The sequence below is a fragment of the Sebastes fasciatus genome, chromosome 1, assembly GCF_043250625.1.
Source record: "Sebastes fasciatus isolate fSebFas1 chromosome 1, fSebFas1.pri, whole genome shotgun sequence".
Classification (NCBI taxonomy): Eukaryota; Metazoa; Chordata; class Actinopteri; order Perciformes; family Sebastidae; genus Sebastes; species Sebastes fasciatus.
The window spans coordinates 19,651,802-20,228,517 of NC_133795.1; the positions used below are offsets into that span (position 1 = coordinate 19,651,802).

Sequence of the window (576,716 nt, forward strand, 5' to 3'; positions counted from 1 at the left end):
TACACCGGAGCTCATCTGGAGACCCGGAGATGATACCAGCTGAACAGAGACTGAAAAAGAAAGACACAGGAGGCTGCGGACGGATGGAAAGGAAGAGAGATGGATGGAAGGATTGAGGGAGGGGGGATGGATTGGGGGAGGGAGGAAGGGATGTATGGAGGGATGAAAAAACAGATAGCTTGAGGGAGGGATGAATGGATGGAGGGATGGAAGGACGGAAGGAAGGCTGGAGGGATTGAGTGAGGGAAGGATGGAAGAAAGGATGGAGGGATTGGTTGAGGGAGGGAGGGAGGGATGAAGGGATGTAAGGAAGGATGAAGGGATGGTTGGGAGAATGGATGGAGGGATGGACGGATGGATTGATGTTGAGAAGGATGGAAGGAAGGAAGGAGGAGGTGTGTTTGTTTGTTACTTATCTCATACTTACATCAACAGTCTCAAACACTTCAGTAGAAACCTGTCCCAAGGGTTAGGGTTAGACACACACACACACACACGGAACACAAACACACACACATACACACACAGTCACACCTGATGGGATGGAAAAGAGCTGTTAGCAGCAGCAGACTGTCTGCCTCCCTGCTGAGTGAATGAAAAGAGACTAAGAGAATCAATGTCCCAATGCATCACAGCAGCCCACATCAATTGACTGCACAGCCTGCCACACACACACACACACACACACACACACACACACACACACACACACACACACACACACACACACACACACACACACACACACACACACACACACACACACACACACACACACACACACACACACACACACACACACACACACACACACACACACACACACACACACACACACACACACACACACACACACACACACACACACACACACACACAAATGCTGCTAGTTATATAAAATATCTGTTCACACCATGTCTATTATCTGATGAGGACATAAATGCATCTTTAGATATTCAGTACTTTCTTAACGATGAAAATATCCCCTCATATCTGATACACAGGTATATCCGAGGAAAAAAAAAACGTTGTTTTTAAATGTATTTTGACGAGCACGACTGTGTGCGACATCTGGAAACAGCTGAGGTTATCTCAATTATCATCTCTTGTGCAAAAAATCTGAGATTCTTCTCAGATCAGTCTGTAAAGGCTGGAGCAGAAGAGGTTTCTCTCTCTCACCAGCTGATAAATAGCGACCAAACATTGTGTCCATTAATATCCTTTTACGTCAGAATAAAGCCATAAGGAACATTAGCGTAGAAGTCAGCTGTTTGAATGACAACTAGAACTACTGCCGTATGTCTTCGCCAACCAGTCAACTTACAGTTTACATCCATGTCTGTAAAAAATGTCATCACTTCATCATTTTATCCAACCCGTTCTCACACCCAACTCGTCAAATACCAACATTTGGTCATTGCCCCTAGGCATCGAAAACCGACGCACAGAGGCACCCTTTAGCATCAGCATGTAACGACCCGGGCTTTCAACTAACACCAAAGTTGTCACAGTCTGGCACTGTGTCCAGGTGATTTCAGACCTTTTGTATACCGGACTGTGTATACAGACTTCTGTGTTTGGGGTTTTTCCTCTTGTGTTCATGTACTGGATTTCTCTCCCTTGCCCATCTACACACCTCCTCTGAATCAGCCTTGTTAGTTCTTCCAAACCAATCAGCTACTTTCCTGTTCCCAGTGTTTTTCCTCTGCCCGTTCACCTGCCTAATCACCTCAATCCCCTCACCTGAGCTTCTCTGCCCATCTCTCCACCTGCACTTCAGCCTCTCGTCAGATGAGTTTGTATTTAAGTCCTGAAGCCTGTACTAAAACATGAGTTCAACATACCCATGGTTATCTGGTTTAACTAACCCTAACAAACGAGATCCCGCTAAGCGGTCCTACGAAGGTGGTTATCAACTCCATAAACCAACCCAGAGTTTCTCCATCTGGCTACGAGCGTGTTCACATGAATTGGCGGTGTTTGCAGCATGTGACCAATCACAGACATGGACAAGTCTACTGTCAGCAGAGTGGCACATTTTACAAAGCAGAGCAAAGTATATTAGACAATACGAAGAAGTTAAACACATTATTCAGTCTAAAAATGGAACGGACGAACAGCCATAGACATAATGCCTCCAGCCACGGAGGCATAAATTGGCATCACTTTAAAAGCTTAATGAAACCAGTAATGTTACGTATTTAATGTCTGGGAAAAGACTTTGGTTCACGGATAAAAACTAAAAAAAGTGCTGCTTGGCAGAAAATCATCAAATCATCAATTATTGGAGGAAGTATTTAGACGAGTCCCCACAGTGATGAAGTGATGTATGCCAAGTTGTGTGATTTGTTTGCTTCCAGTGGGCCTTCACCGAAAGAGATTGTTACACTTGTTTTTCTTTTGATTCTGACAGATAACAGAGAAAACACAAAGCTGTCATTTCAAGTGTTTGAACAAACGGTGAGGCTGCTGTTTTTCTGTCGACGGTCTGCAAAAGAAATATAATCTCTTTCCAGTGTTTCCTCCACCATTATATTGAGGCCTGACAAACGAAGAAATATTGATTAATTTATGTTTTATAATAAATAAATAGGGCTGTCAAAGTTAACGCGATAATAACGCATTTACACAATATAAATGATGCAACTTGTGATTTTTAGGTTGTAAAAGTTTTCAGTTTTAAAGCTAGAGTGAATATACTGACATCATACGAAACTATAAAAAACTTAAGAAATCCATTGGTCCATCCATGTCATGCTAACTTGTCGCAAAGGAGGCAAAAAGACACTCAAAATTTACGTTTAATTTTGCTGAGAAAAAAACTGGCATGGCCATTTTCGAAGGGGTCCCTTGACCCTTGACCTCAAGATATGTGAATGAAAATGGGTTCTATGAGTACCCACGAGTCTCCCCTTTAAAGACATGCCCACTTTATGATAATCACATGCAGTTTGGGGCAAGTCATAGTCAAGTCAGCACACTGACACACTGACAGCTGTTGTTGCCTGTTGGGCTTCAGTTTGCCGTGTTATGGATTAAGCATATTTGTTATGCAAAATGCAGTACCTGTGAGGGTTTCTGGACAATATTTGTCATTGTTTTGTGCTGTTAATTGATTTCCAATGATAAATATATACATACATTTGCATAAAGCAGCATATTAACCCACTGCCATGTTGATAAGAGTATTAAATACTTGACAAATCTCCCTTTAAGGGACATTTTGAACAGCAGTTAAATACATAAATAAATTTATATATATTAAGAAATAAACTTGACATTTAAGGTTGAAATAATGTCCCATGTTTAGTAGAAAGTATTGCATTTATGAATGTTGTGGTGTTATATTATTATATTGTTTCGTATGTTTTCCAAGGTCTTTATCCGTCAAAGATCAAAGCTTTCCAAAAATCGAACAATGTCTGAAAAAAAAACAACCCCAAAGCAGTCAGAAATATTTAAGTTCTTTGAAAAAGACGAACACCATCAAACAATGCTGCCCAAATCCTTTAAATCCTGCCGTCACACTTCTCCCAGCCTGTTCTGACATCGTGACTGTTTTTAAAACATGTCTTTCTATTTTCGTTTCAGTGTGAAGCTGAACAGAGGGAACGCACCTGACCTTGGGCTGCTGGAAACTTTCACAAAGCTTAATGACTTTTGGCATGTTCTCTCTCTCTCCTTCCTCACACAAATAGTTTATAAAGTTTATCACTCCAGCGCTTCATATACCCAACAAAAAACATGCACTTCTGATTCTTCTCTGTCAACATCCGTCAGTGCTTTTCAGCCGACATTACATGACTGTGACAAAGGCTTCGTCCTTTAAATATTAATGTAGAAGAAAACAGCACATTCAAATGTTCCTGTCATCAATCAGTGTCTCCATCCACCACCATCAAGCTGGGACTGGGGTTCTTTTTCTACATCTAAAAGGTGGAAATCCAACTGTCAAGAAAAATAATTAAAGCCTTGTTTTTAAAAACAGCAGTAATGTTTGGGTCAGTGTATTACATGCCATCCTTCATCGGGAGGCAGCCATTCGTAAATCCATTACTTAAACTGTATCTGAAAGCCTACTACATGCTACTGAAGAATGCAGTATGCAGCATGTACTGTATACTGTATACTGCATTTGTCAGTAGTACGGAACGTAAATCTATTTATTTTGTAGTATGTGAGGCAGAGTTTCGCGGGTTTCAGGTTTTGGAAAAATGGAAGTAAACAGCACAGACAACAGCGAACCTCCGCTACTCTAGCAACCCCTTCTGCTGAGAAAGAAAGATTGAAATAAAGAAAGAAAAAAACGATAGATAAAGATAAGGGGGAAATGTATAGCAACCTAGTAGACAGAATTTTAAAAATGTCATACCTGTCTTTGGTAAATGCCCATAAGACGGCGATAGAAGGATGCCACCAGGAGAAGTATTTTGGCCATCATAAGTGAATATGAATCCCATGTAAGTTCATATCAAGCTTTCTTTAAAGGTTAGCTACGGTTAGGTAAAGTGGTAGACTTGGGCTCTTAACCTTACATACTGTAGCTACTATCGGATAAGTCAATAAATAATATTCTCTGACAAACATGTTTATTAGAAAACTATTTATTCCTTAACACAAATGAACTCTGTGGAAAAAAAACCCTGTTACAGTAGAGAGTAGAAAAAACATTATATTCATTTTATTTGCATTTTTATATATCTATATATAGACTATAGATTTTCAGTACACACAAACAATAACAATTTATAACTGTTTAAAAACGTTGGAAAAATGAACACATCTTCTCCTCCTACTGCGCTACGAGGGCAGCATTTACAATCAAATGCCCACATCCCTGTAGTCTGCCTCAGCCTGGGAGAGGAAGACTTAAAAAAAAGACTTCCGTCTTTCAATGCCTTGGTTGAGTGTCTGGGGTACGCAAAGGACCATGGATGGGGAAATGACTTGGAGGTTGCCATTTATTTGTATTGGCTGGCGAGTGCCACCTCCTATCGCGTGGTGTCGGAGGCATTTGATGTCCCCATCAGCACGGTCCACGATGTCGTGCATCGGGTCGCAGGCAACATCATGGCCAGCTATAAAAGAGTGGTCCATTTTCCTGCCGCAGATGAGCTGGATGGGATTGGGGAAGGCTTTGCCCAGCTGGCTGGCTCCCGTGCCTTCCGTCGAGTAGCTGGAAGCATAGATGTGAAGCACATCAAGATCAAACCACCTGCAGCAAACAAGGAAGACTACCTGAATAGGTACCTTGCATACAAATTGCCACTTCACACAAATATATAATGGCCTGCTTTAATCTCATATCAATGTCAACTATTACTGACTACATTTACTAAATTTATTTTATTTTTAACAGGAAGCTTTTCCAGTAAATTCAGCTGCAGGTGATCTGTGACCACAAAGGTCGCTTCTTTAACACATTTACAGGTATGGATGGGAATCAGTATTGTATCAACAGATTGATACAATATTGCTTTGTCTCTTAAGATTTGAATAGTATTTTCAAGTGAAACTTTGACCCCCAGATTACATTTAATTGGGATTTGTGGTTACTTTTTATTGTTAATTGTATTATTACTTCCAAAGATATTTCATAATCATAAGTAAGTTTCTAAAATGACTACCAGTGTGTCTCAGAAGTGTTTACGTATTAGGCCTTCTTTACATTATCTATTCTTCAACGTGCCTTTAGAGTCTTTTTTAAAAAGCTGTTACTCTTTTCTTTTTTCCACAATGACCGTTTACAGGACTACCTGGTTCTGTGCATAATACACGGGTCCTGCGGTTTATCCATTTATGTGCAGCAGCTCTACCCGTCTCCTGGCTGGTGCATCATTGGATGGAGGGTACCCATGCCTGGCTGCACCCATCAGCCTGATGACCCCATACAGGGAGCCGGTGCAGAACTTAGTCCAGGGGAGGTATAACCGGCTTCATTCCAAGACCAGATGCGTGGTGGGGAGGGCAATTGGGATGATGAAGACCCGGTGATGCAGCATCTTCCTCAAGGCTCTTGAAGTAAAGTAGAACATAAGATATGTGTAACTGTAACTACATGCACATTGGCTGACTGCTAAGCAGCAGGACGGGAAACAAGCAGCAAAGTGGTACAAAGAAGAACATTATGAGTTAACTAAAAGACTTATATAGCATTGTAACCAATAAGGAAAATTAATTTAAGTTTAATTGACATTTTGGCTCCATGCACCATTGAGCAACTCTCGTCAGTTTGAACGGGCTCCAACGCTGTATCCAGTTCTCTTTATATATCCATGCTCTAAACACAAGGTACATAAATTGTGTGTAAGCAAGTTATGTAAATTAAAACTTAGACTTGCACTCCCACACACCTGACTTGTATTCCTAATATTTCTTCTTGTTGTTTTTCTGTTGTCGTTGGTGTGATGTTGTATATCTTTCACCTGCATGTATATCACTATTTGCTGCCACCAGAAAGCACCTCTTTCAAAGTAATCTTGTTTTCAAGCACTGGACCAACACTAGCACTATTAGTAAGACTTATACATGGTTGAACATGTGAAAAGCAGGCATCAGATTAAAGAAATAGCAGTGATTACTGTTAAAACTATAACTTTTATCAGCAATCAAATCTTTTTCAGAGAAGTGTAACAAGTATAATGCAGCGTTCCTCTCACATGAGCTCCAGTTGTACATGTAAAGTTATTTCAGCCTTCGATCTGTTGTTGAGTCAGCTCTAATACAGTCTTCAACCAGCACTGCTGTTTTCTCCATGCTGCTGCATTATGTCATATTTCACAGTCTATCAGCAGTGCTCACAGAGGCTGGATTGACAGGTTCGGGGTGGCTACTGTTTTCCCAGCGGACTGAGCTGTATCAGGCGGCGGTGGAACATCTGAGTTTTTGCTGAAGTCAGTGGAGTCACTTTGTCACATAAACACTGACTGGAACGGAGTTGTTGCTCCCGGTGGGATCGTAGCACGTCTGTCATACCAACTATTTAGCTTATACAAAAACACACTTTTTCCAACACACAAACCAACGTGCACCAGTAGATAAGTCACAACAAACCCTCAAGTTCCCACCAGTAAAAATGTGCCTTTTATCCGTGGCATTACGGGTCAGTGTCCAGAAACTTAACTAATAACCTCTTAAAATGACTACTCCTATAATTATATGTATACTCTGTGCTGAAAAAGGAAAAAAATATCAGAGATAACGATTTAAACTTCATCTGCCCCACAAAATGTAGTGATTTATAGCAATAATGTAATACAATTTTAAAGGATAAACATATAAATAAGAATGAAATAATTCAAAATTGGCTAAAATAAAAACAAAAGGAAAACTAAACTGGAGCATTCTGTATATGAATAATGTTATAATGCCTAATTTTAAATTAAAATCTACTCTACTCTACCCAATAATGACATTTCCCCCCCCCAAAAGACTGGACTGGAGCTGAAATCGACACGTGCATCACGTGTTGCTGGTCATTCGTAGGAACACGCTATGTTGTTGAAAGTCGTGCTGATCATCATGAAAAAAAGGGAAATTTATGTACACAAATTAAATACATTATATTTTGTGACTATTTCACAAACTGCTGTGAGACTGTGTTGTATACAGTATGTATCAACGACTTTCACTTCAGCAGTGGTTGGCTGGCCCTTCTCTTGCTCGAGTAACGCTGTTCTGAATCACCTCAAAGCTTTTTCCCTTCAGAAAATGTTGAAATGTTTGCCCTTATCAGCGTTGTATATCAGAGCGAAGGTTGGCAGAAAAATTGAGTGAAGAAGACGTTTCTGAAGTTAGTTCAAAAGTTATTTAAAGGCAGCAAAGTAAAGCAGCAGAGTAGATGATGTAAAGGGGAAATAAGGAAGGAGTAAAAACACATTGGTATGCAATGTCTCACAGCTTCTAGCTTTAATGTGGGACTTAGAGACACACTCGATCATCCCGGGGAGGAAAGCCTACAGTATGTTATGCGCGCACTTACACTCACTTACCAACTGTGCAGAGTCTCTGATCCTCGGATCATTGCACGGCTTTCACTGCGGCACTTACAAAAACATGAGAAAGTATGGAGTCAGATCAGTCTCAATATTAATGAATGCATGCAGAAGGATTCACAAATGTATTTTTGTGATGTATATATAAATGAGTCTCTCCACAAAAATATTTTTCAATGCACACAAAAATAATTTGCGTTGAATCTAAATGTAAAAAAAAAAATCCACATAAAAAAAACCAAGTTTCACAAATATATTTCTGATGCACACACAAATATTTCTTGTATTAAATAAATGTAATAGAAATCCACAAATATATGAATTTAAAAGTATTTGCAATTTTCATCCAAAACATATTCGGATGTTGTAACATTCATATATAAACTGTTGAAACCTACATTTACAAACTGCTCGTCGTGTGAACTTGATTGCATCCCGATCCACAAAGGCATTTTTTCAACAGGGAATTATCTGTAGCCAATTAGTTCAATCAGGAGAGACCCCATATGAAATGAAAAATAATTTATTACATGGTGCATGATAAGAAGAACAGTGCAAAGTCTTTGGCGATTACACTCCATCGTGACATAGTATATCAAAGGGGGTAATGATGCCGTGGTGAGACTGGGTATATTCACCCCTATATAAGTAGTGTAGAATGTAGTGTTTTCTGCACTACACTAATACATTATCTTACTGTAAATGTGGATTCATAAGCAGAATTAGAAATTAGACATGGAAGAAAACTTTCAAAAGTAAAACAGTTATAGTTATGCTTGCATAACCCCATGATGTGCGAACGAGAATCCATTAAACCAGTGCAATGAGTGATGTCGTATAGAACATTTGCAATGAGTTAGATCAAGTGGGAAAACTGCAAAGAGAAGTCAAGAGGGACCAGTGCAAAGAGTGGGATCACATTAGACCAATCCCGTGTGAATCAAGTCGGCTAACCATCTTTAATTATTAGTTTTGATCATTATTACTATTTATTTAATAATTTTAACATTCAAGACGCTATCATTCACCGGCTTATCGTTACTGGGTGATTTGCTTTATAAGCTGCACTGAACGAGGTACATAAACTCTGTGCATGTGGTGAATGTATACCATTTGGCATAAGTCCTTCAATTGCTTAGTCAATACTTATCAATATTCAACAACATCAATATAATGACCATAACGTATTAACTAACATTGTATTTGAGTACGCTCGGTCCTTTAATTCCCATTCAACAGAACTCGTAGGAACGTACGAGTGCCACAAGATGGAACAGTGATGAAAGCATGAGACCTTGCAGCTTACGGATTTACCACAATACACATATTGCAAGTACCACATAAAGTGTGATGCTTTATGAATGATGCAAAGTGATAATTGTAGGCAATGACGGCATGATGTTGTATGAGAATACTTGTGCAACCGGGAGTTTGCTATATTATCACAGACCCTTATGAAACAGAGGGAATATATGGCCCATCTCGAATTATAAGACTGATTGAACCTGTTACCCTGTAAACTAGTAGAATTAGAAACCCACCAATATTACAGAATGTATGGTAATGGATCCCTGTGAGCAGCATATGCGCCGAGAGAATGAACAGTGTGGACAAGCACCTCGAAAACTAGTTAAAAAAGAGCTGGATGATCTACAAGTACTGGATCCGATTAAGGAAACTGTTAGGATGTAACACGCTGAGCGTTTATAGGTGCCAGAAGTAAAGCATTCTGTTTTTGTGTTACAGATAAAAAGTCTCTCTGCCATACAAGGACTCCCCTCTGAACACTAATTCCTTCGTGACTCTGTTAATGAGAGTTGTGTCACTTCTGCTGCACTAACACCGACTGGATTCAAAGTATTTACCAATCAGTTAGTAATACTCTGTAATACCCCCTGAGCTCGTATGAGGGAATACATCAGTCTCTAAGCCAGTTACCAGCAGAGAGACAGCGAGGGACCTGAAAGAACCTCAGCCGGCAGTCACATTTCCTCACTTATATAAACAGCAAGTAGGCCTACATATACACAAACTCAATTCTACAATAACATAATAAGGCGTCCTTCCAAAGACAATAAATCAGTGAATAACACCAACATTTCTCTTCACCTTTTGTGTGGAAATATAAACTATAATCATATGACAGCTATTGTGCATATTTTTCCAAAGAGGATGAAAACCTGTTTGAACATATTAGTGGAGACAGCTTCAAGCGTCTGGGTGGGTGTTCCACTTGGCAGCTATTGACTGAACACATAATTGCATGTATTACTGTGAACGCTGAGAGGAGGCATGTTGAACATTAACACACTGTTTGTGTTGTGTAACAACTGAATGATTTTAGGTCTTTGTGGTAACAAGCTCCAGTAAATACATGGGGGCAAGAAACAACGGACTCGTAAGTCTACATGCAAACAAAAAGAAATGGTATCTACCTGGTGACACAAGGAATTGAACCTATTAGATTCGTGTACATACAGTAGACACGAATTTCCCTTTTTTCTCAAGATGCTCAGAACGACTTTCAAAAATGTATTTTTCGTGCATTTTCCTACGAATGTCCAGCAACACTACCTAATTCATTTTAGGAATAGATCGACTTGGTTAGGCTTAGGCAACAAACTACTTAGTTAGGCTCTGGAAGAGATCGACTTGGTTAGGCTTTAAAGCAACATAACGACTTAGTTAGCTTTAGGAAAAGATCGCGGTTTTAACACCAGAGGTGGCGTAACTTAAATACGGAAGTTACGTGACAAATAAATCAACTTTAACGTGTGGGTACACACGGAACACAAACACTGGTCTCCTGGGCAAAAGTCCTGTGTTTTTTGACCCAGCCATCCACCTCAACTTCCAGGTCACAAACTTTCTAATTTTACAGCTAAACTGTACACTACAAGATGTTTCTGAAAACATTTGAATCGCAGAATAGGCATTACAGTAACAGATTATTGATTTATATTTGATCAGCGCTGCCTAGTTTGACCGGAGTTCGCAAGTGATTGACAGCTGCTCAGAGACGGCAGACTCCAGATCTGCTAGATGCCATTAGGAGTACCAGTGACACAGAGCTACATGATTTTTTTGCAGATTACCAGTCTCATGCACTCCTGTCAGGATATAGTGACCGTTTTATAAAATTACTTTTTTATATCATATTTGCTCTATTTCTTCCCACTGCTGCTTTAAGTGAGAAAATCAAACTGAAACAATAAAAGTAAGTGGGACATGTCTCCACCATCTTCATCCCCAGTGGAAATGACCAGCGCGTTCTCATTCCCAGGGCGTTAAACACCTAGGCTTTGTCTCGGCCGTCGGCGTGTGTTACCACCGCTCAAGGCGCCCGTTAGCGCCGGTATGAAAAGCACCGGGCTTTCCATTAGCTGTAATGTAAACCAATGGGGGGCAACAGTGAAGGTGTGCCGGGAGTGTGGTGACGTACGTAGTTTAAAGAGGGAAAAGAAACACAACGGGCAGGCGGGTCCAACAAACAAAAGGCTTTCATCCAGGAGACTGCTGTTCCTGTCCCGTGTTCACAATGTAAAATGTCATTTTCACTATACAAACGTATTTCTTTCCTAAACCTAACTATAGTGGTTTTGATGCCAAAAATAAAGTGATGACAAGTGGTGTCTGTATGTAACAAGCTGGGATGAGGACCATGGATGTATAAAGAGAACTGGATACAGCATTGGAGGCGGTCTCCTGTTCATTCCTATGAGAATTGCTCAGTGGCGCATGAAGCATGGCTTGACTGCTGAGTGATAGAGTACAGCATCTTTCGGCAAACTTCCGCATCCATTGGGCCCGTAGAGCAGGCGCAGTAGTGTTTCCTTTAACTCTGCCTCCCAGCCCTCGCTCCAGCCTCGGTCTGCGTCTCATTCACATGAACGGAGGAAGGGAAATAACTCTGGATTCAGCTATTAGTGCATTTTACAACTTTTAAGACCCAATGATTTAAATAAGGGCTATTCAAGTGTTCGTACTGGGAAGCTGATTCACCTAAAAAAAAAAGTTACCAGCAGAGTTACGAACGTCTCTTTCCCAGTGCAAGTCTTTTTGGGCCCAATGGCATCATGATGGACACGGAAGTTGTAGAACCACCGTTTGTCCACTGAAAATTTGCCTCACAACCTGACGCTCTTCCTGGGGGCTTGATGAGAGCGTGCATGACGCCCTTGTTGTCACTTGTAGCAAAGTTTCCTGCCCTTCCTTCTACACTGATTTCTAACCACAAACAAATTAAAATTTGTCTTTAAATGAATGTGTCGTATTTGTGCTGTGATTTGGATTAAGAGCTGTGCGACCATAGTGAGAAATTAAAGGGATCTTTATTATTCACTGCAACATCCCTGTCTGCATGAAATCATTTCAGCAACCTACTCAGGATTTACCTCCACTGTGCAAACACAACTCACACACTCACTGAGTTCACACTTTATATGGCTGCCAGCAGACTCGCATTAACTGCACATTAAAGTGCTTTATGAATAGCTGCACTCACATGTCCCTCTGTGAGTGCGAGGATCTCCTATGTTACAAAAGCACATACCACACACCAGCCAGGCTTGTGTTGTCATGGTAACTGCAGCTCCTTTAGACGTTAGCATTGGATTGAATTGAAGAAGAGAAAAAGGGTGACATACTTACTGACCTATAAATATTTACATGAGTATATGCACTGAATAGGCACTTGACTCTGAAAGCATTGTCTCCAGGTGCTGCTGCCGAGGAGACGGTATTAAATCTGTACCTGTGGTGGACGTAGATGTATTAAGAGAACTGGATACAGCGTTGGAGGCGGGGCCCCGTTCATTCCTATGAAAGTTGCTCAGTGGCGCATGAAGCCTAAATGGCTCGACTTCCGTCTGGAAAAGTACCCGGATCTTGGGCACACGGAACATGCGCAGTAGCGTCTGCTCGGTCACATGATTCGGTCACGGGGTCCCTACGTCACGCTGTCGTCACGGCTTGCACTCCAGCCTCGGTCTGGGTCTTATTTACATGAACGGAGGAAGGAAAATAACTCTGGATTCAGCTATTAGTGCGTTTTACAACTTTAAAAACTATTTTTTTAAAGGGCTACTTAGGTGTTCGTACTGGGAAGTTGATTCACCTTAAAAAAAATTATCCGCTGAGTTACAGACATCTCTTTCCCAATGTAAGTCTATGGTGAAAAGTCTTTTTTTGGCCCAACGGCATCACGTGACTGACACGGAAGTTGCAGTACCGTCTTTTGGCCACTACGTAAGTTGGGATCGATGACCGCCGCACTTCCTGGGGGCTTGGTGGTGGAGCCCTAACCCGTGGAATACGAAACACTGCTGGTTTCATCAAGCTGTCCAAGTCACTGGTCTGTGCGGCTTCATCCAGACATGACATGCTTGTGTGATATTTGTCAGCTGGTGTGCAAGGAGCAGTTCAAAAGTTTAATGATATGAAGGAAGATGTTTTGTGTTCCTCATAGACTGCAGCTCTTATTTTACCGTTGAAGCCTTGATTAATGACACTCGTGTCAACACAGTTTCACGGCAGTTTGTGAAATAGTCACAAAATGTAATCTATTTGATTTGTGTACATAGACACAAATTTCCCTTTGTTTTTGTAATGCTCAGCACGACTTTCAACAACAGATTTTTTTTGCATTTTTCTATGAATGTCCAGCAACATGTGACGCATCTGTCAATATCCGCTCCAGTCTTTCAAAAATAAAACTACTGAGTTTACGAAAAGATCAACTTAATTAGGATTAGGCAACAAACTACTTAGTTTTTGGAAAAGTTTTTGATTTGTGTTAAAATAACACCGGAAGTGACGTAACTTCAGTACAGAAGTTACAGACAAAAGATACTTAGTTAGCTCCAGAAATGCCATAATTTATGTACCGAAGTTATGTGACAAATAAATCAACTCTGACTAGTGGTTTCACACAGGACGGACATGAACACGGTTCTCCTGGGCAAAAATCCTGTGTTTTTTGACCCACCCATCCACCCAAACCGCTTCCCTATGCAGCGTTCGCTGCTCTCCATACATCTCTTAAGTGGCTTACATACAAATTGATGTGAAATTCGTGTCTATGTACACGAATCAATACATTCAATTTCATGACTATTTCACAAACTGCTGAGCGACTGGACTGCTCCTGCCCTCTTTAGTCAAGCCTCAAACACATTTTCATTTCAATTATCATTTATTAGTTGAATCTCTTTTGTTCAGCAAATCTGTTTTTATAGACTGACAATCCTGTCTCCTGGAAATTGCGTCTATGTAGTTCTGATTTGTTCCCCCTACGTTGTAGTGAAAATGAATTATGTTCAGAAGGAACGTTTTTCAGAGTGAATGAAGAGTTCAGGACACCAGAGACGAGGTTCACATCCTGAATCCTGTCTGTGGTTTCGTTTGAATGTTAATAAAAGTCGCTGCAGAGTTTGTCTGTATTAAAACAGACCACGATTTTTCCCTATAACCTTAACCAAGAGCTGCGAGGGTCTCATGACCAGAAAAAAGTTAGAATAATGCTGAAGCCACTAGTGGATATTGTATAAGACTGGATTTTTTTTGTTGGAAAAACGTGAAATATGTTATCAGTGAATATTTTACTGATTCATTTTTCTTCTATCTATGGTTCCCAACACATTAACTCCTATAGTACAGCTAGTTCCTCAAACTGTATTACTTCCACTGGTTCATTTTCCTTTTGAAAAATCTTGCCTTTTTATGCTATATGTCAGTTGGCATCTTTTTGTATGAAATTTGGTATTATACGTTTTATTGTTAATATCAAGATTGCCATCGTGGCTTTTACACAAAAAACAGCTCATTAAGACATGTGACCGGCAAACCCGTTCTCACTCCCAACTCGTGAAATCCCGCCGTTTGGAACCGATGCACGGAGGCACCCTTTAGCAGCAGTATGTGACTAACCGCGCTTTCAACTAACTCCAATGTAATCCCACCACGGCGTTATTCGACTGTCGGAGCAAGTGACGTAGTATTAATAGCCAAGGCGGGAGGTAGCGGTGGTGGATGGGTCAAACAAACACACGAGACTTTCAACCAGGAGACCGGCGTTTGTGTCCTGTGTGAAGCTAAGAGTAACGTTGACTTATTTTATCACGTCAGTCTTTACTTACGTGACTCTTTGGTATTGTCAGTCCCGTGAGTCGTTTGTCAGGGAAGGGACACTGACCAAGCGGTGGTATTTGACGAGTTGGGAGTGAGAATATGTTGGACAGAAAGGTAAGATTGCCACCAGATCAATGTATTGAACTGCATGTCTAAAAGGGGTTCTAATTTACAGCATCAGACTGAGTTGTTAGTGTCATATTCAGCTATAAACCTACTAATGGCCACCTCTTGTCACTTCCCTCCATCAGCAGCGATCAGAGCGGCCTCTCCAGTTAAAAGTGTAAAGTAGTGACAGTCAATTGGTCTTCTGGAAGAATCCCACCCTCTCTTTTCTGTGTGCGGTCCCCATCCATCACCAGCAGCCGGTGGGTGCCCGGGCGACATTGTGTTTATGCAACTTAAAGAGCTTTTCTCTGCCCCGCCACATTGATGTATAGCCCAGGAGCCCAAAACAGATGATGTGTGCACTGGGAGGATAGGAGAATGGATGAGGGAGCTGCGGCCGCCGGCGAGCTGGATGCACCTCGCTGAGAGAACCTGTCAATATTCATGTTAATAACAACAACAAAAAAATGGAGTTTTGGGATGAAATGGGGTCGGCTGATGCTGTGGTTTTGTTGTAAGATTTAAAGGCTTTTACAGGGAATGTGCAGCGTTGGTTTGCCTGATATTGCTCGGTGAGAAAATCTGTCAATACTAATGTTGAGAACAAAAAGAGTGGAGTGTGTGGAATGAAATGGTGCTGTGTGGTGCTTTAAATGTGATGTGTTTTTTTTGGAGGTTTCCAAGGTTTTTGGGCATGTTGTGAGACACTGAAAGCGACAGTGCAGATTGATTGATTAGAGAATTACTGCTGTGTCAGGTTGTACATTTAAAGTGGCAAGATGGATCGAGTTCTAAATATTGTTTGTTTGTCTCGAAATAAAATCTTTCATGCTTGTGGACATTTCACTTCTTCACTGTGTGCTGCAGAAAAGAGACAGGAATGCCAGCTATCATTTAAATTAACATGAGGTCATTCACTCATTTAATTATTCATTCATTTAATACGGCATTTAGCTATTGTAATAATTTGTCAGTGGACATCTTTTCATTTAAGCAAACATCAAATCTGCACTACCCTGTTTTTACCAACCTGGTCTCATGGGAAGGCGTATAAATACCATGACATTACACAGACATTTCGTGCGTCATCAGTACGTATTTGAGCCTTTTCGCGTGACATTTGTCACAAACATCCGCAGTTAATAAGGAGCTGGGTACTGCCCATTAGTCCGAAGGCCCATTACTCTGAAATCCTAATAGTTTGAAAAGTGTCCACATAGTCCAACAGCCTGTTATGCCCCAAAACAAAAGCCCACTGCTCCGAAGGCCCGTTGCTCCTAAAATACACACCCTGGGGTTAGAGTTCAGTGACTGCCAGCCTTATTACTACAGACTCCCTTATTGTTCAATTTCACAAATAACAAATAAAGCATAATGTAAATCATATCTGGCTTTTATGACTCCTAAATCAAGACTTTTAATTTCGGCTGATATTTTACTTCGACTTTTATTGTCACAGGACGATTCTCATGTTAAATTATGTACGCATGACACGTCGAATGGCACGTCGAATGTCCGTGTAATGTCGTGGTATTTATACGCCTTCCTGTGAGACCAGGTTGGGCTTCCTGTTTGCTCCTCTTGGTTTGTTTGTAAAGTCAGTGTGAACATGAAACAGACCAGACCTTAAAGACAACATGCTAATGTGGTGCAACATTCTCACTCCTGTTCAGTCTAGATGGACACATGAATATTCTTTAGAGCCAGTGTTGGCTGTAAAAGGACCCGCAGCAGAAAATGATGATTACGCCCTGAGTCGTCTCCGGGTGTTTCCTCTCTCGTTGAGCTCCTGGCGGAGGCTAATTTTGTTGCATTGGGACAATATGTCTGAGCAGCAGGTTGTCTGACATTTCCATAAGCACACTAAACACCTGTAAGCCATTAACACTGTAAGGTCAACAGAGAAAACAATAATTCAGCTGTCAGATGCTCCACTTGCCTTTGACATAAAAATTAATAATAAAAAGCATAGTTGGCGAAGCTCCCCAACAGGTATTTTTTTTGGACCTGACCTGCGGATAACATCTGATTCTTCTATTTACCCAAATCCTCAATCACAAAGAGATGCTCAGTGAACACAGTAAAAATAGTTATATAAACGTGTTAAAAATAATCATATAAACATGTTAAGGTCTCCGCCGGTGCCCCGTGTGACTAATTGACCTTTGGTCTTTAGCGTGTGCTATGTAAATCAAAATGTGTGATCCCTGGTGTATGATTGGCCCTGATGCCAAGACACCGCCTATCTCACTTCCATTGCTGACTGAGGCAACCTAACAGTTGAACCAAAGAGTATAGAAGCAAAGAGTCGAAACTCCAGTGCTTTATTGACAACAGCCGCTGCCGCCATTTTGGACGCCAATGAGTCCATGGCCATGGATGTATAAAGAGACTTCTGTAAATCAGAGGATATATTATTTCCTAAAAGTTGTAAAATTAACGTACATCAGACCCACGGGATTGCACCGCCCTGCACGCTTATATGACATATCCAGTTCTGCCAGCATCCTGCTAGCTGTATGTGGCTGTAATAATGGATATATTGGCTGTAATTCATCACTTTTATTATCTTCTAATACACCCATGGGCTGTGTGCTGTAAGCCTGTACCGTGCTGGATGTATTAACGTCTTTCTTCCCAAACAACCGGCTATCGGCCAGTAGCTAGTAGTGCTAGTATCATGACATAAACTATACAATAAGCTACTTACTAATACGCAGAGAAAAAGCACAGGACACAACCTTATACATCCATGATCTGTGGTCTATTGGACATCCATTTTGGAGGTCCTTGACATGAAAAGTTTGAAATTGGTCTCAAAATCTGTGAGCTGGATTTTTCAAACTTCTATTTATGTTCATCGCTCACTATATGCTCCTCTGGGAAGCGGCCAAAACGTTTAATAAATAAGTAAGTAAATAGTTATAATAGTATACATAATATTTTTTTTGTTCAACACAGGACATTTAAGTAGAGACATTAAATATGAAAATAGAATAGAAATCATTTATTTTTTACTTTTGTACAGCACTTTGTAGGTGTATGTTTTTCTGGCGTCCAGTAGTCGCTTTCAGTCCAAAATGGCGGTGGCGTAGCTCTGCTTCTGGGTGCTGATGTTGCAATGGAACGTCCAATTGACTTTAACTTAGCAATACACGTTCTTTGATTGAACTTCCCAGCACTAATTTGGAACGGACTATATTTGCTGAAACCCAGAAAAAATGTCAGTAAGTCTTTATTTTTATTTTTTTTGACCTTTATTTAACCAGGTAAAATCAATTGAGAACCAATTCTCATTTACAATGATGACCTGGCCAAGAGGCAGTAGCATAGTCCACACAAGTGACACAAACAGCACAGATACAATACAGTATGACACATGAGAAAATGGCTAAAAACAGCATAGGTAAATTAATAAACACTATGTACAAAAAAAGGCGGATTACTGGATGTTCTTTGTAAAAATGGAAGAGAGAGAGAGAAGTGAGGGCTGTTCAGCAAGTACAGCAGTCAACTATGACTGGAGACATTAAATAAATATGAAATATGTCAAATAGGAGGTGTGTTTATTAAACACAAGACTTGTGTCCTCTCAGTTTATTCCTATGAACCATAGTTGAACCATGGTTGTATTCTAAGTGGCAGTTTTGGGCTATGCAGGGACAAACCTCTGTTATGTCAATCTCAGAGACTTGGCAATGGTGTCTGAAGGACACAAGCATGTCTTTCCGTCCTCTGTATGTCTTTCCGTCCTGCTGCATCCGTCTCCTCTGGGAAGCTTTTAGTCATTTGAAAATGCAAAATGTCAAACGACTAATCTTCTACTTTAACTCCAGTTTGAGCAGCTCAGCCCTGCTCTGCTGTCCCTCTCTCTTTCTCTTGCTCTTCCCAACATACAGAAGAGAGAGAGAGGCAGGCGGGTTAATAACTTGCTTTGCTCTGGACGCTTTAAATTGGTTTCCATTGACACCTGCTATCTCTCAGCAGATAGCAGAGAGGACCTCATCAAGTGTAAAGACGCTGATGGCGGGGAGCCAAATAACCCACTGTAGAGCAATAACTTCCATTCCATATATACGCAGCTCTTATTGTTGCCATGTCAAATCCCTGACTTTTGTTCCTCCTCCGGTGATGATGTTCTGTGTCTCCGTCACTTTTCAGCCGCCTTCGATGCCTTGTTAAGATAAACCATTCATTTCCATTCACGCTTTTTAATTGCCTTGCCACGAGGTTGGGCTTATCTCAAATTAGACGTTCAAATATTGAAATATATGTCATTATCTGGCTTCTTCTTTTGTCAGAAAGGAAAGATAATCCGGCGCGGGGCAGCAGAGGAAGAGACGGATGTCTGCTGAGAGAGAAAAGTAAAAAAAGGAGGAAAAAGTTAAAGGTACAGGAAACTCATGGAGTTTAATATGTGCTTATTATGTGTGTTTGTGCCATCATCTTTTAGAATAGTCAGGAGTTAATGCCATTGACTTAACTGCTCTTATGTTGTTTCTTTACTTACATATTTATTTCCTGGTTCAGACACTTGGTTTTAAACAAGTGGCAACCTCGAGTGCTGAAAAATGAAGCCAATGAAGAAGTGCCAAAAACTGCAGCTCCTCCAATGGCCACTCAAGGTTGGCTCCAGAAGTGAGTCAATCCCCATAGACTCCCATGTTAAAATGCCCACTTCACAACAGTTTGTGAAATAGTTACAAAATGTATTCCATTTGATTTGTGTACATAGACACACATTTCCCTTTTTTTCATGACGCTAAGCACAACTTTCAATGTCTTTTTAGTCCATCTTCCTACAAATGTCCAGCAACAGGTGACGCACGTGTCTTTTCAAAGTAAAACTACTTAGTCTTAGGAAAAGATTGACTCAGTTAGGCTTAGGCAACAAAACTACTTTGTTAGGTTTAAGAAAAGATAGTGGGTTGGGTTTAAATAACACCATAAGTGGTGTAACAAATAAATCAACTTTGACTTCTGCTTTCATACGGGACATGAACACCAGTCTCCTGGTTGAAAGTCCTGTGTTTTTTGACCCATCCATCCACCCAGGTCTCCTCATGCGCAGCGTTCGTCGCTCTTTATACTTATTCGACGGTCGGAGCAAGTGACGTAGTATTGATATCGTGAGAGTCCGTTCAGGGGGGGCAGGAGCGGTGGTGGATGGGTCGAATAAACACAAGACTTTGAACCAGGAGACCACTGTTAGTGTCCCCTGTGAAACTAAAAGTAAAGTTGACTTATTTTGTCACGTCAGTCTTTAGTCACGTGACTCGTCAGTCCCGTGAGTCGCTAGTCAGTGAAGTTGTCATCAACCACTACCATTTCAATGAAACCCTTTATACCCATTTCTTTTAGCGTATTTTATTTGGGAAAACTTTAAAGGAGGGTGAAGGGAAAACCACAAACCAATATTTCAGTTTCCTTAATTGTTTGTTGATATAGAGGCATTTGTTCATTAGCGAAGAGGCATTTGTTCATTATTATTATTAAGAAGGCATTTTATTTTATATTATTATGTGGATGGGAACTGTTTTTCAGTCTTCTGACTGAACAACTAAAGTCTGGGGAACTCAGTACCGCCACATAACAACAAGTGGTTGTGTTGCCTAAACCTAACTTCCTGTGAAAACAGAAGTTTATTTTGAAAGGAAACTATGCATGTAACAGACATATATTGACACGCCGTCCCTGGTCCGTCCAAAGGTAACTCAAGAGGGGTACCCTGTGTGTCGGTCTCCGATGCCAAGGGGCACTGACCAAGCGGCGTTATTTGACGAGTTGGGAATGAGAATATGTTATCCTCACCCACTATCAACAGATTTACAATAATGGTGTGATTTGATCTGATAAAAGACCTTGGTGAAGGCTACTCTCATGTATCATCTCTCCTCAGAGGACCGGAAGTTTGGACTGGAACAATTTCCAGGTTACTGTACCTACGGATTGAGGAGCAAGGATCAATCAAAAGTAGGGGATTAGGATTTACTAAAAGATATAGAAGAAATGTTCATCTAAATGAAGTTTCTTGAAGATTTAATTAAATTATGTGACTAAAAAAGTGAGTGTGTGAGCATGAGGGAAGTGAAAGGAACAGTAAAGAACCAGAGAGCTGCAATTTGACACGAAAGTTGAACATCAAGGTCATGGAGAGAGGAATCCTCTTTAATTCCTCATATCCTCCTCCTATCTGTTGTTTCTCATCCTGAGTTGCAATCGAATCAGCCTCTGACAGTTTGGAGTGTTCGGACTGAGCTGGCAAAGTGTCAGACAGTGAATGTGTTTGTCTGTGAACGTTTCCATCATTCACCGACTACACACGGTGTGAAAGAGACAGAGAGGGGATTGTACGCCCTGTGGCTCAATAACAGCGTTGAGTCCAGCGAGTAATTCAGAACACAGGTTTTATTCCGTCTCGCTGTTTTTCTTCTTGTGTGCCGTCTGCCAGAGAATATGTCTCACTGTTCTTATTTTTAAAAGTCAGTCAGCACTTGGCAAAGTAATCAGTGAGTCATTGGTATTGATCAACAACTCTAACAAGCACCCAGTGAATATATCTCTTTGGATTCTGGCAGTGGCTCCAGAGAGGGGAGGACGCTGCATGATGGTTAACAAGACAGGAGAGAAGAACCTTTCTGCTGCTGTAGAAAAATATCTTTTTTCCCCAAGTGTTTTCTAAAACCGTAGCTTCATTTTGAAATACTGGAATTCATTTTAGAAGAGTCATTAAAAACACCACTCTTTGGTTGAACCGGCGAAACATAACGCAGCCTGTAACAAGGGATTGTGAGTAACAGCTGAGCTATAAAGGGTCACAAGCCTCAAAGGTTGGAAACCAGTTGATCATTGGTGCAAAAGTAATTTTGCCGACACAAAATGACCACAGAGACACAAAGTGTCACAAAACGACCAGAAAGAGACACAAAACTACCAAGGAGAGACACAAAACAACCAAAAAGAGACATCACGTGACCACAAAGAGACACAATATGAACACAAAGAGACACAAAACGACCACAAACAGATACAAAATGACCACAGAGACACAAAACAACCAAAAAGAGACACCAAGTGACCACAAAGAGACACAATATGAACACAAAGAGACACAAAACGACCACAAAGAGACAAAACAACCACAAAGAGACGCAATTTGAGATTTTTTTCCCTGTTAAAGGTTTTTTTTTGGTGGGGAGTTTTTTCTTCAATCCAATGAGAGGGTCGCCCTGTAAAAGACGGAGGGTGTCGTATCCTATGCAGATTTTAAAGCCCCCTGAGGCAAATTTGTGATTTGTGGTTTCGGGCTATCCAAATAAAATTAACATGACTTGACTTGACAATTAGACCTCAAGGAGACACAAAATGACCACTAAGTGACACAAAAAGAGACACAATTAAACTTAAAGGAAACACAAAACAACCATAAAGAGACAAAAAAACACCACAGATTTACAAAACAACTCTAATAAGGCGAGCTAGCTAAAACCAAATTTTCCACACAGTATGTTAATTGTTGAAGCATGCCTTGCATTAATATAATACATCAGTCTATGTGATTATATGTAAACAACATCAAAGTTGAGTTTCTCTTTGGGACAATTGCAGAGGATTAATATTACCCGAGGGGATCATTAAGACTTTACAGTGACATGAAACCAGTTGTGTTCATAAAAGCTGCCGTAAACAAACGTTTACATTTCTGTCTTTTCCATGACCGTCCCTTCCCACTGCTGTACAATTACTCTCACTCTTCTTCCCTCGTCCCTCACCCCCTCTATACAGTAAGGGTTCTCGGTCTCTGAGCCTCTTTCTGAGTGTGTGGATGCTGTGTGGATTCACATAACCAACCTTCAGTGTCCAATTAGATTAGTCGCCGCCAAACCAATTATTGTAACTGGGAGGGGGGATGAGATTCCAGTAGTCGTATTAGTGCTCTGAACATGCTGACAAAGCTCTTCAGTAGCCACTGCAGTGGAAAATGCTGTCTTTTTTTTGCTAACATAATAATAGAAAAAAAGTTTTTGAACTTGGAACAAAAATACAGTGTAGAGAAAATTTGGGTGGAACTGCAACCTTTGGCATTAATTAGTCTGAGGATCTGGGATGCATTTCCTATCCCGAGAAAACCACACTTGTAAGCAAAAACTGGATGGAAGCGAGAATCACTGTGTCAGATTAATGTGTTAGAATACTTATTATAGTGCTTTTCAAGCAACTTTATGTGCACCAAACTCATTCTGACAAAGGAATCTACTATCTGGTAGTGGTGTTGACTCATTTCCAACTATGTTTAGGGTCATTTTATTACCACATCAGAGCTTATGTTTTTACCACCGACGGTTTGTCAACAAGATTTTACAAAAATAGTATTTACACAGTAAAAATCACTGGGTTTGGGTCAATATAACACCAATGCAATGCTGGGTTGACTTTACCCAGTGCCAATGGGTTATTTCAACCCAGCGTTAGACACAACATGTTTGACGTTAATACTGTAAAAAATGTCCAAAATAATGTGACTTTCAAAACTGCAAGAGTAGATTAGTTCAAAACCATATTTTAGTTTGGGTAACTATTCTAACAGTAAAAAACACTGGTGAATTGTAACTATGTACAATTACCCATGTAATGTATTTTGAGATACTTCACCTGAGTATTTTCATTTTGTGCTACTTTTACTTCTACTCATCTCAGAGGTAAATATTGCACTTTTGACTCCACACATTTATTTGACACATATAATGCTCCAGGGATGAAATATTTTTGTAGGCCAATAAGGAAGTTATTGCCCTGGGTTCCTTCAACAAAAAGCCAATGGGATTTTTTCATTGGGTTTTGGATTATTGCAGAAAATAAGCTCTGTGGCAAACAAACGTTTATGATACTTACACGTTTTGTTCATCAAGATAATCTTCACAAATAAACACCACTTTTTTGATTTTTGAAGCGTGAATGCAATCGCCAGAAGTAAAAAGCTAACGTTAGGCTATAAACAAACTACACTACAGACACATGAATGCGAGTATACACAACGAGGCTGTAATAGCGGATGAGTCGCCGTGATAACGTTAAGTAGTCTCATTTAACCACTTGTTAGCAACAGCCTTTTTTAAGACACAATTATAGGCTTCACGAGTGGGATAGTTATTGGTGTATTTTATGTCATAGAACAAAACGCTAAAATCTCTTCACTTTGTGTTAACCACAGACTTTATTTCAGGCATCTAACTAAAAACTAATTAAAAAAACCCATTGACTTCCAGACGAAGGAATAGGAAGTTCTAAAATGCTAACTCATTTCCGGGTTTTAGGACCGATTCCTGTAGCACTCAATGCAGCCAGCTGCTTAGCTGACTGTAAAAGAAGGAGGAAACCAAGGTCAGTCAGACATTTTGGATAGCGGCTGTACTACCAGAGGCTCTCCCACTGTGGAGATGTGCCAGTATAGTTAATTCAGCGTTTCCGTTCCTCAGCCCTGGATATCTACTGAATCTCTAAATAAATCACAGGTATCCACAGGACCATGTGTTGTGATTATAGCCTAATGAACTTTTTTTGTAGCTTAAATGTGTTTTTTTTTTTTTACTTTAGTATTTATATATAGAATTTTTTCTTCATCCGTTTTAAAAACATAATGCAGAAATATGGACTTGCATTTATATAGCGCCTCTCTAGTCTTCCAACTACTCAAAGTGATTTACAATATATATACTGTATATATTAAAAATATTTACTCAGAGTACATTTTAACTGACACTTTTTTTTTTTTAACCTGAGTATATTTTATACAACTAATTCTATTTTTACTAGCATACAATATTCTTCCTACCCTGGATGCCTCTGGACCACCATGTTTGGCAGATGGCCAGTGTGAGCAAAACAGATGCACTCATTTAACAGAGCTCCCTCTCCTCTCCACATTTATTCTGCCCATGTAACAGCAACTTATCTCAATGTGAAGGGTAACAATTTTTAGAATATAGCACAAAGGGGCCAGGTGAGTGTGCAGAGTTATCTGTGCCGCCATGCATTCAGGATCTGTAGGTTTTGTTTTATTGATGACATTCAATGAAAAACAAGCTTCTTAGGAATTGAGATCGAGTGGCTCATTTTCTGAAAATCACCCATGCGGTTGAGTTTTTTTTTTTTAAATTCAACAGTTTCTTCAATGCCTATTTTCTCCACAAAAGCAACCATGCTAAATCTCAGTTAGAGCAAATAAAATGGAGACAAGACCATTTTTTTCAGGCAAATATCACACTGGTTTCATTGTTCCAGTGACTGAGGACTGAAATAAATCACATATCTCTCAAGGCAAATCAAGTGAGTAATACACGAGCACCAAACTGCGTTTCCTCAGGGAATATATATAAAAAATAACCAAATGTTTTTTTTTATTTCATGTTGATACATTCTTGGACAACACCACAGAATAGTTGCATGAGTGGCCAAATGTAAATCTCTCCCACAACATTGGCACATAAGCAGCAAGGGCAACATGAATATACCTAGTACAAACAGTAGAAAACATACATGCTTCCTTTTTTTTTTTTAACAAGTATTTTTTTTTTTTTAAATATATATTTATCTTTTTCTCCAATTCCCATAGATTCCAGGAAAATAAGAAACCAATCAAAGCCATATTCTGCTGTGTGAGAAAGTATCAGTGAAATAAAGAAACAGAAAGGAAATCAAAAACAGTACAATTCAGAGCAGACAGGTGGAATCAACTGTGTTGTGAGAATTTCATTATTTGAAACTTTTTTTTTTTCTGATTCAACATCGAACATATCAGGCATGCATTGACAACCTCAACATCAACACCTTTTGTTGTATCAGTAGTCCAGTGAAGTCTGGACCCATTAGGTTCTTTTTAAGTCGGCTACAACACAGTTAAGGGTCATCATCATCATCATCATCATCATACACCTACAAAATACTGGAGAAGTCATCATGTATGTGCATGTGGAGAAGGAACACACATGTTGGGATGATAATGCTTTCATCATGGGACCACAAACATTTCAAACAGTTCAAACAAAAAGGCCTTTACACACACGCCTGTTTTTCTTTTTCTTTTTGGCTTTGTGTCTGCGGCCTGCTGAGGAATCTGATATTTACCACGTTGCTGACCTTTCAATAGAAAGCAAATCTCTGATGTTTTGCTCGACATCTCATCTTTTTTTTGGGTTAGCCATGCAAAGTTCACAGCCCAGATTTATTACAAGTTTCTGAAAAAAACGGGTTCCTTCAGATCTCATTCCCAGTCACATACTTAAGAGAACACTGGAAGCAACCTGGTCTTATATCCACATTCCTAATCGTACATAGTTAATGCCCCTGAAAACATGGCTTCAATTCTAAGTGTTTCTTTAAAACAGAGGCTTTTAAACCCTGAGGAGGGACATAGTGAGGTAAAGATACAACACAGTCTCACGGCAGTTTGTGAACTAGTCCTGAAATTTAAACTTTTTGATTTGTGTACACAGACACAAATTTCTCCTTTTTTCGTGATGCTCAGCACGACTTTCAACAACGTATTTTTGGTGCTTTTTCCTAAGAAATTCCAGGAAAAGATCGCGGTTTGGGTTAAAATAACTCCGGAAGTGCCATAACTTATGTACGGAAGTTACGTGAAAACACTACTTAGTTAGGTTTAGGAAAAAATCGCGGTTTGGGTTAAAATAACTCCAGAAGTGCTGTAATTTAAGTACAGAAGTCGTGACAAATAAATCAACTTTGTTGCAAAGTCCTGTGTTTTTTGACCCACCCATTCATCCTGACCTCCTCCCTACGCAGTGGTCGTCGCTCTCTATACTTCATAATTACATGGATTACATACAAATTGCTTTTGTGCTGACATCAAGAAAAAAAATTGAAATTTGTGTCTCTGTACGCAAATCAATACATTAAGTTTCGTGACTATTTAACGAACTGCTGGGCGACTGGGCTGAAAGATACCGTGTGAGGTGAGTGGGACGGATGCATGCAGGTGTTTGTAACAACAACAGGAAGTTAGTTATTGTATTGTACACTATTGTTTGTCAGCAGGTGGAGCTGCAGCAAAGACACACAGATCATGGAGGAGATTAAGAGACTTTTAAATTACAGGGAAATGATTTAGGAGCTACACACACACAAGTTTATCCCTGTGACGGAACTTTGCCAAACAGGCTTAAAACAGATAATAGAGATGATAAAATTCAGGTTAAAAAAACAACATAGAAGCAATTGTACAAACAGCAGTTGTAGCTGATGGCAAGACAACATACATAATTAACACCTATTAAGCCCCACAAATTCCCGATTCTGGGTTTCCTGTCAGCACTTCAGCACCCTAATTGCTACAATGTAAATCAGACATCACCCTCTTTCTCTGAGTAATAACTGAGTCAAATTTAAACACACACACACATTATACACTTATTATTAGATTCAGTGGTGGTTAGACTTTCTGGGGATATCATTAACGTTAATGTCCATTACACATAAATGTCCATAAATCCACTTAGAATTCATAGAAACAAAGACGCTCCTTATAACTGCAGAACTTGCCTGAGAATTATCACTTTTTAGGTTTTATTCAGTATCAAGTAATCCAGTGATAGTTGTCCACATCCATGGCTACACTGCAAACAGGAGCTGCTAAAAGATCATTCAGCATACTTTTAATGGAGACTATTGGACTTAATTGACAAATATAGGCAGCGTTTTGAGATCCCCTGTACTTCAGCATTACACTGTAATCTAAAGTGTTTATGAAAATAGTGTTTTCATGTAGGATCCCATCACTCATAGCAAGAAGCTGATTGAGAAAACATGTTTTCAGGGCCTTTAAGGACGTTTTAGTGGCAACAATCAGATTCCAGGTGGCAGCGTGAGCAAAGCCCTCAAAATCTCTAAGCGAAGAATATGGCTTTAATAAAAAACAATGTGCATCCAAGAAGCAAAGAGCAAAATAGATTCATCATCGACGTCATAACCATCGTCGCCTTTGAAAGAAAACAAAAAGAAAAGAAACAAAACCAACAACCAAAGTAACATATAAGCCATAAAGAACCACACGCGGGAGGACGGGTTGGAAAACTTGCAGTTTGGAAGTACATTAAAAGACAAGAGGAGGCGGGCTCCGTAGAAAGGTCACGTCAGGCCGAAACGGCGGCTTGGTTTGACATCAATGGCAGAGAGAGATCAACATGGAGCTCCGTGAGGCTGCAAGATGTCCGTCATGTTTGTTGTCAGTACCATCATCATCATCGCTGCCTCACAAACAAAAATATTCTGGATTTATTTTTTTAATTTACTGAACATCCTCACGTCTTGTCTTTCTTTGCTTCCTCGGGTCTCTTTGACGGACTGAATGTGTGTGTGTGCCCAAAGTCTTTGCCCAGAGGAAAGTCCCACAAGGCTTTGCTTCAGCATCTGAAAGTCTGTGGTTGGCAATGAAGCACATGAGACCAAAGAACTAAACAACAAGAAAAAAAAACATACTTCTCTCCTTTCTTTTTTCCTTCACTTTTCTTGTTTTTAGCCAGCGGGGCAGGAGACCAGACATCTCCGACTATCACTCTCTTTTCAGTCTCTCGCTCTGATGCCGTTAGATCACAAGGTCGTTGTAGCTCACAAATTTCTTCTTTGCTGCTGGACCTGAAAAAGGAGAGACAATGGACAAAACAGAGATGAGCTTCCGTCCTTGTGGCTTTCTCTTTTAGCTGAAGGTTAATGTTGTGATCGAGGTGAAATGAGAGTTAATGGTAGACGTAAATTAAATGATCCCAAAGTTTTAAAAGAAGGCTTGAATTATGAACTCTCGAAGAGTGATGATAGTGCAGTTTGGAGTGTTTGCAATAGCCCTGTCTTCGAAAAATTATGTTTCCATAAATTGCACTGTGAATGACGTTTCGGGGGAGACTTATTTTGTCGCAGATTACGTTTGTTTTTGACATTTCGCAAATATGTTTGTAATGATAGACCGCGGAAGTCCGCATACTGTAGGGAGGAGGTTGGGGTGGTTGATGGGTCAACGAACACTGGACTTTTGCCCTGGAGACCCAGCCCATTCACAGGAAAAGGCGTATGCCATGATAAATGCGATAAGTGTGCAACAAGTACGCTTTTCTTGATTTCCACGTCTTTTGTACGCCATGTATCCTGTACTGACTGCAATGTAAACGCATCCACGTATAAATGCTACGCCATGAGCTAGAATGACCACTTATGGTGGGTCGGTTGGGAAGTGAGTGGGCCCAACAAACAGCGGACTTTAAAACAGGAGACCTGTTTTCGAGACCGTTGTTGAACGGTGGTTTGTTTTGTAAAATACATTAGTGACGCTTGTCATGTCTTTTTTGTTGACGTTTGTGACGTGTACGTAGTTGTTTCCATACGTAGTACGTGCTTTACTTGGTTTCCTTACTTATATTAAGCCTAACCATGACGTTTTCCCTTATCTTAAAGATAGGATCGACGATGTTGGAAAGCTAGCATAATTTGAAAGTAGCATAGCCTCAGGAGCTTCGTCTAACCTTCTTGCGTGGACCTAACTGCGGACGTTCGAGTGGCATGTTAATGACATGCAAAAAAGCAGCGTACAAATGACACAAAATCACTAAAATTTAAACTCATGACAGGTGGAATTTCCGTGTAATGTCGTGGTATTTATACGCCTTCCCGTGATACCGGGTTGGGAGACCACTGTTCTTTAAGTTTTTTTACTAAACCTAACCAAGTAGATTAGTTGCGTTTTTGTTTTGTTTAACTTTACAGCGTTAACTCTGTTTAAAACTGTGCAAAAGTGCGACCGTAATACCGCAGAAAATACGTGTCCCTGGAAACGTAATTCACAGTGCAGTTTAGATAGGAATGCAATTTTGTAGGAGACAGGGTCGGTGTGCAGTGTCTGAGATGACTGACAGCACAGCTTCATCACTAAGAGAATCAGCTTCTCTTCTTTTATAATTCTGTGCAATGTGGGGATGGGATGTTTACTCAGTATAGAGTAATTCAAAAGCAAAAGCATCTGCAGCAGATGAAAAAAAAAGAAAAGAAAATCCAAAGCCATCTGAGAAAACTTTCAGCTTCTGCAGAACAAGAACCTTTTGTTAAGAGCCGTATTTTAAATCGCAACAACCAGCACAGATTGACCAGAGATCTCATTCCCAGGGTGTCAAATACCGATGTTTTGTCATTGGCGTTCCATACTTATTGAACTTATTGAAACCTTTAGCGCTGGTATGTGACGCACCAGGCTTTTCATTAACTATAATGTAAACCCATCCGCGGCTCAGAGAAAGTGCTGTGGTGACATAGTTTAAAGAGTGAAAAGACACACAGGGCGGGCGGGAGGGAGGGGAGGTGGTCCAACAACCACAAGGCTTTCATCCAGGAGACCAATGTTCATGTCCCGTGTGTTGCAACGTCCAGGGTGTGACCTGCCGGGAGCCTCCAGAACCTGAACTTTCGAGATCAAACACCGACTGGTGGAGCCTTTGCTCAAATTGCGCTCCGATGCCAATGGAAATTGAATCATTCTGCTGCAATGAATATCAGCGTGGGCAGTTTTTGTTGGATGCTGTCGCCGACGCCACTTAACCTCGAGAGAGAGTCTGTGTGCGTTAGCATGCATGAAAGTTTTACTCCTCACATGCACAGAGGTGTGCTGGAGACCTTCTTCAGTTTCCGGAAGATAAAGTGAAATTTAAAGAGGACCTATTATGCTTATTTTTCAGGTGCATGCTTGTATTTTAGGTTTCTACTAGAACATGTTGACATGCTTTAATGTTCAAAAAACGTTTTGCTTTTCTCATACCGGCTGCGCTGCAGCACCTCTTTTCATGCTCTGTCTGAAACACTCCGTTTACAAAGCCCAGTCTACTCTGGTCGGCTGGCTCACTGTTGTTGTTTGAGCGCGTTCCAAACTAGCCTTTATGCAGATATGTTACTTGGTGACATCACCACGTTATGGAAAAAAAGGCAGGACTTAAAGCAAGGCATTTCAGGCAGTTCAGGAGCAGTGTTTCTGTGGGGGAGAGTAACTCCCTTTGGCATGGACTTTGTAACTTTAGTTTACACATTTATTTGTTGAGCATTATTCAGTTGGTTCTGTGTGCCTGCAGCAAGCATTTATGTTGGTGTCGTCGACCAAATCATCAGATTGCTTCTGAGACGTCTATGAGCCGATTTCCACCAAAATACAGCTCTCTTTAAGCCGCCTGTCAGAATTTCAAGGTCGAGGCTTGTGCTGGTCATTGTGGCGATATGAAAATAAGACCCTCAGATGTCAAATGAGCAGGTAGAACAGGCGGTATATGCTCCTTTTAGTTATGACCACCTTCCTATCTCCCCCTTGCAGCTGTACCTAACCCTCCCCCCTTTACTGGACACCACTTGGCCCTCAGTGTTCATCCAGTGACGAATGGCTTCAAGCCAAAAGCCCATCATCAATCATGGCGGGGAGATAAAAGAGAAAATGGCATAATATGCATATTAAGGCCTGAAAGTGTCAGTGAACCTCCCTGACTTTGTCATAATGTGTCGTCTTCACAGAGAGAGAAATCATTAGAGTCTGACAGGCCCAACTGTCCAATCAGGACTGTGTTATACATCCCTGAGCAGTATACTGACAACAAGCTCAATTTATTGGATTGACAGATTGGTGACAGCCATTTACATCCTACAGCCTGAGGTTGGGATTTGAGAGGATTTGTATTAAAACGTGTTTTTTCTCTTGAGGTGTTTAGGATGAACAGGGGAAGATGGAGGAAGATTTTACACTTTATACTGATGCTCCACTACATTTATCTGACAGCTAAAGTTAGTTACTTTTCAAATTAAGTACAAAAACTGAAAACAGTTTATGTATCAGATAGGGCTGTCAAAGGTAACGTGATAATAACAACGTGTAAATGCAAATTTGTTTTAACACCACAAATTTTGTTTACGCATTAGCGCAATCGATCTTTCAGGTATAAGTGTTACAGTGAAGATACTGGCAAATATATACATACATTTGCATAAAGCAGCATATTTGCCCACTCCCATGTTGATAAGAGTATTAAATACTTGACAAATCTCCCTTTACTTGACAAATTTCTCTACATTTTGAACAGATAAAAAAAAGTATGATTAATTGCAATTCACTATGGACAATTATGTGATTAATTGCGCTTAAATATTTTAATTGATTGATAGCCCATTATCAGAACTTAGTTTCTTCTTATTCTCTCCTATCAATCATCTCACGACCGCTCACATTTATCTGGTGACCCTTCGGAGGAGCCTGACCCCTAGTTTAGGAACCACTGGACTAAACTAGCTAACTAAAAGTACATGCTGATAAAACTTACAGTATGCGGACACTTTTGAATGACTTGTAATTGTCAGGGGAACAGGGGGAGGGGCGCAATTGCGGACCAGGGGAATCTTAAAGTTAATCTCGAAGGATAACCACTAAAATCGCAAGCGATTCAGAACATAGCAGCAGCTGACTAGAACATAAATGAATGAAAATAACCAATGAAGGCAGGCCACACAGACTCCAGCTCTGAGATGAAGTTAAATGGTGAGTGAATCTCACAGATAGGTTTACGTGGTACTTCTACAGATTCACACACCAATATAGAGATAGAGCAAAAACAGGACAGCACTCTCACTACCTCTGACAAAGAGACAAGGAGTCAGAACCTGAGCACTGAAACCAGCGGTACATATAGGCTTCAACCACCTGATCCTCATCAGGGACAATTAGGCTCCACAGCTGGCTCTGCTCAGAGATAATTAACCCAACCAGCCTGCTGAGGGGTGACCCTCACAGTAATGGAGTGTTTTTAAATATAAATCTTAAAATGTCAATGTTATTTTACTCAGTATTAAAGAGAAACCAATAAAAAAACAAATGCTCTTGATAAAATAATAACCATTACTTAAATTATAAAATCTGTAGATATTTAAAATCAAAATTCCTCCTGGAGGCATCTTACTGGGAGCAGGACAACCAATTAGGTTGTTTTTTGTAATCACTTTAAAGGTGCTAAATTTGGAATTCAGAGCATATCTATTGCCTCCATACGGCTCGCAACATGGCGACGGCTGAGCCAGCTAACGGTGCTAACAGTGCTAACAGAGCTTATTTTCTGTAATAATCCAAAACCCAATGAAAAAGATCCCTTTGGTTTTTTGTCGAGGGAACCCCGACAATGCTAACTTCCTGGTTGGCCTATAAAGATACGTCATCCCTGGAGCACTCTATTTACGCGGTTGCATTCACATTGCAGTAATACACACTACATGGCGTAGGACACGGCAAGGGCAAGAACAGAGTTCTTATTGCACACGAAATGACTTGCGTCATTCATACGCCATTTAGTGCAACCGGGCTATTAGAAACATATTTGTGATACATCAAAAACAAGTGTAATCCGCATTAAAATACAATTCCTCGAAACGTGTTTCACAATGCAGTTTTGTTGTATGGGACCATAATTTTCAGGAGACAGGGCTGCACCAAGCCCCCAGGAAGTGCCCCAGGCTTTGAAGCAAATTTTTGTAGTGGCCAAACAGTGGAACTACAACTTCTGTGTCCGTCAAGTGATGCCACTGAAAAAAAACGTTTTCCCATAGAATTACATTGAGAAAGAGACGTTTGTAACTCAGCAGATAATTTTTTTTAGGTAAATCAACTTCCCCGTACAAACACTTTAATCGTCCTTATTTAAATCATTAGGACCTACAAGTTGTAAAATGCACTAATAACTGAATCCATAGTTATTTCCCTTCCTCCGTTCAAGTGAATGAGACCCAGACCGAGTTGCGCCTGTTCTGTGGGCCCAATGAATGCGGAAAGTCGCCGGATGATCCGGGTATTTTATCACTCAGCAGTGGAGCCATTTTGGCTTCATGTGCCACTAAGCAACTCTCATAGAAATTAATGGGATCCAGCACTGTATCCAGTTCTCTTTATACACACAGAGGGAGAGAGACTTAAATCTCTGCTTGGGTAGACATTACTCCACTATATCTTTACATTGGAAATAATAGTTTGCTGCTCTATTAATGCTCTGATTATCATATAGAGAACCTTTAAGAACTACATTTAATAGTCTAAATTGCCTTTCTTTATACATGGAGAGGCATCTTCCCACATCTTCCCCTGTGAACACGTAGGATATTTGAATATAACAGACACATTTCTTTGGGAATATTTTGCAACCGCTTTGCTCTATTAGATTACTATTATTACATTTTTATTTTCAGGTGAATTCATTTGTTGACATTTTAAACTCACTGCTGCACTCCTACATTCATTCCTCAAAAAAGGATTTGAAGCTAGTGTCACATGTACGTTAGAAAGGCTAATCCCCAAAGAAATACATGTAGCAGAAGTACTTCACTGCTGCTGGCATCCGGGGCAACGCTAAGAAAGGTGGTGAGATTTGCGAATACTTCTTGTATAGGGATTGTTTCTGAGAGCAGCCAGGGCTATATGAGTGTTAAGAGATATATAGAAGCCTTTGTTGTATGAGAATCAGCTTTTGAAGAAAGGCAGAGAGGCCTTATAAGAGCAGAATCAAAGAGATTTGGCCTTTGAAGAGCGACTGAAGCCAGAAGAACGGCGAGAGATAGAAGTCTTTGTTGTCGGGGAATCAGCTGTAGGAGCAGAGAGGAAGGAGAAGGAGAGAGGGCCATGAGTGCAGAGAAGTAGAAATGAAGCCATCATAAGTGACTGAGGGCTATTACTGGTGAAAGAAAAGGGGGGGACAGCGGCAGCAGGTGAGGGGAGGCGAGAGAGCGAGATTGAAAAGAGAGAGGATTTAAAAATCGAGTGAGGGGGAAAACCAGTAAACCTGAGGCTGAACGAGTTTAGAAAGAGAGAAATGGAGTGAGAAACGAGGGGGGAGTGGACAGATGGCTCTGCATGTCTTCAGGGAGTCATGACTGAGCTGCAGTCTGCCAACGACGCTCCCGTACTGCTGTGTCTCCTCTACCGTGAACTGACTCTGAATAGTAAAACACGCTGTGGTCCAGAGTCCCTGCAATCTTGATATCACACCGGGAAACCCCCCAACAACAACTGATCGAGTGACTGATGAGCCGTGATCATCAAGATCCCAGAGGCAAGTTTTCCTTTCAGAGTCTTAATTATTTATTGGTGAGACTCAAATACACCAATAAACAAGGATATGTGCAGATCTTTGGGCATTTGAAAGTCAATTTCAAGTATCATAAGTTTCATTCCAAATGTAGCGCAAAAAATTCCAGAAAATCAAAATAAAACATGAATGAATTTCTTGTTTCTATCCACTACTGTGGTGTGAAGATGACTTCATTGGTTGATGGACGATGGTGGAGCTAATTCTCCTGTCGGTGCCATTAAACCACCACAGAAGAAGAGGAGGACACAACGAGATGATGTTATTAGAAGAGCTCCAGTCAAAGCTCAAAAGATGGAAAACCATGTGGAGAAAATGATGGAAATATGACATTTCTCTTTGTTTCATGTATAAATTTGAAGAAGGTTACTAATCTCCTCATCGCTCACACCAATCTCATGTTTTCAGCTCTTCATTCTTCATGTACGTACATCATCATTTATTCACTAAAGTGCAACACACATTGGTGCTGCAGCGCAGTTGCGCATCATATGACGCACGTCAAGTGCCGCCCCTAGCACCGATAGGAAGTGTTGCTCTGACGGCCTATCCTTTCCGAAAATGCACACTCGCCGTGCAAGAAGCAGAAGCACGTGGCTAACATCGCTTACAGTCGGCTAACATCGCTAAGAGTCTGCTAACATTGCTAACAGCCTGCTAACATCGCTAAGAACTGACTAACATTGCTTTCAGTCGGCTAAACGTTGCTAAGAGTCTGCTAACATTGCTAACAGCCTTCTAACATCGCTAAGAGTCTGCTAACATTGCCAAGAGTCTGCTAACATTGCTAACAGACCTGCCATGTCGAGAGTTGTCCCCCCCCAAACACACACACACACCACTTCGCTCTCTCTCTGCCTTCACTTTCTCGTTCATTAGTTCTGGTTCCTCTGGTCAAGGTTGTCTGATGATGAAACGATGCATTTTATCACATGTGACATAAGCAGTTTGAACTCATCCAGGTGTCTCCACTGTGTAGAGGGTTGTTACGGTGATTAGGGCACGATTGGGCCGGATCGACTGGAGAAACAGCGGCCGAATAAAGATGCTGCAAACCCCACCTTAACCCCACGTTAGCCCTGCCTATACAGGATCGACAGAGGAATATCTCAACAGGTTTGTCCTCTGTCTCACGATATCACTCGCAAGTGTTTTAGAAGGGATTGCCACAGTTTAATGCACTGACGAGTGCAGGAGCAGTGCAATAAAATCGGAGGTCTTGGGGGTCAAACGCTGTTAAAATGCCACCCAAAATAGCAGGCACGCAGCAGCAGAGACAGACTGTAAATCTGCCACTCAAATAGTCATATTATACTCATCTCTCCCTCCTCATGTAAAAGTTATGAGTCAATTGAAAGATGGCGATAAAGAGCTGTGGAAGTATACTTAACATTCCCTCCACACACTCCCTCCTCTCTCCCACTCAAACGCATTCCCCTTATCTCTCTCTCTCTCTCTCTCTGGACCGGCTCTCTCCCCATCTCCTCAAACCTCCAGAAGAAAATGGATCAAGGTCAGGACGGCAAAGCAGAAGTAGAAGATTAATTTGCTCTTACCTCTGATAAATTATGAAATTAGCCTGTCAGGGGGAGAAAAACATTATTTGGTGAGTTGTCCCTGAGAGCAAAGGGAATCCCACTGTGAGGTGGTAATTTGATCACATGCCATGTAATTTCAATTTGTGCACTTTTTATTTCTGGGAACATTCAAGTTATTTTTTAAAAATCTTTTTTATTGCAGTTCTGATTTCCTGTGGAGCATGAGCGCAAGTTTTGTGATTTTATTTTCATTTCAAAGAACATTTGCATGCATGCTTTAATTTTGCATGCTTGTCTTTGTTTTGGAAATTCAGCATAGAAGAAGTTATGGATTGAGCATCACAGAGCTAGATGTGGGAGGTTTATAGAGACTAAATTTGATGTCTATCCCAGATGTGCCATATGTAAATCTTCATGTGATGTTGTTCACGCCCAAATAACCTTCAATACAGCAACAACATTTGATTTCACAAATCCTCACTGAACATAAGCAATGAGACATGCAGTGTATAAAGAGTGTACAACCTCATTATGGGCTTGAGGTGACAGCTGAGTGGGTGTTTTGTGGAAGTCATTAAAAGAAGACACCTCAATGTCTTTGGCCCTGTCTACACGTAGACGGATATTTTTAGAAATTTTCCTCTACAAAAAAAAACTGAGTATTTGGGAAACGATCTCCTCAATTCGTACATACAGGTTGTTGCTTTGTGTAATGAGTACCAACAACATCGGCGAACTACCGGTTTGCTTAGGTTTTTTTTGTTAGCAGTGCTAGGTTTAATCACTACTTTACATCTAACTTAGTATTGCTGCACCACTTCACGGACATACGGCTGCACCCAATTCTATCATAAGCACCTTGTAAGGTGAAGCTAAGCAGCAACTCCAGCTCCTTGTCCGTTTACACGAGTCACAATTCGCCATAGCACCTTGGGCCGTGTACCAGAAACAGTTTAAATAAATAGGTAACAAATATGTATAAATAAATAAATAATCAGCTACTAGTTATAATTTTGTTTGATTTGTTACTACCGCCAAAGGAAAATAAGGTCACTATCCATACGCAGAATCTTCTTCTCTAATATTTGACGTATCGTTGAAGAAGCCTTCATCGCCACCTACTGGCCCAGGTTTGTGTGTAAGAGGTATCCCCCAAGTTGCGAAATGGTTAATGTTTGGCATTGGCCTCGAATGGTAAAGGTTAGGCATTAGCCTCGATCGGTTAGGCATTGGCCTCGAATGGTTATGGTTAGGATAGGTCGTCGGGCAGCGAGTCTCGCAAGAGTTTTCACATGTTTTTGCAACTTGTGGGTTTACCTTCTAGACACGACCCTGGTGATTTGATTAGTTTTTGCGTTCTAGTGTGGACAGAGATATTTTGTAAAAAGAAAGTCATGTCAACAGAATTTTTACTTTAAAAAGAGAGGACATTTTTTTTCAAAAATATCTGTACATGTTTAGACAGGACCGTTTTCCTGCACCTTAAGACACCTTTTTAGCCTATAGAATTCTGTTTGTACAAAGATTAACATCAGTGGAAGGGCTCCCATAATAAACTCCTTTCATATGAATCAACCTCTATCAATCAATCTGTAAGAAGTTAAGTTCATATAGGCTACTACTATTTGTTTTCCCAATTACATTTAGTTGGGAAACATCTTATATCTTGTTTGTTTAATCTGTACAAAAATCTAAGTGTGCTGGACTGTTTCTTGGATTTTGTTACCTTTCAACGGAGTCAGGCTAGCTGTTCCCCCTGTTTCCAGTCTTTATGCTAAGCTAAGCTAACCGGCTACTGGCTGTCGCCTCATATTGAACATACAGTCAGTGAAATCAATCTGAACATCTAACTCTAAGAGGGACTTCTTTTATTTTAAACTACTTCAGTGCCTCAGTCCAGGAAATAAGACCTAGAACAGTGCTGGCACGGCATTACATCTCATCCATCAAACAGCCACATTAAAATCCAGTTAGTTCAGGAGGTGAAATAAATATATGGTTGGATGAGTAAAATAATAACATGCTTTATTACGTTTCAATTGATTTCAGCTCCACTTTTACAGCTCATTTAACACAGTTTATATGTAACTTCAGAGTTAATATACAGTGTTTTAGACTCATTTCATTTAGTTTTCAAATTCCTAATGAAGATCCCAGTTTTGACTGACATGACATTGAGCAGATGTGGACTTACTGTTGGGGTCGACGTTCTCACAAAGCTCCGTCTTAGCCTCTCCGTTGGGTCTGTCGCTGGCCTTGTGGGAGAGTCGGGATGACATGGTGGCGGCTGTGGCGACAGCTTTGAAGGAACGTTTCCTCTTCTGCACGTTGAGCTCCGGGTGGAAGATGATGACATAGACTTTGGGCATGTAGAGCATCCCGAGGGCCACGGACGCACTCAGGTTCATGGAGATGGTCAGTGTGGTCGTCTGGATGTACAGCTGGGGGGGGAACAGGGAAAATAAATCTGTTAGATTAACATAACATAAAAAGGTCATAGTGTTTCTGTAGAGTTTAGTGTGTAGACAACAATAATGCTGAAACACTACAGATGTATACCACCATCAGTGAAAGTATCCTCACTTCACCTGCGACAGTTTGGTACGGCAGCCTGGACACTAGGGCTGGGTATCGTACTCGATACCTTTAAGGTATCAACGGAAATAACCCAGAACCAAGTGGTATCGAAACTTCTCCAGTCAAACGATAGCTGCATTCCATACTTTTTGTACCCAGATCTACAAATAAGTTATTATTTGTATGGTTTTGCTGGCAGCCAATCACCGCAAACAATCTTTGATTTAATGTAAGGTGTGATTGACGGGTTTCTTGTATAGAAACATTACTAGATGCATGCCCATTCAGGGGGCAAAACCGCCTTGGTAGTTGTTGTAATCAACGCAAATATCACATTGTTTGTACATTCTTGTTGACTGTACTAGACCCCTGCAGAGTCCGACCACCAGGTACCATTATCACATGACGTATTAGTATGAGATTTGTTAAATATTACCTCCTGTAATGAAATGGGTGACGTTAGATCAGACATAAGTGTGATTTGACTTGGAGGACCAGGGACTGTTTGGTTGACACTCTTGATGGCCGCCACTTTTTCCTTAGCGACTCCTCAACAGGTATAACGTTAATATAAAACTGGAGACTTGGATTTTGGTGTTGTTATTGGTACAACCAGTCACACTGCAGCTCTTAGTATGTTGGGCAGGTGGACATTAACATAGACCCCTGACAGTTCTCTATTAGATAGCGTGTTGCTCGTTGTTAGCTAACGTTAGCAGTTAGCCCTCAGTTAGAAACGTAACAAAAGTCTATACATTATGTCTGATTAAAATTTAAACGAACGTTAGCTAACGTTAGCTTCCACGGCCGCTTGTTGTTGTGACCGCGGGGGAGGAGGAGCGGCTGTCCCGTTAGACTACCAGATGTTTGCCCTTCAAACGTTACGGGATAATAATTATTATTATCATAACTTTATTTATAGAGAACATTTCATACAAGAGATGTATTTCAAAGGACTTTACAAAATAAATTAAAATGAAAACACATTCAAACAAGGGCAGAGATAGACAATAAAAACACAGTACATGCTATAATATACATTATAAGTGACCATTAAGTATAATAAAGATTGTGTTTTATGTTTGTTCTACGTCTTTTTTATTTATATTGTATGATGAAATGAATTTGTATCTTGGAGAACAAAGTACATGTATTGATTAAATGAATCAATAAATAAAAGGTTAAAAAAAGGAGTTATGATAAAGTTGATTTTAGAAACAGAAACAGGTTGAAGTATTCCTACTACAGTACATTGGCAGATTTTTTTTTTTTCAAATAAAACCTCAGACTCAGACTCAATTTCAGAAATTCAAAAATCAGTGTAGTTGAGCAGAAGTATTGTATAAAGTATTTATTTCTTTAAAGACCCAGGATGAATCCACAAAGGAAAAATCAAACTCTGCCTCATCATTTCTAGTCCTCGCGTCGTAATACATGCAGCTCTTCATTGTTTAGTAACATTGTAATTATCATTTATTGTGTCATATGTTATGACACAGTACTGTGTACTGTGAGTTTTTTTCTCCCATGCTGTACTGAAAACTAAATCTACCTACTCTGGTCACGTGGCCATTAAAGTTAAGTGAAGTGATATTGAGGCTAAACTAGTACAAGCTCATATCTGACTGCTACTACAGAATAAGCACACACACACACACACACACACACACACACACACACATCAGATGTTTATAACTAGGTGCATCAGATTAACAGGATCATCAATCCTCTGCCTCCTTTCCAATTTATGTTTTATTCCTGAAAAGTATTACTATGCAAACACTGTCGTATCACATCAATTACAATAAGATGTGTTGTTTTACGAGCTGAGATTAGAATTATGACCGAAACAGCGTTGGATTAATGCGATCATATAACCTGCTTCACCAAACTATTATTTTCATCGTCATAGTACTAATAAAAACACCATCTGCCTCTGCTGTTCACCGTGCCACTCTGCAACATCCAGACAACATGATATCCTGAAGAAGCGATTTTTAATTTGTTGAGCTGCTGTCATCATGCCTCACTGTGATTGGCTCGGTTGTTTCAGAGTGATAAGAGCAGTGATGTGATTGGCTGAGAGTGTATTTATTAACACTCTCTGATCCATCTTCACTTTCACCCAGTCCTTTCAACCCGTTCTCATTCCCAACTCGTCAAATACCGCCGTTTGATAAGTGTCTCTCGGTATCGGAAACCGACGCACAGAAGCAAGCTTTAGCAACAGCATGTGACAAAACAGGCTTTCAACTTACTCCAATGTAAACCCACCCCTTGCGTTATTCGACGGTCGGAGTAAGTGACGTAGTATTCATGGCATGAGAGTCCGTTCAGGGCAGCCAGGAGTGATGGTGGATGAGACAAACAAACACAAGACTTTCAACCAGGAGATCGGTGTTTGTGTCTCATGTGACTCAAAGTAATGACCTATTTTCGCATTAGTCTTTAGTCACATGACTGGTCGGTATCGTCAGTCCTGTGAATCACGTGAGTCGTTATTCACATGAGCCCTTAGTATTGTCAGTCACGTAAGTCACGAGTCGCAAGCCACATGAGTCACTAGTCACGTGAGTCGCTTATCACGTGAGTCGTTAGTACGTCAGTCCTGTGAGCTGTTAGTCATGTGAGCCGTTAGGCACGTAACCCGTGCGTCGGTCTCCGATGCTGAGGGGCACTGACCAATTTGATGGGTTTGGCGTGAGAATGTGTTGGATTGGCTCGGGTGTTTCAGAGCGATGAGGCCAGTGATGTGATTGTCTGAGAGTATATTTATGAATCCCTCTGATCCATCTTCACTTTCACCCAGTCCGCTAACGCTTTGTTGTCCTGCATCTACATGAACCAAAACAGCAGGTGGACACTGTCAGTGCACTCATTAAGTAATAAAATATGGCCATAAATAAATCCATAAAACCAAACAGGGCTTCTTAGGATGCTTCTTCTGCAGAAAAATTAGTGCTCTCAAAAAATGGATCAACCAATGTCAGTATTTAGCCATGTTTGTGAACAACACAATAGAAACGGACTGTTATCCTCTCTGCATTAAAGACTTATTTTAACTAACTCCATCTGTTTATTTGGTCAATAAAAGCGCCTGGCTGACCCGGGAAACATTGCAGTAATAAGCCCGGACAGAGATTTGTTTGACAACCAAACTCTTGACACTTTTTATGAGCTGATGAAGGATTGTTTTTTTATGATCCTGTGTGTTCACGACCCTCACCTACAGCAGGGAACAGAAGCAGACAGCTGGGGCACGGCGTAAATGTTTTATGGGCTGTGTATATTGCAGCTGCATCCGAAGCCGTGGCCCTCTGAACCCAATATCGGCCTGGGATGAATGCATAAAGAGGCTCGGGCCGTGCTGTAGTGTAATGGGCTTCCCAGAGTGGGTTTCACAGAGTTCAGTCTCACTGTCTTTATGTGTTATGGCCCGGCTGTCACAGTCTGATGAATGCCATTTACAGTGAGAAGTCCCAGGCCGACTTACAGGAGGTTCAGAGGGAACCGATGTGGGAGTTAAGATAGCAGCAGTGGTGTTTAGACGGGATTAAACCAGCAGAAAGGATCAGATGTTTTCTCTCTTCGTGTCTAGATGTTTTGGTAAATGTGTTAATTAAAAGACTTTGTTACAGAAAACGAACACAGTGCTGCCTGGAGAAACAGCAGGAGTAACTAAACTAAATACTCTGTATTTCACACGTGTGTACTGGAGGAATTTAGGCTCCAAGTACAGCTAAGTACAATTTTGAGGTACTTGTGCTTTATTTGTAAGTAGTATTTCCATTGTATTCTTCTTTATATTTCTACTTCAGAGGGAAATACTGGAACTCATGTCCTGGAATTTTGGGTGCCAGTTGTTGACCACTCTTTTCTCAATTGTGCAATCTCCAGGAAGTTCCACATGTGTTTGGTGAAACTTGTTGGAATTCATAGCCCACTGCCGTATTTTGGTTTTGTTGTTTTTTCTTTGGTTCCATGGTGGAGAGGAGGTTGTGTTGCTCTGGCTCTATCTATTTGGTGTGGAGAGGAGGTTGTGTTGCTCTGGCTCTATCTATTTGGTGTGGAGAGGAGGTCGTGTTGCTCTGGCTCTATCTGTTTGGCGACGCCGGGAAGCTGCTTGACATCCTCCTGGATCCACTTTCTCACATATGTTCACATGTAATCAATTTGTCATATGGATTGTCTATGTTGTATTTTCATTATGTTGTTACTCTGTACACACGACATCTACGGCACATCTGTCCATCCTGGAAGGGGGATCCCTCCTCTGTTACACTTCCTGAGGTTTCTTCCATCTATTCTTTTTTCCCTGATGAAAGTTTTTTTTTGGGGAGTGTTTCCTTATCCGATGAGAGGGTCATACTGTAAAAGGTAGAGGGTGTCGTATCCTGTACAGATACAAAGCCCCCTGAGGCAAATTTGTGATTTTGGCTATACAAATAAAATTGACTTAACTTGACTTAACTATATGTAGATACACACACACACACACACACTTTTGACTGGAAGCAGAGTGTCTTGTATCTCCCATCAGTTCTCAGCAGCACAATAAACACTATGAACACAGCAGCTGTTTGTCTGTCTGATATAAATCAGTGTGATGAGACAACAGCACGATAATAAGATGACTTGTCAGATACAGAAACACATCACCTCAGGATTCAATTAATCATATCACATCTTTTTATAATTTGTGTCTTTGTACGTCTGCATTTTACTGTGTGAGTCTGCTGGTTTCTGACGGTGCATGTATGTTCAAAGTTTTCAGTAAATGTTAACTAGATTGGTGAGAGCAAGCAGGATGTGAAGATAAGGAGATAGAAAAATGGAAAGTGAAGAGGAAGCAAGAGACTGTAATCAGGAGTCTCCTTCCCTCCATCATGTCAGACAGAAGAGGCCTGACGCAGCACGTTGCAGGATCTGAGGGGGGGAAAACAAACCTAATCTCATTGTTTCCTTGTTATCGTACGATAAAGGCTACGTGAGATTGTAGATGAAGCTGAGAGCTGGACCACAGGCAAGGTTAAGTGGATCATTTATCTTGTCAGCCTCCTCCCGTGAGTTACTCAGGTCCTTATCAAAAAACACAGACGAGGACGACCGGGCTGTAATTATTAGATTAAATAACATGCTCTTTCCTGGAAGAAGACAGGATTAATTCCATGGATTAAATAAAAAAGTACATCTACTCAAGTACTGTATTTTCATTTACTGAAAACGGTCTCAATGTAATACTGATGCCTCTATATGACCTTTATCAGTAAACAAGACCATCAGTGAGAAGATCGGCTATTTCTATATAGTTATTCATAATGCTCATCGGTGCCACCAGTTCGGATTCTGACAAAATCATGCAGGTTCACCAGAAACCTTTTTAGCTCAGACTCCAGCGGGGCCTCCAGCAGCAATCAGTGCACTGCAAACAAACCCAGACAGTGGCGCTGGAATAAGTTTTGAAGTGGGGGCCCAGCTTTGGATGACGTTATACAATGACTTTGAGAGACTGTGGTGGATGACCTCAGACCCTCCGGGTGGGTTCGGGGGCATGCTCCCCCAGAAGAGAATTTTGAAGATATTAAAGTTAAATGCATCAATATGGAGCACTTAGAGAGCAAAATTACGAGTCCAGATCTCTGAAGAACTTGGTGCTCTTGTAAACAATTTAATCATAAAGGTTGTATGGTTATGAACGCTGATGGCAAAAAGTCACCCAGCATAAGCTTGGTAAACGAGACGCTGCAGACCCCTCACACTGAGGACAGTCCAACCCGGTTGACAGTTGTGCCGGGAATCCCGTCCCTCCCCACCGGGAGAGAGGGCGCACTGCTCAGCTAGAACTCAACGGTCCCGGGCAGCAGAGAGGTCCGGGTGAGGGTTGCTGTAAAACTGGCCTTTCCAAGCAGAGCTCGGCCGCAACGAGGGCCAGTCCACCAGTTGAGAAGTGTAAAAATATTTTCGGTTCATTATGAAACTGTAACGGGTCCCTTGACCTCTGACCTCAAGATATGTGAATGAAAATGGGTTCTATGGGTACCAACGAGTCTCCCCTTTACAGACATGCCCTCTATGATAATCACATGCAGTTTGGGGCAAGTCATAGTGAAGTCAACACACTGACACACTGACAGCTGTTGTTGCCTGTTGGACTTGAGTTTGCCATGTTATGATTTGAACATACTTCTCATACTAAATGCAGAACCTGTGAGGGTTTCTGGACAATATTTGTCATTTTGTTGTGTTATTAATTGGCTTCCAACACTATAAAGCACTTTTGCCCACTCCCATGTTGTTAAGAGTATTAAATACTCACAAATACTCCACTATTTTAATCATTTGAAAGCCTTAATAATCATTCAGTGTGACTATTTATTCATATCTTACACTGAACTGTCATTTCTATTCTTTTGTTTCTTCGTGCCTTTTATGTCTCATATAATCACTTTGAATTGTCTTGTTATTGAAAGGTGCTGTACAAATAAACTTCCCTTCTGTTGTGTAAATGAGTGCAAATTATTGTTAATAATTGTGAGATACAAATGATCCCGCTCATTCAAATTAAAGTAACAAACACTTCTTATTATGATGTTAATGAGTTCCTCTCAGGACCACAGACACTGAGTGACTTCCCTGAACGAAACTCTCAATTAAAACAACAATAAAAGATATTACATTTGAATCATTTGTTCCGTCAGAATCAGGACTTGAATATAATCCATGTCACAGAGAATGATATCTGTTTCACAGAACGGCAGCCAGGGCTGCCATCCTCTTTCATTAAAATATTCCACATGTATCCTGCTTATTCCTGCAGACAGCTCGTCTCTGATGAGGACCATCTCAGTCAAGTCGATTCCAACAGCACATCTCACATTCAAGTTCAGACTGAAACCATAACTAATCGTTATTAATCTCTTACAGCTCTGCGGTTCTTTAGTAAATAAATCCAGTTGGAGGAAGTCATTACAGTGTCCTTCAATGAATCAATAGGATTCTGACTAAGTTGTAAAATAAGAGACTATGACACACGTACTGCATAAACCACAGTGGGACGACAACAAAGACGATGAGACATCACAAACTTACAAAATCCAACCTTGGATCGAGGAGTTGAATGTGGAGCTCTGGTTTCCCTTCAGTATTACTGTAAATTAGCAAACCATAGCATGGAACTGGATACTAAAATGTATCTTAAACTTAAACCTGTACATACTGTACTGATTGTTATGGACACAACACTGACATACCTTTCACATTAATATGTTGAGGTTAACAAACAGCTGCTTATTTCCACATCCAGCAGTTCCAGAGCAACATTATGATTCGTTAGATCTACATCTGCTGCTTACACAACGTGGGCGTGAAAATGACAACTGTGACGGTCTGAAACTAGCAATGACTGTTGTGCTGTGTGCCGCTTTGCCAATGCCAATGAAGAATGGGCCCTTTGTGTTTGTGTCCACCTGATGAGTGTGACGCTTGGCCACACTGCCCGTGTGAGCAGTGCGTGACGGCTGCCTCGCTGAATTGCTGCATGTTTCACGCATGTGGCGTCCACACTGGCAGTGTTTCTGCTGCTGTGCTGCTGCTGCCAGCCTTTTCTTTCTACATTGAGTTTGCCTTTCATAATGGCCATTTCATTTCATTATAAATCTAATTTATATTTATTTTAGACAGAAAAAGGTTAAGAACAGTGTGGTAATTTGTAAATAATAGTAATAATCCACAATTAAAACCCTGTTCTTTATTCATTCATGGAGCCGTGCAAGTCACTGCATTTTCTACAACACTCTCCTGTAAATATTTCAGAATAAAAGCCTTGTGTTGACAAATGAAGGATTTCTGTCCACAGAAAAAAAATGCGAGAGCACTTTTATTTTGAAAAGGAAGCAGGAATTGTTGTTTTACAAATAAATCTTTACTTTTTTTCATGTCTGTGACATATTCTACAGATATCTAGACATTGAAACTGTAGCAATCTAGCTGGTATGATGTCAATATACAGTCAATAGATCACTTTCACTGGCTGTTGTTGCTGTAAACTGCGCGGCTCGCTGTAAAAATAGGCGAGACTTCGAATCTTCAGAAGAGATGCAGCTGACACGAAGCCGATTTCCTTAGAGAAATATCTGCCTCATCCAGCTCCACACCTCAGTAGAACATCTTTGATCCCATTTAAAAAAAAGCTTAACAAGTTGTTATCAGCTAACTGTTGCTAAAATCTGCCACACTAACCTGGATGCCCAAATAAAAATTACAGGTTCTGCAGCCGCCGCGCGCTGCTGACGTTCCCTGTCTGGCCCGAGCTGAAGTCAAGTATTCTCTCTCTTTTAGCTCTGTTTTTGGTCTCCACCAACTCCTTAGGGAAATATCTGTCTCTTTAGCTGCTAAATGCTCCACTATGTTCACCAGCTAGTCTCTAACTGCGTCTGTCTGCTGGTTGCTGATGATCAGGTAGAGTACAGTGGCTTTTTACAGCTTTTTCTATGAGACCTGTCTGTCTCTGTCCTCACATGTTGGTCTCACTTCTCACCTGTCTGTTTCACTGTGGACAAACGTCTCCAGACTCTGATAATGTGGACACAAGTCGTTTTGCTGCTTTGTCGACAGCTTTAAGATCACCTCTGTTGTTTGGTTTATGTTGCATTAAAAGAGAGAACACTGACGTGACACAAACAAAGCCAAGCAGAGCCTCATCCAGCTGCACACCTCAGTAAAACATCTTTGATCCCATTTCAAAGAAGCCAAACCACATTTTTATCAGCCAACTGTTGCTAAAATCACAGTTTGTACATAACTCACATCGTCAAAGGCTTTCATATCATGTCTCATCTTTTGTGTTTGAAGAGTTTGTGTGTCAAACTGTCTCAGCAGGGAGCCGCGGCGTGGGCGCAAACAAAGTCCATTAATTAGCCTTCCCTGGGATCTCTAAACAGGGGGGAGGACTCATTATGACTCTGCTCTGGAGCGGTGACAGATACCATTCAGTGTGGGAGGAGAAAACACTGCAGCATGCTGGGAAAGTGGGCCAAACTTGTTGTTCATGATAACTCGCCAACAACAGTTACACATTCTTCTTCTGTTCTGTCCACTTTTAGCTGCTGTCAAAATAAACTAGTTAGAGATAACTTGTGACTATCTATTTTGTTTTAAAACAGAATTATTCAATAATTTGTCTTTGGCAATATTGTAACTTTAAGAGGAAGGAATAGCAGCAGTAGGTTTAGATCCACTTTTCTCTCGTTTATTTCAGCTCATCAGACTGGATGTTGGTGCTTGTGTGTCCCTGTGCAGTACGGACATTTGTAACCTACTGAACATGTGTGCTTGTTAGCTTCTAAGGTAACAGGAATATGTATACTAACTGCCTAGCTATAGGCCAATTAGGAAACTAATTGGACAGGCATCTGACTTATAAAAATAAATATATATATATAAAAAAATATATATATATATATTTCCATTTCATTTCAACAACATGGATGAAAACAAGTCAGGCATAAATTAGGGCTGTCAATTCAATGCAATAATAAAAAAATAATGCTAAATTGTTTTAATGCCACAAATTCCTTAAACACATTGAGGCAACTTGTGATTTTTTTTATTTTTTATGTTGTAGTGGACTCAGTTTTAAAGCTAGAATAAAGATACTGGTATCATATGAAACTTAAGATTCATAGAAAGTTAATAGAAAACCTAGGAATCCATTGGTATCAACCATGTCATACTGGCTTGTTGCGAAGGAGGTTAAATAACGCTTCAAATTTACGCTAAATTTTGGCGATGAAAAACTTTCATGGTCATTTCCAAAGGGGTCCCTTGACCTCTGACCTTAAGATATGTGAATAAAAATGGGTTCGATGGGTACCCACGAGTCTCCCCTTTACAGTCATGCCCACTTTATGATAATCCCATGCAGTTTTGGGCAAGTCGCAGTCAAGTCAGCACACTGACACACTGACAGCTGTTGTTGCGTGTTGGGCTGCAGTTTGCCATGTTATAATTTGAGCATATTTCTTATGCTAAATGCAGTAGGGTTTCTGGACAATATTTGTCATTGTTCTGTGTTGTTAATTCATTGCCAATAATAAATATATATATATATATATGTATATGTTTGCATAAAGAAGCATATTTGTCCACTCCCATGCTGATAAGAGTATTAAATACTATCTCCCTTTAAGGTACATTTTGAACAGATAAAAAATCTGTGATTAATTTGCGATTTATCGCGATTAACTACGGACAATCATGCGATTAATCGTGATTGAATATTTTAATCGATTGACAGACCAATTGCAGGTATTTGATTGTAATGTACACAGAATAAGTTAAATTAATTAATATGTACCTGTTCTCTCTAGTCAAGTTTTATCCAAACGTAGTGCAGATTTTAACCAGAAAATCATGAAAATGAAACATGACTGAATGCTCGTTTCCATCCACTACTGTTGTGTGAATATTAGTTTAACCTATATAAACAGCTGATGGAGCTAATTCTCCAGTCAGTGCCATTAAACCACCGCAGACGAAGAAGAGGACACAATGAGATGAGGTGATTAAAAGAGCTCCAGTTGAAGCTCAAACTATGGAGAACCATGTGGAGAACATGATCTGTTTCTGCTTTTATCTATACACAACAGCTTTTACACTTCAGACAGATGAACGTTTCCACTCTGGTATTTTATGCCCATATTGAAAATGTCCATAAAAACAGATGGAAACAGACTTTATGTGTCACTGCAGGACTGACTGTAAAATTAACTGATCGAGGAAACAGCTAATAAAACTCAACAACGTGAACACTTGCTGATCACATCTGTTTCCTGTCAGAGAAGAAACTCACATTTTACATCTAAATGTATCAATCTAGTGATCTACTGTTCTTTTTTTATTTCATTTTCCTATTTTATATATATTTCATTTTTTTTAAAATTATGAGTGGTTTTGTTATTAATATGAGTCAGATTTTTTTTTTTCACCGAGATGTGATCTTAGCACCTTGTCAGCAAGTACAACAGCAGAATGTGCCTTAATTACTTTATATTCAAAGTGCCTTTATCTGTTGTTTTAAGATTTGCCCTTGTTTTTTTGTGCACCTTTTATGTGCGTATGTTTTTTATGTTATGTGAAAAATTTCAATAAACATATTTGTCAAAAAGAAAGTATCAAACTGAAATATTGAATGAGCTTAACTTTTTTTTTATTATAATGATTGCTGACGTTTATTTATATATTTTGTTACTGTGAAGTTTACAGATAGTCTAGGTTATTTGTATTTCTCTTTTTGTCTTAAACAGGTCTAATTTGCATTGTTCTGGAATTTATTTTTGTTCAATTAGAAATGAATAAGGCATAATATTATAAAAAATTCACAACCGAGCCATCAGTAAACTATACTTATTCTTATTCATAACGTTGTCTGGAGTTAGTTATTGATAAATAATAATAATAATAATAATAATAATAATAATAAGTGAATATGGTGCTGCACAGTTTTATTCCAGAGTAAATTTTTTTTAATTATTTCCATCCCATCGGCGTGGGCTGAATCTGCTCGCAGGAGGACACAGTGTCATTTTATGAGAGCAATAGGAGGAACACAGCATTTGGCCCAATATGGAGGCAAACAATCTACAGTAACAACAATGATGTAACAAAACAATATCAGGGCAGCGGGGGGCGTAATGATGTGTCTGCTCAGCTGGATGTCTGAAATATATACGGAACATATAACAAAGAGAAGAGACTAAATATCTGATCGACCTGCCAGAGAAAACACTGTTAATTTGGCTTCCAGAGAAAAACTACATTCAACAACTAACAATGTGTGATTTAGAAAATGTACGCTCACATGATCTTTTCTGTTATCATTCGAAACCATTCAATATAGATGAATGGATAGAGAGAAATACAAGGTGATGTGGAAAAAGATATGAAGCAGAAGGCAAATGTTAAGGAAATAATATTTAAAACTTTAAAAGGGTAAAAAGAATGAAGCCATGAACAGGGAGGAAAAAATACATATAAGAAAAGGAGGATGAAAAGAGGTGTGTGACAAAGAGAGTGAAACAAAAACAAAAGAAGGGAGAAGAATACAGGGATGTTTGCTTTAAGATGTGGCCACACCAACATTTATGAAATATTGCATATCACATTTAACAACACAGTCTTTAATCTATTTGATACACAAATGTCCAGGAAAAGGTAACACGTGTCAATTTCCGCTTTAGTCTGTTCAAAATAAACCTTCTTAGATTGCGGTTTGGGTTAAAGTGTTACCATCAGTAAGATTTTGGACCCAAATGCAGACACAGACAGCGGAGTTGCAGTGGAACAAAAAGGCTTTTATTGCCAAAAGCAGGAATTGTAAACAGGAAAAAAACATTAGTTGTCGAGCAAAGATCAAAAAGACTATGAACAAGATATCTCAGAAATATTGCTGAGCAGCCGAGGCGAAACTACCACTTGGGTTGAGTCAACGATCTGGCGATGAGTGACTGGAGAACCGGGCTATTTGAACTGGAGTTAATGATCTGATTGGAAGCAGCCGTGCATGATTTGATCAGGTGGGTTGATTGCCTCAGAGCGCGGCAGAAGCAGAGCCTGCAGAGGAGGAGATCCTCACACACACAAACAGCCAGACAGCCTAGACAGACAGGGAATAGGGAAACAGGGAAAAAGGGAATAGACACACTAGGAAGGCTGATGGCCCGGATGTGACCGTAACATAAAGTAACAACGGAAATGCTGTAACTTCAGTACGAACGTTACGTGACAAATAAATCAACTCTGACTTCTAGTTTCACACGGACACCGGCCTCCTGGGTGAAAGTCCTGTGTTTTTTGACTCACCCATCCACCTTGACCTCCTCCCTACGCAGCGTTCGCTGCTCTCTGTACTTCCCAGTTCACAATTACGTGGATTACAGACAAATTGAGTTTGTACTGATTGATTGATTTTGTGCGGGTGGGTGGGTACTCTCGTACTTAAGTTACAGCACTTCTGGTGTTATTTTAACCCTTTTCCTAAGCCTAACTAAGTAGTTTGTTGCCTAAGCCTAACCAAGTCGATCTTTTCCTAAACCTAACTAAGTAGTTTGTTGCCTAAGCCTAACCAAGTCGATCTTTTCCTAAACCTAACTAAGTAGTTTGTTGCCTAAGCCTAACCAAGTCGATCTTTTCTTGAACCTAACCAAGTTATTTGTTGCCTAAGCCTAAGTAGTTTTATTTTGAAAAGACTGGAGCAGAAATTGACACACATGCGTCACATGTTGCTGGACATTCATCGGAAAACGCACAAAAAATAAGTTGTTGAAAGTCGTGCTGAGCATCACAAAAAAAAGGGAAATTCTTGTCTATGTACATGAATCAAATAGATTAAATTTGTGTCCATTTCATGAACCAAGACTGTGTTGGTATATTGGTGTCGATGTCTCTGGATGTTCTCCGTTGCCCCCGTTCTATTTGAAAGGAGAGATAATGAGGATTATCTGCTCTATTTGTTCATCTCGTGTAGAGTTGGTGTTGATCTAAATGCACCAGCCTCTCTCTCTGTATGATTTGAGTAAAGGCTTGAGCCACCATTAGGATATTGGAGCTGCAGCAGAGGGTTTGCATGAAGCCGTGCATGGTTCTATTATTTTTTTAAAGCTCGGTGAATTCTGCTGCTGGTCGGCCAGCTGACGAGCTCTGCGTGCTTTATGGATGTTGGACTGAATTTACATGAGGGAACCTGTGTTCACTGACCTACATACACACAGTCCTGCTCCAGCTGCAGATGACTACTCTAATTCAGATTTAAAAACATAGCATGCACTAAATACAAATTATTATGAAGGAGACAAGCAAAGGCTGAAATGATACATTAAAGCTTCAGTAGGCAACACTTTTTTGACATCATTGGACAAAGATTCCATAATAACCTTTCAGCATATTGTAATTCAAGTGTCATACAAATAAAGATTCTTCTTCTTATTATTAAGTTACAGAGTTTTCAAATGTAATACTACTGTCACTTTACCTTGAAATCGTTGTCTCCATATGCTCTGAATAGTTTTATATTTTTATTTGTATTCTTATTTTAGTTTTTTTTATATACCACTTATTTCTTTCTTTTACTTTCTCTATTTATCTGAACTTAATTCTGTCTTTGGGCCACTGCAACAACCGAATTTCCCCAATGGGAATCAATAAAGCTTTATATTATCTTATCTTAAATTCCCCCCCTTTTCATTATTATTTCATGCATCACTGGAAACTTAATACTCAACAGACAGTAAGTAAAAAAAAACTCTTGATTTGTTTGCAGCCGTATTATAGATTATACAATGGAGAGAGCTCATTGAAGCCTTATGTCCCATAGGGGATGAAGAGGAGTGATGTGATGTGATGCATATTAGATTGTTACACAGTGTGGATTTGGTCTCACATCACTTCCATTAAATTCTCATTACAAGAGGCCGTCTTAGTGGATGAATGAAGTATAATATGTTTAAAGGTACATACACAAACCATCAACACACAACTAAGTTTAATACAATATAACTTGATTATGAGAACATAACTCACCCCTGTAATGTTAAACAAATTTGATGCGAATATCCCTGACCAATGCTATAAGTGTTTATATCATTGCTTGTGGGAAAGTGCGGAGGTTCAACGATTTTGGACCTCTGTGATACGATATATCTCTCAAATTACTTCTTCTCCAATACCATTAAGTTATCAGTTATGTATATTAAGCATTTATCCAGACAATTCTCTCACTCATAGAAAAAGAAACATGGTTGATCTATGTCTAATAAAAGTCAGGCGATTGCTCTGTGCTGGAAAAATGTTGGCGTTTGACTGCTGTTTTAAGACACGATTGAAAATAAAATGTTAATCTATCTGTGGAGAATCCATGCATGTTCCACACATGCTCTAAATATCACCAGCAGAGGGCAACGTGCTGACTGTACATAAGGATGCTGTCTGCCTGCAGCTCTTAATTGGACTGTGAGTTCTGTCTCTGGTGGCTAATGAGTGGGATGACGAGACCGCCGCTGCTTGGTCAAAGGTGATGTGAAATAACTGTCCCTGAAGTACATACACAGCGCGGAGGATGTCCCCATGGGCTCTCAGCGACATGTATCACGAGTGGCCTCGCGAGCTGCTTGTGGGTTGAGATGGTCATCCCGAGGTCCTCTATGGCCCCTGGCTGATTAATGATTATTCATGTCTGATTAATATCCCTCAGGACACGGCCTGGTACTGTCACCGTCAACATTATGCTACCTGTGTTTAGATTTATTGCAGGCATTTAGGATATTCACAGTGGATATTTGTCTCTTATGGCTCCACTTTTATATTGTCGCCCTCCTTCACTCCTATAAAGTATAAAGACTACATGGAGTCAAGGGCAGCGGTGTTATGAACACATCCTTCTGATCCGGCTGAAAGCTTCACAGTCTTTAAGAGCATCTGTGCAAAAACAAGAATATAAAAAAGCTGCTTTTTATGATAATATGAGCTTATTAGTCTGCGTCACAATCGCTTGTGAAGTATTAACAGCTTTAAATAGAGTCCAAAAACAGCAGAGCTCAGCACACAGTCAGATTATGGAACCGTGTTGGTAGTGACTGGGTGAGGATGGGACTGGTAAAGTTTTCAGATTCAGCCAGAAGAGTTAGAGTTAGAGACAAGATAGAGATTCAGAGTCTGTTTCACTGTTTTACAGAGTGTATTTTGCAGAGTGTGTCGGAGGGCCGTCCTCCTGAACTTAAAGCTGGAGGATATCTTTTTTCTTCATCTGTTTACAACAATACTGCCTGGTGAAAATGAAACACTTCCAGTCTCCTCCTCCTACCTGCTGTCTCAGCTTCAGCTGCTCAACGAGGGAAGGATGGTGTTTAAAGTGCTGCAACGAGACCTTTAGGACACAACGTCCAAACAGACAGAAAAACAACTAAAGCATTACAATTATTTAGCAATCACTTTGCTGGCTTCGTCATACAAGTGCCAAAGGGTGTCTAGTATGTTGCTATCACACTCTAAGGAGCGTGAAAGTGTTTGTATTTTACACTCTGGTAATTGAACGGCCAGCCTCTGAGGGAGCCGACACATTATTTTTTGGTTGCATGTTTTTTGATAAAGTAATCTCCAAATTTGAGCCTGAATGGATTCACATTATGTTACTGACTGAAGGCATTTCCCCCTGTAGTGTCATCAGATGAAAGACTACACAAATCCACCCTCATAATTGAAATGATTGACTGATGTGCACCACTGTAACACAAAGAGACGGGAGGGGTGTGAAGTGATAGCTGTGCTTCAGTTGTGCTGACCTTAAACCTGAACTGTAACCTTCTTGTAGTAACTTCTAAAGGTCACCTATAACAGTTATACTAATGCCGCTCTAGCACCACATGAAGGAACAAAATGACTGAAGAGTGGTGAACACAGCGGCGACATGAACCAGCAGCAGATGTTTAACCTCTTAAAAACGTGTGTATATTTTCATTCAACACCTAAAATACTTAACCAAAATGAATCAGGACTAGCTCCTCAACCATAAGGCTTATATGCATATATTTGGTCTCATTTGAAAGGTAAAAATCTAAGGAATATGAATAAATTAGTATAATAAACTATATTACCATAGACATTATGATGGGGATGCAATAAAGACAAAAAAAATAAGATTTCCATCCTCTCCCAGTATAAAATCTTAATTTCAAAGGCAATATCACCATTAAAACAAAGATCCCATAGACAATGATGTAACTGAATGTGTTCTACTACTCTTTGACTACAACTGTTACTATAAATGTGATGAAAATACACTAAAATCCAACATTTACGATACAACTTATACTCTGGCGCTCTCCATGTTTTGGTCATATTTTTTTGTTTACTGGGACTTAAAAAATCTATTTATTTCCATATAACCACATAATAAATAACAAAAATATCTCAAAAAACATTGAAATAGCAATAAACACAATCAAAACTGAGCAATATTCCTATGAACGAAGAGCTCCGTGCTATACAGCAGATACATGGAGAAAGGAAGGTCATACAGTGGCCACAGAGGTATCAAGTAAGATCTTAAGAAAGAACCATGTAAGAGTTGGTAAGAGAGTAGACCATGGCTGTATAACAAGAGGGAGCTTATAAAATGGTATATGAGAGAACGCTGTGACTGAAGGACGAGTTGGAAAGAAAGACAGGTGAGAGGAGAGTGATGGTGAGAGAGAGAGGAATGAGAAATAAGGAGGTGAAGGGATGACAGGGCTGAGATAGGGAAATAAAGGTTGGCAAGGCCCAGAGAGAAAGAGTTGGAGAAAGAAGGAGAGACGAGTGGGAGATTGGCGAGAAAAGGTTAAGTGGGATGAGACAGCAGCAGAATAGTGAGTGCAAAGGCAGGTAAGGTAAGAGAGCTGTAAATGATGAATGGAGGAGAGAATAGGTGAGGAGTGAAAGAAAGGGAGAGGAGAGGAGAGGTTGGGAAGTTTTTAAGAGGCTTCGGACAGCAGCGGAAGATTGATGGCAAAGTCACAGAGTGTCGTTTATGATAAAAAAAGATGTTGGAGAGTGTCGAGAGAGATAGATGAGAGGATCAGTGGAGGTGTTAGAGGTTGGGAGAGAGGTGGAGCAGCAGAGGGGAGAGGAATGTCTGAGAGAGAGGGAGGAGGAGGAGGAGGAGCAGGAATGGGTTCAACACAAAGAAAAGAGAGGGAAAGTACGGGAGAGAATGATAATAGATTTAAAGGGAAGATGAGAGCATGTTAAAGCATCAGTTTATTAATGTGTGAGTAAAGAAGTGAGCGATAGCGTGACAGTCTGGAGGAAAGATCTCATCTACTGCATGGGAGACAGTCCCAGATGGTTCCCATAGGGAAGCAGCTGTGAGCTGCTCTTTAAAGGTACAGTGTGTACGAATTGGCGGAATCTAGTGGTGTGGTTGCAGATTGCAACCCTCCGCTCACTCCTCCCTTTCCAAGACGTAACGTGCAGAGTTCAGAAGTGTTTGCCTCGCTCAGACAACACATTATTGCACTACTTTTGGACGGACCAGGGATGGGTGTCAATAGACCTCTTTTCTGTTAGTAAACATGATGACGTATTTTGTGGGCGGAGCGTTAAGTGGAGGCAGAATCATTCTCTGAACATGTTAGTTAACACTGGCTAGCAAGTTTTGTTGGCTTGTCTTTTTAACAATGGCTGAAGAAAATACTAGTTTCTCTGTATATGTAGCCAACTGTCACTAAGAGAGAAAACTCAGAACTCAGAGAAAGTTAACATTAACCAATTGGACAAGATTAGCTGACCCATACGCAGCTGACAGACTGTTTCTTCAGGTGGAGAGGACGACTGGCTCGTTAGCTAGTTTGTCCAGACAATGACACGATAGCTAAAGCCTGCTCTCCTTCCAGCAAAGTGGTCTCCTAGTGACGAGGAGTGAGGAAGAGGGACGTTAGACCCAGGACTGCTGCTGGCCAACAGCCCGCTGCTTGGCTAATTTTCTGTAACCAGTGTTGCATGAAAGCATGACGGAATTAACAAGCTAGCTAAGTAGCCAGCCGTCCGACCAGCGGACTGGTGACCAATGGCAGCACTGTAAAGATAAATTGAAACATTATAGGCATGACCACTATTTGTTTTACAATTTAGCCACAAATTCCCAGACGGACCATACACAGTCCAGCCATTAACTCGGTTTTTATACCCGAGGAGTCTTGTTTGATTTGGATAAGGGGCATGTTCAAGCTAACAGAGGGGTGTTCAGTTGCTCTTATAAGCATCAATAATGAACACCTGGGTCACAATACATCTGCAGGAGTATTTGCTTTTCCCCAAAGGAACAGGTTTAACACATCTGTGCAATTTCACATCAAGATGTCATTCTGATGAATGAAAACTAAATGTCCAGAGTTTCTCTGACAGTAATTATATTCTCCTCTGTGGTAAACACTATAAGCATAGTACAAAAAAAAAAGGTTTAGCTAAAACCAGTAAAACCATCTGTGTTTTAAAAGTATGATATTATACACAGCCGTTTGGAACTGATAATCTACCACAGTTAAACACAGAAAAACACTACCTCTTTTATTAATTTTAATTCAAGCTTGTTCTAAAACTATAAACATTACAAATTATAAATTCACAGAGGAAATTAATCATGGTATTTTTTATTATTAAATTCTTGGCATAATGTGTTTTTTTTCCAATAAAATGTTTTGAAAAAAACATAGTTGATGACTCAATAATTACCGTGCCATTAAATTGCTAGAGAAATACACAGCATACATATCACAGGGATATTTTGGCAGCTTCTTTTTCATCTCGCTGCGGGTGAACTGCTCAGCAACAAAAGGCAATTTACGGCAATCACTGTTTGTTCGCATAGTATCATTTGTGTGATCGACTCCATTGAAAATGCAATAAAGGCTCTGTTGGAGAAGGAATTTACTTTCATTAACAGACCACAAATTTCAGGGATGGGTTTGGGTGACTGCATATCTTCTTTAAAGCATGTGACTCTCACTTGGTAACACTGATGAGCTTCTTCTCACACAGTAGAGAAAGATAATAAAAAAGATAAAGATATAATGGACAAGAGAGCTGTTTCTTCATTTTAGGCTTAATGAAGCTATGTTTCAAAAAAGCAACGTGAGCATTGGAAATAACAAAAGTACTCAGATCTACAGTGATAAATCAATGTATTTTACGGGTGTACAACTGAGATGTAACTTGGATATTTTCAATATAAACTAAACAGTATGTAATAATGTGATCTCAAAAAATAAACGGCACCCCTTTCAAGAAGTCCATCCACTTTAATAAAAGGTACCCTGTGGAGTTTTTGACCACTAGGAGCACTATGGATAAATGTTTTTATGAATGTTTCGCGCTCCACTGACCAACAGTTGGTGGCGGTAAGCAGAATTGTAACATAACGCAGCAACAAAGGCAGATAAGAGGAACACTGCTGTCAAATAAACATGGATGTAAACAATACATGATTTTAAATATAAAAAATATCAGCTTAGCAAATGCTTGATAAGGAAATGCATTCAACATGTTTGTTGACCTCACAAATACACATAACATGTTTTGACTCGTCACTTGTCACTGTACGTAACGTTGTTTTACGTAACGTTGTTTTACGTAACGTATTACGCAAGGTTGTTTTACGCAACGTTGTTTTACGTTTTACGTAACTTTGTTTTACATAAAGTTGTTTTACGTAACATTTTGTGTGAAGTTGTTTTACATGAAGTTGTTTTAGATAACGTTGTTATGCTTTTTACCCAACGTTGTTATACGCAACGTTGTTATACGCAACGTTGTTATACGCAACGTTGTTATACGCAACGTTGTTTTAAGAAACGTTCTTTTATGTTAAGTTGTTTTACGCTAAGTTGTTTTACGTTAAGTTGTTTTATGGAAAGTTGTTTTTGATAACTTTGTTATGCTTTTAACGCAATGTTGTTACATGCAACGTTGTTACTATACGCAACATTTATTAAACGTTTTTTGAAACCCAGTTTCACTCCTAACTTACTTACTTAATGCCTCTATTCACTGGCAATTGACTTAAATTACTTTTAAATGATACACTTATTCTTGTAGTTGTAGCCTTGTTTTCATAATTATCAAGAGAGGAGGAAAAGAAAATAAGCAGTGGAGTGAAATGTCTCCTCCTGCTTTAATGCAGCTCAATTCAACATTGTATATCAACATTATATTTCATCATATATTTTTTTCTGTTTCTGTTGTCAGACAACCAGCGGTCATTAACGAGCTGCTGAGCTGCAGATGAAATCATTATTTTACATAACGGAACATCGTCAGACAGACATAACATAGATTCAGTTTAATAAAAGCAGCTGTGAGACTGACGGTGCTGATATTTAAAATGAGAGTTACAGCATGTTATAATATTGAGACAATCTGAAACACGCTCACTGTGTAGGATGTCAAAGAGCAGAAGACAGCACTCTGCCACATCTAAACCCTCCTCTGCTGAAACACAGGAAACACCAGAACCAAAGAAGGCTCCATTATCTTTAAAGGGACCCTTGACAAAATGCCGTTCATTGAAAATAGAATCCAATTGCTGCCCCGATTAACAGCCATGCTCATGCAGAACTAAGTGTCCCAATTACCAACAGCAATGTTCTTGCAGATGTGATGAGAAAGCAAAATTACATGACTGAAATGTTGGTTAAAGGTCACCTATTATGCAAAATGCACTTTTCCATGTCTTTTAAACATCAATATCTGTCCCCAGTGTGTCTACAGGCCACCATAGTATCATAAAAGACCATCCTCTCTCTTTTTCTCCTCCTCCGTTTGTCCGGAAATGGGTGCAGAAAAAAAAATCGCTTTTTTTCCTTGTATTCTGACGTCATTAGGGAATGCAAGTCACGTGAGGGTTTCCTGGTCGAACCAGAGAGAACCTTCAGTAGCTGACCCCGCCCCACAGCGCGTCACTGTCTCTCCTCCTCAACCGAACTTGAGCAAAGTAGCTCCTACAGTTAGTCTGCAAGAACCAGCAGAACAGGCTTCATGTACTCCCATCATCTAAATATAACATGTTCTTTCACAAAGGCTTTATGTAATTACACTGTTTAAACAGATGATATTTATATATTATATATATTTGATGTCATGCATGTAGCAGAGTACAGGTAGTAAATAGTGACTTGTAAGCAACACAACACATTTCTGTTTCACAGTCAAACTTTATTTGAGTTGACAGATGACAATATTAATTATTCACAGCATTTGTAATCATCTCACCTGTTAGTTAGTTATGTTAACATGGTACAGGAGAAAGTCTTCAGCTCTGGTAAACTATGGTAAGCTAAGCTCCGGTGGTCTGTAGTCATGGTAACACAGAGACAGCTACTACTGTAAATAATATACCATTACTCTGATCTTCCATACATTTATCTTTTAGCAGAAATAATGAACTGACTACTGTTTCACATCTTCTATTTTCCACCCTGATGGTCGCTGTGTTTACACACCGTCTCATAGCGGTAGCATGTAGCTAACCCGTTAGCATGTAGCTACATGCTAACGGGTTAGCTACATGCTACCGGGTTAGCTCTGTATCTCCATGTAAACAGAGCCATCTGCTCTCAGCTGTCTGCTCTCCTCTGGGATGATTCTGTCGGTCATTTCTCACAGATGGATCTGTAAAGACAGACGTAAAACAGAGTGTATGTTTACGGTTTACAGAGTTGATGCATGAGGTAAACACTGAGCTAACTAACAGAGATATAAACAGCATTATTTACCTGAGAGAAACCGTCAGGAAAACCTGGAATCTGGACCGCAGATGTTCATCATGTGTCGCCGATTTCTGATCAGATTCCTCCGGTAACGTGCGCTGGGTGAAGTTTCTGGTTTATAAACTTTAAAGTGGTTTATAAACTTTATTCTAGCTGCTATCTCTCCACTCGTCTCTCTCTCTCTCTCTCTCTCTCTAAAGAGAGAGAGAGAGAGAGAGAGCTTCTCCGGGAGGGAGGGGGAGGGTGACGCTGTTGTTGAGGACGTTTGATTGACAGAAAACGCTGACCAATCAGAGCAGAGTGGGAGGAGACAGAGGCTACAGACACAGAAATCAGCACTTTTGGAAATGGGCTGAAACAGAGGTTATAGAGACATGCTGGAATGCATGATCTGATTGTTTTTTTGAAAAAAAAACTTCAGAGACATGGTTTGGAGGTGTCTGAGACCTATAATAACTAGTTTAAATGGAGTATAATATGTGACCTTTAAAGAACAGAAAGCCTCTTGCCTTCCAATTTGAGAAAAACAACAAAAGGTTAAGTTAAGCCACAAAACATCTGTTAGCATCCAAATGAGCTGCAGATGTGAATTTATGCTGTAAAATATGAAAAATGTCTTTAACTTTAATTATAAACGGTTAGGGCTGTCAAAGTTAACAAGATAATAACACCTTAACGCAATTTTGTTTTAAAGCCAGTCATTTGTTTAATGTATTAACACAACGTTTTAGGTTGTAGTAGGCTCAGTTTTAAGCTAGAGTGAAGATACTGGCATCATATGAAACTAGAAAACCATTGGTACCAACCATGTCATTCTAGCTTGTTAACGATCCAAACTTGCGCTAAATTTTGGCGAGGAGAAACTGTAATGCTCATTTCAAAAGGGGTCCCTTGACCGACCTCTGACCTCAAGATATGTGAATGAAAATGGGTTCTATGGGTACCCACAAGTCTCCCCTTTACAGACATGCCCACTTTATGATAATCACATGCAGTTTGGGGCAAGTCATAGTCAAGTCAGCACACTGACACACTGACAGCTGTTGTTGCCTGTTGGGCTTGAGTTTGCCATGTTATGATTTGAGCATATTTGTTATACTAAATGCAGTACCTGTGAGGGTTTCTGTACAATATTTGTCATTATTTTGTGTTGTTAATTAATTTCCAATAATAAATATATACATACATTTGCATAAAGCAGCATATTTGCCCACTCCCATGTTGATAACAGTATTAAATACTTGACAAATCTCCCTTTAAGGTACATTTTGAACAGATACAAAATTTGTTCTTAATTTGCTATTAATCACGATTACATTTTTTTTTTTTTTTTTTACATTTTTTAATCGATTGACAGCCCTTTAAACTATATAAATGTGTCTTCTGAATAAGAGAAGTTCCAGTCCTGAAACATTTCCTGTGGACATATAAAGCGGGACTGAGCCGGAGCACAGCCTTAACACAACCCGACCGGATGCTGTGTACATTTGGTGTTTCTGGACGCAGAATCGACAACGTCCCCTACAGTTTTCTGAACTCATGGACTCATAAAACCTGAAGCTTGGACACATTTGACAAAAATGGCAATCCATCATACGAGAATGCGTGGAAAAAGAAAATAAGAGTTTTTTTCTAATCATTTTATTATTTCCTGCAGAGGAGTGTTTCCAGCTGACCGCCCCAACACATCCCTCAGTTGCAGTTGGTGGGAGACGACAGTCACAATTGCAGGTTGAGTCTTTAAATCTCCTCCTATTTTCCTCCCACCCTCCCCCGTCTCTGCTGGAGCTTGCTTACCACACATGGTGTGTGTGTATGTGTGTGTCTGCATTGGACTTTGTGTTTTTTCTCAGCATGTGCGTGTACTGTGTGCAGTATGTCTGTACTTAGTACTTAGATCCTTTACTGAAGTAAAATACCAATACAACAATGTAAAAAATACTACATCAAAAGTAAAACTCCTGCATATAAAATGTACTTCAAGTACTACCAGTTATATGTAGTAAAAGTATCAGAATAAAAAACATACAGGGGCTTTGCTTTTGGACGTTGGTGCAGTGGTTAGCACTATCGCCTCACAGCAAGAAGGTCGAATCCAGCTTGGGGCCCTTGTGTGTGGAGTTTGCATGTTCTCCCCGTGTTAACGTGGGTTTTCTCCGGGTTTTCCGGTTTCCTCCCACAGTCCAAAGACATGCAGGTTAGGTTGATTGTTGACTCTAAATTGCCCGTAGATGTGAATGTGAGAGTGAATGGTTGTCTGTTTCTATGTGTCAGCCCTGTGATAGTCTGGCGACCTGTCCAGAGTGTACCTCGCCTTCGCCCAATGTCAGCTGGGATCGGCTCCAGCCCCGCCGTGACCACGAATGGGGTGAGCGGTTACAGATAATGGATGGATGGAGTTTGCTTTGGTGTTTGGTGCATACACAAGAAAAATAGTAAGAGAAAATAAAACAAAAATATAGAATAGGAAGAAATTACAATAAATATATATACGATACATACAGACATATGTACAATATATCTATTATATAATATATATTATATATAATATATATTATAATGAAAGAAAAGTAAAAGTACACAAGTACAGGTATGTGTCTGCTGTTATAAATGTGTGTGTTATCAGTGTTTTTTCTTCATTTGAGTTTTAAGAGGTTGTGCGAATGTGTGTGTGTGTTTGTGGGTGCTTGTACAGCATTTTAAGTTTTAGACCGTGTGTGTGTGTGTGTGTGTGTGTGTGTGTGTGAGAGTGTAGGGGTGTGTGTATGTGTGTGTGAGTGTAGGGGTGTGTGTACATGTTTTGGTTTTGTTCTAAACTATTATCTGCATTACTTACAGCAGTGAGTGTCTTTCACTGACACACATACACGCACACAACCTTGTGCTTCTACTATCTTTGTGAGGACACTCACTGACATAATGAATTCCCTAACCCTTTTCCCTAAACTGAGCCCTCACAACTAAATGCCTGACCCTAACCTAAACCTAATTATAACCTGAACAATAAAACCAAGTCTTAACCCTCAAACAGGCCAACATGTCCTCACTTTCCAAACACTCTGGTGGTCTAAAACTCAAAATGGTCCCCACAGAGATAGCTGTACGAGTACCACACACACACACATACACACACACACACACACGCGCACACCATGGCATATAATCAATACACCTTAGTTAGAGAAAGTCGGTGGATGATGTTGATGGACTGTTTCACCAGATTACACGGTGTTGGATCGCAGGTCGATGTGACACCAGCGGAGCCTCGCTTGTGTTCATTTGTGTGTTGCAGCAGGAGGTGATCTAGGGTTAAAGGGCTGTTAGCTCTAAATACCTGATGCAGCCCCCTTACAATTGCTTTTTAAAGGACAGAAAGTCTGGTGAGGTAGCATTTAGCATTTATGCACCTGAAGAATGGAACAGTTTGCCTTCTGATGTTTGATACTTTGTTATTTTATAAGAAACAACCTGCCTGTTGGGCTTGAGTTTGCCATGTTATGATTTGAGCATATTTTTGTGCTAAATGCAGTACCTATGAGGGTTTCTGGACAATATTTGTCATTGTTTTGTGTTGTTAATTGATTTCCAATAATAAATATATACACACATTTGCATAAAGCAGCAGATTTGTCCACTCCCATGTTGATAAGAGTATCAAATACTTGACAAATCTCCCTTTAAGGTACATTTTGAACAGATAAAAAATGTGTGATTAATTTTCGATCAATCACGATTAACTATGGACAATCGTGATTAATTAAGATTAAATAGATATTAAATTGGCAGCCCCAATAACAACATATTACCACTTAAATAACACCTTGAAAGTTTTCAGCCGTCCCCGATCAGGACAACTGGTAGTACGGGAAGTATGTGTTATACTATTCTGAGCTATCCTCTGACGCATCTCATTTTTCTACCTGAAACTGAAACCAGATGAACCACAGTTAATAGAAGGCAGTGCAGACAGTTCACCCTCTGTTTGTGTGCAGCTGCAGATTGACAGCTTTAGAAGTTGACTTTGGAGGGACTTCTGCTGCAAACTGACACCTCAGTGCAAAAAGGCCACAACCATCTCTCTCTCTCTCCCCGCTTCAGTGTGTCTGCTTTTCTTTTTGTCTCTGACATCTGTCTAAGTCTCTCCATCTCTCTGCCTTCTTTATGTTTTCATCTCTTCACTCTGTTACATCAGAAATAACCTCCATCTCACACCAACCAACAAGTCTCTATAACTGAATCCTCTCTCGAAGCACTCAGCCACCCCCTCTTCCTCTTCTGCAACCTCTCATTGCATATTGAATACCATTTAGCTATAAAAATCTCATCAGCAGGGTGACTACTGTAAGTACCAGACAACTGCTGCATTTATCTATATGTTTGTATGCAAAACAGTTAAGTCAACTTATCTATAGATCCCCAAATCACAAATTTGTCTCAGAGGGCTTTGCAATCAACCCGAGACCCTCAAACCTCAGACCCTTGAAGAGATAAGGACGAAACAACCCAATTGCCAGAAAAAATGTTGGCAAAAGACATTTCTGTAAAGCCCCGGGATACGTTGAATGTCAACTTTTCTGAATCAAGAATATGTTTCATGAATATTTTCATTAGCCTCATATCAGGCTTGCAGAAATGCACAATGCCACGTGGTTAACGTTGATAAATGATTGGTTAGGTTCAGGCAACAAATCTACTTGGTTAAGGTTAGAAAAAAGATCATGGTTTGTGTTTGAATAATAACGTAACAATGTTACGCCGTACAACTATATTGTTTAACAAATGGTCCACTCGAACAGTTCTGCAGCTCATCTCCATGTTTCAATTCAGATGCTTAAAAGGCAGGAAAGCTGCTGGACACTTTTAAAGGGGACATATCATGCTCCTTTCAGGCTCATACTTGTATTTTGTGTTTCTACTACAACATGTTTACATGCTTTAATGTTCAAAGAACACATTATTTTCCTCATACTGTCTGTCTGAATATACCCGTATTCACCCTCTGTCTGAAACGCTCTGTTGTAGCACCTGCCTCTTTAAGACCCCCTCATAATAAAGGCCCAGTCTGCTCTGATTGGCTTGTAAGAAAAATATAGTGCACCTTTGCAAAGGTAGTTCTCAAGTTGTGGGCGATATATGCCAATGAGCCTGCATGTGACATAGGAAGGGGAGCCAAATCTGAATGGCTTGTTGAATCACATGTTGTCTAATCTAGGCAGCCCAGAAGAAATTAATGGGTTGTCTTATTTCATATATTGTGGGTTGGTAGGCACAAGCACTGAAAAAGTGAGGTTTTTCTTGATATGTCCCTTTTAAAAAACAGCAGCACATGTACAGTTCAGGACTCCAGACTATGTCTGCAGAGATGAATAACTCATTGATTTATGTGAAGCCGCTGCACAGCTGGGCCCCAACCAAGAGGTCATGTTCCTTACCTTGGCAATAATATTAAATACAACCTCAGATCACAGGCAGCAGCTGCACCCCCTACAAGTGTGTGTGTGTGTGTTGTCTGTTTTCAGTATCCAGCGCAACTGTACAGTTGCCCTGAAAGCTCAACAGACTGTTATTTAAAGGGACTGTTTGTAACTTTTTAAGCGTATAAATGTAGCGGGTCGGCACACATGCGCGTTCGCATATGCGCGCTCGCGTGTGGCTGGGTATCTGCTGCCTGCTCTCCTTCACTCAGACGGCGCGCGCGTCCTCGCTGTCTCGCTCCACCTCTAGACGTGAACGCGCGCTCACTACACACTGCAGAAGAGTTTAGCTCTGAGAACATCTAGTGAATGCACAGGGGACGTTTGTGCAGAAATAAATGCTGATGCTCCTCCAGACCAACAGAGCTTTCCCGTGTCTTGTGAAGTGACGGAGCTCTTCAGAGAGTTACGTTGTCTTCTCGTTACCGACTGGGTGCCGGTGTCTCCTCTGCTCTCTCCGGCTGCGGGCGGAGAGAGCAGAGAGACACGCTGCAAAGCCCCGCTGCAAAGCCCCGCTGCAAAGCCCCGCTGCAAAGCCCCGCTGCAAAGCCTGCACTTAGGCAGGAAAAGCCAACACTAGGATCAGATCTAAATCATGTTTATGGAGAGACCTTCGTCTGGTCAGCTAACATTACTGCCAAGCAGCTGAAATATAGAGTGATATTGTGGTTTTAGCTGACTTGTGTCGCCTCACTGTTTTGAGTGATGCTCGTTCAGGTATATCTAGAGCGAGCAAGCGCGAGCCCGACGCTGACTTTCGTTGATTTCACGGCCACATGTGTCGCTGTTAAGAAGCATTTCTGAAAGTTACAAATAGTCCCTTTAAGAAAATGATGAAAAGATCTTTATCAATAAGGCAACATAAATAGCAAAAATGACAACAAAATGTAGAAAACATGTATTTTACATGTAAAAAGGGTCACTTCACCCTTTAAATACACAAAAAGCATTGACAGAGAAAATGACCTGGTTCTGGTTCGGTGGATAATTCTTCGACCTTGCTGTGAAACGTTTTCATTGGAAATTCTTTATACCAAAATAGTAGAACGCTAGGTCAGCAATTAAACAGTGAGGTCAATCTTTTTGTGAAAAGAGATGTTGCTGTTAAAGTTTTTTAATTTACTTTTTCTCAGAGCTGTTGGCAGCACAAACCAAATTCCACTGACTTCTATTGTGTCCGGGTGAAGGCAGAAAATCCTGACTAGATACCAATAAATGTTCGGAAGATAGAAAAGAGTTACTATTCTCTCTTTTTTTTGTAATTTTAGTGATCACAAGGTTCTTTCACAAACTACATTTTAGTTTTAGATGGATTTTGTGTAAACTTTTGTGTATTGCAAATGTCAGCGGAGCAACACAGCAACAGTCATGGCAACTGAAAAAAACACAGACTGAGAGTTTCCATCCGTGCCAGCAGCTCTGAGGTCGTACAGAGACACAGCGATGCTTTGAGGAGAGAAGTAAAGAAAGGTAGAACACATGAGAGAGGAGAAGACAATAAATAGGAAATCAGACAAGCGAGGAGAGAGGAGGAGGAGAGGAGGAGGAGAGGATAGACGGGTGGAAAACACAAACATTAATAGGTGCCATAAAATGCATGCTGCATGAAGAAATTATATTAGCATTGCAAATATTGTCCTCCCCTCTGACCTCCTCCTCTTCCTCCTCCACCCTGCTCACTGGTGTCTCTATACACCAGTGGATCTACCTTCTAAAACATGCAGTTTAATCAAATCGGACGGTGGCAGTTTCAGCCGAAATGACTAGAACAAGTGTCCGCTGTTTGACCTTGGCATTTCACATAAGGAGATGCATGAGTCTCCTGGGAAATTAGCTATTCTGAGGGTTTGAAGAAAACACTTTTCCTCCGCTGATTAATTCATGAAGTGCGTACGTATCACAGCAGATTCTGTCTTCTAATCTCGGATGTCACCGTATACAAGAGCTCTCCATTAAAACGCCACGCTAATAAAACTGATTCTGAAACCTGTGATGGTAAATCATTTATGTTTTCATAAAAGGTGCGTGTAGATGACATCATGTTGAGATATTTTCAGCAGCTACAGTGGAGTTTGATAGCAACTCATTTATCTGAAATACTAACAGGCGTCCTCAATATTCATGAAGTTCGTTGATATGCACGTGTGTGTGCTTCCTGTTTTACTCACTGAGGACTGACGGATGTAATGTGATGTAGACAAGAAAGGCTGAGGGAACCCTAAGGTATGTGGATAACTGAACAACATCGAGACTGTCCTCTCAAGAAAGACAACAGCATCACTCATTTCAGCCTAAACATCTGTATCAGCCCAGTCGCACAGCAGTTCGTGAAATAATCACGAAATTCAATGTATTGATTCGTGTACAGGGCGGCACGGCATTTGACGCTCTTTATATTTCCTGGTTCATGATTATGTGGATTAAACATGCATTGACTTTGTGGGATATGCATGATTCTTGTTTTTAATTTGGACTGCTGTTATTCAAGGAAACGCTACAAAATAATATAATGTCAGAATATGTTGATCTGAGGGAGGATTTTTCCGTCTCGGCTGTGAGGCGTATTTCCTTTCACACACAAACACATCTCACCTGTCCATTGTAGCCTACATGCCTTGTGTCACCTGGGACCCTGAATTTAAAGCACATTCTCTCAGTGCTTAATCCTGAATGAGTCAGCCATTGCATTCACATCAGAGAATGCACACAATATACTTCTGTTACATTTAGATACAGCAAATCCCCATTCAGAGTACAGCAAACAGCTTTTATCAGCGTGAGAATGGGACCCTGTTAAGCACACAGGGGCTAATCCCTCTACATTATTTGATATTACACACCCTGCGCTAGAGTACACAGAGGCGGACGTCTATGCATGTGGGAGTGTGCGTGAGTTTGTGTGTTTAACTTCAAAAAAGTTGAGTTATGTGTGGAAAATAAGGTGCAGAAGTTTGTTTGAGGTTTACGAAACAAGTGAAGCAGCGTAAAAAATGTATGATCCACTTATCTAAGATGAAACGTACATATGTGGGTGCACAAGCTTTATGTATTCTGATTCAAATTCAGCAGATCAAATATTCAATAGCTCACCTCCTGTTGCAGTCAAAGCCAGGGGCACTTTGCTCTTTCAAATCCCCAAAAAAGAAGAGACACTTCAGGTCTTGTGTATCACTTAAAACCTGAAACACTCAGGTTCCCTCAGTTACATTTTACATTTAAAGCATTTAACTAAAAAATGTTTTTGTTTATTTATCTAAAAGTTATGTTTGTTGTAAAGTTTTATTGTTGTGTGGTAATGTGGGTTTAAGTTGTGGCCCGTACATCCACAAATATGTTTCTAACATGTTTTTCCTGATTAGACCTCTCCTCAGGGCTTATGGCACAATCACACCAAGACAGCAAAGTGAACTTTTCATGTGGCGCAATTACATACAAAGTCAATGCAAAGAGGCAAATAGATGTGAATAGACCCGAATGGCCATTTATGAAAGACATTTGTGTGACGCTGTGTTCTCCTGCTGTCGTCACTGACATCCTGACGTTGTTGAATCAGAAATGGAGGAAAAACATATAGTTGTCTGTGGTCACCCGGAGCTATCTATGATAGTACATCATATCTGGACATAGACCGGACAAAACTCTGTGTATAAATGTATGTGTATAAACCTATAATTGTCTATGGTATAAACAACACCATTGCTGCCGTATTTATGCCTAGATGACTTTATGCTGATTATTGATAGAGCAGCTTCATAGCCTGGCACTTATCAATCCAAACTCCATTCACAAAACAAGCAATTTAAGTTTTTTTTCTTGTCGTCTTGCAGACAGACCTGACAGACCTGCCGAAGCATCAAGTCATACTTTTTACAAATACATTATTATTTAGTTATTTCTGCATCCTTTTGATCCATTTATTGGAATTAATCACAGCACGATCTGTTTATTTTGGGTTCATACCGCAGTAGCGACAAGTGGCTTGCTAGATACAGTCAGTGCAACGGCACTGTATGTGAATACAGGGTGAACCAGGACACAACAGTTACGACACCTTTAAATGTACTTTACTACACCATAGCACGTGACGATGGCAGCTACGTTTGCAGCTCAACACCAATCAGTTTATTTCATGTTTTTATGCTTCATTTCTACTCTGCTGCTTTGTAATTACATGAAAATAATGAAGCAGGTTCCAGCAGATATATAATAAGCACATCCTGCTGTTAATCCTATTGTCTCCAAACCTACTCTAGTTATGTTTACCTTATTAAATATTTAAATCTTGATCCTCAAATCATCTTTATTATGTCTCATGTGGCTTGCATTAGATTTTAATGGAGTTTCGTTCTCTTTTTGTGTCAGTGTTATACATGTGCATGTTCATGTGTGTACATATAGAAATATACAGGCGGTATTAGTGCATGTTCTATATGGGTTCTCTCCCATTCATTAGTGTCAGTTACTTCTAAGTGTTGCACCTGCTCTGCGTGGGAGGATATTTGTGCCTCTCTTCCCTTCCTTCTGTTTGCTTTTGTGTTTTGTTCCTCAAACTGGCCTCTTGAACGCAGCAACAAGCCTCCTTCACATCCTCCTCTCATCACCCGCATTCCCTCCCTCCCTCTCTCTCCATCATACATTGCATCACTCCGTCCATGTTGCCTGTCTCTTAGCTCTTCTTTCCTTCCCTCACGACTGCATTGCTCTCGGCCTCGCTGTCTGCCTCTGTGTATGTTTGCATGTGTAAGTTATCCGCTTCAGTGTGTCCATGCATGTGTGTGTGTGTGTATGTATACTCTCAGCCTGTGTGTGTGTGTGTGCGCATCGTGTGTATCCCCTTCTTCTCTCCTCATTTGTATTCTGCTCTTGTTGGACCAGGTAGGTAATGACAAGCAGCAAAGGCCAGGATGTCACCGCTCCACTCAGCGGCTGGCTGCCTGCTGACGTCAAGCCTCTGCAAACACACACACACACACACACACACACCCTTGCAGCTTTTACACCCACTAAACACACATGTACTGTACAAACCCACACACTGATGCATGCATCTATTGTAGCTGAATATTTGTGTTATTAGAAGGAACAGTTTTTGAATTTTGACACTGTATATCTGTATAACAATATGTATAGAGGAGATTATGTTCCAGGAATATAAAAACTATGTTGATGAGACAATCATAGAAATGTCAAAAAATTATATTAATTGATTTCGTCACATCTATTATTATTATTCTATGTCTTGTTTCTGGGGGATAATCATGCTCTAAGTTTTGGTACTACAGTTCCCATAATGCTTTGGGAAGTAAAACGTTGCTGTGGATTCAGTAAGGTATGCTGTGGGCTACAACTTGAGCCTTGTGTTTTATTCTGTATTTGTTTACATTCAGTTGTGGGATGGAAGAAGAGTTAGATCCGTACACCCAACCCGTTCTCCTTCCCAACTCGTCAAATACTGTTTGGTAAGTGCCCCTCGGCATCGGAAACCGATCCACGGAGGCACCCTTTCGCAAAAGTTTGTGACACCCGCAGGACTCCCTGGGGGGACATAGTCATAAGCCTTCTCCAAGTCCACAAAATACAAGTAGCCTGGATGGTAAAAACTCCCATGACCCCTCCAACAGCCTTGCGAGGGTAAAGAGCTGGTCCACTGTTCCACGGCCAGGATGGAATCCGCATTGGTCCTCCTGGATCAGAGGTTCAACAATCGATTGTCTCCGGGAGTCTCCTTTCCAGCACCCCACAATAAAATTTCCCAGGGAGGCTTAGCAGTGTGATACCCTGATAATTGGAGCACACCCTCTTGTCCCCCTTTTTAAAAATGGAAACCAACCACCCCGGTCTGCCACTCCACAGGCACTGTCCCCGACCATTATGCGAAAGAGCGTAAGAGGTGTGTCAGCCAAGACAGCCCAACAATGTCCAGAGCCTTCAGAATCTCAGGGTGAATCTCATCAACCCCTGGTGCCTTGCCGCCAAGGAGCGTTTTGACTACCTCAGCAACCTCTGCCAGGGATAATGGATAAAGTCTTACCCTGAGTCTTCAAACACTGCCTCCTCTACGGAGGACGTGTTGGTCGGGTTCAGGAATTCCTGAAAGTGCTCTTTCCACCCCTCGACAATATCCCCAGTCCGGGTCTGCAGTTCTCCTCCCTTGCTGAAAGACAGCCCGAGCCAAGCCCTGCTTTCCCTTTCTGAGTCGTCGGTTTGCCAGAATTTCCTTGAGGCCAACTGAAAGTCATACTCCATAGAGTCCCCGAGCTCCACCCTCACCCGGGTTTTTGCTTTTGGCAACCGCCGCAGCTGCAGTACCCGTCTGCTGTTTCCGGAGATCCCCGGGCCTCATTCTTCAGCTTGACAGCCTCCGCTGTTGTCCAACAGTGGGTTCTTAGGTTGCTGCCACAACAGGCACTGGTGACCTTCTGACCACAACTCCTAGCACTCACTTCCACATTGGAGGTTTTGAACATAACCCACTCAGATTCAATGTCCCCAGTCTCCTCCGGGATGCATGAAAAATTCTTCCAGAGGTGGGAGTTAAAGACCTCGTGGACAGGGGCCTCAGCCAGACATTCAGCCCCAATGAATGATATTTTATAAGCTCCGTGAAGGATGAAATGAAATGACACCTGTTAAGCAGTAACTTTTACTGGTAGGTGTTCTCTTTTGAACTTTGGAATGAATCACACCCCTGTGTTGGTGAAGCAAACATCACCTGACTCACCTGAGACAAACCAGGAAACAGTTTGTTATTCTTCCTCACTAAAGAGAGTCACACAGACTGAAAACCAGACGATCAGATTCACCTTTAGACCAATCTAACATCTTCATCGAAGTGAGTTTATCTACAGGAGAGAAAAGTGGAAAACTACAACACTGCTGCTTCAACATGCTGACACTCCACACAGAGCGTCGCATCACTGCTCCGTCGGTCCCCGCTGGGAGCCAACACCAACACCACGCTGCTGCAGGCCCAGGCCGTATTGATGATCAGAGAGAGGCACAGGAGAACCAGAACCAGGACTGCGCGAAGGAGACTGTCAGAGCTGTTGCAGTAAAACGAGAGGTTTTCTAAAGGGACTCTGGTGCTCGGAAACACTACCACTTCTGTCCACAGGGACCGCCAAAATCAACACAAAATTAAATTCCTTGTAGTAGCTTAAAACAAAACAAAAAATGCTGTGTGTCATCATCCCTACTGGGAAGACAACCTCATTTCTAAAACTGTTACCGCTAAGGTTAATGGTTGAGTACGTTTATGCACAAAAACTAATTTGTTATGATCAGGAAAAGATTGTAGTTTGAGTTTATACCAGACTAATAGTGTACAACAACAGTGGTGCTTTGAGCTAAATGCTAATGTCAGCATGCTAACATGCTCACCATGGAAGAAATAAAGGGAAGTTGATGCAGCGTTGTAGGCGGGCACCCGTTCATTCCTATGAGAGTTGCCAAGTGGCACATAAAGCCAAAATGGCTCGACAGTGATAAAGTACCCGGATCATCCGGCGATCTTCCGCATCCTATTGAGCCCATAGAGCAGGCGCAGTAGCGTTTCCTTTAACTCTTCCTCCAGCTTCGTTCCAGCCTCGGTCTGGGTCTCATTCACATGAACAGAGGGAAATAACTCTGGATTTGTCTGTTGGTGCATTTTACAACTTTTAACGACAATTAGACTATTAAGGACAGGAATAAAAAACACAGATATGTTTACTCAAAGAGTCACAATGGCTGCAACTATTGCAAACTTGATCTCATACAGACATTTAATTAATTTCTTCGCCCCCCCACTCGCTGATCTATATATTCACTCTATTGTGTTTAAGTTATATTTTAACTCCTCCGCTATATTCAACCTACATTCAAACTACTTATGAAAATAAACATAAACAGCCTGCTGTCTACACCCAGTGGTGGATCTGTACTTCGGAATGAAACGCACCCTTGTGTTATAGATGAAGGAACAGCACTGGATGTGTGACGAAGCTCCACCCCTCTCCAGACTCACCCGGGACAAATCAGGAAACAGTTTGTTATACTTCCTCTTTAATGAGAGACGCACAGACTGAAAACCAGACGATCAGATTCACATTCAGACCAAACTAACAACATCCTCTGAGTGAGTTCAGCTACAGGAGAGAAAAGTGGAAAACTACAACACTGCTGCTTCAACCTGCTGACTCTCCAAACACTGAAGGTGAGTTTAACTAAAAACACGTCTCAACATGAAAGTAAATGTCAGTGAAGCAAGTAGAGGAGGGAGGGGAGCCAGGACTAAATATACTTCTGTCTGCTGTGTTTTCAGCTTCACTCAGATGACGAAATGGCTTCCAGATTAGAGGAGGATCTCTGCTGTCCGATCTGTCTTGACGTCTTTAGACATCCGGTCATTCTGTCATGTAGCCACAGCTTCTGTAAAGACTGTCTGAAGAGCTCTTGGAGAGAGAAACCAACACGCAAGTGTCCAGTTTGTAATACGATATCTTCAACCTCAGAACCACCTTTAAACCGGGTGTTAAAGAACCTGTGTGAGGCCTTTTTACTGGAGAGAGATCAGAGAGGTTCAGAGGCTCTCTGCAGTCTGCACTCTGAGAAACTCAAACTCTTCTGTCTGGACCATCAGCAGCCAGTGTGTGTCGTCTGCAGAGATTCAGAACAACACACCAACCACAGAATCAGACCCATCGATGAAGCTGCACGACAACACAAGAAGGAATTTCAGGAGACTCTTAAGCTCTTAAAAGAGAAATTGAAGGTTTTTGAACAAGTTAAAGTGAAGTCTGATCAAACAGCAGAACACACGAAGGTCCAGGCCCGAAGCACAGAGAGGAAGATTAAGGAGAAGTTTAAGAAGCTTCACCAGTTTCTAGAAGAGGAAGAGGAGGCCAGGATCTCTGCTCTGAGAGAGGAAGAGGAGCAGAAGAGTCAGATGATGAAGGAGAAGATGGAGGCTCTGAGCAGAGAGATAGCAGCTCTTTCAGACACAATCAGAGCCACAGAGGAGGAGCTGAGAGCTGAAGACGTCTCATTCCTGCACAACTACAAGGCTGCAGTGAAAAGAGTCCAACAGCGCCCCCTGCTGGAGGATCCACAGCTGCTCTCAGGAGCTCTGATAGACGAGGCCAAACACCTGGGCAACCTGACCTTCAACATCTGGAACAAGATCAAGGAGATGGTCTCCTACACTCCTCTGATTCTGGATCCAAACACTGCTCATCCAGAACTCATCCTGTCTGAAGATCTGACCAGTGGGATACGAGGGGGTGGACAGCAGCTCCCTGATAATCCAGAGAGGTTTGAGTCTTACTGCTCTGTCCTAGGCTCTGAGGGCTTTAACTCAGGCACTCACAGCTGGGATGTCGAGGTTGGAGACAGTACATACTGGATACTGGGTGTGTTAAGAGAGTCTGTCAAGAGAAAGGGAGTCATACAGTCTGGATTATGGAGCATAATGTTCGATGAAGGTAAATACTGTGCATGGTCACCACCAGCTCCAACGACTGCTCTTCTAGTGCAGAAGAAGCTCCAGAGGATCAGAGTGAATCTGGACTGGAACAGAGGAAAGCTGTCGTTCTCTGATCTTGATACTAACACACACATACACACCTTCACACACACTTTCACTGAGAGGATGTTTCCATACATTGACATTTGGGGTGAACTGAAGATATTACCACTGAAGGTCTATGTGACAAAATAACAGATCTGATAGTCTTTAATTTGAACATGGAGATTGTTTATGTTTATGTTTATTCTCATAGACAACAGATGGACAGTAGACCTCAGCTCAGCTCTGACTGCTTATTTTCCTCCGGTCTGTGAAATCTTGCAGATTCTGTTAGGATTGTTTTTCAGGTTACCTGTTCATGCACCACTGTCAGGATATAGCGACCGTTTTACAAAAATAACTTTTTTTTAATCATATTTGCTCCAATCTGGCCTACTTCAGCTTTAAGTGATGGCTAAAAGCAAACCAGAGCTGTACCCATTTCTGGCTGATTGGTGTATACTGTATGTATTGGTATATTGTGTGATGTTTATTTTATTGTATTTCCATATTTGTAGTGTATTATGGTTTTTATGATATAGAACACTGTGTATTTTCATTACACTGTACAAGAGTTAAACATTTAGCAATAGCTATAAACTATCTGTGCAGCACATCGGTTTCATGATCTGTGTTGGAACTATGTTAAATTGCATCATCCCTATACAATAAATTCAAATTTAGTGTTGAGCAGATGTGATCCACATTAAATACAGTTTGTTACAGTTCATCAATGAGTGCATTTACATGCGCACTAGTATCCTGGTGGTAAACATAATATCCTTGTTTCAGAAACCTGGATAAGACCTTGTCCCGGTTGTGAGAAACCAGGATATGCTACCTGCCGTACTCTGATAGGAACCAGGAAATCTTGGCATGTAAACAACTGATCCAAGTTTCTGAACTCTTCAATAATAGAAGAGTAGAACAGTCAATAGAGAAATGAGTGACTGAGACAATGACAAATCAAGACACACCTGCACACGCAACACAGTCTCACGGCAGTTGATGAAATAGTCACAAAATTGTATCTATTTGATTTGTGTACACAGACACTAATTTCCCTTTTTTTCCGTGGCGCTCACGTGTCAATTTATGCTCCAGTATTTTCAAAATAAAACTACTTAATTAGGTTTAGGAATAGATCGACTTGGTTAGGCTTAGGCAACAAACTACTTAGTTAGGTTAAGAAAAAGATCGCAGTTTGGGTTTAAATAACACCGGAAGTGCTGTAACTTAAGTATGGAAGTTACGTGACAAATAAATCAACATTGACTTGTAGTTTCACACAGGACATGAACACCGGTCTCCTGGGTGAAAGTCCTGTGTCTCTATATTACCTGGTTCACAATTACATGGATTACATACGAATTGCTTTATTGCTGACCTTCACGAAAAAAAAGTGAAATTTGTGTCTATGTACAGGAATCAATACATAAATTTCATGACTATCTCATGAACTGCTGTGCGACTGGGCTGTTTCACTCCGCATCTCCACACCATTCTGTGGAAAGTTGAGAACAATAATTACAGTATGATGAATGATGTGGAGACGTTCATAAGCATCTGCTGATATAAAGATTTGGGATGCTCTTTGGACTGGGGTTGGGTTAAGAAAGGTGTCTTTAACATATTTCTTTTTCATCCTGGGTTTTGCTGCAGTTTTTTTTTAATGTGATGTGAGCGAATAAAGAACATTTGAAATTAAATAAAAAAGATTTCTTTCTCTTCCCCCCCCCGTCTTTCTCCATCCTAATGATGCAGCCTCTCTCCTCCTTGAGTGCAGCAACACTCTCAGTCTTCAGCTCCGCGGGGCTGAAGGAAAAAGCCTCGGAGCCATCCGGATATCAGACATATCCGCATATTTCTCTCCTCTTTCAATCTCTGTCTCTCTTGTTCTCTGTTGTCTTCTCTGTTTCTCTTTGTCTCCCTGTCATTCTCTTCTTCCACCTCCTGTCTTTTCTCCTCCCGCCACAGATCACACTGTGCTTTCCTTCCTTTTTCTCCCCAGTCTCCTAATTTACTCCACTGCAGATCACACTGTACTTTCTTGCTTTATCTCTGGCTTCCCCACATATCTTTTATCTGCCTCCTGCTTACTTTGTAGACTGCAAGATCCTTTTCCAATACAGATCCAACTCTTAATATAAAACAACATTCCTTATGTCATTTATGCAACCAAGAAACCCAAACACATGACACAAACACCATTAGGCCTACTCATATTTGTCCTATAGTATACAGGGATCATTTTCCAGCTTCCTGAAAATAATTTGTTTGTAATATGATTGCTTTTGATTCTCTAACTTCTTTAACGGTGCAATGTATAAGATATGGCCTCATGCTCCAAACAAATAGGGTGCAGCATTTCACCTCTACTACTCGGTCAATACAATCTAAATTTACAGTCAGCTTACAGCCAACTACTAACTAACAACAGGGCAAGAATATGAAAACTCAACCAAACTGCTGAAACTCTGAGAGACGGTCAAAATAACACTGCTATCTTATAATCTTCATATATATAGTTGGGCTGTCAAAGTTAAGGTGTTAATAACCGTTTTAACGCCACTAATTTCTTTAGCACATTAACGCAATCGATCTTCTGGAGGTTGTAATGGGCTCAGTTTTAAAGCTAGAGTGAAGATAATGTCATAGTAGCTCGTCGGGAAGGAGATTAAATAAAGCTCCAAACTTACGCTTAATTTCGGCAAGGAAAAACTGTCATGGCCATTTTAAAATGTCTATAGTTCTATAGGTAGCCACGAGTCTCCCCTTTACAGACATGCCCACTTTATGATAATCACTTGCAGTTCGGGGCAAGTCATAGTCAAGTCAGCACACTGATACACTGACAGCTGTTGTTGCCTGTTGGGCTGCAATTTGCCATGTTATGATTTGAGCATATCTTTTTTTGCTAAGTGCAGTACCTGTGAGGGTTTCTGGACAATATTTGTCATTGTTTTGTGTTGTTAATTGATTTCCAATAATAAATATATACATACATTTGCATAAAGCAGCATATTTGCCCCCTCCCATGTTGATAAGAGTATCAAATACTTGACAAATCTCCCTTTAAAGGTCACATATTATGCTCATTTCCAGGTTCATAGATGTATTTTAATGTTGCACTAGAACATGTTTACATGCTGCAATGTTCAAAAAACCCTTTATTCTTCTCATACTGCAGCCTGAGTCTGCCTGCCTCAGAGCCTAATTCAGCCTCTGTCTGAAAACCACTGATTCACAGCCTGTCTCCTCCCACTCTGCTCTGATTGGTCAGCGTTTTCTGTCAATCAAACGTCCTCAACGTCACCCTCCCCCTCCCTCCCGGAGAAGCTCTGGAGAGAGAGACGAGTGGAGAGATAGCAGCTAGAATAAAGTTTATAAACCACTTTAAAGTTTATAAACCAGAAATTTCACCCAGCGCACGTTACCGGAGGAATCTGATCAGAAATCGGCGACACATGATGAACATCTGCGGTCCAGATTCCAGGTTTTCCTGACGGTTTCTCTCAGGTAAATAATGCTGTTTATAGCTCTGTTGGTTAGCTCAGTGTTTACCTCATGCATCAACTCTGTAAACCGTAAAAATACACTCTGTTTTACGTCTGTCTTTACAGATCCATCTGTGAGAAATGACCGACAGAATCATCCCAGAGGAGAGCAGACAGCTGAGAGCAGACAGCTGTGGGCAGATGGCTCTGTTTACATGGAGATACAGAGCTAACCCGGTAGCATGTAGCTAACCCGGTAGCATGTAGCTAACCCGTTAGCATGTAGCTACATGCTAACGGGTTAGCTACATGCTACCGCTATGACACGGTGTGTAAACACAGCGACCATCAGGGTGGAAAATAGAAGATGTGAAACAGTAGTCAGTTCATTATTTCTGCTAAAAGATAAAGGTATGGAAGATCAGAGTAATGGTATATTATTTACAGTAGTAGCTGTCTCTGTGTTACCATGACTACAGACCACCGGAGCTTAGCTTACCATAGTTTACCAGAGCTGAAGACTTTCTCCTGTACCATGTTAACATAACTAACTAACAGGTGAGATGATTACAAATGCTGTGAATAATTAATATTGTCATCTGTCAACTCAAATAAAGTTTGACTGTGAAACAGAAATGTGTTGTGTTGCTTACAGTCACTATTTACTACCTGTACTCTGCTACATGCATGACATCAAATATATATAATATATAAATATCATCTGTTTAAACAGTGTAATTACATAAAGCCTTTGTGAAAGAACATGTTATATTTAGATGATGGGAGTACATGAAGACTGTTCTGCTGGTTCTTGCAGACTAACAGGAGCTACTTTGCTCAAGTTCGGTTGAGGAGGAGAGACAGTGACGCGCTGTGGGGCGGGGTCAGCTACTGAAGGTTCTCTCTGGTTCGACCAGGAAACCCTTATATGGCTAATTCTCAAATGACGTCAGAAGAAAAGAAAAGCTGCGCAGCGTTGTTTCGACACCCATTTCCGGACAAACGGAGCAGGAGAAAAAGAGAGAGGATGGTCTTTTATGATACTATGGTGACTTGTAGACACACTGGGGACAGATATTGATGTTTAAAAGACATGGAAAAGTGCATTTTGCATAATAGGTGACCTTTAAGGTACATGTTGTACAGATAACAAATGTGCAGTCATTTTGCGATAAATCACGATTATTATGGACAATCATGCGATAAAATATTTTTGATTGACAGCCCTAATATATAGTTTACTTTAGCATCTGTGTGTTTACTGCGCCACTGACCGGGGCTATAAGGTCCGTGTAGGTTTTGTTAGATTGTTTATTGCATTAAATCCAAAGTGGCATAAATGAGAAAATTACTTGTATTTTCGCTTCGTCCTCCACGCCAGCAGGAGACTTGCCCCGAGAGATGGACCTTCACTTAGCAGAGCTCTAGTAACACAAATTCAGCCGGTGCAAGTAGTTTAATATGACATCTAACGCCAATATCTGAATCTGATTTAACTCTGTGGGTAATGAACTGATGATGCAGGATGACATCACGAAGACTGTCCAATCAGTGAGTTAGTTGGAATTCAGTGTGAATAAGAACTGAACTAACAATGCTCTTTTGTCTGAACCAAACTCAACTACAGGTGAGAAAGCATCTTGTTTGAACACACCTTTCCCTTTAGGAAAATGTGTGGCTTCTTGTAGCTTCATATATAAGTGAGTACTAAAGGTTAAAAACTTTCTTGATGAACTGTATGCCGTTGGAGCTCTGTGCCACAGGCTGCAGGATTCCCCTCGCCGTGCACTGACAGCCCTGTTAGGCAGCTCAGAGGCTGGGAGCTTATCAGCTACCTCTGTGGCCTGAAGCAGTTTAGGTGGACAAGTGTATCCCTGTGGACAGGACACAAGTCCATCAGAGGGGTTTACTCCAATCCATTTCTTCAATGCCGAGTGCCGAGCAGAGAAGCTTAGTCTTTCAAACGGGATCAAACCCCGGAGCTCACAGTGTCAGGCCGGACACTCTTACCTGGGCCTGAGGGACGTGGGGAACAGCAGAAACTTCTTAATCTCTGCCACTGGCTGGGTTTACAGCTCTTCACCAAAACTTCAATCATTGGCAACTTAGGTATTCGAAAAGTATTTGTGCTCATTCAAAATTTAAATCCACTCTACTGCTGAAGAAGTTCATCGATCAAGAACAGCGTGTATGCCTGACTCTACTTTATTTAGCAGATTTTTAAAATTTGTCAAAACTCTTCACACAGTCAGCACAACAACAATCAATGTGAACTAAACTGTGGAGAACTTTTTCATTGACACAAAATGCATTCAAACAAATAATATGAATTGATTTTTCTCTCAAACTCAACCACCACCAAACCTCTGTGTATTTACTAGGGCTGTCAATCTTTTAAAATATTGAATTGCGATTAATCGCACATTTTTTGTCTGTTCAAAATGTACCTTAAAATGAGATTTGTCAAGTATTTAATACTCTTATCAACATGGGAGTGGGCAAACATGCTTGATTTATGCAAATGTATGTATATATTTACTATTGGAAATTAATTAACAACACAAAGCAATGACAAATATTGTCCAGATATTTGACGAGTTGGGAGTGAGAACGGGTTGCAATGGAGGACAATTTTGGAGAGATTGTTAGAGGACTGCAATTGCAATATAGTGTGTTTTGTTTGCAGTACAATACAGTTACTATGTTCATGTCATCTTCATATGAGTATTGAGATTAAACATATACACATATGTTTGTTTCCCCATCACATCTGTGAAAGAGTGAAAGGTGAAGAAAGGAGCCAAGAGAGGACAGAAGGTGTGATGTGGATGAGAAGACACTGCTGTTTGTAACAACCTGCTCAGGACAACAGTTAACCTCACAACATACATTTTTAAAATAGTAAACATGTAAAACGGAGCGTAAATACACAGAGGTTTGGTGGTGGTTGAGTTTTGAGTGAGAAAGCAATTCATGAATTTTTAAAGGTTTGGTCACTGAATGCATTTTGTGTCAAAGCGGGGAAAGGTTTTCCACAGTGTAGTCCACACTGACTGCTGTTGGGCTTCCACTTTGTTTTTACGTTTCACTTCTATGCTGATGACACGCTGCTATACTTCCTAAAAACACAGAATCTTCAGTCTCTTTTAAGTTGTCCTGAGGATGTGAAATGCTGGACGGCCAAAAGTTTAAGTTACTGTTATTGGGAACGAAAATTTCTCCTCACTAGTACCAAGAACAGAGACGACATCGCCCCTGTACTAGTGTACTGGCCTCCCTTCACTGGTTACCAGTGAAATATATAATTAATTTTGTTTTTAAAGGTATACTATGAAACATTTTCCTCAAACAATGTATTGACTCATACAAAAATAATCCCTCACAGTCATCACTTCTGACCCACTACAAGCTTGTGGTGGTTTCTGTATCTGCAGAGACGCAGCCCTCTGCCTGTAGTTTCTCTTTTCTTATTATTTTGCTGTAGTCAGGACTATTCTGGGCGTCCAGAGGCTATTGGCGTTCGATACCATCGCACAAAGCACCCTTTAGCGCCGGTATGAAAAGCACCAGGCGTTCCATCTGCTGCAACAGTAAACGCTCCGAGAAAATGCGCCGGGAGTATGGTGACGTAGTTTAAAGAGTAAAAGAGACACACCGGGCAGGCAGGAGGGGAGGTGAATGGGTCCAACAAACACAAGGCTTTCATCCAGGAGACCGAAGTTTGTGTCTCGTGCGTCACATTACAATCAGCTGTTTGTTTGTGTCCCATGTTCACAATGTTCAATGTCATTTTCACTGTAGAAACGTAGTAGTTTTAAGCCCAACTATTGGTTCTTTCCTAAACCTAGCTATGGTGGTTTTGTTGCCTAATCCTAAAATGACGTCAAGGGGAACCATAGTGGTTTTGATGACGAAAAAGTGATGCCAAGGGGCGTGACAAAGCAGCGGTATGTGATGTGTTGGGATGAGAATGTGTTGGGGCATCAGCAAAGAGGCTTTGTGCCCCACGTGGGGGTGTTACCCCCAGCCAATAAACAGGGTGTGCAGCCAAGTCCCATTCCCAGGTTAAATACCACTGCTCTGTCAGATACAAAGCGGCCAAATTTGACGTACGAGAATGGGTTGTTACATCGCTGTGTGTTTTCATCAGTTTTTCCCATGCTCCTCTATTTCTCCTCTGCTGTGTGCCAATATCTGTGTGTCAGTTTGACCAAGGCACACACACCAAGCTGAGAGGACAGGATGAAGCCTGCCCCTCAGCTGCGTTCATTCAAAATCCAGCAACTCAACACCTTCCTACAGGGTCGTCAGATGTGTGGGTGTGTTTTTGGAACGTAATCGCTGTAAAACAATCACAAAATAACGTTTTATTTCTCTGATTGACTGCTTTGTTCTCACTAACGCCGTTCCCTCTCTTCATTCACTCTATAACCCGCTCTACCATTGTTTCTCTCTCTCTATCTGTCTTTCTCGGGAGAGTGTATGACTGTGTGTTTAGAAACATCAACCGATAACTGTAAAATATTGTACCTTTAAAGTTTACTGTCAGATTCTGTCAGTTCTTTAATTGTTAATATAATAATGGCAATGTTTAAATTTAGTATGTTACCTTTTCATCTATTTTGGTTTGAAATGTTTTATTGCATTTAAATTCCTCTGTAAAGCACTTTGGTTAACACCTTTTGTTTTTAATAAATGTACTTTAAATACATTTGACTTATGACTGACAAATATTCTGGTACAAAAGTGTCTTTGGGTTGTGTTACGTGAGATTAACTGTTGTGCTGAGCTGCATGTTGGTAGAGAGACCTTCAACATTTTGAAAATTGTGAAGAGTTTTGAAAGCAAATTCAGGTGGTATCCAGTTTTTCTGTATGATTTCAGTAAAATGTAGGGCTGTCAAAGTTAACACAATAATAACGCATTAACGCAAATTCATTTTTACACCATTAATTTCTTTAATGCATTAAAGCAACTTGCAAATTTAGGCTGTAGTGGGCTCAGTTTTAAAGCTACTGTAGAGTGAAGGTACTGGTATCATATGAAACTAGGAAACCTAAGGAATCCATTGATACCAACCGAACGTGAAGGAAGCTAAATAATGCTCCAAACATGCGCTAAATTCTGGCAAGGAAAAACTGGCATGGCCAGCATGGTCAGCATATTTGTATGCTAAATGTAGTACCTGTGAGGGTTTTTGGACAATATTTGTCATTGTTTTGTGCTGTTAATTGATTTCTTATAATAACTATATACATACATTTGCATAAAGTAAGCATATTTGTCCACTCCCATGTTGATAAGAGTATTAAATACTTAACAAATCTCCCTTTAAGGTACATTTTGTCCATCGTGATTAATTTGCAATTAATCACAATTAACTATGGACAATCATGTGATTAATCGTGATTAAATATTTTAATCGATTGGCAGCCTTAGTAAAATAGAATTAATACATCCTTGCAAAAACTGATGTACAGTATTTGTCGTTTCCTCCTAATCAGTTATACAACAAGGAGAATTAATGTTTTTTAGTTCCTGGAATAGCAAACAGAAGTTAAATAGATCTTTGGGGACACAAACCAGTTCAACACATAATCATTATTTATCCCTGCAGTGCATGATGGAGTTTTGCTAAAGCTTATTAACACCGTTGAGCAGATTGCATTCCACATTTCACTGACGCCTAAATGCAGAGACTCATTTTGTTTAGCAATAGTTTTCATAACATTTTGATAAGACTTAAAGGTCACGCAATTATGGCAAGAACCTTTAAACTTTGCTAACAAGTTGCCAACATGTAACTTTCCTCACAATATAACACATTTCAGTTTGAGCCTTTGGGGAAAATTAGCTAATTGTGTCAGCTTCCGGGTGCTTTTATAACCTGTCGTGACCCCAAAACAACCGGGGCAACACGATCACACCGAGTCTCTGAGGAGTGTTAACACCTGGGGATTGCAGCTGTTGTCCTTTATTAAATCTCCACACTACATTTGCTTCATCGGGACCCAGTAGCTGATGAGAACAAACAACGCCCGGGGTTGTAACAAACAGATAATAAGAAATGTGACGCTTTCTTTATGCAATATTTTACCAACCACATGCACATTAAATTTCATCAGGATTCCTACACAAGAACATCATTTTCACATCTTTTCACTGCAACATGTGGATCATTGAGTTTCATATTATTTTCTAGTTTCAGATCAGGCTCGTCTGGAAGCCTTTCAGCTGATAAAATGGGACACAACAGTGATCGTCACCCATTATGAATGATTCAGTAGTGCTCTGTTGACATGGATATTTTCTCTGTTATGATTTGCTGGTGATTTGTAATAGCAGCATAACAGAGCGTGTGCTTGATTCTCTTATTTTAAAACCGAGGGAAACAGGGATGTTGTTATATAAGGATATTTTCTGTGGCTGATAATAGGAGTTATGAAGACTGTGGAACAAGACTCACTGAAGGTACAACACCTTTGACCAGGGGTTAAAGTAGATTGAAGTTCTTGTCTGTAGTACTAGGCTACCCCAACCTTGATCGCTTGATATTGTTCTCCTCCCACCCCCCAGCTTCATGCGTCTCTGAACACGATTCAATGCCTTTATGGTGGAGAAAGAAATTAGAAACTCTTGACATCATGTATAGCAAATTATTTATTTAAATGGTAAAAGTGTTGCAGAATCATTTGTAAATGTTGACAAAACTTTTCAAGTTTTGAGTTGTTGTTTTTACTTAATGGGGCATTCACATGAATTTTACCAGTCGAAAAATCATATTTACGATTATTTCGACACCACATGAATGCAGCACCAATGCCCTATCTGGCAATGTAAATGAAAGTGAAACAGCATTGGCAGATGTGTCAACAAATTAAGCTGTTATTAGGGATATTTGATATACCACACAGTTGTACCGGCAGGGATACAAAGCCTACAGTAGTGCTCAGATGCTGTTTCCATGGTTGCCACGCAGAGCGCCTGGCGTTTACTCGCAGAGCACTTGTCTGCATGAGGAGCGCAGTCAAACCCTGCGGATCCAAGCAAGTACGCAGGCGGAGTGTCGATCCCCGTCTGAAAAGACCTTAATGCGTGTAAAAACAAACAGACAAACCGAACGGAAAACAGAACCTCCATGGCGGAGGTAACTAACTGTATGTTGACCTGATGTTAGCAGATGTGTTTTCTTGTTGGAAATGTGATCCTGAGGGATGGGTTGTATGTAGGTTTTGGCAGGCAGCTGCTGTCCCCTTTTCCTGATACTGCGTACCAGAATCTTATAGTGGTACGGAGTACCGGACTGTACCGGCCCCTGCCTTTGACTCCATAATCAATTATCAGTATAAAGTGACATGTAAAGAGTAGCTGCATGTTGGTTACCTGGAATTTGCTAAGACAAAACGGATGCAAAGAGAGTAGGGAAATCAGCTGTGATGTAGGAATGCGTGAAAGAAAGGTATATCAGTAATAAGATAATATCAGTTTTCATCAGACTGTAGTGCAGCAGTTCAAGATGTGACCAAACAAATCAAATGCTAATCTCATGTCAATGTCACGGTCAGAGGTCATGGACTTGATGCTAACATCTCGTTTCCACATAGCTTTGTGTACGTATGCGTATCAACTGGAAGAAAAAATGTAACGTTATAAATGTGACTCATCTAGACTGGACGGCAAAAAACAGTAACTCATAGAAAATATCTATGTAGTAATTTCTCTCCCGTATCTGCGGTGGTGTTTCTATCCATCCGTAAAGAGATCCATTTCCTTGCGTTGAACGCTAGGGGGCGGAATCTGTACACTATGTGGATTTACGGACACATAACAAAACTGTGTTGAAATGAGTCGTAAAGTCCTGGTCACAGCGAAATTAATCGGCATGTCTTCCCGAAATATTTGTTTCTGGACTGTGACTGAGTGACTATTTGCACGGCCAGTTGGTGAACTACCTTAGCTGGTGAGCTAATTGCTAACTGCTAGTCAGTCACAATAGCTCACTGAGCTTCTTTCTATTTTCTCTGCACTGTTCTGTTAACTCTCCCTGACATTTTGTTCCCCATTTTACCGTTTAGTTCAATAAAAAAAGTTTTGAAGGGGGAAATAAAGCTCTCGGAGCTAAAGAGGCTTGCTAAAGGGAGTTTACACATTTTATGACGTGAAACATAACCCTCCACATTTATTATCGCCTTTCTTTTTACAGTTTGTGTCCACTGGTTTGATGTATTATTGGAAATAAAAGCAAGAATATGAGAATATGTATTGAGAATATGTGACTCTACCATCAAATGAAGATAAAATACTGTAACCATCCAGCCATCAAACCATCCAGCAGTTCATCCATCTCTGCAGATCTTTCATCCACCCTGTCGCCCATTCACCCATTGGTTCTTACCTTTTCTGCAGACTGCGCCGTGCCGAAGAAGATGGGTATAAAAGCCAACCATACGATGCAGGTGGTGTACATGGTGAACCCGATGGGCTTGGCCTCGTTAAAATTCTCCGGGACCCCGCGGGTCTTTATAGCGTAAACAGTACACGTCACCATCAATAAGATACTGTAACCCAACGAACAGATAATCTGAAGATCCGTGATGTCACATTTCAACACCCCTCGTGCTAGATACGGGTTGAAGGTCTTCTGCTCGTCATAGTCTATGATGGTGTTTGGCGGATCCACCACAAACCAGATGAACACCCCCAACAGCTGGACTGAGATGAGGCTGGAGGTGATTGCCAGCTGTGAGGTGGGGCTGATCAGCCTTGGTGCCGTCACCGACTTCTTGCCCTGCTCGAAGATCCGGTAGATGCGGTTGGTTTTGGTGAGGAGGGCGGCGTACATGATGCACATACCCAGACCCAGGAAAATCCTTCGGAACGAGCACACGCCTACATCTGGCTTGGCGATCATGAGGAATGTAATGATATAGCACAAAAATATCCCAGTCAGGAGAACGTAGCTCAGCTCCCTGCCGGATGCTCGGACAATCGGCGTATCGTTGTACCGTATGAACGTAGCCATGACGGAGATTGTAGCGATTATGCCGAGCATTGCCAGGAAAACCGGAATCACCGCCCAAGGCGAGTGCCATTCCAGCTTAATGATGGGTATAGGCTGGCATGCTGTGCGGTTGGCATTGGGCCTCATGTTGTAGGAGCAGAGCTTGCAGGTGAACTCGTCGAACTGATACTGGTAGCCGTCGCAGGGCTCACAGTGCCAGCAGCAGGGCATACCTTTCACCACCTTCTTCCTCTCACCACTTTTACAGGGAAGGCTGCACACGGAGCTGGGCATGTCCTGCTCCCCCCGAGGCCACTGCATGTCCTCGATCTGGAGAGAGAGCATGAGACAATGAATGGTTAGATCAGTGGGTCCCAAACTTTGTTAAACAGAGCCTCTAGTCAGGAATATAATAAAGATCTTGTCTGCTTCTGAAATGTTAACTTGGTCGAAAATGGCAATTTTCTTTAACTTGACCCTTAACTGAAGGGGAAAAAATTATCTGAAACAAAAATATTTGCTTTGTGTGTGAGTACATCCCATACACTGTAAAACTTCAAACTTCACTGAAAAAACAGTTTTAAGTAATGACATTGTAAGAAATCGACTCCGAGGTTTTGCTGTCTCAGTCTCAGATTTATAGCTGAGATTTTATCTTGTAGTGTGTAGCGCTGCTGTTAAACAAGGGGCTTGCTTTGGCTCTGGCTTGTTACTGAATCAAAGGTCTCATTGATTTGACAGTTTGACTGCTGCTAATGAGTAATGAATACTCTATTAGCGGAACATCGATATGGATAAATTCCACCTGGATCATAGCTCTGCACTGAGTGGACATCTTAGTAATCTGCAATTTCCACTCAGTACTGCAGTCCGGTGGCATTTAATGATGATAATGAGCTTTTCAAGACCCACCCTGCTACTCAAGGAGTCTTCGAGCAAGGCATAGAGTTTAACCAGGATGAGAAGTTCCTGTCTGTAGCTGACAGACTTTAATAAGGAAGCAGACGGTCTACCTTACACTACATTTGCAAGTTATATAATGTAATGAACTTTAGTTACTAGTTTGAGAGGTTACATACAAAATGATCTCATACAAAAATGCTGCTCCCACATTTATGCATCACTGACAATAATCCAATTACTCTATTTTATATTTTGATTTCCCTCTTTCCTCTCAAAAAATAGAGAAGGAGCAACCTCCTCTGCCTCTATGGACCAGCCTCCACTGAACCACAGGGACCATTTTTCTGAATTATGGGACATTTTTTTTCTTTATTTTTCTGACTTTTCCAATGCACCGCATTTACTTGTAAGTATAAATGAAGTATTGTTATACTGCAGCATTGGTGCTTTCAGGATCATAACACTTCCTCGACAACAGATCACCTGTAGTTAAGACTTTATCTAACGTTTTATCTATCTCTTAATCAACTCTAGATCATGGCTGTCAGACTGTTTTTTCTTGTTGACATAGTGTCATGGTTTTCCGGATAATACGTTTTGACCCAAATGCAGATAAGGACGAGGAGGCAGCAGGTAGAATACAATGATTTAAGAAAAACATACAAAAATGCTGCTGGTCCGGCAGACAGGTTACAAAAAAGCCAATCCACAAAGTAAAGTCACAAGAAATAAACTTGAAACTCGAACACTGGGAAAAAGAAGAGTGAAACACTAGATATGAGGAATTGACACAGAGACAGGGAAACACACAGACTAAATAAACTGGGAGGTGACACCAATCGGTGCGGGGCAGACAATCACAAAGGCGAGAAAATACAAAGGCAGGAAGTAATACTATACATGATACACAGTGAGTATATAAAAATAGAGCACGAAACATTAAATGAATGAAACAAGGAATATAACAGAAAAACCCATAACCTAGAAACCAAAATCCTTTAGACAAAATAGAGGCCACTAAAAAGATAAAAACAAGATAGCTTAAAGCTCTAACAAAGTCATAACAAAAAGTCCAAGGACCTCAGGGAACAGAGCCAGACTGTGACACATAGTTCAATGATGTCTCCAGGCTTAGAGCCATTTTACCCAGAAACTCATATTGCCTGCATAGAAATAGAATAGGAGTAGAACGGATATTCCCATTCAAATCAATGTAGCAGGATGGTCAGGATGGCCATAGCATAGCAAAGAATGTAGCGGGCAACTTCTGTATAAATCGACTTGTAGTCCCGTCGTCCACGTGTGACACACTTTACGGCCCCACCTACGTGTGCTGTCACCATAGCAACTAACAACAATCACCTTTTTCTTTTGAACTAATCAAATGACGACGGCGAACAGTTGAATGTCCGTCTTAAAGACCGAAGTCAAGGAACAAAGATCTCTTGTCCACAGTAAACACCACAGATTACATGAAAAGACTGTAATATGATTGGCTGCATCCTTACCTTTCAACATGTGGCTATTTGTGAGGAGGTATGCTTATTATTATAGCTGCATATAAACTCCACTAAACCTCTGGAAGCAAACAGGAATAAAAAGTCTTCACAGAAAGCATTACATTATTTTTAATATTACATTTGAAAGGGGGCTGATCCGATTAGTCAGAAGTATCCAGAATACTACAATTTCAATATGCTATTATGTGAAATGGGAAATTAGCTAAAGTGTCAAAAGGCTCAGTAAATCAGTTCACGTCCTCTCAACAGTTCTAGGCGCTTCTTGAAACTATGCCCAGACCTTGGAAGGAGCTCCAGTGACTGACGGTGGCCAAAAAATCCCTGTTATTGTGTATTGATGTTGATTATCTTGGCAGATAGCTGCTTTCTGTTTAAAGGATTTGAAAGGACTTGGAGAGATTTCAAATGCTACTGTGACCCAGAGCCGATCAATTACACGGCGCTAAGGACATCCTCAAACAGATTATCTACAAAGGCCAATCTGAATCAGTCTTTGGTTCCAGCAACCGGAGGCTACGCTTGAGAAGAAAGAAAAAAAATTGACACTGGATGTTATCGCCACCCACTATCAACCAGACTCTCCCCGGGCACCCTGTGTGCCACCAAAAAGCCAAGTTGATAACCTGGGACGGTCGGGCTATAAAATGCTGTATGGAGCTAACAGGCTGAGTCAGCCCAAGGCTTGTCTTTGGCCACGGTGAGGATTCAGCACCACAACAAAAAGGCCAACTCCAAACAGCCCTCTAATCGTCCTCCCTCCCAAAGGCGGCAGGCCGACTCTGAGGAGAAGGAGAAGACATCTGCTGCACATGCAACCTGTTCTTAACCTAACTTCCTCTGAAAACGGAAGTTTATTTTGAAAGGACACTATGCATGTAACGAGCGTATATTGACACGCAAGATGGGTACAACGTGCGTCGGTGGGGCACTGACCAAGTATTTGACGAGTTGGGAGTGAGAATGTGTTGGCACATGTCACATTATTTCTTTTACTTCACCTCTTTTCTATTATCTGATCATATTCATCAGCACTTGCTTCCACACATCCATCACTCTGTATCCACTTCACACTAAGCGTTTTATTGTACGCCGAACACAACAACACATCAAAAACTACATGACTGGCTGACACAAATCCCCGCTGCTCCTCCTCAGTAATAGCTCAAAGCCAGGTGAATACGCTTCCCCATTTAGCATATGAAATGTATTAAAATCTGTCATGTAAGAAACAAGCATTACAACACAGAATTGATGAGTGGCAGACTTGTGCCTGGTTATAGAATGACTCATGGCTTCGCAAATCCAAAAGGATTTCAGACTTGAGGTTCAAATGGGATTCAAAATGCCAGGAGCAACGTCGGGTCAGTCATTTAAATGGAAACGCCATCCGTCTTCTCGCCTCCGTAACGGTCAGGAGGACTGCCAGCCACTGTGGCGTGTTCAATAATTCACTCAGGTCTTTGAAGAAGTGTCTCAGCTGGTAGACGGACATGGACGAGAGGTCTCTATGGTTTTAAATCTCTGACTAGGTGCCCGTACAAAAGTCCACATGCTCCTTCTCCCCTTCAGCTGAAGATCAGTCCGAGCAGGTGATTAAGTCCCAGGGTCCTGAACTCAGCCTATACTCTGACATTCGTTGTCAAAGAGATGAAAATAATGAGGAGAACTGTGTGTTGTGGCATGGACTTCATCTCAGAGGTTAAAAGGAAAAATACGAGGAGCACAACGGCTGCTCTATATGATTTCAATAGCTTGAATATCAGACGACTGTAATAAGTCCTTTAGGTACCCCTCTTGTGTCATATATACGCTCGTTACATGCATAGTGTCCTTTCAAAATAAACTTCGGTTTTCACAGGAAGTTAGTTTCAGGCAGCACAACCAAGTTAGGGTTAGGAAACAGTTGTGGTTGACGTTAACTTCACTGACTAGTGACTCACGTGACTGACGACTCATGTGACTCACGGGACTGACAATACTGACGAGTCACATGACTAAAGACTGACGTGACAAAATAAGTCAACGTTACATTTAGCATAGACCTTTAGTACAGACACTTGTATAGTAGCTGCCCACTGCTCCTAATACTATGGGTTAAATGCAGAGAGTAAATGTCACTATGTGCTGTGCTGTGTACAATGTACTGTGTGACAATAAAAGCTGATTTACATATAGTGAAAGTTTTATAAAAATAACAGTTACACTTCATTTTGCAGGTCTGCAAATTTCAAAGTAATTAGGTGCGAATAGCAAGTAACCTATTTGGAATTTCTTTGGAATTACTGACAACGTACCCAAATATTTACCTCAAAATTATTATCGAAAATTACTTGATTATAAACATTATTTAATAATGATATGCCTAAATAGCATATAATTGTTAAAATAGGGCCTTTAGCTTGTGAAGTGGCTGTGCGCTGCTCTTTATCGGAGGTGGAAAACCAAATTGTATAGAAGAAACTTCTGATCAGGCACAAATCTCACCATTGTGTGACTTATTGATTAGACAAATGTAACCTGGTAGCTTATGTTATGATTCAGGGAGTTTTTTAAAGAAATTTCAAAGAAGTTATTTGCTAATTATTAAATAAATAAATTGCCAGCTATTTATTACGGCTTATTGGGAAATAGCAGAATATAATTATTAAATAATGTTTATAATAGATATAAAATGATAATAATAAAAGTCCAGAGCCAGTTTCCAAGTCAAGACAGCCTAACAAAGTAATTTTCGATACATTTTTAGGTACATTTTGGGGTAATTTGGCAGTAATTCCAAAGAAATTTCAAATAGGTTACTTGCCAATCATCACCTAATTACCATGAAATTTGCGGAACTCTAAAATGAAGTGTTACCAAAATAACCTTTTCATCATGACTTCTCAAAGTTACCAATTGGAGCTTTAAGGAAAGATAATAACCAGGTTGTTCCTACAGCCACTAGAGGGCGCTATCACGGGAGTGTAAAAAAGTTTTGTGGAATTTGCTGAAATGACATATGCTGTCGTTTTTTTTCCTTGGGAGGACGGTTGACAGCATTAAAGGGAAGACACAAAAGGAGAGAGAACGCAGAGGAGTGAAGGATTAGGAGAGCCAGAAAGTGCAAAACTTAAAAAAAGCAAGAAACGGGAGCAGATTATGTATTTCTTTGAGTAGTATTCTGCAGAGGATGAGAGACGTGAGGGTTCTCGATGTTTGTTTGTCCTCATCCCTCTCCGTCTCTTTCTCTCTTTGCGTCGGCCTCTCTCTACCTCCGTCCCTCTGTTTTTTCTTATCAGTCCCGGGCAGACCTTTGCTCCTCCGCTTTGCTCCTCCGCTCTGCTGTCGATAAACCGTCTGCCCACCTTGATGTCATTATAGGCCACGGGTCGGGTGAGCACTTAACATGGGCCGACATTAGCTTCCATGTGAATAAAGACGCTGTAAACTGTCCAGAACAAACCGACCACCTGTGAGGAAGAAGAAAAGGAAACGTGTCCTGGCTCTGCAGATTACTGGAGGAGGGACAGCTTCTGTTTCAGCATCTCTTTCACCGTGTTTGTGTGAAGTCGTGTCACATCCGGCTAATCCGTTTGTTTTCTGTCTCTTGTCATGTATACATGCTCCTCTATTTCTCAAAGTATTGTCCAGAGACTCCGCACGTGTTTGTGCTATCAAATTCAATAATGAATCAACAATAGCACAAGTCTTCCAATAAGGGTCAAACCTAATCAAACGGGGTTGTGTTTGGTGCATGTGGGTGGCTGTTCTCCGTCCGCTGACTGTTAGCTGGGAGCTGTTAATCCATGCGCTCATTAGCAGCCTCCTCCACCTCCTCCTCCGTTCTTCACACAGCAGCCAACCAGACGCCACAGTTCATTATCCAGCCTTTAGGGGGCCCCCGCTCCCTGAGCTGGTCATGAAAACCTCAGAGGAAACAGAGAGCGCATCGACGCAGCGTTGCCATGGATACGATGCAGGATCCATCTCGTCTTCATTGCCCCGCACCCCCACCGCCTCTCCTTCTGCCTTCTTGCTCTCTGTTTCCATCCTGCCGCTGTTGGTTCATTACAACACAACTGCAGGAAACTGCTAAAATATGGCGTCTGACTTCTCCGGATAATTGTTTTCCTTTTTTCCTCCTTCCTTCTGTCCACACATGCTGTAGTGCAGCCTTTTTTATTATTTAATGTATCCAGCTCAGTCCTGTCAAAAGAGTTTAAAGACCCCCTCTAGACATATAAAGATACTGCGCATTAACTAATAATGTCTGTCTGATAAAATGTTCGATCACCTCGTTCAAAATTCTAAATATGACATTTACTCCTCATTGTACAATCCAGAATATATTGAATATGCAAATATTGTTCATTTCTGAAGTTCAACATCTGGACACAAGATGTCTCCTACTGCACTGTAAAGTCCATTCTCTTCACGTTTCATACTGGACCCTGATTGGCTCCAAACTAGTGGTGATGTCATAAATCATGCAGTTACGTTCATGTGTTAAACTGAGATTTAAACCTGCAGTAGGCAGACATTTTTTGGCATCATTGGGCAAAAACTCCATAATAACCTTTCAGCGTATTGTAATTAAAGTGTTCTGAGAGAAAACTAGACTTCTGCACCTCCTCATGGCTCTGTTTTCAGGTTTTAAAAAATCTAGCCCACGACGGGGGACTTTGACCAATCCCAGGTCATTTCAGATAGAGCGTGTTCCTATTGGCTGTTCATTCAACAGAGGCAACTGTCAATCACTCGCAAACTCCGATCAAGTTTGCTCCGGCTGCTCGGGCGGTGCTTGATATTTCCTCAACTGATCTCAACATGGCTGCCGGGTCACAAACTTTCTCATTTTACAGCTAAACAGTACACTACAACATGTTTCTGAAAACATTTGAGGAGAGGAATAGGCATTACAGAAACAGAATATTGATTCATATTTGATCAGCGCTGCCTAGTTTGACCGTTTGATCGGAGTTCACGAGTGATTGACAGCTGCTCAGAGAAGACAAGGCTCCAGATCAGCTCCTACTGGTTGTTTTCCTCCGGTCTGTGAAGTCTTGCAGATGCCATTAGGAGCACCGGAGGACACAGAGGAACATGATTTTTTTCAGATTACCTGTCTCATGTACTCCTCATAGTGACCCCGTTTTATAAAAATAACTTTTTAAATCCTATTTGCTCCAACTTGCCCACTTCAGCTTTAAGGGAGCTCAGAGAAACTTCAGCAGATTAATGTGAAAACAAACTGCACATAGAAGCTGAAACATCTCAGTGAAAGAACAAGAAGAGAAACACACCAACCATCATGTTTCAAATGTGTTCTTTTGAACTGACTTAAACTGGATGTTATTTAACAATATCATTCATATAGAAATGGATATTCTTACAATCATTTTCCATCCTGGAGGCTTGGTGTCTTTTTTCCTAATTTTCAGCTATCTATTTCTCTTCTCGCATGCATGTTTCCATGCACTCTTAAGACATTTACACACCGGGGGTTTGACGAATCAACGACACGAAAATGCAGCGATGCAAATTTGCGACAGTTGCAACACTTTTTCAGTAAAAGGTTTGAATAGATCGGCACAGGCAGAGGACCGACTACCGGGATCCTGTTGCCCCACAGCAGTGTCTGGCAGTCTGTCTGAGGTAAGCTGTTGTACAGCCTAAACTACTGTAAGCTATTTTATTGAGTTTCCTTTTAGCAAAATGCTCTGAGTGAATGTGCCTCTGGTTAACAGTTATGCAGTGTATATGTCTAGGGATTTTATTGTGAAAGGTAAGAAACGAAGGAGTGGCTCTGGTCTGCGCTGTCTTTTTCAAGGTTGAAAGGAGTAATAAAATGTGCAGTCTTTCCCTTAAAGCCCATGAAAAGGAAGTGCGTCTCTTTAACATTAAATTTTCAGGACTCAATAAGCAACCATGAGACAACACAAAACTTAATTAAGAGTTTAACACTCAAAAATGAATCTGCTTCATCTGGATTATGTTTGTGTGTGATTGGTGCATAGATGTATGTGATGTCACCTTTCCACTTCAAACCAGTGAGAAAAGCACAAAGAAAAAACATAAATCTCTTATAGAATAACCAAACATGTCCTGTCTAATAGAAAGAAAATAACATTTTCAGGGTCTTTTAGGTCTTACAGCTGATTTATAATAGCTGGTGGTTCATTGGTTAAGCATCACACTAATCTGCATTAATACTTGTTTAGTATATATTCTTCCTTATCACAAATATGTGGATATTTTTTTAAATCATAGTTTGTAGCTACTATATAGCACCCCCCAGTTTGGGAGTCTGGTGCCTTGCTCAAGTGCACCTCAGCAGTGCCAGTGAACTGGCATCTCACCAGCTACCAGTCCAAAATCCATACTTGGTCCATGTGTAGACTGAGCTACTGCTGCGCACCAGAGTATAGAGGAGTAAGAAGTCTCTCTATGTGTGTTGTAATCCCAGTTTCTCTGTGCTTTGTTGACAGCGCTGGGCCGGCCGTGCATGCTTTTAGTGCATGTCCGTGCATGTGAGCGTGTCCCACTGGCTAGCTCCCGGCCGCCGCTCTGCACTGCTCTCATATGGCGGTTACAGCTGATAACGTCATCCCGACCGATGGCGTCATTGCGGAAGCGTATCACCCACCCACCGGTTCCCCCTCTGGTATCCCTGTTAGCTCTGTCAGCACTGTTGTCTGTGTTTTCACTGTTAGTGCTGTTAGCACCGTTAGCCGCCAGCTCAGCCGTCGCCATGTTGAGAGCTGTGCGGAGGCAACAGAAATGCTCCCAAGCTCGCATTTAGCACCTTTAATTATAAAAGTCGTCAAAACTCCGGCATCTCTCAGCTGAGTCAACTGAGATCTCATCAGCATACACATACACACACACACATACACAGTCTAGCTTCCTTCCCATTACTGTGTGCCACAGTCGTTAACATGGTGACTGTGGATCATGATTAAATTGATTAATTGAATGGAAAAGGAAATAAATCCCCCGGATCCCTGCCAGGCCGTGTGCACTGGAATGTACACAGTTAGCAGATTAGCAGAACCAAATGAGAAACAGACTAATCAGACAAATGTCACCGCCCCAACAGCATCACCATGGCGACTGCGTCATTGCATGCTTCAACAATACATTTTAACATAGTTTGGCTGCAATTATATGACAAATACACAGCACGGAACCAATTTCCTTCCATGCAGACGTCATTATGATTAGCTGTGAAAGTGCTCTGGTGTGTGTGTGGAGAAGGGGGGAGGGGGGGGGGGGGTTAATGAAATGGGTAATAATGAAATAAAATAAGACCGGAACAGTCCAAGGCTAAAATAATAATAAAAAAATATCCAAATACATTTGTTATGATTATGATGATTTAAAAATTGGAACCCACTTAGCCTATCCACACCGAATCCGAAACTTTCCTATTTCGCAGCTGGCTTTATTGCTGCGAATTCCGGGTGCCGAGAAAAACAAGCCAGCCAGTAAAATGCTTACTTTTTTTCACGTGATCAATAGATTTTCTCGGACGTCATCATTGTGACCAATATCATAATTCCGTTATTCATACTGTCACACAACAATAGATTTGGATATTAATCGACTGATTTCTGTGACAAAATGAAAAAGTACATATTATAAAGAGAACGAACATAAAGAGAACATCTTGGGAAGGTTAGCAGTTGAAGTTTTCATTCACATATCTTGAGGTCAGAGGTCAAGGGACTCCTTTGAAAATGACAACATTTAGTGTAAGTTTGTAGTGTTATTTAACCTCCTTCGCAACAAGCTAGTATGACATGGTTGGTGCCGATGGATTCCTTAGGTTTTACAGCAGGCTCCAGATCAGCTCTGAATGTTTGTTTTTCTCTGGTCTGTGAAATCTTGCATATGCCATTAGGAGCACCGGAGGACACCAGAGGACACAGAGGCACATGTTTTTTTTTCAGATTACCTGTCTCATGCACTACTGTCAGGATACAGTGACCGTTTTATAAAAGTAACTTTTTTTAATCACATTTGCTCAATTTCTTCCCACTGCGGCTTTAATATAGCAAAGGAGTGCTAACTCATTTGAATGCTCTCCAGCACCAGGAGGAATCCTTTGAGACATGATGTAATTGTTTTGTAGGTTGGACACACAGTGAGTTTTACAACAAGAGATCTTCTCTTTAACAACTACGATACTTTCTGAACAGAGGGGATTAAAACTAATTTACAGCGGAGATGAAAATATCTTCAGTCACCTCAGCCTGTATCATAATCCCAGGGGCAACGCATGAGGTTTACTTCACTTTTATTTCAACATTATTTCAAGTGTTAAATGCTGCAGTCTTGGATGACCTTCTGTGACTCAGGATTATTTAAAAGGAGATGATGAAAACTTTGTGTACATTAATTGGAAGGAAGTGCAGTGTTTTGCCTCCACAGATGAGAAATGGACTGCCTTTGTTCTTTCATTCGGGCGTTGAATAAATCTGAATAAAACACTCTTCTAACCCTTCTTCAAAGAAAAGTTACAGTTGGGGAAAAAAAACAAGAAAATTTAAATAATTATATTCCTTTCAGCTGCATTCCCAAGACACAACAGGGCAAGACAAACTCCAGTAAGAGCAACACCATATAGCTGAAAAGTGACGCTGGAAAACAATGTATGTATGTATGCAGGGGTGGACTCAGGCTGTCTGAGGGGCAGGGGCGGAAAAAATAAAAAGGGCACCAGCTGCATACGGTGGAGCACCACCATAGAGAGTTTTCTACCATATAGGGCAGCTTATATGACACTGCATCATGTGTTCTCTACTGGAAGGGCCCCCTAGAGGCCACTTTATCATGCTTTCTTTATTTACAGGCACCCTACACTCCTCACACCTACTCTCTCCATCAGGAGATTTAGCCTCTCTATCAATTTCATTCAGTCCATGGGGAACATACGTTTACATTAACAAGCAACTGTGAGCTAAAAACAAAACTCTGGTCCTCTTTCTAGGTTCCATGATGGAGAGGAGGTCGGGTTGCTCTGGCTCTATCTGTTTGGCGACACGAGGAGGTTGCTTGATATCCTCCTGGATCCACCTTCTCAAATATGTCCACATTATATGCATTAATTTTTGTCATATGGATTGTCTACGTTGTATTTTCATTATGTTGTTACTCTGTACACAAGACATCTATTGCACGTATGTCCATCCTGGAAGGGGGATCCCTCCTCTGTTGCTCTTTTGATGTTGACTTGACTACACAAATATCCCGCTGTATTTGGGTTTTGAACTTATTAACCGTATCTAAATTGAATGATCAAGGCTCCCAGTCTGTCTGTGAGCTCGCCTGTTTCACTACAGGCAGATTCCCCTCACGCGCTATGGTGGACGGGGAAATAAAATCAATGAATCAATACATACAAACACTTTTGATTTCTTCCCATCGAGCGGACATGAGAACTATTGTGGTTCAGTAAATTTCGTACATTGACTTATTTTTTCAAGTCAGTCTAATTACGTGACTCATCGGTATCGTCAGTCCCGTGAGTCACATGAGTTTCTAGTCAGTGACGTAAACCACAACCGTTTCCTAACCCTGACTAAGTGGTTGTGTTGCCTAAACCTCACTTCCTGTAAAAACAGAAGTTTATTTTGAAAGGACACTATGCGTGTAACGAGCGTATTTTGACACGCCGTCCCCGGTCCGTCCAAAAGTAACGTAAGAGCGGTACCCGATGTCGAGAGGCACTGACCAAGCGGCAGTATTTGAGGAGTTGGGAGTGAGAATGTGTTGTTTATTTTTCCAGTTCCACTATATTTTCTGTATTTTTTTTGTAGATTTGACTGTATTTGGGGTATTTTATTCACTGTACTTTTTTTATGCTGAATTTGATCGAAAGAGGACCCATTATGCTTATTTCCAGGTGCATACTTGTATTTCTTGAAAAGCCCAGTCTGCTCCAACTCCACTCCATCTCCGCTCTAACTAGCTTTGTTTGAAGGCCAGAAACCCTCACAGGTACTGCATTTAGCATAAAAAATATGCTCAAATCATAACATTGCAAACTCAAACCCAACAGGCAACAACAGCTGTCAGTGTGTCAGTGTGCTGACTTAACTATGACTTTCCCAAAACTGCTTGTGATTATCATAATGTCTTGTCTGTAAAGGGGAGACTCGTGGGTACCCATAGAACCCATTTTCATTCACATATCTGGAGGTCAGAGGTCAAGGGACCCCTTTGAAAATGCACAGCAAGAGGGTCACAGCTTCGAATCGGGCTTCGAGCACCTTCCTGTGTTAGCTTGGGTTTTCTCCAGGTTCTCCAGCTTCCTCCCACAGTTCAATCATGCAGTTTAGGTTAATTATTGACTCTAAATTGCCCGTAGTTGTGAATGTGAGTGTGATTGGTTGTCTGTCTCTATGTGTCAGCCCTGTGATAGTCTGGCGACCTGTCCAGGGTGTACCCCACCTTCACTTAATGTCAGCTGGGATCGGCTCCAGTCCCCCCGCGACCCCTAACGGGATAAGCGGTTACGAATAATGAATAAATTAATTATTATTACATTGAGATAAGAAGTCAGACACTTGTTAAAAAAAATAAATTCTAGAGGTCTATGGGGCTCACATCATTGTTTTGTAAAAGCTCAGTTTTAGAGTCAGAAAATCGCCATGAGAGATTTTCTCAGCTAATCAGTGGAAGGACTTGGCTTCATTAACCCTCCTGGCTGACCCTGGACCTGTTCAGGGATGACGAAGGGTCATCTCTCTCCAGTCCAAATCTCTCCATCTGACTCCTAACACAGCTAGAGGGGCTGTGAGGGATTGCTCATGCAGAGATCAAGGTCAAATTTCATTACTCCTAATGAGGCTTAGCACCCATCAGAATCTCTCCTCTCCATCTCTCTCTGGCTCTCAGACATGAAAGACAAGCAGCAGCACATTCCTGAGCCGCTACAGATAACACTCCTGCCGCTGCTGCTGGGTCAGAATCACCTTTAATTGTCAAGTACATTCCACTGGAGACTTTTCCCCCCTTTTGAAAATAGTTTTGGGTATTTCTGATCTCTGAGAACAGAAGCTGAAGACAGAGTAAAGACGTTGTTTTCCTGCCGCAACATTAGCCAGATATTGTCTCTTCTAAAAAAAAAGAAAAAGAAGCCCCAAAAGCTTTTTAAGAAAATTGTAATTTCAAGCAAATGAGATTGTGTGTAATGTCAGGAATAATGTGTTTTCTGCTCTGCAAGAAGATGAAATGTAGAGTATTAATGTCTGAATAAACGACCTCCTTTTCTCTGTCAAAACAGGAAATGCATCTATGATGCTGTCATTATTTGCGTGCCTAGGGTGTGTGTGTATTGGTGTACTGTATGTGTGTATATATATTTATATATATATAAGTATGCATGTGTGCATTTCCATGTGTCTCCCTGCTGAGCTCCAGCAGTCCTCTTTGATAGATGCTGTAATCATCCTGTCAGATTGTGTGTTTCTCAAGCGTGGAGCATGTGTTTCCATCACCAGCTGTACAGACGTTATGGAGATTGGAGAATCTCAGGACATCAAAATGTGCCGTGTCTCATCCTCTAAAGTTAGCTTTACATTTGCTCTCATTATAGAAATGTGTTGAGTTTAGATTCATAAAGCAGTGAGGTCATATCATCCCTCTTTGTCTATCCAGTGCCGGATCTAACCCTCATCAAAATCTAACAATAATATCCATTTACTAATAAAATACAGAAGAGATGCACCGATACCGGATCGGACATTGGGCCGATACTAACTCAAATAGCTTCATTCAATAAAATGTTATGTTTATATATTATATACATTATGTACTGTAATTTCAATTCCTTTTTAAATTTTGACAAATAAAAAGATTAACACTTGAATTATAGTTCCTGTTAATGTTAAGTATGTTTTACCAAGTTGTTGGTGTGCAATTTATCATTTTAATGATAAATACCAATCAAATAAATTATTATCTATATATTATTATTATTATCTATATATTTATTGGTCACATTTTGTTTTGGACATCAATGTTTAAGACAATCCTGATGTTGCCATACCCATAACAGAATGATACCGGTCACTTCCACACAGTGAGGCATACAGCTTATTAATTAAACACTGGTATCGGATAGGACTGTGTTATTGGCAAGAATCTGGTACAATACGATACGTATCACGATACAGGGGTTACGATTCAATATATTATGATGTATTGTAATTCTGTAAGCAAGGCGATATATTGCACTTTTTTAATCAAATTTTTGGAAAACTGTCACATAATAAAGAACACACCACCATATGCATAAAATCTGAGTTAAAAAAGTTTCCTGCAATCAGAACAGTGGGATCTTCATTGCATTTACCACAGTCCCTGTTACATCCAACATCATAGTACTACTTTGAGAGAGAACATCTCTTTGCCAGTGAAATAAAGTATTGACTGAGTTAATCTTTGCATGTAAAATATTAATTAAAAATTGAAAGTGTTTTTGAGAATTGATACGGTATCACAAAACATAGTATATTTCGATTTTTTCGATATTTTCTTACACCCTAGTATTGGATTGGTACTCATTATCGGCCGATACCCGAAGCCCATGTATCGCTATCGGTATCGGAATGAAAAAGTCGGATCGGTGCATCCCTAATATACAGCATTTTATTCAACAAGATGTCAGGGAACTTTTCTCAGTGTGCACATGATGTGCACAGGTTTATTCTTGAAAAACAATGAGGGCTACATCTAAAAATTACTGTCTGCTTTAAGCATTCGATACTGCCTCAATTGCATGTTTAAACATAACATTTCAGAAAGCTTGTAATACAAAAACTAATTGTCTTAATGTAGGTAATCAACTGGGGAAGTTTCATTGTGATATCTATTAGTTAACATTTTGTACCCTATTCACCTGGAGTGTCTCACCAAATGAATGTCATTTTTAAAATCCATATCTTTAAAGGCCGTTTTCTCTAAATTATTTTTTTCTTAGACTCTGAGCCAGAGATCTCCACTTCAGCAGCACTTACATCCACCAAACCTTCCAGTTTCATTCCTATCTATATTCTGAAGGTTTCTGCAGAGGGGATTGTTCATATATCATTCATAACCTGATTTATACACCATTTCATTCCAAAATACATGGCGAAAATTGATTTTTTTATGGCTGTTGACAGTATTTTCTGATTTATGGACTGATAAAAAGAGATATCCAAAATTCGCTCCATAAAAACTTTTGACTCTAATATGTCAACAAGATGAAACACGAATTTGGAACCTGACTTTATCCAATGTTCATTTGAGAAGATAATGCCACATTTGCATATTTAAACATACAGTTTCAGAAAGCCTGTAATACAAAAATATATATTATCTTAATGTAGGTAATCAACTGGGGAAGTTTCATGGTGATATCTATTAGTTAAATTCCCTTTAAAGAAACAGCGAGTAACGTAAGGTAACGCAGTTATCTAGTTTTCGTTATCTTAGAATGAGCCGTTTATATCTACATAGGGAGCGGGTCCTCTTCACGGAGCTGTCCGCCATGTTTCTACAGTAGCCCAGAATGGACAAACCAAACAATGGCTCTAGATAAGGCCATTTGCATTTTCAAGTTTTTGCACCAGCCACTGTAGTTCTCCTATACACTTGGCGCACAGGACAAGTTTTAGTTACCACTAGATGCAGCTAAATACAGACTGCACCTTTACGTAAAAATATCAAGCCCGTTCTCATTCCCTGGGTGTAAAATAACAACACATAAGGCTTTCAGGTAACTACAATATAAACAACCCGCTCAGACAAAGTGCTTCCGGATTGTGGTTACGTAGTTTAAAGAGTGAAAAGAGACACACGGGGTGGGTAAAAGGGGAGGTGGACGGGTCCAATAAACACAGGACTTTCATCCAGGAGACCGCTGTTCATGTCCTTTGTTCACAACGTTAGGTTTAATTTTCACTGTCCAACCATGATTACAAGTATACTACTAGTACATTGATATTAGTGTACTTACTACATAAAGGATACTTCGGGGAAATATACTTGAACTTTACTTAAGTATACTTCATAAAATAAACTTGAAGTATACTACTGTTTCGTAAGGGAAGTTAAAGTTCTGCATTAAAAATGCCATTTGAGTAAAAGTACAAAAGTATTATCAGCTATACCAGCAGCCAGCTCTGTTTCGAACACTCTTATAACCTCATACTTACAATGTGATATTCAGTTGCTTTTATCATACTTTACAGACAAACATGCAGTCAGAAGGCCGTGATTAAATGCCTATACTATGGCATTTACTTTTGTCATCTGCCGTCATTGAAATCCAGAAAGATGATTGTTTATGTCTCTACTCATTTACTCACATTATTGACAGAGACATGTAGGATTAAGGAAAGACAAGGTCCCATGATGAAGTGTCCATCTGTCTCTGTCTGCATTTTCCCTCTGTTTTCCAATCTGAGGTGCTGTTTAAATCTAATTTAAAATAATATATACACAGTTTGTATCTGGTTTCACTTTAAGCTAGTGTCTTAATCTTCTTCAAAAATATTTTTTGTTACAAATGTTGAAATTCTCATTACATCTCAATCGGAAAATCAATAAATAAAATGCTCTGACAAAAGAAAACTATCCGGTGTCTGTAGCTGTCGCAGGACTGTAATAAGCCTGTGCACACGTTGCGCGTTACCGCAGTCTTCCACAAGATGCTAGCTTGACAGCTGTGATTACTAACAATGGCCATGTTAATTGTTCATAATGATACATTTTGGGGAGTGGCTTTGGAGGGAGGCCTGAAGGGACGGACTGTCAGTGTTTCCAACTTGGAGACTTTCTCTCTAGATTTAGGGACTTTTGGAGCTAGTGCTGCAGTTTTCTTCTCTCTTGTCTCGGCTCACTGCAGTCGGCTGCGATTTGTTATGGGTAACTGATACGGAACGGATATGACGTCACGTTACTCAGACTACAACAATACAAGCGCTAACTTCCTTCTCCCTCCGCATAGACTCAAATGAAGCAAATATATCGATTTTGGCATTAAACAATATGTTTAAAAATCGTAAAAATATAAATTTGCTATACATAGGTGAATCATTTTTTCCCCACCCCTATACACATCTATGATTCTCCAGTCAGTAGCACAACACGGAAATTTGAAAAAAATTAAAAACCAAAATTGCACTCCTCCTTCTCGGAGTCATAACTCAGTGAAATTTGAACACACAGACTTGATACACACATTTTTAGATTCAGTGTCACGTACACCTTCCAAGGATAAATATTATCTCTGATGTCCATCCAGAATAAACGTCCATAAATCCACTTAGAAATCATAGAAAAAACACTGCAGAACATGCCTGAGAATCATCATACGTTTTCTTCTGTATCAAAGTGAACCAGTGATAGTTGTCTGTACATCCATGGGTACACTGTTAACAGGAGCTGCTAATAGATAATTCAGCATACTTTAAAATGTAATTTACCCTCAGTGGATCAATAAAAGTGCCTTCTTCTTCTTCTTCTTTATTAACAACCAATTCACCATCTATAAATGATGGCTATTATAAAGTGTTACCTTTAAATCACATAGAACTATTTTGTTTTCCATATAAACTGAGTAGCCTTACTTACTGTTAAAATAATATATTTCATGCTCAACTAAGACATGTAGTGACTCTGCTAAAAGCCTGTAAATAAAGAGGGAAAAAACTATTTCCACAAATATGTTATATAAACATAATCATAATAGCTGCAGTGGTATTAAAGTTTATAGTTCCTCACACAAAAAGTGAGGAGAATTTTAATCTCTTTCTTCTCCAATAAAGCTAATCACACAGGCATAGAAGATGCCATACCATAATGTGTGTCCGTTTATTGCCCCAGCTTATTGTCTGCATTGCAGCTCCCATCCTTGATCCTCCTTTCCTAAACTGCATCTGATAGGCCGTCTAAATGCCTTTGCCAAAATTATAGCAAGAAGCATGCAGGCTTTTAGGGTCATAGAAAGGCAAGATTCCACTGCTTCTCCTTCATTTTGCACCATTTCACCGACACTTTCATTTTCCATCTTCCACACCATGAATATACAGACAGGCCTGGACTAGTTGGGAGATGAGTTCATCATATTTCTCCCCCTGTCTGTCTGTTTCTCCATTTCTTCCCACTTTCTCATTGTCTGCTTTGTGGCATTTGCTTCCAGTGACCTTCGTCTCTTGAAGTGACACTAATGTGCCATCGTGACAGCTTCTGTCTCTTCCAGCTACAGTACAGAGGGAGGGAGGGAGGACACGGTAGGACAGCTAAGATCCAAATAGGTTTCCTTCCGTCTGTGTGTCTGATCTTAGTCAGTGTTTTATTTTGTCTTGGACAAAGGCATCAGATCAAGAAAGATGATATAAATAGCACTATTTTGCTCTACACTGTGATGGTTTGGGCCTCAAACTGATTATGTTATTTCTGGTTCAAGAGTTGACATTGAAATGAAACCATGTGAGAAGTTTAGAGGGGATATGTTGGTTTTTCCATCCACGTTTTATGCACATTTTTGATTTGCCTAAGTGAAAGGAGAAGAAATTCAAAAATAAATATCTGTCTCTTTAAATGCTATATATCTCCACTACGTTCAACAGCTAGTCTCTAACTGAGTCTGTCTATATTGGTTGCTGCTGAGCCAGCCCTTTCTCATTCCCAGGGCGTTCAATACCAAGGCTTTGTCACGGCCGTCGGCATTCTGTACCGCTGCACAAGGCACCCTTTGCGCTGGTAAGAAATGCACGCACGTTCCATTAACTACGATGTAAACCCATCCACGGCAACAGTAAACGCTCCGAGAAAGTGCGCCAGGATTGTGGTGACGTAGTTTGAAGAGTAAAAAGACACACAACAGGCGGACAGGAGGGGAGGTGGATGGGTCCAACAGACACAGGGCTTTCATCCAGGAGACCACTGTTCGTGTTCCGTGCGTTAAGTTTCACTTTCACATTACAATCAGCTGTTCATGTCCCGTGTTCACAACGTTCAGTGTCATTTTCACTGTACAAACCTAGTAGTTTAAGCCCAACCATGAATTTATTTCTATAGTGGTTGTATTGCCTAAAATAAATAAAAAAGTGATGCCAAAGCGGCGGTATGTGACGAGTTGGGATGAGAACAGTGGCTTTTTACAGATTTTTCTCTGAAAATGACGCTATAAGAGCGCTGAGAGTGAACCAGAACAGTAAAGTTGTGGGCTGGACAGATAAACAATGAGCTGAAAGCCACTATAAAGCTCCGAGAAGCTGAGGGGAGCTGCAGATTCAGCTGATCATTCTGGAGGTTCATCACTACCAGAGACATTGTTATTATACAAAATATCTATTATAGGTGATTACAGTGTTATAAACTGAATGTATTCAAACCGAGAGATATAATTTAGGACTACAGTGAGGGAGGGGAGCTAGGGCAGATGCTCGCAGAGTAATTTGTGTCTCATTCAGTGGCAACGAGAGCCATGTGGAAGACTTCCCGTCGCCTCACGGCCTTCGCTGCTCCAGACGACACATGTACATACCCCGAATGCACAAAGTATCACGTAGCATGCATAATCACATTGGCCCTCTGAAGAGACCAACTGCCGGGCTAATACACAAGGCGTTTACTGAGGGGGAAAAGAAATTACAAGTGATGAATTGAATTAATCTCAATTGAGGCTGGGAATGGGATGAAACGGGGTCTCCAGCCTGGAGAGGATTAGCAGCAGATGTCAAGAGAGAGAGGAGGGGAATGAATGAGGCAAAAATATTGTCTGTGTCCTGTGGCGTCCTTCTCTTTAAAGATAAGAAATTACACCTTCCCCCTTTGTGAACAGTTTAAAGACTTCAGGAAGTCTACTGCGACTGACAAAGTGCAAACTCTTCATATTATGCATTATCTCTACGTTATATTGTCTCACTATCCAGGGCTGTGGATACTAAACACAGTTCTGCAGGGCTTTTGTTGTGTCGTAGGAATGTGCAGAGTCATCATCGGAAGCTGCCATTTTCTAAATGAAGCTGGTAATCCTGTATCATGGATATGAACAATTTAATCCTCCCATATAAATTCCACAGTGAGTGAGATTACATTGTGGCAGCTTTGACGAGGTAATCCAACATGTTCCTAGTTTCATTGTCCGCTTAGATTTTCCACAATTTATTTGTTTTACTGGACTTTTGCTGCGCTGTCAACTCATGAATGAATACTTTGGTAACACTTCATTTTACAGGTCTGCAAAATTAGCAAGTAACCTATTGAACATTTTTGGGAATTACTTCCAAACTACCTCAATATTTACCTCAAAATGTATCGAAAATTACTTTATAATAAACATGATTTCATAATCATATGCTAAAATAGCATATAAACGTTAAAAATATATGCATTGCTGTGCGCTTGCTGCGTGCTGCTCTTCATCGGAGGTGGAAAACCAAACTAATAGAAGAAATCTCACAGTTGTGTGACTTATTGTCGACACAAATGTTACTGATGAAATGATTCAGGGAGTTTTTTTAAAGAAATTTCAAAGAAGTTATTTGCTAATTATTAACTATTAACCATCAGACATGGAAATAAAGAATATCAATAAACTTTGTATTCTTTTCCTAGAAATGTATTAAATAAATACAGCGGAATATGATTATTAAATAATGTTTAACATGTACATATCATAACAACAGCTTGTATATCTGCCGTCCTCGGCCTTCCTGTTTCCCTTTTGGAATGACGAATACAGACAACTGCCACTTACTGGTGTGGAGACTTATTCCTCTCACGCAGGCGCAGAACGTACGTGTTAACTGGTCGTCGGCTGTAGTCTTTGCTGTGTGTTCAAATGCAACTAGTCGGTCAAGACAAAGGCGACGTGAGGTAACGCAACAGTTGGCCTTAGTTCTTTGACTAGAGGCGGACTTAAACCTAACTGCGGCCGTTACCGTAATTTTGTTGCCTAAACCTGACCGCGATCGTTTCACAGTAACAATGTGGTGTTAAATGACACACAAAAAGCTGTTTCACAACGTTAAACCTGTGGTGTGTAAATGACATGCGAAAAGCCTAAAATGTGTTATCGTGAAATGGATGGAAATATCGTGCTATTTATACACCGGTTTGAATAATGACGCGGATGGGTTGACATTGGAGTCATGTTGGAGTTAGTCTGATACAGATGCCAAAGGGTGTCATATGCGTCGGTATCAAGACGCTGAGGCCCACTGGGAGTGAGACCAGGCTGGAGAAAAATACCTCTTCTCCTTCTTTTTGAGTTTGTAAATCCTAAAATTCTACTTAACATTCAACCATTATCATTACTGTTAGGTTATGAATAACACAATCTAGCTGGGATAGAAAAAACACAGAAGTGTGTATGTGTGTGTGTGTTTGAATATACTAATACATGTGATTTGTCCTGAGGAGTTTTCAGCTACAAAGTTAAAAGAGTAGTCCTGGGTGGATTCTAGCAGCAGAGTGAGAGAGCTGTCCTGGTGCAGATTATGGCCACATAAACCCTGACAGAGACCCATCAGACCGAAACCTAGTCTGATTGACCCATTAAGCCACAGCAAAGCCCTGCCAGCAGGGAACTACAGACAGAGAGAAGAAGAAGGACGTGTGCATAGGGGAAATAAAATGCTGCTTTTCTACATTTGTAACAAGTAAAACTCAGTTTTCTAGAATTTATTTTGCTTTCAAGGATTAAAACAATAGTCTCACGGCACTTCGTGAAATATTCACGGAATTTAATTTATTTGATTCATGTACAGACACAAATTTCCCTTTTTTTATGTGACACTCAGCACGACTTTCAATAACGTATTTTTCTTGCGTTTTCCTACGAATGTCCAGCAACGCGTGATGCACGTGTCAATTTCTGCTCTAGTCTTAATAAAATAAAATAAAACTACTTTTTAGGTTTAGGAAGAGATCAACTTGGTTAGGCTTAGGCAACAAACTACTAACTTAGGCTTGGTGAAAGATCGACTTGGTTAGGTTTAGTGAAAGATCAGGTTGGTTAGGCTTAGGCAACAAACTACTAAATTAGGCTTGGTGAAAGATCGAATTGGTTAGGCTTGATGAAAGATCGACTTGGTTAGTCTTAGTGAAAGATCAAGTTGGCTAACAGGCAACAAACTACTTAGTTAGGCTTAGGAATAGATCAACTTGGTTAGGTTTAGGCAACAAACTATTAAGTTAGGCTTAGGAAAAGATCGACTCGGTTAGGGACAAAAGTCCTGTGTCTTTTGACCCACCCATCCACCCCGACCTCCTCCCTACGCAGCATTCGCCACTCTTTATACTTCCCGGTTCACAATTACATGGATTACATACAAATTGATTTTGTGCTGACCATCACGGAAAAATTAGAAATTTGTGTCTATGTACACGAATCAATACATTAAATTGTGTGGCTATTTCACGAACTGCTGTGCGACTGGGATTATTAAAAACATATAATGTGTAGAAATAGTCTTATGTAGCAGAATCACTTGACATTTTTTTTCCCTCTAGTCCTTTCATTTACATGAATATATCACCAGACACATGATATAATAGGACATGTAGGGCAGATCATGTATGTCAGTGTGGTACATTAGGATAATTGATTCATACATAACATGGCAGATAGCCCCCCCAGGGCCGGGGTTTCCTTCTTCTCCGACTCTGTTAGCAGCAAGTTCAAACAAAGGTTACTAATCTTCTAAATATGCTGATTGCTCTTAAGCGCCTTGATCTCGAATTGCCACGGAAAGTCAGTGTACATGTACCTCGGCTAAATCATATTAGCTTCGACTGTCACGCTTGAACATATAGTTTCAGTAATAGCTCCCCTTTGTAATATGGAGAGCAGCACACACCACAAAATGCACACAAAGGAATTATGGGGATAGAGGGAAAGGAGCAATAATGGGAGGCCTAATAGCAACAGCTCTGCCACATCTGGCTTACCGGGGGCTATGGAGGTGAATAATTTAGTATTGTGAAGAAGCAGAGGCATGGCCTTGAATGCAGAAGCATAAGAATGCTGCGGATCCAATCACAGCTATAGCGTTCGGAAACATGACTGCTTTATACCTGCTGAGGACACAACGACAAGAGTGACACATGACGCATATGTGATATCTTTCTCTCCGACACCAGAATATTTGATCCTCAACAATTGTAAGAAAACAATACACAGTGGTGGGAGAGTAAGGAACTGAAATCAACATTTTAAAACAAGTTTTGAAAGTTTAAAGCAGACGTGTAGTGGTGTGTATACGCATGAATACAGTGCATACTGACCACATTTCATGTAATCTGTTGTGTTAACTGACTTTTATTCCTTGACTGTTCCATGACATCACATTCATAAACGGCCCGCATTCTTCACATTAAAGGGACTGTATGTAAGTTTTTATACTTATAATTTAGGGCTGTCAATCGACTAAAATTTTTCTTCGCGATTGATCGCATGATTATCCATAGGCAATCACGACTAATCGCAAATTAATAACTGTTCAAAATGTACCTTAAAGGGAGATTTGTCAAGTATGTAATACTCTTATCAACATGGGAGTCAGAAAATATGCTTGCTGTATGCATATGTATGTATATAGTTATTATTGGAAATCAATTAACAACACAAAACAATGACAAATATTGTCCAGAAACCCTCACAGGTACTGCATTTAGCATTAAAAATATGCTCAAATCATACCATGTAAACTCAAGCCCAACAGGCACCAACAGTGTGCTGACTTGACTATATCATAAAGTGGGCATGTCTGTAAAGGGGAGACTCGTGGGTACCTAACCCAGTGCTAACCCATTTCCATTTTTCCAGTTTTGCACGGGGTACCCCTCTTGAGTTACTTTTGGACGGACCAGGAATGGCGTGTCAATATACGCTCCTTACATGCATAGTGTCCTTTTAAAATAAACTTCCATTTCCACAGGAAGTTAGGGTTAAGCAACACAACCACTTAGTTAGTGTTAGGAAATGGTCGTGGATGACGTTTTACTATACTGAATAATGACTCATGGGACTGACTATAGCAACGAGTCACATGACTAAAGACTGACGTGGCAAAATAAATCAACGTTACTTTTAGTTTCACACGGGACACCAACACCGGTCTCTTGGTTGAAAGTCTTGTGTTTGTTTGACCCATCCACCACCCCTCCACCCCGCCCCGCTGTTAATACTATATCACTTGCTCCGACCGTTGAATAATGGTGTGGGTGGGTTTACATTGGAGTTAGTTGAAAACCCAGTTCATCCCATACTGTTGCTAAAGGGCGCCTCCGTGCGTCGGTTTCCGATGCTGAGGGGCGCTTACCAAACGGCGGTGTTTGATAAGTTGAGAGTAAGAACGGGTTGGTATATAGCCTATGCAGTATCTTTCAGGAAATACTCCAGCTAGCAGTGTCAAAAGTAAAAGTACTACAAAAATGCCCCTTTTCAGTGTTATACTATTTAAGTCTGTATTATATTATTGGCTTCTTATTTCTGATGCATTGATGTATAAGTACAATTTTATTGTTGTAGCTGGTCGAGGTGGAGCTAGTCTTAGATAATGTAGGCTTTATACTACTGGGTAGTTTCAGCTATAACAAAGTGAATCCATAGTAGACCCACCTACCAACACACCAGTGTTGTACTGGCTTGAAGTCATACTTTGGTATCTATTAGGATGTGGAATCAACACGACTTGGTAGCCTATTATGTGTTTTCACTATGCATGTGCAGGATTTTCATGCTGTGCACACCTCCACAGTTTTACTATACATCAGTGTACATCCCATAATATGAATGCAGTTCTCTTGCAGATTGATCTCCTCTGATTCAACACAGTGTAAACTCTTGCTGGGATCACACACGCACTCATATGCACAGCCGAAACCAGCGTGTTCAGATAGATTCATGAATGATGCTGCTCGAGAAACTGTATTCTCCAGAGCAACACAGGGACTTAGCCCAACTTTCTGGAACGCAGCGGCTGTTACTGGAGGATAACTCTGGTTAATAATTCAACATCACTTTGCTTTTGAGCATACAGTATCTCTGGAAACTGAAAAACAGAACACGAGCCTCTGAGTAGAATAATCAAACACTATCAGCTGCGAGTATATGGAAGCTTAAAAACACAGACGCTACTCCACAGGTGAAGAAATGGAAATTCTTCCTAATTCTGACTTTTTCGTCTCTTCATTGAGGAAAATGGATGTTTTAAGTACATGTTTTATCAGAATAGACTTTAAACAAATGCAGACATCCACTTGTTCTGCTTCCTTTGCTTTTCTGTCTATGCACTGAACAAATGTCTACTGACAAAACAAAGACTCCACCTACAATCATGCTATAGCAGCTCTGTGAGGCTGTACTTAGATACAGCGCTGCTTTGAGCTAAATGCCAACATCAGCATGCTAATATGCCCATAATGTTAATGCCAACATGCTGATGTTTAGCAGGTATAATGTTTATCATGTTCATCATTTTAGTTTAGCTTGTTAGCATGCTAATATTTTGTCCCAGATGCTACACATTGTACTGCAAATAAAAAAATTCTCTGCGGCCCAAAAAACATTCCCCCATAGAACTCCATTATAAAAGACACATCTGTGAACAAGACAAACTGCAAGTCAATTATTCATTTTTGTATTATACATTTTCTATCCATGTAGGTTTTATATTCGTAAAACTTTCTAGAAAAGCTATTTTAATGTGTGTGACGTCATCTCAATGTACAGATGCAGCCACCTAGAATTTCCCTTCCCAGCTTTGTTCCAGCCGAACGCCAGCCGGATCCCAACCGCTGGGAGTCCCCCCCTTCTGTTTCCAGACAGGGTGTGTATGGCAAACCGTTTTAACATGTAATAGCTAAGCTTGACTATCCGGAATTAACATTAGAGATATCCACAATTTCATTTTGACTAGTCGTAATTACGTTGTGACAAGTCAGAATTTGTATTCAAGATATCTATAACGTTATTCTGATTAGTCAAAACGACAGTTAGAGATATCCATAATGCCCAACAAAGCATCTGAATCAAGGAATTTGTGGCGAACGAGAGCTGTTTGCTTGAGAGTTGTGGTAGCAATTTACAGCATATTGTAGATTAATTGTCTCCGGACACACTTTATTAATTAACACGGCTGCAGTGCAACGCCATAGTATGATTGAATAGCTTCCGCCTCCCACTTGCTGTTGCTGCTGATGTAATTACAGATATCTGCAACGTCATTTTGCCTAGTCAAAACTCTAATTCAAGATATCTGTAATTACATTTTGACTATCCCTAACTCCAGTTTGAGATATCTGCAACGCCATTTCGACTAGTCATAATTCCAGTTCAAGATATCTACAACATTATTCTGACTAGTCAACATTTTATTTTAAATATCTAAAAAAGACTATGTAGATATCTACAAATGAAGGGAATTACAGATATTTTGAACTGGAATTTTGACTAGTCATAATTCAGTTGCGGATATCCGCAATGTGAATTACGGATATCCACAACTGAATCGTTGATATCCGTAATGAGAAACCCCATACATCTGAATGGCAAAAGCAGTTTGAATCATACTAGTCCAAATTTGATTACGGATATCTAAAATTAGAGTTTTGCCAAGTCAAAATAAAATTGAGGATATCTTGAATTAGAGTTTTTACTAGTCAAAGTGATGTTGCAGATATCTCTAATGAATATTCTGTCTAGCTATTAGATGTTAAAACGGCTTGACATAGGGTGTATCTAGATTCCACTGTAAACACGCCAACTCAGTCAACTGCAACCCAGTTCTTCTACTACGTCCATGAGCGGAACAAGAGTAGCGGTTTAGAGGGTGGACGATGGATGATAAATACAACCAATGTAAATACGTCTGAAATATAGGGTTCTATTCCTTCATTCACTTTATACTTTGTTCTCTCCCCGCTGAACACATTCCTTTAGTGTGGTCCATTGGGCTCTGTTGTGCCGAGCCGGATCAAACAGACTAATAAATTTGTAAACCCTTCACACTATCAGATAATCTCCTCTGACTATCTGTCCTGAGCAAGCCGCCAATTAGGAGAATGTGAGGATGGGCGAATGTGGTGTGAACTGGCCTGATAATCCTCCAGTGTGTCCCAGTCTGGCTCGGATAAAAACACATTACAGGGAAAGCAAATGTAACACCAGTCAGTATTTCAAAGGGAGTTATTAATATAGTTGGATGCAAATAGTTTAGATCTGGTGAGAGGGATGTTTTCTCTGTTCCCCTTTAAAACGGCAGTAATTGACAAATGAATTGCATTGATAGATGCACCTGCGTGCATAAGCAAAGGTATATTTTTGTCCTATGGATCAGGTGTCATACATCTGTGGGTGTTTTTCATTCTGTTAACTCTCCTCCCGTCAGTCTGCCGTCTGATCAACAAATGAACCAACAACTTTCTTCAGTCTTTGGAAAGATTTTTCTCATCATGATCTGTTTTTTTCTTCTTTTTAACCTGCGACATGGATAATATTACAGTCAGGCAGAGCAGGAGAGTGTTGTCCTTCAGCAAAAACACATTTTAATTCTCCATCGCCATTTCCATTCAGCAGTTTAACATGACTGGAGATCCGCACATCGGGTAGACATTATAGTCTGATCGTCCATTATTTTTGAGTTTGTTTTAAGTTTTTATGTCATTCACAGTGGTGTTTGTATTCAAATCCGAACATTCAAATTTTGGTCAAAGTATGTAGGTTTTAGCGTCAAAATGCTATTTTCCCAAGCCCTTCAAAAAACGCTTTCCCCACGTGACCTGACGTAGGTTTTTGCATGATACTGCTACATATACAATATGGTCAGTGTATTACATACAGTAACTTAGATGGCGGTCGCCATGCTCCCTGTTTGGAAAAACAGACAGGAGTACCAGCAGAAAGCTAAGCAATATATTGATGTGGACGCCACGTTAGTTTGGATCGGAAAGTCACACAATAACACAAACAAACTAACCTATCGATGCCGAGATAGACCAGCAACTCCTGCTCTGCGAGGTAAAATTACTGTTTTTGTGAATGGAGTCTGGCGGCTTTGAAGACAGTGATATAACAGCTTCAGTTCCCCGTCAGAGAGGGCTGTCTCAAGCCTCAATTAATTTTACCTCGCTGAACACGGTAGTATACATAAAACCCCACTTCGAAAAATCCGAACCATCCCTTTCAGTTATTTCCACTCAGCTAGTGCTATAGTCCACATTGTTCATATCCTTGTTGATTAGCTTACTTTGGTAACCTACGTCACTGCTTTTTGCTAATGGCTGAATTGGTGTTAACCTTACCCACCAGATGGTTACAGAACCATTTGAAAAGCCGTCATTGTAAACTGTTTGGAAAAGGGCAGGCACTTCAAAAAAATACTGGACACACCATCTATAAATCAAACTCTTGCCTAAGACAGTCGGGTGAAGAGCAAAAACATCTTTTTCATCAAGAAAATCCTGCAGTGCAGTTCTTTGCTCTTCTTTCAATGAAGAAATACTCTCCAGTTCTGATATAACTGATGCTATTGCAGCATCTATGCTAACCTCTTCAGGAGCCACCATTGCTGTTTAGAACAAATAGTCGCCTCTCTGTATTGCCTCACACACACAACTAAACCACGCCTGTAGCTGCAGTAGCTCCTCACAAGATGCTGATTGGTCCGTGGTCTGGCTTGCCGGCCACAAATGCACTCCTTGTAGTCTAACAAGATGGATTTTCGTGTGGTATGTGATCCCACGAATCTCACGTAATCTGGTGGCATTACGAGAATACAGCTGCCGTGCAAGGTAAAGTAGCTTTTTCCATTTGAAAAAAAAAAACAATGCAGAGGGAGCCGCCCTTTAAATAATGAATTTACAAAGAAAATATAAAGAAATCTAGCCGCAATTCATTCAAATTTTAAAAATGCATCGGAAGCCTGAAGTAATTTACACACTGTGGTTCCATTGATCTATACACAGTATAAATACAGAACCTTTTTTTATTGTTGTTGTTTTTTTAGATTTTCATTTTTTGCCCACTAATGTGTATTTAGTTCATGTACACTTAAAAACAACCAAATATTTAAATGTGATATAAACTCACATTGAGCTGCAGGGTCTCGGTCCACTGTCCAATCACGCGGTAGCCCGACCCGGTGGCGTTGTTCCACTGGTACTGAAACAGGTCGTAGCGTCCGGGGGCATCGCCATTACGGTTGAAGGTCACTGAAGTACCAGCACTTCCTGTGGAGGACAAATAGCCATTTAGTCACTGGGTCACTTGAGCAATAAATCAGCCAACCGGTAAATCAATAAATCAGTCAATCAAGCCACACTTTAAAGGTCACCACGTAGATTGGTTAAGCGGTAAATGGACTGCATTTATAGCTTGCTTATATCCAAACTGCTTTAAGCTTTAATGTACTGATGGCAGTGAGCTGCCCTGCAAAGGGTGACCATCAGGAGAGGTTTTGGGTTCACTGTTCAAGTTTGATGGTGATATATATCCAGTATGTGTGTATATAATATAGTCCGTGTGTATTCCCTACATTAACTTAGATGGCGGTCGGCATGCTCCCTGTTTGGAGAAGCAGACAGGAGAACCGGCAGGGAAGCTAAGTGTGGACGCCACGTTAGTTTGAAAACTAAAGTCACACAATAACACAAACAAACTAACCGATTGATGCAGGTAAAATAACAGTTTTTGTGAATGGAGTCAGGTGGCTTAGAAGACACTGATGTAACGCTTCAGTTCCCCGTTGGAAAGGACTGTTTGAAGAGCTCCAACTGAGTCACTGTCTATGGAGAAATGAATGGGACTTCATGACTTTAAATGAAGTGGATAAAAGCACTGAATGAATGTGTATGGAAGAATAATTAACATGGCTTTATTTATCTATAGCTTGTTAGTTTGAATACCAGCCTCCCCTCTAGCCTGTAGCGTGGTAAACACCTGACAGTAAATAGTTTTTGGCACTTTCTCAGACTTCTCTCTCAGTATGGGTTGTCTCTCTGACCTCCCTGTCCTCTCTCTCTCTTTCTCTTTTATTATTCCTCTGTTCTTTCTACTCTGCGACGCTGTGAGCCGCCCTGAAAGACACTGTGTTTATTTACTTTGGCTCGTCGTGGCTTTTGGTGTGGGCCAGGAGTCTCTTTCAAGTCTGCATTTAATTTAGAGTGAAAGGGTGGGAGGCAGATAGAGAGGAAAATATAAATGTGGTGAAAAGAGAGAAAGAAAGAGCAGGAAAAGGCTGACAGGCGGAGGAGAGGGGACAGATAGTGTTGGGCTTCCTCTGCTCAAAATGAAACACAAAGAGAAATTTCCTCCGGTCAAAAATAACTGTTTTGGCAGGAAACTCTGCAGCTTCTTTATTATTATGTTTTTCTCTTCTGAAGTTTGAACCGTCCTCAGCACCTACACACTAACACAACTAACTCTTTTTTTTATTTTTCTCTTTAATATTTTACCATGCTTTGAATTTACTTTTAAAACATTTCATATTTTGTGTTTGCAGCATTATGTATAATACTTGCATGTCACAGAGAGCCAGATAGTGCGTGCCTTTCCCTGTCTAATGATACATGCTAAGATGTGGATCTTATTTGTTTGCTTGACGCATTATTCATCTCTGCAAGAATAAAGTGTATGAGAGCATGCATGCATGCATTAGTGCAGCCATGGTTATGATTCTGTGCTTACGTGTTTGGTGGGATGGCTGGCTCATGCTAATGTACCGAGATCTCTGCATTAATGTAGGCAGACTGTCATCCCACATAACACAAGAATGAATTCTCTCCGTGTGTTAACTCCAGTCTGCTTCCTGTTCAACCACTTAAATGTCTAATTGATCTGTTTGCATTGCACTTTGTCACATTTAGTTTTTATCGATACACCAACTTCCGTCATTTTATATTGTCTTTTATGAATTGTGCAGCAAATTTTCAGTGACATTAATGAGAATGTGTTCATTCAACACACACTCCAACTCATCAAATACCGCCGCTTGGTCAGTGCCCCTCGGCATCGGAGACCGGCGAACGGGGTATCCCTCTTGCGTTACTTTTGGTAGGACCAGGGACAGCATGTCAATATACATTCGTTACATGCATAGTGTCCTTTCAAAATAAACTTCATGTGACTTGACATTCTGAACACGGGACACAAACGAACAGCTGATTGTAAAGTGAAAGTGAAATGTAATGAACCAACAGTGGTCTCCTGGATGAAAGCCCTGTGTTTGTTGGACCCATCCAGTTTTTTTAATTTCCAAACGTGATCCCACTCATCCAGGACTGGAGATTGAAAGCAATTACGTATGTTCCCAGAAGAGGAGCACTTATCTGGGATTGCAGGTCTACATGAATCTGAAACAGCAAACTGGTTCTAATCGCCTCTCCCGTTCCTTCTGAATCCAACACATTTCAATACATTTATGTGTGTTTTTTTCAGATGACACAACTACAGCTGATGATGCTGCTGCTGAGGATGAAGATGATGGGCTGTATGTACGAGTGCTTTTAGAGTAGCAGACTGAAGTTAAAGCAAAGTGGCCGTCTATTTATCTAAAGTGGAAAGCAATAACGGAACATGTGTGGTTGCAGTACATACAGGTAGCATGGGGCTTACTATATATGTGACATTGCGAAGTTCGGAAAGAAAAAGCTTTTTTCATAAAGCTTTTAGCCTTGTATTGCCTCCCCAGTGCTGTCCAGGTTATGTCAGTTAACCTTTGAAAAAGTCACTTAGACTGTTGTTCGAAAAGAGTTGAATTGGAAATATTTTTAACCCTTTGAGACCCGCGGGATCGCGGGCAATCCCGACCGACTTTACTGTCTTTCAGAGGCTGTAGCAGATTCAGTTTTAGAGCTAGAGGCAAGATATTGAAATCCACTGGTACCAACCATGTCATGCTAGCTTGTCGGGAAGGAGGCTAAATAACGCTTAAAAGTTGGTCTAAAGTTGGCGAGGAAGAACTGACATGGCCATTTTCAAAGGGGTCCCTTGACCTCTGACCTCAAGATAAGTAAATGAAAATGGGTTCTTTGTTTACCCACGCGCCTCCCATTAAAAGACATGCCTTCTTTATGATAATCACATGCAATTTTTGAATGCAGTATAAATTAGTTATTTTCACCTATTCTAAAATGGTATATTTGAATATTTCTGCATACTGGGGTCCCTAAACAGTCTTGGAATTACATAATTGGATATGACTAGAAAGCTGAGAGTGGTTAGGATCCAATGAGCCCAACTGTATTAATGTGTGATGATGTTAGTCCCCATAGTAGCCATTTCATTGTATTGAGACCATTTTTTGAAACGTGACCTCACTGTATAAAATGACTTGTGGTGACCTCTAGGATAATCACAGCCTCATGAAGCTTTACAACCACACACTAGAGACCTAGGGCATTCAGAGGATGGATTGCTTTCTTAGGTAGATTGACAAAAAATGGGTTTCTGAGCATTTTCCAGAACCGAAGTGCTTGCCATCGAATCACTGAAAAACACAATTTCTGCAGAAATCTCCAAATGTCAAGAAATTCTGATACCAAATCCCAGCATGGCTTTTTCTATGGTGTTCCTCGAGGTCTTGGTGTCTTAATGTGGTATTTTGGGGCGATTATTGATAATTTTTATCAATTCTCGAGTGGTAAAAATTATTAAATTTAGCACCAAATCTGTGTAACAAATGGTATCAACACAAAAATTGCTGCCACAACTTATGAGACATAATAGAGCATGGGAATGGACATCATATACTTCTATCATAATGTTATAAACCCTTATACACTTTCACAATTTATTTCAAATAATTAATTAATTAATTAATTAATTAATGTTTATTTATGACTAGAACAACTTGACACACAGGGCTGAGCTGCATCTTAAATTAATCTTCAGCTTTCAGATGATGTACACCACTTCTATGCGACGTCTACTGTTGACCTGCTAACTCCCCCTAAAGACCCCCTGTACCCCCCTAAAAGAGACAACAACGGTTCTATTGTGGGTCTCAGAGGGTTCAAGAGCAAAGACAGAAGAAAGTAAAAGAATAAAAACCTTTTATAACTTGACATTTTATGGGTAAAAAGCATCATGGAGTGTTTTAATAACTGTTATCAAGAATCTGAGTCTCATGATCGAGCTTCCACATCTTATCTTCTATCTTGGTGTCTCCGGCTCAAACTGCTTCAGTTTAATGAAAAATGTGACTGCCTTTAATCAGAACTCTTACTGTGTCAAACAGAGAGATTGATCGACAGCTGGGATCACAAAGAAATAGACCCCCAATCTGAGAGAAAAGCAGACTTTTTAGTCTATCTGTTGTCTGTCTGCTGTTGAGTAGCTCAATTACTAATTCCTGCCATGACCAGACAACTGCTTCAGATCAATACTCAGGTTAATAGCTACCACAGGCAACACGGGCCGACCTCTTGATATAAAATGTATTTTGTTTCTCAGTCGATATTTGGCTCATGTTTGTTTCAATACGGATGCCGGGAAAAAACAAAAGGCAAGAAATCTTCTGTCTCTGGTGGAAAATGGAGAGTTTTATGTTTTGTATCAATCATTTTCTTTCTTTATAGTAATCAATTTTTTAATTGATTGTGATCCGACAGAAATACATTGTTATCTCAGAAAATATCTGTTTACAAAGAAGGTCAGGCAGGAAACATTCAGCAGGTGAAGGCAGACATGCTGTGGGCTGATTCCTTCACTTCTTTTGTAATTATTAAGACTCTAATAAACGGTGAGTGAGCAGTTCAACTGCCACTTTGATTTTAAATTAGCACACTGCAGGCTTTGCTAATTACCTGATAAACGGATCTCTCTGGAGAGGCACATTTCTGCAGCCCTGTCTTGTGCTATAAAACTATGCAAATAATAAAACAGGTGAAACTGCAAAATAGCTTACTGTGAAAATTAGTGTTAAACCTTTTGCATATATTACATTATATTACCTGTTACAACTTATTACTTTGGAGGGTATAAAAGGGCCAAAACTAAATATATAAATACATAACTCATTATATAATTAAACGATTAAATTAATGAATAATTACGTATTGTAATGCTTAATTGTCACCATAAATAAATAAACAAATTTAATGTTTTAATTTATTTATTTATTCATTTAATATATGTATATACTGTATATATCAGGGCTGTCAAACGGTATAATAACATGTTAACGCAAATTTGTTTTAACGTCACACATTTTTTTAATGCATTAACATAACTTGTGATTTTTAGGTTGTAGCGGGCTGAATATCTAGAGTGAAGATACTGGTATCATAGGAAACTAGAAAACATAAGGAATCCACTGGTAGTCCCCCTCCCATGTTGTTAAGAGTATCAAATACTTGACAAATCTCCTTTTAAGGTACATCTTAAAGAGATGAGAAATGTGCAATTAATTTGCGATTAATCACGATTAAATAATTAAATTGACTGATAGCCATAATATATATATACTGTATATATATATATATATATTCCCAGTGGTCCAAAGGTATGCTAGCCAGTCCGAAGATACCAATGGGCCGAGCACCAAGAATTGCAGAGAAATGACCAAAAACGGTAAATTCTTTGCAATTTCATATGCTATTTTTCATCATTAAATTCACTTCTGAGAATTTTTGAGGTGAGAAATTAACTGTTATTTAGAATGTTGGCAGTTTTACAAAAAATTGATAGCTGGATCTCATCTGGTGCACCAGTTTGTGGAGCTGCTCTACTTTGAATAATGTATATATATTATATTTTATATAATTAAAAGTTGTAAAATTTGCTCCAACATTTTTGGAGTTGAGAAGCTCCACAAACCAGATGTGATCCAGCCAACACATTTTGGATTTGCCATCAATTTTCGTAAAACTGACGATATTCAAATTTTTTCATCCTAAATTGAGTTTTTTCTCGGTCCTGTGTTTTGTGTCCCATCCCTCATCTCTGACCTCCACCCCTTATGGAGTTTCATGCTGTCTTTACTACAGTGCCTGATTTCTGCTTTTGTCATAATTATTACCCTCACTAGAGGTGTCTTTTATACCTTCTTTTTCGGTGATCTACCATGTGAATAGATGATAAAACCTACTAGTGTGTGTAGTAGGCCCCTACTGACCCACATTTATGGGGCTTATAGTTAGACTGATGGCCTGACAACAGTCTAAGCAGCTGTTTTCTTACAGTGTGAAACGTGAGGTTCAGTCTTCCTCACCACAACAATAATTTGTGTACAGTCCCTTCGGTTTATGCAACAAAAACACTTTAATGAACGTTCGTCTCATGCCTCCATCACTGCAGACAACAATCTTTCCCTCATCGTAACTACAGTCCTGTGAGTATCTTAACAAAACCATAAAAAGTGTAATAATGTTTTAGTTGCAACAGCTTGCATTATGTGTTGAATATCATCTCCTAATTATGCTGATAAAAGATATAATCCAGACGGCACAATGCTCCTTTCAGAATGTATAAGGTAACGCAAATGAGAAATATCGAAATGGGATTTTTAGGAGGCAGGGTTAAAAATACACACACTTCACCCCTTCAGCTCGAGGTTGCCAAAGTAAAGACAATAATGTCACGCTGTAATAACTCTGCATTTCATTTGCATTTTGGCTGGAGAATGAAATGTCTTCGAAGGCCAATGCTTGCTCACTAAAGAGCTCGCTCTTCCATTATTGGAGATATGAAAAGAGGAGCGGGGTGATGAAGTTCCTCGGGCGGTTTATGTTCCAAAACTGTGTACTGCATGGAAAGTAAGTTAGGAAAGAGAAATCTTACCACCTGGCACAGTCAGCCACTGACTTAATGACCGACTTCAGAGAGCAGTCATTTTGTGCTATGGGGCTATAAAAGTCTTAATGATTGCCCCTTTAAGACCAAAGCTATACATCATCTCACTTTACAACACCTGTTCACCAACACACTTTCTGCCCTAAAAATGGAGTTCCACCACTGCTCAGTTGATTCTGTGCATCTTCAGTCTGTAGAACCTCCTCATGGTAAATAAGATTAATGCACCACTACACATTTAATATATATTTTATACTCCATTTTCAACCTGTTCTCAATCCCAGCTCGTCAAATACCCCCCTTTGGTAAGCGCAGCTCGACATCGGAAACCAAGGCACAGAGGCACCCTTTTAGCGACAGTATGTGACGAACCGGGCGGGCAGGCGGGAGAGGTGGTGGATGAGTCAAACAAACACAAGACTTTCAAGCGTGTGAAACTAAAAGTAACTTTGACTTATTTTGTCACATCAGTTGTTAGTCACGTGACTAGTCGGCATCATCAGTCCCATAGGTCCCGTGGGTCCCAAGTTAACGTCAACCACAACCGTTTCCTGACCCTAACTAAGTGGTTTTGTTGCCTAAACCTAAGGTCCTGTGAAAACGGAAGTTTATTTTGAAAGGACACTATGCATGTAACGAGCGTATATTGACACGCCGTCCTTGGTCCATCCAAACGTAAGAGGGGTACCCTGTGCATCGATCTTCGATGCCGAGGGGCACTGACCAAGCTGCGGTATTTGAGGAGTTGGGAGTGAGAATGTGTGCTTCACGCGTGTCATACGCCACCCAACAAAACTATTGTTTATTTAACTATTGTTAAAGTCCAAACTTAGATTTAGGTAACAAAACCCCTTAGTTAGGTTTAGGAGTCTCATCATGGTTGGGCTTAAAATACTGTAAGTATGTAAACTAAGCAAAATAACAACGTACACAAACAACGTAACCTAAGTACGAAAAACATGTCACTAACGTCACTAAAAAACACCTCACAAATCTCATTAAGGTAACGGAGGTTACAATATTGTAACCCTAGTTCTATAAGCACAGAGGGGAGCCCTCTACCAAGGATGACTTGTTGCTCCTGCGCCGCTAGCTGAAGAGGTCGTGGGATGGTCTGACAGCAGTGGATTCTGCCATATATACTGTTGGGTCCACACGTATTTGGGTAGGCACATCCTGATTGGCCGGCTACATTCATGCGAAATTCAGTGGGCGAATGTGTGCTTGTGATTGGAGGAGAGTATTACCCAGTCCAGTGGAGGGTGGAGCTTGTGTGAGTTAAAACCTATAGAACGAAACACCAGTCTCCAGTTGAAAGTCCTGTGTTTGTTGGACCCATCCAACTCCCCTCCCTCCCACTTTAAGCAGTCTCTCACTTTTTATTCTACATCACTAGCTCTGAGTGTAGCATATTTAAGCAGATGCATTTACATTGCAGTCAGTACAGACTATACAGCGTACAAATGACACGCCAAAAGCAAGAACAGCGTTCTTATTGCATGCTAAATGCCCCTGCAAATTCATACGCCTTTTTGTGCGACTGGGCGGCCATTTCACAAGGTTAGAAATTAAATGGATGAATAATGTTTTATTCTCTGTGATACCAGTATGTACATGTACATTCCACTGCACCATACACTATACATGTTGCAGCACATAGCATTAAATTAGTTCAATTCCATATAGGCCCGTTGCTTCAAGCGTAATTGTGACCCAAATTCAGTGTTCACTTTTATTTTCTCTGAGAGTTGTACTCCTTGGCACCTCCAGATACAGCATTTGAATAAACCATAATAGTCTATGGACTCTACGATAAGATGAGTCTTTATTGATCCCCAGAAGGAAAATCAGTTTACACTCACTTTACACTGTTGGTCAGATCATTAATCAGATTACAAACAGTCTTTGTTTTCTGGACTACATGTAAATCAGGGTTAGTCCTCTAGTCAAGAAGGAGGCGCTGATGCACCTTAAGTTCTTTTTTGTCAACTGACAAAAAACACCAGAAGAAGAAGAATTCCTGATCCTTAGTAGCTATCACAAACAAAAACACATAATCTATGAGTTAGACAAAAGTTTTATCGTCTTCATGGCTCTAACTCATGCCGCTCTCACTTTTAAAGCCGTTGGTTCTTATGAATTCTTGCTCACTCCTGCGGAACATTTCAGCGTATTTCTGCCTGCGGAAATATATGTTTGACCAATAAAATCCTTTGATCACAGTCGTTCTGCATATTAAGTAGCCATGTGCTTCTGTTTGTTGCACGGAGAGTGATTATTTTTGGGGCCTTGGATTAATGGCCGTTTTTACTGCCTCAACAACCAAATAAAGGACAGTGCTTGAGATTGCTCAGCACCTGGTATACGATGAAGATGGTAATGTAGCTGATATGCACTTAATGTTATATTTTGGTCACGGAAGGAGGCTAGCCACAACAGCTTACATTAGCGTTAACATCACATTTGGGGTCTGATTAATTAATGTATTGTGTAGTTAACGTTAGCCCATTAGACACTCTCTGTCTGGATAGGTTCCTGTTGTGTGGAGTGGACACGGCAATATTTAGGAGGAAACTCATTGCGAAAATGGAACACGACACCGGATCTGGTATGTATAGTTGTCAATAGTTGTTGAAAATGCGGTACGGGAATGCAGAAAATCCGGATGCAAATTGTTCTGCATTTTCACATCGCACTGGTGAGAAACAGCTTTTATGGTACGTGCCGACAGGATCCTTCATTTCCAGGCTTCCCATTCATTGTCTATGTAAGCAGCCGTGCAATGCATTCTGGTAGCGCCGTGTTGCATTTCAAGAGACCGCTCCTCATTTACATAATTTTTCTGCTTTGGAAACTCTCAAAAACTGACAGATTCAACAACTGCGTAGCTTATTTCTCATCTCAAATGATTTCAGAAACGCATTCCGGTTAACTATTTTTGTAATATAAAAGAAACAAAAAGTTTCCAAACGAGCTGCCATGTTGGTCCAGTTTGAAATCCTTGAACAGGTAGCCCATGAGTGAAAGCCTTCATCCATTCAGGTGCCTAGTCCCTAGTGGCACGTCCATCAGGCGTTCAATGCTGGGAAGCGGCACGGCCCTTTGCGTCCAAAAACGCCCCTGTGCACACTTACCAATAGAGATCATTCAATGATAAAACTGATCAGGGAACGGATAAACGCTACAGCAGCTCAGTGCGTCTTCTGTCTTGAAATCACTGGAGCGACTTTAATGAGACTGAGAGAGCGACAGCTTTAAGCTCCTGTTATCGCAGTAACAGACCCTGGAGAGGTTATTTCCACAGGCTGCTTGCTGACATATGAGAGGAGTAAAGATTACAGACGTGTCCACGAATGAGTCTCAACTGTCATCCAGAAGTGGTAGAAACAATCAGATTTCAGATGCCCAACAAACACAGGACTTTCAATCAGGAGACTGGTATTTTGTTTTGTAAGTTACATTAGTGATGTGTTTTTTAACAACATTTTAGGTGTGTTTTCGTACTACTTTTATGATGTTTCTGTACGTATTTTACTGAGGTAGGGTTAGGGTTTTTTACTTATTTTAAACCCAACCATGATGTTTTTCCTAATCTAACTAAGTTGATTTGTTGTGTAAACCTAACTCCGGCGCACAATTGACATGCACAAAGTAGCGTACAAATGACATGCAAAAAGCCTAAAATGCGTCCTCATGACACACAGTATGTCCTGTAATGTTGTGCTATTTATAAGCCTTCTCATGACATCAGTTTGCCCCTCTGAGATATAGTTGAGTAGAAGTATAAAGTAGCAGAAAATGGAAATACTCAAGCGAAGTACAAGTACGTCAAAATTGGACAACAGTAACTGAGCGTGTACTTCTAATTCAGAGGATATAAAGTTGCTCTCAGCTGGAGATGAGACTCTTTTTCTGAGATTTAAAATAAGACGTTCAGGACAGAGCAGCTTTGATCATCTTAAAACCAATGCAGATATTCAGTGTTATATAAAACATGAGTTGCATTGTGAGATCAAACAGTAACATGTAGTTCACACGGCCATATATTGCAGCGTTGCTCCTTCACTCTGTGAATAGATCATGAGCCTCAGTCTGTACGGTCTGCACTTCAGTCTACATGACGGAGTTTTGCTTTTTTGATGTAAATTCATAAAAAAAGAGAATAAAACAACTCCATATAAGGCATGATGAAGAGTGTGGTTATGATGGACGATAAAAACACTTAAGACCATGATGCAGAGGCAATTTTATGAGACAATCAAGACAATTTTATAACCGGGAGTGTTTTTATGATCAGCGTCAGTTGGCTACTTTGGTAGATTTAGAATTGATTCCATCTGAAGCTGCTCATGTCTCAAAGATTCACTCGTGTATCTTGGCCTTGGATTACACAGCATGTATTGTAAAAGCACACTTTATGGGCCGCAGAAGGACATAACCATCCGTCCACTCACCATTGAAGCTGACGCTGCGGATGTACTTGAGTAGTTTCTTCCCTCCAGCCAGGTCCATCTCAGGGCAGATGCCGGAGTTCTCTGGACACAGGTCCCTCTGCATGTTGTGGAGGGCGTGGGCCATGGCGTACACTGCATCGATCACAAACTGGACCTTACCCTCCTGCTCATACTTGGAATCAATGCTGATCCGCTCCTGACCTGAGAGACACAGGAAGAGATGACAGATTCAATATATAAATTGGGGAAATGGAAACTACAATCATAGATCCATATATGTCTTCCCTTGAAACACATTTTAAAACAGTCTTTTTCCCATGGACGGTGACGTCGGCCTGACAGTCTGTCCAATTGTTCTAGACTGAAATATCTCAACAACCATTTAATGGATTGCCTTGCAATTCTTTACAGACATCCATGTTTCTCTCAGAATGAATTGTAATAACTTTGGTGATATTTGCGTTCATGACCAAATAATTCTAATTCCCATCAGCCCAGGGGTGGACTGGCCATCAGGAAGTTTGGGAATTTTCCCAGATTAGGTGTTTCTGGTACAATTTCACCAACTTCCGAGGTGCATGGAGAAGAGACAAAGTCTGAAGAGGTCAAAACTCCATCAACACTTGTAGTATAAAGAACACTTTAATTATGAGACCATTATGTGGCCTTCATTATATAGTCTATATAGTAGGGCTGTCAATTGATTAAAATATTTAATCGCGATTAGTGACATGAATTTCCATGATTATTCGATTTATCTGTTCAAAATGTACCCTAAAGGGAGATTTGTCAAGCATTTAACATTCAAATATGCTTGCTTTATGCAAATGTATGTATATATTTATACATATATATATATGAAAAAATTGGTAATATATAAAAAATTGGTAATATATATGTATATATATATATATATATATATATATGTATATATATATACATATATATATATATATATATTACCAATTTTTTCATTCACATATCTTGAGGTCAGAGGTCAAGGGACCCCTTTGAAAATGGCCATGACAGTTTGGAGTGTTATTTAACGTCCTTCGCGATAAGCTATGACATGGTTGGTACTAATGGATTCCTTAGGTTTATTAAATTTCATATGATGCCAGTATCTTCACTCTAGCTTTAAAACTGAGCCCCTACAACCTCCGAAAGATCAATTGCATTAATGCGTTAAAGAAATTAGTGGCGTTAACAATAATACTGTTAATACAGTATTATTGCTTTAACTTTGACAGCCCTACTATGTATCGATATTCAATAGGTCATCTTAGCTGCAGCAACATGGTTGGTGCAATCTGAATAGCAGGAAAAACAGCAAATCTTCTGGAACCATGAAATGTTTTTAAATTAAAAATTACTTCAACTTTCAAAATAGTTGCTAATTAATTTTCTGTCAATCGACTGATGAATCGATTAATCTAATATTAATTTGAAACAAAACATAATATTTATTAGCTAAAAGTATGCATTATAGCTGTGAAATAAATGTATTGGAGTATAAATATAAAGTGGCATGAAAAGTAAAGATTCAAATAAAGTACAAATACTGAGTAGAGCGACTAAACAATGGATGTAGTGCTGTTTCTTCCTGTGTTCTTTGGATGAATGTTAATGTTGCACACACCGGCTTCCAGAGCTAATTTTAGAGACAACAGCCAAGCGTTTCATTAAGTAATTTGGCTGACTCACAGCATTAACGTTAATTAGCGACAGCTGATATCATCAGTCAGCTAAAAATGAGAAGACTGTTGTACTTTGTAATGCATACTGACTCGACTTTTATCTCAAACAAACCAGATTCTCTGTCACAAAAAAAGCTTTGACAGCGTATTATGTTCACTCTAGACAAATTGTTTTAAATACTAAAACAATAACTCATAGACATCTGAAGCGTGACAGAGGGCCTCAAAAGACATTTTACTGCAAAGGGCCACAAATCAAAAGGATGGGAACCTCTGGTTTAGTCTTTAACAATGTGATTTGTTTTGTAATCTTATATTTTGAAAGTAAAGTCTTGATCTGAATAGTAACTGCTGCTGTCAAATATATATAATGCAGTAAAAAGTACAATATTAACTTTATAACAACATTATAACAGGAACAACCTGATCTCATGGGAAGGCGTATAAATAGCACAACATTTAAAGGACATTCTGCATTTCATGATAACACATTTATACGCCACGGGCTTAGCGTTGTGGAACTTGAAAATGTTATTTAGGTTTAGGAAAAACATCATGGTTGGGCTTAAAATAACTACGTCAACTAAGTAAAGTATGTCTTTAAACAATGTAACATAAGTACGGAAAACATCACAAACGTCACTAACGTAACTTCAAAATATCTCAACAACACTTGTTGAACAACAGACTGTTCTCATACACTGTTTGTAGCTATACAGTTATATAAATCCCACAAAAACTATTTGTATGTAATCCACGTAATTGTGAACAAATATAAAGAGCAGCGATTGGGAGGAGGTCGGGGTGGATGGGACAAGTCAAAGAACATTAGACTTAATGTGTCATTCATACGCCATTTGGTGAGACTGAGCTTAACATGAAATAGAGATATCAATACTTGTACATGTGAATAGGAATGACATAAGTGTAATTTAAAGAATAATTGAAAGTGTTCTCCTTCCTCAGATTAATGGCATTGATACAGTATATTCTTCTGTCTTTTTGTGAGCACAAAGTGCAAAAGTGAGACATTTATAAAATCTTGAACAGAGCATTGAGAGAAGTGCTGAGCCGCCTGGTGAGACATTAAAGCTTTTATACGTGAGTGCCGTTCTCCCGGCTGGTGGTGAAGCCCGAGGGAGTGAAACCTGAGCCTGTCTCAGCAGAAAAGATGAGCGTGGCCAAAGTTACACGCTCCCTAAACAGCAGCAGTTTGCATTCATGTAGAGTCCGATAACAGGATTATGATGTCTGCTGTGTCAGTTGGCCAATAAAAAGGCCTTTTATTAACTGCTGGCTGGACATATGGTCCATGCTGATAGGATACAGCGGCCTCTCTGACACTCACTGTTATATGTTGTTTCAAATAATACATATGTTTATTTAAATGAAACTGATCAGTAGTTGATCTGTTTCACCTACCAATGAATATGAAGGTCACACTTGTCAACAGCTTTGAATTTTTCCACAACTTTTCTACAGCATGAAGTAAAGTGACAGCTTTTTTACATCTCTTATTCAGGAGTTTCTTGTAAAAAGGCAGAAAAGGGATTTTATTTATGCTGGGCCTAGTCGAGTCATTTATTGTGTGGAATTTATTAGATACACAGAGAACGAGGCGAGGCCAATATTTCTGGCATTTGTATCATAAGCATCATAAGCCTATACCTACTACCAACACTTATGATCACTCAAACATACTTCTTTTGTCTAAAAAAAAATGTAATGCAGAGAGAGGGACAGGCAGATGCAGAAATAGACAACAGTTAACTGCTTGAAAAACTACAGACAGAATAACAGAGAAACTACAACGCTCACATTTCGAGAAGCACAGACAGTGACTGTGGGAAATGTCTACAAAAAAGTTTAATCTTTAGTAACAAAATATTCCAGCTAAGGCTGGAGATATACTCGCTTTTCGCCACGTATACAACCGGCTGCATCGTGAACGGAATTGTTAACATAGGCTACTTGCCTATGTGTTATTGGAGGGTTCCACTAGAGGGCGCACCAGAGAACTCAGACCATATAGAACTTGTGGATTTGCAAAAAAAGCAAATCCCCAAAAAGCGGCAGTGGCGTCATCGTAGATGGTAGGGTTCCTAAACCAAGCATGTTGTGACGATAGCACGTATGTTTTTCTCACTCGCCCCTACACTGCCCTTACTGTTCATGTTTATATTGCACCTTACAGACACGTAGCGTTAATTTCTGAGGATGTGCATAACCAACACCATCATGTGCACACGTAGTTAAATGCTAGTACTGTATATCTTAAGCTTAAGAATCCTGCCCAGATCAGAGCTCAATGAGATCTGGTATTGGCCGGCTAACATTGCTAACAGCCTCCTAATATCACTAACGGCCAGTTTACATCGCTAACAGCCTCCTAATGTCACTAACGGCCAGCTAACATCGTTAACAGCATTGCCAGGACCCCTTTTTCTCTCTCTCTCTTTCTCTCTCTCGGCCTTCACTTTCTCAATTTCATTGGTTTTGTTCCTGACGGTTGTTTTATGGTGAAACGATGCATTTTATAACCAAAGCCAATTGAATAGCACTTTACTTGAGTAAATACTAGAGTACTAGTAAATACCATCAATCGATTAAAATATTTAATTGCGATTAATCGCATGATTGTCCATAGTTAATCGTGATTAATCACAAATTAATTGCAAATTTTGTATTTGTTCAAAGCTGCGGTATGTGGCGAGTTGGGATGAGAACGTGTTGGATGCCAATGTGTAATGGTTTTATGATTTGGGGTTTTATTTTAGACCGAATCAGCTAGAGAATGAGAGAAACAGCCAAATAAAGGAAATCAAACAGGACTTTTTATGTCAAATATAAGCTAGTCGACCTTAGCACTGCATAAAAAAGCCTGATTAGAACATCCAGGTAATCCTGTTTTGGCGTCTCTAATACTGAAGCAGCAGCATGATGAAAATAAATAGAAATCTTATGACGAGGCTAGAAATTTGAATGATGACAGTATCTCCAGCTGTTGACCCACCTGATCACAACCACTTTGTTTAACTACAACTTCACAATTTGCTAAGAATGAGACAGAGCCTTTGGTAATCTTTGCAAAATATACGTAATTAAAAAGAAAACCAAGAAGCTTGTGTGATGATTAAGTTGCCTAATGATGACAACGAGAGGGAGAGATAGAAATAAATTCAGACAATCACAAAGACAGTGGGGTAGATTGTTGCTGGGTGAAATTGCAGTGCATATTACTGTGATGCACAATTACTTAGAATTGTTCTCATGGTGTTTCATGAGACTGGTGGAAACAGTATGCAGCAAAATAACTGAAGCAGTTTAAACTGGCAGCATGCCAGGTCTCAGCTTACACAAAACGACTGGGTTCTAAAACAATAAAAAAAAAAAGACTTTGATATTTTATTATTTCACACTTAAGGAGAAGTTTATTCTGCGGCCTCATAGAGTGCCGCAAGAATGAGTCCTAAACCCTGGAAATGAGTTTGGATTTCCAGGGTTTAGGACTCTTCTGGTTCCCTCGTTTTGAAGTCAATGGGTTTTTGGTTAGATGCCTGAAATAAGGTCTGTGGTTAACACAAGCTTAAGAGACTTTCACAGTTTGTTCTACGTTTTGTTTTGTTATATACGTCAGTAAATACACCAGTCATTTTGAAGCTTTTACGTGTCCTCTGAGACCCGCAGGATTGCGTGCAATCCCGACTGACTTTACTGTCCTTCAGATGCCATGTCATGCTAGCTTGTCGGGAAGGAGGCTAAATAACGCTCCAAAGTTAGGCTAAATTTTGCTGAAGAAAAACTGGCATGGCCATTTTCAAAGGGTGTCCCTTAACCTCTGACCTCAAATGAATGCTTCTTTGTATGAAAAAAACATAAATAACGCCAAACAAAGGAAAAATTTGGCTGAAGCCAAGGAATGTGAAAACCCCATCCACATCTCCATGGTAATATGTCCCCGCCCCAGCTCTCCCTTTGATCCTCTGCATACCCAACAGGCCTTTCAAAGTGAACTAGTGAGCACTGTTGGTGTTAAGAGAGAATGAAGAGGAACGAGCAGCTGAGCAACACACGCATCTGAGTGAGACTACGTGATGGCTGGTGTTTGGTGGCATGCAGGAAAAGCAGCAGCATCGGAGCAAATATACGAGTTCATTAAGATCATGTGTGCATGTGAGAGAGAGAGCAGCAGAGACTGCTGGGATTTTTTCGATCCACCCCATTAACTTTCTTGTGTGCCCTTTTTTTCCCAGTTGTAATTTGCTTTCATGCTACAGTGTCTCTTCATCACTCCCTCTCTCTCATGCAATCTCTTTTCATTGTATCTGTCTTCCTCCTCTTTCTTTCTCTTCAACCCCCAACACTATCTCTTCTATAAACACACACACAGATGCACATGCTTATATTATAATATTGTATCGCGATTAATCGCATAATTGCCCAATCACTTTTAATCGCAAATTAATCACACATTTTTTATCTGTTCAAAATGTATCTTAAAGGGAGATTCGTTGTAGTATTTTAACACTCTTATCAACATTGGAGTGGGCAAATATGCTTGATTTATGCAAATGTATGTATATATTTATTATTGGAAATCATTTAACAACAAAAAACAATGACAAATATTGTCCAGAAACCCTCCCAGGTACTGCATTTAGCATAAAAAATATGCTCAAATCATAATGTTGTAAACTCAAGCCCAACAGGCAACAACAGCTGTCAGTGTGTCAGTGTGCTGACTTTACTATAACTTGCCCCAAACTGCTTGTGATTATCATAACCCATAACCTAACTAAGTGGTTTTCTTGCTTAAAGTTTTGGACGTTTTTTGGACAAATGACAAGCAAAAACGCTAAAATGCGCACCCATGACACACAGAATGTCCGCTCTTCCTTGTTGCTGAGACGCATAAAGTTGATTGTGCTACATTTGTCTCCTACAGTCAGACAGACACCATCAGTCTCAGAGAGGTGAGCTCAACACTAGGAATGAGGGGGTCGTCTGTTTGTTAACCGGCTAATATCTGTAATCTGGATCATCTCTCTCTCTCTTAGAAACCCTCAAACACTTGTGAAACACTGACAACTTGCTCCATCTGGACTCCACATATGAGTTTTGTACATTTGATGGAAGTTTTCTGCAATTTCTCAACAGTTCTGTCACGACACATTTCACAGCAAGAAGTTGTACAATCACTCCTTCAAAGACCAACCCTCGACCCTCCGGCTCTTTGTATTTTTTCCGACAAATCTCAAAAGCATGTTTAGCAAAAGTCCTTGAGAGGTTTGGTCTCCCTCAGATGCTCCGTTTCATTCAAAAAAGCTTTAGAAATGTTAGACTGTGCACTTAATCTGAGGGTCTTAAAGGTCAACTTTGGTATTTTTCAACCTGGACCCTTTTTTCCCATGTTTTTGTGTGTAACTGACTTACAGGGACAACAGTTTCTGAAATTGGTCCAGTATTGAGAGAGAGCGCTGTAGACGGCAGCCGCTCATGGGCGGCAATGTAATCTTTTTGGGGCAAGCTGGCACCGTCATTTACGTCTACTAAAAGTGCTTTTTTTTTACATGACGGGCTCTGATTTTTGTCTCACATTTTGGAAAGAGTCCTTGGACACAATAACAAATAGACAGAATCAAGTAAAAGGTAAGGAAAAGCATTTTATTTCAATGCAAGGTCCATTGGGGAATGCCCATTGTTCCAAAAATACACTCTCCAAGCAACAAACAGAAGCACATGGCTAATTATTATGCAGAATGACATCATCGGACCTTCCCGTCTCCTTGCCTTAAATGCCTTTGTTGGTTGTATTGGTTAGGTTTAATCATGAGGAGTGAGATTAGTTGTACGGTAAGAATATCAGGGTAAGGTCCATTGGCTTCTATTCGGGATAACGGGGTGTCGGGACATTTTTTGGACTATTAGGGCTTTGGAATAATGGTACGCAGTATGATTCAATTATTTTCATACTATTCATGTATACGGGGAGACTACAGGAACTCAAAGAACATGGAAGCGTGAAGAAGCTCACAGAGGCTTCTTCAGTGAATACGCCCAGTGAGCAACTTTCATGACTGAAGCACCATGTTTGAATGCAGTTCTCATTAATACATCCATGATCTCTACATAAAGGAGGCGCTACTTCATTTGCGCTGATTTAATTGTATTTTTATTTTCAGTTTTCTTCACCTGAAGATAAATTCCAAAAGGAATTATTTCAATATGTTATTCATGCTTTCATTCCCTCCAACTCTTCACATGTAGATATTAGAGGGTTTTGTACAAGCACCAAGCAGACAGACATACCACATGTCCCCTGAGCTGAGAAGACATTTGGGACAATGAATCTTTAAGTTGTGTTTAGTTTTTAACCAAAACAAAATATGTTAAAAAAACGATAATTATGCAATGGTGTGCATGCAGACAAATATGTAGTGTTGTTCAGAGCCTCAGCCTCAGCTGGGATCTCATTAACTGACACTGTCAACTATGCATCGCACTGTATCACTGAATATATTTCTTGAATAATCACAAAAGAGCTGAATTATGTATGGAACCCCCCTCTCTCCTCCAAACAAACAAATCCCAATTTAACCTATGCTCGTCTCATAAACACATTTTCCTCCAGAATATTCAGAATCCTCCGAGGTGAAATATTAAAAAAGAATATTACTAAGGGATAAATGTCCAGAGTAAATAATGTAAAATTTAAGATACAGCCAGATTCCTTCCTTCCAAAAACAATATTTGGTCTGACCAAACTGTATTTTGTCATATATACGGAACTCTTTTGAGACACCACATGCTTCCTGATCAGTCCGGTCGCACAGCAGTTCGTTAAATATTCACGAAATTGAATTTATTGATTTGTGTACATAGACACGAATGTCAATTTTATTTCATGATGGTCATCACAAAATCAATTTGTATATAATCCATGGAATTGTGAACCACCTCCTCCCTTTGCGGCGAACACAGGACTTTCGCCCAGGAGACTGTTGTTTGTGTCCTGTGCGAAATAGCAAGTCTAAGTTGATTTATTTGTCACTTCCGGAGTTATTTTAACCCAAACCACAGATCTTTTCCTAAACCTAACTGAGTAGTTTGTTGCCTTAGCCTAACCAAGTCAATCTATTCCTAAACCTAACTAAGTAGTTTTCTTTTGAAAAGACTGGAGCGTTGTTCCGAGGGTTGTGCCGAGGGTCATGAAACATAGGGAAACTTGTGTCTTTGTACACAAATCAAATAGATTAAATTGCGTGACTATTTCACCAACTGCCATGAGACTGTCTTGGCCTGATATATGAACATGTGAAACACACCAAAAAATCTGATCTCACCAACTCCTAAATGGAGCTAAACGTTCTGAACTAAGAGCTTCTTCTTCAGATGTTTTCACAAAGCTGAGAGACGAGGCTAAATAAAAAAGATCAGGTAAAAAATTGTCCCTTTACCTGAGCTGCTAAACATTGATAATGTTACATTAAGGGGAGACAACATGTTTTTCATGCCCTTATCAATTTGGAGATTTTGGGCTATTTTGTGTCCATAATTTTTTTAGAGTACAGACTACTCCAAGATATATATCTAGGAGTAAATTTTGCATCTGTAGATTTCTCCTAAATTCATCAAAATTTAGCATTAGATAATGCCTCATTTATATATTTAATCTAGGGCTTTCAAAATTAATGTGTTAACACAAAATTTGTTTTAAAATATGTATTTTAGTGTTTTTGCGTGTCGCTACGCAAACGTCCGCAGTTATGTTTAGGCAAGAAAACCACTTAGTTAGGATAAGGGAAAACGTCGTGTTTGGGCTTGAAATAGGTAGGTAAACTAAGTTAAACACTAAATGCTTAACGCATTATTGTAGCATGTATATGCCTTTTGAACGGACTGTCTTTCCGGATGGAGCCATGTAAATCAAGACTGCCACCCAATTATTGTGTTTTATTCAAAATGTTTCCAAACAGGATTTTGTTATTCAGAACTGTAGCTGCAGCAGTCAGGGGAGACTTTCCATCCCATCCCAGAATCTAAGGTCAGAGAAGGCTCCAATTATACAGGATTAATCTCAGTTCACAGACACTATTTATTCCCTCAGCGAGCGATGACGCAAGTTGTTTTACTGTATTAAATACAATGTATTTGTAGAGGGCTTGCTTGCACCACAACATGATCCGACAAAGACTGCGCTCTTATTGTAGCTCCGGCAACCAAAATACAAAACTAAAGGCAGGAAAAAGCAGATAAGCCTGCAGAACAATCTCATGTTGATTTCGGTGTTGCTCTGTTTATATCAACATCCCTTGTGAACTGAAGCGCACAAAATCCCACAAGACATTTCTGAGCCGTCATCATGTAATGTTCCAACTCGAACTTTAAGTTGAAAAGCAACAAACTGTAAACAAACCAGCATTGTATCTTAGTTTGTACTTCATCTGCTAACAATAGACTTGTCCTTCCAGCCTGTTCGCACAAAAAGACGTATAAATGCCACGATAATGTGCACTAAGTACGTCTTTATTGATTACTGCGGAAAAAAAGCAGGTGGGAAGGCTGAGGGTCCAACAAACACAGGACTTTTAAGGAGACCGGTGTTTAAGACCATTGCTGACCTTTTTTTGTCTTGTAAGTTACGTTAGTGGCATTTGTCGTTTTTTGTTGACGTTTGAGACGTGTTATCTGCAGTTTACTTACTTATTTTGAGCCCATCCATGACATTTTCCCGCGTGAGTATTGCGTGACGGCTGCCTCGCTGAACTACTGTGTGTCTCTCACGTGTGGTGTCCACACAATCAGCATTTCTGCTGCTACTGCCAGCTCTTACTTTCTACATAGAGTTTGCCTTTCATAATGGCCATTTCTTTTCATTATAAATATCATTTATATTTATTCTAGACAGAAAAAGTATAAGAAGCCTGCGCTGATTTGTAAATAATAGTAATAATCCACGATTAAAAACCCGTTCTTTATTCATTCATGGAGCCCTGCAATTCACTGCATTTCCTACAACACTGTCCTGCAAATATTTCAGAATAAAAGCCTTGTGTTAACAAATGTAGGAATTCTGTCCACAGAAAAAAATGCTTGAGGGCTTTTATTTTGAAATGAATGAATGTTGATATAAAAAGAAATCTTTACTTTTTTTGTGTCTGTTAGATATTCTACAGATGTCTAGACATTGAAACTGTAGTAATATTGCTGGCATGATGTAAATACACTGTCAAAACGATCATTTTCACTGGCTCGCGGTAAAAATAGGCAAAACCTCAAATCTCTAGAAGAGACATATCTGATACGCAACCGAGCCGCGCTGCTCACGCGGGCTGTGTGGCTGCTCTAACCTGTTAACATTGCTGCCGAAATAAAAAGTAGGTTCCTCAGCGTGCTACCGACGTTCCCTGTGTGACCCTAACTAAGTGTTTTTTTTGCCTAGACCTAACGTTTTCGTGACATACAAATGATACGCTAAAACGCTAAAATGCATACTGGTGACATGCAGAATGTCTGTTCAATGTCATGGTAATTATACACCTTCCGTCTCTTTGCTGTTTCAGCATATTGTGTAACTGTAAGATCATCATTTTAACACAGATACCTGTATCACATGTATATCAAACCTCTCACTCTCACTGTCACAGTTCAAAATTAAGCATATACTTAAGAATTTGGGTACATACTTTATGCGTACATACAAACATAGCGCATGGCTTTGTTAATGCTCGCAACAATGGCAGCATTGTGTGGGAGAGTGGGATCTGTTGGCCTGAGCAACAGAGATATACATGGCAGCGCAGTGTGTGGATAGACATGTGAAGGCTGGTATAAATGGAACGAGGTCAAACAGATTCACTGCAGCTTAAAGTGTTGGTTTTTCAGGTGCAGATGTGATGGTTCTTCCCCAGACACGTGGTGTATTCATCAAGCAGACTCACCAGTTTGTGTGTGATTTGTGTTTGGAAAGTGCATCCCTCTGCTTTTTGCAAATAATAGCAGTAGAAAAGTTAACAGAGGCTGATTATGTATTCCGCTGGAGTTACTCAAATTTTCCACCTCTGAAATGAAGAGTCAAAAGAACGGTTGTGGTGTTGTAGTGAGGAAAGAAAAATGTGACTACTTTTATTCAAGGGATGTCCCAATCAAGTCATTTTGGTCAGAGTCCTTTAAATGGGTCATATCATGCTCATTTCCAAGTTCATACTTGCATTTTGGGTTTCTACTAGAACATGTTTACATGCTTTAATATTCAAAATACACATTATTTTTCTCATACTGTCCGTCTGAATATACCTGTATTCCCCCTCTGTCTGAAACGCTCCGTTTTAGCGCCTGTCTCTTTAAGAGGGCCCTCCTGAAAAAACCCAGTCAGCTCTGATTGGCTTGCGAGAAAAATATGGCGAAAGGTCAAAGGTTTTTGATACCAAATCCCAGTATGGCTTTTTCTATGGTGTTCCTCAAGGTCTTGGTGTCTTAATGTGGTATTTTTGAGGGTTTATTGATCATTTTTATCAATTCTCGAATGTTACTTTTTTTTTAAATTTAGCACCAAATCTGTGTAACAAATGGTATCAACTGAAAAATTGCTGCAACAATTTATGAGAAAATATAAAGCATGGGGACGGACATCATATACGTCTATCATAATGTTTTAAACCATTATACACTTTCACAATTTATTCTAATTGATTCATTCATTTAGTAATTGATTTGTAGTTCTAGACATAATGTGTATGTCTAAAACAACTCGACACAGCTGCATATAAAATTAATCGTCAGGTTCCCAGCTTTCAGATGATGTACTCCACTTCTCTGTGCCATGTACTGTTGACTATTTATGTAACCCTGAACTACCCCTACCCCTCTAAAAAAAAAGAGGGCTGAATGGTAATAGGTTAATAACTCTGATTCAAAGGCACTATCATGCATTACATAAACTAATGCAAATGAATTAAGTGAGGAAAATCCACATTCTGAGAATTAAAAAAAACTTTCCCTATGTTAATTCTAAGCTTATATTCAGCTGTTACCACAGTAACCAGGGAAGCAGATATACTTTATTTACTTCATGCATAAAATATGAACGATAATAACCTGCTCACAGTAATAGCATAAGGCATTTTCACGCACACAGAGGAGGCAGAGAGCAGAGGATAGAAGGAATCAGAGAGGAAAAACATAAAAAAATAAGCAGCCTTAAACCAAGACTTTTATTTTTATTTTTTATCATTTTTACTGAATAAACCTAGATGACTGTTTTCACAGTGAATTGTTGGCTGAAAAAAATACTTTATATTGAAGGAGGCTGGGATGGATGTGGCAGCGAAACAACCTGCATTTACATTCAATTCAACTTCACTCAAAACTTTCACCCTCCATCAAACAGGTTGAATGAAAATGGCCTCTGGAGGAGCACACGATGAGCAGCACACAAAATGAAAAACAAAAAAAAAAAATAAATCAAAAGGCAGAGCTGGAGCGGCGTACGCCGTTTGTTGTGTTCTTTATTTGTCTTTGGTGTGCAGTCTCATACATAAATAATGAGAGGAAATAAAATGGAAGAAGCAGTTTGGCGGAGGATGAGTGAAACACAGAAGGAGACATGCTATCAGTACCGCTCCCAAATAATCCCATTAAAGGCACAGGAGCAGCAGAGCTAGCCAGGCAGCTAATGGCACGACATCAGGAGCCCGTTAGCGCTACAAATCACAGCTCCAACAGGGAGCTCCAGCTGACTCACTCTGATACTGATTATTATTATTATTGTGCTGATGTTTTACCACACAGTATTCATACTCATCCTCACCTTACTGTAATATCTTCATCTGGTTTACAAGGTTCAAGTCAGAGGAGTCAACTCTTCACCACAAACAAACAGTAATACGGTTGTTGGGATCCTTTATCTTAACATAAAGGTTACATCTTTTCTTTTCTGTGCTGTTTTCATCTTAATTCTAGTATTATTACTGCTACCATTACTGCTATTATTATTATTGTTCATTTATATACATGCTACTATTATTATCAGCAATATTTCTATTAATGTTACTGCTATTATTATTATTGTTCAATTATATCTACACTACTATTATTATTATTAGAACTATTTCTATTATTATTACTGCTACTATTATTATCGTTCTTTTATATCCACTGCTACTATCATTATCAGCAATATTTCTATTAATGTTACTGCTATTAATATTATTGTTCTATTATATCTACGCTACTATTATTATTATTAGTCCTATTCCTATTATTATTACTGCTACTATTATTATCATTGTTCTTTTATGTCCACGCAACTATTATCAATATCAGCCATATTTCTATTAAAGGTCACATATTATACTCCATTTAAACTAGTTATTATAGGTCTCAGACACCTCCAAACCATGTCTCTGAAGTTTTTTTTTCAAAAAAACAATCAGATCATGCATTCCAGCATGTCTCTATAACCTCTGTTTCAGCCCATTTCCAAAAGTGCTGATTTCTGTGTCTGTAGCTCTGTAGGTCTCATATTATGCTCATTTCCAGGTTCATAGATGTATTTTAATGTTGCACTAGAACATGTTTACATGCTGCAATGTTCAAAAAACCCTTTATTCTTCTCATACTGCAGCCTGAGTCTGCCTGCCTCAGAGCCTAATTCAGCCTCTGTCTGAAAACCCCTGATTCACAGCCTGTCTCCTCCCACTCTGCTCTGATTGGTCAGCGTTTTCTGTCAATCAAACGTCCTCAACAACACAGCGTCACTATCTCCCCCTCCCTCCCGGAGAAGCTCTCTCTCTCTCTCTCTCTCTCTGAGAGAGAGAGAGAGAGAGAGACACGAGTGGAGAGATAGCAGCTAGTATAAAGTTTATAAACCACTTTAAAGTTTATAAACCAGAAACTTCACCCAGCGCACGTGACCGGAGGAATCTGATCAGAAATCGGCGACACATGATCAACATCTGCGGTCCAGATTCAGGTTTTCCTGACGGTTTCTCTCAGGTAAATAATGCTGTTTATATCTCTGTTAGTTAGCTCAGTGTTTACCTCATGCATCAACTCTGTAAACCGTAAACATACACTCTGTTTTACGTCTGTCTTTACAGATCCATCTGTGAGAAATGACCGACAGAATCATCCCAGAGGAGAGCAGACAGCTGAGAGCAGATGGCTCTGTTTACATGGAGATACAGAGCTAACCCGGTAGCATGTAGCTAACCCATTAGCATGTAGCTACATGCTAACGGGTTAGCTACATGCTACCGCTATGACACGGTGTGTAAACACAGCGACCATCAGGGTGGAAAATAGAAGATGTGAAACAGTAGTCAGTTCATTATTTCTGCTAAAAGATAAATGTATGGAAGATCAGAGTAATGGTATATTATTTACAGTAGTAGCTGTCTCTGTGTTACCATGACTACAGACCACCGGAGCTTAGCTTACCATAGTTTACCAGAGCTGAAGACTTTCTCCTGTACCATGTTAACATAACTGCAGGTGGGATGATTACAAATGCTATGAATAATTAATATTGTCATCTGTCAACTCAAATAAAGTTTGACTGTGAAACAGAAATGTGTTGTGTTGCTTACAAGTCACTATTTACTACCTGTACTCTGCTACATGCATGACATCAAATATATATAATATATAAATATCATCTGTTTAAACAGTGTAATTACATAAAGCCTTTGTGAAAGAACATGTTATATTTAGATGATGGGAGTACATGAAGACGGTTCTGCTGGTTCTTGCAGACTAACAGTAGGAGCTACTTTGCTCAAGTTCGGTTGAGGAGGAGAGACAGTGACGCGCTGTGGGGCGGGGTCAGCTACTGAAGGTTCTGCTCTGGTTCGACCAGGAAACCCTTATATGGCTAATTCTCAAATGACGTCAGAAGAAAAGAAAAGCTGCGCAGCGTTGTTTCGACACCCATTTCCGGACAAACGGAGCAGGAGAAAAAGAGAGAGGATGGTCTTTTATGATACTATGGTGACTTGTAGACACACTGGGGACAGCTATTGATGTTTAAAAGACATGGAAAAGTGCATTTTGCATAATAGGTGACCTTTAATATTACTGCTATCATTATTACCGTTCTATAATATTCAGACTACTATTATTATTGTTATTACTCCTATTGCTATTAATATTACTGCTACTATTACTGCTATTGTTATTATCATTCTATTATATCCACACAACTATTATTATTGTTATTAGTCATATTTCTACTATTATTACAGCTAGTATTATTATCATTCTATTATATCCACTGCTACTATCATTATTATCAGTGATATTTCTATTAATATTATTGCTAATATTACTGCTATTATTATTATCATTCCATTATATCCACAATACTATTATTACTGCTACTATTACTGCTATTATGATTATTATCATCATACTATTATATCCACAATACTATTATTTTTGTTATTAGTCCTGTTTCTATTATATCCACTGCTACTATCATTATTATCAGCCATACTTCTATTAATATTACTACTACAATTATAATCATTCTATTATATCCACTGCTACTATTATTAGCTGTTGTGCTCTTATTGTTGTTGCTGTGCATCTCTCTCTCTCTCTCGCCCAGGATTTATACCAATTAAAGGGATAATTTGACGCGATATAAATACATTTAATTGAAATTTAATTGAATAGTATTTTCTGCTTACACAGCAGAGCATATTTCCACCTCCGACAAAAGTATTGCTTTTGTAAAACCTTATTTTTATTTTGTGTTAGCAACTCCATATATTCCCACCATGACTTCACATCAGTGCAGGATGATACACTTTATAGGTTCCTGAGATGGAAGTGAGTTTCCAGCCTCTGAACATTAATGTAGCTTGAACACTATCATGTAATTAAATAATATCATTCCACCCTGCATAGCAGAAAATGCCTGTGGTGAATTCAACTAATATAAAACTGTTATTGGTGCCTGATGAACCTGAAAACAACTTTTGAAGATACAATAACCAGGATATACTATAAATATCCAGCTCAGAAATACAATGTGCTGTAACACCAGAAGCAGATGTTCATACCCATTTAACAACTGGCTCCCTTTGCTCTCAGCACTAATTGTTATCCTTAATAACAGCCACGCCATCTGCTTTAAAGAATGACTCCTACTGACCTGTGAGCGCCTTGTGCCGTGACATTGTTAGGAGCTGTTTTAGTTAAAGTGTGAGGGGAGCAGACTGTTCTCAGCTCAGCTATCAACGGGCTCCCTGCACTGACAGCACCAATAATTACTCTGGGTATCTGCTGCCATGTGTCTGCAGCTCTGAGCAGACGCTGATCGGAGTCCTCCTATCTCCTGTTAGGAGGCCTCCGGAGGCCCCGACTATACTATACTCTAACCCCTCTCTATTTCCTTGCCTGTGGCAAAGGGACCTAGAGCTTTATGTTATCTCATAAACAGGAGTCTCTCAGTCCCTCTCTTCTCTCTATGACCTGCTCATATCTGTCTCTCTCACTCACAAGCACACACAAACACACACTAAACAGGATGCCCGTCGGACCCCATTGGCATAATTTTATCTAGGCTCCAGCCTTCAAAGGCACCTAGAGCATAATGTTATCCTGACAGCTTGTTGCTGCCCCCAGCTACTGTTGTGTGTAAACTGTCCTCACCCACCGACTGCAGGCTATTAGACCTGTTCCACCTGTAACTTCAGGTGGATCTTCTGCCTCTGGTTCTGCTTTTGTTTCCTGTGTTTCCCCCCCCGCTCTGAGGACGATTAGGAAGAGATTCTAAATCCAAGTTCAGATTCTCTCAGGGGGAACAAATGCAACAGCTGGTTTAAAACACAGCTATTAATAACATAGGACATCAATCCAGTTGCCAGAATTTTTTTTTGGCATTGCACTGTTTCTGAAAACCATGGGATACGTTGAATGTTGACGTTTCTGAACCCCCCCCAAAAAAGTTTTAGAAATACCTTTATGCTTGCAGAAACACGCAATGCCACGCGGTTAACGTTGCAAAATGATTAGTTAGGTTTAGGCAACAAAAGTACTTGTTATGGTTAGAAAAAAAACATGTTGAAATGATAACGTAACAATGTAATGTAACTACTGTAGCATTAACCGCCCTTAGCAGACTTTCTTAAGTAATGTTACATAACAAGCGTAAAGTCATAAACAACGGTCTCCTGGGTGAAAGTCCTGTGTTTGCTGCTGGTCTGATGGTTCAGAGCAGACTGAGAGCCAGATAGACATTGACCTTTCCTGAAGGATCAAGCTGGTCTGGAGTCAATCTCGTGTTCTCTCTTTTTGCTCCGTTCTGTGGCTGGTGATGTTCTATTACTTTTACAATACAGATGTTTAAAAGTAATCGCAAGAAAAATATTATATTAATGTATTTGCTGTTGTCTGTCTCATCAACCAGTTCTCACTCCCAACTTGTCAAATACCACCATTTGGTCAGTGCCCCTTGGCATCGGAAACCGATGCACGGAGGCACCCTTTAGCAATAGTATGTGAGGAACGGGGCTTTTCAAGTCCAATGTAAACCCACCTGAGGCGTTATTTGATGGTCAGAGCTGATGACATAGTATTAGTAATAGTAGTAGTAGTATTAATAACGTAAGAGTCCGTTCAGGGCGTAGAGAAGGGGTGGAGGATGGGTCAAACAAACACAAGACTTTCAACTAGGAGACCCGTGATCTTGTCCTGTGTGAAACTAAAAGTAACGTTGACTTATTTGGTCACGTCAGCTAACTTCCTGTGAAAACGGAGGTTTATTTTGAAAGGACACTATGCATGTAACGAGCGCATATTGACACTCCGTCCCTGGTCCGTCCAAAAGTAACCCAAGACGGGTACCCCGCGCGGTTTCAGATGCCGGATGGAAAAACAGAAGTTTATTTTGAAAGGACACTATGCATGTAACAAGTGTATATTGACACGCTGTCCCTGGTCTGTCCAAAACTAATTTAACTTAAGAGGGGTACCCTGCGCGGTTTCCGATGCCGAGGGTCAATGACCATTCAGCGGTATTTGGCAAGTTGAGATTGAGAATGTGTTGGTCTCACAACTAAGCTGCTCTCCCCAACCAAATACAACGTAAAAATGACGACGTTTTTCCAGCTGTCACCTTTTCGGTGGCGTAAATACAAAACATTTTGGTCTGTAGAACACAGAGGACACACAAGGCAGAACCTAGAACCTTACTGGTTCAGGTTATGAAGCTCCAGGTTGTGGATCACTACGTTCCTGCAGTGGAAAAGAGCTACATGGCTCCAGCCCCAAGAGACTCTTCATGCAGCCTGTTTCTGTTGCTGACCTGCTCTTGAGTGATTTACCGCTGATTTTAGCCAATCATCATTTATATTAGTGGTAAATTGGAAACCAGCTGTTTTGGACTCTTGTGCTAACGAGCAAGAAACAACATGAAGTGAAGGGCTACATTCAGTTTTTGAAGCCTCATATTTAGGAGAGTATATCAGCGCACAATACAGTAAGTCTTCTTAAAGAATAACTAAATTGATTAATAGCTTTCCTGGATACATTTGAGGTTTAATTTCCTGTTTGATGAAAGCAATAACCCCTCCCCCCTTCTACAGTTTTGGTAAATGGGTTAATAACGCAAATAATTGCCCCAGTTGTTGTAGTGAAATTCAGTTTGGGGGCATCAGTAAAGAAAACAGGTCACCATGCTGCTGCCTGAGGGGCGGCCAACCTGCTGTGCATCATCCCCATCCATCATCCATCATTTATTCATCATCCATTTATAGCAGCATGGAAAGATTCCTTGCTTTATATATATTGCAATGACACATTAACAGTGATTGTCTTTAACTTTCTAGATAGTCGTAATAAGCTGGGGAGACGGAAGCAAGATACCAGTGGTAGATAAATTCACTCTCTACTTTAGTACAATTTTGACGTACTGGTACTTTACTTGATTGTATCCATTTTCTGTTACTTTATACTTCTGCTCCATTACATCTCATAGGTAAATATTATACTTTTCATTTCACTACATTAGATACTTTGTTACTTTTTACATAAACTATATAAGTAGGCTATGTGCTCATATGATATGAGAACAGTCTCACGGCCATTTGTGAAAAAGTCACATAATTGAATCTATTTGATTTGTGACGCTCAGCACGAGTGTTCAGCAACACGGGATGCACGTGTCAATTTCCACTCTACTGTAGTCTTTTCAAAATAAAACTACTTAGGTTTAGGAAAAGATCAACTTGGTTAGGCTTAGGCAACACAACTACTTAGGTTTAGTAAAAAGTCACGATTTAGGTTAAAATAACATCTGAAGTGGCGTAACTTAAGTACGGACGTTACGTGACAAATAAATCAATGTTAACTTCAGGAACACTGGTCTCATTATTTTTTCATACTGTCTGTCTGAATATGCAACACAGTTTACCGGCAGTTTGTGAAATAGTCTCAAAATTTAAACTATTTGATTTGTGTGCATAGACACAAATGTCCTTTTTTGTTGTGGCGCTCAGCACAACTTTCAACAAGATGCTTTTCATGATTTTTCCTACAAATGTCCAGCAACAGTAAATCAATGTTGACTTCTGGTTTCACACGGGACACAAGCAGCGGTCTCCTGGGCGAAAGTCCTGTGTTTTTTGACCGACACACCCATCCCGACCTCCTCCCTACCTGCCGTTCGCAGATGGGTGCAGACTATACCCCGGTGGTGTATCACATATTTTATCAGACTCCATCCTGGATTACTGGAATCATATACCGTGTATTTATCCTTAATCATCAGATGGAATAAACACAATCGTACAGTACAAAACATCATCATATTGGCAAATACAATTACTTTCATCTTTTCATGCGGATAACAAAGCGTCAATAGAAGCAACATAAAGCCACTGAGTGTGACTAACGGTGCATTGTAAAGTAGCCACCTCCTCTAAACAAACCAGGAGCCAGCCTCCCAATGCCGCAGCATGTGGCAGCTTTATTACACCAATAAGAGCTGATGGACTGACCTTTACTGAGATTATGGGCATGACGCTGATGTGTGGCCACCGACTCACCACGATACATAAAACAGCATTGTTGAGGCTGTCATGTTTATTTTCTACAAGGCTTGTAAAAGCATGTGGGCTGTTTTTAAAGGGGGAACACGTCCATCCATTCATCCTGTTCAGGGTCGCAGAGGGCTTGGGATTATCCCAGGATGCACCAAGGGAGAGGCAGGGCGTCCACCACAGGGATAACACACACTCAGATTCACACCTAGAGTTCAGCTTGCAGTCACAAATTCTCCTAAAATGCGAGTCTCTGCACTGTGGGAGGGAACCAAAGGGTGATGGAGACAAACTCCGCAAAGAAAGGTCTTCAGTCAGCCGACTCAAATCCCCGTCCCGGTGGCAGTGCTGATCACCGACCCAGAGTCTGTCCCTGCTGATGCATGGTAACAACCCTGAAATGGTGCTTACTACTAACTTGTTTTCCCAGTTATGTTGTGGTGTGAGACTTAATCACACCGTCAATAAAACTCACGTTGCAGGTCAACGACTTATTCGAGGACAACAGAAGGGAACAGTGGTATAGACCCTTTTATAGCCGGCGTCATGATTACTTCACAATGTTAGCTGAAGGCAAAACGAAGGAAAGACTGGAGGCACACGAATCACCTCAGAGTAGTAAGCTAAACTTACACATTGAAAATGCCATCTTGCTGATTTTTTGGGTGACAGAATTGATATCAAATAGCCTACGTTTGAGATGACAAACTGTGATTCGAGGTTCTACTGAGCTACAATATCGGTGAAGTGTTTCAGAGATGGAGAGAAAATGTTGCTATTAGTTTAGCTAAGCCTTCTGCTATCCGTAATAAGCTGTCAAGGCTGATGCACCACAGCGCAGAAAGCTAAACTATTACAGAGATAGAGACCGGGATTGTCCCGGTTTCAAGCTGGATGTTCCGAGTCCCAACAAATATCTGTAAAACACTCAAATGTCCCGGTTTTAAACAGTCAATAACATTAATTTGTCCCAGTTTTCACTACAATTCTGATAATAACGATATTATACTTCCATAAGCGTTTATCGTGTTACACTCATTAATTAATTTGTGCGCATGAGATAAGTATACAGAGAGCCAGCACAGCGCACCCCACTGCAGTTTCTAACTAGAGTGACTGTCAAGCCACAATTATGCACGGACACAGCAGATCTTCTGGTTACATTTTGTGCAATTTTGAATCACAGAACCCCCCGTGCTTATGTGCACATCAAACGTGTCATTTTAATTAATTATTCTACACAGTTCCTTCTGCGTATCAACATGCATTTTGCTCCGCTCCGAACTCCCTCAGGACCGTCTGTTCCTGTCTGTCTTTCACCCGGTGTCTCCATCCCGGCCAAAAAGTTGTCTGAGCTCCACAATTGTTTATTATAATAGCCTGTGGCTGTGGCGAGCAACATTATGTGATAGAGATTGTTTGGATTCAAAACCAAAGTTGAATAATGATATCCTTAGTCCCAGACAACAATAAGTTTCCTCTGAGGAAAACTCTCTACAGGACTCCCAAACTGTCAGTGCGTCATGAGGGGGATAGCCCTGTGATTAAAGAGGGAGAAAGTAGTAAATGTGATAAATCATGACTGTCACAGACTCTAATGAACCCCCTATAATAAAGCCTTCTTTCTGATCCCACTCCGTGCTCAAATGTGCCAAGTTAGCCATCCTGATGAAAACGCATATGGTGCGTGCATATTAGCACGTGCATTAATGCGGGACACTTAAGGGTCCTGGTTTGGGGGTTTGAAAATATGGTCACCCTAAACCAACTAGCTTTTGACAATTTTGTCCTGATGCAATTAGTTTACTATACATCCCACCATCCATGCATCTATATATCCATCTGTATATGACCTGTTACCTTTGCTCAAACAGGTCTGTTGGGTTTCCCTTTAAAACTCAGAGGGAAACCACACAGACACAGATAGAACATGTAAACTTCACACAGATATATGCATCACTATGAGACAGAACTCCGATTAAATGATTCCAGTGTGCTGTTTGTAACTGTAGGCAGTAAACTGTCCGGATGTTTATCTGTTTGTGAGAACTCGACACTCATACTGAAGCTGAGCGTGTTGATTCATTATCATTTCCACACAGATATGATGAGGGCACAGATTTGAACCTTCTTGCTGTGGGGCGACAGTGCTCACTGCTGAGACACAGTGCTGCCACACAGCTGCATGTTTTATTCATGCGTTTCAGTGAACACTGAGAAATGCCAAAATACTGATTGGTCTCTGTCCATAACGAGCTACCAGAGTTACTTTCAGGCTTCCAGCTAAGAAGTTACAACTAAGTCAGATAATTAGAGCAAACATCTAACTTTTAGTGAAGAGGCAATGTTATAATGTTCAACAATACTGATTTGTCATTTTCCTGTTTGACTTACCAAAATAACTTCATTTATGACACTTGATGCCACCTCTTTGACATCTTCAATGTTTCAAATGGTAAAGCTGAGAAACACTGCAAGCTATAAAATCCTGAACGGGCCTACAGGGCACATGCCCGAGGGGTCACGGGGCCCCTGGGCCGGAGCCTCTGTTTGAAGTGGCTGCTCAGATTTTTTCAAAAAGGCATAGAACTCAATTAAAAGTAGGTCTCTTCATCTCCAGTATGGAAAATTAAGTTTAGCCGCCGTTTTTTGAACTAACAGCAGTAGCTGAGAGTTCTGATTCACCTGCAGAATACCACTGAAAGAGAAACAAAACAAATACAAAGAGAAGCAAAATGACCACAACAAGTTGCAAAACAACTACAAAGAGACATGAAATGACCACAAAGGGATGCAAAACAACCACAAAAAGACACAAAGTGACCAGAAAGAGACAAAACGCCCAGAAAGAGATGCAAAACAACAACAAAGAATGACCACAAATATACGCAAAATGACAAAAAAGATGTGCACAACCACAAAAAACACAAAACAACCACAAACAATTGCAAAAATGACTAAAGAGAGACTCAAAACAACTTCTGAAACGCAAAATGTCTACAAAGAGATGAAAAATGACCACAAAGATTCGCAAAACAACTCCAGGGATGCAAAACTACCTCAAAGACACACAAACTTACTCCAGGGAAGCAAAACTGCCGCAAAGAAATGCAAAATGACGCCAAGTAAACACAAAACAACCACAAAGAAATGCAAATGACCACAAAGATATGCAAACGACTACAGGGATGCAAAAAACTACCACACAGAGACATAAAACAACCACAAGGAGACATAAAAAGTACACAGAGAGAGACGCAAAATGACAACAGAGATGCAAAACTACCACAAAGAAATGCAAAATGACTCAAGTAGACACAAAATGATCACAAAAGAGATGCAAAATGATCACAAAGATAAGCAATACTACAACAAAGAGACAAAACGACCACAAAGAGACATAAAACAACCACAAAGAGATGTAAATTGACCACAGAGAGACACCCAACGACCACAAAAAGATAAAAAACAACCACAAAGAGATGCAAAACAACTATAGAGATGCAATATAACCAGATGCATACACAAAATGTCCACAAAGAGATGCAAAACAACCACAATGAGAAGCAAAATGACCACAAAGATACACACAACCACAAAAAGACACAAAACGACCACAAGGAATTGCAAAAACAACCACAGATAGATGCAAAACGTCTAAAAAGAGGTGCAAAAGGACCACAAAGATATGCAAAACAACTCCAGGGATGCAAAACTATGTCAAAGAGACACAAAACAACCACAAAAAGATGCAAGACTACCACAAAGAAACTCAAAACAACTACAAAGAGACAAAGGCATGAACAAAGTTTTGAGTCTTTAACAGTCTGGGACTGTTACTTGGAACAAGCAGAGCACTTCACTCTGCAGGAGTGGGTTACTACTGGGTCCAACTATAACTATGCCTTTAAAGGTCTTGGTACTAAAAAGCTTTAAAGAACAGCATGATGTCAAGGTATAAGTATTATCCTATCCTATTTCTCTGCAAATATAGGGAAATAATGATCATTTCTTTGTGTTCCTTTGATTGTACAAAGGAACCCTGACCTCCTCAGCACGCCGTACCTTTACTACTCAGCGAGTTTGGCTGAATTTCTCCCTGTCTGAGCCATTAGGGTAGTTTCAGAGAATAAAGCTGTCTGCTGGTGTGTCTTGTCTCCACGCCTGCTGCTTTGAGGGTACAGAGGGAGTCAATCATTGTGAAATGGCACAGGAGGCGTGTTCATTATGTAATTGAAGGTTTAGTTCTAGGGGGCAAAAATGATCCCAGCCGTCTCTGTGGTTGCAATCATATTGTGTGGGGGGAGGAAGTCAAGGCAGAGAAAGGAGAACAAAGAGTTACAATGTGACGATAAATTAGGGACTGGAAATGTATTTGGATAGTTGGTGAAATTCATATCTTTAACCCCTTAACACTCCAACAGCCCTGTTCTGTCTTTCAGAGGTTGTAGCGGGCTCAGTTTTAGAGCTAGAGTGAAGATACTGGTATCATATGAAAGTGGAAAACCTAATGAATCCATTGGTACCAACCATGTCATACTACGTGGTTGGAAAGATAAAGATAAATAACGTAACAAGGATACCTTAAATTTTGGCGAGGAAAAACTGGCATTATGATATTCAAAGGGGTCCGTTGAACTCTGACCTCAAGATATGTGGATGAAAATGGGTTCTATGGGTACCCACAAGTCTCCCCTTTACAGAAATGCCCACTTTATGATAATCACATGCAGTTTTGGGCAAAATCAGGCAATGTTTTTTTGCATGCAGTATAAATGTGTAATGTTTTGCCTATTTACATAAAATGGGTATGACTGTAAAGCTCAGACTCTTGTGGATCCAATGAGCCCAATTATATTCATGTTTGATAATGTTAGTCCCCATAGTAGCTATTTCGTTGTAATTTAAACTTGACGTCACTGTATAAAATCACCTGTGTTGTCCTCTCGGATAATCACAGCCTCATGAAACTTTACAACCACAAACTAGAGATCTGTTTCCAGAACAGAAGTGCTCACCATCCAATTACCAAAAAAATTTAAATGTCCAAATGTCAAAAGTTTTTGATACCAAATCACAGCATGGCTTTTTCTATGGTGTTCGTCAAGGTCTTGGTGTCTTAATGTGGTATTTTGGAGGGTTTATTGATGATTTTTTTATCAATTGTCGAATGGTAAAAAAAAAGGTTAAATTCAGCACCAAATCTGGGTAAAAAGTGATATCAAGCTAAACATTGCTGTAACAACTTATGAGACACATACTTATATCATAATTTTCTAAGCCCTTATACACTGTTAAAATGTATTTTAATTTCTTATCAATGACTAGAACAACTTGAAACACCACTTCTATGTGACATATACTGCTGAGTTTTTATTTACCCCTGAACATCCCCTGTGTCCCACCCATACCCCTCTAAAAAAGAGGGCGGAATGGTAAGGGGTTAAATATCAATCATAATAGTATCATTAATCAGAGGAATAAGAGAGGAGGGTGAAAGGTTTGAGACATGAAATGAGACAAATCTAACAAATAACAAGTGAGACAAGATAATATCTTCTTTTGTGGCTTCAATCGATACTGTTAATAGAACAGGTTCATTAGTGTTCAAGGTCTGGTCCACACTATCATATTGGGTCACTAATTGCTATGCATTATTGATTGTAGACCAGGGAGACATATGAGTTTCTGTTTACCATTGCAAGTACAGCCATACGTTCCCAACAGCCTCTACAAGGAAAAGACCAAGTGTATGCAAAAAGTCAATATGTGATAAATAGTGTTCATTAGAGCTGTGATATTGGCCCTGTCTCTGGCTGAAGTCAGTCTTTCTCTTTTTTTTAACTCCTCCAGATCAGTCCATTAACATTAATTATTTGCCAATTAATTCCAATCCAATATTTGTTTTTGTCAATTTTTTTCTATTCATATTGAAACCTCTCATCATCTCCGGTATAATTACTGAAGTTCAGCAGTTTTTCAGCAGCAACTGAGAGTACTGCAAATAGATGTAATAATATATATATATGTTATTTCCTGCATTTGCATTTAAATCAATCTGAATAGCAGATTAAGATAAAATTGGTTATTGTGCCTTCTATAATAACAACAAAACAATATAAAGCTTTGTGCTTTCCTGTCTTATCTGTGACTGGTGGTCAGTTCTGGAGTCTTTTAAGCAGAATATTATACACAACAAATATACAACAAAGACTGTGAAAAAGAGATACCTAAAGATTGGATTCACCCTCAAGTGGGGGAATATTTGAAGGCAGTTTTTGTGTTCAACAATTAATTTTCAACTTATTTAAGTTTAGTTAACAAGAAAAATGTAAAGTAACAAGCTACAAATAAATGCAAAATAAAATGCAAAGCAATGCAAAAATGAAATGCATGCATACCAAAATAATTTCACACATGAAGTGATCAAGTGACCGCCTCTCTCTCTCATATTGTGTTAGGTAGGTAAGGTCGATTGTTTTGGCCTTTTGTTGGGGGAGAGTTGCTTCTTTTGGGCTCGTTTCTATAGACCTGGCTGAAACGTTCAACTTCTTTAAGTTTATAACAAGAAAGATGTAAAGTTACAAGCTAAAAATGGATATAAAAAGGCAATGCAAAAATGAAATGAAATGCATGCAATCCAAAATAAATTCAAACATATATATCTAAGTGGCAGCCTCTCTCTCTCGTATTCTGGTAGGTAGGTAAGGTCGCTTCTTTTGGGCTTGTTTCTATAGACCTGGTTGCTTGTTTCTCTCGCGAGATCTGGCAACACTGGCTTATCGCTGTGGATGCAGGCAGTAACTGATCGGGACTCTGGTGAATGTTATCAACTCAGTTCTTTTCTCATGTGGACCATGATGGCTGGACATCGTTCAGAGAGACTTTAGTAAGAAAATCAACCAGAAACAATTAAAGCAAGGAGGACAGAACAGGGCTTTCTTTTGCAGACGTACAAAAAAAGTATTAGAATATTGTCATGCACACACACTCACACCTTACCTGTACACTTTCTGCTGCTCTCGTCTTTCTTGGAGGAGCTCATCAGTTTGCAGTTGAAGTTCTCCTCCCAGTACTCAGCAAACCACACGTTCCTCCTGTTGTTCTCCAGAGTCCGTGATGTGAAGTACGCATCGAACCCTGAAGGGCGAACAAACAAACAAACAGGTCAAAAAAACTAAAAGAGCTTCATTCATTAGGATTTAACAATCCCAATCGTGCCAGCGCTGGATGTGACGGCAGCACTCGAGCGTAAACGGCAACAACAAACAAGATGTGTTCCTTAATGTAGACGTGTTAGTCTGCTCATCTCTTCTGCTTTTATGTAATACATCTAAAGTGCTCTCAGAGACAGGTTCACCTCGCCAAGAGAGACAAATAACATGAGTAAACATTATCAGAGTGGAGGGTCGGCCTCCCCAGCAACAACAAGTGTACAAGTTCAAAAATGTCTTCTGCACCTTCTGTAGATGTAAAAACAATCCATGTTAAGACAGCACCTTAAGCTCTCTTACTGGTTAGCGTTGCCTTGTTTATCGCTGGCCAAACACATACCAAGACAACAGTAAAGCTTCACATATGGTCACAAAATGTTTGGCAGGACATGAAGATTTCTGGGGGAATGAATAGAAACGGAGCTCTGGATTGCCAGAAATAGCTGCAAACATATAACCTATGCATAAATCCCAATGGGCTTGGGAATGTAGAAGGTGGTGTGTAGGTTTCTAATCACATAAGTCAATTAAGAGATTATGGGTAACTATGACGATAAACAGACTTCAAAACAGGTCACATGCAATAAAATAAATGTATTCAACCTCAAACAAATAACACAAATTATAAAATCATGTGCAATACCAAAACAACACTATATCAGTATTAAGCTATTATATAATACATTATGAACTTGGTTAAGGTTAGGCATTGACCTCTAATGGTTAAGATTAGGCATTGACCTCTAATGGTTAAGGTTAGGCATTGACCTCTAATGGTTAAGGTTAGGCATTGACCTCTAATGGTTAAGGTTAGGCATTGACCTCTAATGGTTAAGGTTAGGCATTGACCTCTAATGGTTAAGGTTTGGCATTGAACTCTAATGGTTAAAGTTAGACATTGACCTCTAATGGTTAAAGTTAGACATTGACCTCTAATGGTTAAAGTAAGGTTGTCGGGCAGCGAGTCTTGCAAGATTTTTTGCAAGCTTTTGTAATTTGCAGGTTACCTTCCAGACACGACCATACACCAAATAAGGAAATATTTCATGTTGTAGCATGTGGAATGTTTATATGACAGGGTTGGTAGAGAAGATGGTTTTGTGATGTATGGGTTATGACCATGTTTTAGAAGAGCTTGACCGATAATGACAGACTCCCAACCTGCTCTCTGTGATCATTTTAAAACCAAGTCCTTCCAATCAAATCACTTCAGCCTGGAGAATGGATAATATTTCAAAAAAAGCATTAGCAATCGAGTCAGAATTTCTTTCTTTCTCTGTTGACAGCTCGTCTCCTGCACTCTATCATTCAGATCCTCACAATAGTCAGAACAGGAAATTGAGTTATAAGGAGAAGAGTCCTTTATCTTAAGAACTGCACTTAATCATGTCTCTATTCTCCCTCTAAGTATTGCGTTTAAAATGATAGGCAGTCTCTCGCTATCACTAACGCTGCTGAGATGTCCTTGACACCCTGTCACTGATGCATGCATTTTAATAATTTCTGACAGGCTAAAATTAGGATCTTGACCTCTATAAGTTTCTCCGCGTGGAGCTCCAAGTCAGCAGAGTGGAGGACGTCAGGGGAGGTTTGTAAAGGGAAGCGGCGCTGACGATAATGGGGGTTAAAGGCACACGTAAAAGAGAAACACAGAAAAGACGACAAGAGAATAAAACTTGAAAGGACTCCATTACAGTGAGAGATGTAATTCATAATTCAGTCAGTGAAGTGATGTGGCTGTAAGACGGGTCGACAGTGACTCTGGGAGGGAAGTTGGTGAGTTGCCTCCTCCTCCTCCTGCCAGGGGCGCACATTTCATCTGAGGGACTCTGAGGCAGGACAGCTCTCACAGCCTGCGCCCATGTTTCCTTTGCATAACACACCCAGTGTGTTACAAAGAGTGGTATCTCATATACTGCAGACAGACGGACCCCCACAGCCCTGTCAGATGAATTCAAGTAGACCGACATTTTACAAATGTGTTTACTTGAATGGATTTAAAGGCTCTCTATATGATATCCGGAGCATTAATATTGCATCAAACAACTCTTTGCTATACATCAGACCGGCATTTACGGGTACTTTTCAAAAAGTCAGGGCCGCGCCCCCTTAGATTGTAATTTTGACAATTTTTTATGCATTCATCTATTGTTATACAAACGACTGTTTTATACATATTTTTCAGAATCATTTTGCGACCTTACCTGAACCTGAGCGTTCGCGATAACTTAATAAATTAAGGTTGATCGCCGTCATGTCCCTTCAGTCTTCCCCCGTCCAACACAGTGGCCGGATATTGCTTATCCAGACATATATACATATCTGATTGAATCACAATTTGAATCACAAGCCTCACAAAGTTAGGCTAAGTGTTGTCTGTAAATAACCAACATGCTAATAGCCAACTGTTTGTCGTGTTCAACTAAATCTCAGCCTATAGATCAGTCTGATGCTGCTATAACGTTAATGTATGACTGTATAACCACAGCAGCCTCCCACTCAAGCTAGCCATGCATTATATCTTTCTTTAAGACATGGCAGGGGAACAAATCGGAGATCAGCGTTTTTGGATTTATTGCAACCAACTACACAGCAACTCTTGGGCATAGCGTTATTACAATAAGCGCTTTGTTTAAAGTAGAAGTTTGGAGACATGTTTTGATTTCTTACGGTTATGCTCTTACTGTCTACGAGGGATACGGGATTGGTTTCCCCCAAAAGGGGGCGTGGTCATGCAAGCCCACTATGGATGATGTATTGCCGGTCTGATGTATGTAAAGATATAGAGGCGTAATGTCTACCTGAGCAGAGAATGAAGTCGCTCTCCCTCTGTGTGTGTTGTAATCTGAGCTCGGCCACGCGTGCCTTTTAGTACATGTTTGCGCACGGTGGTAACAGCAGATAACGCAATCCTGACTGACGGTGGCATTGCGGAAGCATAGCGCCCACCCTCTGGTTCCACCTCAGGTAAACACTGCGGCAAGTGAGACATCACCTCGACCCGCTTGAAGGCGGGTCAAGCGCACTTTACTTATACTTCTACCTGCACTGCTTATTGTAACTGCTGTTCATACTGCTCATACTGTATATATAGCGTATTTATACCCCTTACTGTTTATTCTATATTTTATTCTGTACTCTGTTACTCAGTACCTGTACTCTAATAGAGTCTAATTATTACTTTTCTTTTTTAAAGTGCCTTCTTTCCATGTTCCCCTGGCAACTGTAGAAGCTCCTAATGTGTACCTGTTTAGGAATCACTGCCGTAACGTTAGACGCACACCAGCTCTGCATCTGTCACGCATCAATCATCAAAATGATACCCTTTCTCCAGGAGAAACAAATCATCCATCTCATGCTTCTGCGGGCTTTTCTTCATATCCCTCTTGTGAGTGGAGCTTCAATGCAACAGACAGGCGGCGTGGATGCAGAAACTAGGGCAGAAATGATGACTATCTCTCAAGATACTTTGACTGACACGGTTTTCAGTCCCAGTCTCGACGGGCTGGAGAGGGACAGCTGTGCTGCTAACATCTATTTAAAGGTTTCTCTTTTTTGAGTTGATGAATAATGAATGTTAACAGAAAAACTCAGCTGTTATTCCACACACTGATGTATTCTGATACATGCCATGGTAGCTTATGCTTCAAATAACCTTAAACAGCAGGAGGACAATGATGTAATGTCATGATTTCCACTCCTAAATTCACCGCACTTTCTGTTATAGTAGTCTATATGCATTTACTCTCCATGAGCTCTTCAGCCAGCTTATTCTCTCCTCGAAACTACAAAGAACAAATGAATCGACATTAAATTGTCTGACTGAAGGGCAGATTATTCCTGCGGCATCTCCTCGCAGCTTGAAAGAAAACTAAATTAGAAATGTCCTTGTAATTACTCTTTGGAAAGGAGCATTAGTGCAACAGAACGCAGAGCATGCATTTGAAAAAGTGGGGATTCAACAATAATTGCATCTGGATGTACCCTGAAGGGCGAACGCGGTGTTTGATCTTAATTTATATGAATCCCTGATGGGGCTTAGCCTACTTTATGGAGCATATAATGTCAGATCGGAGTTTGTCTTTGGGTCCCGAGGAGAAGCTGCCGTAGCGCTGACTACAATAACAACCACTCCGACTATAGTTCAATAAACACTAAGAGCTGTTTTATTAACAGGCTGCACAGTGAAACAGGTTTTTCTGCTCTTGTTTAGTTATTCAGATTTCCCCATCACCTGTATGAGAGAGGCTTCATATCTGCAGCAGCATCCTTAAACTTGACTCGTACTTGTCTGTTTGCAAGGTGCACATCCCTTATTATGATCAGTATTATTCCTTCTTCTTCTTCTTATTATTATTATTATTATTATATGTGCATCAACCACCTAGACTCTTACCCAACCCCCTCCCTGCTTCCTGTAAGGCCTCTCACGAGACTGTCCTCCCAAGAAAAATGAGAGCATAAGAGTTCAAGGGGAGCCAAAGATACTGCAGGAGGTGAATTTGAGTCAAAAATTGCACTGTTTCTCCGAGTTATAACTCAGTGAAATGTGAACACACAGACATGAAACACATATTGATATCATTCTGTGCGACTTACACTTCCCGAGGATATCATTATCTCCAACACAGTCTCACAGCCAGGGCTGGACTGGGACAAATAATCGGCCCTGGCATTTTGGCCCAGACCAGCCTCATCACCGCCCATTTGTGCTGTGTGTACCACGTTTTGTTGAAGGCTCTCTTCAACGAAATACCTTCAAATGTGGTTGTTTTGCATACTTGCCAATCTTGAGACCTCAAAAATAGGGAGGATTTCAAAACCAAAGTTGAGTTTCTGAGACTTTGTTTTCTGAATTCTGGTGACTTTAAAACAATGAAAATAACAAAATAATAAGTACACTGCAACAGCATTTTTATGGTAAACTTCTAATTTTACCTTTAAATCTCAGGAAAGAAGACTGAATGAATTGCCCCTCTGGCATAAATGATGCCATGATGCCAATGATGTGAACAGCCAGGCTTCAGCTTGTGCAGAGATTAATAGCGCAGCGCTTCCGTTCACTATGGGAACGCACGTGGCGCAAATCCGCTGGCTCTGCGCCGTTATGTATCACCATTATGAATCTCCCAGAGAACCTGATATGGGGAGGGTAGACGAGAATACCGGCAGCTTGTGAGAAGCTCTGGTACGCATGAAAAAGTCACGCCACGCCAAGGAGTAAAATGAGTAAAGTACTGCGTACTGCTACGTACCGGCCCACTTTGAGCACTCCTCTCTTCCTCACTGTGGCCGCCCGGCACAGAGCGATTGGGCCAGCTCAGTGTCAATTAAGGAAAATAAATGGGCCAATTTACCTGTTTTATGGCCCAAAAAAAAAAGAAAAAGACATACGTCGGCCCAAAAGGACGTCGGCCCGGCGGGGAAAACGCCCAGTATGCCAGATGGCCAGTCCGGCCCTGCTCACAGCAGTTCGGTAAATGTTCATGAAATTTATTCTATTTGATTCTTGTACATAGACGCGTATTTCCCTTCTTTTTTTTTTGACGCTCAGCGCGACTTTCAACAACATATATTTTGAGCAATTTCCTTCGAATTTCCAGCAACATGTGATGCGCATGTCAATTTCCGCTCCAGTGTTTTCAAAATAAAACTACTTAGTTAGTCTTAGGAATAGATCGACTTGGTTAGGCTTAGGCAACAAAACTACTTAGTTAGATTTAGGAAAAGATCATAGTTTGGGTAAAAATAACTGCAGAAGTGCTGTAGCTTAAGTACGGAAGTTACGTGACAAATAAATCAACTTTGACTTGTGGTTTCACACGGGACACGAACACCAGTCTCCTGGGCAAAGTCCTGTGTTTTCCTTACATGGTGTTTGCTATATACTTGCTGGTTCGCAATTACGTGGATTACTTACAAATTGATTTCGTGCTGACCATCACAAAATGTTTTTTAAATTTGTGTCTATGTACTCGAATCAATACATTGAATTGACATTTCGTGACTATTTCATGAACTGCTGTGCAACTGGGCTGTTATCTCTAATGTCCATCCAGAATAAATGTCCATAAATCCACAGAAGACGCTGCTGAACTTGCCTGAGAATCATCATGTTTTTAAGTTTTCTTCAGTATCAAAGTCATCCAGTGATAGCTGTCAGTACATCCATGGCTACACTGCAAACAAGAGCTGCTAAGAGATATTTCGGCTTACTTTTAATGGAGCCTAATTTGACTAAATGTAAACAAATATAGGCTGAAAAGAATACGGGCCCCATGCAGGTGAAGTGCACGGCTAAATCACTGTAAATGATACTTCCTGTTTACATCCCCCCAAAGCGTTGGGTCGAATGTTCTACATGAACAAAAATGTTTTATTATTTAAAAAGGTGTAATGTTGTTATGTACAATAATAGCTGGTCAAAAGAGAAACAGAGCAGATGTTGTTTTGACAGGAATCAGGAGTGAAGCCAGATATCCATGTTGGACAACAGAGGTTAGTGATTTCACCTGTCTTCAGTTTGTTTTTTTACACTTCTTGTTTGCTGAGAAATGTCTAACATTTTCTGGGTCAGGGATTTCAGTGACAGTGTGAAGGAGTGTCAGACTATTGTGGCATGTTATCCCAGTGAGTTACCACCACCACAGTGTCACCCACTGCGGAGAACAAAGTCTGACATTTTCAGGGTCAGATACGGAGTCTGCTGCGGTTGGCGAAGCAGTCTCTGTTCCTGACAACAATGTCACCTTCTATTGATTTGTTTCTCGGTTTTACTCTGAAAGAAATATCCACTTTTGAGCAAATTGTGTTTTATTTTGAAAGCCATGCCAGCGTGGGAGCAAATAGCAATTTATTTCCAGCTGGCACAGCGCTGGAAAACAAAAACTCAACAAGTCCTTGATTTTAACGGAGACCCTGACAAAGTGTTGATGAAAATATGGAACAAAAGTGAAAAGGAACATTGATAGTTAACAGCTATTCAAAATGAAAGCTAAAATGTGCTGTTTTGAACTTCCTTTCATCAGGTGTACCTGAAATGTTTTCACTATAAATTACATCTTGCAGAGGAAACACATAAAATAAAGTTTAACCCTCTGTCATGCTGACTTGTCGGGAAAGGGTTAGGAAGTTAGGCAAAATTTTTAGCGAGGGAAAAACTGGCCATTTTCAAAGGGGTCTCTTGACCTCTGACCTCAAGATATGTAAATGGGTTCTATGGGTACCCACGAGTCTCCCCTGTACAGACATGCCCACTTTATGATAATCACATGCAGTTTGGGGCAAAAACCATACAGTTTTTAAATGTGTTATTTCCATCTATTCTGAAATGGTGTTTGGATATTTCTTCATACTGGGGTCCCTAAACAGTCTTGATGAATACATTGGGTTTCACTGTAAAGCTGGATCCAATGAGCCCAATTGTATTCATGTGTGATGATGTTAGTCCCCATAGTAGCGAGAATTGTGAGAACTAGATTGACAATAAGGGGGTTTCTGAGCAGTTTCCAGAAAAGAAGTGCTCGACTGGCCAGCTGCTGTAATTCAGACGAGAGCGGAGCTGATAAAAAACGTTGCTCCGTCAGTTTTTATTATTACCTTACACTAACAATAATGAAGCTTTACAAACACAGGTAGAGGGCTACATACAGGTTACTGAGGTTGTAGCAGCAGAGAGAGGAAGACCGCGGGGCTGTAATAATCACTTTTCTATTTACAACAGTCAATAGCCGGTTAATTATGCTAGAAGTGAACATTAGTCAAAGATACAGCAGTAAAGGACAGTGCTCGGTCTCTATCAATGAAAACTAAATGTGATTTTAATTGGCGTTTATGTATGATACAATGTAATATTACCACAATGTGCGAAGCATTTCTAATGTATTATATTGATGTTTATCATCAATCTGGAAAGTCTCACAACTAATTTCATAATACAGTGTTATTTGATTGAAATATATAAATACAGGAAAAAGCATTCACATCTAAACAACAATGGCGGCTTCTGAAGAGGTTAGTGTAGATGTTGCAATAGCATCAATTATATCAGAACTGGAGAATATTTCTTCATTGAAAATAGAGCAAAAAACGGCACTGAAGGCTTTTCTCTATGAGAAAGACGTTTTTGCTTAGCTTTCTGGCGATCTCCCTCCAGCAGCTGCCTCCTTATTTCGATTTTAGTAGTAAAATGAGGAGGTATCGTATAGATAACTCCTCATTTCAACTTCATCAGTCAGCCGCTCCTGGTCCATTGAGGCGATTTCAAGGGGATCGAAAGGAATAAATAGAAACAGCTAAGTTAAGCTAAAAAACGGCCTGCCACGTTGCGCTGCGTTGCTCACTGCCAGGACGTTCCAATAAAAAAAGGTTCTTTATTAGTGTTATTGAATTTGCAGAGCACAAGATCTGTAGGATAACATTTGTCCGCTGAGTCCAAGGCAGGCTGTTAAGTTAGCGTTGATAAATCTGGCACTTCGGCTGCTCTCCATTGTGCTGATCTAAGGCTGGTTTTGCAGGATGGGAGTTGCATGATGAGCCTCTCCATGGTGGTACAGCAATTGTCTGGAGTGGTTGTGTGTGTACTTGCGTGTGTGCGCATGAGCATGCGCTTGTGTTTGGAGTGGAGGACCAAGAAAAAGGTTTGCAACAATCACAATTATGTTACACTGCTGAGTCCAATTGACAAAGACCTGCGCTAATAACCACACCCAGTTATAGGCCTTTCACACAGAACGTGGTTTGCGCTGCGCTCGCCGCTGGGTTCACAGTGCAGTGTGCAGTTGTGCCATTGCCGCATTCTGTGTGAAATGCCCTGCACAGTGAAATTCTTAGCAAAGAGTCAGTGGTAACTGAAGCACATTTATAGAGATTGGGATATTTAATCCCAAATAGGGCTTTTCTTTTGGGCATGCATCTCTGCAAACTGTTGGCTAGATAGTTTGTGTACAACACACAGTGCTGGCCGCAAACAGGCATGAGGCCGTGTGCTACAACCTGCCGTAAAAAGCCCAACTGAGACGCATATTCTGAATGTGCTGTATACAAGTGAAAGAATGTATCCATATCCCACATGTCTTTATCAGAAAATGCTCCATTCAGAATAAGGCCTCATTCAGAATATCCAAACGGAATATACTGCTTACATGATCAAACTTACAATATTGTCATATTTGGAATAATAGTGGAATATCAGTGTGCATGAAGATGCAGTGTTATATGTGTTAAGTAAATTGCCACAAGAGTGGATTAGTAAACTGTTAGAAAACAATATGAGAATGCAATAAAACTATGAATTAAAAAGCTGACAGCTCCTCTGAACTTCTTGTCATGATCTGGTGAACTTGCTGCCCTCACACCAATCTGAGACTCTCTTATTATAGCTGCCGTTTACCAACTCAATATTTTAAACATATCACATGTGAGAACAGGGTGTTTCTGCTGAGAGAGGAAACAAACCAATAAGAGTTTGTTTACTTGCCTTGCTGCCAGTTATCAAGCTTTAAGTGCTCCACTAATAGGAGCAGTGACACCTCTGGGACCCTCATAATAAAGCAGCAGGGTTTCACAGCTTCTGTCCTCGAAGATACAATTCTAATCAAAGGCTTAACTTCCACTTGTTATTTCAAATGTCTCGTATCAGATCAAATCCAGATGAGGTTGAAGACACTTATATGTGTCTCACAGATCGGATTACAGTCCGTCTTTGTTTTCTGGGTTGCATGTAAATTAGGGTCGGCCCTCCTCCTGTCCACAAAGAGGTGCTGATGCACCTGAAGCTGTTTGGTAACTGACAAAAACAACAACAACAACAGCAATGGTTTAGCAACGAGCTAACAATTATCCATAAGCTAACACAAACACATGGAGGAATGACGTAGTTACACTGTTGGAGGGGTAAAGATTACCTATGCCAGCCCGGTCAAACAAAAAAGACCAACATAGTCTCATGGCAGTTCTTGAAATAGTCATGAAATTGAATCTATTTGATTCATGTACATAGACACAAATTTCCCTTTTTTTTCTTAACACTCAGCACGACTTTCAACAACGTACTTTTTGTGCGTTTTCCTAATGTCCAGAAACACTTGATGCACGTGTCAATTTCCGCTCCAGTCTTTGCAAAATAAAAACTACTTAGTTAGGTTTAGGAAAAGATTACTCCAGAAGTACGGAAGTTACATTGGTTTCGCATGGGACACGAACACTGATCTCCTGGGTAAAAGTCCTGTATTTTCTAACCCACCCATCCACCCTGACCTCCTCCATATGGGGTGTTCTCTGCTCTTTCCACTTCCCGGTTCAGAATAACGTGGATTACGTACAAATAGATTTCGTGCAAACCATCACGAAAACATTTTTTAATTCATGTCTATGTACACAAATCCATACATTAAATGTCTTGACTATGTCACGAACTGCTGTGCGACTGGGCTGAAAAGGTGTATGAATGACACGATAATTTGCGATAACATGAATGCAATAAGAATTCTGTTCTTGCTTTTGGTATGTTATGTGTACGTCATGTAGTCTATACTGACTGCAATGTAAATGCATCTGCATAAATATGCTACGGTCAGAGCTAGTAACGTAGAATAAAAAAGTGAGAAAGACTGCTTATGGTGGGCAGGAGGGGAGGTGGATGGGTCCAACAAACACAGGACTTTCAACCATACCGGTGTCCAAGACCGGTATTTTTTTGTGACGTTTGTGAGATGTTTTTCTGACTTGTTACGTTGTTTCTGTACATATTTTACTTAATTTACGTACATATTTTACGCCCATCCATGATGTTTTTCCTGAACCTAACTAAGTGATTTTGTTGCCTAAACTTAACTGCGGATGTTTTTTTTTGTTAGTTTTGTTGCGTGGTGTAGAAATGACACAAAAAGGCTAAAATGCATCTTTTAATGTCCTTATAATGTCGTGCTATTTATACACCTTGCATGAGATTGGGTTGGAGGAGTAAAAATTACCTATGCGTCTTGGAGAGACAAATGCATTTACATCATTTCAACACCTGACTTGAATGAGAGTCAAACCTCCTCCAGAGGTGGTTTCAATATGTCTTGAATGCTTATTGTTTGCATTTCCACTTAGCTGTATTCACATCGGATCTTCCAGAGAAGAGGAAGAAGAACAAGAAGAAGAAAAAGAAAGAAGAAGAGGTGTAACGATGGCAGTGTCTTCCTGTACACTGAAGCCACCATCAGTCTTGAAGTCAGATGTGTGTCTCCACACTCCAATGTTGAGTGAAGCTGCCACTCTGACCCTGTGATTGCAACAACTAATCAGAGTGTAATTTGGCTCGCTACATTTCCTCACAGACGTCAGGTAATTGCAGCACATGCATAATGAAGAAGTCTCTGAAGATAACCGGGAGGAGTTTCATCTGAACTCTCTGCTGCCGAGTTATTGATTGAACAGCCCAGCTTCTCTCTCTCTCTCACACACACACACACACACACACTCATGCATACCTTCGTCGTCTGCCTTTTAATGACGCCATTAATCGGCGTTCCTCTCTGACTCCTCTCGTCTTTCACAGCTCTCTGCCTCTTTCACTTTAAGTGCCACCTTCCCGTCTCTCTTCTGTCAAGAGGGCTTTTCATGCTCTTAATTGTGACACAAACAACAACAAATAATGACTGTGAAGCTTCCCTTTGACTGTAACTGAACTTCTACTCTGCAGAGTGATACATTTTCAGTTCTGTTGACAATTGATCTGAGCGAAAGCTGGATTCAAGCTGGGAGAAACTGTGGTTTACGGTGACAGATCAGAACACATTAAAGTTCATACAATAAATAATGATGTGGAAAACAAATATATTCACATACAGTAACTAAATTGGGAAACACAATACACAGAAAATGAAACGCTGAAATAACTTTGATATTAAGGGCTGTCAAAATTAACGTGAAAACGCAAATTAATTTTAACGCCATTAATTTCTTTAACGCATTAACGCAACTTGCGATTTTTAGGTTGTAGCGGGCTCCATTTTAAAGCTGAAGTGAAGATACTGGCATCATATAAAACCAGAAAACATTTGGTCAAAATAAACCCTTAATTCACCAAATTAGATGTTTTTGAATTAGCTGATACATTCTCTCATCAAAGCCACCAGACTCCATTGAAGGAAACAGTAATTTTACCTTGCTAATTATTGTAAAACATGCTTCATTCAAACTCGACAGAAACAAAACTCACGGAAACCGTCTGTTAGTTTTTCCACTGTTCCAACAATCACCAAATCTGGTTTGAGAGACTGAATAAGTAACAGATGTGACTTGACACACCAGAAAAAAAAACAAAAAAAAAACTGAAGGAATACTCGCCTACGGGAAATGGGCCCATTTTTAGTGTGTTTTCCCATGTTTAAAAAATGTTGTTGCAAAAAGGTAAAGGTAAAAGTAATTTTGGAAAGCCGTGTCCCTGCCCCCTGCCAATTGTGACCAAAAAAATAAAAAATTGTCGAATAAATTCTGACGTAGCAAACATTTAACTCAAATGGCTAATCAGCTGTTTCCGCGGTCGGCGTCCTCGTATATTCCCATACCGTACAAATGCTCGTCTTTGTCTCCAGACAACATGAAACATGGCCAATACTGTGTGACATGAAAAAATAATCACACTCGAAATCCACAAAAGCAGCCTGAAAATGAAGAAAACTGTAAACAATTGTACGAGATTCTATGTAGCAGAGACAGATAGTTGTTGTACCCTGGTTGAAGCTGGCTCATGCTACGCTATCATTGGCCAGTCTAACACATTCTGTCTTTCCCTTCCCCTTTTCTTTCCTGCTAACAGAGTAAAAGGACTTCCACCATGCTTCAAATCTGGAAAGGCAGAGGGTACTTTCACACAGATGAAAAGACCTTGTGAGCCGAGGTCACTCCTGGGCAGCAGCGCTGTTCGCCGAGCGCGAGGCAGCGATCCTAGAATAGGCTGTGACTTGTGTGCAGTTGTCACTGCTGTGTAGCGACCTGCTCTGCTAGCCCTCTCACCTGCGGGGCACAGGGCGGTGTTAAACCATTTCCATGTCATCGTAACCCCTGTGTGTATATGTGTGTGTGTGTGTGTGTGTGTGTGTGTGTGTGTCCCATCAAATCCCTGCTACAACATGATCGCTGCTTGCTGTGGCTAGCTTCACGAGTAGCCATCTGGTGCTGAGGTTTCCGCTCTGCCCGTCCAACTTCACGCTCTGCAACCCAAAACTAACATGTAGTGCTTTTCTCTAATGCAGGCGCTGTGATGTGAGTTTTGGTGGGCACTGCCCTTTAGGATTCAAAACACAACAGGGCTGTTGTTCTCCAGAAGATGCTGTATGTAGAGTTTGTAGGGTGGTTATAAATGTTTCTTATGCATATAAAGCAGTGGGCAGTAGACACTCTGGGTGTAACACAGTCTGTATTTGTTTATGTCACAAAAATGTCTATTATTCAAATGAATGCCAAAAGTACTCTGCTTCATTTTCCATGGTTAACTGTTCTCTGCTGCCTAATAAGCATTTTGTATCATTGTTTTTGCACTGTGGTTATATGCTATATATTGCACATCTTAATGCAAATATTTGTACATATTTCATAGTTTTTATTTTCTTATTTTTATTTGTAGTACTTATATTTCTTTACATATATTTTGTTTATATTGTAGCCTTATGTATATACTCTTTAATTTCCATTTTCTTTGAGTTCTTTAAGTTTATACAAGAGCAACTGTAATGCCCCAATTTCCCCCCTCCCCCAGGATCAATAATGTATTTCTGATTCTATACACTCATCTTATGTACACAGGACGTAAGTTTAGTTGACAACAAAATCCTACAAAATAACCGTAACCATGTACCTGAATTAACGCTGTAGAGCTTCATCCACCAATCACAGCTCACCATGCAAGCAGCCAGCTCATCTGATTGGACGACCCACTTTGTACATGTTTTTTACTTTTTCTGTTTTTAATGTAGAACTCCACCGAAAAAGCTAAAGAGTTTTAGTCTTTTCATCACTTCATGTGTACTTTATGTTTTACTTGAATTACATAAATCATCACTTTTATTTGATGCACACATTCAAAGAAAAACAAATAAATCTAAATAGTGTCTAAATAAAAGCTGTAACAATTAATGGTGGAAATACAACAGGAGGTTAAAACAGAATGAAATACAAGCCACTTTTTTTTATGTTTTTACATCATTCTGTATTTGAAAGCTGTATAACTCCAACAGTTTCTTAAACTAATCCGCGTGTTGATGTGTGCAGCGTGTTGTTTTGGGGGATATGAAGAACATCATAATGAATCTGACAGAAAATCTTTGCTAAGGGCCCATTTTGCTCATTGAAGTGTGCAGCTAGTTTTTCTTTAAACGCTCCCAGAGGCAGAAGCTGTAATCATCGGTAAGCACCAGCATGCCCCAGTACTCCTGGTTAGAGCATGAGTGTAGATGAGAGGCTGTAGTGTGTGAATGTGTGTGTGTGTGTGTGTGTGTGTGTGTGTGTCTAAATGATCAAACCCTGTTCATGAAGGAAAAGACTAAACTGAGGAGACGGTTAGAGCCAGGTGGAGGAGGCAGCTGTGCTAATGTGGGATACTGTTATATGTAGGGAGGTTGTGTTTATAAATTTATAAATGAAGCTTTTTCTCTCAGTTTCAGCCCTCTTTTCTCGACCAAACTTTGAGTTTCTGCAAAACTGTCTCCAGAGTGTGTAATCTTAAAACTAGGGCTGTCAATTGATTAAAATATTGAATGGTGATTAATCGCAAATTAATTACTCAAATATGCTCAAATCATAACATGGCAAACTCAAGCCCGACAGCTGTCAGTGTGTCAGTGTGCTGACTTGACTATGACTGGCACCAAACTGCATGTGTTATCATAAAGTGGGCATGTCTCTAAAGGGGGAGACTCGTGGGTACCCATAGAACCCATTTCATTTACATATCCTGAGGTCAGAGGTCAAGGCACCCTTTTGAAAATGACCATGACAGTTTTTCCTCGATCAAAATTTAGTGCAATTTTGGAGCGTTATTTAGCCTCCTTCACGACAAGCTAGTATGACATGGTTAGTACCAATGGATTCCTTAGGTTTTCTAGTTTCATATGATAATAGGATCTCTAGCTTTTGAACTCACACTACAACTAGAGCCGACGGTGACAACACAGCGCAAAAACTACTCCTACAGACGCTCACCGACGGTCCCAAACTGGCCGACAGCCGACGGTCAGCTTGGTTTGTCAGGGCCTTAAAGCCATTAGGGAACTGGGTATTTGGGTAAAGCAAAAACAAAGGAAAACAAGTTAAGCACTGTTAAGTTGGAAATAGTTTAACATTTGAGGGATATTCTGGATGCAAACCATGTTAGAAAACAGCACCAAACCTGTGTCAGTGTATTTAATTTCCCTCATTTGTTCTTTCCTCTCTTTTAGTAGTTGTCTGCAGTGCAAAGATAACACCCTCTCCTGGGGGTTCTAGTCTACGTTGTGATGAGAAGGAGAGGAATGCAACGGGGAGCTGATCATTTGAATGACCAAAGCAGGTTAGTAATGGTTTGGATAGATTGCTTCTTCCATTAAGCCCATACATATACTGTATATATATCATGATTCAAATCTGGGTGAAGTACACAGTCTTGTAAACAAATGTATTTCACGACTGCCTCTGCTGTATTTTATCAGATCCATAGAAGCGGAAGTATTTATACCTGATGCATGTCTCAGTATATACGTGAGGCTAGCAGTTCAGTGAGTTGTGCAAAGATCCAAATGTTGCTCAGAGGTTTTGTGAAGTGTTTGGGGGAATCTACGAGTGGGTGCATATTTTTGCTCACACGGTATTTGGTGCTGCAGGGTACGTGATTTATCTCTCAGGGTGTGCATTGCTTGTGTTGCCGGGTACAGAGCCCTTGTGAAGTGGTGGGGGAACGCACACAAAAAAAGGTGCTGCCGCCACGAGCCGTGTAGCTGCTGAAGACGTTCCGTTTCATAAAACTGTTAGACAAATGTTTTAAGAGGTTGTAGCGGTGTCTTTAAAATGAAAATATACCTCACTCGGGGGCATTTTACCATCTTCCCTCATTTTATTTTTGAACATAAACACCATCTCTGAATGTGGAAGCCTTGAGTGAACGGCACAATCTGGAGCACTTCGGAGATTTCCTCTCGTAGCGGGTTGATGATGAAACATTTCCACCCATGGCCAATTGAATTGAAAGGCTCGAAGGCAGAAGTGCTCCTTCACGCTCCTGAGGGAAGCTTACCTCTTCAGCTAACACCGGCTGGATGAGGCAAGCTTTAGGTCCCAGAGTTCATTTTAACAGCGCGGGAAAATATGTGCTTTGCAAACATGTGTCACGCTCACACCGTTGGATGTGTGTGCTGGTGAACGGAGTGTTTGCTCGGGGCAGGCTCTGTATGGCTCTGCACTCTGCAGGTCTTGCAGCAGAATTTATTAGCAAGTTTCAAGACTGTGCCTGAAAAGTGAGCAAACAAAACGTCCTCTTACGCATGACTTGACCACAGTCTCATGGGTGTGTCACAGAGAAACAGATGTTGTCTGTGCTTGTCCAGCTGTGTTTACATTAGGAGTGCAACACAAAGCTACTATCTATCGCTGTATGTCACAAAGGTTTAGCTGCCAACAAAAGAACATCATCTTTTCTGAATACATCAAATAATAAAGCGTGATATGTGTTTGAACCTCACCTTCAAAAAACGGAAAATAACTCTAAAACGTTTCTGCTACTAATATGACTGCAAACAAATCTTATTAATCAGAGTGCATCATCCGAGTGACATATTTGTGTCCTTTTACACTCCTAGTTTGTGTGCATGACTGTATGTACAGTATATACATATTAACCATACACTGTATATAAGAAGTGGACGTAGTCACCGTGACGTCACCCATTGGTTTGTGGACTGCTGTTTTGAAGCCTCTCGTTCGTCATTTTGGCTGTCGCCATCTTTGCTTTGGCCATCGCCAACCTGTTTTTTTGGCCGACACCATTTTTGTTTTTGGTCATTGCCATCTTGGTTTTTTACTATCAGAAGTGACATTTTTAGGCAACCAAAATGTTACAATTAACTTTCAAGAACTGAAAACACACTGTGAAAGGGTTAAAGTTGTAAGATGAAAACACGGACAACTCCCAGACCTGACAACGCCATGGCAGTAACCTGTCAATCACAAAAGCATCCCCGGCTTGATGGTCTATGTAACTCTAAATGGGACCATAATTTACTAAATGAACATCATGCTGTATTGAAGAAGACTTGAAACTCGAGATTGAGACCATAAACTCATGTTTACAATGTTAACTGAAGTAATATGTTGGATTCCGGTTTTTGCGTCAGAAAGGGCATCCGGCGTAAAACTTATGCCAAATCAAATATGCGTATCATAAAATCTGATTTCCGTACCACGTTACCAAAAAGATGGGAACAGATGTTCCGCTGCGGCGACCCATTACGGGAGGCAATAAATGGAATAAAATAGAATAAGAAGTAGTAAAATAAATCAAGTGAGAAGTAGGCTCATTTCCTCATAGACTTCTATACAATCAGACTTGTTTTTGCAACCAGAGGAGTCGCCCCCTGCTGGCTATTAGAAAGAATGTTTAAGGCTCTGCATTGGCTTCCTTTTCTCAGAACTGGCCTGATATACAGTAACTCTGGTAGAAATGCTACCTTAGATGTGTTGTGGGACTGGTGCATCGGTGCTTCCTGGAGCAGTGTGGAAGTGTTTTCAGAGATCTTGTGCTCATGCTGATGATCCGTGTTTTGAGCTCTTTCTTAGCTATCTCATGTGGGATAAAATGTTTCCTTGTAAGACACAGTTCTTCACTGCTGTACAGGATAGTCCAACAACTACAAAACAATAAGTAGCCAAAAAAACAGAAGCCATGAGGGGTCACAGCTAAAGTTGCAGCCAAGCTCCGACTCTAAGGGCCAAAATTAAAACAAACTGCCAAGGGCTCTAGCAACAGCCAAAACTGCTGCTGGGGCCGGAGCCAGTAAACAAGAGAAAAAAGTCAATTACTGGCCCTAAATTAGCTGTGCCTTGAGTGGGGACAACAATGGGAAAAAATCGTTTAATGCCCTTATTTAAGATAAGACTAATCCTTGGTTTGAGAGGAAAACAGAAGATTGTGAGGTGAGAGTGGTTTCATACGAGGACGGAAGAGGAGACAAAAACAAGACTGGTAATAAGATTTACTTGTGGCTTTCCTACATGAACAGGACAATGGTGATGCACCATCGAAATATAAATTCATATTTTCATACTATTTTAGAAAACAATCCGCATAATATGTTGGAGCCATATATGTAGTGTGCCATTACACTCTTTGGAGACCCATGCTAACAGGGGTGGATTCATAATTTGGTGGGTTTTATGGATACAATCATTTACACCTCGGAAATTGAAAAATCACTAAGTACAATTTCTCAAGTATTGAAGTAACCATTTTAGATCTAAATAGCAAAGTATATTGTAGTTATAGCCATTAGGGACCCAGCAAAAGAAAGAATTACAGTGTAATCTAAAAAGAGAAAAAGTCAACACTTGGAGTAGACGGAGGAGGTTTCGGGGACACTTTAAGGGCAGAGGAAGGTAAAGTAACAAGGCTCGTTGAACAAGTGACAGTTCAATGTAAGAAAAAAGAAATAAAAGATGTAATGATAGAAAAAGACTTTGGTGTGAAGCAGGAGAGAGGATGCTTAGCATGATCAGTGTCAGTGGCCTAAGCGTCTCCTCCTCCCATCTCTTTGCCGTTTGTCAGATTAGTGTTCAGTCTCACGGCAGAGCCACACGAATCCATTGTGACAGGCTGCCAGAGAGCATTCCCACTGAATTAGATACGTTCTCCAGGAAACAGGCCATCCAGACACTGTTACAACGGAGGCCAAGCAGGGCCAAAGAGGGCCACACACCGGCTCATACACAGGACCGTACACAGGGCCGTATACAAGCTCATACACAGGCTCATGCACAGGGCCGTACAGGGGCTCATGCACAAGACCTCACAGGGTGGAAATCACAAGGATGAAATAGGTGATGACTGAAACCATCACCAACAATGTTGATTATCAATTATAATAGATTATTTATCTATTCAGCAAAAATGTCCAACATTTTTCTGGTTCCAGCTTCTCCAATGAGAAGCTGCTTTTCTCTTTCTTATATCTCAGTAAACTGACTATCGGTTGGACAAGACATTTGAAGACCTTACCTGAGACTTTTGAAATTTATGGAGGAAATTTTTTCACTTATTATTATCTGACCTTTGCAGGCCTCATCAGTCTCTCTGTCTTTTGACCTGTAACAAGACTTCAAGGGCCTAGGCATGTGCATTTCTCTCTCTCTCGCTCTCTCTCTCTCTTGCAGACTGCATTGCGGAGAGTCATGTCGTCGTTTACCGATGCCTTGCGCAGACCTTGAACGCACCGCACAGACAGAGGCGCCAGTCAGGGCAGAGTAGCCGACGCATGTTGACAAGACACTGCTGTGTGGAGTTTTTTATAGAAAACAATAGGGCACGGCCATGCGTATCATACGCTGTGTGTCATACACACGCTGCTTTCAGTAGGTCACCAACCAGACAAAGATATTACTTTGGAGAAGATAACATTACAGTAGGTCAGAACACATTTCAACTAACTAAACAGTTTGCATCAGAAACATGAGGTCAAGCAGAATCAAGTGCAGGTGTGTCTGTGATTTGTCCAGGCGAAGTACAGACACTCTCCTAAACCCTCCTGAGATCTACACAAATTTCGTGTCTATATTTTACATCCAAAACGGCACATTCTGCCGAAAGCTGACGTGTTTGCACTACAGCTATGATGTATACACAACAGAATAGTTCAAGTGTAGCACAAAACTAACAGAGCAAACTAGACTGGTGTTAATGTGAAAAACACTGGTAAACTAGTCACAGTTAAAGCACCACTGTTGCGATAATAATGGCCTGGATAGCACTAGTTCTCTAATACACTTGCTAATGCTGCATTACAGGACGGTTACAACAGCATGAGGCTCCATTCAGTTTCCACAGTTAAATAACAGTAAGAGATGTTGACAGCAGAGGCAGCGGTGCAAGATAAATAGTCTCTAATTATAAAGCATCACTTATAATATGCAGCGCTGTCAGACTCAGGAGATCATTGTTTGGAGGATGAGCTGCTGTTCCTGGACACATTCATTTAAAACTCTCTTTGTCAAACTGTGAAACTTCAGTATCTTACATTAAGTCTTCATTTTTCTGTAAAATGCTGGTCATGCTGCATCCCCTGTGGGGCATTCGTATGAGATTAATGTATATAATTTTGTCATTTGTCCTCTGCAGCTAAATATTGCTTTTTTACTGAACAGTGAAAAGATGGACTACTGTGCTGTCTGAGCAAACAGACGGTGAGACATCCAAGTCACTATGTACTATGTACCGATCAAATTTCATTACAATATACAATGTCATAAATGGAGTAATATTAACCTTCTATTCTCATGTATTTTCAACACATTCTCACTCTAAACCCGTCAAATACCGCCGCTTGGTCAGTGCCCCTCAGCATCGGAGAAAGACGCACGGGTACCTCTCTTGCGTTACTTTTGGACGGACTGGGGACAGCGTGTCAATATACAGTTGTTACATACATACATAGTGTCCTTCCAAAATAAACTTCCATTTTCACAGGAAGTTAGGTTCACAACCGCTTAGGTGGGATTAGGAAATGGCCATGGTTGACGTTAACTTCACTGACTATCGACTCACAGGACTGACGATACAAACGAGTTACCTTACGAGTTGACTAAAGACATGACATGACATGGCATGACAAAACAAGTTAACGTTCATTTTGACGAATTTTGAGTAAGAAGAGGTTGGTATTTTGCACCTCAAGTCTATAGCCGTGAAATGTTGCCAATATAAAAATAGAATGAGAGTAGAACGGACATTCCCATTCAAATCAACATAGCAGGATGGTCAGAGCAGCGGCCATTTTTATATGTACCTTTGCCATAGCGACCGTCGTAGCGGGCTGACTTCCACATAATCTAAACCGACTTGCAGCAAGTTGCGGACTCACTGAGGTGAGGTCTTGCAGTAACGCCGACTAAACGAGTAGTGGAGTAGTAACGTTACGAGGCACATAGAAAATGTAAATGAGTGCAATTTAACAACTTAATACATCCACACACTCTTGTCACAGTGGAGGGAAGTACATTGCTATCGCCAGATGAATGAAAATTTTGTTCGGCTTCTTTTCTGTAACCAGTGTGGCATTGGAGCAGACTGACTATGGGTTCTGTTGTTCTTTATTTCTGTGGTTGCCTATCTTTCATGCATAACATCAAGAATATGTATTTTCTCTGTGCTTACGGTGAGCTTACAGTCACTTCCTGTTTTCTCAGGCAAATGTGTGCAGGAGGACATCCATCTTGACGGATACTGATCATGTTTTAAACATAGTGCCAGATTAAAATCCACATCCTCCTATCTCCCGCGTACACATGGGTACACTAAACCTACTATCTCTGTGTTTCAAACAAAGAGGATGGAGAGGAGTGGGTGGAGGAGGGAGGGAGGGAGGAGTGTGGGCATCTACATCTATCCTCACTACCCTCTCTCTGGTTCATTTCCTCTTCCTTGTCTCTGCCTGCAGTCACACCGACAGTTACGTTTTCTCGTGACTGAGCCGCAGAGGATGAGTTGACTTTGCTGCATTTTAGATTTGGTTTGTTTAGTCTCACACAGACTCAAATTTGTAAAGTGAGGCTTGAAAGCAAAAGTCGCACAAAGTTTGGTACCTTGCCTTCCTGTGAGGTGGAGGAGTCAAACAAAATCATTCTGGACTCTTATAGCTGTAGATAAATAGGCACACACTGACCGGCCTCAGCATCCATACTGTGGATTAGTTAAACAGCAAAGGTGAGAGTTATGTGTTCAGATTGATTCCACTGTCACGTCTGTATGCTAAATATGAAACTACAGGCAGCAGCTTGTTAACCTAGTTTAGCATAAAGACTGGAAACAGGGGGAAACAGCTAGCCTGGTTCTGTTCTAAAGGGAACTGAAACCTACCAACACTTCTAAAAACCCTGACATACCAGTGAGCGTCTGTCGGCCTAGTTTTTGCGGTGTTTCCCGCACCGTCGCTTCTAGTCTGCCTGTGTCAGAGATTTTTCGGCCAATTCAGCATGTTGAATCGGCGACGGAGCTCGTCGGTGAGAGAAATCACTCCGATTGGCTGTTCAGCTTAAACAAATCAATCCACGAGAAGAGAAACGGAAGTGAGGAAAGAAAGCCAACGAGTAAAGTCAAGAGGAAAAACACAGAATGCTCTTCTTATTTTTCATCTTCATCTCATCTGATCATTCCAATACACGGATATTTCCATGACATGGCCATCTGGAATGAAACCAAGTGGTGAGTGATAGTGGCGTGAAAATGGTCGGCAAACGCCGCTTTGTTTTACATACGTATCATAAGAACAGCTTGTATATCCGTTTCTTTGGTCTTCAGTTTCTCTTTTTGAATGACGAATACAGACTACCATCACCTGCTGGTGTGAAGAGTTATTTCCTGTCACGCAGGCGCAGAAGGTACGTGCTAACTGGCCGTCGGCTGTAGTCTTTGCAGTGTGTTCAAATGCAACTTGTCGGTCAAGACAAAGGCGACGTGAGGCGATGCAACAGTCGACCTTCATCGCTGCTAGTTGTTTGATGTCAGCATGGTGTGTCTGGGCCTCACTGATTAACATCTTATTTCTCATTTCTCACAAAAGAAACATGCACACACTAAATATTTTACTCTCATATGCAGTGAAATGCTGCACTCTCGTAAAGGAGAGCAGCACTGCAACAATAACAGGATTGGATGACTTTATTTTAGCCAATATTAAAATATGCCAGAATCGACCTAATACCGATCAGTGTGGGATTTAAAGGTACATTTTGTAACATCTGGCGGCATCTAGCGGTGAGGTTGCAGATTGCAACCTCTTCCATGTGCCAAGCGTGTAGGAGAACTACGGTGGCTGACGAGAAAACGCAAATGGCCCTCTGTAGAGCCAGTTGTTGTAAGAGTAGTGGAGGTCATTTGGAGAATAGCATAGTTAGTGTGTAGAGTGTGTGTACGTGAAGTGAGCAGTGTAGTAAAAGAAAGAGAGTGGCGGCGATTGTTTGCTGTAGAGCAGAAGACAGTTAGTTTAGCTCTGAGGATATCAAGTGAATGTTCAGTGGAAGTTGCAGTTTGTGCAGAAATAAATGCTGCAGCTCCTCAAGACCAACAGAGGTCTCCCGTGTCTTGTTTCCTGGCGGCTGAGTGGAGTAATTCGGGTTAACTCCGGAGCGAGTAATGTTATCGACTCCGGCCCAAGCAGGAAAAGTTAACACAGTGTTTTTTTCCGATCTGGGCCACTGTATAAACATGTCGGCCGGCTCCGTGAAGAGGACCCGCTCTGTACTGTATGTAGATATAAATGGCTCATTTTAAAGTAACAAAAACACAATAATTCTTAGTTTTAGGTGATCATACACTGAAGAAAACATACTTATTAATATTATATTGCATTTCTGTCAATAGATCCCCCATAATGTTACACACTGGTCCTTTAACAACTCAAATCTCAGCCTTGTGAACCCCTTCATGTGTAGCTCCTGTAGATGTACAGAAAAGCGTGATCAAAACTACTTATGAGCAAATTATTGTGGCATCTTGCTTCTTTACGTGGTATAAGAGGGCTAATACCCCAGAACCAGAACAACTCAGTATGTTTATGTATGTTTTCCAACGTTTTATAAAAATGCCACTATATAATAATGTGTTAATTCATTCTTTGTTGTTGTATACAGTCCATTGGTTTAGTAGTTTCTCAGCAGCCTGATATTAAAAGCTGGAGATTTGTGAATTAGAGGGCATAATTGACTCTGGGAAGTGGATCCATCTCAGCTGGAGGCCTCTGACTCAGCAGGGATCATCTGCCACGGGGGAAAACTTCCCACAGCCTGCAGCCTTCATCCTGCCTCATCTTCAACTCATTATCCACCTGCTTCTCCTCATCTCTGGCTATCTCCTTCTTCTTCTTCTTCCTGGATTTTTGCTCCTTTGTCTTTCCTCTGTCTCTCTTTTGTTTTCCCCATGTTCTTCCATCAGACTTTCATCCTCCAAACTCATATTTTCCATCTTTCCCTCGCTCTCTCTCTTGGATTCAGTCTCAGCAATTAACAGCTACTGTACCATGGCTGTGTTCAGACAGGCTGCTCCAATTTGCATTTACATGACAAACATATATTTTCAGAGGTCTGAGAAGACAATGAAAGGGAATGTGACATTTGCAGTCTGGATCAAAACCAAAAAAAAACTCACAGTAGATTTGAGAATAGATTTTGAACTATCTATAATCACAGCCTGATAAAAAACAGACTAGATTTAATGTTTTGTTCCTTGCTCCCCATATTGAAATGTATGTCAAATCACACACTATGATTAGTGAAGCCAAGAAAAACTAACATAGAGGGAGAGTGTGCAGAGAAAAATGAGGTCTGGATAAATGAAGAGTTTGTCCTTCCTCTCACTGCATACATTTCCATACTAACCTGTTGCAGGCACCCAGACTTCTTCACATCTGCATCGTTATTACACACTGACAACCAGTTATGACACCAAGTGACAGTATGGTCTGAACATGCAGAAGCAAGCCAGTGACATGTAGCTGTGATATCAGACTGCCCCAGGGCCCTGAAGTCTCAAGGCTTACTGTTTGTTTAAAATGTGTAGCACAAAGACATTTCCCAAATGTACCAAAGTAACTATGTTTCTGTTGTTAAGACAATTAAAGTCAACCTTTCTGGGTTGTATTACCGCAAGACATGTCAAACCAAATTGAAACAATAGAAATAAATGTACTGCCACAGATACTGTCCTGTACAACATGATTTCCCAGAAATACATGAAATGACCACGACCTTTATTGAATGGTGGTGGTTTGTATTGTGTTAAAAAATGTAATGTTGCAACCAGGGAAACAATTTAGGTTTAGGCAACAAAACAATGTTGTTAGCTTAAATAATTTAACGCAAGGTTTAGGTATTAAAACTACTTTGTTAGGATTAGGCAACAAAACTACGTTGTTACTTTAAGCAATTTAACATTATGTTTAGGCAATAAAACTACTTTGTTGGGTTTAGGCAACAAATATACTTGGTTAGGTATTGGAAAGAAAACATCAGGGTTAAACGGATTATTTGTCACGCAACTTCTTACGTAGTCTAAGTAAGTTAAAAAGATCAGTTTGGGTCAAAAGACCTTTGTTTGTTACGTAACTTCTCACGTAGTCTACGTAAGTTAAAAAAATCAGTTTGGGTTAAAAAAAACTGTGTTTGTTAAGTAACTTCTTACAAAGCCTAAAGAAGTTAAAAAGATCAGTTTGGGTTAAAATAACCCCTACTTCTAACGATAGTTTGTAAAACATCCTATCGGAGCCAATCAATGGGCCAAAACTAATAATCGGTCAACCTCTAATTGAAATGTCTGCAGACAAAACCTCCACCAAAGACTGACTGCAACAATGAAACTAAAGGAAACAAAAAGGAAATGTGCAGCACAATATCGTAAGTTCTGATCTTAAAGGGCCGTCTTGAGGAGGATCGTTGTATCAAAATCTAATTTTAAGACCTTCTTTATTACAGTTTTGTGCTGACATGGTGCACATTGATACATTAAACTGCATTTAATCAATTTACCACACAACCTTTGTGGCCAGGTAATGTTCTAGCAAAGACAAACTACGCAGAGAGTGGGAGGAGTTGATGGTGGCCCTGCAGCAAGTTAATCTGGTCATGACTCTCATCATAAAGGCACACTTCATCTCCCGCTCACCTTTCTGTTTTGTCTTACACACTCTGATGGAATGGGTCTGCTGCCTTTATACATGAGTTACCCAGACTGCCCGTCACGGCCCAGTATTTTCTCCCACTGTCTTTATGCCCAGAAAATGCCCATTTCCATCAATCACTTGTCAAAAACGAGGGTATCACAGAGCACATCGAAGGGAACAATGTTTATTAGTGCACCACCGACGGCAGATCCAAGGTTACACACTGAGCTGCTCCTGGCAGGCCTTGTGTTTCTGAAAGTGCACCGCATGTCTGTGAAATATGTTTCCGAGGCGAGGAAAAGGGCAGAAATTGATGTAACAACAAAACATTGGCAACACGATTAGCGAGGCTTTTAAACGTGTGCAGGAGGATTTTGATTCGTGAAAAGAAAATCTGATTTTGGCTGCTTCCCATTAAGCTCCTCACTGTTGTGTATCAAGAAAAAAAGAACAAAGCACTCATGTTTTATTTGAAGTGAAAATCTTCATTTTAACTGAATTGCCACAACAAAGTCAGTTTTATATCCTTGTCAACAATCTTTGTTTGATATGACAGCCGCGCTCCGAGGTGTCTGTAGTTACTAAACAGTGCTGTGCTACAGATGCATCTTAATCTAAAGGCGGTCATTAGTATGAATACGGCAGACAGGAACATTCTGTGTATACTAGAATACAGCCGAAACATAAGTTATGTTTTCTCTGATCTACATTTTATACATCTTTATGATGTCAGTGTCGTCTCTCACACAAGAGTCAAACAGAAAGACAGTATTCTGTAAATCTCTTTTCACTATAGTCTTTGGCACCTAAAAGCAGCGCTTCCCAATCTGGGGTCCGGGCCAGCTGGGGAGCCAAAGATCACAGGGGATGTGCGAAGATTTGTCTTTGGAAACCACAAAATGGGAAAGAGTGAATGTTCTAACTGATTGAGCGTTCTGCTCAGTCAGTCAGCTCCCGAGATGAGAACATGAAAGTGTGCAAGCAACCAAGAAAGGAAGGAAAGAATAAGCACATTTTGACATATTCATACAGGTGACCAATTAGGTGACATGAATATAAAAGATTTGTAATTGAACCTACCGCTGATGGTGGCTCTCTTTGGCAGGATAGTGACGGCTCCCACAGCAGCGTCCTCCAGCTGGTGGATGGGACTGTTCTTGGCCCCCCAGCTGTCTGAGCCGATCCACAGGAAGTGACCGACCTGGTCCGCTCGCTTACTGGCATTCAGGATACCCCTGGATCCAAACACACAGCATCACTGAGTCACATGCAGGCAGCCTTTACAAATTCACAGGAAGTTTTAATCATGGTACTGAACATTTATCTGAGATTTTAATCAATGTTTCACACAAAAAAAACCTTTGTGTCTACAGTAGGTCGATCAGCCTATTCGCAAGAAAAGGCGTATAAATGCCAAGATATTGCTCAAGATGTTTCACGTGCAATAAGTACGCCTTTCTTGATTTCTGCATGTCATTTGTACGCCATGTATCCAGTACTGACTGCAATGTAACATATATATTCTATGATTAGAGTTAGTGATATAGTATGAAAAGCAAGACAGACAAACACCGCACTTTTAACCAGGAGACCCGTGTTTTCGAGACGGTGGTTGACCTCTGTTTTGTTTTGTAAGTTACGTTAGTAACGTTTGTCACTCTGTTTTTGTTGACGTTTGTGAGGTGTTTTCCGTAGTTGTTTCTGTACTTGTTTTACATAGTTTACTTACTTATTTTAAGCCCAACCATGACATTTTCCATTACCCTACTTGTAATGTTTTTTTTTTGCTTGAACCTAAGTTAGTGGTTGCAGACATTTGCGTGGCATATAAATGACACACGTAAATGCTAAAATGCATACTCATGACATGTGGAATGTCCGTTGAATGTTGTAGTATTTATACGCCTTCCTGTGAGACCGGGTTGAGGTCAATATAGCAGTGACACAATACAGGGTCAACTTCATCGAGTACAAAGGGGTTGTTTTGACTCTGTGTTAGACAAAAGATCCTCAAGTTTTACCTTAAAAATGCCGCAAATCTATTTTTAGTCACACAAAACAGTGTGCAAAGGATACACATAATATCAACAATCAATAACAAATTGTGACATGTTAGTCACAACCATATTTTAGTTTGGGTAAACCCAACAGTAATATAATACAATAACATTAACACTGGAACAAAACAAGCCATTGGCCCAATCCGATTTACCCAAATTTACCCAAACTGTCGAAAAATCAATTTACTTGTTTTTGTCAAAATTCATTCAGCAAAATTAAAAGAAGTGGTTGATGAATAAACCAGATGTGTAATATAATCTAATGCTTGCATTACGCTGATTTCATGTGTTTTTTATGTTCCATTTTAAATCTTTAATGTTAATGTTTCTGTTTCATTTTAAATATGACTGGCTGAACACCCGTGTGCCATCCTTCTTGTTTATGTTTTGTTTTTTTTACGCCTACGGGCTTCCCCTGGTAACCGTGTTAACCCTGTTTTAATGTGACAACTCTATAAATTGAAGGCAATTCCCTCAGACAAAGTCTGCAGGAATGTGGACTTATGTTAAGTGTTCATAAAGGGCTCTAAATGTCTGTGAGAGAGAGCCCTCAAGGACTTGACGATTTGACAGTGGCACAGCCCTAAACCCTCATAGTGAATCTTTGAGTGTGGACTTTGGGATAAAGCCATTGTCTTGTCTTAGTGTGGTTTTCTAACCACAGGTACCGAGTAAAGTTAGTAGACTAGAGTTAATGAAGCACTGCAGCAAAAAGCAAAACAAAAAAGTAAATAATAAGGTGAATTATATGGTCAAAGTTGTATTCACATTTCTTGGCAAATATACTTTGTCCTGTCTAATTACGTTGCACAGTCAAACAATTCAGTTTCATCATCCAAGCTTTAGCCTATACCTGTCAACATTATACCTATAATTCAAACTCAATGGTGTTTGATAAAGTGGATTATTTACCTGATATCCTCATCAGAGGCAAACAGGATGACTGCCCTGGCGTACCGAGTGTCCAGCAGCAGACGGATGATTTTATCAAAGTCGGAGGGTTTGTGGTCGTGGGGGATCTTCAGTGACTGAGCGATACAGATTCCACCTGAGTAGACACAAAACAAATACAGTAAATACAGTGAATCACAGACCATCTCACCTCATTGCACTTAGCAATGAGGGTTCCAAAAGGGTTCTTCGTGAAGGGCTAAAGTTTGACCAAGAACCATTTGCTTCTCAAGAACTAAAGGTTCCGTTAAGAATGCTTTACATCAAAAGAGTTCTTCATTAGGAACCCTGGGTGTTCTGCCCTCATCAAAGAGCCCCCTTCCTTAACTAGACAGACAGATAACTCTTCAACACACTGTAGTCAATAAATGATGGATTTATTGTGCACCACCGTTATTATTGACAACATGAGAATGGAGTAAAACTGAAATGAAAAAAGAAATAAAAGAAACAATGAATGAGATAAGCCTCATTAATGTACATTTCCATCATGCCTATCATATGCCTCATAAAGCCTATATGATATATCTGGCTATTAATATAGTTAGCGGGAAGCCATTAACAGAACTGGTTACATTGTGAACAATGAGTAGTGCATAACACATAAAAAACATGGTTTAATTTAGCCATCCACACAAAATATAAACATTGATGTAAATATGGGCATCTTATAAAAGCAGTGCTTACAGACAATGCTTCTAAAAATGATACCAAAAGAAGATGGATGTAGATGCTGACTAGACAGTTCCAACAAAGACGAAAAACAAAGACGGCCACCAGGGTCAAAGGACAAGAGATAAAGCCTTTAGTAAAAATAAAGAGCAACCCCTCGTGGCTGCGAAAAATAACTGAAAGTTCCTTTTCCTCAGGCCAGAACACTGGGTGGGTTCGAGATGAAACCCTTGGAATATAAAAGGATCATCGGTAGAACCCCCTCTGGGTTCTTGTTGGCACCCTTAAAAGGTGGAAAGGTTCTGGATAGAACCTCCAAAGAGGGTTCTGGATGGAACCATTACACTATAGAAGGGTTCTCTGTAGAACCTCTCATAGGGGGTTCTCGATTAAACTTTTCGCAGATGGTTATACGTAAGTGTAACCCCTTATGTTGGGTTCTAGGTATAACCCTCTGAAAGGGATCCAGTTGGAACCTTTATAAAAGGTTCTATCAGGGACCAAAATGGGTTCTCCAATGGGAACAAGCCAAAGAACCCAACATGGTTCTAGATAGCACCTTTATTTCTAAGAGCTGGTGGGACATAAAGTAAAAGATGTGGTATTTGTTCATTTGTTTTTCTTGTCAGTGACTTTAATGTTCAATAAACATTTTTAAAAGGTTCTTCCAAGCGTTTGTCCTAAAGGTTGAAATAAAAGTTACTGCAATCGAAGAACCTAAAGAAGAAAGAGAGCTGTCTGACATTTCTGCACACAGCCGTCCTAAAAGTGTGAGGAAAAAGGCTGTGGGAGCTCCAGGCTGTGACATCGCAAGTTTCAATAAATGTCACTCAACTGCACGAAGAAAGTATGCAGGTTTTTTTTTTTACTTTTCTTTTCTGAGCATGCCTCATTTGCCAGCACGCAGTTGAGTGCATAATCATTGTAAATTATAGGTCTTATTACATATCTAGAGTTGACAACTTGTAATGAAGACTCTAAACGTCTTGATCAGTATGATGAATTCATCATTTCTGACTTCACATGCATGATGGATATTGCACTCTAGACCTAACCCTAACCCTCCATTACTGCAATGGCTTGGCAGTTTTAAACCTACGTACACACTATACACGTTATAACATCTGTATAGGATTTAATTTTTGAACTGTTTTTGCTCAGAAATCTGTCAAGGAAATCCTGTAGAACTTGATCAGGCTGATCTCATAAACTGTCCGTAGCTATACCTATGAAAAGTAATGCACTGTAAATCAGGAATATCCCACAAAATCAATTTGTGTGTAATTTACGTAAACAAGGAAATATACATAGCGGCAAATGACACATAGGGAGGAGGTTGGGGGGGATGGGTGGGTAAAAAAAAAACAGACTTTTGCCCAAGAGACTGGCGTTCGTGTCCCGTGTGAAATCAGCCAACGTTGATTTATTTTGTCACGTAAGTTACGTACTTAGTTATTTTAAGCGAAACCACGATCCTTTCTTGAGCCTAACTAAGTAGTTGTCTTGCCTAAACCCAAAGAAGTTGTTTTCTGTGTAGATGGAATTTTATTTTGAAGACTGTATCCAATAACGAGCGTAAATTGACACTTGTCGCTGGACACTCGTAGGAAAATGAACGAAAAACGAGAAATAACTTTCTCGTAAGATATCATATGATTCTTGTATGAGAATACGTTGATGTGTTACATGTTGAAAATATAGTCATCGAATTATAATAAAGTTTATAATCTACAAAACTTCAGTCTTCAGTGAAATTTAGTCCAGAGTGCAAAGTTCAACCTGAGACCGCTTGACATCCTCTGCTCTGTTGTCAGCTGCTCCAACAACAAACTGACAGAAAAAAACAGAGAGTAAAACCCACAATCCTCTGCTTCATGAAATCAATTACTATTTTATAAGTCTCCATTAAATCCTCATGTTTATATTCTGAATGGCATGCCGACAACGGGCCAACGGGGGGCCGCTAAAGACGATCAGTCTGCTGATGGTAAGCCACCACCGTGCTGATCTCTGTTAGCTTGGTACTCTCTGATGTTCCCACTTTTACAGCATTGTGTGGTTTGAATTAATAAATTATGTATTTGTTTCTGATTAAAATGACAGAAGTCACGGTCAAGTTATGATTTATAATGTTAAATGGTAGAATAATGCAGGCTGATTTAATCCCTCCAGCATTTTCGCATCCAAAATATTGTGGCAATCAATCCAATAGTTGTTACATTGTATAGATATTTCACTCAAAACCACAAATGGGAACCTCATGATGGCGCTAGACGAAAAGTCAGAGGATCACCACGTCAGTAGGATTCATCCTGAGGGGAATATGAATGTCTGTACACAATTTCATTACAATGCATTCAGTAGTTGTTGAGAAATTTCAGTCTGGACTAAAGACAGAATTACCATCCATAGAACCACACCACTAACATGGCTAAAAACATTTTGATTTGCAGTTTGAAAATGGCACTTCTTGTGCTGTCGTCTCCCGACACTGATCATACATATTTGAATCACATGCCCACTTCAGAAAGATGTGCTCGTGCAGTCATGCAGATCCACATTCTGACCCATTCACTAACTCTTTGCAACACCCGCGTGCACCAATGACATTTGTCTCACGCAGGATCTAATGCAAAGTAGTGTGAGGAATTTGCACAAAGAGTTTGGCCTTTAAGAGCAGCTACTGTCACTGTGGTGAGAGGAGGGCAAGGCCAGAGAGTCAGAGGGTTTCAGTCCTCCGAGAATCATAAATTAGATCAGATATTGTGCTCAGCTGAACCCAGAGCTCCTTCAGTCCTTCACGCTGTATGTTAGATTATAAAACTGATCAGATGTTTGAAAAAAAATTAAGATAAAGATAATCACAATTCACAACCTGGTCTTACAGGAAGGCGTATAAATACTGCAAAATTACACTCACATTCTGCGTGTCATGAGGACGCATTTTAGCCTTTTTGCGTGTCATTTGTACGCCACGCAAACATCCGCAGTTAGGTTTAGCCAAGAAAACCACTTAGTTAGGGTAAGGGAAAATGGCATGGTTGGGCTTAAAATAGATTAGTAAACTAAGTAAAAAATGTACGGAAACAACATAACACAACTACCGAAAACACGTCACAAACGTCAACAAAAAAACATGTGACAAACGTCACTAACGTTACTATAAAAACAAAACACCCGTCAACAACTGTCTCGAAATTGGATTTTTGTCTGGTGTTTGTTAGGCCCATCCACCATAAGTGGTCTTTTTTCCTTTTTATACTACGTCACTAACTCTTATCGTAGCATTTAAACTCACAGGACTTCTTTGTGCTCTCTGTCAAAAAAGCTCGGACAAAAATTGGGGAAAAGGCTTTTGCATATTCTACACCCTCATCCTGGAATTTGCTCCAAAATGACCTGAAAATCAAGGAGCTGGTATCATTAAACTATTTAAATCTAGAATGAAGGCTTTAGAAGGAGACTCTATGCCATGCTAATGTTTTTAGCTCGCTTGTTGTGCAGCTGACTCCCATAAAAGTTCATTTTGTCCCCCCATTTGTTTTAAGATAGTTCTCTTTTAATGGAAATGTTTAGTGCTTTTAGTGTTTGTGAATTGTATTTTGTCTCTATTTGTGTCTGTCTGCAACTTTGTGTTCTTGCTGCTGACTGTCTTGGCAAAATCTCCTTTGGAAAAGAGGTTCTTAATCTCATTGGGACTAACCTGGTTAAATAAAGGTTAAATAAAAATAAAAGATAAAAATAAAAGCGGACGCATTTACATTGCAGTCAGTACAGGATACATGGCATACAATTGACAGACAGAAATCAAGAAAGGCGTACTTATTGCACGCTAAACGCCTTGCGCACTATCGTGGCATATCTACACCTTTTTGTGCGAACAGGCTGCAATACAACACATTCCCACTTGCAGGAAGTTAAAAAGACACAATAACAACACAAGGTCAATAAGAGTCCTTCATTTCTCAGCATGGTCGGTGTCCACATGACAAATCAAACAACAGAAAGTTGTCTCAGGAGGAGAAATGTTTATTTCACTAGCCTCTTCACCTCCGCTCCTCCGTTTCTGTCTTCTATCAATAAAGAACATGTGCCAGCGGATTGCAATGAACCACCAACTGGGAACTTCATTCCAGTGTTCAGAGGTTAATACAATGTTCACGGGGAGTCCACAGCTTTATCACTCGCACTAAAACAGCAATGTGAAACAAACCTGAGTCACTTTGTCTCATCTCCTTCATTTAGGGGCACTTTCGTCACTCCTTTCTTTCAGGATAATGTCCTTCATCTCTTTTCTTTTGTTTTCCTGTCCTTTTCATGCTTTCTTTCTTTCTTTCTTGTACTTTTTCAAGGTATATTCTTTCTATGGTTTATTGTTATCGTCTGTTTTTCTGTCCTGTCTTTCTTGTTTTAATGTTAGTTCTGTCTCCTATTCCTTCAAGTAAATCATGTTTCTCTTTATTCTGTTTTCTTTCGTTTTCCTGTCCTTTTGTTGCTTTCTTTCTTTCTTTCTTGTACTTTTTCAAGGTATATTCTTTCTCTATTTTATTGTTTTCTTCTGTTTTTCTGTCCTGCCATTCTTTTCTTCCAATCATTTCTTCCCCCCTCTCTTATTTCATGTTAGTTCACTCTCTTCTTCATTCAAGTACATTATGTTTCTCCTTATTCTGCATTTTCTTCATTTTTTTATTTTTTATTTTTTTGTTTTACTTTATTGAAGTACATTCTGTCCTTTTCTGTCCTGTCTTTCTTTCTTTCTTTCTTCCATTCTTCCTTTCTTCCTTTCTTCCTTCCTTCCTTCCTCCCTCCCTTCCGTCTATCTCTCTCTACTTCTTTCCTCTAAGTTCTGACTCTTCTTCCTTTAATTAAATTGTTTCTCCTTATTCTGTTCTCTTCTATCCTGTCTTCCTTTCTTTTCATCCTTCCTGTCTTTCTCTGCTTCTTTCATGTTCTCTCTCCTCTTTGTCTGTTCATTTTCTTTTTTTCTTTCTTTCTTTCTTTCTTTCTTTCTTTCTTTCTGTAAAATGATTCATCTCTGCATCACAGTTGCATATAAACAACATCATCTGAGAAGTGATTTCTATTCTTAGTTACATCTTTGTGTTGCACAATCCATTCTGTATCTGCTTGTTCCAGCAGTTGAATGAAGAAACATCTTTTTCAGCTTTTGATTGCTACATCAAGTCTCTTCTCTCAAGAGGGAAGAAAAACTGAGCTGAGGAACGGAGAGTTTCTCTTATTTTCTGGAGTAGAAGAAGAGGAACATTTCCCGGCGTTGTGATGGTTTCATTAAAAACTGAAATCACACTGTACACATAAGATATATATTTTACTGCCTGTCAGTAGTTGATGATCTTACAGTCTGTTGATACAGGGGACTCCCTAAAACCTTGGTATTTCACTCGGGGGAGGTTTATCATCATCCATTGTCAACAAATACCGATGTGTGTTGGTGACACTCACTGTAAAATATGGCTGTCACTCATGACGACGTTATTGTACCTGAAGTTTTATCATTTGATTAGATACCGAACCCCATTCCTCTGCTGCAGCACGGAGCTTATCTGTTAATGCAGGAAAGACACATTTACAACCCTCGTGTAGCTGGCAGTGAAGTGAGAGAGAAACATTAAGTTGATAGACAACCCGCCTTAATTAGGTTCTTCACTGGCTGTTGATATATTACCTTATCACGGTGCTTTAGTAGCATTCACAGTGTTCGGGGAAAATAAATGTTTATCGTACCGGATACTTCTCATCATTACAAGCTGATCTATATGTGCTCTGCTCCCACATGTGGCAGGAAGCTGAAGCCATGTTCTAAATTTAAAGCGATGCTGCCTAGATCCATGGCCACATCCATTATGGAGTACACATTAAAATCAAATGAGGGATTAGAAACAACAATCATGAATAAGTCATTTGTGGTTTTAAGCTGGATTTGGTTCAAGGTTCTTTATTTGTCATTTGTCAATTCCACTAAAGCAATGAAAATCTTTGGTCTCAGATTCCTTCAACAATGCTCATAAAATATGTATATATAAAAGGGGAAATCACACGATTAAATGTAAAAGCAAAATTATAATATAAAATATAAAATAATGCAGTTAAAATAAAAATACATATAAGTAAATATAAAATAGTAATGCAAATGTAAATTTGTAATTTAGTTGACGACAGTATTTCAGATGGGAAAACTGAATGTAAAGAGGATGTAGTATATATATGCATGATGAGAAGTAATATATGTACACAGAGGTGTAAACAGGCCTGAAGATGTAGTATGTAATAATGAGGAGTATAAATATATATATATACAGGGGTGTGAACTGGAATGTAGTATGTATAGAGAAGTAAAACATACATATATACACACATACACACAGTTGTAATAGTTTGATTACAACAGTATGATGTAAGTAAAGGTAAAGTGGCAATGGTAAAGTCCAGACGAAGATATTTATTGGGTAACACTTCACTTTGCAGATCCAAAAGGTTCATGGTAATTAGTTGATAATTAGCAAGTTACCTATTTAGAACTTCTTTGAAATTACTGACAAATTACCCCAATATTTACCTCAAAATGTATTGAACATTTCAGACAAATTTGCAGACATGTAAAATTAAGTATCAACATTTATTGTGATGTAGCTTTAAAGTGTTAAACCTGCAATAACTTATGGTGTTGTCCCTTTTGTTTTTAGCAGAAACAAGTAGTGACCATAATACATCATCACATTTTAAGTAGATAAGCTGATATGTTGAACTTGTTAACAAACAGTTGCTTATTTCCACATCCATCAGTTCCAGAGCAACATGATGATTCATTAGGAGTCTTTGTGTTTGTGTCACCTGATGAATGTCAGTCCAATATTCTCTCTCTTTTAGCTCTGTTTTTGGTCTCCACCAACTGCTGAGGGAAATAGCTGTCTCTTTAGCTGTTAAATGCTCCACTATGTTCACCAGCTAGAATCTAAACGTGTAAGTCTGCTGTTTCCTGTAGTGTATAGTGGCTTTTTACCAATTTTTCTCTGAAAACGACGCTATGAGAGCGCTGAGAGTGAACCAGAACAGTAAAGTTGTGGACCGGACAGATAAACAATGAGCTGAAAGTCACTATAAAGCTCCGTGAAGAATCAGCTGATCATACTCTACCAGAAACACACAACACATAGACACAGCTCATACATTGGTATTATATAAATATACAACATGTTCTGCATGATTAATGACACAATCTAAGAGACTACATAAGTATCTTAGATTTTCTGAGAGATGAATTATTTCTGATGTTTAAGATTGAAAACAGAAGATCTGGTCTTTTACAAACAAAACAGATTAAATGTCAGAATTCTGTCAGTTAATTTTATGTGATAATACTGAAATGCGTATGTGCCTCCAAATCATTCATTTGGCTGCAGACCAAGGACAAAAGAAGATGAAAGAATATTCCTTCCATCTGTTAAAAACTCCACGCAAGCCTTCATAATAAATCGCTATGACTCCTCATCTCAAATTCAATTGAAAAAGTGAAGCGTGCTAGATCAAATATATGTACGAGAAAAGGGAATCTATGAATAAAACATCTGACATTGGGTATGCTGTGGTCAAACCCATGCTAATCCTCCTAGAACTCATATTTATACCGAATCTTTATAAATACATCTCTCTGCATCACGACTAAATTACCTTCACGCCTCCAGACAATAGAACAGTCTTTCATGGTCGATAAAATTTAAAAAGGGTTGCAGCATTTCAAAAAATGAACATGGTTCTATACTTGCCTGTGTGTATATACACATCTTTAATGATGGGAACAATTTAGGGAATCCGAAGATTCTCATTTTGCTCAACTTAATATTTAAATTCTAAGTGAATCACATTATTTGGACCACATTATACATCGTATATCATGATTATATTGTAATCAGTAAAAGACAGAGACAGAAAGACTGAGTCCCAAAGTGTCTACAAAGACATTAAAATAGATGTGGTTTGAACATGTTGCTTTATTTTGATACAAGAGCAGGTTTGAGTTTAATTTCCTCTTTATTTTGATGTTATATACTTCTAATTATTTGTTTTTTACTTGTATCTATTTATCTGTACTTTGTGTTATTGTGTTGCTACAACACCTGATGTTATCTTTATCTTTTCTTACGTGAAGGAGCACAATGTAAGAACGGTATATTTTTGTGTGTGAGACTTTTCTGCTTTGGTTCGTGAATTGATTCAGAGAAGTTACTGGACCAGGTAGAAATAGCCTACTTTATGCTTCTGAGCATCCCGGCTGGAATCGTTCCACACGTTGGCTCAGTGAGGTTGAAGTCAGGCAAGCAAACAGGATGATTTTCAATACACAAATCTCAAATTACATCAGAGAACAGTGCACTTAGTAAAGCAAACTTTGGTATGTTTGGTTGATTGGTCTTGTGAGACCAACTGGGGTAGACTGGTGGTGCTGAAGGAGGCTATTTACTTTATGTATTTTTTTTGAGGGCTTACTTATGCTACAGATAAGAATTTGCATAAAAGTCTTGGTGAGTTTATTCTCCAGTCTTTGCAACTCAAGTGTGAATAAAAGCACAGATTGCTTTTACAAATTGATCATATATGGATCTGAGTGTCTTTTCTCAATGACCCAGCGGTACAATGGACCTCATAAATGAACCACTCATGGATACAGATGTGTTCATAAGTGCCACGTATGAGTGATTTAAGAGAACTTACTTAAAATGTTCTCTTAAATACGAACAATATTCCCAAGTGGTCAGAACTGTGAGACGAGTCTCGTGCAGATCAACACATTCTCACTCCAAACTCATCAAATACCACCGCCATTGGCATCGGAGACCGATGCACGAGGTACCCCTCTTGCGTTGCTTTTGGATGGACGGGGACCGTGTGTCAATATACACTCGGTACATTCATTGTGTCTTTTCAAAGTAAACTTCCATTTTCACAGGAGGTTTAGGCAACAGAACCACAACTCAGAAGTGCACAAACCAATGGGTGAGGTCACAGTGGGTTAAAAAAAGTAATGTAAGTTACGTAACAAAACTACGGTAAAATATGTCAATGTTAACTTTTGGCTTCACACGGGACACTAACAGCGGCTTCCTGGGTGAAAGTCCTGTGTTTGTTTGACCCCTCCGTCCACGCAGACCACCACCCAAAGCGGCCTTTGTCGCTCTTTATACTACATCACCTGACTTCCTCCTTTGTTCCTGTCGTAATTACTACTGCCACTAGAAGTTGGCGTTGACTTCTTGCATTCGTATCGGTGATCAACCATGTCAATAGATGATAACGGTCTTCTGAACATACTAGTAGGTGTAGCAAGTCCAGTCTAACCCATATCTATGAGGCTGATAACCACTGATAATGGCCATTCAGTCAGCTGATAACCGAAACACTGGTGCCCTTGTCTTATTTGCATGCACTTTTGAGACAGTCCCTAACTTCAGCCTCTTTGCTTCGGTAAAGTCAGGTCTGATCATGTGTGAAGCATCAGATCACCTGTGGAACATCAGTCAAAATTCATCCTGCAGTGAACATCAAACAACTGAAAAACTAATTCAGAAGATGTTCTGAATACTGCATTTGTTTCCATCCCTACTGTCCGTGCTGCTCACAGCCAAACGTCTGTTTGGAAACAGAAGTCACGACGGCAGCAGCAACCTGCGGAACCACTGAGCTCCAGTAAGATTGACTTGTCCAGATAGATTACTGTCATAATGTCTCCGGGAGAGTTACACACAGAGCTATTGATCAGCCTGTAATCTCTTCTCTCAAGCATGAAGAATCCATCAGAGTGATCAGTAGTATGCTGTGGTGTCATGTCCAATCAAACTGAGTATAAAAAAGCATGTCCCCCCATCACATATTGGATGTCTGTCGTCCATCCATCAGCTGCTGCTGTATGACGCGGTGCACTGTAGATCTTATGTCAGCCAAATAGCTCCATCAGTCTGGTGGGAGATGCTGTAGTTTTATAATAATGTACTTATATCACATAAACCAAAGGTCATATTTAAAATCAGACTTTAAATGATTTTTATTTCATGGATGAACTAAATATTATTAAATATCTATATGTATTTATTATATTACAACTGAGGTTCATTTTAAGCGAAAGCTTTCTTTTCAACATACAGTGCTTTACAGTAAAACAAGGATTTAAAAAGTCAATAAATTCCAAAAATTAACCCCCCTGAGACCAGCGATCCTGACCAACTTTACTGTCTTTCAGAGGCTGGAGCAGATTCAGTTTTAAAACCATGTCATGCTAGCTAGTTGGGAAGGAGGCTACATAATGCGTGGCCATTTTCAAAAGGGTCCCTTGACCTCTGAACTCAAGATATGTGAATGAAAATGGGTTCTATGGGTACCCATGAGTCTCTCCTTTACAGACATGCTTACTTCATAATAATCACATGCAGTTTTTTTCATGCAGTATAAATGTGTTATTTCCGCCCGTTCTAAAACGGTGTGTTTGAATATTTCTGCGTACTGAGGTCCCTAAAAATTCCTGAATTACATAAATTGGGTATCACTGTAAAGCTGAGACTCTTGTGGATCCAAAGATTATTGATGTGTGATGATGTTAGTCCCCATAGTATCCATTTCACAGTGAGACCATTTTTTAAACTTGACCTCACTGTATAAAATTACATGCTGCGACCTCTAGGATAATCACAGCCTCATGAAAATTTACAACCACAAACTCGAGACCTAGGGCATTCAGAGAATGGATGGCTTTTCTAGGACGATTGACAATACGGGGGTTTCTGAGCAGTTTACACAACATAAGTGCTCGCCTTCCAATCACCGAAAATAGCAATTTCGCAGAAATCTCCAAACATCAAAAGTTTTCGATACCAAATCACAGCATGTCTTTTCTATGGTGTTCCTTGAGGTCTTGGTGTCTTAATGTGATATTTTGGAGGGATTATTGATAATTTTTTATTAATTTTTGAGTTGTAAAAATGGTTAAATTTAGCACCAAATCTGTGTAACAAATGGTATCAACCAAAATGAATGCAACAACTTATGAGACATAATAGAGCATGGGAATGGCCATCATATACTTATATCATAATGTTCTAAACCCTTATACACTTTCAGAATTTATTTAAATTAATTAATTATTTTGTATTTCTTATAAATGACAAGAACAACTTGACACACCTTAAATTAATCTCCAGGTTCCCAGCTTTCAGATGAAGTACACCACTTCTAGGTGACATCTACTGTTGACCTGCTATCTCCCCCTAAATACCCCCTGACCCCCCCTTAAAAAAGACAAAAAATGTGCATTGTGTATCTCAGAGGGTTATGATAAAAGATAAAATGAAAATGAAAGATTAAATAAGATAAAGTAATCAAAATACCTTGCAGAATTATGACATTTTGCCTGCTCAGACTAGAATAAAGTGCGATGCAATAGTCAAGTCTTGAGGAGATAAAAGTATGGATGACCTCTAGATTTGCAAATAAAAGTAATGACCATGGAAAGATCAGAGTTAAATGTCTCAGCTGAATGAAACAGGACTCTGTGTGAAAGGACTGGTTCTACTTGCCACTTATATATCAATTTATTATTATGGTAAATGGACTTGCATTTATATAGTGCTTTTTTAGTCTTCCCAACACTCAAACGATTATACTATTATACATTTATTTGACAATTTACGGTACTTGTAGAAGCTATTTTGTGTTAGTTTCACTTTGAGTCAAACACAAACACAAGAACGCATCTCTGGGTTTGATTATATCTCCTTTCATCCAGTTGCTCCTCTGTTACTTTCCCTGTCTGCAGTCTTTTGTCCTGCACATGCTCACTTTCAAACATGTACACATGACAGAGAAATTATTTCTCCAGGAGACAATAAGCTGGAAGTCAGGTTTTTCTAATCCTCTTACATGACGTTTAACAAATCAGCTTCCTGGAGAAAACTTGACCGTAAGTCATACACAATCCTGTAAAGTTTCCAGCAAGCGTCATGAATCTACAGCCAAAGAAACCCTCTTTAATGTCCTTCTCAGATGGACATGTCTTTCAGTAAATAGCAGATCACTACTACAACCACTACTTCTATACCGTACTCTGCGATCTAGAGGATTCCCAGCCAGGCAGCGCTCACAAAGACCAACAATGACTTATTGCCTCCTCAGCCGCTCACACGCTAATGACACTTCCGCTCGGAGCCATCCTTTAAATTTATCTGTGTTACCCATGACTAAATATTGATCCAGGTGATCACTCTTCGCTTAAAGTACGTCCACATCGGGGTGAGTGTGTGTAGCAGGGCCGTGCATTGGACTGAATTATGGTCTCATTCCACTCCAACCACCGAGCGTTGAAGTTATGGCGGCGAGTGTCAAAACTTGCAAGGTCAAAGTGTGAGGCACTGCCGGGGTGCTGTCAGGGCTGAATGGTCACAACGACTGCTGGAAGGGAGCACAATGTCGGGATCCAAAGCACCTTATCACACCCTCATCAGGCTGTCGCAGTTCAGTACAACACGAGGCCAACTGGCAGAGGTTCATCCAACCCAGTGATCAAAGGGAAGTGGTCAATAACAACTGTTATCGAGCTTTAATCACCCTGGATTTAACTATACTATCACTGTAAATTCTTTGAAAAATTGTTGATAATGTTGATAAAATACTTTCAACAAATACACGCTGGAATAATCTATCCATCCATTATCTGTTATGTTGTAATAATTTTTTATTTATTTATATCTGGTGGACCATCTTCAACTGTTATCAGTCCATTAAATAGGCGTTACCAGTCGCTATAAACACCATAGATGTGGGTCATTAGGGGCCTACTACGCCGACTACGTTGTAAGTGAAAGTGAAACTTAAAAGCAACACGTTCTAACATGTCAAACTGAATGAAAAATCACCTTCTGAACACAAACAACAAGGCTTCTTTAGGTTTAGGCAACAAAACAACAACTTTTTCAGGTTTAGGCAAAAAAAAAAAAAAAATGTAGGGAAAAAAAATCTTGTTTTGGGTTAAAATAACTACAAACACAAAGACAACACACATTGTAGGTTTCATGTGGGATGCAAACTTTAGTCTCCTTGGTGAAAGCCCTGTGTTTTTTGTACCATCAATCATCCCTGACTCAATAGGATACAAGAGAAGGCCACCTGAAGATGTCTGGTACTGACAGGTGCACCCGATTTGGCTTTTATCAGGCCATTATCAGGCATTATCGGTCACTATAATCAATATAGATGTGGGTCATTTGGGGACCATTACACCTACTATCAGTTGTTTCTGATACCGATACCAGTATTGGAAATGCATCTCATACTGCCCAAAATTCGGTATCGGGTATTGGCAAGTACGCCAGTCTTTGCACTGATCAGATACCATAATTTATTAACCCAGAAAAAAATCAACTTGTTTAACCGGAAAACAATTCCTCTTCGCTACTCCAAAACAGCAGCCTACACTGTGCTGTCGCCCTGGATGTATCATGGCTGCAATTGGCAACTACTGTTTTAGAGCAGCGAAGAAAAAGTGATTGCAGCTAGTTTCTGACGTGACAATAGCAAACAACAATAGTGTGATGCTAGTGGAGAGTGTAACGTTAACGGTAGTCAGAGCAAGGAAAATGTCAGCCATTTGGCAACATTTCACAGTGGAAAATCCAACAAGTAGAACGGTGTTGTGTCCAGTATGTAAGGCTTTTGTTTTGAGGGGTGGCAGTACCCTAGTACGGTGTGTCAATATTGCACCCTGCAGGACAAAAGAGGAGGACTGAGGAGACAGCTAAGAGAACACGGAAATGCTATTTATTCCTAGCTTCATTTATTTATGTTCTTTATAACTGACAAACTGAATAATAATAGAAAGTTCTATTATATTCATTCTCTGTATGTATTTGTTCATGTTTTACAACCAACATCATTTGTAAAACATGTATAAACATTAAATAGACAGATTGACCAGAAACCAAGTATTAACCATTGACAAAGTATTAACCATCTATCTGAATAATGTTTATAGATGCTTTACAAAGTATGTATTAACCATTTAACAAGGTATTATAATCACTAGTTGTAACTTTATCATAGCCATCCAAATAATGTTTATAGATTCTTTACAAACCAATTATTAACCATTAACAAAGTGTTACAAATATCTGTCTAATGTTTATAGATGTTTTACAAATTTGCATTTCTTTGTTTGTTAACAGTAAATTAATTATTAACTACATTTTAATTAACTATGATTTTACCATTTAGATATTAGAAATCAGCAATTATGGTTATTATAAAGTCTTCCTTGTTAGAAACTTTAAGTACAAGCAATTTTTAAGAAGGTATCACAACTCAAATGTGTTCTACCAAACAGCAGAGAAGACCATTACTAAAGGATTAAGAAAATCAAAAACATATTTTGAGGAGTGTTGGTGTCATTTTGTCACTGAAATGCTTCAATTTCTGTCGTTCTTTTAGCCTCTTCTTCTCTGGGAAAGCAGTGCATTTTTAATTTTGCTAATATTTGCTTCTTGTTTTAGAAGAGACTAGCATTTTTCTTACAAAAAAATATTTCTAAAAACGTCTCCACAATCATTTCAAAGATGAAATAAAGTAATGACTTGAGATGTGTACCCTTTCAAAAATACAAATTTCACAACTGCACGTCTGTTATTGGAAATTTTCTGGAAAAAAATAACATGTGAGGGCTCACAGACTGATGGAGCCAGGCCACTTAAGTCTTTATAGTGTAGGTCAAGGAGGGAACTCTAAATGCCAATGTGGACTTCAGCGGATTGCAGACAGAAACATCTACCTGAAAGAAAACCGGATCTCAGTGTTATGACTGCTCTGGTCCTGAGGGAGCCCATTTCAAAGGAATGATCCACTGACCTCGAGTCTTATACCTTTATATCTTCTTTTCTGAGCTAAAAGGAAGTCACATTATTTTAGTGTCGTGGTGAAAAACAACCAAATCCAAAGCAGAGAAAGTGAATGTGTCACTCTGTGTTTCTGTTACTCTCTCCTTATCTCTGTGTCTGTTGTAGCATGGAGACTGTGCCTCAACCCAACACACACAAACACACTGTACGCGGTACAGACACATACTAATCTTTCAGTCTGGACTCAGAAAGCACTTAAAACTTTCCCTCTGATGTACTTCCTGTGTTCCACAGAATGTACCTGGTAAAGTTTCCCTCCGGAAAACATAAAAAACTGTTTCAAAATACATGAGGACAATCAGTCTGACAAAAGAAAAGAGCTCTTTGAGGGAAAAAGAAGAAATACAATATGTGAGTCTGATGTAAAGGAAAGCAAATTGTACAAATGACAGCCGTCACATATTTTTATGCATGTTTTGAAGTATTGCATTAGAGAAGCTGTATGGAAACGACAAAATTAGATAAAACTTTGAAAAAGAGTGGATGCACTAAATGGATTTTGGAAACGCCTTTGCAAGATGAATTCTGACGTAGCAAACATTTAACTCACATGACTGCAGTTGTTTCCACTGTCGGCGTCTTCCCAGATATAGGTCTACATTATCAGCATGAACCATGAACAATACATGAAAGGACAATTAAAACAAATTCCTGAAGGCCTCTCTCCATTTTTCTCTTGTGGATGGTTAGAAGACCAAGGCGATTTCTTTTGTTTCTGGTTCACGACCTCTACTTCTTCTTTACTCCGTTTTGGATTACAGCCATGCGTAGCCTATAGCGCCAACTTCTGACCAAACTACGCTTTAGCCCAGTTTCAAACCAGTTGATGGAAACGCTCCTATTTCGCATCTCTTTTTTGGTGACATTTCAAAAGTTTTGTTTAAATTTGCTTGACAACTGAATGGAAACTTGACTATAAAGACAAAGAAGAAGAGGATTATGAAGGAAAAACAAATGACAAAATTTTTTTGTTATTTTTCTGATTTGATTTGCTTGATGGTCCTGTGGCATTTACTTGGAACTGGACAATCCATAACTTCATCTATGTCACTGAGATTCCAGTTAGACTACTTCTTTGTTGCTGTGAGGGAAATGGAAACCATCCCCCTCACTACAACAACAAAAAAAAGGACTAATACAGGAAGTTCATGTTATTATGTTGTTCTTTTATTTTGGAAACTCCACTAGTCACTCTCTCTTTGAGGTTTACTTCCGGGAGCACACACCTGAAAACTGAGCCACAGGTTTCCAGCTGGTTTCAGTTAAGCTGAACTGACTTTTAGTCCCTGGTAAACACACTCTGCAGCCTGCAGTTCAGTGTGTCTGCCTGTTTCATCTAAAAAACACGTTGAAAATAATTTACTTTTGTCTCACTGCGACGATATTTACTGCTGCAAATATTTACTGATGGACGTTGGATGTAATGAATGAAATGCAGCAGAGGAAAATGAAACGTCCGTCTCCACAGTGAATCATCTGTTGAGTGTTTGATGGTTATGTATTTGTGCTTGAGAACGTAACCGCCGAGAAAATCACTTTTTTTCTCTCATTCACAGCTCCTCTGTGCTACGTCTCTCTCTTCTACCGCTAACCCTCTCAGCTCGCTCGCACGATCTCTCTCTCTTTTTATGTCTTTTTTTTAAATGAATCAGGCAGCCAACAGCCGAACTTTACTTTTAATGTTATCAAACAAAGAGACATGCTCTCCCCTCGTCCTAAAATGCTCCTAAATCGATACTAGAGTACTTCTTTATTTATGGATAAAGAAGCACACACCTGAGAGCCAGGGAAGAGAGAAGGGAGTGGCGAGAGGCTTCTTTGATAAGTTGTTTTTGGTATCTCTTGAGTTTATTATGTTGCCTGTTACGCATTACACTTCAATCCTGCTGGCTTTCATCCTGTTTGTGAAGGTTTACCGCCCTCAAAACCTTACAGTTGCGTTTTAACATTGATTCTTGCTTATTTAGACACACATATTTCATGTGATAAACACTAGATTTTAAACCAAGTTTTCAGGAGCATTAAAGCTGAAGTAGGCAAGATTGGAGCAAATAAGATTAAAAAAAGTTATTTTTATAAAACGGTCACTGTATCCTGACGGTAGTGAATGAGACAGGTAATCTGATAAAAAATCATGTGTCCTCTGTGTCCTCCGGTGCTTCTAATGGCATCTGCAAGATTTCACCGACCGGAGGAAAAGAACCAATCAGAGCTAAGCTGTAGCCTTGCCGTCTCTGAGCAGCTGTCATTCACTCGCAAACTCCAATCAAATGGTCAAACCAGGCCGCGTCACAAACTTTCTCATATTACAGCTAAACAGTACATAACAAGATGTTTCTGAAAACATTTGAGGTGAGAAATAGGCATTACAGTAACAGAATATTGATTCATATTTGATCAGCGCTGCCTAGTTAGACCGTTTGATCGGAGTTTGCGAGTGATTGAAAGCTGCCTTTGTTGAATGAACAGCCAATAGGAACGCTCTCTCTGAAATGACCTGTGATTGGCCAAAGTCTTCGGTCACTGGTCAGATTTTCTAAAGCCTGAAAACAGAGCCATGAGGAGATGCAGAAGTCTAGTTTTCTCTCAGAACACTTGAATTACAATATGCTGAAAGGTTATTACGGAACTTTTGCCCAATGATGCCAAACATATTTGGCCTACTGCAGTTTTAAGTTCTGATAAATTCCCCTTTGACAAAATAACTCCAATCAGGATTAGCACAGATTGATTGCAGTTGGGGAAATGATTTTAGATTAGATTATTGTTACAGCCTGAAAAGGCTAATTTGATTTCAGGTCTTGTTTAAATAATATTTGAGGAAGCTGATTGGATTAAATCAAGTCAGAATTTGGTCCAGAACGTGGACTGAAACCGTGTAAAAAGTCTGCAATGTTCTCTCTTTAAAAATGTAGAAATATGTAGAAACATCATGCATATTTTACAATGTTTGATCAAATGAGTTATGAATGGTTTGCTTTGTGTGTGGATGAATCGGAGAGAGAGGGAGATACATTTTCTTTCATCACCAGAGCTATTTTACACTCCGGCCATCATCAGAATATCAAAGCTCTGCATTTGTATTCACACTGAGAGAGAAGCCATAACAGGCTGACTGCGCTTGTTAGTGATACGCAGGCGATAGCACTGGTCAACTCCAGGTCAAATGGATTTACATACCGCACTTCACAGCATTTGGTGACAATTTACAAAATGTCACAACACTGAGCGCTAAAAGAACAGTGATATTGGACAATTCACTACCGAACAGAGGGCACTGACTAATCTCAGCTGTAAACATAGATGTTGTGCTTCAGCTGTTAGTGTTACGCCGGAACCTAACATATCGGTTTCACTTCACACAAATATTAGAGACACGTTTTCATCACTTAAACAGATGGAAGGAGGGTAAAAAAATCAATTAGGCCTAGTTGGTTTCTTTTGATCCGAGTGAATCCCGTAGCAGGAGCTACGCAGATAAACAGATGCACAAGAGTTAGAGGAAGGATTTTAGGCTTTGAAACATCTGAAATCTGGATTTTGCAAAATCTGCTTTAAGTCATAATCAGATAAAAGACTTCAATATTTTGTACATATCAGTTGTGTTTTCTATGCAGACAATATGTTTGGCCAGCCGACCCAAACACATCGACCCCACCAAAAAGTGCTTTTTAATATATATTTGTGTATTTATGTTACATCTTTTTTTCCTTTGCCTTTCAAAAGAAGAAGAGGGTGGCACAGTGAGAGATGTTGCTCCACAGTACAAGCATGTCTACTGCATTTATCCTCTGTAGCAGGCCAATACTGATTAAAGCTGTGCATTTTTAATTGTGCCAGGTAACATGATTAAGGCCGTCAATCGATTAAAATATTTAATCATGATAAATCGATGATGGTCTGTAGTTAATCACGATTAATCGCTAAAGAGGATGTCAGGTGACGCTATAGAGACACAAAGTCCTTTGAGGAAGGAGGTCAAGAAAACATCATACTTTAACAGCAAAGACCACTGTTCACAGTCAACAGTCAAAGATGGGTTCTTTAACCACCATTGCTCATTTACTTCTACTACTTTCCCTAAACCTAACCAAACCTTAACCACAGTTTGTCACATCATATACACTCACCGGCCACTTTATTAGGCACACCTGTTCAATTGCTTGTTAACACAAATAGCTAATCAGCCAATCACATGGCAGCAACGTCCTTTAACTCCGCCTCCCAGCCCTCGCTCCAGCCTCGGTTTGGGTCTCATTCACATGAACGGAGGAGTGGGAAATAACTCTGAATTCAGCTATTAGTGCGTTTTACAACTTTTAGAATAATTTGATACCATTTCCCATCAAAAGCTCATCATGTACTGGCATCACCTATCATGTCATGAAATATCACTGGTGTTCCATCCAACAATCAGCAAACTTAAATTGCTCAGCAGAATCTCAGCATGGCGGGTGATTGTGATCTGGACATTCAGTAATATTACTAAGTAATAGATAGTAAAGATACTTGTGATTCATATTCTCTCCTTCTACCGGACGACTCTTTATTCTAGCAGGAACGGCTTCATTCTGCTGAAGAAATAAGTATAAACCGGTAGTTAATGTCAGACTATGAGACAAGAAGGAATTGGGAAAAAAGAAAGTTCTATTGAATGAAGTTCACCTGGACACATTGAGCGGAGCTGCTGTGGTAACAGGAGGGAAAAGGGAGGCGTGGAGATGAAACAGCAGGCGATAAAGTACAAAGACAGAAGCTGGGAAATTGGAAGATAAATTACGAGCTGAAGAGGCAGTAAATCGCAGAGATTGGCCTAAGTGGGTCAGAGTGTCTAAATACGACTGAAAGCGTAAAGAAAGAGGCTGGGATGGGAACAGAAACAGACAGCCAAATGGACAGACTGCATGATAAAGAATAGATGACAGAAGACAAAGGGCTGGGCATTAACAGTGGAGTATAATATGACCCAAAACAAAGACCTTGGAGTTACAGGTTGGCAGAATATTTTTGGCATCATTGGGCAAAAATTCCAAATAACCTTTCAGCATATTGTAATTCAAATATTCTGATAGGAATCTAGACTTCTGCACCTCCTCATGGCTCTGTTTTCAGGCTTTAAAAAATCTATCCCATGACGGGAGACTTTAACCAATCACAGGTCATTTCATTCAGAAACATCTTGTATTGTACGGTTTAGCTGTAAAATGAGAAAGTTTGCTCTGGCTGGTGGGCGGTGCTTGGTATTTCTTCAACTGATCTCAAGATGGCAGCAAGGTCATAAAGGCAAGTCCATTTACTTTTGGTCGGACAAAACAAATAATCTGAAGATGTCACCTTGGCACTGAACTTGATTGTTTTTGTCATTTTATAGACCACACAATTAATATATTCATAATTAATTAATCAACTGATGATCCAAATACTCATTAGTTCTGAATCTAATGCAGCTTCTTTAGTTCTGGGTTGATGGTGTCATTTGAGGACTTGAGCCATGCTGTCGTTCTCTGTGTCAGTGTGAGGCCCTTCTGCTGTGCTACAACAAGCATCCGGGAGATTGAACTGTGAAATATTAATGATGAGGCACCAAAAAAAATGGAATAAGAACATGATTTAAACATGCATGCTGTATCTTTTTATGCTTATGATACTGCATGCCTTTTCTCTGTAGCCTACATACTGTATTTCTCTGCTGCCTCTATTCTTTTCTCTCTTCCTTTTCTTCCCCTCTGGTTCCATCTATTTCCTTTTCATTTCTTCACATTCATGCTGCAAAGTGTATATATCTACTTGATATGTATACAATATCTGAAAAAAAGAAACTGTTATAAATGCTGTTACTTCAGTATATCCCACACTTATGTCGACCTCACCTAAATATGAACAGGTGTGGATCGGACATTGATCTCGACCATCTACCACTGACGCATTGCAGCAACAGAGCAATAAAAAAAAAAAAAAACATGTAAGAAAACATTATAAGCATTGATGAAGCAGGTACAACTAATTCAGGGGTATTCAGCGGACGTGGACGTAGTCACCATGACATCAAACATTGGTTTGTGGACTGCCGCTTTGAAGCCTCGAGTTGGACATTTTGGTCGTCGCCATCTTGTTTTTTTGGAACAGGAAGTGATTTGAAAGGGTGGAGCTAAGTACAACCGAACGTTCTAAGACGAAAACATGGAGAACTCCCAGACCGGACAACGCTGTGATAATGACCTGCCAATCACAAGGTAGCCACGCCCTAAAGCATACCCTGCTTTATGGTCTATTTGACTCTAAATGGGACCATAATTTACAAATGAACATCATGCTGTATTGAAGAATACTTAAAACTAGTTTACAATGTTTACTCAGTTAATACATCAAGTGAGAAGTAGGCTCATTTTCTCATAGACTTCTATACAATCAGACTTATTTTTGCAACCAGAGGAGTTGCCCCCTGCTGGCTATTAGAAAGAATGCAAGTTTAAATTAATGTATCAATCTGGTGCACTTTGAGTGAAATTAAGATTCTAAATCTATGAATAATGTTGTGTTCTAAACAATTGAATCATAAACACTTTGGTTGTATAGATATGAATGATGATGACAAGGCAAAAAAGTCACACCCACAAAGCATGGTAAACGAGACGGGGTCCCTGTTTCAAGATGGGTCGGGTGGGTCACCGCAGACCATCATTGCGAAACGGTATACGGCCCATTTTATCTCGATTATCGTGTTTTTATAATCGTTGGAAGCCAAAAGTGTAGTTGAAAATATAATTTGTTTAATAGCCCAGCCCTAGTTTCTGCTACCAGCAGGAGACACTCTGGAAAGAAGCTACGATCACCAGACCTGTGAAGAGAAGGCCACATGACTGACAGAGATCGATCGGCTACTTGTACTGTAAACACGTTGTAGCGGCTGCCGATACTCACTAGGAAGCAGGGAACTGTGCTTGCAAGGTCGGGGCGCCTTGGTGGCCGAGGGGTTAAAGCACCGACCATAAACTGACCAGCCGGAGAGCTTTTCCTATCATCTCTCTGCTGTTAGCTATCAAGTGAAGGCACATTATGCCTCCACAAAACAGTTTCACAAAAGTGGAGTTTGGAACCACTCCAAATTCCACTCCCATCATGCTGTATCCATAGGCTGAGTGTTTATGGAAGTGTTTCACACTGTATGTGCATGAGCTGCAAAGTTTGAACTAAGTCTGAAATGTGGTTGTGTTGGTAGATATGTCCATATGTCTGAGTGTGGCTAGACTACATCTGTGGTTGTGTGTGTGTGTGTGTGTGTGTGTTGCTGGTTGGCTGGAAACCTATCAGACAGCTGACGGTCAAGATCAAGACCTCTCGTCCTCTCTCACCCACTGAGGGAGATCTGGGAGGAAGCGGCTCAATGTGACTTTCATCCTCCCACCTCTCGGTGTCCATCATGCTATTAGCCTCTTCATCCCCTTTCTCCCTGGAGCTGCCCGCTGCAGCCTCTCCTCCCAAAGCTTCCATCCTATACTCACCTTTGCAGATTGGAGTTTTGGTTTTACAAACATTTCCCAGAAGCAGAGCTGCTCTGGAGTTAAAACATCAATGAAGGAGGCCGTTAGAGTGAGGCTCGGAGAAACAGGGAAGAGATGAGAGGCGAGGTATCAAGAAGCCCTGCTCTCTAGCAACATAACACCGTATGGAAATTAAACTGCAGCCAGTCTAATAACCCTGCTCCTCCTGCCAACTAGTGGCGACAACATGCTTTCTCCACACTCTGTAGGAGTGATTTAGTGTGACACTAGTGTGGAAGGAGTTGTTTTTCCCTCTCATTTCTTGAAGAGACCTCTACAAACGGTCCTCTCGCACACTGTTTTTAACCAAATCTTCTATTCCTCCCTGTCTACTTTCATCTTATTGTCCTCTTCTCCTTTTCTTACAATCCTGCTCTACTCGTCTCTGGTTCTTTTCACCTCATTTCATCTTTTATTACTCTCTGCCCTCTCTTTCTCATGTTTAAAAGCGAGAGAAATGTCCATAATGTACCATAATTGATGGTAAACGTAGTCGATTGAATCAAATCATTCCTCAGTGCATTCTATATTGATCGAGAAAGCTGCTGTTCTCCAGCTGCAAAATCTGTTGTTCTTCCGGAGTGCTACTGCAGGTAGCTGTGGGGTGCAACGCCGCTCCAAACTGGAATTCAGAAGGTGACAGTTGTATTTTTCTGCTTAGGTGTAAGAATTAGGGATGTCAAAGTTAACGTGATAACAACGCGTAAACGCAAATTCTTATTAACGCCACTAATTTCTTTAATGCGTTAACACAAAATGTGATTTTTAGGTTGGCCATACACATGCTGCATCTAAAAACATGTGGAAAACGCCAGCTGTGCCGCTTTCAACCTTTTATCCAAGGTCCTTGGGAGGTTGCGCTACTGTTGTGCCTGCCGTTACTAAGCAACCCAAACCGCACTGCAATGACGATGATGATGAAGTTAGGGTGATTCATCAGGAAAAGCCTCTCTGACTAAATTAAACAAAATCAAAACAAATATAAATGCATTTCCAGCACCATGAATCCCTCACAGTTGCTTTCCTTCTTGATTTTTCTGTGTCAGTCTGGCTGACCTTTCAACCGGATGTTGTGACGTCCTCGAATAGGGTGAAGAAGTATAATAGTCCGTGGGACAGATCATAAAGCTCTGGGTAGCCCTGCAGTAAAATGATTAATTTCTCCTCCATATATTTACAGTAGATGGATATTTACGAAAAAAAGAAAAGATATCTGCCGGCTGTGATTGGTTGTTCCTCGTCACATGACATGTGGTGCGCGGTTTAGCGTCTCAAAAGTTGAACTATTTTTATCTTGTGGTGCAGCCGCGAAAAAAGATGCTCGGGAACACTTGTGCCCCGCGTTTGAGCGCACGTCTACATTGACAACAATGGGTTTGAGTGTGCAAAAGACGCGGCCCCTTAAAGGAGTCTAGATCGCCAATGGCGCAATGCATCCTGGTACATGTAGGCACAGCCGGCAAGGCTTTGCAGCAGGAGAAATCAGCTTTTCTCAGTCATTATAGCACAAACTAGGGAATTTATTTCTTCAGTGGACTACATTAACCATCAGCACTGATCGGACATCCATATAAAAGGTGGCAAATTTTCCCTCTAACATCATGAGGAGTCCTGATCCTCATTTCTTTTCTTTCCATCATCATCTTCTTTAAATCTCTACATCACACCTGATTACATTCCTATGCAGTCTATATGAGGTTTAGTTTCACCATGGATATCTCTACTGAAGATGCATGCATGGGTAACATTACTGTTGGGTTCTGTGAATTCACGTGTACATGTACTGTAAATATATGCAAAATAATCTGTGTTTTTTTATGTGTAAAAAACCTGATTAATAATGACTTTACAACACTGCATGCTAAAGGAAGAGTAGGCGTCTTCGGGATGCTACATGGTACTGGTGAGCACTGGGGACTTTACAGCTATTTTCAGTTTTATTGTGCGATCAAAGAGATTCCAACCCGGTTCTGTCACATGGGACCACAAACAACCACAGATGCTCGCCGTGCTGGAAATCCCACCTCTCTCCAAACACAGTGATGAACTACTGCTGCACTGCTGCTGCTGCTTACCCAGGAGGAACATTTCTAAATGAAAAGTCCTATTTAGTCAGTTTCTCTGCTCTCAGCAGAAACAATAAGTAACTTGAAAGGTAGTCACTCCCATGTAATCTCCTATATCTAAGCTATATTTTTTACTTAATACTTTAAGCGAGTATTTTAATTTTATTTTAATTCTAGTAACATTTGAGAGGAAAATATGTTCTTTTTACTTCACTACATTTATTTTATAGCTGTAGTTACTGGGAACAGTTGAAGCATATATATATGTAAAGCTTTATTTATATTGCACTTTTAGAAACTCTGATAACAAAGTGCTTCGCAGTTAAAAAAAAGAGAATAAAGGCATTTGAATAAATAATTAAAACAAACACAAGCAAAAACCGATAAGAGGATTATAACAAATTAGGGAAAGGAGCATCGATAAAAAATACCTTTGAGAGTAAATAGGTTTTAAGATGAGACAGAGTTTGATATCTTTGTAAATATGAGGAATTGTTACAGATTAAAGCTGGGGTTGGTAATGTTCTTCAAAAACATTTTTTTGTTATAAATTCTCATTACATCCCAACAGCAATCAATAAATCGAATGCTCTGACGAAAAAAAGTAAAAATCCGGTATCTGTTGCTGTTCCAGGACTGTAATAAGCCTGTCCAATCATTTCATTGTCAATGCACTCATTGTGCATCAGCGGACTCTTCCACAAGCTGCTAGCTTGACAGCTCAATGGCATAGCCACAAGGACACCCACAAATCAGATGCAGGATATTAGTTATAGCCTTTCTGAAACGAGTTGCTATAACTGGGCAAAACAACCTGCCACAATCCATCTGCAGCCGTTTTATATTTCTACTAGTGGAAGTTGTCAACGACACACACATTTAACTGAAAAAAAATCTGGAAAAAAGTCATGAGCCGTCATTGTGTGAGGTTATTGTGTGTATATACAGTATATATATATATTAAGACGGTCAAAGTTAACACGATTATAGCGTTTAAAAATGAGTTTTAACAGCTTTTATTTATTTAACACATTGACAGGACTTTTACATTGTGCTGGACTCACTGTTGATGCTAGAGTGAAGATACTAACATCAAATGAAACTATGAAACCTAAGAAATCCATTGGTACCAAACATGTCATGGCCATTTTCAAAGGGGTCCCTTGACCTCTGACCTCAAGATATGTGAATGAAAATGGTTTCTATGGGTACCCAGAGAGTCTCCCCTTTACAGACATGCCCACTTTATGATAATCACATGCAGTTTGGGGCAAGTCTTAGTCAAGTCAGCACACTGACAACTGTTGTTGCCTGTTGGGCTGCAGTTTGCCATGTATTGATTTGAGCATATTTGTTATGTTTCTGGACAATATTTGTCATTGTTTGTGTTGGTAATTGATTTCCAATAACAAAAAATATACATACATTTGCAGAAATTAAGCATATTTACCCACCCCCATGTTGAAAAGAGTATTAAATACTTAACAAATCTCCCTTTAGGGTAAATTTTGAACAGATATAAAATATACAATTGTACAACATTAAAGATAATCATGCGATTAATCACGTTTACATATTTAAATCAATTGACAACCCTAACTATAATACATTTCTCATAATCATGCCTGGAAAAATCTTGTCATAAAGTGAACCACACCATTTCTTAACCTTGACATTAGTTGAACGTCTGCCTGAGTTGCAGTGGCTTGCGTTCTTCTATGCTCACGTGCGCCAAGCAAGCCAGTGAAGACTGTACTAGCTACTGTAGGCAGCTAGAGGCTACACTTATTTCAGAGTTTAGCTTGTGTCCAGTTTCTACACTGTAATGGATTTGATTTATCTACAGTTTTGTGACTCAGGTCTCATTACCTAATAATAAAGGTTATAATAATAATCTGAGGATAAGCTGTTGGTCGTGGGGTTGCTTGATTTGAAGTAGAACACTTTGCTAGTGGAGTCCATGAATTGTTGCCCATATCCACTGCATAACAGACATTTTGTCCAAATAGTGCCAGTACTGATTTCCCATGAGGCTCAGGGAAGATGCATCATACATGAAGGGTGGAGGACTCCATAAGGGCACGAGGCCTTTCATAGCTGAGGAAGCTGCCGGGTCTCAGAAAGGGCTTTGCCTCATTAGAGATGATGAATGGGGAGAAGCACTGGGAGGCAGACGACCAGTTAAGTTAAACCATTGCAGCTCCATTCACTCTTAATATTCCCCCACCCCCACACACAGACACTCGCATATCCAGGACACGTCTGCATTAATGCAGGTAATTTGAGTAAAACGTAATGTATATTGAGATGCTTTTCATTCACAACTGAATTGTTACATTTTCATACTCCCACAGTGAAACACCGTAAGACAAATGAATAAATCCTTCTTCTGCCTGCTCTTTTATAACGTTTACTGTGATAACGGTGACCCATTTAGCATCATAATTCAGACTGATGTTTGACACAATGGGTCCTTGAATTCATACAAAGGAAGACAAAAGCAGCTTCTCATTTCTAGCTGACGATCATTGATATTTCCAACCCGGTCTCACAGAGAGGGGTATAAATACCACAACATTACACGGACATTTCACGTGTCATGATTACGCATTTTAGCCTTTTCGAGTGTCATTTGTACGCCATGCAAACGTCCGGAGTTAGTTTCAGGAACAAAAAACACTTAGTTAGAGTAAGGGAAAATGTCATGGTTGGGATTAAAATACGTAAGTAAATTAAGTAAAACAAGTACAGATACAACTACGGAAAACACGTCACAAATGTCAATAAAAAACATGTGACAAACATCACTAACGTAACTTACAAAACAAAACACCGGTCAACAACGGTTTTTAACACCGGTCTCCTGGTTGTTTTGATTCCAGACTTTTGAACGGTGGTGTATGTCACATCTCTTTATATGCTTTTTAGGCTTTTTCATCTTTATCTTGTATCACATATTCATGTTGTTCAAAGCACAATACGCTTGTTTGCACAGAAGATGGAGATTTGTTTTAAATTAGGTCAAAATCCGAATCTCAAATAAACAAAGCAAAGCTATTTACTCTTCTTCTTCATCCCTCCTTTCTTCCATCTCTTCCTCCTCATAATTTCTAACATTTCCTTTCCTTTGTTCCTCCTCCTCCTTCCTCTCCTTTATTACTTTGTCTCGGTGCTTCTGGTGATGAGTGGGGAGAAATAAACAGTTCTGGGGGCCCTGGGCCCAGCCAACCATCCCCCGGGGAGCTCATCAATTGACACTGAATTTGCTGCAATAAATGCCAGCAAGAAGAATGAGCCCCCTGGTTTGGAGTCGCAAACAAACACACACACACACACACACACACACACACACACGTACACAAACAGCATCTGTGACTCCTAAGGTTGGGTTTAAATACACTTTAAAACACCTGTACCAACACACACACACACACACACATACACAGAAGTTGTGACATGCATGTTGGCTGTTCATAACAATTCTAAAACATCCATGCAGCGGAACTACAAATGCCTACACACACACACACACACACACACACACAGTTGAGGCACATTAGCACCTCATAGATCCATCTCTAAAGGAGCTGCCTGACAGCCTGATCAATTCTCCAGCTCCTTGTCTTTAACAGGCTTTATCTGAGAGGCAGAGTGGTAATGACCCACAGACGTTTGATGGAGTGAAAGTTTACAGACTCTGGGGGAGTCACACTGCAGTGTGTGTGTGTGTGTGTGTGTGAGATGATCTTTGGCCGTGTTCAGAGCTGGCATTAACATGCGTCCTGATCGATCCGATCACAAGTGGACAGCTTTAAGTACGTCTGTTCACACCTGCCATTAGAATGTGTCTCCAGTGACCACTTGGGATCGAATCTCACTTCCCCACTCTATATGCAAATAAACACATAGTAAACACACGGTTATTACAACAGACGTTGGGATGTAATATTACATGAACGTCAGTAGTGATATCCTACATGTTCCTGAAACCAGGTACATTTTATTAACATAGAATTATAAGGTTATTGTACCGGAGGGACCTCTGTGGCGCTGACACCGCTGCCTTTGCCAGATAGCAGTGGGGTACAGAGCTTCAGAGAGCCGGGGATGAGAGCGGTGAGTGGGTGGCTGTCAGATCAGTGCAGAGCACCGGAACAAAACCACAGAAACATATCCGACAGTATGATAATAATGCACTTCCTGTCCTTAATCTGATAGTCTGTACATATGTAGCCTATAGATAAGATATATTTTAACAAAATACAGTTGTACCGACAGGATACAGTAGAACACAGAGGCCGTTTCCATGCAGCGAGGCAGACAAGCGCTCGCGTCTGCCTGTCTACTCACATGAGGGGCGCAGTGAGACCATACTTGCCAATCCTCCCAATTTCCCCACGAGACTCACGTTTTTCATTGCTCTCTCCCGGTTTCCTCCCGGTGTCACAATTATCCCATATTTCTCCCGATTTATGACAAATGTTAACACCTTTTTTTTTTTCTTCATCTAAACCTGTTCCTGGCACTGTACAGTCTGTATAAGCTCTACTGTTTCCACCCGAACAACAATACAGCTACACCTGATGTTGTTTACTGGCAGAAGAGAGCCGCTCACAATACAACGTGGTTTAAGCTGCGCTTGCCGCACATCACAACACGCAGCACCCAAAGTTTGGCTTTGCTTGACGCAGGGAAAAGCGCAAAACACAAGCCATTGTAAAAAAAATTGGTTTCAGAGCGCAGTGGTGCCATTGTCATGTTGTGTCTGAAAGGACCTTCAGTGAGTGAGAGAGGGAGAGGGAAATGGAGAGTACTAAGAGAAAGAAATACTAAAGTAGGGGCACAAAATTAATGAAAAATAAAACTGATAAATAGAGAAAGAGTTTCACTCAAGTTCACGCCAAAAGGGCAAATTATTCTGCATTCTTTCCTGATAATTAAAAGTGAAATGAAAAGTATTTAATATTTAAAAATGCGGTTGCAGTGTAGCTGATTATTTTTGCTAGTTCATTCTTTAAGAGTCACCAGAATGCAGGAAAAAAGTCTCTAAATCTCAAAGTTTTCTGGATTTTCCAGATCCCCTACTCTGATTTAGAGATCCTCCCCTTTTTTGAGTTCTCAAGGTTGGCAAGTATGAGTGAGACCCCAAGTGGGACGTAAGTTGAGTAGGCAGTCCTCAATGTGGCCCAGGACACATTTATGTACAAACTACTAAAACAATGTGACCATATGTGGCCCAGATCACCTCTGAATGTGGAAAAACAACAAATATTGAGAGGAAAGGAGAAGATTAAAGGGCAAGTACAACCATTTTTACTTGTGACTGTTTCTGTTTATTGGTACTTCTGTTCACTCGCCTCTCTTTGACGTTTAAACGTAAAGATCATTAAATAAACCTCCAAACTTTAGGGCAACTCCTGTAGCTGCTGGATCTATTTTATAAAACTGTTTTTCATGAGTCTTGCTGTGTTATAGGAGAGCAATGGTAAATCACGCCGCTTTTCACTTGTCATTTGTACGCCACGCAAACGTCCGCAGTTAGGTTTAGGCAAAAACAAACACTAACTCAGGTTCAGGCAAGAAAACCACGAGGGTAAGGGTGAGGGAAAACATCATGGTTGGGCTTAAAATAGGTAAGTAAACTAAGTAAAATACGTATGGAAACAATGTAACGCAACTACAGAAAACACGTCACAAGCGTCAATAAAAACGTCACAAGCGTCACTAATGTAACAACCTGCCATAAAAAGATGATCTTTATCATTTCTAGCAGCCCCCTCTGGGTTGTGAACCAATATGGATTAATGATGTGTGATGATGCCTATGTTGTTGATAACGAGAGCTCTAGAGATACTGGGAGGTTTCTCCACTCAGGATGTGATGGACACATTTTAGCAGAAATCATCAGCTGAATGGTTCTGTTAAATTATGACATCTTTGACACAATAATACAACGGTACGGAATAAATTATATGTAATAAAAAATCAGTTGAAAGGAGCAGTCACACTGATTAAATGTAAGGAGTGAGTAATATCAAACCATCTCTCATCTGAGACCTAATTCACACTTTAAATTAACCACTGACCTTTTTAATATTACTCCCATGTTGGACTTAAATTAGTCATAAACTATGCCAAAGCTGAGGAGAATTAAATTAAAATCAAGGTATCACTTTGCCACCGATTAAAATGTTCACACTAAATGTTTAACTGAGCTTTGAGTTCAACAAGTGGGAGACATTTTGAGTGATTGTGTTTAAAAGTAAAGACACGAACAACAGTCTCCTGGGTGAAAGTTCTGTGTTTTTTGACCCACCCATCCACCTCGACCTCCTCCCTACATGGCGTTCGCCGTTCTTTATACTTCACGGTTCACAATTATGTGGATTACATACGAATTGATTTTATGCTGACCATCATGAAAACAAATTTTAATTTGTGTCTTTGTACACGAATCAATACATTACATTTTATCACTATTTCATGAACTGCTGTGCGACTGGGCTGAAATGAATCAATACAATTCTAAAATGTTAGAAATAACATGAAAAAAGATTTGAAACAAAGCGAGATCATATATCTTGGCTGCAGCTCAGAAGTTTAATCTGTCGTGGATCAACCAGTAGATCTCCATCAGAAGACACTCAGGTGAGTATTGGAGCCCCTGTGGAAGGTGCTGAAGCTGGATTTGATGCTCAGCCTCACCTCAAAGATCTACACCTGCTCTCTGTGGCTCCATCCTTATAAAGTGTACTCTATCAGTCTCAGCTCTGTGCTGGATTTTCCCATTCAGGCTGCGAGAAGCACTCTTGAGGAGAAGTGCTGCAAATCTGCATCAGCTCTGTTCTCTTTTCATGTCTTATGGGAACACACCGGGTGCTAAATAAAGAAAATGAGTCAGTGGTAAACCATTGCTGACATCAGAAAAAACATCTGGAGCGCTCTGTAGGTATTTTACATTTGTTGGTGTTGGATTTGATTTTCTTGCTCAGTCACAGATGGAATTTGTATTTCACTCTTAAATTGTGTGACTAACAGACAAACAGCAGGTTCTTACTCAGAATATGAGTCAATTTCAACCCACATGGCTTCGTATGTGTTTCTCCCCGTTCTGTGTTCCCATTTCAGATTCTTCTTTACACTATTTCCTCAGTGCTACCGACCACAGAAACTCTCCTGGAGGATGCAACCATCATACATGTTTATGTTCTGGCCATCAGTTTTACTTATTTCAACAACTGTAACAGCCATGAGCCTCAGCTGCTGTTGCTATGGAGAAGAAGCCAGTCAGAGGCACGAATCTGTAGCAAATCCTAAATGCTTTGTTGGTGTTTCAAATACAATTGAAATACAGCAGTTGAATTTACTACAGATTTGTGCAAGTAAAGGCTGCATCCAAAATTGTATACTATGCACTATACACACCCAATAGGTGTACTATCGAATAAATAGTATTATGTATCTTTTCGGACGCACTGAGCAGTAATGTACGTCCTCACTTCCTGAGAGCCTCCTTTCCGGTTGGAGACGTGTAACCATGGTAACTCATGCCAACCTCATGAGACCAAAACTCTGATTTGTGAGAATCAAAGTCTGATTTAAAGGTTCAGTGTGTAGGATCTGGCAGTATCTAGCGGTGAGGTGGCAGATTGAACTGAAGCCTCTCCCGTGTGCAAAGCATGTAGCATCACTATGGTGGCCGACGCAAAAATGCGAATGGAACCTCTCTAGAGCCAGTTTTTGTTATGGTAGCGTAGGTCATTTGGAGCAGAACCAGCGAGTAGAGTGTGTGTGTATGTGGGAAGTGAGTGGTGAAGCAAGAGAGAGAGAGAGAGAGAGAGCGGCGGCAGCGAGTAACGTTAGCGACGAACGGGCTGACAATTTGCGCGTAGTGTTTTAGCCTACTAAATAGCATGTTAGTATGGACTTTCGGACGTGAACAATACACATCGCCATGGTTATTGAGTTCATAAAAAAATGTTTTAAAAAAGATTTAGAATCTAACAGTACATTGATTTGAGATTGTAAAATCGTTTTGCTCATTTTTACATTTCACCTGCTGTTACGGGTGTGTGTCACAGAACTCCAAGCTCTGTGATTGGATGTTTCTTGCCGAAATGCACCCTGGTAGTCGTATTTTACTTCTCCCCTTCAGTTTTTATGCCCACAGGCTTCTTGTAGGTTTTTATCAAAGAAGCAGATATTTTGTAACACAGCTGTTCATCTTTTGTTGTGATGATTCAACCAGCAGACTTTCATGTCCATCACCACACTGTCTAGTGTAATGAATGAGACTTTTACTGCAGGGGCGGCAGCTCTACTGTACACACAGGCTGCTGTTGGTTGAGAAACTGGCCTGAGTCTCTTTTGTAATGGGTTTTTCTCTGAGTGAATCTGCTGAGTGTTAATTGCTGAGTCTAAAAATACAAAAGACACAAAAAGAACTTGCGCGTCGGAGAGTGTTTTCCTTCCTGCCCACATTCATTTCTTTTCATGCATATTTTAGTAAGCCAAACATTGCAGTCTCCAGATGATCTTAATTTGTGAAGCTAATTTAAGTCTTCAGTCTGCAGGTTAGGCTAACAGCTTCCGGCAGTGTGCATGTTTGCAGCCTGAATGAGTGTGGAGGCAGGTCATGTTAAATGGACTGCTGTGTAATTGTGCTTGTGATTATCAGCTCGTGGGACTGTAAACTCCCCACGGCCTACGTGTCCTGCATCAAAGTGTTCTGGTTCAGCGTCTAAGAGCTGGTTACACGCTCCTCTGCTGCAGGGGATGACATGGAGGAAGCTAGCGTGATAAATGGTCATTTGAAGTAGTTAGGAGTCTCTATTGTGCTCCAGTGTCATGGGATGTTCCTGTGGATCCTGCACGATAAGCCAGAAGGTACCCAGTGAATTTGAATCAAGTTCAGGGCTTTAGGGCAGGCTGTGTGTAGCTAGTAGGTGGCTAGAAAACTGCAGTGCCTTCTGTTGGACACATAGACTGTAAGAAGTGGACGTAGTCCCCAACTCCCAGACCGGACCACGCCGTGTTAGCAAACGATCAATCACAAGGTAGCAACGCCCTGAAGCATACCTTGCTTTATGGTCTATTTGACTCTAAATGGGACCATAATTTACTAAATGAACATCATGCTGTATTGAAGACTTGAAACTAGCGATTGAGACCATAAACTCATGTTTACAATGTTTACTGAGGTAATAAATCAAGTGACAAGTAGGGTCATTTTCTCAAAGACTTCTATACAATCAGACTTCTTTTTTCAAACAGAGGAGTCACCCACTGCCGGCTATTAGAAAGAATGCACGTTTAAGGCACTTCAGCATTGGCTTCACTTTTCAGACCCGAGGATGCCAAGTGGTTGGACACTTTGTTAGATTCTGGCATACCTAACGTTATTCTTGCATGTATTTATATAGCAACCTGCTATCACGCAAAAGCGTGTAAAAGACCCGCCTGTCCACCATAGGACGGCGTGTCAGTGTCAGGTTTCACCTCGGCGAGGCATTCATATCAGACAATGTATGAAGGTGCAGTAGGCTACCAGCAGGGGGTAATGAAACCAATTAGTTGGGTTTAGGAAAAACGTCATGGTTGGCCTTAGAATAAGTATGTTAACTAAGTAAAACATTAGTACAGAAAACACATCACAAACGTCACTACAAAACACGTTACAAATGTCACTGACGCAACTTGCAAATCAAAACACCGGTCTCTAACACCGGTGTCCTGGTTGAAAGTCCTGTGTTTGATGGACCCATCCACTTCCCGTCCCGCCTACCATATGCGGTCTTTCTCCCTTTTTATGCTACGTCACTAAGGTGTAACATAATCCAGAGAGACCCGTGTTTTGTTTTGTAAGTTACGTTAATGACATTTGTCAGATGACAAACGTTTTCCGCACTGATGTTACATTGTTTATGTACGTATTTGCGTACGTTTTAAGCCCAACCATGACATTTTCCCTTAACCTAACTAAGTGGTTTTCCGTGGCTTTGTTGCCCCCTGCTGGTACTGCACTTTAATACAGGTGTGTAATATTCATGTCTTGGTGAGGCAAAACATGACACTGACAAGCTATCCTCTGGTGGTCTATGGTCTATTACACACTTTGGCATGAAAGCGGTTTGTAAAACTACATCACCACATCCCGGCGCACTTTACCTGAGCGTTTACTGTTTACTGGCACTGAAGGGTGCCTTGTGCGGCAGTACTGAACTCGGCGGCTGTGAAAAAGCCTTGGTATTTAACGCCCTGGGAATGAGAAAGGGCTGCGTATTCACACGGATGCGCTTACGTTGCAGTCAGTACAGATTACATGGCGTACAAATGACATGCCTAAAGCAAGAACGGTGTTCTTATTACACGCTTTTGCATTATTATGTCATTCACACGGCTTTTCGTGCGACCGGGCTGTAAATAACTACAGGCTACATTAGCTGCAAGCTACGCAGTGGCCCAACAGTCTGCAGGTGCAGTATGCTGCAAGCAGATGTCGAGTTTGTTCTACTGTGGCATTTGTGAGCTTCCATGACAAACCTACATCTCTTTCAAGTAGGTGAGTGTCTCCTGATTGTCTTTGTTAGTGTGTCATGTTACAGTTATAGTCTCTTTTGGTGGAGAATGCAGGTGCTATATTTAAAACGGACTAGTTTCTCATTAATGTAGTTTTATTAATGATCACAGCTAATTAGGACTATTACCAGTGAATACAAATATAATGACTCAAATGGCAGAGCTGGTGTCTCAGTGGCTTTGGCGATAATGAAATTCAGAGCATTAGTCATCACATTCCTAATAGCCTGCATAATCATATAAGCCATAGATTTATGAACAAGACAGTAATCATTGTTCTAAAATTTTTTTCCTGTTCAATTTATTATTTTTAGTATTAGGGCTTAAACAAAATTATCATGCATTACATTGAGTATTTGTGCAGGACCTAAAGAAGGAAGGTTAGGGTTAAATTTGGTTTTAGAAGCGTCATGACATATAGCAACTGTACTCTCTCTAATTGGTGAACTACTGTCGCTGGTGACAGCAAACACGCTATAGAGCCAAATACTTAGTCACAATATATATATATGTATTTTAAAGACTGGTCTCACCAAATGGCGTATGAATGACACAACAATTTGTTAAGTAATTTTGCGTCCAATCACAATACCTTGCTTTTGGCGTGTCATTTCATGCCATGTAGTCTATATTGACTGCAATGTAAAGTCATCCGTGTGAATATGCTACACTCAGAGCTAGTGATGTAGAATAAAAAAGTGAAAGAAAGACTGCTTATGGCAGGTGGGAGGGGAGGGGAGGTGGATGGGTCCAACAAACACAGGACTTTCAACCAGCAGGCCGGTGTTTGTGTATTGTTGAGTTATTTTGAAGTTACGTTAGTGACGTGTTTTTTGTACTCATGTTACATTGTTTACGTACGTATTTTACTTAGTTTACGTACTTATTTCAAGCCCAACCATGATAATACACCACACTTGATCCCTGCTGCGATTACATTGGAATTAATTGAAGTTGCCACCACATTTTGCTGTTTTAAATGCTGGTAATGAAGACTTAAAGAGGTTAATTAAATTTAATTTTATTGTGCAGCATGTTTTGCAGCAAAACATGGTGGCCCTGAACAGCAACTACTGTACGCTACAGGATTTTATTAATTACAAATTTATAATTTGTCTAAATCCAAATGCATTCTGAAAAACATTTTACATTTTTTTTTTTTTTTTTTACAAATCTTCTTCTTGGGGGAGGAGATCCCGTTGAGCCCTAACTAAACCTGCTGTCATCTCTTTCTGGTATCGTAACTAAAGACTAATTTCTCCAGGTTATAAACGTCACCATGTCAGAACTGCAATACTGCACCTAAACAATGTATTTGTAAAATATTCTTGTCTGAAAATAAAGGCAGAATCGGCTCCTCACTGGCATTTACTTTAAGTGCACTGTTCGAAAGAGGGGATCAATTCCATATCATGTATTCACGGGGAAAATCACATCCTCTTTCATTCCTGCTAGAATTGGCCCCTGGCTGCAGTTGTATAGCTGAAGGCTTCATATTGTGTAGTTGGGATCTTGCCTGTGGCAGACATAGCTTAGGGAAATTATGGGTGTATTTCATACAGAAGACTGTAGAGGTTTACAGAAATTGCTACAGAGTCATTCAGGCTTTGCCATCTCACAGTAACTACCATTCATATTGACACACAGGGACCAGGGATGAGAGAGCTGATGGAAGACTGCACATAAAAACACAGTATATACAGTAGATAATGTAGTGTATACACTGCAATGATGTGCTGAAAGCCCCTGAAGGGCTGAAAGAAGCATTAGAACATAACTCACATGACAAATCACTGGGTTTTTGATTATGAGTGGCTCAATTATTAAATAGTTGTTTTTTAACCAAGGATGGAAAGATAACTACAAATACTCAAGTAAAAGTTAAATAAGTTGTGTAGCGCATTGTGTCCAAGGTTGGGCCCAGTGTCAGAATTTGAAAACTCCTGTTCTCCAACATGTTAGTGAGCAAAAAAGAACTTCAGTATAAATCCTATCACTGTCAATGGTTTGGATTTTATTACTATTAGATATGCCCTCACATACACTACCTGTCCAATATGATCCAAGCCCAAAAGAAGAGCGGCGGGCTTTGAAGCAAATTTTTTCGTAGTGGCCAAACGGCAGTACTACAACTTCTGTGACCGTCACATGATGCCATTGGGCCCAAAAATACTTTTTCCCATAGACTTACATTGGGAAAGAGACGTCTGTCACTCAGCGGATATTTTTTTTTTAGGTGAATCAACTTCCCAGTACAAACACTTGAATAGTCCTTATTTAAATCATTAGGTCCTAAAAATTGTAAAATGCACTCATAGATGAATCCAGAGTTATTTCTCTTCTTTCGTTCATGTGAACAAGACCAAGACCGAGGCTGGAGCGAGGGCTGGGAGGCAGAGTTAGCAAGCCATGACGACAGCGTGACGGCTGTGACCCCGTGACCGAGCAATGTGACCTAGCGGACGCCACCGTGCCTGCCTTATTTTGAAAAGACTGGAGTGGGAAATTGACACGTGCGTCACGTTTTGCTGGACATTTGTAGGAAAACAAAGAAAAAATGACGCTGTAGGAAGACATGCTGAGCGTAACATGAAAGAAATAGATTAAATTGTGTGACTATTTCACAATTTGCCGTGAGACTGTGTTGCCAATTTACTCTGACAAGTTTCCTTTATAATAATTGAATGGAGTGTGATGTACATCCATGTCAGCTGCACAGCTTTTTCTACGGTTCAGCAGAAAATCCAGCGAATAATGATTACATCATGAATGCATTTGTCATGGCTTCAGACATAATATTAATATTTCTTCATCATTTAATGCTATACTAAAAGTTCATACATACAATAATACCCCATTCAGAGCATAGATACACTGATGGGCACGGACGCACAATCACCCCCTACTCCAACCTCACACACACACACACACACACACACACACACACACACACACACACACACACACACACACACAGCTCTGGATTTGTAATCAATCCCGTGCTGTTCCTCATCTCTGCTAATGAAAGAGGAGATGCTCAACAGCAGATCCCTTCTCTAATCTTTCTGCTAACATAAGGCTAATAAACGGCCAGAGTCAATTATTGACCAGAGAAATGAACATCTGATGAGGTGCTGATAGTCAGGGGACACAACAAGCAGCATTTCTATTTTCTCCAGGGCTCAGGGAGAGAGAGAGAGAATGAGAGAGAGAATGAGAGAAATTGCCATTTTGTGAACACAAACACACACAGCCGCAGCCATCATACGTCTCACACTAGTTCTGCCCTAAAGCGAGCACCGAGGTCTGTTCTTTTGTTGGCAAATGGAGACAACAAAACCTGAAGCAGCATTCCTTCAGGTCTCTTCTGAATCTTCGCAGATTCTGCATGGTTGAACATGGAAGTTCACACCCACCGGTTGATGCTATGATTCAGCTACGGTTATAAATCAAAATAAGTGAACGTTGACGTTTATTTTCAGCAGCGGATTCCTGGGTGAAAGTCCTGTGTTTGTTTCCGTCCACCACCCTGACCTCCTCCCCACACAGACATTTGCAGTCTGTCATTTGAAACGTAGTTGTGATAAAACAAATGTAATCCACGACAAAATACGTTCCCTCGAAATGTAATTCACAATGCAGTTTTGTTGAATGGGAACATCATTCTTAGGGGACTGGTCTAGTCTGGGCTGGTCTAGATCACTGTAGTAACCTGGTCACTGAAACTCCACAACACATTCTCACTCCCAACTAGTCAAATACCGCATATTTGTGGCACTACACTTGAAACTATGACGCTCTAGGTACCCCTCTAGTGTCAGTTTTGGACCCAGGTCGGCGTGTCAAGTTTCTTCTCCTTACATAGTGTCTTTTCAAAATAATCTTCCCAGCTCACAGGAAATGTATGGTTTCCCCTCGTTACATGCATACAGTCTCTCTACAAAATAAACTTCCAACGTAGGTTTACTTTGTTTTTAGGTTTACTTATGCAAAAAAACTATGTGGTTAGGTTTCGGAAAAAATTGTCGTTTGTGTAAAATTAAGTATGTTTGTTACGTAAAATAACTACACGTTACGTAACTGGCATTAATAAAGTCCGGAATTTATGTAACAAAAGTACTATACTAGCTAGACTCTTCTCCTCTGTAGTCCCCCGGTGGTGGAATGAGTTACCAAACTCCATTCGATCCGCATGAGTCCCTTTCCACCTTTAAGAAAAAGCTAAAGACATAGCTCTTTCATGAACACCTCCGCACACTGATGTTGATGATGATGATATTGATGATGAGGATATTGAGGATGTTGATTAGGATATTCATGATGACATTGATGACGTTGTTGATATTGTTAATTGATGATGCCGACAAAAAACAAACAATGCACCCTGTGCATTGCCTCTGTGCTCTACCTGTCGGCATCTGTGTCCGATCGGACATGAAGCTTACTCACGTTGTTCCCTCCTATTTAGATCTTGCTTGTGTTGTACGAATTCTCAGATGTATGTCGCCTTTGACAAAAGCGTCTGCTAAATGAAATTGTAGAATTATAGATGTCATTTTTGGATATTTGCTGAAACGACGAATGCTGTTGTTTTTCTCCCTTTATTACAGATTTTGTTTCATCCTGGCTTGAAGTCTTTTGTAAATTGTATACTTATTTGTTATTGGCAGTTTTGCAAATTTTAATGTTGTCTAAATGTTGGATGTTTGCTTTTATTTTCCTATGAATGGTCAATGGACTACATTTATGTAGCACTTTTCTAGTCTAAGCTACCACTCAAAACACTTTACAACATAAGTCGGCATTCACACACTGGTGGAAGAGGCTACCATACGAGGTGCCACCTGCTCATCAGGATAAACATTCACACGCTCACATAGCACAGCCATTAGGGTTCAGTATATTGAACATATGTTGCTCATGCAAAAGAGCATAAATTGCCATCATTGGTCCATCCTGTATAAATATAGCTGGTTCCCATTTGTGTTGGGAAATAGTGCAGCATTAACCTGTTTGTACCTATAGAATATATTTGTATGACGAAATGCCACAACATTTGCTCTGATTTGTCAAAAGTCTTGACATTTGGTATGGACATACTTTGGCCAAGCATCTAAAAGTACAACTTTGATGACATGAACAATAACACTTTTAACAATAATCAAAGTCAAAGGCTAGCGTTGTGTTTATTACAATTTTTCCATATGTATTTTATAGGTACATATTTTTTTCCACACTGCATTTATGTGCGTATCTTTGATATTCAACTTGTTATGAGTTCATAGATACCACATACTTGATTTTGCTCCTTGTAGTTTCTGAGATACAGACATTTTCTTCTCATACTATATCTAGTATTTGGGCATATCATGTACCCAAATTATATAGTATGATGAGAAAAATTCACCTTTCAGCCAAACGGTTTGAACAATTTCACAAATTCACATTTGTGCTTAGGCAAGCCCAGAGAACACTTCCACCAAAGGAAATTAAAAATGTCAGTTACTGGCAAAAATGGGTTAATGAGTGAAATGGGGTGAAATAACAGCTAATAACAGCATGAGGCAAAGAATGACCGGCGATGAACACAACATAAACAGGTGAAAGATTTACACTCAGCACAGATAAACATACTGAAGATTGTAAAACTGAGAAAGCAGGAAGACGATAGAGTAAGAAAAGAACAGCCACACAGGGACACTAACGGGATCGGAGACGGAGACAGGAGCTGAGAGAAAAGGCATGTTTACCATTCACAAAGAGTGAGAGAGAGAGAGAGAAAGGGAGAGGTGTTTTTCATTTGATTGAGTGCAAAGCATATGGCAAACTGAGGTCACGACAAGGTCTTGTGCCTTGGGGGAAAAAGGGATAATGGGACTCTCACATTTATCACTTAGAGGCCCCAAAACTCAAAGCAACGGCTGCAGATACAACGTAGATACAGTGAAACCTCACTGGCACACAATGCTACTTTTTATATAAGCATTACACATTTACTGTAATACACTCAGCTGCAAGTAACTACTGTTTTCTCAATACTTAACCAACTGTTTGGTCCATAAAATATCAGGAAATAGTGAAAAATGCCCATCGGATGCTCCTTGAGTCCAAAGTGACAGCTTCAAATGACTCACTTTGTTCGACCATCTGTCTAAAACCCAGAGATATTCAGTTTATTTAATCTAAAAGGCTAAATCTCACATTTGAGGGGATAGAACCATCAAATGTTTGACATTTTTTGTGCTTGATCAATGATTTAAACAAGACGTTCACTAAAAAAATAATATTACTTAACTGGAACGACAGAATTAACCTCTCAACATCCCAGTGGCAATTTCTACTATCTGAGTACATTTCAACAGAAAGACAAATAGCACTAAAAACAACTTAATTTCACAGATGTTGGACACCATTCATCAATATCACTCACCTACCCATTAAAACACAAACCACTGTACATACAAACACACATGGACATATCCTCAGCCCCGTAACAACCTCCCCCTACTGCCAGTGAAACCAGTGAAGTATATAGTAGCATATAATGGAAATACTTAAAGGTCACATATTATGCTCATTTCCAGGTTCATAGATGTATTTTAATGTTGCACTAGAACATGTTTACATGCTGCAATGTTCAAAAAACCCTTTATTCTTCTCATACTGCAGCCTGAGTCTGCCTGCCTCAGAGCCTAATTCAGCCTCTGTCTGAAAACCACTGATTCACAGCCTGTCTCCTCCCACTCTGCTCTGATTGGTCAGCGTTTTCTGTCAATCAAACTTCCTCAACAACAACAGCGTCACCCTCCCCCTCCCTCCCGGAGACGCTCTGGAGAGAGGAGTGGAGGGAGAGGCAGCTAGAATAGAGCTTATAAACCACTTTAAAGTTTATAAACCAGAAACTTCACCCAGCGCACGTTACCGGAGGAATCTGATCAGAAATCGGCGACACATGATGAACATCTGCGGTCCAGATTCCAGGTTTTCCTGACGGTTTCTCTCAGGTAAATAATACTATTTATATCTCTGTTAGTTAACTCAGTGTTTACCTCATGCATCAACTCTGTAAACCGTAAACACACACTCTGTTTTACGTCTGTCTTTACAGATCCATCTGTGAGAAATGACCGACAGAATCATCCCAGAGGAGAGCAGACAGCTGAAAGCAGATGGGAGATACAGAGCTAACCCGTTAGCATGTAGCTACATGCTAACGGGTTAGCTACATGCTACCGCTATGAGACGGTGTGTAAACACAGCGACCATCAGGGTGGAAAATAGAAGATGTGAAACAGTAGTCAGTTCATTATTTCTGCTAAAAGATAAATGTATGGAAGATCAGAGTAATGGTATATTATTTACAGTAGTAGCTGTCTCTGTGTTACCATGACTACAGACCACCGGAGCTTAGCTTACCATAGTTTACCAGAGCTGAAGACTTTCTCCTGTACCATGTTAACATAACTAACTAACAGGTGAGATGATTACAAATGCTATGAATAATTAATATTGTCATCTGTCTACTCAAATAAAGTTTGACTGTGAAACAGAAATGTGTTGTGTTGCTTACAAGTCACTATTTACTACCTGTACTCTGCTACATGCATGACATCAAATATATATAATATATAAATATCATCTGTTTAAACAGTGTAATTACATAAAGCCTTTGTGAAAGAACATGTTATATTTAGATGATGGGAGTACATGAAGCCTGTTCTGCTGGTTCTTGCAGACTTTGCTCAAGTTAGGTTGAGGAGGAGAGACAGTGACGCGCTGTGGGGCGGGGTCAGCTACTGAAGGTTCTCTCTGGTTCGACCAGGAAACCCTTACATGGCTTGCATTTCTCTAATGACGTCAGAAGAGAAGGAAAAAAAGCGATTTTTTTTTCTGCACCCATTTCCGGACAAACGGAGGAGGAGAAAAAGAGAGAGGATGGTCTTTTATGATACTATGGTGGCCTGTAGACACACTGGGGACAGATATTGATGTTTAAAAGACATGGAAAAGTGCATTTTGCATAATAGGTGACCTTTAAGTACAGAACAAGCACCTCGATATTGTACATACAGTATTTGAGTAAATTTACTTAGTTACATTACATAACTGTTTTTTTCCACCATTCTGTGTTCACATTTGTTTTTTTCTTTAAACAACCTCCTCAGTGTTGCTGACCACAGAAACTCTCCAGGATCACGTAACCATCATACATGTTCTGACCACCAGTTTGATTGTGATTAATAAGTATTTATCTGTCAGTTTGGTGGGCGGCCCTAAACACTACATTACCCATGAGCCTCAGCTGCACTTGCTATGGAGAACAAGGTAATTTTAAAAGCTTCGTAGAGAACGAAACATGTTGCCATGGTTATTGAATTCATCCAAAATTGACAAAATTCAGTTTTCTCAACACTGACGCGCGAACATCACAGAATTTGAGGCTCTGTGATTGGATGATTCTTGACAAAATGCACCTTGGGAGTCGTAGTTGACTTCTGTCCCTCAGTTTTTTTAATGTTCACAGGCAGCAGCGTGACATGGCTGTGAAATGTTCTTTTCTTGGGCGCTCACCCCTAAAATTAAGAACACTCTCATGTGCGCACAGACAACCACTACAGACAATGGCAATGTCACCATTCAACTCCCATATTGCTAACCAGCCTCAGATCAGCACCATGGACAGCAGCCAAAGCGCCTCTCCTGCGCACACAGGGACACACCGGCCACTGATCAGAAACAACAGACAGAAACCCTGATTGTTTTACACAAGGTGGGAAGGTGGTATAGTAAGCTATCTTGTTTTCAAGTATTTTCAGCATTATCGTTGAAGACAGTTGATGCGCAAGAGGGCCCAGCTACAATAATAAAGCAGCAAAAAAATTGTTGTCCTGCATGGGCCTCTGTGCAGCTGCATCGGATGCACCACTGATATTTACACCATTGTCCACAGGCTTCATGTGTCTTTGACTTTTTATCAAACAACCAGGTATTTTCATCTTTATTCAACTGAGACCTTCAGGCTGATTGAAGCCGTAGAAGAGCTCCAGCTGTGAGTCACCTAAAATCATCTATGAGGAAAGTGAATAAGACTGTTACTGCAGGAACCTTTCAATTTACAACTCTGGTTTCAGCTCTATATACATATACTGTATACATATAAAGGCTGTCAAAGTTAACGTGATAATTACGCGCCACTCATTTCTTTAGCACATTAACGCAATCAATCATTCAGAGGTTGTAGCGGGTTTAAAAGCTAGAGTGAAGATACTGGCATCATATGAAACTAGAAAACCTAATCCATTGGTACCAACCATGTAATGCTCACTTGTAGAAAGATAAATAATGCTCCAAACTTACACTACATTTTTGCATGGCCAATTTCAATGGGGTCCCTTGACCTCTGACCTCAAGATATGTGAATGAAAAGGGATTATGTGGGTACGCACGAGTCTCCCCTTTACAGACATGCCCACTTTATGATAATCACATTAGTCATAATAGTCACATTTTGTATGCTATATGCAGTACCTGTGAGGGTTTCTGGACAATATTTGTCATTGTTTTGTGTTGTTTGTTGATTTCTAATGTTGATCAGAGTATTAAATACTTGACAAATTTCCATTTACGGTATATTTATATATTTTGATTAAGTACAACTGCATATTCTCAATGGTTGGACTGATATGTGTTCTTAAAGTCTAGCTCAGATATATTCGGGCTACAGGCTTCAATATCCATGACTTTGTGTCATCTAATATCTATAACTCAATACTCAATTCAATAGCTTCATATCTTAGTATGAGCCATTCTATAACAAAGCATTCACAATGATTGTATCGCGTCCTGATGCTGTGTGATCTGAGGAGCGTAGATAATGCTTAAGAAATGCCAAAATGTCATTTTTACAGTGAAGCACTGTTGATTTATTCATCTGTTTAGTCAGATTAAAATTATTACATGCCTGCAGCACGCATTAGTTACCGTGCTTTGAGGTTGTTTACATATCCCATTATGAGTGGAGGTACACGCCGTACGGTATGTAGCACATGACATGCAAACCATGAAAATCATTTTGAAATAATTATATGATCTAAAAATGGAACAGTGCGCTCTGAGCGTTTATCTAATACTGTGTAGTATGAGTAGTGACCATCACCAACACCTTTGTTTTTGTTTCCGTATTTCAGTATTTTCCTGGTCCCATCAAATACAGTTTGGCTCACAGACGTGTGGTTCATTTTGAATGCAAAATAATCTTCTTAAAGTTTGACTTGATTATATGACAATAAAAAAATAAATCACTTTGTCACTATTGTTTTAGAATCAACAGGAAGTTAATATTTAGTTTTTCCACTGGGCACCTCCAGGGTCTGAAAAGTGAATCCAATACTGAAGTGCCTTAAACCTGCATTCTTTCTAATAATAAGCAGGGGGCGACTCCTCTGGTTGCAAAAAGAAGTCTGGTTGTATAGAAGTCTAAACATGGCGACAGACAAAATGCCAAACTTGAAGCTTCAAAACAGCAGTCCAAAAACCAATGCGTGATGTTACGATGACTACGCCCGCTTCTCAGTCTGAGTTTTTCAGTAATTGCTGGAGCAGCAGCAGTGGCTGAGACACACAGCTCAGGCAGGCAATTAAAGGAATACTTCACCCATAAAATGACTATTTATATATCAATTACTCACCGCATGTTACCTTGAATTCAAGAAAGAAAATGTGGTGGAGGCATGAAAGTTTTTCTCGCACGCCTCCACGGGGAACAAAGTATCCAGAAAACAGAGTTAACCCTTCATGAATGTAAGTAAATTGGGTCCAGGTTTAAAAACAGCAAAACTATATCAAAAATCTATTTACAAACTCTCACACAACTCCTGCAGTATATTCCAAGTCTTGTTTATCTAATTGTATGCTCACTACTTCACAAACATGCATTTTCGCCAAAATCATACTATTTAAAACTCTTCTGCCACTACCGTTTCTTGCTTGCACAGACGCGCTGCGAGTTGTGCGCCAGCGCAGACACTGTGGAGACATGCGAGAAAAACAATGTTTTCTTCAGGAATTCAAGGTAACATATGGTGAGTAATTGACATACAAATGTTAATTTTGTGGTTGAAGTATTCCTTTAAGCGACACATGAATGCTGCAATTCGCGCAAAAAATCTCTCTCCTACTAGGAGTCTTAACAGTCAAATTTTAAAACACAGACATTATACTAATACTGTATATTTAGATTCACTGTGGCTTACACTTTCTGAGGATATTATTATCTCTGATGTGTATTGTGATAAAGTCAACCTTTTCCCACTCCCACCTCATCAAATACCGTTGTTTGAGGAGTGCCAAACCAGGCAACTAACTGCTTTAAAATCTAGGGATGCACCAATCTGACTTTTTCAGTCCCGATACCGATAGTGATACCTGGGAATACTGAGTACCGACACGATACTGGTGTTTAATTAATAATCTGTATGTGTGGAAGTGACTGGGATCATTCTTTTATGTGTAAAGCAACATCAGGCTTGACTTAAACTGCTTTACTAACTTTTTTTAAATAAATATAACAAATAAATACATAGATAGTTTCATAGATTGTTTATTTATTATTTAAATAATAATGCATCAAACCAGCAACTTCTTGAAAGGCTTTGAAAATTACAGGAATTACAAATAAAGTGTACGCTAAACCTTTTAAATGCAGCAACAAATTGGTCAAATCTTAAACAGGAATACAAAGTATTCCAGTCTATAATGTATATATAGTATATACAGTGAATGTATAACAGATAGCAGTGTGGGTTATTTTTTTATTTTTCTTGTTAGTTCATGGTCCTTGTCCAATTACTGAGTCTCTTTGTGGCAAACATGTGCTTGTATTACTTCATGTGGAACGGCATCCAAGTGTTGAAATCAGTGTGTGAAATCAGTGCAACTCCTCCGACCCGCGGGGAGCAGCCGATGGATCAGTGCAGCACCACTCGAGCCGTCTCCTGCAGTTTCACAATTTAACTTAATTTGCAATGAGAATCATAATTTTCCACTTGTTTTCACAGTAACCAAAGCTGTGAAAACTTTTCCTGAAAACAACTAAATCATTTATTAGGCTTGGTCTGATCACGCCAGCTCACAAATTGTCCTGAGTAGAAAATACATTTTGGATAAAGGAGGTAGTGTACAAGCAAAACAGTGTGTTGTGTGTGTGTGTGTCTAGTGTGTGTGTGTATGTCAGGGTGATGGATAGACTAATATGTGATGTTATGACTGCATTGTCACTGTAGCATATGAACTGATAAATTAGGTTATTCTCAGCTTGTACATATCTCTGGGTCTTTTTTGGAATCACCAAGTTTTAATGAGAAAATCTATGTACAATACAGAGCAGGACTATAGGCAGGGATTTAGAAATACTGAGTCTAAGTTTCCCCAATTCACCAACAAATCTACCTTTTAACTAATCAATTGTGATTTCTGTATTTTTTTCCAAACATGAAGATGAAAATGCTGCTTCAAAACCAAATCCAAACTTCAAGGAATACAATTCTGGTGGGGAAATACTTAATCTTGGACTTTTTGTTGTCCTATAAGCAGCGATGTGGGACTCGAGTCACACTCCAGTCGCAAATTTGAGGACTTGAGAGTTGACTTAGACTTGAGGCATGACTCGAAAGGATTTGCTTATTATGTACTAAATATTAGCATTTTTTAGAGCTGTTAAAACGCGTTCGCAAATTTGTTTTAACGCCAATAATTTCTTTAACGCATTAATGCAATCAATCTTTCGGAGGTTGTACTGAGCTGTTTTAAAGCTAGTGTGAAGATGCTGACATCATATGAAATTAGAAAACCTAAGGAATCCATTGGTACTATCATTGGTATGTCATACTAGCTTGTCTTGAAGGAGGTTAAATCACACTCCAAACCTAGGCAAAATTTTGGCCATTTTCAAAGGGGTCCCTTGACCTCTGACCTCAAGATATGTGAATGAAAATGGGTTCTATGAGTACCCACGAGTCTCCCCTTCATGATAATCACATGGAGTTTGGGGCAAGTCATAGTCAAGTCAGCACACTGACACACTGACAGCTGTTGTTGCCTGTTGGGCTGCAGTTTGCCATGTTATGATTTGAGCATATTTTTTATGCTAAACCTGCTAAACCTGTTATGCTAAACAGTACCTGTGAGGGTTTCTGGAAAATATCTGTTAATGTTTTGTGAGAGTATCAAATACTTGACAAATCTCCCTGTGAGGTACATTTTGAACAGATAAAAAACTAAAACTAATAGAAGAAAAACTAAGAAACTTCTGATCAGACACAAATCTCACCTTCGTGTGACTTATTGTCAACACAAATGTAACCTGGTAGCTGATGAAATGATTCAGGGAGTTTTTTAAGAAATTTCCAATATGTTATTTGATAAACATCATCTTTTACCAGCAGACATGGAAATAAAGCATATAAATTAACTTTGTATTCTTTTCCTGGATATGTATTAAATAAATTACCAGCTATTGGGAAATAACGGAATATAATTATTAAATCGTGTTTATAACAAAGAAATTTTGGATAAATCTTGAGGTAAATATTGGGGTAATTTTGCAGTAATTCCAAAGGATTTTCAAATAGGTTATTTGCTTATTATCACCTAATTACCATGAAATTTGTGGACCTGTAAAATGAAATGTTTCCTGATTTTTGTATGTGACACTGATGTTTGAATGTATATAATGTATAAAATTGTTTGTGATTTCTTTGTCGGACCCCAGGAAGACTAGTTGGCGTCATGGCGTCAGCTAATGGGAATCCTAATAAACTAAACTAAACACGCGCACACACAGCAAGGAGATGAACCGCTGCTGTCAGGCAGTTACAATGGCATCCTGAAGCGTGGTGGAATTTTACATTTTCTGGTTTCACTGGCGGCTCAACTGACAAAGCATATCACAGAACAGAACAGTTGGAAACAATGTCCAAATGTGCTCTCTTTCTCTCTCTGTGTCTCTCTTTCTTTCATGTGCACAAACCAACAGTGTTTACAAATGTTAAGATAAAAACAGTAACGCAAAGTTGACAGATATTAGAATAAAAAAAGAAAACCCTGTTGATTTCTGAAGTGAATGCAAGAGATATGAACAAATCAATGAATATGTATAGGATTATGTAACAAATGTTTTAATGAAATTTACAATTTAATCATTTCCATTGTGTTTCATTCATGCCACGCATCACTTTTAATTGCTGAAATACTATTATAGTAGAAAAACAGTCATTTTATAATTGGGGCAGTCAGCATTTACTTTGGGATGGGTTCAATTAGGGTAGACAAAAATTCATATGACTTGACTTGTCTTGTTGGACTTATAGCAGGGATTCAACTGGACTTGCTTGATTCTCACCACAGTAATTTGGGACTTGCTAGAGACCTGAGGTTAAGACTTGTGATGTGCACATGAGTGACTTGCTCCCACCTCTGCCCATAAGTATGGAGGACATGACATCAGTGTCTCGATTGTGGTCCTGAAACAAACCACCACCACTTAGAAGATATGCTGCTGCTTCGCGGCATTTTAAATTGCTCACACCAGCTTCTGATGCGGTTTTACAGGAAAGTGTGTACTACACATTGCAAAACGGGAAATGTTGTTGCCGTGAAAAGTGCTGTATTAGCTTACTTTATCCCAGTTCCAGTCTTTTGACTCCCATTTTAAGCTCCTTAGCTTATCTGAAGGAAGGCCTACAGGCTGATTTGAAAGGATGTTGTCTTGCACTTATCTTTCCTCTTTGGCCTAGAGTCGCGACGGATGCAGAGCGATTGTGGAAGAGCTTCTCCTTCACTTTGGCTCACAACCATCCAGAGTGAATTATGTGGCACAAACATAAGACATGTGCACTCCGAGATTCAGAGACAGAGCTTTTGAGTCATCAGTATATATATAGTAGAAGTATATTGTAATATAGTCCTCTCTGTTACTGATACACCTACAACATGTTTACTGGTGCTTTTATTGATTAACACATCTGCAGTGAGTACAGTTTTAAATGTCACAACAAAACCAAAGTTGTCACTCGTTTTACCACAGATGTCTGAGAGGACTACTCTATATGTCTGACTGATCTTTCATGCTTTGAGGTTGTAGAAAGTCCTCTTTACAAATACATGTTATTTAGTATGAAGGGTTTGTTTTGTACATGGAGAACAAAACGCTGTCCAATGGTTCAACCAGACTGATAATTGAAAGGGCAGAAAGACAAAGATCCCTCTGAGCAACAGTTGAATAAGAATAGAAGAAATCATTGGTGAAAGAAACTGAAAGCTGAGCATCAAAATGTGTGAAGATTTAAAGGTACAGTCTGTAGGATTTGGCAGCATCTAGCGCTATGGTTGCAGATTGCAACCAACTGAGTACCCCTCAGCTAACTCCTCCCTTTCCAAGACTGCGGGAACGTTAGCCGCCGAGTGCAAAACCGTGTTAACGCTGTTCGCCTCAGAGGCCATCCTTACCATAATAACACTACACTGTTACAAACGACGTAGCTGTTGGTTAGAAGCCATTTTGGATAAACTGTCTAAGTCTGTGTGAATGTATCAGTCTACCAGCTGTAATATGAATGTTACAACAACAGGATATTTCAGTAGGTCGTGCTCCACAGCCAAACTAGAGAAACTCAGCGCTGCAAAGAGCAGTTCAGTCACTGACGCCCATCACCGCGTTCAGTCAGACTAACTGTAGGACGCAAGACATACAGGAAGTGCAGAACTTCTTCAAGGACTTGGACTGGATTTAATTGGAATTGAAACTATTCAAACTTTTAAAGGCAGTAATGAGATCCAACATCGTGCTGCTCGGCTTCTTGGTTTGCTGTTGTTCAGCGAGAGCTAAAATCAGACGAGTCACGAATCACAGTGGCTGAGCAGATGAGTCACTGAGCGAGACTACACCTTCCTCTTAATGACCTGGGACTTGGCTGACGCTCTGTCGGCAGCCTCCCGCGGTGCTAGTCATTAAAGCAGTGAGTTGCACTTTGATGGAGTGGCTGACAAGACGGTTTCATAACCTGGTAACTGCTATAACTAGCTCCCATGTAGACTATGGGATGCTGGTGTAAAAGTACTTTGTACTATATCAGCCCAGTCACAAATCAGTTCATGAAATAGTCACGAAATTCAATGTATTGATTCGTGCACATAGATACAATTTCATATTTTTTTTCGTGATGGTCAGCACAAAGTTAATTTGTATGTAATCCATGTAATTGTGAACCAGGAAGTAGGGAAGATGCAGATTTGTATTGGGCTAAACTAACCACTATACACACATGTACACTCCAGTACAAACAATTTGATCTGTCTTCCCTTTCCTGCCTCTTTTCTCTTTCAAAGTCCTTGATGTCGACCTGATATTGAGCTGATGTGCATCAAAAGCAGCAACCTCCTCGAATTTTACACAATGACGACAGTTCCCACGAAGACTCCACCTTGAAATATTGATGCTGCTTCGACTCAATACCGCAGCCCGCGGGGCGCCGCCAACCTCCTCTTTGAAACGCTTATTTTGAAATTACTCAGAATGAAATCTGGAATATTTGCGTATGCGTTTGAAACAAGAGCGGAGCATGAAAAGGGATCAGTTGGTGTCGCTCATTGCTGTTCGGTGATCATGACTGAGCTGTGTGGAAGACAGAAAAAAAAGGGATGGATTTGTTTTACAAAATGGAATATTTAGAGGGAAGCAGACAAGTTATTTTGATGAATGGCAGCCGCGCTGTACTGAGATAATCTGAGGAAACATTAGTACAGGCTGTGCAACGATGAACTGTATTACTGAACACCAATGCCATGTTTCCTCTCGTTGACTGATCTCTCCCTGAATCGCTTCAGACTGGCGATCACTCCCGGAGTAACACACCATGGTCTGATGAAGTAAAGTGAAACCACCTCTCTTTCCTTTTTTAGTATCCTTCTTTACATCCCCACCCACTCACCCCCCCCACACACACACACACACCCTGCAGCTCCTACTATAGTGATAAGTATGTGTCACCACTCTGTGTTTATGGGAGCAGAAGAGGCTAATAAATGTCTCATGCATGCCATCCGGGATTCTAAGGTAATCAAATAGGCGAATTATGCGCTGCATTAACTGGTGTGTTGCTTCTAATATTCCTCCAGACTAATGAATTTATAAATAAACACACTGAGGGGGATGGTTGTTTGAAACGAAGATGGAGGAAGATGCAGAGGCAAACAGCTGCAGAGATGAGAAGTTATGGAGCCACCATGGAAACAAAACCAAAGGAGTCCGAACAGCACGCTACTGATGTCCATGTCGACAAATGTGGGTTGTAGGAGGCAGTAAACAAGCCAACATCACTGCAGCGGAACTTCACTGAAGATTTGTACATAACACTGTGATGTGTCACTTCTTGAAGGTGCTAAATTTGATATTCAGAGCATTAATATAGCAGCAAACAACTCTTGTCTATGTAAAGATATAGAGAAGTAATGTCTACCTGAGCAGAGAATGAAGTCACTCTCCCTCTGTTTGTCTTATAATCAGAGCTTCTCCTTGCTTTGTTGACATCCCTGGCGTGTGTGCCTTTTAGGAAATATACGTGCATGTGAGCGTGCCCCACTGGCTCGCTCACTGCCGATACTCTGCACTGCTCTCATAAGGCAAACCGTTCTCACTCCCAACTCGTCAAATACCGCAATTTGGTAAGCGCCCATCGGCATCGGAACCCGATGCATGGAGGCACCCTTTAGCAACAGTATGCGACAAACCAGGCTTTCAGCTAACTCCGATGTAAACCCACCCGCCGCGTTATTCAACGGTTGGAGCAAGTGAGAGAGAGCATGCAAGAGACTCCACTGAGGGCGGACAAGAGGGGTGGTGGATGGGTCAAACAAACACAAGACTTTCAACCAGGACACCAGTGTTCATGTGTCGTGTGAAACTAAAAGTAACGTTGACTTATTTTGTCACGTCAGTCTTTAGTCACGTGACTTGTCGGTATCATAAACCCCTGTGAGTCAGTGAAGTTAACGTCAACCATGACCATTTCCTAACCCTAATTAATTGGTTGTGTTGCCTAAACCTAACTTCCTGTGAAAACAGAAGTTTATTTTGAAAGGGCACTATGCATGTAACGAGCGTATATTGACACGCCGTCCCCGGCTCATCCAAAAGTAACACAAGAGGGGTACCCCGTATGTGGTCACTGACCAAGTGGCGGTATTTGACGAGTTGGGAGTGAGAATGTGTTGCATACCACGGTTACAGCTGATAACTGTCGCGGAAGCATAGCACCCACCCTCCGGTTAGCACTTTTAGGTGCTTTTGCAGAGAAATATGTCCAGCAGATCCCGTAGAGCCTGCCATTAAAATAAATATTATAATGTAAAAATCTTTAGTTTTTCATTGAAGTTTTGTCCAGTTTTAAAACAAATTATGAAAACACTTTGATAATTTATGATAGAAGTAGAATGTAACAACAGCTCATTTTAAATGGTCTCATGAAATGGCTAACAGAGGACTAGACGTCTTCTCTGTTCTGTGTGCTGTTATCAGCTGCTCCAACAACAAACTGACACTTGGAATGGACCCAAAATCCACAAGCCTCTGCTCCATGAAATTAATTTCACTTCTATTCATCTCCATTAATCCTCTGAGCAGCATGCTGATGGGCTACCGAGCAGGGAGCACTAAAGACCGAGCCGTCTGCCTATACTGGGCCGACGGTGCTATGCTGTCTGGCCGACATTCAACTTTTACAGAATCACGTGTTTCAGATTTATGTATTTCTTCTGATTCAGTGCGACTTATCCTTTCCAAGAATATCATTGATCATCTGATCTCCATCGTAAATAAATAAATACACCCAGGCAAGTTCTGCAATTCAACGACTCACAGGACTAGCGACTCACGGGACTAACGGCTCACAGGACTGGCGATACTAACGACTCACGTGTCTCACTCTCAATGATACTTTGGTTTCCGATGCCGAGGGGCGATGCCCAATCAACGGTATTTGACGAGGTCTGATTGAGAACGGGTTGCACATGTATCCTCAGAGTCACTACAAGATGCAAAGTCAAACCACTAGTAGCAGCTCAATCTATATGTTGACTCTTTGGCTATATTCCAAAGATTTATTTGAGTAGCTTTAGTTTTTTACAGGAAATTGCAAAGATTTTAAGCTCAACGTTCAGATATCACGACAGATTTGTCGACACTGTGATATTGCAGCCTATTGTGAGATGTATGATTGATTATATAAATAATGCTGACAATGGCAGTATTGCTCATATAAGAAACCCAACAATGAAAACAGTTTATTTTCAAACCAAACAGTAGCGGCAGGTAGTCTTTCACCCCTCATGTGATTGTTAGTGTTCACTCTAATGCTTCACATGGTAAATAGCTGCGAGACGTTATTCCCTCCTGCTATCTGCTGCCAGTACTCAGTTCAAATGGTATTCAGGGGCCCAGTTACCCAGTCAGCATTCTCAACCTCTGAAGGAATGAAAAGCAAATATCTCACAGCAGTTTTCTTCACAATCCTGCTGATTCAGAGATACTAAGGGCAGGTTCCTGAGGGTCTTTTGAAATGCGTCTGTATTCTGTAAGCTGCAGAATAATAACCCCTGATCAGAAAGCCCCTCTGAGACTCCACAAATTCTTCCCCATGTGTGCAGTTTAGCTTTTATTTCACGAACAAACACAAACTGATCTGAACTTTTATCTTGGTAAATGCTTTGCACTTAAAGCCAAGGTCTGACAGTTGAGACATGTTTGGTTAAATGAGTCCAAACTCAGAGATTTAACGAACAACTTCTTTTTTTTCTCATTTTGGCCCTACTAAGGTGGATGTTGGGACAAGAAATCCAGTTAGAATTTGTGGCTCCTACTGAAATTGGCTTTATTTGTGTACTCATTTATTTTTAATTAAATCTATGGGCAAGCTTATGGAGTACTTACTTACATCAACAAGACAGTTCAGCATATACTTCCATCCTAACTAGGGCGAGTATCGACTTCTGTGCTTCATGAGCTCGTTTTTATCTCACACCCGATCTGCGAAGATGAAATCTTCAGGGCTTTAGCCTTCACATAAAACAACAGACTGGCGTGAAAATGGTACTTCCATGTCAACCTGTCAATATTTCTAGCACTGGAGAAAAAGGTTTCATAAAGTGGGTGTATATATTGGCTATAAAATGTCGCCACTAAAAGTAGAACGCATCTTCTCCGATGTCTCGTATACTTTTATTATATTATTTATTGGTTTTGGAACACATTCTATCTAAATAAAAGAACAGTTTTTGAAAATATAGATTCTCTTTTCTTCTGCAATAAAAACTTCAGGCAACTTTCTTATAATTAAAATATGAATTATTAGTAATGCTATGATTTATGTTATTTTATCAGTTGCACACATTATTATATATATATATATATATGCCATATGCAATATATATATACAGTATATGCCATATGCCATATATACTGTATATATATATATATATATATACAGTGCTGAGTTTGCCATGTTATGATTTGAGCATATGTTTTATGCTAAATGCAGTACCTGGACAATATTTGACATTGCTTTGTGTTGTTAATTGATTTCCAATAATAAATACATACATACATTTAGCAGCATATTTGTCCACTTCCATGTTGATAAGAGTATTACATACATGACAAATCTCCCTTTAGGATGCATTATGAACAGATAAATAATGTGTAATTAATTTACACATAATCGCGATATGAACAATCATGCAATTAACTGCGATTAAATATTTTAATCGATTGACAGCCCTAATGGCAACCTAAATATGAAATTCCTGTTTGTCATCACAGTGCATGTACCGTGGGTTTGCACTGACACTTTGTTTTTACTTGAGGCTCTGCTGTTGCAGGATCCAGATAGTTTAGAGTCGACAGCAGAGACGAAGAGAAGTTGTGAGAGAAGCCTGAGAAAACTTTAGATAAGAGAGAAACTCTTTCCCTGCTAATCAGTCTCCTACCACCTGACTAATCACTCTGGATGTGTCCTCCCTGCATTACCGCCAGTGCGTGTGTGTGTGTGTGTGGGTGCGTACCAGTGTGTGCAGGCTCCTATCTTCAACGCCCTGCTGGAAATGAACGCGTCTAATTATATTACCGGCTCTGCATGTTGGTGTGTGTGCAAGAGTTAACGTGTGGATGTGTGTCTGTCGACTGATAGAAGGAACCTCCCGCAATCAATACATGGTGGATTACTCACAAATCTGTAGATAACCCAGAAAGACCTGACTACATTTCACACACGCACACACACAGAGAGCTCTTTTATCAGATATTTATCAGCTGAATAGTCAACTAAGAAGGCGTAGAACGATTGATAGCATCAGGAATAAGGGGATTTAGGAGCAATTACAAGACCTGCTCAATGACCAGACTCTCTTAATAATGCAGTTCTCATGGATTTAACATTAGTTTTGTGATCTCAGCCTGTTCCTTACTGCCTGATAGTGGCCTGTACTACTGGACGCTGCAGAATTGTAACCATATAACCATGTGTTATGTCACACTGCCTGCAGGGACACAGTACGGTGACTGGATGTTTGGTCTACTGTCAACAGTATGGCCTCTACTGTCCCTTTATACTGTGTGTGATGTCCTTTTGCTCCTTTCGAGACGTGGCCACTTTGACGTGCTGTATGCATGCAGGTGTATTTGTGCATGTAGAGAAAAAAATATATGTCTTTCCCATTGTTTCAAAATCAGGAGTTCATATTCACAAGACATCCTCAGGCTAAAAGTAGCTGAAAGTTAGAGGTCCAGTCCGGGCTCACTGTCAGTCGGCTGCTGCAGGTAATGAATCTCCAACGCTTTGTAAAAACCCAATGATGTTAAACTTTTAAGAGGCTATTTTAATGGCATGTGAGTTAATAAGGATCCAGTAACACCAGCGATGATGATTTAACTGTGGACAAATACTTTATGGAGAGGGATGCAGAGTAACCTGTATGCCAACTTTTCCTGCAGGATATTCCACCACGGAATCAGGCTTTAACCCATGGATGTATAAAGAGAAATGGCTACAGTGTTGGAAGTGGGCTCCCGTTCATTCCTTTGAGAGTTGCGCAGTGGCGCATGAAGCCAAAATGGCGTGACAGCCGGATCTTCTGGCGATCTTTTCCATCCATTGGGCTCATAGAGCAGGCGCAGTAGCGTTTCCTTTAACTCTGCCTCCCAGCCCTCGCTCCAGCCTCGTTCTGGGTCTCATTCACATGAACGGAGGAAGGGAAATAACTCTAGATTTGGCTATTAGTGCATTTTAGAACTTTTAGGTCCTTATTTAAATAAGGGCTATTCAAGTGTTCATCCTGGGAAGTTGATTTACCTAAAAATATTATCCACTGAGTTACAGACGTCTTTTTCCCAATGTAAGTCTATGGGAAAAAGTATTTTTGGGCCCAATGGCATCACATGACGGAAGTTGTTGTTCCGCAGTTTGGCCACTACGAAAACTTGCTTCAAAGCCCGGCGCTCTTCCTGGAGGCTTGCTTTCACCATCTGAAGGGACATGCACACGCATATGCAAACAAACAAAACAACCAATAGGAACGATCTCTCTCTGAAATGATCTGTGATTGGCCAAAGTCTCCCATCACAGGCTATATTTTTTAAAACCTGAGGAGGAAATTACAGAGCCATGAGGAGGTGCAGAAGTCTAGTTTTCCCTCAGAACACTTGAATTACAAAATGCTGAAAAGTTATTGTGGAATTTTTGCCCAATAATGCCAAAAATATACTGCCTTCTTGAGTGAATAGAAGAACATCAAATTTGATTTATAACATAGAACGATATAGCCAATCAAATAATACAGCTTAAAGGAAATCACTTTCTCCCTTCACTGCCCTGATATTGGGAACCCACACTGATAAAACAAAAAATAATTAATTCTGCAATTATCCTTACAAAAGTTTGCAAACATTTTCTGTTCATATTTGCATCAACACTAAGTGGCTGTTTGTAAAGTTGTCTTTGTTATTGTGTGCTCTCACAATAATAGGCTAGTGGAAAGACACCCAAAATCTTGAGATAGAACAAAGCACAACAATGTTTTTCATATTCTCTTAGGTCTCCTTATTATGAAATGGATTCTTGTATAAAAATATTTTACAGAAAATGCGGTTAAATTGACAGATATTGTGACACACCCCATAAATAAAAGAAATGCAAAATAAAGCCAGGCTGAATGGGAGATGATACACCAAAACTCATGTCATTTCATAATGCAAGCTCCGATTGATCCCAAATGTAGTGTGATAGTGGCCAGGGGGTTACTATACATGTATAAAGAAACATAATGTGAATATATTGATGCATTGAGGAAATACAATACTACAAACACATAAGTATAATAAGTGGAAATATCAAATATGAAAGTATATGATGAATATATTAATTTACTTTTTGGGCAGCTTTGGCTGTGATTGTCTCAATATCACCAATCAGGGTTTGCTGGAATGTTATGACTGTGCTGAATCCAGCAATATATGATATGTAACTGTAGCAGATATGCTCAGTCGTCTACATTAAGGAATGTATGACGTGTTCCAAACATGAAATAGGGGTAAATGGCATGTCTGCAGTCAATATAGATACTTAAAAATACACTTCAATCAAGGAGAAATTGTAACACACCACTTATTGAAAGTTTTGTATCAACTTTAATTTAACAAGTAAATTAATGTACTTGTTGCAAAAGTAATAATTTGCACTTAAACTTTAAAATTTGATTATATAACTCCCATACATGGTCTATTTTTCTCTTGCTTTTTTCCATCTTTTGAATGCATGAATAACTTTCTTATAGGTGATAGTCTGGTTATTGATTTATCTGCTCATTTCCTCCGTCAAGGAGGTTATGTTTTCGATCAGGTTTGTTTGTCTGTCTGTCTGTCAGCAGGATTACGGCCCAATTTAGGTAAAACTTGAAGGAAGAGTGTACCATGGGTCAAGTAAGAACTCATTTCATTTTGGAGGGGATTCAAATCACAGTACGGATACAGGCATTATTTTAAGAGCCTTGGCAGATGTCTGCAGTCTGTGAGCGCCTTTCGAGTTACCTTTACAAACAAGAACACAGCCAGAGATTAAGGCCAAATATCCTTTCCTAAATATCATTTCAAACATAACCTGTTGAAGGATAAAGAGTGTGAACACTGCTTGGGGTGACACTGAGAAGGTCTGCTGTGCAATTCATTTTATCAAATCAAGGTTCAAAACCCGCCACAGATCAATGATCAAGGACTTATCCATGCGGAAATATTGGCCAACTGTTTGGTGTTCGCACAGTTAAAAGATTTCTGGGCGCCCTCTGTGCACCCTGGCAGCGCTGTGTCCTTTAATAATCCTCTAAAAACTGCAGCACATAAATGTCAGGACACATCCTAACTGGTGAGATGTGAAGAGTCATCAAATTGCTCTAAATGTCACTGAGATTATTCGGGGAGCAATCAACACCACTGTATACTCTAATTAATTCCTTTCAAGCTTCTGTGACTCAACGATTTATATCTGATCTGCTTTATGTTTATTTATAGGTATATATGCACATATTTTACTTTTACATTAAGAAAAACATGTTTCTGAGTTTTGGGGGCGTAAAGACCAAGACTATCATTTCAAGTTATGCCGACCTTACACCAAACGACTTTTTAAGTGATTTCACTGTCGCAGATATATTTCCAATGTCGGAATAAAATCATGAGAGTTCTGCTAGAGTTGCGGCGCTCTCCCGTGATCTCGATCGTCTAGTGTAAGGTGGTCATAAAACTCAGTCCAAACTGTCTTAAGTCTTTTGCTTGTCTCAAAATTCCAATAAAATCAAACAACTTTAATATATCGTAAGTTCAATGACGCACACATTGTCAGCAACCAATAGGTGCGCTCTCTCCAGCGCCAAACAGGAAGCAGCAAACGGGGTAGAAAGTAAGCAACAATTTTTTTAAATTTCCACCAGGAGCAGGATGGAAATCATCTCAAAAGGAATCTTGTCTCATTAATAGTGAGCCTGCAAATCCCCAGTCTTTGCAAAATCTTATAGTCTGTGACTAAAACTCTGTGACTTAAAACACATTCAGTGGCGTAAATATCAACAGCTTCAACCGGTGCGGTGCACCGGTTGAAGCTGTCAGGGGCCCAAAAATCGCCTTTCTACACCGTGTCGACACAGAATCCGTTATATGCACTTCTGTTACGTCACGTAAACAAACCACATGGGCTACCTATCAGCTGTGCTCTCGAGATCAGACTGGAAACGGAATAACTTATCTTCCTTTGTTTGTTCTTTTTTAAACAGAAAACACATTTAATAGTGTGATATTTACTGGAAATGACATACAATATAGCCAACAGCAGTAGGGAACTTTCAGCTCTTTGGCGATCTCCCTCCAGTCAGCTGCCACCTTATTTAGGTTTTTGTAGTGAATTGAGGAGGTGTTGTATAAATAACTCGTCATTTCAACTTCACCAATCAGCCACTCCTGGTCAATTGTGGCAATTTCAAGGCGAGCGACAAGAATAAATATCAACAGCTAGGCGTCTGATAAACGTTCAGCTCAAAACGGCGTGCCGTATTATGGAGTGGGATCAGGGATTTAAATCTATAACACTGTAAATGTTACGTCTCATATATTGGCGCTCTGGCTGCTGTCCGTGGTGCTGATCTAAGGCTGGTTTGCAGTATGGGAGTTGCAGGGTGAGCCGCTCCATGGCGGCATAGCAATTGTCTGCTTTGCAATTGTCTGGAGTGGTTGTGTGTTTATGTGTGTGTGTGCGCATGAACGTGAGCTTGTGTTTGGGGCAAGGGCCAAAGAAAAAAATTTGCACCGGGGCCAATCGCAACTTTGTTACGCTGCTGGACACATTGTCTTTAGTTGTGGGAGGGTGTCAGACTTCAGTCTTCTAAACAATTTGCACTCCATCATGTTAATAAAGGGGTTTAGCACTGTGGCCTGTCCTCAGACAAACTCAAGACAACTGCGTCCCCCGATGGGAAATTCTGAGCTCTTCCATTGATAGTGCAGCAAAATGCCACTCAGATATAAACCTGGTAAACAAGTTATAAAAGAGACTCTTCCATTGATTGATACAGAAAGTCGTGGCTCATCACCAGTCCTACCTGCTTCCCTGGAGAGCTGCATGAAGGCGTCCACCCCCTTCTCCCCATAGCTGCCCTCCGAGGCCACCGTGGAGACGTAGTTCCAGCCCATGGCCTTGACGATGTCCACCATCGCCTGGGCCTGGAAACTGTCTGGAGGGACCACCCGAGAGAAGAAGTCATAGCGCCGGTCGTCACTTAGCTCCGGGGCAGTGGATGCATAGCTGATCTGAGGGATCTGGAGGGAGAGAGGGGAGAAAGAGGATGAGGAGTTAGGACGGTGGAAGCGTGATGGATCAGTCTGTTCCTGTGGGGGATTCGGAGAGTACTGTAATCTTAGAGTACTGTCTTTTTTTTCCAATGATAATTATTGAAAATAATATCAGCTGTACAGAAACATACAAATAAAGCACAACTGTAAATGATTGTCCCTCCAAAGCCCTCTCCCAACCAACCCTCACCTATTGCTGATACAAAAAGGATTAAGAACAAAAAACAGAGTTAAATAAAAAAAAAGAAGAAAAAAAACAAAATAAGATAAAAAATAGTTAATTCAAATAAAATAAATTATAATAAGTAAAGTACACATTGACAGTAATAATAATTTTAGTATAAATCCCAAACTAGAAATAAAATAGGCTGATCAACTTTACATCAAATACTCAATGCTTCAAACAAGATGCATTCAGTCGTCTCATAATACCAGGCTCAGTGACATCAAGTACAAAGCACCATATACAAATGGACAAATTGACTCTTAGTAGTCATTTTTGTTTGCATAATTCAAACTTTATGATGTCATACATCTTTGCTGATGGAGATAAATGCATCTCATATGCTATCAGTCTATTAGACTGCACAAATACACTCCGTCCAATTCAAATTAAAACATATACTACAATAAAATACAAGTGGTCTCAATCATAGGGAAGCACTGTCAGTCGGTCAAAATAAGATAAGAGGGACTGCCAGGTATAGTAAAATTTCTGAGCTGATCCACGATTGACAAATTACATTTTTCCCAGTTTTTATTATACAACGTCATATCCTACTTAGAGTACTGCAATATATATATTTGGGCTGTCAATCGATTAAAATATTTCAAGATTCTCGAGATTATTCGCAAATCAATCACACATTTTTTTATCTGTTCAAAATGTACCACAAAGATAGAATGGTCAAGTATTTAATACTATAGCAGCAAATATGCTGCTTTATGCAAATTTAGGTATATATTTACTATCGGAAATCCATTAACAACATAAAACAATGACAGATATTGTCCAGAAAACCTTACAGGTTGTGCCTTTAGCATAAAAAATATGTGACACCTGGTTACCCATAACTCCAATTCTTATTCACATATTTTGAGGTCGGAGGTCAAGGGACCCCTTTGAAAAGGGCCATGACGTTTTTTCCTCGCCAAAATTTAGCATAACTTTGGGGCGTTACCTCCTTCGGGATGATGCCAGTATCTTCGCTTTAACTTTAAAACTGCACCCGCTACAACCTCCCAAATATCGATTGCGTTAATGCGTTGTTATCGCGTTAACTTTGACAGCTCTAATATATGTGAGGTAGGATGTTGTTGCTTAGTAAATCTTCTCTGGATGAGTGAAGATTGAAAAACAAAAAAGGCTAGGGAAAAAAGCTAACATTTATATCAGGCACCATCCTGTCACAATGTTGACCACAGAAAGAATTAAAGGACTGAAATATAGATTTTTTTTTATATATTTCTGCTACTTGAGCAGCACTGTGACTGACAGGTACAGACAAGAAGATGGACTAAAACAAGGTATGGACACTATTGGGTAAATTAATTAATCCTAGCACTACAGCATTATCAAGCTAAACTGAACTGTTTTCAAATGACTGAAACCTGAAGGTTTAGAAAGAAGGAAAACAGTAAATTTGAGAAAGAAACTTTGTTTGAAAGTTGGCTGATAAACAGATGGGTCTTTAAAACATGGAGCTGCAGCTTAAATGATTTAACTGGAAATTGAGTTTTGGTTCAGGTAAGAATTAACTTTTTCTCAGAGCCAGTGCTAATATATGTAAGAAGCTGATAATAAATGTGGGAGATGAGAGCGGATTTCCTCCGTTTGCTGGAAGATTATTTTGACACAGCAAAGAGTGAATGTGTTGGTTATGGTAATGGTAATTACACAAAATGTGTGAGAGGTCAGGGATTATTTGATCTCTGTCCATCAAAGTGTTCACTAATGGCCAGTCAAAATTAAATTCCATCCCTCAGGAAATTCTCTGAGAAACTCTTAAAGTTGCAAATCCCCCCACTAGAGATTTCTTCCAATTAGCCTTTGATCTGTTGGGAGATGCACTCACGCTCACATTATGTATGGGTTGAAAGTTTGACGCATGCAGAAGAATGTTGCTCTTTCTCTGTGGAAGGTTTAACACTTAGACACATTCCTGTCAATCCACAGTGTATTACAGACGGCTCATTACTTTTGTTTGTTTTTTTATTTAAAAAATGAAATGTATAACACAAAGATCTGGGGAGTAATAGGATTTTGGAAATAGCATTTGCCGCATAAACACTTTTTCTTTAACATAATCAGCAGCTTATTTGCACTTTCTCCTTATTTTTCTTCAGTTTCTATGACCAGAGAGATTTCCTGAGCTGCATACATCAACACAGAACCTCATTTACTTTAAATTGTGGGGATCAGTGTCAGTTTTGCAGGAGGTACAAACAAACATACTTTAAACTAGGGCTGACAATCGATTAAATTATTTAATCATGAATAATCACAAATTAATCTTGTATTTTTTTTCATCGGTTCAAAATGTCACTTAAAGGGAGAATTGTCAAGTATTTAATACTCGTATCATTATGGGAGTGGGCAAATATGATTGCTTCATGCAAATGTTTGAATATATTTATTATTGGAAATCAGTTAATAACACAAAACAATGACAACTATTGTCCAGAAACCCTCACAGGTACTGCAGTTAGCATAAAACATATGCTCAAATCATAACATGGCAAACTCAGGCCCAACAGGCAACAACAGCTGTCAGTGAGTCAGTGTGCTGACTTGACTATGACTTGCCCCAAACTGCATGTGATTATCATAAAGTGGGCATGTCTGTATAAGGGGAGACTCGTGGGTACCCATAGAACCCATTTTTATTCACATATATAGAGGTCAGAGGTCAAGGGACCCCTTTGAAAATGGACATGACAAGTTTTTCCTCCTCACAATTTAACGTAAATTTGGAGCGTTATTAAATTTCCTTTGCGACAAAGTAGTATTATGGATTATCCATCCATCCATGGATCCCAATGGATTCTTTAGGTTTTCTAGTTTCATATGATACCAGTATCTTCACTCACTAAAACTGAGCCCGCTTGAACCTCCAAAATATTGATTGCGTTAATGCGTTAGAATAAACAATAAAAACATAGTGGCGTTAAAATGAATTTGCATAGCCCTAGTTGTTATGTGTTGTTATGAAACTTTGAGTTTTTATGAAGCTATGTGTTGTTATGAAGCTATGTGTTATGTCATGTTATGAGGCTTTGTGTTTTTGTAAATCTATGTGTTGTTATGAAGGTATGTGTCGCTATGTGTTGTGATGAACCTATGTGTTGCTATGTGTTGTTATGAAGCTATCTGTGGTTATGTGTTGTTATGAAGCTATGTGTTGTTATGTGTTGTGATGAAGCTATGTGTTGCTATGCGTTATGATGAAGCTATGTGTTGCTATGTGTTGTTATGAAGCTATGTGTTGTTATGCGTTCTGATGAAGCTATGTGTTGCTATGTGTTGTGATGAAACTATGTGTTGTTCTTAAGCTATGTGTTGTTATGCGTTCTAATGAAGCTATATATATATATATATAAATTAGGGTGGGAGGACAAATTAAGGTCAGGTGCTTCAAATGGTCTACATACTGTATGCTATGAGGATTGACATTTACAATGGAGAGCAAAGTTAGATGAAAGTGTTTCTCCAAAGCTCCAGTGACGCTCACAGTCACCTGTCACCGTGATGCAGTCGCAGAGCCCTGAGCTCTTTTACCAAACTGTGCTGCTTTAGTGGTTATGTCCTTGAAACGTAGCTGAAATGGGTTTGGGCTTCTATGGCTTCTGACTCAACATGTCACAAAGGCCACCTCATCTGGCCTGCGGTGATAGATGCTGCATCATGCCCGCACACACACACACACACAGCCATAAAAACACACACTCCGTTGAACACAAACACATAAAAACACCCTCACAAAATGAAAAGCACACACAAACAAGTCATTGAGTCAAAGTACTGTTGCACAAACCACGCAGAGCACAGAGAAAAGCATGCAAGCACATTAATATGCAGATGTGACACACACACACACACACACAAACACACAGTGTAGGGTAGTTTTTTGCTGAATCTGGGGTGGAGGCCTACGGCATGAAAACACAGTAAAACCTCAGGGAACCAGAAACACCTTCAACCTGCTGCTCCTGCTTTATTCTGCACCATGCTCCTCTCCTCACACGCACACGCACACGCACACGCACACGCACAGAGTCATTCAGGAATGTACATTTTGTGCTGGTTCATCACAGCTACTGGAAGCGCTGACACTTTCCGAGGCCATTATCGTCCCAGAGAGGGAATGGAGAGGAGATCTAATATTTGTGATGTCATTCAATAGTCAAGCGAATTTTAAGTGAACTTTTGAAATGCCGCAAAAACAGAATTGTGAATAAGTTGCCTTTCCATCAACTGGTTTATAGCGAATAACATGGGCTACAGCGTAGTTTTTTTGGCTCTATAGGCTACGCATGGCTGTAATCCAACATTAAACAGAGTAAAATGAGAAGTGGAGGTTGCAAACTGGAAAGAAAACAAGTCGCCTTGGCCATCTAACCATCTACGGGAGAAAAATGGAGAGAGGTTTTCAGAAATTTGTTTCAGTTAGGCAAGTTGTAATTGTTGTTTCAGCTAGAATTGACCATGTTTCATGCAGACGAAGACAATATAAATATTCATCCGGCAAGATGGCAACAGCGGAAACAGCTGATCAGTCACGTGAGGTAAATGTTTGCTTCATCAGAATTTATTCGGCAAAGGCGTTTCCATATCCCATTTAACTCTTTTTCAACAAAGGCAAAAAAACACCTCAAGCAACTATAAAAACGTAGTTACTGTTGCCAGGTAGGACAAGCTTGACAAAAAGGAACTCTGGTGGTCGGAAACACTACCGTAAACTTGTCTACATGGACCGCCAAAATTAACACAAAATGAAAGTTCCTCGTAGTAACTGTCACTATATACAGTGTAATGTATCTGTGAAGATTGTGACACCCCTGTAATGTGACTTACATAGTAATTTTGCCTTTGAACAAACATAGCATATAGTACAATTCAACAGAAAAGTGGAAAGTTGACCGAGGTTCTGCCAGGTTCCAAGCTTGCTCAACTGACTGAAAGGGGCGGTACTTAGGAAGGGTCAATTGAGGAAGTTTCATCAAATTTCGCTGTTTCAATACAGCTTTTCTAATGCAATGCTTCAAAATGGGCATTCAAATATGGGAATGGAAACACAGTTCCTGTCACAAAGACAGAGAGAAAGTAAGACTACAGACTACAAACTGATTTCAGGACAAAATATACAACCTACTCTCGACCCATGTATACATTTTCAGCCGAATAAGCACGGCCCAGACTGACCTGTAGAAAATAGGGCTGGGACATTGCACTATATTTTATATATATATATATATATATATATATAATTTTATATATATATATATATATTTATATTATTTATATACGCATTTATTTGATACTGTGACGATACTTGAGTGCCGATTCAATATGTATTGCGATTCTACAAGTATAGCAATTCGATATTACGATTGATTGACGATTTTGATGACCATGGGAAAAAGTTGAATCATACATTTCAATGGACTTTTACTCTGGATAATATTTAAATTAATCCAGTAAAAATGTTTGATTTTCAGCATGTATATAGTCAGAGATGTCCTGAAGTCAAATATATCAGTTTTGCGATTTGTGTTGATGACGGAAATGGAATACAGCCTATACGACGTCACATTACTCAGACTACAACAATAAAAGCGATAACTTTCCCAGCCCCGAAATACATTTAAAAAAAAAAGAAAGACCCAAGCACAGTCAGAAACAAATAGATCCGATAATAATTAGGTATTAAATGGCTCGATCAAAAATGTAGTCGACCTGAACAGACCCTGAAACAGAGAACACCAACAGCGGCAGCATGATGATCCATCAATTAACAAGCAGCCACATTCAAATAGAGCAGCGATATAAGTTAACCCAATACTGCAAACCAGTAAAGTCATAGAAATTTATGCCAGGAATATTAAGTTTATATGCTAATTTATTGGAATAATATAAACTCCTACTGTATATCCGCTTGCTGCACCAACAATGCAATATTCTGTAGCCGAAGATCCAAGATGCCCTCCTCTCTATTGCAGGCTTTTTTTTATTGTATGTTCCACCTACACCTCATCCCCGACAAGACAAGCTCGGTCACTCTTCTGTCATTTCCTCACCTGCAAGCGATCCTCTCAAAAGATAATCTTTTCTCAGGTCTCCATGCTTTCAGGAGCCAAAATAACCTTTCGAGCTGATGGATTTGGTGTTGAACAGCCTCATCTCTTTCTCTCACTGCTCCAGTGACGGTCAGCTGTCCAAGTGTCACCAGGTGTAGATGGTTCACGCTAGCTGAATTTGGGCTGGCACCTCCATCACCTCCATCTCCCGAAATAGTGATTTAGGGTAGGAAAACCATTCTTACATTTATCATCTCAGTTAATGCGCTAAGCCAGAGGTTTCCGAACTGTGAGGCACCTCGGAGGGTTGATGTAAAGTAAAGATACTGTGTGAGGAGAAAGGGACAGGTGCATGCAGGAAGTTAGTTTTTGTAGTTTGGCTGCTGATTTGACTGCTGCAACACAGACACACATATGGAGGATGTTAATGTGCTTTAACCAGATTGCCACAATTTGTGTCAAAAATCGCATTCCTTCCCCTCAGAGTCATAAATGAGTCAAGTCTGAGGACAGAAATGTCAGTGTGACTTCTCGAGGATATCATTATCTCTGATGTCCATCCAGAATAAACGTCTATAAATCCACGTAGAAATCATAGAAAAAAGACGCTGCAGAATTTGCCAGAGAATCATCATGTTTTTCACAATCATCATGAGAGTCACCTGTGTCCCTGTAATAATTGTTCATTTATCATTTGTTATATGGCAAATATATGTCAAAAAAAGATCAGAGTATTTTTACATCAAAATCGGATCAAAAGTATTTTCTTGTCCTAGTAAACGGTTTCGGAATCATCCTGCACTCGTGGGCGTTTACAAAAATCATCCAATCAAATGAGACTTTGGGCAACTAGCCAGCCAATCGTTTATGGATTTAATCAATATACGTTCTTTGATCAAAGTAGTTATGGAGAGAGACAGGAAGAGATGTGTTTTTGGATATCAGTTGGCAAAAAGGCTGGTTTCCAAAACTATGTGGCTGAGGTCGAATTCATTCAAGAGAAACTCTACCAATTTTCAACCGACTCTGTGTCACTGCAGTGCGTCAGTACATGCAGTGACTGTCCACTGGATGATGACGCGAAGCGACCGCTGGAGTTTTGCCGGTGGGTGAGCGGGGGGCTCCGGGCGCAGTTCCCTTTCATCTCTACCTCATCCTCTGCCTGATCTAACAACAAGTGAGTGAGGTGTGTGTATGTGGAGCCAACAGTCCTTGGCTCTGTAGCTCCGTAATCAAGGTTAACTCTAAGCACGGCCACTTTTTAGCGGCCCAATCGAATGTGAACGATTTGATTTAAATCCCTCTATTAACTTTACACCGCTTAAATATTCTGTTTCACTGAGAGATATGTCACAGTACATCAGTTGGAGACGCTTTAACTTCCGTTTCATGGGTTTTTCTTCAGTATCAAATTGATCCAGTGATAGTTGTTTGTACATACTAAGCCTAACTAAGTAGTTTTGTTGCCTAAACTTAACCAAGTCGATCTTTTCTGAGGCCTAAGTAGTTTTGTTGCATGAACCTAACCAGATTGATCCTTTCCTAAGCCTAACTAAGTCGTTTTGTTACCTAAACCTAATTAAGTAGTTTTGTTGCTTAACCCTAAGGAAGTTGTTTCCTGTGGAGACGGAAGTTTATTTTGAAAAGATTATGCATGTAACGAGCAAAAATTGACACGTGTTGCCGGACATTCAACGGAAAACGAATGAAAAAGGAGGAATGACTTTTTCGGAAGATATCATACGAACCGTTGTATAAGAATATGTTGCTTCAAGAGAGTTATAGTTGAGTCAAATACTGTAGATGTCTTTCATTTTTGTACTGACAAGTTGCAACGTCCAGTGTCCAAAAAACATCATCGTGCGTGGGTCCACCAGTGGTGTCTTTCTCAGGGTGAGGACAATCCTCTCTCTCTCTCTCTCTCTCTCTACCTGTCTCTCCCTCTCTCTGATCTAATAAATGGAAACTGAAACCTCCACTGTGGCCTGCAGGAATGAGGTTCTGGAAAATCCCCAGCGAGCTTACACAGCACACTGGTGTCCCTGGGACAGCTGAGAGGACTCATCAGGGCTGTGCTGGTTACTGTGGGAGCCCACATGGTGAGTCCACAGAGGGGGGTATCATCTCCACATTTTGTGAAGCCCCAGTGTGAGCAGAAACTGACTCAATTTTCTCAACTCAGAGCCTCGAGGTCATCCCTGACAATAAGTGAGGAAATGGAATGAGAGGATCTCTCTATGGGTAAATCTGCTGCTCAGCTTTAACACTAGGTATGTTATTTATTGTGGCATGCAAATGGATGTAGAAGATCCCCAAAATAATGTTGCAGTGGTAAACTTAGTCAGAAAAGAACTGAACTTATATACTATTGGAATGATCAGATGAGATGAAGATGAAAAATGAGAAGATCCTTCTGTGTTTTTCCTTTTTTCCCTTTGTGTTTTTGACCCAACCCATCAACCCTGAGCTTCTCCCTACGCAGCGTTCGCCGCTCTTTATACTTCCCGGTTCATAATTACGTAGATTACATTCAAATTAATTTTGTGGGGACCATCACGAAAAAAAAGTGAAATTCGTGTCTATGTACATGAATCAGTAGATTAAATTTCATGACTATTTCACAAACTGCTGTGCGACTGGTCTGGTTGTGCACATCCCAAACCCTGTGACTTTAAGTTGTTAAACAGGCTACAAGAAGAAAAAAAAGAGAAAACAATGAAAATGGCCGGACCTCCTCATCCTCAGCTTTGCTTTGAGCTTCATTTTAATTATGTGAATTGATGATTATAGACAGCTTGATCCTGAGTGCATGAGATGTGTCTTTGATTACATACAGAAAATAACAATACCACTGAAGGTTAAGACTGAATGTGCATGTTCTGATGTTGAATAAGCCCAGTGCATTCCAAAAAACACAGGACACAGAAACAAATACAAATAGAGGTGAGTGACGTGAGGAATAAAAAGGAGCAGTGTGTTTGAAGCCCAAAGTTTGGCAGACAACCAAACCCTCCACTCTCTGCCCCTTTGATAGATTAGACTCATAAGCGGCTCGGTCGTCCCTCTCTGCCTCGATCATACCTGCCTGCTGGCATCCCTCTTTCTTCCCCTGGACACGGAAAGGTCAGCACCTTGACAGCTTCAATAAAACACAACCTGCGCTACAATGTGACAATGGCTAAACCCTGCATTGATCCGAGACACAGAGGCAGAAGGCGGGGTGGGGGGAGCAGTCTGAGGGAAGCAAACATGACCTGAGCTGGAAGGTGACAGCGACTAAAGCCGCATTGATCCAAGACAGATGGCAATAGAAATGAAGAGGAGGGAGAAGTTATGGACATCGAAGACAGAGGGATCGACGGCAGAAAGAAGGAAGCACGGGGACGGAGAAACAGTGAAAGGGGAGGAGGAGGAAAAGCGCGAATGACAATGCAACAGAGAGATCCGAAATTGATTCAGGGGCCCAGAAGCTTCTCTGTACCTGAGCGGAATAAGAAAGTAGACAAAGTCATTCAGAAAGAGAGGAAGACGGAGTGAGAGAAAACAGTCTGGGTGGCCACAATGATGCACCGAACACGCTTATTGACATTTCCATCTGACATTTGCGCATGCCTTCAATGGCACAGGACTTGAAGTTATTGACCTTCTGCTGAACGCTGATGTCTATTAAATGAGTGTGTTTGTCTGTGTGATTTGTGACGGCTGGTATTGCTTGTGTCCTGTGGCCTTTCAGTTTACATGTGTGTGTTTGTCAGAGGGGTCAGATCCCAGTGTTAGTGGCCGCAGCATGGCACTGGGTACAAAACAGGTGGAAGGATGGAGGTTTTGGACTTTTCTAAAACTTCAGTTTATGCTGTTATGACTTGTGAAAGGAGTCCTTTATTGGCTGGCAGGTGTCTATTAAAGCAGCAGTAGGTAGAATTTGAGTAAATAGGATTTAAAAAAGTTTTTTTATAAAACGGCTACTCTACCATGACAGTAGTGCATGAGACAAGTAATCTGACATAAATCATGTGCTTCTGTGTCCTCCAGTGCTCCTAATGGTAGCTGAAAGATTGGAGGAAACACCCAATTTGACTGTTATCAGGCCATTAAATAGGCGTTATCAGTTGCTATAAGCACCATAGATGCGGGTCATTATGGGCCTACTACACCTACTATGTTATAAAAGTGAAAGTGAAACTTAAAAGCAACATGTTCTAACATGTTGTAAAACTGAATGAAACGTCATGTTTTGAACACAAACAAAAATACGTCTTTAGGTTTAGGCAACAAAACTACATATTCTTAAGGTTTAGGCAAAAAAACAAAAACAGTTAGATTTCGACAATAAAACTACAACGTCTTTAGGTTTAGGCAACAAAACTAAAACGTCTTTAGGTTTAGGCAAAAAAAAAACATTGTGTTTTGGGTTCAAATAACTACAACCACAAAAACAACTTTGCATTGTTTTTGAGTCTCGTCCATCATCCCCGACCTCCAACACTTATGGAGTTTCAAACAGTCTATACTATAGCACCTGACTTCCACTTCTGCTCCTGTCATAATTACTACGGTCACTAGAGGTCACTTTCATGTTCTTGTATACCTTCTTTCGGTGATCTACCATGTGAATAGATGATAAAACCTACTAGTGGGTGTAGTAGGCCCCTATTGACCCACATCTATGGGGCTTATAGCAACTGATAATGCCTAGTTAATAGCCTGACACCAGTCTTATCGGCTTGTATGAGTGTCTGTGTTTGTAGGACGGGTGGTGTAGCTCAAAAAATTAAAAAAAAATATATCTAAATAAAAAAATGGGAGTTTTTAATTACCACGGCAACCACAGTAGCTCTCCAAAAGGGCAGAACTGAACATTAATTACATTGATCAAACACTGTCTATTAATGCTCACAAGTGTGTACATGTGTGGGTTAGTGTGTACATAGTGTGTTACATCACTCTATTCACAGCCCCGATTTCTCTCTCATCACTGTACTTCTATATCTGTGACAGATCTCTCTGTTCTCTGGTAATTAGCCAGCGGGCCACATCTGGTACAGTGTTAGACGGTGTGATCTCTGAACCAAATGGAGTTGACAGGGCCCACGCAGCACATATGGCACCAAGCACTGAGGATGGTATTGATGCACTGACCGGACGTCACTCAGCAGTAATAGGCGTCTGTGAATGTGGTGAGTGAGTGTGTTTGAATGTGTCATCATTATACAGGTTTTCAATAGTGAATGAATATCTGTGTATGAGTGGAGAAAGGCGAGTGTCAGTGTTCCAGGAATGTAAGAACCATGTTAATGAGACATTCGGAGAGCCTGTTTACACTTGGTTTTAAAATGTGTGTTGGGTGATTAGATCACAAGTGGACAGTGTTAACACTTTACCAAAATTAACCATTTTTTACAACTTGAGAATGAAGAATTGCATTTTTCAGCGATTGGATGGCGAGAATTTCTGTTCTGTAAACTGTTCAGAAACCCCCTTATTGTCAATCTACCTAGGAAAGCCATCCATCCTCTGAATGCCCGCCTGCGACCAGCCTATCAGTCTCAAATATCCGATTTTTTGCCGTCAAATTGACAGACAGTAACACGACCTAACAGCAAGTGAGCGTCCGACTATCGCATTATATTGCGTAGCATTTCATGCTCCCTGTCCACTCTGAATCCATTAAATATGTACTTCTGTTACATCATGTAAACAAACCACATACCTATCGAGATCACACTGGAAACATAACCATTTAAAAGATGGGTAATACTTGGTATTTTCCTTACAAAAAATATGTTTTGTATTATGATATTTACTGGAAATGATATAGCTAACAGCAAGTAGGTTGTTAGTAGCGATTTCCACCTCCCTGGCAATCTTCCACCAGCCAGCTGTGTAACATCACAACCAAACATACACACACACTGTTACACCCCTGTCTAGGGGGGTCGGAGCGCAACATAAAAATATTAAGGATAATCCCTCCTCGGTTCCCAAACCACAGTTTTAGGACTAGATTTTGAGTTAAGTAAAAAGGATTTATTACTAAAACTCCAAACTACTACAAGTTATACAATTACAAAAGCCACTAGGGCACTAAGGCTACTAATCAACACACTCTAAGTAACAAGTTTAACTATAAGGTTTGGAGGCCGAGGACAGAATGAGGCTGCTGTCAGTTAGCTGTCACCGGACTGCAGGGCACCAGAACATTTAAACTGCAGAGATGATGGAGGGACCAATCAGCAGCCGACACAGCCCAGACCGAACCCACACCTCCAGCCAATCAGAGAGCGAGCACCTAAATGGGAAATTAAAGATCCTCACCAGACAAAGACACTCACTCACACAAAACACAGTCTACAAAGATCCTCACGTGATGGAGAGACACTTACTCTGACACAAATACATTTCAATATACGGCCAGAGCCGTGACACACACACACAAACACACCAGTGGGCAACTCCGGGTCTAAAAAGTGAAGCCAATGCCTTAAACCTGCATTATTTCTAATAGCCAGCAGGGGGCGACTCCTCTGGTTGCAAAAAGAAGTCTGATTGTATAGAAGTCTGTGAGAAAATGACCCTACTTCTCACTTGATTTATTACCTCAGTAAACATTGTAAAAATTAGTTAATGGTCTCAATCGCTAGTTTCAAGTCTTCTTCAATACAGCATGATGTTCATTTAGTAAATTATGGTCCCATTTAGAGTCAAATAGACCATAAAGCAGGGTATGCTTTAGGTCGAGGCTACCTTGTGATTGACAGGTAGCTACCACGGTATGGTCTGGTCTGTCTTTCATAATGAAATGCAAGTTATTTAATAGTCAATGTTTTATTATAAAAAAATAGTTACAAAAATGTTTGTCTATGCTGTCAATTATAATTCTTAGAAAGAAAGAAAATATTCTAAAGACATAAAAAAAGGAAACTTTCTAAAATCATAGTTAAAGGGAAATTATAATTGACAGCTGTTAAACTGTAGGAGGCCATATTGATGAAAAGAGGTTTAAAACACATCATCTGGTCATAATTCAGAAGATCCAAATCCTGAATATAAATTAATAAAATGTTTGTGATAACAGCATATGAGAAGAATACAAAAGACTAAATTCTCCCCTAAATTATCAAAAATCTATGAGACTACATTTGGGCCCAGCAGGCTTCAGTAGCTCACTGTTTGTGTTTTTGAAGACTGCAGTCAAAGGAAATTATAATTACTTGGAACACATACCAGCTACACAGGCAGAGCCCTGCTGATTACTGCTTCATATAGTGATATCCTGCTATGTCAACGTCTGTGTGAATGTATGTGTGTGTGTATGCGTGGGTGTGTGTGATTGATTATGAGTAGTAATTTGTGTGAAGTCTCCAATTGTCATTTCAAGTGTTTCATAACCAGATAAAATGGTCCTCATCCAGTTCAGAAGGGAGTGGTGATGCACCTGATGCTGTTTGGTAACTGACAAAAACACTAGAAGAAGAAGAATTGATGCACAATAATAACAGTTTAGCATTCATTCACACCTTTACTTTCATTTACACCTTTTCAACAGAGTGAGTCACAAACACCTGATACAAATGTTATCAGCTGATTGAATGGATGCTATCAGCCTCATAGATCTGGTTTAGAAGGTGCCTGCTACACATGCTAGTAGGTTCAGAAGGTCGTTATCATCTATTCACATGGTTTATCACCGATACGAATACAACAAGACAACGCAGACAACCTCTAGTGGCTGTAGTAATTACGACGTATTTCCTAAACCTACCCAATTAGTTTTGTTGCCTAAATCTAGAGTTGTTTTGTTTCAATAGTGCTGCAGGGATGACGCATTTTTGTAGGCTCAACAGGAAGTTAGCTTCGCCCTGGGATTATTACAGAAAGTAAACTCTGTGGCAAAAACCCATTTTTGATATTTACACGTTTTTTTTAAGATAATCTCTACAAAAGAACACCACTTTTATGATTTTTGAAGGGTAAAAGCAATCACCAGAAGTAAAGAGCTAACGTTAGGGTATAGACAAACTACACCACGGTTGCATAAACTCAACACAACAAGGCTCTACAGTATCGCCCTGCAGCAACCTGATATCATGGGAAGGCGTATAATACCACAAAATTTTAAAGACATTCCATGTGGCATTTCATGCCACAGAGTTAATGCTGTGAAAAAAATTTTCACGTGTCATTTAATGCCACGTTGTTACTGCGAAACAGTTGCAGTTGTGTTCAATCAAAAAAGTTGTTTAAGCAGTTTAGGCAACAAAGCCACTTAGTTAGGTTTAGGAAAGACATCATGGTTTGGCTTAAAATAAACACGTAAACTAAGTAAAATATGTACATAAACTATGTAAGTATGGACAATTTGTCAATAATGTAACTTATAATTAGGGCTTTCAAAGTTAACGTGATAACGCGTTAATGCAAATTATTTTGAATGCCACTAATTTCTTTAACACATAAATGCAACTTGCAATTTTTAAGGTTGTAGCGGGCTCAGTTTCAAAGCTAGTGAAGATCCTGTTACTGATACTAACCATGACATGCTAGCTTGTCGTGGAGGAGGCTAAATAACGCTCCAAAGTTAGGCAAAATTTTGGCGAGGAAACGGCTCTCTTGACCTCTGACCTCCAGATATTTGAATGAAAATGGGTTCTATGGGTACCCACGAGTCTCCCCTTTACAGACATGCCCACGTTATAATATGATATGATTAAATATTTTAATCGATTGACAGCCTTAGTGTAAATAGCACAACATTTTAAAGACATTCTGCGCCTCATGATAACGTATTTTAGGCTTTTCGCGTGCCCTTCCACGCCATGGAGAAACATCTTTTCGCATGTCATTTAACGCCACATCGTTACAGTGAAGCGGTCACGGTTATGTTTAAGCAACAAAGCTACGGTAATGGCCGCAGTTCAGACAACTAAACCACTTAGTTAGGTTTAGGAAAAAACATAATGGTTGGGCTTAAAATATGTACGTAAACTAAGTAAAATATGTACAAAAACAACAGAATTATGTAAAAATATCCCGAAACAGCATTTCAAACGGCAGACCACGGCAACATGTCTGTCCGTCCACTGGTGTGTTGTGAGGAGGAGACGGTAAGGAAGAGAGCGAGTGAGAGAGAGTCGGCGTGTTGCGCCAATTATTGTCTCATTTGTGGTCTGATTAACAGTAAATTCATCTAAACTGGTTTCATCTAAACTGGTTTCATCTAAACTGGGTTGAAATCAATGCAATCTGGTTGCCATGGTAATGAATTACGTCTAACTATTAACCACACCCTCATCCTCTGTTTGAGAAAGAACGTTAAAAAAAAAAGAGGAAATACAACTTTCTGGAGGGGGGCCTTAAAGGAAAAGAAGCAGGCAATCATGTGTGGGAAAAAATGGCATGGATCACCCCTCATAGTGTCTTTTGTTTCTGTGATGGAAGAAAGAGAGAGAGAGAGAGAGAGGTGTGGGGGGGAGGGGGGTGGGAGAAGAGAAACATTGTGTCCTAATCACACTTAATTACAGTGACCCTGGTAGCTCGGGGTACAGCAATCACTGATTTCATTACAACCTCTCATTTTCTGTCATATCCTCCTCCCCTCTCTCACTCTATCTCTCTCTCTCTCTCTCACACACAAACACACACACACACACACACACACACATACACAGTCTGACATTTTTGCACAAAAGCACACTCATACAAAAATACACACACGTAGGCGCATGCATTCATCAACATGCTGTTATTTTCCCAGCCTGCCGACGGACGGGTAAATGAAGCAGAAAGCTACAAGCTACTGCACGGTTATACACTCTCTGAGTCACTGCGTGTGTGTGTGTGTGTGTGTGTTTGTACGTGTCATTTCATGTGGGTACATTGTTATTATCATTATATTTGTAAAACAGTGCATCAGCATTCAGCTAGACTGTGAAAAAGAGTCTGACAAAGCCCCCCCTGCTCACTTTCTTCATCCTTTTATCCTCTTCGTGTCTTTCTCCTCACTCATCCCCCTTCTATTCTTCCCACTCCCCACTCCCCTCTTCTAATCTTCCTCGTTCGTCTCAGTTTCTTGCTGTTTCTCCGAGGAGCGAGGAACTCATTTGGCAACACACAACGGGATGAAAGTGGATTCCACGTCGTTTCGACGTAGGAACCGGGGTGACTGTGTCCGACCAATTCTGTCACTTCAAGAAACCTACAATCCGACATTCATACCCACTTCACACGGTGATTGCGGCTGTGTGGAGGTGAGAAAGGAGGCTGAGTCTGAACTTCTCTCTCAGCTCTGTTTTGTCATTCTTTCCACGACTATTTCTGTCACTTTTCATGTGAACAACTGAGGGCAACCCTATGAACCTCTTCCTGGAGAGACTAGGGGTGGGAAAAAAAATTATCCTGTGTATCGCAATTTCCTTTTTTTTTTTTTTTTTTTTAATGCCAGAATTTATATATTTACTTAATTTGAAATTATGTGGAGATAGAAGGAAGTTACCGCTTTTATTGTTGTAGTCTGGGTAACGTGATGTCATATCCGTTTCAAAAATCAAAACAAACAAGCCAACCGCAGCGAGCTGAAATTAAAAAGCAGAAAACAGTGGAGGGTCTGCGTGGATATGACCTGCATCCTCACATTTAAATCCAAAGTTGTAAACACTACACAAACAGTAAAGTATGGAAACACTTTGGGTTTCACACGTTGCAGGAAAAGCAGAGCTAGACATCATGGCTAAAGCTGCATGCTAACTCTGCCATGGACAGGAAACGTTATCGTAGCCGTCACTCTCATCTCCGTGGTCAAATCGGCTGACACTACGACTGTAGAGCACCCATATACTGACATTTATGTTAAATGCATTCAAACGGCCCCGATGGAGCTGACCATGGATGTATAAAGTGAACGGAGCTGACGGGAGAGCTAGAGACGGACTTGGCGAAGTTACAAGTATACACGTGTGACTACTACTACACATCCGGTTTTCAAATAAGGTGTTAACAAAATTAACTGTATATTACTAGTGAAGCTCAGTAGTTTGTCGATTCTATAACCCAACAACACAGCACATAAATGTATAAGTTTAGCCTATTACTCTGAGGTGATTCATGTTTGCCTTCAATCTTTACTTTGTTTTGCATCCAGCCCCATGACGTAATCATGTCGTCGGCTGTCAAAGGGTCTATTGAAGCACTGGCGTTGACAATCAAATTAAATCAAATCCTGGTAGATTACTTTTAAACACAAACAGTTGCATACAACTGTTCCGTAGTAGCCTATTGTAAACCAAAGTGCAGTGTTTTAGCATCAATCATTCATAGACATTTGTTTTAACAGTGCTATTTTCTGTCCCAGTGCTCGCTAAGTGTGTGTGAGCTCCTGCATGTCTGTGTAGGATTATATATATGGCCTATACTTTAATTCTTGCATAAAGCCTAATAATACCTCGTTGCACCCACTTGAGGGTCGACTCAAGTGGGTGCCGCCTGAGTTGTTAGATAAGTCGCTGTTGACTGAATCATACAGATTAGATGTAAAACTACACACACGCACACACAGATGGCCTCACTTGCATTTCTGTTCTCCAATCCATCACTTTATTCTCCGACAAAGAATATCAGCCGATACCTGCCCTCTAATATCTGACACACACACCTACAGACACCAGACACACACACTCATCGCAGCAGCAGCTCAGTGGCATGCCATTAAATCTGGTCATGACTCTTTGTGCTTACATAATTCATTAGGAGCACCAAGTCACTGAGTGGAGTAATCCTATTTAATCTGATGTTGTTAATTCATTTGTCCTACATCGCCCTCGATACTCACCTCGCTGTCACCTGAAACGGAGAAGGAGAGGAGGAGGGGGGTGTAACACAGGTGAGGCAGAGGAGGAAGGATGAAAGAGGTGGACAGGAAGATGAGGACATGGTTTAAGGATAAAGGAGAGGAGAGAACAGGTCATTAGAGGAGGGATATTGAAGAGGAGAGGTGAGGTGAAGGGGCCAAACCCACTCAGACTTTTAAGTAATGACCTAGCTGCCAATTAAATGTGAATGACTTCGTGTAATTGAATGGCACACTTCCAGTTACAACGGATATTTTAATTAAGCCCATTTGGAAAGCTGGGAGGAAGGGGCTCCCACATTGTTTTACTTCAAATTCATTTGAATTCTAAATTTTAAATTTGGACTTCGAGCTGCTCTAGGTTTACTCAGTGTGAATAACGGACACTGTGACATGTAAATCTGGCTTTACACATGTTGAATAAGACCAGTTTTGAACAGTTTTTCACTGCATTGTTTCCCAATCTAATCTTCATACAGTTACATCAATTACTGAAATGTATGCTATACATTTAAACAACTTCCTCTTAAGACTATTCTCCTCACAACTCACTGTTGTTGACATGGATGGATTACTGAACGGGTCTACCAGACACAGGCCCAGGGGCTTTAGGGGGCCCCTTGGCCCCTGGGCTTCACATGGAAAATGCTGCGGAAAGAGGCACACAACAACGACAGAGAGACACAAAATGTCCACAAAGAGACACAAAATGATAACAAACTGATGCAATATGTCCAAAGAGATGCAAAGTGATAACAGAGAGATGCACAACTACCACAAAGAGATCCAAAGTGACCACAAAGAGATGCAAAACAACTACAAAGATACACAAAACTACCACACACAGATGCAAAGCGACCACATACAGATACAATGTGACCGCAAATAGACACAAAACTACCACAAAGGGACGCAAAATGACCACAAGCAGGTAAAAACTACCACAAACTGATGCAAAACTGCCACAAAGATATGCAAAGCGACCACAAAGAGACACAAATCTACCTCAAAGGGACGCAAAACTACCACAAGCAGATGCAAAACTACAACAACAAGATGCAAAGCGACCACGAAGAGACACAAAACTACCACAAAGAGAAGCGAAGAGAGGCAAAGCGACCACAAATAGACGCAAAACTACCACAAAGGACACAAAACTACCACAAACAGATGCAAAACTACCACAAAGGGATGCAAAATTACCACAAAGAGATGCAAAGAGAGGCAAAGCGACCACAAAGAGATGCAAAACTACCATAAAGAGATGCAAAACCACCACAATGGTATCTGGGTGTCTTGCTCCTATGTAGGAGTTTGGGGGGGCTTTTACATGTGCGCAGTATCCATGGCGACTGATAAACTCTTTGATGAATAGTGTCTGACTATATACGGTGTGAGGATTGGGCCAAATGAAGCTGTTTGGTCACACCTCAAATCTCCTCTCGTAATTCTCTCACACCAGTAAAAGCCGCACCTCGTCTGATGGGTTCAATGATTTATTGGAGAGTGTGTGGAGGTTGTGGCTGAGGTGGAGCGGTTTGATGCTCTAAGGATTGGCTGAACCAGGAGGGAGGAGTGGAAAGAGATGATGGATGGATGAAGGGCTGAGAACTCGTGGTTGGATGAGACTGACTTGGTATTTTGACATTACTACTAAGAAAATGTCTCGTGTCAACAGTGATACAGCGTCACTGTGGTAATGGCTGCTCTGCTTGGTTTGACAACTTCATTTAGGAACAAATTAAGTTATACAATATTGACAAAATGGTCAAAAGAATATGATCGTTGAACATCATTACTAACCCATGTTTGCAAATTTGTATTCAGATACAGTCATACATGCTCTGATAAAAAAAAGTGTTTTTCATTTTTTCATTAAAAATTAATCTTAGTAAAGTAGATTCTTTCTGATTTGATTCAACTACAATTAGGATTTAATATTTCTTAAAAATTACTTTTTTGAATAATACAAGTGAAACTAAAACTTGTATGAAATGGGTTTTTTTGTGAAATTTTAGCGAGTCCACTGAAATGCTGCTGACTGGGTGCTGTTTTTCCATCTAAACTTCAAATGTTTAATACAATAAGATGCGATAATGTTTTATTATCCCTAAGAAAAACAGATGATGGACCATTTAAATGAAATAAATAAAATAAAATAAGAAACTAAGGGGAGGAATGACATGAAAAAGCCATATACAGTATACACAATGCAAGGTTCTTTATTTGTCTTTTGTCAATTCTGGCAAAGCCGTCAGTGGCAATGAAAGTCTTTGGTTTCAAGTTCCTTCAACAATGCTCATAAAATATGTATATATAAAAGGGGAAATCACACGAGTAAAAGTAGAAGCGAAAATGATTATCTAAGGCATAAAACAATGCAGTTAAAACATAGAGCTTGAATATAAACATAACTAAATATATAATAGTAATGTAAATGTAGATGTGTAACTTGGGAAAACTGCATGAAGAGAAGTGAAATTATATATAACGCGATTATAACGCAAATTCTTCTTTTTAATGCACACATTAATGCAATCGATCTTTCGGAGGTTCTAGCGGGCTCAGTTTTAAGCGAAGATACTGGCATCATATGAAACTAGAAAACGTAAGGAATCCATACGTGTCATACTAGTTTGTCACCAAGGAGGCTAAATAACGCTCCAAACGTGCGCTAAATTTTGGCAAGGAAGAACTGGCATGGCCATTTTCAAAGGGGTCCTTTGACCTCTGACCTCAAGATATGTGAATGAAAATGGGTTCTATGGGTACCCACGAGTCTCCCCTTTACAGACATACCCACTTTCTGATAATCACATGCAGTTTGGGGCAAGTCATAGTCAAGTCAGCACACTGTGGGCTTGAGTTTGCCATGTTATGATTTGAGCATATTTTTTATTCTAAATGCAGTACCTGTGAGGGTTTCTGGACAATAATTGTCATTGTTTTGTGTTGGTGATTGATTTAAAAAAAATAATATATACATACATTTGCATAAAGCAGCCTATTTGTTCACTCCCATGTTGATAAGAGTATTAAATACTTGACAAATCTCCTTTAAAGGTACATTTTGAACAAATGATTAATTTACAATTAACTATGGACAACCATGCGACTAATCAATTAAATATTTCAATTGATTGACAGCCCTAATATATATATATAATATTTTCAAAGCTTGCCGCTGTATGTATACCCTGCACCTTAAAGAAGGGTGCTTCATTCAGCTGTAAGTGTAACTACAAATGGAGTTCACTACAAACGGAGTTCACTCCGTCACGGAGTGGGAGAGAGGAGGGTCAGGTTTGACAAAGGCCCCAGAGAGTCTAGGTGACACTGAGGTATGATTTGAGAAATCTTATTTTCTTCTTCCTTTGAAGTCACTTCTACCACATTTTAGCTTTGCTGTAATGAAACAGTTATTGTGAAGTCAATAAAGGAGGCTGAAGAGGTATTATACTTTCGGCTTTATGTGCCTCAACCTGCTCCATCCTTCATTCAGAGCCTCTCCTGCTCATCCCTCTCTCTGGCTCCGTCTCTCAGCCTCTTTTGTCAGTCTCTCTCACCCCGTCAGCATCCCTCTTGCCCTCTGACTTCTCCAGTCTCTTCTGCTTCTCTCTCTCTCTCTGATTCTCTCCCTTCCCTGCCAAAGCCACGTACTCTCCACTCTGTTGGTCTGCCCAGAACCCATTAAGCAATCATCAACAAAATGGCAGCTCATTCATTCATTTTGTTTCTGACGCCTCTCGCAAACACATGCACCCATCCATATTGATCCAGCGGTTTCATGGTGTGAGTACACTGCATTCACTCGCAAAGTGCCGCTAAGAGCAGCAGCATTCTGCTAAAAGCAGCAATGAAACACTTGACTGTTGAGTGGATATGCTCCAGGCTCTCAGTATCGCTCTCTCGCATAAACACACACACTCCTCTCAGCATCCAGCTCTCTGCGGGCTTTTTAAATGTCGTTCAGCTCAGCGCCAGGCGTGTTTCAGGGAGATAGTTGCTTCACACAGCAGCGCCGACAATGAATCTCCCCTCAGTGATTTGCTCTAGTGATGCCGGCCCATTCTCGAACGCAGCTAGCTCGCTAGCTATCACAGGCCAGATTAAGTTTGGTCCCCTGCCTGTCGCGCGGGCTAAAGCGGAGACAGATTACACCCCCAGACCATCGGCAGTTCACAAAGAGAGCAGAGATGGCCTGGAAATCTGAGGCGCTTTGTTCAGGAGAGCACTGTGATGGACACAGCGCTGAGAAGTGGACGGTGTTAAATTGCTGGTATTGTAAATGGCGGATAAAAGGTTGAAATGGAAAATGACGGGATGAAACACTGTGATTTTATCTGGGTTGGATCTTTTGTCACCGCGGTACCTGTTCTGAGTGTGTGCCTGCGTGTGTGTGTGTGTGTGTGTGTGTGTGTAGTTGCATTCTTGTGAAGACAACAATTCAAAAACAACACGATGAAGACTTCAAGATTTGCTTACAGGGGAGAGAATTTCACACAATTTGCTGCAGAAATTAACATTTAACAAGAAAGCAAAGTGGCACAAATGCAGAATGAGTGAGTGATGGTGTACATCAGTGACTCTCAAAGTGGAGTCCGGGGACCCTCAGGGGTCCATGGCACTTTGCCAAGGCATCCGTGACATAATTTGCCATAAATTATAAAACCGTGCTGTATCATTAAAAAATGCAAATCTACAGATGGAAACCATTTGCACCAATAAAACAACCACATTGTGTTCATTACTGTTATCAGGCCATTAAATAGACGTTATCAGTCACTATAAGCACCATAGATGCCTACTACGCCTACTATGTTGTAAAAGTGAAAGTGAAACTTAAAAGCAACACATTCTAACATGTAAAACTGAATGAAACGTCACATTTTGATCACAAACAAAAAGGCTTCTTTAGGTTTAGGTAACAAAACTACAACTTTTTTAGGTTCAGACAACAAAAAAACAGTTTAGGCAATAAAACTATACTTCACTGTATATACTACAGCGCCTGACTTTTGCTTCTGCTCCTGACATAATTACTACGGTCGCTAGAGGTCGCTGTCATGTTCTTTCATACCTTCTTTCGGTTATCTACCATGTGAATAGATGATAAAACCTACTAGTGGGTGTAGTAAGCCCCTATTGACCCACATCTATGGGGCTTATAGCGACATATAGTCGACACACCAGCTCATTCACGTTAATGTTCCCACACCAAACCTGTGGAGTGCGGCTTTCAAACCAAGTCCATTTGAACGTTACGGCCGAAATACATGGGGCATGGACGCGGCGCGACACGTCTGCCGCTAAACTTTCTGGCTGGGTAGTGGTGTTTGCCTATTCTCTGAATTAATACACAGGTGTTACGTACTTATTACTTTCTTATGGGAACAGTTTGTAGCATTTAGGGGGATATATTGGCAGAAATGGAATATAATATTATTAGGTTTGTTTTCTTTAGTGTATAATGAAGATAAGAATTGTTCTTGTATCTTAGAATGAGTCATTTATATCTACATAGGGAGCGGGTCCTCTTCACGGAGTCAGCCGCTATGTTTCTGCAGTAACCCAGAACGGACAAACCAAACACTGGCTCTGGATAGGGCCATTCACGTTTTCACCTCAGCCACCGTAGATCTACACGCTTGGCAAGTTTCAGTTGGTTGCAATCTGCAACCTTACCACTAGACTCCGCCAGATACACACTGCACCTTTAAGTAGGATTCTGAATGCAGGACTTTTACTCGTAATAAAGTGTTTTTACATCGTTGTATTGGTACTTTTACTCATCTATATCTGGGTATGTTATATGGAGTTAATTGTATTTTAGGGGCATAAGGATCTTTCAGTCTCTCTCTTTTACACAACACCAACACACACACTTTAAGAACAAAATTATACTCCATTTGCCAAAACGCACGTACACACACACACACACACACACACACACACACACACACATGACAGCAGGTGAGTTAAATTGATTATGAGAATGTTATCCTGACCATATGTGCCGTGTTTGCCCATCAGAGTGAGCCATCAGCGCTGCTCCCAACATGGCTACATAAACATAGATTTATAGACGTCTAGTAAAAAAAACATGTATTCTCCTGTGGCTCTCCGAGGGCTTTATCAAGTTTATGAGCGCCTAATGAAAACATCATTACTGCAGCAGGCTCACAAACATGGAGGCACTCCCAAGGTTTAGTGAACAGCTTTAGAGGTCTAATGAAACACGTAAATACTACGCAGATTCTTGCAGAAATGGGTCAAGTAAAGTCTGTGATGTGCCTGTTTGTGTGTGAGAATTAGACTTTATAAAAGACGCTCACTTTAAACAGCGCTCGTTTCTGCCCTATTTTCGTCAATGGAAGCATGTGTTACACCTGCTGTGTAAGTAAGAGCCCTTTGAGCTCAATCAAACTCCCGTGTCGCGGCCATTTTCCAGTTAGAAGAAGTGTAAAAGTAATGCGAAAGGTTGCATGCTGTGCAGACCTGACACGACTCTTGGCAAGGGACGCTTTTTCCAGCTCACATAATTGCATGCAGACTATTTTTCATACACTTGCCCATACAAGTCCCCTGCCAGGTCCCCTCCTGATCAAACCACAGTCAATTCTGTTTCACTCCACTCTGCGCTCAATATGTTTAACACCTGCTGTACGCTCCTGTGTCTCAGGGCTCTCAAGGATTAAGCTGAGGGAAACAGGTGGGTATAATGAGCAGATAAAACAGAGGGAGGGAATGGAGGACAACAGAGATCACTGAGGGAAGAGAAGGGAAAGCTTCTCCTCTTCGTCTCCAGAGATATTCCCGACAGATCCCTTCTAAACACTTTAAGACACTGCCTGTTCTGTTTTTGACCTGCGAGTCTCCTCGTGAATGGAGATGTCTTATAAACAAACTCCTGGGAGGGAAAACAACTAAACTGTGCATGAAATCACTGAATCAAAGGAACACCACAAACACACTGAACCTCTTTCTTGCTGTTCATAACATAGGGTGAAGAAGAAGCGACTCATCCCTTTTGAGCTTTTGATGCTTCGACTCGACTCTTGTGTTATTCAAGGTAAGAAATAAAAGCTTTTAACTGTTTTTGGACTGTTTGATGCTCATCTGTGTCTTCAGTTGGGAAGATATTGTGTGTTCTTACATCCAAAGCTTTCAGGCTCCAGTGCTTTTTCAGTGCATACAAAGTTGAGAAAAGTGATATCCCAACCCGATCTTTTGGGAAGGCGTACAAATAGCACATTACACTGCACCTGTCATCAGAACACATTTTTGCCTTTTTGTGTGCCATTTGAACGCCTCTTTTTGCATAATTTTTATGCCACACAACAAAACTACGGTAACGGCAAAACAAAAACCACTTAGGTTTAGGAAAAATATCATGACTGGGCTTAAAATAAGTATGTAAACTAAGAAAAATACATAGCAAACTAAGAAAAAATATGTATGGAAATAATGTAAATGAAGTACGGAAAATACTTCACTAATGCAACTTCAAAATAACTCAACAACACTTTGGGACAGAAACACCCGGTCTTGAGGTTGAGCAAAAGCACTTAGTTAGGTTTAGGAAAAACATAGGTCATGGTTGGGCTTAAAATAAGTACGTAAACTAAGTAAAATACGTACGAAAACAACATAAGTATGGAATAAATTGTCAAGGTTCCACCCGTGCTATCAGTCTTCCCAGTGTGTTCTTTCCCCTTTTCCCTGTGTGCCCAGTTCCCTGTCTGTCTCTGTTTGGGCATGTCTTGTGGTGTGTGTGTATGGGCAAGGTTCTCCTTCCCTGCAGACTCTCTCCCTTCCTGATTGTATCAACTCACCTGATCAACCTGCCCAGCTGCTTGCCATCAACTCATCAACCACAGTATATCTACCCCAGTTCTCTTCGCCAGAGCGTTGCCTCAACTCAAGTGGTAGTTTCGGCTCGGCTGCTCAGCTGAAGTTTTGTCTGAGTATCTTGTTTCCAGTGTGATTTTGTTCTCCTGTGCTAACAGTATTCTACTGTGCTTAGGATCATCTGCTGTCTGCCTTCCTGCCTGCTCTGCTCAGCCCCAGCCTCGTCATTCCCACATTACATTCCACCATTCCTGCTTTTGGCAATAAAGCCTTTTGTTCAACTTCCACTCTGCGTCTGGGTCCAAACCTCATCTGATCATAACATATATGTCACTAACGTAACTTCGAAATAACTCAACAGCACTTTGGGACATAAACACCTGCCTCTTGGTTGAAAGTCCTGTGTTTGTTGGACCCATCCACCTCCAACTTCCACCACCAACAGTCTCTCTCACTTTTTATTCTACGTCACTAGCTCAGAGTGTAGCATATTTACGCGGATGCGTTTACATTGCAGTCAATACAGACTACAGATGGCGTACAAATGACACGCCAAAAGCAAGAACGGCGTTCGTATTGTACGCAAAATGAAATAGCGTGTCATTCCAGGCTGGTCTAATACACTATTCGTAGCTACACCAATGGAAAATAATGGACTGTAATTTGTGTATATCCAACAAAATCAATTTGTGTGTAATTAACATAATCGTGAATCAGGAAATATAAAGAGTGCTGAACGCCGCATAGGGAAGAGGTCAGGGTGGGTTGGTGCTTCAAGTCGATCTTTTCCTAAGCCTAACTAAGTAGATTTGTTTCCTTATTCTAACCAAGCCAATCTTTTCCTAAACCTAACTAAACAATTTTGTTGCCTAAGCCTAACTAAGTAGTTTTCTTTCCTAATCCTAACCGAGTCAATGTTTTCCTTAGTCTAACTAAGTAGTTTTCTTGCCTAAACGTAAGGAAGTCGTTTCTCGTGAAAATGACACGAAAAAGTAGAAATAACTTTTTCACAAGATATATTGTGAACTGTTGCATGAGAATACGTTGGTCATTCATAAGACATTTGGTGCGACCGGGTTGGATATCCACTCAGACTAACTTAAGGAAAGAGCATACTGATTGACCAGCACAGTAGCGTGATATTTATCCTAACCTGGAGAAATTATGTATGGACATATGGTATATTTCACAAAGATTGTGAACGGACTTGTGTATCACAAGTTAGTTTCTCCTTCTCTCTCCCATCAAGCATCACACCTCCCCTTTGAATTTATCTGGTGACCCTTTGGAGCAGCCTGACCCCTAGGTTGGGAACCACTGATTTTAGGCTATATAAAGTAGTTCAAACTAGCTCCACCTAAAATTGATCAGTTTTCAAATTTTCCAATTTGCATATGTGCAGCCAGTGATTTCTTCAAGTTTCTTAAAGGTTCAATTTTGAGAGAAATTCTCAAATAAATACTGACTGAATGACTAGAAAGGAAAGTCCTCAATTTCTTACTTTCTTCATGAAAACTGAATGCAACATAACAGTTCGGACTAAAAAGACATGAAAAATCACTAACTTCCAACTTCTTTGGTGATTGTAAAAACTCAACTTGCAGAGGCATCTTCTTTTGTACTGCACAAGACTCTCACTACAAGTGAAAAAGTAAAGGTGATCTTGTTATGCCATCCCTCTAAATGAGGAGCAAATGGCTCTTTCTTATGGCACATTCCACTGAGCTATAGACCGAAGAATACAAGTTGTCCCCTCTTTATGGCATTGTCCTTCTTAATGTTCCCGCTCACAATGAAGGCCGTGGCAGAGGGCCCGCACTGCAGATAGAGACAACAGTGAGAGCTCTGCCAAAGTTTGAGTCAGACAGATTAAATATTGAATGGCCAATCATCCACCGAGTGTCTGTGGGGAAGCGGCACCAGAGGCACCGAGCAGGGGACAAATATAACCGAGAGACAGACAGGAGACAGAGATCGGGAGCGAGACAGACACAAATAGAGATAGACAGGAACTCTTCCCGACGCTTGGCTAATGAAGACATCGTTCACAGACGGGCTTCTTGCCTAACAAGCTCACTTTATATTAGTGTGCCTTGTTGGAACATGAAGCGGCAGACAGGAGCTTGTACCCGAGTGAACTCTCAGATACGACCTCATTTTTACTTCTCACTCAGACTACAGCCCCGAAGGGGCACGAACGATAACACATGCATCTGTTCTTTTTTACCGACAGAACATTTGGCACTGAATATATTGTAAAGAAGAACTATTAACTGCCGAACTAAGATACAGAAATCTCTGACCAGCTGACCAAAAGGACACAATCTTCAGGTGGTAATAACGATATTACAAGATACAGTTACTGTGAGGAACTTTTAACTGGTTATGAAACAGTCTCAATTTGATACTGATGCCTCTATATGACGTATAAGTAAACAAGACCATCAGCGAGAAGATTGGCTATTTCTATATTTTTAATGCTTGTAATCGGTGCCACTGGGTCAGATTCCACGCAAAATTAGACGAAATCACTCAGTTTCACCAGAAACTCCTTCAGCTCTGAATTTTGCTGCCGCCTTTGACCCGCCTTTTGAGCTTCGGTGGCTGTTCCTCCAGCCATGAGCAGAGCTTCGCCTCGCTGCTCTGCCGGTTCAGCCGAGTTGCGCAGCAGTTTGTGAAATAGCCAAGAAATTGTATGTATCGATTCGTGTACATAGATACAAATTTAACTTTTTTTTGTGATGGTCAGCACAAAATCAATTCATATGTAATCCACGTAATTGTGAACAGGGAAGTATAAAGAGTGGCGAACGCTATGATGGGAGGAGGTCAGGATGGGTAAACGAGTCAAAAAACACAGGACTTTTCGCCCAGGAGACTGGTGTTCGTGTTTCGTGTAACCACAAGTCAAAGTTGATTTATTTGTCACATAACTTTCGTACTTAAGTTACAGCACTTCCAGTTATTGTAACCCAAATCGCAACCTTTTCCTTAACCTAACTATGTAGTTTTGTTGCCTAATCCTAACAAAGACGATCTTTTCCTAAAGCTATCTAAGTAGTTTTATTTTGAAAAGACTGGAGTGGAAATTGACACGTGCATCACATGTTGCTGGACCTTCAAAAGAAAATGTCAGCAGGAAAATGCTGATGTTTAGCAGGTATAATGTTCACTGTCTTAGTTTAGCATTATAGCATGGTAACATTAGCTTATCAGCAGTAAACACAGCTGAGGCTGATGGGAATGTCATTAGTTCTACTGGTATTTGGTCATAAACCAAAGTGTTTCGACACATTAAAATGCTGACCTGATGAAAAGTAAGAGGATCTACATGTTTATCTACATACAGATATCTTTATGGGAGGCAGCGACAGTTGAAGTATTTGATGTGATAATATTATACAGCAGGTGAGAAATATCTTCCTAACAACTTCTGAACTACAGAAGGTGCGGAAATTTCCCAATAAAAGCCTAAAAAGTTGCCGCACTTCAAGTTGAAAAAGCCACGATCACTCGTACAAATCTGTTCATACGACTTGTTCTTGCTTGAAGCCCTATGTACTGTATGGATTGGCTGTGATCTTTATTTATTGCTATCTCTGTTTATGTGTTTTATAGTTGCAACTAGATTTCCCAACGGGGACAATAAAGTATTCTGTTACCTTCAAAGTGTTTTACAATAATATCACTGAGCGTTTCATTTGAGCAGTAATGACTAAGAAGTGATTAGCCTACAGAGACACATATATAGTCTGATGTAAAGCAAGCCATTTCCCGTGGGACAATTAGCATTTTTACAACCTCAAGAAAGAAAAACAGATGCAAGAAAATACTGACATTCAGTACCTGCTTTACAAACATCCACTCGCAGAAACAACAATTATGATAATACAATAACAGAACATCCATTTGAGGATAATTGGTCATTATGTTCTAGTTATGTTGTCTACGGCATACAGAATTCCTGTATTAGTAATATCTAGAGCTGAAACAATTAGTCGATTAATCAATTAGAGGTCAGAAAACTAATTGCCCTTTTGCAGCTCTGCAAGTAATAACTTTTCCTGATGTCTCCACTCTGATATACCAATGTCACCTTTCCTTTCCTTTAATCGCCACAAGCAAATCAGACTCTTGAGATGAGTTCAAGGAGAAAGAATTTTAAATTAATAATTTTCAGAGGCAAGAAAATATTTAACACTTATTTGGAAATCTGAAAATCCTCTTTTCTGAAAAATTTATAAAATAACAAGGACAATCTGCCAAAAAAGAAAATTAATCAGCAACCATTTAGATAATAAATCGCCCTTTTTTTCAAGTAAACATACTAAACTATATTTTTCGTGCTTCCTAAATGTGAGAACCTGCGGTCTTTCTTCGACTCATGTAAATAAACTCAATTTTGGGAAAAAGTCTCTGTGGGCTTTAACCCTCTGAGACCCGCAATTCACCCGTTTTTGTCTCTTTTAGGGGAGTACAGGGGGGTTTTGGCGGGATATAGCAGGTCAACAGTAGATGTCACATAGAAGTGGTGTACATCATCTGAAAGCTTGGAACCTGAAGATTAATTTAAGATGCAGCTCAGCACTGTATGTCAAGTTGTTCTCGTCAGTAGTCAGTAGAAGTATATGATGTCAATTCCCATGCTCTATTATATGTTGTTGTAGCAATTTTTGGGCTGATACCATTTGTCACATAGATTTGGTACTAAATTTAACCTTTTTTACCAGAATTGATAAAGATGATGAAAATACCCTCCAAAATACCACATTAGGACACCCAGACCTTGAGGAACAACATAGAAAAAGCCATTCTGTGATTTGGCATCAAAAACTTTCGACATTTTGAGATCTCTGCAAGAATTGCATTTTTCAACGATTGGATGGCGAGCACTTCTGTTCTGGAAACTTCTCAGAAACCCCCTTATTGTCAATCTACCTAGAAAAGCCATCCATCCTCTGAATGCTCTAGGTCTATAGTTTGTGGCTGTAAAGTTCCATGACGCTGTGATTATCCTAGAGGTCAACACAGGTCATTTTATATAGTGAGGTCAAATTTTAAAAATAAAAATGGTCTCACTACAATGAAATGGCTACTATGGGGACTGACATCATCACACATGAATACAATTGGCTCATTGGATCCACAAGAATCGTAGCTTTACAGTGATACCCAATTTATGTAATCCAAGACTGTTTAGGGTCCCCAGTATGTAGAAATATTCAAATACACCATTTTTAGTAAAGGCAAAAATAACATGTATACTGCATTCAAAAAACTGCATGTTTTTTGCCCTAAACAGCATGTGATCATCATAAAGTGGGCATGTCTGTAAAGGGGAGACTCGTGGGTACCCATAGAACACATTTGCATTCACATATCTTGAGGTCAAAGGTCAAGGGACCCCTTTTAAAATGGCCACACCACTTTGGAGCGTTATTTAGCCTCCTTCCCATCAAGCTAGCATGACATGGTTGGTACCAATGTATTCCTTAGGTTAGCTCTAAAACTGAACCTACTACACCCTTTGAAAGATAATAAAGTCCGCTTTCTCAGACGGTTAAGAAAAATGTAATGCGCTTTTTTTTTACTACTTTCTGACATTGTATAGACTAATGAATCTATAAATAGAAAACAAATTGGTAGATGAATTGATATCTGATAAAAAAAAAAAAAAAATGTTAGCTGCAGTGCTGATAATGATCACTTCTATTTGCAGATCAATCATGAATTGCAGGCAGAATAATACATGCAGTGAATATAATATTGGTTTCCAGAGTCATGAAGAAAAGCACGTGATAGCGCTTCTTGTCTGAAACGTCTCTTGTTTGCTCCCGACCGAAAGTCATTCCAAAACTTTGCAGAGTTGTTCTCAAACTAAAACTCAAACATGAATTATGAATTCCCTCCATGTAATACGAGAGAAAATTTAATGACAAGCTATTGAATTACCACACATTCACAGTCTGGCAGATAAATGAACAAGTCAACCACAAAGACTAATGACGCTGCTCCTCTCTATAAGCCCATCGGGCTCTGCAGAGACGAGCCTTCTGTCCGAAGTTAAATCAACAATGCTGCAGCAACGGACTGTCGCTCCGTTACACTAATGGAGGGAATTCCTGCTGTATGTCTTTGCTGTAAGCTCATAACAGTAATGGACAAAAGCAGCACACTGACAGGAGGGAAAATGCTAAAAGAGGAGCGTTGTGGGGGTGTGTGTGAGGTGGGTGAAGATGGGAAGAAGTGAAACTCTCTGATCTTCTCTATCTCTCTCTGTCCTACTCTCTGTCTTACTTGGCTGGCTGCACTGGCATAACTCCGGTGGAATAAGGATGAGGCTTGGCACGATCAGTTTGTGGGATTGGCTCTAAAGTGGCACTAATATGCTAATTCTTCTCTGTTAAATGAGGAAATTCCCTGGTGGAGGCTCAGGCATCGGGGAACTACTCCACTCCAAGTGATCTATTTATAAAAGCATAGCAGAGTAGGTGGAGACATCAATCAACAAGCCCAGTAGTGGAGGGGATGTGTGGTGAGTATCAATTATACTGGAGAGCCACATGTTTAATCTCAGATTGGTATAACGCTGCGGATGCTGCTTCAGACCTCATTTATGTGTATTTATGAATGTACATAAGTGATGCATCTCACAGGTTAAAAAAAATGTCATTAATAAATGAATGCCCCGAAAGTACTGTACATAGCATACAAGTCTGTCATTGTATGTGATGTATAATATACAAGTGCTATTATCTTCTATGATCGTTGGGTCTCATGCAGGAAGTGATATAAGAACAAATTTCCTCTTATATTTTTTCATATCCACGATTTGTTGTTATTTTGTTAGTACCCACTGATTTCTGATTTATTCACCATTGGTGGGGTAATGATTCAGGGTGTCTATTGGTCCATTGATCACAATTAAGACTATAAAAACTCTTGGATGATATTGCATGCATTCAGCGTCTGAATAGCTTACATACTGCTCTTGGATGCGTTTTGATTTTCCTGTAATACAGCCAGTACTGACGCTTTGGAAAATCCAGCCCAGGCACACAAAAGGGCATATGAATGTAATTTTCCGTGCAATAAGAATGCCGTTCTTGCTTTTGGCGCGTCATTTGTACGCCATGTAGTCTGTACTGACAGCAATGCATCTGCATGAATATGCTTCGCTCAGAGCTGACATAAAAAGTGAGAGACTGTTTATGGTGGGTGGGAGGGGAGGTGGATGGGTCCAACAAACACAGCACTTTCAACCAGGAGACCCAAAGTGTTGTTATTATTACCTATTCTTATTATTAAGTTACTTTGAAGTCATGTTAGTGAAGTATATGATGTGTTTTTTAGTTTTTAAGTTTGTGACATGTTTTCCATACTTCTATTACGTTGTTTCCGAGCATATTTTAAATAGTTTACATACTTATTTTAAGCCCAACCGTGATGTTTTTCCTAAACCTAAGTGGTTTTGTTGCATGAACCTAACTAAGTAGTTTAATTGCCAAACCTAAGTGAGTGGTTTTGTTGCCTAAACCCAACTTACGGTACTTTTGTTGTATGGTGTAAAAAATTACACACAAAAAGGCTGAAATAGTTTCTCATGACATGCGGAATGTCCTTGTAATGTTGTGCTATTTACACACCTTCCCATTAGATTAGGTTGTGCAAATTACGTTTACTTTGTTCTTTGAGTATTTGCACACGGCTCAACACCTGTCCTTATAACCCAGGTAAAAATAACCATATCATATTATTATATATAGCATGCACATGGAATAAATCCATACCGTCTAACATAGCTGTTACATGGGTGCATGTTTTGGTGTACTCTACTCACATCGCCACACTTTCAATCATCCCATCATCTCACATCATTGCTCACTATAATTGACTCAAACGTCACAACAAAAGAGTGAGCTAGTTTATTAAACCAGGAGAAAGAGAAAGAAAGATGTTGTCATGCTAACTAGCCTGCTTCGTCAGATCTTTTTTTGCATTAAGAATGAGGCTTGTTGGCCTGTGCTGCACACGTGTGTGAGGATGTGTAAGTCGTTCACAGCATCATCCTTCATCTCTGAGCAGATGAGGAACCTGCTGCGAACATGTGAAGGAGATGCCGTCCTGTGTGCAGTTTAAACTGCTCAATGACTTTCAGGTGGGAAGTGAGTCTCTGGCCAAGTAGCCATGGAGTCATTAATCAACAAACCTCAATCAATTAACCCCCTGTAGATGTATTATGACAATTTATATCTTCCTTTATGGACGTTGAAATAACACAGTACCTGCAACCCCTCTCACTCACACTGGTCCCACACAGCTGCCTTCACACTGCACCGAGGCTCCCGTTCGGACTCATGTGTCAGCGCCAGTTCTGACGTGTTCTATATTTGCTTTGCTGTCAAGTCCCTCCGGCGAGCCAACGGGAACAGAGGGTGACCCGCGGGGTGAGACCACCATCTGTACCTGACTCACTCCACTCATGAAGCACGCCAGCATCAGAGCAGACACATACAGGGCCTGGACGGCGCTAACAAGGACACTTGTACTGGAGCTGATAATGAGGGTTTGTCCCTGCATGGAAATATTAGGACCACCTGCTTTCTTCATGCACCAAAGCAGCCGCCACTGACGTAGTTCGACGTTTGAAGGGTGATTCCAGCATGACTCATTTTCTACAGCATTTATAGGGAGGATCATTCCACCAAGAATTTTAATTAAAAGAAAAACTGGCAAATAAACTGTTATTATTAGGGTTGTCAATTGATTAAAATATTGTGATAATTGATCATATACTTGTCCATAATTAATTGCAAATTAATCACACATTTATTATCTGATCAAAATGTACCTTAAAGGGAGATTTGTCAATTAAGCAATGCTGCAATCAACATGGGAGTGGATAAATATGCTTGCTTTACGCAAATGTATGTATATATTTATTGTTGGAAATCAATGAAAAACACAAAACAATGACAAATATTGTCCAGAAACCCTCACAGGTACTGCATTTACCATAAAAAAATATGCTCAAATCATAACATGGCAAACTCAAGTCCAACAGGCAACAACAGCTGTCAGTGTGTCAGTGTGCTGACTTGACTATGACTTGCCACAACTTGCATGTTATTATCATAAAGTGGGCATGTATGTAAAGGGGAGACTCGTGGGTACCCATAGAACCCCTTTCCATTCAAATATCTTGATGTCAGAGGTCAAGGGACCCCTTTGAAAATGGACATGACAGTTTTTTCTCGCCGAAATTTAGCGTAAGTTCAGAGCGTTATTAAACTTCCTTTGCGACAAGCTAGTATGACATGGTTGGTATGAAATGGATTCCTTAGGTTTTATAGTTTCATGATCTTATGAGTATCAGTATCTTCACTTTTGTTAACTTTGACAGTCCTACTTATTATATTTTAGTACTCAGGATAATCAGAATATAATTAAATGTTAAAAAAGGAAAAGGAGGTCATATTGAAAATTGAAATGACAAATGACTGTTTTGAAATGGTTAAATTGAAGTCTAGATTGGCGCTATATGAATGCAAGTCCATTTGCCATAATCCCAATGTAAATACAGTATGGTACCAAACTGACCATCTGAAGTGAGTTAGAATTGTCATGGTTTGCTACAAACTGTAGTCAGCAGCACGCATAAGACATTAACACAAAACTTGCTAATGAACTTAGATTCTAATGAGTCGTACTGCATCCTCAGCTCTAACTCTACAGTGCTGCACATTTTAATTGGGTACAGCAAAACTGCTCTCATTCTTTGATTATATATCTCTCTCACTAATGAAGTGTGTGAGGAGGAGTAGGTGTAGAAACACATGGAGGTTGATGAGGAGAGAAGAGAAGAACAAAAACGTATTATGACGTGTTGACACACGGCTCTGTTAAATTGCATATCCTGCCCTGTCATCTCCAACTTCTGGTTTAGTGACACAATTAATGTAAAAAAAAACATGATGAGCATCTGTGATGAACTGCTCCTCCTTTTGTTTACTTCATGTCACAAAGCTGTGGTATTCTTCTTCACTTTCCTATCTTAAGATAAGATGAGATAAAATCCAACTTAATTAATACCCGGAGGGAAATTCATATGTTACAGCATCGCAAACGTTGAAAGCTAAGAAAAAGCACATACAAACTATTTGACTTGAATAAATTAAAATAAAATAAGAAATAAAAAACAGATAAAAATGTACACTACAATATCTAAGACTATATCAGTGAATTGCGCAAATATTTGTGCAAAATAAATCCCACAGTACAACTCTGTTATGTAAAAGTAGCAATACCAGACAGTAGAAATACTCCATTACAAGTAAAAATCCTGGATAGAAAATGTAACCTAAGTATAAATACTATCAGCAAAAGCAACTTAAAGTATCAAAAGTAAAAGTACTCAGTGCAGAAAAATGGCCCCTGTGAGTGATATACTATTATATGTTACATCATTAGATTATCATAACTGATGTATTCATTTGTAAGTATCATTTTACTGTTGTAGTTGGTCGAGGAGGAGGTAGTATTCAATTATTTTATACACTGTTTGGTGGTTTAACCTATAACAATTCATTATATTTTATATGATCATCACATTTTTTAAGTAAAACAAACAAACACAGGACTTTCACCCTGCTGTTCACACTTTTAGTCCCCAAGTGAAAGTCAACGTTGACTTATTTCAAGTAGCGTAAGTAGGCTATGTGACGTAACATTCTTAATTTACATAATGTAACGTAACATAGGCTACATAATTTACTGAAATTATGTAAATTTAACCCGAACCACAATCTTTTCCTAAACATAACCAAGTAGTTTTGTTGCCTAAACCTAAATGACACCAGTGCTTTGAAAGGGTATTCAAAGGGGTCCTGATCATGGCATTTCATATAATATGATAATACAATAGTAGTTTTATATAGTGATTAGGGCTGTCAATCAATTAAAATATTTAACCGCTATTAATCGCATGATTGTCCATAGTTAATTGTGATTAACCGCAAATTCATCACACATTGTTATCTTTTCAAAATGTACCTTAAAGAGAGATTTGTAAAGTATTTAATACTCTTATCAACATTGAAGTGGGCAAATATGTTGCTTTATGCAAATGTATGTTTATATATATTTCTGGAAATCAATTAACAACACAAAACCATGACAAATATTGCACAGAAACCCTCACAGGTACTGCATTTACCATAAAACATAAGCTCAAATCATATCATGGCAAACTCAAGCCCAACATGCAACAACAGCTGTCAGTGTGTCAGTGTGCTGACTTGACTATGACTTGCCCCAAACTGCATGTGATTATCATAAAGTGGGCATGTCTGTAAAGGGGAGACTCGTGGGTACCCATAGAACCCATTTTCATTCACATATCTAGAGGTCAGTGAAAATGGCCATGCCAGTTTTTCCCCAATAAAATTTAACACAAGTTTGGAGCATTGTTTAGCCTCTTTTGTGACAACCTAGTATGATATGGTTGGTGCCAATAGTCTTTAGGTTTTTCTAGTTTCATATGATACCAGTATCTTGCATCCAGCTTGAAAATTGAGCCCGCCACAACCTAAAAATCGCAAATTGCGCTAATGTGTTAAACAAATTAGTGCCGTTAAAACAAATTAGCATTAATGCGTTATTATTGCGTTAACTTTGAGAGCCCTAAATGTAATTTAACATAGGCTATGTTATTTACTGAAGTTATGTGATTTTAACCCAAACCACGATCTTTTACTAAACCTAACCAAGTAGTTTTGTTTTCTAAACTAAAGTGACGTCAATTGCGCAAAAAAAAATGACATCCAGGTGTCCCTGATCATAGCATATCATATAATATGATAATAATATAACAGTATTTTTATATAGTGATACAGGTAGTATAATGTAATGTAAAATAGAACATTGTTAGATACGTTATGGTAGTGCAGGTGTGTTGTTGTTACAATGTGAAACATTACGCCAAGTACATCCTCCAGCTCCACCTCCACATCATCTGAGCTCTATTAAAATGTACTGGAGAACTCAGCACAATGTTAAGAATAGCTACAACTAATCATTTGAAAAAATACTTTAGGTGAGGGAACAACCGTACAAGCATGTAACACAATTTCAGTAAATAATATTTACTGAAACTTTAGGCGATGTTTGGTGAGTCCAGCTTGGTCAGAATGAACCACTAACTGCTGTTTAGCTTTTATTTTTCTGCATTTCACACATACTGAAAGTCATAACCTGGTTTTCTGCCACTTCTGAGTACATTTGAATTTAATTTGAGATCGTCTGGTAATCCACAGAGTTTCATTAAGGGGAGACGGAGCCCTCGTCTCTGTTGCAGCCTCACTTTGTGGTTGAGGCTGATAAGACAGATGTATTTTTTAATAAAAATCTTGCTGAGTGCAGCTATAATGGATGAAATCTATAACGGCTCATAATTGTCATCTGGATTCTCTGCACCCAGTTTATTTTATGAAAAGAGCAGGTGTTCCCAATAATTTGTAACCTCAGCATTAATCCCTCTTCATACCTGACTACTGGACTTAAAAAGCAGTGCTACAGGCCAGCACAGCATACTGAGGTGACTGTACTAACAAGGAACTGGTGGATGTAGCAAAAAAATTTAATATCTTGCTCTCTGGCAGCATTTATTAAGCACTGGGTCGAGGTGCAAAATGGGCCACAAGCTTGTTTGTGATGGGCCTTGACTTGACAAGGCTACCTGTATGGTTTAATGAGCCCTGGTCTCTGGGTGAGAATAAATTACCATAATTAGGTCCTGGGATGAAGAAAGTTTAAGACTGCTCAGCGCCACAGTATATTAATCTCTCCTCCACATTTACTTTACAACCTTGTAGCTCGTTGTTTGAACAAAAGCCTGCCATGGGGAGGAAGGGAAGGGTGTACTCTTAAATAAACCTCAAGACTCGGATAAAAAATCTGATTCAATATACAGACAATTTATTAGTCAAGTATAAGACATCTGCTTCTGTTTCTTTCTGGTGTCAAGTTTTGTTTTACCAAAAGCATGATGCAACATATTGTAAAAGCAATTAAGCCATAAATTGATAAAAAAAAAGGGTGATCAAATGTCATGTAGAAATTTTAAGAGAATTTCCAGAAAATCTGCAAAATATAATGCAAATACTGTGCATTTCTTTGCTGCAGTGTGTTGCACCAGTTAAATGCCTAATTGCAGTACAATATTTGCAGTAAAAAAGATGTTCCAGATTTAGTGTTCAGATAATGTGCAATCAGACAAAACATGAGGTTCTCTGTTTGCCATAAACAATCAAAAGCTGCTTTGTCCTTATTTAACTGCTTGATGGCGTTTATGAGCCATCCATTCACCATTATCTGAAATGGAGTTAAAGGGCACATACTGTATGCTCATTTTCAGGTTCATACTTGTATTTTGTGTTTCTGCTGGAACATGTTTACATGCTTTAATATTCAAAAAACACATCATTTCTGTGGGTGGTATATTCTAATGAGCCTGCATGTGACAAAGGAACCGGAGCCGAATCCAAATGGTTTGTTGAATCACATGTTTTCTGATTTAGGCAGCCCCCCAAAAAACTGACTAGGTTGTCGTATTTCACAGCTTGTGGGTTGGTAGGAGACTCCAGATACCCAAATGTATGTGCACAAGCACTGAAAAGTGAGTTTTTCATGATATGTCACTTTTAAAGTTGTCAACAGTGCTGAGATCAGGAAGTGAAAGAGATATGTAGAGCTGTATATCATCTGCATAGAGCTCATATAATATGAAGCTGACAAGAGAAAACGCTTTGACCCCTAAAGTTTAATACAAACCAACCAAACGCTATCGCAGATTTCCAAACTTGTAATCAGGATCAACTGCAACTAACATATATTGTGTTTTCTCTCAGCCTCAGATCTATATGTTTCAAGTAGGGCTGGGACGATACACCTATCCCCCAATTCAATACTATCACCATACTTGGGTGCTGATTCGATGTGTATTGCAATTTTTAAATATTGCAATTCTACAAGTATTGCGATTCAATATTACGATTAATGCACTTTTTGTTAATATTTTTTAACACTGGACCGTGGGAAAAAGTTGAATCCTACACTTCTAGGGACTTTTATTTTGTAAAATTTAGAAATTAATATAGTAAGAATGTTTGATTTTCAGCATGTATGTAGTCAGAGATGTCCTGAAGTCAAGGAGAAGTCGAAGATGAGAGTGACGGCTGGCTTGACCGCATGTTACCGCAATACGATAACATTTCCTGTGCATGACAGAGTTAGCATGCAGCTTTAGCCATGATGTCTAGCTCGGCTTTCCTGCAATGTGTGAAAGCCAAAATGTTTCCATACTTTACTGTATGTATAGCACTTTGGATTTAACATGTGAGGGTACAGGTCGTATCCATGTCGACCCTCCGCTGTTTTCTACTTTCTTGCAACCGGCTATGGTTTATTTTGATTGACGGATACAAAATGGATATGACTTCACGTTACTCAGACTACAACAATAGAAGCGATAACTTCCTTCTACCTCCGCATAAACTCAAAATAAGAAAACATATTGATTCTGGCATTAAAAAAATCTATTTCAAAATCTTTAAAAAAATCACGATACATAGGTGAATAAATTTTTTTTCCCCACCCCTAGTTTCTAGCATCCAAATTTGTTCTACAAATCTCTGCCATCATTTATACATCTTATTAGCATTTAGCATGTCCTGGTGGGTCAACATGTCATGCCAAAATATCGTGATTCCAAATTTGGATTCCTCACCTCTGCTGCTTCTGTTGTTCCTTTGCAACCAAAATACATCATGTAAAATATAAACATAAGGGCATTTAGTCATATCCTAATCAGGCGGGTTGATTAAAAAAAACTTCCATTTTACAGGAAGCAGCCTAAGGAAAGAGTGGAGGGAGGGATACAGTCAAAACACTCAACCATTGAAAATCACCTCTACTCAATTGTACTTCACCTCAACACTCAAATAATAAAAAAAAAAACAGTCTGGACATTTGCACAATCACAACATGTCTTCCTATCACCGCATGTGGAGGTTTCTACTAAAAAGAAACAACAGGATGTCAGTGATGACAACCTCAAGTAGTGAAATACACATATTGTATGTTGTTTTTGTGTCACCCGAGACAGATAATATTAAACCCTGCCCGCCTCTCCTGCAGTGCAATGTGCTGAAAGCATTTCTGAGCTGGCAGGACTGGATGTTTAGTGTGATGTGTGGATGCTGTGCACTGTAAGACGGGTCAGAGAGGATGCTCAGAGAATTAGAAAGAGCTATAAAGTCAAAGCAAAAGGCAGTTGCTCTATAAAGTCTATTATAAAATCAAGTAAACAAATTCACTGCTGTGAGAACATGAACTGGAACAACAAGAGCCAGGAATGGGTTTATTGAACCTGGGTTGACTGGTTGGTGATTGAGGTAAACAATTCAGTGCAATTCACAAGTTTTGGCTGCAAATGAATAGTTAAAAATATGACATCCTATGACTTTCCTTAACCACTTTTCCTTGACCTTGATGGAAAACGTCATGAGGTCATGGAAAGATGTGAGGGGAAATTCATGAAGATTTAGGAGAATACAACCGCGGTGTTAAAAGAATGGAACTGCACTTACAGCGGATGTTTTTTTAGTTTTTTTAACACATACAAAATGAGTACACTGACAAACTCAATGTTGTACAATCCAGGTAAGGATTCCTGTCCAAAACAGAATCACACCTCTTAAGAAGGTGTAACTATGTTTTCTATTTATCCACAATGTATAATTAAACAGCAATGGCGATGTTATTAGGCAACAAAACTACAGTAACGGCTGCAGTTATGTTTAGACCACAAAACCACTTAGTTAGGTTTACAATGTAAAATACATACTTGAACAATGTAACATAAGTACGGAAAACACGACACTAAGGTCACTTCAAAATAACGCAACAACACTTAGGGACACAACCACCAGTCTCCTGGTTGAAAGTCCTGTGTTTGTTGGACCCATCCACCTCCCCTCAATAAGCAGTCTCTCTACGTCACTAGCTTTGAGCGAAGCATATTCACGCAGATGCGTTTACATTGCAGTCAGTACAGATTACTCAGCGTGAAATGACACACCTAAGCAAGAACGCCATTGTTATTGCTACAAAATGATTTACAAATTGCTGTGTCATTCATACGCCATTTGGTGAGACCAGGCTGGCAAAAGGAGATAAAAAAGGAAGCTTTGAAGTACTGTTCCTTAGCTTTTAAAGAATTCAACCAGCTCTTATCACGGCTGCCACTTAGATACTTCCGACACTTCACTGCTTGAAGTTGAAATAAATAAGTGCCAGTACTCCTCTTATTCATGTTGGTGTGTGTATCGGCCGGTATCAGCAATCTCTTGCAACTTATTCCTATTTATTCATTATTTCTTTAAGCATGTTATACTGTGTCAGTCACAACCAGCTGTGGTTTTATTGCTATATTATTATACTTGGGCTATCCATATTCTATAGTAGGCTTATACTACTCCAATAATATTCCAACTGGAACATTATAGGGTTAAGGTGGTGTGTTTGTATACAGTATTTACCCATAGTGTTAACAGTTAAAGTGTTTTCCTGTAACCCATAGTATAGAGCACCCAAGGACATTTGAAGGTTTTTGACTTAAAACTAATTTTAAATTATTTAGGACCATTATTATTACCATAGATAACTCCAAAAAAGCTTAAAGACCTTGCCTCATCAAACCTTGCTATCATTGAATAATTATTTTATTATTTAGACAGATCACAGCCTTCCTCTGAATATTTAATTCTTCTGGAAATGTTTGCCCTGTAAAATCATATTCTGTAAATCATAAGAGCAGATTCAGAACATTTTTTAAATAATGTTTCATTAATTATATTTGTTCATAACTAAAAATAAGTTCTGCCAAACAATTCACTAATTATTTTACTCCAGTAAAATCTCCAGTTAAATATCCCCCCTGGGATTAATTGTAATGAATTGAATGAATAAATAAATCACAGATTCCAGCTTCAACACAGTCTCAAGACAGTCTCACGGCAGTTTGTGAAATAGTCACAAAATTTAATCTATTTGATTTGTGTACATAGACAAAAATTCTCCTTTTTTCTTCGTGACGCTCTAAGCGTTTTTCAACAATGTATTTTTTGTGCGTTTTCCTACTAAATCCAGAAACACATGATGCACGTGTCAATTTCCGCTCAACATTCAAAATGACTCAGTTAGGTTTAGGAATAGATCAACTTGGTTAGGTTTAGGCAACAAAACTATAGATACCTTTATAAAAAGATTGTGGTTTGGGTTGAAATAACTCCTGAAGTGCCGTAACTTAAGTACGGTAGTTATGGGACAAATAAATCAACTTTGACTTCTGGTTTCCTCTGGCCTTTGGTCCCACCCATCCCCCCCAACCTCTCATATGCCGCGTTACTTCCCGGTTCACAATTACGTGGATTACATACAAATTGATTTTGTGACTATTTCACGTACTACTGTGTGAATGGGCTGCATTTTGATAACGTTGATTGTTCTGTTGATTCTTTGACATTTATTCTACAGATTATTGGAACAAAGAAGGACACGTCCCTCTTACCCAGTAGAGGAAAAACTAGAGCTGCCTCTTATTCCCACAATAACAGGAAAGCACAGATGCAAATGGACACACACAGACACACACACAACACACAAAGACTCACAGGCACACACAGCCCTGTACTGAATGCCACTGTAAATGGCGCACAAACACACACAGTTAAAGGGAAGAGGCATGAAATAGCTTTGATCTCGGCTCTATTTTTATTACGACATGTCATCTGTGTGTTTGTATGATACATGTGTGCTTTGTGGAAGCTGTTAGTGTGCATGTGTGTGTGTGTGTGTGTGTGTGTGTGCGTGTGTTTATATGAGTGGAAGTGTGCTGCAGTACACAGCGTATGCTGTGCGTGTGCATAGATGAGTGTGTCTGAATTACTCGGTGCCCAACAAAGACCGGGCCAAGCATGCAACATGCATTTGATCTCAGCGGCCAACAAGCAATACATTTTATATCAGGCTGGAAATGGAAATCCTGGTGGGCTCCTTCTAAAGGAGCTGATCAGAATACAAACGCCTTCAAAATGCAGAGAGAGAGAGAGATATACAGAGAGAGACGGAGACAGAGAGACAGAGAGAGACGGAGAAAGAGAGAGAGAGAGAGAGACAGAAGCAGAGACAGAAGCAGAGACAGAGACAGAGAGAGACAGAGACAGAGAGAGAGAGAGACAGAGAGACAGACAGACAGACAGAGACAGAGAGAGAGACAGATAGAGATAGAGAGGGAGAGACAGATACAGAGAGAGAGAGAGAGAGACAGAAATAAAAAAGGGAATAGGAATGAGTGAATGACAGAATGGGGCAAAAAAAAATAAAAGTGATGATGGTTAGATGGATAAAGCAAACAAATTAAGTCTTGAGAGAGCATCTCATCACAGAGAGAAGAAGAAGCCTTCATGTAAATGTATTCTAAAGGTGTTTTTTAACTGCTCCTGTGCTGCTTAGAGACTTGGAAAGAACTAACGAGCCCCAGAATGAGACTGTTAGGAAATAAAATAGAGATAGAGAGAGAAAGAGAGAGATGAAAGAGAGGGAGAGCTGGAAGAGAGAGAGGCGGTATGTAGTGATGGACAGTTGCAGTGAATAAGGCAATGTGGGGAATAACACCCCTCAGATGTGTTAGTGTGCTGCTCTGGGCTGAATCACATTTTCCGTGTGCCCCCCCCCTTCCCTCCCTCCTCAAATCGTCCTTTGGGAATACTCCAGTGAAAGAGGCAGTGTACATTAGAGATGGTCTTTGCTGCAGCATGTTGCCTTGGGCTGAACACTACCTTCCTGCTCCACCTCACCATCTCCGTCTCCCCTCCAATATCACCTCTTCCTCCATTATTCCACTCGGGATTATTCCCACAAATCTGCTGCTGCTGTGGGGCCGTCTGACCTGCTGTGGCTGGGTGTTGCCTTCAGGGCTCGCTGCTCTCTATTCAAGTCTAGCTGTTCTTTATTGGACACCATTCCTCCTTTAATAGACACCCATCCTCCTTTAAGACACCATTCCTCCTTTAATAGACAATGCTGCCGTACCACATGTTACTGGCACGCCTGAGGTTGTGGAGCTTTTGTGGATATTTCTCTCTTTATGACTTCTCACTGCTTCTGCATTTTGGTCTCAGCAGTGAAAATGCATCATGATTGGGGATGCAACTAACTTTTTTTTTTTATTATCAATTAATCTCAATTAATCGATTAGTCACATATAAAATATCATATAATCACAATTTCCTAAAAGCCTTAGGGATTGTCATCAAATGTCTTGTCCTGACCAACAGCACAAAACTTAAATATTCACTTTACTATCACAAAAGACAGAGAAAAGCAGCTCACAACCTTCGACTGTATAAAATATGTAAAACAGTGTTGTTATATCTATGAGTTACTGTCTGTTTTTTGCCTCTCAGTCTAATGAGTCAAATTTATAACGTCACATTATTTCTCTCTGAAAAAAGTTTGACGGCATATTTATCTAACATTGGTTGCATGCTAGCTGTGTAACATAGCAGCGTGGTTTATACATCTTTTAACAAAGTAGTTCACAAAACTGCTAAAAATGCTGTCAAACTTTTCACTTCAAAAAAATGTATAGGCCTTAATTACTATTGTATTATTACATTCATCAATCAATCAATTGATTCTTGCAAACACATCGGAGATCACGGAGGTTCCCATAGGAATGAATGAACTTCCGGTTGACTCGCATACGCACACAGTATACAGTACATGTGGAAACGAGGCATAAGTATAACGGAATGAGGGAAGTTGACCGAGGTTCAGCCAGGTTCCAGGCTCGCTCAGCTGTTATTGGAGCACAAAGTGAGGAGGGGCGGGACTTAGGCAGGGTAAATTGGCACACTTCCCCTTTAATGTAACATGCGTATTCTCCATAACATCAACATTACATCACTAACTTGTCATCACTCCCTTTATCACATTATTGAACGGAAGCTTCCGTCACACAAACACACACGTTTCAAGCTGCAGCCATCAGCCTGCCAATCATAATTCTCTTTCTCCCTTTCTTGCTCTTTTCACCCCTCTCTCTCTCGCTCTCTCTCTCTTTGTCTCACTCCCTCTCTCTCCCTGAGCCAGTGAGCATAATTGACAGTGGGGTCTGGAGGATTGGGGCACAGCAGGAGTCATTAGCCATAGCTGGCAGGCTCACTTGGCGACTCTTTTCGTTTTTGTGTGTGTGTGGACAAGAGGGTGGGAAAATGGCTAACTACTTGCCTCAAATCTCTCCCTGTCTAAGGTGCTGTGTAAGCCCGCCGCTTGGAGAAATCCTGATTCTACGGATGATCGATTATCCAAACCCGAAGATCGGAGCAGGACCCCCCGTTCAGAGAGTCGGGGGTTGACGGTCAGCATAAATTAGCTTTGAATGATGTGAGAGGTTTACAGATTCAATCTCAACAGACTGATCCCAGCCGGCCCGATGCTACCTCGCATGTTTGATATTTATGACCCGACGTGTGCCATGTAGACCATGAAAACACAGCCGGCGCTGAGACGGGCAGAGCCAGCAGGGTCTGGCTGTGATGTATCAGGAGTTGGCAGGATAATCTCAGCTGCTGTCGACTGTGTAATACTTTATCTGCAGCTAATTATCTACGTCAGCACATTCACAACAGCGTCAGGGATCTGGGTAAGCTTTTGTTAAGAATGTGATGTCTTTAAAATCAGCCGTCCCATTCCATCCCATCTCCAGCTGCATGCTGTTCAGCATTCTTCTACACATCGGACCGGCAATACGGCATCCAGAGTAGGCTCTCATGACCACGCCCCCTTTTGGGGGAAAACAATCCTGTGTCCCTCGTAGATGGTAACAGAGTAAACAGAAGAAGTTGAAACATGTCTCCAAACTTCACCTTTAAACAAATCGGTAATAGTAATAACGCTATGCCCAAGAGTTGCTGTTTAGTTGGTTGCAACAACAATATAAATCCAAAAACACTGATCTCCGATTTTTTCCCCTGCCATGTCCTAAAAAAGATATAATAGAGGGGCTTTATAGCTCCAAACTATAGACCAGACCAGCATGGCGTCATCGCCGAGGATGCGCTCCCTTTTGGGGAAAAGAAACTCGCTTTCACAGGAGAGAAAAATTATGAAAAGCTGTTGCGTAGTGGGTTAACTGAGGCTTTCACACTGAGATTTGAGGCACATACGATACGTGCATATGCACTGTCTGTGTGGTAAATGCACCCAATTTGACTGTTATCAGGCCATTAATAGGTATTATCAGTCGCTATAAGCACCATAGATGTGGGTCAGTAGGGGCCTAGCACGCCTACTACATTGTAGGAGTGATTGTGAAACTTAAAAGCAACATGTTCTAACATGTTGTAAATCTGAAAAGTTACGTTTTGAACACAAAAAAAAAAGATTTCTCTAAGTTTAAGCAATACAACTACAACGTATTTAGGTTTAAGCAACAAAAACACAACTTCTTTAGGTTTAAGCAACACAAAACACTTAACTTAAGGGACAAACATTGTGTTTTGTGTTAAAAAAAACTACGGACATAAACACATTGTTGGATTACAATCAGGCAGGCAAACTAATTACAATACGCAATAATTAAGATAAGTGTATAGCAGTGTTAGAATGTACCACAGTCAGGCACCAAATTTGAAGCCCCCGAACCCCGGACCCCGGACCCCCCTAGCTGGCTACTGTTTACCACTGGCTTGCTACTCCATATCCTTGTGGAAAGCCCTGATCGGGGACTCAAAAAATAAAAGCCAGGTTACAGAGAGAACAAGAAAATGAAAGGATCAGAGAGGCAATGACCAAATTCCTGCAGAAGCACCAGGTATGACAGACGAAGCTGGACATACAAAGATGAGGAGTTAATCAGACTATAAAACCTGCTCAGTTTTAAAGCTAAAGATATTGGTATCATATGAAACTGGGCGACCCGGAGTCGGGGGGTGGATGAGGGTCCCAATTTGGAAAGTCTGTCCCCCTGCCCATAATTCCTAATGGCTGGACTGAGTCTATGGGATCTTTGGTTTTCTATCTATCTATATATATATCTCTATATACTATATATATATACTGTATATAAATTGATGTGTACCGGCCTGATGTATATCCACATCTACAAGCTTTTCGGGGTTTAATTGAGAGACCAGGGGGCAGATGTAGGAACTTTTCCCACACATAAACAGATATTTATAAAAGCAAACTATCATCCAGACTTCAGACTGAGAACACATTTATTTCTAAAACAATTTGACGGCGATAAAAGTTGAAATGCAGATTATGATAAAACAAGATTGGTGGTTCGGGTTGTTAGCCAATTTCACTGGTTATGATTTTCTTTGCAGTCAACACAGTGATCTGTAAAATAGCAATCAAAGGCGCGTATAAGCTTAATAAAAATAATGATGAGATTGGTCACACAAATGTAATGAACAAATGAACACTGGAGGCATCATTTTACTTCCCCGTGTTTATGACCAGGATTTATTGGGGGATGTTTACGAAGGGCCTGTCACAAATTTCCATTTTACTGCAACGTAAAATGTTTCAGTATTAAGACTACAGATGTAAATGAGCCACAGTTATCTGATTTGCAGTCTTTATTGTGAGGGGATGGTAAACAGCCTGAGGTTGTCAGCTCAGCAAAAAAGAGGCCACTGATGGAAACAGAAAGGTAAAGTCGTGTGAAATCAACAAGTTGTTGCTCTTTTGTCTGATGTTGAGGAGCTGCGGTAAAGCCATTTTATAAAGCATCTTTTAATTTGTGTTCAGTCTCTCAGCCTCTGTGTTTGTCTAATGAAACAGAGCTGCAGATTTTCCACCTGCAGATGTTATTTGTATAAATTTACATTCCATTCTCTCATATTTTGCGCCTCTCAATAGCAACACCTTGAAATACATATTACATGAGACCAGACATGCAATTTTCACCTGGGCAGCTTTTCTTCCATTTTACTTATGCAAAACATCAACACGGGTGTGGTCTTTTAGTAAATCAAGACAAATGAAGTTTGACTGTTTAGTGCCAAAAACGAGCAGTAAACCCTCAGTTAACAGCTCAGATTGTGCTATAAACTGACCTTAAATAATGATTGCGATATTACTGCCAATTCTGTTTTACAGCTGCATATGATAAATAAAAGAGGGTGAGGAGACCGGACTTTGCATCCTGTGTGAAACCAACAATGTGTAGTCGTGTTACACATTACTTCACCCTAAACTTAACTGTTTTTTTATTGGGCTAAACCTAAAGAAGTTGTAGTTTTGTTGCCCAATCCTGAAGAAGCCTGTTAGAACGTGTTGCTTTTAAGTTTCACTTTCTCATTACAACAAAATAGGTATAGTAGGCCCATGATTCCCACATTTATGGTGCTTATAGCAACTGATAACGCCTATTTAATGGCCTGATAACAGTCATATTGGGTGGTTTTAAACACGTAACGTTGTAAATTGAAACAAAACAAGAAAAAAATACAACAAAACTACTTGGTTAGGTTTAGTAAAAAATGGCTTGCTTAAAATGACTACAGTTGTTACGTTATTAGCTACGGACATCATTTAAAATAAGTGAACGTTGACTTTTGGCAAAATACTCAAAACAGAATTCACAATCTAATTTCATTGCAATGGAGCTTAATTTTGTGCTCACAGTTAAAAAAAGGTTGTTGCTAAAATGGGAATATGACTTATAGTAGAAGCTGCAACTCAGACGTCATCCTCCAAACTTGTGCAGGCACAAAATCTGTTTATCTGTTCGTCAGTTTGTCTTTCTAGTTAGTTAGCCCAACTTGTTGCATTAGCTAACTGAGGGTTTTCATTTTAGTTTTTAGTTTCCTCTACCTTAGTTTAGTGTGTTTATTTTCAAAATGGCGTGGTGAACGGGTGCAATCAACGCAGTGAATTACACAAAATACCACCGGCAGAATTAGCACAACACACTGACTGTCTCTCTCACTCACTCTGTTCTTTACCATCTCCTCTCGGTGATAAATTAACGGAGAGCAGCAGATACTGCAAGTTTGCGGGCCTCTAACAGGTCTGAATGACGGGAGCGCCCAACTCTCAGTCCCCCAAAAACAAGCGAAAAGTCCCGTTAGAGAAATAAACAAATCACATTGCAGCCCGGTGCTGTGTCGGTGCTGGAGCTGAGGTGAGAGCAGACGGTCTGCAGAGAGCAGACGGTCTGCAGAGAGCAGACGGTCTGCAGAGAGCAGACGGTCTGCAGAGAGCAGACGGCTGCCTCGCCAGGAGGAGACGGTAAGGAAGAGAGCGAGTGAGAGAGAGTCGGCGTGTTGTGCTAATCTAAAATTTGTGGTCTGATAAACAGTAAATTCATCTAAACTGGTTTCATCTAAACTGGGTTGAAAAACGATGCAATCTGGTTGCCATGGTAATGAATTACGTCTGACTATTAACCACACCCCCATTCTCTGTTTGAGAAAGAACGTTAACCAAAAAACAGGAAGTAAAACTGGCTGGAGGGGGGCTTTAAGGTGAGCTCAGATAAACTTTCCCCCTTCAGCAGATGAATGAAGTGAAAACAAACTCTGCCCATACATCATTCTGCACAAAGTTATGCACATAAAATCAGGTTGATGGAAACTCACTTAGTGTCCGTCCCTTTACATTTGCCATAATATGTGCAAATATTCAACATGGAGTGATGGCCTGTCTCTACAGGGACTCTTTGACAGAGAGTAAAAAATACAGTCATCTCTCATTATGCATTTCTTTCTTGTGACCCTGGTGATTTTCCCTCCCATCATTCACATCAGGACATGCATACACACACTCTATTTGAGGATACTATGTGTGTGTGTGTGTGTGTGTTTTCTTGACATAAAGGGGAGTATGTGATAGTGTGTGGATGAATACGTGGATCTTCTGACTAAAACTGGTTTGATTGTGTCGTCCATCTCTCAACAGACTGCACTCCTTATGTGAGACGTAACAGGAGAACATAACGTTTTTGTATCCCGCTCAATTATTTTCCATGTCTCTCTGCTTCTTTCTCTCTCTCTGTTAACCAGCGACTCGCGGTGAAAAGCTTCTTGTTGTGATGATTATGAAATGCACGGCAGCAGAATTTATCCTTGAGGCTCGAGGAGTGGAAAGAAAGAGGTAATAATAGCCAGATCAGTGCAGTGCAGTGTGGGTAATTCACCAAGAGAAGCAGCTTCACTGTTTGTCCGTCAGTGTGGACTGAACATCAGTTGACCTGCTGGGACGCCACCCGGGTCTCATGGGAAGGCGTATAAATATCACATAAATAAGAAAATTACGAGTGTCATGATAACACATTTTTCAGCTTAATTTACACGCCACGGGCTTAACCTTGTGAAACGGATTTTTGCGTCATTTAGTTCCATGCTGTTACCGTGAAACAATCGCAGTTATGTATGGGCAACAAAACAGCTGCAGTTAGGTTCAGGACAACCATCATGATTGGGCTTAAAATTAGTACTAGGGCTAGCAAAATTAACGCGATAATAACACGTTAACGAAAACTTGTTTTAACGCTACAAATTTCATTAACACATTAACGTAACTTGTGTATTTTAGGTTGTAGCGGGCTCAGTTTTAAAGCTAGGGTGAAGATACTGGTATCATATTAATCTAAAAATACTAAGGAATCCACTGGTACCAAAATGTCATACTAGCTTGTGAAGGAGGCTAAATAACGCTCCAAACTTACGCTACATTTTGGCGAGGAAAAACTGGCATGGCCATTTTCAAAGGGGTCCCTTGACCTCTGACCTCAAGATATGTGAATGAAAATGGGTTCTATGAGTTCCCACGAGTCTCCCCTTTACAGACATGCCCACTTTATGATAATCACATACAGTTTGTGGCAAGTCAGCAAGTTTGAGTTTGCCATGTTATGATTTGAGCATATTTTTTATGCTAAATGCAGTGCCTGTGAGGGTTTCTGGACAGTATTTGTCATTGTTTTGCCGTATCAGGAGTGACTTATAAGGAGTTGATTGTCAGAATGACATCTCGATGCAGAAAGATATATTTTCACCTGCAACCATTAGACTTTACTTTTTTAGTGTCTTTAAGTTATGGCAGAAGAGGAACTTCAGCTGTAGAGCTTCAAATTAAAAGCATGACTCCCAGTTGTTAGGGTTATCTATGCTCTTAGAGGCAATTTACACTACTGCCTCCCTTAGATAATGAGATTACAGCCATTAAATATTTCATTTAAGGATAGATAACTACTTCACTTGATGTATATGACTTGAACTGCTTTTGAGGAACAAATTGCCTCCTCAGCTAAGGGTAATTAATGTGTGATCCTGTCCGATGTGAAGTAGTAGATCCGTAGCATCCTAATAAGATGTAACATCATCAGATAACTGTGTCTGATGGGATGCACTGGCCCTTTTAATACAATGTTGTGTCATGTTTCATATTTAGTCTTCTGTCAGGGACATGATGAGGCATTTCTATATGGTTTCGAAAGACACAGCATAGTCTTTTTTGTACAAGTTTCATATAACAAGCTCCCCTTTTTTAACCTGCCATGTCTAACTGTCTCACTCTCAACTCCTGAAATGTCTGCGTGGTCTCCTGCTTTTTTTATTTCCCGTGACAAGCAGCTTCCCTCTGTGGCTGCAAACAGGCCTGCACAAACACGAAAGCCTGACCACCACTGCCTACCTCCTGCTGTCATGTTTATACTGGGAACACTGGAGGTAGTGGCGGCAACAGCTAGTGTCAATACACCTTTACCAACTGCCAAGCTGCAGTGGGTAGAAATGGAGCAAATATGATTTTAAAAAGTTATTTTATAAAACGGTCACTATATCCTGACTGTAGTTCATGAGACAGATAATCTGAAAAAAAGCCTGAAAACAGAGCCATGAAGAGGTGCAGAATTTGAATTATCTCTCAGAACATTTGATTTACAATATGCTGAAGAGTTATTATGGATTTTTTGCCCAACGATTAAATAATATACTGCCTACCCCCACCTTAATCCCCCTACCTTTGACTGTCCGAGTATAGTTCCTCTTCATTAAAATATTGCTTTCTGAAGACCACGGCGAGGCTCAAAATATAACAAGTCATCACTTTTTTAAGTTGATATGTTGATCTTATTAAAAAACAGCTGCCTATTTCCACATCCAGCGGTTACAGAGCAACATGATGACGTGTCTTTGTGAATAGAAGTCCAATATACTCTCTCTTTTAGCTCTGTGTTTGGTCCCCACCAACTCCTGAGGGAAATATCTGTCTCAACATGGCTGCTGGGTCACAAACCTTCTCATTTTACAGCTAAACAGTTCACCACAAGATGTTCTGAAAACATTTGAAGCGAGAAATAGGCATCACAGTAACAGAATATTGATTCATATTTGATCAGAGCTGCCTAGTTTGACCATTTGATCGGAGTTTGCGAGTGATTGACATCCAGCTCTCATAGACGGCTGCTGGACTGCAGACTCCAGCTCGGCTCTGATTGGATCTTTTCCTCCGGTCAGGACACAGAGGCACTTGCTTTTTTTCAGATACCTGTCTCATATACTACTGTCAGGATATAAGGACCGTTTCATAAAAATAACTTTTTTTAATCATATTTTCTCCATTTCTCCCCACTGGAACTTAAATGGTGTACTATACAGTACTATGATCTACAGAAACACACTGCAAATACACTGTGAGCTGGAGATGAATATTATAAACAGCATCACAACTTTTCAAAGATGATCTATGAGTGATCTTGTCTGCCGGGGAAAGACAAATCGTACAAACACACTGGCTTTAAACACACACCCACACACCATCATGTCCCTCATCACCGCCGCTCCGACCTCTTGTTCTACACGCTCTCGTCCAACCAAACATGGAAATGACAAATTTGAATAAAAGCTTAGTTGAATATTCTCGCTGCACGGCACCTGCTCCAGATGTGATTTGTCGGAACCCTCGTTAATGTTTTGCTGTATTGCTGAAATTAACAGTGATGAAATATTCTACTCTACCATCTGGCAGGCTGATAAGTCATGCATCAAAAGCAGCAGGGAGGGGAACTGATGAAAAAAAATGCTGCTATAAGGGAACTAATGTATGAGTTCATTTGACAGTTACATTTATGTTAAAGAACATCCAACGGATGCTCACTCACTTTTATGTGCTTCTGTAACAAGTGCGGACTGACAGGATACATATATTCATATGTATTCATATGACTCCATGTATTTTCATGTGTTTGTGTATGTGCAACACATTCTCACTCCCAACTCAACCCAAGGATGGCGTGTCAATATTTGCTCGTTACATGCATAGTCCTTTCAAAATAAACTTCCGTTTTCACAGGAAGTTAGGTTTAGGCAACACAACCACTTGGTTAGGGTTAATAAACAGTCGTGGTTGATGTTAACTTGAGACTAGCGACTCAGATGCCTCATGGGACTGACGATAAGCATTAATTAGTTAAAGTTCCTAATGTCGGTTAACAATTAAACGGTTAATTAATAGCATCCCTAAAATGGTAATTAATATCTGTTTATGCTCCCCTTGCTGTTTCTTGAATATCGTGCAAAGACACTGAATGTTCTGACTGAACATAAAGCACTTCTGCAGCATACAGTAGTTACACTGAGCAACCCAAGGACGGGCTTAATGTGTGCAGCTGCAGTAATAATAACCACATGTGGTCAAACGCAGCCTACAGCAGCTATCATTTGTATTTATGTACAGTTATAATTTTGCACAGCAGCAGTCCCAATGCAGATACTCATCAGCGTGCATCTATTGTGCATTCACACAGCATGATTTCTCAAACAGTTGCAGTGACCTTTAACTCCACCAGAGAGATTATAACTACACCTCATTCTCCACAACGTCTCCAGGAGAGCTCACGGCAGAACAGCTGCTGATAATTTTTTTTTTTTATTATCACTATAACAATGTTCATCGCTGATTGTTATGTTCACAGATGGAATTATTGCTAGATTGAAATTGAGGACGCTCAGCCTTTTTGCTGTTTGCTTCCTTTTTTTTGGTTTTACAATAATCTTAGAAGAGGGGTTTTCGTAGTCTGACACTGTGGGCCCTCCCTCTGACAACATGTTTTATATTCGTTAACATTTTGGACAACTGGCTCCATTAAAGGATCAGTGTTTAGCATGTAAGGGGATCTATTGGCAGATATGGAATATAATATTAATAATGTGTTTTATTTAGTGTATAATCACCTGGAAATAGGAGTCGTGTTTTCATTACCTTAGAATGAGCCGTTTATATCTACAAAGGGAGCGGGTCCTCTTCACGGAGCCGGTCGCCATGTTTCTACGGTAGCCCAGAACGGACAAACCAAACACTGATTCTATATAGAGCCAGTCACATTTTTGCGTCGACCACTAGGGATGGGTATCGTTAGGATTTTATTAATACTACTACTCTTATCGATACTCCATATCAGTTCGGTTCTTTATCGATACCCTCATCAGTTATTGATCATTACTGAATAATTTCTTATTAATATATTATTTAAAAAAAGACTAAATTCAGAACAGGATTAGAATTTATGTATATTTTAAGTATAACTAAATGTTGTTTTAGAGTAGCAACAGTAATGTTTACAACAGCAAATCACAATACAAACTCAATAATATCTTACTAGAAACTAATCTAGAATGTCAATAAAATATTTCATATTCTGAGTGAAGTTAAGAAAGACTGACGCATCTCTGTCCTTCTGATTAGTTATCTCAGATACGTGGAAAACTAAGCAAAACAGTTGGACTACATACAGACTGCTTTGATTTTAGCTTGTTTGTAACAATTTGCTATTAGCCGAGCTAGCACAAACATGTGCTTGTGTAAACATAGCGGCGGTGGATGAGACTGCGAACAGAGCAGATTGAAACGTCTCAGAGTTATGACTCGGAGAAGAAGTTTGATTTTTGACGCAAACTGTGGCGATGTGTTAAATGATCTGGATCTCCTCAATGATCTGTGTGTCTGTGCTGCAGCTCCACCTGTTGACTGTGGTAGTAAACGGTCAAATCAGCAGCCAAACAACAAAACTAACTTCCTGTTGTCTTTTACAACACCTGCATGCACCTGTTCCTCTCACCTCACACACAATCTTTGCTTCCTGTCATAGCTAGTTTAAATGTTTTACATGTGGAAAGCCAACTCCGTCTTCATGCTTTGTGTCGTTATAGTACTTATGCTGAAATGGAGACAACAAAACAACCAATTAAAATATTTGGACACATATTTAGATATTCATAAAAAGAATTTCAACTCATCTCATGGGAGCCTTGAAAAGTTAAGATCAACACTTTCCAGCAAGCCTGTTCAAAGAAATTCCATAAATATACCAATTGTATTTGTATAAGAAGTCTTTCCTAGAATTAGAATTCCCACCTTGTTTTTATGCCTGCTGCTACAGCTGCACATCAGTGGCCAGAAATCACAGTGTGAGTGGGCACAGAGACAATGAATGGACCGTTGGGTTCTGAAACACTCCTGCAAAATAAACTAAACTAGGGAATGTGAGCTAGAAGCGCCTGTTCCTCTGCTGCACACCGAGCATCATCAGCTGCTAGCGGTTTGATTTATTTAGTTTGTGGGACGACGTTGAACAGAAACTGCACCAGATTTAGCTCAAAGCTCTTTTTCATCTGCAGTCCCAGCAGGTCACAATTAAACATGCACACAGTGACTAAACAAACAGGACACACAGTACACCACTACACACACACCACGTCAGCAGCACACGGATGTTAGACAAAGTAAAAGTTAGGATATTTGTTTACAAAGCGAAACCAATAAATTGCAGAGTTAGTGCTCACGGAGTCCAGAAGCCTTTAGCAAACTTTTCAATTTGGCTTTAAAGCTACTGAGGGAACTGCATTTTCTAAAATATAGCTGCTGCCACCCAGAAACATAATTACCATCAACACCCAAAGACAACAGTGTTGGCCCTGAGCTGCTGATCCTGCGCTGCACAGCTACCCATTTAACCTCATCGGCCCACCAGAAGTGTTCGTGACATTTTATAATAACCATCATTTATAAATGGTAAATTGATAGTTTACAGTCAATAGTTATATTACTGTTAACAAAAGATGAAATGATAATTAATAATGTTAATTAATTATTAGTAGTGCTATATTTCATGTTATTTTATCAGTAGTTTTTATAATATCTAATAATTAGTTAATAAATTCTATATTGTATCATAGCTGATGAGAGACGATAACAATTACATTCTGATTACATCAGTAAAGTCTTTATTGTATCAGTTTAAAACATCTATAAACATTACATAGATAGATGGACCAGAAACCAATTATTAACCATTAACAAAGAATAAACTATCTATTTAAATAATGTTTATATATTTACAAAGTATTTTACAACCATTTAACAAGGTATTATAATCATCAGTTGCAACTTTATAATAGCCCTCCAAATAATGTTATAGATGGTTTCTAAACCAATTATTAACAATTAACAAAGTGTTACAAAGATATATCTATATAATGTGTATAGATGTTTTACAAAGTATTTATTAACCATTTAACAAGGTAATCAATAGCCATAGCATAATAGCCATCCAAATAATGTTATAGATGGTTTACAATCCTATTATTAACAATTAACAACGTCTTACAAATATCTGTCTATTTATAGATGTTTAACAAACAATTCCTTTAAGGTTTACAAATCATATCTTAATCATTAATAAATCAGTTTATATACAGTAAATGTTATAATGTGTGCAACAATAAACGGTTGGGACAACATAAATTATAGCATTACTAATAATTAGTAAAACATATTAATTATCATTTTGTTGTTTTTTAACAGTAAAAAATAACTGTTTAATTAAATATCAATTTACCATGTATAAATGGTGGTTATTATAAAGTATTGCCCACATGTTTTATGTGACAGTCCACAAAGTAAAGGTCATCTGCAGTTCCATTAGAGGATCTCTGCAGCGATGTGAATGAATGAGGACTCTCTGTACCCGTCTCACTGCTTCTGCTGTTGTTGACATCTCTTCAGTCTGTCCTCTTCCACTTGATCTCCTCTGGTCTCTGGCTGCTCTCGTTGCTGTGTGGGCTGTTGGCCACCTCGCACAGTGGCCGTGCCTTTCACCGCCAATAATCTCCGCACATGACTGTATAGCAGTGAAAGGCAGGCAGCAGTCAGGAGGTGAATGAATAATTTAGCTGTGGTGGGCTGTGTGGCCAGGATAGACACCGCTATAACCCATATAGCAAAGATCCCAGTGGGCTGTCAGTGGTGCGGGACTGATCGGACTGAGGTACACCAGCCAGATTAACTCTTAACATCCAGTACACAATTAAAGTCACTGTCCTTTTGTATAGGAAACGGTCAGAAACACATAGGAGCACTCCTGACACACTGTATCACCTTGCTGTCCATTCATTTCTCTAGGTGTCAGGAGGAAAAACATACATGTGGTCGAAGTGAGTCGGACAAAGCATTATAGTAGAGCGCAACGGACCACCAAGTTAATAGTTAAGTAAATAAAATGAGCAGAGTTGGAAAAATAATTCTGATTCTTTACTTCAGTAAAACTAGTATAGCATCAAGCTCTTTGCTCATATAGGAATATTGATCAGTTTTCATTGTGTTTATTACTATTTCAAAGTTTTGGGGATATGTATGTTATTTGTAACATGGCCAAATAAATAGTGTTTTGAAGTAAAAGTCCCAGAAAACAGTCAATATGTATACCGTATACATGAACAAAAGAGAGCGCCTGAGTATATCTTTATAAATTGTATCATAAATGGTGCATTTTAGTGTATTTTCATCAAATTTACAGTCCCAGTTGTAGTAAAGTGTAGTAGATTGCATTCAGTTGCAACATTGTCTATGTGACCTTTGGTTTTATGGTGATTTTGCCTTTGAAATTAAGATTTCATACTAGGCGAGGATAAAAAATCTTCTTTTTCTTTTTTTATTGCTTCTTAATTGTAATCTCCATGGAAATATAGTTTAGTTAACTTACAATTTATTCCTGTTCCTTAGCTTCTTATCTTTCAAATGAGACCAGATATATACATCTAAGCCCTGTGGTAGAGGAGCTGGTGCTGAATCATTTTGGGTAGTTATTTTAGGCGTTTTTTTCCCCAAAGGATAGGGCTAGGGCTTAACAGGTTAAGTGAAGGTACAGACTATTTTCACTGATGCATTAATGTATGAGCAGTATGTTTGTGCAGTTGGTCGAGATGGAGCCAGATTCAAGTACTTAAACCTGCAATAACTGATTGTTTTGTCCACTTGTTTTCAGTAGAAACAATTATTGAACACAACATTAAAGGGGGACATATCACTGAAAAACGACTCTGTTTCTCTTGACAGCTTCAACTATTGCAGATGATATACAACTCCACATATCTGTTTCACATCCTGATCTCAGCACTGTTGACAACCTTAAAGGGGACATATAAAAAACTCTCTTTGTCGGTGCTTGTGCACATACATTTGGGTATCTGGAGTGCCTGTCAATCAGAGCAGACTGGGCTTTTTCAGGAGGGGGTCTTAAAGAGACAGGCGCTAAAATGAAGCGTTTCAAACAGAAGGTGAATACAGGTATAGTCAGACAGACACTATGAGAAGAATAATGTGTTTTTTGAACATTACAGCATGTAAACATGTTCTAGTAGAAACACAAAATACAAGTATGGACCTGAAAATGAGCATGTTATGTCCCCTTTAACATATCATAGTTGATATGTTGAGCTTGTTAGCAAACAACTGCTTATTTCCACATCTAGCAGTTACAAAGCAACATGATGATTCATTAGGAGTCTTTGTGTTTGTGTCACCTGATGAATGTGAGTCCAATATTCTCTCTATTTTATCTCTGCTTTTGGTCACCACCAAGCCCTGAGGGAAATATCTGTCTCTTTAGCTGCTAAATGCTCCACTATATTCACCAGCTAGTCTCTAACTGTGTCTGTCTGCTGCTGAGCAGGTCGTGTGTTGTGGAGTTTTACAGCTTTTTCTCTGGAAACGACGCTATGAGAACGCAACAGTCTGTGTAAAATTAGCTTCTAACACTTCCCATTTCCGAAGTTACCCCGTTTAGGGTGGTTGTGCTGTTTTCTCTGTTTTGCTGCCAGACAAGGAAGTTTGGAAAAGTGCTCTATAAACAAAGTTTGAAGTTCTCATTATTGCTGTCCCCGATGTACCCCTCCAGCTGATCCTCTGGAGCCTCGAACCGGGGGATTCTTTACTGGGCATCGTGGGCGAGACAAATGGAGAGGGTTTTAATCTTTAAAGAGCCAAGCATGCAGCCTGAAACCATAAAAAAAACCTCTGGCACCATTCAGGCTGCAGCAGCAGAAAGTGATGACCCCACATAAACCACCGCCTCTACACTAACTAACACAAACAACATTGTAATAATCTGAATACTGAGGAGAAAGACTACACAAGAAGTTTGGGGTAAAGACTTCCCTCGGGAGCGGTTACTGATGGTAGGGGAGCTCTACTCATTCACTTTGTCAAAAAGATAACAAGCCAAATTGTCAGATGCTTCAGACAGGACAAATAGCCTCCTCTTAATGTGGAGGAGATTTGTGCTATCTGAAGCATCCTGCCAGGTCCAAACCCCTCCACAATAACAGAGGGACTCCTGCAGTTGTTGAGTAGTTGTTCACAAGGTTCAGAAGTGGAGAAGTGAGTGGGTGCTCAGTCTAAAGTCAACATGCACATCTGCTAGTTTTGGTCATCATCCATAGAACTCCCCAGTCAGCTGACTGGTCCAGCTGCTGATTTTTCACAGGATGTTTCCACCATTAGTGTCTCCGACTGCTGTGTTCACACCAAGCCATCAAGGAAAGGAAAGTATAGAAACACTTTGGGTTTCACACATCGTCAGGAAAAGCAGAACTAGACATAATGGCTAAAGCTGCATGCTAACTCTGTCATGGACAGGAAAAGTTATCGTATTGCGGTAATGTGCGGTCAAGCCAGCCGTCACTTTCATCTCCGTGCTCAAATGGGCCAACGCTACAACTTTAGAGCACCCATATACTGACATTTATGTTAAACGCATTCTAACGGCCCCGATGGAGCTGACCATGGATGTATAAGGAGAACGGAGCTGACGGGAGAGGTTGCGACGGACTTGGCAAAGTTAGCGGAAGTCTACATGTGGGACTACGTCCGTTTTTCAAAATAAGGTGTTAACAAAGGGAACTGTATATACAAAATACATATATGGAAATAAGATTAATGGATTATATTCACCAGAAGTATAACACATTACATGTCTCATATAATTTAAAAAGAAAATACAACAAATTTGTGAGGGAAATGTCTTTATTCTATGATTTTTGGGTTGCTGGAAAAAAAATTATAAACAATTCATGACAAATATATTTGACTTCAGGACTTCTCTAACTACATACATGCTGAAAATCAAACATTTTTACTGAATCAATTTAGATATTTTCCAAAGTAAAACTCCCTAGAAGTATATGATTCAACTTTTTCCAATGGTCTAGTGTTAAAAAAGTAAACTCAAACTCAAAAATAATTGCAATAAATCGTAATATCGAATCGCAATACTGTATAGTAGCTACCCACTGCTCCTAATACTAGGATGGGTTAAATGCAGAGACTGAATTTAAATATGTGCTGTGCTGTGTACAATACAATGTGTGACAATAAATAGCTGATTTACATTTACATTACATTTACAAACTCAACACACCAAATCCTGCATTCATGTTGTGATGCTTATACGTCATACTTGTTATCTGAATTACAAATCGATCTTGGATAAATAGCCAAAGACGCTGTTTAAGCCTACGGAATGCTTATAAGATGGATTTTATGGCAGTTTAGCACTTGAATTTTTGCTAATATCACATCCTATCATCCTGTGGCTGGTCCGTTCACGGCAGCATTTGATTGACAGGTTTGACCCCAGTCCAAATAAACTGCACTTAATGGACCAACACAGGTGTGAAAGCACCTACAACTTTCCATACCTTTTACACCGACCCTTTTTAGTCAGCCTTTCAGGCAATGTTGCAAATAAGTGATCAGGACTGCTTAATGACAATATTTGATTTACAGAATATTTGCATCAATGTGACGAAGAACCTTGATGTTTGAAGGTATACTTCACTGAAAAACAATGTTCCCGTTCGGTTCAACATCATAACTATCAGTAGCCTACTCTAGTACTTTATTCTTCAGGGATGTTTCCCAGATTCTTTGGTACAACACAGTAGTTAGAGTTGTGGAAAATGGAAAATGTCACTAGAAGAATATTACTTGTGGTTCACGTAGTGGAAAACACGAAGGAGTATTACTTGTGGTTCACATAGTAAGTCCATGCGGCCGTGTGGTGATTGACAGTTATGATCCACTTAAAGCCAGGACAAAAAGTGAAAATTGATTTTCCTGGAAGGAGCGCGGCCAGTCGGTGGTGCCCTCTTGAGCCTTGGCATTTAATGTTGGTCGAGGTGTGTGAGTGTGAGTGCGCTCCAGCGATTTCTCAATATCCTTCTCTGTGTTTCAGAGCTGGTAAATGTTAAAAGGCTGTTCTGATGTGAGACTTGGTGATTTGGTCTTGTTCTGAAGTGAGCCTGGGACCGGGAGGGCACCGGTTCAAATCCCCAAAACGGCTGAAAAACTTGACTCTTGTGGATCCAATCACAAGAAAAGTCTTGTGGATCCAATCACAAGTGGAAAGGTGGGAATGCACTCAAGATGCATGGAGATCCGATCGCTCAGGCCACATTTGGAGGTGCCCTGGGCCACATATGAACACATTCTTTTAGCAGTGTGTACGCAAATGTGCACCTTACTCAACTGACAGATCGGATATCGGGCCGATACTGACTCAAATAGCTGGATAGAATATCGGTGACATAGGGCCGATCTATTCAATTCAATTCTATGTTTAAATACTAAATACATTATATACTGATATTTGAATTCCTGTTTGAGGTTTGACCAACTTGTTGCTGCATTAAAAAGGTTTACACTTGAACTATAATTCCTGTTCAGATTTTTTACCAAGTTGTTGGTGTACGATTTATTATTTTAATAAATAAAATATATTTATTTGTTTCATTTTGTCCAGGTATCGCTATCGGATAACTGAATAAGTCAGATCAGTGCATCCCTAGACCTTTCACAGTAAAAGCCCTAGACATATACACTGCATTAAGAGGCAACTCAACAAAATAGCTTAATAGTTATACAGCTTAATAACTTGTCGGTGATGTGTCTGTGTTTCTTGTTCTGGTGCTCTGCACAGATCTGACACCCGCCCGCCCACTCACATCCCAGGCTCTCTGAGGCTCTGTGCGCCACTGTTGCTTGGCAAAGGCAGTGGTACGGAGGTACCGGGAGGGGGAGGGGGGGACCGCCGGTAGAAAATAACCTTCTATTTTTATGTTCAGAAAATGTACCCAAATTCATGAATATGTAGTGTACTGCTGTCTCCCATTGGTTAAAAATAATATATTTGGTCTTTGCAATCGGAAATGATGTGTTTATTTGAATATAAGCGGGGAAACGAGATCCGATCACAAGTGGTCACTTGAGCCTCATGTGGAGATGCATGTGTGAACTGACTGGTTATGGTGCCAAGCCATTGCTTCGACGGCCATTTGTGGTAATAGTCTGAAAAATCTCCCGACAGCCTGTTAACCTAAACAGAAGCACATGGCTAATTATTATGCCAGATTATGTCATCGGACCTTTCCGGTAGCGATATTTTTTTTCTTACCATGGCGAAAGGATAGACCCTCCCTGCTCTGCTCCAGGAATGAGAATGGGCTGCAACTTTCCAATGAAGCTTCAAATGAACGGTTGAAAACAGATCAGAGCAGAAAAGATGTCTCTTGAATCAAGATATGTTATTAGCAGCTAATAAGATGCTACTTGATTCAAGTGAAATTGTGAGACCTGATCAACTGATTTAACAGGAGGAGTATGATTATAATATAAACTCATATGTGTGTTCGGTGTGTTTATGAGTGCAGGTTCACAATAAGCATTTATCAAATCAGCCACTCATTTTAAGTCAAACTGGGAAGATGGGGTGAGGTAACGCAACCGGGCGCCCATCCAGCAGCACGTCATGGCCCACGCGCCCGAGGGTGGGTGGTCCGAGGCGTGACAGTCCAATTAAAAGGTGAGGAAATATGATGTGTCAGAGGAGGACGTCTAATCCAGAGCAGCTCTGACACAAACACCCCCAGCACTAATGACCAGTCAGAGTGTCTGCCTCGTCGCTTCGTCACCTGTCCTTCTCTGCAGGTTTCCTACTTAGATTTATCGTCCCAGGGGGATATTAGTTTTCAATGCCAGTACACAGAAACATACAGGTATACACATGGCAACATACAGAGTACACCAAATCTTCACGTATTCATTTATGACTACGGCTCACAGCAATATCAGCGAGGCAGATTGTTCAAGGCTGCTAATCGCAGAAAGAACAAAGCTCCTGCTGAAGTGAGCTCCTCTCCATTTAAGTATTCTGTATCTCCGACGAAATGAAAGTAAAGTGTTGGTTTAGTGGCTGATCAATGTCAGCTGACAATTCTGGAGGACGGAACCTGCCAAAATAAAAAAAATAATAAATAAATAAATGACTCGATAATAAATAAATAAATAAATATGATGGAATAAACATTATAAATATTAAATATTACAAATAAATATACCATTAAGTGCATCAAAAGTAAATGTAGTCATTAATTGATTGATAAAATGTGACATAAGTTGATCTTGGTGTTTCGTGCAAAATTATGCATAAACACATAAATACATAAATAAATAAAAAAAATAAATATTAAATAAATGAAAGATACATGCATAAAAAAAGTAAATACATTTAAAAAGTGAAAAGTAAAAATTAAACAGAAGAGTAAATAAATAAAAGAATTAATACAAAGGTATTTTTGGTAGGTTTAATGGTATATTTATTCAGTTATTTATCGAGTCATTTATTTATAAATTTTTGATTTGGGCAGGTTCAGTCCTCCATAGTTATTGTGAGGTTGTGAGGTTCAAATCTGAAGATTTGACTATTGTTGTTTGTTGTTCTCTTCCTGCTTATTCCCCGTCTCTTCCTGTCCTGATTAAATCCATTCACTACTAAGTCTCCAATTTTGACGTAATGTCCTTCTTTCTTTCTTATTGATGTTCTTAGAGACTTGATGAACGCTTACCTTTAAAAACAAAAAGCTATCATTACATACAAAGTGCACTAAATCACATGCTCAGTCGTAAATACAGACACCTACTCGCCCTCGCTGCACGGTACTCAACGTACAGATCACGGAATAAATGCAATATGTGTTTGAAAGCATTTCTCCGTATTGGAACATCACAACTCATAATTGCTGATAACTACTGTCATTCCAAATACGTGGTATTAGTGGAAAGGTTAAAGCTACTACCAGGAACTTTCATTTTGTGTTGATTTTGGCGAACTAATGACATTCCCATCAGCCTCAGCTGTACTTCGTGTCTACTACTAATTAGCTAATGTACAGCCTCGCAAAGCTTCGAACACGACTAGTCTGGTTCAAATGTATATTTTTGTTTGTAATTGAAGAAACTTTCTCTTGTTGTAGTGTCTTCCTCTACAGCTCTCCCTCCTCCTCCTCCTCCTCCTCCTCCTCCTCACAACCCTTTAATTTCCTCCTCCTCTCCCTTTCACCGTGTCACTGTCTCCAGCTGGACAACTATGACAAGACAGAGACACTAATAGCAGGTTCGCTTGTTGACATCCCATTACTTAATTGTCATGTTCCTAAAAAAGTTATCACACATGCTGGCAAATTACGTCTCCGCTGCAGCTTCCCTGCTGTCAACAAACAACACATATTTTCAAAATGGGAAATGTATGTTTGTGTAGAAGTTACAGAGAAGGAAAAGACAGAAGGAAAGACCTGAAGAAGAAGAGAGAAGAAGAAATTTCGAAAAAAAAAAACCAACAGGTGCCGCAGAGGTACTCAAACAAGATAAAATAAAACTCCCTGGAGTATCATACAAGCTAGGTTTAATACATCAAAATGTAATATTCATCTCTGACACCAAACATGTTTTTGTTCAAAACAACAGAGACACTTTTGTGTTGCGACGAGTCCCGTGTGCAAATGACTATCCTTTCAGGTGCTGCTGAAGTGGTCGACCCGCATGTAGGCGGTGATGTCAAACTGGGGCTGACAGAATGACAGAATCCTTTCAGTTTGAGTCGCAGCGCTGCATAATTGAGCTCCTGATACTCAGTGCCAGCATTCATTTGGTGCCAAACTTGCCTAGAGCACAATTTTGCTATCATGTGTCCCAACACAGTTGAGAGGTTCAGGTGAAGTGGCTGACAAAAGCAACATGTTTATTCATGTAATTTGTTTTATACGGCATTTATTTCATGTTTTGAAGTAGAAAAGGAAGTCTGCTGTGTTTCTGTTTGTTTGCTGTATTGTAAGCCTGAGAGGGATAAACTGCTGTGGGGACAAAAGAGAATATTAAACCACTTGAGTACAGTGTACATTTAAGTGGTTACACAAGGTCCAATGTGCTTTGGAAACCCATTTGACTAACTTCTGAGATCCTTTATGGTTTCTCACAATTGGCTTTCCAGCCCGTTCACACAAAAAGGCATCTAAATGCCACGATAATGTGCAAGGCGTTTAGCGTGCCATATGCCTTTCTTGATTTCCGTGTGTCATTTGTACGCCAAGTATCCTGTACTGACTGCAATTTAAACGCATCCGCGTATAAATGAAACGTCTGTGAGTGTATGAGAAAATGACCCTACTTCTCACTTGATTTATTGCCTCGGTAAACATTGTAAACATGAGTTTATGGTCTCAATCGCTAGTTTCAAGTCTTCAATACAGCATGATGTTCATTTAGTAAATTATGGACCAAAAGCAGAGATGGCCACAGCCAAAAACCAAGACGGCAACGGCCAAAAACCAAAACGATGACAGCTAAAAACCAAAATGGCGACAGGCAAAAACCAAGATGGCGACGGCTAAAAACCAAGATGGTGACGGCTAAAATGCTCGAGGCTTCAAAACCGTAGTCCACAAACCAATGGGTGACATCACAGTGACTATACATTATATACAGTATGATTTGATCAGAGCTTTGCAGCTGACATGGGTCTAAAGTATAAAAATAACTTTAACATAATTATTATTATCATTAAAGATTAAAATGAAGAATTACTATTATCTAAATACAGGCAGGTATGTAAGTCATAGATTACATTCTTGTTACTTGCCATTTTTCGTGTACTTGTACTTTTTGGAGTATTCTATCCATCTGCTACATTTTATGTTGCATCAATTACAGAGTAACAACAAAAGTCGGAATAAACTGGGAGCATGGAACGAACAGGACTCGCCAAATCAGCAGCTGCAGCAGAGAGGAAGCTGCTGGTTTGTGTGCAGCCAGCAGGAGGGATTTTAGTAAAATATGAGGGAACCACTCTGCGGTAGAGATGAAACACTGTATCATATAGTCTGGTTATCAACCGGGGAGAATATTCATATTCTTTCACAACATTTAGCTGTGGCTTTAATTAGTTTCAACAGTGACTGGTGCAATGCGAGCTGCTGGCGTGGCATGAAGACATGTCATGCAGATAAATGACTGACAGAGATCTGATGCCTCACTGTGTGTTCCCAGTTTAAACACATGATGTGAAAATACAGACTGTGAGAAAGCGTCTGGTCGTCTCATTCACACTGTTAAAGCAGAGTATTTAAAACCCATACATGAGTTGTGCGTCAAACAGCAGGCTCCACTCTGCTCCAACATCTGCACCCAATGTCTTTTTTATAATATAACATTCATTGTAACTACTAATGCATTTGCTGCTGCAGTTTTCTTATACAGCTACATACAACCTCAACCAGTGAGCTATAGGACACGAGGTATCAACATTTGTATCAACAACTCTTCAGAGGAAAATGTTCTGAGAGGTTTCAGCAATGAACGTACAGCATATTACTAAGAAGTGAAAGCTAATTGTTCGTTCCATTCCAACATCAGCGCCTAGCAACAGAGCTACGGTTCCGCAATTTTGGACTGAAAGCGACTACCAGACGCCAGTAAAACGTCCGCCTACAAAGTGCCGTACAAAAGTAAAACTAAATTATTTGTATTCTATTGTCTTATTTAATATCTATACTGAAATGGCCTGTGTTGAACAACAATTATAACTATTTTCGTACTTATTTATTTACTAAGCTGTTTTTGCTCAACTGCTTCCCAGAGGAGCATAAAGTGAGCGATGGATATAAATGGAAGTTAGAAAAATCCAGGACACAGATTTTGCGAGCAATCTCAAACGTTTCCATGTGAAGGACCTCCAAAATGGATGTCCAATAGACCACAGGCCATGGAGGTATAAGAGGTTGCGCCATGGCCGATTCTAGCCCTAGGCAAAATTTGGATGTGGAAACCCCCCACTCCCCCTTTTATAGTTGTCAAGCTACACTTTGATCAACAAATAAGTGCAGGCAGGCAGATGAGAGAAAGAAAGTTACAAGGGTGAAAAGTGTATTTCTTTCTTTCTTTCTTTCTTTATTTGTTGATTTATTAATTCCGTAGCGTTAATCGGATAAAAGTCTTAACGGTTAACTGTTAAATGGTTATTTATTTACATCCCTATCCTGAACCATTTGGATTTCAGACATCTATCTGCAGGACGCGTGCTTGTTAATGGACACTCCTCAGCTCATGTGAGGCTCTAAACACGTGACCTCTTGGTTACATATCACATTCTCTAGGCCTCTCTCCCCTCACATATCTTTATAGTATGCAAATAAAGGGAAACAGTAAAGTCAACTGACTGACGTGTGAAATTGCCTCTGAACATTTATTCCAGCAATTGCTAACACCAAGGGTGTTGTTCGCTTCCACAAATGAAGGCATTTTATGCAAACCGTGGGGCCAATTGTTCTCTCTGCATGTGTGATCGCAATCACATTTACATTTCAGTCATTTAGTGTGCACAAGCACAGAGTTACAAAGAGCACAATCATCAAGTGCAGGTGAGCTAACCGCATATCATTACAGTGAGACCTAAAGGTGACAAAAACTAACAGTGGAAAATAACAATAAAGTGGCGGATACAATGGTCCAAGTGTCATTTGGAGGGCTCAGTCTCTGCAGCAGTGGATCAGTGTGTCTAAGCCATTACACAAGCATAAATTCAGAGGCAATGAGATGTCAGTATAATTACCTTCTTTATGCTAGGCTGGGTAAGCAGCACTCAGCGCGCCATTCCTGTCACATCAGGAAAAGGACAATTTGTCTGTGCAGTCCAAAGACCCCGATACTTCACACCAATATTGATCTCTGTCTTTGTGATTGACACGTCGCTACCACAGGTTGTCCAGTCTGGGTGTTATCCGTGTTTTCGTCTTAGAACCTTAACCTTTTCACAGTGTGTTTTCAGTTCTTGAAAGTTAATTGTAACATTTTGGTCGCCTAAATATGTCTTATTCAGCATTCGGTCGTACTTAGCTACACCCTCTCGTGTCACTTGAGGTTGCAAAAAAACAAGATGGTGACGGCCAAAATGCTGAACTCAAGGCTTCAAAATGTCAGTCAAGAAAACCAAAGTGGGCCAGTCTAGGGTCACAACAACTTGAGTTTGTTCGGCTGCAGTGTAAACAGAAACACCAGCTACTGTTAAGTTGTTTTGAATGGGAATGTCCATTCTACTCCTATTTTATTTCTATGATTCAACCACACACTGTTACCTCGGTAACCACAGGTGTTGCCAATGCAACCAGGACTGAAATCTATACAACTTAAATAAATTATGTTTGACCTAAGAAGTTTTCACCCTGAATGAATTATTTATACTAAAAGAAAACATTTTAAATCAATAAATGTAACATTTTCATGACCTGGAAGCAATGCTACCAGTGCTGCCGGAACGTCTGAACCATCTGATGATTGTCTCTTTGATTTGTGATGGATTTACTAAAAAGCTCAGTAGCAGCTTTATTTACATATGACCTTTTCACCCTCAGGAAGTTATTTCAGATTTTTCAATATTATGCCATTGCCATGTCAAACAATGGATATATGTACACACATGAACACCTATCTATAAGCAGAGTTTAACCTCACAGTGAATGTTTAACAAAGGGACAATTTTACACTCTTTTATTAATTTCAAACAGTTTCAACAGCCATGAAAGGATTAGATGCGTGCTGCACAGTCTGAGAATGAGCTCTTTGTGTGCTCATGTAAATTCAGCTGGAGGTAGCTGGGCTTTATTTGACTCTGCCTGCGCCGGGGTCCGCTGCTTCTCTGACATGATATACTTGTTCTTGGCGCACCTGATTTTCTGGATGATTCCACTGTAGAGAACTAAGTGACAATGATAGAAAACACACACACACACACACACACACACACACACACACACGTGTCCACGCACCGTCTCCATGGAGCAAAGCCATGTGATGACGGCTGTGATCTATAATTAATTTGCCACTGTAGAAATGTAACACAGAAGATAAATCACTTTAATACCGGGGAAAATATATAAATAAGAGAATAGAGAGAATAAGATAATATTGCGTGGAGACGGAGGAGGGGATGAGAGGAGCGAACGGGGATGAGCGAGACAGGAAGTGGGGTGTGGAGGCACTGACACACAAAATTGATGGCATAATAAAATCAGTGGGGCTGCATTCCATGAGTGGGTAATTTTGTCTCGACGATGACTTTAAATACATTCAGATAACTTTTTTTTCTCTCTCTCTCTCCTCTTCCCTCCTGCCATCCCCGGGTTGTTCTTGCCCTTCCTCCCGTTCTCACCCTCCTCCTCCTCTCCTTTCATCACATGTCAAGAGTTTATCTCTAAAAGGCAGAGGTGCTCTTGACGTTGCAATACTGGATGATCTGCCCACTGAGGTTTAAGGCTTCAAACTGTTGGCTGCCTGGCAGACTTGAATGATATAATTTTGCTCAAAATACAAACAGGAAACAGAGACTGTTAGACAACAGCAGTGACTCATATTTTTTATTCATGCATGGCACTGTTTATGTTGGAGGGATGACAGACTAGCTGAAAGCAAACATGTCTAGTTTTGATCTCCAGCTAAATAGCCTGCCTCTCGTTTTGCCACGTTTTATGACTCCTCGCTTCTCGGGAGGCCCGAGCAAGGATACACAAGATCAGCCTCCACGGAACTCTTTTTAATCAGACCAACGTGCCCCTTTTTTTTAAAATCTGATGGTGATTGGACTGATCTGACGTCACCGACACGGCAGTTTCAGACAGAACCACTCAGGCGTCAAATTAATCAGGCTGTTCTCAAACACTGTTCGTAGCTACACCTACAAAAAGTAATTAACTGTAATTTGTGTATATCCCACAAAATCAAATCATATGTAATTCACATAATTGTGAATCAGGAAGTATAAACAGCGACAAACGCTGCGTATAGGGAGGAAGTCGGGGTGCATGGGTGAGTGGAAACAAACTTTCTCCCAGGAAACCGTTGTTCGTGTCCCGTGTGAAACCATAAGTCGACGTTGATTTAGTTGTCATGTAACTTCCGTACTTATGTAACGGCACTTCTGGTGTTATTTCAACTCAAAACCACAATCTTCTCCTAAACCTAAGTAAGTAGTTGTATTACCTAAACCTAACCAAGTTATTTCCTGTGAAGATGGAAGTTTATTTTGAAAAGACTGTATACATGTAACGAGCGTAAATTGGCACGTGTTGCTGGACATTCGTCGAAATCGCAGAAAACATGAGGGATAACTTTTCTTAAGATATCATACAAACTATTGTATGAGGATAAAATGAATTACCCCCAAGTTAATTTTTTAATTCTACTTTGATTTCCAATCTGTAGTCATTTTCCAATTTTAACATTTTATCATATATAACATTATAGTCAGGGAATGGAGAAGAGTCTGTTGTACCACTGACCTAGCATTATAACCCTGTCAGACGCATCACGTGACGGACATGGAAGTTGTAGTACCACTGTTTGGGCCATTACGAAAATGTGCTTCAAAGCCCGGCGCTCTTCCTGTTTACTGAGGTAATAAATCAATTGAGAAGTAGGCTCATTTTCTCATAGACTTCTATACAATCTCACTTCTTATTGCATCCAGAGGAGTCGCCCCCTGCTGGCTATTCGATAGAATGCAGGTTTAAGGCACTTCCTCACAGGCTTCACTTCTTAGACACGGAGGTTTCCCACTTGCCGAAACACACTCACTAGATGCGGATACTGTTGTGTTGCACGTCACGCCGACATAAGTCAGTCCTGGGGAGTCTGTGATTTGCCACAAGTCGCTTTATGTGTAAGTTTATACGGAAGTAGCACCCTACGTTCTTTGCAATGGCAACGACACACATAAAAATGTCCACCGCTCTGACCATCCTCTCTTGATCCGCTGAATGAGGATGAATACATACTCAGAACCTTAATAAGATGATTACAGCTATTACCCTAAAAGTAAGCTGCCATCATGGCTCAGCATCTATTTGCAAAGACGGCACATGTTTACAGTATCTGCAGGATGGGGGTTTAGAGTTCTACCTGGTTTGTTCTCTACCTGTTCTCTCTAATTGAAAAGAGAGGTCACTCTGCAGCTCCTGAATGCACCACAAAGTCCACACTTTTCTTTGTTAGTATCTACACAGAGACCACTGGGGGCATTTACATTCATGGGGAAACTCAGAGAGACAGAATATAGAAGAGAACACAACATCAGTGCCTGCTTTTGTTTCCGTCATCATTATCTCAATGATACTAACTATTCTCCCCTGTCTTCCCTCCTCAACTCTTTCTTCCCCTCATTCAGTCCTTCCTTAATCATTTCCTCATTGTTCCTTCCTCTGCCTTGTTTCTTTATTTGTTCTACTCTTCTCTGGCTGCCCTCTTCTCCTCTGCTATCTTTGTTTGCTTGCTTGCCGTCATTATTAGCAGTGTTATTAGTATGCAGGCCCGTGCCCTAAGGCTAGCAGTCTAAAAACAACAGATGCTGAATTCACAAACGCACACACAAGAGCAGCATTGACACACTGGGAAAGTTGACTGGGAAAGTTGAAAGCACTACAGTGAAATCCAGCTCTTCATGGGCGACTTAGCAGAAACAGGACGCTCAGAATGGAGCTGTAACTGATTCAACACCCGATTCGACTGTTTAAGCCAATAAATAGGCGTTATCAGTCACTATAAGCACCATAGATGTGGATCATTATGGGCCTACTACAACTAATACGTTGTAAAAGTGAAAGTGAAATTTAAAAGCAACACGTTCTTACATGTAAAACTGAATGAAACATTACATTTTGAACACAAACAAAAAGGCTTCTTTAGGTTTAGGCAACAAAACTATAACTTATTTAGGTTTAGGCAACAAAACTACAACTTCTTTAGGTTTAGGAAAAAAAACAGGTTTAGGCAACAAAACTACAATTTATTTAGGTTAAGGCAACACAACTACAATTTCTTTACATTTAGGCAAAAACCCCCACTTAGTTAAGTTAAGGGAACAATATTGTATTTGGGGTTAAAATAACTTTGAACACAAAGACAACTACACATTGTTGGTTTCACAAGGAATGCAAACTCCGTTCTTCCCTGACCACCAACCGTTATGGAGTTTCACACTGTCTATACTACATCACCTGACTTCCACTTCTGCTCCTGTCATAATTACTAAGGTCGCTGTTGTGTTCTTTTATGCCTACCTATTGACACATCTATGGGGCTTATAGCGACTAAATTTAATAGCCTGACAACAGTCTAATCGGCTGGATTCAAGCTTCTCTCACTGTCATTCTCTTTTCCTCCATCTTCATCAATCTGTCCCCTCATCCTCTGCCTCTTCCTCTCACTACCTCTCTGACCCAGTTGCATATGCTCATCACAGCAGACGGCGTCGCAACTTTTAATCAGACCACTCTTCATTTCTAACAACGTGGCTAAGCCAGGACACGCATAATTGTAGGTATCGCACATATAATTGGCTTACTGTATATGAGCAGGCTGGGGTGGTTTCTGCCCAATAATATGATGTGCTGCACGTCAAACTGAATTCAAATAACAAATATTTTTAACAACCCCACTTTAATATGCATGCATGTTTAATTAGTTGTAATTAGAGAGCCCTCGCTCTGCCAAATACAAGACATGGATCAACATGTTTTCAATTTGCTGCAATTGTTTTGCTGTATATCATGAATAGAAACACGAGGACACTTAACACTTGACTAGTTTTAATTAGTTTGTTGATTAGATATGGTAAAATTAGACTCAATTAAAGGTCTTATTGATAACATTTTTATGTTGACAAATAATATATATAAAAAAAATAAATAACACATCCAAAGAGCTTTTAGAAAGGCACCGGATAAAAGTATGGCTTTTATCCTAAAAATCATATGATTGTGAATTAAGCATTTTGAACATTTTGATGGGTCCAAAATTAATGTTTTGTTTATCTCTGTGGGAGATATCCGACGTTTGGTTCCCACTTCTAACAAGGCTTGTGAGTTATTAGTAAAACAACGTTGGTATCACATGACGAGTCTCACTCCACTCGACCATAAAATATGCAGGTTGTGCAACAAACTGGCAACCACTTGTTGTGAAGTGAATGCAATGAAACGGGGGAGGCAGAGCGCGATATCTAGTTGCTGAATGTTTGTTATGTTTTCTTTGGGAAAAAATTTATTTGATGTGCACTTTATCTTATGTACAGCAGGTATAATATACTGTATGTATACAGGATGAGTATTTAACTGAATTCTAGGACCCAGGTCATTATTAAATAATAATCTCATATCACGTAAAATGCAACAAGGCCTGTAATCAACTTTTGTCAACAGTAATATAATTATTGATGAATTAATTTACTATCCTATTGATTTACTTTATCATTATGATACATGTCCCAATGCATTTGCTCATTGACAGTCCCGCTCCAGGCTTTGTTATGACATTGTTGGGCCGGTGCCACTGATCCAGAGCACTCATCACAAGCTTTGGACAGACCTCAAGATAAACCAAGATGTGTGCCAGATTGTGAAATCCATGCAAAGGGCCAACAGGGCTCATAAAAAAATCAAATAAAGCTTTTAAAAGTTTGTCAGGACAACCGGAGTCTGCCAAGTCAAACTGCAGTCTCCTAGTTCTCACCGCTGAGCAGATCTGTTTAACATTCGGGTTTCACGCATGGCTCAGGGGCACACCGATGGCGGCTGCTGCGTGTGGGGAGAGAGTGATTGAATTACCTTCCCTCCTAATCCTCGGGATCCTCCTGCCATCTCTGTATTGCATGCCTCAGCTAGAACAACAGTCCTCCCTGGTGTTTATGCGCTCATTATCACGCTGTGAGGAGTACTGGATGGAAAAGTTCTTTTGCAGTTGGAGTTGATGCTTAATTTCACTCCTCTGGGAGAAATTACCATCTCTCATCCAAATTAAGAGTGCAGTTTGGATTTGGCTCCGCTAGTAACACAGACAACACCGCAGCTGGCCGTCACGGGAGCAGGACAAGGACCCTGGCTCACACAGATAACACTTATTACACTGGTTTCACATCCAGTACAAAGCAGCATGCGGACACGATTTTGATGTGTGAACGCATCTTCTCTAAATTTCAGTTCTGAACATAAAGCAACAATGAGACATTCACACAGTCTGTAGATGCAGAAGCACAGGTTTTTTGGGTAGTTCATGAGCTGATTCTCACTTCCCGATTTTGTGCCTCCTCGTCTCCTCACTTTTCCTGCTTGTGACACGGAAATCGATCTCAGCGCTCCATCTTGAAAGACATCCCAATTCCTGAAATGCATATCGAGGAGCGAGGACCGAGGAGCTTGCCGGACGACCTATAAGCGAGGATACATCGGTGTATCCTTTGCGGAAGTCTTTTCGGTACTCGTGACTTATAAAAGACGCGTGTAGTGCCTCGTGAGGTGCCATTCTAACCGTATTCCTCAAATACATTTCACCTTGGTATTATGATAGGCCTATAACAAAACAATGGACAGCTTTTCTCCTTAAAGAGACGAGCCGCTCCTCTGAGTTTTTCTCAGCTTTTTAATTAATTATTAAGACTTCTTTTAACCGTTTTAACCGATAGCGTTAATCGGTTGAAGTTCTTAATGCTGGTTAACGGTTAAACGGTTAATTGTTAACATCCCTTGTGTCTACAGTATGTACATGAATCAAGTAGATTAAATTTTGTGACTATTTCACAAACTGCCGTGAGACTTTGTTGACTCAAGAGGTGTTTGTGTTACGAACACACTAAGTGAATTCCCCCCTTTTCCAACAGTGCCACTCCACTTATTTCCAAATGCCCTACAGCAACCCCTCAGTTGCATCAATCATTGCGATTCATTAAGAGACTACAGTGAGAGGAGACAGTAGGAGCTGACTGGCAGCTTGTCAAACATTAGCTGCTGCAGGACAGTATTCCATCAAAGGTCCACAGGAGCACAACAGGATCCTCTGATCTCACTGGACCTTCACAACTTACAGAGTGCCCTTTGAAGCAGAACCTGCGGGGACCTGGATCGGATAGGTATCAGATATCAAGAAAGCTCAGTGAAAATGCATCCGAGAAGCATTCGAGACTGATAAAAAACACCTCTGGGGGAGGATTGAGACACATTTTAGCCAGATGTTGAAAAGGTAAAAATGCATCCTACACTACATGTAGACATGTAGCTGAAAAAAACAAAGACAGATTGTATTCAGATTTATGATTTGACCAACAGAGACACACCTACTGACTGAGTGGATTGTAAATGAAAGCATCTTAAAGCGGATATATCATGAAAAACTCACTTTTTCAGTGCTTGTGCTCATACATTTGTGTATCTGGAGTGCCTACCAACCCACAAACTGTGACATAAGACAACCCAGTAAGAGTTTTTGTGATTCAACAAGCGATTCAGATTTTGCTCCCCTTCCTATGAGCCACATGCAGACTCATTGAAATATACCACCCACAGCTTGAGACTACCTTTGCAAAGGTGTGCCATATGTTTCTGGCAAGCCAGTCAGAGCAGACTGGGCTTTTTCGGGAGGGGATCTTAAAAAGACAGGCGCTAAAACAGAACGTTTCAAACGTGACTTTCAGCACGACTTTCAACAATGGATTTTTCGTGCTTTTCCTAAGAATGTCCAGCAACACGTGACACACGTGTCAATTTCCACTCCAGTCTTTTCACAATAAAACGACTCATTTAGGTTTAGGAATAGATTGTGGTTTGGGTTTAAATAACACTGGAAGTGCCGTAACTTAAGTACGGAAGTTACGTGACAAATAAATCAACTCTGAATTGTGGTTTTACACGTGACACGAATACCGGCCTCCTGGGCGAAAGTCCTGTGTTTTTTAATCCATCCACCTCGCCCTCCTCCATACGCGGCGTTCGTCGCTCTCTATACTTCCTGGTTCACAATTACATGGATTACATAAGAATTGATTTTGTGTTGACCATCATAAAAAAATGTTTAAATTCGTGTCTATATACATGAATCAATACATTCAATTTTGTGTCTATTTCACAAACTGCTGTGTAACTGAGCTCGAATACAGGTATATTCAGACAGACAGTATGAGAAAAAGAAACCCAAAATACAAGTATGAACCTGGAAATGAGCATGATATGTCCCCTTTAACTCTCATCTGGATACAGTAGTCTTATAGTAATTTATATATTCTCAGATCTTAAAGAAGGCTGGACTGACCCTGCTCCTCAGAGGCCAGATTAAAAAAGAAAAAAAAACTCTTGCATTTGATCATGCAGAATTTGATGCTAAACATCAGTGGCAGCGATCATTGGGAGTCCACCAGTGTCTGACAGCAACTCTATAAGTGGATTCATTATTCCTTCTCGCTTAATTCTGTACACTGTGTTTTCAGTGAACTGTGTGGATAACAAACAAAACACTTTCTGCTACTACTTTCTACTTTCTTCTAAGTTTTTACATGGTTAAAAAAAAGCAGTGTGTTCAATACGTTTGGGTTTATTATTAGCGAGATCATGCTCTTTCATAAAATCCTGCATGTATTCTCAGATACAATACTACAAAAGTCCAAAATTCAATCAAGAACATAAATTTAACATTCAATCATCTTTTTCAAGGAGATTAATAGAAAATCAAATGACAGACTATCAAGATAGACTTTCGTTTTCAACGGTCTGAGAAGAAGTTAGCTTAATTCACAATTAAGAGAAAGTTTGTAAAGCTGATTTGTGATTATTTGTGAATTTATCGTTATTTTTAACAAGTGTATTGTGCTATCATTTTGTTGTATTGTTTGTTTGTTGGAGTTGGGGAGTCTAGTGTGGAGGATTTATATCCTGTACCACACCATTTTTAACATGTTTTTCTAACAAAAACATAACAAGTCTTATTTTCATGTGATTATACACTAAAGAAAACATACTTTTTAATATTATATTTTATTTCTGTCAAGAGACCCCCGAAATGCTACACAATGTTCGTTTAAGTGTATTTTTTGAGCTGTTAAAGAGGACCAAACACAACATGAGGGTTTGTTTTTCCTGCTTAGTGACATTTCCCTGATGATCCGTACTGTAGGTAACATTTGTTTTAGTGTTTCGCCGTCACATAAAATCAATATATATCCGCTGAGTGATGCTGGTGTGAATAATGTTGGGCCAAGATACTCAAGTCAGTCAATGGTGGCATGTGACTGTGTGTGTTTTCTGATGACAGGATAAGTCACTGTGAACTGTGTATGGCGTATGACTAAGCTGGAATACACGCACACACACACACACACGCGCAAAAAGACGAGATATTCCCCTGTAAACAGGGTGATTACCGACAATTTTCGGAGTGCAAATGATAACACTGCTGGTTCAACAGCCAAGATAAGGACCATTGAGAATAAATGCATCTCAGGCTCTGAGGAATTCTGTTCAACGGTAACATTGTGTGTGTGTGTGTGTGTGTGTGTGTGTGTGTGTGTGTGTGTGTGTGTGTTCGCTGTCCAGCCGTGTACAGCTCCTCCTTTGGGGGGGGGGGGTCGGCAGGGCTAATGTGCAGTGGCAGACCAGTCAACTGATGAGATTCACTCTGAGTCAACGGAGGGAAACTCAGAGAGACTTTGAGAGAGGACAGCGTTGACTGACTGACTGACTGACTGAAGGGATGATTATCTCACTGATTGATCCACTCACACTGGAATTGATTGACGAAAACAAATGCAATGGTGGAGAGTAACTAATGAATTTACTTTTACAGTAGTGAAAGTATGTACAATTTTGCAGAAAATTGCACTTTACATGAGTATTTCATTCCGTTTTATTTAGGGTTGTCAAAGTTAACGCCGTAATGCGTTAACGCAAATTCGTATTAAGGTCACTAATTTCTTTAACACATTAACGCAATACATTTTTTTGAGGTTGTAGCAGGTTTTAAAGCTAAAGTGAAAATACTGGCATCATATGAAACCAGAAAAACCTAAGAAATTCATTGGTACCAACCATGTCATAGCTTGTTGAGAAGGAGGCTAAATAACGCTCCAAACTTACGCACAATTTTTGGAGAGGAAAATTGTTTTCATTGTTTTCAACATTTTTTATTGTTTTGTGTTGTTAATGGATTTCCAGTAATAAATATATATAAAGCAAACATATTTGTCCACTCCAATGTTGATGAGAGCATTAAATACTTGACAAATCCCCCTATAATGTACATTTTGAAAAGATAAAAACATGTGTGATTAATTTGTGATTAACCACATTTAAATATTTTCATTGATTGACAGCCCTAATTGTATTTCAAATATTGACATTTATATTTTAGTCCCAAACCTGCAGCATGTGAGAATGGACCCGGACCTGAAATTGGTTGCAGAGCTCTAAACCTAAAGAATAAATTAATGAATGAAAACGGTTGGTATTTTATTGTGGCAAAAAAAAAGCACTGAGAGTAATGTTTTAGATGATGAATGGATGGTTGTACATGAACACAATTGATCAATAACAATATAGAATCCTTTAAAACACCTATCCCCTAAAAGTACATCTGTATGGATTTTGTTCATTGGCACCGCTTTTTTCCAGTCCATTATTTTTTCTTAGTTTATAATATTATCATCTGTCTCTGTCGGGCATCTCCCTTCTTTGGAGAGCAGAATGACTTTGCCTTAAGATCATTTTGAATGTGATTATTCCATCTTGAAGAAATATATGAATGGCATTTAGGAGCCCTTGCTGATGGCTACTAGACTTGTGGACTGTTGGTTGGAGAATACAAGATATCTGAAAAGTCAACTCAGGCTTTAGAAGACTCTGGCAGGCATTTATGACATTTTATAGAAACAAGTACTAAATAAAATAATCTGCAGATTAATTGATAAATTCACGTCTGTAATAAGAGCAGAACAGTCAAGTCTGTCTGTGGTTAGTTCACATATGGATATATGGACACAACCAAGTTACCTGCATTCAGTAATGACATAAGTAACCACACTGTCATAAACGTAAACGTCATGGGCGTATTTTGTATGAAAACAAAGTAATTGTAGGATAAGCGGTTACAGATAAGGGATGGATGAACAAAGTAATTGTTTCACTTTGTTTCAATCACAAAGGTTTTAATATATAATAGCTGGAGCTGTAGTGAAAGCCAATTCGTCATAGATTATGGATAGTAAACTGAAGGATCAATTTAGATATTTTCCAAGGTAAAAGTCCAACTTTTTCCCATGGTCAAAAAAGTGAACAAAAATCACAATACTTGTAGAATTGCAATACCTAAAAATTAATAAATTAATAAATAATAATGAATCGGCACCCAAGTATCGTGATAGTATTGAATCGGGAAATAGGTGTATCATTACAACCCTACTCTTTATACTACGTCAGTTGCTCTGATTGTCTAATAACGCCGTGGGTGGGTTTACATTTGAGTTAGTTGAAAGCCCACGCTAAAGTGTGCCTCGGTGCATCGGTATCAGGCGCCGAGGGACACTGACCAAGCGTCGGTATTTGACAAGTCGGGAGTGAGACCGCCGGGTTGTTCCCCCCTGATTCAGACGGACAGAAAAAATGATTACTGACATTCCAAGCCACAGCAGTGTGATCTGAGGCCAGCTGACTCACTGCAACCGGAAGCTACACAGACACTGTCGTCTTTACAGAGAAAACCAAGAGAGAAACATAGGTTGATAAAAGTGTTTGTAATGATGGAAACCTCCACATGAAGAGTACACATCTCTATCCTACAACCACTGTTCATCCACATCCATCCATTCACTCGCTGGAGGTGGTGGCGCATTTTGATCTGAGAGAGACACAGAGCCTCACATCACGGTGTCACTATCCGCTCTGTAACAAGGCCACCTGGTGCTGAGCCAACAGACTTAATGAAAACATAAGATTACAGGATAAGTTCAAGTTCAAACTTAATTGTCCCTAAAGGGAAATTCACACAGTAAACACTGCAGCATACACAAGTAGCATACTGCAATACACATGCAATGCACAAGCTGTAGGGAACATTAATATTTAATATGAAAACACTGTGTACGCTGGACGGAGTGCTATTTATCCTGCATCCATACTGCATCATGGTCAAGGAAACCTACTTTAAAATGTCAAACACAACGTCATTGTGACTAGATTTGATTATACTCAATAGCTAATAACATTCCTGATGAATTAAGCTTTAAAGCTGGAGTAGGCATGTTGGAGCAAATATGATTAAAAAAATGTATATAACGGTAACTATATCCTTTCACATAAAATGTTTTCAGAAACATCTTGTAGTGTACCGTTTAGCTGTAAAATGAGACAGTTTGTGACCCAGCAGCCATGTTGAGATCAGTTGAGGAAATACCAAGCACCGCCCACCAGCCGGAGCAAACCTTCTCATTTTACAGCTAAACAGTACACTACAAGAAGAACATTTTATGCGAGAACTGGTCATTACAGTAACAGAATATTGATTCATATTTGATCAGCGCTGCCTAGTTTGATCGGAGTTTGCGAGTGATTGACAGCTGTCTCTGTTGAGTAGCTAACAGCGAATAGGAATGCTTTCTCTCTCTGAAATGACCTGTGATTGGCCAAAGTCTCACTTCACAGGATAGATTTTTTAAAGCCAGAAAACGGAGCCAAGACAAAGAACGTATATTGCCAAGAAGTGAAAGTCAATTGTTTGTTCCATTGCAACACAATATGCTGAAAGGTTTTAATGGAATTGTTGCCCAATGATGCCAAAAACATTCTGCCTACTTCCACTTTAAATGGCAGAAACAGCAGGATAAAGATGTAAAGATTTATCTTAAGATGAAGGATCGCTACTGTTCACATGGCGGTGTGTAATCAGTGGCTCTTCAGTGACATGACTTTTCTCCGTGATCACACAGTAACATCTAACTTTTAAATCCACGCATCGATAATGAACAAGCTGGCCTCCCGTACTACTCCACCCACATAACCCTTTGTTCCAAAATGAGACATCCACTTCTTGAAAATGTCATGCCTGCTCGGAGTGTTAATACAAGATAATTGATTTGTGCAGGTCATTTACTGGACGTCCTTGGTTGAGAGAAGCCCTTTTATAGACCGGCTACATAACAAGTTAGAGATTTTGAATGTCGACCTTCAGAAAAAAAATACTTTTATTCTCTTACATTGGATATAAAGACTTTGGAAATATAATTATTCATCTCTGTCCTGCACCAAAATGTGTTTCACTTACAGTACGAACACCTGCACAGTTTTTGGTCTTGTAATTAAACATATACATGCCATTAACCCTCTGACACCCACAATAGACCCGTTTTTGTCTTTTTTTAGGAGGCGATAGCAGGTCAACTGTAGATGTGACATAGAAGTGGTGTACATCATCTGAAAGCTGAGAACCTGAAGGTAAATTTGAGATGCAGCTCAGCACTGTGTGTCAAGTTATTCTAGTCATTAATAAGAAATAAACAGGAATTAATTAATTAATGCATTAATTAAAATAAATTGTTAAAAGTGTTTAAAGGTTTAGAACATTATGATCAAAGTATATGATGTCTATTATGTCTCATAAGCTGTTGCAGCAATTTTTTGGGGTTGATACCATTTGTTACACAGATTCGGTGGTAAATTTTATAATTTTTTATGACTCGAGAACTGATAAAAATGATCAATTATCCCTCCAAAATACCACATTAAGACACCAAGACCTTGAGAAACACCATATAAAAAGCCATGCTGTGATTTGGTTTCAAAAACTTTAGACATTTGGAGATTGGTGCAAGAATTGCATTTCTTTCGACAATTGGATGGCGGGCATTTCTCTTCTGGAAACTGCTCAGAAATCCCTTTATTGTCAATCTACTTAGGAAAGCCATCCATCCTCTGAATGCCCTAGGTGTTTAGTTTGTGGCTGTAAAGTTTCATGTGGCTGTGATTATCCTAAAGGTCACCACAGGTCATTTTATACAGTGAGTAAATTAAAAAAAAAATGTTGGTCTCACTACAATGCAATATCTACTGTGGAGACTAACATCATCACACATGAATACTGTTGGGCTCATTGGGTCCACAAGAGTCTCAGCTTTACAGTGATACCCAATTTATGTAATTCAAGACTGTATAGGGACCCCAGTATGCAGAAATATTCAAACACACCATTTTAAAATAAAATGAAAATAACACATTTATACTGCAATTAAAAATCTACATGTTTTTTGCCCAAAACTGCATGGAATTAACATAATCCCATATTTGCATGTCTGTAAAAGGGAGACTCGTGGGTACCCATAAAACCCATTTTCATTTACATATCTTGAGGTCAGAGGTCAAGGGACCCATTTGAAAATGGCCATGCAAGTTTTTCCTCGCCAAAACTTAGCGCAAGTTTGGAGTGTTATTTAGCCTCCATCCTGACAAGCTAGTGTGATTGGTACCAATGGATTCCTTAGGTTTTCTAGGTTTCTCGGTTTCTAGGTTTCACATCTGTGCCTTCACTCAACCTTTAAAACTGAACCTGCTACAGCCTCTGAAAGACAGTAAAGTCGGTCGGGATCGCTGGCGGTGGAGCATGGACCTGCCTGTCAAGCACGGATCACGATTCGATTGAATTTCGATTTAAACATGTCATTGTTAGACTATGGAGTCTTGATTCGTAAAGATCAACAGACCATTGGTTTTATGCCCCTGATAACTGTAATTTACACTTTCAAATGATTCATTAAAAAGAGAACTGAACTCTCTTTTTATTTAGAAAGTGTTTCAAAAATTAGAATACAAAAGTCTACCATATAAAAAGCTGAATCTTGTCAATATTAGTATCTGTGTGACTCACCTCAGTACATAATCATTGCAAAATAAAAACCATAAATCCTTCTGCAGTGCATTAGAGTGTGCTGCAATCTACAAAAATACAGTGTTGTTGTCATTTACTGTCACGCTTGTTTCTCTCCCCTCTCTATCTCCCCTGATTGCTGTTTGTCACTGAGGGTGGAGGCGTAGCTTTGTACACAGTCTGTGTGCAGTGAGACGGCACTCAGCAGCCCGTTAGCTTGTTGCTCTCACTACCAATATCAGCTGCTCTGATTCAACAACATTGAGCTGAGAAAACTTGCATGTAGGCTGAAAATTCAACCGTGGTGTTGTTCTCTCGGGAGATGCAGTTACTTAAAGTTAAAACAAGTAAAAGTAGAAGAGCTATGATGAGTGAGGAAACTAACTAACTAACTCACTAAAGTCCACTAGTCGCTAGGCTAATTCATGAGAGCCTAACTCACGCCCTTTCCGATCGACCACCATGGGACCTTATTTCGGAAAAAATATTAACGGTTGTCAACGGAGAGAGATAAATATTTTTTGATTCCTTTTGAATTGCGCCATGAATCACACATAAGATGTTTGTCAATTTTCAGCATAATTTTGCAAGTAAAGAAAGTCGCAGTTTGTTGTAAAACTGTTGAAGTATCAGACTGTGAAAATACATAATTAGAAATTCTACACACCAAAAAGTTGCGTAAGTGATGTCTCTCTCTCTGAAGCTACAATGCCTGTGTGTTTTCTTATTGGGATGTAGGCCTACTCACATGAGAAAACGGGTCTCACTCGTTCTTTAGCTTCCCGGCTGATAAAAAGACCAGGAGTCAGGAGTGGATAAAACACTCAAGTAAGAATGTTTCTTTTGTGTGTGGAACATAGCTAAGTAGCTAGCGCTACAAACTGTGCTTTCTTGACTTGCAAAATTATGTGTTAAATTGATAAACATCATTATTTGGCGCAATTCAAACAGGATAAAAAAAATATTTGTCTCTCGCCATTGACTGCCGTTCATATTTTTTCCGAAATAAGGTCACCATGGGGTCCAGCGGAGGGTGCGTGACTTCGACTCTCTATAGCCAAATGCAGGAAGTGTCCTGAGTATTGTGGGATGGCCCACATTTCCCATCATGCCTGCCTCGTCCCGAGTGCTGGACTGAGTAGTTTGCTGTGTTATGTTCCAAAATGCAAATGTTACTTTTGTTAGTGTTTGTAATGTAATATGTCTTGTCAGAACATGGTGGCTTATGTTGGTCATAGTGATTTTTGTGCTGGTTTATTTTCTTTTAAGTTCAAACCTTGAGTGAGATGGCTGTTACATTTCTTGAGTGCAGCTGGGTTTTCCTTCTTACGCACAAATGTGGGTCGGGTCGAAGAAGATAAAAAGAATGATCGTCAATCCTGCTTTTGATTTCGATGGTCGAGATCGGAAGCCGATTTCTATCGATTTCCGATTTAGAATCGAAATCGTGACACCCCTACTGTCAAGTGAACCATCTTAAGACGTGCGGTCACACTCGAATGTAGGAACGGGTACAGTGTGCAAATGACTGTATTGGCCCGACCAAGACGACCCTGATTATAAGACGACACGCCCAACTGATGTTTTAGGCGTCTGTGTTTCTGTGTGGGGGAAAAAGTGCATGAGAATCTCGTCCCAGTCTGGTCTGTCTCCCTCTCACTCGTCTCATGTTTATACAGTCACTTCCTCTCGCTCCAGTGCTCCTCTTCCCTCCTCATTTCCCTAAGTGCCTTTGTGTGTTTGTGTGTGCACATGTGGAAAGTATAAGATAACACACACACACACAGGAATACACCGCATCACATCGCCGGTGTTAAACAGGAGCAAATGAACCTTGAATTTGCCAGGGGGGGATTTAGTGCATGGTCTCGACTCTTCGATGTCCAATTAGGAACGCATTGTTCTCGTCCATTCATTTAGCAGACATTAAAGCACAGTGGCGTTCTGGCCCATTGATTAGAGACTTGCACTATTTGTTTGTCAATCAACAAGCCGGAGAGCTCAGGTGGGCCTCGCACAGACTGCGCTCCGATGGAAAGAAAATCAATGTCAAACAAATTGATTACACTTACTTCATTAAATTCTGATTTAATGAATGTATAATCAAACCATTTTCCTCCAGGTTAATTCAATTTGGGCCAAGTCTAGTGGCTTACTGCCTGCGACTGCTGATGGCCTTGTGCCACGTTCTTACACAGCTGATAATTTATGGTGACTCTGGCAGCTGTACTGTGTTGTTCAGTGGACACTTTGCCAAAAGACAATCCTTACTAATTGCAAGTTTTGGGTCAAGACAAAAGCTGTACGTGCCTGCTTCGGAAAACTTCGGAGTGATGGTTTTATATCCAGACTGAATGCAAATCTGAGCTGGTCCTGAAATCTGGATCATATTATTATGTGACAGTGATCAGATGGGATTTGTGTGTTCATCATTAATCTAGTTGCATTGATTTATTTGTCACATAACTTCCATCCTTAAGATACAGCACTTCCGTTGTTAACTTAACCCAAACTGTGATCTTTTCCGAAACCTAACTAGTAGTTTTGTTGCCTAAGCCTAACCAAGTTGATCTTTTCCCTCAACCTAAGAAAGTAGTTTGTTGCCTAATCCTAACCAAGTTGATCTTTTCCTAAACCTAACTAAGTAGTTTTATTTTGAAAAGCCTGGAGCAGAAATTGACACCTTCATCACGTGTTGCTGGACATTCGTAGGAAAACGCACGAAAAATAAGTTGTAGAAAGTCGTGCGAAAAAAAATAAAATTCTTGTCTATGTACACAAATCAGTACATAACATTTTGTGATTATTAATCATTGATGATTCAATTTTGTGACTATTTCACAAACTGCCGTGGAAACCGTGTTGTTCAGAAGGCTTCGGAGGGATTGTGAGTGTTTTTTTTCCAGACTGAGCTGTACCTGAAATCTGGTTATTATGTGACAGTGACAGATGGGATTTGTGTGTTCATCATTAATCTAATGGCATTGTTGGAGTGGTGGACAAACACAGATACACTCTAACCTACATTTAGTAGTGGAGAATAACCTAGATGTACAGTATATCTACCAGCTGTAGTTACTTACTTTATAAACTAGACGTGCACTCGGAGAGTGCAGACCTCCGCCAAGGCAGGTTTCATGTACGCCGCTCCTCATTTGCATTAAGTTGAGGTCTCAGCTTCTTTATGCAAATCAGGCTCGTCCGACTCGACTCGCCGCCTTTGGAAACTCCCTAGAAACTTTTAACCTAACCGTTGCCAATCAGATTCAGCAACTGCACAGCTTATTTCTTGCATAACATGTTTCCAGAAACACATTTCGGTGAACTATTTTCATAATATAAGAGAAGAAAGTTTCCAAACGAGCCGCAATGTTGGTTCTGGTTTGAAAGCTGGGAGCAGCAGCCCACGAGGGAAAGCTTTCGTCCAATCAGGTGCCTAGTGCTTTGTGTCTAGTGGCAGCCTATCAAGCGTCCCATGTTGGGAAGCGAGGCAATCCCTTGCGATAAAAAACGCTCCTGTGGACATGTACCATCAGAGTTGTTGTCAGACTTTTCTCCTCTGAAGTTCTCACATGGTTTCATTTCAATAACTGATGATCAATATTTCACTACAATTCAAAGATTTGAGATAAGTCCAGAAACTGAAAACAGATTTATATATTAGACCTTAGTGTCTTCTTCTTTTCTCCCCCATTGGAGTGGCCTGACCCCTAGGCTGGAAACCACTGGACTAAACTACTTAACTGTGTATAAAGTAGTTAAGCTAACGGCAACAAGCTGCTCTAACATTGATGCTTCACTATTTACTATCTAATAATGTCAAATAGAATCAGATATCAGTCACAGGAGACATTTGAAAAGTAGATAATTTAGCTGTGAAATAAATGTAGTAAAGGACAAATATACAATATATCCCTCTGAAATGTGTAGTACTAGAAGTATAAAGTCGTATAAAATGGAAATATTATATACTGGTACCTTAACAGTACCTCAAAAGTGCACTGTATTGTAGGCAAATGTACTGAGTTACATTCCACCATTGAAGTAGTATAAAGGAAAGGAGGAAACCAGGAACACTTCCACTGACCTAAAACAGCGGTATTATCCTTTAATGTCATTCTCCACCAAATTAGCTGCACCGCAGGGCTCCACAGAGGATTAGTGACCGCCTCAATCCAAGAATATTATGGCACAATTCATTCACAGTATAAATCCCAGTCTGTGAAATGGCATTGGATTTGCAAATGGTCTATAAATTATGTAACTAGTGTTTCAGCAACATGGAACTACGTCTTTTTGTCATTTTACTTCCTGTCTATATAAACACTGTCCTTATCCAGACATATGGAGTGAACCACAACTACTGTTGAGAAAGCCTCTGGCAGGCTGGACCTTTAGTATTTAGAGTAATTACAATTGTCACTTCGATTACGAGCAAAGTTTTCTTACTTCTGGAACAGAACCTTGAACTTCCTGTTTCACTACAGCTCTCAATATTCAACACATTCTCACTCCCAACTCGTCAAATACAGCAGCTTGATCAGTGGCCCTAAACTTCAAACTATGACGCTCTAGGTACCCTTCTAGCGTCAGCTTTGAACGTGTCAGGAATAGGGATGTTATGATACCAGAAATTAAGTAATCGATACAATACTAGTGGAATTCCACGATTCTCAATACCAATTCAATACCACGGTAAATTTTTTTTTTTAAAGTTTCTCACCCAGACCTGCATTTTACAAGATGACATTTGAACACATCATGATCATTTTATAATTTACCTTCGCCCAATAACATGTTTTCATCATAATGTAACTCAGTGTAACCTCCGTATGTTAGCTGTTAGCTACGTTATTTAGACAAGCAGGACTGTGCTGCCCATCAGCTGCTAACAGCAAACGTTACTAGCTCTCCTCCTGCCAATTTCAACAGAGATTTGTTGTTCGCAATGTAGCATTATCACGGACATTTTTTATCGTCCATGGGACGACGAGACAACATTAGTCTCGAGCCCTGATGGGATCGACTTGGTACCGAAGTATCGGTTCTTGTGACATCAGTGGTCAGGGACGGCGAGTCTAGTTTCTGCTCGTTACATGCGTAGTGTCTTTTCAAAATGAACTTCCGTCTTCACAGGACGTTAGGTTTAGGCAACAAAAAACACTTAGGGTTAGGAAAAGAGCGTGTTTGATGTTAACTTGACTGACTAACGACTCATTTGACAAAATAAGTAAATTTCAAGTATGAAGTGAACCTTTTTGGACAACTGACCTTTTGACAACAAGAAGAAAAAAAAAAAACATGAAGGTAATAATCTTCCCCCTAAGTGCCCTCTCAGCCTCACACTGATGGACACATCGGCCCTGTGATTTTCTCTCATTGTGAATTAATGCAGAAACAAATTAATAGTTTCGACTTGAGCTTGATGAATGTCAGAGCGAGAAAGGAGTCAGTCTGCGGGGACTCCGCGGTTGCTATTGATCGCAGTCTGAGTGGGAATGTACGAGTGTGTGCATGTGCATATGTTTAAGACAGAAAGAGAGGAGGGGAAGATGCTTCATTCATTACTGTCATTATGCATCATCAGCTAATACTTGGAGGATTGAGCTGAGTGATCAGAGGGCTGTAACGATTTTTGGCAGCTTCCCTCTGCGGGGGGATCCTCGTTACGGCACCAACGAGGAAGACAAAGGCGATGACAGGCTGACAAGCGGTCCCAGTGCCCTAGTTTATGACATTAATGAGCGGAAGAAAAGAGACTAGACAAAGTGAGGTTATGTGAAGTGTGCATTTGTTTGAAACAAGAGAGGGGAGAAGGGGAGAGCAGACAAAGGTTGATGGTGTGTGTTTGTGTGGGAGATAAAGGGATAAAAAACACAGAGGAAGAACAAGACCAGACCAATTCACATGTTGTGTTTTCTCTCTCTCTCTGTGTTTGTGTGAAGTGCAAAGAAATACACAGCAAAACAAAAAAACATCTGAAAATTATGGAACATCTTGAAATGATTATCTCATTACTTCAGCATGTTAACATGGACAGGATCCTGAAACATGGAGCCATTTGCATGCCTTTAAAGTGATAGCTAACAGTTGTGCTGTAAGCTAAATTCTAACACATCTTAGTCGACGCGTCTCTACTTCCTCCCACTGTACAAAAGTGAAGCCAAAATATGGTTGTGTCTAGAAGGTAATCAACAAGTTGCGAAACTCTTGCAAGATAAGGTTAGCCATTGACCTCAAATGGTTAACGTTAGGCATTGACTTTGAATGGTTAAGGTTGGAATAAGTCTTCCGGCAGCTAGTCTCGCAAGTTTTTGGAAGTTTTCGCAATTTGTGGGATGCCTTCTCGATACGACCCCAAAATATCCCGGATACGGGAGCTGTCATCTTGTGATTTGGCCTTCATTTGGAGCTAGAGTCCGTGCTGTAGTGATCGAGAGGGCTGGAGCCGCAGTATCAAAGGTGCTGCATACACACCCGCCCGAGCCAATCACGAGCTGAGCACGGCCACAGCTTGTTAGCGCGAGCCACCTAGCTGCTACATTAGCACCGCGGTAGTTGTTTGGCTAAAAAGACACAATAACTAACCATAATATATCTATAACTATATTCATGATCAAATTGGCACATGTCCTATTATACAGATGGTTAGCCTATGGAAATCTACATCTCTCTCTCTCGTACAATTCCCGAGCCTCTGGCTCCACGACAACCATGGCGTCTCACCCTTCTTTTTATAGCATCAACTATCTAATTAAAACAAAAATTTCAGAAAAATTCATATTTGAAGATACATCAGCGTGATAAGAACTACCTAAAATGACAGGAACCATCTTTGGGAAAAAATTTATTTGACATGTACTTTGACATTTTATTTTGGCTGATGTCTCATCCGCTAACATGGAGGGGGCAGGATTTGTGACCTATACTGCAGCCAGCCACCAGGGGACGATCAAGATTCGGCTTCACTTTTGAGGAACTGTCATGTCATCCATCAGCCCCTCCACCCCAAAAATATATCAGCAATTAACTTAGTGAATACAATGTTACTATTACTGATAGCAATGACAAAATGAACTTTGAACTTAAGCCCCAAGTTGTATGAAACTGCAATGTCCCCATTGAAACTACTCTTTAGGTTAGGGCTGTACAGCTTATTGGTTTAAAAGCTAACATGTTGATGTTCAGCAGATATAATGTTCACCATCTTAGTTTTGCGTGTTTGCTAGTTGGTACTAAACACAAAGTGCAGCTGAGGCTGATGGAAATTTCATTAGCGCTGCAGGTGTTGACCTGAAGACGGAGCTAGAGGAAGAGTCAGAGGATGACTCAGTAGATTTCCTCCTGGGGAACATGAATGTCTGTCCAGTAGATAATTTAATGGCAATCCATCGAGTAGGTAAACATATTCCAGTCTGGACCAAAGTGGTGGACGAACCAACCAACTGGCCGACCAGCACCAGAAGACCAACATTGCCACTAGCGTGGCTAAAAGGAGCTTGGGTTCACAAACAGAAGAATAATGGCAACCAACATTTCAGCTCTCACACTGTCAGTGCTGCTCAGATTGCTTGACTGATTCACTGAAGCTCTTTTGCCCAAGGTACACAGTTGCTCTACTTTTGACTTCTTTATGTTGACTTCCTGAACTGATAAACCCAAAGAAACCCCACAAACTTTTCCCCACAACCATGCAACAGGGGCATTATTGTGGCAATTAATCAATTTAGGATTGCATTTTCAGAGCCATATCATGCACCCAACCTTAATCATCATCTTCAGAGAGGTAGAACTGGTATTACTGGGTCATAGAGCTCCTGAATCTACATCAGCCAGTGGACTGTCAATAGCATTTGCCTGCTGACAGCTAAGAAGTAGCTTAAATAATTTGTCTGAATTTTGCAAACAGCAAGTCCAGCAGTAATTCAGTGTGTGTCCAGTGTGAATGGTGAGACCACCACAGTGGATTAATCTGCATGTAAGACAAAGAACAAAGCATAAAAGGGCACCACAGCAGTCATTGTTTTTTCAGTCCCAACAGATATGCAGAATAATCACCTGGGACAGAACCCTGGCTACACGGTCTAATTAACGATTTCATTATTTCTCTGAGTCATTACATCCACGTTTGAAGCTGATGTTTCTTTTTTGTCTTGTTCTCTCATTATACAGTGATGTCATTATAATTTCACCCCTTTGTTCTTCTCATCCAGTGTTCATTATGCTGCTTTTATAGCTATTTATGTAACCAATGTCTCCAAAGCAGAGTATTCTTTAGCCATGGTAACAGCATCCTTCGGTCCAGACTGAAATTTAGTTCCCAACAGCTATTCAGAGGATTGCCATGCAATTTTATACAGACATTCATGATTTTCAGAAGATAAATCTTGACTTTGGTGATCCCCTGACTTTTACTCTGGTGTTGACTTTCAGTGAAATGTGAAAGCAAAATGTAAAATTAACTTTTGGATGGATTGTGATGTAATTTGGCTCAGACATTCATGTTCATCTAGGGTGACCAAAAGGGAAATCACAAGAACCAATACCAAGTCAATGGCAAAATTCTGCAAACATGACAATACTCGTTTTTCTACAGTAGCCTACCGCAGCTGACGGGGATCAGGGCTCGAGACTAACGGTTTCCCGGCGTCCCATGGTTGATAGAAAATGTCCCGAATAATGCTATGTTGTGAACAACAAATCCGTGTTGAAATCAGCAGGAGGAAAGCTAGTTGACGTTAGCTGTTAGCAGCCGGTGGGGTTCAGCACAGTCCTGCTTGGCTAAATAACGGAGCTAACAGCTAATGTACGGAGGTCAGTAAAAATGAGGATTGGGCAAAGGTAAATTATAACATTATCATAATAATATGATAATTTGATGGCGAGATACTTGAGGCTGATCATCGGGGATTAATAATAAATTGGCAAAAATGTATGTATGTTGAAGTACATGGAATTTTTAGTTTTTGTTTTTTACCGTGGTTTCAAATTGGTTATCGAGAATCATGGAATTTCACTGGTATTGTTATTGACTACGAAATTGCTGGTATCGTGACATCCATAATGACCAGACAGTCTTGAATTATGAGCAGTTGTCCTAAATCCCGAATCCTGTCCTGTGTGTCCAGATAATTAGACTAAACCAGAGTTTTGATTAGTTATAGCCTAATAAAACATGAAATTATGACGTTATTTTGATGTTGTCCATAGACGGGCACTGTCATGTCTGTAGCCTACATGAATTATGGCTGTTGTAGTTCTTTTTTTTTTAGCCGTTTACAGTAGTGCCACAAATTGATAAACAACTATGCATAGTAGCGACGCATAGCGGCATCGTTGAATAAAACATTCACAGAGAGAAATTAAACCTTCCATTGCTGACATGGAGCCCGGTGACCTGGGACCTGGTGAACATCCAGCCAAAAAATAGAAATCTTTATGTAACGTTGCGTTACGTTGCGTTGCGGAAGAGTGGGAAGAAAAATACCCATGGATCATTGCTGCCTTACGAGATCCAAACAGAGCGTTTTGCAAAGACTGCAGGGAAGAATACTACTATTATTATTACTACTGTTCATTGACACTGAATGTAATGTGGTTGTAGACTGTTTGTGTTGTTGCTTATGTGTTTGTATTTGACACTTAAAACATGGATTTTTGCATCTACCACGAGGTACTGATCCACCGAGGTTTATCAGTGTGGAGATCAGAGGTCACAGTCAGCCTGGAACCTGGTACATGATGTTTGTTGACATGAGGTTTTGACCCCAGAGAGGTTTCCCTGTGCATAATGCCACCGTACTTTATCATGCATGAATTTTTTTTTCAGTCAGATGAATATTTGCTCTGACCCTTGCACCCGCTACTGTTGTTTGTTTTCAGAAGATGCTATGCATGCAGTAGTATTTTAATTTTTTTTCAAAATTAAGATCACACTCCCCTACAGATTGTTCAAGGTTCAACATATTCATCCATAAAAGCATGTCAGTTATCGTGCTCCCATCCGAAACAACCGACACCGATACAAAGACATAGGAAATAAGTACCCAAAAACTGTCCTTCTCTGTGGACTGACTCCGCATGTTCTGGAAATAGAAAATACTGGATAAAACAGATTTCGACAATACTATTAGTGATATAAAAATATCCATTACTTGCAAGTGAAATTTAATTCCTGTTATAAGCATTAAAGCATACATTTAAAATAAAATGTTTTCAGGATAAATTGCATTTTTTTTTAATTATTTCAATTTTTTTCTACTTTAGTTTTGCTTTGATTAATATAAATAAAAATACTAAATAGAAATAGAAATAAAAAAAAATAATCTATTGATCTATTTAATGTTGATAAAATTGAACACATTGCACTATTAATATTGACAGTCTAGTGTTTTGCTGTTCAGACATTACACAGCTACTTTCAAGCTGCTAGTGTGTTGTTTTGTAATTGTTACCACCAGGAGGAAAGCGACTCAATACATGTATAATTTTCTGTAACAGCTCTACAAAATAAACCTGGATTTAAAGACTATAATGATAACACTGTTTTGATACAGGTTAATTCCACACTCAGTTTATTGCCTCGCAACTGCAATCATGCCAGGTACAACTACATCAATATGCACTCACAATAATTACACGGCTGCTTTGTCTGCCTACTGTAATGCTGCAGCCATAATTTTTTACCTCATCATATCAGTGATGTGAGAGATTGTCTCTCACCACCTGTTAGGCACCAAACACGCACTCCTGTTGAAAGCTTTGTCTCAATTTTGACTGCTTGTTTCAGATTATTTGACTTCATTTCTTTAATGGGGGAGGGAGGAGAGTGTAAACATGTAACATCTGTATGCAGGCTGCAGTCTGGATGCAGTGTTTGGAAGTGGTGACAACAGTGACAGCTCAGGCAAAGTAACAGGCAGCTTGAGAGTGGGAGGAAGAGGAGGAGGAAGCTCTGCTGCAAAGTTAAAATAGAACTAAAGAAAATAATTAAACCCTTTTCCCACCAAAATTAGCACATATAGGCGATGCAGGTTTTTAAGCACGGGAAAAAACACTAATAATAGGCGTTCTTTTTTTAAAACTGATACTTATTCAGTCTCTCTTTCAAACTCTCAAACCAGAGTTGGTGATTTTTGGAACAGTGGAAAGACTAAGAGATGATTTTGATGAGTATTGTTTCTGTCGATTTTGAATGAAGCATGTTTTACAATAATAAGCAAGATAAAAATTACAGTTTCTGTCAATGGAGTCTGCTGGCTTTGAGGAGAGCAAATAAAAGCTGTTTCTTTTCACATCTTACTGGGTGAATTAAGGGTGTATTTTAACCAAACCAGAGTTGGTGATTATTGGAACTGTGGAAATACTAACAAAGACATTTTTGATGATATTATTATTGTGTTTTTGTTGAGCTTGAATGAAGTGTGTTTTAAGACGATCAGTGAGGTACAATGACTGTTGTCTGACTGGAGTCTAATGGCTTTGAAGAGAGCACAATAATTGCATGTTTTGTATGCTGATAAATTATAATAACTGTCCAAATCCCTGTTGGTTTTATTTATTATAAATATTCACTTCAACAAGTGTCACATAATATCGCACCGGAAAAGGGGCCGAACGGCCGATCATGTCAGACTACTAGTCATTTGCTCCGGGAATGAATTCTGATTGTAACCTTTCCCACTAAGGACAAAAAACAAATGTTATTAAGTTTTTTGTCCAGTGGGAAAGGGGCTTTATTGTTCATATGTGTTGCGAAATCACCTCTATGTTTCTGTGGTCTTTTCTCAAAGAGGTCAGTCAAACAGGTCAAATACTGATTTATGTGAGAAGGAAAGAGAAATAGTCGTTACAGCAAAGGTCACTGCTATTTTACACTGCTGTTGACATGTAATACTTCAGAGTCATATTCAAAGACAAATCCAACGGACCAGTGGGTAACCACATGTCTGACAGTCAGGTGTTTCACTGCTGAAATCCCAAATAAATGTGTGTTTCCCGCCAGTGGAGCAGCGGGTCAGACGTGCAGTGCATGCAGTGACAAGCTGGACTTCTCTGGCTGCAGCAGCGTGAGAGAGCCTCTGAACCGTCCTTCACTTGCTGACTGACTGAGCTGGCAAAACTTCAGTCCTGCTTCCCGTCCAAAAATCCTTATTTACCCAGAAGTCTGAGGGAGATCTGTCTGGCCCTGCTCCGTGTGTCCTGAAATCCTTGACACCAAGAGGACACTTGATGTGCAGCGTGTTGGCAGAAGAACTACTACTGTCAACACACACACACACACACACACACACACACACAAACACACACACACACACACACACAAGTGTGTGAGACAGAAATATTCATGTCACACCAGTGGTGCCAAATAAATAATTATGTTTTTTCAAGTACTATACATAAGTTTTGAGGTAGTTGTACTTTACTTGACCATTTAAATGTTATGCTATTTTATACATTAGAAAAACATATAATCATCTTATAACATACAACACATTGTTAAACCAATGGTTTCCAACTTTTTTGTCTTGTGACCTCTAATATAAAATCAGTGTGTAGTCAAGTAGTTTAACCGCCGATACTTTAACTGAAAGTACAGTAGTTTCATCAGATTTATGTAGTTAAAGTGGAAACACAACTATTCAACTTTTACCTCTCCAGCGTTTCCAAGTGGTATTACTGTTGGCGCCGATGTCGCAAAGACAACTGGATCGCTTTTCATTCCACCTCAAAGCCTTGCAACTACCAACACAACCCGGAAGGCTTATATATAGCATGATTGTGCGTTTCATGAGGACGCATTTCAAGCTTTTTGCATGTCATTTGTACGCCACGAAACAAAACACGGTAATGTACACAGTTAGTTTTAGGCAACAAAACCACTCACTTAGGTTTAGGAAAAACGCCGTGGTTGGGCTTAAAATAAGTACAATAAGTAAAATACGTACAGAAACAACGTAAAATAAGTACAGAAACCCGTCAAAAACGTAACTCGCAAAACTAAACAGAGGTCTCCCGGCTGAGAGTCCTGTTTGTTGGACTCATCCACCTTCCCTCCCAAACACCATAAGCAGTCTCTCTCACTTTTTATTCTACATCCTTAGCTCTGAGTGTAGCATATTTACATGGATGCGGTTGCATTGTAGTCAGTACAGACTACATGGCTTACAAATGACACGCCAAAAGCAAGAATGTCCTTCTTTTTGCATGCTAAGTCATTCATATGCCTTTTTGTGCGAACGGGCTGACCAAGAACAAAGGGCACACTGCATTCAGTTTTCCACAGTCACTTCGGGTGTCTGCCCTTTCCTCTACTGGAGAGTGATGCTCTTTGATAACAAGGGATAGCTACTGGGGAAAACAAAAGCGCTTTCCTCTTCCTGTTTTGGTTGAGAAATCGTTAACGCACTTCCTTTGTGCCGTAAATGGAGCCTTCATTTTCCCGGGAGATCGTACCCGGTGGCAGACGGAATTGCACAGTGAAATAATCTGGTGTCATTATTTATAGCCATCATATTGTGCAATCAACATTTACTTCATAATTATAAGTTAAAGCTAAAAAACTTGTGTATAGACAGCTTAAGTAGGACTTTGCATGCAGGACTTTTACTTGTAATAGAGTATTTTCACAATGTTATATTGGTATTTGTACTTCAGTAGTACTTCTTCCATCACTGCCTGAGATTAGTTAAAACAAGACCACATAGTATTACTGCATGCTCCCTGTTTTCACTATAAAACCAATGTATAGAAATGCCAAGGAGATGCGATCCCATCACATATATTGACTGGTAATTAAGTGGCACAAGATGCAGTGGTTATAGCATTGAGTGGTATCCATAGCAACAAGCATCATCTGGTCCCGCAGCCCTTATGTCCTCTGTATACTACTCTATCTTTGACTGAGAGAAACATAATGTGCAAAAAATACCACAGTGAGTTTTTACAGCAGTAAATTGGCAGCTCACTGCTCACTGCTGTATTTTTTCTCGCGCTGCCACAGAATCAGATCCAGGAGCCCACAGTGACCATTGCTCAAATTAATGTGTGACGATATTTGTGCCTTACATTCTGCTACTGAAAGATGTTGATTGGCTTGTCCAGCTGCACCAGTGTCGTGTAGGTATATTTTAGTGTTCACGTTAGCTGGCGTTTTCACGACCCCGTGGGGCTTTTATCCAGACACAGGATCCAACCTGTGGTGAGCTCTCAGATGAATAGCGTTGACACAGACAGGCTTTTCTGCCCGTTACAGATGAACCTGTGTGGCTCTGCATGCCTCAAGGGGATGCCGTAGTCTGGCACACTACTTTGTCTTTGAACACTCTAGCACGGTGCTTGAAACTGTGGGTGGTCACCGGCCCGCACCTGGGGACATGCTTTCATGTAGCAACAACTATATATATATATATATACGTATATATATATATATATATATATATATATATATATATATATATATATATATATATATATATATATATATATAGGGATGGAACAGTTCAGGGGAAAAAACGTGAAAACCGTTCAGTTCGCTAGTCACTGTTCGGGTTGTGTATGAATTGTTCGTTTCATTTGAAATAGGTTATGAGGCCCATTGTGTGCTTCTTTTCATGTAGAGTTTGGCTCCCTTTTATTGTCACACTACAAATGGGGAACAGCCTCACAGTTTTCAGTCAAAAAGGGCCTGCGCAGAAAAAAACAACTTCAAATAAAGTTATCGGGGGGGAAAAAAACTTCTCAGTTGGCTGGGATGAAGTGGCGAGTGCGGCTTAAAATAAGTAAAAACACGTGTAGAAACAACTACAGTAAACACGACACAAACTTCAATAAAAAAACATGTGACAAACTTACTCACAAAACTAAACACCAGTCAACAATGGTCTCGACCATGAGTTTCCTGGTTAAAAGTCTGTGGTTTGTTGGACCCATCCATCTCCCCACCCGCCCACTGTGTGTTTACATTGCATTCAGTACAGAATACATGGCATACAAATGACACTCGGAAATCAAACGCCTTGCCCATTATCGTGGCATTTATAAGCCTTTTAGTGCAAACAGGCTGGTTAAACACAGAGATCAGAGGAAGGAAACTAGCGGGACAGTAAATGACAGTGAAGAAGCAGTAAAAGACTCTCACACTATACTGAAATGAAATTAGTGCATTTAAATTAGGTAAATAAAATATTTAGTTTCTTTCTTTCGGAGGGGCGGGGGAAAACTCTAAAGTTAATTTCATGTTTTATTGCTCATTGTTTGATGATTTAAGGGCTACACCAATATAAAATTAAATTTTTGATGAGCCCTTCTGTTCGGATGATTAAAAAACAAAATTCGATTCGTTTTAGTGAGGAACATTTTTAATTGTCCGATTTTATTTGTAGAGTTTGTAACATACAATATTTATTTGTAATTTAATGCGTTAGGCTAAGAATATATGTTCATGTCCGAAAAATGTCTCACCACTGCCACAGTATTTTCCATGTTATATAATTAACTGATTACTGAATGTGATGGATTTCAACTGTTCAGAGATGAAGGTCATTGTGGACCAACATTAATCAGACACATGTAAGTCTACACAAAGACAAATTCTGGTCTCCATTAAGAGCAACTCTTACGTTGTCTTTGTACAAGGAATTCATTCTCTCAATCCTCGATCAGTAATATAATATGTGTTTGAAGAAGACAGACACAAGTGTGGAGCTTAAATTTATGTTTAAATAAGTCTGTCCCGTGGTGACAGTTAATTTGCTCAATTTAAGCCTAAGGATAAAAAAACACTCAGAATCACTGAACTAAATAGATCGGAGCCCAAACCTGCATCGATGTCAAATCACTATCAACAAGCTGGAACAAGGCTTTTTAATCCTAAAATGGCACCAACTAACAAAGGAAATAGAGTCTGAGGAGCATCCAGACCCACAGGAGCTTTCCTGCCGGTAATAGATGGGCCAGTGTGGCTGTATGTGTCTCAGCGGGCTGACTGAGTCTACCACAGCGATTCTTTTATACTTAGCAAAGACAGCGAGGAGAAAGAGGCTTCCCAAGCAGCCGTGACAGTGTGAGAAACAACACAAAGATGCCCCAAAACAAGGAGAGAAGCAGCTGAGAGTGGAACCGGCCTCTCCTGGGTGTTGGATTAATAGAATGCGAGGGTTGCAGCTTTGTGAGGTGGCGGCTAGAGGACTGAGGGTTGAAATGGGGAGAGGAGGGAGAAGACAAGGAGACAGGAACCTGTTTCTGCTACTGCTTCCTCCAGGGTTTCTGCAAGATTTACCAAGTTCAATTTAAGGCTTAAAGGCCTTTTTAATACCTCACAGAATGCAATCTAATGACATCATAATATACCAGCCAAAGTATGAAAGTATGATGTAAATCCAGGTGGCAACCTCCGCTTCTGACAAGTAAAGCCGGAAGTGCCTTAAACTTGCATTATTTCTAATATCCAGCAGGGGGCGACTCAATCACTAGTCAGCTGATCATACACTACCAAAGACACAGAACACATTGTCATGTATACATTGTTATTACAAAATATAGATTATAGTTTGATATATAACATCACTGCCAACAGCAGGCAAGACAAAATATTTAAGACTATTGTAAATGAAATTCAAGACTTTTAAATTACCTTCTAAGTCGTTTTAAAGGAAACTAAATGCAAGGCAATTTAAGACTTCCCAAGACATGCAGATACCCTGTTCCTCTTATTAATTTCTCCAATATGACAGCAAAAATAGCCTCTGACCAGTTATAATAAAAGGAGGACTTGGGCTATGATATTGGATGATGTACGATTTGTTCCACAGACCTGCAGCGACTTCATTAACGGAACATTGTGATGTGTGGAATAATAATATTGGATACTAAATTGAATGCATAATGTTGCCTCATAGAAAAGAGTTTTGTACCCGTTTGGAACGTAAGTCATTCATATTCATTAATGCTGGGTTTTTTTTTCAGTCATGGAGAAAGGCAATTCTCCCAGCTACAGGCAACAAAGTGAGCCAAGATCAAAAACTCCTTTCAAACAGTCTCTAGAAACAGGAGCTTCCTGTGCGATGAAAGCAGCCATGCTGAGGAAGTTACCTGGGAAGTTATTTTGTATTTTATTTTGCCAATCACAGCTGCCAAATTTGTTTTGAAATGCATCATGACCTCAAAAATGTTACTGACTGCCTCCTTTCTGAGTCTGGTTTTATCTTTTTTCTCTGCACAGCCTCTGCAGTGAGGCTCCACTTCCACCTGGAAAGTATTAAAAGATGTGGCATCTACAACCAACACGAGTGTAGTTTTAATGAGTCAGCACTCTTGTTGGGGCAACTTCAATGAATATAGGTCAGACAAAATGTATCCATGAGTTATGAGTTTGTCTGGTATCCCAAAATATAGTTTACAGTCCCAGAAAGTAGCAAAGCCTTTACTCAAAGTCAGTGCTGTGGTTAGCTATATTGCGTGAAGTAAGGCCTTTACACACCGGGGGGGGCGTTTTGATTTTGGTTTTTTTGTGCTATTAATTCACACGTCAATATATTTTTTAGAACTGTTGCTTTTGTCATGAGTACTTTCACACAGAACATGAATATTACACGGTGAAAAAGTGTTCAGCATTTTGTCAGTCGACATCTTGGTTTTTGACACTAGAGGCTGGAGCTAAGTACAACCGAACGCTGAATAAGACGTTTTTAGGCAACCATAATAATAATTAACTTTCATGAACTGACGAAAAGACAGACAAGTCAGTAAATAAAGTCATAGTTTTCTCATTAAGTGTGGTCAGATTAAAATAAAGAACTCCTTTATGAACTTATTGGTTTATAGTTCCTTTATATCATGACATCCATGCATATCTCGTCACATGCTTCGACCGTCGAATAACGCTGCTGGTGGGTTTACATTGGAGTTAGTTGAAAGCCCGGTTCGTCACATACTGTTGCTAAAGGGTGCATCCGTGTGTCGGTTTCTAATGCCGAGGGGCACTTACCAAACTGTGGAAATTGATGGGTTAGGAGTGAGAACGGATTGTCATATATGATAAACAGCAGTCATTTTTTTCACATTTTACATTGTGTCCACATTATTGCTTAAAATATCACTCAAACGATGTTGATTCTAAAAATAGTTTGACTACTTGACTTTTCATTGCAGTCATACTTCTCTTCAACCAATAGTTCAGCCGCATAAACACTTTCTTTCAAGCGTCAAAACAGCCCATCTTCAGATCGTATTCAGCGTCACTTTATACAAATCGGATGTGTCTCATTAACAGCTTCAGTTTCAGTGAATATCCTCCTAAACTGAGGTTACAACAATTTCCGCCACGGATTTTGATCTGTGACAGGCTTAGTAAACATCTCCCTATTATTATGAATCTCCTGACACATTCAGTGCTTCGTCCACCTACTAATATTTCCTCTTCTGTCAAATCGTTATGTGCAAGAAGCAATTAGCCCAGTCGCAGTCCTTGTTCTTGGTGAACAGAGTGGAAAAAGCAATCCTGATTCTACATGTGTTTTTCTGCAAAAAGCATGGATATCCCATTATAAAAATGAATACGGTCACATATGGTGGAGTCATAATACGGTGCATGTACCTAATGAGCTGCAGCCCACAGCCCTCCCACTAACTCCCATTACCAAAACATATCCAACCAAACCCACATAGCGCTCTCATTATGTGGCACATGTGGAAGGCCAGTAACAATACCCAGCCTCTCAATTAAAAAAAACAACACCAGCAGTACTCGTAAAAAGCTGCTGCAGCCAAATAGTTTTGTTTTTATACAAGAGAGACAGGGAGACGTTACATTTTAATTTTTCTCTCATGCTCGCTAAAATTTATGGCCAACAAAGGGGGGATACTCCATAATGTTCAGTGACAGGAGGATTTAATGACGCTGTATCTTCTCGTCAATGTGCACCTGTGCTGAGCCGACCGGTGTTATGGCCTAATGAAGCGCATCTAGAGAGAAAGGGAAAGACAAACTGAGAGAAAGAGAAGCAAACAAGAGAAAAAAAGGGACGTAAAAGTCTTGATAGGTGAAAAACTGAGAAAGTGAGAAAGGAGTAGAGGCGTGCTGATATACTGGCTACGAGCTACTATTTTCAATATTGATTAATCTGCCGATTATTTGATTCATCGATTAATCGTTTTGTCTATAAAATGTCACAGGATAGAAAACATGCCCATTACATTTTCCCAGAGCCCAGAATGACGTTTTAAAAAGATGTATTGTGTAGGATTTGGCGGCATCTAGTGGTGAGGTTGCAGATTGAACCCAACTAAAACTTCTACCATGCGCCAAGCGTGTAGGACAATTATGGTGACCAACGTGAAAATGTGAAAACGCTATTGGCCCTCTCTAGAGCCAGTGTTTGGTTTGTCTGTTCTGGGCTACTGTAGAAACATGGCGGCCAGCTCCGTGAAGAGGACCTGCTCCCTATGTAGATATAAACGTCTCATTCTAAGCATTGACACACCTAGCAGACAGTCAGTTATTGGACAGTATGCTGGATTGGCGGCGGAGATTGTCAGTGAAAGAAAACACTATAATTGCGAATCAGTGCAGCAAAAGAGAAACGGAAGTGAGGAAAGCAAGCCAACGAGTAAAGTCAAGAGGACATACACAGATAACTCTTCTCATGTTTCACAGTCATCTCATCTGATTATGCCAATACACGGATATTTCCACAACGACAGGGTCATCTGGAATGAAGCTAAGTGGTGAGTGAGAGAGGTGTGAAAATGGTCGGCAGACACCGCTTTGTTTCATGTACGTATCATAACAACAGCTTGTATATCCGCCTTCCTCGGTCTTCCTGTTTCCCTTTTTGAATGACAAATACAGTCATGCTGCTGTGGAGTTACGACATCTCACCCAGGCGCAGAAAGTACATGCTAATTGGCCGTCAGCTGTAGTCTTTGCGATGTGTTCAAGTGCAACTTGTCGGCCAAGACAAAGGCGACGTAAGGCGACGCAACAGTCGGCCTTCATCGCAGCTAGTTCTTTGACGTCGGCTTGGTGGTTCTGGGCCTTAAATGCAACACACTCCTGCTTTAAATTGTTTGTTTGGTCAAAAACAAAAAAAATATTCAGTTAACTATCACTTCTAACAAAGAAGAGCAGCAATATCTCACAGTTGAGCAGCTGAAAAAAATTAAACAATTCATTGATTATTAAAATAGTTGCAGTCAATCGACTGATCAACTGCCAAACATTTACTTGTTAGTAACTGGGATTTCACTACTTTGACATTTCATAGACTCAACGTTTAATCGAGAAAATAACTGAACTTAATGGATAATGAAGATAACTGTTAGTTGCAACCCTAATCAGAACATGTGTGAAAAAAATAATAGACGTGTAAGATCCAAGAGATGCAGCTCTGCAAAGTAATTAGTAGTCAAATGTCCTGAACTTAACCAACCTGCTACAGTAGTGTTTATCCTGTTACCTTCAATAAAGTTTCAAGGTTCTCAATTCAGGGTTTGTTGTCTGTTTGATGAATGTCAAAGCAAATTGTGAGGTATTTTTACTACATTCCAGCTCTAATAATAGTATTTCAGGAATATCCTGATGTGGCCACTGATATTTTAGTGTGAATATGTGATGCCGTTCCGTCTTTAATAATGATGTGAGGATGTGACAATTCTTTAGTCTAATTATTGATACTGGTACACGCCCCATTTGCTGCCACCCCATTGCCCTACATGTACTGTATAAATATTTTTTTTTTCTGGCTCAGACCTGACCCATTATCCAATTGGGAGGCGGGGGGGCAGTCCGGAGAGTGAATTCTTAATGTGTTTGTGGTGTGACTCCAGAGCCAACTAGGCCAGTTAGGAACATCAAGGGTGTAATGAAGTGAAAACAGCTGTTGAACAGATGACTGTTCTATCAGAGGGGGAATTAATTTCCCTCCCATTTCATTCCAAAGAGTGTTACGCTGAAAGGATGCAAAAAAACGGCTTCAGCTTACTGGCTTTCTGGTGTATCCCCCCTCCCATTGTCCTCAATATCCAACCCATTTACCCCCGCAATAAACCTGCAAAATTAATACAAATTGTTTGTAGTATGAATTAAAATGGAACATTTAGACTCTTACTAGAGCTAGACGATAGGCTTCTTGAACAAACGAGGATGTAGTAGAGTAACAATTCATTCCATTCATTCTTTTTACACTTAAATTTACAATCAAATATCAGAGCCCTGTTTCAGAAACCGTGTCTAGTGAAAACCCTGAGTTAGTTAACTCTGAGATGAGGGAAACTCTGGGTCAGTTACCATGGCAACTGAACCTAACCCACGTTTCTCTCTGTCTCCTCCCTCTTACAGAGCTAGACTTATTTCCACATTCTTTCAATTTGTATCAAAGCGCATATCAAAGGTTTACTGTATGTCAGAATCTAAATCCTGGTTGGATATTAGTTTGATACTCAGGAATATCTAAAGTTACCGCTTTTATCTGCTGTCAGTCATTTCTTTGAACATTCAAATATTCAACACAGTCTCATGGCAGTCGTGAAATAGTCACAAAATTGAATCTATTTCATTTGTGTACATAGACACAAATGTCATCTCTTTTGGGGCGCTCAGCACGACTTTCAACAATGTATTGTTAGTGCGTTTTCCTACGAATGTCCAGCAATACACGTGTCAATTTCTGCCCCAGTCTTTTCAAAACACGGCAGAAGTGAGCGTGGCTCACATACCCCCGCTCACTGCTTGACCCCTACTAAAGTAGGGCCAAAGGTTTTACCTTTTGGAAGCAATGGAATTAATTCGAATTTTAGAAATTTTGGGCACCCTGGACTTCTTACCATGAAAGGCAAAACTAGACCACACTGCCATCATACCAAATTTGAAGTTCCTAAGTTAAATAGTTTCCGAGTACTACTCCGGAAACGAGTGTGACACGTGAACAAGCAATCGGAAGGACAGAAGGACACGCGGAGCGCTATATACCCCCGACTAAGTTGTCAATGGGGTATAATAAAACTACTTAGTTAGGTTTAGAAAAAGATCGTGGTTTGGGTTTAAATAACTCTGGAGGTGCCGTAACTCAAGTACTTAAGTTATGTGACAAATAAATCAACTTTGCCTTCTGGTCTCACACGGGACACAAACACAAAAACAGGACACCGCCTGAGCGAAAGTCCTGTGTTTTTTGACCCACCCATATACACCGACCTCCTCGCTACGTTGCGTTCGCTGCTCTCTATACTTCCTGGTTCACAATTACGTGGATTACATATAAATTGATTGTGTGATGACCATCATAAAAATGTGAGTTTACAATCATGTCTCTATGTCTTTAATCAGTATATTTTATATTGTTCATCGTCAGTGCATTTTATCCCCGGCAGATTAAAGCTGAATAAATATATTAAAAAGATAATGTAGGCTACAGTCAGATTCCACCACTTTATCATCCATTAAGGAAATGTTAGTCTGTTGAATTAATGGACAACTGAATAAAACTGTATTATATTATTGACACTTTTCCCCGCTCTGACTTTTTTAAAGATAAATGTGCACAGTCAGCATTAACATGCATTAATATCTCTACGTCGACTGGATTAAAATGGAGGCTTTGGCTTTTATTTACCTGTTGCCATGGTGAATTGTAGTATCAGAGCTCCATTGATGATGTCTTTTTAAGTTTAGGTTCAATCTACTCTGAGTTTATTGAACTGACTCTGATCAGCTCTTCAGGATTCATCAACTCAGAGTTCAGGGTTAGAGTCAGACTTTGATAAACCTGCTCTCTGAAACGGGGCTCTGGACAATCTGAGGCAACCATGCATACTCATCTGAAAATAAATCTCATTTTCGTTTATTTCTTTATTTGACTCGAGGTCACAGTTTAGTCCGTTTTTTTTTTTTTATTGGCCTTCACACTGCGGAAAAAAACAGCACCATCTCCATGCTGTGTGTTTTGAAAAATGTGTGATAAAAGAAACACTTCCAGCTCCCTGTGAGAAACAGCCTTTCAAAGTCTGTTATTAAAACCATCCTGAGCTTGGCGACCATTAAGTTCTGAAGCTTCCTGGACATTAAATTCTTTTCAAAATCAGCTTTTAACTGGTGAGAGTTAGCCCGGCCTGGAAGCTGAAGCTTTGAAAAGCTTACAAAAGTCACTAAGCTGTGGCTCAGAAATAAATAAAAAATATATACTGTATCTTAAGCAGATGAGGAAATGAGGTGTGTGGGGGGGGAGATATCTGAAGCAAGTCAGAATGGATTACATAACCAGTATCTCCAATTAAAGAAATACAAGATGAGTGTCAGAGCCTGAAACAACCAGGGTTAATACAATATTTAGAAGAATTTAGCTGAACTTAACTCCCCGTTTTAGCTTCAACACGCCACCTTCACAAATAAAAAAAATTAAAAATTTGCACCGTGACACACACCCTCACCTCCACCCCCCACCCCTGTCGTACATACTGCTGACACCACCAGCCGAGTCGCACATCAGTTTGTGAATCAGTCATGAAATATGGTGTTATTTTAACCCTAACCACAATCATTTCCTAAAACTGAGTAGTTTTCGTCACGTAACTTCCGTACTTAAGTTACTGCACTTCTTGAGTTATTTTAACCCAAGACACGATCTAGTTAGTAGATCTAGAAGTAGTTTGTTGCCTAAGCCTAACCAAGTCAAACTATTCCTAAACCTAACAAAGTAGTTTTAAAAGACTTTGAAAAGACTGGAGATTTGGAGATTCGTAGGAAAACGCATGAAAGATATGTTGCTCAAAGTCGTGCTGAGCATCACGAAAAAAAAAGGAAAGTCGTGTCTGTGTACACAAATTTCATGACTATTTCACGAACTGCAGTGAGACTGTGTTGCACTCACTCTGTCAGACCATTTCTGGACATGACGTCACCTTGGAGAGTCATACAGTAGATTTATCATAGATTTTTGGGGTCTAGAGAACAGAATAACTGGATTTTCTTGGGAAAATGCAAACTGTAAAACCGTACTGTGTGACTGTACATGTCATTTACTTAAACATTGTGGGTTGGGCGTAAAGTTACTCTTTAAGGCTGCACATCACAAAGCTTTGACATAATAAGAAGAGATAAGAAATAAGGAGCTCTGAGGAGACAGATAGAGAGGATTGTTTGAGGTCTTTAACTTAAAGTACTATCCTCTAATTATGGGACATATTAAGACTCTGAAGAGCTGTGAGGGTTTCAGCAGAATGAAGGAGATAAACTGATAAAAGAGATACTCCGATCCATGCAGTGTTGCACTGCATTTGAGCTTTCAGTCTGACGGACCGTCATCGGAGCAACAGAATGAAGGAGAGGTGTTCAACCAGCAGCGGCAAAACCAGCGATGCTGTCCATGTTTCTCACACACATTCATGTTCTATGCTTTCCTCTCCATCTTACTCTGTCTTCTAAAATAGAGCAGACCGAAGAAACCAAAGAAATTCTTAGATTAAATAAAGACCTTAGAATAAATAAATAATCGACGAAAGAAATCCTAAGCAAAGTTCACACTGCACGACTTCCAAAGTCGTCAGATCACAGTACTGTTAACACTACACAACTTGCTGTCTTAATCGGGAGTCTTTAGGTCGTTATGGTTTTCCCACATGACTCACCGGAGACAGGGGGTCACACACTACAAGATCTTTCACCAGGAGGAATCCCCAATGAGGTCTCCAAACTACCTTTTGTCAGCAAAACATGTGAGAAATACACGGTAAATGACGCGAAACACATTGCTGATGTTGTTGTTGCCAATTATTTAGCTTTTTTCTTTGTGAATCCTGCCCGTTGTCCACAATGTTTGTTTACACTCATGTCACGTTGGATCTTGAGAGATTTTGAGAGATTTCGTTTTTTTTTTTTTTAGTCTGGACTTTTTGCTGTTCATGAATGAATCTGTTAGTGTGTGGTGTGCTGTTTTGGCCAAACTGTTGCTCTCCACACACTATAGGAACAAAACTGTTACATTTCACATAGCATGTCGTTATGTGTGGGGTCTCTCACATTTTCTACACGTTAAGATTTGAAAAATCCTAAAGTGTGGGCCAACCTTAAATTAGAAAGTGATATTTTAGTACAATCAACCAATTAATAAATCAAGGTAGGAATGCACCGATCCAACTTTTTCAGTCGTGATACCGATAGCGATACCTGGGCTTTGGGTTTAATTAATAAGCTGTATGCCTGGGATCATTCTCTTATGTGTAAGGCAACATCTGGCTTGACTTAAACATTGCTTTCCTAACTTTGTAAACAAAATGTAACAAATAAATACATAGATATAAATTTACTGAATTGTTATTTTTTATTAAAATAATAAATCGTACACCAGTAACTTGGTAAAAAAATGCGAAAATACCCCATCCAGCTATTTGAGTCAGTATTGGTATCGGTGCATCCCTAGATTAAAAGTCCTTTTTTCAGAGAGACCTGGCCAAGAGGGCAGCAGGAAACATTGTTCCCATTGTAAACTGAACTAGGGCTGGGCTTCGATGCTTCAACGAGAAGGTATTCAAAGCATCGCTTTGCGGCGCAGCGCGGCAGGCTGACATGTTCTTCTGTCTGTCTGTCTCCATGTCCCCCGGGACAGTGCCGCTGCCGCACTACTGTACACACACACACACCTCTAACAAACAGCAATAAACATCTAAGAATAGCTTGTAATAATTAATGTTGAATATGAATTGTGGGATTATTCCTTATTTAATGGGCTATTTGGGGATTCATACATTATTATAACATACTTGTACATAAAAACAAAACAAAACGAAGCATTCAAATACAGATTTGGAGTCTGACTACCATGGCAACGGTCTAAGCTTTGAAGCATTTGGGTCCGCCCTATAGTGATATCATTGTTCCCATAGTGAACACAACCTACAGAAACGGACCAATATACCGGTCACATGCTATAACCAGTCTGCAAGTGGAAATATAAGAATTGACAACTAAATTAAAAAGCTTAAAATGTAATAAACCAGCTTTTTTTAATAAAGGTGTTAACCCTGTTGCTGCTGTCATTGGCAGGAATGCTGTTACCAACACACAACAGCATCAAAATGAGACCTCTGACCTGGAAGGACCAACCAGGGCTGTCCTTCTTAAACACAGCATAAACATTCTCTAAGCAGTTCACCCTCCACCATCAACATTAAATTGTGTGAGCAGATACAAGTTCAACCTGCTGATGATATTCGATGGAGATGGAGATGGTGATGGTTCATCTTTCCTCTTTTTGGAAGTCAACAACCAGCACTTAATATACACAGGTCTCACAGGGATAGCAAGGCAACACACACACACACACACACACACACACACAAGCTAAAGCCACTGATGGAATCCTCCAGCTATAGCAGCCCACTGAGCCAACTTGCCCCAGCCTCTCAGTCACACCACGCGTGCCTCTGAGAGGGTTTTCCTTAAAACCAGCTCACACTGCAGGCGGTGCAAACGGATGAGGGGACTCTGTTGTGGAGGAATCACTGGGTGGGTGAGGATTCGTATAGAGAACAGGCCAGCCTTCAGCATCTGATGCTGTGCAGCTGGAGCCCAACAGCTGCATGAGAAAAAGCGGGCTTACATAATAAGAAGCGGGCTGCCACTAATAATGATAACGCTGGTAAATAATGGTACGTGTCCACAGGCTCCGTGCTTTCCATGCTTCCCATTCATTGTCTATGTATGCAGCCGCGTGATGCATTCTGGTAGAGTAGCGTTGCGATTCGAGAAACGGAGTGTCGCGACGCCCGCTCCTCATTTGCATAAAGTTGAGGCCTAGTCTACTTTATGCAAATCACGGGCGTCTGACGCGACTCACCGCCTCTCGAAACTCCCGAGAATCTTTTAAAATAAATGTTGTCGATCCAAAATAAAGACAGATTCAGCAACTGCGTGGCTTATTTCTCGCCGGGAAAGCTTTCGTCCAATCAGGTGGGGACAGCCTGTTGGTACGTGTCCACCGGGGCGTTTTTATCGTGAGGGGACACAACGCTTCCCAACATTGGACACTTGGTGGGCGTGTTGCTAGACACAGGCTCTCCCCACCTGATTGGACGAACGCTTTCCCTCTGTTGGCTGCTGCTCCCAGCTTTCAAACCAGAAACAATATGGAGGCTTGTTTGAAAACTTTCTTCTCTTATTTCACAAAAATAGTTCACGAAATGTGTTTCTGAGAACATTTGAGGCGAGAAATAAGCCACGCAGTTGCTGAATCTGTCTTCATTTTGGACCGACAAAGTTTATTTTAAAAGATTCTCGGGAGTTTTCGAGAGTTGGCGAGTCGCGTCAGACGCCCCCGTGATTTGCATAAAGTAGACTATAGACCTCAACTTTATGCAAATGAGGAGCAGGGGTCGTGACTCTCCGTTTCTCGAATCGCGACGCTACGCTACCATAGACAATGAATGGGAAGCAGTGGAAAGCACGGATCCTGTGGACACGTACCATGAGTTCCGGTCTCCCCTACCTGGAAGAGGCGCAGTATGTTGGCCACCATGATGGACACAGAGCTGGCCGACGCTCCTACGACCCCGACAACTTTCTCCGGCTTGACGAACACCGGCGGCTCCCCGTTGGTGCACCTCACGTCCGACGTGTCCTTCTGGATGAGCGCCTGGACGAACGTCAGTGACTGCTCCAGCGCGTACGTGTCCCGCGAGCAGGTGTCCAGGATGCGGGCGCCCAGGGTGACGTTGGGCAGCAGCTCCTCGTCGCCGTTGATCTGGTCCAGGGCGTACATCATGGCCTCCAGCCGGTGGATGCCGTTCTCCTTCTTGATGTCCCCGCACGGCATCCCCGGGACCCCCCCCACCCCTCTGGCGTGGACCGGGAAGAGCCCCCCCAGCGTCACGTCGCCCTCCACACGGATCGAGTGCGGCGCGTAAATCTCCTGGGAGCCTGCAAGGTCCAGGTCCAGGAAAGCATGCAGCATCCACAACACCCGGAATGTAATAAAACCCGGTTTTAGTTGAGGAGCACAGTGTCTTCCCATGATTTTACGTTCAGCAGTTTCAACCAAAAAGCTTAGAAATAAGGATTAGAAATAAAAAACGTAGAGACACTTTTTTTTTTAGGAGAGTTTTACGAATCCAACTGTTCATTCCTGTCCTCGATCCAGCAGAGAAACAATAAACACAGGTGTCTCAGATTATTAGACCTCCTGTAAATCCACGCAGGTGCAGCAGATGCGTTATGCACTCACGCACAAACATCCAAAAACCAAAACCCAGCGACTGATTCACCAATGCGTTGTTATCATCCTGAAGTGTGCGCAGAGCTGCTGCTGCTGCTGCTGCACACAGCCATGGTCGCTTGTTGCTTGAGCACCCATTCCAGAGGATTTCAGAGGAGAAGAAAGAAAGAAAGAAAGAGAATAAACCGCACCATCGGGTTGTTCATTAAAGGGCAGCAAGCGAGAGGAAGGAAAAAGACGCACTCCGTTTAAGTCCTATATCCTGGTATATTCCGTCTTTTGAGATGTGAATAATAACCCAGCCCACACGTTCGGAACTGATGTCATATTAAAAAAAAAAGGAATAATAATAATTAAAAAAAATAAATGATCACACCTTGCAGATGAATATCAGGCAATAGTTTCCTGAGAGAGCCCGGAGAGAAGATGTGAGGAGAGGAAAAAAAGGAGAGAAGGCGTTGAAACGCGCTGCCGAGTGAACGAAATAACTCTGCTGAGAGCCGAGCCAGTGTGTGTGTGACAGACTCCTCATCCTCTCCTCCTCCTCTTCCTCCAGCAGTCCGGGTCCACACTCACTCACTCAGTCACCTGTCTGCAGCGCAGAAGAAGAAGAAGAAGAAGCACAGAAGTGTAGTTGTGTGGTGTTCAGGATTTCTGCGCTGAAACTGTCCGAATAACGACAACAAGAGCGAGATCTCCCCTCTTCTCTCTCTCTCTCTCTCTCTCTCTGCCACCCACCAACCCTCTCACTCTACACACATTCACACGCAATCACACGTGCACAATCCACCCACGCGCCCTTTGCGTAATTATCAAAGGTGCCAAAACAATTTGCACACTGAAAAAATAAAAAACACATTTTGAATAATGAAAAAATCTCCTCCTGTTATTATGAATGACTGCATTCATAAGAATAGAATAGAATGTAATATAATATAATAGAGTGTGTTGTTTTCCAGAAATAACTCCAATGTTTTGTCGTTCGCCTTCTGTTCCAACACATAATATTGTTTTTATCAGCTTGATACTTCGTGACTTGGTGAATTACTTATCAACCAGATGTCATATTTCAGAAGTCAGCAACAGAAAATGACTCACTTCTTCCTCCTCCTCCTCCTCCTCCTCCTCCTCCATGAATTCTAAATAATGAGATTTGTGTTCATCAGATACTGTATCTAACATGGAGTCAGACTAACTTAAAGGGTATCATGACAATCCAGTCAGCTGCCTAGATCAGAACAACTTTTTTTTTGGGTCTTCTGTACATTTCCACAAAGAAAAAATACTCAGTTAGGTTTAGGAAAATATTGACTTGGTTATGCTTAGGCAAAAAAAAATACTTAGTTAACTTTAGGAAAATATTGTGGTTTGGATTAAAATAACTCCGGAAGTGCTGTAACTTTAGTACAGAAATTACGTGATAAATAAATCAACTCTGACTGATGGGACATGAACACCAGTCTCCTGGGTGAAAGTCCTATGTTTTTCAACCCACCCATCCACCCTGACCTTCTCCCCATTTGGCTTTTACTGCTCTTTATACTTCCCGGTTCACGATTACCTGGATATAAATTGATTTTGTGCCGACATCACAACAAAAATGGGAAATTTGTGTCTATGTACACAAATCTATACATTATATTTCGTGACTATTTCACAAACTGCTGTGGGACTGGGCTGTAATATAAGCCACAAAGAATCCAGGGAAAAGAGAAGCAGCACATACAAAACAGATAAGAGTGGTACAATACAAATACACATGAGAACTATAAAATAAGATTAAAGATCAGAAATCGTGAAAATATGGACATAGTCCCTGTGACGTCACCCGTAGGTTTCTGAAGAGCAGAAATGAAGCTCAAAGTGGACGGCTCCTGGCATCGCCATCTTGACAGTGACGACTGCGGCTAATCCAAAAATGGGCAAAGAGGTGGAGCATGGATGGAGCTGAGGCAGACTGAATGAAGCCTGCCTCAGCTAAGGCTGACAAGCAAAGCTAAGAAGCTAGGCCAACAGGCTATATGCCTGTGCTATTCTTTGTAGAGACCAAAACCGTTTTTTGTACCAGGCTGTAAACATGTATATTTCTGGCCTTAAAGAGACGGTTACTAAAACGGAGTGTTTCAGAGAGAGGGTGAAAACAGGTATATTCAGACAGACAGTATGAGAAAAATAATGTTTTTGGTTTTTTTTACATTAAAACATGTACATATGTTTTAGTAGAAACCCCAAATGCAAGTATGAACTTCAAAATAAGCATGATGTGTCCCTCTTTAAATAATTTCACCCTTTAACGTGTCTGTGAATTACTTTTGGACAAACAAAATGAATAGTTTATAGATATACCACATTACCTATAACATATTAATTGTTTCCTAATTTGGGGTCATACCAAAGCTTTAGTCACCTCTTCATTACTTCAATACTTTTCTAGACATTGGGTTTTAAAGAGATCAGAAGTAAAAAAAAAATATATAAAATATTTGAGAGGAAATAGTTAACTTTGCAATTTTTTTTTTTTAAACATATCAGTGACAAACAACAAGGAAATAAAGTCAATGTCAAATGTTGAGGCAAACATGAAATGGGCGGCTGAGCACAAGATTTACTGATGATTGATTTTAGCCTTCATAGACTCAATTACATATTTTCATACGAGGCCGCAAGAGGACAGACGTCGTTATTAACCACTAAAACCAGAATGACAGAGAACAGAGTAGGGCACAGAAATAGAATGGGAGTAGAACGAACATTGCGTGGTAATTCCACCATGCTTTAATGCTACACTGGTTACAGTAAATGAGCCAAACAAAGTTGTCGCTCATCTGGCAATAGGGAATGGGAGTCGCAGAGCATTCTGGGGTGCGCCGCCATTTTAGGAGGGTATAGCGTATGGAGCTACGGTAAACTATCATTATCTGTCACCGGTCTATTCATCTGTCATCTGTCAATCATTCATGTATTCAACGTATAAAGTATGTGCGAAAGACAAATGTCCATATAAAGAGAAGCTGACAGAGAAAAAAGGGGCTATATATTACTAAATTTAAGTTAAGTTATGATATCGATCCTTACGAATTAGGAGGACCATGACAGTTTGCCGCCCTTTACGGTCACTGATGTGTCTTGGCGTTAGTGAATAACTGTCAGCAGTTCAAAAGATGTAAGTCTCTGGAAGCCGATGTGAAATTTACAAACATGTATATGAAATTATACAAGCCAAATGCCAACTACACATAACCCGAACAAAGATAATCTAGCTAATGTTATGCTAACGGAATACTAACAAAACATCAGCTAATACTACATATTTAATCTACCGGTATCTTGCAAAATGAAACCCATAACGTTAGCCTACCTTTGTGTCTGACTGTACACTATATATAAGTATTCACTACGTAGTGTTTTGTGTATCTTTTGACACTTGCACTAAACAGCCAGTGGATGTCACTCTTACCCTTTATCCTCCAAAAATGTCCGACTTGCTCTCCCTGAGGTCACATTCCCATTACCTATAGCAATGTGCTTTCCTCCGCTGTGTCAAGATTGTGTGGATGAAGTATTGTTGTTCAATTTGACTCATTTACTCTGGCTCTCTATGCTTCATAACATTAAGACTACACTGCTCGTTTTAGTTTTAGTCGTTACTGCAAAACCTCACCTCAGTCCGTGACTTGCCGTAAATCTGTTTAGTTTATATGGAAGTTATATTTCTATTTTATTTTATTTTCCGTTCTACTCCTATTCTGTTTCTATGGTAGGACACGTGGAGGGCAGTAAAGGAAGGGTGCATCCGTACAGTATTGGAATGCAGCCGTGGTTCCCCTGAGGCAATACATGCTTCACATTTTGCTCCTGAAGCTGAAATCAGCTCCGGTCTGAATGACTGATTCGATTAATGACAAGAGTCACATTAAAGATTCAGTGCCACTGAGTGTAAAAGAGAGCTGCTCATTGTGAATAGGAACTCATTCACAATGTTCACTAATAATGTTATTTCTTTAGAATAATGTAAGAGTCCTGCATACCCCTTAGAGATTTTAAAGCTTTATTATCTGGTGTTTTTTTTTACGATTCTTGTAACTGTTTTTAATTCCTGTTTATTGTGTTGTGTGGTTTCTGTTTTGCTGATTGTGTGAACGTTTCTTGTTCTCATGTCTCTTTTGGAAAAGAGATGTTAATCTCAATGAGACTGCCTGAATAAATAAAGATTGAATTAAATAAATATATATATTATTTCTTTACAGGACTGCAGTGTGCATGCCCGACGACTGCATCTGCTCAGGTTCTCTGTGACCTGGATCAATTCCATTTACTCAGGTTCTTTCCCACCGAAATCTTAAAAGCATTTCTTGGATGTTGCTTTGTGCTTCCCCAACTTTGGGAGCACATTTTGTCTAAAATATTATTGTAGGCTGTAGCTTTCCCAAATAGCCCCAGAACAGAAGTAGACAAAAGTATGTGGACACTTTTTCCACATATTGGTCAGCAAGCCCTCATACCTCAGATGGGTAAGGATCAACATTAACGCGATAATAACGCATTAACGCACATTTGTTTTAACGTCACTAATTTCTTTAAAGCGTTAACACAACTTGTGATTATACGATTGTAGCAGGCTCAGTTTTAAAGCTAAATTGAAGATACTTGTATCATATGAAACTACAAATCTAAGGAATCCATTGGTACCACCCATGTCAGACTAGTTTGTCGAAGAGGAGGCTAAATAATACTCCGAACTTACTCTTAATTTTTGCAAACAAAAACTGGCATGGCCATTTTCAAAGGGGTCCCTTGACCTCTGACCTCAAGCTATGTGAATGAAAATGGGTTCTATGGGTACCCACGAGTCTCCTCTTTACAGACATGCCCACTTTATGATAATCACATGCAGTTTGGGGCAAGTCATAGTCAAGTCAGCACACTGACACACTGACAGCTGTTTTTGCCTGTTGGGCTTCAGTTTGCCATGTTATGATTGGAGCATATTTTTTATGCTAAATGCAGTACCTGTGAGGGTTTCTTGACAATATATGTCTTTGTTTTGTGTTGTTAATTACATACATTAGCATAAAGCGAGCATATTTGCAGACTCCCATGTTGATAAGACTATTTAATGCTTGACAAATCTCCCTTTAAGGTACATTTTGAACAGATAAAAAATATGCGAATAATTTGCGATTAATCACGATTAACTATGGAAAATCATGTGATTAATTGCGATTAAATATTTTCATCGTTCGACAGCCCTAGTTTAATAGTTTAGATCTGAATGTGCATTTAGATTGAATACAAAGCAATTTTTCACTTCATGTTATTGACAACTAGAATGTTTTTTTCAGTTGGTGTACATTCACCATTAACAGCAGAAATAATATAACAATAATAAGGATGTTTGATGAAAGTGTATACATTGTGTATAATATATGACGCACATTTTTGCAAAAAGGCATTTTCCTACATAGCAGTCCAACCAAGAAACAAGAACCTCCCTTATTCTTTTGTGACCCTGGAGGTGCATTCGTTACCACTAAACTATGTTCAGCAACATGTTTGTATCCTAATTATGGCAATTTACTGATGAATTAAATCAATCAAATCAACCCAACCATTAGGGACATAATTTACTTTTTTTTCTCTCTAAATCAGAATAATTTCTCAATAAGCTCAATCCTTTGTGTTAGAAAATATTATATCTGGTTCTTTGATGGAAAGTCTGAGATACAAAAAGCCTGTGTATGTAAACACTGAAAGAGAGAAGTCAAATATACGATTCCCAAGTGCAATCAATATTTGCTCATGAGCTCCTCTCTGCCAAAGTACAGATATCTGCTGTATTTGAAACCGCATACTATACTATTAGTACATACTGATTTGGCCAACATTTAGCATGTAGTATGCAATATGTGAACAAAAGCAAATTCTACAGTATGCCGAAAATAACCAGATGTCGTACTGATTAGGTAAAAATCTCCAGTTTGCATCGGACTAGTCTACCACGCCTACTGTATCCCACAATGCAAAGCGCTGGAACGGTACAAGTTACAGTTACAACAACAACAGCAGCCACAAACGTATAGTTTTTGTACATTTTGAATATTGGCAGTTTAACGATATTAGATGGCTAATCGAACATTTGCTCCACCGTTTTCAGAGTTTAGAAGCTCCACAAACTGACGTGACGGCTAGCTAGCGCCTGCCGGGGTCGCTACCTCGCCAGCCGGGCAGTAATGCTCACAGATCGCTATGAGCTGGCTGTAGCTCTCAAGAGAGACCGGTCTCGTGGACAAGGGGCTTTTATTTCCTTGTTGACAGATGGTTTGTTTAAATATCACAACACAAATGTCCATTATAAATGAACGGGAACCTGTGTTTCTCTGTCTTTTTGGAGATGAAAAGCTCCACAATTGCCCGCGGGCATAGCTCGCTCGCCAGCCGGCCAGTGACGCTCAGACCGGCTAAGAGGCGAGGGACAGAGCTGCCTCTGACGGGGCAGAGAGATACCTGCTGAGAGAACATATTACTCTAATATCTGTAGGGATATCATTCCACTGTTTTGTTGCTGCAACTGAAAAAGCAGTTTGAGTAATTTGTGTGGATCAATGTTTTATATTTCCCGTCTCCCCTCGTTGATGATCCTGTTTGTCTCACTTCACTATGAGCTGTTAGAATAAATAGTTTAAACCTGCAGTATCTTATAAAGTAAAGAAATATAACATAAACAAAAAGATCAAAGTTCTATTTTTCGATAATATTGAAATAGTGGTACGAGTTTGTTTTTCTGTCCAGCGCTTTAAGAGCTGGTTAAAAGGCTAAAGCCAGGCCTAGCATACTGCAAAATACATCGTTTTAACCGTTTCATACTGCATACTACTGAGGAATGCCGTATGCACTATGTACTGTATACTGTATACCGTATACTGTATACTGCACACTGCGTTACTCATTAGCATGTAGTAGGCGGTTTAGAATACAGCCTTTGTCTCAAACTTTTGATGTCATAGGGTATAAAGAGTGGAGCTGCTCAATAGACAATGAATAGTAGACGGGTTTTATGGACTCACAGAATGTTTGTTTTCTTTTTTATACCCAAATGAGCTTTATTCTACTGTAGTGATCTCAGTTGTGAAACAGAAAATGCAACCATGTACTCAGAACATTCCCCTGGGTGCTCTCAGTGTCATCTAGAACACCTCTCCCAATTCATTGTCTATGGAGCAGTTTCTCACTTTATACCCTATGACATCACACGTTTGAGTTTAAGCACTCTAGTTTTTGGATTTGGGAGAGAGTTGTTCATGTTTTGTAATTTCCCTTTAACTCTTGTAGGTAAATTGTAGCAGCCTTGTTCCTAACCCCCAGAGTCCTGCACTTCCACACGGGAAATGTTTTCAACGCTTGTAATTCCTGTTGACACTTTTCTGTTCTATTGTCTTTGCTACTGTAACACTCGCTGCCCCAGGATTCACCTCAGGAGAGCAGGGGACATCAGAAATCAGCAGTCTGGTGTGAGGCCAACAGATTGCTGGTACAGCGTGTCCTGACATTGAAAGCTCTACAACAGGAAGCCCTTTTCTGAAAGGTATGCGGGTTAAAACCAACAGGTCCTCATACCTAAACATCAGAATATAGATTGTTTGCCGATGACTCCTGAAACAACATATATGACCATGTTATTTAACGTTGTGAAACGGTCACAGTTTTAAACACCTGGTTAATGTTGTGAAATGGCACTACTTGGTTCGGTTTAGGAAAAGATTGTGGTTTGGGTTAAAATAAGTTTGTTTGTTACGTAGCGTAGTTTCTACGTACATTAAATAAGAAAAGTCTATCTACATCTAATGCCTGAGAGTCTTACTGCCTTCAATTATATTATATTTTTATTTAGAGATTACTTTTTTTTTATTAAATTTGCTCCATTTCTACCCACTGCAACTTTAATATGTGCTTGAAAATGTGGAAACGAAACCTACGCCTTTTGCTTTAAGTCTGTTTTTTGATGAAGTCAGTTTGGTTAAAACTGTAAAATGCGTCACGAATACAATAGTCTTGCATAGCCAGACCTATCTCGACAGCACTGTCAGTGCCTGGCTCCAAACATTATCATTCTGGTATGGTATAAAAAAATGCTCTCGCTTGTTTGTATTTCTTTAAACCATTCACAATCGTCTTGGGCGGCGCTAAGCATAGGATGCAGCGAAGTGCCCTTGCTAAATAGATAGTGCAGATAGCAGAAGGGGAGGAGAATGGTGGCTGAAATAGGCGGCTGATGGCAGGCTTACACCTTCAGTCTACATCCGGTGAGTCAGACTACCCATGTAACAATGAGTCCAAACGTGGCCTACATCGTGACCCATCATTTTATGTGTTTCACCTGCTTCCTGGCACTTTTTCACTGGATTCATACAGTGCAGCTGGAGAGATGTAAAAACGACCTTCGAGGAAATGAAAAATGAGCCACCATAATATTACAACAACAAGACAGGCCATTCTTCCATTTAGATCTTTTAGGCATTTGGCTGATGGTCTCAGCCAGAGTGACTTATAGAGAGTGAGCAAGTTCAGCGCTCAAGGACACTCGCTGAGCCAAAACACATTTGATAAATGGTACAAGTGTTTCTGTCAAATCTCAGACAAAATGTTTCTTGTTTGATTCTATAGGAAAATGCTGTAAGTGCAAATTTGTTAACGCATTACTTGGTAATTGAATTGTGGTATTGAGTTTCAGTCAGACTGCTGCACTCAGCTATCAGACGAAATATAATGAACCCCTCACTTGAACAGCCACTACTGCCAGATGCTCACAGCTACACAGAGAGGAGGGCTGGTATAAGCTGGTAAACTGCCCCAGTATAATTACAGGAGCAGTAAGAGAAATGATGGGTCACATGTTTGATACCGCTGAGTCCATCATATTTCACACATCCTGTCAGAGTGTCCTTGACGGATCCGCCCGCTCACTGCACCGGTCACCCTGGATACAAGCTTGTTCCTTCTCTGTCCAGATGGAGGGGTTGCTTGTATCCGCAGAAGAATCAGCTTCCCTGAAATATGGAGTGAAACATGATTATGATGATGTAGTGAAGTGATATACAGCGTCATTCATTCATTCAAGATTTACAGGATGAAGTTAGAGGAGGGTGGAGTAGATTTAGCAGCAGTGTTGAGTCTCTTTTTATTGGCTACATTCAGGTTTATCTAACCTTCTGCACCAGGCCGTCTTTTTGGCTTTGTATTTTTTATCAACAAAAAAAAAGTCAGAGAATACCATGTGGAAAAAAGTGAAAAAAAAGTCATATAGTATATTGAAAAAAGTCCTAGTATAGTATGTAAAGAAAAGTCAAATAAAAGTAAAAAAAAATGCAAAAAAGACAAAGTAAAATATGTCAAAAAAATACAAAATAAAAAAGCCTATTATTATATGTAAAAAAAAAAGTCATAGTATAGTACATCAGCAAAACTCATAAACCAGTTATAATATAGTATGTCGAAAAATTTCATTAAAAAAGTCATAGTAAAGTATGTCAAAAAATATCTTGGACAACGAATTCATAGAATAGTATTTCGAAAAATGTCATTAAAAAAACTGTCATAGTATAGTGTGTCGAAAAATGTAACGGAAAATAAGTCATATTATAGTATGTCTAAAAATGAAATGGAAAAAAAAGTCATAGAAATTATGGCAAAAAAATAATTTGGACAAAGAATTCATAGTATAGTATGTCGAAAAATGTCATACAAAAAGTTATAGTATAGTATGTCAAAAAAGTTAATGGAAAAAAAGTCAAAGTAAATTATGTCAAAAAATGTATAAAAAAAAGTCATAGTATAGTGTGTCGAAAAATGTAATGGAAAACAAGTCATAGTATAGAATGCCGAAACTTTTCATAAAAAAAAGTCATAGTATAGTATGTCGAAAAATTTCAGGGAAAAAAAGTCATAGTATAGCATGTCAGAAAAAAGTCATAGAATAGTGTATAGAAAACAATGCAAAGAAATCTTAGTATAGTATGTCAAAAGAAAATGCAAAAAAGTCATAGTATATTACGTCGCAAAAATGCAAAGAAGTCATAGTATAGTATGTCGAAAAAAATGCCAAAAAAAGTCAAAGTATAGTATGTGAAAAAAAAAAAAATAACATTATAGTATGTCAAAAAAAAAGTCATACTACAGTATGTTGAAAAAAAAAAAAAAAAGTCATAGAGTAGTAAGTTGAAAAACAAACAAAAAAATCGTAGTATAGTATTTAAAAAAGAATCGTAGTATAGTGTGTCATAATTTTCTTTTTTAAAAGTCCCAATATAGTACCTCAAACAAATTGCTAAATATTCACGGTGTAGTATGTCAAAAATAATTCACATTATAATTTTTGAAAAAAATCATATTATAATATGCCATTACAAAAAATCATAGTATAATACCTCGAAAAAAAAATCAAAAAAGTCAAAGTATATTATGCCAAAAAATAGCCCTTGTTAGTATGTTGCAAAATAAGTCATAGTATAATGTGTCAATAAAAAAATGTAAATGTCACATTATAGTACGTCAAAAAAAAAATGCAATGTTGAAATGTTTTTTTTGAAAAGTCATAATATAGCATGTCGAAAAAATGCAAAAAAAGTCTTACTGTAGTATGATGAAAAAAAGTCATTGTATTTTATGTCGGGAAAAAAAAGCAAAAAATTCATAGTATAGTATGTTGAAAAAAGGTAATAGTACAGCATGTCGAAAAAATGCAAAAAAGTCAGAGTATAGTATGCTAAACAATTTCATAGTATAGTATGTAAAAAAAAAATGCTAAAAAGTCACATTATTGTGTGTCGCAAAAAATTCCAAAAAGTCATAGTATAGTGTGTCGAAAAACAATCATAGTATACTGTAGTATGTCAAAAAAATGCAAAAATGTCATAGTAGAGTATGTAAAAAAAAATGAAAACAAAGTCATAGTATAGTATGTCGAAAAAAAACACAGCAGAGTGTATATGTAAAAAAAAAAAAAAAGAAATTCATAGCACAGTATGACGGAAAAAAAGTCATAGTATATTATGTTGAAAATTAATATATATCGAAAAAAAATTCAAATAAATCATAGTATAGTAGGTCAAAAAAATACAAAAAAGTCACAATATAGTGTGCCAAAAAAAAAGTAAAAAGTCATAGTATAGTACGTTGAAAAAATTCACAGTAGTGTGTTGAAAAGAAAGTAAAAAAAAAAGTCAAAGTTCAGTTTTTTGAAAAAATGCAAAAAAATGTCACAGTAGAGTATGTAAAAAAAAATTAAAACAAAGTCATAGTATAGTATGTCGAAAAAAAACACAGAGTATGTTCAAAAAAGGGCAAAAAAGTTCATTGTATACAGTGGCATGTAAAAAAAAAGTCACAGAACAAAAAAGTTCTAAAAAGTGCTGTGTCCAAGTAGAGCCTCACAGAGCTGCTAGCTTTATTTTAATCTGGTCTCGTTGCTTTCTTTGTATCTGTGAGGTAACTTTGTAACTGGCATTTTGAATGGGGCTCTATAAATACGTAATATCACCACATATCATTACTGACTAGAAGGTTATTTTTTCATTCTCTGGGCCTGCGCTATGTTCTTGTTTGTATATCACTTTTAATCTCTAAAGGCAGCTAAGTCTAAACATAATAAATGACTCTATATAATTTATTTCTGTATTTAGTCTCTAACTCCTTGTTGAAGTCATTCTTCATGATTTGGCCGCCTGCACAAAATAAAGATAATTGCATTTATTCTGCTAACTGTGAGGCAGCGCTGAGCTTGCCCATATTCCTGCATTCAATCAAAGGTTACTGAGGCATTTTTTTTTTATCAATGAAAGGTCAGGGAAGCTCTGGGAGCCGGTGGCTTCTCACTGAGTACACTAATTTAATGCATAACTTAAGTCTGAATAAAAAGCCTTCAAATCGTGATTAGGTAGCTGTTACTTGATCAGTTGGCTGACATTTAACAAGTGTAAAATGAAACATAAGCATAATTAATCACCAGCACACGTCTCAAGGTAGACAGAGCAGCTCTGTTGGCAGACCTCGGTTGTAATCAGATGGCAGGAGGAGCGACTGTAGTGCTGTGTTGGAGCCGAGCCACCAGCGACTTCTTATCTTATCTTCCTGGGGTAAATGCTCCCAAAAGTTATCAAACATGCAGTACTGTCTATACTATCTATCATCTCCATGTTTACGGCTTGTTTGTGTTGATAAAGCGCTCGCAGCCTGTGGTGGTTCTTCACCAGGGCTCCCCAAAGAGAAGGGGAACTAAAAGGCTATAATTACATCAACTTTAGTATATCTGTTTGTGCTTTCAGCCATATGTTTAAACAGATGGAATGCATGGAGTAGTGGAAGAAATACTCAGATCCTTTACTGCAGTAAAAATACCAATACAGCAATGTAAAAGGAAGTAAAAGCCCTGCATTCAACATCCTACTTAAGTAAAAGTAGGTAGTATCAGCTTCTTGTAGTTAAAGTATTAGTAGTAAAAGTACACAAGTAGCCTATTTTTACCTTCATGTAGTTAAAATATCAGCAGTTAAAGTACACACGTATTATTAGCTTGTTGTAGTTAAAGTATTAGTAGTAAAATTACAGAAGTAGCTTATTATTAGCTTCATGTAGTTTAAGTATCAGCAGTAAAAGTAGAGAAGTATTATCAGCTTCTTGCAGTTAAAGTATTAGTGGTAAAAGTACACAAGTAACCTATTATTAGCTTCATGTAGTTTAAGTATCAGTAGTAAAAGTACACAAGTATTATCAGCTTATTGTAGTTAAAGTATCAGCAGTAAAAATATACAAGTATCATCAGCTTCATGTAGTAAACATATCAGCAGTAAAAGTACACAAGTATTATCAGCTTCATGATAAAGTATCTGTCATGTTCTGGCACAGCCAGAGCATTGAACTTTTTTCCCTTTTGATATAGTTAAGAATGTCTCTTGTTATTATTTACTTTTATGTGATTTTGGATTTGGTTTCTTTTATATTATTCCGGTGTTTCCTGTTTTATTTTGTAATTCACTCCTCCTGTGTCTTGTCTGGTTTTACTTCCCACCTTTGTTTGTTTTCCCGCCTTTTGTTGATTGTCTGCCCCGCCCTGATTTGTTTCACCTGTGTGTAATCATGTCTTGTATTTAAGCCTGTGTGTTCCCCTCTGTCCTTGTCGGTTCGTTTGTCTCTCCAGCCCCGTCTACCTTGTCCTCCGTGTTACCTGTTACCTCCTGCTCTGATCCTCGTGTTTCCCTGGTTTGTGATTTTTGGTTTTGTTCTTTTGTACTTTGTTCCCCTCCCTGCCTTTTGTTGTTTGGATTTTTCAGCTCCCTGCCTTTGGTTGTTTTTGGATTTTTTCAGCTTGTAATTATTAAAGCTCGCTTTTATTTTCAACTACTTTCCTGCCTGTAACTCTGCGTTTTGGGTCCCCTTGTAAATTCACACACCACACGTGACAGTATCAGTAGTAAAAGTATACAAGTATTATCAGCTTCATGTAGTTAAAGCATTACTTGTAAAAGTACACAAGTATACATTTTCTTCAAAATGTCTTTATTGACGTCGTTCCTACGAGACTGCCGGATAAAGGGAGGAAATCGGTGGTGGATATGAAGTGATAACCTGCTCCAGGTTGAATACTCTGAATACAAGTCATGAGCTTACGTACTGAACGTTGTTACGTTAGGACTAATATATCTTTCCCAAATACATTCAGCATCATTGATTCACAGAAATGTCAGGGTGCTGGGTAAGCAGCACTCCAGCATCACTGAAGCAGTTAGACGGTAAGTGCCGACATCATGAACATTGTCACGGTTGGTTAGCGCTGCAGATTAAATATACATACAGATGTAGTTCCTCTTTACTGCAGCACTCACGCTGTGCCTCAGGGAAACGTCCAGAGAAAAATCAGTTATGTTTATTAGCTCTTGTAAGGTGTTGTCTACTAAATTCCTACTTGGCAGATATTGACTTTTGTTTTGCTTTACACTTTGCAATTCTGCTGAATAAAATAAGATGAAAACAGACAAGACTGAAAAAATGATTAGTTGTTAAAAACAGGATTTAATAACTTTGACAGAAACTGGTGAAAGTTCCAGATATCTTTGAATGGTGAAATTGGAAATTTTTCCGCAACAGTAAAATTGCTTGAAATGTAGTTTAGTGTAAGGCCCCTGCCGATTCAGCACCATGGACAGGGCCAGCAGTCATTCACTATTTATTTACAATTTATTCTGATGTGCTGGAGATACACAGAAAAAGTAAATGAATAACAAGGAAATATCCTAAACAAATAAAATGAAATAGGCCTAAATCCCATCATTTGTCCTCAGATCATTATTATATGAAACAAGCCAGCAAATTAGGTTCACTATCTTTTCAACAAACATCCACAATAATAACTAGAATGAAATGAATATACTCTAAAGCAGATTTATGAATCTTCCATCATTTCTCAGACAAACAGAAGCACATGGCTACTCATTACGCAGAATGATGTCATCGGACCTTCCCGGTGCAACTGCTCTCGGACCTCGCGGTATGATATTTAATCAAACAATCCTTCTTGGTTGGCTTCATGCAGCAGTGATATGAGTGAGGGCTATACTCATTATTACTCAATAATATAATATCCTTAATATTACATTGGGTCCTCTGGCTACAGGCCTTTTGAAAGCCCTTCCCTCGGATACCTTCACATCAGTTAGGCAGTCAGTCAGTAAGACAAACAAATCTCAGTCAGATATACAGCTGCTAGAAAAAGGCGTTTTTCTCTCCTGGCAGGTTGTGTCGGAGTGAAAAACACCACGTCTTACGCAGCGAGAGTGTGTATTTTCGGAACAACGGGATTTTGGAACAAATGGGTGTTTGTTTTTGGAATAACGGGCTGTTGGTGCATTGTTCGGACTTTTGGGTTGTCGGAATAATGTGTTGTCGGAAGAATGGGCAGTCCCCGCCTTTCAGACACATTCCAGATATCTAGCATGCTAAATATCTGGACTTGTCGGGGACTGCGGCCACGAGCTACAGCCAATGAGAGCACGAGACACGGGGTGAGGGGAAACCTGAGGGAGGAGGGGTCTCCGGTAACAATATAGGAACTTACTGTATGTGTTGTATTTGCAACATGAAGCAAAGTTGTTGTTGCAACTAGGGTTTTGGATGTTTGCATGAATACACATAACATATAACATAGTGACTGATCTACATAGGGGAAATAACATATAACATAGTGACTGATCTACATAGGGGAAATAGTAAAGACGTGTGGAAACAGGTGAACACATGACAACATCAAAAAGCATGACATGTCACTTCTCGGAGACCAGACATCGAGACTCATCGGGGATTCCTCCTGGTGAAAGATCTTGTAATGTGTGACCCCCCTGTTGCTGGTCAGTCATGTATGAAAACCACAACGACTTCAAGACTCCTGATTGCAAGACAGCAAGTTGTGTAGTGTGAACAGTAAAGCAATCTGACCACTTTGAAAGTCGTGCAGTGTGAACTTGGCTTTACACTACGTTACATGTCCTTGTGCTTCTTTTATGTTTTGGTGAGTTAAAGACATTTTTCTATTTTTTTTCTATTCTCAAACCAACAACCTTGTCGGCTAAACGTGTCACCTTAAAAGCTATCCTGAACAAGCCAAGAGGTGTATGCAATTTACTTTTCTTACACACACCAGTGCCTGAAATTGATTTTAGTATGCCACATCCTGCCCGTCTCTGGCGCGTTCATGTTGCATTTACTCCTGATTCGAATCTCTAATTGACACTGTCGGAGCCCTGACACGCCGAGCCGACCTCAAAGAACTAGTGCAGACAAAGGCTGACAGATCAAATGCTTTGCGTCGGCCCAGATTACCTCATGTTACCTCATGTCTTCAGTTAAAAGTTGCACTTGAACACATCACAAAGACAACATCTGACGGCTGACTGTCTGCTGTGAGAGGAAACGTACTCAGTATTCTGTGTTTGTCATACAAAAGACAAAACTGGTAGGACTCAAACTAGCCTTTCATTTTCACACCACTGTGAATATGTTATGCTGCTTGCTAAATGGTCAGAATACAAATTCTGAATATATAAAATACACTGTATATAATACAAAAGTTTTTGCTTTGCTTGCACTTACATTGTCACCAGTGGTGGAAGCAGTTCAAAGTAAAACTACAAGTATCATCAGCAAATTGTACTTCATCACAAGTAAAAGTAAAATATCTCCGTTGACTGATATCTGATTTTATATGACATAATTAGATAGTTAATACTGAAGCATCAATGTTAGAGCAGCATGTTACTGTTTTGGAGCTAGTTTAACTACTTTGTATACAGTTAGCTCGTTTAAGGGGAGAAAGAAGATAAAAACAGTGCTGATACACAAATACAGCCAATGAGACTTGTCAGGCTATTAAATAGGTGTCATCAGTTGCCAAAGCCCCATAGATGTGGGTCAATAGGGGGCTACTACACCCACCAGTAGGTTTTATCATATATTCACCTGGTAGATCACCAAAATAAGGTATAAGAGAACAAAACAGCGACCTCTAGCGACTGTATTAATTCTCACAAGAGCAGAAGTGTAAGTCAGGCGATATAGACAGCATGAAACCCCATATGGGGTTGAGGTCGGGGACGATAGATGGGACACAAAACACACGGTTTTCACCCTGGATGAAAACACAGGGTTTTTTTCCCAGTGAAACCAACAAGTTTGCATACCGTGTGAAACCAACAATGTGTAGTTGTCTTTCTGTTCAGTTATTTCAACCCATAACACAATGTTTTTCCTAAAAAAGTTGTAGTTTTATTGTATGAATCTGTTTTTCTTCTTTGCTTAAACCTAAATAAGTTGCAGTTTTGTTGTTTAAACCTAAAAAAAAAATTAAAATATTCTAATTATAGCGTACACTAAAACTGATATTGATTTTTTTAGGTTGGCCTTTTTAGGTGGCTAAAATATATTTTTTCTGCTGCACCCTTCCACAACTTCACTGTCAGACAGCCCTTTCCGACGGGGGGTAATTGCTCTCTTCAATCTGTCATGAAATGAATCTGAAAAACAGTAATTTTACCTTACCGAACACAGGAGTATACATATAACCCCACTTCAAAAAATTCAAATGAACCCTTTCGGTTTTTTCCAAACTTAGGACAGCTAACTTTGACTCAGCTAGTACTAGCATTCACATTAATCATAATTAATCATTGATTAGCTTACTTTGGTCGCCTACGTTACTGCTTTTTGCTAATGGAGTTTCCATCGGGTGTTGGGCGTTTCCATTTGAAAAATAAATGGAAAAAAACACAGATGGACCCGGTCTTTAACAGTCAGACAGCTCTCTCTCTCTCTCAGACTGCCTCAGCCACTGATTTAACATGCTCAGTCGGCTGACTGCTGCCAACTGCGCCAAACACACTGCAGAAACTCACCTCAACAACTGTGTCAGGACGTCACAGAGGAAATGGTTCAGAAGTACAGTACAGTATCTTCCTTACAGAAACATCAAACCGTCTAATAGCTCGAGAGTAACTTTAATAAATGTGACATGAAGGGAAGTAAAGGTTACATTTGCTTTAGCGTTTTGCCTACCTGACAGACCTGCACTTGAAGAATTTTCATGTCACATAAGTGGAGGAAATCAATTTCTTGTCACGGCTGAACCATAATGTAAAATGTATTAATCTAGCAGGGGAGTTTGTACTGTCTGCTCAGCAGTCACACAAAGGTGAAGCACCTTGTGGAGGTGTGTTTGAGTAGATACTATGCACACATGGATTACCTTTTACCACACCTCTCAGCCATTCAGCTAGTGCTGGCAAAAGATAAATGAAGTTTGGTACCATAGACTGTATGGATGACATCACATGACATGACTGGAGTATACCGAAGCAATATAACTACAAGCAGCCAAATGGTTTCCACTACAGTCTGCCAGACTTGAGCAAAACCACACAATTTACAACATCGTCACAATAATCATAAAAAACTTGGTAGATACTTTTCAGACATGTAAACGTGGATTAGTACGAGAGACAGGAAAAATAATCTGTAGACTAGAAACTAAGAAATGGGGTGTGGTTTGACATACAATTTGATTTTACATAATTTTCTCATTTATGTAGAAATGTACCGTCCTGATGATCCGGAAAACATCAAAGGTAAATACAATCTATAAATTGACACACAACAGGATAACTGGTGTCATGTCAAAAGATGCTCATGTTCAGTTTGAGAGCTGCTGATGTGAAGGACAAGACCAAAGCTCTTTACTCTTTACGTCAAATCTCTGATTCAGCCTTTCTTTTTTTTTACTGTATTAATTATTCATTGTGTTGTGGAATTTTTTTTCTCACATGGCCATACAAGATTTGTTTAGAGAAAACCTTACAGAAATAGTTTGTGTGAATATGTTTATTTGATTTCTTGCTGAGAAACAAGACATGTTGTGTTTGAAGAACAAAACTGTTGTGCTGGTGGGAGTGGCAGCAGGCTCTTTCTGGCGCTCTCGGGCATTTGCGGACATTGTCGGCTGACACCTGGCGATTCCGTTTGAATTTATCTTCTCCATGTCTCTCTCTCTCTCTCTCAGCAGGCAGCTGGAGTCATCTTCTCACCCTCCCTTCAGCTGAGGTGGAGGAGGGGGTGTTGTGGCAGCTCTTGCCAGACCTCGTTCAACTCAGAGTGTCTCTTTTCTTTCAAGAGTTGCTGGATGGCGGCCTTCAGCACGTCCATGCAGCAGAGTTCCGGCCAGGGTGGGGTCATAAACTGACCAGTTTGTAGCTTAGTATTCTTCCTTCAGTTTCTGCTCTTCTGTCCTGAGTCAGAGATCAGAATTCTCTGTAATAATACAGAGTTACAGTCAACAATATATGCTCCATGCTGGTGAGAAACTGAATGCAAACAGTAACTTTGTGTGTTTACAAAAAACTCCACAGGGCAGCTTTAACAACACATGATAAAGAGTCGAAAGAACTAAAACTGTAATGGATACATAGTTGAAACATCCAGATACTTTCCATTCCAAGTTCATCACGTGTGTCATTTTTTATACTAAACTCAGATCAGAACTGCCAATGTGTTTTAAACAGAGAGGTCAGAGGAGAACATATTCATAAGGTATACCAACTTATAAAAGGAAGTCAAATAAAGTAATTCAGTGGTGACCTTTAGGATAATAACAGCCTCATTAAACTTTACAGCCACAAACTACAGACCTAGGGCATTCAGAAGCTGGGTGGCTTTCCTAGGTAGATTGACAATAAGGGGGTCTCTGAGCAGTTTACACAACAGAAGTGCTCGCCAACCAATTACCGAAAAACGCAATTCTTGCAGAAATCACCAAATGTTAAAAGTTGTTCATACCAAATCAGAGCACGACTTTTTATATTGTGTTCCTCAAAGTCTTGGTGTCTTAACGTGGTATTTTTGAAGGATTACTGATAATTTTTATTAATTCTTGAGCAGTAAAAATAGTTAAATTAAGCACCAAATCAGTGTAACAAATGGTATCAACCACAAAAATTGCTGCAACAACTTATGAAACATAGTAGAGCATGGGGATAGCCATCATATACTTATATCATAATGTCCTAAGTCCTTATACACTTTCATAATTTATTTTAATTAAAAAATTAAATAATCTTCAGATACGCAGCTTTGAGATGATGTACACAACTTACCCCTCAAGAACCCCCGCACCACCTAAAAAAGACAAAAACGGGTCTATTGTGGGTCTGAGAGCGTTAATGGATGCAAAACTTTGAAGTGATAATAATTATGTATATAGCACTTGTTCATATTGCAATATTTATTAAGCAAAGCATGACCTCAGACTCATTCAAAGATTCTGAGCCTGAATATCCCCTGATCCGACAACAGCCCATGGTATAATAGTTTATATGTATTTAAAGTCAATTCAAAGGAGTATATGGAACAATGTAAAGCATCTCTACTACCACAATATTATCTATTTTAAATGATCTCATAAACATGGCCTCCTCTAAAAGATGTGCAGCTGTAGTTAAATATACAGCGGGTCTACTGATGTATTCTCACAATTTCCTGTATTGATTGTTATTTTATAGCGCTGATGAATATTTTAAAGCATTGTGACCTATCGGTGTTTGAAGTAGCATAGGAACAACATCGTGAATAATGCAGGCAGTTTGAGAAGCTATGGTCAAAGGCACCGTATAGTTATACATGCCTGTGTGTGTGTTAAAGGTTAGGACAGAGCAGAGGGGGAAACAACCTCCCACTATTAAAACATTACTTATTCACGAGATGAATTCAGAAGGTAGACACTGACGCCACACTGTATGGATGGTGTTTTGTTGAAGGATGGAGCCGATCAATCATTGCACTTCATGGGGTCAAAGATCAGCGTAAACATTGTTTTCATATCCACTCTGCAGTCATCTTCTGGTAACGCTGCGCTCTGTAATGACCCTGCTGTTATACTACCAACCCTCTTGTGTCTCCTGCATATGAGACTATAAAGGGTGCTGATGTAAACTTGTTTCAATGGCTTTCATGGTAACTGAGAGTGAGAACATGATTATGTCTGAGTGGGCGATCAATGCAGGCTTTTCAAACCGCTATTTCTTGTTGTGAAATATGGATGTTTTTGTAAATTGATGAGTGGGTAACTGAGTGGAGACCTGCAAACTGCTGAATGTAGTTTTGATTCAAAGAAATACTAAACAATGGGGGAAAAGACATAAGTATATATTCATTTGATTCATGAAATAATAACTGCTATAGCACAAGTGGAGGAAAACACATTATGTACTTTGTTTTGAATTTCTACAGTGAATAAAAGATACTCAGAGATATGGCTGAAGTTCACAACAATAATTTATCTAAAACAAGATAAATACAATATTTGACTTGGTGTGTGGTTCAATGAAGTCACCCGAGGCCTGTACTACGAAGCAAGTTTAACAAACCCAGGTTATCTTCTCGTTATCTGGCAACGAGATCCCGCTAAGCGGTCCAACGATGGTGGTTATCAACTCAGTAAGTCAACCCAGGGTTTCTCAATCTGGCTGTTGTGGAAAAGTCTACTGTGAGTAGAGCGGCACATTTTACAAACCAAGAGCAAACTATAATAAAAGACAAATACAAAGAAGTTAAACACATAATCCAGAATAACACATAGCTTTGTTGCCTAAACCTAAAGAAGCCTTTTTGTTTGTGTTTCATTCAGTTTTACATGGTAGAACGTGTTGCTTTTTAAGTTTCACTTTAACTTTTACAACATAGTTGCCGTAGTGGGCTCGTAATGACCCACGTTTATGGTGCTTATAGCGACTGATAATGGCTATTTAATGGCCTGATAACAGTCGAATCGGGTGCCTAAACCTAACCGCGATCAATTGACAACATCAAATATGTGTTACAACATTAACCATGCACAAACCTTTTGCGTCAACATAGTATGGAAAAGGCTGCTACCAGTAGGGATGAGATCACGTTGTGCTGTCCAAGATGCTCCCGGCCTGTATTTAGTACACTGATGGTTTGGTTGGATTTTAAACTGTTATCGTTTGACTGTGCCAGGGTAACATTAGTATAAAGTTTCTCACAACGTTACACAGCGTAACCTACTAGCTGGTGGACCTGTCCAGGGTGTACCACGCCTTCGCCCAATGTCAGCTGGGATCGGCTCCAGACCCCCAGCCACCCCTAACGGGATAAGTGGTTTCAGATGATGGATGGATGAATCGCCCAAAGAACCTAATTGGAAGAGAACAAAGTTGTATTATTTTGTAATTTGTATTCTTCTGATCCAAAATGATTTAGCACATTGCATAAATTGATATTTGAAACCATTGGGGGTTTTTCACTGGAGACCAACCATTTCAAAATAATCTTTCCCCACAGGCCAGAATTAATCTTCTTTGTTACTGCTCATGCTTATAAAACTAGTTTTATGGCTGTGCACATACAGCCTTATTTGATTTATTTTAACACATCTCCCAAATATGCAGTACAGAAGGGAGGCAACACAAGAGAAAAATAACACTAGAAAGGAAAAGTAACTCAGTACATCTACTCAAGGTACTTTACTTGAGTATACATTTTATGCTACCTTATACTTCTGCTTGACTACATTTCAGAGGGAAATATTGTACTTTGTTTCAGCTATAGCTACTAGTTACTTTTCAAATTAAGAGTTTAAAGATGACCTATTTTGCTTATATTCAGGCGAATACTTGTATTTTGGGTTTCTACTAAAACATGTTTACATGCTTTAATGTTCAAAAAATGCTTTACTCATTCCGGCTGTCCTGCTGCACGTCCTTTACCCAGCTGGCCCACTGTTGACCAAACTCTTCAGACTTTGCTCCAGCTTCGCACTAACCAGCTCTAACTAGCTTTCTTTGAGGGCATGCCAAATTAGCCGTTACCCAAATGTGTTACTTGATGACATCACTACGTTACAAAGGAAAAGGCGGGACTTGAAGCAAGGTGTTTCAGGCAGTTCAGGAGCAGTGTTTTTGTGAGGGAGAGTAACTCCCTTTGGCGTGGACTTTGGGCATTGTAACTTTGTACACCTTGCACGAAAAACTGTAGAACACACTAAAGGAAAGGGGGGAAGCAGAAAAGCACAACAGGTCCCCTTTAAATAAGAAAACATAAGTGTATAAAATACAACATGTTAGGGATTAAACCAGATTTTCTCAACCTTCTGTCTTGTGAGCTCTTCTATAAAATCAGTGTGCAATTGTGTCTCCTCGTCATGTCTCAGACGTCTCTGAGTTGTTATCAGTTCCTCCAAAGAGACATTTTCCCTCTAAACTCCTCACGTGGTTTCATTTGAATAAAGTAACAGCATTAACCCTGAGATAAACTAAAAGCAACATCAGAAATGAAACCAACCAAAATGTCTTTGGGATTTCTCTCGTCTTTCTGCCCTCATGTGAACATTTGTTCCAAACCCAACTGATGGATTTAACTTGCTGCGCTGTTATTCATAAAGGTCTTGGGAGACTTAATATATATTTCAAAGCATATTGAAAGATGGATTTTCTAAGAGACTGATTTTAACCTTATCAGCATGCAACAAAGATATGTCACTTCACTTGAAAATGCAGAGGCCACATACAGTGGGCAATTTAAATGCCCTTGAATGCCGACAATAGCACTGCAGCTCAAACCACAGGCTTCCACATTCATTTCAATGGGACTCCTACACTGTCACAGCAGGGAGTCCTGTACAAGTGCACATGCCAGATAAAAAACCTTGTACAGTGTGACTTGTAGCGCTGTGCTAATCTCTCCAGTATGGAGGCAAAGGAGAAAACCAGCGCTGCCGTGATGACGTTAACGGAGTTGTAAAAGTTTGCTCTAAAAAGAGTGTAAATCCTTTGTGTGGGTTCTAATGATGCTTCATAAACCTTCGCTGCATTTTGGTCCACACTAAAAAAATATCTCAACAACTACTTGATGGATAACCATGGAATTTTGTACAGACATTTATGGTGCCAAGCAGATGTATTCTAAATACCTTGGTGATCCCCTGATGCTCCCCCTAGCGCCACCAGCAGGTTGTCACTTATCCTATAAAATATCTCAACATCTACCTAATGGATTGGAACAAAATCTGGTACAGGCAATTATGGTACCAGAATGGTAATCCTACTAACTTTGGTGATTACGACTTTTCTTCAACCACCATCATCAGGTCAACGTTTTAATTTGTTCAATACCTCCGGGTCTGAAAAGTGAAGCCAATGCGGAAGTGCCTTAAACTTGCATTATTTTAATAGCCAGCAGGGGGCGACTCCTCTGGTTGCCCATACAACTAAACTGCGTTCTCAATTACGTTTTGAGGGAAATGTATTTTCTCCTGGATAACGATCGCAGTTTTAAACAGTTTTAAACAGTTTTAAACACGTGGTTAACGTTGTAAATTGAGACTAAACAAAACAAAAAACACAGATTTTTAGAACATCATGGTTTGACTTAAAATGATTTCGTTTGTCACATTAATTAAGCTACAGACTTTTAGTTTCCAACGGAACACTAACAGCGGTCTCCTGGTCATCCACCAAGATCTCCTTCATACGTGGACTTCCGCGGAATCATTACAAACGTATTTGTGATACTTTCAAAACAAACATAATCCGCCAAAAAATACATTTCCCTTGAAATGTAATGCAGTTTTTTTTCTATGGGAACATAATTTTTAGGAGACAGGGCTTGCATATGGGTACAGAATCTTTGTGTATTTTTATTTGTGTCTGTCGTGTATTTGCACTTATATTTTAGACAGATTTCATATGCGAATAAGCATCCAGAGGAAATAAGACAGAGGGAGGTTCAGTTCCCATATTACAACATTTTACTGTAAACAAGCAAGAGTTGCAAAATAGCTGAAATCTTTAAGTGGTTACACTCTGACAGTGTTCCTGTATTTATATGTAAGAGCCAAACAGCAGGAAAAGCAATAAACATGACAAACTACAGTAGAAAGGATTTAGTGTCCATCAGTGTCTGAGTATGACAGTGAATATGTGTCATTTTCTCTCATATCTCCAGACTTCCAGCTCTTTTCCTCAAGACGCACTTATCTCCCTGTGTCTGTGCCCTACTGTCAAGATTATTCAAATTCAGCTGTTAGAGGAGGGGAAGAGGGGAATATCAGGTGCCAATTACCGCTGTTCCCTGCCTTTTTGCACATAATTATACACAGATTATTCAACCTCCTGAGTCTGAAAGAAAACCCATATCAGCGTCTAACTCATCTTCCCGTGGGAGAGGGAAAAAGTTTTTGTGGGTTGTGGGAGCGCTGGTATTATTACATTTATTTCAGTTAAAAAAGAAAAAAAAAAGTTGTATAAACAGAACAAAAATTGAATTATGAAGGTGGACAGCGGTGATGATAGTAATCTATATTTACTGTTATGGAATCTTTACTGTGGGGAGAACCTGCTTCGGTACAGAAAAACCTGTTTTTCTTTTAACTGATGTAACATTATGTAACATAATGGGCTCTAATGAAACCACACGAGTACCCTTTTAAGCAAATTTTACAGATAATGCAACTGCATATGAAACCCAGAGTGGATGCAAATATATAACATATAGGGCCTCACTTCATACATGAGAATGACGAGAGGAAAGAAAGAATCGGAGTTCCTGCATTTTGAGTCTGAGCTGTTCCACAAAACTACACAGTTAGCGTGTATAGTATGTCTGCTGTTAGATGTGAATGAACACCAGCCGAAAAAAAAAACGTTATGGTCAATGACATGAAGTGGAAACATGCTTTGTGTTCAATCTAAATGCATATTCATATGTTTAAATGAAATGGCTGTCAATCGATTAAAATATTTAATTGTGATTAATCACATGTTCATAGTTAATCCCGATTAATCGCAAATTGATCTCACATTATTTATCTGTTCAAAATGTACCTTAAAGGGAGATTTGTCAAGTATTTAATACTCTATCAACATGGGAGTGGGTAAATGCTTGCTTCATGCAAATGTAAGTATTTAATATTGGAAATCAGTTAACAACATAAAACAATGACAAATATTGTCCAGAAACCCTCACAGGTACTGCATTTAACATAAAAAAAAATATGCTCAAATCATAACATGGTAAACTCAAGCCCAACAGGCAACAACAGCTGTCAGTGTGCTGAATTGACTATGACTTGCCCCAAACTGCACGTGATTATCATAAAGTGGGCATGTCTGTAAAGGGGAGACTCGTGGGTACCCATAGAACCCATTTTCATTCACATATCTTGAGGTCAGAGGTCAAGGGACCCCTCTAAAAATGTCCCTGCCAGTTTTTCCTTGCCAAAATTTAGTGTAAGTTTGTAGCGTTATTTAACCTCCGTTATGACAAGCTAGTATGACATGGTTGGTACCAATGGATTACTTAGGTTCTTTTTAGCTTCATATGTTACCAGGGTCTTCACTCTAGCTTTAAAACTGAGCCCGCTACAACTTAAAAATCAAAAGTTGCGTTAATGCATTAAAGAAATTTGTTGCGTTAAAACAAATTTGCGTTATTATCGCGTTAACTTTGACAGCCCTAGTTTAAAGCATTATTGGAGTGGTGCTTATTAGCTATAGTGTGCTGATAAATGAACACTACACATGCCCAACAGAAATGAAATATAATATTCATCATATTGTAATTGTCACTGGACTAAATGCACTCATGCCTCGTCTGAAAACAGACCTAATGGCGCTGTCATGAACACTGTCAATGAAATTAAAAGGCAGACTCTTGATCAGTGAGACTCTGGGGAGCAGCCTTCCCCTGTGCAGCCGCTCCTCACCACTGCTTCAGGAGTGCACTGCCTATGGAGAGGCACATGCTCGTCTGATGATGGAGTTCCTGCCCAGGGTACTGATGGATTGGACATTGCTCATAATTTTAAAGCCTGTAAAGGGCTTGGGATCGTGCACTTAAATGCTAGGAGCCTTTTACCAAAGATCAGACGCTGACATTATTGTAATTTCAGAATCCTGGATATTTATGCTAGAAACCAGCACATTCTCACTCCCAACTTGACTCAAGTGATTCCCGGGAGTCACGTAACTAACGATTGACGTGACAAAATAAGTCAACGTTGCTTTTAGTTTCACATGGGACACAAACTCTGGTCTCCTGGTTGAAAGTGTTGTTTGTTTGACCCATCCACCACCCCTCCCACCATTAGCGGACTCTTACGTTATTAATATTACGTCACTTGCTCTGACCGTCGAATAACGCTGCGCCGGGTTTACATTGGAGTTAGTTGAAAGCTCGGTTCGTCACATACTGTTGCTAAAAGGTGCTTCCGAGCGTTGGTTTCCAATGCACTTACCAAACAGCGGTATTTGACGAGTTGGGAGTGAGAACGGGTTGTAGAAACAATTTAAGCACATCTGCAAAATTCTGCACCTCTGTCCCAGGTCAGTTTGAGCTATTAGCCATCAGCGTCAAAATGGGTCATCATGGATGTCCTCTGGTTATTGGAGGTGTATACCATCCGCCCTCTGCTGGTCCAGATGCACTAAAGAGTTCATTTGAGCTTTTTTTCTCTCTGATCAGCTCTGAAGCTGTCATCCTAGGATATTTTATTAGATTGGATGTACCATGCAGCTGATGACTTGAAAGATATGTGTACTGAGTTAAATCTTACCCTAATGATTACAGAACCGACTAGACCATATATGAAAATCGATTGAATTGATTCATATTTGATCAGCGCTGCCTAGTTTGACTGTTTGATCGGAGTTCACGAGTGATTGACAGCTGCTTAGAGACGACAAAGCTCCAGCTGGTAATGATTGGCTCCGGTCTGTGAAATCTTGCAGATGCCATTAAGAGCACCAGAGGACACAGAAACACATGATTTGTTTCAGATTACCTGTCTTATGCACCACTGTCAGGATATATTGACCGTTTTATAAAAATACATTTTTGTAATCATATTTGCTCCAATTATACCCACTGCTGCTTTAAATGCCATGAGTTCTGCAGGTATTTCATCATAAACCTAGACTGTACAAAAAGATGAATGACAAGACAGCTCCCCAAAAGTGAAGCCAAAACATCTGGATTGCCCCCTGGTGGCTGGTTGCAGTATGTATTTAGCGGAAGGGACATGAGCGAAACTAAAAAGTCAAAGTACATATCAAATAAAATTTTCCCAATATGGTTTCTATCATTTTAAGTAGTTCTTACCATGCTGATTTATGTTCAAGTCTTAATTTTTCTGATAAGTGTGGTTTAAATTAGTTATTTGATGTTATAAAAAAAGGGGTGACACATCATGATTGACAGCTGTGATCGACAGCTGCTTGGAGTGACGTAGTCGCAAGCGGCAGCTCGAGAATTGTACGAGAAAGGAGATGTAACTTGGCTCGGGTGTGTGCGTGGGTGGTAGCTCGAGACTGTCGCTCCAGCTCCCGGATCACTACTGCACAGAATCTGGCTCCAAATTACGGAAAAAAATCTCAAGATGGCAGCTCCCGTATACGGGATATTTTGGCTTCACTTTTGTACAGTGGGAGGAAGTGGAGACGCGTCGTCCATCCATCTATAATATACAGTCTGTGGTCATGAAACAAAGTATTGGACATATTAGATGTTGACCTGATGGTGGTGCTAGATGAAAAGTCTGAGGATCACTAAAGTTATCACAATTCATCCTGAAGGCAACAGGAGAAATGAACCACGTCATGACAATCCATCCAATAGATGTTGAGGTATTTCAGTCGGTGATGGACTGACCAACAGACAGACATTGACATTGAGAGCCGCATGCTCCTAGCATGGCTAAACATATCAATTATAGCTGCTTTGATGGCTATATGTGAGCCAGTTGAAGTATTTCTCATTGTTTTTTCGCTCTTTTTTTTCTCTCTTTCATTAACCACTCCAGTATTTCTTTCCACAGCAGCAGCCTGGGCTCATTGTATCAGCTGAATCACACACTGGAGTGGAGTGATACTACAGACTCTTTGGACTAATCTCATTGTGCACTCTTGGCCCAAATCACTGAACCTGAACAGACTTTAACTGATGTCACCTGCGTGCTCAGCGTAAATGTCTGAGGGCAAGAGAGGCTGTAAAGGCTCAAAATGCTGTATGAGGAATGGGACAGCACTTCGTGACATCAATAATGTTAGGCTGAGGCCACTAAAGTGACGCTTCATGTAATTGGAGTGTTGGCTTTCCACTCCAAGTTTATAGGAAAAATTGTAACACTGTCACGTAATATAATGTTTATCATGGCAGACACATCCTGGCACATGGTGCATGTTACTGAGCTACAGTGCGTACATGTAAACATGTTCTCACTATCCGCTTTCATGGTTTATGCATTCATCTTTTTATTTATTTATTTGAAGGATTTTCTGTGTCCTTCACGTGTCAACCCTGATGTTACCATTACTGCATGTCATGTTGGACATTACCTCAGGCAATGCACCCCCCAACATCTACACAAGGAAATCCTGCGATATAAGCAGTGGGCAACTCCGGGATCTGAAAAGGGAAGCCAATGTGGAAGTGCCTTAACACTGCATTCTTTCTAATAGCCAGCAGGGGGCGACTCCTTTGGTTGCAAAAAGAAGTCTGATTGTATAGAAGTCTATGAGAAAATGAGCCTACTTCTCACTTGATTTATTACCTCATTAAACATTGTAAACATGAATCGATGGTCTCAATCTTTAATTTTCTACTTCTTCAATACAGCATGATGTTCATTTAGTAAATTATGGTCCCATTTAGAGTCAAATACATAAAGCTGGGTATACTTTAGGGCGTGGCCTCCTTGTAATTGACAGGTCGCTATCACGGCATTGTCAGGTCTGGGAGTTGTCTGTGTTTTCGTGTAAGAACTTTAACCCTTTCACACAGCTTGTTCTCATTCCTAGGGCATCAAATTCCGATGCTTTGTCACAGCCATCAGAGTTCAAGTCAACGCACAAGGCACCCTTTTAGCATTGGTATGTGACGCACCCGCTTTTCCATTAACTACAATGTATACCCAGCCAATACTAAACGCAGGAGGGTAGGTGGATGGGTCCAACAAACACAAAGCTTTCATCCAGGAGACTGCTGTTAATGTCCCGTGCGTTACGTTACAATCAGCTGTTCGTTCGTGTTCCGTGTTCACAACATTCAGTGTCATTTTCACTGAACAAACATAGTCATTTTAAGCTCAACCATGTTGTTATTTCCTAAACCTAGGTAAAAGTATGTGTTTACTGTGAGCAAATAGTGACGCCGAGGGGTCTGGAAAAAGCATCACGTGTTGTTTCACAGGGTGTTTTCAGTTAATTGTAATATTTTGGTCACCTAAAAATGTCTTATTCAGCGTTCGGTTGCTCTTAGCTCCACCCTCTCATGTCACTTCTGGTTGCCAAAAAACAAGATGGCAACGGCCAAAATGCCGAACTCAAGGCTTCAAAACGGCAGTCCACAAACCAATGGCTGACGTCAGGGTGACTACGTCCACTTCTTATATACAGTATATGGATATAAAACATTACAGCAGCTGTAGAAACATCTGACACATGACATACTTGGTGTGTCTCTGTCAGTGATATCTGTTTGGGCTAAAAAAGAAAAGCTTTTCATCTAGTTAGGCTGGGTAAAAAATAGTAATCAATGTTTTCATAACCAAAATTAAATTCCAAGCAAGAATATACTGTCACTTTGAAGAAACTTGCTAAGGACTACCATTATCATTACTTCGAAATAATTCAGTTCCGTAACGCAACAACACAAACAGGTGAATTCATGTGAGCGCTTCCTCAGTATCCTCTGCCAGCAGCACTTGACACAAAATGATGAACAGCTTTGAAAAGCAAAAAAGTTTTTTTTTTGTTTCCTTTGTCACTGATACATTCAGTCAAACAAACACAGCTATTTCTCCCAGAAGGCCCCTGTTTGTGCCCTGTGTGGAACTAAAAGTCAACATTCACAAACCATGATGTTTTTTCACTAAACCTAACCAAATAGTTTTGTTTTATTTCAATTTCGTAGTGATTTTAAGCCAAAATAAAGCAGTTTAGTTGTATGGCAACATAATTTTGTAGGAGACAGGGTTGGACTGTACCCTTGGACCGTTCATGCCAACAAATGTGTGAACACATCAGTGTAGGCAAACACCAAATGTATTATACTGTAAACAGAACTGTGTGCACGTCCATTGTCCACGTCCATTTTTGGACTATATCTGGGCAATAAAATGACTTGGGTGAGAAGCGAAGGAATATCGCTGTCCTGACTCATTTGACTGTGATGACTGCAGATACAAAGAAGCAACAATGACATAGAGAGAAATAAGGAGCATCCTACAGGAAGACGTGAGGTGACCAGTGATTTGAAAATAATCAGAGATCAAAATCTTGTGAGATGTTTTAGAAGGTCACCGTTGCCGTCAATATCTTGGCATTATTTTGACACAGTTTTCTAATGCATCCCTGGCAAATTTGGCATTAAGATTTGTGATGCAACAGCTCAGAAATAGTCCAGGAAAACTCCATTTAAAAAGAAAAACAAAAATACAACCCTGATATTGAAGTGTGCCTTCTCCACAAACATGAGTGGTTTGAGTTTGTTGTTTACTTCCCTCTTGACATCTCAGCTGGAGGTGAGGGGTCAGAGAAAATTTTTCAAAATTCCTTATGGAGAACTCTGTTTAAGGTTTCTTGGTCTAAATGTTTATATGTGGCATCCCAAATGCTTCCATCTTTACCTGAGAAAAAAAAGAAAGAAATCAATATCACTCGGGCAAGGCACACTGTAGGCTTCCTAATATGAAAACAAGGAATACTCAAGAAACACTACAAATATGATCGAAGGAAGGAAAGAAACAGCTGACTCCAAAGTACCACTGTTATATTTGTATGAGCAACAATGAGGAAATTCATCATGAATGCTCGATTAATTGAAATATTACTTTTAATGAATAAACAGCAGATTACAACACATTATTCCATTAGCAGTGTCCAGTTTGTCATGCAAGTGATCGGAGTGTGACAATAAACGTCACCTCCATTCTCCAGCTGCTCTTTGAAGCTTAAAATGCAATTTGAAAAATAATCACATCATTATGAGGCTTCACTTTTATCGCCTCGGTGAGATCTCACAGCAGCGCTGTTGATCACAGCGCCTCTCAAAAAGTCAACAAAGAGGTAGCCGGGAGCTGCCCAGCCATTCACACTGAGAAAGAGACTCTCAGAAGAGGAAGAGCAGCTTTTGTTGTGTTTGCCGATTGAAAAGATCTCTGTGGGGGGAAGATTTCAAAATCCTTTGTCAGAATCAGCAGGTAGACTGATGAAAATGTTTCCCGTTGGTCTCAATTATCAAAGCGTTGCAATGTGCTTGCCCACTCTCATTTTTAACTGTTTTATCTTTGCCTTCTACGTACAATCATTTGTAGCATTGTCTTGTAAGAAATTACATTATTAACAGTTTTGACTGCCATATAAAAATCATTTCGATTATGAATTGAGTGCAATTTGTGATATTATAGGATTTTAACCGAATATTACATTTGTGATATGCACGTCCAGCCCTGTCTCCTAAAAATGACATTCCGATTAGGGCTATCAATTGATTATATTTAATCGAGATTAATCACGTGATTGCCCATAGTTAATCGTGATTAATCGCAAATTAATCACACATTTTTATCTGTTCAAAATGTACCTTAGAGGGAGATTTGTCAAGTATTTAATACCTTATCAACATTGGAGTGGGCAAATATGCTGTTTTATGCAAATATATGTTTATCTTTATAGCTGTAAATCTATTAACACAAAACAATGACAAATATTGTCCAGAAACCCTCCAACCCCCAAAATTAGTGGCGTTAAAACAAATTTGCATTAACACTTTATTATCGCATTAACTTTGACAGCCCTAGTTCCTATACAACTAAACAGCATTCTGAATTACGTTTGGAGGGAAATGTATTTTGTCGTGGATTACATTTGTCTTTGACGTGATCATAAATACGTTTGTAATGATAGTCTGCAGAAAGCCGCAGCAAGTGACATAGTACAACGAGTGACATGCAGAGCAGGTGACGTTGTATATCAAGCGATGAAAGGTATGTGGTATAATAACGAGTATAAGAAAGACCACTGCATATGGGTGGGAGAAAAGGGTGGATGGGTCAAACAAACACAGGAGACGTTTCAATTTAAAACGTTAACCACATGTTTAAAGCTGTTTATAACTTTGACTGTTATCCGGGAGATAATATGATTCCTCCTTAATGTAATTGATAATGTTGTTTAGTTGTATGGGAACGTAGGAGACAGTGTTGTCCCTTTTAGTGGTGGATCCTAACTAAGTGCATTTACTTACATGGACTTTGCATTTTCCATTTAAAGCGCCTATACCTTTACTCCATGATTATATTGCTGTACTTTTCACTACACTACACTTATGGACTGTATTTATGTAGCACTCTTATCCAAAGTGCTTTACAATTGGCCTCTCTCACGCACGCACGCACGCACGCACGCACGCACACACACACACACACACACACACACACAAGCTGCCTGCATAACCACCAGGAGCACTTATGGTTCAGTATCTTGCTCAAGAACACTTTAACTGCTCTGATTAAGATTTTATATAAAAAGACATATAGATATATAACATGCGTTACAGATTAAAACAGTGGTTCCCAGCCTTTTTAAATTGTGACCCTTGACAGCATTGCCTAATGGGGCCCACAAGTTCCACCAAAGAGACATTTCCTCTCTAAACCTCTCCCATGGTTTCATTTCAAGACAATACAATTAAATATTTCACATAAACAGAAAAGTCCAACAACGAAAAACAGATTTGTGTATAAGAAACTTTAAAAGTTCTCTATGTGATATCCAGAGCATTAATATAGCAGCAAACAACTATTGTATATGTAAAGATATAGAGGAGTAACGTCTACCTGAGCAGAGAATGAAGTCACTCTCCCTCTGTGTGTGTTGTAATCCAAGCTCCGCCCCGAGTGCCTTTTAGTGCATGTTAGTGCATGTGAGTGTAACACACTGGCTAGCTCACGGCCACTACACAGCGCTGCTCTCATACGGCGGATAACAGCGTTATGACCGTCGATCATCGCAGAAGTGTATCGTCCAACATCCGGTTCCCCCTCAGGTAAACGCTGTCAGCTCTGTCAGAACTAAAGAAGACTAAAGAAGTCACATCAGATTATTTACTGTATATGTATTCAGACTGACATCAATTCAACTCCTTTGAACCATTTCCACAGCAGGACACATCATCACCATTTACTTTCTATGTTTGTCAAACGAGTCATATTAATGAGAACACTGTAATCACAAACTGCATCATTTAGCTGTAAATCAGCAGCTTCTGTGCTTCTCACCTGCCCACTGCGTTGACCTTTAATGACGACCTGGCACGGTGTGTGACGGTCCTTTGATTAAAAGGAACAAGGCAAACAGGATTAATTTGCCACCCATTGAGGTGAGGAAAAGAGAGAGAGGTGATGAAGGCTGAGATAATGCAGGAAGGAGTATTGATAGGGACAAGTAAACACCGGGGTCAAAGTCGAAGCAGGGAATTCAATTTGGCCTGGTCAGAATACAGAGAGGGCATACAAACATCGATATACGCTCCCAGAGTTTGTGACGTAGGGCGTTTTCATATTAGGTTCTATTGATTTGTGCCGTGCCCAAGTACGATGGTCCCTCTCTCCTTTCACAATGTTGTTCCATACCTGAGAGCTAAATCAATGAGTATAGAAGCAAAGAGTTTGACAACAGCCGCTAGATGGCGCTGCGGCAGACTCGGCAATGAGTCTGTGGTCGTGGATGTATAAAGACACGACTGTAAATCAGCTGATAATTTTTCTTTAGGTAAATCCACCTCCCAGTACGAACGCTTCCTCATATAAATCATTATGTCCTAAAAGTTGTAAAATTAACTAATAGCTGAATCCAGAGTTATTTTCCTTGGCATAATGAACGTGCATCAGACCCACGGGACTGCACCGCCCTGCACGCTCATATGACATATCCGGTTCTGCCAGATTCACCATCTCAGTTCAGTGTGTTAGCATGCTAACATTTGATAATTAGCAGTAAACACAAAGTACAGCTGAGGCTGATGAGGAATGTCATTAGTTCTGCAGGTATTTGATCATAAACCAAAGTATTGGACAAGTTAAAATGTTGACCTGATGATGGCACTAGATGAAAAGTTAAATGATGTCTGACGGTATTTCTCTATCAAATTAAATATTAATTAGGCCTACTAAATGTGCTGTAGTCAAGTCAGCTGTCATCCGATTTTGATTGACCCTGATTGGTACTCAGACATATGTGACATCGTCTTTTTCCAATTCAATGAAAACTGTTTGTGTTTTCCACTAAGAATGCTAATAGTTGGAAGCTGATTGAGAAAATAGGTTTTCATGGGCCTTTGTGGGATCAACAACATTATTACAATAGATCCTGAGGGGAACATAGATGTCTGAACTAAATATCATGGTAATCCATCCAATAGTTGTTCAAATATTGTTGTTTAATCTGGACCAAAGCAATGGACAGACAGACATTTGTATCCATAGAGCTATGGCACTAGCATGGCTAAAAAGAGATCCATGACATTTTGAGTTATTTTTGGGTGACCTATTATAAAGAAAAAGCTGATATTCTTAAACAGTGAACCCATTTTAAAATGGGCTAATTGGCAATACATAATTCTACTGGGAGTTAAACCAGTTCTCACTGGGTTGTACTGTATATTGTGCAGTGACTCAGTATGTACATGTACCTCCTGGGCGCTTCACTGCAAAACAAAACATGACATTCTGCAGCTCTGACAAGGTATGACTGTGTACATGAGATGATTGGACTGTATATAATCCCTCATAATCCACACACTGATTTCAGATGTTGAGTCATCTGTACAATACTGGGGAGTTTATGTTACACGTCCATGTGAAATCCCTAAGCCCCTGCCGTAATTAGCAATACATGCTCATCAGGGATTTTAATTCCATGGATCTCAGCCAGCTTCCTGAAAATTGGTGTTTATTTTTCATGGCTTGGGACAAGAAGAGTACACCTCTTTTATTAAGAGATTTATAGTATGGCTGTCTTCTGTGGCACGTAATATTTAATATGCAACATTTAATAAGACTACATAAATGTAATTTAGAAGAGAAAAATGTATTTCTGTATATTTGTCCACACTTGTTTCTGTTTTGCCTTTGCCACACAATTGTCAGCCCTGACCTATATTAACATCAGCATGTTATGGTAATATGTTTCATTTAAATAACACATAGGTTTAAGGTAACACTGGAGCTTTTCTTCTATGCCCTCTTTCCATTAAAAAGTCACACAATCTAAACAACAACATACCTTCTGAAATGACCCATAAGTGCTTCCACTGACATACTGACTGGAGATATGACACATATTTTATATTCTTCCCACTGTGGGATTAATCTACTCAACAACATTTGTTTTCAATAAAGTTGAAACATAAAGGTAAGTAGTAAACAATTTAAACATTTGGGAGTAAGCAAATATGTAAGTAAAATGTTTTTATTATAATTTATCACACTGTATTTTGATGGTTGATAGAAATGTTTCCCTCATAGTGTTTAGTAGGGTCACGCTATTTGATAACTGATAACCACACACACAAACCACCCTACACTATTTAGATTAGGTCACAAATTTAGATATCTAACAAATCAAAATGTGTGAGCCTGTTTATACATCACTTGCTCTCAGTTGCAACAGGGACGAGACAGCGGACATTTTAAACTAAATCTATTGTTTTTGTTTTGGGCGAGTTTGATAGTCAGGTACACAGTAGTAGAGTAGGTGTTATAGGTGTAGGTGTTCAACATGCAGCAATTAGGAGTCTAATGAATAGCCTCAAATGAGTGAATTGCATTATGGGAAGTGTAGGAACCAGCAAATTTGAAGCTTTAAAAGGCAGGATACCTTGGCTCTGCTGCTTTTCTTTGACCATGCATGCTTTAATCTATGTTTCACAAATCTAAAACTTGGAAACACTGAGTCTATCTATTTTAGGACATGTAACAGCATTCAAATGTAATTTACATTAGTAACTACTGTGAATGTTTCTTTTTCTTTGTGCCTTTGAGCAGGACTTGACTTTCCATTGGTAGAAGAGTTTCAGTGGTAAAATTAGAACAGGCTAGGAATGCACTGCAACACATTTCTCAGATAAATGTATAAAACACTAAATTCACTTGATTGGAATGCTTCGCATATGAGATTAAAAAGAGATTATAAAAATCATTCAGCATTATCTTTGCAGCCTGCAACGTTAACCTGACGTTATTTGGGCCATCCCATGTATCAGATATTGATTCACTGCAGCCAAACAAATTTCAGCCATTGATTTCTTCTCACAAATACTTAATTTTACAACCATTAAAAAGGTCAATTTCACAGTAATAGCCTGAACCTGAGATGAGGTTAGTGAGTGATACATTTTAAAATATTGATTGGATGTAGCAAGTGTTATCATATCATTCTGATGCTGATATTCTGTGGGGAATAAAGGCACTTGGGAATCCTCTACAGCTCATGTGATCAGTCAGTTATTGAGAGTCTAATACTCTGCCAATGGGCTCTATTTACTAATGCGATCCTGAAGACCAGCGCAAAAGGTCAATGAAGGTTTATGCAATCCCACCTGCTATAGAGCACTAAAGGAATGAGTCCTAAAACCCGGAAATGAGCTAGCATTTTAACACTTCCGGTTCCCTTGTCTGGAAGTCAATGGGTTTTTAGTTAGATGCCTGAAATAAAGTCTGTGGTTACCACAAGCTTAAGAGATTTTACTGTTTGGTTCTACGATATAAAATATGTCAGTAAATATCCCCACTCGTGAATTTTGCAGCCTTTATGTGTCTTTAAAAAGGCGGTTGCTAACAAGTGGCTAAATGAGACTACAAAACATCATCACGCCGACTCGTCCAACGTGGTGTTCATTTGTGGAGATTATCTTAATGAACAAAACTTGTAAGTATCATAAACGTTTGTTTGCCACAGAGCTTATTTACTGCAATAATCCACTCTATTGTCCTTCATATAGTTGATGTGAACTAAGCACAAAAGGGTCAGATGAAATGGAATATGAATGGGAGTGTGTGATTATCTTGTTAACCAATCAATGACAACCAGAGGGAAAGTCTACATCTGATTTTAGAAGGAGATAGTGTTGTTGCCCGAGAGCTTCAGAGTTGTGACACCAAACATGCAGCATTATAGTATAAAAGGCTATGATGTTTTCAGTAAACTGTCTCATGCAGAACATTGACTTAAAGAATTGTCTGTGGATAACTGTTTGTGCTTGAGGACTCAGGATGCAGCCCTGTCTCCTAAAAATGACCTTCTCTTACAGATAAACTGCATTCTCGATTATTTTTGCAGGGAAACGTTTTTTTTTTTTTTTCGCGTATTACGTTGGCCTTTGACGTTTGTAATGATATTCCTTGGAAGACATCAGCAAGTGACGTAGTACAAGTGACACGCAGAGCAGGCGACGTAGTATATCGAGCGACTGTTAATTAAAGTTACGTGGTAAAACAATGTTATTGAAAGTTACGTGGTATAATAACGAGTATAACAAGCAAAAAACTCCACTACAGGTGGGTGGGAATATGGGATGGTGGATGGGTCAAACAAACACAGGACTTTCCCCCAAGAGACCGCATGAAACTAAAAGTCAATGTTCACTTATTTTAAATAACGTAACAAACCATGATGTTTTTCTCCTAAACCTAAGCAGGTAGTTTTGTTGCCTACAAGTAATGTTGTTATCGTTTTTGATTTGTTTCGATATACAACGTTAACCACGTGTTTAAAACTGCAACCGTAATCTGAGAGAAAATATGTTTCCCTCGAAACGTAATTGAGAATGCAGTTTAGTTGTATGTGAATACAATTTTGTAGGGGACACGGTTGCAGGATGTGAATCCCGTTCTCTGATGACAAAGTCCTGCACTCTGTACGCCCACCATCCACCCAACCACCTCCCTACCACTCCCGTGCTACCAAAGGGATGACTACTAGTGAATTTACAGTCTTGCTTGCCTGATGACTGTCAGACAAAAACTAACATATACTTCAATTGAATGTTGATTCATGGACAGTTGTTCCATAAAGTAAAGGTTTCATAGTCACACAACATATTTTCACTCTGCCCTCCTTCCTCAGTGTACAGATAAATGCCAGTGGGAGAAAAAAAACATGACATCATGCTGTTTAGAACATTAAAAGGATGGAGAGAGTATGGAATCCACATGGGTGTGAGTGTACAGCACCAACGCTTCAAATGCATAATTAAAAATCTGAAAGGTTTCGCTGCTGTCTTCCATTTCCTCACAATGACACAGAATGCATTAGCAGTGCACTGCTGCTAAACTGTATTCAAGCTTTAAATGCTCATCTGGGAAGGTTTTAACAAGAGCTGGATCAGCATGCATAACACAGACCAGTTGAAAGTAACGGAAAGCACAGCAGCACCTCTGAAGCAGGCTGCAGGTGCACTACCTTGCTCAAGGGCAGAACAGAGTAAAACCTTGTTTGATAGGTGTTTTTCTGCAGTTTGCTGTAGGACCTGAACGATAGAAATGGCCTTCACAAAGTTAAAATTCATTTGATTTTCTTGTATGCAATACAGTTTTATTTTATTTTCAGGTGAGCCTTTTGTAGTGCAACCGTTAAATCAAAATCAAATAAATGTATTAATATAGCACATTTCATACAACAGGCGTAGACTCAATGTGCTTCAAATAAAAACTGAAAAAACAGGCAAAGATCATATACAACAAAAATATAAAATAAGAACATATAAGATAGGAAGGTATAACATATATAAAATGTATAAGATATAAACATACGATAAGAAGGTATTACAGTAAAAGGGAATAAGATAATAATGTATTATTATTATTATTATTTAAAATGGAATAATAATACTAATTCTAAAATAAAAGTTGTAACCATTAACCACACACTAAACATAACTAAAAGCTTACGAAAAAATATATGTTTTGAGTCTGCTTTTAAATAAAGGCATTTTCAGATGATGTACAGAAACTGATATGTATAACTGTGTGTCATCAGCATAGGTGTGATATGAAACCTTGTATTGCTGAATGATGGACATAAGTGGGAGCATATACAAATTAAACAGCAGTGGACCAAGAATAGACCTTGAGGGACTCCATATGGGATGCTGGCATCATCTGATTCAAACGTACCAATGGAAACAGAGAAAGATCTTCCAGTAAGATAGGAAGAAAGACAGTTGGGAACTGTGCCTCGCAGGCCTAAACAGTGTTCAAGGTGCTGAAGATGGATAGCATGGTGAACAGTATCGAGAAGAACCAGAACAGCAACTTTATGGTTATCTGAGTTAATTTTAAGATCATTAACATCTCTGACCAGGGCACTTTCTGTACTGTGGTTAACTCAGACTGGTAAACCTCAAATAAATTGTTATATGACATATTCATATGTAATTGTTGGTGTACAACCTTTTTCTAGAATTTTTCCCAGGAATGGAAGGATTGAAATTGGTCTGTAGTTCTCAAAAACAAGTGGATCAAGATTACTCTTTTCGAAAAGTGGTGTAGTAATAGCATGTTTGAGATGTGGGGAAAATTCCAGAAAGTAGGGAGGCATTAACAATCTCAAGGACATCATCTACCACACAGCTGAAAACATTTTTGAACAATTTAGTAGGCACTGGATTAAGATCAGATGTTGCAGAATGTAGCTGCTGCATCACTTCTTGTATGTTAAATAGGATTGCAGTTGGATAGAGTGTTGGCAACATGGCACTAAGTGGAGGATTAACCAGTTTATCAATTGTACTGAACAGAAACTTGGAGTTACTCACATCCCCAGTAATAATTTAAGGACAGTAATGAATCAGACATCATCTCTACTGCACTTGCTCTGGGGCACCCTGTAGTCATGGTGCAAATTACAGATATGACATGAAGAAGCAGTTTCCTCTTTCATGTGTTTGTGTAGAAATGTGGCAGTGAATTTAAAGGTGGGAAAATTGGCTCTCCCAGCCCAGCTGAACAGTCTCATTTTCACTTCTGGTGCTCTGCCAGTAACGTGGCCTGCACATGTGTAAAATCCCCCCACTGTTACTGTCTGTGAGGATGCTGTCCTGCCTTCGCTGTCAGGGTTTGGGAAGCAGGCAGGCGAACAGTGTCATCCATCGTGTGGCAGCGACACTGAGCCAGATGGTGCTGGTCTCCAAAGCTCTGAGCTGAGCTGCTGCTGCTGCTCACTGGCTAATGGGACATCATCACACACCTGAAAACACACAACTTCCTGTCCCTCTACATCCAAGTCAGGCTAAAAACAGAGTAAGAAATTAGGTGAACAACTAGCATTGTCACTTTATGAAAAAATTCTAAAACTGGTTAAATATGATCAGTTGTACAAAGTGAAACGAGGTAAAACTACTATTGTAATCTAACCAATTACTATTGTAATTATTATTCAATTCACCTAAAAGTGGCTTTATTGGCATGAAAGTTTCAGAAAACAATATTGCTAAAACATCACAATACAAATCACAAATACACAATAATATTAATATGAATATTAAAGCAAGATTACAGTTCTTATATATCAATGATATACAGTATATATATGTATATATATATACAGTATTATAATTAATTAGTGTGTGTGTGTGTGTGTGTGTGTGTGTGTGGCTATATTCTGGTACAGCTATCTTTGTGACGACCAATATGACTTTTAGACCTTCAGAGTGAGGACATTTTTGGAAAGTGAAGAGGACAGTGAGGTCTAGTGCTTTGTCTCCACATATTCTGTTTTCTCTTCTCTTTTTTATATCTATCCTGTTTCTATTGCCAGTTTGTGGACACTGAGCCTGTATTTGGTTAGGATCTGTGTCTGCTTCCTATCTCTGACAGTAATTATGTATATATATATATATGCATAGATGCCGCATTGGCCTTTGGATCGTACCTCAACATTGCTGCCATAGTGGGGAGGTCAGAAATGGCCTGTAAACAAACAATATTATTGGAGTATTATAGGCCTACTATAGCAGATATAGTATAACATGCTTAACAAAATTATGAATAAATAGGAATAAGTCGCAAGAGATTGCTGATACCGGCCGATACACATGGCAACATGTGAGTAAGAGAGTACTTATTTTTTTCCACTTCAAGCACTGTGTATGAAATGCTAACTTTGTCTTGGAAAAAACTAGGGAATATATGCATTATACACTCTGAGACACAATTTCATCTCTAACTCTACAGAGCACTATAGAAAATGGAATATTTTAATACATAGTGCATAGCTTAAAGAGCTGGTTTATTTATCGTAATTGAAAGCACTATATTTCAGGAAATGACACTTCCAGGTGTTAATTAAATGAAAATGTTCTTGCCATACCTCCCCTTGCTTTTCACTTGTCTTGCACCCACTTTTACATAACTATAAGTAGGCGCCCATACTTGTCATGTTTTCTCACATTTTTTAGAAGAGAAATTATTTCATACGATTTATCGACCTGTCTGCTTTATCATTACTTTCCTTTATAACTGAATAAAAACAAAGTGTGTAATTATAGAAACTAGATTTATAGCGCAGTGCTTCGGATTTATTCTTTCAACATTCGTCTCTTCGGTAATAAAGGGTCAGAGGTTTGTGATTTTCAATTTTAGAAACTACAGTGATGATAGTCGACAACTCTAATGCTCCGAAAAAAATACTTTTATCATAGAAAAAAAGAGACAAGTCTGAATGATGAGCTTTGTCCTTTCATTCGGTAATTTTCCTGCTTCGAATCCCTGATAAATATGAAAAACACCCACCGTGGCACACTGAGGAGTTCCACACTGAAAGCCACAGTGAGGGGAAATGAAATAAGCCTTTAGAAAGGAGCACACAGAACAGGGGGGCGGTGGCACGTCACCGCTATTCACACAATTCATTTGACTTATTCGGAATAATCCCACATGGGTTGGCTGTAATTGCAGAGCGCTCGTTCCAACATTTGAATACAATATTAGAAAGACAGAGCTGATAATCATCTGGTTAGAATACCTCGGCTGCTACTGCTGATTATAGCTTCTGTTGCAAACGTTGCAGTGTTCGGTACATGGGGGGAAAGAAAAGCAGCGGGAGAAAGAAGCGTGCAGGTCACAGTTGTTCCATGCAGAGTGATTTCCCTGAATGTCTCTGTAGTGTGCCAAGACATGACTGTTTGGCTAACAGGTATATTGTTAAGAACCAAGATCATTATGGTTCTCCAACACTTGTGTCACTGAAGACAAAACATTGAACAAATCTGCTAAATGGTGCACAGTTACCCAGCTATATCATAAGTGTCAGGGCCTGTGGAATGATGTAATTATTACTCTGCACACAATAGTTTTCTTTTTTTTTCTTAATTCTCTACCCAATATTAGAGATTATGAATTCACATATACACTGTGGCTGAAGCCTGAGCCCAAGAATGCAACTAAAGCTGTGGACACACATGGAACGTCAGGAGCGTGTGGCGGCTGCGTTGCGTGGTGGCTGCGTCGCGCGGTGGCTGCATGATACACGCGTCGGGCGTTCACACCAGCTGCGCGTGTGCTGCATTTCTGATGCTGCTGTCAGCCCTTTCTTTCTAGATAGAGTTTGCCTTTTAATGACCATTTCATTTCATTATAAATAAAATTTATATTTATTTTAGACCGAGAAAGGTTAAGAAACATGTGGTAATTTGTAAATAATAGTAATAATCCACAATTAAAACTCCGTACTATATTCATTCATTGAGCTCTCCAAGTCACTTTATGTTCTAGAACACTGTCCGGAACATATTTCAGAATAAAAGCCTCATTAACAAATGAAGGAATTCTGTCCACATAAAAAACGCGTGAGGGCTTTTATTTTGAAATGAAAGCAGGAAGTGTTGATTTAAACCCCATACTTTATCAATTCATGGAGCTCTCCAAGTCACTGCAAATTCCACAGCACTGACTGCTCACATTTCAGAATAAAAGCCTTGTGTTAACAAATGAAGGAATTATGTCCACAGAAAAAACGCTTGAGGGCTTTTATTTTGAAATGAAAGCAGGAAGAGTTGATTTAAAAATAAGTCTTTACTTTTTTTCATCTCCGAAACATATTCTACAGATAGACCTCAAAACTGTAGTACTGTAGCGGGTATGATGTTAATATAAGTGATACATAGGATTTTTTTCCACTGCTAATAGATATGCTGTTAGTAAAATGTATAATAAAGAATTAAACATCCACTTAACTGATCCACTAAACAGGGAAATCTCTGTGTTTGTCACTATGGAGATGCCACTCCTGTTAATCAGCCGTTCTTATCATCACACCTCCGGGTGATGCTCCTCCGGCAGGTTGTGAATGGGAATGAGTCGGCCTGTTAGAGAGGCGGGTGGAGACTTAATGCGTTATGGTTTGTGATCAGGCGCTAAGTCACGGTGAAATGAAATGACAGCCGTGAGCCAACGCGACACTCGGGTTCAAGGTGGTACGTTTGTGACAGCACAGATACCAGTTTGAACCCTCAGACTGACTGGGAAATCCCGGAGAGGAAATTGAACAAGTAGTTTCTGCTGACCTTGAGGAAGTCACTTAACCTTCAGTCAGTCACAGTGGGTTTGGGCGGTGGCCAAAGCTCTATTACAATACAGCAGGAGACAGTGGTTTTCACTGAGCAGCAGAAATCTGCTGAAAACACTGAGACAAAAAAAGTGCTTCCTGTAAATGAAGGATTATACCCAGAAAAACAAGGCCCAAAGCCAGAGACTGCTACACCAAAATATCTTATTTACAATTAATTCAAATGAGTTTCTCCTTTGATTAAGTAACATCGAGGAGGCTTAAAGGGAAATGTAAAATCTGGTTTATTTCTCACAGCTCACCCCGATATACGTTGTTTTGCGTGAGTTTTCGTCTCCCAGAATCTCTACAACAGACGTACTCAACCAGTCAACATGTTCTCATCCCACTTTGTTTCATACTGACGCTTTATCAGACCCTTCGGCGTCACTTTTTGGTCAAAGTAAACACATGCCTAATGTTCTGATTTAAACAAAAACACTTGCTTAGGTTTAGGCGACAAAAAACACTTAGTTAGGTTTAGGAAAAAACACTCCCAACTCGTCAAATACTGCCATTTGGTAAGTGCCCCTCGTTATCGGAAACCGACGCACGGAGGCACCCTTTAGCAACAGTATGTGACAAACCCAGCTTTCAACTAACTCCAATGGTACAAATTAAATATTCAAATTTTGCTGCTAACCAAATTAAAAAGGTACCCATCAAATTGACACCAAACAATGGCCGGCCTCGGCTTCTGCTTCTCAGGTTTGTCTCAATGCAGGAAGACGAGCCTAGGTGAGCTTCCAGCCCCTTTTTATGAACTCTGCCCCTTCCCTGGGTCCTAGTGCTCGACTTTCACGACCTCCCCTCCACCTGAAAAAGAAAGCACCAACTGTTCCTCCAACAATCTGCTAATATTTTGTTCCTGAAGTTGTCACAGAGGAGCAAAGTTAGGATAAAAGTTAAATGTTTCTGCTTTAATTTCGGTTCACTTTGATCTGTGCACTTTAAATCTCACGTCTGGAGATTAACTCTTCCATCTTTGAGTTCAGCGAGAAGAAAAAGTGAGAATATAGGAGAGCACAGTGGTGACACATTTATTAATATGATGAATTGCTTTTGGACGGGACATCTTGTACCGCCTCGTACGAGAAAAGTATGATTTATGATTGCCTCCGAGTTCACTGTCAAAAAACAAAACTGGGGGAATTATCGGCATTTGAGAATCTCTGTAATACAAATTAATGATCACATCACACAGCGAGCCCAGTCGGACCCCGCTGAATTACAGTCCTTAACGGGCTATTTTTGAAACGTTAATCAATTCATGACAAAGCCATAACTCAGTGCAGTGATGGGAAACAAACCTGCGAGTGTCCCATCCTCCTTCAATTATCATTCAATATGGTAGAAATCACCATAGATTTCCACCTTCATAATGAACAAGACAAACTCAACAGCTCTGCGCTTTCAATTTGACTTATTGCATCATTTAAAGGTGAAAATGTGAGTAGCACTTCAACTGAGGAGACTTTTACTCATTTCAGTGGTGAATAAAGTATTCAAATTTGTGAAAAATACACAAGTATTATCAGCTTAATGAAGTTAAAGTATCAGTAGTAAAATTACACAAGTATTACCAGCTTCAAGTAGTTAAATTATCAGCAGTAAAAGTACAGCAGTATCGTCAGTGTCCTGTAGTTAATGTATCAGTAGTAAAAAGACACAAGTATTATCAGCTTCAAGTAGTTAAAGTATGAGTAGTAAAAATACGGCGGTATTGTCAGTTTCATTTAGTTAAAGTAAAAATACACAAGTATTATCAGCTTCATGTAGTTAAAGCATCAGCAGTAAAAGTACAGCAGTACTGTCAGTTCCATGTAGTGAAAGTATCAGCAGTAAAAGTACACAAGTATTATCAGCTTCATGTAGTTAAAGCATCAGCAATAAAAGTATACACCTATTATCAGTTTTTGCAGTAAAAGTACTCATTGTGCAGTAAAATGTCTGATGTGTGACTGATATCTGATTCTATGTGTCTATTCTATGTTCTATATTATTAGATCGTTAATAGTGAAGCATCAATGTTAGAGCAGGTTGTTACTGTTGTAGCTGTTCCATGTGGAGCTAGTTTTAACTGCTTTATACAGTTAGCTAGTTTAATCCAGTGGTTCCAAACCTAGGGGTCGGGACCCTCCAAAGGGTCACCGGATAAATCTGAGGGGGTCATGAGATGATTAATGGGAGAGAAGAAAAAGACTAAACTAGGTTCTGATACAAATCTGTTTTCAGTTTCAGGAAAAAAAAAATATATTTATGATTTGGACAGTTATTGAAATAAAACCATGTGAGGAGTTTAAAGGACAAAAATGTCTCTTGGGTGGAAATGACGACAACTCAGAGACATCTGAAACATAACAAGTGACACAAATAGACACCTTTTTTTTTCTTTTGCAAGAAATTACAAACCAAACAGATTGTGATTATGCAACCAGTTTATCTATCAGATTTCCCTCTGAAATGTACTGGAGTGGAAGTAAGAAGAAGCATACATAAAGTACAAGTAACTCAAAACTGTACTTAAAGCTGCAGTGGGTAGAAATGGAGCAAATAGGAATACAAAAAGTTATTTTTATAAAACAGTCACTATATCCTGAGAGTAGTGCATATTATCAAAAATATACAACTTTGAATTTGTTGTTTATGTTATGTTTGTTTACTTTAGAATGGTTTATAAAACATATTCTAACAGCTCATATTGAGGTAAGACAAACAGGATCATCAACAACAATAGACGGTAAATATAAAACATTGCTCGACAAAATTTACGTAATTCAAACGGCTTTTTCAGTTACAGCCACAAAACAGTAGACTGATCGATCTACAAATATTAAAGTAAAAGAGTCATGTTGTCTCAGCTAGTATCTCTCTGCTCCGTCAGAGGCAGCTCTTTCCCTCGCCTCTTCCTTTTTTCCGGGTATTTTTGGCATACAGTAGATTTTGCTTTTGTTTTCATACTGCATACTACATGCTACATTTTGGCCAAATCAGTATGTACTACTAGTATAGTATGCAGTTTCAAACATAGCCACAGACTAAATACACTAGGAGAGCAGGGTGATTCAACACAGGTGGAAAAAATCAGGGCAGGGCAGACATCACAAAAGGCGGGAAACAAACAGATGCAGGAAGTAAAACCTGACAAGACCCAAGAGGAGTGAACTTCTCAAAATAAAACAAGAAACAAACGACAACAAAAACCCAGGACCATGACACCATGAAACTTCCCCATTTCATTACTTACATTAAGACGATTATTGGTTGAAAATGTATGTTTAAATATGTAAATGAGGCATTTTCTTCTTAAGTATGTGCTAATTTTCATACATTTTCAGAACAGAAATCTGAACATTGGATAAAGTCAGGTTCAAAATTATAGTTTAGTTTTGTTGACCAAAGGTTTTTGATCTCTTTTTATCACTCCATAAATCAGAAAATACCGTCAACAGCCCAAAGAAACTTTTTAGGAATAAAATGTTTGATAAATCGGGCTATGAATGATATATGAACAAACCCCTCAGTAAAAACCTTCAGAATTAAACTGGAAAGTTTGGTGGATGTACATACTACTGAAGTGGAGATTTCTGGCTCAGAGTATGAGAAAAATAACTCAACTCAAAATATCCCAAAATCTCAAAATACCAATGCAAGAAAAACAATGTTTTGGCCTGGGGTGTCTCCCCTTAAGGAAATGGCCTTGGCGGAGGTCTGGGCCCTTGTAGTTGTCAGTGTAATCAAACTCAGCCATTAACCCTCTGACACCCACTTAGACCTGTTTATATCTTTTTTAGGGGGGTACAGTGGGTCTTGAGGGGGCGATAGCAGGTCAGTCAGTATATGTCACATAGAAGATGTGTACATCATTTGAAAGCTGGGAATCTAATTAATAAATTAATAACATACATTTTGAAAGTGTATAGGGGCTTAGAAAATTATGATATAAGTATATGATCCCCATGCTCTATTATGTCTCACAAGTTGAACAATTTTTTGGGTTGATAGCATTTGTTACACAGATTTGGTGCTTGATTTAATAATTTTTTATCACTCGAGAATTTATAAAATGATCAACAATCCCTCCAAATTACCACATTAAGACACCGAGACCTTGATGAAACACCATAGAAAAAGCCATGCTGTGATTTGGTTTCAAATATTTTTGACATTTGGAGATTTCTGCAAGAATTGCATTTTTCAGCGACTATGGCGAGCACTTCGGTTCTGGAAACTGCTCAGAAACCCCCTTATTGTGAATCTACCTAGGAAAGCCATCCATCCTCTGAATGCTCTAGGTCTTTAGTTTGTGGCTGTAAAGTTTCATGAGGCTGTGATTATCCTAGAGGTCACAACAGGTCATTTTATACGGTGAGGTCACGTTTAAAAAAATGGTCTCACGACAATTAAATGGCTACTATGGGGACTAACATCACACATAAATACAGTTGGGCTCATTGGATCCACAAGAGTCTCAGCTTTACAGTCAAACCAATTGATGTAATTCCAAGACTGTTTAGCGACCCCAGTATGCAGAAATGTTCAAATACACCATTTGAGAATTGGCGAAAATAACAACATTTATACTGCATTCAAAAACACTGCATGTGATTATCAGAAATTGGGCATGTCTGTAAAGGGGAGACTCGTGGGTACCCATAGAACCCATTTTCATTCACATATCTTAAGGTCAAATAATCAGCAAATAACTTATTTGAAATTTCTTAAAAAACTCCCTGAATCATTACATCAGCTACCAGGTTACATTTGTGCAGAAAATAAGTCACACAATGGTGAGATTTCTGTCTGATCAGAAGTGTCTTCTATTAGTTTTGGTTTTCCACCTCTGATGAAGAGCAGCGCACAGCCTCTTCTCAAGCCTGAGGGCCCTATTATAACCATTATATGCTATTTTAGCATAAAATGATTAAATAATTTGTATAACAAAGTCATTTTCAATAAATCTTGAGGTAAATATTGGGGCAATTTGGCAGTAATTCCAAAGAAATTTTGAATAGGTTACTAGCTAATTATCACCTAATTACCAATAATTTGAAGACCTGTAAAATTAAGTGTTACCGTGACAGGATGCCTGAAACAATAAGACAATTTGTAACAGCAATGGTGATTAAAAAAAATGTCAATTTCTGCTTACTTTCCTCCAAAATACAGCGTTTAAGAACTAAACTCACATTCATAATCTCACTACTACTTCAAGGGAAAGGCCCGTGTGACATCACCTGCGCTGTTACAGCAGCTCCCATCGCACCTTGTGGGCTCAGAGTTCGTCGCCATGGCAACCCAGGCAATATACGTGTTGTTATTTGCAGACTTTGACTTCACAGTCCCACCACTGCCATTATGTATCAGTTCTCACCGAGACAGAGAGGCTGCGGAGGAGGTGCAAAGTGAGAGAATAAGGACATGAATTGAGAAATGGAGAGGAGGAGTCCTTTTGATTTATTTATTCATTTTACTCTCATGGCGTACAATGTTCACTGAAATATTGAAAGCACTAATCTTAGATGTTTGTGTGTGTGTGTGTGTGTGTGTGTGTGTGTGTGTGGCTGTCTAACAGGTACATGTGTGTTGTAACAATTATCAGGTCTCCCTGTTACCGTGTGTTTTGGTCCCCACCTCGGCACCTTTATGGGCCTCAAGCATCCCTGAGGAGGATACGAGGCAGCGAGGTGCTAAAAGGCCAGAATAGAGTGAGATGGAAACCTGTTTGTGTGAAAAGGCAGACGTGAGAAAATGTGGTTATGCCTGTTAGGTGTCAGACATACATGACATCAAAGTAGATTCAATTTGGAGAGTGGATTCCTTTAAAGAGCATAATCAAAACAAAACGGGAGCAAATAAAGTTGAGTAGAGGCCTCCACTGATCTGTTTCCTTTGAGCTGAATCTTTCTGCTTTTTTGTCAGACTTGTGTGAATGTATGGATTCTTCATGTAGCGGCATGGCTCTGAATATTTTTATATTTTGATTTATTACTATGCAGACCATTTCCAACAACTATCGGTAACACTTAATTTTACAGGTCAGCAAATTTCATGGTAATTTGATGATAATTAACAAGTGGCCTATTTGGACTATCTTTGGAATTACTGACAAATTATCCCAATATTTACCTCAAAATGTATAAGAAATTACTTTATAAAAAACATTACATAATAATTATATGCTAAAATAACATGTAATTGTTAAAATAGGGCCCTTAGGCTTGAGAAGCGGCCGTGCGCTGCTCTTCATCGGAGGTGGAAAACCAAAACTAATAGAAGACACTTCTGATCAGACACAAATCTCTACATCGTGTGACTTATTGACGAACACCAGTATAACCTGGTAGCTGATGTAATGATTCATGGAGTGTATTCTTTTCCTGGAAATTTATTAAATACATTACCAGTTATTGGGAAATAGCGGAATATAATTAGTAAATAATGTTTATAATAAAGTAATTTTCGATACATTTTGAGGTAAATATTGGGGTAATTTGGCAGTAAGTCCAGAGAAATTTCAAACAGGTTACTTGCTAATTATCACCTAATTATCATGAAATTTGCGGACTTGTAAAATGAAGTGTTAGCAAACTATCTTAACAGGGGGCGCTGAAATGGTGCTGACCATGAACCACAATGTCAATTTGTTTCCCGGCTCTTCCCCATATCTCTCCTGTCCTCTCTTTACTGTCCACTCTAACATACAGAGACAAAATGCCTCCAACCGTATCCTAATTCCTTCTACTTCTTGCTCAGGTATCATCGCCTGACCAAAGTACAGGACTTCTGTCATGTGATTGATAACAGGTAGTATTTGAGCTAAATTAGTGAACCTTGAATTTAGAAGGTTTATCAACAACAAGGTACTGCATTTAGCATACAAAATATGCTCAAATCATAACATGGCAAACTCAAGCCCAACAGGCAACAACAGCTGTCAGTGTGTCAGTGTGCTGACTTGACTATGACTTGCCCAAAGACTGCATGTGATTATCATAAAGTGGTCATGTCTGTAAAGGGGAGACTCGTGGGTACCCATAGAACCCATTTTCATTCACATATCTTAAGGTCAGAGGTCAAGGGACCTCTTTAACCTAGTATGATATGGTTGGTACCAATGGATTCCTTAGGTTTTTATAGTTTCATAAATCAGTAGCTTTACTCTATCTTTAAAACTGAGCCAGCTCCAACCTAAAAATCGCAAGTTACATTAATGCATTAAAGAAATCAGTGGCGTTAAAACAAATTTGCTTTAATGCGTTATTGCCGCGTTAACTTTGACAGCCCTAATATATATATATATATATATATATCACAACAGAAGTAATCTCATGACATTTTTCATATAGAAGGGGACTAGATCGTACTCTTCTAGACCCAAATTCCCCCATGAGAAAGCATTTGGGCAACGACGGCAATGAAGACATCCCCTTAAAAGCAGCAGTAGGTGGAAATGGAGCAAATATGATTAAAAAAGTTATTTTTATAAAACGTTCACTATATCCTGACAGTAGTTCATGAGAAAGGTAATCTGAAAAAAGTCATGTGCCTCTGTGTCCTCCGGTGTTCCTAATGGCATCTGCAAGATTTCCCAGACCGGAGGAAAACAACCAGTCAGAGCTGATCTGGAGTCTGCTGTCCAGCAGCTGTCAATCACTCGCAAACTCCGATCAAAAAGTCAAATTAGGCAGCTCTGATCAAATATGAATCAATTGTTTGTTACTGTCATGCCTATTTCTCGCCTCAAATGTTTTCAGAAACATCTTGTAGTGCACTGTTTTGCTGTAAAATGAGAGGGTTTGTGACCCTGCAGCCATGTTGAGATCAGTTGAGGAAATACCAAGCACCGCCCACCAGCCGGAGCAAATTTTCTCATTCTAAAGCTAAACGGTACTCTTTACAGTAAATTCATATTTGCACCGTTCATCTGCATGAACACTCACACTACCCTTGGTGAAGGAAAAGGCAGAAGAATTGGCAGTGAACAAGTAAATAGAAAAGCTGTCCGTTTCATTACTTGGTATTCATGTAATAAATATACAAATGTCAAGTAGACGGTAATCTGCATTAGAAATGACAACAACAAAAATGTGGTTATAATATTTGTCCGCTTATAGTGATCAATTTGACCCGGACAGATGTGATTACCATAAGTGGTTTCCACTGTATATCGAGGTTAAGAGACAGTTTGAGGGTAAAATGTCAAGAACTCAACAGGTTAAAAGTCGTAAGGTCTGTGGTATGAAGCTGAGGGACCAGGTGCTGAAAATAAATCTGAAAAACAAAACAAAACCAAATTATAAAAATGTAAAGCCATAGCATCCGACCAGATTAAAAAAAACAAAAAACAAAACAGAACAAATTAACTTGAACTAGTTAATTTTTTTGAGACTGTGAACTTAGTTCAAAATTAGAAATTGTGAACTATGATCGTGAACTATTTCATTTTATTCTGTGTGAACTGAACTTTGAGCTTGCTCTAGTAAAGAGGGAACTTGTACAACACTGATTACCCCTGCATTCTGAGAGCACAGTGTTCCAGTGGGGTAATAGGGTACTACGAGCTCTTTAATATAAGATGGTGCCTGATCATTAAGGGCTTTGGGGAGGAGAAGGATTTTAAATTATATTCTGGGTTTTACAGGGAGCCAGTGCAGAGAAGCTAATACGGGAGAAATATGATTCGCAGCATTCTGGACCAACTGGAGAGTCTTAAATTGGGAATTATTGGGGCAGCCTGATAACAAGAAGTTGCAATAATCTAGCCTACGTAACAAATGCATATATGTGTTCCCAAGGTCAAGAATAAACTTCCACACTCAAACATATAGAAGAGATTATAATGAGGTCATTCTTGATTTAATTTGATGATTCATATCAGCCCACAGTGACTAATGTCATTTTGTAGTCTGGAAAACACACCGAGGGGAATTCATTGTGAACAATATCCCAGTGTGGATACATCACTTTAAAGAAAAGGTACTTCTAATTGATATTACAGGCTATCAAAAGGTTGAGTCTGTAATGTTATGGTCTGAATCACATCATATGTTGTCCCACTGCACTCAAAAGCCAATTAATTCTCATTCTCTATCAGAATCTGTGCCTGACTCATTCTCACTTGGAGATATTACTCATCAAAAAAAAAAAAACTTGGCTTCACCCAACAATGGAACACACATATTCTGTTCTATATTTTAATTAGAAATATCATTGGAACTCATTATATTAAATATAAAAAAATGGAAACCTTCCTTTCAGTTGGTTTTATACAGGAAATGTTGCTTGGTGCTTGCAGGTTAATTGAACAAATATAATTTCCGTGACTTCCTGGTTTTGAAAACACAAACATATTCAGGAAATTCCCCTCCACACTGCAAATGACATACAGCTACTGGTAATTATCTGTAATAAACACACCCTCCGACAAATATTGAAGTCCAGAAATTGAAGTCTTGAAGAGCGTGGATGGTTCAAATGGAAAATCTGTAGAAACCTGTGTATAGATTTGACTCATTACTCTTTGTAATGAGTTTTCAGGAGTGTAATGATCAAACTAAATGTACACTGACTTGAAAAGCTCTTGTAGAGGTTGTTTAATTAACCCAGTGATTTGTGATTTCATTTCTGGGAATGACAGTTCAATCTGAGCTGGTACTCTGCAGCAGACAAAAGGTAAAGTGCTTACATTGTGTACTATACATGATGCAGGTTTAGAGAACAGTGCTGACCATGTTAACAATTAGCACAGGGCAGCGTCTGTGCTCTGTAAGGTGAGTGCAAACAGTATGCAATCAACTGGCTTTGGATTTTAAAGGGAATGTTTCAAATAAAAGTGCAGCGTGTAGGATTTCGTGGCATCTAGTGGTGTGGTTGCAGATTGCAACCAACTCAGTGCCCTATCACTCACTCCTCCCTTTCCAAGACTGCGGTAATGTGAGCCGCGAAGTGCAAAACCGTGATAACGCCGTTAGACCTGCTCAAAGGTCATCCTTACCATAATAACACTACTTTAGGAGAAACTGAAGTCAGACGACGGCTGGCGGTACTACGGTTTTGCACACTGAGGCTCGCGTTACCGCAGTTTCACAAGTGTCTCGGAGAACTACGGTGGCCTTCAGGGAACGTAAAAACGTGAAAGGCTCTCTCTAGAGTCAGTGTTTGGTTTGTCTGTTCTGGGCTACTGTAAAAAACATGGTGGAGCAACATGGCTGAGTCCGTAAAGAGGACCCGCTCCCCATGTAGACATGAAGGGCTCATTCTAAGGTAACGCGGTGATTCTTACTTTCAGGTGATTAAATACTAATAAAAACATATGAATATTATATTCCCTTTCTGCTAATAGATTCCCCGAAATGTTACGCACTGTTCTTTTAAGGGGTCTCCAGATATTTCAAGCAAACACCTTGACAGATATTCAGTTGAAGGTATACTGCTTTCAATTTTAAAGGGAAAATAATAAAAAAATTGTAGTTGTATCTACACCAGCCAGGAAGAGCTCCAAGCTCAACAAACTCTCTGAATTAAATGTACTGTGAGGAACTACAACTGGTTATAAAACAGTCTCAATATAATACTAATCCCACTATGTGACCTTCATAAATAAGCAAGACCATCAGCAAGATGATTCTTAATGCTTGTCATTGGTGCCACCGGGTCGGATTCCGCGCAAAATCAGACGAAATCATGCAGGTTCACCAGCAACCCGTTCTCACTCCCAACTCGTGTGTGTGCCTCTCGGCATCAGAAACCGACCCACGAAGGCGCCCTTTAGGAACATTATGTGACAATCCGGGCTTTCGACTAACTCCAATGTAAACCGACAAGCGGCGTTATTCAACAGTCAGAGCAAGTGACGTAGTATCAATAGCGTGAGTCCGCTAAGGGCGGGTGGGAGGCGTGGTGGATGGGTCAAACAAACACAAGACATTCAACCAGGAGACCGGTGTTCTTGCCATTAACTTATTTTGTCACGTCAGTCTTTAGTCACATGACTCATCTGTATCATCAGTCCTGTGAGTCACTAGTAAGTGAAGTTAACGTCTACCACGACCGTTTCCTAACCCTACCTAAGTTATTGTGTTGCCTAAACCTAAATTCCTGTGAAAACTGAAGTTTATTTTGAAAGGACACCATGCATGTAATGAGCGTATATTGACACGCCATCCCTGGTCCGTCCAAAAGTAATGCAAGAGGGGCATCCCGAGCATCTATCTCTGATGCAGAGGGGCACTGACCAAGCGCCGTTTTTTGACGAGTTGGGAGTGAGAATGTGTTGTCACCAGAAACTCCTTCAGTTCAGACTCCAGCGTGGCTATGGCGGGAGGTGGAGAGCTCTGCTCTGGAACAGAGCGTCGCCTCACTGCTCCGTCGGTCCCCGCTGGGAGCCAACACCAACACCACGCTGCTGGAGGGCCAGGCCATATTGATGGTCAGAGAGAGGCACAGGAGAACCAGAACCAGGTCTGCGCAAAGCAGACTGTCAGAGCTGTTGCAGTAAAACAAGAGGTTTTCTAAAGGGAATCTGGTGTTCGGAAACACTACCACGATTGTCCACAGGGACCGCAAAAATCAACACAATATTAAATTCCTTGTAGTAGCTTTGAACAAAAAAAAATGCAGTGTGTCATCATCCTTACTGGGAAGACAACCTAATTTCTAAAAATGTTACCGCTAAGGTTAATGGTTGAGTAAGTTTATGCACAAAAACTAGTTTGTTATGATCAGGAAAAGATTGTAGTTTGAGTTTATACTTAACAGCCATATTAAGACAATTACAAAGACAGCCTTCTATCACCTGAAGAATATAAGAAGAATTAGAGGACTGATGTCTCAGCAGGATTTGGAAAAACTAGTCCATGCATTTATCTTCAGCCGACTTGACTACTGTAACGGCGTCTTTACCGGTCTTCCTAAAAAATCGATCAGACAGCTGCAGCTGATTCAGAACGCTGCTGCTAGAGTCCTCACTAAGACCAAGAAAGTGGATCACATCAGTCCAGTTCTGAAGTCTCTACACTGGCTGCCTGTCTCTCAGAGAATTGATTTCAAAATACTGCTGCTGGTTTACAAAGCACTAAATGGTTTAGGGCCAAAATACATTTCTGATCTTCTGCTGTGTTATGAACCATCCAGACCTCTCAGGTCATCTGGATCAGGTCTGCTTAGTGTCCCCAGAGTCAGAACTAAACATGCAGAAGCAGCGTTCAGTTTTTATGCACCAAATATCTGGAACAAGCTCCCAGAAACCTGCAGGACCGCTCCAACTCTCACTTCTTTTAAAACAAAGCTTAAAACTTTCCTGTTTGCGGGTGCCTTTTATTCTGACACTGCACTATAACTTTTACTCTTTTGAGTTTTATGCAATTTTAGCTTCTATCCTAGCTTTTATTTTTAGCTTGTTTTTATTTTCTAATCTTTAATGTTTTAATGTTTTTATGTTTTTATAACTGTTTTAATTATTTCTTAATGTTTTTCTTGAATGTTTCTGTAAAGCACTTTGAATTGCCCTGTTGTTGAAATGTGCTATACAAATAAAGTTGCCTTGCCTTGCCTTGCCTTGCCTTGCCTTGCCTTGCCTTGCCTTATACCAGACTAAAGCCGTGGGCACACTGCCAGCCTTGCCTTATACCAGACTAAAGCCGTGGGCACACTGCCAGCCTTGCCTTATACCAGACTAAAGCCGTGGGCACACTGCCAGCATGAGGCTCGCCTGACGGCAGCGTCGCGTCGTGGCCGCGTGATGCACACCTAGGGTGTTCACACTACACGTTGAGTTAGCTGCCTGTCGGGAGCGTGTCTGCTACCTGACAGCTGTGTTTTTGCTGCTGGTGACAGACCTTTTTTTCAACATAGAGTTTGCCTTTTATTGGCCAACTATTTATATTTGGCTAAATATAAATCATGATAAATATAATTTATATTTATTTTAGACAGAGAAAGTTCAGAAACGTGTGGTAATTAGTAAATAATAGTAATAATCCACAATTAAAACTCAGTACTGTATTCATTTATGATGCTTTCCAAGTCACTGCTTGTTCCACATCACTGTCCGGCACATATTTCAGAATAAAAGCCTCGTGTTAACAAATGAAGGAATTCTGTGGAAAGAAAAACCGCTTTAGGGATTTTATTTTGAAATGAAAGCAGGAAGTGTTGATTTAAACCCCAAACGTTATACATTTTTTGAGCTCCCAAAGTTACTGCTTGTTTCACAGCACTGACTGCTCATATTTCAGAATAAAAGCTTCGTGTTAACACATGAAGGGATTCTGTCTATAGAAAAAACGCCTCAGGGCTTTTATTTTGAAATGAAAGCAGGAAGTGTTGATTTAAAAATAAATGTACTTAACTTTACTTTTTTTTCATATCCGTAACATATTCTACAGATAAACCTCGAAACTGTAGTAAAGTCTTGCTGGTATGAAGTTAATATACAGTCACTAGATCACTTTCACTGTCTGTGACATATTCTACAGATGTCCAGACATGTAAACTGTATTATGTAGCTGATATGATGTCCATATACTGTCAATAGATCACCTTCACTGTCTACTGCTGCTGGGAAACGCAGGTGAGACGCGAGAGGCTCGCGTGTAAAATAGGCGACCCTTCTACACATGAATGATGAACTACATTTCTTCACAATCCATTCAATGAATGTTGATATATTTCAGTCTGAACCGAAGTGGTGGACTGACAGAAAAAAATGTTACAAAGCTTCAAAAATAATAGAGATGGTTCTGGTTTAATATCAGTTGGTATATCTATACTTTAAAGGACAGGAATAAAAAAAACATGTTTACTCAAAGAGTCACAATGGCTGCAACTATTGCAAACTTGATCTCATACAGACATTTAATTAATTTCTTCGCCCCCCCACTCGCTGATCTATATATTCACTCTATTGTGTTTAAGTTATATTTTAACTCCTACACTATATTCAACCTACATTCAAACTACTTATGAAAATAAACATAAACAGCCTGCTGTCTACACCCAGTGGTGGATCTGTACTTTGGAATGAAACACACCCCTGTGTTATAGATGAAGGAACAGCATTCAGCACAGGATGTAGCTATCTTCTTTGATGTGGAAAAAGCATATGATATGCTCTGGAAAGAAGGGTTACTCATTAAATTGAATTCATTGGGAATTGGTGGTAGAGCATATAATTGGGTGAAGGACTTTTTATTTGACAGGAAAATACAGGTGAGAGTAAATGCAGAATATTCAAATGTATATACAGTGGATAATGGAACTCCACAAGGTAGTGTATGTAGTCCGTTATTATTCAATATAATGATCAATGATATATTTTCTCAGGTTGAGCAAAATATAGGAAAGTCTATGTACGCGGATGACGGAGCTCTTTGGATAAGAGGCCGCAATGTATCATTTGTTAATAAGAAAATTCAAGCTGCAATAGCTGAGGTGGAGAAATGGGCAAACAAATGGGGATTCAAGTTATCAGTAGCAAAAACACAAGTTATTTGTTTCTTAAAACGGCGTAAAATCGCACCCATTTCCCTAAAACTGTATGATCAACCTCTGGAGCAAGTCAAAGCTGTTCGATTTCTGGGGATTTGGTTTGATGAAAAGCTCACATGGAACATTCATTTAGATAAAATCAGGAGCAAATGTAAAAAAGTCATCAATATACTGCGTTGTTTGACAGGACAGGAGTGGGGAGCAAGTAGAGCATCTTTACAAAATATATACTGGGCTCTCATGAGATCTGTCCTTGACTATGGGTGTGTAGCTTACATGTCAGCAGCAGAATCAAACCTCAAGAAATTAGATGTACTGCAAGCTCAGGCTTTGAGAATCATTAGTGGATCATTCAGAACATCTCCGGTATCAGCAATGCAAGTGGAAGTGGGAGAAATGCCCCTACGGATTAGAAGAATAAAATTAATGCTGGCATACTGGGTTAATCTTCAGGGGCATTATGAAACTCACCCTACCAAAAGTGTTTTGACAGACTGCTGGGAACATAATGAAACAAACTTCATAAGCTTTGGGTGGGTAGGTGATGCAAAGGCAGAAAACATAGGGTTATGTCAATTCCAATATTGCTCTACAGTTTCAGTTTCCTCCATTCCTCCCTGGTTATTCCCCTTACCAAATGTTGACCTCAATATACAGCAGGAATTGAAGGAGAAGTCAAAGAAAATTCCAGCATGGCGCATAGTCCAGAATTATTTGGATCAGCACTTCACAGACTCCGTGTTCTTATTTACAGACGGTTCCAAAGATCCTGAGACAGGGTGTGCAGGTGCAGCAGTTTATATCCCGGTGAGTGAGACCTACATCAAGAAACGAGTATCAAATTATGTGTCAGTATATACTACAGAAATATTGGCAATATTATTGGCCCTGCAGTGGATAGACGAGAGGGAAATAAAAAACACCGTTATTGCATCTGACAGTTTTTCAGCACTCACAAGCATAGGATCTGGTAGATCATCAGTCAGAACGGATTTAATTAATGAAATATTTCTCATTATGTATAGGATGGAAATAAAAGGCACAGGTACACGATTCATATGGGTTCCTGCTCATGTTGGTGTGGAAGGAAATGAGCAGGTAGACATTATGGCCAAACAAACACTAAGAATTAAGAATATAGAATTACAAATGCCATTAAGTAAAGCTGAGGCTAAACCATTCATCAAGAACTATGCACAAAAAGTATGGCAGGAGTACTGGGATGATCAAGAAACTGGAAGGCATATGTACAATATACAGAAACATGTTGGAGCAGGGAGAAAGGTGGGCTGGAAAAGAAGGGAAGAAAATATCATCACTCGACTAAGAATTGGACATACAGGTCTTAATCAAACATTATATCGAATAGGCAAGCACCCAACTGGGAAATGTACACACTGTAACCAGCCAGAAACTGTTGAACACGTACTGATACACTGCAGTAATTACACTATCCAGAGGAATCACCTTTTTCAGACACTAAGGAAGGCAAAACATCACGACTTTTCAGTGTCAGGTCTATTGGGGAATAAAGCAGATAATATATACAGTGAAATTATTCAGTTTTTGAGAAAAACTGATTTAGTTAAAATAATCTAGAGTTTTCATTATCATTTTTTATTTTTTTTTATTTTTTTTATTTATTTAATTTTTTTTTTAGTTCTATTTTGTTTCTGCACAATCTTCTGTTCCACACTCCAGTCCAGATGGTGACGGTAATGCACCTCTAAGATGGTTTGCCAACCACCAATAAACACCAAAGAAGAAGAAGAAGCACAGGATGTGGGACGAAGCTCCACCCCTCTCCAGACTCACCCGGGACAAATCAGGAGACACATTGTTATACTTCCAAGCTACCAAACTAACAACATCCTCTGAGTGAGTTCATCTACAGGAGAGAAAAGTGGAAAACTACAACACTGCTGCTTTAACCTGCTGACGCTCCACACACTGAAGGTGAGTTTGACTAAAAACACGACTCAAAGATAAAGTAAATTTCAGTGAAGTTAGTAGAGGGGGGAGGGGAGCCATGACTGACTGAACTTTCTGTCTGCTGTGTTTTCAGCTTCACTCAGAGACGAAATGGCTTCCAGATTAGAGGAGGATCTCTGTTGTCCGGTCTGTCGTGACGTCTTTAGACATCCTGTTATTCTGCCATGTAGCCACAGCTTCTGTAAAGGCTGTCTGAACAGCTGGTGGAGAGAGAAACAAACACGCGAGTGTCCAATTTGTAAAACGATATCTTCAACATCAAAACTACCTTTAAACCGGGTGTTAAAGAACCTGTGTGAGGCCTTCTTACTGGAGAGAGATCAGAGAGCTTCAGAGGCTCTCTGCAGTCTGCACTCTGAGAAACTCAAACTCTTCTGTCTGGACCATCAGCAGCCAGTGTGTGTCGTCTGCAGAGATTCAGAAAAACACACCAACCACAGATTCAGACCCATCGATGAAGCTGCACGACAACACAAGAAGAAACTTCAGGAAACTCTGGAGCCCTTAAAGGAGAAGTTAAAGGTTTTTGAACAAGTTAAAGTGAAGTCTGATCAAACAGCAGAACACATGAAGGTCCAGGTCCGACGCACAGAGAGGCAGATTAAGGAGCAGTTTAAGAAGCTTCACCAGTTTCTAGAAGAGGAAGAGGAGGCCAGGATCTCTGCTCTGAGGGAGGAAGAGGAGCAGAAGAGTCAGATGATGAAGGAGAAGGTTGAGGCTCTGAGCAGAGAGATAGCAGCTCTTTCAGACACATTCAGAGCCACAGAGGAGGAGCTGAGAGCTGAAGACGTCTCATTCCTGCACAACTACAAGGCTGCAGTGGAAAGAGTCCAGCAGCGCCCCCTGCTGGAGGATCCACAGCTGCTCTCAGGAGCTCTGATAGACGAGGCCAAACACCTGGGCAACCTGACCTTCAACATCTGGAACAAGATGAAGGAGATGGTCTCCTACACTCCTCTGATTCTGGATCCAAACACTGCTCATCCAAAACTCATCCTGTCTGAAGATCTGACCAGTGTGAGACTAGGAGAGGAACAGCAGCTTCCTGATAATCCAGAGAGGTTTGATGTACCCTTTGTCCTGGGCTCTGAGGGCTTTAACTCTGGGACTCACAGATGGGATGTCGAGGTTGGAGACAGTAGACACTGGTTTCTGGGTGTGTCAGCAGAGTCTGTCCAGAAGAAGGGAGGCATACAGTCTGGATTATGGAATATACAGTTCTATAAAGGTAAATACTCAGTACGGTCATCATCAGCTCCACTCACTGATCTCAGAGTCCAGAAGAAGCTCCAGAGGATCAGAGTGAATCTGGACTGGAACAGAGGAAAGCTGTCGTTCTCGGATCTTGAAACTAAAACACACATACACACCTTCACACACACTTTCACTGAGAAGATGTTCCCATTCTTTCTCACTTCTGGTAAACTGAAGATATTACCACTGAAGGTGTGTGTGACAGTGGAGCAGAGCAGTTAGAGATAAAGTAGATGATTATATGCAGACTGTTTATTTCTTAAAGGTAAAAGTGTCTGAATGTAACCCCTTAAGCTGCACCTGTCCTCCTGCTGTTTCATTACTCCAAAGATATGTTTATTTTTGTTTCACTTATTATTTTTATAAATTATAATTTTATGTTTTCTGTTATTTAGTTTAACAATCTGCTTTTTGTTTCTATTGTCACCTTTTCACAAAATGATTTCACTTATGATTTATGATCTTTATGTTTGGTTCATTTAGCCTTTTTCTTTTTTTTTATAGATACTGTTTCATTTTAAATTTCATTTTTGATTATTTTGACTTGTGTGTGGAGCCATGAAGACCAACAATCACTTTGCGGAAGCTGGTGGGATTCAAATAGAAGAAGAAATAATCTATTTCTCAATAGCTGTATGTTTTATCAGCCAATCATTGTTCAGATCCAACAAACTTTATTTTAAATTCTAGTCCAGATTATAAAATTTCCTATGATTACATGTTTATGTTTACAATTCATACAATATATGTTTTAAATGATCCTAAATATATGAATTATGTTTGATTAGATCTGATAAAGAAAAGATGATTCTGTCTGTACGTGTTTTTATTCAGTTTCCATCAGTTGAATTTTGCTCTCTGCTTCAGAAGAAGAATTGTTCTATTCAAGGTGGACATCTCAGCTGTAAGGTAGATGTTTCAGTTTGGGTTCAGACTTTGTGTAATGTTGGTGACTGAATCTTTCTCTGCTGTTTCTCCCTTCATAAAACAAGAAAAGGCAAAACACTGATTATAAAATATCAGAACAAGTTTAATAATTTCGACAATAGAATGTTGCAATGAAAACTAAAATAGAATTGTCACAAATTAATAGGAACAAAAGAAAAACAACTGAAAACTGTCCAAAACACCAATAACTACAAGTAACATCTATGGAAGTGTAATCAATGTTTGATTGCTGATGGGAATGTCATTAATTCTGCAGGTATTTGGTCCAACCAATGTATTTTAAACCAATACTTTTGTTTAAAATACATTGGTTTAAAATGATGGCGCTAGATGAAAAGTCACAGGATCACCAACGTTTTTCCAATTCATCCTGAGGAGATCAGGAATGTTTGAACCAGAAGAAGCTCCAGAGGATCAGAGTGAATCTGGACTGGAACAGAGGAAAGCTGTCATTCTCTGATCCTTATACTAACACACACATACACACCTTCACACACACTTTCACTGACAGGATGTTTCCATTCATTCTCACTGTGGATAAACTGAAGATATTACCACTGAAGGTGTGTGTGACAGTGGAGCAGAGCAGTTAGAGATAAAGTGGATGATTAAATGCATGATATTTTTTTCTTAAAAGTAAAAGTGTCCGAATGTAACCCCTTAAGCTGCACCTGTCCTCCTGTTGTCTCATTATCCCAAAGATATGTTTATTTTTGTTTCACTTACTATTTTTATAAATTATTAGTTTCTGTGTTCTGTTATTTAGGTTAACATCTGCTTTTTGTTTCTATTGTCACCTTTTCACAAAATTATTTCACTTATTATTTCTGATCTTTATGTTTGGTTCATTTAGCTTTTTTCTTTTTTTTTTGGAGATATTGTTTCATTTTAAATTGATTATTTGGACTTGTGTGTGGAGCCATGAAGACCAACAACCACTGTGTGGAAGCTGATGGGCTTCAAATACAAGAAGAACAAATTATTTCTCAATAACTATGTTTTATCAGCCAATAATTGTTCAGATCCAACAAACTTTATTTTAAATTCTAGTCCAGATTATAAAGTTTTCAAACATTACAATCAATTTGTGATTACATATACGGAATGTTTACAATTTATACAATATATATTTTAAATGATCATAAATATATGAAATATGTCCGATTAGATCTACTAAAGAAAAGATGATTCTGTCTGTACGTGTTTTTATTCAGTTTCCATCAGTTGAATGTTGCTCTCTGCTTCAGAAGAATAATTGTTCTATTTAAGGTGGACATCTCAGCTGTAAGGTAGATGTTTCAGTTTGGGTTCAGACTTTGTGTAATGTTGGTGACTGAATCTTTCTCTGCTGTTTCTCCCTTCATAAAACGAGAAAAGGCAAAACACACTGAATATAAAGATATCCGAATAAGTCGAATAATTTCGACAATAGAATGTTGCAATGGAAACTAAAACAGAATTGTCACAAATTAATAGGAACAAAAGGAAAACAACTGAAAAATGTCCAAAACACCAATAACTACAAGTAACATCTATTCAGAGTTTAATCAATGTTTGATTGCTGATGGGAATGTCAATAATTCTGCAGGTATTTGGTCAAACCAATGTATTTTAAACCAAAGTATTGGTTTAAAATGCATTGGTTTAAAATGATGGCGCTAGATGAAAAGTCAGAGGATCACCAAAGTTTTTCCAATTCATCCTGAGGGGAACAGGCATGTTTGTATCACATTTCATGACAATCCATCCAATAGTTGTTGAAACATTTCACTAAAAAACGACATACTGTATGTCAACTTCATGGTGGCGCTAGAGGGAAAATCAGAGGATCACCAAAGTCATCGGGATTAACTTTCTGGTGACTATAAATATCTGTACAAAATGTTGTGCCAATCCACCTTGTCAATGTTCAGATATGTCACAGAATAAGTAGATTTGTCCTGCTGGTGGCACCAGAAGAAAAGTTAGGGGATATATCAGTAAAATTAATCCTTTGGGCACCGTGGATATCTGAATGAAATGTGGCAATCCATATGACAGTTGTCAAGGCATTTCATTAGGATAGGACAGCAAGATTCGTCCTCTGGGGAACATGAATGTCTGAGCAAACTTTCATGACAATCTATCCAATAGCTGTTTAAATGTTTCAGTCTGGGCTGCAGTGTTGAACCGACCCGACAGACCAACTCGTTCTCAGTCCCAGCTTGTCAAATATCGCCGATTGGGCAGTGCCCCTCGGCATCGGAAACTGATGCACGGAGGCACCCTTTAGCAACAGTATGTGAGGGACCGGGCTTTCAACTAACTCCCGCAACGTTATTCGACTGTCAGAGCAAGTGACGTAGTATTAATAGCGTAGACTGACTTATTTTGTGACGTCAGTTGATTGTCGTGTGACTCATTAATATCGTCAGTCCGGTGAGTCACAGAAGTCACTAGTCACATGAGTCATTACTTAGTGAGGTTAACATCAACCACGACCAACCCTACATAAGTGGTTGTGTGTGGTTGTGTTGCCTAAACTTAACTTCCTGTGCAAACAGAATTTTATTTTGAAAGGACACTATGCATATAAAGAGCGCATATTGACACACCGTCCCTGATCTGTCCAAAAGTAATGTAAGAGGGGTACCCAGTGCTTTGGTCCTCGATGCCGAGGGGCACTGACCAAGCGGCGGTATTTGACGAGTTGGGAGTGAGAATGTGTTGGACAGCCTTACATCGAGCCCTGTCACAAGCATGACTTAAAACTACTTAGTTAAGCTCACTGAAAACTTGTTGTCAAATAACTACAGAAGTGGCGTCACATAAGTACAGAAGTTACGTGACAAATAAGTCAAAGTTAGGGTTAAAATAACTACGGAAGTGGCGTCACTTGAGTACAGACGTGACAGATAATCAACATAGATTCTGGTTTCACATGGGACATGAACACTTGTCTCCTGGACGCAAATCTGATGTTTTTTGACCCACCCAACCACCCCGACCTCCTCCTTTCGCATCATTTGTTGCTCTTTATACTTCCTGGTTCACGATTAGCCTATACGGATTACATACAAATTGATTTTCTGGGATATATACGAATTACAGTGCGTTACTTTTTGTAGGTATAGCTACGAACGGTGTACGAGAACAGCCTGCACATTTATAGGTACAGACCCAGTGTGTTCCCAAAGGCCTTTCTTGTGCTTATAGTGGCACTGCAACATGAGGAACTTTTATAGGAAAGTTCTAAAGAGGGCGTTTTTCTATCTCATTATTTATTTATTCATTATTTAATGCTGACATTTAGTACAAGTGTTTATTTAAAAAGTTTAAATGTTTTCTTGCAGGCTTTAAGATCACAGCAGTTAATCAGCGGACTAGTTTTACAACCAGAGGAGAACATCGGTGCAACCTCGTAGCTCAGGAGTTCAAACTGCCCTAAAACTACATTTGCAGCAGCGTGGGTTGATACACAATTTCTGTTGGATTATCTTGACTGGTCGTGACTTTCCCACTGAATAGGCCAATACAGACAGACCTTTGGAGTAGCTCTGGAGCAAAGCCATCTTTACTTTATGCAAATTAATTGATAATTTTTGATATATATGGTATCCATTTGTTGACAGTGGAGAGAGTTAAACACAAAGTATTCTCTTAGATTTAGTTTGCTATAAAAATGAAACGGTGTGGTGGAGAATCTGTGATTGTTATACTTTCTCTTATTGTTTTTTTTTTTTCTCCATTTCTCCGTGTGGATCCATTGAATGTAGTGAAAATAAAATGCCATGAAATCCAATAGAGAGGAAAAACAACAAACTTATATCCCATTTAAGCATACGGTGTAGCAGCCAAGCACTGCACTATGGGTAATAAATCAATGTTACTGACAACTGTCCACGCTGTGTCTCTGTAAACCAGTGAGATCAGCTGGTCTACTAGTCCACAACAACAGTGGTGCTTTGAGCTAAATGCTAATGTCAGCATGCTAACATACTCACCATGGATGCATAAAGAGAAGTGGATGCAGCATTGTAGGCGGGCTCCCGTTCATTCCTATGAGAGTTGCTAAGTGGCACATGAAGCCAAAATGGCTCGACAGTGATAAAGTCCCCGGATCATCCGGCGATCTTCCGCATCCATTGAGCCCATAGAGCAGGCGCAGTAGCGTTTCCTTTAACTCTGCCTCCCAGCCCTCGCTCCAGCCTCGGTCTGGGTCTCATTCACATGAACGGAGGGAAATAACTCGGGATTCGTCTGTTAGTGCATTTTACAACTTTTAGGACCTAATGATTTCAAAAAAGGGCTATTCAAGTGCTCATACTGAGAAATTGATTCACCTCAAAAAAAATTATCCGCCGAGTTACAGACGTCTCTTTCCCAACGTAAGTCTATCGGAAAAAGTATTTTTGGGCCTGATGGCATCACGTGACGGACACAAAAGTTGTAGTACCGCCGTTTGGCCACTACGAAAATTGGCATCAACGACCGGCACTCTTTCTGGGGGCTTGATGCTCACAGTGACAATGCTAACATGCTGACGTTTAGCACCCTCAATACCTTACTCTAGCATATTAGCATGCTAACATTTGCTAATTAGCAGTAAACACATGAGGCTGATGGGAATGCCATTAGCTAATTTGGTCATAAACCAAAGTATTGGACACATTAAAATGTTGACCTGATGATTACACTGAAGGAAAAGTCAGATGATTCCAATTCATCTTGAGGGGAACATGAATGATGAACTACATTTCTTCACAATCCATCCAATAAATGTTGATATATTTCAGTCTGAACCAAAGTGGTGGAATGACAGATAAAAATGTTACAAAGCTGCAAAAATAATAGAGATGGTTCTGGTTTAATATCAGTTGGTATTTAGACTATTAAGGACAGGAATAAAAAAGACATATGTTTACTCAAAGAGTCACAATGGCTGCAACTATTGCAAACTTGATCTCATATATATATGATCTATATATTCACTCTATTGTGTTTAAGTTATATTTTAACTCCTCTGCTATATTCAACCTACATTCAAACTACTTATGAAAATAAACATAAACAGCCTGCTGTCTACACCCAGTGGTGGATCTGTACTCCGGAATGAAACACACCCCTGTGTTATAGATGAAGGAACAGCACTGGATGTGTGACGAAGCTCCACCCCTCTCCAGATTCACCCGGGACAAATCAGGAAACACATTGTTATACTTCCTCTTTAATAAGAGATGCACAGACTGAAAAACAGACGATCAGATTCACATTCAGACCAAACTAACAACATCCTCTGAGTGAGTTCAGCTACACGAGATAAAAGTGGAAAACAACACTGATGCTTTAACCTGCTGACGCTCCACACACTGAAGGTGAGTTTGACTAAAAACAAGACTCAAAGTGAAAGTAAATGTCAGTGAAGCTAGTAGAGGAGGGAGGGGAGCCATGACTAACTGTACTTTCTGTCTGCTGTGTTTTCAGCTTCACTCAGAGACGAAATGGCTTCCAGATTAGAGGAGGATCTCTGCTGTCCGGTCTGTCGTGGCATCTTTAGACATCCTGTTGTTCTGTCATGTAGCCACAGCTTCTGTAAAGACTGTCTGAAGACCTGGTGGAGAAAGAAACTAACACGCGAGTGTCCAATTTGTAAGACGATATCTTCAACCTCAGAACCACCTTTAAACCGGGTGTTAAAGAACTTGTGTGAGGCCTTTTTACTGGAGAGAGATCAGAGAGCTTCAGAGGCTCTCTGCAGTCTGCACTTTGAGAAACTCAAACTCTTCTGTCTGGACCATCAGCAGCCAGTGTGTCACATCTGTAGAGATTCAGAAAAACACACCAACCACAGATTCAGACCCATCGATGAAGCTGCACGACAACACAAGAAGGAACTTCAGGAAACTCTGGAGACCTTAAAGGAGAAGTTAAAGGTTTTTGAACAAGTTAAAGTGATGTCTGATCAAACAGCAGAACACATGAAGGTCCAGGTCCGACGCACAGAGAGGCATATTAAGGAGCAGTTTAAGAAGCTTCACCAGTTTCTAGTAGAGGAAGAGGAGACCAGGATCTCTGCACTGAGGGAGGAAGAGGATCAGAAGAGTCAGATGATGAAGGAGAAGGTTGAGGCTCTGAGCAGAGAGATAGCAGCTCTTTCAGACACATTCAGAGCCACAGAGGAGGAGCTGAGAGCTGAAGACGTCTCATTCCTGCACAACTACAAGGCTGCAGTGGAAAGAGTCCAGCAGCGCCCCCTGCTGGAGGATCCACAGCTGCTCTCAGGAGCTCTGATAGATGAGGCCAAACACCTGGGCAACCTGACCTTCAACATCTGGAACAAGTTGAAGGAGATGGTCTCCTACACTCCTCTGATTCTGGATCCAAACACTGCTCATCCAAAACTCATCCTGTCTGAAGATCTGACCAGTGTGATAGGTGGAGAGGCACAGCAGCTTCCTGATAATTCAGAGAGGTTTGATAAACTCTTGTCTGTCCTGGGCTCTGAGGGCTTTAACTCTGGGACTCACAGCTGGGATGTCGAGGTTGGAAACAGTACAGGCTGGTTACTGGGTGTGTCAGCAGAGTCTGTCCAGAGGAAAGCACGCTTAGAGTCTGGATTATTGACATTAGGGCTCTTAAAAGGTAAATACCGTATATCACCATCAGCTCCAGCCACTCCTCTTCTAATGCAGAAGAAGCTCCAGAGGATCAGAGTGAATCTGGACTGGAACAGAGGAAAGCTGTCGTTCTCTGATCTTGAAACTAAAACACACATACACACCTTCACACACACTTTCACTGAGAGGATGTTTCCATTCTTTACCACTGTGGATAAACTGAATAATTACCACTGAAGGTCTGTGTGACAGTGGAGCAGAGCGGTCAGAGATAATGTAGATGATTATGTGCATGATGTTTATTTCTTAAAGGTAAAAGTGTCTGAATTTAACCCCTTAAGCTGCACCTGTCCTCCTGCTGTCTCATTACTCCAAAGATATGTTGATGTTTGTATCACTTACTATTTTTATAAATAATTATTTTCTGTTTTCTGTTATTTAGGTTAACAACTGCTTTTTGTTTATATTGTTACCTTTTCACAAAATGATTTCACTTATTATTTCTGATCTTTATGTTTGGTTCATTAAGCTTTTTTCTTTTTTTTGTTCGAGATATTGTTTCATTTTAAATTGATTATTTGGACTTGTGTGTGGAGCCATGAAGACCAACAACCACTGTGTGGAAGCTGATGAGATTCAAATAGAAGAAGAAATAATCTATTTCTCAATAACTGTATGTTTTATCAGCCAATAATTGTTCAGATCCAACAAACTTTATTTGAAATTCTAGTCCAGATTATTAAATTTCCAAACATTACAATCAATGTGTGATTACATTATGTACATAATATTTGTTCATATTCTATCCATTTTCTAGTATGTTTTTTATTGTTTGGATATGGACTTGTAAGTTTGTGCATGTACCTGTGTGCACATGGCTCCATATTTAATATTTTTAATGATGTATTATTCATCTAATTATTATTATATTGAAATAAACATATATACTATATATTATATCATATGTACAGTATATTTTTTTTATATTTTATCAATTTTATTCCATATATTTTGGATTATTTTCTACATGGACTTCTAGCCCTATCTACTGTACTGCTTGTGGTCATATGCGTGCACGTGGCCACGTGCACATCACATGCACATGGCTACGTGCACATGTATGCATGAAGTTATGTGTAGGCTACATTATGAAATGTTGGGTGTCACTTTTGACCAAAACATATTGTGTTCATTTAGACTTGAGTCTTAATAAATGTGTTTTAATCAATGCAAAACATGGCTGAATATGAATTATTATCTTTAATGCCCTTTTTAGTGGGGCATTAAGTAATGTTTCATGACAGTCGAACTTTGAAAGAGCTTATCTCATTGAATATTTGGCGTAGAAAGATAATCTTGGTATTGCCATAAAGCTGAGACTTTCATCTTTACAGTCAGACAGATAACTCAAAATGTGCTTCGGGGTCAATGTGACTCATAATGATGGAGCAGGTCACATATACGGAATGTTTACAATTTGTACAATATATGTTTTAAATGATCCTAAATATATGAAATATGTTTGATTAGATCCAATAAAGAAAATATGATTATGTCTCAACGTGTTTTCATTCAGTTTCCACCAGTTGAATTCTGCTCTCTGCTTCAGAAGAAGAATTGTTCTATTTAAGGTGAACATCTCAGCTGTAAGGTAGATGTCTCAGTTTGGGTTCAGACCTTGTGTAATGTTGGTGACTGAATCTTTCTCTGCTGTTTCTCCCTTCATAAAACGAGAAAAGGCAAAACACACTGAATATAAAGATATCCGAATAAGTCGAATAATTTCGACAATAGAATGTTGCAATGAAAACTAAAACAGAATTGTCACAAATTAATAGGAACAAAAGGAAAACAACTGAAAAATGTCCAAAACACCAATAACTACAAGTAACATCTATTCGGAGTTTAATCAATGTTTGATTGCTGATGGGAATGCCATTAGTTCTGCAGGTATTTGGTCCAACCAATGCATTTTAAACCAATACTTTGGTTTAAAATGCATTGGTTTAAAATGATGGCGCTAGATGAAAAGTCAGAGGATCACCAAAGTTTTTCCGATTCATCCTGAGGGGAATAGGAATGTTTGAACCACATTTCATCACAATCCATCCAATAGTTGTTGAGACATTTCTCTAAAAAACTACATACTGAATGTCAACCTCATGGTGGCGCTAGAGGGAAAGTCAGAGGATCACCAAAGTCATCGGGATTAACTTTCTGGTGACTATAAATATCTGTACAAAATGTTGTGCCAATCCAACTTGTCAATGTTCAGATATTTTACAGAATAAGTAGTCGTCCTGCTGGTAGCACTAGAAGAAAGTTAGGGGATACATATATACAGTACTTTTTGTAGGTATAGCTACGCAAGTTGTACGAGAACAGCCTGAGCATTTATAGGTACAGACCCAGTGTGTTCCCAAAGGCCTTTCTTGTGCTTATAGTGTCACTGCAACATGAGGAACTTTTATAGGAAAGTTCTAAAGAGGGCGTTTTTCTATCTCATTATTTATTTATTCATTATTTAATGCTGACATTTAGTACAATTGTTTCTTTAAAAAGTTTAAAAGTTTTCTTGCAGGCTTTAAGATCACAGCAGTTAATCAGCGGACCAGTTTTACAACCAGAGGAGAACATCGATGCAACCTCATAGCTCAGGAGTTCAAACTGCCCTAAAACTACATTTGCAGCAGCGTGGGTTGATACACAATTTCTGTTGGATTATCTTGACTGGTCGTGACTTTCCCACTGAATAGGCCAAGATACAGGCAGACCTTTGGAGTAGCTCTGGAGCAAAGCCATTTTTACTTTATGCAAATTAATTGATAATTTTTTATATATATGGTATCCATTTGTTGACAGTGGAGAGAGTTAAACACAAAGTATTTTCTTAGATATAGTTTGCTATAAAAATGAAACAGTGTGGTGGAGAATCTGGGAGTGTGTTATACTTTCTCTTATTGATTTTGTTTTTCTCCATTTCTCCGTGTGGATCCATTGAATGTAGTGAAAATAAAATGCCATGAAATCCAATAGAGAGGAGAAACAATAAACTGATATCCCGTTTAAGCGATGCGGTGTAGCAGCCAAGCACTGCACTATGGGTAATAAATCAATGTTACTGACAACTGTCCACGCTGTGTCTCTGTAAACCAGTGAGATCAGCTGGTTCCCTTGACCCGAAGCCAAATATCTCTGATGCAGGGCCGACGCTCTGATACAGTCTGCTTACACTGCCATGTTCAATGAAAACACAAACACACACACAAGGGTGCACATAAATACAATCATCATGACGCCAGCAGAACACATCAACACCTAACAGCCATTTGGTCAAATGAGGGTGTGCTCACACACGCACAAATACACAAGTGCCCTGCGAAAGGCCATCCACGCCGATCCGGACGTTCCCCAGGGTGCTATGCATCTTATCTCTACGTCCTCGTGTCCTGCCTGTTAGCTAGCTAACAGATACGGGACAGCTTGCAGGCATCTGAAGGTGCACTGGAGACCAGATAAGCAGCAAATTAGAGCCGAGCAGAGGCATGGTCAGCCCAAGGGTCAGTCTGCATCAGCGGTTATCTCACGATACAAGGTTAGCTAGAGGAATGTGACCACCTTTAAATGGAGATCCCACTTTAAGCATGGCCACAGTGATTTAGGGTTTATTACACGCCAGAAACAGCACATCGTTATACTTGATCTAAGTTGTACAATGTTTGCATTCGTAATGTGTTGTAATCTTTTTTTGTAATTTTTGGAGTTTGCACTTTCTTACTGATGTTTTATATACTGTATATACTGTATATATTACAAAGTTTTTCTTCTAAACCTACTCACCCAACATGATCTCATGGGAAGGCGTATAAAAAGCACGACATTTTAAGGACATTCCACATGTCATGATAATGCATTTTAGGCTTTTTGCATGTCTTTTAAAAGGTGCAGTGTGTAGGATCTAGCGGTATCTAGCGGTGAGGTTGCCTATTGCAACCAATTGATGCTTGTACGAGTAACGTAGGTCATTTGGAGCAGAGCCGGTGCTTAGAGTGTGTTTAGGTGGGAAGTGAGTGGTGAAGCAAGAGAAAGAGAGGCGGCTACAGGAACGAGTAACATTATCGACTTCGGCCCAAGCCAGTCTGGTCTACTGTAGAAACATGGCGGTGCAACATGGCGGACTCCGTGGAGAGGGGACCGGCTCCCTATGTAGATGTGAAGGGCTCATTCCAAGGTAGTAAAAATACAATTATTCTTATTTTCAGGTGATTATGAGCTAAAGAAACAATCCGTGCTCACTCCCAACTTGTCAAATACCGCCGTTCGGTCAGTGCCCCAGGCACCAGAAACCGTCACTCGGAGGCACCCTTTAGCAACAGTATGTGACGAACCGGGCTTTCAACTAACTCCAATGTAAACCCACCCGCCGCGTTATTCAACGATCATAGCAAATGATGTATTATTAATATCGTGACAGTCCACTAAGGGCGACCGGGAAGGGTGGTGGATGCGTCAAACATACACAAGACTTTCAACCAGGAGACTGGTGTTTGTGTCGTTGACTTCTTTTGTCATGTCAATCACTTGTAACGTGAGTCGCTAGTCATCATCAACATCAACAATGAACATTTCCTAACCCTACCTAAGTGGTTGTGTTGCATAAACCTAACTTCCTGTGAAAACAGACATTTTTTTTTAAAGGACACGTTCATGTAACAAGAGTATATTTACACGCCGTCCCTGGTCCGTCCAAAAGTAATGCAAGAGCGGTACCCTGTGCGTCGGTCTCCGATGCCGAGGGGCACTGAACAAGCGGCGGTATTTGACGAGTTTGGAGTGAGAGTGTGTTGAAAGAAAACATACTTATTACTAATGTATTCCATTTCTGCCAATATATCCCCTTAAATGCTACACACTGGTCCTTTAACGCCATATCGTTACCGTGAAACGGCCACAGTTAGGTTTATAGTAACCCTTGGCGTCACTTTAGGTTTAGGAAACAAAAGCATGTAGTTAGGTTTAGGTAACAACTACATGGTTGGGCTTAAAACTCTCACCAACAACGGTCTCCTGGATGAAAGCCTTGTTTTTGTTGGACCAATCGACCACCCCTCCCTCCTGCCCTGAGTGTGTGTTTTTGCTCTTTAAACTACCAAAGTCACTCCCAGGGCACTTTCCCGGAGAGTTTAATATTGACGTGGATGGGTTTACATTGTAGTTAATGGAAAGCCATGTGCGTCTCACACCAGCGCTAGAGGGTGGCTTGTGCATAAGTATCATATGCCGACGACCATGACAAAGCCTCCTGTATTTGACGCCCTGGGATTGAGAATGGGCTGACTCACTGCTGTGAACACTTTATTTTTATGTGTTTCTATTATTCAGTCTATACCCTCAGTGATACAACAATAAAAAAAATACAGTATAACCTAACACAGTCCAGCAGCAACATATACTGCATCCTCTGAAATGATCCAGTTGAATCAACGCCTCTCTGAAACAGAGTTTCAACACACACTGAACATTATAACCTTCATGAAGGGAGGATTTATTGCAGGACTGTTGTATTGGACTATATTAGTTTTAGCTATGTGTACCAAATAAACCGATACACGGCAATGAAGAACTCATAGCCTGTGGTAAAATGTCCTGTCACTCTGGCTGTCACACCCTCAGTGATTTATGAAACATTGCACACCAGAAACTCGTATCAGATAAAGGTCATCACATAAAAAGATCTGATTTAAAATGTATGATACTGTCTGGCCTGTTGATGCTTAACCTGCACTCTGTTTAGTTCCATCAACTTTGGCTCTTCATGATGTAAAAGTCACAGAGTAGTGACGGATTATCAGGTCTCTGTAAAATCTCTTCAAAGTGTCAAATTCAATGTGTATTATTTGAGGTAAACCAGATGGTGTCCCATTAAATCTGTACTCACTCACGCCATTATGTGATGATTTACTGGTGCCCTCAATGATTTACAGTTTAGTGCATCTCCAAAGGAGAGCTAATATCATCCCGTATTCCCTTGTGGCCAAGAGGTGCTGGAGTGTTTCGGGTGATGACCTTTACATCCTTAATGCTGCTCTGTCAAGTATCCAGACACCTACAAGGTGGTACAGCATTTTGGTGTTGGGTTACATGTGAACACTTAATTGATGACATTTAGCTGACACTCTACAGCGGGTGACTGCTGCACAGTAAGTGAGCAGGTAGGGTTTTAGTCTCAGAGTCATGGACGGAGCAATTTATCATACAGCCGTGGAGGGGATTGACATTTTAACCTTTCGGCAAACCGGCCAATTTCTCTAACCAGCAGGGAACTCCTGCGCGTCTATTTTGCTGTAGAACTTGACAGAAGAAATAAGGATATGTTTAGACCAAGACATTCTCACTCCGAACTCGTCAAATATTGCGCTTCGAGACCGACACACGGGGTACCCCTCTTGCGGTACTTTTGGACGGACCAGGGACGGCTTGCAAATATTCGCTCGTTACATGCACGTGTCCTTTCAAAATTAGCTTCCGTTTTCACAGGAAGTTAGGTTTAGGCAACACAACCACTTAGGTAGGGTTAGAAATGGTCCTTGTTGACATTACCATCACTGACTAATGACTCACAGGACTGACGATACCAACAAGTCAAATGATTAAAGACTGACGTGACAAAATAAGTCACCGATCTCCTTGTTAAAAGTCCTGTGTTTGATTCACTTGCTTCAACCGTTGTATAATGAAGCGGGTTGGTTTACATTGGAGTGAGTTCAAAGCCCGGTTCATCACGTACTGGTTCTAAAGGGTGCCCCCGTGCTTCGGTTTCCAATGCCGAGGGGCACTGACCAAATGGTGGTATTTGACAAGTTGGGAGTGAGAACAGGTTGGTTTAGAACTGTAATGTAATTAAAACTCTTATTAAAGTCAGAATCCTTCAGATAATTCAGTCCACCATTCCCGCACTGGATTCAGATCGCCTCCACACACATGAAACGATGGAGCATGTAATGTTGAATGCAGAAATGTAAACAAATTTAGATAATAAAAAAGTTCATGCTGATGTGTCTAGAAACAGAACAAGTAGGAGGTGATATATAAACGTGAACACAAAACAATAACGGGGTCCTTACACTATTAATAAAGAGTGTTGAACAAGTAATCATCCAACACAATGACGTAACCTTAACCCTAACCCTAACCCGTCCAATAATGATTTTTCAGCATTTTGTAATTCAAGTGCTCTGAGAGAAAACTAGACTTTTACACCTACTCTTCCAGGCTTTAAAAAATGTAGCCCGTAAAGGGAGACTTTGGCCAATCGCAGGTCATTTCAGAGAGAGAGCGTTCCTATTTGCTAGTCATTCAACAGAGGCAGCTGTCAATCACTCGCAAACTCCGATCAAACGGTCAAACTAGGCAGCGCTGATCAACTATGAATCAATATCAATTTCTTCAAAATGAGAAAGTTTGCTCCGGCCGGTGGGCGATGCTTCGTATTTCCTCAACTGATCTCAACATGGCTGCCGGGTCATAAACTTTCTCATTTTACAGCTAAACAGTACACTACAAGATGTTTCTGGAAACATTTCAGGTGAGAAATAGGCATTACAGAAACAGAATATTGATTCATATTTGATCAGCGCTGCCTAATTTGACCGTTTGATCGGAGTTCACGAGTGATTGACAGCTGCTCAGAGACGGCAAGGCTCCAGCTCGGCTATGACTGGTTGTTTTCCTCTGGTCTGTGAAATCTTGCAGATGCCATTAGGAACACCGGAGAACACAGAGGCACATCATTTTTTTTCAGATTACCTGTCTCATGCACTACTGTCAGGATATAGTACAAATATATGTTTTAATCATATGTTCATATTATCTGCCTACTGCTGCTTTAAATATGATGTTATTTTGTATATTGGTGGCAGCTATGCACGGACAACTTCCAGGGTATGCCCTTTTCTGGTATAAATGTGAATACAGATATTTTGTGAGATAAGAAATAGAGGCAGATAGCACCAGATTATTTAATGATAGTTTTTGAAAGGCTGATTTAGACCCTGGGGTAATCAAATGTACCAATAAAGGACTCTGAGCCACATCCTACTCAGCAGTAAGACAACACCGTACCGACTGTATAATGATAGATCAGCTTTCATCTGGTTTAAAAATCAAGAGAGGAATAACTTGAAGTGTGAGTGTAAGCCTCTCCTGAATGATAACACAGTTACTTCTCTCCAGGCAGTGTGTAGGAATGAAAATTGCATGACTTTATTAGAAAAAGAGTTTGCACGCGTGGGAAGGCAACATGTTGAGATAACAGCACATGCTGCTCCAGAAAGACCGGGTTAAAACTAAGAAACAACGAAATGGAACAACATACAGATAAAGCAAGAAGAAAAGGATGAAGGGAGGAGAAAATAGAGAAGCACAAAGGGAGTTTGAATAGACGAAAAGAGATTTTCCCATGATGCCCCTCTTATTCCTCATGAGACGTTTCTGTTCCCCCAGCGTGCTACTTTGCTCTTGGCTGCGTGACAGTCCCTTCCTACCCTCAGCGGGGTGTTAGCCGTGATGAGAGGAGGCCAGAGGCGGCAGCTGAGATAGTGAGCGAGGGGGAGAAAGAGTAGGTCGGGAGAAAATGATGGAGGCATGAAAGCACGCACGGAGGAAGATGCAGGGGCAGGGAGAAAGAATAAAAAGCAAGAGGCAGATGGAGGGTAGATGAATGGATTGATGGATGGTGAGGCATGAGGAAAGGAGGAAGCTAAATGAGAGAGGGGGAGCAAAATCAAATTTGGAAAGAGAAGGATGGAAGTGTAGAAGAAGCCAGAGGGAAAGTGACAGTGATGGTGATGGTGAGATACAGAACAGAGGAGGAAGAATGAACGGCAGCTGGGATACGTGAGAAAAGAAAGAGAGTGGGAGATGGAGGGAAGGAATGTGCGAGCTGCAAATGCTGAAAGGGAATGGATGATTTTGTGCTAACTAGCAAAGTCGGAGCTGTGTAGGTGTGAAAGAGAGAGAGAAGAAATCAGAGCAGCTTGCGGAGAGTGACGCATGAGAGAATCCTGAGGAGCCTCCAGGCAGACTTCCACCAATGGTGGGTGAATTCCTTCATCCTACAGCCCGATGCCATGGCAACGCCACGCAGGGACTGGCTGTAAGTCAAGTGTAAAGGCTGGATGTTAGCCTTGGGAGCCCGGATGCCGTGGAGTAAAGGCTAATTCGCATTTGCTTGCTATGTTTCAGACTGACCGGAGACACATGACCCAACACCAGCCATCAACTTTCCATACATTCACGGGCATCGTTTCCACTGGGGACGGGGAGGACATGTCCCCGTCGCTTTCATATTTTTTAAGTTTGTATTATAAAACAATTATGTATATAGTCATTAAATGACAATGATTCAATATGACGATGTAGAAGGAGTCTCTGGTAGTGATGAACCTCCAGATAATAATCAGCGAAAACTGCAGCTCCCCTCGGCTTTACAGAGCTTCATAGTGAGTTTCAGCTCATTTTTCATCTGTCCGTTCCACAACTTTACTGCAGCAAAAACAACCCGGTCTCACAGGAAGGTGTATAAATATCACTACATTACATGGACATGTCATGAGTAGGGATGTCACGTTACCAGAAATCTAGCAGTCGATACAAATACAGGTTTCCACGATTCTCGATACCACGGTAAAAACAAAACAAAACAACAATAAATCCCATGTAATTCAACACATACTCTTTTATTAAAAACATTTGAACATTACAAAAAACAAAGGCATGTAGCCTTTAAGTAATACATAAAAATAATTGACCCATTTTGTTCATTTTGGCGTATCAGCGACATGTTATTAATCGATAGTCAGACGACGGACACTATACTGACCATGAATGCATCTGGTTCGTCAGCTCAGAGTAGCAGGTGTAGGAGCAGAGGATTTGTTGTCAAAGTGAAAAGCAAACGCACCTATTTGGCAAAATTTCACGTTTAATCTCAATGCTATTAGGGAACCATAAAATTTAATGAGATAATCGCCGCAAGGTGGATTGAGCCGTCACAGCCGGTGTGCACGGAGCAGCGGCTCCAGGTAGACCTTCGCAGCGGAGCCCCACAGCAAAAGCGCTGCCGGAGAGGCCAGGCACACCGTCACCCGACGGTAAAGATCAGAGTCAGCGCTCTGCACATATTGACCGTAATCTTTCTTGTAAAATGTCCGGTGTAATCGATGACACCGGTGTTGACACAAGTTAATTAACCGGTGGGAAAATTTTCCTCACCGTTACATCCTTACCAACTACCATTACAGGCATCGTACGGTACCTTCAGTACTGTAGAAAAAGAGTACCATCACTTTTTTTTTTATTTTTAGCATCGATTTGGTACGATCGGTTCTCGTGACATCCCTAGTCATGAGTATGCATTTAGCTTTTTTGCGTGTCATTTGTATATCACGTAAACCTCTGCAGTTTGGTTTAAGAAAACCATTTAGTTTGGTGGAAAAATGTCATGGTTGGGTTTAAAATAAGAAAATTAAGTACAATATGTATGGAAAAAACATAACACAACTACAAAAGACATGTGACAAACGTCACTAAGGTCAATTACAAAATAAAACACCGGTCAACAACATTCTCCAGTCATCAGATGACACAAACACAAAGACTTCTGATGAATCATCATGTTGCTCTGGAACTGCTGGATGTGGAAATAAGCAGCAAGTTTAACATATCAATGTAAAAAATTATGATATGTTAATGTTGTGTTCACCACTTGTTTCTGCTCAAAGCAAGTTGATAAAAACATCAGTTATTGCAGGTTTAAAAACATTTCTCTAAAATCGTGTCCTTCGACTGTATAACTGCCAAAATTCAGGTGAGAGAAAAGAGGAGTTGATAAAATGTTGTTATGCTCATCTGAGTCACTCTCAGTTAATATGTTGAGCATTCAGCACAGTCCTGTCTCCTAAAAATGACGTTCCCATACAACTAAACCACATTGTGAATTACATTTCGAGGGAAACGTATTTGGTTACGGATGACGTTTGTTTTTGACGTATCACAAATAGATGGAACAAACAAACAAAAGGACTTTCAACCAGGAGACCGCAGTTCATTTCCCGTGTGAAACTAAAAGTCAACGTTCACTTATTTTGATTTACAGTCGTAGCTTAAAGGTCAAGTGGGTAGGATCTGGCAGTATCTAGAGGTGAGGTGAGGATATTGCAACCAACCGAAGCCTCTCCTGTGTGCCAAGCGTGTTGGAGAGCGACAGGGGCCGATGCAAAAACTTGAATGGCCCTCGATAGAGCCATCTGGAGCAGAGCCAGTGTGTAGAGTGTGTGTGTATGTGGGAAGTGAGTGGTGAAGCAAGAGGGAGAGAACGGCGGAGACGGGAGCGACTAACGTTACCGAGTCCGGCCCAAACACGAAAAGTTAACAGTGTTCGGTTTGTCCGTTCTGTGCTAATGTAGAAACATGGCGGACTCCGTGAAGAGGACCCGCTCCCTATGTAGATATAAAGAAGCTCATTCTAAGCTATAATGAAAACACAATGATTCTTATTTTCAGGTGATTACTCACAAAATAAAACATAGTTATTAATATTACATCACATTCTTTCCAATAGGACAAATAGGCCTAATTGTTACACACAGTGATTTTAAGCCAAACTATGATTTTTTTTTACCAACCAAGTAGTTTTGTTGCACTTTTTTTGTTTTGTTTTGTTTCAATTTACAATGTTAACCACAGTAGAAAACAAGTTTCCCTCGAAACTTAATTGAGAACGCAGTTTAGTTGTATGGGAACTTCATTTTGTAAGAAACAGGGTTCCTTGGCAACAAACTTAACATAATTTATTGATAAAGGAAAGCAACCATGATTTCATCTAGGTAAGTGTATTAACAATACAGTTTGTTTTTAATATTTGGATTTTTTTAATTCTACCATTATTATGAAAAGCACAATAACCAAATTAATTACAGAACTGATACTCATTTAACATCAGTGATTACACGTCACTATGTAAGGGATAATGTACAGCAAGCTGGTCATTGTTCAGAGTGATGCATCGTATCGCCCTGTCGGGGTTTATTTCACAACAATGACCTGCTCACTGTACATTATCCCGCTTATAACACAGTTACTTACTTAAGAAATCAATAATTTGACACGAAAATGGTCCGCCATTAGAACTGCGCCCATAGCAACGGTCTGTTATACATAGCGACGGACTGATATAAAAAAATAACAGACTATAGAACACTGTGATTGACCAATCAGAATTGAGTATTCAACAAAGCCATTTAATAAAGACTAATATTTTTTGTTATTTTCACAATATGCTACGCATTGTTTTTTTTATTTTTGATGTGGATGTTGAGCTTTCATCCTATAATGAGTGTTGGACATTGTTTCCCCCCCGTATAGTATATACACACACTTCTCTTACCTGTGACTGTGCACATTTACCTGCATAGCTCTGCCTCACTTTAACATGAACAGACGTTTAATCAGCCGAAACAGATTAAAACACCTGTGGTAGGAACTTTAAGCAGATTTTTGGCATAGTAAAATTAAGAGCATTCCACATTGTTTCTATGCATCGGCCTGGTGTTAGCATTAGAACAGCCTTCTTGGAAGGAAAAGCCTGTTGGACTGCGAGTCTGCATTTAAACTGAGTTCATGACCCAGTGTCAGCAAGCATCTGTGCTTCTGAAACGACCATGGACACTGAAGCCCTGCCAGCTATGGGTGCTGTGACTGACCCCGCGCTCTGATCTGCTGCTTGGTGCTGGTTGAGGAATTTGCCCTGTGGGGAGCAATAAAGTATCACATTAATATTCCTTAACCTTGGCCCAAAAAATCTATGTAGCAAGAGACTCGGAGGCCATAAAACTGTATTTTTTAATGCTGTATATGCTGCCATAAAGAATTGTGTATTCTAAATATAGAGCCGATGCAGAGGGGAATACTAACAATGTGGAGATAGAACTTACATATGTTTGGTCCTACACACAAGTCCTACACACTAGTCATACACACTGTACAGGAATGGTGCGTCATTCAAGTATTTGAATTAGGGCTGTCAAAGATAACGCAATGATAACGCGTTAATGCTAAATCGTTTTAACGCCACTAATGTCTTGAACGCATGAAAGCAACTTGCGATCGGTTTTAAAGCTAGAGCGAAGATACTGGTATCATATGAAACTAGAAATCCTAGGGAATCAATTGGTACCAACCGTGTCACACTACCTTGTCGTGAAGGAGGCTAAATAACACTCCAAACTTGCGCTAAATTTTGGCGAGGAAAAACGGGCATGGCCATTTTCAAAGGGGTCCTTTGACCTCTGACCTCAAGATATGTGAATGAAAATGGAATGAAATGGTTTGGGCAAGTCATAGTCAAGTCAGCACACTGACAGCTGTTGTTGCCTATTGGGCTGCAGTTTAACATGTTATGATTTAAAAAAAATTTAAAATTAAATTATACTAAATGCAGTACCTGTGAGGGTTTTATGGGTTTTAATATTTGTCATTGTTTTGTGTAGTTAATTGATTTCCAATAATAAATATATACATACATTTGCATAAAGCAAGCATATTTGCCCACTCCCATGTTGATAAAAATATTAAATACTTGACAAATCTCCCTTTAAGGTACATGTTGAACAGATACAAAATGTGAGATTAATTTGCAATTAATCACGATTAAATATTTTAATCGATTGACAACCCTAAACTACTACTACTACCTGTAAAATACTGGCCGATATTTGTGTGTCCTAAGATTATTATTGAGTTTCACCACATGTCACACAGTGTGCCTATAGTCATTAATAGTAGGCTATTAAAGGTCACATATTATGCAAAATGCATTTTTCCATGTCTTTTAAACATCAATATCTGTCCCCAGTGTGTCTACAGGCCACCATAGTATCATAAAAGACCATCCTCTCTCTTTTTCTCCTCCTCCGTTTGTCCGGAAATGGGTGCAGAAATAAAAATTCGCTTTTTTCCTAGTCTTCTGACGTCATTAGACAGAAATGCAAGCCATATATGGCTTTCCTGTTTCCGGTGAAACAGAACAGCACCCCCCTCACCCCATACCCCGGCTTGGTAACCCCGCCCACGGAGTAGCCGGCTCAGCAAGCTGCGTCCGCCATTGTTATTTCGACTGTTTACTAGTAAACATGCTGAAAGGAAAACCCGCTTGTTCTGTTGTTGGCTGCAATAACTTTAAACTTTAAAGTGGTTTATAAACTTTATTCTAGCTGCTATCTCTCCACTCGTCTCTCTCCACTCGTCTCTCTCTCTTTCTCTCTCTGAGAGAGAGAGAGAGAGAGAGAGCTGCTCCGGGAGGGAGGGGGAGGGTGACGCTGTTGTTGTTGAGGAAGTTTGATTGACAGAAAACGCTGACCAATCAGAGCACAGTGGGAGGAGACAGGCTGTGAATCAGTGGTTTTCAGACAGAGGCTGAATTATGCTCTGAGGCAGGCAGACTCAGGCTGCAGTATGAGAAGAATAAAGGGTTTTTTGAACATTGCAGCATGTAAACATGTTCTAGTGCAACATTAAAATACATCTATGAACCTGGAAATGAGCATAATATGTGACCTTTAAAGGAGTTTGAATGACTTGTAAATATACAGGATTTTACCTTAGAAATGATGCAGAAACTTTCATTTTTTTCACTGTTAAACATCATCCTATAGTGCAGACTCTGTCCCAGGGTTTTATGCTGTATGCAAATCATAATGCACTGTAAGTTTTATAGTTAATGCATAATATTTCATTAAAAGAGATCAAACATGGAGAGTGAAAGCAAACACTCGTTCCAAATGACAGATAAAAACAGTTTGATGCGGAATATCCATAAATGTTGTATTATGATGTCAGTAAATGGCACACAGCACTCTCGGTTCTGTGATGCTAAAAAATACCAATTGGAAGAGAGTGCAGTCAAATCATGTGTGATTCTACCTTTCTATGGAGGGAGAGTTCACTTTGAGCTGCTGAGGAGTCCTGATTGATCACTACATATGGACACCGATTCCCTGCCAGTCTTTATACTACGGCTGTCAATCGATTCAAATATTTATTCGCTATTAATCTCATGATTGTCCATAGTTAGTCGACATTAATCACAAATTAATCCCACATTCTCTATCTGTTCAAAATGTACCTTAAAGAGACATTTTTCAAGTATTTAATACTCTTATCAGCAAATATGCTTGCTTTATGCAAATGTATGTATATATTTATTATTGTAAATCAATTAACAACACAAAACACTGACAAATATTGTCCAGAAACCCTCAGAGGTACTGCATTTAGCATAGATAATATGCTCAAATCATAACATGGCAAACTCAAGCCCAACAGACAATAACAGCTGTCAGTGTGTCAGTGTGCTGACTTGAATATGACTTGCCCCAAACTGCATGTGATTATCATAAAGTGGGCATGTCTGTAAAGGGGAGACTCGTGGGTACCCATAAAACCCATTTTCTTACACATATCTTGAGGTCAGAGGTCAAGGGACCCCTTTGAAAATGGCCATGCCAGTTTTTCCTCATCAAAACTTAGCGCAAGTTTGGAGCGTTATTTAGCCTCCTTCATGACAGCGTATGACATAGTTGGTACTAATGGATTCCTTAGTTTTTCTTCACTCTAGCCCGCTACAACCTCCGAAAGATTGTTTGCGTTAATGCGTTAAAGAAATTAGTGATGTTAAAACAAATTTGCATTAACGAGTTATAATGGCGTTAACTTCGACAGCCCTAGTTTATACACTTTGATTGCATCTCTGAACAAAGAGAGGGACAGAAAATCAGTCCCACCTTGTGATTTAGGTTGACGCGTCAAATGTATTTTTAAAATTACTTTTCAGATGCAGTTTAAATTTACACAGTATATTGAGAAAATCTTCAGTAACGTTCAGGTCCAAAAGTGTCCGCAAGATTCTGCCCAACACTGTGTGTGTGTGTGTGTGTGTGTGTGTGTGTGTGTGTGTGTCCATCCATCCATCCATCCATCTTCAACCGCTTATCCGGGATCGGGTCGCGGGGGCAACAGCTCCAGCAGGGGACCCCAAACTTCCCTTTCCCGGGCCACATTAACCAGCTCTGACTGGGGGATCCCGAGGCGTTCCCAGGCCAGGGTAGAGATATAATCTCTCCACCTAGTCCTGGGTCTTCCCCGTGGTCTCCTCCCAGCTGGTCGTGCCTGGAACACCTCCCAAGGGAGGCGCCCAGGAGGCATCCGTGCTAGATGCCCGAACCACCTCAACTGGCTCCTTTCGACGCAAAGGAGCAAGGACTCTACTCCGAGTTCCTCACGGATGACTGAGCTTCTTACCCTATCTCTAAGGGAGACGCCAGCCACCCTCCTGAGGAAACCCATTTCGGCCGCTTGCACCCGCGACCTCGTTTTTTCGGTCATGACCCAACACTCATGACCATAGGTGAGAGTAGGAACGAAGATTGAATGGTAGATCGAGAGCTTTGCCTTCCGGCTCAGCTCTCTTTTCGTCACAACGGTGCGGTAAAGCGAATGCAATACCGCCCCTGCTGCTCCGATTCTCCGACCAATCTCACGTTCCATCGTCCCCTCACTCGCGAACAAGACCCCGAGATACTTAAACTCCTTCACTTGGGGTAAGGACTCATTCCCTACCCGGAGTAGGCAATCCATCGGTTTCCTGCTGAGAACCATGGCCTCAGATTTAGAGGTGCTGATTCTCATCCCGACTGCGTCACACTCGGCTGCGAACCGATCCAGTGAGTGCTGGAGGTCGCAGACCGATGATGCCAACAGGACCACATCATCTGCAAAAAGCAGCGATGAGATCCTCAGCACACCGATCTGCAAACCCTCCTCCACCCGACTACGCCTCGATATCCTGTCCATGAATATTACGAACAGGATTGGTGACAAAGCGCAGCCCTGGCGGAGGCCAACCCCCACCGGAAACGAGTCCGACTTACTGCCGAGGATCCGAACACAGCTCTCGCTTTGGGCGTACAGGGATTGGATGGCCCTGAGAAGTGCCCCCCTCACCCCATACTCCCGCAGCACCCCCCACAGTATCTCCCGGGGGACCCGGTCATATGCCTTCTCCAAGTCCACAAAGCACATGTAGACTGGATGGGCATACTCCCAGGCCCCCTCCAGGATCCTTGCGAGAGTGAAGAGCTGGTCCGTTGTTCCACGGCCAGGACGGAATCCGCATTGTTCCTCTTCGATCCGAGGTTCGACTATCGGCCGAACCCTCCTTTCCAGCACCTTGGAGTAGACTTTACCAGGGAGGCTGAGCAGTGTGATACCCCTGTAATTGGCACACACTCTCTGGTCCCCCTTTTTGAAAAGGGGAACCACCACCCCGGTCTGCCACTCCTTAGGCACTGTCACCGACTTCCACGCGGTGTTGAAGAGACGTGTCATCCAAGACAGCCCCTCCCCACCCAGAGCCTTCAGCATTTCAGGGCGGATCTCATCAACCCCCGGGGCTTTGCCACTGTGGAGTTGTTTGACTACCTCAGTGACTTCCACCAGGGTAATTGATGATGGTCCCCCATCAGCTTCCAGCTCTGCCTCTACCATAGAGGGCGTATTGGTCGGATTCAGAAGTTCCTCAAAGTGCTCCTTCCACCGCCCGATTACCTCCTCAGTTGAGGTCAACAGTGTCCCATCCTTACTGTACACAGCTTGGATGGTTCCCCGTTTCCCCCTCCTAAGGTGCCGGATGGTTTTCCAGAAGCACTTTGGTGCCGACCGAAAGTCCTTCTCCATGGCTGCTCCGAACTCCTCCCACACCCGCTGCTTTGCCTCCGTCACGGCAGTGGCTGCTGCTCTTCGGGCCCGTCGGTACCCTGCAACTGCCTCCGGAGACCTCCGAGATAACATATCCCGGAAGGCCTCCTTCTTCAGTCGGACGGCTTCCCTGACCACCGGTGTCCACCACGGTGTTCGAGGGTTGCCGCCCCTTGAGGCACCTAAGACCTTAAAACCACAGCTCACCGCCGCAGCTTCAGCAATGGAAGCTTTGAACATCGTCCACTCGGGTTCAATGCCCCCAACCTCCACAGGGATGCCAGAAAAGCTCCGCCGGAGGTGTGAGTTGAAGATCTCTTGGACAGGGGCCTCCTCCAGACGTTCCCAGTTCACCCTCACTACGCGTTTGGGCTTACCAGGTCTGTCCAGAGTCTTCCCCCACCCTCTGACCCAACTCACCACCAGATGGTGATCAGTTGACAGCTCCGCCCCTCTCTTCACCCGAGTGTCCAAAACATGCGGCCTCAGATCAGATGATACGATTACAAAATCGATCATCGACCTTCGGCCTAGGGTGCTCTGGTACCACGTACACTTATGAGCATCCTTATGTTCGAACATGGTGTTCGTTATGGACAATCCATGACTAGCACAGAAGTCCAACAACAAACGACCACTCGGGTTTAGATCAGGGAGGCCGTTCCTCCCAATCACGCCACTCCAGGTGTCTCCATCGTTGCCCACGTGCGCGTTGAAGTCTCCCAGGAGAACTATGGAGTCCCCTACTGGAGCCCCATACAGGACTCCATTCAGGGTCTCCAAGAAGGCCGAATACTCCGAACTGCTGTTTGGTGCATACGCACAAACAACAGTCAGAGTTTTCCCCCCCATAACCCGAAGGCGTAGGGAGGCGACCCTCTCGTCCACCGGGGTAAACTCCAACGTAGCGGCACTCAGCCGGGGATTTGTGAGTATCCCCACACCCGCCCGGCGCCTCACACCATGGGCAACTCCAGAGAAGAATAGAGTCCAACCCCTATCCAAGAGTACGGTTCCAGAACCGAGGCTGTGCGTAGAGGTAAGCCCTACCAGATCCAACTGATAGCGCTCCACCTCCCGCACAAGCTCCGGCTCCTTCCCCCACAGAGAGGTGACGTTCCACGTCCCCAGAGCCAGCCTCTGCCGCCCGGGTCCGGACCGTCGAGGTCCCTGGCCTTCACTGCCACCCGTGTGGCAGCGCACCCGACCCAAGCGGTTTTTCCCGCAGGTGGTGAGCCCACAGGATGGAGAGGAGGGGGGTGCCACGTTCCTTTTTCGGGGTATCCCCGGCCGGGCTCCGTGGCAAGCCCGGCCACCAGACGCTCGTTGACGGGCCCTCCGTCTGGGCCTGGCTCCAGACGTGGGCCCCGGGCTTCCTCCGGGCCGGGTAACTCCTCCTCTGCCTCGTGTCGTCATTGGGTTTTTTGTGAACCATTCTTAGTCCGGCCCCTCACCTCAGACCAATTTGCCATGGGAGACCCTACCAGGAGCACGAGGCTCCAGACAACACAGCCCTCAGGGTCATAGGGACACACAAACCTCTCCACCACGTTAAGGTGATGGTTCCCGGAGTTATAATGGCGTTAACTTCGACAGCCCTAGTTTATACACTTTGATTGCATCTCTGAACAAAGAGAGGGACAGAAAATCAGTCCCACCTTGTGATTTAGGTTGACGCGTCAAATGTATTTTTAAAATTACTTTTCAGATGCAGTTTAAATTTACACAGTATATTGAGAAAATCTTCAGTAACGTTCAGGTCCAAAAGTGTCCGCAAGATTCTGCCCAACACTGTGTGTGTGTGTGTGTGTGTGTGTGTGTGTGTGTGTGTGTGTGTTTAAACACAAACTACAGTGATTGTAAATGAAGGGGAAAGAACTGGAGGCTAATTACTGTTCACAGGTTTCATTAAGTTTTATCTGATTAGATGAGATCACATGATGATAACAGTAATTGGGAGCTTATGAAACTTAAATTTATTTTGATTGTGTTGGATACATGCTATTGTAGTTATGTATAGTACAAAACACAATTGCTCGCTCGCTCTCCCCCTCTCTCTTTCTCACACACACACACACACACACACACACACACACGCACACACACACACACACACACACACACACACACACACAGCATGTTTTGTCAGCTGTGATCAAGGATGTAATTTTCACTTCAGCTCTGATGACACATCTACTGGAAACAGGCCAGGACTCTACAACTATAGTCTCTCTCTATGACAGCGTTGTGTCCTTGGATGGTACACTACGACATTGACAAAAATGTCTCATTGGTTGTAATGATTGCTGCTATAATGATTGAGGCCTCTCTTTGGAGGTTTTATGGGCACGTCCAACTGGTCCTGGGGTCGACCCAGAACACAGTGGAGAGATTATAATATATCTCGTCTGGCCTGTGAACGCCTCAGGGTCCCCCAGGAAGAGCTGGAAAATGTTGCTAGGTAGAGGGACGTCTGGAATTCCCTGCTAAGCCAGCTGCCCCCGCGACCTGGTCCTGGATGAGCGGAAGAAAATTGATTAATGGATGGATGGATGATTGATTCAAATGCAATAAATAAATAATAATAAATGTACACAGTTATTCTGGATTTAAAATAGAATATTTTTCATGGCATTTAAAAGATCCAAACTTTTCTCCTAAGAAACCTTTGATCAGACCTTGTTTTAGTCAATCGAACTTGCAAACAAGAAGATTCATCTATGCCTGTCTGTCGACGCAATCCCGCAATTCAGAACCCAAAGAGATGGCTGACAAACTACAAACAATGGATGATGATGAGACCGCCGCCGCAGGCCAGCTGACGGTGGCCTATCTGGAAGCTACTTTGGAAAAGTTATTCAGTCAGGCTGAGACAAACTCCAAAGGAAGATTCGAACATCTAGAAACTCAACTGGGAACCATACAAGAGACCCTATCCAAGCATGCTGAGGATATCAAGGCCCAGTGCACAATCACTGCAACGCTGCAGGCACAGATCAAGAACGCTGAAGACACCACATCGCAACACAGCCAAATACTGAACCAGCTTGAGAGAACAAATTCGTAGCTCTGGAGGACAGAAGCAGACGAGACAACCTTCGCCTCATCTTCCTGAAAGAGGGAGAGGAAAGGGGAAACGCACTGGCTTACATGATGTCCAACATCCCAAAGTGGTTGCCGCGGCTCGCCGACAATCCGCCGTTCGATTCGCACCGGACTACAGTGACTGCAGTGCCAGTCGGAGACGTGGCTCGCGGTCTGGGCTTCGAGGCTTTCCTGCTGTACTCTCCCATCATCAAACTAATCCACGGCGCTGAGTAACATCTTTTTCAACGAACCGTCGAAGGCAGAGACGTTTCTCAATTCCCTCGAACCCACGAAGAATAGTTTCCAATCTTCGTAACTGGTAAGACTCACAATCTGAGCACTCCACATCAACTCTACTGCACTGTACTCATGCTGGTTTGTTTACTTCCGCGTCAAGTGACGAGTGACGCTGGAATGACGGAGATGACGTTGTATGACTCTCGAACTCATACTGCAGGAATTTGCTGCACACTTAAAGTCTGCCATCTGCTATTTGGTTAATTATTTTCTAATGGGACCAAAATTATACCAATTTATGTTGGATGTTTGATATTCAGTACTTAGGTTTTTCCTGATTCATGCCAGACTTTATCAGAGTATAAATATTAATAGCAAGATATTTCTGTTTGAAGATGGGCAATTTTGCCCCTGTTTGTTTTTGTTAAACTATATTCCACTCAGATAAGGGATCAACTTAAGGGGAGGCGGTGAGGTGGGTTCTTTTTCCCCTATATTTCCAGACTGTCTTAGATTCTACCATGTTATGAATCTTCTTCAGAGACAAAAAAGAAAAGAGGTGTAATAATCCTCACTAAATGCACCTTTCAATATACGGATCTAGGATCTGGGAAAGATACTGAAGGGAGAGTTGCTTGTAGGCTATAAAAACATTAATAAATGGGTTAAGAATAGCATTTATTTCTATCTATGCACCGAATGTATTTGATTCTGAATTCTACAACTACTTAACCAATACAATACTTAAATTATCTGAATTGTCTCTAATAATAGGGGGTGACTTTAATGTAGTTCGGCTACACTCTTTGGACAGAACTAGGATTACTGAGTCAAGAGAACAACGTCTGGCATCTAGTGCATTAATGAAATGGGTTATAGATTGTTCAGTTGTAGATGCTTGGCGAATGTTACACCCCTCAGTGAGAGAATCTACCTGTTTCTCTTCACGCCATCAATCTTTTTCCCGTATTGACAACATTTGTGTCTCTACACAGCTGTATGATAAGATTTCAGATCTCAAATTACTTCCCATGTCTCTCTAAGATCACAGTGCTGTGAATGGTAAAATAACCATTCTCTCTATCCCAAACTGTGCAGCACGTTGGCGTTTTAACTCCACACTATGGCAGAATGAAATCTTCCTAAGTGAAATGAAAGAACATTTAGATGAATTATAGCAATTAATAAACCGTCAGTGAATGATCCTGGTGTTCTGTGGGAGGCATTGAAGGGATGCATCAGAGATAAAACAATTGGGTTTGCTTCCAATCTAAATAAATCTATACTGCAGCATATTCAGAAATTAGAAAAAGACATCTCTGAAGTTGAAAACATGATGACCTTGAATGTTACACCGGAGTTAGTATTTAAGAGGGAGTTACTCATTAAAGACCTAAATCGTTTACTTACACCTAGAGCAGCCTTCGTCATGCATAGAACGAGACAAAATTATTATCTAAATGGTGCAAAACCAAGACACTTGCTGGCACTAAAACTTAAAACCAACGAAAGACGAGCAAATATAACTTCTTTTAAATCCGCCACTGGTAAATTGTAGACAGACCCAATATAAATCAATGATAACTTTACGGCCTTCTACTCATCTCTATATACATCAGAGATAAATTATGACAGTCAATCCTGCTCTAGCTTTTTAAACCCCCTGCAGCTTCCACAGTTTTCTCAGGAGGATCGTGTTATTCTTGATGCCCCTTTATCTTTACTTGAACTCCATAAAGCTCTCCTGTCAATGAACAAAGGCAAGTCACCAGGCTTAGACGGGTTATCTCCAGAATTCTATTTAGCCTTCTGGCCCCAAGTAGGACCTGTCTTGCTGGATATGATTCTTTCTGCAATTTCTAAGGGTTAATTTTGTAAAAATAATAACCTAGCCATTATCTCTTTACTTTAAAAAAAAGGCAAGGCTCCACAGGATTGCTCAAATTATCGACCACTATCATTATGCCAAAGCATTAGCCTCTCGATTGGAACCGCATATGAATTATCTCATCCATGAGGATCAGACAGGCTTTATCAAAAACCGCCTCGCCTCAGACAATGTACGCCGTCTTCTTCATATCATTGAGTTTTCTAATAACGCTGATTCTTCACAGCTGTCCTTTCTCTCGACGCGGAGAAGGCCTTTGATTGCCTTGAGTGGCATTTTCTATGGTCAGTACTAAGCCGCATGGGCTTTGGTAATAATTTTATTACTATGGTTCAAGTTCTTTACTCAAATCCCACTGCTATGGTATTGACGGGGAACATCTGTTCTAAACAGTTCAATGTATACCCTCTTTCTCCTTTGTTATTTGCCCTCTCTCTGGAACCTGTGGCCCAGGCTGTCCGACAATCAGTTAGACATGAACCTATCAATATGCATAATACCAAGCACTTTATTTCTCTGTATGCCAAAAGATGAAAGGGGGCCTCGGTGTACCCTACTTCCAGTGGTATCATTGGTCGTTTGTACTGCGTCCTGTCTCCAAATGCTTAAATCCTGCTTCTTGGGTGTCTTGGAGGCCAATGGAAGAAAACTGGGTGCACCCTCACAGGTTTCAAGACCTGATATACTCCAACAATCCACTCATACAATCAAAAGAGAAATCTAGCTCAATTATAACCGAAGTAATCTCTACCTGGCGTCTTGCCGAAAAGCACTGCAACATTTTATCTAACTGGTATCTTCACTCTCCCATTTTTAATAACGTTAACCTCCATTTGGGGAGCCAACCAATTTCGTTTTCTCAATGGAGAAGTAAAGGGGTGCACACTTGTGGTGACATCTATGGTCCTCAGGGCCTACGAGCATTCCAAGGCATCCAGAAACATTTGAATCTACCTGGCACATCATTATTTTTCTTCCTTCAACTCTGCACAGCGATGTGCACTTATGGTGTGCCTTGGAACATGTCTCTTCCCATACATGCATTTCACACAGCTCTGACCACTCCTACTGGACTGGTCTCAAAAATATACTCTATTTTACATAAGGCCTCCTGTAAGCCACTAACCATTGACAGATTGTGGAAGACGGACCTCTCTCCAAATAACTTCAAACTAAATTGGAAACTAATCTGGCAGAACATCCAACTATCTTCCAGGAACCCCAACCATCAAGTTATACATTTCAATTTCATACACCAATTTTCATACACCAAACATTCAAAATGCATTAGGTACTTTTTTTTCATATGGTTTGGGGGTGTCCAAGGGTTGCAGAGTTCTGGAAGAAGGTTGCAGAGATGCTATCAAACATATTGTCAAAAACAATTCCTTATTTACCTGAAGTCCTGTTACTTAATTACAGCTCCAACCTGGAACTCTGTGTTAAGCAGAGACGTCTCTGGTTAGCTGGCCTTACAGCTGCAAAGTGACTAATAGCTTGCAGATGGAAAGCTCCACATTCTGTCAATATACAAAGATGGCCTCTTGACTTCATAGATATAGCAGGTATGGAACACTGGGCTGCAAACATGCGCTTGGAAAAGAGAGAAAATATATCACATTGGAAACAAGCAATCATTATAATTAAATCCTTCTTATAATTGTTCTCCGTGTCCCCAAGGTCTAGGGTGGGTGGGATGGAAGGGACCAAAAGGGAGGGATTTGGGGGTGGAGGGGTGGCGCAGAGGTTTTTATTTAAATGTTTTTTTTTTCTTCTTCCTGTTTGTTTGGGTTTTTTTCTGTAGTTGCTTGCCAGTACATGGACATTTGTGATTATATTATTTTACTCTATTGGTGATCTATCAATTTGTAACAATCTTTGTCACCAAATCTACTTTTTAACCACGAGAGGTAACACTGAGCAATGTGATCTCATCCCTACTCATTATTTGGGCAGAAACCTCTGGCTTAGGGGGCAATCTTTTTGGGTAGTTTCTTGACGCTGAAGTTGCACCCATGGTTAACGTTGTGAAATGGTGGCAGCAGGACTGTCGATCGATTAAAATATTTAATCACGATTAATCACATGAAGTGCACATTTTGTATCTGTTCAAAATGTACCTTAGAAAGAGATTTGTCAAGTATTTAACTCTTATCAACATGAGAGTGGGCAAATATGCTTGCTTTATACAAATGTATGTACAGTATATATTTATTATTGGAAATGAACAACACAAAATAATGACAAATTTTGTCCAGAAACCCTCACAGGTACTGCATTTAGCATTAAAAATATGCTCAAATCATAACATGGCAAACTCAAGTCCAACAGGTAAAAGCATTATTTAGCCTCCTTCGCAACAAGCTAGTACGACATTGTTGGATTCCTTAGGTTTCATATGATGCCAGTGTCTTCACTATAGCTTTTCTTATGATATTAAACATAAAGCTAATAAATGTAATTTCCTCAATCATCACAGTGTTTTTCTTTAAATATATCCTTTCCTTTCTTTCTTATCCCTCAGCTTCCGTCTCTCTATCTCTGTGAACCTCATTGCTTTCTTTGGCAGGCAGATCGTTCATGTTCCTGTGGTTTCCCTTTTTAGCAACCGTTCCCCCCTTAATACCACACCAATAATAAGCTCTAAGGCTCCAGCAAGACAATCACTCCCGTATTCTCAGAGGTAAACAATTCTTTCAGGATTATGGACCAGACTACATGTCACATCCCAGTGGTTCACTTGTAAAGGCTTATTTGGATTATTAAAAAAAAAAAATAAGAATAAAACATCCCTGACAAACCAAACACATTGAGGTAATTAGACGCTGCTAAGCAGTTTAGTGAAGATTCTGACACAAAGACAGTAAATTACAACTTTAGTTATTGTGTCCGGGTATGGGAGGGAGAGGAGGGATGATGAGGGGAAACAAGAGCGGGATCAAACACATAAAGTGTGTCCTAAATCCATCCTAGAGAAGAATAATTCTATACAGCACACACTATATTCCAACTGTTGTTATAGTCTTTTTAGCCATGTGCACAGCATGCAAAATATGACTGCATAATATCAAAACAAGCTCATTTGACATCTTTTGACAGCAGCCATGTTGTAAATCTGAATAGCTCAAACTGCAGACAGCTGACAAAAAGTTTATGATCTGCCAGAAATCCAACTGATTGTCTAATAGCGTGATCATTGTCATTGGTCATACAGTTTGGGTAGTGGTTAGAAGGGAGCTAGCACTGGGGAAACTTTCATGAGATTGTTAAGGTTGGCTATTGACCTTGGAAAGTTAAAGTTAGGCATTGACCATGAATAGTTAAGGTTAAGCATCAACCTTGAATAGTTAAGGTTAGGCATTTACCTCTAATAGTTAAGGTTAGGCATTGAACTTTAATAGTTAAGGTTAAGCATTGACTTTGAATAGTTAAGGTTAGGCGTTGAACTTGAATAGTTAAAGTTAGGCAATGATCTTGAAGAGTTAAGGTTAAGCATTGACCTTGAATGTTTAAGTTAGGATAGGTTGTCAGGCAGAGAGTCTCTCAAAAGTTTTTGCAGAACTCAGATCATATTTCATAATTTGCGAGACTCCCTTCTAGACACGACCTACAATTTGAGCCGGCTCAGCCGTCGCCATGTTGAGAGCCGTGTGGAGGCAAAAGACATGCTCTGAATTTCAAATTTAGCACCTTTAATGTCTGGACAAACCTGCAGGAGGGGGAGAAGACTTAATTTTGAACAACGTCATTGAACTTTGTTTTATAGAAGACACAAATTATTATTCAAAACATAATATATTAATTTGTCTTAAAACATTTGGGGATCTTACTTAGACTTTTATTTTTGTCATGCATCCTGACTGTTTTGTGTATACTTCACTTTGGAGACACTTAAATATGCAATGTTCATGTTCATGACTGACTTGTGTTTACATACTCCTACCTGCAGACCAGACTAATTACTACCTGTTTGTATCTTTGCTCTAAACCTGGTTCAAAAACATCGTATTTAATGTTGCGCTCCAGCTCTCTTGGTCGGATTAACCGCTTTGTTTATGATTGCTGTCGCGCACTGAGCTCAGGGGGGTTCTGAAGGGTTCACAAAGAATGATCAATTAAGGTAGAAGTTATTTTCTCAAGTCATAAGTAAGACGGATAATATTAAACCTTTGCCAGAAGCCTTGGGAGTACTTACACTAATGGTTCACTGGAATTTTAACCCTTTCAGACCACATACCACATCAACACAAATCAAATGGTTTCACACATAGGAAGTCATCAGAAAATACTCACATTTTGTCAAATCCCCTTTTTGGTCACCGTAAACACGTGCCTTAGGTGAATTAAATAAAAACACTTACTTAGATTTAGGTAAAAAACAACTTGGTTGGGCTTAAAATTACTGTTTGTAAAGTGAAAATGTGCCTTGACGTTGTGAACACAGGACACAAACAAACAGCTGATCACACTCCGGTGGGCGTGACAAAACGTAAGTAATTTAGTCTTTGGGAATGAGAATGGACTGCACTACCAGATACACCTTTCATATTGAATTCACATTGTCATTTCATACATTGTTATAATAAGAATATTGATTATTATACTGGTACCTAATATGTGTGTGTGTCATGGAGATGCCCTTCAGAGCAGACGACACGTTTATTCACTTTTCACGGCTTTAATCCTGACGATGTTGGAAGGATTTAAAAAGCTGACCCCAGATCAACGTTCATGTGACACCTGAGCTTTTACACTAATACCCATAATACCCTGAACCTGCAGTCTAATCTTGTCTTCGCGGGTACACAGAAATGCACTGAGCAACGCTCTTCAGATGCACCACACAGGTCATGGGTTAATTAGCTTTTAATGCAAGACTTAAACGGAAACAGCAATGCATTGAAGAGTCATTAAGTATTCATTTTCAAGCTCTTAAACATGTCATTCACGGAAAACCTCCCGTCTATAAGATCCCTTGATTAGTGAGCCGTGCTACATCACCACAACTATCATATCATTGTCACAGTAATCTGCACCTTTCATGTAGATATTGCTTGTGTACAAATGATAACTAAAGCCTGGTGGTTCGGCTAGAAGAGAGATAAGAGGTCATCGAAAACATTAGTGTTCATCTGAATATCTGCAGTACATTTCTGTCAAAATGTGTTTCACCGCCAACAGTGGTGAGTTTAATTGTAGGTCCTGCCCAAAGAGCATAGAAGCAAAGAGATGAAACTTGTGTTTTTTGAACAGCAGCCACTGCTGCCATCTTGGACTGAAAACGGCAATGAGTTTTTTTTTAGGTAAATCAACTTCCCAGTACAAACACTGAAATAGCCCTCATTTATATTGTTATGTCCTAAAAGTTGTAAAATTATGTAATAGTAATAAATAATCCACAATTATTTTCCTCGACATAATGAACGTGCATCAGACCCACGGGACTGCACCGCCCTGTACGCTCATATGACATATCCTTTTCTGCCGGCTTCCTGCTATCTTTATGCGGCTGTAATAATGGATATATTGGCTGTAATTCATCACTTTTATTATCTTCTAATACACCCATGGGCTGTATGCTGTACGCTTGTACCGTGGTGGATGTATTTACGTCTTTGTTCCCAAATAACCGACTATCGGCCAGTAGCTAGTACTGCTAGTAGTATGACATAAACAGAATTTAATGTAGTTGTAGGCTATTTACTAACACACCGGGCAAAAGCACAGGACACAACTTCTTAAACATCCATGGTCTGTGGTCTATTGGACATCGATTTTGGAGGTACTTGACATGAAAAAAGTTTGAGATTGCTCTCAAAATCTGTCTGCGGGATTTTTCTCACTTCCATTTATGTCCATCTCTCACTATATGCTCCTCTGGGAAGCTTCAGAGCAAAAAAGTTTAATAAATACATGAGTAAGTAAGTAAATAGTTATAATAGTATGCATACTTATAATATTTTTATTTTTCAATACGTTGAACGGTAGTCGCTTTCTGCCTCTAGTGAAGCTAAACATTTCATTTATATGTCTTCATTGACTAAAGCTGAAAAAGAATAGTGGAAATCGCTGAGAGTGATCACGTCTGTCCGGGTCAAATTGATCACAATAAGCGGATGATTATTATTACCAAATTTTAATACTGTGCATCATTTCTCAAGCAGATTACCCTCTAATTGACATTTGCACGTTTATTACATGAATACAAAGTAATGAAACGGGCCGCTTCGCTATTTACTGGCTTCCTGTCAATTTGTTTCCTGCCGTTTTTGGCCGGCTCTGCAGTGCGAGCGTGCTTGCAGATGAACAGTGCCTCTTTGCCGGGCTCCTCATTCTCTCACCCGGGAGCGGCATGGAGGGAGACGGCCTGCATGTGTGCCGCAGAGCCGGTTGAGAATCTGAAAAAGTTTCACTCTGGGGGCATTACGTGACCAGGCATTATCAATCACTTGACGAGGGCGGCTTCAACCACAGGTGCTTTGCTATGCACATTCGTTTTTCATTCAGAGATGACTTTTCTGTTTCCTGTCATGATATCAATGTGAACGCAGTATCAGCTTCAGGGTATCCAGCTGGAAAGCAGGCGGTACACGAGGCAAAGTAAGGGAGTAAGGTAAAAAAAGAAAAATTCCATTAAAGTTAGTCTAATGTAGTTTTAAAATGTTTTTACATATGTTGTTATGTAGGACAACATGAACACTGTAAGCGGACTATTTGATTACTATAAACAAATTATTAAAAAAATACGTATAGGAATGATTTTGTTCCAAACTTTGTGATGATGATGATGATGATGTTGATTATGTGAAGTCATCTGTGACAAATCCATCCTATTATTTCTTAAATGTTTAAAATGTGAAACTAAACTCATGGCTCCAAAGAATTCATGGTGTGAGGAGTAAATAATTTTAGTTTCAGAAGAACGAGAGCAGTGTGTCCCAGCAGCATGCAGTACATGTTGTGAAAATGGTTAAACATATTATGATTCCCGACTCCAAAGGTCGAGGGCAGGGGCAAAGCTAAGCTGTGATATCAGGAGATCTGCAAGTCAAGTGATTTTAATAGCTGCCACAACTAAATGTTTGGTTATGCTGTTTTGTGTAAGGGGCAGAGGGTCACAATGAATTTAAATACATATTGAGGGAAGTTTTGTGAGAGTTGATTCTGAGAGTGAGAGAGGAAGAGAGAATTAATGTTTGCTCCGCCTGGTGGGCGATGCTTGGTATTTCCTCAACTGATCTCAACATGGCTGCCGGGTCACAAACTTTCTCATTTTACAGCTAAACAGTACACAAGATATTTCTGAAAACATCTGAGGTGAGAAATAGTTATTACTGTAACAGAATATTGATTCATATTTGATTAGCGCAGTCTACTTTGACCGTTTCATTGGCGTTTGCGAGTGATTGACAGCTGCTCAGAGACGGCAAGGCTCCAGCTCGGTTCTGATTGGTTGTTTTCCTCCGGTCTGTGAAATCTTGCAGATGCCATTAGGAGCAATGGTTGACGGATATAGTGACCGTTTTATAAAAATAACTTTTCTTAGTCATATTTACTCCAAGCTTACCTACTGCTGCTTTAATAATGGCCCCAAATGATGTAAAATTACATAGTTTTAAGTCCAACATTTTTGAATTGTCTTGGAGGAACCCCAAACCCAATACTCTAGGAATTCAGAATGTGTCTCTTTATCCTGCTGCATAACATGTAGGAGCATCCTGACTGGGACCTGAATGATACCCTACTATAGGCTACAAATAACACAGGAAAACACTTTATTAACACTAAACGCACCACCTTAACCCTATAATGTTCCAGTTGTAATATTATTGGAGTATTATAGGCCTACTATAGAAGATGCAAAGCCCAAGTATAATAATATAGCAATAAACAGCTGATTATGACGGACACAGTATAACATGCTTAAATAAATAATTTATAAATAGGAATAAGTCGCAAGAGATTGCTGATACTGGCTGATACGCACACCAATATGTGAATAAGAGAGTACTGGCACTTGTGTTTTTCCACTTTAAGCACTGGCTGTGTGACTGGGAATCATTTTATATGACTGGGCTCCAGGGAATGGAAGACTTTGTTGTTGTTTACCTTCAGGTATAATTTGTTTTATATCCAAATGCTCAAATGAAAATTAACTATACAGGGAAAAGTGCTATGGCTCAAAAACAGGTACACAAAGACATGCGCGCATACAGTCATATGACATGTGCAAACACACACACACACACACACACAGGTTACTTGTTCTGAAGAGCAATACTCTATAGCATGTTTTCATTTCGATGTAATCAGGTTAATGATATTAATCCTATGTTTCAGTTGATTACTCAAACGTAACATATGACCCCGAGCAGAGTTTTAACTAATGCTGTATAGATTTTCTGTGAGCCCACAAAGCATTATTATCGTGATATACAGTGAGAGCCCCTTGTCAGATTAAATTGTGATTAAAATGCATGCATCTCCATGTGAGATCCGGATTGTAACTACGGCACAAAAACGGGGACAAGCTGTTCTCAAAACATCGAGTCTTCAGGGGATGAAACGCAAATACAGTTAAATTCTTTTTTATTGAATTTAGAATCCTGCAGATTTTTTTTAATGAAAGCAAAACTTGTTTTTGCATTTAATGTATTTACATTGAGTAATTATCTCTATATAACCAACCACTATTTGCTGCAGTATTGCAGTGCACTTTATGTTACCATAGTAACCACAGATGATGCCAAATCAACCGGGATTGAAATGTGAACTTTAAAAGTACTGTATGTACGTTTTCAAAGTTTTTTTTTTCTGTTTTTTTTTATTGCCAATGTGTGAACAGTAACCTAACCTAAGAAATGAGACCTTCCGTGATTTTCTGGGGTTCCTCTTATCAGCCTGTAGACTGCTTTTAATGTGACAAATCCGGGCTGTTTTTTCCTGGAAAATCCAGCGTTTGCGACGCGCTTGCAAGTAAGTGCCTTTACTCTCTTCAATTCCGCTTCAGAGCTAATAGTGTGCAACCATAGCTAACGTTCGGTTAGAAATGGAGTCCGCTAACAAATAAATGACCAGCCCTCACCATAACTCAGACTCCAGCACAAACTCCACGGAAGCACAAAAAAAACCTAAGTTATATCTAGTGAAGCCCGTCTTGCAAAATAGGAATTTGACCGTCGTCGGGGGGAAAACTAGTGTTGTAGGAAAATAGCAGAGCCAGTGCAAAGAGTGTGTCTGCATGTAGGACGTGTGTGGTGAAGCAGGAGAGAGTGTGATGGCAAGTGTGTGCGAAAAGCGAGCGAGCAGAAGAGAAGAGAGTTAATTTAGCTCTGAGAAAAATCAAGTGAATGTTCAGTGGATGTTGCAGTTTGTGCAGAAATAAATGCTGCAGCTCCTCAAGACCATCAGAGGTTTCCTGTGTCTTGTTTCCCTGCTGCTGAGTGGAGTGACAGCGGATAACTCCAGAGCAACTAACGCAAAACTACCGTGTCTCCCCTGTGTCTTCTGACCAAGGTCGGGAGGCTGAAGCAGGAGAAGTTAACACTAGGATCAACATCGGCTGGGCCTTCCATTCATGGAGGGATGTTCGTTTGGTAAGCTATCATTACTGAAAGAAAAAAAAATCCGTAGAAAAACAGATAATGTACTGGCAGAAAATTACCTGTGCGTTTTCTGTTAAGTTTAGGGTCATTTCGAGATCCCTGCATAGGATCTGCAGGCTGCCGTTTAAATCTCAACTACCATGCCACACCAGCTGATCAAAAATATATGGGACGAAGAAAGAAACATTCCAACAGACTGGAAAGATGGGCTCATCGCTGTCCTACCCAAGAAAGGAGACCTCAGGGATTGTAACAATTACAGAGGGATCATACTGCTATCAACACCAGGCACAGTGCTCAAACACATTATCTAGGAAAGACTGCGGGAGGGGGTTGATGAAGAACTGAGAGAAAACTAGGCGGGTTTCAGGACTGGAAGATCATGTAGTTACCAAATTGCTACCCTCAGGATCATCATTGAGCAATCCATAGAATGGCACACACCTGTTTATGTCAATTTCATTGACTTTGAAGAGGCATTTGACAGCGTACACCGTGAGCTGCTATGTAAACTCGTGGCACACTATGGAATCCCCACGAAATAAATCAACATTATTAAGAACACATACAAGGACATGCAGTGCCAAGTGCTCCACCAGGGATGCGCACAAGACAAGTTTGAAGTGCTCACTGGAGTGAGACAGGGCTGCTTGCTTTCCCCTTTCTTCTTCCTCTTTTGCATCGACTGGATCATCAAACAAACAACCAACAATAAAGAGACTGGCATCCAGTGGAGTCTGACAGAACATCTTGAGGACCTTGACTTTGCTGATGACATTGCAATACTCTCACATACCCACCAACAAATGCAAAACAAGTCCCAGCTGCTAGAAAAAACTGCAGCTAAGCTTGGACTCAAAATAAATGGACCAAAAACCAAAATCATGCAGATCAACAACAAAAGCATGAATCCCATAACAGTCAAACCAGCCACTGGAAGAGGTCGACAAATTCCCATATCTAGGAAGTGTTATAGCTGTGGATGGTGGAACAGATGAGGACATAAAATCAAGAATTGGAAAAGCAAGAACAGCATTAAACATACTGAACAAAATCTGGAAATCCAAAAATATTTCACTAAAGACCAAGCTCAAAATCTTCAACTCCAACGTTAAAACAGTACTGCTTTATGGATCAGAAACCTAGAAGACCACCACTAACATCATCAACAAGCTGCAGACATTCGCTAATCACTGTCAAAGACGCATCTACTGGCCAAACACCATCAGCAACATCAACCTGTGGGAACGCACCAAACAAGAGACAGTAGAAGTACAGCTGAAAAGGAGAAAGTGGAGCTGGATTGGACACACTCTAAGAAGCAAAATGGCAATAACCAAGCAGGCACTGATATGGAACCCACAATGCAAACGGGGGAGAGGAAGACCCAGAAACACCTGGAGAAGGAGCATGGAACAAGAGTTAAAAAAGAAGGGACTGACATAGCAACAGCTGGAGAAGATGGCCCAAGACAGACAAGGGTGGAAACTATCCATCAATGGCCTATGTTCCGGAAGGAATACCACAAAGGCCTAAGTAAGTAAGAAAGTTAGGGTCATTTCCTTCAACCCTAAAACAGAAAATTCTGTAGATTTACAGGATGTCCTCTAACATTCACGAACACTTCCATCAATCCTTCATCAGAAATGTCTTTAAAATTACAACATATCCTCATTAGCATTTTCACTGAAAATTATATTAATCAAATCTGCACTGCATTTCTATGGACAGTTTCTTTGAAACTGAAATATAAAATTCGACATAGTCACTATCAGCCTAAAGTTTCTGGTAAATACAACAGTAAGCTTCCTGTAGCTCACCCTCATGCTTGTGCTCGTACTACGTAGATGTGAGCGAGCATCGGTCAAAACAGTGAGGTGAAACACATACAAGACTGAACGTGATTGACAGGCATAGTGTTGATTAATGATAACAACATTAGCCAGTTAAGAGCACAACATCACGAAAAAGCAGCGCTTGCCCCTCCCTCATTACCACCACTGAGGTGCCCTTGAGCAAGGCCCTTAACCCACACCGCTCCAGTGAAGCTGCTCAGTGGTCAGCAGATCAGACTGTGGTTGTACTTGGCAGCTTCCAGGTGTGAATGTGTAACTGTGTGAATGTGATGTTCCTGAAAAAGAGAGCATTGCTCTCAGTGAAATTCACCTGAATAAATAAAGGTAAAAAAAAAAAGTACTTAACGGCCACAGGTGCCACTGTTAACAAGCATTTTTTTTATTATTCCATAGAGTCCCTTTAACACTTTAACAAAACATAATTATTTATTGGAAAAAAAAGTTTTTCAATGTCTAATGGAGACTAATTTGTTGGCCAATATTGTTGATAACAGAGCCCTTTATCAAATTACAGTAACATAATGTAAAGCGTCTAGAGTCCTCTCAAGTTGAAAGGTTGAGAAACTTCAGATGTAATGTCGGAAGCAAGGTTATAGTTAAACTTTACTCTTTTCAATACACCAGAACACCAAACAAGTGCAAATACCACAGAATGAGATTTAGAAAAAACAACAAGAAATTTACAATCGGTCTCACTACAACTGAAAGTGGAAAAAAATACAAATCAAAGAAACCGAAATAATTGAAAATCGACTGAAACTAATCAAGGCAGAACCACAAAGTCACAACTTATCTTCAGTTTTGCAAGCTAACAGATTTTCCAATTTAATTGTACAAAAGTGTTCATAATGAAATTTCAGCACAAGTACAATGGTGCAAATAGAAACACAACAACAGAGAATCACATTTTATATCGGACAGTTCTGCTGTGAAATGCCAACTTCTTGTCCTTGTGGGAGGAAGGGTACCCTTTATTTAACAAATGAAAGGTTACATTTCACTTATCACTCTCTGTCTTTTCTCATTATCCACTGTTTTCCCTGTGCTCATGCAGTACAATTTAACTTTTTAGACTGGCTTATAATGCACTGTCTTGTTACTTAATCACACAATTGATTAGTGCTCAGAGGGAAATACTGGCAGAGAGTCAGAACTAGTAAATCTGATACTTTAAAGTGAAAGGATACATCATCAGCAGCCCCAGAGAGCAGTGTTTCCATTAGAAACAACGTTCAGCAGTATTTGTGCCAGAAGGCAAATGGCATACATTGCCAGAATCTGAGTATTTGCCATAAAGTTAATAATTGGATGTCGTGTGCAGCGTTGTAGAGATTCATGTCTTCCTTTCCAAGAGTGTTGAAATAAAGATTTGTGTAGGCGATGTGGTATATTTAAATGTAGCTTTGTTAATGTGAAACAGACACTATTGACACCTTAACATTTCTCAAATAAGTTATGGTGTGAAGTCTAATTTTTTTTTAACAATTTACATTTGTCATCCACCATGAATATTTTTTGTCATCCTTTTGTAAGTGTTTCTGGGGAATTTTATTGCCATGGAGACAGCACAACGCGTCATACTGTGAAAAACACGCCCACTGGAGGGGAAAACAATCGGTGCCACAATATGCAACCAAGAGCTGAAACTCTTAACAAAATGCCTGTAGCTAGCTAAAAACATTTTAGCACACTATGTGAAGCCAAGCCCCCAGGAAGAGCACTGAGCTTTGAAGCCAATTTTTGTAGTGGCCAAACTGTGGAATTACAACTTCTCAGTCCGTCACGTGATGCCATTGGGCCCAAAGAGACTTTTTCCCATAGACTCACATTGGTAAAGAGACGTCTGTAACTGTTTGAGGTGAATCAACTTCCCAGTAAGAATACTTGAATAGCCTTTATTTAAATCATTAGGTCATAAAAGTTGTAAAAGGCACTAAGAGCCGAATACAGATTTATTTCCCTCGGCATAATGAACTGCCATTCATGTGAGCGCCTGGGAGGCGGAGTTTAAGGAAACACTAGTGCGCTTGCCCTATAGGCCCGTAAGATCCGGTTTTGTGTTTAGCCATTTTTGCTTCATGTGTCACTGAGCATTTGGTTGACTACAATGACGATGGATGATGATGAAGTTAACTAGCCACATAGCTAGCCTAAAACTGAAATTTGGACAAAATGCTTGCTGCAAATGTAACGGTAGGCATACTAAATGTCAGGATCCCACAATTTTTCCATTTTTTATTTCCTTAAAGGCTCAGTTTTTTGGTTTGGGAGCTTTTAAAAACTTAGTTCTGGGTTCTTTACCCGGTTAGTAGTTTATTCCATCACACAGCAGCTATATGCATTTCTCTGTTGTTTGTTTTCAAACAGAATTGAGAATGAGGCACCTTCACCCAACACAAAGTCAATGCAGAGCGATGATTTGTTACTCCTTCAGTGTGGGTGGGCGCTCTGTCTCTATGCTAGTGCCGTGGCAGTAGAAATGTGAATGTTGGTCGGTCCAGACTGAAATATGTCAACAGCTACAGTACTTGATGGATTGCCATGATATGTTGTACATATATCCACAATGCATCATTCATTTGAATGGAGCCAGTACGTCGATGCAATGGTGCCAAGGCAGGGAGCTCTAGCAAAAAATAAAGTGCTGCAAGACCGAGTCCTAAAACCTGAAAATGAGTTAGTATTTTTGCACTTCTGGTTCCCGCATCTTTAAGTCAATGGGTTTTTTGAATGGGTTTTTAGTTAGATGCCAAAAATGAGGTGACTTAAAAGATTTTAACGTTTCATTCTACGACATAAAATACATCAGTAAATATTGCACTCGTGAAAAGGCGGTTGCTAACAAGTGGCTAAATGAGACTACAAACCATCATCACAATGACTTGTTCACCTTTACAGTTTTGTTGTGTATACTTGCGCTCATGCAACCATGGTGTAGTTAATTTAAAGCCTAACTTTAGCTTTTTACTCCTGGCGATTGGATTCATGCTTCAAAAACCATAAAAGTGGCATTCATTTGTGAAGATTAGCTTGCTGAACAAAACGTGCAAGTATCATAAACATGTGTTTGCCACAGAATTTATTTTTGGCAATAATCCAAAATTTAATGGAATAATCCCATTGGCTTTTGTCACGGGAACCAGTGTGATGCTTACTTCTGGGTTGGCATTCAGAAATACATCATCCCTGCAGCTCTCTGTTACAGCAATGCAACATCATCTGGCAAAACGCTGGATTGGCCAATCAAATACATGCAAACACACTTTCTTGTGAGATTACTGTGTAACAGGTACGGTGTATTTCTACCATTTACTGCATGATTGTTGCAACCAATGATAAAAAGTTATCGGCATGATCATTTTCCAGAGTAAAATCTTCTTTGTGCAGTAGTTTTGGCATCTGATAAATACATTAGTCTGTTATTCCAACTGGACTTCTTGGATTACAATCCATGTCACAATGATACCTTAACCCCTTACCATTCCGCCCTGTTCTTAAATACAGCATCATGTTCATTTAGTAAATTATGGTCCCATTTAGAGTCAAATAAACCATAAAGCAGGGTATGCTTTAGGGTGTGGCGACCTTGTGATTGACAGGTCGCTACCACGGTGTTGTCCGGTCTGGGAGTTGTCTGTGTTTTCTTCTTAATTTAAGTTAATTGTAACATTTTGGGGGTGCCCTAAAAATGTCTTATTCAGCGTTTGGTTGTACTTAGCTCCACTCTCTTGTGTCACTTTTGGTTGAAAAAAAAACAAGATGGTGACAACCAAAATGCCAAACACGAGGCTTCACAACGGCAGTCTACAAACCAATGGGTGACATCACGGTGACTATGTCCACTTCTTATATTCTGATATACACTCTATGGATGAGATGCAACAGAAGGTCCTCAGTTCGACTCAAACTGGGGACATTGTGGTCACATGATCAATGTTTTGAACCCTCAGGCCACCAGGATGCCCCATTTGGAGCTATATTCTGTTGAACTTGTGATGTAACCAAATTGTATCAGTGCGGCTTTCTGTGGAGGTAATTGTGTCGCCTCTACAGAGTTTTGGTCTGCATTGTCTTTGGCTATTCTGAGATGACATTGTTTCAGCACACAGTACAGTGCAGTGGTATCATCATGATTATGAATATGCACGATTATCCATGCGTGTACGTCAGTGAATTCCTTGCCTCTAGTTTCTCTCAGCTCCGCTCTCTCTTGCTCTTTCTTTGTCTAGCTGGATTCTCTTGTAAAGACATATGAAATTAATTTCAAGCTTCAATGCATTGCAATGACTTCTCCAACTGGGAATCTGTGTCTCTGTATTGTAGATTCTCAAAGCAGAGTAAGGGATATGTATCTAACGAGGTGCCTGCCAGATCACTGCCGTCTACCCTCTGGCAGGGCAGGAAGCAAGAAGCTCCAGAGTCACTAAAACAGAGGATGCAAATGTGGATGTGGCACATTGACTTCACATTTACTACTGTCAAAACCTTGGTCATTATCTCTATCATAGCTAACTGGCTACAGCAACGTAGCCACTGCAAAAGAGAGGGAAAAAACAAGGAAGAGAGAAGACTTTGAGAGAAGATGAAATGAGAACAAGACTCGATCCAAATAGAGTATATGTCTGGACCGTGTATGGTCAGTCTTTGAATGTGTGGCTACATTGTTATCCAAATAGTCATTGGTCATGTCTAAATTGTTAAATCTAGGGGTACATGTCCAGCAGGTCCGGCCATGGCTCCAGCAAGGAAACTAGGGCAAAGAACGTATATTGCCAAGAAGTGAAAGTCAATTGTTAGCTTCATTGCAACATCCAGTGCCCAGCAGCAAAGTTACGCTTCCCTTTTCGACTGAAAGCGACTACCGGACGGCAGTAACATGTCCACCAAAACAGTGCCATACAAAAGTAAAACTCAATTATTGTCATATTCTACCAAAATGGCCTGTGTTGAACAATAAAATATTATAAATATAATAAGCGTTTTCAGTCCAAAGTGGTAGCAGTGGCTGTTGTCAAAAAAGCACCGGAGTTTTGTCTCTTTGCTTCTATACTCTTTGACTAGGGGACGCGCTTCTTCACTCAATCATAACTGGCCATGCAAGTAGTGACGTACACTATCGTTGAATGCACCTAATTGGTCCCTGGTTTTCTGCTTGCCGTTTCAAACAGTAAACAACATGGCGGACTGCTCATAAACGTTCTGTTCTTCTGTCTAAACAATCCACCAAAATCTACTTCTGAAAACATTTTAATTGAGAAGTAGGTTATCCCACTGCTGAATCATTCATTAATTTAATGAATTAATGAATGATTAACTAGATCACTTTGTTTGACAGCTTGGTCTAAGTTTCGTGAGCTGGACGCGTCGTGCTAGACAGTCTCATTTGCATAAAGGACTGTTCCTTTTCATTTTGAAAGTGCAACGGCCAATGAGCAAACTCCAACACTCAGCCGAACAATCCTGTAACTTCATCACTCAAGCCCGGGCCACACAGGGCGCATGAGCAGCGTGTGACGGCTGCCTCGCTGCACTGTTGCGTCTCTCAAGCGTGTGTCATCCACACTGGCAGTGTCTCAGCTTCGCTGCTGCCCGCTCTTTCATTCTAAGTAGAGTTTGCCTTTCATAATGGCCATTTCATTTCATTATAAATGTAATTTATATTTGTTTTAGACATAAAATGTTTAAAAAACATGTGTTTATTTGTAATTAATAGTAATAATCCACAATTAAAACCCAGTTCTTTATTTATTCATGGAGCCCTGCAAGTCACTGCATTTCCTAAAACACTGTCCTGCAAACATTTCAGAATAAAAGCCTTGTGTTAACAAATGAAGGAATTCAGCCCTCAGAAAAAAACACTTGAGGGCTTTTATTTTGAAGTGAAAGCAGGAAGTGTTGATTTAAAAAAAATATCATTACTTTTTTTCACGTTTGTGACATATTCTACAGAATCTGACTTGAAACTTTAGTAATGTTGCTGGTATGATGTCAATATACTGTCAAACAATCATTTTCAGTGACAGACAGCATTTGGCTGGCCCTCTGCGGTCCAGCCAAAATAAATGACTGGAGCACAATTTTGTAGGTGAAGGAAAAAAAAATTAGGGGCGAGATTTTCAAACAAAATGGCATCATGCAAATTTTCCCCCACATTCTCACCTTAGTTGAATAAAGTTTAAAAAAGGGTTCCCTGTTATTTCTGTGATCCTCCCTTAAATGCATTTGCAATAAGGAGAGAGACACACAATACTAACATTCGCTGAAATCACACACAAGACTGGCTCCAGTCTGCTACGTCTGTTTAATAAATACACCACATACAGTGTGTTTGGGGCACCATGCGTCATATCTGACCCTGAAAAAAACAGTGAATCTGGAGAGTGAGAGAGGAAAAGATGGAGAGCGAGAAAATGGTGCAATTCCTGAGAGACATGTTTCCAATCCTGGGAGTGAGGCACAGAGGGGGCCGAGGGACAGACAGTAATCTGATGGATAGATAAAGGTTGCAAAGAAGGAAGGCAAAGAGATGATATATGTCAGGTCCCGGACTTGGACCAATGGAAGAGACTACTTGCCTTTGTACCCTAGGGAGCTGGTCTTATCTGAGAGCAGGAGAGGTCATGGGCAATGAGAAGAGTGGGTGGCTGACAGACAGAGGAAGAGAAAAGAAAAGGGAAGGCAAAACAATGGAGAAAGTGAGACAGGATGAGGGAGACACAGAGAAAGAGGGTTCATGTGGAAAACAATGGTCTGCTCAGATTACTTTCCCCACTCACAGCTGTCAGCCGCAGACCCACAGGGTCCCTGACAGTTTCATGTCTGATAAAACATTTGATCTTTGGACTGCAATGAGATGAGAAAAGTGAGAGCGAAAGAGAGTGGAAGCGCTATCATAAAACAGATGGGGAGATGGAGGGAAAAGGGGAGTGATAGGAATCTCATAAATCCTTGAGACAGAAAGAGCGCGAGAGCAACAGAGAGCATTAGTGAACGAGTGGAAAGAGAACCAAAGAAAGAGCGAGTGTGAGAGTGAGGGCAGTGGAAGTGAAAGGAGTTTCTAAGCCCTACAAAGAGAGAGAGCGAGAGAGAGCAAAAGAGAGTTATTGAGAACCGGTCTACTACTACTGCTGTTTCTTGGACTGAAGCTACCAACCATTGACCTTCATGCCATATAATTACAAACATTTCATATTTCCCCTTTGGACTTTATTTTGCTATGGTGGATGAATCTGGAATATCACATGCAACTTAAACTTATGTTTAAGTGTTATCTCAGAAACCCTCAGTTGCTCATTGGCAGCAATACTCAGATTGACATCTTTAGTAAGAATTAATTGAACCCTCACGCTCGGGCCAGACAGCCCGCGTGAGCAGTGTGTGGCGGCTGCCTCGATGGACTGCGTGTGGCATCCACACTGGCAGCATCTCTGCTGCTGCTGCCAGCTCTTTCTTTCTACATAGAGTCTGCCTTTCATAATAGCCATTTAATTTCATTATGAATGTCATTTATATTTATTTTAGACAGAAAAAGGTTAAGAAGTGTGTGCTGATTTGTAAATAATAGTAATAATCCACAATTAAAACCGGGTTCTTTATTCATTCATGGAGCCCTGCAAGTTACTGCATTTCCTACAACACTGTCCTGCAAATATTCCAGAATAAAAGCCTTGTGTTGACAAATGAAGGAATTCTGTCCACAGAAAAAAAAACGCTAGAGTGCTTTTATTTTGAAACAGAAGCAGGATGTTTTGATTTAGAAATAAATCTCTACTTTTGGTAATGTCCGTGACATATTCTACAGATAGACATTGAAACTCTAGTAATGTTGCTTGTATGATGTCAGTATACTGTCAAACGTTCACTTTCACTGTCTGTTGTTGCTGTGAACTACGTGTGGCAAAAATAGGCGAGACCTCGGATCTCTAGACCTCAGTTGGTCTTGAGAAACTGCAGCATTTATTTTTGCAACAACTGCTCTGCTGCCCACCAGTTACCTCACACACTCGCTCTCTCTCTCTCTTGCTTCACCACTCACTTCCCACATGCCAACACACTCTTCGCACTAGCTCTGCTATACTCCAAAATGACCTACGCCACTCCCACAATGCTAGATTTTCATGACATCGGTCACATTACTGTTTTGCAGACAAAAATCTTGACAAAGCTTCGAACAATGATTGGCCGATCACACATGCAGTTATTGATAATTACATTATTTATTTTTTATTTGGACCTCATCAGCTTCCACAAAGTGGTTTCTGGTCTTCATGGCTCCACACACATAAGTAACAATTACCAAAAATGAGCACCAATTTAAAATGACACAGTATTGATAAAAAAAGAAAAGGTGAAAACATTTTGTTTATGAAAAGGTTGAAATTAGAGACAAAAAGCAGATTGTCAATTTAAATAATAACAAAAATGAAATGAAATAAAAAATATAATAAAACAAAGTGAATTAAAAATATACATAGCTTTGGAGTAACGAGACAACAGGAGGACAGGTGTTGTTTCTCAGATTACATTCAGTGACTTCTGCCTTCAAGAAATAAACCACATTGTGAATATAATCATACTCTTGTAACTCTGTAACTGTTCTATTCCACTGTCACACTCACCTTCAGTGGTAATATCTTCAGTTCATTCACAGCGCCAATGATTGGAAACAGCCTCTCAGTGAAAGTGTGTGTGAAGGTGTGTATGTGTGTGTTAGTATCAAGATCAGAGAACGACAGCTTTCCTCTGTTCCAGTCCAGATTCACTCTGATCCTCTGGAGCTTCTTCTGCACTTTAAGATCAGTGGCTGGACCTGGTGGTGACCATGAAAAGTATTTACCATCCAAGAACAATATTCTCCATAATCCAGACTGTATGCGTCCTTTCCTTTGGACAGACTCTGCTAACACACCCAGTGCCCACTCTGTACTGTCTCCAACCTCGACATCCCAGCTGTGAGTCCCTGAGTTAAAGTCCTCAGAGCCCAGGACAGACCAGTGTTCATCAAACCTCTCTGAATTATCAGGAAGCTGCTGTCTCTCTCCTTGTCTCACACTGGTCAGATCTTCAGACAGGATGAGTTCTGGACCAGCAGTGTTTGGGTCCAGAATCAGAGGAGTGTAGGAGACCATCTCCTTCATCTTGTTCCAGATGTTAAAGGTCAGGTTGCCCAGGTGGTTGGCCTCGTCTATCAGAGTTCCTGATAGCAGCTGTGGATCCTCCAGCAGGGGGCGCTGCTGGACTCTTTCCACTGCAGCCTTGTAGTTGTGCAGGACTGAGACGTCTTCAGCTCTCAGCTCCTCCTCTGTGGCTCTGACTGTGTCTGAAAGAGCTTCTATCTCTCTGCTCAGAGCCTCCATCTTCTCCTTCATCATCTGGCTCTTCTGCTCCTCTTCCTCCCTCAGAGCAGAGATCCTGGCCTCCTCTTCCTCTTCTAGAAACTGGTGAAGCTTCTTAAACTGCTCCTTAATCTTTCTCTCTGTGCGTCGGACCTGGACCTTCATGTGTTTTGCTATTTGATCAGACTTCACTTTAACTTGTTCAAATACCTTTAATTTCTCTTTTAAGGGCTCCAGAGTCTCCTGAAGTTCCTTCTTGTGTTGTCGTGCAGCTTCATCGATGGGTCTGAATCTGTGGTTGGTGTGTTTTTCTGAATCTCTGCAGACGACACAAACTGGCTGCTGATGGTCCAGACAGAAGAGTTTGAGTTTCTCAGAGTGCAGACTGCAGAGAGCCTCTGAAGCTCTCTGATCTCTCTCCAGTAAGAAGGCCTCACACAGGTTCTTTAACACCCTATTTAAAGGTGGCTCTGACTTTGAAGATCTTCTCTTACAAATTGGACACTCGCGTGTCAGTTTCTCTTTCCACCAGCGCTTCAGACAGTCTTTACAGAAGCTGTGGCTACATGACAGAACAACAGGATCTCTAAAGACGTCATGACAGACCGGACAGCTGAGATCCTTCTCTAATCTGGAAGCCATGTTATGTTTTCTGAGTGAAGCTGAAAACAGAGCAGACAGAAAGTTCAGTCAGTCCTGGCTCCTTTCCCTCCTCTACTAATTTCACTGAAATGTACTTTCAATTTCAGTTGTGTTTTTAGTCAAACTCACCTTCAGTGTGCAGAGTATCAGCAGGTTGAAGCAGTGAATCTGATCGTCTGGTTTTCAGTCTGTGTGTGTTTCTCTTTAGTGAGGAAGAATGACAACCTGTTTCTTTGTTTGTCTCAGGTGAGTCAGGTGAGGGGTGGAGCTTTCTCACATATCCACTGCTGCTTCACCTGTAACACAGGGGTGTGTTTCATTCCAAAACACTGATTGACTCAATGGATATGCAAACTGATGTAGAATTGTGTGCAGCAGGCTGTTGCAGCAGCTATGGAATATTGTCAGAAAGGTAATATTAAATATAAGGGCTACCACGGAATATTGTAGGAAAGTAGTATCAAATGTTATTCACTCTACCAACAGATATTAATGATGGCTCCATTGCATTTAGATTACAATCATGAATGTCAGAATATTTCAATAATCAAAACACATGACAATAGTTGTCTCTCTCCCTTATTATACATTGGAGTACTGTAACACAATGTAGATATACTGTAGAGTTGAATGTCTAAACTCACAATTCAAAGCCAGTTTATGCATACAGCTTGGTAAAATAAAGTTCTGGTTGCTGTTCTAACTCACACAGGCTCCGTCTTCTACTGGACCCTTTGGGTAATACTCGCCTCCAATCACAAGCATACATTGTATGGCTGCCCAAGATTCGACGCCATCAGCGGTGGGATCATTTCTGATGTTTCGATGTGATGCTTCGCTGCATTGAGAGTGAGCCAGAGCTCGAGATCGATGCCGTCAAAGTTCCTGCTCCAGCCTGGACTTCCTGTTCCACCAGTCATCCCTGCTGAGGTACCGGCTTTGTTTGCAGATGATGATATTAACAATATCTCATCGGTGTCCGGTACAACAGTGGCCCTCAAAAAACAGCCACCACTGATGACCACTGAGGCGGGGCATTTGGTCTACAGCTAACCGATAAGCTAAACCGATGCATTGCCCGCAAGACAGTCCGTATGCGGACCATGTAGAAATGACTGTATTCCAGACCATCCCCCTTCTGTGGGGCTCTGTGCTGGAGGCAGGTTCAATAGGCGCACTGCCCACTCTCGGTCATTCGTATGGATGGTAAATCCCTATCCAAGAAACGTCTGTCGGGATGACTTTGTGAGTGCATCTCCAAAGCCTATAAGCAGGCAGGAAGAAACCCTCCCACTTAGGTCCACGAAGTGGGGTGAGTGTTAAGGACATATGTACGGTGGCGTTGTGGTAAACACCCTGTCTGTTCATACCTGTCTGTTCTATCTCTTGGATATGTTGGGCTCTTTTTCAGGGTCTGTGCTCACTGGAATGATACAGAACTGGTTAACAGGGGGTGTGTTGGGTGGGAGGGTCAGTTGTGTTGCACCTGACTCCCTTCTGGGCATGATACACCTACATGTTCTCGTGCTCCTTGATGACCTGGGGAATATGGTGTGCTTGTCTTTTTCACCCCTACAGGGTTAGGCCATGGCTTTACCCAGTTCAGTACTGCTTGGGTTGACTGGGGCCCCGTGCTTCTCTGCTGTGGCTGCATAGGTTATAAAGAAGTAGTTGGGTTGCAGCGACTAACCTCTCGTCGGTCATGATCAGCGTGGTTCGGTCTTTGTTATGTCGCGGCAGGGCGTGCATTCATCGAGCTCCACCCACTGTACCCATACAGTCCAGTAGAGGGCGGAGCCTGTTTGAGTTAGAACAAAGGTTACGAAATTGTAACCTGAGTTCTATAAGCAGAGACAGAGCCCTCTACCAAGGGGTTCCTGCCGCTCCTGCGCCGCTCGCTGAAGAGAGTGTAGGATGACAGACATTTGTGTGTGGTGTGTTATATATTGTAGGGTCCGCACGTATTCGGATAGGTAGGTCCCGATTGGCTGGCTACGCTTATGCAAATTTTCAGTGGGTAAAAGCGTGCTCGAGAGTATTACCCATAAAGTCGAGTAGAGGGCTCCGCCTGTGTTTATGGAACTAGGGTTACAATATCGTAACCTTCGTTTCATTCCATCAACTCGACTAATCAAATAACTGTTTTTGGACATTTCTGACCAGGTTCCTTTATTCTTAGAGATGTTTAATGTCAAAACCAATGAGGTGTTTATGGGAGCATCTCAGTGATTTGAACAGGAGACAGGCTGCTCTAATTACACAGAATGTAATCAAATTGCCTTGCCTTGTTCTGTGATTAGCAAAAAAAAGAGATCATTAATTCAGTTATTAAAATTGTTTATCTTCCAGTTTACTGAACATGAATAAATGCTGTAATAGAGACAATATACTGTCTTCCTTTTTGTCATCCAAGGACTTCGTTCAGAACAATATGAAGTCTGGAATGAAGTGTTACAAAATGAAGAGCAGGAGGACAATAGCTTGCTCCATTATTCATTAAGACATTGTAAAGTAAATGTAGAGAGAGAAAAAAGACAGAGACGGAGTGAGGGAGTTACAGTGGGAGTGTACATCCTTAAAATAAAATAGACATGCAGATACATGGAGGGTCAGATTGATGAGAAATAAAAATGAAAAGAACACAGAGGATGAAAAAAAAGCGACAGAATGAAAATGAAAGACAGGGACAGGGGCATGCGGGGGCATGCAGGTTGGACTTTAATGCCAGAGCATGAAGAGATCAGCCTGCTGTTTTTTTGTTGGCTGCTTCCATTGGATAGATGACCCAGTAAATCCTTCCTCTGTTGCAGAAAAATCATTACCACTGGGAGACATCTCTCTGACTCCTCTAACAAGCACACAATGACTGAGAGCCGCATGAAAAGAAGACTTCTTTTAAAGGCTTTTCCAAGCAGAAAGTGTTATAGCAGAGCTGTCTTTGGAAAAAGAGTCATTCTTTGAAACCAAAACAAGTCACTTGGTATTGAACTTCACAGTGTTTGAAGTTGTAGAAAAAATACAGTGGACATTAAACTCAAATGTTTTTCTGAAGTTCCCTGGTGTTTTTGTAGAAAAAAAAATCCATATCTAGATATCCAGCTCTGATTGGAAAATCTGTACATAAACCAATAAAATCAAATACAGCATGGATTGCTTAAACAGTTAAATACGGCTAAAATGTTTGATAAAATACAAACCATTATCTCTATAAATTGCCAATGGTTCTTGAAAAAGCTGTTAATAACCATTTTATTGGCTAATGTATCTCTGGTTTTATATAAACTGGATATACTTTGAAAGCATGAAATACAATGGAGCTATCTGAGCCCTGCGGTGCTGTGAAAAGCCACAGTAAAAAAAAATATCAAAGCACTCACATCAGCTTCATTCCACTTTAGGCTTAATGGAGTATGACCGACTTAATGATATGTGTTGGGAACTGGCTTCATACATACTCTATCTTTTTTCCCCTCAGGAACACTGAGCACAGGTGGGAGAGCCCATTCAATAGAGTCAAAAACACCATCCACAGAGAAATACTACAGCCTTAAACATGGACACACTGAGATAGCAGTAAATGGTAATTGAGACTTTGATAAGTAAGATAATTATTGTAAAAAACAAGCACCTAATGTTTCCAAACTAGCAATTATGCAAAATGCTAACATTAGTGGGATAAAAGAAGGAGATTCAGGTGAACTTCAAAGACGCTGACTGGTCAAAAAATTTACATACTGATGAAAGTACAATCAGTTATATATTTAAACTAAAGCTACACTACTGGTAACACTGGAAGGGACATGGCAGCAAGAGGCAACATGATTTAGAAAAGATATACAGTATAACTATAATAACTTCAATACCCACAAATACAAAACTAGTGTCAGACACCAACCTCGATACCTGCCTTAATGTTACAGAAGCGGTCATGTGACTAGATCAATTTCCCCCCATTTCCACCACTGAGGTGCCCTTGAGCAGGGCCCTTAACCCCAACTGAGCTGCTCAGTGGCCAGCAGATCATACTGTGGTCGTACTGGTTCAACACATTCTCTTAAGATGGTTCGTATGCTATCTTACAAAAAGTTATTCCTAATTTTTCAGAAAAGATCGCCGTTTGGGTTAAAATAGCTATGTAAATGGCGTTAAGTACAGACGTTACATGACAAACAGTGCTCGAAGTGGGCCGGTACTCACCGGTGTGCACTACAGGCTACATTTTACCCTTTGGTGTACCGTGACTTTTTCTTGTGCACCTTCACTTCTCACATGCTACCGGTACTCTTTTCTGCCCTCTCCATATCAGGTTCTCTGGGAGATTCAAAATGTCAATTCATAACTGCGCAGCGCCAGTATTTTTGCGCCGCACCTCATAAACCGTATGAACATAAAAACTATGTGCCGACCCACGGTACATCACGTCAAGTCAAGTCACAAATTTCTCTCAGGGGGCTTTACAATCTGTACATGAAGCAACACCCTCTGTCCTTCACAGTGCGACCCTCTCATCGGATAAGGAAAAACTCCCCCCCCCCAAAAAAAACCTTTTAACAGGGAAAAAAGAAAAAATGGAAGAAATATCAGGAAGAGCAACAGAGGAGAGATCTCCCCTTCCAGGATGAACAGACGTGCAATATATGTTTTGTGTACAGAGTAACAACATAATGAAAATACAACATAGACAATCCATATGACAAAAAAATAATACATATAATGTGAGAGAGAGTGGCACACAGCAGTGCTTGTGGGACATAAACAACAGAGGGTTATTGAGACGCAGTGGATTAAAATTGATAATATTCTCGTTGGCAGAACTACTAGGCTGAAATTATACATTGAGACTAAGACCAACCCACCAGCTAACTAATTGAAAGTTAGGGCAAAAAGATGGGTTTTGAGTCTGGATTTAAAGACCTTCACAGAATCAGACTGTCTGATGTCTATAGGGAGGTTATTCCAGAGGAAAGGGGCTCGATAAGAAAAGACCCTTTGGCCTGCTGACTTCTTTTTCACTCTGGGGATAGACAGGAGCCCTTTATTCTGAGAGCGGAGAGTCCTGATTGGAGTATAAGGTTTAGGTAGATCAGATGTGCTTCCTAAATGGACAGATTGATATCCCTGAAGTTTAACTGACTTGGAATTATACTGTGATGATTTAGTGTTCCCTTAATTTTTTTTGACCGTTGCAATATATAGGGAGAACAGCAGATGGCCAAGAACAGAGCCCTGAGGTACGCCATATTTCACCTCAGAGAATATTGATGTTGTATTTTTACAAGAGACACACTGCATTCTTTCGGATAAATTACATTGTAACCATGCAAGAGCAAGCCCAGAGACGCCAAATTTGTTCTCCAATCGGTCGAGGAGTATACGATGATCAATAATGTCAGAGCTGGAAACTTTCCTGAATAAATAAAGGTTAGAGTTATTACGATACTGGTATCAGTATGGGATGACAAGATGCTCCGTTCCCCCAAGCCAGGCGGCCTGTAACGTTAGAAAGTGTGCCAGAGAAAGACAGAGAAAGAGAGACCTGAGACAGCCATTCCAGGCAACTACAATGCCGTCATTTTGGATGTGAAAAAGGCAGACATCAATGTTGATATACATGTTCATTCATTCATTCATTCATTATACGTAACCACTTATCCCATTCGGGGTCGCAGGGGCGCTGAGCTGATCCCAGCTGACATTGGGCGAAGGCGGGGTACAACCTGGACAGGTCGCCAGACTATCACAGGGCGGACACATAGAGACAGACAACCATTCACGCTTACATTCACACCTTTTTGGACGATAATATTGTTTTTCTCAAAGCAATATCTTCAGTAGGGGAATTTCAATATTGCCCAATCCTACACATACGTTAACAAAAGTCGGTAATTCAGGAGTTTAAAATCATGCTACAAACTTAAAAGGGGATTACATAAAATTTTCTAGTTTTCCCAAGTTTTGAAAAAAGTGTGAATGACGTTGATTAAAAAAATAGGCTTTTTTTTAACCTGTGCAAAATAGGGGAAATTGTACAATGAAATATAGATGTCCTTTAGGTTATTCATAAATATAGTAAAACATGTTCATACAATTTACTTAAGAATATTTTTTTGCTTTGTTTGTTTTCTCCTGGAGCCATAAAAATACCCCAATGACAATCATTTCAGCTTCGTTCTAGGAATCTGAAGCAATAACAAGTTCAAATGCATTTGGTGTATGTACTGTAAACCACACTGAATGTGTAACTGCACCACACTGAGGCTCATACGGTCAGTTTCCTCCACATGCTAACCATCCAGCTTTTCACAACAAGCCTTGGTCATGGGTAGTTTATTGACGTCTTGCAAATCACCTGACCGTCTGTGACTTCTCATGGCTCATGTGAGTCAATGTATTGATATAAACCCAGACCCTTAAGGGATGTGGTATACTATGAAATGCAGATTGAAGACACAATCTGAAAGTGAGCTGGTTGTAATGGCTCTCAGATCGGAGCCATCACTCAGCGAAGTCAAGTAATTGGGCCCTCCAGTAGATCTCTTCTCCTGTTAATGTGACTGTGATTTGTGTAATTATTGGAAAATGTATTCCACAACTTGGACAGGAAAAAAACAGAAGACCTTTGTGTAATAATGGAAGCAATGTGCCGAGCATGCACCCAATTTTGTTAGGCTCTTGCCATCATGTCTTATTCATAGAGTTATACAGCTTGAAGCAATATAGTCTTACTAATGTGTGTATGTGTGTTTGTGCACGCAGGGTGGGGGTTGGGGGCAGAGAGGACAAGTCTCAGTTAAAAATGCCAAGCTTACCCCAGTCATTGCCAAGGTTACCCCAGTCTTTAATGCTGGTGAAAAGACCAAACCAGAGAACTGTTGACCAATAAGTATCCTACCCATTATATCAAAGGTGGCTGAGAAATGGGTTGCCATGCAATTAACAGAACATCTTAACAATTGTCATACCGTTCACCACCCAATGCAGTTTGGATTTTGCCGACATCACTCCACCGATACAGCCACCTGTTATTTTCTTGAGAATATCAAAAGTTTAATAGACCAGGGTGGTAATGTAGGAGCCGTTTTTTTGGACCTGAAAGAAGCTGTACAGATCTGAAATGCACAATCATCATACCTCAGCTGCTCAGTTGGAGTCACCATAAGGCTCAATGCTGGGCCCAATCCTATTCAGACTTTCTGCTTATAATTTACCAAAAGTTTGTCCAAATGTTAAAGTGCAATTATTTGCTGATGACACAGTATTATATGCACATGCATATAACATGCATATATATACAAGCCCAAACATGTAGTTCTTTCCTAAACCTAACTATAGTGGTTTTGTTGCCAAATCCTAAAGTGACACCAGGGGTACCTATAGTGGTTTTGATGCTGAAAATAGTGTGCCACCAAGGGGCGGTATGTGACAAGTTGGGATGAGAATGTGTTGCAATATTAAGTTGAAATTATGCTCCTGCATGTAGCATGATACCCTTTCTCTATACTATACTATATAGTATAATAGTATGCAGATACTAAATCTAATCCATTAATTAAGAGAGGTTGTCCAGTAACAGTATTGACTTGATCACATTGATATTCTGTCTAGAGAACATGTCGGTGATCAATAATCAACAACTTTATGCACCAATATCTCCACATTATTAAAAGGCATTGAGCCATAGTTATTCCTGATATGGTAAAATATTGATACAGAATTTGTATAAAACGGTCACTATATCCTGACAGTAGTGCATGACACTGATAATCTGTCAATAAAATCATGTTCCTCTGTGTCTTCCTGTGCTCCTAATGGCATTTGCAAGATTCCACATGCCAGAACAAAAACAACCAATCAGAGCCGAGGAGTCTCTGGGAAGCTATCAATTACTGCTGGTGAAACTCGCAAACTCTGATCAAACTGTCAGTGTTTAGCTGTAAAGGAGAAAGTTTGTGACCCAGCTGCCATGTTGAAAACAGTCTAACCAATACCAAGCACCATCCGGAGCAAACTTTCTAATTTAACAGCTAAACCGTACACTACAATATGTTTCTGAAAACATCTGAGGAGAGAAATAAGCATTATTATAGTAACATAATTTTGATTCATATTTGATCCTAGTTTGACCGTTTGATCGGAGTTCGTAAGTTTCGCTAGCAGTGACTGACAGCTGCTGTGGAGAATCTTGCACATGCCATTAGGAGCACAGGAGGACACAGAGGAACATGATACTCTTCACACATTATCTTTGTCATGCACTACTGTCAGGATAAATTTACCGTTTTATAAAAATAACAAAAAAATGCATCATATTTGCTCAACGTTAGCGACAGCAGCTTTAAGTAAAATTAACGATATTTAAAAATACACATATAAAAAAGTACACATATAAAAAAGTACACATACTCCGCAAAAAAACAACTTTGTTACAGTAACAATGTAAGTTAGTAAATGTAACTCATGACACACACACACAGACAGACAAATACAAAATGCTGTGCTGTGTGCTTTTACATTCTTGAAGCATCATTTATCCCCCCTCCTGTGCTGTTGCATTCACACACTGCCCAATGGGAACACACACACACACCACCTCACAATGCATTCAGATTTTGGCTGGACTTCCCAATTGGTATTGTTGGAGAGCATGACTCCACTTTTCATTACAGAACCATAAAAGTGCTTTGAGAATGATTCACGGACACAGCATCTCTGCTCAGCCAGGACTCACAAATACATTCAGACTGACTCACATACACATCAAACAGAGAGGCACACACACTGATCTCAATGCAAATGTGGAGAATAAGAAGACAAAACAAATACCTATTGTATTCCTTTGTGTCTTGTTTTCTCTCTCTAAAACACACTCACACATGCTGGTGTTGCATGCAGTTATGGAAGTGATCCAGTGTACCTACACACTGCTATCTCTGGCTCTCAGAAGCATCGGTGGGCCCAGCCCCGGCTGTAGTGATTGATTAACACCTTCCTCTCCCTCCGGCTCTGGCTACAATGATAACAGGTAGGACAGGACAGGACAGGTGTCTTTGTGGTTTCCCATGATCCTCGCTGTTGCACACACACACGCACGCACACACGCACACACACACACACACACACACACACACACACACACACACACACACACACACACACACACACACACACACACACACACACACACAAACAACATATTGAGAGATGATGCATTTTAACTCTACTGTCCAAAACACTTTCCAAAGCATGTTTAACTGCTCCTCTACTTCTATCTTTGTGAGAACTAATTGAGTTTTAGACATGCATACATTTGTATTGTCTTTCAGTCTGTCTTGAAACAATACTGAAATTCCCATATCCGCATTGAAAAATCCCCCCCGTTCATACTGGCTGTGAGGAGATCTCTTAAGTAAGCAATTAATTCTGTGCATTTAAAGGACTGCATTTATAGTACAATATTCCCTCTTTGTATTACTTTTTCACTGTACTGTAGCTCAGCAAGGAAGCCATGTTTGGGGAAACAAAAAAGGGGCATTTGTAATAAATAGACAGTCACTTTGAAAAAAATATCCACTTGAATTGACTATAATAACACAATCACAACTATGTAGAAAGAGAATCCAACACAAACTTAAGAATAAAAGCTATAAATCAAATGTCTTATGTCTAAAAAATAATCAGTACAGTACAGTAACTGAACACAGTTGAGACAGAGAAACTGTACAAAAGTTTAAAAGATCATGATGACTACAGCCCGATCTCACTCCCAGGTCGTCAAATACGGCAGCTTGGTCAGTGGCCTTGCATGTCATACTATGACGCTATGGGCGTAGTTATGCGGGAGCAAAGGAGGAAGACAGGTGACATAGTATAAAGAGCGAGGGGGTCAGCGTGGATGGCTATAATGGTATTATTCACTACCTAATCTAGAAAACATTTTAGGCAAGGATAAAAATGTAAATTTTTTGGGGGGTTTATCACGATTTATTTGCTGAGCTCTTACCTATCCATAGAGATAAAGATCATACATATAGACCTGGTAGTTATTGAGCTATTCTTGATTTATTTTGGGTATGTCTGTGTAGGCGAACTACACCTTCCAGCACCCTAGGGCTTAAGAGGTTAAGTTATGTGATGTTACGTAACATACTTAACTATGTAACAAACATACTTATTTTAACCCAAACCCCAAACTTTTACTAAACCTAACCAAGTAGTTGTGTTGTCTACACCTAACCAAGTTGTTTCCTGTGTGTTTATTTTGAAAAGACAGTGTATGCATGTAACAAGCCGTAACTGACACGAGCAAAACTAATGAACTGATGTACTGAATTTCTGTTATTTATTTATTTTATGATGTATGTAGTACATTTCACACAAATAACATTGACTTTTTAAATAAATAAAAAAAAAATCTGAATATATTGCAGAATTAACATTACACTGAGTAACAGATTGCAAACAACATCACAATATAGTTATTGTTGAAGTGGTGTAATATTCCTATAAAATAGTCAATCCATCCCTCCATCCATTTTCTTCTGCTTGTCAGGGCCGGGTCCCGAGAGCAGCAGACTTAGCAGGGAAGTCTCTTCCTGGGGGACTCATACTAGATACTGTATATAATCTCTCCAGCGTGTTCTGGGTCTACCCCGGGACCTCTTACCACTTGGAAAACCTCCAAAGGGAGGTGTCCAGGAGGCATCCTTATCAGATGCCCAAACCACCTTGGCTGGCCGCTTTCGACGCGAAGGAGCAGCGGCTCTACTCCGAGCTCCCTCCGGCTGTCTGAGCTCCTCACCCTATCTCTAAGGCTGAGCCCAACCACCCTATGAAGGAAATTAATTTTGGCCTTTCGTATCCTCAATCTCATTCTTTTGGTCACTACCCAAAGCTCATGACCAGAGGTGAGGGTCGGAATGTTGATGGACCGGTAAATCAAGAGCTTTGCCCTCCAGCTCAGCTCCCTCTTTACCACAACGGTCATGTACAACACCCTCAAAACTGCTGACGTCATACCGAACCGCCTGTCCTCCCACTCTATTTTACCCTCACTTATGAACAAAACTCCAAGATACTTGAACCCCTTCGCTTGGGGCAGTGACTCACTCCCAACCCGGAGGGCGCAGTCCGCCATTTCCCGACAGAGAACCATGGCTTCAGACTTGGAGGTACTGAATCTCGTCCCAACCGCATCACACTCTGCTGCAAACTGCCCCAGTGCGTACTTAAGGTCACGGTTTGATGGAGCCAACAGAACCGCATCATCTGCAAAGAGCAGAAACGCAATTCTGAGGTCCCCAAACCAGACACTCTCCTCCCCCAGGCTGCGTGTTAGATTCTGTCCATGAAAATCACAAACAGTGACAAGGGAAATCACCAGAAACGTGTTTGGTTTTGTGTTGAGTATACTGACAAAATGTTCAAATCCAAAGCAAATATTTGGCAAACACATCTGTTAATGTTTTAATCGTACAAAATATTGTATACAATCACTGCAAAACATGTCTCAAAGGTGTGTGCTATTTTATAAATATCTTTCATTCTTAAGTTTGTGAGAAAAAAGTTTAAGTTTGAATTTTTATCTTTGAGTTAGGTCCCAAATTTCACTTAAAGCAGTTTGATAAATAACAAAAGAGGAAAAGAGTACAACACTGAAACTCTACTACACTGTGACTGACCAGTTTGAATGACTCCAAGCTGAATCACTGAGAGACATAGATGTATCTCATCTTCCTCCCACTGCTGCTGTTTTTAATCATTTTTAATACCATCATTATTGCTCATTCTGCTCAGACACTGACTCATGCAAATCAACACTTACTCTCCTCTAAAATGTTCTTACAGTATCTTCCTCTTCCTCCGGGGTAAGTGAAGCGAGTGGTGGCAGCCTTAACATTATGACATTAAAAATCAGTGTGAAGTAAATAAGACCCAAGCGCAACAGCTGAGGGTGGAAAAGTGGCTATTTAAATACATTATTAAATGCACACGGACCATTTCAGTTAATTGAAGGGCTCTGGGCTACAGCTCGCTTAGCATGTGGATTGCTTCCACCATTGTCAGTAAGGATTGAAGCAATAGTTTATGATTTATTATTTCCATTTATGCAGCGGATATTTTCTTAATGATAATTTTACTTAATCTACCATATCTGTTGCCCAAAGCATCCATGTGAAAAGGCAGAGTTCATTTTACCGCTGACAACATTAGCCAAACAGTCTGAGTCACACGTCTCCTCAGTGTCATTGCGAAGAAGTATACTGCTGGAAGAGGAACGGTTGTGGAATGACACTAAATCAAAGATTGGATTATGATTGCTGCTTTAAGCAATGTTACTGCAAATGATGTGAAATAATTTTAATTATTATCTTGTTTCAGCACCAGACGCAGCCTGGTTAAAGATGAGTGAGAGCAGGCCCGGACTGGCCATCGGGAGAATTAGGGATTTTCCCGGTGGATTGGCCTGCTGATTGGCAGAGTCAGTTCAAGCAAAAGAAACAGGGGCAGGCTGAGTACCACATGATTCTGTGAATCAATGATGACACATTACAAGCTATGTTAATGGTTTAATTTTTTTTTATTTATCCCTTTATTTCCTTTATATGTATTGTTGACCTATGAATTGATTTAATTGTTCTTTGTATTGTTTACAAATCTGAAATATTGTCTATTGAAAAAAAACAAAAGGAAATGGTATACACTTTGTGTCTCCTAAGTGGGTGTGGTCATGGCGTGTTCGCCTCACCCCCTCATAGAGTGAAACAGGAATGAGCCCTAAAACCTGGAAATGAATTAGCATTTTAGCACTTCCTGTTTAATTGTCTGGAAGTCAATGGGTTTTTAGTTAGATGCCTGAAATAAGGTCTGTGGTTGACACAAGCTGAAGAGATTTTAATGTTTTGTTCTACGACATGAAATGCATCAATAAATACCCCATTTGTGAATTTTGAAGCCTTAACCTTTCTTAAAAAAGGTGGTTACTAACAAGTGGCTAAATGAGACTAGTGAACGTCATCACGCCGACTCGTCCGCCGTTACAGCCTCGTTGTGTATACTCGCGCTCATGCTGCAGTGGTGTAGTTCGTTTATAGCCTAATGTTGGCTTTTTATTTCTGGCGATTGCAGTCACGTTTCAAAAATCATAAAAGTGGTGTTCATTTGTGAAGATTATCTTGCTGAACAAAACATGTAAGTATCATAAACGTTTGTTTGCCACAGACCTTATTTTCTGCAATAGTCCGAAACCCAATGGGAAAATCCCATTGGTGTTTTGTCGAGGGAACCAGGGCGATGCTAACTTCCTGGTTGGCCTTAAAAAAATATGTCATCCCTGGAGCACTCTATGAGCAAGCACCAGAAACAATAACAAAGATGGTGGACTACCGGCTTTTTTACATTTTGTCAGCAGCGTTCGGACTAATTACTATTTTACTTGACAAAAATGTTCCAGTCACAGGAGGCCAAAGCAGGAACACATCAAACAGGTCGAGGCCGAATGGTGATTAAATGTGCTTTTGGGCGATTGAAGGCAAGGTTTGGAACCTGAATGGCCTCCTTTTCCTCATGTATGCATGTAAAGATGACAGCAGTGATGACGTCATGCAGTTGGACCAAGAATCCCAGCCCCCAACTGTTATCCAACTGACTGTAATGAAGCCGAAAGAAAAGGGAGTGAGAAGGGTGGCAACAAAATTCCTTGACCCTTAAATTGTGAACTCACTTGTGGTGATATGTAAATATTACGCAGAGCATTTGGACTTGTTTTTGTGTTCGAGTGTGGACCGAGATATTTTGTAAAACGAAGGTTATGGACAAATTTTTTTATTTATTTTTTTAAACGGAGGGAAAAATATATATTTTTTTTAAATATATTTATACTTAGACAGGGCCTTAAAGTTCGGGCAGACACACCCTTTATTTGTTAAAGTCTCTCCTAACTTGGCCATTAAGAGCTCCTTTCAGCCTCGGGATGTTTTGTGGACCTGATTTAAGTTTATATACCTGCACATGAATTTACCATCGGCATCACCAAACCTTATTAGTTTCTATCAGTCTACACACGAAAATCAATTCTGATTTATTATTTCTGATGAGAGTAAGTCTGGGAAAAATATTGAGTTTGAAGTTGAGTCTACTGCCTCATATATTGGGCGGCTGTGGCTCAGAGGGTAGAGCAGGTTGTCCACCAATCGGAAGGTCGGTGGTTCGATCCCCGGCTGCTCCGGGTCACATGTCGATGTGTCCTTGAGCAAGACACTTAACCCCAAATTGCTCCCGGAGGCAGAGCCATCGGTGTGTGAATGAGTATCTAGATTAGATCCTGATGGGCAAAGTTGGCACCTTAGCAGCCTCTGCCATCAGTGTATGAATGTGTGTGTGAATGGGTGAATGCTGACATGTAGTGTAAAGAGCTTTGAGTGGTCGGAAGACTAGAAAAGCGCTATATAAGTCCAAGTCCATTTACCATATCTATTGAGACAGCTCCTGGCATGTTGTTTTTGTACTTTGTTTTATATCTGCATTAAGGATTCAGCAGGTGCAATTCAATTCCCTTCTGTTCCATATTATATCCACTTTATCATTCATATCGTCTCATTGGAAGGAAGGTTTTTTTCCCCCCTCACACTCTTATCTAGTGTGAACAGGTAGTTAAATAGTGAAACCGCTGTTTTGTCTTTGAATAATAGTGTTTGTTTTGGCTATGTATCTTGTATTCCGTGGTATTTTGTATTCTGTGGTATTATTTTGGTCCACTCATCTTGTCAAGAAACGCACTGACAAATACACAAAAGCTGGTGAGCAGCACATTGAGAGAACAACCTTCAACCGAGCACTCTGTTTCCATGACCGAAGCTCTGCATCCTTGTCAAAAAGAAAAGTATTACTCACTGATGTTCACAGATTCAAACCGACAACATGTGATTCTTCAGTTTTCAAAAATAAAAGAGGTGTTTTCACAAAGCTAAAAATGTAAGCTAAAATAGAGCAGCTCTAAATTTTCATTTGCATATGTTAGTATGAACTCACGTCGATTATGGATAAATATAATCTCCAGTTCCTGAGACAATATCCGGAATAGCATTTTTAGATTCACCTTTATTGTGGAATACAAAGGTGGGATGTTAAATCCCGAAGAAAAAGAAAGAGTAATTATTCCAATCCATTATATCAGCTGGACTTCCACTTGATTTTGCAGCTCCCATCTGTGACCATTTTGCGGGCAACAATTTGCTTCCTTCCTAATTAACATTCTGCTGAGGTCCAGTGGGGTTGCAGAGGGGCCCTCTAAAGCAGGAAGCAGATGGCTGCTGAGCCCACAATCATTTCCCATTGTCGATACTGCCGAGCTGACGTGAAGGTAGTCAAGGATACTGGCTCAAAACTGTGTTTTGAGTGATGTCACTTGACAGCTCTATGACAACAATAAAGTGCAGCTCAGATGTACGAACTGTAAATACTGTGCTCAGGATATGGGACCTGAAAGATTTTTTTTTATAAAATATCATGCTGTGAAATTTAATGATTTCATGAATATAAAAGAATTGCAAACAATATTTGGAGCTAAAACAAAATAACTGGCAAGCTGTTTTGTCAGTTTACCTTACAAAAAGCTAGCTTGGAACAATGCTAACAAATTTAAGAATATGTAACTCGCTTTTGGTTTCAAAATAATTAGTTTAAATATATTTTTAGGGTGACATGAATGATTTTTATTTTTATTTCTTCTTGCTTAAATTGAAAAGGATGTGGATATATCTATATCTATATAGATATAGATATATCCACATGCACATCCATATATCCAGTGGCACACGCTCGCATGCACGAACATGCACTAAAAGGCACGTGCGGCCGGCCGGGCTATGTCAACAAACAAAGGAGAAGCTTTGATTACAACACACACAGAGGGAGAGATACTTCATTCTCTGCTCAGGTAGACATTACTCCTCTATATCTTTACTATTAGTGACATATGTTAGAAATGAGTCAGTCTTTTACTGCAGAGCTAATGCTGTATGATATAACATATTAGCATAATTCCAAAATAAGCAATTTTATAAGCTAGAAGCTATCAAGTCAAAATATGGTCAAAGATCTACAGACGCATGAATCTCATCCCTCAGACAAATGAAACTGTAACGACTGCTGCAATAAATCAAATATAACTTCATTAGACCAGTCTACATGGGGATGAAATAAAACCCTGCTGATGTTTTTTTTGTTGAATATGACAATAATGTGAATGTGATTTTTTTTATTATTTTGGGGGACACATGCTTTGCTTCTTAGTGTGAATGCAGCTTTGAACCTGCCTTCATACAGTCGGACAACCAAAGCAAGCCATGCAGTCAATGGAGCTTTATTACACCTGAAGCCTTCTCTCTTTCATCATATGTATTGATTCAGGGATCCATGACTCAATGTTAAACATCAGGTTTCAGAGTACTGGGCTTAAAGTCAAGTCAGGTATTTTCAGATAGTTTGGAACTGTATATGTTCTGATGCTTCCTTCATCTTATATGAGTTTAATTTAAAAGTGATAGTTATGGTTACAGTATGCATGATTAGTAGACGCCAAATGATACTGAATTTGTTAGGCTGATATTGAAATTTGGGTCGAACCAAGGTCTTGCTAATCCTCAATATACTGTATAAATCTCCCTCTCACCCTCGTGGGGTGGTATCTGTGTCTTCTTCATGCTCTGGTCCTCTACCAGAGGCCTGGGAGTTTGAGGGTTCTGCGCAGTATCTTAGCTGTTCCTAGGACTGCACTCTTCTGGACTGAGGCTTCAGATGTTGTTCCTGGAATCTGCTGGAGCCACTCTCCCAGTTTGGGGGTCACAGCCCCGAGTGCTCCTACTACCTTGTAGTACTACTACTACTACCTTGGCTTTGACATTCCACATTTGTTCCAGCTGTTCTTTCAACCCTTGATACTTCTCAACCTTTTCATGTTCCTTCTTCCTGATGTTGCTGTCAGCTGGTATCACCACGTTTATAACCACTGCCCTCTTCTGCTGTTTGTCAACCACCACTATTTCCGGTTGGTTAGCCAGCAGCTGCTTGTCAGTCTGGAATCGGAAGTCCCACAGGACCTTACCCTTGTTGTTCTCAACCACCTTCGGTGGTATGTCCCATTGGGATTTGGGTACTTCTAGTCCATACTGGGTACAGATGTTCCTGTACACTATCCCAGCCAATTGGTTGAGCCTCTCCATGTACGTTGATCCAGCTTGCATCTTACACCCTGCTACTATGTGCTGGACCGTCTCAGGAGCATCTTTGCACAGCCTGCACCTTGGGTCTGATCTACTATGGTAGACCCTGGCCTCTATGGCCTTTGTGCTTAGGGCCTGTTCTTGTGCTGCCATGATTAGTGCTTCTGTGCTGTCTGCCAGTCCAGCGGTTTCCAGCCATCTTCTTGATATCAGCCACTTCCTCTATCTGACGGTGGTACACGCCATGTAGGGGCTTGTCCTCCCATGTTGTCTGTTCCTCTTCCTCTTCACTATCATCAGGTTTCTGCTGTCTGAGAAATTCACTTAGCAGCTCATCATCTGGGGCCATCTTCTTGACGTACTCCTGAATTTTCGATGTTTCATCCTGGACAGTGGCTCTGATGCTCGCTAGTCCTTGGCCTCCCTATTTCCGCTTAGTGTATAGCCTTAGGGTGCTGGACTTGGAAGGAAACCCTCCATGCATGGTAAGGTACTTTCTTGTTTGATATCTGTGGCTTCTATCTCCTCCTTTGGCCAGCTTATGATCCCAGCTGGGTATCTGATGACTGGCAATGCGTACATGTTGATGGCTCGGACCTTGTTCTTTCCATTCTGCTGACTTCTCAGTACTTGCCTTACTCTCTGGAGGTATTTGGCTGTGGTTGACTTCCTTGCGGCCTCCTCATGGTTTATATTAGCCTGTGGGATCCCAAGGTACTTTTAGCTGTCCTGGATATCTCCTATGTTGCTCTCTGGTAGTTCAACCCCTTCAGTTCTGATCATCTTTCCTCTCGTTGATACCATCCGATCACATTTTTCCAATCCAAATGACATCCCTATGTCGTTGCTGTAGATCCTGGTGGTGTGGATCAGTGAGTCGATTTCTCGCTCATTCCTGGCGTACAGCTTGATGTCATCCATGTAGAGTTGGTGGCTGATTGTCACCCAGCTTCGGAATCGGTATCCGTAGCTTAACTTTTGTACAGTGAGAGGAAGTGGAGACCAATCATCGATCTGTAGCCTATATAGTCCATGGTTCAGATGTATAATGTAAACACCTTTGGTTACTCTAGGTAAAAATTACAAAATACTTTAATGATTGAAATTGTTTTGTTCATTTTAAAGACTTGTGTCACTGTGTACATTGTTAACTATTTTCTAACTTTTTACTTATATTGCAGCAAAGTTCAAATGCATTTCAGTGCAGCAAGTGAACATATTCCTGTTCACATGGACACAACGTTCAGCGTTGATTCTGACTGTCTTCGGTACATCAGTGCTTTGAGTCAGTTTCTGCTTCAGATTGTTACATTCCCTTTAGTACAAATAGGCCTAAACAAGAGCTATTTTTAAAGTTAACAGCTTATTGTGTTAAGCTGTAGACATAATTCTGACACACTTTATGTGTGATGTCAAATCAAGTCAGTTTCATTTATATAGCCCAATATCTCAAGGGGATTTTCAGTCTGCACAGCATACAACACCCACTGTCCTTAAACCCTCACTGAATGTCATTTAATTTAAAGTTCACAAGCTCCTGGAAGTAACACCTGATTACAATGGCAAACTTATCTTGTTATTTTCTTTCTGAAATAAATTACCATCCATCCATAAATCAACTTTCTTACTACCTTACTCTCAGTTGTGAATAACTGCTTGATGCACCCGAAAGCTGCTTTTCTCCTCTTTAGCAGGACGGCTCAGTGATTTGTAGTGGAGATACATCATCTAAGATTTAGCAGTGCTCCCTTTGTGCCAAATGTATCACATACCATTTTCTTTAAAAAATGTCAAAATGCATTTTCCCTTAACTTCTCCATCACAGTCATAATTTACTGATAGACCAGCCGGGTTCAACCAAAGTATTGATAGTATCAACCCTCTTTGAAGGTGACAAAGGATGTTTTTTTTTGTTGGAGGCTTATCTACAGACTTACGAACAGGTTGGTGGGATTTACTGTCTGAAAGGCTGGTGCTATTTCAGTGTTTCCCCCAACTCTGCCAATGCTTCAAAGCCGAGCGGACACAATAGGCATAGGCGAATGCTATGGATGCCATCCATCCATAGGGGCACCCCAAAGCAGGGAGGAAAACAAATCCCGATTTTTTATAACTTTTACTATTTTATAGTAGTACTATTTTAATACTATTATTTCAAAACATTTCAAAAAAGCCCACAACAACATAACTATGTAGCCTATCAAATAGGCCCTATTTTCTGTGTACAATAAATGCACCTTCAAGGGAGATTTGTCAAGTATTTAATACAACATGGGAGTGGGCAAATGTGCTTGCTTTATGCAAATGTATGTAAATATTTAAAATTGCAAATCAATTAAAAAAACAATGACAAACCCTCACAGGTACTGCATTTAGCATGAAAAATATGCTCAAATCATAACATGGCAAACTCAAGCCCAAAAGGCAACAACATCTGTCAGTGTGTCAGTGTGCTGACTGGACTATGACTTGCTCCAAACTGCATGTGATTATCATAAAGTGGGCATGTCTGTAAAGGGGAGACTCGTGGGTACCCATAGAACCCATTTTCATTGACATATCTTGACATCAGAGGTTAAAGGACCCCTTTGAAAATGGCCATTCCTCGCCAAAATTTAGCATTTGCAGCATTATTCTGCCTCCTTCATGACAAGCTAGTGTGACATGGTTGGTACCGATGGTTTCCTTAGGTTTTGTAGTTTCCGGTATCTTCAATCTAACTTTAAAACTTTGACATCCCCAAGTATGAACACAATGATTGATAGTGGAATTGGTGATACAAGGTGCACCAGCTAAAACCTGGCCCAAGGCACCAAAGGTTGTTGTTGAGGGCTGGCTCGGCATCAAAGCCTGCTACTTCAGAGAAAGATACAGTAATATCCCACCTTCAGTTCACTATCTGGATGTCTGTGTTAAGGCGGAGAGATTGTCTCCAGCAGGGTTATTAAGACAGGTGATTGCCCTCCATTTACATTCTCTGGTTGGTTGCCTGCATGCAGGCCGTGACACCAGGCCTTGTTGGTTGTGAACATCAGTCAATAATTTGGAAAGCGCACACTCGAATGCACACAGATAATTTGCCGTGAACGTAAGCAATCATTTAAACTCGGTGAGGAAATGTGCTCAGTTGTTTTCTTAGATGAGTACACATCTGCGTCTCTCAAACAGAAGAAATGCAAAACAAGAGACAAATCAGTGATTATGTTTGTAAACATCAACTATATATTTTATTTTTTATTTTTATGTAAACGTTGCATAAAGTAACTACGTTGGCAGTCCATTCTCATTCCCAGTGTGGGGCCGTGAGTCTATATTGGCATGTAAATGACCTCAGGCCTGGAATACCATCATGGCTGAGATATTTGGAGCAGATTTGATAAAGTACGCAGAAGATACAACAACTTCCTGTTCCGAATCATGCCAAATGGCCGCCCTGCCACAGCAACATTGAACAAAAACTCTCAATCTTTCCAGTAATGCATCATCAAGGTCCTATGACTTTTCTGACCACATTTGAGGTGCATCTGCTGAACCTGCTAGGAGGAGTACATTAAAATATAAAACATGACATTTCCTGTTGACAGTAGGTGGCGCTATGAGTGTGACTCAATATTGACATGTAAATGTCCTCAGGCCTGGACCCTTATCATGCATGAGAAATCTGGGGCAGATTGGACATCTGAAAAATATCAAATTGCAAGGGCCTGAAGTAGACTATGTTCAGATCTACTGTATGTTATTGTGTCTTCTTTCATCTGCTGACAGGTTGTAGCTTTTCACAGAGCAGATCACAGAGAAGCAAGAATAACATGACTTACTTACATGTGTATGTAGCATGACATTTTGGCTTCTGTGTACTTCTGTGCATACATACGAATGAGTATGAGTGAATGCTTGTGTGCAACAGACACATGCACAGAGAGCAGCCAACCAGCGCTCTGGCACCTTGCCTGGTTGCCATCTGAAAGTCCCTTCCAAGCCTACACTGTAAAAACTGGGATTGGGGTTAATTAATATTTAATTAATAAATAATAGTAACTTTTACATAATAAAAAAGACTTTATGCAGTTTGGAATCACATTGAGCTGAATTGAACAAATTAGAATGATTTATTAATTGCATTTTACTTAGTTTTGTTTGAGTAAAATCAGCTATGAATCACTGAGTAGAACTTAATTATATTTTATCAGTTACATTAACGATGCAGAAAATTGATAAATTTTACTCATTGGGATGTCTTTGGTTTCAATCACTTTACTACACTTCCGCCCACGGCATTTTGGCGCCACATGGACTTCCAGCGTTGTCTGCCACACATTGAGGGACCACCATTTTACCGTTTTCACAAAGGTAAGACCTGTTTAACTGTTTTTAGTTATTAACTAACAATTTATAGCCAAGTTGCTGTAGCAGTTTAACATTGTTTTACGTTACTGCAAGTTACCAAAAATGCCAACTTTACTGCACTGTAAGTCAAAAATCAACTAGCTAATGTTAACTTTAGCTAGACCTGTATTCATAGTCAGTCTGTGTTATCTTTGATTCAACTAAAGGCATAAAGGACTGAAAAAGAGATTGACTCAGTGTCACAATTTCATGTGACTTTCCCAGGTATAACGTTATACCACATATAATGCCCTTTGAATATACCAGCTAATCTACTTTTACTAATGTTCATAGGAGCTTCCACCCATCCCCCACACTAACGAGCTAGCTAACGCCAGCAAGTAGCCCGACCCCACACCTGTTTAATTGTGCATTAACATGCACAATTAAACTTAAACAAACTTTCCTGCTCTCAGAGGTGATTAATTATAAGAGATATTTGACATTACTACATTTCGTTTTCTCAAGTAAACTGTTGAAAGCAGTTACCAACTTTTCAGCTTTTGTTGCCTAAAATCAGTAGTTTAATCAGGGTTTGTCATTACATTTTGAAAGTGCGTTATTTCCTCTTTCTCTCTCTCTCTAAAGTTTGTGATTGTGTTTAGTGAATGTTCTGGTTGCTGTTAATCACTAATTCACGGAGCCTCACAGTTTAATGTCTCTCTTCACGGTGCTATGAGGCCACAGCGGGATTCAGATGGTAGAACCGACCCGCTTTACTTTGACTCTGTTGGAGTAGCGTTACTTTCAAACAGTGTTTGCAGCTCATGCGGACAGATTACACCAAGCCTCGTTAGTGAATGCGGGTTTGAGGTCAGTAAACTAGTTACCGCTGGGACAGACTGAGACTGTGAGCCGGAACCTGTTGTTTTTTATTTCCGCGTCCACGTTAACAGGTTAAAGCCAACAGAGCTGCGTCTCTTCTACAGATTACTGGTCTCGTCTATTGTTTTCCGTGTGCTGCGCCGTTCACAGCAAAGATAGACAGTCAAAATGACCGTTTGACATTTTATTGACATCATACCAGCAACATTACTACAGTTTCAATGTCTAGACATCTGTAGAATATGCCACAGACGGTGAAAGTGATCTTTTGACTGTATATTAACATACCAGCTACATGAATTAAAGCTAATATGAATGTCTTTCCAGGTGCATCAAGAGTCTTTGACTGAAATCTATCAACAGGTATGTATCACACTTATATGCAATACACAATCTGATGTGATACAATGTTTCACATACAGTACATGTTGTGTAATGTTTTGTACACCGTTTGTTTTGAAATACAAAATTTGGTTACTAGCATTTTTTGTATCAACTTTTGCAGGTTAGAAAGCAGATTTGCTTCAGTTTTGATTATCAGTGATGGACAACAACACCTGTAGTTCCAACCTGAATTTGACTTAAAGCAGCAGAAAATGTAAAATACTGATCACTCATTTCTCATAGACATATAATTAAGCTATGATAACACATGGTTTGTGCATACTTTTCCACACCCTAGTTACAATTTATATTACTCAAATTAATCACTTGTTCTTCTTGTAACATTGTAAATAATAGTAATAATAGTTTATTCTGAATTTTTTTTAGATTTCAGACAAAAACCCTATAAACTAAATGTTAACGTAATATATACAGTATCAACACATACTAAACAACAAATACTAATATTACAATTATGTTATTGATTAAATACAGAATAAGGAAATATTTGAAATTGGCAAATTTAAATATACTTTAATTACATTAACAATCTAATTAATAAATTAATTAGTTCTATTTTTTTTTCTATTCTGGTGGCACACTCCAGCCTCTTAATTACGTTACTCACTGTATGTCTTGTCTCATCTTTAAACTTCTGCTTGTGATGCTATTGAACTTTTGTCTATTCACATTCTTGTCAGGCTGGCAGAGATGTAGGCAAAGCTCCGAGTGATGATTGATGACCGAATTGAGAAGTTGGTACTTCCATCAGGAATCCCGCAGTGTACAGTCAGATGATTTAACCCAGAAGGTAAACAATCAGCAAACACGGATGTCATAAAATTGTATAATAGTAATATTTGAGGTTTTAAAGCTGGTTTTATTACTGGTCTTTCAGATCCAGGATGAGTTTCACAGAATCACAACTGTGCACCTTGAATCAAAGTGCATGTCCAAGCTGGATGAATACACTCCCAGGCTTCTGAACCTCTTCTACTCCAAGGGCGGAACCATGGGGTTGAGGCTGCAGGCTATCCTACTCAAGGTATCCTTCAATGAGTATTATGTTTGTTAATATTATTTTTTAGGAATTTTGTGATCAAACCGCTGGAAGATAATTTGGTAGATGATATCAGATTGATATCACTCACATGTCTGTACTATAAATATGAAGCTACAACCAGCAGCGCATAGCTTATCATAAAAAACTGGAAACAAGGGGAGACGGTCCAAAGTTAACAAAATTTGCCTACCAGCACATTGAGAGCTCACTGATTAAAATGTAATGTGTTGTTTGTTTAATCCATACAAAAAGAAAGGTGTAAATGTTGTAGTTTTATGGGAGTTTATGTGCTATGCACTCTTTCTTTGATGGGACCAATGACCTCCTGGAGTCCCCGCTGGTTCCCTGGAAACCTCAGTAATAACGGGAAGTGTTTCAGTAGACTGGTCACTTGGACAGCACATTAAGGATGCTTGATAGGAGTTTGTTAAACAGTAATATAAGCCACTTAGTGTTAAAAATTGCATCTTCTGGCCAGTTTGAGGTCAGTGGATGATTTTTACTTGAATAGAACTTGAACTATGTTTATTTTTGTCATTCCAGGCCCCAAGCCTTCCAAGCATCAACATGACCAGAGATGTTGTCATTCAGTGTTTGATGGTGTACCTTGGGGAATCGACGGATCAACTCTTAAAAGAGTATGATGTAAGTTGAATGTTAAAATATAAAGAAACTGATCTCTCTCTCTCTCTCATTTCTCACCTTGTACAGTATGTCTTGGGAAGGTCAAATAACACAATACGATCTTAACTCTATTTCTTCAGTAATTTTTGACAAGGTTTTTATAGGTTTGTTGAGTCGTGTAAGTAATCGTTGTCCTCTCTGTGTGTAAAGTCTTTGTTTTCCATTACAGAATTCGTACGTACTACTGTAGAAATAGGTGTTACTAAATGCTCACCATCTCATTCTGATTTTACCAACTGACATAATTTAAGTTATCAGTAGTTGACTTCTTCTCTTTAAAATTTGGCCCTAAAAGTTCCTAGCTAAGAGTTTTTTCCCCAAGAGCTATTCACAAAGCAGCTGAGAGACAGTTTTACGGAGAGACTGAGGCAACTTCTAAAATAAATTAAGGAGCAGAGTTGATCCAGTTGCTGTGGATTACTTCAAGTTTCAGGAGTGAGCGTACACTGCCATAGAGGACTGGTTGACAGGTGACCAGCCTGTGTTATTGAATGTAGAATAAGCTATTCATCAATACACAAGTGCAAGGAAGAAATTAATTTATGGAGCACTGGATTGATTTAATTTCAAAAATGTCATTTATAAATATTTACAACTGTGAGTCAGTTCAGACCATCATCTCTAGTGTCACTGAATTGTTTTGATTTGTTGGTGATCTGATTGGATCTTTTTTAACTTACCTGGCATAAAAATATGCTTTTGCAAGTACATTATTTCAGATTTTTCTAAAACACTGATGTGCAACAGCTTTGACAGCCCCAGATTTTCTTCTCCAAAGGGTTAGAAGCAATTTGGGAAATGTTCAATTAGGACCTTCTCTATCGGCTGCATACTCTGAAATACAATGTTTGTGCTATTTCAGGATGCTGATGAAGACAGTGTGTCACAGGACCTTGCTGTACAGAGGATGAAAATCTACAACATCAAGACTAATACTTCAGAGGTTCCCGGCGACATCGGTATTGTGATCGAGGGCATGAAAGTTCTGACTGCTCTGGGTAACTTTCCAAGGGCTTGCTCCTTGCTCGTTGGGTTGGCATATGCAGTGAACCTCGCCTATCCAAAGGAGCTCAGGTACACGCTTGAAGTCTTCCAGAAACTCTTCCTCAAGCTGGATTGTTTGAATTTGTCCCCAAAAGTGAACAGCGTCAAGAATAAGCTACTAGCTTAAGAAAATGGACCCTTGCAGAATGAAGGGAATTGTTAAGTAATTGTGAAAACTTTCACATTGTTACTTTCAAGGGTTAGTTATTTTTGTAAAATGCACAAGTTTCAGTGTTGCAGGTGGTTATTTAGAAAGAAACAATCATACTCATTTGAGGGGAGTGGTATTATGTTTTTGACTTAATATTGCCACAGGTAGCTGTTCTTGTACCTTGTGATTCTACTGTGTACACCAGGGATGCACATTTAATAGGTTTTAATTGGGGAATTTTAACAAATGAATAATGTGATTGTCCAGAGTCCTATTTTAGCCAGTAGTGAAGATGTAAGGCAAATGTAAGCACTTGACCTTATCCCAAACTGTAAGTCAATTAACATGTGATATTTTATCGCTTACTTTTAGCTGTTTGAAAAACATAATGGCCCTGAGGATTTCAATTAGTGCATGACATAAAAAAATATTTCATATTCAAATTTAAAAAAATAATTGCAGTCTGAAAACATACAACGTAATTTAAATGCAATAAACTATCAGGACTAAACCTTTAATCACATCCAAAAAAAGGAATCTGTGCCTGTCATAAAGTGATGGGCAGAGGTTATAGGTCATTGTGCAGTTTTGGTAAATTTAGCCTTTTCATCACTCCAAGTGAACATCTGTCTGTCAAGTAGTCTCAAGTATACATTTGTCAGGTAAATATTAATTGTATCCCTGTTGTACACATGCATGGTTTCTTTCTTTGTTTTATTATAGCCCCTCTCTACTTTATTGTTGTATGTTTGCACTTTGCACTTGAAAAACATTGGAGAAACTTAAGAATTTATAAATGGCTCAAATAAATGTTTACCTGCTGTACTTATGCATTGTGATCTGTTGGCCCAACCGAAGTAAACTGTGGCACCAAAAAGGCATGATATTTAGTAGATTAGACATAGAAAATTTGTGGCAACAAAGTGACAATCAATATTATTGAATAGATCAAAGCAACAATGTGTTAAAATGTTAGTTGATATTATGTATTTTATATAGTGAATCCAAATCATTTTTACCCAAATAATTAGTAAATATAAATGAATTTCCCCCAAATAATTAGTAAATATAAATCAATTTTACCCTGATATTCAGTAAATATAAATCAATTTGACCCTGATATTCAGTAAATATAAATCAATTTTGCCCAGATAATTAATAAATATAAATCAATTTCACCAAGATAATGAATTGATATAAATCAATTTCAACCAAATAATTAATAAATATAAATCAATTTCACTAAGATAATTAATTAATATAAATCAATTTCACCCAGATATTCAGTAAATGTAAATCAATTTCACCAAGATAAGTAATTAATATAGCGTGGGTTTTCTCCGGGTACTCCGGTTTCCTCCCACAGTCCAAAGACATGCAGGTTAGGTTAATTGTGGACTCTAAATTGCCCGTAGGTGTGAGTGTGAGCGTGAATGGTTGTCTGTCTCTATGTGTCAGCCCTGCGATGGACTGGCGACCTGTCCAGGGTGTACCCTGCCTTCGCCCAATGTCGGCTGGGATCGGCTCCAGCCCCCCCGCGACCCCTAACGGGATAAGCGGTTGCAGATGGATGGATGAAGTAATTAATATAAATCAATTTTACCCAAATATTCAGTAAATCTAAATCAATTTCACCCAGATATTCTGTAAATATAAATCAGTTTTCCTTGTGAAATTAATTTGGATTTACTTAATTTATTCAATACTTTTTAATCAAATTTGTAGTAGTAAAATCTACTCAATTATATTACGTGTCACTTTGTTGCCTTAATTTTTTTAAGTTAACCATTGATCACATTTTTTAGGGTGTACATGACATATGCCACCATCTGTCCCCTTGTCATTTCTCAGGCAACACTCCTCTCACTGAACACAGGCAAAGCCATATATCCACCAGATGTGGATCACGTACATGTGGATACGTGATACGCGAAGTGCCGGAGAGGAAAGCGCTCCGGAGCGCTGAATCGCTTCAGACAGAGAGGACTAAAAACTCCTCTGCCTGCGATATTCCTCTCCAATGTGCGCTCACTGTGCAACAAAGTGGACGAGTTGCTGCTGATGGTCAGTACCAACAGAGACTTTTCCCTCTCTTCTGTCTTGTGTTTTACTGAGTCGTGGTTGTGTGGAACTATACCGGACTCTGCGCTGCAGCTGCCCGGCTTCCAGCTGTTCCGAGCCGACCGCGACCCGGAGCTATCACACAAGACAAAAGGAGGGGGAATATGTTTCTATATTAACGACGGCTGGTGCAAGGACGTGACAGTGCTTCTGCGGACATGTTCTCCGGATCTGGAATCATTTATTATCAACTCTAAACCATTTTATTCCCCCCGTGAATTCTCCTCCTTCAGCTCCCAAAATACAAACAGTTTATTAAATGTCCGACCAGAGAGGAGAACACGCTGGACAAGTGCTACTGCAACATCAGAGACGCATATCACGCCGTTCCCCGCGCTGCGCTGGGAAACTCCGACCACGTCTTGGTCCACCTCATCCCCTCTTACAGGCAGAGGGTCAAACTGGCTAGACCGGTTGTGAGGACGACCAAGAAGTGGAGCAGCGAGGCGGTGGAGGATCTGCGTGAGTGCCTTGACTGCACGGACTGGGAGATGTTTAGGACCGCCACTGACAGTCTGGACGAATATGCAGAGGCTGTGACGTCGTATATCAGCTTCTGTGAGGACAGCTGTATACCGACGCGCACCAGGGTTCACTACAACAACGAGAAGCCCTGGTTCACAGCCAAACTCAAACAGCTTCGTTTGGTTAAGGAAGAGGCATTTAGGAGTGGTGACAGGGAGGGCTTTAAAGAGGCTAAATACGCGTTTGGCAAGGCGGTGAGGGAGGCCAAACGGCAGTATTCAGAGAAACTACAAGAACAGTTCTCAGCCAGTGATTCTGCCTCAGTCTGGAAAGGGCTGAGACAGATCACAAACTATAAGCCCAAACCGTCCCACTCCACGAATGACCTCCGACTGGCAAATGAGCTGAATGAGTTTTACTGCAGATTTGACAGACGTAGTGACGGTCCTGGCTGCATCTCCTCTCCCCCCAGCCATCAGCCATCAGCAGTTAACACAAGCACCCCCCAGCTTTCTCCACAAGCACCCAGCCTGTGCACACCCCTCCCCCCCTTCACACCTCTGTCCATCCAAGAGGAGGAAGTCAACAGGCTCTTCAAAGGACAAAACCCCCGCAAAGCAGCCGGCCCAGACTCTGTCTCACCTGCAACCCTGAAACACTGTGCAGACCAGTTGTCTCCAGTGTTTACAGGGATTTTCAACACCTCCCTGGAAAACTGCAGGGTGCCGTCCTGCTTCAAAGCCTCCACCATCATCCCGGTCCCCAAGAAGCCAAGGATCACAGGTCTTCAGGACTACAGACCCGTCGCTCTGAACTCTGTGATAATGAAGACCTTTGAACGACTTGTGCTCCAACACCTAAAGACAATAACCAACCCCCTGCTGGACCCACTGCAGTTCGCCTACAGACCTAACAGATCTGTAGACGACGCAGTAAATTTAGCCCTTCATTACATTCTCAAGCACCTGGACTCCCCTGGCTCCTATGCCAGGATCCTGTTTGTGGACTTCAGTTCCGCATTCAACACCATCAGCCCAGCTCTGCTACAGGACAAGCTTTCCCTGCTGAGCGTGCCTGACTCCACCTGCAGGTGGATCACAGACTTTCTAACTGACAGGAGTCAGCACGTAAGGCTGGGGAAGAAAGTCTCCGACACCCAGACCATCAGCACCGGTGCCCCCCAAGGCTGCGTTCTCTCCCCACTGCTCTTCTCCCTGTACACCAACGGCTGCACCTCCAGACACCAATCTGTCAAGCTCCTTAAGTTTGCAGACGACACCACCCTCATCGGCCTCATCTCCGAGGGTGACGAGTCTGCCTACAGATGGGAGGTTGACCATCTGGCATCCTGGTGCAGCCAGAACCACATGGAGCTGAACGCCCTGAAGACAGTGGAGATGGCAGTGGACTTCAGGAGGAACTCAGCCCCGCTCCCCCCCCTCATCCTGCGTGGCTCCCCAGTCAACACGGCGGAGTCGTTCCGTTTCCTGGGCACGACCATCGCCCAGGACCTCAAGTGGGAGCTAAACATCAGCTCCCTCACCAGTAAGGCCCAGCAGAGGATGTACTTCCTGAGGCAGTTGAAGAAATTCAACCTGCCACAGACCATGATGGTGCACTTTTACTCGGCAATCATCGAGTCCATCCTCACCTCCTCCATCACCGTCTGGTTCGCCGCTGCCACCGCCAGGGACAAGGCCAGGCTGCAGCGGGTCATCCGTGCTGCAGAGAAGGCGATCGGCTGCAACCTTCCCTCCCTCCAGGAGCTGTACACCTCCAGGACCTTAAGGAGGGTAGGGAAGATTGTGGCCGACCCCTCCCATCCTGGACACCATCTTTTTCAGACTCTGCCATCTGGCAGGAGGTTAAGGTCTATCAGGACCAAAACCTCACGCCATAAAAACAGTTTCTTCCCCATGGCAGTGGGGCTCTCCAACAGCCCATCCGCCCCCCTGTGACTGTCTCTCCCTCACACACACACTACTGCCATTGCCCGCATATTTCAGACAAAATTCTCCTCCCATTTGACTGTCTGTGTGTTCCCGTTCGCTATGCTGGTCACTACGTGAAACAACAACAGCATCCGGGCAACCTACATGCTGAATCAATGACAGAACTATATGAGTCTTACATTGAGCCTGTGTATCGAATCTGATTTTACTAAAGTTGCATGATAACATCTTGTGAACGTACCTTGGAAAAGCCCAGACTGCCTCGCAGGACTGTGATGTGCAATGTTGATCCATTTCTCTTATGCTGTGTTCAGACCAAGAGCAATGTGAATTTTAGGCTCACGTTACTCACGTAAGTTGGACCGCTGGTATCATTTGTGTTCATTCGCGCTAGATGCACTGGGGAGGAGAAGGAGCTTGTCTCCATAGATACAAATAACTTTTCTTTCCACCATTTCCGCCATCAACCATGGATTAAATAACCACTGTTACTGCTTTGTACATGTTGTGGAAGTCCCAGATATGTCAGAAAACCAAACGCTGTCGTTTCTGGGTTAATAACATCACCCGGCAACGAGCTGTATTCACATACAGTGCCATTTCACTGACTGTATCTAGCAAGCCACACGACCTTTGTCCAGGGATACGCTGGCACAGCGCTGAAACAAATTGTGGAGATAGGTCTGGCTATGCAAGACTACTATGGTATCAACACAATGAGCCTCATGCAAGAAAACGTTTGTACTCTCATCATAAATAACTCTTAACTCTTACCGTCTCTTACTCTTACTTCTCTCTGTAAGGTTTGTTCACATGAGTGTTCCAAGCTGGATTCAACAAAATCTTATAACGGCCCAAACTCGCCGTATATTGCTCATCTCAACCTGATGAACGTCACCTGTTCATAAATAGGTGTTTGATCGGGAGATTTGATCATAATACACACTCCAAAGTTCCTATATACTGTATGCCCTTCTGCTCTGTTTCTAGACAAGTTTCATTCACAAAACTGTCACCCGAGAGTAAAAAGAAGAACTTCAAACCAAGGATCTTCAAGTTCTGCTGTCAGCAGTCGGGAGATAATTTAGCATTTAGACACATTTAGCAGTGTCAGTAGTCTTATCAGGGGAGCCGAAACAATTAGAAAATATTAATAGTACACCTGTCTACAATGAGAAACAGTTAGATGTTAAAAACCTTCCTCCTTAAGGAAAGCGGTAGATGGGAGGCGAACAGGGAGATGAGTCAGTGGTAGAGATGGACGAGAGAATATTGTACAGCAGGTCATTTTACATCTGTCAGGTGCAGCGGAGGATGTTTCCCTGGACAGTGACCTGCATAAAGACCCGGAGGCAGCTGTTAGAATGAAATAATTTTCCTAAATTAGTTGCCAAAATATGCCAAATAAACTCATCAAATCTAAATATCTTCTCAAAGCTCTCAGTAAATTGACAAGCAATGAAGATGACCATCTGGTGAACAGAACATACATTTTGCATTAACTTAATTCTAATGATATACAGTATATATGTTTTTGACTTTATAACAGTATCTGGCGGTATCTAGTGGTGACAATGCAGATTACAACTTATCCCGTGTGCCAAGCGTGTAGGATTGCTACGGTGGCCGACTTGAAAATGTGAATGGCCCTCTCTAGAGCCAGTTGTTGTAAGAGTAGAGTACTTAGAGTGTGCATGTACGTGGGAAGTGAGTGGTGAAGCAAGAAAGAGAGAGGGCAGCGACTGGAGCGAGTAACGTTATCGACTCCTGCCCAAGCAACAAAAGTTAACAGAGTCTGGTTTGTCCGTTCTGGGCTACTGTAGAAACATGATGGAGCGACATGGCGGACTCCGTGGAGAGAGGACCCGCTCTCTATGTAGATAAACAGCTCATTCTAAGGTAATGAAAACATGATTCTAATAATCAGGTGATCATACACTAAAGAAAACATAGTTATTAAACATTTCTGCCAATAGATCCCCTTAGTTGTTACACACTAGGCCTTTGAGTGAGTTTGGGCCGGAGTTGTTGCATGCTTTGGGGATAACCCTCTTCACTTTAATCAGCAGGTGGCAAGCAAGACATGGGAACTTGGCTTGGGTCTTGACGAGTTGTAGCATTTAATTCACCGACAAATGAACACACACTGCACTGCTACGTTCACAGCTAAAATGTTACTGCTAACTTCAAACTCACCATCACTCTTTCTCTTTCTCTCGACCACACACTCACTATCGTTACATGCCGGTCAGGCTTGCAGTACACTGGCTGGTGGAAACCCGTCTTGTCTCACCCCCAAAAAATGAACAAACTTTCTATAAACAAACACAACATACTCCGTGCCCTTCTTCTTCCCTCGATTGAAATTTGCTCTCCTCCGTGTTGCCGGCCTCATACACTAGTGCTTAGTTCATTTATAAATAAACATAATATTTTGTTAACCACGTTGTCATATTGTTTATTACTAATGAAATATAAGCTGGATTCAGCACTGTGATGCCGTTGGCACCTGTTGCTGATGTAGGCTAATTTTTAATTTGTTAGAACGACATAATGACAAATGCTGGTTCAACCTAGCCCGTTTTCATTCCCAGAGCATCAAATACTGATGCTTTGTCACGGGCGTCGGCGTTTAAGACCGCCCCACAATGCACCCTTGAGCACTGATATGCAACGCACCTTCCTTTCCATTAACAACAACGTAAACCCATCCGTGGCAACAGTAAATTCTCAGACAAAGTGCTGTAGTGACGTTGGTTAAAGAGCGAAAGAGACACACAGGGCGGGCTGAAGGGGACGTGGATGGGTCCAACAAAAACAAGGCTTTCATCCAGCAGACCACTGTTCTTGTCCCGTTACGTTTTACTTTCACTTTACAATCAGCTGATTATTTGTGTCCCATGTTCACAACGTCAAGTCACATTTTTAAAACTAAACATAAGCAAGTGTTTTTGTTTAATTCACAAACATTAAGCATGTGTTTACTTAAAAGGTGATGCTGGGGGGTCTTTAAGCATGTCTTTACTGCGAACGAAAAGTGACGCCTATGGGTCTGACAAAGCGTCAGAAGTTTGGAGTTGGGATGAGAATGCGTTGTTCAGCCGTTTTGCATAAAGTTAAACCGGTGTAAGCTTGTACACCGGCAACTCTAGTAAACGCCACTAATCAAATCTTCAATCATTTCATACGAGTGGTGCTTGTATGAGGTCCATTGTAAAGTACTATATCATAACATTCATGTATATAAAGCTTTGCACAAGTTCAGTCAGGAAGATTCTCTTTACGCTCTCATTCATTCACAATCTCTCTCTCTCTCTGACTCATACTCTATCAGCTGACTTTGGGTGTTTCACTCTTAGATAGCCAAACAGATTCCGCCACGATCTCCCTGAGCCAATCATATCTTTGCTATCACCTTTCAAAACTATTCTCCTCTCTGCTGCTGTTAGCTGTCATTTCGGTACAAAACAATGCAACCCGCCTCCGGCCCATCACCTTCAGTCTTCATCATATTCAGTGCCCAGTCCTGCTCCACATCCCTTCATCTTGAGCAAACTCCCTTCACCACCAACGCCAGTTTCTAGACTCCAGGGGGGAATATCTCACCATGGCTTCACTACCCCCTTCCATGGAGTCTAATCGCCAAAGACTTAGCAATATTTATCGTATCATTCACCATGTAATAAATTATTGGTCAATCCAAATGGAGTCTCTCCTGAGTGATATTACATTTGGAGCACCAAGACATTTATGTACAAGGTATGTGTATACGTGCACTCTATTTGTGTATCACTGCCACTCCATCTGCCACCGCCATGAGAAATAAATAAATAAAAAAAGGTCCCTGTCCCATCGCACCTCTGCATCTCTGTGGCTCGCGGTTAGATGGCAATTAATCATCGCCAGCAGTCCGACAGACGGATCTGAAATTTACATAATATAATAGCCGGGCTTTTGTCTCCAAGAAGCAGGCAGGGGGACTCTGCTGCCATCCAAAGCCAGTCCTCGGCCTCCCATAGGGCTGAGTGTGTGTGATAAACAGAAAGAGAAAAGTCCAAGTTCCAACTCCAAGAGGGGAAATCTGCCCTCCAGATCTCAGGAGCATTGGGAGCTTTGTCTCTGTAACTATAGCAACATCACACGGCCTTTTGATTTGTGTAGCTTACTGTAAATTCAGAAAACACCCTCTTTTCTCTCAAAACAAGAATGACCTTTCTTTATGCCTGCTGGGATTTATGTTTGCTTGTATCTGCTATAGCCTGTGTGTATGTGTGTCCTTGTTAAGATAAGTCTGGTAGTATTGTATCTGCCTTTGCAGTTCTCCAAACCATCTATGAATATTATTAGCTGCATTTGAACACAGACCACCCAGAGCTGAGGGGTTTTTGTTTAGTTTAGCTCACTGGTTTTTCAACTCTAGTTGGCTGCAGTCTCCACAGACTCTCCAATAACCCCCACTCAAGTTCTGGCATGTGAGAACACATTTTTGCTTCTATTCATGCCGAGCAATAATAAATAATGTAGGTCTATGATGATATTCAATGCATATAGCTGGAGTTACACTAGCATCCTCAGCTGTGTACAGATGAAGGATAAGCACATTGTAATTTCATGTACCAGAATCAAACTCGTGATTATTCACCCCAATGCAACATTTTATTGTTGCATAAAATGTGGACAGACATTCCATCTAGCTCCATCATCCACATAGTCTCACGGCAGTTTGTGAAATAGTCACAAAATTCAATCTATTATTTTGAGTTGTGTACATAGACACACATTTCCCCTTTTTCTTGTGACACTCAGCGCCAAACTTCCGCTCCGGTATTTTCAAAATAAAACTACTTAGTTAGGTTTCGGAATAGATCGACCTGGTTAGGCTTAGGCAACAAACTACTTAGGTTTAGGAAAAGATCGACTTGGTTTGGCTTCGGCAAAAAAATAACTTAGTTATGTTTAGGAAAAGATCGTGGTTTGTGTTATAATAACACCGGAAGTGGCGTAACTTAAGTACAGAAGTTACGTGACAAATGAATACATTTTGACTTGTGGTTTCACACGGGACACAGAACACCGGTCTTCTGATCAAAAGTCGTGTGTTTTTTAACCCACCCATCCACCCACAACCTCCTCCATACACAGCGTTCACAGCTCTTTATACTTCACAATCACGAAAAGTGTGAAATTTGTGTCTATGTACACAAATTGCATGACCATTTCACTAACTGCTGTGCAACTGGGCTGCATCATCAGGTCAACATTTTAATGTGTCCAATATGCAGTTCATTTTATCATTTATTGCAGACACAGTATAAACAACTGCAGCCATACAAAATGTTAAATTAGACATGCATACATCACAAAATGTGTGCATGCTAAATGAGTTTTCTGATGTTGGACAGTAAAGCACTAAAGGTGCCAACTTGTTGTACCATCTTTAATTATAGCCTTCACGCTTTGTGAGTTGCAGCTATGGAACGCTCAAGGGGAAAATGCATGTGAGAAACATCAAATCCCACTAGGACTACTAGTTGTGACAGGGAATAGGGGGAGTATTGATACTGTTTCAATCTGTCAGCCTCCACCTCCCACAGAAGCTACAGTCAGTCATCAGGGAATGAAGCCTAGCATGGCAGCAGTTATTTTATTGTATAAAATGGTATTTTTGCTAGTCTTGCTACAATAATCAGAAGTACAAGCAGCATGTAATTACTAAAGGTCTGATCAGAGACACATATTCATTGGAATACGTTCTGTCATGTGCCTCTGGTCTATTGCACCAATTGTATGATTCTGCATTCCTTAGTTTAAAGGAATAGTTTTCATTAACATTACATCAGTGCACATCTTTTGGATCATTAGCATCTCTGTACATTGCACATATTGTCTACCATTTATATCGTGAACTTTTGCACATTCCTGCAAAAAACTGTACTGCTCTTTGAATTTTGTATTGTACAATTTTCATAGTATTTATTTTTTTTTTTTTACATTTTTATTGTAAATGGTAAAAAAGTTTCATGACTTTGCAGCTCTCATTTTTTATTTTTATTTTATCTTGCACCAAAACACCAAGGCAGTTCTCTTGTATGTGAAAAAATATTTTTATATTTAATTTTGGGAAATACGCCACTATTTCCCAAAATGTGAAACTATTCCTTTATGTAAGCCATGACTCTTTGTTTTGAAGCTGCTACAACGGAGAACATGATCAGAAAATACTTTGAGAACAAGTGATCAGTTTTCCATGTTTTAATCTTGATTGACTGAAGTATTTCAATACATCCAATTTTATGTTGGAAAACTGAATTACATATTACTTGTTTTGCGGAAAAAATGGTGGAATTGTGAACTAAATGTCCAAAGCATGAAATGATAAACAAAATTTTAAAGTTTGGTGGTTTTCCTCATTAAACACCCATCTAAATATATCGTATCACATTTCATTGTCTTGGCATCCAGTTCTGAAGGAGAACGTAAATGTAAAATACAAATGTAATTAATCAGGTGGGAAGAATCATCTAGAAACGATACATATAGACAACCAAATGTTTTTGATTGTAGCAATGACGCTCTGATGCAGTTTTATAATGGCAGCCATTTCCATTCCATGTATTTCAGTTTCCAGGACTTCTCTGCTTATCAGTTTAAATGAGGCGGATAAAATGCTTTCAGGGCCTTGTTTGTTAAATTGCATGCTATTTTAATCCAGTTTACCTCACCCAATTTAACATCCACATAAATATCTCAGTAAGAATTTTAATTAGCTTTTTCTAACTCATGAGCGATTAAAAGTCAATGCAATCCACTTATGTAACACCTCTCAAGTTGGGATGCTGTTTTATTTGCATGTGAGAATGAATGAGAGCAAAAACATGTTTACTTTCTTACTTTTTCTCAGACTGTAGAGGCTTTGATATCGGCACTATCAGGACATCTGTCAAAAGATAAAACTCCATGAAACTGTTGAAGCAAAGGCATCATCATTTAAACAGCTAATTACATTACAAAGAGCAGGATTAATTATAAAGTCTTTTTTAGCAACTTCTAATCAGATAAGCCGATGACTTCTTTAACTTTTTCTACAGGATAATCAGTAGCCTACTTTTCCTCTAGCACCACCATGAGGTTGACGTTTGTGGTTTTGATAGAAAGATCTAAAAAAACTAGTGGATGGATTGCTAAGAAATTTGAGATGGACATTCATGTTCACATGAGAATACTACATACTTTTGTAGTATGTACTATTATAACTGTAAGTAAGTGCACCCTTTAATGAATAGTCTGATGTTTTGGGAAACATGCTCAGAAATTAAAAATACAAAGAAAAAGATGAGAACATTAATATGCTGCTTTATGCAAATGCATGTATATATTCATCGTTGGAAATCAATTAACAATACCAAACAAGGACAAATATTGTCCAGAAACCCTCACAGGTACTGAATTTAGCATAACAAATATGCTGAAATCATAACATGGCAAACTCAAGCCCAACAGGCAACAACAGCTGTCAGAGTGTCAGTGTGCTGACTTGACTATGACTTGCCCCAAACTGCATGTATGTAAAGGGGAGACTTGTGGGTACCCATTGTCATACTCCTATCTTGAGGTCAGAGGTCAAAGACTCCCTTTAAAAATTGTCATGCTAGTTTTCCCTCGCCAAAATTTAGCTTAACTTTGGAGCATTATTTAACCTCCTTCCCGTCAAGCTAGTATGACATGGTTGGTACCAATGGATTGCTTTTAGTTTCATATGATACCAGTATCTTCACTTTAGCTTTAAAACTGAGTCCGCTACAACCAAGAAATCGCAAGTTGCGTTAATGCGTTAAAGAAATTGGTGGCGTTAAAACACATTTTTGAAGAAAACTTTGACAGCCCTTATTTATAATTGAAAATTGATGCCTTTTACGAGGACACCCATTTTCTGTTTATGTTTTCAACATAACATCCACGTGGATATGCTACGCTCAGAGCTAATGACTTGGAATAAAAAGTGAGAAATACTGCTGATGGAGGGCGGGGAGGTGTATTTGTACAACAAACACGACTTTCAACCAGTAGATCGGTGTTCTTGTCCCAAAGTACTGTTGAGTTCTTTTGAAGTTAGTGAAATTAGTGACATATGTGACGTGTTTTTCGTACTTACGGTTTAGGAAAAGATCGACTTGGTTAGGATTAGGTAACAAAACTACTTTGTTAGGTTAAGGAAAACATTTGTTGGTTAGGATTAGGCAACAAAACTACTTAGTTAGGTTTAGGAAAATATTAACTTGTTTAGGATTAGGCAACATAACTACTTAGTTAGGTTTAGGAAATGATCAATTTGGTTTTGCTTACAATAACTCCAAAAGTGGCATTACTTATGTATGTTACAAATACACCAACGTTGACTTCTAGTTTCACACGGGACACGACACACCAGTCTCCTGGGCCAGGAGACCCATCCACCCCGACGTCCTCCCAATGCAGAGTTCGCCGCTCTTTATATTTCCTGGTTCATGATTACGTGAATTACACAAAAACTGTTTTTTTTACATAAACACAAATTACTGTGAATTACTTTTTGTAGGTATAGCTACTAACAGTGTATGAGACCAGCCTGGTGAAATAGCTATGTATTTGTATGGACTTGGCACATTTTGACATACCCAAAGTGTGCAGCGTGGTTTGTTAGGCTTTAGGTGAACTGCACAAGCAGAGAGCAAGTTTCCTAAAAATACATTTTCCACAATAAATCCTCTGCTCATTTACTTTCAAAGAGCCAGACAGTGTAATGAGGCAGGGTAAACTGGCATCATTGAAGTTCTTTCAATAGGGCTGGACTGCTTAACTGGAGAGAGAAAGTTCAACATAGTGCAACAAAAACCCACTCCCAAGGGTACAGTACAAGCACAGTTTACTTTCTTAATGATCTTTTTTGTTTTAGGAGTGAAGTGTTTTTAGAGGCAGATGTTAAACTGTTAAACCAGTTAATCTGGGTACAGCTGAATGTGTTTTGGCTAAAAGCTTACATTCTACAGCAGTGATTCCCAACCAGGGGTACTTGTACTTGTACTTGTACTTCTGCAGCTACCAGGGGGTATGTGGAAAGAGTGTAGAGTACCTCAGCTAATTTAAAGTGGCAGTAGGCAGAATATTTTTGCTATCATTGGGCAACAATTCCATAATAACCTTTCAGCATATTGTAATTCAAGTGTTCTGAGAGATAATTAGACTTCTGCACCTCCTCATGGCTCTGTTTTCAGGCTTTAAAAAATCTACTCGACTTTGGCCTATCAGAGGTCATTTTCAGAGAGAGAGCGTTCCTATTGGCTGTGCTCCAGGTGTTGGGCGGTGCTTGGTATTTCCTCAAGTGATCTCAACATTGCTGCCGGGTCACAAACTTTCTCATTTTACAGCTTGACAGTACACTACAAGATGTTTCTGAAAATATTTGAGGAGAGAAATAGGCATTACAGTAACAGAATATTGATTCATATTTGATCAGCGCAGCCTAGTTTGACCATTTGGTCGGAGTTTGTGAGTGATTGACAGCTGCTCAGAGAAGGCAAGGCTCCAGCTCGGCTCTGATTGGTTGTTTACACCCTGGACAGCTCGCCAGACTATCACAGAGCTGACAACCATACACGCTCACATTCACACCTATGGACAATTTAGAGTCAACAATTAACCTAACCTGAATGTGTTTGGACTGTGGGAGGAAGCCGGAGAACCCGGAGAAAACCCATGCTAACATAGATGGGTCGCAAGCCAGGTTTGAACCTGCGACCCTCTTGCTGTGAGGCAACAATGCTAACCACTGTTAACCACCCTTAAAAATAATACAAATGTAATTGAAATAGTCTCCTACAAGTGTTGGAAAAATGCTGAAAAAGCTGAAAGTAATGTGGTAATGTCCAGCTTCTGTCACTTCAAGTTGTAATAGTATGACAGCAAACATGACCAAACTGACCTAAATATTGACAGTTCAATTCTATGAAAACAACATTGTAACAACATACACTTCTACATCATTATTCATGTTAAATAGCATCCCGTTCAATTAAATTAATATGAGCATGTTTGGAACAGACGGTGTCAATAAAAGGCTACATAAGTTCATCTCACAGGGCTGTGTGTGTGACAGAGAAGGCTGGGAACCAGCTGATCAGCAGTGTCATTGTTCAAAATGTTGTGTGAGTGTGAAACAGGAATATAGCTTTAAAAATCTTCCTATACCTGCCGTACTTCAAACAAGTGTTAGTACATATTCCAACACATGTGTCGCATTATGCTGCATTTGCTCACAAGTGCCAAATTCATAAGCAGCAGTAGGCAAAAGCCCTGTCAGATATTTTTAACAATGGAATGAGTTCAGAACCAGTCTCCTAAAATAGGTCTCACACAATACCCCCATCCCAATTGCTTCAGAGCCAGACTGTGTAATGAGGGTACTGACATTATTTCAATGGAGCTGGAGTGGAAGTCCTGTGAGAGAGGGTTCCACATGATGAAACAAATCCTGCAAAATAAGGGAGACAGCAAACCTTAAGGGAAGACTACAACCATGGTGATCACTTTTGGCTGATGCATTTGGATGCAATGACAATTAGCAGCAGGATACATGTCTTTGAGTTGTCACATTTAAAGTGTTGTCTCAAAAGTGTTTCAAGTATTGGTTTGTTTAAAGGTAACAGAAACTAACCGTTGTGCATACAGTGGTGGTATTGATAGTGTGAACTTGAGAAGAGATGAGCTGAAGGGAAACGTGAAATGAGTGAATAAAACTTCTCCCACACATAGATAATTCAGCTGCAAGGAAAGGATGTCATTTTTTAAAAATCTGATTCAAGTTAAAGCTTCAGTAGGCAACAAGTTTTTGGTATCATTGGGCAAAAGCTCCATAATAACCTTTCAGCATATTGTAATTCAAGTGTTCTGAGAGAAAAATAGACTTCTGCACCTCCTCATGGCTCTGTTTTCAGGCTTTAAAATATCTAGCCCCTGACGGGAGAATTTGGCCAAACACAGGTCATTTCAAAGACAGCGTTCCTATTTCAGATCTCAACATGGCTACAGTTTCAATGTCTGTATCTGTAGAATATGTCACGGACATGAAAAAAAGATTTCTTTTTAAACCAACACTTCCTGCTTCTGTTTCAAAATAAAAGCCATTAAGTGTTTATTTTTTCTGGGGACAAAATCCCCTTATTTGTCGACACAAGGCTTTTATTCTGAAATATTTGCAGGACAGTGTTGTAGAAAATGCAGTGACTTGCAGGGCTCCATAATTTAATAAAGTATGGGGTTTTAATTGTGGATTATTACTATTATTTAGAAATGAGCACATGCTTCTTAATATTTTTCTGTTTAAAATAAATATAAATTACATTTATAATGAAATTAAATGACCATTATGAAAGGCAAACTCTATGTAGAAAGAAATGGCTGGCATCAGCAGCAGAAACGCTGCTGGTGTGGACGCCACACACGTGAGATAAGCATCAATTCAGCATGTGTTACTGGACATTTGTCCGGAAAAAAAGGAGGAATAACTTTTTACGTAACATCATATGAGCCGTTGTGTGAGAATATGGTGTTTCATTACATACCAATGAGGATAAAAGAGTAATGGCAATACCAAAAACAACTCTTTAACTCTACTGTTCTATCTCTTACTTCACTGTATTAATCTGTGAATGTACCATTTGCATTTGACCCATCATATTTTTTGCCAGCCATCTATCATTTCAAAGTGATATATTTTACTGATTTCTGCATTATGTCAGTTGTTGAGTCTTGGGTTATTGTGTTGAAAGGAGAACATCGATTCATGTGAAGGGGGATATTCCTTATAATGTTTCCTACAATATTTTCCATTGTGGTCCTCAGAGAGCGAGTGCGGAACTGCTGCGGCAGGGACATTTGGACTGAACATGGGGTGTATGCCTGCATACATTACACAGCTTTGTAATAGCCTTTTGTTTATTTGCTGTTCATGAATAATTTCCACTTTCAACAGAAAGTACAGAAAACATATTGGAACAGGGGGAGAAGAAGAATAGGGAGGAGAGGTGGGAGTCTAACCACTGTTTGGTTTACTTACAATTTCATGTCAATTCACAAACGTTAGTCTCCTCTTCTTTATGTGCAGATGCATTTCTCCTCACCTTATACAAATAAACATTCATTGTGAAGTCTTTATTCCTTGTTTATTTAAATTACTTTATCTTTGTCATTTATCTGCTGGTTTACAGGAGAAGAATCACTTCCAAAGTGTCTTTAACCTGACCTTAAATTATGAGCAAAACACAGAGGTTTGTGTGCAGCCTAATACTGAACAAGTCTTCAAAAAGCACGAATATCAATAAGCCCACACATGGTGTCCATATATGTGTACTATAATCTAATGACATCTGAAATGTCTTATAGATCGTCTGTTTGGTTTAATTCTAGAGGCCATTAGACTTGTGAACGGCCGCTGCACCAGTTTCCTTTATGTATAGACTTTCTGACATAATACATTTTTGTAGTGTATTTTTGGCCAGCTACAGATTGCCATTAACCCCTTACCATTCCGTCCTTTTTCTAAAAAGGTAGCGGTTGGGGACAGGGGATGTTTAGGGGTAGATCAAAAGTCAACAGTATATGTCAAATAGAAGTGGTGTACATCATCTGAAAGCTGGGAACCTGACGATTAATTTGTGATGCAGCTCAGCACTGTGTGTCAATTTGTTCTAGTCATCAATAAGAAATAAAACAAAATAATTATTTAATTAATCAATTTAAATAAATTGTGAAAGTGTATAATAACATAGAACATGGTGATATAAGTATGTGATGGTCATTCCCATGCTCTATAATGTCTCATAAATTGTTGCAGCAATTTTTGGGTTTATACCATTTGTAACAAAGATCTGTTGCTAAATTAAAAAAAATGTTTACCATTTGAGATTTGATAAAAGGGATCAATAATCCCTCCAAAATACCACATTAAGACATCAAGGCTTTGAAGAACACCATAGAAAGAGCCATGCTGTGATTTGGTATCAAAAACTTTGGACATTTGAAGATTTCTGCAAGAATTGCATTTTTCGACGATTGGATGGCAACCACTTCTGTTCTAAAAACTGCTCAGAAACCCCCTTACTTTCAATCAACCTAGGAAAGCCATCCATCCTCGGAATACCCTAGGTCAGTAGTTTGTAGCTGTGAAGTGTCATGAGGCTGTGATTATCCTTAAGGTCATCACAGGTCATTTTATACTGTGATGTCAAGTTTAAAAAAATGGTCTCACTAAAATGAAATGGCTACATAAATGCAATACAATATAAATGCTTCCAATCCCGTATTTAGCACCTTTAACTGATGATTGGAAATTAAAATAATAAGATAGCCTATTAACTCCACTAAAATGCATTTATTTGGTCTTATTTATAAATTATTTAACATGTGTATATGTTTTCAATAACATATGCATAAAACAAAGTTGTGATTTATCAAACGTATATGTCTTTGAAATGGGTGGTTTACCTATTGAAGATAATATGAGGTGATGCGGATATGGCAGTAAAAATGGTCAGAAACATTCATTTACAAACAAATCTGCTCTTGTCCAAATTAATAGATAAGGCCTATTGTAATTGGGTCGTAATGGTTTGTCATTTTTATATAGTAGGTCCCCCACCGAAAAAAGTTGTGGAACACTGGTCTACATGGTACAGTAGGTGCTGCACCGTTGTACTCTGTTTAACAAATAACAAACAGTTCTATAAAGGAGAGCTTACAGGCAGTATGCAGCATTTTCTATTGATAAAATTACAGAACTCACACACAAATACACTCTGCTGCCCTCTTATTACACCTGACTCCCACACACACACACACACCATATCACCATAGAATATGAACACATCCAATAATAATAATAATTTGTCAAGGTGTTTTCTTTCATGTCGATTGAGTAGATTTGGTTTGAGATACAGATCTGGAGCACTACTTTCCACAGAGAAACAAAAATCCATTGAAGCGAGTATAGAAGACAACAACAAACTAAATGGGGAAAGAGCAGATAAGAAGCTTATCTCTTCACCGCATGGTTAGATCTCATGAGAAGGTTGCAGGTGAGTCAAATATGCTGTCAGACACAGATGGTGTGTGTTTTTAATTAGTACAACGATGACAGAAATAAATCATAAAAAAATCTGTTGAAGCCACTTATATGATCGCATTGATCCAATGCTATTTCAGTCATAACTTCTGTATTTCACATTATAACTGATCTGAAAAAACATTGTTTGCACCGTTATGCATTTCAAGAATAAAACACCACTTTTGCTAACTTAAAAAAAGTAGTAAAAGAGGCTGTAGAGCACATGATTAAGGAGCTCCAGTAATCTGACGTCTCCCGCATAAACAGCAGTGCAAAACCAACCAAACAACCCCAACTCCAACAGCTGGCTTTTGTGCTGCCTCATTTGAATGAACATCAGACCATATTTTCCATGCTTTTTCCTACAAATGTCCAGCAACACATGATGCACGTGTCAATTTCTGTTCCAGTCTTTACAAAATAAAACTACTTAGGTTTAGGAAAAGATCGCAGTTTGGGTTTAAATAACACAGGAAGTGGCATAACTTAAGTACGGAATTTACTAGACAAATAAATCGAATTTGACTTGTGGTTTCACCCAGGACATAAACAGCAGTGTCCTGGGTGAAAGTCCTGTATTTTTTGATCCACCTTCATGAAATTTTTTTTTAATTCTTGTCTATGTACATGAATCACTACATTAAATGTCGTGACTATTTCACGAAATTGTGTGTGACTGGGCTGGAAACTCTGTTGAGTTTAGTTCCTCTCCTGTCTTCCTGTTTTCACACATCAGTATTATTTTACTGTTTACTGGTCGCTCTCAGCTGAGTTAAGTTACTGAAACTGAACCTTTCCCGTCGTTGCTGCTTCACAGCTTTCCACCGGCAAACTGGTGGGATGCTTTTATTGAGGAGGAGTTACAGGAAATGCAATGTGTTTGTCATCCAGGTAGCAAAGCTTTGTTAGTGGTGCTCTTCTTCAACAAAAACAGGTCTAATCAGCCAGATATGGACATAATCTGCACTATAAGGTCAGCGGATCAAGCAGAAACAGCCACAGTGAGCTGAAAGGGCTGCAGGCGACAGACTCTTACTGGTTTGTGACCAGAACAACTCCAATACGTCATCAAGGTACACTACGTTATCTTGCTGTACGGTACAGAGGAAAAACATTTGCATGGTGCTCGACCACTCACGGCGTAGCTGAGCGTCATACCTTCCCTACTGTGAAAATTAGAGCCTCACATCAATATCACTCTCTCTCTTTCATTCCTTTGCACCCATTGTTCTACTTCCCCTTTCTCTCTCATTTCCTTCTTGCCCTTCTCGTTTCCTCTCCCGCCTTCTTCACTTATTCTTTTAAAAATATTTATCTCTTCTCTTCTGTCCCCTGCTCTGTCTTTTTTTCTCCATATTTTATGCTCTGTCTTTCTTAGTGGCAGCTTAAGTTAAATAAAAGGCCTTCGGAGACGCGATGGGTCCTTCATCCATTCATGGCAATTCATTCTCCAGCTCACCCTTATCCTTCTGTCCTTCTCTTCCTCTTCTCTTCAGTCAGCCTCTTGACTACCCGCCTTCATTCTTTGTGCTCATTCCACTTAGAGTAAACAAATTAATAAACTGACGTTGATAGCTCGTGGCTCTCTGGCTGATCTGCAGCAGGAGGTTGCTTGTCTTTTCGTCCCATGTTTCGGTTACCATGTCGTGTATGTGGAGCTGCCCTCAACACAAGAGGATCCCGTTTACTACAAAATGAAGTCAACATTTCTTCATTTTAAATCACTGATTGGGTGACGTGTGCACCGAAAGCACCTTATTTCTGACAAACTTCCAACATTACAATAGTGCCTCACAGGCGTCATCATTCTGTAAACACATGCTGCAAAACATTGATTTTTCAGGCGGACCAAACTTCCCCATTAAAATCCCTCCTTTAACACTTGAGCCTGCTGGTCCCCTGCTGCCGACATAACAATCTGAGATCTATTACTGTGTGTACACATCAATACGTCCCAAATTCCCCGATGGATACAGCGCAGGCATGACCCTCTGAGCTATTCAAATCATTACCGCGGCAACAATGAGATTCACCTTAACCCATGTTGCTATGGCTACAGTCGAGTACAGCGCCAGCGAGTGCTGCTTCTGTTTAGAGTTTTATTCCTGCGGTTGGTCTGTAAGCCTATTCACACACACACATGCAGAAGCATGTGCACCTAACAGGCACAACTGCAGTTTATTAGTTTATTTAGAAGGAGCCATGCACAACTCAATATATATAATTTACATCTGCAGCCACTGGGCAGGAAAGTATTAAAAACAATACAGTAAAATACAAGCAATTAAAAGCAGAAGAGTTTATCACATATAAAATAATGGACCTCATGCAGCAACATTCTCTTACATTTCTCTTATATTTTCTTTAATATTCTGATTAGAGAAACAATAAGAGAAGTCAACCCCAGATGCACCGAACATTCTTAACCATCCAAATGTGCTCTTACGCAGGTGTGCTGAACGATGAATCCCACTGTATAAGGACAGCTATAAGCATAGGTAACATCTACTATACACTATATAAGAGCAGGTATTAGCATAGGTAACAACCCCTAACTCTATATACACAAGAAGATCCCGTTACGTAGGTAACGCCCCTCAACACCATATAAGGACAAGTATAAGCATAGGTAATGCCCCCTAAACACTATATAAGGGCACGTATTAGCATAGGTAACATCTACTAAACACTATATAAGGGCAGGTATTAGCATAGGTAACATCCCCTAAACACTATATAAGGGCAGGTATTAGCGCAGGTTACGCCCCCTTAATACTATATAAGGTCAGGTATTAGCATAGGACATTTAAGTACTGTTAAATAAACTTAAACAAATTAAATGTGTGATTTTCCAGAGCGTCAGTACTGGCGTTCCAGGAAAATCAAAAAGCATCTAAGAGCATGTCAGCCATGCAATATCATTCGGGTTTTTATAGTCTTAATTGAGATCAATGGACCATAGTGTTTCTTTAGCCCACAAATGTAATAATCCAGTCATTATAATAATGCTTAAACATATGATAATCAAAATTTCATTATTTGATATTCATGCGTTTTTTATGTTCCTCAAATTTAAAAGGTATGTTTCCTTGAGTTGGACAAACAAGCGTTGGACTGTGAAAGCAAGATGTGTTTTCTTATCTTGGTAAGAGTGCTCTCGGCCACTCGTAAAATGATCTCATACCTAAGAGAAGAGCAAAAAAAAGAAAACATTGGTGAATCCTAGAAATCACTGGGTAGCTACTAACAAAATAAGAACAAATCGTGGATATGAACAAAAATAAGAGGAACTTTGTTCTTATATTGGTTCCTGCGTGAGTCCCAATGTCATACAAAACATGCATTACATAGCCCCATGCTGGAAAACAGTTGCTTCCATAAGAAGGCTTAGATCAGTGATCACGTGACTGGGTTTTCAGCCATATTTTAAGTGTTGTTTTAAAAATACTGAAGCTTGTGCATTGTCTGATGTGGGTGCGAAAAGAGGTCCATTTATCTGCTGCTCTGACTGAAAATGCTGATAAGCAGTTTTTCCTAAATTTAACCGATCAGTCACCTCTTGCTGATGCCCTGGTCTCCCTGCAGAATGACACAATGGTGAATGGTGGCGGCGCGAGATCATGAATTAATTCATATATCAGGCACATATCTGCAAAACAAAGAAAACGGTCCCTTGACCTCTGACCTTAAGATATGTGAATGAAAATGGGTTCTATGGGTACCCACGAGTCTCCTCTTTGCAGACATGCCCACTTTATGATAATCACATGCAGCTTGGGGCAAGTCATAGTCAAGTCAACACACTGACAGTTGTTGTTGCCTGTTGGGCTGCAGTTTGCCATGTTATGATTTGAGCATATTTTTTATGCTAAATGCAGTACCTGTGAGGGTTTCTGGAAGATGTCTGTCATTGTTTTGTGTTGTTAATTGATTTTCAACAATAAATATATACATACATTTGCATAAAGCAAGCATATTTGCGTACTCCCATGTTAATAAGAGTATTGAATACTTGACAAATTGTACCCTTTATGGTACATTTTCAACAGATAAAAAATGTGTGATTTAATTTTGCGATTACTCATGGACAATAAAGCAATTAATCACAATTAAATATTTTAATCAATTGACAGCCTTAGTAAAAACACAAAAGTGCACACACACACACACATACAGTAGAGTAGAGAAAGTAGCAGGTCAGACCTGCAGCATTTCTGGACTCTCAGTACATCACACGTCACAATATGAATGCCGCTGGTTTACTGTAATGTAAAGGCTGCAGCATCTCAAGGTAAAACGCTCAGAGAGAATATAGCTGTGCATCTTGATCACCTGACATACTTGCAGAAGATTGCAAGAGATCAATCATGCAAAGAATCTTTCCCTGGTGTATTGCAAGACAGGACACAGGACTGCCTTTGTCTTTTCTTTATTCTCTAAATAATGGTGTCTTGTAAGCCCATTTGGGCTGGGCATATCATTTATGCATGACACAATAATAATAAAACCAATCAATCTATAGATAAATAAAAATGTATTAATAATTTGTGAGGGAAATATCTTTATTCTGTGATTTTTGGGCTGCTGGAAAAATATTAAATAAATGATTTGTTACAATGACTGATATATTTGACTTCAGGACATCTCTGACTACATACATGCTGAAAATCTAAATTTGTACTCTGTCAATTTAGATATTTTCCAAAACAAAAGTCCCTAGAAGTGTATGATTCAACTTTTTCTCATGGTCAAATGTAACCAAAATGTGCAATTAATCGTAATATTGAATCGGCATCCAAGTATTGTCATAGTATCGAATCAGGAGATAAGCATGTCGTCCCAGCCCTACTAAAACTACTATATTCTGAAACCTTAATGTGTATGAGAAGACAGGATTGCCAAGCACTGCTGTATATCTATAGTACAGAGTATCTGTAGCTTTCTATACATGTATGTGTAGTGAACATATACACGTTTTGTATTGCAGTACTCCATTACCCATGCAGTAAATATGTTGTAATGGAATCTTGCTTTATGCGGAAAAATAAAGAAAATATATATATAAATAAAAGCTACTTTAAAGACAACAGCGATACATATTGTAATTGTCCTTGTTGTTAGTGTTTTTTTAGGTCAATGTGTTCTGAGTGACAAAGTTTTCCTGTTGAGAGACAAATGTTGCCAGTGTTCTGGTACGAGAGCTGAGAGATGACTCACACATGAGATGTGTATGAAGTTTGATGAAGGCAAAAGCAGTGTTACATATTTCAATGTCTGAAAAGGGCTTAATAAACATAAATGCAGTGGGATTCATATGTCCTCAGACAGACACATGAGCACAGGCACAAACACACACATACACACACCACTATCTCCAATGTGCACACAGTGGGAGCGTGATAGGTCTCAACACACTTTTCACACAGTAGTTTGCCAAGTCATGGGATTTCCCAGCAGGAGCTATTTGGAGATGCAGTTCAATTTAATATTCTGGAAAAAGTTACCTTGATATTCAACAGTCTTCAGGGTCTGACAACCAACCCACTGAAATTTCACCTGGGTGCAATTTTGATCCACTGAGCCCCCAAATAAGCAGGAATTTTAAAACCCCTGCAAAACAGCAATCCACTCTCTCTGCTCTCATACTTCCACTCTACCGTCTTTCTGACTCTATGGGGTTGTTTCTTCACCACCTCCTCCTCTTCTCTTTTACTTCTCCTTTGAGTACCTTCAACTTTCCATCACTTTTTTCCCTTCATTCACTTCCTTCCATACCATCTCTGACTCCTCTCCACAATATCATTGTAATGGCTTGAATCAGTGGCGTAAATATCGACGGTGCAACCGGTGCCGCACACCATGGCCCAGAAGCTATCAGGGGCCCAAAAATCACCTTCCCATATTGAATCCATTATATGTACTTCTGTTACTTCATGTAAACAAAACATGTAGGCTACCTATCAGCTGTGAGCTTGAGATCAGACTGGAGACGCAACCACTTATCTTCCTTCATTTGGTCTTTCTAACAGAAAACACACGTTTAATATTGTGATATTTACTGGAAATGACACACAGTATAACCAAAAGCAGAAGGACATTTTCTCTGGCGATCTCCCTCCAGCCAGCTGCCACTTTATTTAGGTTTTTGTAGTGAAATGAGGAGGTATCGTATAGATAACTCGTCATTTCAACTTCACCAATCAGCCACTCCTGGTCCATTGAGGCGATTTCAAGGCGAGCAACAGGAATAAATAGAAACATCTGGGCGTCTGACAAAAGTTCAGCTCAAAACGGCGTAAAACGGCGTAAAACGGCGTAAAACGGCGTAAAACGGCGTAAAACGGCGTAAAACGGCATACAACGTTGCGCTGCATTGCTCATGGCCAGGAGATTCTGGTAAAAAAAGGTTCTTAAGCAGTATTGTTAATGACTTTGCGGAGCACAAGACCTGTAGGATGAACTTCTAATGTGTGAGTACTGTTTTCTTTTTGTTATTATGGAGTGGGATCAGGGATTTAAATATATAGCACTGTAATGTTACATCCCATATGTTGTAAAATATGCACCTACTGAAATCTGTGTCTGTGTTAACATTTGGCTGCTGAGTCCAGGTTAAGATGTTGAATTAGCTTTGATAAATTTGGCGCTACGGCTGCTGTCTGTGGTACTGATCTAAGGCTGGTTTGCAGTATGGGAGTTGCAGGGTGAGACTCTCCAAAATGCCTCTTTCTTTAAAAAGTAATTCTGTTACCCTAAAACGTCTGTGGCTGACTTGAATGTGATTTCCCAAAGAACCTTCACAATGTTGTTCTCCTGAACCTGCTCTGGCCGTGTCATGTGTTCGTGTCCAACTGATGAATGGAAGTCCAGTATTCTCTCTATTTTAGCTCTGTTTTTGGTCTCCACCAACTACTGAGGGAAATATCTGTCTCCTTAGCAGCTAAATGCTCCACTTTGTTCACCAGCTAGTCTCTAACTGGGTCTGTCTGCTGGTTGCTGCTGAGCAGGTAGTGAAGAGTGGCTTTTTTACAGCTTTTTCTCTGAAAACGACGCTATGAAACAATGAGCTGAAAGTCTGTAAAGCAATCTGCTGAGGTGAATTGAGGAGTCTGATCAGGACTATAGTCAATTCCAACTTAATCAATACCAAGTCAAGTCCAGTCCAGGTCCAAACGAGTCTGAGTCAAGACCAAGTCCAAAGTCAAGACTGAGTCACAGCAAATTAAGTCCTGTTCAAGACCACAATAGGAAATAGTGTTTTTCCAACGCTAATATAGAGATAAATTAGTTAATGAGGATGGACAGAAACATTACATCTATAAACAATATTGCTCTATCTTCTAACAGCAAACTAATCAATGCATATAATTTAGGTTTGAGGACCATTATAATCTAACGCTACATTCATAAACCTTGAATTTGATCCGATATTTGCTACTGACATATTACCCCAGGACCACCCCAAATAGCATGCAAGAGGAAGTTTCTGTCCTGCAGCACCTGCCAAAGCAAACAACCATCAATTGATACAATTTAAACTCAGTGTTAAGTTTTATTTAGTGAGACAGAGTCATTTACACTAGTGCAGTGCCCGTTAGGAAAGTATGTCCATTTGAATGGGGCGAATGCTTGACCCCTGAAATTGCTCCTTGCAACGAGAACCGCTCATCGCTCGTTAACTCCAGGGAACTGAAGAAGAGTTTGGTTGTAATGTTTCCATATCCAGCACCCAACAGCAAAAGTAAACTGCACTCAATGAGCCACTGTCTGCCAACTGTGGACGAAATGCTGGATTCAGTCTCCAGAGCCCTGAAGCCCCGCCCCCGCTGCTGTACAGAGCGCTAGTCACTTGTTTATTAATATTGAAAACGTTCAAATTATACCAAATTCAACAAAGCACTCCCTTGGGGCCCCAGTAACACAACCATAAAATGTGAAGTAGATCGGGTGGATGGTTCTCGAGATGTGTGAAAGACACACAGACATAGATTCCTTGCTTTATAGTTAAATAACTCTCATCATCTGTCCACCTACAGTAAAGCTCTGCATACATATGCTCTCCTCCATCTTTGCCATCCCTCCAGGTATAAATCTCTCGCTCCCTATTTGTCTTTTGCACGCCCTCTCTGTGATTTGTAGTACAGGAAATACACAATAAACATTGGGTTTCTCACTCAAGGTTTTTAAACGGTATTTCTTGTTTTGTAGAACTGGATTCCCTATCTCACTTTGTTTACCACATGCATGTTTACCTCCACCCCAAATCATATTTTTTTACCAGGGAATGCCAATATGCATGCTCACATTCGCAGAGCGCACAGAGACTGATGTATTGGCAATTCTGCATGCATAAAATGAGCATTGAAGCAGTGTGATTGAAAAAAGGAGCCATAAAGAAGTCCAACTGATCAGCAAAGCCCACATCAGGTGTGTAAACTATCGCTTTATAGTCGAGCACACACACTTAGGCACGCATTCATGCAGACATTCACTGAGCACATGCAGGATCATAGAGGCAAAAACCTCAAACAGCTATTCACGTACAAAGAGACACACACATGAAAACACCCCCTGACTTCCCTCCTGTGGTGCACACTGACAGCAAACGTGACAAAACAACTCTGTTTATCGTCTTCCAGATCTAAAGAATCTGTGGATCAGAGAGGGGAGCTCAACAAGAATCAAATGAATGTATAAAAACAAAGGGAAGCACACCCTCTACCATAAACACATCAAATTAGTCTGAAGCCTGGCAGCCAGTCTCGCTGTAATAATAAACAAATGAATATGAAATATTAAAGGTGGGACTTACTCTACTGGTAAGAATTTCAAGCTTCCCTAAGCAGCTGTAGTCTTATTGCTCTTGTATGTATTTCATAAACAGACATGCATAGACAAGACGTACACACATCTGTAACTGTGCATGCATGCACATGGACCCTACACACATAGACAGTGTGAGCTACGCTGACCGGATGTCCCACTTTGTCCCGGATTGTCCTGGTTTCAAGCTGGGTGTCCCGAGTCCCGACCAATACCTGTAAAACTCTAAAATGTTGCAGTTTTCAACAGTCACTACCAAATTGTCCTGGTTTTCACTATAATTGAAATAAATGTCTGTCAATCGATTAAAATATTGAATTGTGATTAATCACATGACTGTCCATTATTAATTGCGATTAATCTCACATGTTTTTATCCGTTCAAAATGTACATTAAGGGAAAATTTGCAATTAACAACACAAAACAATAACAAATATTGTCCAAAAGCCCTCACAGGTACTGCATTAGCATACAAAATATGATCAAATCATAACATGGCAAAATCAAGCCCAACAAACAACAACAGCTGTCAGTGTGTCAGTGTGCTGACTTGACTATAACTTGCCCAAAACTGCATGTGATTATCATAAAGAGGGCATGTCTGTAAAAAGGCACCCACTTTGACTGTTATCTGGTCATTAAACAGACGTTATCAGTTGTTACAAGCACCATAGATATGGGTCAATAGGGGTTTACTATGCCTACTACGTTGTAAAAGTAAAACTTAAAAGCAACACGTTCTAACATGTAAAACTGAATCAAACGTGCATTATTCAGACACAGGCAGGTTCACAACATGCTTACACTCCGTTTGTTACACACACAGGGACACAGCAGCTTTCCTCCTTCTCAGTTAAATACAGTTTCTGTGATAGAACAATGTTTTATTTATGTAAAGGAAAACACTAAATTCAGACGGCATGTGACAATTCAGAATATAATGGAATATACTGAAGTGAGGCCTCAGGTATTTTGTATTGATCAACCTGCAGTACGCTCTCAGCGCTCCTCCGGTCACTAGCGTGACCGCCGTGACCAGAGGGATCAGGGTGCACACACACCTCTGTGTCGTCTCCTCTTATCATCCCTCTGTGTTTACAAGTGTAGATGTAGGCTACTTCAAAGTTTGCGGGCCCTCTTCCCCTAAACGGCGGTGTTTTGAGGCTGATGGATCCACGTTACGCACCACCTCTCCGGCAGTGCCAAGCAATGCTACAATGTGCAGGTGTACCTGGATTTTAAAGGGAATGGGACATGACACTCTGATTGGTTTAATTCCAGTTACGCCCCCCAAAACACACCTATGATTAATTAAGAGACTTAATAAAAACCCTTTGCCAACCTTGCGCCTTACTTTGCCCCCAGATTATGCACCATTTAACTAGTGATAGTGGAGTTGGAAACGCCCTAAATGCTCTTGCGCTATGCACTATAGATCTTTAAAATAGGGCCCGAAGAGTCTACAGCCAGGCATATTTTCAAACTTGTAACAATAGAAAAGGCTTTTAGGATCAGAGCTAACCGAGGTGTTTGGCAACCCTCGGGTTGGCTGGTTGCTGGAGTGTAAACTTCCCCAAATCCAATAAAGACCAGGACAGAGCTGCTAATGTTACCCTAAACTCTGATAGCATCTAGGACGGCTAGACAAAGCCCAGCAGGGGATTCTGCTACGGTACAAACACACACTGACTCATCCATCATTTCTCCTCTACAAATTTCAGATTTACTATATATAACAGAAGCAGACACATACCTGCATACACACAGACACACACACACACACGCACACACACACACACACACACACACACACACACACACACACACACACACACACACACACACACAAAGCTGTATATTCCTGATACGTTATTATTCAACAGTCGTTCAGAAAGCTGCTCTCTGTGACTTCCTCCATTAACTTGTAATTGTTTCAGGGCTAGGAGAGGGATACGTATTGGATGTAATTAAATCTGACCTTTCCCCAAAGCTGTTTAACCCTTCTTTGTAAGTGTGTGTGTTTTTCTATGTAAATACTGCACAAGATAATGCACATTTAATTAATTGGCAATCAATGCACAGTCTGTGAATTTCTGCCTTGAGGCAGCATTTGGATGTGTTTGTTTATTCTGTATATTCTGCATGAAAAATGTCCTAATTGTGCACAACAATAATCAAAACACTTTTTAAATGTGCCAGTCTTAGCCACTCAACCAACCTGTTCTCACTCCCAACTCATCAAATACCGCCATTTGGTAGGTACTGTACCACTGGCATCAGAACACTGATGCATGGAGGCGCCCTTTAGCGACAGTATGTAACAAACCAGGTTTTCAACTAACTCCAATGTAAACACAATATTTGACAGTTGGAGCAATTGACATAGTATTAATGTAGCGAGTCCGGTGGTGGATGGGTCAAACAAGCATAAGACTTTCAACCAGGAGACCACTGTTCGTGTCCCGGGTGAAACTAAAAGTAACGTTGACTTATTTTGTCAAGTCAGCCTTTAGTCACGTGACTCGTCGGTATCGTCAGTCATGTGAATCACGTGAGTAGTTAGTATCGTCAGCTTTGTGAGTCACGTGAGTCATTAGTCAGTGAAGTCAACGTCAACCATGACCGTTTCCTAACCTAAGTGGTTGTGTTGCCTTAACCTAATTTCCTGTAATAAACGGAAGTTTATTTTGAAAGGACACAATGCATGTTTATTGACACATCATCCAACTTTCACGAGGAGACCGCTGTTCGTGTCCCGTGTGAAACCAAAAGTAAACATTGACCTGTTATGTTAACATCATGTAAGAAAGTCAGCGAAGGGCGGTTGTTATTTATTTACAGTAATTACGCTGTTACGGTTGTTTCGTTACATTATTATTTTAACACAAACCATGATGTTTTTTCTAACCATAACCAAGTAGTTTAGTTGCCTAATCCTAACCAATTGTTTCAGAACATGAACCATGTGTCATTGTGCGTTTCTGCTAGTGTGATACGAGGCTGACATGCAACATATTTATGAAACATATTTTTGGTTCAGAAATGTCAACATTCAACATATCCCATGGTTTGCAGAAACGTACAATGCCAATAGTTTTTCTGGCGACTCGGTTGAATGCCCAGAATTTCCTCCACATCAACTCATCCATGGCAAGAGTATTCAGTGCCTCTCAGCATCCTTGGTCCAGACAGGTTACCCCGGGCCGCACAAAGCTCACACCCACAGGGATATTCTGAAGCGAGGGAAAGAGATGCGCTGTGCCAGTCAATATCCCTCCACCCTGGTGATTCAGTGAAAAGAAGACATCAAAGTCCATGGTTCGTCAAATCCTGAAGCACACATCAGGACCATCTTCCCTCCGAGCATCAGCTGGTCCCTCCACATGCACTGCTGAGCTAATCTGCATATTGAAACCTGATCCCAATGCTGCTAGAATTGAGATATGATAACATGTATTAATACCAGCTGTAAATGCAAATCCCATGTATTGTATGCCATTATCCAGATCATGTATACAGATCATGTTAATACCAGGTGGAAATGGAGATTTTTTGTTTTGTTTTTTGTAGTTGGTTACAACTCATCCCTCTGTCTCCCTTTCTTGTAAAACACTTAGCTCTGTCAACCTGCCTTTCATTTTTTTCTCTCTGATAATTCACAAGGCTGTTTGACTGATGACTCAGCTTTGCTCTGTTTGCACTATGACTAAACACTCTCTGCCCTTATTGGGGTTTAATCAAATCATTAAACCTGCAGGATTCTGCTGGTGTTGTGCAGAACGGCAAGGACGCAAATAAAGGAAACATACCAACACAGATAATTCTGTACTGGATCAAAGCAACCTGACTATCTGCATGTTAATGTATCACAGCTATAAAGAAAACAGACTGCAGGGTTATGAACATACTCCAATTATTATTTAGCTTCATTCAATTAGAAAGCCTAAATAAATAAAAAAAAAAGCCTGGCTAATGGGCAATCTAACACAGCAGCCAGTGATATGTGTGTAAACCATGTATATGTATGTCGTTATTCAACGGTATGTGTGTGTGTATGTGCGTGCGTGCGTGTGTAGCATGCATGTGTACATTTTCACACCGAGGGCGTAGAGAGTCTCTGGAGGCCGTGCTGACAAAATGATTGGCTGATGAGCATCCTCTCCTCTCATGTTATTACAACATTAGAATAAGAATTGGATTCTCTATGTGTTGGAGCTTCTGTATTACCTCTTTGATTGCATTGCACTCCTCCATCACCATGACTGATGTTGTCCCGGGGGGCAAATCAACATGCAGCAGAACACTTCCTGTCCAGGTCACAAGCACAGAATTAAAGTCTGTCTTGTGCATACATGTGTGGGTGTGTGTGTATTATTCATATTGTGGGGAGATCTTTTTACAGTTACATTCGGAGGACTCGCGTCCTTTTGGAGACAAAAGTCCCCATAACGTTTGAGGTGAGGATTTGGTTTAGGGTTAGAAATACTTGCCAACCCTCCCAATATTTCCTGGGAGACTCACGTTTTTTCCCCCGCCCAGTTTCGTCCCACGGTCAAAATGTTTCCAAATTTCTCCTGATTTATGATCATTTTTCACAGTTCTTTTTTTTTTTTTTCCTTTTCATTATCTCAACCTGTTTCTGGCACTTTACAGCATGTATAAGCCCTGTTTCCATCCGGACAACAATAAAAGATCTTCCAATACCATTTTTTCCTTCCCAATACCAATACCCGAACTCGCGGTATTGGCCGATATCGAGTACCGATACAATACCAGCGTGATAAAAAATGTATAATTAATTATTATTATTATTATCATTTAACAGCTGTGACAAACTATCTGCAATCAGTTCTTCTTCGCTGCTCTAAAACACTAGTTGCCAGTGGCTGCTATGATACATCCAGGGCGACAACAGCACAGCACAGTGAAGGCTACTGTTTCGGAGCAGTGAAGAAGAATTGATTCCCGGTTAAATAAGTTGATTTTTTCTTCCCCTGCTTAGTAAATTATGGTATCGGATCGGTGCATAGACTGGTGTACTCACCGATACTCGTTCCTGAATTCAGGGCAGCATCGGACGCATTTCTGGACCATTGGAAATAATGGGTTTCAGAGCGCAGTGGTGTCGTTGTCGCCTCTTCAGTCTCTTCAGACGGAGAGAAAAATGGAGCGTACTAACAGAATGAGATACTCAAGCAGGGGCACAAAAATAAAGACTTAATAAAAACTGATGAATAGGCCTATTAGTTTATCCCAGAGATTCACACAAGTTCATGCCAGAGGGGCAAATTATTTTATATTATTCCCTGAGAATTAAAAGTAAAATTAAAAGTTGGCCAATTTTACATAAAAAAAAATGCTGTTGCAGTGTACTTGTTATTTTGTTATTTTCATTCTTTAAAAGTCACCAGAATGCAGGAAACAAAGACTCTGAAACTCATTTTCTTCCAGACCCCCGCTTTGGTTTTGAAATCTTCCTATTTTTAGAGGTCTCAAGGTTGGTAAGTATGGGGTTAGGGTAAGTCTCCAAAAAATTAATGTAAGTCAATGTAATGTCCTCTAAAGTAATATAAACATGAATGTGTGTGTGAGTGTGTGTGTGTTTGTGTGTGTGTATTGCTGATGTGTATAAGAGTGAGGCTGATGCGTGCACGTTGCCTTAGAGAATTACCATTGGCGTGCGCTTTGTGTGACTGTGCCCACGTGTATTTCAACGTTAGAACGGACGTGAGATATAGAGCTAAATAATGAGTAATAAAGCAACAGGAAGAGTGCCTGAAAGAACACCCTTATGGGAAGCTGCACTAAATAAAAGAACACACAAAACCATGTCCAAGCCGTGTGTAGGCTTAGTAAATCTGTTCAACAGGGATTATATTTGGAATTATGCATGTCGGTGTGTAGAATTCACGTCAGCACTGTGTGCGTGTAACATGACATGTACCCACTTGTCACAATGAATACAAAACCTGACCCACTGCTTTGTGTGTGTGTGTTTCTATTCTTGCAACATGCTTCAGTACACACCAACCACATGTTTGCACCATAAAATATGAGCCCCTCTAAATCTCCTTTATTGATCTGACATGGTTTAAATACAGACGTAGGCAAAGTTGTTGGTAACGTTCCGTTAAAGAGAGAAAAACCCACAATGGTCACTGAAATAACTTGAAACTGACAAAAGTAATAATAAATAAAAATTCACTGAAAATGAACTAATGAAAATCAGATATTGTTTTTGAATTATGGTTCAGCAGAATCATTTAAAAAAACAAACTAATGAAACTGGCCTAGACAAAAATGATGGTAACATTAACTTAATATTTTGTTGCACAACCTTTTGAGGCAATCACTGCAATCAAGTGATTTCTGTAACTCTCAATGAGACTTCTGCACCTGTCGACAGGTATGTTGGCCCACTCCTCGTGAGCAAACTGCTCCAGCTGTCTCAGGTTTGAAGGGTGCCTTCTCCAGACAGCATGTTTCAGCTCCTTCCACAGATGTTCAATAGGATTTAGATCCGGGCTCATAGAAGGCCACTTCAGAATAGTCCAATGTTTTGTTCTTAGCCATTCTTGGGTGTTTTTAGCTGTGTTTTGGGTCATTATCCTGTTTGAGGACCCATGACCTGCAACTGAGACCAAGCTTTCTGACACTAGGCAGCACATTTCGCTCCAGAATGCCTTGATAGTCTTGAGATTTCATTGCACCCTGCACAGATTCAAGACACCCTGTGCCAGATGCAACAAAGCAGCCCCATAACATAACCGAGCCTCCTCCATGTTTCACATTAGGTACAGTGTTCTTTTCTTTGGATGCTTCATTTTTGCGTCTGTGAACATAGAGCTGATGTGACTTGCCAAAAAGCTCCAGTTTTGTCTCATCTGTCCAAAGGACATTCTCCCAGAAGCTTTGTGGCTTGTCAATATGCATTTTGGAAAATTCCAGTCTCGCTTTTTTATGATTTGGTGTCCTCCTCGGTTGTCTTCCATTAAGTCCACTTTGGCTCAAACAGTGACGGATGGTGCGATCTGACACTGATGTACCTTGACCTTGGAGTTCACCTCTAATCTCTTTGGAAGTTGTTCTGGGCTCTTTGGTTACCATTCGTATTATCCGTCTCTTCAATATGTCATCAATTTTCCTCTTGCGGCCACGTCCAGGGAGGTTGGCTACAGTCGCATTGACCTTAAACTTCTGAATAATATGTGCAGCTGTAGTCACAGGAACGTCAAGCTGCTTGGAGATGGTCTTATAGCCTTTACCTTTAACATGAAGGTCTATAATGTTCTTTCTGATCTCCTGAGACAACTCTCTCCTTAGCTTTCTGTGGTCCATGTTCAGTGTGGTACACACCATGACACCAAACAGCACAGTGACTACTTTTCACCCTTTAAATAGGCAGACTGACTGATTACAAGTTTGAAGACACCTGTGATGCTAATTACAGGACACACCTTAGTTTAATATGTCCCTATGGTCAAATTATTTTCAATCTTTTCTAGGGCTACCATCATTTTTGTCTAGGCCAGTTTCATCAGTTTGTTTTTTAAAATGATTCTGTTGAACCACAATTCAAAAGCAACAGCTGATTTTCATTAGTTAATTTTCAGTAAATTTTTATTTATTATTACTTTGGTCAGTTTCAAGTTATTTCAGTGACCATTGTGGGTTTTTCTCTCTTTAACGGAACGTTACCAACAACTTTGCCTACGTCTGTATATAGCGAGACAATCGATTGCTCTCAACAGAGTGAGCTGGTAGGCGGAACACCATTCTTCCATTATATATCCCCAAAGGCTGAGTGGGTATTTGACAGGATATTCAAATTGAACCATTGAGCACTAGAAACACACTAAAGACACAATTTGCGTTGAGCACTCTCTATATCATGAAGTAAGAATGTCACATGCATAGTTTCTGCTTTTTTTCCCCTCTTGAATCTACTATTAATCAGTAAAACTTTTTATTTGTGTAGCATCTTTCATACATATTAGTGCAATTCAGAGTGCTTTACAGATGAGTGACAAGCTGTTTAGGAAATGATAGTTAAATAGTCTGATGTCAGCTCAACAAAAAGGTCAGTGGTTGAATGAAAAATCGCTGTGGGAGATTTTTGTCCATTTCGACCCAGCTTTGCTGCATATTTTACTGCTGCTTTTTTAAGACACAGTGACTTTAAACAGGAAGTCCTTCAAGCAGCTATAACTTATATGTTTATAATAACACTGTATCAAATGACAATGTGTTTGGTGTCTCTGGTAGTGATGAATCTGCAGAGAATGATCAGCCTAATCTACAGCTCACCAAACACGAGGCAAATTTTCACCTGACATTACTCACACAAGTTTGACTGCAAGATCATTCGTGTTTATTTCATCAGATGTCGGAAAACCAAACATCGTTGTATGCGGGTACACCACATCTAGCCGGAGGTGCTCTGTGAATTTCACTGTATCTATCAAGCCACATGTCTGCTGGTTATTACTGCGTTTAAACCAGAGAGGTCTGCGCTCTCCGATTGCACTTCTAGTTGTTTATACCATAGACAGTCTATGGTTTATACACATAGTGTTTCGACTGGGCTTTGTACAAATATGAAGTACAATTGTAATGTTTTGGGTGCCCACAAATGGCTATATTCCAATCCATTTCTGAATTCAAAAACATCAGGACGTCAGCGACGACAGGAAGAGAATCTCATCGCTGATAAGCATACGCAACCCATCGTAACATGAATTTCTTGCTAATATATATAAGCAAATGATGCAAATTCTGTGTCATTCGCAGCGCGCCATTCGCAGCGCGTCACTTGCAGCGCGTCATTCCTGGTGCAAATTTGCTTCTGTTCATATTTTTGCATTGACTTTGTATGTAATCGCGCTGCGCGAAAGGTTTGCTTCAAATTTGCTTCAAATTTGCTTCAAATTTGGTGTGAATGCAGCATTACAGAACTTTATAGTGAGTTCCAGCTCATTGTTTATCTGTCCAGCCCACAACTTTACTGTTCTGGTTCACTCTCAGCGCTCTCATAGCGTCGTTTCCAGAGGAAAAGCTGTAAAATTCCACTGCACACTACCTGTTCAGCAGCAAACAGCAGACAGACACAGTTGACCAATCACAGGTCATTTCAGAGAGAGAGCGTTCCTATTGGCTGTGCTCCGGTCATGTGGTTGGAACTTCATGTGGTTGGAACTTCCTTCAACAGATTTCACAACGGCGGCGGCGTCACATACTTTCTCATTTTACAGCTAAACCGTGCACTACAAGAAGATTCTGAAAACATTTGAGACGAGAAATAGGCATTACTGTAACATGTTGATTCATATTTGATCAGCGCAGCCTAGTTTGACAGTTTGGTCGGAGTTTGCAAGTGATTGACAGCCGGCTCTCATAGACAGCAGCTCGACAGCAGACCTCAGATCAGCTCTGACTGGTTGTTTTTTAACAGTCTGGGAAATCTTGCAGATGCCGTTAGGAGCACCGGAGGACACAGAGGCACATGATCTTTTTCAGGTTACCTGTTTCATGTAGGCTACTACTGTCACAATATAGCGACCGTTTTATAAAAATAACTTTTTTGAATCATACTTGCTTAAATCTCGCCTACTTCAGCTTTAACAAGTTCAACATATCAACTTCAAAAGTGATGTTAATGTTGTATTCACTACTTGTTTCTGCTGAAAACAAGTGGAAAAAAACAGTTATTGCAGGTTGAATATTTCAATGATCAAACATGTTATTTTTAGCAGTGACACTTTTCTTCCTTTTAACCAGCACAAATCACCTGTGTGGTAGTTTAGTAAAAATACACAACTGTTGACTGTTTAGTGCCTAAATAAGGGCCATAAATCTTCAATCTCCTTTATGTTCTCAAATGCAAAAAAGGAGAGATCAGCAAAACTGTCTCAGCTATCTTATCAACAACTTTTCCACCAAACTTAAAATAATTCATCACTCAAAGGCTTTAGCACTTGAGGACACATTTTAGAGACTATCTTTCCCTCTCTCCAATAAGACCATTGATCCCCAACATCTCTCCTCTCCGTCTTTACCTTGGTGGTAATGGGTATTGAAAAAGACATTGATGGGTTCCAAATTAAAGTAGATGTCTCAGTAAAGTGGAATTTCTAGCTTCCATCTCAGCTTGGCTCTGTGATGTGTGACTTAGCTCCCAGGAATTCCTCCACTTTTTTCCCCCATTTTTCTTGCAGCATTGGCTTCCCCTGTCCCTTCCCTCAGGCACTACCGCTGCCAGTGACATCGAAAAAGGCAGACACTCGATGACTAGAGTCCATGAACTGTGAAAGCATTAGGGTGGTCCATCCTCCGCTTGGACAGAGAGACAGTGTGTGTGTGTGTCTGTGCTGATCTGTGTCTGCTTACACAGGTAGTTGAATGATGATGATGATCCATTTGTGTCCATCTGTGGAGATGTAGGCTTCTACATGTTTAATGCTGAATGGAATCAAATCATCTCTCAACATTAACCTTTGATTTATCGCGATGACTTCTGTCCATATTGAACAATTCTGCAGGACATAATTTATGTTTAATGTTGTGGTTCAGTTTCAATGTTGGAGGAGATGCACTCTTTATTTAGCAATATTGAAGGTGTAGAGATATAAACTGTCCCAGTTCATGAATTAATGTCGTCTCTTTCCCTAACCTGAACCACTCGAGCATTTCATAACAATATTGGAGTTGACATTGGCAGATATCGTAGAAATAAATCTAAATATAAAGCCAGGAATCACTGTATGTATGTGTGTAGGTGTGGGTGTGTTATGTCATCGCTTATCTCCAGAACTGTTCTTCACACTTGGCTGGTGTATTGCTGGGGACTCAAGGACGTGCAAATTCAAAGTCAACCCGGTCCCACTACCAACTCGTCAAGTACCGATGCACCGAGGCGCCCTTAAGCGACTGTATGCAACACACCGGGCTTTCAACTAACTCCAATGTAAACCCAACCGTGGCAATATCCGACGGTCAGAGCGAGTGACTTATTAGAGAAGAGAAATGAGTGGGTGAGGAAAGCAAACAAACGAGTAAAGTCAAGAGGGCACACACAGAAAACTCTTCTCATTTTTCATCTTCATCTCATCTGATCATTTCAATACACGTATATTTTCACAACGACATGGCCATCTGGAATGAAGCTAAGTGGTACAGCAGTCCTCGGTCTTCCTGTTTACTTTTTTGAATGACAAATACAGACTACCACTGCCTGCTGGTAGAGAGAGTTACTTCCTGTCACACAGGCGCAGAACGTACGTGCTAACTGTCCGTCAGCTGTAGTCTTTGCGGTGTGTTCAAATCCAACTTGTCGGCCAAGACAAAGGTGACGCAGCGGTCGGGCTTCATCACCGCTAGTTCTTTGATGTTGGTTTGGTGTGTCTGGGCCTCTAGTGACACATTTGATCTCTCCTGTAGTCTTTCTAACACTCCAGCAGTGCCACTACAAACCCTCCTGTCAGCGTCCAGATGTCATTTTGACTGTGTACAGATCATACCACCATGACTAGGAGAAAACATTAATTTTAACACCGTTTTAGGGAAACCACAAAAGATCCCCAGAGGATGAATTACACTGACTTTGGTGATCCCATGTAATGTCACCAGCAGGTTGAGGTTTGTGGTTTTGATTGAAATGTCTCAACACAATGTATCCTCATACTACAGTTTGTATGATATCTTAACCAAAAGTTATTCCACATGTTTCATGCCTTCTCATGCATACAGTCTTTTTAGAATAAACTTCATAGGAAAACAGCTTGGTCAGGTTTAGGCTCCAAAACTACTTGGTTAGGTTTAGGAAACGATAGTGGTTTGGGTTAAGGTAACTATGGCAGTAGCGTCCCTGAAGATGGGAAGTTACGTGACAAATAAGTGAAAGTTTGGGCTAAAATACCTATGGAATTGACGGAAGTTACGGAAGTTACATGACCGATAGTCAACGTTAGGATTAAAAATAACTACGGAAGTTGCGTTTCTTAAGTACGGAAGTTACATTTCAAATGTTGACTTCTGGTTTCACACGAGACACAAACAGCGGTCTCGTGGGCAAAAGTCCGGTGTTTTTTTCACCCACCCATCCACTAGCCTCCTCTCTACGCAGCATTTGTTGCTCTTTATACTTCCTGGGTAATGATGATTTTGATTTGATACGCATTTATTTCATGAGATATATAGAAATTACAGCTCACTTCTTTTCTTATATAGCTGTATTGACTTGTTATTTGGGGTCAGACATGCATGCCACTTCCCCTTCTAGCACAGCGAATATATCCAGCATATACAGTTCATAAACATCACAACAATGGCTGCTTACCAGCAAATATGTCACAATTTAAGGCTGAGGAGGGCTGACCTCAGACATGTGGTGAAAGGCAACGTTAGGGTTCAGTATGTGTCCCTTAGAGACAGAGACAACAGGGATGGGTGGACTGCCATTGGCAGGCCAGTGTGTTTACATGAGGGAGACTGACAGACAGGACCTGCCACCATATCAGGGAAGGAGGGAGGTTTGGTGAAGTGCATGCCCAATTCCAGTGCAGATCATTTACACAGCGATCACGTATGCACTGAGAAGGCCAGTTGGCTCGCAGGGCTTCAATCCTGCAGGTCGCTCTCTCTCTCTCTCTGAATGTCTTTCAGCTTTCATCTGTTGTTCTCTGTCACACATCTTTCTTTCTGTCTCAACACATTTTCTCTGTGGTCTCTGTCCAACTTTATCACTGTCTGTGTCTCATCAGCTGTCTTTGTCACACACCATTGTCCCTCCCTTACTAACATATGTTCAACTCTCTCATGTGCTCGTCTTTGGCATTGTTTCTTTTGCATTCACACATTCTCTTCCTCCTTACCTTCTGCTTCATTTAGACTCCATTGTCTTTTACATTAAAGGGACTGTATGTACGTTTTTACACATATAAACGTTTATAATATTTTTTTATTGCCAATGTGTGAACAGGTTGTAACCTAACCTAAACAATGAGACCTTTCGCGACTTTCTGGGTTTCCTCTATCAGCCTGTAGACTGCTTTTAATGTGAAGATTGCGGGACATTTTTTCTGGGAAAATGCAACTGATGTGATGTCCTGCGCACTTGCGATTGCCTTTATTTTCAGCTCCACTCACAGAACTAACAGTGTGCAACCATAGCTAATGTTCGGATAGAAATGGAGTCCCCTAACGCCAACAAATGACTAGCCCCCACGACAACTCAGACTCCAACACAAACTCCACTGAAGCACAACCCCCCTCCCCCTGACATAGAGTCCCTTTAAAGGCATATAAAGAATATATTAATCTTCATATAAAAACAACTAAAAAACTGTCCCTTCTTTGCCATCACTGTTAAACTTCTACAGATTTATATGTAAATCAATATTTGTAAAACAGTTCATTATTTTGTCAGTCCCAGACTTCAGTGAGTCATCATCCTGCCACCACTATCCCTTTGTGCTTCACTGATTTTGTAGGAGAAGGTGTGATTAGCTTTTGCATTTAATGATAAAATTGTTTTCCGAGATGTTGTGCACAGAAAAAAAGAAATATAGTAATTTATTCACAATTCAGATTAACATAAATCTGACTTGAGCTCCCGGGCTCGCGGGTGCAAGCGGCCGAAATGGGTTTCCTCAGGAGGGTGGCTGGCGTCTCCCTTAGAGATAGGGTAAGAAGCTCAGTCATCCGTGAGGGACTCGGAGTAGAGTCCTTGCTCCTTTGCGTCGAAAGGAGCCAGTTGAGGTGGTTCGGGCATCTAGCACGGATGCCTCCTGGGCGCCTCCCTTGGGAGGTGTTCCAGGCACGACCAGCTGGGAGGAGACCACGGGGAAGACCCAGGACTAGATGGAGAGATTATATCTCTACTCTGGCCTGGGAACGCCTCGGGATCCCCCAGTCAGAGCTGGTTAATGTGGCCCGGGAAAGGGAAGTTTGGGGTCCCCTGCTGGAGCTGTTGCCCCCGCGACCCGATCCCGGATAAGCGGTTGAAGATGGATGGATGGATGACTTGAGCTCCCAAGTAGTGTGTCTGTCTTTGCATGGCTTAGTCTCATTTATTTTGAGGGGATAAACCATCAAGTAATGATTTTTTTTTTCACATGTTGCTGCTTGTAGTGTTTTGCTGGGTAACATTTTATTTAGATCTGGGTTTGTACTGCTTTAGATTTTTAGAGTCTGGGAGAGATGGAGGAGAAAATGGAGGAATTGGTCTGTTTTTCTTGTTCATTCAAAGACTTGAGACTTACTTGTGACTTACAAAACAATGACTTGGTCCCGCCTCTGCTGGCACATTAGGTGAGTCCTGATAATGCAATTTAGACTTTTCACGTGTCATTTATACGTAAACTAAGTGAAATAACGTAAACAACGTGACATAAGTACAGAAAACACTTCATTAATGTAACTTAAAAATGACTCAACACATTGGCACACGAACACCGGTCTCCTGGTTGAAAGTCCTGTGTTTGTTGGACCCATCCACCTTCTCTCCCACCCACCGTAAGCAGTCCCTCTCATTTTTTTATTCTATGTCACTAGCTCTGAGCATAGCATATTCACGCAGATGCGTTTGCATTGCAGTCAGTACAGACTACATTACGTACACATGACACGCCAAAAGCAACAAAGGCGTTGTTATTGCACGCAAAATGACTTACAAATTACCGTGTCATTCTTACGCCACTTGGGGCCACTGGGCTGGCTAGCAAGTGATGCCTGCGAGTTGGATCGCAGATTCACAAGTGTCGGACAGGTCAGACAGAAGTGATCGTTATTTTTCTGCATCATCAGTTTCACAAGAGTGTTTTGAAAAATAATAACTTCCAGAATCACACAGGCTGTCTTCCACTAAATAAACATCTCTGCTTCAACTGTCAGTGTGTTCAGTTTGACTAGTCCACCACAATAATGTCTGCGACACTTTAGAGCGAGACACATGAATGAAACACAGAATTATCTACAACCAGAATACAGATGTTAGAGAAAAGGTTCACTTCATGAGTTTTTCCGCTTTTCATCTCACTTTCTTTTTCATCTCTTCAATCAGAATCTCTCAGACAAAACCTCTTTGATAGGAGATGGGGTGTCTACAGGCTATTTTGTTTTTGTGTGAAACACAAATGAGGCACATCAAACAGTCTGGGGAATTTGCTGACATCTTTTTTGAGCTTGTTAACCTTCATTTTAATGGAAAATTGAGATAACAGATAAATGAAAAGGATTTTGCAATTATTGTAAATGCTCAGAAAGAAAAAAAAAAGCAACAACTATGGAGGATGTTTGTTGTGATGCTTGGTCAGGGACATCATTTCTCTCAGCAGGGGGCTAAAAAACAGACGATTAACAAATGAGCTTTGACTGAGCGCTCTATAATTAAGGAAATGTGTTCCAGCAGTTAAATGACCATATCGATGTCAAAGCCACATCTACTCATTTAATTACATGATAATTAAATAAATTCCAGTTTGCATTGTTCGCCAATGAATTGGTCATTGAAACAGATCTGTAGGATGACACACTGTACATTCCACTAAGTTAAAATATAAATTTGTTTATGTATAGGCTGCAGCCCATATGATTTATATAATCTGACATATTTTCTTACTTGCTTTATTACAAACACTTTATGGTAATTTCCAGTGCATGAAGTGGAAGAAAATGAGTACCAGTACTCCCTTTATTCACATGTTGGTGTGTTTATCGGCTGTTATTATATTATTATACTTGGGCTTTGCATCTTCTATAGTAGGCCTATAATACTCCAATAATATTCCAACTGGAACATTATAGGTTTAAGTAGGTGTGTTCAGTGTTAATAGTTAAAGTGCTTTCCTGTGTTATTTGTAGCCTATAGTAGGGTATCATTCAGGTCCCAGTCAGGATGCTCCTACATATTATGCAGCAGGATAAAGAGACACGTTCTGAAGTTATACAGTGAATAAAATATACCAGGATATGTCGGGTTTGGGGGTCCTCCCCCAAGAAAATATTATGGTTTTTGACTTTTGACTTTTTGGCCATTATTAAGCTATTATTATAGATGACTCCCAAAACGCTTAAAGAGAAAACGTGCTATAGTTAAAGAATTGTTTTGTTATTTAAATATATCACAACCTTCGTCTGAACATTCAATTCTTCTGGAAATGTTTGCCATAAAAGAGCACATTCAGAAATCGTTTAAATAATGTTTCATTAATTATATTTGTTCACAACTAAAAAACATTATAACGAACAGCTCACTAATTGTTTTACAAAAAGGACGTGAACATAAATTACAGCGGCTTCGTTCTCATCCCCCCTCCCACATACCATGCGTTGGCTTGTCCAGATGCTCCCCACATAGTTTTTATGTTCATATGGCTCATGAGGCATGGCGCAAAATGCTGGCGCTGTGCCGTTATGAATCTCCCAGAGAACCTGATATGGAGAGTATGGAGAGCCTTGAAGTTATGTTTTCACTGGCGTTGGTTTGTCTGTCTGTCTGTTAGAAGGATTACTCCAAAGGTTTGTGATGGATTTGAATGAAATTTGTTGGAGGGTTGGGGTGTAGCACAACGATCTATTAGATTTTGGTGGCGATACGGCTCATGATCCGGATTCAGGAATTTATTTTAAGGATTCCGATCAACCTGAGCATGAAGACCACAGGGTATAACACATATGCAGTGTAACTGATGATGCGTTGATGACGCATGACACCGCCTCCTTCCTTCAGAGAGCAGAGGGATATGTGTGTGGATGTGTGGCGAGACATCGAGGTGCGGGAGCTGATGTCCGTCCCCGGTGAAAAAGAAAACAAACGGTAGATGACGGGATGAGAGACAACGTGGTGGAACATTATACAGACCTAACAAGGCTGCTGAATGAGAGAGGCATCCGCTGATACGTTACACGAAAACACATCGTGTTAATAATAAGCTGACCACTTCACGATACCGCCAGCTGTGAGCTGTGATCTGTTTTTAAAGTCAGGCACCTTGGCGGAGATCTGCGCTCTCCGAGTACCATTCTAGTTATAATTATTTTTCCACTTGGAGCAGTGGGACCCCAAACACTGAGCAAGTAAAGCCAATGTCAATTACAAACAAGGTTTAATACACACGGTAGATTGAAAAAAAAACTAAAAAAACATGCACTGCCTCCTATTATACCTCGCTCATTAACAAAATCAACAACTCTCCTCCTTCCCCCCACCCTAAACCATCCGCCCCAACACATTCCTCACTCTGTCCACAATCATCACGCCGCTTTATTTGTTGTGTTTGTTTTATTTATCCAGCTGCATTGTGTGCCATTGTTTACCCTGCCGGCGGTGTCCTTGGACGTCCATACGTCTCGGAAATGGATAATACCTGCCAAAATCTAATTTGCCCCATCCCCCCCACACACCTCCCCTCTCCCTCTTCCTTGTCAGACCTTGTAGGCAGATCCTTTTGGGTCGGCAGATAATAAATATCATATCTGTGCTGCTGCAGAAGAGATGGATCATGGGGGAGGAGGAAAAAAGGGGGGAGAAAGTCCAGGGAGAAAGCACACAGAATGAGAGGAGGAAGAGGGGAGATGTTATATAAAGTGTGTAACAAGGATTCAACTGAGAACCTGAATGTCTCACAGGAACCAGAGCAGGAGCAGACAGCGTTGGTTTGTGTGATAATCCAACAAGTGCTTCTAGGGCTGTATGTCTATAGACGGGTTTCTTCCATACAAACATTACTGGGAGCGTGCGCATTCAGGGGCCAAAACCACTTTGGCAGACGGTTGTAATCAACGTAGATTTAGCTATTTTTGTACATTCTTGTTGACTATACTAGACCCCTGCAGAGTCCGACCACCAGGTACCATTATCATATAACATATTAGTATGAAATCTGTTCATTATTATCACCCGTTATGAAATGGGTAACATTAGATCAGACATAAGTGTGATTTGACTTGGGGTACCAGGGTCTGTTTGGTTGACACTCCGGTCGCAGTTCAAGTTACGTGTGTCCCTCTTGATGGACGACGCCACACACGTTTTCCTTACTATTCCTCAACAGGTATAACGTTAATATAAAACTGGAGACTTGGATTTTGCCATGCTTTCTGCCCCCTAGCACATCTCTATGCTGACGTTGCAGAGAAACCCATCTATGTGTGTGTGATTGTGAGGTATTTGTATTATATTTAATTAATTAATAGAGATTGATTTGAGTGTGCATGTGCTTCTTTGAAGATGCATTTAGGAAAGTGTGCATGTAGAGTAGTCAGTGTTTGAGTGTGTGTAACTATCTAGTATCCTGTGTGTGTGTGTGTGTGTGTGTGTGTGCTGTTTCACCTGCTCCAAGCCAAACATTTGCAGTACATCATCTCATCAGCCCTGTAGTGTTTCAACCCCGGCTGTTCACACATCCAGGGAGTGATCATTGTCTCAGCTACCACTGTAGTTACTCACCTCAGTTTTCTGAGAACTATTCCTTGTGTTGTTTTGGAGCCTGACAATAACTGTTCTTTCCCCCTGTGCCTCAGGATCATCCACCCTGCCTGCTTATTTGCTCGTTCCTTAAATAAACCATCTTCCCTTCACCTCCCTCTTGTCGGTGTCCTGCGTTTGGGTCTACCTAACTGCACGTAACATGCAGAGGTAAACAGTAAGTGAACAGTATTTGAACAAAGACAACACTCGGTCAAGAATTTGTACATCCGAATATACAGTATATCTCTGACAATGACTGTCTGTGAATGTCTAATACCTCTACTACTGTTTACTTAAATGGTGCCCTTTATGCTTTGATACTGCACTGTATGCTTAAGTTTGTGTGTGTGTGTGTGTGTGTGTGTGTGTGTGTGTGTGTGTGTGTGTGTGTGTGTGCTTGCATGTGTGTGTGTGAAATGATTGCATCAGGGTGTGTGTGGAATACTACATGTAGGCTCGACATTATGCACTTTAATTTGAGCTGTTTGTGTGTTTTTCTATAGGACATATGTGCGTGTGTGTGTGTGTGTGTGTGTGATATCCCTCTAAGCTTCTCTGTTTTATGTGTATTTGTAGACATATTGGTGAGTATGTGTGTATCTCTGGATACATTTTATTCACGCCTTTAGAATGTAAATTACTTGTGTATGTGTGTCTGTGTGTGTGTAGTTCAGGATTTGCCTTTTGAATAATGCAGGAATGTGTTTGGCAAACATATTAGCTATTCAATCATGTGCTGCAATACGCCGTTTTTTTTCATAATAATACTCACTTAAGGATACTCAGCTTGCAGTTATTTTGTTTATGCCCTGGGTTAGTCTGTCCATCTCAATACCACACAGACAGGCTGTTGTCGCCACATTCAGTATATACAACTAAAGTCTTTGAATGTCTCTCATTGTCTTTCTGTCTCCTTCATTTCAAAATAAAAGCCCTCAAACATTTTATTTTCTGTGGACAGAAAACAAATGTTTGAGGGCTTTTATTTTGAAATGAAAGCAGGCAGTGTTGATTTAAAAATAAATGATTATTTTTTTCATGTGTGTGACATATTCTACACATACAGACACTGAAAGTGTATTAACGTTGCTGGTATGATGTCAATATGCTGTCAAATGATCACTTTCACCGTCTGTTGTTTCTGTGAACCGCGCAGAGCACTCGGTAAAAGTAAGTGAGACCTCAAATCTCGCAGCTGACACGCAGCCGAGCGCTGCTCTAACCTCTTAACATGGACGCCGACATAAAAAACAACAGGTTCCGCAGCCGTCATGTGATGCTGACGCTCCCAGTGTGGCCCAGGCCTTAGACGTATGTACAAGACCCTGATCTAGAAGCTGCTGAAACATTAATAGTTCCTTTATAACATTCACATATCTGTTTTGGGTCAAAGAAAATTGGTTTCAAACATAGAGATTTGGATCATTCCGTTTTGGCCATGTTTTCTTCTTGATTCTGTGTCTCCGTCTCCTCTCTTCTCAGTTTCTAAATATTTTCATTCCTCTGCTCCTGCTGTGTAGCTGATGTTACCCGCCGCCATCCTCCCACTGACGTCACGCTTCAAACAGAATTCGGGATGATTTGCGTACTCTTCCCCCATTTCATGTCGAGGCGGCTGCATCGGGAGAGATGCAAGCTGGAAAGAAGTTCTGTGAGGGAGTTTCACAGCCACAGGCAGGGTAACATGAGGAAAGCTGGTTTCTATGTTTCTATTTTTGTTGCTCTCGGTTAGGTGTTTTGTTTCTTTTCGAATATCTGTGTAGTTGTATTCGTGGTTCTGTCAAGATGTACTCCCTTTTTACAAGCCCAAACTTTACCACATTACAAAGCCAGAAATGGAGCAGTTTTTCTGGGATCTGGAAGGTTCATATCGAGAAAGCATGTCAGCTGATTCAAACTTGCAGTTCTATGAATGACATAAAACTAAAAGGAGAGCTTTCTGTTATCTATTATTAGCTATTATAACCAGGCTTTAAGTTATTTTTTTTTCGTGTAATTAAGTCGCACGTCAACATATATATCGCAGGCTAGTATTTTCTGTTGTTTATTTGTCCTGATCTCTGTTATGAAGAACAGAACCTGCCAGATTCAGAAATATATTAATAAACAAATAAATGACTCGATAAATGGATAAATACGTCATTAAATATAGCAAAGATAATATTAAAATAAATGTGTTAATTAATTGATAAAATGTGACATAAATTGATGTTTCTCTTTTAATTTGCTTCTTTATTTATCATCTCTGTATTAATTTCCCTATTTTTTTACTTTTCTGTTTAATTTTCACCTTCATTTATTTATGTATTTTTTTTCAATGTATTTATTTTTGCATTATTTTTATTCATTAATTTATTTTTTTAATTATTTTTTTATTCATCTTATATTTATTTTTAAATGTATTTATTTATTTATTTCTGTCTGCACAATTTTCCCTTTGCATTTCATCCCTTATTTATGCCCCTAAACGTATTCATTTCTGTAAACTTTTCTTTATACATTTCTTTAAACATTTCTTTTTACATTCCTTTATGCATTTCATCCACATTATGTAAATGAGGGGGTTGTCACTCAACGTGTGTCATCATGGGGTCAGGGTGTATGATTATATGCTAGCAAGCGGTGTCTACTTCTGCTTATCAACTCCAATCCTCATTTCCGGCTCCATAGACATATGCCCGGCTCCGTACAGCGAATCATTGATAGAAATAAAGAAGTAAATTAAAACTGAAATATCAATTTATGTCACATTTTATCAATTAATTAGTGACAACATTTATTTTTAATATTATTTTTGCTATTTTTTATGACATATTTATTTATTGATTCTTTCATTTATTAATTTATTTTTATTTTGGCAGGTTCCCTCCTCCATACCCGGTGTGTAAAAGCCTTTAGTCAGTATCAAATAAGGAAACCCCAGAAGAAAAAAAAAAAATAAAGAAAAATTTGCCCTAAACAGATTAAACATAGACTATATCTACTTTTGACGGATAAGTTTGTTTGTTAAAGATAAATCCTAAAGCTTCTCCATAGACAACACATGGAAAAACTGCCAGGACACTTTGACAGCACCCCTGGTGATTTTACTGGGACATTTTGTGATTCGTGGCCAGAGGAACTACTTTGAAGAATAATTTAGTGTTGAAGGAAACCAACTCAAAAACATGTCAAACGACTAGAAAAACATGACTACGACGAGAGGCAAAATCTTTGAGTCTGGGGATCGTGGCGGGGGGCCTTTTACACGTCTATACCCTGGGGCCCATTGTCTCAATCTATCCATGATACGGGGACTGTGTTCTGAATGTGGGCTAAATGCTGACGTTTCCACTGGTGTTAAAAAAGAATCGGCAACCAGCATTGTGATTATCCAGTATTTGTTACTTCACTTGGGGTACCAAACAACAGTCCATTAAAACAGAAAGCATTTCTTCCTGACACACTGTCAATTTCCCATTGTCGAGTAGCTCTAATATTACTATGATACATTCTGTAAACCCACTAAGTACTTTGAGAATGTGACAGCTTTTACCGAGGTTCAAATTACTCTTTTTCTCTCCATCTCCTTTTCTTTCCACAGACCTGTTTTGTATTATTCACACGTCAGAGTTGAACGTTAATCTCTATTAGGAGATTCTTTTCTTGACATTATCCTCGTGTTGACATGGTCCTTTGCTCATCCATAATAACACAGGATTTCAGATGTTCCACTTGAAATTCACCCCAATTTAGTTAAATGGGTAAAGTAGCTTTTGGAAAAAGGATTTTCATTTTGGATGGATTTGCATACATTTTGAGAGGGGAGATTAGTGAAGCTGACAGCTGTAAAACACAGGGATGGCATGAGTAAAACTGTATTGCAAGCAAATTAACAAATATCTACAGCACAGGCTCTGCTGTGTGAAGAGTTTCCATTCGAATTCTGTGCAATTTCAGATGCAGTCCAAGCAGAGCCCAAAACCTTTAATCTGACTCGCTGAGTCTCTCTTTCGCTGTCTCTCACACAGACACATAAACATGAGCAGAGGAAATGTTATCGCTCAGTTTATAGAGTGATTCTGCAGAGTTGTGTGTTGGTGTATAAATCAACGCACTAACAAAATTATCATTTTAATTAGGGCTGTCAAAAACACAATAATACCACATTAACGCAAACTTGTTTTAATGCTAAAACTAATTACTTTAACGCATTACCACAACTTGCGATTTTTAGGTCGTAGGGGCTCAGTTTTAAAGCTAGTGAAGATACAGGCATCATATGACATTATCTAAACTCTAGTTAAATGACGCTCCAAACTTGCGCTAAATTTTGAGGAGGAAAAGCTGGCATGGCCATTTTCAAAGGGGTCCCTTGACCTGAAAATGGGTTCTATGGGTACCCACGAGTCTCCCCTTTACAGACATGCCCACTTTATGATAATCACATGAAGTGTGAGGCAAGTCATAGTCAAGTCAGCACACTGACAACTGTTGTTGCCTGTTGGGCTGATGTTTGCCATGTTATGATTTGAGCAGATTTTTTATGCTAAATGCAGTACCTGTGAGGGTTTCTGGACAATATTTGTCATTGTTTTGTGTTGTTAGTTGATTTCCAATAATAAGTATATACATTAATTTGCATAAAGCAAGCATATTTGCCCACTCCCATGTTGATAAGAGTATTAAATACTTAAATACAAATCTCCCTTTAAGGTACATGAACAGATAAAAAAAATGCGTGCTTAATTTGTAATAAATCACGATTAAATATGTTATACAAATAGCCCTAATATATATATATATATATATATAGTAAACTATACTCTTGCCAAAATGCTTCAATTGAAAAACATGTGTTTGCAGATGTTGTTTCCTTTACTTTATGTCCAACCCTTTTCGGTTGGGTAGGAGCAAGTATGTCCTCTGTACTCTGAAGGCTGCCACTAGGGCTGTTGATGTGAAGGAATTTCTCTGCGGTGATAAAGATAGGCTCAATACCATGATAAGCGGTATTATTGCATTTTTATTTTTTTGCAAATTACTTAATTTATCCTGATTTTCATGCTATATAAATACGCTTCATGATTAAGCTTTTATTAGGTATATTGTTTATTTTTAAATGACAAAGATACCAATTAAATACTTGTTTATTGTTAAATAAGTAGCCGAGGGGTACTTACCAAACGGTGGTATTTGACGAGTTGGGAGTGAGAATGGGTTGGCCTTTTTGTGCAGCTGAGCTGGTTTTAAAGCTTGTGGTGGACTGTCAGAAAAACAGAGAAATAAAGATATGAAGAGAGAGAGATGACTAAAAAAAAACCTTGACTGCTCAGTGTGATTAATAGCTGTAATATAAACACTCATATTACCACAGCTGTACGTGACATGCCTGCATGCGCACATACACTCCACTATAACCACACATAGACAGAGACATTTTCACATTTCTACACACAGATACACACATGTGTGAGGGCACACCTCGAAGGCGTAACTTCACAAATACCATTGCATATACACAGCCACTGTGAATCTCTCCCTCGGTCACTTACACACACTCATGTACACGTCTCACAAAGCGGATACTGTCTTCATTTTGTTTTTCCAACTGGTATAAAATGAATGTGCTTTGTTCTTTCTCCTCATATAGAAACTGCACACAAGCAAATTAAAGTACTACACACACACACACATCCTGGGTGTGTGTCTGGTGTGCGTGCATGTACATGACCTGTAAAATATAAATTTGCTCTCAGCTGCATCATCACAGCCTTGTCAGAACAGCATTTATCTCTTTTCCTTGCTTTATAATAAAGCTGTGAAAATTCAAATGATCTATTAAATATAGTTTTTAGAGGTAGAGGGAGGAAACAACATCTGCAAACACAGGTTTTTCTATGGAAACATTATGGCAAGAGTAGAGTATACAATATATATTAGGGCTGTAAATCGATTAAAATATGTAATCGCGATTAATCACACATTTTCTATCCATTCAAATATACCTTAAAGGGAGATTTGACTTATCAACATGGGAGTGGGCAAATATGCTGCTTTATGCAATAGTACGTATATATATTTATTATTGGAGGTCAAGGGACCACTTTCAAAATTGCCATGAGTGTTTTTCCTTGCCAAAATGTAGCGTTAGTTTGGAGCGTTATTTAACCGCCTTCATGACAAGCTAGTATGACATGGTTGGTATCAATGAATTCCTTAGGTTTTTTTTGTTTCATATGATACCAGTATCACTTCACTTCACTCTAGCTTTAAAACTGAGCCCGCTACAACCTCTGATAGATCGATTGCGTTGTTTTAAAGAAATTAGTGGCACACAAACTGATTCTGTAATTAGGAGTTTTTGTCTACGTATATGTCCACAGACACATGTGCACACACACACACACACACACACATTTCTGTCAGTGGTAGAGGGGGATTCTTTCTCTATATGTTAGCAGTCAAGTGTCAATTGCAGCCTGGAGGTCTGCTTAGACTGAGTGCTGCCACCGTAGATCTATCTTTGTCAGTCTGCGTGTGTGTGTGTGTGTGTGTGTGTGTGTTTGTGTGTGTGCATACATGTGTGAATCCACTGGAAATGGTGGGATGTGTCGTTTTTTGACAATGAAATAAACACTGATGTCGAGAGTGATGGATAGAATAAATGTACGTCCATGAGTGTGTGTGACCACAGTGACAGATGAAGTGTGGGGGACAGCAGTGACTTTGTGGGACGATAGCTGTGAACACGTCCGGCCTTCATGCAACAGACAACCCAACATACTCGTTCTGTCTGTCGTTCTTTCTTACACAAACGCACGCTGAAAGAGACAAGTTGTCACACATACACAGTGTGAAATGTCACCAGGAAAAGCTCCCCCCTCGGCCAAATCCTCCACCGAGTGTCACCCGTGACATTCAGTCAAAATAATTTCAACAATGTGGGGAAGAGTTGGGTTTAACATTTAGCGACTGCATGTGCCTTCCAAACCTTGTGTTCATGCTGTTATATGTCTTTTTGAATTTGTTTGACATTACTGAAGGAAAGAAAAGTGCAACAGTTCAGCCATGGTATGTGAACTCCAGCATTCACAACATAAAAAAGAACAACTAAAAAAGGTTTTAGATGCCCAACAAGCATGCCATCTTTGACGAATTGTGCATACTGCATTCTCCTGTTGGGCAAAAGAAGAAAATGTACAACTAGTTGTATATAAAATGTTGAACTTTTTTTCAACGGAGTAGTTGAGGAAATGTGCTGATTCAGAGAGGAACAATACGTCTCATGTCTGTACACTAAATATATGGCTACAGCCTGCAGTTTAGCTTAGCTTAGCATAAGACTGGAAACAGAGGAAAACAGCTGGTCTTATTTAGTCTAAAGGTAACGAAGTCCACCTACCAAGCTCACTAACTAACATGGTATATATCATTTGTTGAATCCATCCCAAAAAATGATGTGTAAAAATAATAGTTTGACGTTTTACTGGGGTTATGTGTCAGACTATTTCTAGGATATTTCCTCACCTAATTCTCCGGCTGAAAGCAGATACTGCAAGTGCATTTCCCAAAACGCCAAAATATGCCTTTAAAGGTAGGACTGTGTTGTTCAAATTCATTTTTGTTATATTTGTTGAAATTTTCATTACATCCCGATAGCAATCAATAAATCCAATACTCTGACAAAGAAAGGAAACATAAATCTGGTATTTGTGGCTGTTGCAGGACTGTAATAAGCCCGTTCAATCAACCGAATGAAATGAAAGTGTTTTAACAATAAAGTCATACATATAGTATACAGTATAAGCTTCAGAAATATATGAGTGAGTTGTGTTCCAAAGATCTGGGATAATTTTCTCGTCAGTCTATAATAACATGCTTGGTATCACTGGAAACCAGAAATTCCAAGCTTTGTAAAGCACCTGAATGCACCTCAACTCAAAACACACAGCGCTCGCAGTCAAACTTCACACTCATTGCGACAAATCTGTGGATATCTCATAGAGCACTATTGGCCCTTCCGTTTTCTATTTATCTGTATAGCATGGAGCTTTTTAGTCATATATGATTATTGACCAATATTTATTGTCATATTACTATTTCATGTTTTTGCGAGCTTTGTTTTATATGTAACATGGCTATATGGAAATATTGTTTTGAAGCAAAACTTCCAGTAAATAGTCGACATGCAAACCGTAAACATGACCAAAACATTGAGACCACCTGAGTATATCTTTATATGTTTGATCATATATTGTGTATTTTAGTGTATTTTCATCAAATCTACAGTTCCAGATGTAATATTGAGTAGCAGAATGCATTCAGTAGCATCATTATCCGTGGGATCTTTGTTATAATGTGATATTGCCTTTGAAATTTAGATTTTATATTAGGCGAGGATGAAAATCTTATTTTTTCCTTTGTTGCATCTCCAATTTCTCTGCTATGGAAATAGAGTTTAGTTTACTCACAATAGATTCATATTCATTTGCTTCTTACCTTTCAATAGAGGCCAGATACCTTAGCCTTATGGTTGAGGAGGCATCAAATAATAATTAATTTACAGCCTTCTAATTGATGCCCATAAGTAGTCACACAGTGTTGATACAATGTCAATAGCAATTTAAAATTATGTTTCATGAATGTTTTTGCAGGAATGCATTAGTGTTTTGTTTTCCTCGGCTGTCCATGTGTCTCTCCAGCTTTAACTGTAATGGACTGCAGTTATGCTAGAAATAATAAGATTGGCTGATATGAGACAGGAGACTGTGAATATGCCAGATTGGCTTCCTTCCTAACCCTCCATCAATTAACTGAAGGTTTCAAAAGGGAAAGTAATTAATAGGCAGCGGTTGCACATTTGTCGCTCTTCATTTCATTAACTGTCAGACAAGAACAGGGGTTGATGTAAGGTCTCTCTGTTGGTACACTGAGTAATTGTTTTTGAGGGCACCCTGAATTCATTACATTTTTTACCTAATTATTTATTCCTCTGATGGAACAAAATCATCTCTTTGAAGGCAGTTCAGCATCAACCAGTGTGGCTCGCATGGAGCTAAAGGGGTTCATTTAATCCAGACCCTGAGATGTATATTGAATGTGGACCATCTAGCTCACAAGCAGGCTAGGACACAGTATTTGCTCATACAAATGTCCCTTTTACTTTTTCTAGTTTATTTGATTTCTTTTCTGTTTTACAGGAGACAACAAAAGCAAACAAAATAAATAAAAGAGAGGAGCACCGGAGATGTCAGTCTCACTGAGGGTGATATCTTATAAGGCAGCATGAACTGTCGTATAATGAAACCTTGGAAGATGGACTGCTGAGCCTGAGGCCAAAAACACACCACCACTGATAGAGCGAGGTGAGCTGCCACTGGTGGGGAACAACCGTTGTTGGGCCAAGTAAAGATAATACCCAGTGGGCACTGCATCTCTCCAACTGCATGGGAGTTATAGAAGCAATACTAAGTAACCCTGTAGGTTTGAGATTAATCAGTGTGATGGCAGAGGATTGTGCAGCAAAATCACTGGGGGCGAATGATTAGCAGCTGACAGGGCTGTTTCTCCATGGCTTTGTCTTTGATGGGCTAATAAGCCGTGGGGTTCCCAGGATAGTAGTGAAGGTGAGGGAAGGTGGACGGTTTCCATCCTGGTTAGATGCCCTGTTTGCACTTATTATATTGGGACCTGATCCTTCAAAGTGGGCAACGACCCGGGGCCCCAGACCATGTGTGATAATTTGATAAACTCTTAATTTGTAGGGATGAACCGATCCAACTTTTTCAGTCCTGTTTCTGATAGCGATGTCTGGGCAACATCAGGGCTTTGCTTTCCTGTATATTTTGTAAAACAAAATAAATACGTAGATACAAATTTCGTGAATTGTTATTTAATATTAAAATAACAAATCGTACACCAACAACTTGGCAAAAAATCTTCAAAATCAACAGGAATTACCAATCAGTGGTAAACTTTTTTTAATGCAGTAAAAAATTGGTCAAAACTTAAAAAGGAATTCCAGTCTATAATGTATATAGTATATAAACATAGCATTGAATTGAATAGATCAGCCCCATTGTTACAGATATCCGATCCAGCTATTTGAGTCAGTATCGATGCATCCCTATTAATTTATTTGCTAAAGCTGTATGCACCACAACGTTAAAAAATAAATTGAAATGATAGGGGCCTTAATATTTCAGTATTCCTCTGAAGTGCTTGTCGAATGGTTGAGCAGCTTCTGAACGCTGTGATTGGCCGGCTGTGAGAAAGTAAGCTGGGCTTGAACTTTTCTGTCAAGTGCTCTCTTTTATTCCTTTCCTGGTACTTTTTGTGTTTACAAGCAAGAACAACAGCATAAATGCCTTCCAAGAGAGACTGTCTGAAAATATGAGTTGATATCCCCGTATTGACCGATTATCAAGGGCACAAAAAACAGACACTTTGTCTTGCCCCTCGGTGAATGATACTGAGGCACAAGGCACCCTTTAGTGCCTGTATGAAACGTACCGGGCTTTCAATTAATTTAAATTCAACCCATGTCTATATATCTATATATACTGTATATTCACACACACATCGTATAAGGCAAGATTGGCAGTCCTTTCCCAGAGTGCCAGGCTGCGAGTTCAGTCTGCAAAATCTCCTGTGATTGAGCAGAGAGTGTAGGAGGGATGAAATAGGACAGGACCATCCAGCCATCACATCACATACTGACACACTAACTGCTCAGTGAGGACTATATAAAAGGACCGAGAGGAGAAATATTGGTGTCTGTGACCTGCGACAGCCTTGAGTTCATCCATGTCGAGCATCAACTCATCTCCAGAGTAACTTTAGAATTAAAAAAGTCCACTTTCTGGGTGTTGAGAAAAGTTTGACAGGTACGAAGCCTCAACGATTCATGCAGGGAACACTGTCAGCTGTCCATAACATATTCAGAAAGACTCAGCAAAAAAGGAGCAACAGAATAAAAAGGGCTGAAGAACAGGCTTTGTTGGATAAGCCCACAAGCAGTTACACGAGAATACACAAGAAAGCAACAAATTGCTGGTTTAAGCCTCAGCAGCCAGCAACAGTCTGCTGCCAGCTGACTACAGACACATACCCACTAGCATATCTGTTTATCTTTGAAGCATTGCTGGGTGATACAGACTGACCTGACATTCATACACACCCAAGGCAGGGAAAATGCAGACTAAGCTAATGGAACCAAACAAAGGTAGACAACAGAAGTGAATCACTGCTGCCCTGTGGACTTGCTATTTGTGACAGCTTATGTTGTGGACAGAAGCAGAGATGCCTCTTATGGATGTGCAGACTTATAGATCATCATGAAAGAGTAGGTTTGCTGGTAGATTAGCAAAATGTCTCTAGAAAAAAAGAGCAATCAACCATCTATATTTTCTCTAGTTATTAAAGCTGAAGTAGGCGAGTTTGGAGCAGATATGATTAAAAAGCTATTTTTATAAAACGGTCGCTATATCGTGACAGTAGTACAAGAAACAGTGTCACGTGCTTTTTTTTCAGGTAGCCTGTGTCCTCCGGTGTCCTCCGAACGGCATCTGCAAGATTTCACATACTAGAGGAAAACAAGCAGTAAGAGTTGATCTGAGGTCCGCTGTCCAACTGCTGTCTATGAGAGCCGGCTGTCAATCACTCGCGAACTCCGACCAAATGGTCAAACAAGGCCACGCTGATCAAATATGAATCAGTATTATGTTACGTTAATGCCTATTTCTTACCTCAAATGTTTTCAGAATCATCTTGTAGTGCGCAGTTTAGCTGTGAAATGAGAAAGTTTGTGACACCATTGTGAAATCTGGTTAAGGAACGCCAAGTTCCGGTCACATGACCGGAGCACAGCCAAAAGGAACGCTATCTCAACGCTGGTTTTGCATTGCTGAGCGCCTCGCGTTTATCCTCTCTGTGAACCTTGCAACTCAGAGCAGAAAAGCGGAAAAGAATCGATCCCAGCCGACATTCGGGGAAGGTGGGTTACACCCTGGACAGGTCGCGAGACTATCACAGGGCTGACATATAGAGACAGACAACCATTCACACTAAGTGTTTTCGACTGTGAGAGGAAACCGGAGAACCACGCTGACAAGGGGAGAACATGCAAACTCCACACAGAAAGGCCCCAAGCCGGATTCGAACCTTCGACCCTCTTGCTGTGAGGCGACAGTGCTAACCCATGATATGAACAGAAAATAGAAAAATATATCAATGTGATGTAAATTACTATATTGCATGCAATATTGCTATAGGAAAACCCTTCTGAAGCAAAGTTCTTATTGGCATGCTAATATACATTCTCAGACCCTCCACAGAGAAACAGCAGCACAAGACTGTTTTGTTGTTGTTGTTGTTGTTGTTGTTGTTGTTGTTGTTTTTTTAATGCGTTTGAAAGTACACAGAACAAATACTGAGAAACTTAGCTCACTTCCTTTTTATTTTTGTGAAGAAGATATGAACATTTATAGCTCCTCTGCTGGGACATTGCCTACTGTAGGTGAGAGATATTATGATCCCTCGCCGAAAGAACGGGGGGTTTTAGACCTCTGACTGTAAGCAGAAACTTGTCCTTTTATGAGCCAATAACTGGTGTACTTGGACAGTTTTTTGTTTTTATATAGAGGTGAGGATAAAATCCTCTCCCACCACCACAAAGACCTGGGATTTGGATTCCCAGTAGCGGTTCCTCCGGCTTGATCTTGCATCAGAGCGAACACATTTGGTTTTGTTCCTGAGTGGAAGATGGTACCGGTTATTGTCCTTGCTACTACTCTCGTGAATTGAACTGGATGATTAGGGGTGGAAATAGACACAGTGAAGCAGGAAACATAACAGATTGTGGAAGAGTCGGAAATCCATCCATCACATATCGGCAGGTGAAAAGAAGCCATTGGCGTCACATGCTTCATGTGTGTTGGCAGCCCTCCCCAGGCCAACAGTACAGACAGCACAGACACAGACTGCAGTCCAAAGAGATGCTCCAAACTGGATGAAAAATGGGTTCAAATTCCACAAAAAGTAACAAAATTGACACAACATACCAAATAATGATGGGAGAGTACTTTTTTTCAATTTCTTAACGATGGATAAAACACCTTTTGCACACCCATATAAGGACTCCTCCTTAGAAATGCATCGACCTTGTCTTGAACTTCCTCGAGTTTCGTACGTCACCGTTCAAATATGCTAATTTACTTGAACAAACAAATCAATTGTAGTTTGAATAGATTGATTGTTAATTTGTGCTTCTGTTTACCTGCAGCTCTCCTGCCTTGTCTCAGTGTGTCTCTCATCAAGTAGAGGTCAGCAACAGAACTCTTCACTACCTAGAGAATATATTGTCGGCTGTCTTCAGTAAGTAAACAGTCAGTGATGAATCCAAAAACATTATGAATTTAAATTGTAAAAACCAACAGCAAAAGCAGAACAGACTGCTTTAGAAAAACAAATGTTGCTGTGATCTGGAAGTTGGGGACCATTAGTTTGTATTCATGTTAGCAGCATGACAAATACCTTATTTCAGGCTTATAAATAAAAACCCATTCAAAAAACCCATTGACTTCCAGACGAGGGAACTGGAAGTGCTAAAATGCTCATTTCCGGATTTTAGGACTCATTCCTGCACCACTCTATACTTTGGTTTTATGACCAAATACCTGCAGAACTAATTCTATCTCCTATCAGCCTCACCTGTACTTTGTTTAGTGCTAATTAGCTAATGTCTTGTTTGTGTGCTAATGAGCCTACAGTATAGGCAGATTCAGATGCCCTCTTGGACCACGAGGTTCTCCTTTTCTCTCTGGTTTCACTTGGGGTGGTGCCAAAGACAGCCGATTGGGGAAGCACCCTGTTGAAGCAGCACCGCCGCTAGGGACACGAGTATCACTCGCTGTCCGTATGCCACCAAGTGCTGGAGGGGGCACAAACAGCCTGGCCATAACACTGCTGTTTGCCACTGAGGTGTTGCAGACATTGCTGTAAAGACAGCTCAGATTTCGGAGCGATATTTAGCCCCTTTCCCTGTAAGCATCAGCCTTGTTTTTTTTTTTCAATGCGTTACTGTGACAGGTGCATTCTGATTAGATTTAATTATTTATTTGTTTCATAATCACGGTCAATATGGTAGCTGTATTAAAAGCAGGTTAAGAGGCTACGTCAATCCTTTATGCACAGAAATAACACTGTTTAAGAATAAGCGGCAAAAAAAGGGGGTTGGGCACCAGCTAAAATCTTGCCCAGTGCACCAAATTGGTCAGGGCTGGCACTGTGTTGAAGAACAATAAGACGTGGAAATTCGAGGTCGAAACTGAGAACAACAAGAAGATAGAAAAAACAATCAAATGGGAAGTTACAGGAATAGACCGAGTAGGAGAAGTTAGAGATGAATGGAGTGCTGCTGGCTGATAAATCCTCAGGGCTTAATTATTGTCTTCTTCTCCCTCACATTATTCCATCTATCAGGAGGATAGTACACAGCCTGGAGAATCAGAGAATCATTCCCCCTTGCCTCGCCTCGCCTCATTCAGGATAAAACTTATTGCTATACGTACCACAGAGCTGTTTTCAGTTCTACTTTCACTTCAACTCTATTGTTCTTTGATAATACTATACTTTGCAATTATTTAATCCATGACAGGACAAGAAATGTTTCCTTTTTGTGATTTGATTTAAGTAAATATAGATGGATTACTTAACTGTGGTTGCATGAATAGATTATGAAGCAAAGTCAGTGGGTTGAGGGCAAATGAATGGTCATTAATGGTTAAAATCAGACGTAATTTATATCTTGGGTAGCTAGTTTAAAGAGTGTTTATAGTGCCATGGACGGGGCGTAACATGATTGTGATTGGCCACGCTTGTGCGCACACACGCACGTACACACGCACATACACACAAAACCACTCCAGACTATTGCAAAGCAGACAATTGCTATGCCACCATGGAGAGGCTCCCCATGCAACTCCAATACTGCAAACCAGCCTTAGATCAGCACCACAGACAGCAGCCGTCAATTCTAACTTAACAGCTTACCCTGGACTCAGCTGCCAAATGTTTTAGATTTAACTCCCTGATCCCATTCCATAACAACAAAAATAAACCAGTACTCGCCCATCAGAAGTTCATTCTACAGGCCTTGTGCTCCGCAAAGTCATTGACAACACTGCTTAAGAACAATGTCCTTTTGTATTGGAATGTTCTCTGCAAGCTCCTCTAAAATGCAAAAGGATGCAAGCCTGAGTCGATGCTTATGAGCGTAGTGGTCTTAAACGTTGTGACCATTTCACTTGCAAAGCAAGCAGAAAAGAAATATAGCACGTGCAGCAATGTATTACTCACAACCTCCCTGAGCAGTCAGTTGGACAAAACAGGCAATGAATGAAACAATGAGGGGACGATGAGGGCAAACCAGAAGCTAGTGGCAACAACCCAACATGGTGATCGCTGAAGCTGCGGCTTACGTCCTATCCTTCGGCAAGTGTCAGAATTCCCTTTACTTGTTGGTAAACTCTGCATCCACCATGGTAATGGGCCTTATTCTCCGGGGGCTTTGACAATGTCCACACGGTACGTCTGCTTAGCACCAATCGTCTCTGTACCACCCCAACACCGCTTTGATTGGGCTGATAACATCCAATACAAATGAAGAAAGGTCAAGACAAAGTCTGACGCTCTTCATGGTGAGGCAGAAAACTGAGCACGCTACTATTATGCGTGTAACAACCAAACTGCTTAAACTGCAATTGCCAAAGATTTCTCTATCAGCTGTTTACTGTTTTAATCTGTTAAAGCTGAATGTTTTTGGCATCATTGGGCACAAATTCCATAATACTAGAACTAGAAAACCTGAGATATTCATTGGTACCAATGAAATTGAAAGGTGGCTGCCACTGTGTTTCACTGGACTTATGACTGGTTTTCTATCTAACAATAATCTAAGGAATCCTGCCTAGACCTCAAAATTGCAGTTGCTGACTGAAGAGTCAGGTAAGAAGAGTCTAACCAACACTCTACAGTAAAATTGTGGTAATTAATATCCTGTGGAGGTTTCTGGCTCAATCCTGCTGATTCGGGTTGAGTAGGCCTTAAAGTCTGAGGACTAAACCATGCCAAACAAAGCATCAAACATCACCACTGAAGAATATGACACCATGGCTCATGTGCGTGAACTGTTGGACAAGCAAAAAAAACTTCTACAGAACTTTGATTGAAGAACAAAAAAAGCCTCAAAACCTGTGTGCAGATCATAGTTGATTCTTCAGACAGGAGGATTGATGATCTGTCAAAGCAGGTCTATGATCTTAAGGTGAGTCTTGAAATGACTCAAAAGGAATTTGACGCTTTAAAAAAGTTTGATCTCAAGCTCTGACAAGTCGGACTATCTTTAGGGCCAGTCTAGATGTCATAATATTGTGGTGGATGGCATTAAAGAGTCTGGAAAAGAAAAGGTGACTGAATCTGAGGATAGAAAGTTAGAAAACTCTTCAGTGAAAAACTGCATGTGGAGCATCTGAAAATAGAGCTGGAAGGGGTTCACAGGGCAGGGAAGCAAATGTCAACTTCAGAAAAGCCCCGACCTATTGTGGTCAGATTTCTGCGGCTGAAGGACAAACTTGATGTTCTAAATAACGCTAAAAGCTTGAAGGGCTCAGGCATCTGTATCAATGAGGACTTCCCTGAAGCAATCCAACAAAAAAGGAAGGAACTACTCACAGCAATGAAGGCAGCTTGAGAGAGAGGTGACATCGCATAAAACACAACAAACTCATTGTCCATCCACTGGCACTTACACAAAACCCATCACAAACAAAGGAAGGCCAACACTCAGAGTGTGGCTATCTAGGCTCCACTATTAGGCTCTTATACAGTTGGCCTACTTTTATTTTTAGCTGCACATCTACAACACATTACTCTTTACTCACCCTATGGACTACAGCAAATCTGATTTTGAAGGCCAGATTTTTAACCCCTTTGATCCCTCTACTATTGACTCTTACAATTTTGATGTTGACCAATACATATTTTTTTTTCTTCATTTGATACTTCTAACCTGTGTAGCCTGTATAATGAAAACCAGTTTAATGATTTTATGTGTTTCTATGCCTCCTAATATATTTTCTACTTTTTATCTGAATAAGAAACCTTCCATGCAACTATGACAAATTCATTAATTATTTATCTTCACTCAAACATGATTTTTCTGTTATTGATTTATCTGAAACATGGTTTATAGAGAGAGAAATTCGAGAGAAATCTTTGAAATAACTAACTACAATTTGGTTCACTATGTAAGAGAGAATATATCTAGAGGTGGATTATCTCTGTTTGTTCAAAGTGACTATGAATTTAAAATTAGGGATCATCTCTCTCTGAAATCAGATAAGACTGAAGTGGAATCAGTTTTTTTTTTCGAGCTCTCTGGTGTCTCTGGTTGATGCTATTTATATGCCACCTGACTCTGTCATAAAATATTTAAATGAAAATGTGTCCTGTTCTCTTGAACTGATAAACAAAGAGGATACACCCTTCGATATTTTAGGCAAGTTTAATATAAATCTCTTTGAAAATAAATTAGATACCCCTACTGGAAATGTTCTCAATATTCTTAACTCAATATTTTTTGCTCCGGCTGGTGGGTGGTGCTTGATATTTCCTCAACTGATCTCAAAATGTCTTCAAGGTCACAACCATCCTCATTTTACAGCTAAACAGTACAATACAAGATGTTTCGGAAAACATTTTATGCAAGAAATAAACATTACAGTAACAGAATATTGATTAATATTTCATCAGCGCTGCCTAGTTTGACCCTCTGATCGAAGTTCAAGAGTGATTGACAGCTGCTCAGAGATGGCTCCAGCTCGGCTCTGATTGGTTGTTTTTCTCCGGTCTGTGAAATCTTGCAAATGCCATTAGGAGCACCGGAGGACACAGAGGCACATTCATTATTTCAGATTACCTCTCTCATGCACTACTGCCAGGATATAATGACTGTTTTATAAAAAAAACTTTTTTTTAATCATATTTTCTCCAATCTTGCGTACCTCTGCTTTAAATTTGCTGTGAACTGTATTTAAACACTAAATTAATTTATAACTCTAAACATTTTAACCTCTTTTTTATTGCTGTTACCAATCACTTATTCCTTACTACTTTAACATCTTTTTTTTTTTTATTTTTTATTCCTCTTTATTGCCCCTTGAATTGTATTAAAATGTGAACGTTGACCAGCTTTCCCGCTTTTAAGCCCTTAGGCGAAGCTGTGAGCACAAATCAAGATAGTAGGTTTGGTATGGCACTGGTTTGGAGATAGCACATAGCTTAGACTGAAACCACACTCCATCTCAATATTGTCTTAACCCCCGACTTTATCTTCATTACTTGTCGCAGCTTGGATTCACCGATAAGATGTATGAACGTGATACACGCTTTGATACAATCATGTGACAAGATACACTGTGGTTTCTTTTCATCTTGGATTAGACTGTGTGTGCTTGTTTATGGGTGATATTAGTCTCTGTACTTTGTAACACAGTAGTCGGCCACCGTGTTTCATTGATGCAACAGTGCTGCCCACTTTTGATATAGAGGCCGATCAGGGGCCAGATGTTAAAACTCAGTTCTACTCTACTCGAGCAGATTCATGACTAAAACTGTGGGCATGCACAAAAACAGCTTTTTTTGGCTCTTAAAGAGACAGGCACTAAAACGGACTGTTTCAGACAGAGGGTGAGTACAGGTATATTCAGACAGAAAGTATGAGATAAATGTGCTTTTTGAATATTAAAGCATGTAAACCTGTTGTTGTAAAAAAAAAAAGAAAGAAATACAAGTATGAACCTGAAAATTAGCATGATATGTCTCCTTTAAAATGGTGACCGGATGATAGCGCTAGATCAAAAAATCGGAGGATCACCAAAGCCTTTCCATCTAAACCCCTTACCTATGCAGCTGCGTGTGTATGTTCACATTTCCATTTGCGGTTCACTTTTGTGTTTATGCATCTGAGGTTTACCCACTTTTAACGATTAAAGATTTAGTTTCCTCTTTATTTCTTTGCCTCAGAAGCCGTATAGTGCAGTATATCCTGCTTACCTTCAAAAACAACACATTCATTGACATGTTGTACAACATCAGACGACAAACCTCTGAAGACAAATTCAATAAGCCCACGGGACTGCTGCAGAGGGCCCATATGCGCGGTTTCCCACTTGTAAAAGAGCTCTCTCTCTCTCTCTCTCTCTCTCTCTCTCTCTCTCTCTCTCTCTCTCTCTCTCTCTCTCTCTCTCTCTCTCTCTCTCTCTCTCTCTCTCTCTCTCTCTCTCTCTCTCTCTCTCTCTCTCTCTCTCTCAGAGGGAAACACTGCTGCAGAAGTCAGAAAGAAAACACTCAGTGGCCCTAAGACATGCAAATATAAACAATAACTGTCTTATGAGTGCATCTGTGAGAATGTGTGTGTTCCTGTTTGGGTGTATGTGTGTGTGTGGGTGTAAATAAACATGAGAGCGAGTCGTCTGTATATTAGTACATCATGAACTGGAGAGCTAAGAGGCAGGGAGAAGTAGAGGAGAATGTGGCGGGACGAGAAGATGTGAAGAAGATGAGGGGGAGAGCTTTGAGGGGGTGGGATGGAAAGGGAAGGGAGGCTTGAATAAACTGAATTTGATTAAAAGAAGATAAGGAAACAAGCGGGGCCACAGGGAAAAGACGAAGAGGAGGGGATGTATTAGGAGGCAGCCCTGTCTCCTAACAATTACGTTCCCATACAACTTAACCCTCTGAGACCGACTTTACTGTCTTTCAGAGGCTGTAGCAGTTTATAATTATCTTCCACTATTTCCCAAAGCAGGTACTAAACTGTGTCTGGTAAGGCTATGAGTTGTTAACCCCCAGATTATGTTTGTATTTCTGATTATGTACATCATTGCCTATCACAAGCAGGTAAGGACAACTTAAAGTCCTAGTCTTAGTGAATATCAAAACTCACCCCTAATTGCAATCAATTAAAATAATTGTACCAATCAATTGGTAGAATTATATGAAATACATAGCCAGCTAATTATCAACTGCTTATTTGGAAATAAAATGCATTTCTTGCTAATTATCACCTACTTACCATGCAATTTGCACACCTGTAAAATGAAGTGTTACCAACATGCTTTTGAAACCAAGTTTTCAGGTTGGGCAGGTGATGAATCAACTAGTTATTGTGTTGTTACAGGTTGTCAAAGAATGCGTGTCCACTCTATAACACGGTGAAGTACACCTGCTGATGTACAAAACAAAGGTTGACAACTTTCTCCGGAGAGATGTTGGCTCTGGGAGGAGAGCCATTTACCAGCCACTTTAGTGCCATGACAAAACAGATCAAAAGATAGCTCTTTGCATACTTATAAACAGCGAAGCAGAAAACATGGAAAACTGCGGCATGCTGCTAGATCATTAATGACCCCCCCGCTGTTCCTCTCCTCCCACTTAGATGTAGTCAAGTTCACAGCGAGTCACTGAAATACCAAATAGGCGGGGGAAACCCTGTGTGCTCATCAAAGATGTCTCTTTGCAAGTGCAAAGTCACACCATCTGCCATCATGAAAATAAAGCTGGAGGAGTCTGAGGAGAAGCTGCACAAAAAGATATGTGGGGTAAAATAAAAACCTAAAGATCAGACAGAGGAGGATGTAATTAATGGGAGGGAAAAAGTCTGACGGCAAACGCATCTCCGTTAAAGCTGCACATGTGATAAGTACAAGACATCTTGTGTCAAACAAGGGGCAGAGGACTCCCTTTGACAGCCGACGGGCTCGCACGACCGCTTGATAGGAACAAATTAGACCTCAGCAGACATCAAAGGCAGTCTTATTAGATGCTTGGTGTCATTATGTTATGTAGCGCATCAGCTACAGCGAGAAGAGGTCTTCGGGCAAATCTGCTCACATGGTAATTATTGTGTTAGATAATGACGGGCCATGGAGTGACATCAAAGCCAGACCAGAATACACATGGTGCTGATAGAGATGGTTCACTTAGAAAATCACACACACGCTTCTTTTTGATTTTAGCATTTTCAAAGTGTACAGTAAATGTTACAAGTTTTGCAAAAAAGTATTTATAATTTTAGCGGTTGCGGTTATCAACTGTGCTGAAATGAGCCATCACTGGCAGTGTCATGTTCTGGCTGTGCCAGCCTCTTATTATTTACTTTTGTGATTTTGGATTTGGTTTATTTGTATATATTTCCGGTGTTTCTTGTTTTATTTTGGTAGTTCACTCCTCCTGTGTCTTGTCTGGTTTTACTTCCCTCCTTTGTTTGTTTTCCCGCCTTTTGTTGATTGTCTGCCCCGCCCTGATTTGTTTCACCTGTGTGTAATCTTGTCTGTTACTTAAGCCTGTGTGTTTCCCCTCTGTCCTTGTCGGTTCGTCTTGTCACCCCAGTCCCGTCTACCTTGTCATCCGTGTTCATTGTTTCCTCCAGCTCTGGTCCTAGTGTTCCTCCTGCCTGTGTTCTCGTATCCTCTGGTTTGTAGTTTTGTTTTGTTCTCGGTTTGATTTTGGTATGTTTTCTTTGTACTTTGTTCCCCTCCTTGTTTTGTGGTTTTTGGATTTTTGTCAGCTTAATTAAAGCTCGCTTTTATTTAAAAACTTCCGTCCTGCTTGTTTACTCTGCGTTTGGGTTCACTATAAAAACTCAGCACACGACAGAACGAACCGACCACTAAAATGGACCCAGCAGAGCTGCAAATGTTTTTTTTGAAGGTTGATAAGTTTGAAAGGACTGTGGAAAGACACAGAGACTATATTTTAAGGAGAAGCCATGGGTGAGCCATTTTGTGCCCCAATTAGACATTGTGACAAAAAGACTAAACCAGTTCATGCTCACCCATCAGGTCTCCCTGCCTACGGGTCACCATTCTCCACTCCAGGCTGTTGGCGTTGGCTTCCTGAGCTTCCGGCCCATGCCCCAGCAGTCAGTTAGCTCTAGGCTAGCATCAGCCCCGGATCTGTTCTTGGGAACCCGCCTTGCCCTGGGAGGCCCACTGAGTTTCCAGTCTGCTCCTCGCCATGCTGGCATCCAGGACACTAGCTTCGAGCCAGATGTCATGCTAGGGGTTGGATCTTCCAGAAGGAGGCGTGGGTCTCAGAGGCGGCGTTCTCCTAAGTTGCTCAGTGTTCCATTCAAATTCAAGCCCACTCCTGTGTCGGAGGTCCGGCTGACCTCTGCTCCAAGTGTCCTGTCGGAGGTCCGGTCGACATCTGCGCCAAGTTTCCTGTCGGAGGTCAGGTCGACCTCTGCTCCACGCGTCCTGTCGGAGGTCCGGTCGACCTCTGCTCCAAGTTTCCTGTCGGAGGTCAGGCCGACCTCTGCTCCAAGCGTCCTGTCGGAGGCCCGGTCGACCTCTGCTCCAAGCGTCCTGTCGGAGGTCAGGCCGACCTCTGCTCCAAGCGTCCTGTCGGAGGTCAGGCCGACCTCTGCTCCAAGCGTCCTGTTGGAGGTTCGGTCGACCTCTGCTCCAAGCGTCCTGTCGGTGGTCCGGCCGACTTCTGTTCCAAGTGTCCTGTCGGGGGCCCGGCCGACTCCCGTTCCAGGTGTGTTGTCGGGGGTCCGGTCGACCTCCGCTCCACGTCTCCTGTCGGGGGTCAGGCCGACATCCGTTCCACGTCTCCTGTCGGGGGTCTGGTCGACCTCCGTTTCGGTTGGGCTCCAACCGCCACCTATTTTTCCGGTTGGGCCGCAACCGCCACCTGCTGCTCCGGTTGGGACGCAACCGCCACCTGCTGCTCCGGTTGGGACGCAACCGCCACCTGCTGTTCCGGTTGGGCCGCAACCGCCACCTGCTTTTCCGGTTGGGTCGCAACCGCCACCTGTTTTTCCGGTTGGGCCGCAACCGCCACCTGCTGTTCCGGTTGGGCTGCAACCGCCACCTGCTTTTCCGGTTGGGTCGCAACCGCCACCTGCTGCTCCGGTTGGGATGCAACCGCCAACTGCTGTTCCGGTTGGGTCGCAGCCGTCACCTGCTGTTCCGGTTGGGTCGCAACCACCACCTACTTTACCAGTTGGGTTGCAACCGTCACCTGCTGTTCCGGTTGGGTCGCAACCGCCACCTCCTGCTCCGTCTGGTTCGCCGGTTGGGCCGCAACCGTCACTTCCTGTGCCGGTTGGGCCGCAACCGCCACCTGCTGTTCCGGTTGGGTCGCAACCTCCACCTGCTGTTCCGGTTGGGTCGCAACCGCCATCTGCTGTTCCGGTTGGGTCGCACCCGCCACCTCCTGCTCCGTCCGGTTCGCCGGTTGGGCCGCAACCATCACCTCCTGTTTCGCCTGGGTTTCAGCCCAAAAACCTTGTTCCTGTGACTGCTGGGCCACAGTTCCAAGACCCCGAGTTCCCCGGCTCTAACTCTGCCTTGCCCCCGGGTCGTCCGCCCGAGTTTCCCGGCTCTGACTTTGCCTTGCCCCCGGGTCATCTGCCGGAGTTTCTCGGCTCGAACTCTGCCCTGCCTCCGGGCCGTCCACCCGAGTTCCCAGACTCTGTCCCGGTTCTGTCCCCGGGTCGTCCGCCTGAGTTCCCAGATTCTGTCCCGGTTCGGCCCCCGGGTCATCCACCGGAGTTTCCCGGCTCTGTCTCTGCCATGCCCCCGGGCCGTCCGCCTGAGTTTCCCGGATCTGACTCTGCCCTGCCCCCGGGCCGTCCGCCCGAGTTCCCAGACTCTGTCCCGGTTCTGCCCCCGGGTCATCCACCGGAGTTTCCCGGCTCTGTCTCTGCCCTGCCCTCAGGCCGTCCGAGTTCCCTGACTCTGTCCCGGTTTTGCCCTCGGGCCGTCCGCCTGAGAGAATCGGTGCCCAATGTTCCTGGAGTCCCTCCTCCGGACCCCCCTCCGCCCACCCGGTTCTGTTTGTGGAACGTCTGGGATCCGTCCCTTGAGGGGGAGGCTATGTCATGTTCTGGCTGTGCCAGCCTCTTATTATTTACTTTTGTGATTTTGGATTTGGTTTATTTGTATATATTTCCGGTGTTTCCTGTTTTATTTTGGTAGTTCACTCCTCCTGTGTCTTGTCTGGTTTTACTTCCCTCCTTTGTTTGTTTTCCCGCCTTTTGTTGATTGTCTGCCCCGCCCTGATTTGTTTCACCTGTGTGTAATCTTGTCTGTTACTTAAGCCTGTGTGTTTCCCCTCTGTCCTTGTCGGTTCGTCTTGTCACCCCAGTCCCGTCTACATTGTCATCCGTGTTCATTGTTTCCTCCAGCTCTGGTCCTAGTGTTCCTCCTGCCCGTGTTCTCGTATCCTCTGGTTTGTAGTTTTGTTTTGTTCTCGGTTTGATTTTGGTATGTTTTCTTTGTACTTTGTTCCCCTCCTTGTTTTGTGGTTTTTGGATTTGTCAGCTTAATTAAAGCTCGCTTTTATTTAAAAACTTCCGTCCTGCTTGTTTACTCTGCGTTTGGGTTCACTATAAAAACTCAGCACACGACAGGCAGCACAACCAACCAAACTTCAACAAAGTATTCTGTATACCACATCTCCAGCAAACACCATCACTTGGCTACTAAACTGTATTACTATAATGCATAAATCCCATGACATGAAGGCCCCAATGTCTCAACAATGAATGGAAATACAAAAACCCTCTGAGACCCACAATAGACCTGTTTTTGTCTGTTTTAGGAGGGCGAATAGAAGAGGTGTGCATCATCTGAAAGCTGGGAACCTGAAGATTAAGTTGAGATGCTGCTCAGCACTGTGTGTCAAGTTGTTCTAGTTATAAATCAGAAATAAAAAATGCATACGGAAAATATGGACTTGGTAATTAATTCATTAGTTAGAATAAATTGTTAAAGTGTCTAAGGGTTTAGAGTATTATGATGGAAGTATGATGGCCATTCCCATGCATTTTTACATGTTTAATAAGTTGTTGCAGCAATTTTAGGGTTGATACCATTTGTGACACAGATTTGGTGCGAAATTCAACCATTTCTTACCACTTAAGAATTCACAAAAATGATCAGAAATCCATCCAAAATACAACACCAAGACCTTGAGGAACACCATAGAAAAAGCCATGCTGTGATTTGGTATCAAAAAATTTTGACCTTTGGAGATTTCTGCAGGAATTGCATTTTTCAGCGATTGGATGGCGAGCACCATTGTTCTGGAAACTGATCAAAAACCCCCTTATTGTCAATCTACCTAGAAAAGCCATCCATCCTCTGAATGCCCTAGGTCTTTAGTTTGTGGCTGTAAAGTTGCATGAGGCTGTGATTATCCTAGAGGTCACAACAGGTCATTTTATACAGTGAGGTACAATTTCAAAAAAGTCTCACTACAATGAAGTGGCTACTATCACACATGAACACAGTTGGTCTCATTGGGTCCACAAGAGTCTCAGCTTTCCAGTCATATCCAATTCATGTAATTCCAGACTGTTTAGGGACCCCAGTATGCAGAAATATTCAAATACACCATTTTAGAATAGGCGGATATAACACAAAAATATACTGCAATAAAGAAAAATGCATGTTTTTTGCCCAAAACTTCATGTGATTATCATAAAGTGGGTATATCTGTAAAGGGGAGACTTGTGGGTACCCATATAACCCATTTCCATTCACATATCTTGAGGTCAGGGGTCAAGGGACCCCTTTGAAATTGTCCCTGCAAGTTTTCCCTCGACAAACTTTAGCCTAAATTTGTAGCCAATGGATTCATTAGGTTTTTCTAGTTTCATATGATACCAGTATCACCACTCTCACCTGCTAGATCCTCTGAAAGACAATAAAGTCAGTCGGGATTGCGGTCTAGTCTCAGAGGGTTAAGCCACCTACATCCAAGAATCATGTAACTGATATCAAAACCTCTATGTGGAAACAGTTTGGTACATGTATTGCTTCATATAAATCATAAAAAAATAAATTGAAAATGGAAGTACAACATCAGCTTATTGAAGCAAGAAGTTGGGTGAAATAAATTGGATGTGGTAAATGGGGCATGAAGAGGTGGAGGACTGATTAGCAGGCGGACTCAGGAAGGAAGAGTTGATGCATGCAGGACAAAGATAATAGAAATATTAATGCCGTAAGTCATATTAGTCCGTTAAAGAAACAAACTATGAGAGGACACTATACTAAATGAAGTCAGAGTAGAGGCAATCCCTTTTTGTTTTTAGACACACTCTTCGCAGCCAACCTGTTCATTCTATAACTTCAAAGATAAACTACCAATCCAGTGGTTTGTCAGCTCTATTCTGAATATTAAAGTGGCAGTAGGCAGTATATTTTTGGCATCATTGGGCAAAGATTCCATAAAATCCTTTCAGCATATGGTAATGTAAGTGTTCTGAGAGAAAACTAGACTTCTGCACCTCATCATGGCTCTGTTTTCAGGCTTTGAAAAATCTGCCCGTGACGGACATCGTTGTCACAGGTCATTTCAGACAGAGAGCGTTCCTATTGGCTGTGCTCTTGTCATGTGACCAGTACTTGGCGTTCCTACAAGAGATTTCAACATGGCTGCCGTGTCACAAACTTTCTCATTTGACAGCTAAACCGTGCACTACAAGATGATTCTGAAAACATTTGAGGCGAGAAATAGGCATTAACGTAACAGAATATTGTTTCATATTTGATCAGTGCTGCCTAGTTTGACCGTTTGGTTGGAGTTTGCAAGTGATTGACAGCCAGCTCTCATAGACAGCAGATGGACGGTTGATTCCAGGTCAGCCCTAACTGCTTGCTTTCCTCCAGTGTGTGAAATCTTGCAGATGCCGTTAGGAGCAACGGAGGATACAGATGCACATGATTTTTTTTCAGGTTGCCTGTTTCATGTACTACTGTCAGGATATGGCAACCGTTTTATAAAAATAATTTTTTTTTAGTCATATTTGCTCCAATCTCGCCTACTTCAGCTTTAAAGGCTTAATGTAATACTATATTTTTAGCCATATGAGCTAGCATTATGATCCACAGAGGATGAGTCCTACTGACTTTGGTGTTCCTCTGACTTCTACTCTAGCGGCATCATCAGGTCAACATTTTAATGGACCCAATACTTTGGTTTATGGCCAATACTTGCAGAACTAATGACATTCCCATCGGCCTCAGCAGTACTTTGTGTTTAAAGTTGATTAGCAAATGATTTGTAAAATATCCAACATTTTTACAACTGTCATCATTTATTGGAATTAGGGTTGTCAAAGTTAATGGAAAATCATTTTTTTAATCGTTTTTCTTTAACACATTAACACAATCAATCTTTCGGAGGCTGTAGCGGGCTCAGTTTTAAAGCTAAAGTAGCATTATAACAAACTAGAAAACCTAAGAAATTCATTGGTACCAACTATGTTATACAAGCTTGTTGCAAAGGAGGCTAAATAATGAAAACATAGTTAGGATATTATGTTTTATTTCTGCTAACAGATACACTGGCCCTTTAAAGTTTTTTTTTTTATCAGTATTATTCTTGCTTTCTTTGTCTTTTAGCTAATGCATTTTTTCAGTTAAGCCCGTGTATCACCGACATATAAAATGTTCCCACACCTAGGAGGTGTCCAATGAAAAGCACTGTCCCCCTTTGGCTACAGAACAGCTCCTGTAGTCACTGATAAAGTGCCTTGCTAAAGGGCATCCTCGCAGGCAATCTTCAGAGATGAGAACATTAATCAAGTACTTCTCTCTGTCACATTTTCCCATGTGGCCCATCAGTTTGAAGCTACTGCACTCATCATCACAAACAGCTTCTCCCTGGTACCACTGCCTCATGCAACTTTCAAATGTGTATTAATGTATAATGCATTCAAATTGCATCACCAAAAATAGCATCTGAACACCAACTGTTACTTTGTAGAGGTACCACACTGTGTGCAGACGCTGGCTTTGCTTCTTCTATCTGATTTACATGCTTGAACTGTCTACTTTTCAAGTGTGTGGGCCATATTCAACAATTTAATGTGCTGTAAACAAGCACCATAACTTATTCGTTGGCAGAAACCAGCTGATTTGATTTAAAAGGTGTCACACAAAAAAGACGGATCGTTCGCACACTCTGTCAGCGGAGTGTCTCTGGCAGCCATGTGTGTTGGAGGGATTTGTTAAGGGAACTTGGCACCAGGAAAAAGACAAAATGAAGAATGAGTTTTAAAGCAGTGCCATTTTTTTCTCTCCTGCTCCTCTTTTCTCTTGCGGGACCTCAGGTGTTTTTTTTTCTTTTTTTTTCGATGGCTACTTTGAGCCAGTGAGAGCAAGATTCAGGGACCTTTTATCGCGAAGCAAATTCATCTTAGTCTGGCCCTCTTTGGGTTACTTATCCTCAATGAGCCTGAATTCGATAATCCTGGATAGCCGGTATCAAAAAGATAATTATCAGCAAGCCAATTTAAAGCTGCAGTAGGTAGAATTGGAGCAAATATCATTTAAAAAAGTTATTTTTATAAAACGGTCACTATATCTTGACAGTACATGAGACAGGTAATCTAAAAAAAATAATAATAATGTGTCTCTGTGTCCTCCGCAGCTCCTAATGACATCTGCAAGATTTCACAGACTGGAGAAAAACAACCAATCGGAGCCGAACTGGAGCCTACCGTCTCTGAGCAGCTGTCAATCACTTGCAAACTCCGATCCAACGGTCAAACTAGGCAGCGCTGATCTAATATGAATCAATATTCTGTTGGTGGGCCGGTGGGTACGTGATGTAATCTGTGTGTGCCCGACCACCTTGTACAACTGATAACACCGTCTATCGCAACAAGCCTAGCTAGAAATAGGCATTACAGTAACAGAATATTGATTCATATTTGATCAGCGCTGCCTAGTTTGACCGTCGGATCGGAGTTTGTGAGTGATAGACAGCTGCCTCCGTAGAATGAACAGACAATAGGAACGCTCTCTCTCTCTGAAATGACCTGGGATTCGGTAAAGTCAAAGTTTTTTTGTAGCCTGAAAACAGAGCCATGAGGAGGTGCAGAAGTCTCTGAGAACACTTGAATTACAATATGCTGAAAGGTTATTATGGAAATGTTGCCCAATGATGCCAAAAACTTTCTGCCTACTGCATGTTTAACTCTGAGTTTTCCTATCCAGTTATGAGCACATTCACACGAGAGAGGCAGAGTTTTTAAGTTCAACTGACATCGTCACAGTGGAGTACTTAATATGACATCAGATGAAACAATGATTACTGTGGGGAAGATCAGTTATTGCAGCAGCAAATAATCAATATTCAGCGAGGTGAAATGTATACAATACTAGAAGTGCACTCGGAGAGCGCAGACCTTCGCCAAGTCAGGTTTCATGTACGTCCCCCCCCTCGCCATCAAAATCAAAGGGATTGTTCATTGTGCCACAGCCCACCCCTCCAAAAAATTTAATTC

General features: G+C 40.1%; 5 protein-coding genes across 9 annotated transcripts; 3 read left to right on the forward strand and 2 right to left on the reverse strand.

Moving 5' to 3' along the window:
• Positions 1-27,112: 27,112 nt before the first annotated feature.
• grm7 (glutamate metabotropic receptor 7) lies at positions 27,113-362,565 on the reverse strand. 3 transcript variants are annotated; one of them, XM_074636580.1, is made up of 11 exons: positions 360,973-362,558; positions 248,796-249,012; positions 186,765-186,900; positions 184,873-185,027; positions 157,704-157,841; positions 129,959-130,159; positions 118,803-118,942; positions 88,698-89,633; positions 39,113-39,359; positions 36,937-36,959; positions 27,113-28,880 (listed from the first exon to the last, which is right to left on the reverse strand). In XM_074636580.1, exons 1-10 carry the CDS (start codon positions 361,495-361,497, stop codon positions 36,955-36,957), a joined length of 2,700 nt encoding a protein of 899 aa, XP_074492681.1. In that variant the 5' UTR covers positions 361,498-362,558; the 3' UTR covers positions 27,113-28,880; positions 36,937-36,954. The 3 variants fall into 3 exon arrangements, with proteins under 3 accessions (XP_074492681.1, XP_074492672.1, XP_074492687.1); XM_074636571.1 differs by lacking the exon at positions 36,937-36,959; XM_074636586.1 differs by lacking the exons at positions 27,113-28,880; positions 36,937-36,959; positions 39,113-39,359 and adding an exon at positions 86,973-87,389 and having other exon boundaries at positions 360,973-362,565.
• Positions 75,332-78,520, forward strand: LOC141768357 (nuclear factor 7, brain-like). Its single transcript, XM_074636600.1, has 2 exons — positions 75,332-75,455; positions 75,564-78,520. The coding sequence occupies exon 2, from the start codon at positions 75,582-75,584 to the stop codon at positions 76,956-76,958; it is 1,377 nt and encodes a 458-aa protein (XP_074492701.1). The 5' UTR covers positions 75,332-75,455; positions 75,564-75,581; the 3' UTR covers positions 76,959-78,520.
• Positions 362,566-422,027: 59,462 nt separating the features above from the next.
• On the forward strand, positions 422,028-424,827 carry LOC141777294 (E3 ubiquitin-protein ligase TRIM39-like). The gene is made up of 2 exons (XM_074651430.1): positions 422,028-422,348; positions 422,458-424,827. Exon 2 carries the CDS (start codon positions 422,475-422,477, stop codon positions 423,858-423,860), a length of 1,386 nt encoding a protein of 461 aa, XP_074507531.1. The 5' UTR covers positions 422,028-422,348; positions 422,458-422,474; the 3' UTR covers positions 423,861-424,827.
• Positions 424,828-473,958: 49,131 nt separating this feature from the next.
• On the reverse strand, positions 473,959-475,643 carry LOC141777301 (E3 ubiquitin-protein ligase TRIM39-like). The gene has a single exon (XM_074651443.1). It carries the CDS (start codon positions 475,641-475,643, stop codon positions 474,264-474,266), a length of 1,380 nt encoding a protein of 459 aa, XP_074507544.1. The 3' UTR covers positions 473,959-474,263.
• A 21,372-nt stretch (positions 475,644-497,015) lies between these two features.
• On the forward strand, positions 497,016-502,701 carry LOC141768360 (uncharacterized). 3 transcript variants are annotated; one of them, XM_074636614.1, is made up of 6 exons: positions 497,016-497,212; positions 498,401-498,436; positions 499,159-499,268; positions 499,356-499,502; positions 500,064-500,165; positions 501,067-502,698. In XM_074636614.1, exons 3-6 carry the CDS (start codon positions 499,197-499,199, stop codon positions 501,373-501,375), a joined length of 630 nt encoding a protein of 209 aa, XP_074492715.1. In that variant the 5' UTR covers positions 497,016-497,212; positions 498,401-498,436; positions 499,159-499,196; the 3' UTR covers positions 501,376-502,698. The 3 variants fall into 3 exon arrangements, with proteins under 3 accessions (XP_074492715.1, XP_074492724.1, XP_074492734.1); XM_074636623.1 differs by lacking the exons at positions 499,159-499,268; positions 499,356-499,502 and having other exon boundaries at positions 501,067-502,701; XM_074636633.1 differs by lacking the exons at positions 497,016-497,212; positions 500,064-500,165 and having other exon boundaries at positions 498,165-498,436; positions 501,067-502,696.
• Positions 502,702-576,716: the final 74,015 nt, after the last annotated feature.

Coding starts and splice junctions, on each gene's coding strand:
- LOC141777294 (XM_074651430.1), top strand. CDS start 422,475: ATGGCTTCCAGATTAGAGGAGGATCTCTGTTGTCCGGTCTGTCGTGAC.
- LOC141768360 (XM_074636614.1), top strand. CDS start 499,197: ATGACCGAATTGAGAAGTTGGTACTTCCATCAGGAATCCCGCAGTGTA. Junction 499,269..499,355: donor CAGATGATTTAACCCAGAAG/GTAAACAATCAG, acceptor CTGGTCTTTCAG/ATCCAGGATGAGTTTCACAG. Junction 499,503..500,063: donor TGCAGGCTATCCTACTCAAG/GTATCCTTCAAT, acceptor TTGTCATTCCAG/GCCCCAAGCCTTCCAAGCAT.
- LOC141777301 (XM_074651443.1), bottom strand. CDS start 475,643: ATGGCTTCCAGATTAGAGAAGGATCTCAGCTGTCCGGTCTGTCATGAC.
- LOC141768357 (XM_074636600.1), top strand. CDS start 75,582: ATGGCTTCCAGATTAGAGGAGGATCTCTGCTGTCCGATCTGTCTTGAC.
- grm7 (XM_074636571.1), bottom strand. CDS start 361,497: ATGGGAAGACACTGTGCTCCTCAACTAAAACCGGGTTTTATTACATTC. Junction 89,634..118,802: donor CCGAGACCCTGCAGCTCAAT/GTGAGTTTATAT, acceptor CTCTCTCTCCAG/ATCGAGGACATGCAGTGGCC. Junction 28,881..39,112: donor TGAGAACGTCGACCCCAACA/GTAAGTCCACAT, acceptor CTCCTTTTTCAG/GTCCAGCAGCAAAGAAGAAA.